General features: G+C 41.0%; 5 protein-coding genes and 1 long non-coding RNA gene across 23 annotated transcripts; 3 read left to right on the forward strand and 3 right to left on the reverse strand.

Annotated features, from left to right (window-relative positions):
* Positions 1-2,085: 2,085 nt before the first annotated feature.
* Positions 2,086-55,102, reverse strand: HPSE (heparanase). Of its 3 annotated transcripts, XM_055587505.1 has the most exons (12): positions 54,873-55,102; positions 30,467-30,612; positions 27,808-27,933; positions 18,521-18,694; positions 16,016-16,184; positions 15,527-15,574; positions 14,950-15,043; positions 14,407-14,513; positions 12,775-12,889; positions 9,444-9,562; positions 8,095-8,241; positions 2,086-2,708 (listed from the first exon to the last, which is right to left on the reverse strand). In XM_055587505.1, the coding sequence occupies exons 1-12, from the start codon at positions 55,100-55,102 to the stop codon at positions 2,549-2,551; spliced, it is 1,635 nt and encodes a 544-aa protein (XP_055443480.1). In that variant the 3' UTR covers positions 2,086-2,548. The 3 variants fall into 3 exon arrangements, with proteins under 3 accessions (XP_055443480.1, XP_055443481.1, XP_055443482.1); XM_055587506.1 differs by lacking the exon at positions 18,521-18,694; XM_055587507.1 differs by lacking the exons at positions 12,775-12,889; positions 14,407-14,513.
* A 68,261-nt stretch (positions 55,103-123,363) lies between these two features.
* Positions 123,364-172,829, reverse strand: HELQ (helicase, POLQ like). 6 transcript variants are annotated; one of them, XM_055588962.1, is made up of 18 exons: positions 172,557-172,828; positions 170,885-171,602; positions 166,951-167,129; positions 165,919-166,119; positions 165,417-165,489; positions 163,185-163,282; positions 161,926-162,024; positions 160,224-160,369; positions 154,350-154,589; positions 140,696-140,837; positions 140,237-140,341; positions 135,038-135,260; positions 133,811-133,968; positions 132,401-132,499; positions 129,145-129,318; positions 128,586-128,699; positions 126,982-127,116; positions 123,364-123,558 (listed from the first exon to the last, which is right to left on the reverse strand). In XM_055588962.1, the coding sequence occupies exons 1-18, from the start codon at positions 172,740-172,742 to the stop codon at positions 123,451-123,453; spliced, it is 3,198 nt and encodes a 1,065-aa protein (XP_055444937.1). In that variant the 5' UTR covers positions 172,743-172,828; the 3' UTR covers positions 123,364-123,450. The 6 variants fall into 6 exon arrangements, with proteins under 6 accessions (XP_055444937.1, XP_055444939.1, XP_055444938.1 ...); XM_055588964.1 differs by lacking the exon at positions 126,982-127,116 and having other exon boundaries at positions 172,557-172,829; XM_055588963.1 differs by lacking the exon at positions 161,926-162,024.
* Positions 172,830-173,053: 224 nt separating this feature from the next.
* MRPS18C (mitochondrial ribosomal protein S18C) lies at positions 173,054-178,104 on the forward strand. 2 transcript variants are annotated; one of them, XM_055588980.1, is made up of 6 exons: positions 173,054-173,266; positions 173,994-174,046; positions 176,236-176,319; positions 177,284-177,341; positions 177,844-177,903; positions 177,966-178,104. In XM_055588980.1, the coding sequence occupies exons 1-6, from the start codon at positions 173,167-173,169 to the stop codon at positions 178,034-178,036; spliced, it is 426 nt and encodes a 141-aa protein (XP_055444955.1). In that variant the 5' UTR covers positions 173,054-173,166; the 3' UTR covers positions 178,037-178,104. The 2 variants fall into 2 exon arrangements, with proteins under 2 accessions (XP_055444955.1, XP_055444954.1); XM_055588979.1 differs by having other exon boundaries at positions 173,080-173,266; positions 177,988-178,104.
* A 77-nt stretch (positions 178,105-178,181) lies between these two features.
* ABRAXAS1 (abraxas 1, BRCA1 A complex subunit) lies at positions 178,182-435,425 on the reverse strand. 7 transcript variants are annotated; one of them, XM_055588973.1, is made up of 12 exons: positions 435,422-435,425; positions 196,907-197,018; positions 193,531-193,621; positions 191,839-191,875; positions 189,084-189,150; positions 188,960-189,004; positions 187,005-187,198; positions 186,017-186,136; positions 184,957-185,041; positions 181,341-181,455; positions 180,560-180,967; positions 178,182-179,225 (listed from the first exon to the last, which is right to left on the reverse strand). In XM_055588973.1, exons 2-12 carry the CDS (start codon positions 196,991-196,993, stop codon positions 179,164-179,166), a joined length of 1,311 nt encoding a protein of 436 aa, XP_055444948.1. In that variant the 5' UTR covers positions 196,994-197,018; positions 435,422-435,425; the 3' UTR covers positions 178,182-179,163. The 7 variants fall into 7 exon arrangements, with proteins under 7 accessions (XP_055444948.1, XP_055444947.1, XP_055444953.1 ...); XM_055588972.1 differs by lacking the exon at positions 435,422-435,425 and having other exon boundaries at positions 196,907-197,039; XM_055588978.1 differs by lacking the exons at positions 196,907-197,018; positions 435,422-435,425 and adding an exon at positions 196,492-196,696.
* Positions 235,671-305,534, forward strand: GPAT3 (glycerol-3-phosphate acyltransferase 3). Of its 4 annotated transcripts, none has more exons than XM_055588969.1 (13): positions 235,671-235,758; positions 236,567-236,853; positions 246,520-246,586; positions 273,060-273,330; positions 277,981-278,055; positions 281,254-281,343; positions 284,187-284,280; positions 289,245-289,360; positions 292,606-292,661; positions 293,722-293,807; positions 294,850-294,978; positions 295,468-295,547; positions 304,272-305,534. In XM_055588969.1, exons 2-13 carry the CDS (start codon positions 236,713-236,715, stop codon positions 304,381-304,383), a joined length of 1,317 nt encoding a protein of 438 aa, XP_055444944.1. In that variant the 5' UTR covers positions 235,671-235,758; positions 236,567-236,712; the 3' UTR covers positions 304,384-305,534. The 4 variants fall into 4 exon arrangements, with proteins under 4 accessions (XP_055444944.1, XP_055444946.1, XP_055444945.1 ...); XM_055588971.1 differs by lacking the exon at positions 235,671-235,758 and adding an exon at positions 235,828-235,936; XM_055588970.1 differs by lacking the exon at positions 235,671-235,758 and adding an exon at positions 235,869-235,984.
* On the forward strand, positions 313,728-340,597 carry LOC129658066 (uncharacterized). The gene is made up of 3 exons (XR_008717252.1): positions 313,728-313,814; positions 337,818-337,952; positions 340,565-340,597. It is a non-coding gene; the product is annotated as an uncharacterized LOC129658066 (long non-coding RNA).
* Positions 435,426-576,716: the final 141,291 nt, after the last annotated feature.

Genomic DNA, 576,716 nt, shown 5'->3' on the forward strand with positions numbered 1-576,716 from the left:
TGTGGGATCTTTGGGGCTTCCCAGGTGGCACTAGTGGTAAAGAATCCGCCTGCCAATGCAGGAGACATGAAAGACTCGGGTTCAATCCCTGGGTGGGGAAGATCCCCTGGAGGACGGAATGGCAACCCATTCCAGTATTCTTGCCTGGGAAATCCATGGACAGAGGAGCCTGGTGGGCTATAGTCCATAGGGTCGCACAGAGGTGGACGTGAACGACTCTGAAGCAACTTAGCATGCAGGTGGGGTATTTAGTTGCAGCATGTGGGATCTAGTTCCCTGACCAGGGATCGAACCCGGGCCCTCTGCATTGGGAGCTTGGAGTCTTAGCCACTTGACCACCAGGGAAGAAACATAAAAGTTTGCTGCATAGAGAGGATGGTTAGAAGAGTCCAGATGGAGAGCAGAAGGAGCAGCACTAAAGGTAGGGAAGCAAAAGGTGAAAGAGGCTGTTTGTCCAGATCATTCAACCAGCGTATGGGTGGGAGAACAGACATGGGGTAAGCAACAAGAATTGAGGCCGAAGGAAACAGCAGGTGCTCTTGTGGAAGGACCTATCTGCTAAGGGAATGGAGAGCCATTTTAATTTTTAAGCACATTTTAAGCCAATTTAAGCCAATTAAAATTTTTAAGAATTTTAAGCAAAGTCAAAGAGACCAATTAGGAGATTATAACGATACCAGTGAAAAATTGGGCCTTGAATTTATTAAGCGGCAGAGGGGACAGGGAGAAGAAAAATAGACTGGATTGAACTTTGATCATGATCTGATCTCCATGATGAGGGAGGGAATTATGTTTGTGCCTGATGGTCTCTTTTCTTCAAGGTCAACTCTTGGTGTAGGGAAGGCTGAAAGGACAAAGGTCAGGGTGTAAACAAAGAAGTGAAGAAAACAAGGAATGTAGGCTTACGCTTTATTAAAAGAATAATCACTGTAATGTTAGGTTACAAAAATTACTTTATTTCAAATGTGAAAATATAAAAACCACTGACATATAAAATTTAAGGATATTAAAGCATCCAAACTTTAGGTACCAGCTTTAGCTCCTTATAAATGTACTTAAATGAGACAATATTCATAGCTGGCATAAATATAATTATATTTCTTAGAATTAAGACACAGGAGAAAATAATACATTCTGTTACTGATAAAAGCAGGGAGCTGTAGTGGTCAGTGTCATAGACTTCTCAACACCCTCTCCATTCCAAAAGATTATTAGGAGACAATTGGAGGAATCTCACTGATGTTGGCAGTTGGAGACAATGGCTATGCAGCCCCCTCCTGGCCAATATGATACAAGGAGACAAGAAAGGTTTGCTGAGAGAACCTCTGAGAAGTTCAAAAGTCTATGAAGAAGACAAAAAATGGCTCATCTTTCTCTGGCTACTGCCAGGTCTGAATGGGCCCATGGAATAGCTACAGACATCGTGCCTCCAGCTTGAGAATGAAGCTGGTGACAGAGCAGAGAGATACAAGCAACCTGTTTCTTTGGTGGCATTTTCAGCAGTGGAGCTCACCCAACTTGAACTTCTCATTATGTGGGATTATAAATGTCTGGTGGTTCAAGCCACTGGAATCAGGGTTTTCTGTTACTTGCAGCCAACTAAAACAAGAATTTAAGGTAAATTAAAGGTAAACATGGGGCTTCTCTGGTGGCTTAGACAGTAGAGAATCTGCCTGCAATGAGAGAGACCTGGGTTCGATCCCTGGGTCGGGAAGATCTTCTGGAGAAGGGAATGGCAACCACTCCAGTATTCTTGCCTGGAGAATTCCATGGACAGAGGAGCCTGGTGGGCTACAGTTTACAGGGTCTCAAAGAGTTGGACACAACTGCGTCACTAACAGAGATAAACATGAACAGATGCTTGTAATGTACGGAGTTAAATTTTCTCCTCCTGGTAAATCAATTTCGTTTGCAGTCATTTTTTATTTCATTTGAAGTGTATATAATCCCTTCCCTCTGAATTGTCATTAATCTTTTTTTTTAAATGCTATCATATCTAGCCATCTGTCTTCTCACATGGTATTACTGACAAAGACAAACAGAATAGAGAGAAGAGAAACAGCAACTGAACCCAGCTCTCTGTTAAGATGCAAAGAGATTGTCTCTCTTTCATAGACGATTTGGAGCTTGTGATAGTAAACTTTTTCTATAGCAGCCTGTAGAGATAGCATATGAGGGAAGAATCTGACAGTTTTCTAGCAACTGTTTTATTTTAAATAAAAACAACTAAATACTTTCTTGAAACTAATAATATATCCTTCACATACTTGCCTCCTGGCTGTATTATATTATGTACATTTTTAATAACCTTAAAATACTACATGCAAAAATATAACCATGGTGTTTGGCATTGGCTTATTATTAGCAGGGGTCCACTTAGAACAAAATTCTGTGCTAAATCTCATACTGAGAGTCTCCTAGGGACTCGAAATCGCCCACCCGTTGGGTCTGTAATACATCTGCTCGCCTTCCGATAGTTTGAATTTTGCTTTCCTCTTATCAATACACTCAAAAATTCATTCTCCAGGCTAGTACATGTCTTTCATTTTCAGATACAAGCAGCAACTTTGGCATTTCTTATCACAAAAAATCCGTATGAGAAAGGTGGCATGCCCAGTGAACTTCCTGGGTGGAGAGGTTTTTCTGTCAAAGCTGGCAGGGTTTGTTCATCCACCATCTTCAGAATTTGGTCATTGAGCTGGACAGATCTGCAAAGGGGAAAGATGCGTCCAGGTTAGCCAAGCTGTACTTCTTCCATCTACTCTATAAAAGTCCTGAGAACTTTTTAAGGCCCCAATTTTTTTTCTGTGGCAGTTTATATTATGTAACTTGTATTTGAACACTATGTCAGGTAGGTATTTGACCAAGAGGACCTTTAAGCTACACTGGTAGAGCTGAACAGTTGTGACAGAAACCATATGGTCTGCAAAGCCACCAAATATTTACTATCCGGCCCCTTACAGAAAATGAAGCACATACAGTCCATACTAGGCAAGATGACGGAGGTGTAAAAAGGATGAAGATGACATACTTCTGGATTTGTGGCATTTTTGGGGGAATGGTAAGTAATTGTAAACATTTAGATATGAAGCAAATATATAGGATGGAATATGAGTTGCATGAATTTAACATACAAAATGACCGTCGATTTCCCACTTGTAACTATGTCCGTAAACCCTCTTACTCTCCTTCTCCCAGGAGGTATGTATTCATTTTCTTAAGCTGTTAAGCTACTTTGGTAGAGTATATATTGCTGTGGTGAAGAAAAATGATTTTCTTTAGCTAAACCATGGATTTAAAAAAATAATTATGTTTTCTTTGCATCTCACTATTAAAATTTAAATTAAAAACTGAGTCAAAAATAGAAAAAATCAAGGACAAGTGTTATGTATATTTATTATTATTGAAATCAAATTAATATACTCTTGGGCTTTCCTGGTGGCTCAAATGATAAAGAATCTGCCTGCAATGTGGGAAATTGCAACCCAGGGATGCAATGTTCCATCCCTGGGTTGGGAAGATCCCCTGGAGGAGGGCATGGCAATCCACTCCAGTGTTCTTGCCTGGAGAATCCCCATGCACAGTGGGGCCTGGTGAGCTACAATCTATGAGGTCACAAAAAGTCAGACACGACTAAAGCAACTAAACATAGAAATATATTCTTAGGGCAACAAATCTTATATAAGTAAGAGCTTAGGAAGAAACGCTTTAGTCTACTTTTAGTTTTATTGATAGTTACTTCCATAATTCTAAATGATATTTTTATCTCTTTTATCTTTTTCATAAATGGTTTTTATGTTATGAAATTTTTATAAAGAACAAGTTTTATACTGTTGAAAATTTAGATTAATGCCAGAGTTTATGTCATACATGTAATACATATATTATATGTAGAACACTTATAACAGTGCCTTGTACATAGTAAGCATGTAAAAGTATTATCTATCATCATCCTTATTATGCAGATAAATAAATATAACAGAAGCAAACTATCTCATGACCATTTTTAAGATTTTGATGTATATTTCGTCATCTCTTTTTTATGTATGTATGAACGTACGTATTTTCATATGGACAAAAATGAGCATACAGTATATAGTCTCTTAAAACTTGATTCTTTTCCCCTTAACATATCCTAACATTTGCTTGCTCACACCATTAAACATTCACCCACTGCATCATTTTAATGACTGCACAAGATTCCATTGTACGAGCATATTAGTTTATTTACTGAATTGTCTAGTGTTAGACACTTGTTTCCAGTTTAGCATTGTTACAAAGTTTTCATTTTTAAAGAGCTCTCACACTCTATCCCTACTAAGTATCAGTCAGCAGAGAAATTAGTTTCCATTATTCCTTGCTTAAATGCCCAGTTGTGGGCTCTGTACCTAAAGATGTAATAAGATAACCATAACTGTGCTGAAGGCTAACAAGCCTGCACTGCACTTACACTCAGCTCACATGAACCCGAGCTTTGTCCCAGCACCTATATCACAGCACTTCCTGCAAGGGGTGGAGGAGGAAACGCCACAACCACCATCAGGAAACCGCAAACAAAAATAGGTCTCGACAACATCTCTAAACGGTGATAGTTAGAGCTCTTCCGCAAGAGATTGAGGACTGTGACGGGGTGCAAAAAAAGTTTCAGAAAGTCTTTGGGAGAGGTCACAGTGTTTAAAAGTAAGTCTAATCACTGTAAATTAATGCTGCTCTGGGTTAAGATGATGAAACATGGGCAAGATAATATCTAATCTACCTGTCTACACTGTTTAATCAGCTATGAATATAGCTAAAGGGTGTTAATTGTATACTGAGTGTAAGCTTAAAGCATGTGGAATATTTCCTCATTGGGCTGGCCAATAAGGGTAGGGTTTTATTTGAAGGTAGTATCTTATTTCCTATTTCTAAGTTAGTAATATGGTGACAAGAAATAGAAGATATGCTTGTCAAGTTTCAGACCAAATAGAGCTGGAAGGAATTAGAGAGCAACAGATTTGGTAGAATTGGAGAAGGTGGGCAAAATTCATCTGAGATAACTATAAAATACTGCTTTTTGTTAACGTATATTCAGTTCAAATATTTATTAAATGCTTATGATACAGGACCTTCTATGGGCACTATACAAGTTATTTAAGTGAAAACTAACTTTTTAAAGGTAATCATTATTTAACCCCCTGAGGTCGTTAGCATGAGCATATGTGCAAACTGTGCATTCATTAAACATAGCTGGGATACTTTTGCAACATTTTAAAGAGAGAAAAATATAAGTGATATATAGTCATCAAAAAGAACTTAGAGTAATACAACAATGTCCACAATTTCACCAGTTTTCCAAGTATAAAGCATGAAATATATGCTCAGAATGCAACAGGGTCTGGTAAAAAAGCATAGAGAAGAATCACTGAAAAAACTGGCATATTGAGCCTGGAGAGATCAGATCAGATCAGATCAGATCAGTCGCTCAGTCGTGTCCGACTCTTTGCGACCCCATGAATCGCAGCACGCCAGGCCTCCCTGTCCATCACCAACTCCTGGAGTCCACCCAAATTCATGTCCACTGAGTCAGTGATGCCACCCAGCCATCTCATCCTCTGTCGTCCCCTTCTCCTCCTGCCCCCAATCCCTCCCAGCATCAGAGTCTTTTCCAATGAGTCAACTCTTCACATGAGGTGGCCAAAGTACTGGAGTTTCAGCTTTAGCATCATTCCTTCCAAAGAAATCCCAGGGCTGATCTCCTTCAGAATGGACTGGTTGGCTCTCCTGTGGCAAGAGAAGGTGCCTTTGGGCCTTTAGTTCTATTCTCTGGAGCAGAGGATGGAATCTGCACTTCATGCCTGTGGACAAGTGGGTTTAGAGGATTTTTTTTTTTTTTCTCTTTCTGGTAGGGGAGAGTAGCATACACTCTGTGTTCATTTTTATTTCCAATTAGGTGTCAATGTTGTAAAAAAAATTGACAAGTATTAAAATATCTGGATTTCTAGCTTTCCTTTCAGATTAAGAGTAGCAAACTCAAATGCCCTCGGGGTCAAGGAAGTGACATGTACCAGCAGTAGGACAGGCCTATGACAGCAGGGTCACATAGGGACTAAGGGGAACAGAGAGCTGGATGAGTTGTCTAAAGTGAATAATCCCAGTTCAGCTCCATCGAATTGGGAAAATACCCCAGAGTTGCCAGAGCACCTATTTTCAAAGGAAAGCTAGAAATCCAGATATTTTAATACGTGTCAATTTTTACAACATTGACACCTAATTGGAAATAAAAATGAACACAGAGTGTATGCTACTCTCCCCTACCAGAAAGAGAAAAAAAAAATCCTCTAAACCCGCTTGTCCGCAGGCATGAAGTGCAGATTCCATCCTCTGCTCCAGAGAATAGAACTAAGAGCAGCAGATGAAAGACCCAAAGGCACCTTCTCTTTGCCACAGAGCAGTCACCAGCAGAGGCTGTGAGATCCAACAGAGAGGAAACAAACAGGGCTGGACGCCCCTAGATACCCATCTAAGGCTAGACGAAAATGATCTCGAAGACTTTGCTTTGTGCTGGCCACTCAGGATCTTAGTTCCCCAACCAGGGATCGATCCTGTGACACCTGCATTGGGAGCACAGAGTCTCAACCACTGGACCACCGGTGAAGTCCCTCTTAAGATACATCTAACTCGACAACTATTATTCAGCTACTTCAGAGAAGTTTTTCCCTCCTCGGCCTCAGACACAAATATGCTAAGAACTTTAAAAAGTGTCAAAATCCCCAAAGAGAGAAGTATCTGTTATTCAAATATACATTATGTATAACAGGGGGAAAAAAGTATGGGAGGAAACAGTAGGAAAATGAGTAAGCAAGCCATGGTATTTTATAAAACGTGCAGCCCATTAAAATGTCTACAAAGACTATAAATGGAAAGATACTTGGGAAAACTTGTGGGTTCTCCTTCAATTTCTCCTATTAGAAGTTGTATGATTACAGTTATATATAGTAAAATAAAGGACAGGAAAAAAAAATCATGGAATGGTACTCAGTTAATAATGTTTGTCTATGCGGATAGGACTTTGGAGAAAGCATGTGTATGGCACTTTTTCAGGTTCTGATGCTGTCACTGAAAACATCACTCGTAGAGCATTTGCAGAGATGGGAGATCCACTAGAAGAGGAACTGGCAACCCACTCCAGTACTCTTGCCAAGATAATCCCATGGACAGAAGATCTTGGTGGGCCAGAGCCCATGGAGTGGCAAAGAGTCAGACACAACTGAGCAACTGAGCACACACACATGGTGTGAGAACAGCCATGAAGAAAAGAGCTCCTTCCAACACACAGTGGACAGAAATCTTGGGTATTCTGGTTTTATAAAAGTATTTATTTATTTGGCTGTGCCTTATTTGCACATGCAGGATCTTCAGTCTTTGTTCTGCATGCAAACTCATAGTTGCAGCATATAGGATCTAGTTGCCTGACTGGGAATTAAACCCAGGCGCCCTGCGATGGGAGCATGGAGTGCTAACCATTGGACCACTGGGGAAGTCCCTTGGGTATTCTGTTGCCTATAAGCTTTTAAAGACATATTCAATCATGGGCTTTTAAAAGTAAAATGTTTAAGAACAAACTTTAAATAATTCACCTAAAAGGCACATTTCTGACCACTCTTTTTCTTCACTTTAACGAATAAAAAACTATTCTGATATTGTAAGAGAATCACATCCATGACACATGATAATTTATACCAACTTCTATGCCTTTATATAGCAATTACATACAGGTATTTTTGCTTTAGTGACTGTATTACCAAGGATTATTTTTTTGGAGCAAATAATCTCAATGGATTGAGTGGATCCTGATATACATCAGGTTGTTTTGAAATGAAAACATTTCTGTAAGATAGCTGCCATTTGTCTTCCCATCCTTCTACTTTGATTCACCAAATGAATTACACCTGTATTAGTGTGTATTCACATATAACTTCCTGAATATTAAGAATTGTTAGAACTTGGAATAGTTGATTTTTTTCTTTTGCTCCCTGTCAACACCCAGTATTCTGACAAATACCAATAAAATTCACTTCGGGTGAAAGTTTGAAATGAACCAAGAAAATTACTCACTTAGAAAGTAAGCCATCGGGTCCTGAAGGTTTTATGAGGTATTTATCCACTTGCTTGTTAAATAAGTGATGTGGTAACTCCAAGTGCTTGGTGACATTATGGAGGTTTAAGGCATAGAGAGTTAAATCTCCTTCTTTATACCTTGGGCTAAAAGCAAATACATGAACTCAATAAAAGTGTTTATTTAATTTAAGCAATTAAGTAGTTGGTTACAGTATAATCACGGATAATACTAAATGTATTTCGTATTTATTTATTTATTTATTTATTTATTTTTTTTGTATTTCGTATTTATAGTGATGCTGCACCCTCTTTGCATCTTCCAGTTATGATAATATCAGACTGCTGATGTGGTCCTGTTTTGAAAACATGATAAAAATATTGCTCTTTACACAACCGTTTTCTGGACTTCAAAACTTTACGATCTTTGCTGCTTTGCCAGACTGACTTGTGAGGAAGTCAGTCAGCTCATACATGTTCAAACTTAGGAAAGTTAAATGGTAAAAGGGAAATTTTGTGGGCTCATATGAATTCATATTACAAACCATATAAACCAAGACTTTTTCTAACCTTATGAAAAGACCAACACAAATAAGAAAGTTAAATCTACGGACATTTTACAGAGTTTATCCACCTAAATCATTTCCCACCATTTCTAATGGGGCCACTCACCAGAAACAGAATTCCCACTCAGTGAAATAGGAAACCGTGGATAGCCTTTGTAGCTAAAACTAATATTTTAGTATTATTCTATTAGGAAAGACAAACTGAAACTAAGAAGAGAAAAATCTCAAACTTTGGAATATTTTTTGCTACCTAAAGCCAGAGTACTGTACTATAAAAATCTCTATGGCCTCTCAATCCCAGAAACTGGGTTAAAACTTCTGAAAACATGAGAGCTGTTATCAGTCACCTTTTAATTTTTCTTCTTTATTAAATTAATCAGATATGATTCAAAATGATAAGTATAGTCACATAATTATTCACTCATATGAATTCATATTTATATTCATCCATAGTCATTCAGTTGATTAATCATGCATATGCAATCTGTTTTATGTGCTTACATTTGTACTATTCTTTATTTAAATTCAGAATATATTTTTATTATGTATTACGTTATATCATTGTACAAATCTTTGCTGGACTGTAAATGCCTACATTTAACCTTTTTTTTTTTTTTAAGCTAGACTCTGGCACCCTATTACTATGAGAATGAAAAGAAATAAAGAACAATGAGACACCTTAGATCCACTGTATAGATAGAAGACAGCAGGGTGTTAGAGTAGGAAGTTGTGTGTTTACTTATTAAAACTTGTTGATTGGTAAAGGGTGTGTTACACACTTACTGGTTGGTGTTTGTGCAATGAAGATATACTCGAAGTTTGCTTCTGTCTGGACCTTTCACACTTGCCATTAACACTTTGTTGCCCACCAGTTTCTTGAACAGAAGAGAGAGCCAATAATCCTAGTTGGAGTGATTGGAGAGGGGAGGGACAAAATAGATCTTTACTTACTTTTTAACAAAAACAGTGTCAAGCAAATAGCTATCCTACAAACAGTGTGATTGTTATCCTAGAGGTATTTAAAAAGGATTCATCTTTTGGTCTGTGTGGCCACCGTGAATCTGAGGGCAGCATCGTGTTTGCTGCTGTTCATCACCAGAGGACTATATTTCCATGATTCAGAGGGCTATGTCTGCTAGGAGATAGATCTCAAGAATATAACTGATTGCTCAGAGGCAGGTTAAATATTCTGTGTTGTCTGTCATCCAATAATTCAAAACTCAAAGCTGAAATAGGAAACCGTGGATAGCCTTTGTAGCTAAAATTAATATTTTAGTATTATTCTATCAGGAAAGACAAACTGAAACTAAGAAGAGAAAAATCTCAAAGCAAAAATTTTAGGTACACATACACTCACATACACATACAGAGCCAAGTTTGAAAGATAAAAACTTCTATCTGTTGAACAGATGAAAACAACTGCCTCTGAAACCTTAGTAAAATGCAGAAGGTGGAAAACATTATAGAACAAATTACCTGGTTTGTTTAATTAATCAATTCCAAGAGACAAAAAAAAAAGAGAGGGAGGGAGAAGTTAAAGATTAACAGGCTTAAGAGATCTAATAAATGCTTAAAAAACAGACATAATATATGCAATATATGGACCTTGTTTGGATTCTGATGTGAATAAACCAACTGTTAAAGACAGTTGAGACAGTAAGGAAAATGTGAAACACTGACTAAATATTTAATGATACTGAGAAGTTATTGTCAATATTTTAAAGTGTGATAATTATATTGTGTTATGTTTTTCCAAAGGAGAAACATACTGAAATACTTACAGATAAAATGATATACCTGAGGTTTGCTTAGAAGTAATCCAGTAAGTAGGAGGTGAGGGATAGGTAGGATTATGGATTAAATAAGATTAGGGCTTCATATATTTTTCCCTTTACTTTGAAATTTTTCATAATAAGAAAGTTATTTTTTAATTCACTACATATATATACATCAACCCTTCCTCCCAGGTTTCCCACATTGCAGGCAGATTCTTTACCAGCTGAGCCACAGGGAAGCCCTTGAACTGAGATAAAGCAGACTTAATAGGCAAACAGCTTTTGTTTCTCTGCTTAAGATTTTACACTGGAGACTTAAGATTTTACAGAGAAGAATCAATTAAATGCTTTCAAAAGAGACATAACTTTAGCACTGTTCTGTGAGGGGCGGTGGGTGGGTGGATAGAAAGCAAGCAGGTTCAGAGCCAGGACTTGTATAGGATTCTTTAGAATAACAACAAGACAGTGTTACCTCTAGCAAATCCTACAAGCATCCCTTAATTTGAACATCCCTGTGTGAAAAATGAAAAAGCAAATCCACCCTGAATATTCATTGGAAGGACTGATGCCGAAGCTGAAACTTCAGTACTTTGGCCACCTGATGCAAAGAGCCGACTCATTAGAAAAGATTGTGATGCTGGGAAAGATTGAGGGCAGGAGGAGAAAGGGACGACAGAGGATGAGATGGTTGGACGGCATCACAGACTCAATGGACACGAGTTTGAGCAAACTCCAGGAGATAGTGAGGGATAGGGAGGCCTGGCGTGCTGCAGTTCATGGGGTCACAAAGAACAGAAAATAACCTAGCGACTGAACAACAACATTTGAAAAATGGGGAGTCCAGCCTGGCATCTTGTGATGACCAAGAGGGGTGGGATGGGAGGAGAGAGGGAGGCTCAAAAGAGAGTGGAGATATATATATATATACACACACATATATAAAATTATGATTTATTTGCATTGTTGTACAGCAGAAACCAGCACATTATAAAGAAATTATCCTCTAATTAAAAATTAGTACATAGAAAAGTGAATCTAAGACACCTGTGTTGCCATCTTCCAGGACTGTTATGCAAATTGAATAAGAAAACAGACATGTACAATAGGTTTAAGGCTGATTCCCTAGGATCCTGCAGATGTCAATGGTACCATTTACTCTTTCAAGTTTTTCTAGCTGACTTGTAAACCTTGAGGAAGACATATATTTAACATATATACAAAGAATTCTGAAGTCAAAAGTCTGTGTTTGAAGCTTTAGATAACATTATAAATAGCTGGCATTATTTATAAAGAGTGACAGGGTAAGGTAGCTAATTTCTAGATATTGTACTTAGAGCACATTGTGAAGAAATTATTTACTTCTCTTCCTTGTTCAAGGTCCATTTAAGAAATGGCCAGTAGTAGATTTTGGATATTTGTTCAATGAAATGAGCATACTTGGTTTAACTCATTTTATAAATGACTTGGGGAAGAGATTCCATTTTGTAGAAAGACATTTTGCTAAAAATTTTATTATGAACAGTGTGCTCCATGAGCTTGGACCACTATAGATTAAAAGCAATTTTAGGGGGATATTTATAAACCCCAAAAGTCTAGCTTATATTTGGCATGTGCTTTTTGCAGACCTTCTTAGCTTTCCTACCATGTTCAAATAATTCCAGTAGGAATTATTCTTAGAAAACAGATATTCTCAAATGCTATTTTAGACAACAAAAATCAAGGTCATACTTCTCAGAGCTATATCTATGCTATTCATATATATATCTTCAAGGTGGTTTTTATATGAAAGGCTACAGTCCCTGATTTAGCACCAGACGTCGTTGGAGATAGGGTGCAAACGAGACTTTATTCATAAATATCTTGAAGATTATTAACAAAATAGCAAATCTTAGGGTGATATTTTTGAACAAATACATGGTACTAGCTTATCTAAAAGTTAAATAAATGATGATTTCATGACATAAAAAACATTTTGAAACTTTGGATACTAATGGCAATTTCAACTTTGGTTTACTTTGAAAAATAGTTGATTCAAGTTTGTTATCATGTAAAATTGAAGTCATTAAATTTCAAATTACCCCTCTTTTTAAAAAAAATCTCATGCCATGGCCCCAATGACTCACGTTAAAATCATTATTTCTGGGTCTCAATTTCTTGAGACACAAAAATGTTACAATGGGTTTCTTCTAAGATTTCTTCCAGTCCACCTTTCCATGGTTTGGCTACTTACTAAGAGCACTGAATTTAATGAGAGAATTGACTCCTCATAAAAGCTTAAAATGGGGGACCTCAGTAGACTTTAAACGATTCACAATAATAGGAAAATAATGGTCACTTACAGGCAAAGGTTCAAAGTTTCCATCCACTAGGTGGTAGTTCCCAGCTCCAAACAACACTTGCCTCATCACCACTTCTATGCCCATCCTGGCCGACAGGCCCAATTTATCCAGCCACCTGGAACAGAGTGAGGCCAAACTTTCTTCAGATTTGGAAAACAAAATAACTCAATTTTACCTCTACACTATTCTGATTTATTCCTCTGTGTGGGAAGAGTTGACAGAAAACCAGAAAAGTGGTATTAGTCATGAATGAGACATTCTGATGAAATAGAGACTATCCTTTTCTTCATGTGCTCTCACACTTCTGCATGATAACAAATTCTTGAAGACTATTAATATGCCATAGGAGTCCCTATCAGGGTAGGACAACATCTACAAAGCCATAGATGCCCACAACTAGAGACAATTAGACAACATGGACAATCATTCTCCATCCTGTTGGATCCATGCTCACCCTCCCACCCACCACCTCTCCACCTCCATCCCCATGTTGAGGATGAAGTAAAGGTTGCTGGTGGTCAGTGAAATGCAAAATAATAAGCTTCCATGGACACCTCTTTCCTCCATCTTTTTTTTTTTTTAATGTGGACCATTTTTAAAGTCGTTATTGAATTTGTTACAGTATTGCTTCTGTTTTATGTTTTTTTTTTTTTTTAAATTTAATTTAATTTTAATTGGAGGCTAATTACTTTACAATATTGTAGTGGTTTTTGCCATACATTGACATGAATGAGCCATGGGTGTACATGTGTTCCCCATCCTGAATCCCCCTCCCACATCCCTCCCCATCCCATCCCTCTGGGTCATCCCAGTGCACCAGCCCTGAGCACCCTGTCTCATGCATCGAACCTGGACTGGTGATTGGTTTTTGATCTAGAGACATGCGGTCCCCAACCAGTTGATCGAACCCACACCCCCTGCATTGGAAGGCAAAGTCCTAACCACAGGACCACCAGGGAACTCCCCTCCATCTTTATTTAGTGGCAAAACAAACACCTCCACTCTTTTTTCTATTCCTCATGCCCCTACATAAGGATAAAGATGGATAAAGATGTGTGCTTTATTCAGGGCTTCTAAGAATGAGGGTAGGAGAGGAAAGAGAATAAAGCTCAGTGAGGATACAGAACGTTAGGTTAAGAGTGTTAACCGAGTAATAGAATGTAAGGAAACAAGTTGGTTTTCAAGCAATCAGGTTTGTGGAGGTTGGACAAGGCGGTGATTTAGTAAATCTTTAAATTCATTGGCAGCCCCTCGGGTGTGACCTTCTACTTCCAGGCTCTAAACAGTCTTGAGAATCTATGAAAAGAGCTATAGGTACTCAGTATCCTTCTCAGGGTCAAGGCTCTTGATACACTCTTTTACCATGTACTTCTTTAGAGAAAGGAATGCTTCATATAGTTATGGGCCATAATTAAGGAACAAAACTTCTAAAGCAGTTCATTCATACAATGATTAATCTGGGGGCATGCGTTAAAGATGTCCAACTAAGTTAGTAAATCATTTTATTGCAAAATCTGGCATGAATTTTGGAGTTCAGCCATAGAAACCGTCCTTGATTTTTGGCTGATGAGTTATTTCCGCTGAATAGAACAGGAGAGTACTCTCTGGCCCCTGAGACAGGTGCAGACTCACATAAAGCCAGCGGCAAAGGTGTTGGACAGGAAGGGCGCTCCACCCCCAAATGCAGAACTGGTCTCTCCTAACCAAACCTTCTTGTGGGGTCTGATCTTCTCAACAATCTACGGAACAGAAAAGTCTCCTTTGTAATTGCAAGTGAGAGGACCAAATATGATGCTGAAGATTACTCCACATTCAAAACCTTGCGTTCCCAAGACCCATCATCCAATACAGTTACAAAATATGTTCACAGTCATTTAGGTTTTGGGCAATTAACGTTTATTGGAATACTAGGTGTGGAAGGAATGCAAATAACCCCATTCTTACAGACTATGAGAGTTTATTCTACCGAACGGCTGTGGGAAGTATTTTTAATTTCGAATCAATATACATGGGTAAGACCCAAGAGGAAGGAACTGAAGGTAAGTAAGACCTAGTGCCTGTTCTCTAAAACTGGAAAAACATGTAAACTTATACACCCACAGAATTTAGGACTAGCTAGACTACAAAGTACTTTGGTTTTACATTAAAAAGAGAGGAGAAAAAAAAGACTATTACCTGGAAAATTTTTTGCACAGATGAAATAAAAGTGTCCAGTATATCAGGGTTTAGGAAATCTTCTTTGGTAGCAATTCGCCCATTCACATAGTAGCTGAATTATTCAGAAAATATTCAGGAAGAAATACCAAACTTTACTTTCTGCTTTTAAGTTAACTAGCAACCTTTGTCCTCCTTTCTACTTCTTCCCACCCTTGTGCTATTAAAAAAAAAAAAAAAAAAAGACAGAGGTTCTACTAAGGAGAGAATAAGATGGGAGGAGACCAGTTACTCTGTCTTGAGAAAACATAGTCACAAGTGTAGGTATTGTGGGTTATCCTTTCATTGGCAAGTATATTCATTTTAGCCACTGATCTGTTCCATGACTTAAATGAAAGTGTGCTTTGATCTTGTAGAAACCACCATGTTACTTGAAATTAGTTAAAATCTTTGCTTTATTAATATTAAAATCCTAGTACAATGCTGCTTTAGACACTATAAAGTCAATTAGCACTTAATGAAAACATTGTTTTGAAAACTAGGTCATAAGTAAAGCTAGCTGTACTTTATTATTAATAACAGTAGGAGACATACTTACTGATGCCATGTAACTGAATCAATCACTTCTCCCCCAGCCTTTAGGAAACTAGAAAAAAAAATCTATTGTATTATCACTTAATCCTTATATGGATAATATATGCACACAAGTTATTTTCCCTAGAAATGGGCTGGTTACTACTTTAGGATAAAGCAACACAAACTTCCCAATTCTAATACAAATTTTTAATCACAGGTGCCATTTGCCCCAAAATCTTTGATATTTTGAGCCAGTCAGTGTTTGCTCTTTTGGTAAACCACCTAGTCAGGCAACAATTGGCTTACTTATTTATTGGCTGTACCATGTGGCACGTAGAACTTCCCTGGCCAGGGACCAAACCCTGGCCCCCCTGAAATGGAAGCACAGAATCTTAACCACTGGACCACCAGGGAAGTCCAAAGATTATTTAATAACAGGTGGTTTACTGAGGATCCTTCACCAAAGAAAAACATTTTTAAGAAAAGTGGTTCTGCATCCTCTAGCTCTTACCTCTTCAGCATCTTAACAGTGTTTCTTCTAGGCTGGCCAATATCAGGACCATAGAGTTTTGCATTTTTGAAAGCAGATTTTCCTAGAAGTTTATGAAACTCAATAAAATCTTCTCCTAACTGCCGTCCATTGATGAAAATACCAGCCTTCCTCTGGAAACTGTTAGGTTCTGAAAGAGCAATTCTCAAAATAAATGCTCACCTAGAATTTTTTTCTATTTAGAAGCCAACATAAAAGCAACAGAGCATTTTTCACATTACAAAAACTTAGAATCCAAAGTCGAAAAGGTAAAGTACCTAGTTATAAAGAAGATATTACAAGAAAACAAAAATTTAAGTTATACAACTGAAGTATGAGGGGGTAATAAAACAGTTGGAAATTAATGATGGGTATATTAAGCCAATGGATATTCAGGAAATAGTCTGTATCCAGTATTTAATAGCCTAATTTACTTTTAAAAAGATTGTGCTAGGAAAAGGCATTTAAAAACCCATTTCTACAATGTAATTAAAAGTCTTATTGAGCTTATATTGTTTATCTGTGAAATGCCAAACGCATGTGTCATCTTCACTAATTAGAATCTTTTGAAGCTCCATATTGCCTCTATAATGTCAAAAGTTATCTTAATAGCAGATAAAAATTAAGATAAATTCTTAAAAAAAAGTCTTATTGAGAATTATAAGGGCAAATTATATATGAAGTGAATCTGGAAGTAACAAAACTGAAGAGATGGGAGGAAGGCACGGGAAATGTCTAATCTGCTTCCCAAATTACTTTACTCTTCTCCTTTACCCTGAAAACTAGACCTTCTCTTTGCAAAATGGAGCCCAAGGAAGAGGGACACATGATGACATCGCTGTTTTATCTTGCCCTGAAGAGCAGAAGGACTTGGGGATGGGTAGGGTAGAAAAGTTGGGAGGCAGGGATGTACAGAGACAGGTAAGGATGGTTCGCATAGTTGCTGCAGGAAGCCTGGGTATGGTTGCCTCTATCCTTCCATTCTGCCTCAGTGCTTCACCTTATTAGTTATCCTTAGCCACCGAGCCCCAAAATCTGTGGCTAGACTTTATCATAACACATGCCACTATAGATATGTATCACTTCTTTGCTTGCTTTCTGATAGGTCTGGCTCCTTACCTCCAGAACAGAAGTCTCAAGAGAGCAATGACCTCGTTCTAGAGCCAGACTGCCTGGGTTCAAATCCTAACTCCTCTAAGCTTTCTCTAATTCATAATTGCCTAGCATTATAAGTAAAGAATCTGCCTACAATGTAGGAGACAGGAGACATGGGTTCAATCCCCGGGTTGAGAAGATCCCCTTGAGGTGGAAATGGCAACCCACTCCAGTATTCTTGTCTGGAGAATCCCATGGACAGAGGAGCCTGGTGGGCTACAGTCCATGGGGTCACAAAGAATTGGATATGATTGAGCAACTAAGCACAGATGTATGCACACAGCTATATATTTAGCTAATGTTTTTTGTGCCTCTTTGGTCATCTATGAAATGAAGGTCAAAACTGTATTCACCATCTCACTTTCCATTTTCTGTTCAGTTCCATTAGCTGATGTATAGACAAAGCACTGCAAATGCTTCAATGAATGTGGCTAATTAGCACTTTGAAAGTGAAAGCGTCAGTCACTCAGTTGTGTCTGACTCTGCAACCCCATGGATTGTACCCGCCAAGCTCCTCTGTCCATGGAATTCTCCAGGCAAGTATATTAGAGTGAGTTGCTATTTCCTTCTCCAGAGGATCTTCCCCACCCAGATATTGAACCCGGGCCTCCTGCATTGCAGGCAGAATTCTTTACCATCTTAGCCACCAGAGAAGACCCACTTTAATTAGAATTTATAAGTTCCTTGCAAAAAAAGAATGAAGAAGGAGACACTCAAGAGCTTGACCCAGAGGGGAGTCTGTCCTGGAACTTCTAGTGTGAACCTATGATGAATGTCAGGATGGGGTTGCCAAGATTAAATAACAAGCGGAGAACAGAGGAAGGGATGGAAAGGTAGAAGCAAACTACTTGAGTCCAACCTGCCAAGCGACCTGCCAAGTGACCCTAAAGATCTCAAAGGAATCAGTGAGCTGTGCGTGCATGCTAAGTTTCTTCAGTCGTGTCCAACTCTTTGTGACCCCATGGACTGTAGCCTGCCAGGCTGCTCTGTGCATAGGATTCTCCAGGCAAGAATACTGGAGTGGGTTGTCATTTCCTCCTCCAGGGGATATTCCCAACCCAGGGATTGAACCCTCATCTCTTACAATCTCTTGCTCCCTCAGGCAAGGGATCTGTGGAAGTGCTCAAATGTAAACTGGGATGAGCAATAACATCTGGGCTACGTAAGGAGTTTTCTGCCACAATTCCAAACTTACACCATTGAGCATTTATACAAATACTCCAAGACAAGAGTCATATTTACTATTATTAAAAAGGTCATAAATAGGGACAAATAATGCCAAAGGGGAATCTCCTAATTATTGAAATGTTTCTGGAGGTGGGAGGCACTTACCGTTGCCTAGTTCCCAAGAAATGTTATAATTCTTGGAAGAGCAGTAGTCCAGGAGTAACTGAGCATTGGAGCTGTCCCAGTGCATATCTGTGGTTCGTAGTAATGCATTTAGACCAAAGATCAAGTTCAGTCCTGAGCAATTGGCAAAAGTGTACAGCATATCCACTGAGTGTTCTAAAAGAAAAATGTTGCCATTTCATGGTTAGGTCGGCACCTGAATGTCAAAGTGATGAAGGCTTCCAGATTTGCTCCTCGTAATGAATTACTATTTCTGTAGTTAAATGGAAGGAATTCTAGTCCTAATGAGTGCTTTAATTATGAATAAGAGTCCAAAAAAATTGGACTAAAAAAAAAAGCCAATGTGACTTTGTTTGTTTTAGCTGCTGAATCAAGTCCATGGAAGGTACCAGAGGCTTTGGTCTGACACTTGGGTTTTGCTCAAGTGATCTCAGCTGAACTGGGGAAACTCTGTGCTCAGCACGCACAGGCCAGACTTTTCATTAGTCAATACAGATCCCACTCCTCATAACCTAAAAATCTCCACTCACAAACTCAGTCACAAAATAACTTGGTAATTTTGATTAGCTTTTTAAAACATTATTTGAAAAAATCATGTATATAATGTATTAATCCAAAATATTAACAAATGGAATTTTACATTTAAAAAACTGGTTTAGGGCTCTAGGGACGTGGTTTCCAAACTCAGTGCCAAGGTAGCCTTTCATTGTTGTTCAGTCGCTAAGTCATGTCTGACTCTTTGTGACCCCATGAAGTGCAGCGTGCCAGGCTCATCTGTCCTCCACTATCTCCTGGAGTTTGCACAGATTCATGTCCATTGAGTCGGTGATGCTCTCTAACCACCTCAGCCTCTTTTGTCCACTTTTCCTTTGGCCTTAAGGCACCCTGAGGAGTGAATTTACTGGGACAGTTTAGAAGATAAATATACAGGACATCTGACATCAGTTAAATTTGAACCTCAGATAAGTAATGAATAGTTTTTAGTGTATGTCAGAAAGCTGAGCACCGAAGAATTGATGCTTTTGAACTGTGGTGTTGGAGAAGACTCTTGAGAGTCCCTGGACTGCAAGGAGATCCAACCAGTGCATTCTGAAGGAGATCAGCCCTGGGATTTCTTTGGAGGGAATGATGCTGAAGCTGAAACTCCAGTACTTTGGCCACCTCATGCGAAGAGTTGACGCATTGGAAAAGACTCTGATGCTGGGAGGGATTGGGGGCAGGAGGAGAAGGGGACGACAGAGGATGAGATGGCTGGATGGCATCACTGACTCGATGGACGTGAGTCTGAGTGAACTCCGGGAGTTGGTGATGGACAGGGAGGCCTGGTGTGCTGCGGTTCATGGGGTCGCAAAGAGTCGGACACGACTGAGCGACTGAACTGAACTGAACTGAACTAACTGAAATACAATATTTGAGAAAAACCTGCAGTAAAGAAATGATTGTTTATTTGAAATTAAAATTTAACCAGGCAACTCGACTTACAAGGGTACTGCAGGATCTTTTAAATTTGCAAGGGAACACATCAACATCTGTTGGACATGATGAAAACTATTACTATTAGGTTGTTCGGACCTAACAGTTTAATTGAAAACTTCTAGGCATTTCTTTTGGGCTAGATGTGATGTGAAAAAAAAATTACGGAGTCACTAAGGGATTATTAAAGCTTTGGAACTTTTGAACTCAGTTTTTAAACCATTAGCTAGCCTCTAACCTCTTTCTGAGAATGGCAACCGTGTATTTATTTTATTTACTTATTTGTTTTTTGTTTTTTTTTTTTTTTGGCTGTGCTGGGTCTTTGTTGCTGCGCGGGCTGTTCTCTAGCTGAGGACAGTGGTGGCCACTCTCTAGCTGTGGTGAACTGGCTTCTCACTGTGGTACCTTCTCTTGTTGTGGAGCTCGGGCTGTAGAGAACTGACTCAGCAGTTGGTGCACGTGGACTTAGTTGCCCTGTGGCATGTGGAATCTTCCCAGACCAGGGATTGAATTCCGCGTCTCCCACCTTGGCAGGCAGATTCTTTATCATTAATCCACCAGGGAAGCCTGGCAACAATTTTTGAGTATCATCTTTAAATCGTTAGTACCTGCAAAAATCTGGTGATCTTAATGTATATTTATTATCTATTAAACAGAAATTCACTCCTTTAGTTCATTTTCCTTTTTTAAAATTTCTATCTTTTCTGGCCATGTCCTGTGGGTTCCCTGACTAGGGATTGAACCTATACCCCTATATTGGGAGCTTGGACTCTTAACCATTGGACTACCAGGGAAGTCCCTCCCCTAGTTTTAAAAAAATCTGTATCTGGCAAATTTACCCCCTTTCTCCTTAAAAGAGGTTTTGTCTTGGTTTTGTTTCTGAGTCTTCAGCCTGAACTACTTGGGTTTCCATAGCAGCAAAACCATAGATTTAATACTGCCCATAATAGCTGAGGAGCAGTAATGACACTAGCAAGCTATTTTTGGTGTTTCTGACATTTGCTCTGTCACCCACTTCCACAAAACTACTGCCTATCATCAAGGACTTACAGACATCGGGGGCTGAAAAGCTCTCTGAGTCTTGCAGCTTCTTCCTGGGCTCTTAGGGCTGCAGTGGAGGACAGCGTGGGCCTTTATGGCCTTTATGGAGTCCTCCCCAAGTGTGGCAACATCTATGAGCTTCTTAGATACTTATTCCTACAATGAGTTGGTCCCATCCTCATTTTTCTATGAGGAAACTGACACCCAAAGAAATAAAGAGCTTTGCCCAATATCACAGAGCTATTTGGTGATAGTGCCATATTACTAGAGCCTGTTATAAAGGCCCTCTGACTGGCATGGTCACAGCTGTATTCTACACATCTATAGCAAATCAAGTTGAGAACGTGTCCTCAATCAAGAATCAGATATCTGGGTTTGGGCCTTACCGTCCCACTTACAGACTGAATCATCAGCGATGACCCTTCATCCTGCATGAGCCTCAGGCACTGATCTACAGACCTGGAACTAGTACCATCATCCATCTACCTCACAGAACCAAGTTGAAATAGCACATGGGAAAACCCTTTGTAAACCACAGAAAACTCTTATAGATGTAAAGCACTGTTATCCCCTAGAACCACAACAAAGCTTATAGAATTTTCAAGAAACCTAGAATGTTTACATTTTCGAGTATTTATTCAGTTCATACCTTACTCTTCCTCTATCTCCTCATTTTTCCAAATACACTTTAAGTAGCTTCAAATTCTATAGCAGTAACATCTCCTAGGATAAAGGCTGTATCTTACAGAGTTCAAATCCACTCTTGACCAATAAAACGGCAGGACTTCTCTGCTGCTCCATTGGTTAAGAATCTGCCTGCCAATGCAGGAGAAACAGGTTCCATCCCTGGTCAGGCAAGATGCCACACTTTTGAGTACACTATTGAGTCTGTACTGTAGAGCCTGTGAGCCTGGACTACCGAGCCCCTACATCTCAAGTGCTGTAGCCCTTGTACCTAGAGACTGTGCTCCCCGACAAAAGAAACCTCTGCAATGAGAAGCCCTGGCACTGCAACTAGAGAAAGCCCTAGTCGAGTGACAAAGACACAGTGCAGCCAAAAATAATTAAATAAAAAACCCCACCAAGTGGCGGGGTAGGGGTGGGGGTAAGAGGGTTGTGGGGGATGGGGTGAATTAAGAGATTGAAATTGACATACAGACACTATTGATACTTTGTATAACATAGATAACTAATGAGAAAATATTGTATAGCTCAGGGAATTCGACGCAATGCTCTATGGTGACCTAGATGGGAAGGAAATCCAAAAAAGAAGGGATATATGTATACGCATAGCTGAGTCACTTTGCTGTACAGCAGAAACTAACACGTTGCAAAGCAACTACACTTCAATAAAAATTAATTTTAAAAATAAAATAAAACTCGCCCAACCTATTCCCTCCTCAAAATAAGAATAAGAAAACTCATAGTTAATTATCCAATTCCCAGTCATTATCCAGTCTCTTATTGTCTGAGAAGGTGGAAAACTCCCCGGGACCAAGATAATCTAACTGAACCATTAAACATAGGCACTGACTATTGTACCATTTCCATTTACGTAAGTGTGTCCAGCATCCAGTCTGGGAGTGGAACAATGAGGAAGGAAGGTGGAGAAGAAAGAGAGAAAAAAAACAGCTCATTAAATATGATTATTTTAATAAAGGAATCCTCCTTTCTGCAGTCACACCCAAAATCACACCTGTAACACTGCTTCCTTTTCCTGCCCGGACAGATTTACAATGTGAGTTTATATTCTCATGACAAATGTTGTTGTCATGTTCTCCTTAAGTGAAACACAGCATCTGATGTGTCCTGTAATTAGAAAACTTACCTAGAGCTTCTAGGACCCATGTTTCAAAGGGACAGGCCATCAACTAAGCAAAGAACAAAATAGACTTTTGCTACCTCTTCCATCATATGATACCACTCTCAGTTACTCAGAAATTACCAGCCTTGGCCATGGATGCAGAACCACGTGTCGCAACATCTATGAGCTTCTTAGATACTTATTCCTGCAATGAGTTGGTGCCCAGACCAAATGCAGTAAATTTTATATCTATATGTTTTTAAGACATGCAGAATAAAATAGAAATTTTTAACTCAGAAGTCAAAATATTTGCAAACACAATTAACTATCTGTAGTATTTGTCATACACTGTAGCATTGCCCACAGGCTGGCTGGGATTATACTGACCCAGCAACACAGTTAGTGAAAGAAGGGCTTTCCCCTGGTGTAGAAACTAGACAGGTCCAAGTTCCAGAGGCAGGGAAAAGATGTTGAAAACCTACCATCTTGGTTCTAAAAAGATCATGCGAGGCAGCAAACACTTTTAAGGAAAAATTTAAGGTAAATTGGAATATGTTTAAGATGATCAAGAAAAAATGTGTGACTCTATATGCCTAATACCATGGCATCTTCTCCTAGCAGGCCTATATCAGATGATTTATTACAAATGAGACCTTACTGCTGTGGGCCTCTTGGATTTCTGTCATTCTTTTAATGGGATATGAGAAGGCCCTGTTATGCCAAATTTTGTTCAACCATGGATCATATTATTGTATTTAATTTTTTTTAATATATTTTAATGTTTGGTCACACCATGCGGCAGGTGGGATCTTGCTTTTCCAACCAGGGATCAAACCAATACTCCCTCCATTGGAAGTACAGAATCTTCACTACTGGACTGTCAGGGAAGTCCCATAGATCATATCAGTAAAGGATTAGAGTATTTCCCACACAGCCCTCTGCTTGAAAATGCAAAAAATAATTTAGAGGACAACATTTTCTATTAGCATATAACCTATTTTCTGATTTCTTACATGTTACTTTCCTCCTGTACCTTATACATTAAAAATATTTTTAAAAATTCATTGGATACACTGGAATTCAGATAGTTTATAGTAAAATCTTATAAAGAAATAATTTAATGCCAAAAATATACTCTTAGAAATGTTGACTAGCCCAATTTAACTTCAGTTCGGTTCAGTTCAGTCGCTCAGTCACGTCCGACTCTTTGAGACCCCATGAACGGCAGCACGCCAGGCCTCCCTGTCCATCACCAACTCCTGAAGTCCACCCAAACCCATGTCCATCGAGTCAGTGATGCCATCCAACTATCTCATCCTCTGTCGTCCCCTTCTCCTCCTGCCTTCAATCTTTCCCAACATCAGGGTCTTTTCCAATGAGTCAGCTCTTCGCATGAGGTGGCCAAAGTATTGGAGTTTCAGCTTCAGCATCAGTTCTTCCAATGAACACCCAGGACTGATCTCCTTCAGAATGGACTGGTTGGATCTCCTTGCAGTCCAAGGGGCTCTGAAGAGTCTTCTCCAACACCACAGTTCAAAAGCATCAATTCTTCAGCGCTCAGCTTTCTTCACAGTCCAACTCTCACATCCATACATGACTACTGGAAAAACCATAGCCTTGACTAGATGGACCTTTGTTGGCAAAGTAATGTCTCTGCTTTTTAATATGCTGTCTAGGTTGGTCATAACTTTCCTTCTAAGGAGTAAACATATTTTAATTTCATGGCTGCAATCACCATTGCAGTGATTTTGGAGCCCAGAAAAATAAAGTCAGCCACTGTTTCCACTGTTTCCCCATCTATTTCCCATGAAGCGATGTGACCGGATACCATGATCTTAGTTTTCTCAATGTTGAGCTTTAAGCCAACTTTTTGACTCTCTTCTTTCACTTTCATCAAGAGGCTCTTTAGTTATTCTTCACTTTCTGCCAGAAGAGTGGTGTCATCTGCATATCTGAGGTTATTGATATTTCTCCCAGCAGTCTTGATTCCAGCTTGTGCTTCCTCCAGTCCAGCGTTTCTCATGATGTACACTGCATAGAAGTTAAATAAGCAGGGAGACAATATACAGCCTCAACGTACTCCTTTTCCTATTTGGAACCAGTCTGTTGTTCCATGTCCAGTTCTAACTGCTGCTTCCTGACCTGCATATAGGTTTCTCAAGAGGCAGGTTAGGTGGTCTGGTATTCCCATCTCTTTCAGAATTTTCCACAGTTTATTGTGATCCACACAGTCAAAGGCTTTGGCATAGTCAATAAAGCAGAAATAGATGTTTTTCTAGAACTCTCTTGCTTTCTTGATGATCCAGCGGATGTTGGCAATTTGATCTTTGGTTCCTCTGCCTTTTCTAAAACCAGCTTGAACTCCTGGAAGTTCATGGTTCACGTATTGCTGAAGCCTGGCTTGGAGAATTTTGAGCATTAGTTTACTAGCATGTGAGATGAGTACAATTGGGCCATAGTTTGAGCATTCTTTGGCATTGCCTTTCTTTGGGATTGGAATGAAAACTGACCTTTTCCAGTCCTGTGGCCACTGCTGAGTTTTCCAAATTTGGTGACATATTGAGTGCAGCACTTTCACAGCATCATCTTTCAGGATTTGAAACAGCTCAACTGGAATTCCATCACCTCTACTAGCTTTGTTCATAGTGATGCTTCCTAAGGCCCACTTCACTTCACATTCCAGGATGTCTGGCTCTAGGTGAGTGATCACACCATCATGATTATCTTGGTCGTGAAGATCTTTTTTGTACAGTTCTTCTGTATATTCTTGCCACCTCTTCTTAATATCTTCTGCATCTGTTAGGTCCCTACCATTTCTGTCCTTTTTTGAGCCCATCTTTGCATGAAATATTCCCTTGGTATGTCTAATTTTCTTGAAGAGATCTCTAGTCTTTCCCATTCTGTTGTTTTCCTCTATTTCTTTGCATTGATTGCTGAGAAAGGCTTTCTTATCTCTCCTTGCTATTCTTTGGAACTCTGCATTCAAATGGGTATATCTTTTCTTTTCTCCTTTGCTTTTTGCTTCTCTTCTTTTCACAGCTATTTGTAAGGCCTCCTCAGACAGCCATTTTGCTTTTTCGCATTTCTTTTTCTTGGGGATGGTCTTGATTCCTGTCTCCTATACAATGTCACGAACCTCATCCCTAGTTCATCAGGTTCTCTGTCTATCAGATCTAGTCCCTTAAATCTATTTCTCACTTCCACTATATAGTCATAAGGGATTTGATTTAGGTCATTCCTGAATGGTCTAGTGGTTTTCTCCACTTTCTTCAATTTAAGTCTGAATTTGGCAATAAGGTGTTCATGATCTGAGCCACAGTCAGCTCCCGGTCTTGTTTTTGCTGACTGTATAGAGTGTCTCTATCTTTGGCTGCAAAGAATATAATCAATCTGATTTTAGTGTCGACCATCTGGTGATGCCCATGTGTAGCATCTTCTCAAGATCATTTATTTTTCAGAAGTCAAAAGAAGATAGTTGTAGAGTATCTACACAGGACATTTTCTTAACTGAGATCTCGGGCAACATCATCCCTTAGTTGGGTATAAAGCATCAACTTTCAGATAAAAGTATATTTCACAGTTAGATAAGGATTGCTTGTTTGTTTTAGAGACCTGTGTAACAACATCAGGTGGCAGAGTGGTAAAGAATCTGCCTGCCAGTGTAGGAGATGCCAGAGACATGTGTTTGATTCCTGGGTTGGGAAGATGCCCTGGTTTAGGAATGACAACCTGCTCCAGTATTCTTACCTGGAGAATTCCACAGATGGAGGAGCCTGGCAGGCTACAGTCCATGCGGTTGCAAAGAGTCAGACACGACTGAGCACAGAGCACACCCACAGACACACGTGACAACATCATCCTGTTTAAACACTGGAAAACTGTTTCCACGAATGGAAATAAATTCCTGGCTAGCTGAGCTAGTCTTATGTTTTCAAAGCCATGCAGGAGGGAAAATGAGAAAGCTGCCCTGCCAGGGATACACAGTTCATCACAGGGGCTGCTTCTGAGAGGGGAAACAGAATGGACAAAGAGGTGTGAATGATTTCACATTTCACTCTTCCCACTTTTGTATTTTACTTTTTCTCAAGAGATGTATTCATGTCTTCCTTGACTTCCTAATTCTTCAGAGCATTTAAGGTCATTATTAGCTTGTGAATGAATGATTCTTTTTAAAAATTGTTATTGTTTTACAATGTTGTGTTAATTTCGGCTGTACGGCAAAGTGAATCAGCTGTATGTATCCATATACGCCCTCTTTCTTGAATTTCCTTCCCATTTAGGTCACTACAGAGCTGAGTAGAGTTCCCTGAGCTATACAGTAGGTTCTCATTAGTTATCTATTTCAAAAAACAATATGCGTATGTGCGTGCATGGTATATTGCTTTAGTTGTGACCAACTCTTTGCGACTCTATGGTCTACAGCCCACCAGGATCCTCTGTCCATGGGATTCTCCAGGCAAGAGCACTGGAGTGGGTTGCCCTGCTCTCCTCCAGGGGATCTTCCAGACCCAGGGATTGAACCTGAGTCTCTTATGTCTCCTGCATGGCAGACATGTTTTTTTACCACTAGCACCACCTGGGAAGCCTAGAAAAATGGTATAGATGATCTCATTTGCAAAGCAGAAATTGAGGTACAGATGTAGAGAACAAATGTATGGAGAGCAAGAGGGGAAAGCTGGGGGTGCGGTGGGATGAACTGAGAGATTGGGATTGATATATACACACTATCGATACTATGGATAAAATAGACTGAATGACTCCCTGGCTAGTAGGCAGTCAGGTAAAGAAAACAGAAACTTGGGGTTCAAGAATGTCCACTAACTCTTGCTAACATTTGAGGATTATACAGCTTTCCATGACTGCTATAGGGCCTCTTAAATTTTAGTCCAAGTCCAAGCCATCCAAACATTTCAGGGGCTGGGACACCAGCAGGGTGCCTTTCATTTCTTACTTGAGTAGGTACTGTTTGTGAACTTTTTCTGATACTGTTCTCTGAGCAGCACTTGCTCCTGGAAGGGCCATTCCAACCTCAGCTTCTCCTCCACATCAGAAGGGATGGATCCGGATTTGCAAATATCTGCAAATGAAATGAATAATTCAGAGAATCTACTTTTACAATGATAAGGTTGAAATCCCATATGCTTATTTACCTAGCTATATATGTGAACTAAAGCAGGATAGCTGAGTTTCTGGTTTTGGGGTCTAAGATCAGAGAAAGATGTATTCTGTTATATATGTCAAATTTGCTGCTTGACCAATCACCACCAAAAAAAAAAAAGCAAAAAACAAAAAAAAACAGCCAAAGGGCATGTTTCCTAAGAAACACCACACGTATACTGGACACAGATACACTGCACATAACTTCAAGTTATTTAGCAATTCAGGAGGCTCCTCTGAAACTTGAAATTACTAGAGAACCCCCCTGGAAGACAAAACATTGTTCAGTTCTCTTAAAGTTCACTTTCAAAATACATAGCAATTTGCTTTGCATGGACTATATCTTCTTTGTGGCAATCTCCTCTTGCCAAAATGATTGGACAGGGAATGCTGACTTATATTCCTTCATATCTGGTATCATCAAAGCTCCCGAGACCACAGCGCGTGTACTTGGACAAATCCACCCCATCTTGTCTGGCAGGACAGTACTTGTCACACTTCTTTATCACAAGGCAGCACGGCTGCCAGGCTCAGGCTGCCAGGACTGGCTGGCCCCCCGTGACTTCCTTTCTCAGAAGCTTCAGTCTGGCTTCCTGACAGCGGGTGCCTCATCCACCCTGTGTTCATAAAAAGGATGTTTCAGAAAGTGTTGGTCGCTTAGTCAGGTCTGACACTGTGACCCCATGGACTGTAGCCCACCAGGCTCCTTGGTCCAAGGAATTCTCCAGGCAAGAATACTGGAGTGGGTTGTTTAGTCACTAAGTCATGTCCAACTCTTAGAGACTCCATGGACTGCAGCATGCCAGGCTTCCCTATCCTTCCCCATCTCCGGGAGCTTGCTCAAACTCATGTCCATTGAGTCAGTGATGCCATCCAACCATTTTGCCCTCTGTTGTCCCCTTCTCCTCCTCCCTTTAATCTTTATACCTACCATAGTTTGGCCTCAGGCTGAACTACAGGGAAGGAACACAGCCCCAGCCATTGGCAGAAAATTGGATTCAAGATTTACTGAGCATGGCCCTGCCCATCAGATCAAGACCCAGTTTTCCCCACAGTCAGTCCTTCCCATCAAGAAGTTTCCATAAGCCTCTTATCCTCATCCATCAGAGGGCAGACAGAATGAAAACTACTGGAGTGAGTAGCCATTCCCTTCTCCAGGGGATCTTCTTGACCCAGGGATCAAACCTGGGTCTCCTGCACTGCAGGCAGATTCTTTACAGTCTGAGGCACCAGGGAAGCCCCTAATAAAGGATGTTTCAGAAGCACTGGGATAATCCCAGTGATCCTGTCTCCCCACCAGGATGAAGAAAACTGATGAACGAAAGACAGTCTCCTACGTAAACTTATGAGAACTTCAAAACGCATATGACTGACTGGGGAGAAAGGGCCAGGTCTAAACATACTCCAATGTGTTATTCCAGGAAAACCCTCCTGGCTTTTGTTCATTTTTTCTAATTACTATTCTATCAACTTTGGCCCAGTTACTGATGAACAATTCTAAACACTTCCTAACCACAAAAAAATGTAATATATAAAATAGCAAAATATTGTTCATTAATATATACATAATACATTGTTGTAATTCAGATGTACATGGTAGTTTCAATAATTGTTAACATACTAATTTAACTTCCATTTGATGTCTGCATAGCACTTATGAAAGACACAGGGCAAATCCTTGTGGTGCCTTAGCATATTTCTCAGATGAAGCCCACAGACTCCTAATATTTAGAATCACAAGGAGGAGCTTGCTCAACTTGTAATCTAAGGTTGGTGCCCAGGAATTCAAATATTCAAACTCCCCTGGGTGACTGTGTATAGTCAATAAAGTCTGAGAACCACTGCCCAACAAATCAAGCCTTAAAATCCATTCTTAGACACAGAGCATATCTCCACATCCCTTTATTATACCTTTCATCCACATTTTCTGGAATAAATGAGCTTTGATCAGTGCTGTCTCTTCAGCAGGGAATATTCTCTGTTTTGGTGCATTTCTCCCCACAGGTTCCTCTAGGCAGCTCTGCCCTTTAGCTACAATCTTTGTTCTGTTTACAGCACAATTAACTCTCCTAAGGGCTGCCCTGGTGGCTCAGATGGTAAAGAATTCCCCTGCAATGCTGCAGACCTGGGTTTGATCCCTGAGTCGGGAAGATCCCCTGGAGGGCTGCAGTCAATCGAGTCACAAAGAGCCCAACAAGACTGAGCGAGTAACACTAACTCTCTTAAAGCTGTGTCCAGCACCTTCCCTGTGCCCCCATGTCTCACATTCCTGAGCACATCAAGAGGAGGAAACCTGCCCACTGCTTCCTCCTTTTGTGTAGACATCCCCACAGTTCCACTGGGAGCCCTTCATCTCTTATCAATTGATGATGTGACAAACAGCTCTTCTCTGAGAATGCTCGTGACCGACTCAAGTGAATTCAAATACATGGGTAATCTTTAAAAAACTTCACCCTGGTTGCCTTGAGATAGCCAGTAACTTCTCTCTTCAAAGGCTGGTTCCTTCTTGGGGTCAAAAATGAGAAAGTCTCCCTTGTTGCCACCAAATCTTAGGTATGCAGGAGCCAAACCTCTGGCCAAGGTACGAAGCTTTGAAGAACTGTTATGAAGACAAGCAAGAAATTAAAATTATTTTTTTTTCCCCAAGACAATGACTTCTACACATTGACTCCCTTCTCCCTTGGTGGACCCATTTTCTAACATCTAGCTGCAAGGGCGCTGGAGAGAGAAGTCATTTCACTCTAACGGGGACATGGTCTCAACTGGAATCTTCCTAATTGCAAGGCTGCTCTTCTAGGCATCTGAAAGCAACTGGGAGTGCTGACTCAGCCAAGAGCTTATATTTCAACCTGACTAGCAGGATAGCTTTTAGTGCTTTCAGAGAATTCATAATCTTCTGTGACTGATGGAGGAAAAGACACAAGAGAGTGGAAACTACAGGAAAGATGACTCTGTGTTTCTTTGAAAAATATATTGTCTTCAAAAATTTCTGTTCCCAGAGAAGTTCATAAATAACTTACGAGTCCTTTTCCTCTCCCTCACCAACCTCTACCTCCACCCCAAGGAAAACTATCCTTTTCAATATAAGTCAAATGACTTAGAATGGTGTAAGATTCTAATTCCTATCCAGCAAGGACACTTCCTAGTCAAGCAATTCTAAATGCATATGTCATCAAGCCAAAAATGCTCCTGTTAGATGCTCAGAATAGTACAGAATGTTATAGAACCTAATTCAAATGATTTATAATCCATTCTCTCAGAAAGATGAAGATATCATGAATACTTAGTGAACAATCCTAAGAAAACAGAAGACGCAGGTAACAGGAACAAGCTGCCATGTATTTCTGAAGTCTCACATATGGGATCCTGGCCACCATGCTCTCTGGAAAGCTCTTAAAACACATGGGCCTGACGCTGTGTGTTCGCAAAATGGCCCAGTTAATTAGTTTATATGTGGGTTTGTTTCAAATTGGAAAATCATGCCAGAGAACTAATTGCCAATATTTCTTGACATCCTGTTCCCCCTTCCTACAGTTTAGCTTCATTTGGGTTCATAGCAAAGTGGAAACGACTTTCTTCTGAATCCTTACTTGGTCCGAGCTAACATTCCCATTTGTTTTCAAGAGGTTCTGAGGATTTCCTGGCAGATGCCACCATTCCCTGAGTTCTCTGGTGCTGCTGGGGATTTCAATCAATTCCTCATTGATAACATCCCTGAACGAATTTCACTCTGCGCTTCATCTCCTTGTGCCAGGACTCACCGTAGGTTCAGGGACCCTCGAAAATACTTCAACTTCTTTTAAGATGCTCAAGGTGTGGCTTGAGCCTAGAGACTGGGGGCAGGGAGGTGCTGGGAGAGGATAGACTGGCGAGGCAGGCAGGACCATATCATGGATGGCTGGTGAGCTGCCATGTCATGGAAGGAGTTCCGGTTTATAAGATGGCAGCCATGGGAGGATTTAAAGCAATGAAATGACTGCACCAGACTTTTGTTTTAGAAAAGAATCCCAGGCTGCTGTGTAAATTACTGAATAGAAGGACCAAGACTGTGGTCGTGTTAATATTGAAAGAAAGTGATGGACTGAGGTCAGGTAACAAAAGTAGGGATGAAGCGAGGTGAATAAATTCAAGACACAAGTGGAGATAGAAACACTAGTGTGCATGCATGCTCAGTCATGTCTGACCCTGTGACCCCACAGACTATAGTCCACCAGGCTTCTCTGTCCACGGAATTTTCCCAGCAACAATACTGGAGTGGGTTGCCATTTCCTCCTCTGGGGGATCTTCCCCACCCAGGAATTGAAACTACACCTCATGCATTGGCAGGCAGATTCTTTACCACTGAGCTACCTGGGAAACCCAGAAATACTAGCTTGAGTATTTAATGGAATGTTGGAGAAGAATCCAAGATTACTCCTGGGAAGCATCTTGGAAGATGGTAATATCATTTGATGAGATGAAAAATAAATAGGCAATAGACTGGAGACAGGGATGAAGGCAGGCATGGGGCTCAGTGTCGCAAGATACCAATCGTGCACCAATAACCATTTCCATCAGGCCCCTGGCCATGTGTGTCTGGAGCTCAGAAGACACATAAAGTGGAGGCGAGTCCTCAGTCTAAAAGTCAGTGAATGCTTAGTGTGAACCACTAGTGTGGTTACCTTTTGTGGTTGTTCACTCAGTCATGTCCAACTCTTTGCAACGTCATGGACTGCAGCATACCAGGCTTCTTTGTCCTTCACTATCTCTTGGAGTTTGTTCTAACTCAGGTCGGTCAAGTCAGTGATTCCATCCAACCATCCATCCTCTGTCGTCCCCTTCTCCTCCTGCCTTCAATCTTTCCCAGCATCAGGGTCTTTTCCAATCAGTCACCTCTTTGCATCAGGTAGCCAAAGTTTTGGAGCTTCAGCTTCAGCATCAGTCTTTCCAATGAATATTCAGGACTGATTTCCTTTAGGATTGACTTGTTGGATCTCCTTGCTGTTCAAGGGACTCTCAAGAGTCTTCTCCAGCACCAAAAGCATCAGTTCTCCGGTGCTCATCTTTGGTGCTTTGGCTAGTGTGGTTCCACTAATGTGAACCATTGGTGTGAATTAGTGAACCCCTAGCCCACGGGTAGAGTTGCAGCCCTAAACCTGATACAAGGAACTTCTGCAAAGTCATTCGGGCTGGCCCCGTCCCACTGCTTTTTGGCCAGGCACTGATACTGGTCCTTGATTTCGATTTTGGTTGTGTGTGGTGAAAGAGGAAGTTCTTTTAGATTTCTGGGGCTGATGTCTGTAAGCAATTGAGATGGGAGAGCAATTGGAATGGCGCTGTCTGGGAAATGAAGGGAACACGAGTGCCGGCAGGAGCTGTGGGGTCTCAAGGCAGGCATCTGTGTACCGCCTGCCTCTGAAGTCGGAGCACCACAGCCTGGCTCCCGGAAGTGGTGGCTGTACCCCCTCAGGTCACTCTCAACCACATTACTCTGCCTTTGTTTTCTTCTGAGCATCCAGCAGTCTCTGAAATTAGCTTTCTATTGCGTTTCCTTGGTTTACTATCTATCCCACCCCCATCTCAAGCTAAGCTCTGTGAAAGGAGGGACTCTGTCTGGATCATCAGAATCTCCTCAGCGCCCAGATGAAACCTAGACAAGTACCTGGTACACAGCTGGTGCTTAATAAAGGTTTGTATTCTTGCCTGGGGAATCCCATGGACTGAGGAGCCTGGTGGGCTACAGCCCATAGGGTTGCAATGAGTTGGACACGACTGAAGCGACTCAGCAAGCACGCCCAAGTGCATGAACAGTCGAGTCCAGCCTGACAACAGGGCATGAGGGGTCAGACATAGACCATTTCCTGAACAAAATTAAAACCCAGTGCTATGACTTCTGCCAAGTAAACAAAATCACATGTTTCAGAGTATTGTATCAAGGACCTTTTTGTCTGTCTCCTTTGCAATGGAATCTTTTCTTGTTTTGAGAAACAATATTGATGCTCTCTGACAAAAGCCAGATTTAAAACACCTGCGGGCTTGTCCTAAAAACAAAACTGAACAAAGGTACAGTATTTCTATCACACCCGGAAAAAAGAAAGGAGGAAAATAATTCACCACCACCACCACAATGACATGGAAATAACCAAAGAACACGCGAAAGCTGTGGCAGGTATTGCGTTTCTGGAACAGTTCGTTAGTGGAAAGAAACGTCTGCAGGTATTTTTATTTTACTGTATGTGTAAAAATAAGTTGCTTATCTCTGACACAAAAGCGGAGGTGCGGGGAGCCACCCTGCACTGGCTGGTACCAGCTTGTGAGAGCCAACTTTTATGTTTTGAGAACCAGTGTTTAACTGTTGGCAGTTTGAAATCAGCCATGGTGGGGGTGTTTAGACTACAGAAATCAGAAAAAAAACCCATAAATCAGTCTCCTCTCCCCTCAGAGAGCCAGTTGTGAAACATTGCTTAACACACCACTGCCTGAACAGTAATTCAAGTGATGAGATGAAACCACTCAGGAGATTATGTAAAGTGAAAAAAGAAGGTCTCGGGATTTCCCTGGTGTCCAGTGGCTAAGACTCTGTGCTCCAAATGCAGGGCGCCTGGGTTCAACCCTGAAGAGTTTGCATGCCACAGCTAAAGATACTGCATGCTGCAACTAAGACCCGGCACAGCCAAATAAATAAATAAATATAATAAAAAAGAAGGTGAGGGCCTAGGTCAGAAGCCTAGGGAACAGCACCACTGAGACAAGCTCGAGGAAGAGGTGGTGAAGAACCTTAGAGTGGTGGGGGAAACCGCCAGACATGGCAGTGACACCGATCTGAAGGGATGAGAAAGTGTTTCAGTTGTCACTCTTGCCAAATGCTTCTGGGAGACTGAATTGGTTTGCTAGGGCTGTAGTCGCAAAACACCACAAACTGGGTGGCTTAAACAATGGACCTGTGTCATCTTATAGCTCTGGAGGCAAGAAGTCTGAAATCAAGATGTTGGCAAGGCCATGCTCCCCCTGCAGGTGCTGGGGGAGGATCTACTGCAGGCCTTTCTTTCAGCTTCTGAAAGCTTCTCAGAGCAGTACAGCTCCAAGTACACATGGTGTTCTCTGTGTGTGTGTGTCCGTTTCCAAATCCCGCCTTTTTATAAGGTCATCAGTCATACTGAATGGGGCCCTACTCCATTCCAGTATGACCAGTTCTTAACTAATTATGTCTCTGTGTGTGCATGCTTAATTGCTTCAGTTGTGTCTGACTCTTTGTGACCCTACCAGGCTCCTCTGTCCATGGAATTCTCCAGGCAAGAATACTGGAATGGATAGCCATTTCCTACTCCAGGGGATCGTCCCAACCCAGGGATCCAACCCAGGTCTCCTGCATTGGCAGGTGGGTTCTTTAGCACTGCACCATCTGGGAAGCCCAATTGTGTCTGCAATGACATTATTTCCAAATAAGGTCACAGACTGAGGTACCAGGGATGAGGACTTCAACATAGGAACTGTAGGGGGGCCATCCAGACATTCAACCCATAATAGAGACAAGTAAGACAAGGATTGAAAGGTATTTATTGGATTTCTCAATAAATGAAGGTCAGTGATCATATATTGGGCTTCCCTGGTAGCTTAGGTGGTAGAATCTGCTTACAATGCAGGAGACCTGGATTTGATCCCTGGGTTGGGAAGATCCCCTGGAGAAGGGAATGGCTACCCACTTCAGTATTCTGGCCTGGAGAATTCCATGGACTGTATAAATTCCATGGATCTTATATTAAGTGAAACTTAAAGATGCATTCCAATATACATTAGGTGCAGACAAATACTGCTTGAATCCACCTAGAATAGTCAAAATCATAGAAAGTACATTGGTAGATGCCAGGGGCCAAGGGAGTGGGGTAGATGGGGAGTTAGTGTTTAATGGGGACAGAGTTTCAGTGTAGGAAGGTGGAAAATTCAGGAGATGGATGATGGGGAGAGTGGCACAACCACGTGAATATATTTAGTGCCACTGAACTGTGCAGTTAAACATGGTTAAAATTGTTATTGTTTAGTCGCTAAGCTGTGTCTGACTCTTTTTCGACCCCATGGACTGTAGCCCTGAAGGCTCTTCTGTCCATGGGATTTCCCAGGCAAGAATACTGGAGTGGGTTGCCATTTCCTTCTTCAGGGGATCTTCCCAATCCAGGGATCAAACCTGTGTCTCCTGCAGTGGCAAGCAGATTTTTTACTTCTGAGCCACCAGGGAAGCCCCATGGTTAAAATGTATGTGTTAGTCACTCAGTCGTGTCCAACTCTTTGCTACCCCACGGACTGTATGCCCACCAGGCTCCTCTGTCCATGGAATTCTCCAGGTAAGGATACTGGAGTGGTTTGCCATTTCCTCCTTCACATGGTTAAAATAGTATGTTTTATATGACTTTTACCACAATCAAAAAAAAAAAAAGCTTGAAAAAGTAAGGTCACTAATGATGTTGGAGAGATTGATTTTTTGGCATGATGATGGGGTCATCATGCGGGTGGAACACGGACAGCACTAGCAGTAAGAAAGGCTGAAAACTGGAGAAAGAGAGCAGTGACTGCAGAGGTGCTTGAGAGGGGAAAGACTCGATGTTTCTATGCTAAGAAGGATCCAATAATAAGGGAGAGGTAAAAGATACAGGAGAGAGAAGAGATGAGTGCTACAGCAAAGTGCTTGGGGAGGCAGGAGTGGACGGGAGCAACAGCAGAGCTGGAAGAACTGGCCTGAGAAGAGAGAAAGGAAGAAAGCTAGACACATCCATGCTATACCTGTAGGTTTGATGGTAGGAAGAAAAAGAAGCTCCTGTCTGAAAGTGAAAGTCGCTCAATCGTGTCCGATTCTTTGTGACCCCATGAACTATACAGTCTATGGAATTCTCCAGGCCAGAATACTGGAGTGGGTAGCCTTTCCCTTCCCCAAAGTATCTTCCCAACCGAGGAATCGAACCCAGGTCTCCCCAGTTGCAGGTGGAGTCTTTACCAGCTGAGCCACAAGGGAAGCCCAAGAATACTGGAGTGGGTAGCCTATCCCTTCTCCAGCGGAACTGGGGGTCTCCTGCATTGCAGGCGGGTTCCTTATCAACTGAGCTATGGGAAGCCCAAGTTCCTGTCTAGTGACTTCATTTCCTTTGGGAATGAGAAATGTGGTCATAGGCTAAGAGTGATGAGTTGGAGGTTGGATCAGAGATTTGAAGGAAGTGGAGAATGAGAGAGGCAGGGAAATAGAGCATGAAGGAGTAGCATTAAAGACCAATGAAGGAGTAGCATTAAAGACCAAGTTAGTCATGGTTCAGTGGTAAAGAATCCACCTGCCAATGCAAGAGACACCTGTTCGATTCCTAATTGGGAAAGATTTCACATGCCTCAGAACAACTAAGCCACAACTATTGAGCCTGTGCTCTAGAGCCTGGGAGCTACAACTACTGAAGCCCATGCACCCGAGAGCCCCTGTTCTCTGCCACAAGAGAAACCACCACAATGAAAAGCCTTCACACCACAACTAGAGAAAAATCTGTGCAGCAAGGAAGACCCAGCACAGCCATAAATAAATAAATTAAATTATTAAAAAAACCTCAGCCATTTACTTAAAATTGTTTTTAAAAAAGAGCAATTAAATCTGGAGGCCAGGAATTTCCAATGCAGCATCAATCCATGTGGCTGGGAGATTCACCTTTGCCCCTAAGAGTGTAATAGGCCAGCTACACAGGGTGTCCATTGAGACAGGAAGCAGAGGCAAATACCTAAAACTGGCTTATTAATACACATGACTATTTATGATTAGATAATATTTTCCATTTCCAGACTTTATGGCCACCTTATAGATTCCAAAGAGGGAAAATATAGCTAGACTAAGCTAGGTTTGGGTTTTAGCAAGAAGAAAAATGAGACAGGAGTTTGGGGGTGTTATCATAAGAATGACTCATGGAATAAACCAAGAGGCCTAAATCAGATATGGAAGGAATAGAAAAAGAAAGAGGCTGTTCAGTAGAGCTACTTAAAAAATAGTTGTACTGGGATCCACAGACACAAAAAAACCTAAGAGAGTGAGGAATATAGTCCAAGAATAGAAGTTTTAAGAGTTCAGATGTCAAAAGGTTCTTAGTGATGGAAAGAGTCAAGCCACGGACATGGCATCAGGTGGCTGAAATGAAGTGGTGTGTACTAGGAAACTGGCTCCCACCGCCCAGAAAACTACCCCCCCACTTTTTTTTTTTTTTTTTTTGCATTTAACAATTGCCATGATGTAAATATTCCCTTCAGGGCTAATTTCAAGATAATGGTACTGATGTCACTGAATGTGGAGTTGGGAAGAAATGAACACATTTCACAAGCCAATGGAAGCTGGTTCCAGTAAAACACCAAGTGAAAATTATTAGAAAATGTGGAGGTGAAGAAACTGAAAGACAGTATTCAAGTGGACTTGAAGTCACCTAGGAAGGTGGTGGGGTGTGGGAGTGCAGAGGAAACTGAGATCAGGGCTGATCATCAGTAAGGAGGAGTAAGTAAGAAGGGAGTGGATGCAGTGGCAAGGAGCAGACGAGGAGAGCCAGACATGGAGACAGTGAACCTCACACGGATCAGGACAGTCCTCTCCAGCGGGCAGCAATTGTCCAAACTGAATGCTTTAGACACTTTGCGTAGATTATTTCACTTCATCCCCAAACAACCCAAAGAGGTCGGTGTCTTTATTACCCTCATTTTACAGACAAGGAACCTGAACAAAACGAGGCTAGGTCGTCTGCCCAAGGTAACAAGCCACTGGGGATTTGAACCACAGCAACTGGAGTTCAAACCAGTGGGCAAGGATCTAGAAGCTGCCCTGGGTAATGGGAAGGGGCTGCAGTGTTGGACAAGGCACAGCTTCTACTCCAGAGGGCTTCTTCAGAGGAGAAGTGGCATCTATTTCTCCACTTGGGTCTTCAGAGAAGAGCTCAGTTTGAGCTAAGGCAAAGAAGAAGCAGGAATTTTCTCCAAGGAGGATGGATCAGGGTTACCATGCAAAGGGGTCCAGGCTGCACAGTGAATGGTTTGGGAGGGAAGGGAATAGTGAGCACTGTTCAACCAGAGGGGAGTCTCAGGGGTCAAAACATATGAGCCTATGGCTTGTGATTGCCCTCAGTTGTTTTGCTGGCTGTGGTTCTTTCTTTCAGCAACAGGCACACAGAGTGAAGTGTTAGTCGCTTAGTCGTGTCTGACTCTTGGCGACTCCATGGACTGGAACACACCAGGTTCCTCTGTCCATGGAATTCTCCAGGCAAGAATAATAGAGTGGGTTGCCATTCCCTTCTCAAGGGGATCTTCGCAACCCAGGGATGGAACCCAAGTCTCCTGCATTGCAGTGGATTCTTGACTGTCTGAGCCACGAGGGAAGCAAACATCAGTTATCCAAACATGCATTTGGCATTGCTGATAAGTGCTTTTCCCAAGATGAAAAGCAACTTTGTCAATGAAGACAAAGGAACCTAATTACTGAAAGTTACAAATAATAAGTATTTGTCAAATTGGCAAAAGGAGATGTATTTTGCTGAAATAAAATAAGCAAACCATTTTTCTTTTTTTGGTCATGTCATGAAGCATATGGGATCTAGTTCCCTGATCAGTGATGGAACCTGGGCCCCCTGCATTGGGAGCTTGGAGTCTTAACCACTGGAACCAAAGTTCAAATCCTTTTGAAAAGCAAACACAGCTGCATTTTTACTGCATAGTCACTGTGTAGCACCACTGTTTTTCTCTCTGTAGCACTCCTGATTTCTACCACTGGCTCAGCACTCTAATTTTTATCTTGAATTAGTGAACTGTGCTTAATATGTGTCTTGATTGAAATGTGGCTGCTGCCAAGATGGTAACCACATGTGGTAACCCTTGAAATGTGGCTAGTCTGGACTAAGACATGCTGTGAATATAAAATATACACCAGATTTCTTTGAAGACTTGGTTCGAAAATCAGTGTAAAATATCTCATTAATATTTTGTATTGATTGTATGTTGAATGATAATAATTTGGATACTTTTGTATTAAGCAAAATACAATATTAAAATAAGTTCTTCCTGTTTCTTTTTGTCTTTTTAAAGTATGGCTACTAGAAGAAATTCCAATACTTTGGCCACCTCATGTGAAGATTTGACTCATTGGAGAAGACCCTGATGCTGGGAGGGATTGGGGGCAGGAGGAGAAGGGGACGACAGAGGATGAGATGGCTGGATGGCATCACTGACTTGATGGACATGAGTTTGGGTGAACTCCAGGAGTTGGTGATGAATAGGGAGGCCTGGTGTGCTGCAATTCATGGGGTTGCAAAGAGTCAGACACGACTGAGCAACTGAACTGAACTCAACTGAACTAGAGAACTTTAAATTATATTACGAGGCTTGCATGTGAGGCCCACATTCTATTTCCATTGAGTTGTGCTGGTCTCTGTCCTCCCGTCTTTGAGAACCAGATCTTCGGGCTTAGGAAGTTTTTGCCTGGGTTGTTGATGAGTTTCCTCCGGGAAGAGGACACACTGCAAAGATGCTCCTTTCTGATTCTAGATTGTTCTTTCACTGTCATTGAAGTTCTATGTACTCCATGTTCTTTAATTGCAAATGTGGGAAACAAACAAACAAACAAACCCCAAAACACATCTGTTTGCCATTATGGAAAACTGGAACCAGAACCATCTGACTGAATTTGCTGAGGTCTCCTTTGAAGTACCATCGAGGTATGGACCTTAAGTTTCCTATTCTCAATTCCTTCCATCAATTATCTCAGTTTGTTTCCAGACAATCTTTTTCTCCCACCCCTCCTCTGCTGCCTTAAAAAAAAAATAAAGTGCTTTACTTTCTTTTTGTGTCCTCATGTCTGTGCAATTAGCATCTGGTTTCAAATTCTGCTCCTTCATCTCATAGCTGGCTGACCATGGGCAAGCTGTTGAATCTCCCTAAGATTCAACCTCTTCATTTTAAAAATGAGGATAATAATAGTCCTGACCTTAGAGTTTTGTAGCAAGGACTAAATGAACTAATACCCAGGAGATGCTTAGAACGGGGACTGGCCTGTGATGACGGCACAATGAGTGTCAGCTATTTTTATAATCCTTTCCTTCTTAGTATTTCAGCTTTTATCTGCTCAGCTCTTCACCCAAGCAGTTAACTTTTGAGGAAATGAAATACAAAAATGCCCACGTGACTCTCTGCTCCTGTGACAGATAAGCCCTGGGTTGTCTTCCGAGATGGAAGCTAAATATTTTGTTTTTTGAGATAACAAGTTCACTTTGGGCACTTTGCCAACCCTCCTGGGGAGATGGACCTGCCAGAAGCTCTGATTCAGAAGCTCTGTCCTGGGTGAGAAGGGGAAGGAGCTTATGTCTCCTGAGCTGGAGTCTTTAAGGTCTCAGATGAGAATTGCATGGATATTCCTGCAGATGCCTCTGGGAGTAGACATGGAAGATGAGTAGGAGCTCATATGGGAGCCAGCCCTGGAGCCCTTGGGAACAATGATACTCTGTGTTTTGTAAGCAAACAGTTTTATTAATTGCACTCTATACTGTTTTGGTTTTCATTATCCTCCAGCCTTTAACAAAAAGGTGGAAACCAGTGGGGAAAGAAAGAGTGCTATGAGAAATTAAGAGATACATTTAAGAAGAGGAGAGGGTATCCCATTCACTAAATCACAGGATGGAAATTGTGTTTGGGACTGGGACTGGGGCGAGGGCGTGGGAGGGGGGAGGGTATTGCTTGTGAGTTGGTTAGCTTGATTGCAGGGTGATCAGACCTGAACCCCAAAAGTCATACTTCAGGGGTTTTTTGGACTTATTTCCCCAGGAAGGGATCCTCAAATGCTCTTCTTTGGGAAGGGGAAGGGGTAGGATATATGCTGGCCACAGTAGCAGAAAAGGACTTAAGTTCTCACATTTCAGTAAATGGTTATTAGTCTTTCTGTTTGCAGTAAGGCACCTCCCATTCTCTCTTCCCCTATCACATCCTCCCATCCCCACTCCTCACATCCCTTCTAGGCCTGGGGTCCTCACATATGGAGCCCTGTAGCCCAGTGTTTCTCCAGAGTAATCTTTCTCTCAACCAGCACCAGGGGCTGCCCAGTATCAGCTCACTATGAGTAAGGGGAAGGGCTCAAAGTGGGAACTCCTTCCCACCAGGAAATTCTTGATAGAGGTTAATGACCATCGAAAGAAATCCACAGAGAACTGATGAATGGTTAGCAAATATTCACCAATTTCTAGGAAGCAATTAACAAAAAAGCAATTAAACAAAAAAGAAACAAAAGAAGCAATTAAATTTTGAGCACTGTCAAACACTATGCTAAGTACTTATTTATTATCTCATCAAATGCTCATCACAATCCTACAAGAAGGTTTTAGAAGTTCCACTCTAAAGTTGAAGTTGCCAAGCAACCTGTAAAAAAAACCAAGCCACCCATTTTTGACAGAGTTGGGAATCAAGGCTCCTCTCAGTGTCAATCGTGCGACCATTAGGCTATGTGCTTTTATTTGCACAGTGCTGCTGCTGCTGCTTAGTCACTCAGTCGTGTCTGACTCTGTGCGACCCCATGGACTGTAGCCTTCTAGGCTCCTCTGTCCATGGAATTACCCAGGCAAGAATACTGGAGTGGGTAGCTATTCCCTTCCCTAGGGATCTTGCTGACCTAGGGATCAACCAGGTCTCCTGCACTGCAGGCAGATTCTTTACCTCTGAGCCCTATTTGCATAGTAAATAACTAGAATTAGCAATGACAACAGAAGGCCAGCCTGTAGGTGTTTGGTAATAGCAGGACTCCCAGTTGTTTTGAGTTGGGTGAGAGGTGTGGCATTTTCTGGAGGCTCACATGACCCACATGAATGGCCTAGATGACCTGGGTCTGGCAGTGCCCTATCTCAGGATCAGCCTACACTCACCGGCAGGGGTCAGGGAACCTGCCTACACCAGGCTCAGTCTTCCTCAAAGGAGAAAAAAGTTCCAGCTGATAAAGCAATGCCACATTTTGCAGCCTCATCTTGGAGAGAGAGCTTTTTGTTAAGGCTCTGTAAGTCACTATAATAATCTCCCAGGTATCACTGATGTAACATTAAAAATTTTAAAATGACTGTATTACGGGAAATTTCTTTACCTAGGGCACGATTTTGCTGTGAACCTAAAACTACCCTTTAAAAGTTTTATTGGGACTTTCCTGATGATCCAGTGGCTGAGACAATGGAAGGGGTAGACTCACTCACAATGTAAGGGGCTGGTGTTCCATCCTTGATCTGGGAGCTGGACCCCCACACGCAGCAACTAAAAATCCTGTGTGCTTATGCAGCCAAATAAATAAACATTAAAAAAATAAAAGTTTTATTATAGGATAATAAGTAAGCTTTTTCTCCTTGATGACCTTTTCCACCTCCTCCTTCTTTCTTTAACCATCCTACTGAAGCAGGAAACAGAACAGGCTCCAACTTGAAAGCAGGACTCCATCTTGGGCCGGACTGCGGACTTTGAGCCATGTGCCCAGTATCTATGGAAGCGACATACCAACTGGAAAACCAGGCCCCCTGGATGGAAGAGTCCTGGGGCTCGTACCTAGACTCTACATTGCCTAAAAGAATACTCTAATTATCTGTGTAACTGAATAGAATCATAAATTCTATTATGCTTATTGGGGTATGACCACAGGCCTAATTGTCCCCTGTTAACTTCCTAGGCTTAAGGCATACGAATCACGGGTTAACTTTGATTGTATTTTTCTTTTCCTTTGTTCAGACTAGTTTCAGGGAATTTGGGGAGGTGGGTTTGGCACGTACACTTTAAGGTATATAAGGTTTTCAGAAAAACTGGTCAGGGTTCTTGGCTAAGAGGAGACTCCGTCTTGGGCCCGCCGGTGTAATAAACTGCACTCCACTATCTGCATTGTCCTTCTGAGTGAGTTTGTTTCCCAGAACGCGTGGCTACAACATTTGGTGCATGGGCTGGGAAACTCCTCACTTTGAGGAGACAAGTCCCATTTGGGACTACTCCTCCGCCTTGCGGCTCGAATCTTCTAGAGGCGGGGAAGGCGCCTCGCCCTTCTGGAAGGATTCTGCTTCTCAATGCCCGGACCTTTCATGTTAGCAGGTAGTGGACGGCAGCAGGGGAACCGAGTGCTCAGGTGAGGAGGAACCCACCTGGCAGGGTGGAAGAGGGAGCCTGATCACTCCCCTGGGAGGGATTGGAAGGGGCACGGACCCACAGGGGCCTGGAATAGGCAGGTGGCAGCGATTGCTTGGTACACAGGTTGACGAGCGTGTTAGGGCTTAGAAACGAAATTTGTGAAGGTCATTTAGGAGGTGATGTCCACGCCGTCTTGGGGAGAATTATTACCAAGCAATTGCCAGGGGATTTTTAGGAGAAGAAACTTGGTTTTGTGTGCTCGTATTCTGCCCTCCCCAAGGAGGTGTCCCATCTGCTATGAAATTCTTGACCCCCTCAGAATTGTCAGGCTAGAAGGAGGGGGATATATAAGGGAGTACGAATTGGCTTTTCTGGAGATGGCCTGAGACGTGGGATATTTAACCCATTTGTATTTTCATCCGCACCTGATCAAGCCCACCAAGACAGAATGAACTTTAAAAGTTAAGGGAGAAACAGTCCTGGATCACGTGGTGTTCTGGTTCGGCTGGGCTGACCTGCAGGTCAGATAAGCAAGAAGATAAGCAAGATGGGAGGAAGTGAATCTAAGGCAACTGTATTGGAGTGCATGATTAAAATTTTAAAGAAGGGTTTTGGAGGAGACTATGGGGTGAAGATGAAACCTAACCGCCTCCACATACTCTGTGAGGTCGAATGGCCCCCTGTGGGAGTAGGATGGCCACCAGAGAACACCATGAACTTAAAAATAGTGGAAGCAGTCTATACAGTAGGCACAGGAGAGCCAGGACACCTGGATCAATATCTCTATATTGACTCATGGCTAGGGTTAGCTCAAGATCTTCCTACTTGGACAAGGTTCTGTATCCAGAAGGGAAAGGGAAAAATATTAATGGCACAAAAATTCACTGATGATAAAAAAGGAAATTCTACAGGATTTGAACACGGATGACCTGACCCCTCCCCCATACTGGATAATGATGGGCCTGCCTCCCAGTGCTCCACTTGGACCGGAGGCTGCCTCACTCCCTAATCCAGGGCCAGCTGAAGTTCCTGCAGCAGCCACTGCTCTTCCACCAGCTCTCCCGGAGTTCATAGAGCCGCCGTTTCAGCAGGCTCCAATCCCAGCAATGGAGACCTCTGGTCAATGCCCCCAGAATTTCACCTCAGCTAGACCTCCTAGATTGTATCCACCTCTCCCGGTGAGTACTGATGGGAAGGGGGAAGAAAACACAGCAATTAGACAGAGGCTGCACTCTGCCAAGGAACAGGGGGAAAGAACCCCACTACAGATGCCCCTCAGAGAGCTAAAACAGCCTCCAGTTCAGGATGAAAGGGGCACTACCATCAGCCCCCTGTAGCCTAGTATTACCAGCCATTTTCCTCTGCGGATATATTAAACTGGCAGAGACACGCTCCACCATACTCGGGGGAGCCACAAGCCACGATTAGGCTAATGGAGACTGTATTTCAAACCCACCACCCTGCACAGGATGACATAATCCAACTACTAGTCTCCCTTCTCAGCACTGAGGAAAGACACAGGATCCCTTTTTTTTTTTAAGACACAGGATCTTAACTGAGGCCAAAATATGGTTAAGAGAAATGGCACCTGAGGGTACTGCATACCCGCAGCGGTGGGCAGAATTAGCCACTCCCGATGAGAGGCCCAATTGGGACTGTAACACAGAAAAAAGGAGGGGCCACTTGGAGAGATATCGGGTGACTTTTTACAAGGTCTCAAGAAGGGGGCCGGAAAAGCTATGAGTATCACAAAACCCTCCAAAGTGATTCAAGGGAAAGTGAATCACCCTCTGAGTTCTGCGAAAGACTGTGCGACCCTACAGACTTTATACGCCAACAGACCCAGCCAGAGGCTGCAAGGTCTCAGATGGTGATAAATGCAGCCTTTGTGTCTCTAGCCTACCCTGAAAATGTCAGACGGGGGGACACCAAGTGACTCATGAATTTGTATACATCCCTGAACGCCTGGTACCTTTGTTAGGAAGAGATTTGCTGTCTAAATTGGGGACACAAGTGACCTTTCCCCCCACGAAAGACCCACTGTTTGAGTGGGCACAACCACCTATTACTCTTCTCTCAGTAACCCCTCAAGATGAATGGAGGTTGCACAATCTCCCGGAAGGGAAACCTAATGGGCTAAACAGTCGAGAGAGAAAGTTAACTCAACAATTCCCTGAGGTCTGGGTGGAAGACAACCTACCCCAGGGTTGCAAAACAAGTCCCACTGGTAATAGAACTCAAACCCAGTACAATAATGTCAGCACCCACCTTGGGCATGCCAGACCTCACTAAGCCGTTTACTCTTTATGTGACTAAAAGGACAAGGTGGCTATAGGAGTGTTGTCCCAGACTATGGGGACATGGGACAGACCTGTGACTTATCTCTAATCCGCTGGAGAATGTTGCCACTGGGCGGCTGGGGTGCTTATGGGCAGTTGCTGCAGTTGCCTTACTGGTCCATGAGGCAACCAAGCTGACTTTGGGCCAAGATTTGTTCGTAAAAGTCCCGCATGAAGTCAACACTCTCCTACGAGGGGACCCCCATAAATGGCTGTCAACATCCCGGATTCCTCAATACCAGGGACTGTTATGTGAGAACCCCCATGTTACTACTGAGCCTTGTCAGGCCCTGAATCTGGCCACTCTCTTTCTTGTGGGAGAAGGTGGCCCCTCACATTATTGCAAGATAATATGCCAGCAGACCTGACTTGAGAGACCAGCCAATCCCGGACCCAGATTTGCTCCTGTACACCAAGGGCACCAGCCTGGTGAAACAAGGACAATGACGGTTGGGATATGCAGTAGTCATGGAAGAAACCATCGTTGAGGCTAGCTCCGCTCAATGGCCGAACTATATGCTCTAATCCAGGCCCTCCAGCTGTCAAAAGGTAAGAAGACAAACATTTACACAGACTCCAGGTATGCTTTTGCCACACTACAGGGCTCTGTATAAGGAGAGAGGCCATTGACAGCTAGTGAAAAAGATATTAAAAATAAGGAAGAAATTAAGACCCTATTAGATGCTGCCTGGGAACCAGAAAAGGTTGCAGTCATACACTGCTGAGGACGTCAAAAAGAGGATACCCCCAGGCTCAGGGAACAGACTGACCGATAAGACCGCTAAACAAGCAGCCAAGGGCTTGGGGGTGACAAGAGAAGCCGCTGTTAAAGCTCTCATACTGGCGGATCTACCTGAGGTAACGCTAGACTCTCCAAAATACACTGAGGCCCAAAACCAACTAGCCAAAGCAGAAGGGGCCATCAAGATTGAAAAGAGATGGTGGGAATTGCCAAGTGGCAAATTATTGGTACTGGAGAAGCTGGCACCCACTCTGGTAAGCCAAACACACCAAGCAACCCATCTAGGCCATGATAAACTGGAAGAGCTAATTGGAAAATATTTCTTGGCTCCCTGCCTCTCTTCCCTATGCAGGACAAAATCTCAGAACTACACCGCCTGCTCACAGGTTAATGTTGCCTCTCGGCACAGACAGAAACCTCCAGGGATTCAGGTAAAAGGCACACTGCCCTTTGAACACCTGGAGGTGGACTTCACTGAAATGAAACCTCACCAACACTACCACTACCTGCTGGTCATAATATGTACCTTCTTGGGATGGGTAGAAGCTTTTCCTACCCGGACTGAAAGAGCATTAAAGTAGCCCGGTGCCTGCTTGGGAGATAGTTCCCAGATTTGGATTTCCTACCAGCATTGGATCGGACAATGGCCCAGGTTTCGTAGCTGATTTAGTATAACAAGTAAGCAAAACTTTAAACATCAAGTGGAAATTACATACAACATATAGGCCCCAGAGTTCTGAGATGGTGGAAGGAACCAACCGGACACTCTCCAAGTGGATCTTAGAGACTGACTGTTCCTGGGTGGACTTGTTTCCAATGGCTCTGCTTAGAGTCAGGATGACCCCACAGTCCCATGGCTCTTCTCCGTATAAAATTGTGTATGGGAGGCCCCCTCCCATAATAAAACAAGTGTCAACAAATTTGCCTCAGGTAAGGGGAGATGAGATTTCACAGCAGATGGAACAACTGAGTAAGGTAATAAATCAGGTAACTAAGTTTGTGCAAGAAAGGGTGCCATTCCCCCTTGGGGAACAGATTCATGAATTTGTGCCTGGGGATCAGGTGTGGTCAAGGACTGGAAACACAACTCCTTGGCCCGACATTGGAAGGGTCCATATACTGTTCTAAGCAGCCCCACTGAAGTTAAGGTTGCAGGTGTCACTCCCTGGATCCTCCACATGAGGGTGAAGAGAGCATACCACGAGACCCGGAGGACGCTGAGTGCTACACAAAAGGATCCCACTGATCCCTGTGAAACCAAGATCATCTTAAAGAAGAAACAGAGATGAAGCTCTACGATCAACTGCTGGTACAAGGACTTGCTGGTATCATCTTGAGACTAACCATAGTTTCAGTACAAAGAGGGACCTGTGCTCTAACTAAAGTTGAATGTTGTCTATATATTCCTGGTTTATCTGGCTATATATGAGCCACCCTAGATGACAAGAAAGGTCAGGTTAAAGTTATGTCTGATGATAATCTTCCTTTTTGGACTTTGGTCCTATCTTGGGTGAAGGGTGACTGGTGGAAAACTATATTTACCATGGTTATACTTGCTTTGATAGTTCTGCTTTGTGGACCCTTTATTTTACAATGTATCATGAACTTTGTAACCCAAAGGTTGATGTCGTTCTCCTAAATTAGAGGTCGGAGAGTCAGGGTGCAATATAGCCCTATGAATGATGCTCATACTATGAGTTAAGAGCATCAAGAGTGGGGAATGAAGGAGGAAACAGACAGAACAGGCTCCATCTTGAAAGCGGGACTCCATCTAGGGCTGAACTGTGGACTTTGAGCTATATGCCCAGTATCTATGGAAATGACATACCAACTGGAAAACCAGGCCCCCTGGATGGAAGAGCCCCAGGGCTCATACCTAGACTCTCTGTTGCCTAAAAGAATACCCTAATTATCTGTGTAAGCAAATAGAATCATAAATTCTATTATGCTTATTGGGGTATGACCATAGGCCTATTGATAATTGTCCCCTGTTAACTACCTAGGCTTAAGGCATATGAATGACAGATTAACTTTGATTGTATCTTTCTTTTCCTTTGTTCAGACTGCTACTGCTGCTGCTGCTAACTCGCTTCAGTCCTGTCTGACTCTGTGCGACCCCATAGATGGCAGCCCACCAGGCTCCCCCGTCCCTGGGATTCTCCAGGCAAGAACACTGGAGTGGGTTGCCATTTCCTTCTCCAGACTAGTTTCAGGGAATTTGGGGAGGTGAGTTTGGCACGTATACTTAGGGTATATAAGGTTTTCAGAGAAACTGGTCAGGGTTCTTGGCTAAGAGGAAACTCCGCCTTGGGCCTGCCGGTGTAATAAACTGCACTCCACTATCTGCATTGTCCTTCTGAGTGAGTTTGTTTCCCAGAACTCGTGGCTACAACATTTGGTGCATGGGCTGGGAAACTCCTCACTTTGAGGAGACAAGTCCCGTTTGGGACTACTCCGTGGACTTGCAGCTCGAGTCTTCTAGAGGGGGGAAGGCGCCTCGCCCTTCTGGAAGGATTCTGCTTCTCAATGCCCGGACCTTTCATGTTAGCAGGTAGTGGGTGGCAGCAGGAGAAATGAGCGCTCAGGTGAGGAGGAACCCACCTGGCAGGGTGGAAGAGGGGGCCTGATCACCCCCCTGGGAAGGATTAGAAGGGGCACGGACCCAGAGGCCTGGAATAGGCAGGTGGCAGCGGTTGCTTGGTACACAGGTTGACAAGCGTGTTAGGGCTTAGAAAGAAAATTTGTGAAGGTCATTTAGGAGGTGATGTCCATGCCGTCTTGGGGAAAATTATTACCAAGCAATTGCCAGGGGATTTTTAGGAGAAGAAACTTGGTTTTTATGTGCTCGTACTCTGCTCTCCCCAAGGAGGTGTCCCATCTGCTATGAAATTCTTGACCCCCTTGGAATTGTCAGGCCAGACAATTCATATAAGTGAATACGAATTGGTTTTTCTGGAGATGGCCTGGGATATGGGATATTTAACCCATCTGTATTTTCATCCGCACCTGATCAAGCCCACCAAGACAGAATGGACTTTAAAAGTTAAGGGAGAAACAGTCTTGGATCATGTGGTGTTCTGGTTTGGCTGTGCTGACTGGCAGGTGAAGGCATGCCGATCCCCCTTCTCCCTCTGGGATCTGGCAGGTAAGGCTCTTTTCACCCCAATTAGCAAGGAGGCAGAATGGAAATTTAAGTGTCATTGAGTGGAAATATCAAAAGTACATAGGGTACTGAGTACTTCGTAGAACGAAAAGGAAAAATAGAAGAAGGTCCAAAAAGGTAAACAAGATGGGGGGAAGTGAATCTAAGGCAACTGTATTGGAGTGCATGATTAAAATTTTAAAGAAGGGTTTTGGAGGAGACTATGGGGTGAAGATGAAACCTAACTGCCTCCACATACTCTGTGAGGTCGACTGGTGACATAATCCAACTACTAGTCTCCCTTTTCAGCACTGAGGAAAGACACAGGATCCTAACTGAGGCCAAAAAGTAGTTTAGAGAAATGGCACCTGAGGGTACGGCAAACCCGCTTGGTGGGCAGAACTAGCTCCCCTCCCAACCCCCCCCCCCCCCATGAGAGGCCCAATTGGGATTGTAACACAGAAAAAGGGAGGGGCCACTTGGAGAGATATAGGGTGACTATTTTGCAAGGTCTCAAGAGGGGGGCCCAAAAAGCCATGAGTATCGCAAAACCCTCTGAAGTGATTCAAAGGGAAAACGAATCACCCTCTGAGTTCTGCGAAAGACTGTGCGACCCTATAGACTTTATACGCCAATAGACCCAGCCAGAGGCTGCTGGGTCTCAGATGGTGATAAATGCAGCCTTTGTGTCTCTAGCCTACCCTGAAAAATGTCAGTGGGGGACACCAAGTGACTCATGAATTTTTATACATCCCTGAATGCCCGGTACCTTTGTTAGGAAGAGACTTGCTGTCTAAATTGGGGGCACAAGTGACCTTTTCCCCCAGGAAAGACCCACTGTTTGAGTGGGCACAACCACCTATTACTCTTCTCTCAGTAACACCTCTGAATGGAGGTTGCACGATCTCCCGGAAGGGAAACGGGATGGGCTAAACAGTCGAGAGAGAAAATTAACTCAACAATTCCCTGAGGTCTGGGTGGAAGACAACCCACTCCAGGGTTGCAAAACAAGTCCCACTGGTAATAGAACTCAAACCCGGTACAATTATGCCAGCACCCGCCTTGGGCATGCCAGACCTCGCTAAGCTGTTTACTAAAAGGACAAGGTGGCTATAGGAGTGTTGTCCCAGACTATGGGGACATGGGACAGACCTGTGACTTATCTCTAATCCGCTGGAGAATGTTGCCACTGGGTGGCTGGGGTGCTTATGGACAGTTGCTACATTTTTCTTACTGGTCCGGGAGGCGATCAAGCTGACGTTAGGTCAAGATTTGTTCATAAAAGTCGCGCATGAGGTCAACACTCTCCTACGAGGCGACCCCCATAAATGGCTGTCAACATCCCGGATTCCTCAATACCAGGGACTGTTATGTGAGAACCCCCATGTTACTACTGAGCCTTGTCAGGCCCTGATCTGGCCACTTTCTTTCTTGTGGGAGAGGGTGGGCCCTCACATGATTGCAAGGAAATATGCCAGCAGACCTGACTTGAGAGATCAGCCAATCCCGCACCCAGATTGGGTCCTGTACACCAAGGGCACCAGCCTGGTGAGACAAGGACAATGACTGTCGGGATATGCAGTAGTCATGGAAGAAACCATCGTTGAGGCTAGCTCCGCTCAGTGGCCGAACTATATGCTCTAATCCAGGCCCTCCAGCTGTCAAAAGGTAAGAAGACAAACATTTACACAGACTCCAGGTATGCTTTTGCCACACTACAGGGCTCTGTATAAGGAGAGAGGCCATTGACAGCTAGTGAAAAAGATATTAAAAATAAGGAAGAAATTAAGACCCTATTAGATGCTGCCTGGGAACCAGAAAGGGTTGCAGTCATACACTGCTGAGGATGTCATAAAGAGGATACCCCCTGGGCTCAGGGAATAGACTGACAGATAAGACCGCTAAACAAGCAGCCAAGGGCTTGGGGGTGACAAGAGAAGCCGCTGTTAAAGCTCTCATATTGGCGGAGCTACCTGAGGTAACGCTAGACTCTCCAAAATACACTGAGGCCCAAAACCAACTAGCCAAAGCAGAAGGGGCCATCAAGATTGAAAAGAGATGGTGGGAATTGCCAAGTGGCAAATTATTGGTACTGGAGAAGCTGGCACCCACTCTGGTAAGCCAAACACACCAAGCAACCCATCTAGGCCATGATAAACTGGAAGAGCTAATTGGAAAATATTTCTTGGCTCCCTGCCTCTCTTCCCTATGCAGGACAAAATCTCAGAACTACACCGCCTGCTCACAGGTTAATGTTGCCTCTCGGCACAGACAGAAACCTCCAGGGATTCAGGTAAAAGGCACACTGCCCTTTGAACACCTGGAGGTGGACTTCACTGAAATGAAACCTCACCAACACTACCACTACCTGCTGGTCATAATATGTACCTTCTTGGGATGGGTAGAAGCTTTTCCTACCCGGACTGAAAGAGCATCAGAAGTAGCCTGGTGCCTGCTTAGGGAAATAGTTCCCAGATTTGGACTTCCTACCAGCATTGGTTCAGACAGTGACCTGGCTTTTGTAGCTGATTTAGTATAACAAGTAAGCAAAACTTTAAACATCAAGTGGAAATTACATACAACATATAGGCCCCAGAGTTCTGAGATGGTGGAAGGAACCAACTGGACACTTAAAGAGACACTCTCCAAGTGGATCTTAGAGACTGACTGTTCCTGGGTGGACTTGTTTTCCGACAGCTCTGCTCAGGCTCAGGATGACCCCACAGTCCCATGGCTCTTCTCCGTACAAAATTGTGTACGGGAGGCCCCCTCCCATAATGAAACAGGTGTCAACAAATTTGCCTCAGGTAAGGGGAGATGAGATTTCACAGCAGATGGAACAACTGAGTAAGGTAATAAATCAGGTAACTAAGTTTGTGCAAGAAAGGGTGCCATTCCCCCTTGGGGAACAGATTCATGAATTTGTGCCTGGGGATCATGTGAGGTCAAGGACTGGAAACACGACTCCTTGGCCCGACATTGGAAGGGTCCATATACTGTTCTAAGCAGCCCCACTGAAGTTAAGGTTGCAGGTGTCACTCCCTGGATCCTCCACATGAGGGTGAAGAGAGCATACCACGAGACCCGGAGGACGCTGAGTGCTACACAAAAGGATCCCACTGATCCCTGTGAAACCAAGATCATCTTAAAGAAGAAACAGAGATGAAGCTGTACGATCAACTGCTGGTACAAGGACTTGCTGGTATCATCTTGAGACTAACCATAGTTTCAGTACAAAGAGGGACCTGTGCTCTAACTAAAGTTGAATGTTGTCTATTCCTAGTTTATCTGGCTATATATCAGCCACCCTAGATGACATGAAAGGTCAGGTTAAAGTTATGTCTGATGATAATCTTCCTTTTTGGACTTCGGTCCTATCTTGGGTGAAGGGTGACTGGTGGAAAACTATATTTACCATGGTTATACTTGCTTTGATAGTTCTGCTTTGTGGACCCTTTATTTTACAATGTATCATGAACTTTGTAACCCAAAGGTTGATGTCGTTCTCCTAAATTAGAGGTCGGAGAGTCAGGGTGCAATATAGCCCTATGAATGATGCTCATACAATGAGTTAAGAGCATCAAGAGTGGGGAATGAAGGAGGAAACAGACAGAACAGGCTCCATCTTGAAAGCGGGACTCCATCTAGGGCTGGACTGTGGACTTTGAGCTATATGCCCAGTATCTATGGAAATGACATACCAACTGGAAAACCAGGCCCCCTGGATGGAAGAGCCCAGGGCTCTTACCTAGACTCTCTGTTGCCTAAAAGAATACCCTAATTATCTGTGTAAGCAAATAGAATCATAAATTCTATTATGCTTATTGGGGTATGATTATAGTCAATAGACCTATTGATAATTGTCCCCTGTTAACTACCTAGGCTTAAGGCATATGAATGACAGGTTAACTTTGATTTTATCTTTCTTTTCCTTTGTTCAGACTAGTTTTAGGGAATTTGGGGAGGTGGGTTTGGACATGTACACTTAGGGTATATTAGGTTTTCAGAAAAACTGGTCAGGGTCCTTGGCTAAGAGGAGACTCTGCCTTGGGCCCGCCGGTGTAATAAACTGCACTCCACTATCTGCATTGTCCCTCTGAGTGAGTTTCTTTTTCAGAACGCGTGGCTACAACACTACCAGCGTGTAAGAGACTGGAGCCTGGCACAGAGTTACTTGTCCTACACTGGGCAGCAAATTCAAGCGCTCAAAGCCCTCCAGGTGCGCTTGGTGGGTACCCTCCTGCTGGCAAGTTTCTGGGCGGTTGTAAAGTTTCTTTTCTCAATTTCTCCCCTAATATCTAGCCGTCAGTTGGCGCTCAGGCACCACTTGCTGAATGAATGAAGGCGGGAAAGGGCGGTTCGGGGGACCCAGCAGCAGGGGTGGGCTGGGGAGAGACAGAGAGAGAGAGAGAAAGGAGAGACAGATGGTGAGAAGGTCCCGGAGTAAAGAGAGGAGGAGTGGCCGGCTGGCCGGCCGTGGACGTCAGGAGATCAGGAGCGAGGAGGCCAGGGACCCGCAGGCCGGCACTTACCCCAGGAAGGTGAAGAAGCGCGGGTCCGTGGCCAGGTTGGCGTCGATGGTGAAGGACAGGAACGCGGGACTCACCAGGTGCAGCGGCCGCTCGGTGAAGAACTCGAGCTTTGCGGCGTGGTCGGCCGGCGCGGCTGCGGCTGGGGCGCCCGGGGAGCAGGGACCCAGCGGCCCCAGGAGCAGCAGCAGCAGCAGCGGCGGCTGCAGCCCCGGCTTCCTGCACGCGAGCATCCCCGGCTTCCTGCACGCGAGCATCCCCGGCTCACCTGGCCGCCCCTCCAGCCGGCCTCGAGCAGACAGCGCCGAGACCTTGTGCACTTCCTCACGCCGGGGGCGCGGCGTCCTTTCAGCGGTCCTCCCTGTCTCCCTCCTCCCCTCACCCCTCCCACCGCGCCCGCCTCCAGGCTCACTCCCGCTTCCCCGTACGCTTTCCCCCACGGTGGCTGTGTCACGTCCACTTACGAAATCACCCACACCCGTTCGAAGGGTGCGGACGTGGCCCGGAGCCAAGCGTCCGGGAGGCCCGGGGAGCTCTGGGGGAGGAGCGCTGGGCACGCCGGACCTGGCTCCTTGAAGCATGAAGTTAGTTAGCGAAAAGGCCAGCGGTTCCTCCTTCCAGGTCCTCCCCGTGGCGCCCACCGGGTCTTCTGACTTCAACTAAAGCCTCCAGTGAACATACATCGCTTCACTCTCGTCTGGCGTTTGGAACACTTGCCTGTCACTTCGTGTCCCACTCTTTGGGGCCCCATAGCCTGGGGCCCACCAGGAACCTCTGTCCTCTGTCCATGGGATTCTCCAGGCAAGAATAACTGGAGTGGGTTCCCATTCTCTTCTCCAGGGGATTTTCCCGACCCAGGGATCAAAGTGGGGTCTCCTGAATTGTAGGCGGATTCTTCACCAGCTGAGCCACTGAAAGTGAAAGTTGCTGAGTCTGTGTCCGACTCTTTGAGACCCCCATGGACTCTACAGTCCATGGAATTCTCCAGGCCAGAATACTGGAGTGGGTAGCCTTTCCCTTCTCCAGGGGATCTTCCCAACCCAGGGATGGAACCCAGGTCTCCCGACCATCTGAGCCACAAGGGAAGCGCAAGAATACTGGAGTGGGTAGCCTATCCCTCCTCCAGCGAATCTTCTCCAAGGCCTGAATCCAACGAGGGTCTTCTGCATTGTAGGCGGATTCTTAACCAACTGAGCTATGAGTGAAGCCCTTACAGCTTGCCAAAATCTGATGAACTGTGTGTTCTCTGGTCGGAGTGCTGTTTCCCAGTCATCTTACTTTTGCCTGATAAAATTCTGACCTCGGCATTAGCTAACCTACACCTGGAAATAGATCAAAACTCCAAACATTTCTTATCAATTTCTCATGAAAACAGTATTTAGCAGAGCATTGAAGTATTCCATGCTCCAACATCTGAAACTCAGGACGTAAAGCCATACAACATGTTCAACACCGAAATCAGATTGATTATATTCTTTGCAAACAAAGATGGAGAAGCTCTATACAGTCAGCAAAAACAAGACCTGGAGTTGACTGTGGCACAGGTCATGAACTCCTTATTGCCAAATTCAGACTTAAATTTAAGAAAGTAGGGAAACCACTAGACCATTCAGGTATGACCTAAATCAAATTCCTAAGGATTATACAGTGGAAGTAAGAAATAGTTTTAAGGGACTAGATCTGATAGACAGAATCTGATGAACTATGGATGGAGGTTCGTGACATTGTACAGGAGACAGGGAGCAAGACCATCCCCAAGAAAAAGAAATGCAAAAAAGCAAAATGGCTGTCTGAAGAGGCCTTACAAATAGCTGGGTAAAGAAGAGAAGTGAAAAGCAAAGAAGAAAAAAGGAAAAACATACCCATTTGAATGCAGAATTTCAAAGAATAGCAAGGAGAGATAGGACAGACTTCCTCAGTGATCAGTGCAAAGAAATAGAGGAAAACAATAGAATGGGAAAGACTAGAGATCTCCTCAAGAAAATTAGAGATACCAAGGGAACATTTCATGCAAACATGGGCTCAAAAAAGGACAAAAATGATATAGCCCTAACAGAAGCAGAAGATATTAGGAAGAGGTGGCAAGAATACACAGAAGAACTGTGCAAAAAAAGACCTTTATGACCCAGATAGTCACGATGGTGTGATCACTCACCTAGAACCAGACATCCTGGAATGTGAAGTCAAGTGGGCCTTAGGAAGCATCACTATGAACAAAGTTAGTGGAGGTGATGGAATTCCAGTTGAGCTATTTCAAATCCTAAAAGATGGTGCTGTGAAAGTGCTGCACTCAATATGTCACCAATTTGGAAAATTCAGCAGTGGCCACAGGACTAGAAAAGTGTTCTTTCCAATCCCAAAGAAAGGCAATGCCAAAGAATATTCAAACTACCGCACAATTGCACTCATCTCACAGCTAGCAAAGTAATGCTCAAAATTCTCCAAGCCAGGTTTCAACAATACATGAACTGTGAACTTTCAGATGTTCAAGATGGATTTAGAAAAGGCAGAGGAACCAGAGATCAAATTGCCAACATCTGCTGGATCATCAAGAAAGCAAGAGAGTTCCAGAATAACATCTATTTCTGCTTTATTGACTATGCCAAAGCCTTTGACTATGTGGATCACAATAAACTGGAAAATTCTGAAAGAGACGGAAATACCAGACCACCTGACCTGCCTCTTGAGAAATCTGTATGCAGGTCAGGAAGCAACAGTTAGAACTGGACATGAAACAACAGACTGGTTCCAAACACGAAAAGGAGTACGTTGAGGCTGTATATTGTTCCCCTGCTTATTTAACTTCTATGCAGAGTACATCATGAGAAATGCTGGTCTGGATGAAGCACAAGCTGGAATCAAGATTGCCAGGAGAAATATCAATAACCTCAGATATGCAGATGACACCACCATTATGGCAGAAAATGAAGAAGAACTAAAGAGCCTCTGGATGAAAGTGAAAGAGGAGAGTGGCAAAGTTGGCTGAAAGCTCAACATTCAGAAAACGAAGATCATGCCATCCAGTCCCATCACTTCATGGCATATAGATGGGGAAACAGTGGAAACAGTGTCAGACATTGTTTTTTGGGGCTCCAAAATCACTGCAGATGGTGACTTCAGCCATGAAATTAAAAGACGCTTACTCCTTGGAAGGAAAGTTATGACCAACCTAGACAGCATATTCAAAAGCAGAGACATTACTTTGCCAACAAAGGTCCATCTAGTCTAGGCTATGCTTTTTCCTGTGGTCATGTATGGATGTGAACGTTGGACCATGAAGAAGGCTGAGTGCCAAAGAATTGATGGTTTTGAACTGTGGTGTTGGAGAAGACTCTTGAGAGTCCCTTGGACTGCAAGGAGATCCAACCAGTGCATTCTGAAGGTGATCAGCCCTGGGATTTCTTTAGAAGGAATGATGCTACAGCTGAAACTCCAGTACTTTGGCCACCTCATGCGAAGAGTTGACTCATTGGAAAAGACTCTGATGCTGGGAGGGATTGGGGGCAGGAGGAGAAGGGGACGACAGAGGATGAGATGGCTGGATGGCACCACTGACTCGATGGACGTGAGTCTGAGTGAACTCCAGGAGTTGGTGATGGACAGGGAGGCCTGGCGTGCTGCGATTCATGGGTTCGCAAAGAGTCAGACACGACTGAACGACTGAACTGAACTACCTCACCACCAACCAATTTCCTTGAGATTTACATAAAACAAAGGACGGGTAAATACAATCACAATAACCCCATCATTCATGTGTTATATGTTCAAACAGTTAATAATCAATAAGAATTTATGACCTATCCAGAGGCAGGGGTGATTAGAGTATGTTTTCTCTTAGGCGATGACTAACCTGGATATGATCTTCAAGATTCCCCTGTCCAGAGGGGGTCTTATTCTTCTATTGTAGTTTCCATAGGCATTAAGCACAGAGTTCAGAGTCCATTGGAGAGGTGGCCAAGCATGATCAGCATGAACAGGTCTAAGATGGAGTCCAGCTCTGTCTGTTTCCTCCTTCATTCCCCCCCTTGATGCTCTTAACTCATATTATGAGCATCATTCATAGGGATATATTGCACCCTAGATCTCTGGCTGCCAATTTGGGAGAATGACATCAACCTTTGGGTTACAAAGTTCATAATACATTGTAAAATTCAGGATCCACAAAGCAGAACCATCAAGGCAACTAACTATAACAGTGGTAAATATAGTTTTCCACCAATCGCCCTTCACCCAAGATAGGACCGAAGCCAAGAAAGGAATGTTTTCATTTGACATTGCTTTTACATGGTTTTCATGTCATCTAAAGCAGTGAATACATTGCTAGTCAGCAATGTATACACAACATTCAATCTTAATTATAGCACAGGTCCTTGAGCAGCTGTGAGTATGTCCAAATCCATTCTATTATGAATTACCACTTTTCTCATTTGGATTTGCTCTTCATTTAAGGCTTGGACGGCTTTTGTTCTATTTAGGAGGGCCTGTTTTGTGAAATTAGTCAAGGTCTCTACTTTAATCATGATATTTGTTGTCTCTATAGAGGGTACGAATAAGGCAGCAATATACTCATATCATTGAAACATGGATCTTGTCCACCTAGCATGTAAATAAGGTAGATTTACCGGGGCTTGTTGTAAGGTAGATTTACCAGGGCTTGTTGTATGCCAGCAAATTTGGAAAACTCAGCAGTGGCCACAGGACTGGAAAAGGTCAGTTTTCATTCCAATCCCAAAGAAAGGCAATACCAAAGAATGCTCAAACTACCGCACAATTGAAATAATGCTCAAAATTCTCCAAGCCAGGCTTCAGCAATACATGAGCCGTGAACTTCCAGATGTTCAAGTTGGTTTTAGAAAAGGCAGAGGAGCCAGAGATCAAATTGCCAACATCTGCTGGATCATATAAAAAGCAAGAGAGTTCCAGAAAAACATCTATTTCTGCTTTATTGACTATGCCAAAGCCTTTGACTGTGTGGATCACAATAAACTGTGGAAAACTCTGAAAGAGACGGGAATACCAGACCATCTGACCTGCCTCTTGAGAAACCTGTATGCAAGTCAGGAAGCAACAGTTAGAACTGGACATGGAACAACAGACTGGTTCCAAACAGGAGAAGGAGTACCTCAAGGCTGTATATTGTCCCCCTGCTTATTTAACTTCTATGCAGAGTATATCATGAGAAACGCTGGTCTGGATGAAGCACAAGCTGGAATCAAGATTGCCAGGAGAAATATCAATAACCTCAGATATGCAGATGACACCACCCTTATGGCAGAAAGTGAAGAGGAACTAAAGAGTCTGTTGATAAAAGTGAAAGAGGAGAGTGGAAAAACTTGGCTTAAAGCTCAACATTCAGAAAACAAAGATCATGGCATCTGGTCCCATCACTTCATGGGAAGTAGATGGAGAAACAGTGGAAACAGTGGCTGACTTCATTTTTCTGGGCTCCAAAATCAGTGCAGATGGTGATTGCAGCCATGAAATTAAAAGACGCTTATTCCTTGGACGGAAAGTTATGACCAACCTAGTCAGCATATTGAAAAGCAGAGACATTACTTTGCCAACAAAGGTCCATCTAGTCAAGGCTATGGTTTTCCTGGTTGTCATGTATGGATGTGAGAGTTGGACTATAAAGAAAGCTAAGCGCCAAAGAATTGATGCTTTTGAATTGTGGTGTTGGAGAAGACTCTTGAGAGTCCCTTGGACTGCAAGGAGATCCAACCAGTCCATCCTAAAGGAATTCAGTCCTGAATATTCATTGGAAGGACTGATGTTGAAGCTGAAACTCCAATACTTTGGCCATCTGATGCGAAGAGCTGACTCATTAGAAAAGACCCTGATGCTGGGAAGGATTGAGGGCAGGAGGAGAAGGGGACAACAGAGGATGAGATGGCTGGATGGCATCACTGACTCGATGGATGTGAGTCTGTGTGAACTCCGGGAGTTGGTGATGGACAGGGAGGCCTGGCGTGCTGTGGTTCATGGGGTTGCAAAGAGTCGGACACGTCTGAGCGACTGAACTGAGCTGAACTGTTGTAGGTTAGGCTTTTGTTACACTGGCATTTATACCAAATGTAACAGCATGACTCAAGTCTATTGACTGTAGGTCTTACACCAAAAGAGCAAGGAGAGGTTATGATTGATAAGAGAGAGGAAAGTCTCTTTTTGTCATACCAGAAAAGAGCAGAGTGGTTTAAAATCTCCTTAGCAGAGCAGTGACACCCACCAGTGAAATCCATCCATCACTTACGGAGGCATAGCCCTACATATCCAGCAGTTGGAAGTGTTGTGGAAGTCTGCGTAGGAATGTGCCCATGAGATCAAAACATTGTCCTGAGTTGAAACGGAAGTTAAATTCAAAATCACGTTGATGAGGCCAAGCAGCAGGAGTTGATTGTGTGGCTTCATCCTGAAGGGGCTCATCTGGGATCTTCTATTCCTTCTTCTTAAGGATGGTCTTAGTCTCTCGAGGGTCAGCGGGGTCCCTCTGTGCAGTCCACTGAGCGTTTTTTGGGTCTTCGTGGTATGTTCTCTTCACCCTCATATGATGGATCCAAGGGACAATACCTGCAACTTTAACTGCAGTAGGGGTAGTTAGAATAACATAAGGGCCCTTTCACCAAGGGGCTAGCAAATCATGTTTCCAGTCTTTGACCCATACTTGGTCACCAAGGGTAAACTCATGAATCTGTTCCCCAAGGGGGAATGGCACCCTTTCTCGTACAAACTTAGTTACCCGATTTATTACCTTACCCTATTCCATCTGCTGTGAAATCCTATCCCCCCTTACCTAAGGCAAATTTGTTGACACCTGTTTTATTATGGGAGGGGGCCTGCCATACACAATTTCATACGGAGAAGAGCCATGGGACTGTGGGGTCATCCTGAGTCTGAGCAGAGCTGTCGGAAGCAAGTCCACCCAGGAGCAATCAGTCTCTATGATCCACTTGGAGAGTCTCTATAATGTCCGGTTGGTTCATTCCACCATCTCAGAATTCTGGGCCTATATGCAGTGTGCAGTTTCTATTTGATGTTTAAAGTTTTGCTTACTTGTTATAGTAACTGAACTGAACTGAAGTCGCTCAGTCGTGTCTGACACTTTGCGACCCCATGGACTGTAGCCTACCAGGCTTCTCCATCCATGGGATTCTCCAGGCAAGAATACTGGAGTGGGTTACCATTTTCTTCTCCAGGGGATCTTCCCAACCCAGGGACTGAACCCGGGTCTCCTGCATTGGAGGCAGACGCTTTAACCTCTGAGCCACCATAAAAAAAGCCAGGTCATTGTCTGAACCAATGCTGGTAGGAAGTCCAAATCTGGGAACTATTTCCCTAAGCAGGCACCGGGCTACTTCTGATGCTCTTTCAGTCCAGGTAAAAAAGCTTCTACCCATCCCGAGAACATACATACCATGACCAGCAGGTAATGGTAGTCGGTGAGGTTTCATTTCAGTGAAGTCCACTCCCAGGTGTTCAAAGGGCAGCTTGCCTTTCAGCTGAATACCTAGAGGTTTTTGTCTGAATACCTGAGAGGCAGCGTTAACCTGTGAGCAGGCAGCATGGCCTAGGTGGGTCGCTTGGTGTGTTTGGCTTACCAGATTGTGTTCCAGCTCCTCTGGTACCAATAATTTGTCACTTGGCAATTCCCACCATCCCTTTTCAGTTTTGATGGCCCCTTCCACTTTGGCTAACCTGACAGCCATTGTCCTTGTTTTATCAGGCTAGTGCCATCAGTATAGAGGACCCAACTAGGGTTTGGAACCTTGTGTCCTTTAAAACAAACCCCAGATACCTTACCTCCTCCTTGCAGACCTGTGCCTTCTTCTTCGACACCTGGTAACCTGCTTCCATCAGCAGCTGGAGCAGTGCTTTTGTCCCTTTCCAGCATTTTTCCTTGGTCTCTGCAGCCAGCAGCAGGTCACCCCCGTATTGTAGGAGCCAACATCCATACTCTTCTGGATGGAATGAGTTCAGGTCAGAAGCAAGGCTTCCCCAAAGATGGCTGGGGAGTTCTTAAACCCTTGTGGGGGAGTCCAGATGAATTGTTGTTTGGTGCTCCGGACTGGATCTTCCCATTCAAAGGCAAAGATGGGCTGTGACGCTGGGGCAAGGCGTACGCAGAAGGCATCCTTGAGATCTGGGTGAGTATAAACTTTAGGCCTCTGCAGGAGGAGGCTAAGTAAGGTATAGGGGTTTGGAACAGTGGAGTGTAAAGTCACAGTAGCCTGGTTGACTAGCCTGAGATCCTGTACAGGCCTATAGTCTTGTCCTGCTTCCTTTTTGACTGGCAGGATCAGCGTATTCCAAGCCGACTGGCACTCTACTAGAATGCCCGCTTGTTTCAATCTATTGATGTGGGGCAGTATGCTGGCCAGGCCTCTATCGGTAGCGGGTACTGGCGCTTTCTAACCGGGATGGTGCCTGCTTTGAGTTCTATTATCACTGGGGCTTGATGTTTAGCCAGCCTGGGGGGATGGGGGTTTGTCTTCTGCCCAGACCTCAGGGAATAATTGAGTTAGCTCTCTCTCACGCTCTTCTGGCCCACCCGGTTCTTCCTTTGGAGGCTCATGCAACTTCCACTCATCTTGGGGTGGTATTGAGAAAGACAGCAAATGAGTCATAGTGTCCATCTGGAAGGTGAGCCTCTCCTCAGGGGAGAAAGTCACTTGTGCTCCTAGTTTGGAGAACAAGTCTCTTCCCAACAGGGGTACTGGGCACTCAGGAATGTAGAGGAATACATGAATCACTTGGTGCCCCCCATCTGACATTTTCTGGGCTGGCAAAACGATTTAATCATCACTTCTCCTGATACCCCAGTTACAGCGGTAGTCTTTTTGGACAGTGGTGCCACAGGTTTTGTTACTACTAACAGTTCTGCTCTTGTATCCACCATGAAGTCAATGTTTTGGTCCCCCACTTTTAAGGTTACCATGGGCTCTCAGGGACCTGATATCTCTAAGCCCCAGCAGCCCTATTTAATTTCCAAGTCAGCAAGCCCCACAACTGCTGGAGCTTCCTCTTCCTTCCTTGCCTTAGGGCAGTCATTCTTCCAGTGGCCAAAAGCTTGGCACCAGGCACACTGGTTTGGCTGTAACGGGGCCCAGGGCCTCCGTTGGGACCGGTTGAAGGACTGTCCTGTCCCTGGGGCAGAGGAGGTTTTCCGGAGGGCCCGAGATGGGCTTTCCCAGAGCAGCAGCTAGCACTGCAAATCTCTTGTCTGTTCTCTTTCGTTCCCTCTGGCTCTCTGGCAGAGTGCAGTCTCTGCATAATTCCAACATCTCCCTCCCCCTCTTGTCAGTACTCACCGGGAGAGGTGGGGGTATAGCTTGGGCAGTTCAGCTGGAGCTGGATCCTGGAAGTGTTGGCCAGAGGCTTCTGTCACCGGGATCGGAGCCTGCCAAGGTGGCGGCTCTATGACCTTGGGGAGAGCTGGCGGAGAAGCAACAGCTGCTGCAGGACTTCACCTGGCCCTGGATTGGGCATTAAGGCGGCCTCCGGTCCTGGTGGAGCACTGGGAGGCAGGTGCGTCATTATCCAGTATGGGGGAGGGGTCAGGTCATCCTCGTCCAAATCCTGTAGAATTTCCTTTTTTATCATCAGTGAATTTTTGTGCCATTAATATTTTTCCCCTTCCCTTCTGGATACAGAACCTTGTCCAAGTAGGAGGGTCTTGAGCTAACCCTAGCCATGAGTCAATATAGAGATATTGATCCAGGTGTCCTGGCTCTCCTGTGCCTACTGTATAGACTGCTTCCACTATTTTTAAGTTCATGGTGTTCTCTGGTGGCCATCCTACTCCCACAGGGGGCCATTCGACCTCACAGAGTATGTGGAGGAGGTTAGGCTTCATCTTCACCCCATAGTCTCCTCCTAATCCCTTCTTTAAATTTTTAATCATGCACTCCAATACAGTTGCCTTAGATTCACTTCCTCCCATCTTGCTTACCTTCTCGGACCTTCTTCTACTTTTCCTTTTTGTTCTATGAAGTTCTCAGTACCCTATGTACTTCTGATATTTCCACTCAATGACACTTAAATTGCCATTCTGCCTCCTTCTTAATTGGGGTGAGAAGAGCCTTACCTGCCAGATCCCAGAGGGAGAAGGGGGATCGGCGTGTCCTCACCTGCAAGTCAGCACAGCCGAACCAGAACACCACGTGGTCCAAGACTGTTTCTCCCTTAAAGTCCGTTCTGCCTTGGTGGGCTTGATCAGGTGCGGATGAAAACACAAATGGGTTAAATATCCCATATCCCAAGCCATCTCCGGAAAAGCCAATTCATTCTCACTTATGTATCCTCCTCCTTCTAGCCTGACAATTCCGAGGGGGTCAAGAATTTCACAACAGACGGGACACCTCCTGGGGGAGGGCAGAATACGAGAATACAAGGACCAGTTTTCTATCCTAAAGATCCCCTGGCGATCGCTCATAATAATTTTCCCTGAGACGGCGTGGACACACCTCCTAAATGACCTTCACAAATTTCCTCCCTAAACCCGAGCACGCTCATCGAACTGTGTACCAAGCAATCGCTGCTGCCTGCCTATTCCAGGCCCCTGTGGGTCCGTGCCCCTTCTAGTCCCTCCCAGGGGGGTGATCAGGCCCCCTTTTCCACCCTGCCGGGTGGGTTCCTCCTCACCTGAACACTCAGTTCCCTTGCTGCCGTTCACTACCTGCCAAAGCAAAGAAAGCGGGCGTTGAAAGGCTGAATTCTTCCAGAGGGGTGAGGCGCCTTCCCCCCTCTAGGAGATTCAAGCCACAAAGCCGCGGGGTGGCCTCAAATGAGACCTGTCTTCTCAAAGTGAGGAGTTTCCTGGCCCATGCACCAAATGTTGTAGCCACGAACTCCGGGAAACAAACTCACTCAGAAGGACAATGCAGATAGTGGAGTGCAGTTTATTGTACCGGCGAGCAGAGTTTATTATACTCCTCTTAGCCAAGGACCCCGACTAGCATTTGTGAAAATCTTTTATACCCCATGTGTACGTGTCCGAACCCACCACCCCAATTTCCTTGAGATTTACATAAAACAAAGGACGGGTAAATACAATAACAATAACCCCATCATTCATGTGTTATGTGTTCAAACAGTTAATAATCAATAAGAATTTATGACCTGTCCGGAGGCAGGGAGGGGTGATTAGAGTATGTTTTCTCTTAGGCAATGACTAACCTGGATGTGATCTTCAAGATTCCCCTATCCAGAGGGCGTCTTATCCTTCTATTGTAGTTTCCATAGGCACTAAGCACAGAGTTCAGAGTCCATTGGAGAGGTGGCCGAGCATGATCAGCATGAACAGGCCTAAGATGGAGGCCAGCTCTGTCTGTTTCCTCCTTCACAACCAGTCCATCCTAAAGGAAATCGGTCCTGAATATTCACTGGAAGGACTGATGCTGAAGTTAAAATTCCATTATTTTGGTCACCTGATGCGAAGAGCTGATTCATTGGAAAAGACCCTGATGCTGGGAAAGATTGAAGGCGGGAGAAGGGGATGACAGAGGATGAGATGGTTGGATGGCTTCACCAACTCAATGGACATGAGTTTGAGTTAACTTTGGGAGTTGGTGATGGACAGGGAGGCCTGGTGTGCTGCAGTCCATGGGGGTCGCAAAGAGTCAGACTCGACTGAGTGACTGAACTAAACTGAACTGAAACTCTTACAAATAAGGGATAGCGACTGTCCCTTGAATGTGGATCCTTTGCCAAGTTTCCTCCTGATGCATTTATCTTTAGCTGTCAGCCAAATTTTTCTTCAGTTTCCCTTTGATCCCTACACTGATAATTCATTATTTAAGGAGGAAACAGAACAGGCTCTATCTTGAAAGCAGGACTCCATCTTAGACCGGACTGTGGATTTTGAGCTATATCCCAGTATCTATGGAAACGACATACCAACTTGAAAACCAGGCTCCCGGAACCCTCACCTAAAAGAATACCCTAATTATCTGTGTAACCGAATAGAATCATATATCCTATTATACTTATTGGGGTATGACCACAGTCCTATTGATAATTGTCCACTGTTAACTACCTAGGCTTAAGGCATATGAATCATGGGTTAACTTTGATTATATCTTTCTTTTTGTTTGTTCAGACTAGTTTCAGGGAATTTGGGGAAGTGGGTTTGGGCACATACACTTAGGGTATATAAGGTTTTCACAAAAACTGGTCGAGGTCCTTGGCTAAGAGGAGACTCTACCTTGGGCCCACTGGTGTAATAAACTGCACTCCACTATCTGCATTGTCCTTCTGAGTGAGTTTGTTTCCCGGAATGTGTGGCTACAACATTATAACAAGCACCACGTGCTTGCGTGGGTGCCTGCTCAGTTGTTGGACTTTTTATGACTCCATGGACTGGTCTTCTCAGGAGGCACAGTGGTAAAGATTCTGCCTGCAATGCAGGTGTCTTGGGTTTGATTCCTGGGTTCGAAAGATTCCTTGGAGGAGGAAATGGCAGCCCACTCCAGTATATATGCCTGGAAAATCCCATGGACAGAGGAGCCTGGCTGGCTACAGTCCATGGCGTTGCAAACAGCTGGAGGTGACTGGGCGCACCTGGGAAACCCAGCCGTGCACTTGGGATTGGCTGTGCCTGGTACCACGAGAGATGCTTTACCTGTCTTCTCACTTACTCCCACAACACTGATAAGTGGGTATTATCCTCATTTTACATGTGAGCACCCAAGCTCTGAGACATTGACATTTCCTAGTGTCAGAATCCACATGGGAAAGCAATTATAGAACCCAGAGGAAACAGCAGCCTGTCTCAGCTGAAATGTTAACTTCCTCAAAGACTCTTTGCCGGAATCTCCAGGCAGCTGAATTCCCCCATGACATACTCTCACAGCATCCTGAACTTGATAGAACTCAAACCACATCTGTTAGTATTGCTCCCGTCGGCCTCACCTGCTGGATTATAAACTCCAGAGATGGGGTTTATACTACTACTGCATTCATGGAAGCTCAAATCACCCTCACATCAATCAACGTTGAGTAAGCAAATGACATCAAAACCCTTAGAATTTTCTGCTTAGATTGTGCCTCCAATAAAGCAATAAGTACAAATGAATTATTCTGAAATTTGTATCTAATTTTCACAGATCTGTCTATTCTTAAGTAATTTAGAAGTTTTGTTTTTTTTTTTCATCCACACCATGGAGCTTGCAAGATCTTAGATCCCCAACCATAAATGAAACCCAGGCCCCAGTAGCAAAAGTTCTAAGTCCTATCCACTGGGCCTCCAAATTCTCATTAAAAATTAAATGTATAGTTAATTGAGGAAGGTTACAGTTTGGATATTTTACATATGTATGTATCCGTGACTTAGTAATTTTGCAATCTGAATCAGGTTTATATCCTTCAGCAATCCATAAGAAAAAAATTCCTGCATAAGCACCAAGTTCCCAGGAGATCATATGGCCACAGACATGGAGGTGGAAAAGCAGATGTCTGGGCTCTTTTTCTGCCTCTGTCATGACATTGCTTCTACAACCACCCCACCTCACCCATGCCCTTGATGTCATGGGGCAAAAGTCACACCAGTTTCTCTGGAATATTTGGGCAATTTGAAAAATTGATCATTGCAAATTTCCTAAAGAGTAAGTTCTCGTGACATCCTGAGATGTTGGTCATTGTGGTCCACATGTGAGTTACTAATATGGAAACTGGGAAAACATAAATGAGGAAGTGAAGAAAACTGACTTGTGTAAATGATGGTTGAGATCCGATGAGTTCCTGGATCCTGATCTCAGTTGGTTGGATCCACTATGCCAGATAAAAATATATTAATAATATAAGAGTATACAGGCACACGTGAGGGAAGCTGTATGGTGATATTAATAGATCTTGTCATTTCAGAGACACTTGATAATTAGACTTCTTTCCAGCTTACATACATCCTAGCTAGAGTGCTTTAATTGGGTTGGCCAAAAAGGTCATTCGGAGTTTTTTTGTGAACCCCTGTCTTATGGAAAACCCCAAATTAACTTTTTGGCCAACCCAACACAAGCATTGTAGCCCTGCAGTTTGGGAGGGTGTGAGAGTTTGGGCCAGTTTTTCAACTTCCCAGAGCCTCAACTTCCTCATTGGGAAACTGGGTGTAATAATGCATTGTTCACAGTGCTTGTTTTGAGACTCAGCTAACCTTATACATGTAACACAATCTAGCTCCATATGCAATATGAGGTACGTGTTCATGAGATGAGTACTTATTATTATGATTCATTTAATCTTCACAATAATCTTATAAAGTAGATTTGGACCCAGCTTTCTAAGTCCAAAGATTCCCCCTTATTTTCTCCCAGATTCAGTGACTCCCAAATTTTGTGATGATCATGATTTAGAGATAAAAACCTTCAAATAAACTAGGACCGGTACATGTGAATCTCAATAATTATGGAGGGGCATCATTTCTATGTGACCTTGGATTGACTTCAGTTGTGACACTGGGTTTTTAGGGACTCACAGAAGGTTTACCAGGGTCTACAACTGCAAACACTTGTAGGACAACAGCTGATTTCAGAGCATCATCAGAAAATAATATTTTCACTTTTCTGTCTAGAAAAATTAAGATTTTCCTAATGCAGAAATCCCTTAGTGAGAGGAATCTCTCAGGCATTTGTGGCTCCCTTCAGATTGTGGTGCATGTGTGCTAAGTCACTTCAGTCGTGTCTTTGCAACACTATGGACTGTAGCCCGCCAGGCTCCTCTGTCCATGGGATTCTCCAGGCAAGAATACTGGAGTGGGTTGCTGTGCCCTCCTCCAGGAAATCTTCCCAACCCAGGGATGGAACCCATTTCTCTTTATGTCTCCTGCATTGGCAGGCAGGTTCTTTACCACTAGCATGGTACACAGCTACTGTGTTGTTTTCAGTTATTGGGTTAAGACTGACCGAAATTAAAAAAAATTTTTTAGTGATCCCACTGTAGTATAAAGCAAAGAGAAACTAAAAGCAAGTATATGCCAGAGGTTGGAAAGAAGGAAGTTAACATGTACTGAGCATGTGTTATTCTTCAAGGAGCTCTTACATGTTTATTAATTCATCTAGTGATTCCAAGTTGTGCATGCATGCATGCTAAGTCTCATATTGTGTTCAGCTTTCTGCAATCCAATAGACTGTAGCCCACCAGGCTCCCCTGTCCATGGGATTCTCCAGGCAAGAATACTGAAGTGGGTTGCCATGCCCTCCTCCAAGGGATCCTCCCAACCTAAGGATCAAACCTGTGTCTCTTATGTCTCCTGCATTGGCAGGTGGGTTCTTTACCACTAGCCCCATCTGGGAAGCCCCTCAAAGATGTATTGGGTGCCTATAACATGTCCAGCACTGGGCTGGGCAGTAGGAAGCAGCAAGCAGGAGTCCCTGTGCTCTGCAACTCTCAGTCTCCCTGGGGAGGCAGATGGTATTAAAAATAAAAAGCGCACAGAAGTGAAACTGCAAGTGTGGCAGATGTTTCAAAGATGATCATGGTGCTTTATTTGCATATGTTGAAAGATTTGAATTTGGGTGGGTGGGGTTGTTCCAATGGAGGTAAAACTTAAGTTGAAAGCTGAATGACGAGTAAACAACATGGCAAAGTTGGGGAGTGGGAAGCATTCGAGGCCAAGGGGATGGCTTGTGCATGGGTGAGGGTGCTGGACTGAGAGAGTGCGGGGACTGGCATTGCAGGGTCTTGAAATATCCCTGTAGCAATGGGGCTAGAGGGGGCACTGGAAGGGCTTCAAGCTTTTGGCAGGCAGAGAAGGGATGTGATATGACAAGATTTATATTTTATATAATATTAAATTTTTTTTCTAAATTTTGGTCTTCACTGCTGCATGAGGGCTTTCTTAAATTGCAGCAAGTGGGAGTTCCACTCTACTTGCGGTGCTTGGGCTTCTCACTGCCATGGTTTCTCTTGTTGCACAGCATGGACTCTAGGCATGCAGACTGTAGTAATTGTAGCATTGTACTTGTGGGCTCAGCATGTGGGATCTTCCCAAACCAGGGATTGAACCAATGTTCCCTGCATTGGCAGGCAGATTCTTAACCACTGACCACCAGGAGAGTCCTAGATTTATATTTTAAAAAGCAAACTGTAGATATGCTGTTTCCACTCTTGGGTGGATGTCTGTTTATACAACATGGATGTGCATCTCTCTACAGCTCTAGACTAGGTTCCCAGTTTGTTTCTATGAGCTTTATGTCGATGTATACCTGTAAATGTGTATTTCACTCTATGTCTATAGGAAAGTAGGTACTTGGAGCCAGGAAGTAAGCCTAGGGGTGTCAGAGAATGCAGGAAGTATTCCTAGAATAAGGGCCTATAAGTCGCAGTGGTCACTCATGGTAACCAGGTAGGTTATTGTGGTATGAGCTGAGGATTTATTCAGAGGTCCCCAGAGGAAACAGACTGCTCAATTTTGGTCACTTGTCTCTGGGATGATGAAGGCCCTGGGCATGCATGCTCAGTCGCTTCACTGGTGTCCAACTCTTTGTGATCTCATGGACTGTAGCCCACCAGGCTCCTCTGTCCATGGAATTCTCCAGGCAAGAATACTGGAGTGGGTTGCCATGCCCTTCTCCAGGGCATCGTCCTGACCCAGGGATCGAACCTGGGTCTCCTGCACTGCAGGCAGATTCTTTACCATCTGAGCCACCAGGGAAGCCAGAAGAGCCTGGAAGACCCTGATAATTATTATACTCATGCCAAAAAAAGCACAATGAAGTGAATTAAGTGGGACATTATTCATTGTTATCTCTGGTTCTATAAACAGTATAAACAATGCAAATGTGGGCAAAGAGGAAATTTCCTGCAAATGCCCGGGAAATAGGGACGTAGTTGAGGAGATAGGGAGGAGGTGTCCTATCCCATGTTATATGTAGCATTCACTATCTATTGTGTTCTTGGTTTGGGTCCAGGCATCAGGTAACTGCCAATGCAAGAGACTTGGGTTTGATCCCTGGGTTGGGAAGATCACCTGGAGAAGGAAATGGCTACCCACTCCAGTATTCTTGCCTGGAGAATACCATAGCTTAGTGACTGAGCAATCAGCTAGCTTGGGGCTCTCTTAAGAAATAAGTGCTATGGAGTGGAGTGGAAATATTGCCTGCTTTGTTGACTCCAGATAAGGAGTTAAGGTGGCCTGTGTAGGAAACAGGACTTGTGGTGGAACTGATTTAGTGCTGGTGACTTGGGCCTTGTAACGGTAATTGTTTGCATCCAGATTGTGGCCAAAGTGCATGTTGGAGTGCTCAAGGAGCTGGATGGTCAGTGGCTTCCACAACTCTCATTGAAAAGTTATTTGGGCATGATTGTGCAATACATTGCATTAGACTTTGTCATCTATTCATAAAATGAATAGAAAATGGAAAACACTATGGCTGGGAAACTTGGGTCTTGTTAACTTACTTCATTTGCAACTAGGTGGGAAATCATTAGGTGTGGTGATAGAGGCAAACCTTGTTTTTTTTTTTTACATTAAAAAATTGAAGTAGAATCCACTTACAATGTGTTAATTACTGCTGTACAGCAAAGTGATTCAGTTATACATACACACATACACATATATTCTTTTCCATTATGGTTTATCATAGGAAATTGAATACAGCTCTCTGTGCTATACAGTAGGACCTTGTTTATCCATTCTACACATTGAAAGCTTACATCTGCTCCCCTCAACCTCCCACTCCATCCCTTCTTCAACCTGCTCCCCTTTGGCAACCACCAGTCTACTCTCTCTTTCCATGATTCTGTTTCTGTTTCATAGATTTATTTGTGCCATATTTTAGATTCCACATATAAGTGATATCATATGGTATTTGTTTTTCTGATTCACTTCACTTGGTATGATAATCTCTAGTTGCATCCATGTTGCTGTAAATGATATTATTTAGTTCTTTTTCATAAGTGAAGTGAAGTCGTTCAGTTGTGTCCAACTCTTTGCAACCCACTGGAGTGGGTTGCCATTTCTTTCTCCAGGAGATCTTCCCCACCCAGGGATCGAACCTGGGTATCCCGCATTGTAGACAGTCGCTTTACCATCTGAGCCACTGCTAAGAAGTATTCCATTGTGTATGTGTACCATATCTTCTTTGGGGCTTCCCAGGTGGTGCTAGTGATAAAGAATCCACCTGCCTTTGCAGAAGATGTAAGAGATGAGGGTTTGATTCCTGGGTTGGGAAGATCCCCTGGTGTAGGGAATAGCAGCCTGTTCCAGTATTCTTGCCTAGAAAATTCCATGGACAGAGGAGCTTTGTGGGCTACAGTCCATGGGGCTGCAAATCGTCAGACATGACTGAGCGACTACACACACACACACACACACACACACACACACACATTTCCTTTATCCACTCATCTGTCGATGGACATTTAGGTTATTTCCATGCTTTGGCTGTTATAAATAGCGCTACTCTGAACATAGGGGTGCAGGCATCTTTTTTAATTATAGTTTTCTCTGGGTTTTATGCCTATGAGTGAGATTGCTGGATCATATGGCAATTCTATTTTTAATTTTCTGAGGAAACTTCATACTGTTTTTCACAGTGGCTGCACCTAGAGACAAATGTTTATCCTCAATCCGAAGTTCTTCAGACATATGCAGGCCAAATGTGCATTCATACTAAAGAATCTATCCAAAAATGCTAGAAATAACCTTATTCCAATCCCAATTCAAACAAAGAAACTTTGTTTTAAAACATTTGTGAGGCAATTAGGGAAATATAGACTGGATATCTAATGATATTAGACAAGTTGTCAAATTTTTTTTTTAAGTAGGACAGTGGCATTGTGGCTATTTTTCAAAAATCTTTATCTTTTAAAGGTGTATGCTGAAATGTTTATGGTTACTGTGATATGATGTTTGCTATTTTCTTCAAAATAAAACTCAGCCAGAGGAGGGTTTGGGTGTGGATGAAACAACATTGACCCTGAGTGAACAGTTACTGAAGTTGGGTGATGGGGATGCGATTTTATTTTCTAAATATAGAAGTAACAGTATTTCCCAAACCACATGTCCTCTGTAACTTGACCTTTCCATCCTCCCATAGAAAGGTGAGGCTCTATGCTTCTTCCCTTGAATATTAGGCAGGCTTATAATGACTTTGATCAATATGGCATAAGATAGTTGACCCACTTTGCTGTATAGTGGAAACTAACACAATATTGTAAAGCAACTGTACGCCAATAAAAATTTAAAAAGAAAGAAATATAAAGGTGAATGGGAAAGTTTCACATTTCCTTTAGGTGTGAAACTGATTGAAGAGTATAGTGACTTCCCTATTCAGAGCAGATAAGAATTGTCAAATACAGTTAACCGTGTAAAATATTCTAATTTTCAATTAACTAAGAATAGAAATTGGAGAAGGGAATGGCAACCCACTCCAGGATTCTTGCCTGGAAAATTCCATGGACAAAAGAGTCTGGTGGGCTATAGTCTATGGGGTCGTAAAGAGTTGGACATGACTGAGTGACTAACACACAAGAATAGAAATAACCTATTTCCTTTCGTCCAAAATTATGGTGATTTTCATTTTTGGCCTTCCCTACTTTCATAAGGATTTAATGATTGTCAATAGTGTGATCAATTTATAAAAAATGTGGCATAAGAGAAATGATGGAAGGTGACTTCTGAGGCTAGGTCATGAAAACCATGCAGCTCCCACCTGATCCCCTTGGTTCTCTTGCTTGATCGGGATGCTCCCTCTGGGAACCCAGTTGCCACATTAGGAGAAACCTAAGTCAAAGGGAGACACTCCAGTTGACAACCTCAGTTAATTTCAGCCTTGCCGTCATCCCAGCACAGGGACAGACCTGTGAGTGAAGAAACCTCCAAACGATTCCAATGTGGGTGATTCAAATCACACCACTCATTTTGCTCTTTTCAGTTGAGGCCCCAGACACTGCGGAGCAGAAACAAGCCACGTCTGCCATGTGCTGTCCAAATTCCTGATCTTTAGATGCCAGGAACGTAGTAAAATGGTTCTTGATTTATATCACAAAGTTTGAGGTTATATAACAACAGAGGAATGAAATAGAGGGGCATTTGGCTCTTTATCTACTTTTGTATATATTTGAAACTGTCCGTAATAAAAAGTTTTCAAAAGGTGTGTGTGGGCATTAAAAAAAGAATGCTCAGAGGGACTTCTCTGGTGGTCCAGTGGCTAAGACTCTGAGCTCCTAACAGGGGACCCAGGGTTTGATCCCTGGCCAGGGAACTGGAATCCACATGCTATAACTAAGACTTGTAGCCAGATAAATAAATTTTTTAAAAAATAAAATGCTAGAAATACAACATCAGGTTGTCTAAAAGATATGATGCCATGAAGGATTTTACAATGGTTTTAGCTCCCTGGGGATAGAATACATCTTACAGTATGCTAACTTTTCAGATTCCTTGATCATGTGCACGCAGCCTATGAGAAAGTCAGAGAGTGTCTAGATGAGATTTCTTGTATAAATTTGGAGAGGAGAGAGTTTGGGGAGATAGTGGGCAGGGGAGACTCTAGTGTTCAGAGTAAAAGGGTCAAATTAGAGTAAATTGCAGCTTCTAGATAGATTTCTACATTTTATGTGCAGAGAAGCTGTCCAAACCCATATTTCTTCTTCATTAATATTTGGATTATGAAGTAAAATTCATATTTTATGGCAAGACAAGAAAAATTTAAACATGAAAAATGTTATCTACCCTTTAGTTTCCTCTCTCCCCACACTGTGTATTGTGTATCTGTGTTACTGCATTGAGCAAACCTCCCCTGTAGACGGAAATATCTGCTCAGCCATAAGGTGCAACATTCTTCCAGCATTAGTAAGACGACTCCTTAAAAGATAGCATTCCTTCTTGATCTTATAAGGGGTCATGATGACACTTAGCTCTGGATTGTGTAAACTGTCAATACTACATCATCCAGAGAAAAATAGATATCATATGATATCCCTTATATGTGTAATCTTAAAAAAAAAGCTACAGATGTACTTATCTACAAAATTGAAATAGAGTTACAGATGTAAAAAATAAACTTATGGCTACCAAGGGGTAAGGGAAGGAAGGATAAATTAGAAGATTGGAATTGACATAAACACACTACTGTATATAAAATAGACAACTAATAAGGGCCTCCTGTATAGCTCAGGGAACTCAACTCAATACTCTGTAAGGTCCATATTACGAAGAATCTAAAAAAGAGTGGGTATGTGTATTTGTATAACAGATTCACTTTGCTGTACACTTGAAACTAACACAACACTGCAAATCAATCATACTCCAATAAAAATTAAATAACTGAGACATAAACACACAAAGAAAGTAAATACTTGACAATTTAAAAAATATGTCACCTAATGTACAGCCCTCTGTCTCAGAAAAATGATACAGCTCTGCCTTGCCTTTTTTTCACTTGGCTTCACCACAAGCTGGAGAAGGAAATGGCACCCCACTCCAGTACTCTTGCCTGGAAAATTCCATGGACAGAGGAGCCTGGTAGGCTATGGCCCATGGGGTTACAAAGAGTCGGACACAACTGAACGACTTCACTCACCACAAGCGGCATGTGGGATCCTAGCTCCCCAACCAGGGTCAAACCTGTGTCCCCTGCCTTGACTTCTAAAAGGAGGAACAGTTCTTGGAGCTTTTTGAACTTCTCAAATTTAGTTCAAATAAAATTTTCCATTTCTTTCTTTCTTGATTAGTTTTTCAGTGACAGGATTATGGATAATCTTTTCTTTTCCTTAACAGGTGATTAAATTCCCAGGAGTGTTGCACAACAGGCTGATCAACTAAATTAAGGAATTCTGAAACCTACCTTTCCTTTCCCTGTGCTTTGTAAGGGAGAATGTGTTATCTTTTTCCAAAAATGGAAATAGCCTATTTCATTTCTATTTCTAAAGTAAATTCATGTTCTTTAAAAAATCAAATAATTAAAAAATTAGTATGTTTAGAATCAACTCAAATGCCTACTGGTGAATAAACATGTAAACAGATGTGGTATATACATACAATGAAATATTGTCTTAAACAGGGAGGAAATCCTGTCACAAGCTATAACATAGATGAATCTAAGGGATATGGCTCAGATGGTAAAGAATCTGCCTGCAATGCAAGAGACCTGGGTTCAGTCCTTGGGTTGGGAAGATCCCCTGGAGAAGGAAATGCACTCCAATATTCTTGCCTGGAGAATTCGATGGACAGAGGAGGCTGGTGGGCTGTAGCCCACCAGCAGTTGGACACAACTGAGCAACTAACACTTTCGCATTAAGGAATATAATTCCATGTAAAATAGGGCAGCCACACACACACACAAATAAATACTGTGTGTTCTACTTATATGAGGTTCCTAGATTAGTAAGATTCATAGAGAGAGAAAGTAAAATGGTAGCTGCTAGTGGCTAGTAGTTTGCAGGATGGGGAGTGGTTGTTTAATGAGTGTAGAGTCTCAAATTTGCAAGATATAAAAGATCTGGAGATATGGTTCACAACAATATGAACATACTTAGCACTGCTGGATTGTACACTTGAAGAGGCTGAGATGGTGAGTTGTAAGTTAGGTATTTATTACCACAATAAAGTGTTTTATATTAGTACATAAAGAAATGAAGCACAAGCTGGAATCAAGATTACCGGGAGAAATATCAGTAACCTCAGATATGCAGATGACAGCAGCCCTATGGCAGAAAGTGAAGAGGAACTAAAGAGCCTCGTGATGAAAGTGAAAGAGGAGAGTGAAAAAGTTGGCTTAAAGCTCAACATTCAGAAAACGAAGATCATGGCATCTGGTCCCATCACTTCATGGGAAATAGATGGGAAAACAGTGGAAACAGTGTCAGACTTTATTTTTCAGGGCTCCAAAATCACTGCAGATGGTGACTGCAGCCATGAAATTAAAAGATGCTTACTCCTTGGAAGAAAAGTTATGACCAACCTAGATAGCATATTCAAAAGCAGAGACATTACTTTGCCAACAAAGGTCCATCTAGTCAAGGCTATGGTTTTTCCAGTGGTCATGTATGGATGTGAGAGTTGGACTGTGAAGAAAGCTGAGCGCTGAATAATTGATGCTTTTGAACTGTGGTGTTGAAGAAGACTCTTGAGAGTCCCTTGGACTGCAAGGGGATCCAACCAGTCCATTCTGAAGGAGATCAGCCCTGGGATTTCTTTGGAAGGAATGATGCTGAAGCTGAAACTCCAGTACTTTGGCCACCTCATGTGAAGAGTTGACTCATTGGAAAAGACCCTGATGCTGGGAGGGATTGGAGGCAGGAGGAGAAGGGGACGACAGAGGATGAGATGGCTGGATGGCATCACTGACTCGATGGACGTGAGTCTCGGTGGACTCCAGGAGTTGGAGATGGACAGGGAGGCCTGGTGTGCTGCGATTCATGGGGTCGCAAAGAATCAGACATGACTGAGTGACTGAACTGAACTGAACTGAAAGAAATGAAAGAAAATAGGTGTCTTCATAAGCTTACAGCCTAGAAATAATTAGCATTAATCAACATATATCCTTCTGTACATTTTTCCTATGGTGACACACATACCCAGTTATTTTAATTAAATATGGGATCACAGGACTTCCCTGATGGTCCAGCAGTTAAGACTTTGTCTTCCAATGCAAAGGATGTGGGTTTGATCCCTGGTCAAGGAGCTATGATCCCAGGTCTTGTGGACAAAAATGCAAAGCATAAAACAGATGCAATACTATAACAAATGCATAAAGACTTTAAAAATGTTCCACATAAAAAATGCTTTAAGTAAATAAATATGGAATCACATCATATCCACTTTAACAATAAACAGGCTATCTTTTCATTCAACAGATAGGTTTCCATGTTCCATTTCCATGGTTGCAGAGCTTTCTGTCATACTAGATGTGTGACAGAATAAAACTTTGGCAGTGATTCTCAAAGTTTTTGACCTCAGGACCCCTTTACACAATTAAAATTTTTTGAGAAGTCAAAAAACATTTTTGTGCGTTATATCTGTGATATTTAATGTACTAGGTATTAAAACTGAGGAATTTAAAATGTTTATTCATTTTAAAATGATTATTATAAAGACATTTAAAATTAATATAAGTAACACAATTGTGAAAATAACTATATTTTCTTGAGTAAGACGCCTAATATGAGACCCGACTCATTGGAAAAGATCCTGATGCTGGGAAAGATTGAGGGCAGGAGGAGAAGGGGGCAGCAAAGGATGAGATTGGTTGGATGGCATCACTGACTCAATGGACATGAGTTTGAGCAAACTCTGGGACACAGTGAAGCCTGGTGAGCTGCAGTTCATGGGGTCGCAGTCAGACATGACTTAGCATCTGAACAATAACAAAGCAAGATAATTAGTGAGAAGGGTGGCATTGTTTTACATTTCTGCAAATCCTTTTCATGTCTGGCTTAATAGAAGACGGCTGGATTCTCTATCAACTGCTAAAGTCAGTCTATTATGTTATTACATGTGTAGCTTCTGGAAAACTGTACTGTTATCTCCTAAGAGAATGAAGAGAGCAAATAACATTTTAGCATTATTATGAAAAGAGTTTTGACCTCATAGACCTCCTGCCAGGATACTGGGATCCTTTATGGTCTATGGGCTGCATTTCAAGAACAGTTATTTTATCGATATTATTCTGGGTCTTTTAAAGAATACTTTTAAAATTTCAGCTTTATTGAAGTATACTGACAACATGTTAAGATTTTTAATGTGTACATAATGGTGATTTGAAATATGTATGCATTGTGAAAAGATTCCCCAATCTTGTTAATTAATATATCCATCATCTCACATATTTAGTGTGTGTGTGTGTGACAGAGAGAAGACATTAAAGTTCTACTCACTAAGCGAATTTTAAATATACAATACAGTGTCATCAACTACATTCATCATGTTTTACATTAGGTCCTCAGACCTTATTCACCTTATGGTTGAAATTTTGTTTTACCAACTTATGCTTTTTTTTTTCTTGTCTTCCCTTTATAACAAGTAGTCCACCAGACTCATTATCCCATGGGAAGGATGTAACAAGGCAAAAAAAGAAGAAAAAATTTAAAAAATAAAAAAAACCTTTCATTTCCAAAAGCCTAATCCTCTAAGGAGATTGTGTGAGGTGCATCAGAGGTAACATGTCACCAGAATGCAGTTGCCCAACCTCGTACACTTGGTGAAAAAAATCATTCCATTTTGTGTATTATATAAATATGATAAGAAAAATAAAATACAGACCATGTAGTTGCTAAATATTTGATTTGTACACAACTTCCAAATACTGTCTCTTCCATTTTCTTAACAAAAGACTTGAGCTTGATTCCATGAACAAAACTTTTTAATATCCCATGTTCTGCTTGAAATAGTTGACCATCATCTTGATTAAATTCTTTGTTCAAGCAAGAGTACTGGAGTGGGGTGCCACTGCCTTCTCCGATACAAGTATATAATAAACAGCAAAAAAATTTTAATAGTTATAATTCTATTATAAGAATCTTACAGCAATTCCTTTTTAATTTCATGACAAAAATAATGTTGAAATCTGCTGTGATAAAGTGAATATATTTTTATATATAATTTAACTTTTTCATAGTAAGTATTTCAAAATTACTGATGAAGTTGTAATTGGCAGAAAGGTCTTGACAATGACCAAGAGGCAGGTGGGCCAATAGGTGTTCCAGCTGACACCAGAGTTGATGATTACCTGGAAGCTCAGTTCGGTCCATTACCCGCCTGCTCCTTACAAACAGTACCCCTTGGGACCATGCAAGTGCCCCTCCTCAAACTCAGATACAATCCCGCAGGATAGGAAAATTTTCCTTTCTTAAAACTCTTTATTCTGTATTGGGGTATAGCCAATTAACAATGTTGTGATAACAACAATATCAATATTGTGATAACAATAACAATAACAACAATAACAATATTGTGATAACAATATAGCCAAATATCAATGTTGTGATAGTTTCAGGTGGAAATTTTTTACAATCTTTTTCTATTTTAAAATGTTTTTCTTTTCCGTTTTGCTTTATTATAAGATATTGAATGTAGTTCCCTGTGCTATACAACAGGACCTTGTTGTTTATTTATTTTATATAAGTAGCTTGTATCTGCTAACCCCAGACTTCCAATTCATCCCTCACCCCACCTCACCACCAACCCCTGGCAACCAGAAGCCCATTTGCTGTGTCTGTGAGTCTATTTCTGTTTCATAGATGTATTCATCTGTGTCATGTTTTAGATTCCATGTATAAGTAATGTTACAGGGTATTTAACATATAGGGTTTTTCCCTTTTTGACTTACTTTGCTTACTATGATAATCTCTAGTTGCATCAATGTTGTTGCATTATTTAATTCCTGAGTAATATTCATATATATATATATACACACACCATATCTTCTTTATCCATTCATATGTCAATGGACATTTAGGTTCTTCCATACCTTGGCTATTGTGAATAGTGCTGCTATGAACACAAGGGTTCATGCATCTTTTCAAATTAGAGTTTTGTCTGGATATATGTGCTGAAGTGGAATTGCTAGATCATATGGTGGCTCTATTTTTAGTTTCTTGAAGAATCTCCACACTGTTCTCCATAGAGGATGTACAAATCTACATTCCCACCAACAGTGTAAAAGGGTTCCCTTTTATTACACATGAAGAGGGAAAATTATTAATTGACTGAGATTGTGTCTACTCGTCCTATGGAATGGGCTCAAAGTAAAAATTGAGTTGTCATAGAAAAAGTACTTACAGTTTTATACTTAAGGCATACCTCAATTTGAGCTCTGAGAGTCATCTCTGCCACAGTGTTTGTTTACTGTGTTTCCAAAGGTTGTGTTATGATAAACAACACTTTGGGAAACTTCTTCCCACATACTTTTTTTTTCAGCTAACTTGTCATTATTTCCTTAGATTAATTTGCTGAAGCAGACTTGCTGGGTCTCAGGTTTGCAACACTTGTTATTTTCTGTCCTTTTTAAAAATTATTATTATTATTATACTTATCCTAGGAGCTGTGAAGTGATATTTTATTGTGATTTTGATTTGCATTTCTCTAACCAGAAATGCTGAACATACTTCATGTTCTTATTAGCCATTTGTACATTTTCTTTGAAGAAAAGGCCATTTAAATTCTTTGCCCATCATCTTACTTATTGATATTGCAGTGTAAGCTATAGACAGTATACCCTTAAAGACTTCAGTTCAGTTCAGTCGCTCAGTCGTGTTTGACTCTTTGCGACTCCATGAACTGCAGCACGCCAGGCCTCCCTGTCCATCACCAACTCCCGCAGTCCACCCAAACCCATGTCCATTGAGTCGGTGAAGCCATCCAACCATCTCATTCTCTGTCGTCCCCTTCTCCTCCTTCCCTCAATCTTTCCCAGCATCAGGGGTTTTTCAAACGAGTCAGGTCTTCGCATCAGGTGGCCAAAGTACTGGAGTTTCAGCTTCAACATCAGTCCTTCCAAAGAACACCCAGGACTGATCTCCTTTAGGATGGACTGGTTGGATCTCCTTGCAGTCCAAGGGACTCTCAAGAGTCTTCTCCAACACCACAGTTCAAAAGCATCAATTCTTCGGTGCTCAGCTTTCTTCACAGTCCAACTCTCACATCCATACATGACCACTGGAAAAACCATAGCCTTGACTAGATGGACCTTTGTTGGCAAAGTAATGTCTCTGCTTTTCAATATGCTATCTAGGTTGGTCATAACTTTTCTTCCAAGGAGTAAGCGTCTTTTAATTTCATGGCTGCAGTCACCATCTCAGTGATTTTGAAGCCCAGAAAAATGAAGTCAGCCACTGTTTCCACTGTTTCCCCATGAAGTGCCACGAAGTGATGGGACCAGATGGGACCAGATGCCATGATCTTCGTTTTCTGAATGTTGAGATTTAACCAACTTTTTCACTCTCCTCTTTCACTTTCATCACGAGGCTCTTTAGTTCCTCTTCACTTTTTGCCATAAGGGTGGTGTCATCAGCATATCTGAGGTTATTGATATTTCTCCTGGCAATCTTGATTGCAACTTGTGCTTCCTCCAGCCCAGCGTTTCTCATGATGTACTCTGCATATAAGTTAAATAAGCAGGGTGACAATATACAGCCTTGAAGTACTCCTTTTCCTATTTGGAACTGGTCTGTTGTTCCATGTCCAGTTCTAACTGTTGCTTCCTGACCTGCATATAGGTTTCTCAAGAGGCAGGTTAGGTGGTCTGGTATTCCCATCTCTTTCAGAGTTTTCCACAGTTTATTGTGATCCACACAGTCAAAGGCTTTGGCATAGTTGATAAAGCAGAAATAGATTTTTTTTTGGAACTCTGTTGCTTTTTCAATGATCCAGTGGATGTTGGCAATTTGATCTCTGGTTCCTCTGCCTTTTCTAAAACCAGCTTGAACATCTGAAAGTTCATGGTTCACGTATTGCTGAAGCCTGGCTTGGAGAATTTTAAACATTACTTTACTAGCATGTGAGATGAGTGCAATTGTGTGGTAGTTTCAACACTTCAACATGAAAATCATTATCTATATTTCAATATTTGTTTATGATTTCTTTGTTCTAGGAAAAATTTATGTACAGTGTGTTAAAAACAAGACAACAGGCCCCAGATGGAGTCACTTAGGCAAAGATTCATGTCACTAAACTGAGATAGAACAGTTTCAGCACTGAAATGGAATCTTCAACCAGTCAGTCAGGAATCACTTGCTCAGCACTAGTTAGGTAATTGCCCTGTTAGATCTCTGCCATTCTCTAAGGCAAGTGACCCTGCAATAACCAGTCTGCTATTTTGCCTGCTACAACTTCCTTGTTCCATTCCCTTCTACCTATAAAAGTCTTGCATTTTGTCCAGCTCCTCAGAACTCTTTTCTCACTGCTACATTGGATGTTGCCTGATTCATGAATCCCTGAATAAAGTCAATAAAATCTTTAAAATTTACTCAGTTGAATTTTGTTTTTAACAAGTGAAGTGCACAAATTCTACATGTAACATTGGATGATTTTTGACAATGTGTGAATCCAAATCTCTATCACTCTGGAAACTTTCTTTAAACCCCTCCCCAGTAAATCCCTTCCCCCATCCCTCAAAGTAATCACTGTTCTGACTTCATTCATCAAATATTACTTCAGCCTGCTCTAACTAAAAAACAAAAACAAAAAACCCTAGAATCATGCATTATGTACAGTTGCATAATACTCCTTTCAGTCAGCATGATGTCTTCAAAATTAATTCAGGCTGTTGTATGTATCAGAATTCATTCATTTTTTTCTAGGCAGTTTCCATCCTATGTAGAGAAGGAAATGGCAACCCGCTCCAGTACTCTTGCCTGGAGAATCCCATAGACAGAGGAGCCTGGTGGGCTACAGTCCATGGGGTTGCAAAGAGTCGGACACGACTGAGTGACTTCACTTTTATCCTATGAATACACCACTTGTTGTTTATCCATTTTTCTATCAATGGGCATTGCCAATTTTGGACTAGTATGAATAAAGCTACTTAGAAGATTCTCTTTTCTCTTTTTAAAAAAATCTTATTATTTTATTTATTTTTATCTTTTGACCATGCTACAAGGAATGTGGAATCTTAGCTCCCTGACCAAGGATTGAACCTGCGCCCCCTGCATTGGAAAAGCAATCTTAACCACTAGATCACCAGGGAAGTCCCCAGAACATTCTTATCTTAGTCTTTCTGTGGACATATATTTTCATTTCTCCAGGGTAAATATCCAGGAGTAGAATTATTTGGGTCATAGGACCTGCCAAAAATGTTTCCAAGTGACGGTACCACGTCACCCTCCTATAAACCATGTTTGGGGTCTTGGTTTTTCCATACCTTTGCCAACATTTAGCGTTGTCAGTTTAAAAAATTGTACCCATTATATGCCCATATAGGGCATTAAAAACCTATCTCATTGTGGTTTCAATGTTCATTTTGCTGATGACTGATAATATATTTTATATGCTCAATTGCCATTTGAAAAGCTCCTTTTATGAAATGACTGTCTAAAAGTTTGTTAATTGTATAGGGTTTTAACATACGTAAGGGTTGTATGTCCTTCAAGATAGTAAAAATTTAAAAAGAGCACAGAATTCTGACCCTTAAGTATCTTAAAAGCCAAGGAAATGCACTGGCATGAGGGATGCATCTAGGTGAGGTGTGAAAATTCTGTAGATTGATTTAAGAATGAGGGCCTGATAGAGTTCACACCCAGGGAAGTGGGCTAAGGGGCCAGGGTGGCCTGATGATTTTTGCAAGCTTTGGGCACTTTTGCTTTTGTGGGAAAAAATCTTATTGTATTTTTACTACTGCATTGGAATAAAGATGAATATAATCCAAACTTGATTTGGTATTATACATACATTGTTATCATATTAATATTTTCTTCTGATTTTAAAAGAAATTAAAATTAGAATATATTTGTGGGCACCAGTTCGATCCTGGGTCAAGGAGAGCCCCTGGAGTAGGAAATGGCGACCTGTTCCAGTATTCTTGTCTGGAAAAATTCAATGGCCAGAGGAGGCTGGTGGGCTACAGTTCATGAGATCGCAAAGAACTGGACATGACTGAGCACAGGCATGCACACACCAAGTCCTAGACACTGTGCCACTCGCTTAATGGGTGTCAGCCTTGCTGTTCACTACCCACTCCCTTAAATTATGGCACACAAACTATAGTAATTAGAGGTGGGAACTCAGCCTAGGCCGGGTTGTGAGAAAAGCTGGTCAGGCTGAAACTTCTGGCTGTTCTGCAATGTCTCAAGCACCTGAGAAGATACTTTCCTGGGTGTGGGATGACATCACATTTTCCTTGGTGGATAAGTGCCTCTCCACCTTAGAAGGCAACTAGTATAAGAGTGTTTAGGAAAATCATATGAATATCTTTGGGTTAAAGAAACTGTACATATTTGATTTTTAAGTCTTTAAGAGAATTTGGCCTGTTTTCATAATATTTTAGCTTTGTAACTCCCAGTTAAATGTATAACTGAGCAACTGATTTGGCTCCTGATTTTAAGTTGAGGTGTTATAAGTTTAATTTATGAGGTTTTAACATAGGAAAGTTTTGTTTGTTTCAATGGTACTCGAAAGGTAAATCAAATATGTTAAAAGTATAAACATAGTTGGAAATACTCAAGGGAATCTACTCACTTAAAAAATTTATCCTTAAGGAGAGTGTTAAAATTGTCCAGATATATAGAAAGAATTATGTGTTTTAAAAACTGTGGGACTTCCCTGATGGTCCAGTAGTTAAGAATCTGCCTGCCAAATGCAGGGGACATGGGTTTGATCCCTGGTCAGGGAACTAAGATCCCACATTCATAGGGCAAATAAGTCCACCGTCCACAACAAGAGAAGCCAGCACAGTGAGAAGCTCGCACAGCACAGCTAGAGAGTAGCCCCCACTTGCCACAACTAGAGAAAGCCCACATGCAGCAATGGAGACCCAGCACGGTCAAAAATAAATAAATAAAAACTTTTTAAAAGACTGTGACTTCTTAAAAGCTTAAGAAATAATCAGGTTTTAAATAACTGAGATACGAATTTCAAAAAAAAATTTTCTGTGCATAGACACTACCTATGAGGACATTAAAATAAAATTAAAAAAAGACATTGACAGTATCTATTGCTGCAGTGGAGGAATCTTGCTTTAGATGAGGGTTGAAGAGAACAGGTTGTAAAGAAGGGGAAGCCTGGAAAGCAGTGATATAGGAGCCTGCTCCTCTTACGAAACTTCAGATATGACATTTTGGGGCTTCGGCTCCGAACTCAGATATGTATCTACAATGGTATATGTGCTAGATACTGACACCCCAATGTCAAAGCCTCATGTCAATCAATTTGCTATGGTCACCAAGGGCTTCCCCAGTGGCTCAGCTGGTAAGGAACCTGCCTGCCAATGCAGGAGATGTAAGAGACGTGGGTTCAATCCCTGGGTCAGGAAGATCCCCTGGAGAAAGAAATGGCAACCCACTCCAGTATTCTTGCCTGGAAAATTCCATGGACAGAGGAGCCTAGTGGGTTACATTCCGTGGGGTCGCAAGGAGTCGGACGCAACAGAATGCAGGCACACATACCTTTCTATAAAACATTCTATTAATCTTTCCATCAGTACCTGACTTCTCAAATATGATTTCCACCTTGGCCCAGACACTCTGCTTTTGCATTATTTATCTGGCTATTTATTCCAATCAGATTCTTCTTTGTATTCCCTGGGTGCAAATTAGAGCTTTTAGAAGCAGTCTCAAATTTTTCAGTCACTAGGGTCCTTTTTACCCTGACTTCCCAGAATAATAATTCCTCCAGTGATGCTCTGGAGGCCTGAATAAATGGATGTCCCTTCCAAATGGCCTAATTTGCACCCCCAGGATGATTTAGCCACCCAGCAACACCCACGAATTCTGCTTTTATTTATCTCATTAGATACTTTTAATAGTTACTTTGATAACTATTCTCAGAGCCATACCATACTGCTTAGATAAGGGATATACTAAAGTGACAGAGCTAATGTGGTTTATTTTAAGTGGCCATACACAAACACACTTAAAATGCAAATGCACATTCACATGAAAAGAGCATCATTTTTTAAATGTGAAGCAGGATTCTCCTATATGCAGGCAGTATAACAGTTATATCAATTTCACATTAAAGCGACAAAGTCCTTGTTCCCTATGAAAATGAAAGTGAAAGTCACTCAGTCGTGTCCGACTCTTTGCGACCCCATGGAATTCTCCAGGCCAGAATACTAGAGTGGGTAGCCTTTCCCTTCTCCAGGGGATCTTCCCAACCCAGAGGTTGAATCCAGGTCTCCCGCATTGCAGGCACATTCTCTACCAGCTGAGCCACAAGGGAAACCCAAGAATACTGGAGTGGGTAGCCTATCCCTTCTACAGAGGATCTTCCCAACCCAGGAATCAAACCAGGGTCTCCTGCATTGCAGGCAGATTCTTTACCAACTGAGCTATCGGGGAATTGTTACCTGAGACATTGTCAAATACACAGGATGGTGTGTTTACCTACTCTCTGTGCCTCCAAGAACTGTCCCTCCCACCTGTCCACAGAGCTGATTCTACAGGAAACTTGTATTACGTGATGGCCACTGTTTCCTACTACAGTTGACTGACCAAGGTTGGGAATGCAAACCAAACTTAGTCATTTCTTTCTAGGAAGTTGAGACTTAGAGATGTGGGGGAGTGTCTGCTGGTCTGTAAATGGGAGGCCCTGTGAAGAGGGTTGTGAAGCTACTACGGTGGAGCAGCCATCTTGCACCTCACGTCTCTGCAGCCCAAGGAGCTTGAGTGCAGAGAGAGAGAGAAATGAAAAGAGAGAGAGAGAGGCAGGAGTGCTGGGCGAAGCAAAGGAAGATATGCTCTAGGCAGCATGGGAGACACACAGAGCAGCTCTCTGGTCGCTTTCTGGCTCCTGGTTCCGTCCCCTGTGAGCCCAAGGGCACACATCCTGTCCTCTGAGTCTGTGCAGTGACCCTGCATTTTAGAATAAAAATCCCCCTATTCACCCTACCTTCCTCTGCTTGGTTTTCTCTAACTTGTAACCCAAAGAACTTTGACTAAGAAATAAAGACTACTTACTAAATAGTAGCCACAGAATCTGAATATCTTTTTAAAAATTAACTTATTTAGTTAATGCAATTTTAAATGAGAGAGGTATCACGGTTTCAGTAGTTTCATTAGGTTCTACTGTGTTAGGACTTCCATTCTCAGTTCAGAGCAAATAAAATGCACAGTAAATTCAATCTAAAATACCAACCTAAAACATGCATGGAAATAAGCACACCATCATTTTCCTTGATTTCCTCAGAAACTTAGTTCTCAGTGGAGATGTGGGATTCTGTAATACGCCCTATTCAACAGCTCAGTTCAGATATATAACAAACACGTGATAATAGATATAGAATTAGATAATAGATATAGATATAGAATAGATAATAGATACAGATATAGAATAGATTGTGCCCGTACTGGGGCTACAAGATGAATACGATTGGTCTTTTGCCTCCAGAGGTATGTCCAACACACAGGGGATGTCAATAAAGGATAAGTTCCCTTCCCCCTTCTCTGCTGTCGGCTCTGTAGGGAGGCGGGGTGTGATCTCTAGAGTCAGTTGGCAGCTCTAGACAGGACATCCTCCTTGGAGTCCGATCGAGCAGAACAGTGCTGAGCAGGACCCTTGGGTTCCAGACTGGGCTTTGCAAGACAGCTCTGTGATGCCTTCTAAGCCAGTTTTCCTGTTCATTTTTAGAACTCTGAAAATGGGCAAAGGGACACTGAGAAAGGCACATTCAGGATTCAATTGTGGCAACAGATGCATACACAGAAAGGGCTATCGAAAATGGTAATTAAGCACTTACAAAATCACTGCAGGAGCTGGAAGAAAGGGCTCCAGGCTGGGCCTCTGCCATAAGTCTCAAAGGCATGTTGCAAAATTGGCCCACCATGGAATCAGAGGCTGAGTGAGCCTTGTTGACTTCAAAGAAATGCTTCCACAGCCCTGATCCACAACCAACTGCCTGGGACACCTAGGAAGTTAATGAGGGACCCCAAACCCCGGCTGTAGAAATCCCCAGGGCAGAGGAAGACAGCTATACAGCAGAAAGGTAGCCTGCCCGTCACTTCCACCTTCAAAATAACTACCATGACAAAGATGGTAATAAAGGTAATACTTACTGATACTGTTGCAGGAAGGGGGACCCCTTCCAGGGCCCAAAACTGGGCTCTTGTCTAACACTTGGAGATGAATTGTCCAAGGAGACACATGTGCTGACAAAGCAAGAGATTTTATTGGGAAAGGGTACCCGGGTGGAGAGCAGTAGGGTAAGGGAAACCAGGAAAACTGCTCTGCCACGTGGCTTGCAGTCTCGGGTTTTATGGTGATGGGATTAGTTTCTGGGTGATCTTTGGCCAATCATTCTAATTCAGAGTCTTTCCTGGTGGAGCACACATTGCTCAGCCAAGATGGATGCTAGCGAGAGGGATTCTGGGAAGTGGATGGACACGTGGTGTCTCCTTTAGACCTTTCCCGAACTCTTCCGGTTGGTGGTGGCTTATTAGTTCCGTATTCCTTATCAGGATCTCCTGTCATAAAACAACTCATGCAAATGGTTACTATGGTGCCTGGCCAGGGTGGGCGGTTTCAATCAGTGTGCTTCCCCTAACAATACTATGTGCCAGGCTAAGCAATTTATATAATTTAATTCACTAGTCCTCATTAGAACCCTATGAGGTAGATACTGTGATCTCTGTTTTACACACAAGGAGCCTAAGGTAAAGAATAGTAGCTGTAGAGGTGAACATGCATCTTATGGTGTCATCTCTTTCATATCTAGGACCGTAGCCACAAAGAAGTATAGGAAGCAAAGTGTGGCTCTGGGTTTTCCCACCTCCACAACTTTCTAGGTCCTCTAGAAGGTAATCAGGATGCGCTGTGTGACTGTCTGTGTGACTGTCCACCACATACATCCCCATGAGACAGCTACAGACCCAGGGCTGACAATGGCAAAGATGCTACAGCAACAGTTACTCAGCACAAACAGATTCAGTGTACCTAATCTGTTTGTCATTTGTTTCCCGTAAGTTTAGCTCACCACAAAACCCTATCAAAGCAACACAGACCAGAGAATGGCAAGGAGAGATAAGAAGCCTTCTTAAGTGAACAATGCAAAGAAATAGAGAAAAGCAATAGAAGAAGAAAGACTAAAGATGTCTTCAAGAAAATTGGAGATAGCAAGGGAATATTTCTTGCAAAGATGGTCACTAGAAAGGACAGAAATGGCAAGGACCTAACAGAAGCAGAAGAGGTAAGAAGAGGTGGCAAGAACGCACAGACAAACTATATAAAAAAGGTCATAATGACCTACATAACCACCATGATGTGGTCTTTCACTTAGAGCCAGACAACCTGGAGTATGAGGTCAAGTGGGCCTTAGGAAGTATCACGATGAACAAAGCTAGTGGAGTGATGGAATTCCAGCTAAGCTACTTCAAATCCTAATTCACAAAGATGATGTCGTGAAAGTGCTGCACTCAATATGCCAGCAAATTTGGAAAACTCAACACTGGCCACAGGACTGGAAAAAGTCAGTTTTCATTCCGATACCAAAGAAAGGCAACATCAAAGAATGTTCAAGCTACAACACAATTGTGCTCATTTCCCATGCTGGCAAGGTAATGCCCCAAATCCTTTAAGTTAGGCTTCAACAATATGTAAACCGACAACTTCCAAATGTACAAGCTAGATTTAGAAATGGCAGAGGAACCATAGATCAAATTGACAATATCCACTGGATCATCGAAAAAGCAAGGGAATTAAAAAAAAAATCTACTTCTGCTTCACTGACTATGCTAAGCCTTTGACTGTCTGGATCACAACAAACTGATGGATATTCTTCAAGAGATGGGCATACCAGACCACCTGACCTGTCCCCTGAGAAATCTGTAGGCTGGTCAAGAAGCAGCAGTTAGAATTGGATATGGAAGAACGGATGGGTTCCAAATTGGGAAAGAAGCACGTCAAGGCTGTATATTGTCACCCTGCTTATTTAACATATGCAGACTGCATCATGTGAAATGCCAGGCTGGATGAAACACAAGCTGGAATCAAGATTGCCAGGAGAAATATCAATAACATCAGATATGCAGATGATACCACTCTAATGGCAGAGAGTGGAGAGGAACTAAAGAGCCTCTTGATGAGGGTGAAAGAAGAGAGTGAAAAATTTGGCTTAAGTCTCAATATTGAAAAAACTAAGATCACGGCATCTGGTCCCATCACTTCATGGCAAATAGATGGGGGAAAAGTGGAAACAGCGACGTGTTTCTTTTCTTGGGCAGATGGTGACTGCAGCCATGAAATTAAAAGATGCTTGCTCCTTGGGAGAAAAGCTATGACAAACCTAAACAGCAGAGACATCTGTATAGTCAAAGCTATGGTTTTTCCAGTAGTCATGTATGAATGTGAGAGTTGGATCATAATGAAGGCCAAAGAATTGATGCTTTTCAACTGTGATTGGGAAAGACTCTTGAGAGTCCCTTGGACTGCAAAGAGATTAGACAAGTCAATCCTAAAGTAAATCAACCCTGAATATGTCCCAATTCTTTGGCCACCTGATGTGAAGAGCCTACTCATTGAAAAAGACTCTGATACTGGGAAAGATTGAGGGCAGGAGGAGAAGGGAGTGACAGAAGATGAGATGGTTGGGTGGCATCACCGACTCAATGGACATGGGTTTGAGCAAACTCTGGGAGATAGTGAAAGACAGGGAAGGAAGCCTGACGTGCTGCAGTCCACGGGGTCGCAGAGAGCTGGACATAATTTAGCTACTGAACAACAACAAGAAGTTTGTATCTGACACACATCTGTTTCAACAAGGCTTAAATTAGTTTGTTGCTAGTGTTTATTTCATTGATACCCAATTACAGCCTTAAGTTTGGTGTTTTGGAGTTACTCATTTTTTATTAAATCAGTGGTTACATCAGTGATTACAAGCTCACTGGGTGTCAACAATTTCCCTTTGGTTTTTACAGCCAGGCTCAAAAGTCATCTCTTTCATGAAAATTTCCATTCTGCCTTTGAGTAATTTTATTAATTGTAGTATTTTCTGTAAAAGATCTATACATGTCTGTATTAGTTTACTAGGACTATGATAAAAAAAGTACACCAGACTGGGTTGCTTAAACAATTTATTGTCTCACTATTCTGGAGGCTGGAAGCCCGAGACCAAGATGTTTACAATAGTGGTTTCTATCGAAGCCTCTCTCCTTGGCTTGTGGCCAACCGTCTTCTCCCTGTACCTTCAGATGGCCTCCCTCTGAGTGTCTGTGTCTTAATCTCCCCTCCTTATAAGGACACCATTAACATTGGATTAAGATCCATCCTAATTTCATTTTACCTTAATGACCTCATTAAAGACTCCTTCCAAATGCAGTCATATCCTGAGATGTTGGGGGTTATGGCTTCAACATATGAGTTTAGGGGGAAACAATTCAGTTGGTAACAAATCCCTTGCCAACTAAATTATTTTGTTCCCAGCATTTTTCATACCATGTAGATTTTTTTTTCTAAATCTAATTTTATTTTTACATATAACAGATAAAAATTTTATGTGGTCAAATATTCCCATATTTCAATTCTTCGATAAAAGCTTATTTCTTAACCAAGTGCTTGTTCTGTATTTTCCAAGTCTCCTGTAAATGTGTTATCATACTTTCATAATTTGAAAAGTTAAAAATTAAAAGAAAATTTTTAAAGCTTAATTTTGTTCTGTTTATTCATATAATTTTAAAGTATCTTGAAGTGGTTTTGATATTATTCAAGTGAGAACTTAAATAGCTTTTATTTCTCTAAAATTTAAACTAATTATCCCAACATCCTCTTCTAAATATGTCTTTCTTTACTCATTTGAGTAATAATAACAAAATAAATAGTAATAACAGATAAACAATAATAAAATAAAAAAGTAATAAAGAAAGTTGTATTTTTATGTAACTCTGCTGTTTTGTACCCAAGACCTATATAAGGTTCAGACCTTTACCAGAATGAATGACATCATATTTCTTTATATTTTCAGTTGACACATCCCTTTGTCTGGAGGCATCTTAGGATGGTAATTTGCAAATGGCATAACTTGCCTCCTTGCTCCGGTCTCCTCTGTGGTCCCCCAGGGTCCAGCCTCGATTTTGCATCACTTCTAGCTGTTGGGGTTGGGATCACTTGCTCCTGGCCTCTGAGACAGTCAGACGGATTTTTCTTTTCATCCTGTTGGGCAATGGATCCTTAAAACCTTCAGAGATCTGAGGGGGTATGGAGGTTTGAAATAGCCATTCTGTTGAGTGGAAGAGGAAGTTGATCAGAGAAATATAGTCTGATTTCTGGGCAGGGCTGAGCCCATTTGAGGTTGGTGATCATGAATTTAAGGCGGACACCGGCAGCTCCATCGTGTGAATCTCTTCAGTAGGGATTGGAGAGATTTGAATTCCTTTTGTGGGGATTGAAAACAAATGGCATGGAGAGGTTAAAATCAGAGAAGAGACAGAGACAGTGGACAAGAAAGAAAATACTTTATCCTCTCTGGGGAGGGAGGAAACGAAAGGGAGTGTGTGTGTGTGTGTGTGTGTGTGTGTGTGTGTGTGTGTGTGTGTGTGTTGGGCAGTGGGGGCGTGCAGGAGTCCCTGCCTGCCTGTCCCAGTGCCTTCCCTCTGATAGTGGAAGTGGAGATGAGAGGACACCGCTCTCCCATCCCCTGGCAACCAGGAGCCCTCCACTGGACACTGGGAGATTGAATCTGGAGCAAGCGGCTGTCCTTGGCACCTGCAGCGATGCTCTGTCGAGATGGCAGCAGTGTCTGGTGCCAGTGTCCCTTCCAACGGCCACGGCTCAAAAGATGACTGCATATACTTTCTTTTTTATCCCCTGGAGCTTCCTTGGTTGCAGCTAATTTTCCAAGTCTGGTTCTTAGGCTTCAAGCCAATACAGTAAACACCCACCATCCTTTTGTTATAATAGACGGTGCCAATTTCTGTGACCTGCAGCCGAAAAACCTGACTGTTGCTTGTGGATGGGCTATGGAACTAAACACAGGTTTTCATCTCAGCCCTAGGGGCTTCCTTGGTGGCTCAGATGGTAAAGAATCTGCCTGTAATGCAGGAGATGGGGGTTCAATCCCTGGGTTGTGACGATCCCCTGGAGAAGGGAATGGCTACTCCTCCAGCATTCTTTCCTGGAGAATTCCACGGACAGAGGAGCCTGGTGGGTTACAGCCCATGAGGTTGCAAAGAGTTGGACACAACTGAGTGACTAACACTTTCGTTTTTCATCTCAGCCCTGGTACTAGCTTTGCAGCCTTGAGCAAAACACTTAAGTATTCTAAGCCCCAATTTCTTTCATTTTATAAAGGAAGAATATCTATCTTGCAGAGTTGTTGTTAGATCAAATGAAACAATAAGTGCAAAATATCCTCAAAAACACCTGCATTTTGTTGAGATGTTGATGAAAAACAGTTACCTTTTCACAAAGTGTTTGCATGTGTATAATGTCTCATGACCATCATATAAGGCAGGGTAGAAATCCCTATTTCACAGAGTTGTAAACTGAGGTTCAGAGAGGCAAGGTGACACCCTCAAACTCACACAAACCTGGGATTTGATCCAGGCTTTCTGAATTACAGTCCAGCTTCTAAAAGCCATGGCTGCAGGCTTGCAGGTGAATAAGTTTCATTGGGTATTCATGGTAACATTTGGGGAAAGGTGATTTGGAGACAGGAGTGTGGAATTTAGGACGAGCAAGATGTGTTGTCATCTTAAGATGATAGTGGAGAGTGAGGTCTGTCTGGTGTAGACCTGCTCAGAGGGGAAAGATGTACAAACAGAAGGTGTGGAGTAGTGCGCAGAGAATGGGTGTCTGTATAAAGCCTGAGAATAAATAAGATCTTTGGATTGATTGACAGAATCAGGCATTTCAAAGATGTCATACAGAAAGAAGACTGAGAACAGGCCATTGGACATAGCTATAGAGACATCACCCCACTCCAGTTCTCTTGTCTGGAAAAGCCCATGGACATTGGAGCCTGGTAGGCTGCAGCCCATGGGGTCGCTAAGAGTCGGACACGACTGAATGACTTCACTTTGACTTTTCACTTTCATGCACTGGAGAAGGAAATGGCAACCCATTCCAGTGTTCTTGCCTGGAGAATCCCAGGGACGGGGGAGCCTGGTGGGCTGCCGTCTATGGGGTTGCACAGAGTTGGACACGACTGAAGCGATGCAGCAGCATAGAGACATCAGTAGTATTCAAAGACTCCACACTCTTTCCCAATCTAGGCTTATCTAGACCATCAAATCAACAAACATTTTAAAACTGAAGTATAGATGATTTACAATGTTTCTGGTGTACAGCAAAATGATTCAATTTTACATGTATATATATTAAATCTTTTACAAATTATTTAATTAATTTGTTTTTGGCTACACTGGATCTTCACTGCTGTGCACGGGCTTTCTCTAGTTGCAAAGAGTACAGGCTTCTCTCTTGTTGCAGCGAGTGGGCTTCTCACTATGTTTGCTTCTCTTATTTTGGATCATGAGCTCTAGAGCACAGGCTCAGCAGCTGTGGCACAGGGACTTAGTTGTCCTGCGACATGTGGAATCTTCCTGGACCAGGGATCAAACCCATGTCCCCTGCACTAGCAGATTTTTAACCACTGGACCGCCAGGGATGTCCTATATATCCTTTTTACATGGATAAGCATCTTAAAGCATTTGTTTCATTTACAAAAGTAGTCAGAATAGTCATAAATAAATAGAATAAGAAGAGTGACATCTTTCATAGATTATACTGTACTATGGTTTTCACTAAATATCATTAATCTTCTAAATGGTAATGTTCCCAGAAATGGAAGTACATAATAATTTCTAAAATCACCACCATTTGCTGATCTTTAGTACATTTCTCTATTGATCCCAGGAAAAATGAATAGTTTTTCTGATATATGTAATGCACAGTTAAAAAATTTTAAAAAGCCAGCAATATAGGTGATGTAAATCTATTTCCTTATGTCTAGGAATAGAAAGTATATGATATCAGTGAGCAGTTTGGATTTTTTTGTGTGTGTGCAAGTTTCAGGAGTATAAATGAGTGCTGAGCCTGACAGGTTCACTCAGCTCTAAAATTATAAGACAGGGAGGAATAGGACGGGGAGACCATTTTCTCTCCCACAAATTCATCAAAAGAACATTTAAACGCTGAGTAAATTCCACAAAACAACTTGTGGATGCTGGCAAAGGACATCAGGCACCCAGAAAAGCAGCCCATTGTCTCCAAAAGAAGGTAGGAAAAAATATAAAAGACAAAAAGAGAGACAAAAGAGGTAGGGACAGAGCTCTGTCCCGGGAAGGGAGTCTTAAAAGGAGAGGTTTCCAAACACCAGGAAACACTCTTATTGCTGAGTCTGTGGCGAGCCTTGGAGACACAGAGGGCAACATGACTGGGAGGAAAAATAAGTAAATAATTAAAACCCACAGATTTCATGCCCAATGGTAACTCCCCCAGCAGAGAAGCAGCGCAGACACCTGCACCCGCCACTAGCAAGTGGGGGCTGGGCAGGGAGGCGCGGGCTACATTGCTTAGAGTAAGGACTGGGCCTGAATGCCCCGAGGGCAATCTGAGGAAACTAACTTGGGCTAGCAAACTAGACTGTGGGATAGCTACTACGCGAAAAGCCCTAACCTAAGACACCGCCAGGCCCGCTCACAAAACAAAGGACTGAACAGAGCTGGCCGGCTACAGGCCATCCCCCTCCAGCGACAGGCAGCCAGAGCTGGAAGGGGGCAATCGCAGCCCCAGAGAGGCATTATCTACCAAACTGCAAGCAGGCTTCTTTGCTAACTAAGACTTCTTGGGGTTCTGGATGGTCAATATCCACCTGAGAAGGTGTGCCGGGTGTACACCCAGAAAACTGAGCAGCAGGGATGGGGGAGGTGATAAGTCTCAGTGACCGTGCTCGCCAAACACCTGATCACCTGAGCTGCTCGGGCCTGGGAAGGGCACAAAACGCAGGCCCAACCAAGTCTGCGCCTCTGAGGACTACCCAAGTGCCTGAACCTGAGTGGCTTAGACCTGGGAAGTGCATACAACCCAGGGCCAGCCTCAGACAGTTCCTGGCAGAGCAACCTAGAGCCTAAGCAGTGTAAACAGGGAAAGCACACACGCCATGAGCGGGGGCAGGCCCAGTGTGGCTGAGATACTGCGAGCACACGTCAGTGTTATTTGTCTGCAGTGTCCCTCCCTCCCCACAGTGCGACTCAACAGTGAGCCTAAAAAAGTGTCCACCACCACCCCCTTGTGTCAGGGCGGAAATTAGACACTGAAGAGACCAGCAAACAGAAGAAGCTAAAACAGAGGGAACCGCCTTGGAAGTGGCAGGTACAATAGATTAAAACCCTGTAGTTAGTACTGACTACATAGGAAGGGACCTATAGATCTTGAGAAATGTAAGCTGGACCAAGGAACTATCTGAAAATGAACTGACCCCACACTGCTCACAACAACACCAGAGAAAATCCTAGATATATTTTTACTATCATTCCTTATTTTTTTAATTAAAAAAATTTTAAGTCCTCTATCACTTCTTTAATTTTAATTTTTATAACTTATTACTTTGCAAAAAAAAAATAGAGACCCTATTTTTTAAAGCAAACTTTATATATATATATATATATATATATATATATATATATTATAATTTTCGTGACTTTTTTTCTTTTCTTTAATATTGTATTTTTGAAAATCCAACCTCTACTCTAGATTTTTAATCTTTGCTTTTTGGTATTTGTTATCAATTTTGTACCTTTAAGAACCCAATCTTCAGTACCCATTTTTACTTGGGAGCAAGATTACTGGCTTGACTGCTCTCTCTCCCTTTGGACTCTCCTTTTTCTCCACCAGGTCGCCTCTATCTCCTCCCTCCCCCTTCTCTTCTCTACCCAACTCTGTGAATCTGTTTGTGTGTTCCGGACTGTGGAGAACACTTAGGGAACTGATTACTGGCTGGATCTCTCTCCTTTTGATTCCCCTCCTTTATCCTCCTGGCCACATCTGTCTCTTTCCTCCCTCTTCTCTTCTCTGTATAACTCCATGAACATCTCTAAGCAGTCCAGACTGTGGAGCACACATAAGGAAGTGACTACTGGCTAGCTTGCTCTCTCCTCTTTTGATTCCACCTCATCTCATTTGCATCACATCTATCTCTCTCCTCCCTCTTCTCTTCTCCATGTAACTCTGTGAACCTCTCTGGGTGTCCCTCACTTTGGAGAAACTTTTCATCTTTAACCTAGATGCTTTATTAACGGCACTGTATAGATGGAGAAGTCTTGAGGCTACTGTACAAATAAGACTGAAAACTGGAAGGAGGACGTTTAAGTCCAAATCCTGAGAACACCAGAGAACTGACTCCAGGGAACATTAATCGACAGGAGCTCATCAAACACCTCCATCAGATCAGATCAGATCAGTTGCTCAGTTGTGTCTGACTCTTTGTGACCCCATGAAATGCCTCCATACCTACACTGAAACCAAGCACCACCCAAGGGCCAACAAATTCCAGAGCAAGACATACCACACAAATTCTCCAGCAACACAGGAACACAGCCCTGAGATTCAATATACAGGCTGCCCAAAGTCACTCCAAACCCACTGACATCTCTAACTTATTACTGGACACTTCATTGCACTCCAGAGAGAAAAAGTCCAGTTCCATCCATCAGAACACCGACACAAGCTTCCCTAACCAGGAAACCTTGACAAGCCACCCATACAACCCCACCCACAGTGAGGAAACTCCACAATAAAGAGAACTCCACAAACTGCCAGAATACAGAAAGGCAACCCCAAACACAGCAATATAAACAAGATGAAGAGACAGAGGAATACTCAGCAGATAAAGGAACAGGATAAATGCCCACCAAACCAAACAAAAGAGGAAGAGATAGGGAATCTACCTGATAAAGAATTCCAAATGATGATGGTGAAAATGATCCAAAATCTTGAAAACAAAATGGAGTCACAGATAAATAGCCTGGAGACAAGGAGAAGGAATAAAAAAGAGTCAATATATAATGAATAATGCAATAAATGAGATCAAAAACACTCTGGAGGGAACAAATAGAATAATGGAGGCAGAAGATAGGATTAGTGAAGCAGAAGATAGAGTGGTAGAAATAAATGAATCAGAGAGGGAAAAAATGAATTAAAAGAAATGAAGACAATCTCAGAGACCTCTGGGACAATGTTAAACACCCCAACATTCGAATCATAGGAGTCCCAGAAGAAGAAGACAAAAAGAAAGACCATGAGAAAAATATTTGAGGAGATAATAGTTGAAAACTTCCCTAAAATGGGAAAGGAAATAATCACCCAAGACCAAGAAACACAGATTCCCAAACAGGATAAACCCAAGGCAAAACACCCCAAGACACATATTAATCAAATTAACAAAGATCAAACACAAAGAACAAATATTAAAAGCAGCAAGGGAAAAACAACAAATAACACACAAGGGGATTCCCATAAAGATAACAGCTGATCTTTCAGTAGAAACTCTTCAGGCCAGGAGGTAATGGCAGGGCATACTTAAAGTGATGAAAGAAAATAACCTACAGCCCAAATTACTGTACCCAGCAAGGATCTCATTCAAATATGAAGGAGAAATCAAAAGCTTTACAGACAAGCAAAAGCTGAGAGAATTCAGCACCACCAAACCAGCTCTCCAACAAATGCTAAAGGATTTTCTCTAGACAGGAAACACAAAAAGAGTGTATAAACTCAAACCCAAAACAATACAGTAAATGGCAACGGGATCATGCTGCTAAGTCACTTCAGTCATGTCCGGCTCTGTGCGACCCCGTAGACGGAAGCCCACCAGGCTCCACCATCCCTGGGATTCTCCAGGCAAGAACATTGGAGTGGGTTGCCATTTCCTTCTCCAATGCATGAAAGTGAAAAGTGAAAGCGAAGTTGCTCAGTTGTGTCTGACTCAGCCACCCCATGGACTGCAGCCTACCAGGCTCCTCCATCTATGGGATTTTCCAGGCAAGAGTACTGGAGTGGGGTGCCATTGCCTTCTATTACCTTAAACGTAAATGGGTTGAATGCCCCAACCAAAAGACAAAGACTGGCTGAATGGATCCAAAAACAAGACCACTATATTTGTTGTCTACAAGAGATCCACCTCAAAACAGGGACACATACAGACTGAAAGTGAAGGGCTGGAAAAAGATATTCCACGCAAATAGAGACCAAAAGAAAGCAGGCATAGCAATACTCATAGTAGATAAAATAGACTTTAAAACAAAGGCTGTGAAAAGAGACAAAGAAGGACACTACATAATGATCAAAGGATTAATCCAAGAAGACGATATAACAATTATAAATATATATGCACCCAACATAGCACTGCAATATATAAGACAAATGCTAACAAGTATGAAAGGGGAAATTAACAATAACATAATAATACTGGGAGAATTTAATACCCCACTCACACCTATGGATAGATCAACTAAACAGAAAATTAACAAGGAAACACAAACTTTAAATGATACAATAGACCAGTTAGACCTAATTGATATCTATAGGACGTTTCACCCCAAAACAATGAATTTCACCTTTTTCTCAAGTGCACATGGAAACTTCTCCAGGATAGATCACATCCTGGGCCATAAATCTAGCCTTGGTAAATTTAAAAAAATTGAAATCATTCCAAGCATCTTTTCTGACCACAATGCAGTAAGATTAAATCTCAATTACAGGAGAAAAACCAACATATGGAGGATGAACAACATGCTGCTGAATAACCAACAAATCACAGAAGAAATCAGAAAAGAAATCAAAATATGCATAGAAATGAGTGAAAATGAAAACACAACCGCCCAAAACCTGTGGGACACTGTAAAAGCAGTCCTAAGGGGAAGGTTCATAGCAATACAGGCATACCTCAAGAAACAAGGAAAAAAGTCAAGTAAATAACCTCACTCTACACCTAAAGCAACTAGAAAAGGAAGAAATGAAGAACCCCAGGGTTAGTAGAAGGAAAGAAATCTTAAAAATTAGGGCAGAAATAAATGCAAAAGAAACAAAAGAGACCGTAGCAAAAATCAACAAAGCCAAAAGCTGGTTCTTTGAGAGGATAAATAAAATTGACAAACCTTTAGCCAGACTCATCAAGAAACAAAGGGAGAAAAATCAAATCAATAAAATTAGAAATGAAAATGGAGAGATCACAATAGACAACACAGAAATACAAAGGATCATAAGAGACTACTATCAGCAATTATATGCCAATAAAATGGACAACGTGGAAGAAATGGACAAATTCTTAGAAAAGTACAACTTTCCAAAACTCGACCAAAAAGAAATAGAAAATCTTAACAGACCCATCACAAGCACAGAAATTGAAACTGTAATCAAAAATCTTCCAGCAAACAAAAGCCCAGGTCCAGACAGCATCACAGCTGAATTCTACCAAAAATTTAGAGAAGAGCTAACACCTATCCTGCTCAAACTCTTCCAGAAAGTTGCAGAGGAAGGCAAACTTCCAAACTCATTCTATGAGGCCACATCACCCTAATACCAAAGCCTGACAAAGATGCCACAAAAAAAGAAAACCACAGGCCAATATCACTGATGAACATAGATGCAAAAATCCTTAACAAAATTCTAGCACTCAGAATCCAACAACACATTAAAAAGATCATACACCATGACCAAGTGGGCTTTATCCCAGGGATGCAAGGATTCTTCAATATCCGTAAATCAATCAATGTAATACACCACATTAACAAATTGAGAAATAAAAGCCATATGATTATCTCAATAGATGCAGAGAAAGCCTTTGACAAAATTCAACATCCATTTATGATAAAAACTCTCCAGAAAGCAGGAATAGAAGAACATACCTCAACATAATAAAAGCTATATATGACAAACCCACAGCAAACACTATGCTCAATGGTGAAAAACTGAAAGCATTTCCCCTAAAGTCAGGAATAAGACAAGGGTGCCCACTTTCACCACTACTATTCAACATAGTTTTGGAAGTTTTGGCCACAGCAATCAGAGCAGAAAAAGAAATAAAAGGAATCCAAATTGGAAAAGAAGAAGTAAAACTCTCACTGTTTGCAGATGACATGATCCTCTACATAGAAAACCCTAAAGACTCCAGCAGAAAATTACTAGAGCTAACCAATGAATATAGTAATGCTGCAGGATATAAAATCAACACACAGAATTCCCTTGCATTCCTATACACTAATAATGAGAAAATAGAAAGATAAATTAAGGAAACAGTTCCATTCACCATTGCAACGAAAAGAATAAAATACCTAGGAATATATCTACCTGTAGAAACTAAAGACCTATATATAGAAAACTATAAAACACTGGTGAAAGAAATCAAAGAGGACACTAATAGATGGAAAATGAGTATACTACCCAAAGCAATCTATAGATTCAATGCAATCCCTATCAAACTACCAACAGTATTTTTCACAGAGCTAGAACAAATAATTTCACAATTTGTATGGAAATACAAAAAACCTCGAATAGCCAAAGCAATCTTGAGAAAGAAGAATGGAACTGGAGGAATCAACCTGCCTGACTTCAGGCTCTACTACAAAGCCACAGTCATCAAGACAATATGGTACTGGCACAAAGACAGAAATATAGATGAATGGAACAAAATAGAAAAATATTAGAGATAAATCCACGCACCTATGGACACCTTATCTTTGACAAAGGAGGCAAGAATATACAATGGAGAAAAGGCAATCTCTGTAACAAGTGGTGCTGGGAAAACTGGTCAACCACTTGTAAAAGAATGAAACTAGAACACTTTCTAACACCATACACAAAAATAAACTCAAAATGGATTAAAGATCTAAACGTAAGACCAGAAACTATAAAACTCCTAGAGGAGAACACAGGCAAAACACTCTCTGACATAAATCACAGCAGGATCCTCTATGACCCACCTCCCAGGATATTGGAAATAAAAGCAAAAATAAACAAATGGGACCTAATTAAAATTAAAAGCTTCTGCACAACAAAGGAAACTCTAAGCAAGGTGAAAAGACAGCCTTCAGAATGGAAGAAAATAATAGTAAATGAAGCAACTGACAAAGAACTAATCTCAAAAATATACAAGCAACTCCTGCAGCTCAATTCCAGAAAAACAAATGACCCAATCAAAAAATGGGCCAAAGAGCTAAACACACATTTCTCCAAAGAAGACACACAGATGGCTAACAAACACATGAAAAGATGCTCAAAAAATGCAAATCTGCATCACTCATTATCAGAGAAATGCAAATCAAAACCACTATGAGGTACCATTTCACGCCAGTTAGAATGACTGCTATCCAAAAGTCTATAAGCAATAAATGCTGGAGAGGGTGTGGAGAAAAGGGAACCTTCTTACACTGTTGGTGAGAATGAAAACTAGTACAGCCACTATGGAGAACAGTGTGGAGATTCCTTAAAAAACTGGAAATAGAACTGCCATACGACCCAGCAATCCCACTGCTGGGCATACACACTGAGGAAACCAGAAGGGAAAGAGACACGGAGACACGTGTACCCCAATGTTCATCGCAGCACTGTTTATAATAGCCAGGACATGGAAGCAACCTAGATGTCCATCAGCAGATGAATGGATAAGAAAGCTGTGGTACGTAGACACAATGGAGTATTACTCAGCCATTAAAAAGAATACATTTGAATCAGTTCTAATGAGGTGGATGAAACTGGAGCCTATTATACAGAGTGAAGTAAGCCAGAAAGAAAAACACCAATACAGTATACTAATGCATATATATGGAATTTAGAAAGATGGTAATGATAACCCTGCATGCAAGACAGCAAAAGAGACACAGATGTATAGAACAGTCTTTTGGACTCTGTGGGAGAAGGAGAGGGTGGGATGATTTGGGAGAATGGCATTGAAACATGTGTAATATCATATATGAAACGAATAGCCAGTCCAGGTTTGATGCATGAGACAGGATGCTTGGGGCTGGTGCACTGGAATGACCCAGAGGGATGGTATGGGGAGGGAGTGGGAGGGGGGTTCAGGATGGGGAACACGTGTATACCTATGGTGGATTCATGTTGATGTATGGCAAAACCAATACAAAAAATTGTAAAGTAATTAGCCTCCAATTTAAATAAATAAGTTTATATTAAAAAATAAATAAAATTATAAGACAGGAACACAGACAAGAGAATATTAAAAAAAAATCTTACCTGGTTGGGGCTTTACATGGTCTTCTCTATATTTTCTGGGGATATCTATGACACTAGGTTCTCTTCATGACAATGAAAAAGGACATTATTTGGAGAATATAATATTATTCTCTTTTGTTATTTTTTGAAAATTTATTTTCAAATGTATTTTAATGTAAAATATAGTTTATCAGAATGTACTACTAACATATTTGCATCATCACAATTTATGATCTTTGACCTCTTTTTCAGGCTGAAAGAGATACTGACTACTTTTGAAGTCAGTTTTTGAAATTTTTGAAGCCACTTTTAAATTAACGTTTAAAATTAATTTTATTTATTTATTTTTGGTTGCTCTGGGTCTTGCTTGCTGAGCATGTTTTCTCTAGTCGCAGAGATCGGGGGCTTCTCTCTAGTTGCAGCATGTGGGCTTCTCATTGCAGTGGCTTCTCTTGTTGCTGCCCATGGGCTTCAATAGTTTTGGCTCTGGGGCTCTGGAGCGTGGGCTCCAATAGTTGCAGCACACTGGCTTAATTGCACTGAGGCATGTGGGATCTTCCCAGACCAGGACTTGAACCTGTTTCCCCTGCCATGGCAGGCTGATTCGTATCCACAGTACCACCAGGGAAGTCTATTTTTTAAAATTAATTTTATTGGCGTATAGTTGCCTTACAGTGTTGTGTTAGTTTCTGCTGTACAGCAAAGTGAATCAGCTGTACGTATACATATAGCCCCTGTTTTCTGGATTTCCTTCACATTTAGGTCACCACAGAGCACCGAGTAAGACCCTATGTTATATACAACAGGTTCTCATCAGTTATCTACTTTAGTAGTGTGTATATGTCGATCTCAGCCTTCCAATTCATCTCTTCCCCGCCTTTCTCCTTTCATGTCCCGGCTTTTGTTCCCTATGTCTGTGTCTCTATTTCTGTTTTGCAAACAAGATCATCTGTACCTTTTTTTCTAGATTCCACATGTATGTGTTAAGACATTGGCTACTTTGATAGGCTCAAAACAGGCTCCAGGAAAATCATCAACACCATAGCCTTTGAGGCCAAACCCAACAACCTAACTTCATCATTTTCCTCAGTGCAGTTCGAGCAGCCATCTCTGCTTGGCCAGGCACCTGGCAGAATTCGGCTCTTTGGCTTTGACCGTACTTGTCCCAGCACCTCGGAGGTGCTGGCTCTCAGGGCTGTGCTATCTGGGTTTCCCTGTACTGTGTATCATGCCACTTCTGGTCCACTGGGTGGCTCAGAGCTTCTTGCCAGCACTGCAGGACTGATCATGAGAGCAAGTAACACAGGCTCTTTTGTCAATCTAGGGCTAAATATTCAATTCAGTTCAGTTCAGTCTCTTAGTCATGTCCGACTTTCTGCGACCCCACGAATTGCAGCACGCCAAGCCTCCCTGTCCATCACCAACTCCTGGAGTTCACTCAAACTCACGTCCATCAAGTTGGTGATGCCATCCAGCCATCTCATTCTCTGTTGTCCCATTCTCCTCCTGCCTCTAATCCCTCCCAGCATCAGAGTTTTCTCCAATGAGTCACGCATGAGGTGGCCAAAGTATTGGAGTTTCAGCTTTAGCATCAGTCCTTCCAAAGAACACCCAGGACTGATCCCTTTTAGAATGGACTGGTTGGATCTCCTTGCAGTCCAAGGGACTCTCAAGAGTCTTCTCCAACACCACAGTTCAAAAGCATCAATTCTTTGGTGCTCAGCTTTCTTCACAGTCCAACTCTCACATCCATGCATGACTACTGGAAAAACCATAGCCTTGACTAGACAGACCTTTGTTGGGAAAGTAATGTGTCTGCTTTTCAATATGCTGTCTAGGTTGGTCATAACTTTCCTTCCATGGAGTAAGCGTCTTTTAATTTCATGGCTACCATCACCATCTGTAGTGATTTTGGAGCCCCAAAAAAATAAAGTCTGACACTGTTTCCACTGTTTCCCCATCTATTTCCCATGAAGTGATGAGACCAGATGCCATGGTCTTAGTTTTCTGAGTGTTGAGCTTTAAGCCAACTTTTTCACTCTCCTCTTTCACTTTCATCAAGAGGCTTTTTAGTTCCTCTTCACTTTTTGCCATAAGGGTGGTGTCATCTGCATATCTGAGGTTATTGATATTTCTCCCGGCAATCTTGATTCCAGCTTGTGCTTCTTCCAGTCCAGCGTTTCTCATGATGTTCTCTGCATATAAGTTAAATAAGCAGGGTGACAATATACAGCCTCGACGTACTCCTTTTCCTGTTTGGAACCAGTCTGTTGTTCCATGTCCAGTTCTAACTGTTGCTTCCTGACCTGCATACAGGTTTCTCAAGACCTAACAGAAGCAGAAGATATTAATAAGAGGTGGCAAGAATACACGGAAGAACTGTACAAAAAAGGTCTTCACGACCCAGATAACCACGATGGTGTGATCACTCACCTAGAGCCAGACATCCTGGAATGTGAAGTCAAGTGGGCCTTAGAAAGCATCACTACGAACAAAGCTAGTGGAGGGGATGGAATTCCAGTTGAGCTATTTCAAATCCTGAAAGATGATGCTGTGAAAGTGCTGCACTCAATATGCCAGCAAATTTGGAAAACTCAGCGATGGCCACAGGACCGGAAGAGGTCAGTTTTCATTCCAATCCCAAAGAAAGGCAATGCCAAAGAATGCTCAAACTACCGCACAATTGCATTCATCTCACACGCTAGTAAAGTAATGCCCAAAATTCTCCAAGCCAGGCTTCAGCAATACGTGAACCATGAACTTCCAGATGTTCAAGCTGGTTTTAGAAAAGGCAGAGGAACCAGAGATCAAATTGTCAACATCTGCTGGATCATGGAAAAAGGAAGAGAGTTCCAGAAAAACATCTACTCTTCTTTATTGTTTATGCCAAAGCCTTTGACTGTGTGGATCACAATAAACTGTGGAAAATTCTGAAAGAGTTGGGAATACCAGACCACCTGACCTGCCTGTTGGGCTAAGTATTATAAACACTCAAAAAGAATGGAGGAAAAGAAGAAAAGCCAAGGAAGGTTTGGTGTCTAAATGTGATCTCAGTGTGTGTGTCAGTTATCAACTTATTGCCCATCAGCTCAAAAATCTACTCTTTGTTATCTGCTCTGTGGTAATGGGTTAGACCCTCACGTCACTTCTCATTTGTGGAGAGCACGTTGTTGGGGTTTAAGAGAAGACACTGGAAGGACACGCAGGAGGAAAGGGCTGTGCCTGGGTCTGGTTCTTCCATTTTATTTCCCCCAGATACACATTCCCCAACCCAGGCTGAAGCAGTAGGACTGCAGCTGTTTCCCTGTGCTGGAGGCAGCTAGAGGGACCCAGGTCTGCTTTGCCTTCAGATGTACCACTGCCACCCTAGTTTCTGGGAGTGGGGACTGATAGCATCCCACGCTTGCTGCCTTTGCTGGAGAATTGCCCTCAGCTACACAGCTGCTGCCTAGGCCCACCCAGGAGGCTCTGTTACCTTCTCACTCACCCTTGAGTTGTCCAGTTGTCCAGTGACTGAGAAGAAGGGTACAAACAGCTTCAAAACAACTAATTCTGCTTAATATACAAACCTCTGACTTTAACCATTTAACTAGCCAGCTGCTTCTTTTATTGGCTTCTGTGTGTATAGCACTAAACTTTTTTCTCCTGTTAATCTTTTGTCAGTTTAATTCACAGGCCCCAGGGACTAAACATAAGCGGGTGGAAGAAAAAGTTTTTCCTTCCCTATAAAGGCTTTGGAAAAGAACTGCTATTTCATTTGTGGTTGTGTGGCTTGACTATGTGCAAATGCAAACTTCCCAGCTCATTATCTTAACAAGGATGGATGATTCTTCCAAACAAGATGTGATCATTATTGCTCTCATCAGCTTCTAGCCACTGCTGGACCATGTCTGATCCACAGATGTTCACAGTGACCCTTCTCTCCCTGACATAGGACTAATAGGCAGCACATTCATAACCTTGTTAAAAATGTAGACGTTTTCAAGGGAAGAAGAAATGAATATATGCCAAAGTGTCAGTATAAGTTATTTCTGGATGAGACCATTTTTTTACAACTCAAATTTTACTTTTTAATATTGATTTTTATTGGAGATTTTTTTTTTACAATGTTTTGTAGGATCAGACCATTTTAAATTTCCTTTTTTGGGCTTTTCTTTATTTTCTAAATTTTTAGCAGTAAATACTAGTATTATAGTATAAAAAAGCTATTTTCTCCACACTTAATAATATTTAAAAAACAAAAGTAAGTCATTAATCATATAAGGTAGACAATGCCCTCTAGATCATTCTTGTCTGCTGATATTTTGTTGTATTTGTTTTACCCTCTATCCTGATTTGACATTGCTTTTTAAGTATTTACTGCATACTCATCACTCCTTGCTCTTTGGACAGTTACATAAGTAGCAGCAGAAAAGTCATTTCCTCTGGGATTTTGCTATCTACGCAGTGGTTCAACTTTTGCCTCCCAAACCTGAAACCAGAGCTCATTTTACTATACTTTTTTGCAAAAAAAAAAAAATACCCCAGCTAATCACTATTTCTTTCTAGAGCTCAGTTATGGGAATTGTTTTTATTAAGCATAGCTCCCATTAATAAAGGAAAGGAGAAAATTTTAAATGAGTAGAATGATTTCTTGGAAAGAAATATGAAACAGGAAATCTTTCTTTTGAAACAAACGTGATTTGAAGGTCACATACAAGTTATTTGAAAACAGTACTAATATTTACTATAATTTGGTTAAGGACAGGTTATAAGAAAGTTGAAACAAACAGAACTTAAACTGAATCAAGATGAAAAGAAAATCACTGTAAATTGGTATGCAGTATCCTTATTAGAGGGCTTCCCTGGTGGTTCAGCAGTGAAGAATCCACCTGGCAATGCAGCAGACGTGGATTCAGTACCTGTATCAGGAAGATCCCCTGGAGGAGGAAATGGCAACCCACTCCAAAATTCTTGCCAGGAAAATTTCATGGATGGAGGAACCTGGCAGGCTACAGGCCACGGGGTTGCAAAATGTTGGACACAACTGAGTGACTGAGCACATCCTTATTAGAAAACCACGGACAAATGTTAGCATCCACATCTCTGAGTTTTAAAGGGTTTGAGCTTTAATCTCACTAATCAATTGGCATTGATGGGGGAAATATAATTAAAAACAAAATCTCTTCACAGCCCAGAAAAACCCTCTACAAAGAAGAGGAAGAAAACCATTGCACTATTGAATAAGTGTAAACCAGAATGCAATGTGCAGGTTAGGCCATCTACTAAGAGATGGCAGAGATAGAAAGCCACCTCATGCACTCAAAACAGAGAGGGTGCAACCGATGGCGTTAGGTCGGTTTTTCGATTTGCAGTTGGGGACAGCTGACGTTAGGCGCAGCTCCTCCTGGGAAAGTGGGGGAAGGGGTGAGGGCTTCCTTGATGCAAATTTCTTTCTTTTAAAAAATATTTATTTATTTATATTTATGTATTTATTTGACTGTGCTGGATCTTATTTGCAACATGAGGGACCTTCGATTTTTGTTGTAGCCTGCAGGATCTTTAGTTGCAGTATGAAGTTTCTTTTAGATGTGGCCTATGGGATCTAGTTCCCTGACCAGGATTTGAACCCAAGCCCCGTGCACTGGGAGCATGGAGTCTTAGCTACCAGACCACCAGGGAAGTCCATATGCAACTTTCTAAAGTATGGCTCCCAGGTCCTTGGGAAAGATCCCCAAGTTGTGAAGCCAGCAAGAGGCTTATTTAATCAATTAAAAAAATGTATATATATACAGAGCAAGAAATTCTGAAAGAAAAGGAAAAAGTAAGGGTTCTCTTTCCAGCAAAAATTAAACCTCTTATTTGTCCTTACACATACTGAGGGGTAATTTAACAACTCACTTGTGTCAAATAATGAGCAAAAAAATGAAAAATGTAATTCAGCAAATGTGAAGTTTAGTTCCCACCCCCCCTTTTTTTGTTGTTTGACAAAATGCGGAAACAAACATACCCTTTTCTGATTGCCCAGACCAGGGTTTTTAAAGGGTGGCACTATCAACATCTGGGGGGCCAGATAATTCTTTGTGGCGGGAAATGTCTTGTGGACTATAGGATGTTTAGCAGCATCCTTGGCCTCTAGCCACTAGATGGCAGCTGGGCATCCCCTCCTCACCCAACCCATGACAACAAAAAAATGTCTCCAGATGATGGCAACTGTCCTGGGGCGTGGGGACGGGAACCATCCTCCATTAAGAAGCACTGGCCTAGATGAATTATCAAGACACGCAACCCAAACAGGTAGTTGAGTCTAAGACTGGGCTGGGATGCTAGTAAGCCTTCTGCTTTCACTCCATGGGCCACACCTGTATGACGCATGTTACAGTAATATTTGCTCAAGCGTGGGAACTCAGATTCAGTCTTCTTAGTGGAAGACATCTCTCTACTAGCCCACCACCATCCAGCTTCCTTTTTAAAAAAAAAAATAAATAAATAAACACCTTGATTGTCTTTCTCAATCAGTCCAGAGGGGTGGGTTATGACCCAAATCATTGTAGCTTTAGGGGTGGTCTTGTGTCTAAGGACTGGTCAATTGTTCATCATTCTAGCTACCATGAAAAACATGAAAGAGGAATTCTTTTTCTTAGCTGTGAGGATAAGCCTGACTAAGAATGGAGGCAATTTTAGCGGAAGCAGAATTAAAGAAAACAGAGACAGTGTATTGAGGAGAAAATTTGATTCCTGGATCTAGCCATGCCTGAAGCCATCTTCTGAATTCTTTGTTCATGTAAGTCATCACAGCTGCGACTGGGAATTCAGCAAGCAAGTGGCACACAGCACTCAGACTCTTCACTCTTTCCTCTTTTCCCAAATAGATCAGGGAGGTGGAGAAGGAAGGGCTCGTGGTCTTAACATCTTCCTCTAATCTACCTCATCATTGTGTTTCTACCTCTACTCTGAAGTTCCTCTACTTATTTACTCCTGTTATGGTAAGCTGGAATCAAGATTGCCGGGAGAAATATCAATAACCTCAGATATGCAGATGACACCACCCTTATGGCAGAAAGTCAAGAGGAACTAAAGAGCCTCTTGATGAAAGTGAAAGAGGAGAGTGAAAAAGTTGGCTTAAAGCTCAACATTCAGAAAACGAAGATCATGGCATCTGGTCCCATCACTTCATGGCAAATAGATGGGGAAACAGTGGAAACAGTGTCAGACTTTATTTTTCGGGGCTCCAAAATCACTGCAGATGGTGACTGCAGCCATGAAATTAAAAGACGCTTACTCCTTGGAAGGAAAGTTATGACCAACCTAGACAGCATATTAAAAAGAAGAGACATTACTTTGCCAACAAAGGTCCATCTAGTCAAGGCTATGGTTTTTCCAGTGGTCATGTATGGATATGAGGGTTGGACTATAAAGAAAGCTAAGTGCTGAAGAATTGATGCATTTGAACTATGATGTTGGAGAAGACTCTTGAGAGTCCCTTGGACTGCAAGGAGATCCAACCAGTCCATCCTAAAGGAGATCAGTCCTGAATATTCATTGGAAGGACTGATGTTGAAGCTGAAACTCCAATACTTTGGCCACCTGATGCGAAGAACTGACTTATTTGAAAAGACCCTGATGCTGGCAAAGATTGAGGGCAGGAGGAGAAGGGGACGACAGAGGATTAGATGGTTGGATGGCATCACCAACTCAATAGACATGGGTTTGGGTGGACTCTGCGAGTTGGTGATGGACAGGGAGGCCTGGTGTGCTGCAGTTCGTGGGGTCACAAAGAGTCGGATACGACTGAGCGACTGAACTGAACTGAATAGTTATAGTTCATAAACATGCCTTCTCTCTGCTACTAAGTTCTATATTTCCGAAGGACCAGGACCTATCAGATTCACCTTTACATCCTCTGCAGTGCTCAGCTGGCCCTCAATAGAAAGTACAGGTTGCAAAGAGCAACTTTAGCAGGTACCAGATGCTGTGACTGACTTGTATCTGAACTCAAGGCCCTTCTGATTTCCACAGTAAGATTAGAGGAACATTTTCAGCAACATTCTGATGCTGAAAGCTGGGCCTATTTATTCCCCCTTCGTCCACTGGATTCCATCTTTCCTTTCTCTCTGTCTTCTTTACTCGTAGTTATGGACAGATACTGTGGCCAAACAGCTCATTGTCACTTTCTTTGCTAATCACTTCCTGTTTTTTTTTTTTTTGAATTTAAGATACCTCTACCGTGCCCCCAGCAGCCACATGCATGAAAACTATGATTTTATGTTGAAGCTGAAGCTCCAATATTTTGACCACCTGATTTGAATAGCTGACTCATGGGAAAAGACCCTGATGCTGGGAAAGATTGAAGGCAGAAGGAGAAGAGGGTGACAGAGGAGATAGTTGGCATCACTGATGCAATGGACATGAACTTGGGCAAGCTCTGGGAGATGGTGAGGGACAGGGAGGCCTGGCGTGCTGCAATCCATTGGGTAGAAGAGCCAGATATGACTTGGCGACTGAACAACAACAGCAAATAAGCAACAGCAAACTTCAGTGCTTAAATAGAACACCAGAAAAGCACGTGGAAGTCTCTTAACTCATGGTATGGATGTGACAAGTGGCCCCAGAAAAAAAAGAACAGAGCTCATTCTCTTCCAAGCAATTTGAAGTCCCTATGGAACAGTTTCCTGTACAATTCCAGCAGAGACCAGCCAGGGCACCAGTTTTCAGGAGTTGAATTCAAGCTTCTGATTCATCAGAGATCACCAAATTTCCTGCAGAGGAGTGGAAATGTGGGACGGGATGTTGTTAGGGAAGTTAAAATGGAGGAGGTCTTGTTCAGGCTTCAGAAGCAGGAAAGCAGGCTTCCAACCTGCCTGAACACTGGATGTTTCCATGCCCGCCTGCAAGCACAGCCAGTCAGGTGGTACTTTATACAAGAAAGGGAGCAAGTCTTGGGATTCTTGAGTCCTGGGGAGTCTGACCAACTCCTCAGGGTCTAATGAAATCCTGCGGCTGCTCACAAGATGAAACAAAGGTGCAAAAAGGTGAAAGGAAAACCAGAGCTGCATTTTTCATGCAAACTGATGATGAAATCAGTTTGCAGCCTGGGATTATAAGCGAGAGCCCCTGAAACTGCAATTTGAAGTCTCACCTGTTGGGTGGATGTGCTGCCCACGACCCTTTCCCAACTGGGACTCCAGATTGCTGTTAACCAGGGACTTACCAGTGCTGTTCAAGTCTGAATGTAGTTTGGCCCAATTTGGTGATCTACAGGTGGCGCTAGTGGTAAAGAATCTGCCAGCCAATGCAGAAGATGAAAGAGACAGTGGGTTCTCTCCCTGGGTGGTGAAGATTCCCCTGGAGAAGGGAATGGCAACCTGCTCCAGTATTCTTGCTGGAAAATCCCATGGACAGAGGAGCCTGGTGGGCTACAGTCCATGGGGTCACAAAGAGTCAGACAGGAGCACGCAGGCACATATGATGTTACTCTCTATTGTTTTCATTTTTTCTCTTTTAATGATTGTATATTGAAATTTAAGTCAAATAATCTTCTAGACAAATACTTTGGCCACCTGATGCAAAGAACTGACTCATTGGAAAAGACCCTGATGCTGGGAAAGATTGAAGGCGGGAGGAAAAGAGAATGATAGAAGACTCGATGGACAGGAGTTTGAGCAAGCTCTGGGAGTTGGTGATGGACAGGGAAGCCTGGCATGCTGCAGTCCATGGGGTTGAAAAGAGTTGGATGTGACTGAACGACCGAACTGAACTGACTCTCCTAGAAAAATTGGAACTGTTTATGTGTGTATTGAGTGGTTTCTTTTGGTAATGAATCCTTTGAACCTAAAACAAAAGTAAAGCTTTTGGCAAAACAGACACCTAGATCCTAGCCTGCCTGGCAGCCTCTACAGACATAAGACCCAGTCAGTTCATCACTATGTGAATGAAACCACTAGCCACTGTGAATCAGGAACATGCCAGTCATGCATTTGGAATAAATAATGGGAAAGACGTTTTCTCTCTGATGAACTGACAAGAAAGATGTTTCAGCAGCATCTGCTAGGATCTGCTCTTTTCGAGGGAAACAGCAAAAAGGTCACTTCCTAGTCAGTTTCCACTGGAAGTAAACACTGCCCACTGGTAAGAGAAAGGCAGACGCAGCCACGGCCGAGCTTGATCTGCACGTGGGACCATCTGGTGAAGCATCATACCACACTCATCTTTTTCTATGTACGGTTTCATGCCCTCCTTTTGTGCTTCTCTCAAGGACTATCAGCCTCTCCGGTGAGAACACATGTTCCTTCAGCCAACATCTTGGCAAAGGCAAGTCTTTTTGGCAGCATTAATGATAATATGTGCTGGCATAAATCTAGGAAGCCAGGGTGCCAGGGAAGGCGTGACCCAATTACTGACAGCTGTTAGAGCCTCGTTTCTCTGCATTTTAGTGTCCCCAGCAGAGTGGCACAGACACCACTGTCGTTAACATTTCATTTTGATTCAGTGCGTCTGCACAGGCTGGAACAGCTAACGTGCAGCCTGTTGCCTGTAAAAGTCCAAGCCCCCTAAAGGTCGCTCTGGACTGCACCTGCTCAGGCATGAGTGATGGGCAGAGGGGCCTTTTCACGGTTGTTCCAGTTTCTGAAGGCTTCCTCCTGCTGCAGGAGTCTTGAGAGGTGAACACAAGAGCTTTGTGAAGACCTGGAATAACTCCTGCGAAACCCTCTTCCTATTCTTCTGTGATCATGCTGAGAAAAAGAACTAAAATTAAACACCAAGGCCTAGGTTTCATAACATAGATGGAAGGAAACCAAAATTCAGCCTTAGTGATAGCACGCTGTTTTACATTTTATTTTATTTTTTTAATTTTATTTTATTTTTAAACTTTACATAATTGTACATTTTATTTTTTAATCTTTTGGCTGTGCAGCATGTGGGATTTCAATTCCCCAAGTGGGGATCAAACCCATGGCCCCTGCATTGGAAGCACAGAGTCTTAACCACTGGGCCACCAGGGAAGTCCCAGTGATAGCATGCTTTAAAGTGAGCCAAGTGGTGCATCTTGAACAAATTCTAGAAAGTGACAGATTCTTTTCTTGACCAAATTTTAGATGGACTCATCTGAGCCCTCTTTTTGTCCAGCCCTTAAATCTGGCCTAGAAAAACTGCAGACTCTCAGCACAATTGATTGCACCCCTCCCTCCCAAGCCCCCTCTAAGATTCGATAGACACTATCATAGCACCTCATAGCTCAAGGCTGCCACCTAGGATGACCCCAGTCTCCCTTTTTCTCAGTCAGCCTGAGAAAACCACCAGGAGGATTACTGTTTATTCCAACTTAGACCTGGTAATAGACAGATAGGCCCCTGCACACCTCATCCTTGTTTGAGCAGTTACTTTAGAAGGCTATGCGTGGCTTGCTCTATCTTGCACCACTACCTCCTGTCATAAAGATACTAGAAGCTTGCTTCTCCTCTGGATAAGCATCAGTGAATAAACAGAGGCTCTGCTGGAGTGCCCTCTCATTCCCCACTGCCCCCTCATTCTCCCATAAAAATGCCCATCACCTCTGCCCTTGTTGTTGTTCATGTGACCCCATGGACTGCAGCACTATCTCCTGGAGTTTGCTCAAACTCATGTCCATTGAGTCAGTGATGGCATCTAACCATCTTATCCTCTGTCATCCCCTTCTCCTCTCATCTTTAATCTTTCCCAGCATCAGGGTCTTTTCCAATGAGTTGGCTCTTTGCATCAGGTGGCCAAAGTATTGGCCCTTCAGCTTCAGCATCAGTCCTTCCAATGAATATTCAGGACTGATTTCTTTTAGGATTAACTGGTTTGATCTCCTTCTGTCCAAGGGACTGTTAAGAAGTCTTCAACACCACAGTTAAAAAGCATCAATTCTTTGGCACTAAGCCTTCTTTATGGTCCAACTCTCACATCCATACATGGCTACTGGAAAAACCATAGCTTTGACTATACTGACTTTTGTTGACAATGTGATATCTCTGCTTTTTAATATGCTGTCTAGGCTTGCCATAGCTTTTCTTCCAAGGAGCAAGTGTCTTAATTTCGTGGCTGTAGTCACCACCTGTAGTGATTTTGGAGCCCAAGAAAATAAAGTCTGTCATTGCTTCCACTTTTCCCCCTATTTGTTGTGAAGCAACCTAGATAGCATATTGAAAAGCAGACATTACTTTGCCAACAAAGGTCCATCTAGTCAAGGCTATGGTTTTTCCAGTGGTCATGTATGGATGTGAGAATTGGACTGTGAAGAAAGCTGAGCGCCCAAGAATTGATGCTTTTGAACTGTGGTGTTGGAGAAGACTCTTGAGAGTCCCTTGGACTGCAAGGCGATACAACCAGTCCATTCTGAAGGAGATCAGCCCTGGGATTTCTTTGGAAGGAATGATGCTAAATCTGAAACTCCAATACTTTGGCCACCTCATGTGAAGAGTTGACTCACTGGAAAAGACTCTGATGCTGGGAGAGATTGGGGGCAGGAGGAGAAGGGGATGACAGAGGATGAGATGGCTGGATGGCATCACTGACTCGGTGGACATGAGTCTGAGTGAACTCTGGGAGTTGGTGGTGGACAGGGAGGCCTGGAGTGCTGCAATTCATGGGGTCGCAAAGAGTCGGACATGACTGAGCGACTGAACTGAACTGACTGTGACTGGATGTCATTATCTTAGTTTTTTGAATGTTGAGTTTTAAGCCAGATTTTTCACTTTCCTCTTTCATCCTTATCAAGAGGCTCTTTATTTCTTATTCACTTTCTGCCATTAGAGTCATATCATCCACATATCTGAGGTTGTTGATATTTCTCCTGGGAATCTTGATTCCAGTTTGTGATTCGTCCAGCCTGGCATTTTGCAAATGTGATCTGCATATAAATGATATAATCAAGGTGACAATATACAGCCTTGATGTACTCCTTTTCCAATTTTGAACCAGTCCGCTGTTCCATGTCCAGTTCTAACTGCTGCTTCTTGACCTGCATATAGGTTTCTCAGGAGGCAGGTAAGGCAGTCTGGTATTCCCATTAAAGAATTTTCCACAGTTTGTTGTGATCCACACAAAGGCTTCAGCGTAGTCACTCTGCACTTAGTTCTGAATAAATTCTATTCTTACCACTTTACCTAGTGTCCAGCTTATCTTTGACAAAGCTCAGACATTTCTGCCCTAGGGAGCAAGGACCGACAGACAGATCACAGTGCCAACAAGGGGAGCAAGGACCGACAGACAGATCACAGTGCCAACAAGGGGAGCAAGGACCAACAGACAGATCACAGTGCCAACAAGGCCAAGGTTGTGAGCTTGACCCCCATATGGCTCATGTTCACACGTGCCCACCTGTCAGGTAAAGTTTCACCAGGGCTTTTCATTGATCACAAGGTGATCCAGGTGAGAACGTAGCGATGGCTCACACAAGTCACCTGCTGCTGCTTTGGTGGTTTCTAGTTACTGCATCTAGAGCGCAAATATACAGATGGTGTGGCTTGCAGCCTTCCCTTCGAACAGCTCAAGAAGACAACCCTCCTGTCGTCTTTCATGTCCCCTCTTCCCTATCTGCCCTGCTCCCTCTGTTCAGACATTCCCAGCCCTCTCTCAGTCTGTGGTTGACCTCTTTCACCAGTTCTCCCTTCAAAGACACTGCCTCCTGGTTCTGTGTCTCTAGTGCATGTTAAGCATCTGTTATGTAGTGCTTCATTATGTTCCCTTCACACCAGCGGTGGCTCACGGTTCGTGCACTTATTCTAAGTCACTTCACTTGTGGCCAACTCTTTGCTACCCTATGGACGGTAGCCCACTAGGGTTCTATGTCCACGGGATTCTCCAGGCAAAAATACTGGGATGGGCTGTTGCCATTTCCTACTCCGGGGATCTTCCTGACCCAGGGATTGAACCCCCGTCTCTTATATCTCCTGCACCGGCAAGTGGGTTCTTTACTACCAGCACCACCTGGGAAGCCATTTATGCTCTACTGCTCCTGAAAGAAACAAGAATCAGCTATTCCCCCTCTTGTTTTCCACCTGTAACTATCATCAGGCCAAGCACATCGATGCTGTTCAGTAAAATGCATGTACATGTTTTCGTTGAGCTTTTGAATAACTCTAACAAATTTCAGCAAAATGCTGAATTCCTTCATCATTTCTAGAACGGGCAGTAGACTCTCAAAGTACTTACAAATTTACACAGAATTAAACTCGTGTCACTGTACTTCATGTAGAGTGAGTAGAATGTTTCCAATTTTGTGTATGATCATACAGTAATATTATGTTTTATTATAAAAGATACTGATTTAGCACACAGCATTATAATAGCTGGTTCTTTATACTTAGATTACTGGTAGCCTACATTTCCCTAGCTTTATGCATATCTCTTTATTATAATAACACACTTTATGCCTCTTTGAAGACAGAAAACAAACTGAAGGGAAATATCATGGAATACATGGCTCATAAAACTCCTCAGAAATTAGGGATGCGAACTCCCAATCTCCGTGATAATCGGATCTTTTTTGCTGTTGCTTTTTTTTAGTCAAGTAGGTATAGAACTTCTACATTTTACTTAAGTTGTTGAAGGGATAAATAAAAAATCTTTTCACTGGAGAAGATGCAATTAATAAAAATGGGAGGTATTTACCATAGGTAACTTCTATAAAGAAGGAACTCTCTCTGTGCATACATCTCCTTTGGGGGAGGTTTGATCATCTAATACATTTGGTTCAGCTAGAGTAAAATCATTCATTTCCTCTCGAGTGGCAGTGTTAATTCTAAAAGCAAAATTTTCATACATTACATACATATGCTCTCCTGAAAGAGAATTATATCTTCAAGTACTCCAAGTGACCACATATCACTTGGGCGACCACTTACGGAAGAGAGATCAAAAGACTATTTTATAAATGAAGCATGCTAATTTATCACATCATATCTGCCATCACTTCATAGCATTTTAGGCAGGAGGAAGGCCTATATATGCTGTCTGCCATCTTGATCAAATCCTTTCCAAACACACATAGGTTAGCCTGTAATGCGAATTTGTGTGTGTGTGTGTGTGTGTGTGTGTGTTAGTCACTCAGTTGTGTCCAACTCTTTGCAATCCCAGACTGTAGCCCACCAGGCTCCTCCGTCCATGGGAATTCTCCAGGTAAGAATAATGGAGAGGGTTGCCATTCCCATGCGAATAAACACAAAGAAAGAACTACCAGTCTAATCTAGCTGTGACCTAGGCTCTGTTCCTTATCAATGGAGTGATCCTGGGCAAGCCACACTTTCTTTCTTCATTTGTAACACAGGGTAGAAACGATAATGTACCTCAGATTCCTCAGTAAGGAATCTCTATGCATACAAAACATTTAACATATTGTTGGCACAGGGTTAGCCCTCAATAAATGGCGGTTTATTGTCATCCTTATTGTCATTGACAGTAACAAAAGAAAATGCAAATTTATCAGTATGATTCTAAATTACTGGAAATTGTCAAAGAAAACTAAGTATAACAATGCTTACATGTCTTTGTACTACTTTTTATCATATTGGTATGGAATCCAAAAGCTGCGGCGATTCTTAGTTCTTCCTGAAAAAAACAGCACTTTGGATATTTGTTGAGAATAGCTGCATTGGAAATACTTGATTTTTTTTTTAAATTTTATTTTATTTTTAAACTTTACATAACTGTATTAAACTTGATCAAAAATTTGCTGTACCCAATAGAAAAAAAAAATTTTTTTTTCTTTCAGTGGTGGTTGTTTAAGCTCATAATGCAAATCCAAAAAAGCTAGGACATAAGAAAGGTCGTGGTGAAGTTAAGCACTCTAGAAATGGGCAATCTTGCTCACAGCTTGAAAAAAATCCAAAAAGGAAAACTGGACAGCAACACAGGAATTGCTAAAATTTTAATGTGTTGAAGCTCAATACAAGGGAACTACAGGTACACTTCTTGATGCTTCAGAGAAGTCAGATGACACCACCAAGAAGTCCACATTCAAATCTTCTCATTTTACCTAAAAGTTAAGTTGGTTTAAGAACACAGGTTGAAATTCAGCTGAATATTTTCCTAAAACGTGATGCAGCCGTCGTTGGAACGCCATTCTTGGAATGATCCATCTTCTCCACTGTGACTTAAGTGTTCCCTGTACTTCTTTGCCCACCACTCCTTCCCTCCAACTTTCGAAAAAACTAATACAAAGCAAAAACTCTAGCTCTTGGCCTCAGAGGCGGGCAAGGACCAATTAGACCAAAGAGAATCTCTTCAGGGATTTCTCCACCTGGGATGGCAGCAGAAAGCTCTTTCTGCTTTCATCTTGAAGCCACTGGGTCAGCTGGTCTAGAGTTGCCTGACAAAGAACAGGTGGCAAGCCCTGAAATGCTAGTCTCTGGTTCCAGTTGCTCGGAAACCAATGTTATTACTGTCATGGTTTAAGAATGTGGCCACTATATTTTCTTTTTTGTTTAAGCTAGATATACCTGGGTTTCTATCAATCAAAACGGAAAAACCATGCTTATTACACATTAAATTCTTAAATGTCTCTGAATCTATTTTTATTCTGTATTGTGTTCCCACTAATCTACTTTTCTTCTCTAGAGCTGAACTGTCAATTTCTTTATATTTTAAAATCTTTTAGGGCTGATCAGCCATCACTACCCTTGGTACACTTTCAGTGGCTCGCCTTACTGACACAGTGGTTGGGGGCAGGGCAGATGGTCCCAAATTGCAGGCACAGGTTTTCTAGTTTCTGAAAAGGTATCCCTCCAACCTGCTGCCTCTAATCTTAATAAATTAATGAAATAAATTATACATCAGCTTCATAAATTAATTAGCAAGAATCAGGGCTTACTTCTAGCCTTACTCACTTGGGCAAACTAATAGAGCTGGTGTGTCTAGATTTTAAAACACTGAAGGCTCGACTGTGGACCAGTGGACTGTGGACAACCTCATGGCTGAGTCCAAGCAGCCAGCAGGCGGCCAGCTTCTCTCTCACAACTTTTTTAGCTGCAACAAATGGAATACATACAGTGCAGCCCAGGACTCCACCAGGGCATTAGGATGCTGTCCTGTACCTCACACGAGGGCATGAGGTGTGGCGATGTGATGTCATGCTGGAGGCAAAATCAAGGTCAGGTGAAAGAGACACTCAGGAAGGACAAAACGGGAAAAATTCTACCAAGGCCAGACTGTATAATGGTTAAGTGCACAGACTTTGGCGTCCCAGGCAGCTCAGTGGTAAAGAACCTGCCTGCCAATGCAGGAGATGCAGGTTTGATCCCTGAATCAGGAAGATCCCCTGGAGGAGGAAATGGCAATCCACTCCAGTATTCTTGCCTGGGAAATCCCATGGACGGAGGAGCCTGGTGGGCTGCTGCTGCTAAGTCGCTTCAGTCGTGTCCGACTCTGTGCGACCCCATAGACGGCAGCCCACCAGGCTCCCCCGTCCCTGGGATTCTCCAGGCTACAGTCTGTGGGGTTGCAAAGAGTCGACGTGACTGAGCATGCATGCACGGACTTTAGATTGGGATCGTCCAGGTCCGAAGTCCCTGCTTTGCAACAAATACCACAGTACACGACCTTGGTCACATTACTCTCATTCTGTCAGCATCATTTTTCCAACAGCATCTGCTCACTTTGTATCTTTGTTACATTTTGGTAATCCTAACAATATTTCAAACTCTGTCATTATTCTTACATTTGTTAATGTCATCTTTGATGTTACTGTCGCAAAAAGATTACAACTCAGCAAAGGCTCAGATGATGGTTAGAGTTTTTCAACAATATTTTTTATTAAGGTATATATGTTGTTTTCTTTTAGGCATAATACTATTGCACACATAATAGATTTCGGTATAGTGTAAACATAACTTTATTGGGAAGCCAAAAAATTCATATGACTTGTTTTATTGCAACAATCACTTTTTTGTGGTGACCTGGAACTGAACTCATAACATCTCTGAGGTGTGCCCATATTACAATGAGCTAAATGTTGAGGCACAGAGAACTGAGACTGTGGATCTATCTGCAAAGTTGCCGATGGATGTCTCTCAGATATGTGAGGGAAGCTTTAACTAAACCAGTTTAGTACTTATAAATAATAATAGTTATTACTCTTTTCCCAGTTTAACCAGTCATCTACATTTGAGCTAAGAATCAGAAAAGGGAGGGGGAAGAAGTAATATTTAAGTTGTGTTTAAAGAGAATCTTGAAATTATCAATTTGAGTAAGAATTCATTTTTCACAGAGGTCCTTACTTTGTGCAGCAAATTGTGTAGGTGCTATGTGGCATACAAAGACCATAACACAGGTCTTGGCCCTCCAGGGGATTTCAGACATTAATAAAGCATTATGAAGACCTGGACATGAGTGAGGGGCTCACAATAATTAGAGGAGGGAAAGAACCCATGATGGGGTGGGGATAAGGCTGAACTTGGACAATTTCATACAGGAGACAGTATTTGAGCATTTTTAGTTGAAACAAAGTATATAATTCATTTTAAAGATAATTTTCCATGCACTTGGAATAGTTTAAGGCAGATAGGAAATAGTGGGTTTGTGAATCCCAGGGAAAATTCTGGGACTGCAAATAGTCGAGTTTGATGAAAGAAATGGGTAGGAGGATAATGAAAGGTCTGGTTGCAAAGGTAGGCTGGGGATATGCTGGGAAACTTGGGATTTCATTTTGTGGTGGATGCCAGACTTTTGATTAGAGAAATAATGCATAATTATTTATGTAAGTATGGATGAGAGGACTATTCAAATATCAGCCACAGTTCTTTATATACTTAAAATATATTTTTTTCATTTATAACTTATAGGAGAGCTTTAATAAAATGCATGTACAATAAATAATTCATACTTAAAAATGCTCCTCAGATAGCTTCATGCCTTTTCAGTAGAAGAGGCCACAAGACCAGGGAAATCAGAAGGCAATCTCAATAATTCTTCTACTTCTTCTTGCAAAGCCTCTGCTTTCTCATGCAACAGCATCTACAATAAAAAAAAATCAAGATGTGAAGCAAAAATATGCATTGTTAGGGAACTGCTAACATTTTACCACCATCTATTCAATACCTGAATCCTTATGTATCAGCATAATCTAGACATTAAAATTAATAATGAGATTGAAAAATGGTCACTTAAGAACAGCAATTATAGTAAATGAAACTGAGGCATTTAAAGCCATTTTAGCTGATCACTGCATTTGGTATACCAAAAATAATGGAGCTTTAATACTCTCAAAGGTTTGTTTTATTGAAGACTCAGCCACTTAAAATTAACTTTTAACCTATAAAATTTAAGACAGTTTTGAAAAAATTTAATTGGTTCTTAAAAATGTTACCCTATATATATAGATTTTATTAATCCTCACAGTTTAGTATGCTATCTTTTAAAAACCTATTGAGAGAGTTTGATATTTGGCAAAACTAATACAATTATGTAAAGTTTAAAAATAAAATAAAATTAAAAAAAAAAAAAACAAAAAAAAAAACCTATTGAGAGAGTTAAAGCTTGGGGCCCTTTAGGGATCAAACCAGTCAATCCTAAAGGAAATCAGTCCTGACTATTCATTGGAAGCACTGATGCTGAAGCTGAAGCTCCAATACTTTGGCCACCTGATGCAAAGAACTGACTCATTGGAAAAGACTCTGATGCTGGGAAAGACTGAAGGTGGGAGGAGAAAGGGATGACAGAGGATGAGATGGTTGGATGGCATCACCGACTTGATGGATATGAGTTTGAGCAAGCTCCGGGAGTTGGATGGCATCACCGACTTGATGGACATGAGTTTGAGCGAGCTCTGGGAGTTGGTGATGGACAGGGAGGCCTGGCGAGCTACAGTTCATGGGGTCAGAGAGTCGGACATGACTGAGCAACTGAACTGAACTGAACTGAACTGAAGGAGGAGGTGAATACACTGGCTCATGTTTTCCTTAAGCCTTGTGCGCCAATGTATCTTGCCATATACATTAGGCTTTCTATAGGTCCTGAACTAATGATCACGCAGCACAATGTCTTACTCATGGAAATGCTTTTCTTAGGCTCTATGTTAAATGATTATAATTGTTAAAAATCCTGCCTGGGAACCTGTTTCTCAAGACTTGTACCCCTGATTACACAGCAACAGTGTATCTAGCCCAGAGACCTTGCCCTGGACCTATTCTCCCTGGCTAATCTTGTGCCAAAGTTATCTCAGGATGTATGCCTTGGGAAAGGGTCTGGTGGAACTCTTACAACCTTGAGGTATTCTTTTTATCTGTCCTCAGCAGCCAGTTGAGAAGTATATAAGGCCCTGCTTAAACTAGTGAGGCAGGGACTCTTTCTACCCACTTCTGATGTCTATGTCAGAAGCTTTCTCTGTTCTGTCACCTTAAAATAAAATTTTGCACACAAAGCTCTGAGTGACTGAGAATCTTCTTTGGTCCCGGAGTTAAATCTTCTCCTTCAAAGACCACAAATCCAGCGGCACCATTTACCATAAGCTGTCACTATCAATGTTTCAAAGAAAACTTTTATTCAAGCTCCTAAAACTAATATGGTTAATTTCAAAAGGAGCATAATAAACAAAGAAACTATTTCTAACCTATTTCTAAACTGGTACATAGTAGATGTCAATGAATATTTGAATAATGATTTTTCTCCTTTCTTTAAAAACAACGGAAATCAAATGTTGGTATTTGTTGCAGCTGGGTTTGTGTATATTGGTGTGAAATACTTGCATTATTTCTCTTACAACATTTTATAACAAAAAGCTCAATAAAAATCATAGAAGAAAAAAACCACTTTCTCTACCAATTTGATATAAAGCATAACACTATGCACACTATTGTGCCTGAAGTTGTCTAATACTTTTAACATTTAAAGTCACTTATTAAATATTTTGGCCATCGATACTGCAGCTCCCTTTGTATACTTTTTTTTTTTTTGATGTGGACCACTTTAAAAGTCTTTATTAAATTTGTTACAATACTGCTTATGTTTTATGTTTTGGTATTTTGGCTGTGAGGCATGTGACATCTTAGCTCCCAGACCAGGGATTGAACCCATACCCCCTGCATTGGAAGGCCAAGTCTTAACTCCCAGACCACCATGGAAGTTCCCCTTTGTATCTTTAATAATATATAGTCTAACACTATAGTCTTGCTCTACTATGTACTGACTAGCTATGTTTCCTTGGGTAAATCACTTCATTTCTTTAAATCTCATTGATTTATTTATTCAAATATTTGTTAAACATCTACTATAGGCTGAATACCGTGCTAGGTGCTCCAGCAACGAAATAACTACAACTTCAACCCTATCAACCCAAAGAACTCCTTATCTAATAGGACAAGTTGTTGTGTCCTGAGAGGGCTGTCACGAAGATCAATCACAGTAATACAAACAATGGGAGAGCCTTTCAAAAAAATAAGCTGGAAACCTACTTTTCAGTCAGTTCGATTTATATATGACAATAGTATAACAATGAACTTAAAAAACACACACACACAACTATACAATTTCAGACCACAAGGATGGAAATACAGTTGAGATCAAGAAGGAAATAATCCCTTGCTATTGAGTTGTTAAATTGTGTCCAACTCTTGGACACGATGCCATGGACTGTAGCCTGCCAGGCTGCTCTGTCCATTGGATTTTCCAGGCAAGAATACTGGAGTGGGTTGCCTTTTCCTTCTCCAGGGGATGTTCCTGACCCAGGGATTGAACCCATGTCTCCTGCATTGGCAGGTGAATTCTTTACTGCTGAGCCACCTGGGCAGTCCAAATAACCCCTAACTGCTGCATAATGGATTTACCCACAGGGGGCAGGAGGGTAGTGACAAACTGGGTTGCAACTAGCAAAGTGTAACCAGGAGAGTGAATAACCTAAAGTAGACTGCTGACTACAGGTGAGAGAAACAGAAAAGAGAAATCTTTGGAGGCAACAAGAGCTGTTTTCAAGTATGTAAAAAACCACCAAACGAACAAAAAAAGAGCCTGGTTGCAGAGGGTAGTACTATGATACCATGGTAGGCATTTTAAGGCAGCCTCATTATACTGGGATGCTGTTTGTAACACTGAGTCCAAAAATAGAACTTAGTTCTCCAGGTTGTAAATTCCTTGTCAGTGGGGGTGTTTAAAGGTGAGAAGACCAGATGTTGGGGATGCTGAGGAAAGGACTTCTGTGACAAGAGTAGTAGGAGGCGGAATTCAATGAGTTCAGAGTTCCTTATATGTCAGTGAACTCTTAAAAGTGCCTTTATTTTTTGGGAGATCCTTTTTCTCTTTTTAACAAGCCTTGTATCATAACATGTGCACTATTTTTATCCACATATGTGAATATATTTTTTTGTGCCTATAGTTAATATGTCTAAAGTATAAGGAGATAACTGTAAAATATCATAAAGATTAAAAAATGCCTTGTTTGCTTACCTTGGCTGATGAAACAATTTGCTTGGCCTGGCGTCTTGATAAATGATCAATTGTCCTTATCAGCACTTCAGGATTTGCATTAGCTAAGTGCGTTAGACTTTTATAACCTGCATTGTATAACTGTCTTGCTCGACCCTGAAAAGTATTTATAAAAATCCTTAGGATCAGAATTGGGGATTAGGAAAAAATAATTAAGTGTTTTACTGAAGGGAAAAATTCACTTGCAAGAGATAGGAATAAACTAAGATAATAAAGTAAATATGAAAAGATAACACATCAGAATCTGAAGGAATTTTATAAGTGTTTTAAAAGAATTTTAAAATAATTTGGGTGGCTCCAATATGACTGCAAGAGAGCTAGCTTTCTGTGCAGGTGAAGTCAATTGATGTGTGCTGCAATCAGAAATCGGAAAAGGCAGTGGCAACTCACTCTAGTACTCTTGCCTGGAAAATCCCATGGGTGGAGAAGCCTGGTGGGCTGCAGTCCATGGGGTTGTGAAGAGTCGGACACAACTGAGTGACTTCACTTTCACTTTTCACTTTCATGCATTGGAGAAGGAAATGGAAACCCACTCCAGTGTTCTTGCCTGGAGAATCCCAGGGACGGGGGAGCCTGGTGTGTTGCCGTCTATAGGGTCGCACAGAGTCGGACACGACTGAAGCGACTTAGCAGCAGCAGCAGCAGCAATCAGAAATTAGAAACCTGGGGACTTCCCTGGTGATCTAGTGGTTAAGAATCCACCTTCCAATGCAGAAGATGTGGGTTCAATCCCTGGTTAAGGTTAGGATCCCACATGCTGTGGGGCAACTAAGCCCACGTGCCACAAATAGAAAGTCATGTGCCACAACGACAGGTCCCACGTGCCACAATGAAGATAGCCCATGCCCCAAATAAGATCCAACACAGTAAAAAATAAATTAATTAATTAAATATTAAAAAAACAGAAATAAAAAACTCCTTAGGGCACTTGGGGAAGGGGCATTAGTTCAGATCCCCAATCAAATGTTTTAGTTCAGTATCCCTAGAATGTTCTCACTATCTACACTCTACTCCCTGGAGTGTGTGTGTGAGTATGTGTATGTGTGTGCACGCTTTCCCAAGCAGAATTCCTCTGGTTTAAGAACTTAATAACAGAATAAACAGAAAACAAGGGTTGATCAAAAATAGAAAGCTGAGAAACCAGCCAAGGAAACCCTCATCTCATTCTCTTAGAAAATGTAAATGACTCTCACTGCCACCGAGTGGCCACCACCTTCCACAAGCACTGTCTAAACTCACAGCAGGTGAGTCTCTGCTGGAGAGGAGGAAGGTACGGCACACATGCATGCTTGGAGCAAAGAAGGGTGGCACGCACATTTGGGGAGAATCACCCTGTCTCTGCCGTTACATTTATCCACAAATGTGATTTTTCATCAGGACTGCTTCTGGATTGACAGGGATTTCGGGGAGGCCATGGCAGCAATTTATTAAAAACAAATAAAAAAGATTCCCATGATAAATGAGCATTACGGCTATTGTTGCCACTTACCCTATGACACAACAGTAAAACCTGATTTTTCTGCGAGCTGAAATCATCTCAGTTGGGGAGCTAAGAAGTCACTAACCTCTAAAACCCCAGTCACTTCCATGAGTGGGATTAGCTCTGCCTTTACACAGTAGGTCAGCTTCTTGGTGAGTTCTCCCAAAAGGGCCCTGTAAACCCAGAACTCCTCAAGCTCCTGCAAAACACAAAGAGATTCGCAGAATTGAAATGTTGTAAGTTATTTCAGAATCCAGTATGTGTGGTAGGGGGCTTAGAAAGGACTTGCCCTTTGGTAAACTCTGGAAGTTGGGAAAGCCAGAGGCGAACAATGACTCTGAGCAAAATTACTATGAGGAAACATGGCAGAGGTGGAGGGATTTGAACAAAATGCTTTTAGGATGAGGACAAAGCGTGTAAACTGAAAAATAAGTCAACAGGAAGAATTCTAGGGAGAGGGGCTTGGGAGAGAGGGAACACATGTATACCGATGGCCGATTCATATTGATGGCAAAAAACATCACAATATTGTAATTATCCTCCAATTAAAATAAGTAAATAAATATTTTTAAAGAGTTCTGTTCACTTTGACCAAAGCATCAACAAGACATGCAAAGCGTGTATCATCTAGTCAATGGAATTACCTCACAGAAATGTAACACACAGGAGGAGAATGCCGCAGCTGCGGAGAGAAGGCTTTGTATATATCCTCGAGGCATGTTAAACTTTTCAGACACACTCCAAATGTTGGTCTCTTTGAGCAAAGTATAAAGAATGAAAGACAGGTACAGTCTGTTGACAATGTTCTTGTCCACTTTCTAGAAAGACATAAATAAATTCATGTATTAGACCTGCTTAAAAGGTACATCACATTCAAACTGGACAAAAGGGAATGAGAATGACGCTGCACACAGCAGGGAGAGGACAGAGTGGTTCTACAGAAACAAATCGAAGTCATAACAAATGTACTTTAGGTTAGTTCAAAGTATTAGTTTTTCCAGGTCTATAAAAAAAGAGATAAGTCAAACTGTTTCCAATTTAAATTTCCTTCTGTAGGGAGTGTAGTGAGTTGAACTGTCCCTCCTCAAAAGATATACTCAATTCCTAACCCTTGGTGCCTCTGAACGTGACCTGATTTGGAAACAGAATCTCTGCAGATGTAATTAGCAAAGGGTCTTGAGATGAAGCCATCCTGGATATACAGGGGGCCCTTGAGCCCATTAGTCAATGACTGATATCCTTATAAGAGCGAGGACGTGAGTGACAGAGAAAGTGGTGTGAAGACGGAAGGAGGCAGACTGTGGTGAGATGGAGACTACAAGGATTGCTAACAACCACCAAAGGCCACGAGAGAGGCAAGATGGCTCTTCCTCAAGCCTCCAGAAGGAACAGCTCTGCCAGCATCTTGATTTCAGACTTCTGGCCTCCTGACCTGTAACAGAATAAAGCTCTGTTGTTTTAAGACACCTGGTTTGTGCTAATTTGTGACGGCAGCCTTAGGAAAAGAACACGGGAAGACAAGGAGATGGGGAAACCTTTACATTTAGAATTTATAGTGTTGAGTGTTAGTCGCTCGGTCGTGTCCAACTCTTTGCGACCCCATGGACTGTAGCCTACCAGGCTCTGTCCATGGAATTCTCCAGGCAAGAATGCTGGAGTGGGTTGCCATGCCCTTCTCCAGGGGATCTTCCTGCTGGTCTCCTGCATTGCAGGCAGATTCTTTCACTGCCTGAGCCACTGAGCCACCAGGGAAGCCCCAGGTAGTACTTAAAGGTTGGGTGTGTGTATATATATACACACACACACACGCACATATACATATATATATCATACATATGTATATATGACTGATTATAAATTAGACAAATGTGTTTATTTAGATAAGTATGTTAATAAGCTTGTTTATATTGTAAACAAAAAGTAAATATTAGCTTCTATGACTTAAACCTGGTCATGGTAAATAATTAATGTTTCCAGAAGTTAAAACACTGAAAGAGAAGTGCTTTCTGTAGTTGACAATTTCTATTCTGTATATCTGCTTTGGCCTGTGGTGCCTAGTGATTATTTTTTGTGTAAAGCATTTCATAGCTAATACCAAGTAACTCAGAAACTGAGTAATGCATGCTTGAAATCAGAAGAAAAAAAAGAATGAACTTTAAAGAGAAAAGGGAGGATATAATTTTAAAATATAAAATTATATCCTTTACTATAGTAAAAGAATGTTTAAGATGAGAACTTAGAATGTTTGAGAACTTAGATGAGTACATTGAAGGACATAAGAGTTTTAGATTCTGTATGTTTGATACTAGATCACCCTTTTAAAAGCTTTAAGCTGAAAAAGCATGATAGTTGAATAACAACTAGGAAAAGATCACTTTTTAATTTCCCAACTTTAGTGCACCTTCATTATTAACTATAAATTGAGTCAATGGAGATTTTTGCTTAGAATGTACTTTCTAAGCCAAGAAAAATGACATAATTGTATTACATGGCGAGATAAGTCACTTTATGCCAATTTCAAGATCTTTTACAAGAAATGTTTAAAGAAAAGGTCCTTTTCAATGTGGAGAAATCAAGTAGATTTTAAGCAAATAAGTTCTCTAGAAATTTGTTTAAAAAGATACTTCTAAAGTATTAAACTAGTAACTCGTTCATTTGTAATTAAGATAAATCCATGCTCATACAATTTTAAATAATTATAAATTGAACAAACATTTATTGACATGCTTTATAAAATGTAACAAAAATAAATTCTGATTCAAGTTTCAACAGATGCATTATTGTAACATGATTTTATAAGTGCTTATTACTTGGTAATGAGCTCCAGATTAATTTTTTTAATATATTTTAGAGTTTGAAACAAAAGGTTTGTTTTAAGAAATATTTTTATTCAACATTCTGAAGGTCTAAACAATAGTCACTTCTGAGGTAAAAGGTCCAATCTAAATATTGACAACAGGAATACTGAAGTACCATGCATTTATACTTTTATGATACCTCAATACAGGGGACAGCTTCACCATTCAATTCAAATGTAAGTAAAACATCTTCCATTTCTCAAAATGAAACAGTAATATCTATATAAATTTAAAAGATATACAGGGAAATGGTAGGTAAGATCATTAGGCTTCAATGAAGATTAGATTACCAAAGGAAATGAAAATTGAAAAAAACAGTGTAAGTATTATGAGGCAGAAAATTATGTTAATTAAGGAAATGAATGTGTGTTTGCCAGAGAATTATTTTTACTTCTTGTACAGTTAGTGGCGCATTCAGCACTTGATTCTTGTTTGTTGACTTAACTTTAAAAGACAAAAATATGAGATATCACACAAGAGTACTTGGCTTCTCTGCTTCAACCTTCTAAAATGCTTTATGTACTTCAAGTACATTGGTATTTCTTTGGGACAACGAAAAGCACCAACAGAAACAAAAATCCAAAAACTCGTCGAGTGGATGCCAAGTGGATGCTTAAGAAAAAGTTTCTAGAAAACTTTTCTCCCATGAACTGAACTTATTTCAGGATTCTTTTCTACAACACTGTGAAAATATTTTACAATTGTTATGATTTAAACCATAATAAGGAGCCTAAGAAATATAGATTAATAAGGTTTACCTTTTCCTATGCTAAGAGCCTTAGACGTGCACGACTATTTTAGGAATACAAAGGGACACAAAAAAGGGCCATCACAACCACCCAGAAATAACATTATCTTTAAATAGACCTAAATTTCTGTTTGCAAATGTTTTGAATAGTAAAGTGGTAATTATTTTATTAAAGGCAAAAAAGTGAATCAAAACGATCAAACCAACAAAGGAGATGAGATGACAGCATTAATTTCTGTTACCTGAACTTAGCTATTTAGGAAAGAAAAAAAAAAAAAAGACTATGGTACGTACCTTCCTAATAGCTTGACCTGATGCTTTTTTCCCAATAAAGTTCTCAGAGACTCCAACCAGAGCAATGACATTTTGTTCTGCTGGACTGAGTTGGTTAATCTACACAGAAAAAGAATATAGAGAAAAATTAAACTGTAACTTTAAAAAGTCTGCCATTAACCAAATCTAGTAGTCATATCACATTTTCATTATGATAAAATCTATGAAAAATAACACAAATTTTACTTACAAGTATTGCGAGTATTGTATTACAAGTAATACAAATAACACAAGTATTTACTTACAAGTATTTTACTTACAAGCTTGCAATACTTTTAATGTATTATTAAAATAAAACAAACTTTAGTAGAATGAACTTAAAGACATGGCCACAAATACTGTAACCATGCTCTATGATTTTCATGGACTGTGTTTATGTTTCATATGGGAGATGTCTGGGGAGGGAGAGGAGGGAAAGCTTTTGGAAGTAAATGCACTGTTTATATACATGTGTTTGTGTGCATGTGCTCAGTCATGACCAACCCATGGACTATAACCTGCCAGGCTCCTCTGTCCATGGGATTCTCCAAGCAAGGATACTGGAACAGGTTGCCATTTCCTGCTCCAGGGGATCTTTCCCACCCAGGGATCAAAACTGCGTCTCCTGCATTGGCAGGTAGATTCGTTACCACCATGCCACCTGGGAAGACCTGCATACTGCCACTGCCTGTTCAGAGTAAAATCATAGTAGACTGTACTCTACCACTTGGTTTTGTAATAGGTATAGCCAGTTCCACCTTGATACTGGTGATAAAGATGATTATTCCTTCTCAGGTATCAACATCACTGGGTTTGGTGTGACAGGACATGACACCGTGTGTGACTGATAGAGCTTTCATGTAATTAAACTCTCAACCATCAGCAATGATTTTCTTTACATTTCAGGCATTAGAAAATGTAGTGGTCCCCACATCGCAAGAGTAACCACCTTGAGGGGATGGGGACCAGACATGGTCCTTTCTTCTCTTCTGCACCTTACTTTATTTTTTTGACAATGAACATGTTTACATTTAAAAAGTATTAGTCGCTCAGTCATGTCTGACTCTTTACAGTTTCCATGGACTAACCCACCAGGCTTCTACATCCATGCAATTCTTGAGGCAAGAACACTGGACTGGGTTGCCATTCCCCTTCTCCAGGAGATCTTCCCGAGCCAGGGATCGAACCCAGGTCTCCTGCATTGCAGACAGATTCTTTATCGTCTGAGTCTTTTTTCTGGCTATGAAAATATACTTGAAATTGGTCTTTTCATCTTTCAAAAGGCCCGATTTCAAATATATTTTAGTAGCAAAAAAAATGAATAATCACATGATAAAAAATCATATTGTGATTAATTATTTTAGCCTGTATTGCAAAATCTTATCTTCTCACCTGCCTGAAGTATATCATCCAATCAGGGTCACACTGAGAAGCCATATCATAGGGAGTTGTTAAGTAGATTAGATGAAGAAGGCTTTCGAGCATAAGTCCCTCAAGACCTTTCTTCAAGTCTCTGTAAAGAATGTCACAATAAGCCAAATCTATAGTTCCTAAAAGAAAGACACAAAGAGTTCATTTTTCATAATCACCAAAGGAGGAAAGAGGTGATTTTAAAGCAAGTCTGGTTTACCTAAACATAGCAAAAGTCTTGAGGGACTTCCCTGGTGGTTCAGTGGCTAAGTCGCCACACTCCCAGTACAGGGGGCCCAGGTTCTACCCCTGGTCAGGGAACTAGATTCCACATGTCACAAATAAGAGTTTGAGTGCCACAACTAAAGATCCCTCACAGCAAAAAAAAAAAAAAAATTCTTTACAATTTCTTACTATGTAACTTAGCACAAAACTTAGGAGGTCATTTTGATATTATAGTATCCATCAACATTTAATAAGTACATACCTTCTGACCTAATTAATCTCTTCTTGGGAATCTAACCTAAAGAAACATCTCCACACATATCCAAAAATACAGGAACAGAGATGCCCTTGTTTATAACAGAGAAAAATCAGAAACAGTATAAATGTCCATCAATAGGGGAGTGGTTGAATACATTACGGTATCCATAGTATGGATGACTGTTGTACTAAAAGAAAATGAGGTAGATTTAAAGGGACTGATGTGTGAAGATGCTCATGATATTTTTTAAGTGACAAAAGCAAGCTGCCTCCAAATACTTATACTATTCAATATGTATGTGTGTGCATGTGTGTGTGCTATATATATAGTACACATGTATATATGCATACATACATGTAACACATACATATACATACACAAAATATTTAGAAGAATATATATCAAATTGTTATGAAATTTACAGAAAATGTCTAGAAAGTGCTACTGCTATTCTTGGTAGGATATCAAGATTTGTATGATTGCTGGGGGAGTCGAGCATAAAGAAGGGAGGATCATCTTTTCCTCCATGTATTTCTACAGTATTCTAAATTACTTGCAATTCAAGACATTTTTCAACTTTTAAAAATTGAAGTAGTTTAACAGTTTGTAAGATAAGATTATTATTATTAATATGAAATTGCAAATCTAATTTAGAGTTACAGAAAATTTCTATTTTTTCCGATGCATTTCCTCAGATTCACAGTCAGAGTCAGGTAAGCTCTTACCCTTAAAAGAAGCTCGTCCCAACTTTGTGATATGAAAATTATTTTGGAACTCTTCTTCGGACCCACACATAGTATCCTTTTGTAGAAGTCCTTTTTCTGTCAAGTATCTAAGTGATTCCATAGTTATTTCCCAGAGACTTTTTTCTTTCAACAAAACCTTCTGCTGAACACCAAAAAATGTACCACTCATAAAACGATATATGTCATCCAGGTTTGTTGCAATCTGAAACAATTCAGGATACCATTAGAGCAGCTTCTCTAATTCAAGGCATCATTTTGAAAGAATAATTCATCAACATGAGGACTCATTTCCAAACCTCAAAGCTATTCAAATAAAAAATCAATATAAAATCTACATAGTTGCATAAAGGTACTTTTATAATAATATTTTAAAATGACAAGAAAAAACAACTGAAGGGAGAATATAGTTATCATATTTATACTCTTAATGAAGACAGCTACACACTTCTGATTCAAAACCTCCTTAGGTTTTTGAGTAATTTTTCACAGTATCTCCAAAGCTGTGCCCTCTGCTCACTCCCCACTAGTTATCACTAATTCCCACTCGGCCTCCTTCAGAAATCCTCCCTCCGTCCCCTTCCAGCCACATGTGAAAATATTCTTTAGCTCTAAAAATTGTATTAAAAAAAACACATATGGAAAACACAACTGAAAGTCTGCACTAAAGCAGGATCTGGCACTACTCTCCCTGACATTTTACCCGAAAATAAACAGCAGTTTTCTACCTCTTTTTGTCTCTTGCATCCCCATCTCCTTCCCTTGTTATTTTGCTGCCTTTTTTTCTCCCCCCAACTCACTGTTTAAAACTCATAATAGCAATGGTGGTATTCAGACGTAGAGCTGACTCGGAGTGAGCAGAACTTACATAGCCAATCTCAGTGAAATCTGCATGTTATACTAAAATACAGTCAATCAATGAGCGTATTTCTGTTTCAATTCCGATGATATTTCAGTGGGAAAACTTAAGTAGAGCTGACTCGGAGTGTGCAGAACTTACATAGCCAATCTCAGTGAAATCTGCATGTTATACTAAAATACAGTCAATCAATGAGCATATTTCTGTTTCAATTCCGATGATATTTCAGTGGGAAAACTTAAGTAGAGCTGACTCGGAGTGTGCAGAACTTACATAGCCAATCTCAGTGAAATCTGCATGTTATACTAAAATACAGTCAATCAATGAGCATATTTCTGTTTCAATTCCGATGATATTTCAGTGGGAAAACTTAAGTAGAGCTGACTCGGAGTGTGCAGAACTTACATAGCCAATCTCAGTGAAATCTGCATGTTATACTAAAATACAGTCAATCAATGAGCGTACTTCTGTTTCAATTCCGATGATATTTCAGTGGGAAAACTTAAGTAGAGCTGACTCGGAGTGTGCAGAACTTACATAGCCAATCTCAGTGAAATCTGCATGTTATACTAAAATACAGTCAATCAATGAGCATACTTCTGTTTCAATTCCGATGATATTTCAGTAGGAAAACTTAAGTAGTAATTTCACAGTAAACCAATTTAAAGGGTAACAAAAAATATTATGGAGCAGGGACATTTCCTATTGCTTTTTCTCCTTTTAATAAAAGTCCATCCTTAACATAATATTCATTCAGGCTAAAACTGCACTTTTAAGATATTCAAGAACTGATACTCAGTTTATAGATTATCAACATACTTAGTTTCTATATTGTTTTTTAACTGAGTCCAGTTACTACTGGGGGTAAACAAACAAACAAACCCCTTTACTTGATCCCTCTAGCTACCATCACATTGTCTTTGTATCCCTCTGTAAATACTTTCAGACATAGTGATTTTAACCCACTGGGATAGCTTCTGTCTCTGGCTTCTCAAAGCTGGGTTCTCCACTGTTGCCCCAACGTGCAAGTTCAGCCATGACCAACTCCAAAGCCAGACCATAATTCAAGTATTTACTGAATGCCAACCACATGCCAGGCACTATGCAAGTCACTGGGATTTGGTGATACAGGAGAATAAACGTGGACCTGTCCCAGGGCTTCATTCCAGGGAGGGTAAAGTTATCAGCCAAAGAAAGTCACTAACAAGAATACAACTACAAACTGATGGGTGCTAGTAAAGGAAAGAAGGGTGTTTCTATAAATAGCATCCAAGACTGCACTGGGCGGTACAGGAAGGCTTCCCCAAGGAAGTGGCGGTGAAGTGAAAGTCTGACGGTGGAGTAGGAGTGGGTGAGGGTGAAACGAGATGGAGAGCTGAGATGAATGAGCCCCAGGCTTGCAGACCACCGCGGTAGGAAGGGCACAGAACATGAGATGCACACAGAAGGACAGGGTGTCTGGAGTGCAGAGTATAAGAGCATGTTGAGCGATGGTAAGGATGCAGAGAGGCGAGGCCAAATCCACATAGTGCTGCTGCTGTTGTTCAGTTGCTCAGTCATGTCTGACTCTGTGTGACCCCATGGACTGCAGCACGCCAGGCTTCGTGATAAGGGCTTCCCAGGTGGCTCGGCAGTAAAGAATCTGCCCGCCAATGCAGGAGATGAGGATCCGATCCCTGTGTCAGGAAGATCCCCTGGAAAAGGAAATGGCAACCCACTCCAGGATTCTTGCCTGGGGAATTCCCTGGATAGAGGAGCCTGGTGGGCTACAGTCCATGGGGTTGCAAACAAGTCGGACACGACTCAGCGACTAAACAAGACCATGATAAGGGATCTGGACTCAATCCTAACAGCAGTGGGAAACAACCACTAACAAATTTTAGGCAGAAAGGGATTTATATTTGGAGAAGATCAATCTATTGAAGAATAATATGGAGGAGCTGTGGGAAGGGAGGGCACAGCTGATGCCAGACCAGCTGGGCGACCATCATAGGGATCTAGGCAGGATCTCAGCACCTGGAAAAGAGCGTGCAAGCAGCCTATGTGACCTCTTTTTGCCTCGGATTCTTTTTTGTGTGAAAGCAGAACTATATTATTTCATTCAAAGGTACAAAAAGATCAGATAAAAACATATCAAGTGTCTAGCAGGGTGTCTGAAACATAGTCGTGAGAAATGATCATTGGAGGCTCCCTGCGTCCCAGGGCGCAACAAGTGTTATGTCTAATTCCTGGAGTTTCCATCTCTTCCACCAAAACCTAGTGTCCCCAAGGATGCCCACCTCCACCCTCCTGCCTCTTGACCTCACCCTGCCCTTCTCGCCTTTCACCCCCATCCCACTGGTTGTTTCTGTCTGGAGGACTTGACTTCTTCAATTCTAACTCCAAAGATTTTTCTGCCTCTCCACCCTGTCTGTAATTCCAGCCTCCTTCCAGAACTAGGGCCCTGTGGTGAAGCCCTACCTCAACGTGCAGGAAGAACCCTGATGGCCTGTTCTTCTCAGCACAGGGCCCAGGAGCCTCGTAAGGGCAGGTTTGGAACAACAGTTGCCTACCGGCTAATCTCCTGAGCTGACTCTGCCTGGTCTTCTTGCTGCTGTACTTCAATTGTTAACACAGAATTTAACTGAAACTGTTGAGCCCTATGGATCTGGCATCGCAGGCCCATAAAACCACACCCTTGTGGCCAAGTCAGTTCCCCCAGGATTCCTGTACCTGACTGCACTGGTCTCAAGTGAAGCCTCAATTCCATTGCCTTGCATGGAGTCCTAACTCATAACATACACGTATTTGTCAGATGTGTATTTTCTTCCCGCCTTTTCACTGCTTAAGTAGCATCTTTTGAAGAGAATTATAAAAATATGAGGTCTATTGAATTTAATTTTTTCTTTCATGATTTATGTTTTTTGTTTTCCTTATCTTTCCCTACCCTAAGGCACTTCTAAATAGATTTCCGTATTGATCTGTAATTTCTTAAAAAAAAAAAAAAAAAAAAAAGAACAAAACCTGTTGAGATTTTGATTGGGATTGCACAGAATTTATAGACCAATGTCAGAAGAAGTAACATCTGAACAAAAGTGAGTGCTCCAATTCATGAAGATGGTATCTCTCTCCATTTCTTTAGGTCTTGTTTAATTTCTCTCAGCAGTGTTTTATAGTTTTTGGTGAGTTTTAAGTGAGAGTAATTTACACAGGGTAACAAGAGACAGAGCTGTGACCGGGACACAGGTATGTGTGACATGAGAGCCCTTGCTTTAAATCACCACAACACTTTGACGATTTCTCCACTGATACGTGACTGTGCTACAAGTCTTCAGTCTAGTATTTAAGCACTCTCTCCCATCCTCTCCAACAATGGCACGCAGTCTGGCCCAACTTTTTCCACCCAACTTTATACTCTTAGGTTATCTTCAGCCTTCCTCTATAGCTACAATATCCAGTCTATTGACTGTTATTCCACATCATCTTAAGGTTTCTCATCTTTCAATTTAAGTACCTGGAATGGCTTATTCCTTCCCTCTGTTTATCTAAAACCTCTATCTCCTTCAATACTCAGGACTAATTCCTCTTCTTTTCTGTAGCCTTTGGCTCTTATAAAATGCCAGGGGATAAAATATTACACCATTCATCTGCAAGGCAACCAAAATGGTCTCATGATATCTTTTACTTATCAATTACCTTTTGAACTTTCACTTACACCAATTTGGGATAATAAAGGTAGGCTATATGATAGATTAAGAGTCCTGGTTTTTAGTTAGATAAAGCTGAATTCAAACCCTGGCTTTACCAGTTTGGGACTGAGGGACCGTGGGCACAAGAGAATAAGCCTAAAAAAGAGGTTTTACTTAAGAATAACCTGAAGAAAGAGAGTCAATTTCTAATCTTAGGGAAAAGAGTGTTTTCCCATTGTGCCCCACCCAACTTTTTTTTTTTTTTTTTAATTTTCTGCCTGATAAAGGCTATACTGACTTCACAAATGTTTATTATAGTCAGAGGACTTACAGGGGATCTTTTCTTACCAAGGCAGAGATGCTGGATTATCTGACATCAGGACCCATGCTTCTAAGGCTCCTTTATCCCCCACAGTATCCACCAAAGTCTCTTACTTGTAATGGATAACCCAGTAATTATTTGTTCCATACAATTCAAAGGATTAAAAATCCACATATAAATCCAGTTTCAGATTTATCATGTCACAGACTGCACATTTTCACATTATATGGAAGTAAACATTTTTTTCAACTTTCTTTACAGTTTTCAAAACTTTTCAACTGCCACTGTCTCAAATAATAGCAATAAGATATAAAAATATTAAAAAAAAATACCTTCAAACCAATCAAAGAAAGAAACAAAGTTTGGATTCCCTTGGTGAATTCCTCAACAAGATGGCTATAGCAGTTTTCCAATGGTTTGCTTATTAACTCCAATACCTACAAGAGTTAAAGCAATACTATGTTTCACATTATTATAACAAATAAATTGTGTTCCATATAAAATTTTATAATTTGCATAGATCTTGTGGAGGTTGGGAGACAGAAAAAACAGAGAGACAAAAAAATAAGAATTTAGCAGGTATCCACATGAACATGGAAGAAGATAGGGGAAATACTTTTCAGTGAAACACAGAACTATTCAAGCTACTCTTTCTAATGCTTAATCACAGAGAAGAAGGAAACATTATTCAAAGGAATATTAATAATTAATTTTTAAAAGATGATATCAAAGGGCGAAATTAAAGACTGAGAAAAGACAACAAAACAACCAACTAGCAACCAGATTATTACCTGTTGCTTGTCTCTTTCTTGCAATATAAGGATACTCTCCCCAACAGAATCTATTCCAGCACGGCCAGCTCTGCCAATCATCTGTTTATACTGATTCCTCTTTAAAAATTCCTTAGCGACGTAGGGTGCTCTTAGTATAACTCTATGGAATTGATAAAATTAATTACAAGTGGTATTAGATCTATACCATTAGCATCTATTTTTATTTTTTTTAATTTTATTTTATTTTTAAACTTTACATAATTGTATTAGTTTTGCCAAATATCAAAATGAATCCGCCACAGGTATACATGTGTTCCCCATCCTGAACCCTCTTCCCTCCTCCCTCCCCATTCCATCCCTCTGGGTCATCCCAGTGCACCAGCCCCAAGCATCCAGTATCGTGCATCGAACCTGGACTGGCAACTCGTTTCATACATGATATTTTACATGTTTCAATGCCATTCTCCCAAATCTTCCCACCCTCTCCCTCTCTCTCAGAGTCCATAAGACTGTTCTATACATCAGTGTCTCTTTTGCTGTCTCGAACACAGGGTTATTGTTACCATCTTTCTAAATTCCATATATATGCGTTAGTATACTGTATTGGTGTTTTTCTTTCTGGCTTACTTCACTCTGTATAATAGGCTCCAGTTTCATCCACCTCATTAGAACTGATTCAAATGTATTCTTTTTAATGGCTGAGTAATACTCTATTGTGTATATGTACCACAGCTTTCTTATCCATTCATCTGCTGATGGACATCTAGGTTGCTTCCATGTCCTGGCTATTATAAACAGTGCTGCGATGAACATTGGGGTACACACGTGCATCTATTTTTAAATGCTTCATTTCATTATTTTTATATGATATTCAATTTAGTGACATATTAACTCCAAATAATACATAACTACTACTTACCAGTAATCTATGTTATGATGTCCTAGGTTCTTTATGTACATTATCTGTAATCTTACAAAATTTGTGGTGATAATATTCTTATGTACTTTAATTTTCCTTTACAAAGTGGTTGACTGAAGCACAGATAAATAGCTTATAAAAACCAACAAGATTAGTAATTAACAGAACCATAATTTGAGCTTAAGTCTGCTTAGCTGCAAAGCTTATGATCAATCCACTATAGCAATAATCTCCAAAGGTTTTTGATTTGATACTCCATAAATGAAAAATCTGAGCACAGGCCACTAACATATGCATATTTATTTATGAATTTCTATTGTCAACTACATAAAATTGCAGATTTCAACTGTTTTTGACCTACAACATGGTGATTTCAATCCTCTTTATATATACAGACGTCTATTGCCAGCTTTCCTGTTCAAAGGTAAGAGAAAACCTGTGCTATTTACCTAAACTATTCAACCAACTCCTTTATTTATAAATCTCAATGGACAGACAAGATTATTGAATACATGAAGAAAACAAATGACACAGAAGAAAAACAATGAGAACATATAGAATATACATCTGACAGAGACAGATAATACAGGGAACAGAAAAGAACTTTAAAAAATTGAATTAGTATGCACAGAAAATTCTGGAGGGTACTGTATTTATAGAAGAACAGAGTACTATAAAGAAAGAACAATAGAGGGAGGAGCCAAGATGGCGGAGGAGTAGGACGGGGAGAACACTTTCTCCCCCACAAATTCATCAAAAGAGCATTTAAACATCGAGTAAATTCCACAAAACAACTTCCGAATGCCGGCAGAGGACATCAGGCACCCAGAAAAGCAGCCCAACTCTTCGAAAGGAGGTAGGGAAAAAATATAAAAGACAAAAAAAGAGACAAAAGAGGGAGGGACGGAGTTCCGTCCCGGGAAGGGAGTCTTAAAAAGAGAGAAGTTTCCAAACACCAGGAAACCCTCTCACTGCCGAATCTGTGCCGAGCTTTGGAAGCACAGAGGGCAACATAAAAGGGAGGGGAAAAAAAAAAAAATAAACAATTAAAAATCGCGGATTGTGAGCCCTACGGGAACTCCCCTAGCGGAGAAGCAGCGCAGATGCCTGCACACGGCATTAGCAAGCGGGGGCTGGGCAGGGAAGTGCGGCACGGGCTGTGTCCCTTAGAGTAAGAATCGGGCCGAATGTCCTGAGCGCTATCTGAGCGAAATAATTTGGGCTAGCAAACCAGACTGTGGGATATCTACCACGCGAAAAGCCAGCCCTAACCTAAGACACCGCCAGGCCCGCGCACAGAACAAAGGACTGAACAGAGATAGCCGGCTGCAGACCTCCCCCTCCGGTGACAGGCAACCAGAGCCGGAAGGGGGCAATCGCAGCCCCAGAGAGACACTATCTATAAAACTGTAAGCAGGCTTCTTTGCTAACTAAAACTTCTTGGGGGTCTGGACGGTCAACATCTGCCTGAGAAGGTGCGCCGGTTTTACACCCAGATAACCGAGTGGCGGGGAGGCGATAAGTCGCAGCATTGGCGCCCGCCAAGCACCTCATCGCCTGAGCTGCTCGACCTGGGAAGAACACAAAACGCAGGCCCAACCGAGTCTGCGCCTCTGAGGACTACCCGAGTGCCTGAACCTGAGCGGCTTGGACCTGGGAGCTCAGTCCAGGGCCGGCCTCTGATTGTTCCCGGCGGAACAACCTAGAGCCCAAGCAGTGTGGGCAGGGAGGTTACACGCGCCGTGAGCGGGGGCAGACCCAGTGTGGCCGAGGCACTTCGAGCGCACGCCAGTGTTATCTGTTTGCAGCATCCCTCCCTCCCTCCCCACAGCGCGGCTGAACAAGTGAGCCTAAATTAAAAAAAAAAAAAAAAAAAAATAGGGTCCTCCACCGTCCCCTTTGTGTCAGGGCGGGAACCAGACACTGAAGAGACCAGCAAACAGAAGAAGCTCTAACAGAGGGAAACGCCTTGGAAGCTACAGGCCATAGATTAAAACCCTGTGGTTACTACGGATTACATAGGAAGGGGCCTATAGATCTTGAGAAATATAAGTCGGACTAAGGAACTGCCAAAAATGAACTGAACCCACAATACTCACAACAAAACCAGAGAAAGACCTAGATATATTTTTACTATTTTTACGATCAATCTTTCTTTCTTTCTTTTTTTTTTTTTTTTAATTAAAAAAAATTTTTTTAAGTCCTCTATTGTCCTTTAATTTTCACTTTTATAACTATTACTTTGCAAAAAAAAAAAAAAAGACCCTATTTTTTTTTTTCTTCTTCAGCAAACTTCATATATATATTTTATAATTTTTTGACCGTGTTTTTTTTTTTTTTTTTTTCTTTTTTCTTTTTCTTCTTTTCTTTAACATTGCATTTTTGAAATTCCAAACTCTACTCTAGATTTTTAATTTTAGCCTTTTGATATATGTTATCAATTTTGTACCTATAGTTTTTTTCATAATTGCTGTGACTTTTTTTTTTCCTCTGTTTCTTTCTCTTCTTCTTTTATATAACATCGTATATCTGCAATTCCAAACTCTACTCAAGATTTTTAATTTATGCTTTTTGGTATTTGATATCAATTTTGTACCTGTATTTTCTTTATAATTTTTGCGACATTGTTTTTGTTGGTTTGTTTGTTTTCTCTCTTTATTTTTCTTCTTCTTCTTCTTTTTTTTTTTTTTTTTTTTTAACGTTGTATTTTTGAAATTCCAAACTCTACTCTGGATTTTTAATTTTTGCTGTCTGGTATTAGTTATCAATTTTGTACCTGTAGTTTCTTTATTACTTTCACGACCTTGTTTGTTTTTCTTTGTTCGTTTTTTCTCTCTTTCTTTTCCTTCTCCTTTTCATTAACATCGCATTTTTGAAATTCCAAACTCTACTCTAATTTCTAATTTTTGTTTTTATGTATTTGTTACCAATTTTGTACCTTTAAGAACCCAATCTTCAGGACCCATTTTTCACTAGTGTACGAGATTACTGGCTTGACTGCTCTCTCTCCCTTTGGACTCTCCATTTTCTCCACCAGGTCACCTGTATCTCCTCCCTAACCCCTCTCTACTCTACCCAACTCTGTGAATTTCTGTGTGTTCCAGACGGTGGAGAACACTTAAGGAACTGATTACTGGCTGGATCTGTCTCCCGCCTTTTCATTTCCCCCTTTTATCCTTCTGGCCACCTCTGTCTCCTGCCTCCTTCTTCTCTTCCCTGTATAACTCCGTGAACATCTCTGAGTGGTCCAGTTGTGGAGTGCACATAAGGAAGTGACTACTGGCTAGCCCACTCTCTCCACTATTGATTCCACCTCATCTCATTTGGGTCACCTCTAACTCCCTCCTCCCTCTTCTCTTCTCCATGTAACGCTGTGAACCTCTCTGAGTGACCCTCACAGTAGAGAAACTTTTCATCTTTAACGTAGATGTTTTATCAGTGGTGCTGTATAGAAGGAGAAGTTTTGAAACTACTGTAAAATTAAGACCGATAACTGGAAGTAGGAGGCTTAAGTCCAATCCCTGACTCCAGGGAACTCCTGACTCCAAGGAACATTAATTGACAGGAGCTCATCAAACGCCTCCATACCGACACTGAAACCAAGCACCACACAAGGGCCAACAAGTTCCAGGGAAAGACATAACAAGCAAATTCTCCAGCAACAAAGGAACACAGCCCTGAGCTTCAAGATACAGGCTGCCCAAAGTCACCCCAAAACCATAGACATCTCATAACTCATTACTGGACATTTCATTACACTCCAGAGAGAAGAAATACAGCTCCATCCACCAGAACATCGACACAAGCTTCCCTAACCAGGAAACCTTGACAAGCCACCTGTACAAACCCACACACAGCGAGGAAACGCCACAATAAAGAGAACTCCACAAACTGCCAGAATACAGAAAGGACACCCCAAACTCAGCAATTTAAACAAGATGAAGAGACAGAGGAATAGCCAGCAGATAAAGGAACAGGATAAATGCCCACCAAACCAAACCAAAGAGGAAGAGATAGGGAATCTACCTGATAAAGAATTCCGAATAATGATAGTGAAATTGATCCAAAATCTTGAAATTAAAATGGAATCACAGATAAATAGCCTGGAGGCAAGGATTGAGAAGATGCAAGAAAGGTTTAACAAGGACTTAGAAGAAATAAAAAAGAGTCAATATATAATGAATAATGCAATAAGTGAAATTAAAAACACTCTGGAGGCAACAAATAGTAGAATAACAGAGGCAGAAGATAGGATTAGTGAATTAGAAGATAGAATGGTAGAAATAAATGAATCAGAGAGGATAAAAGAAAAACGAATTAAAAGAAATGAGGACAATCTCAGAGACCTCCAGGACAATATTAAACGCTACAACATTCGAATCATAGGGGTCCCAGAAGAAGAAGACAAAAAGAAAGACCATGAGAAAATACTTGAGGAGATAATAGTTGAAAACTTCCCTAAAATGGGGAAGGAAATAATCACCCAAGTCCAAGAAACCCAGAGAGTCCCAAATAGGATAAACCCAAGGCGAAACACCCCAAGACACATAGTAATCAAATTAACAAAGATCAAACACAAAGAACAAATATTAAAAGCAGCAAGGGAAAAACAACAAATAACACACAAGGGAATTCCCATAAGGATAACAGCTGATCTTTCAATAGAAACTCTTCAAGCCAGGAGGGAATGGCAAGACATACTTAAAATGATGAAAGAAAATAATCTACAGCCCAGATTATTGTACCCAGCAAGGATCTCATTCAAGTATGAAGGAGAAATCAAAAGCTTTTCAGACAAGCAAAAGCTGAGAGAATTCTGCACCACCAAACCAGCTCTCCAACAAATACTAAAGGATATTCTCTAGACAGGAAACACAAAAATTGTGTATAAATTCGAACCCAAAACAATAAAGTAAATGGCAACGGGGTCATACTTATCAGTAATTACCTTAAACGTAAATGGGTTGAATGCCCCAACCAAAAGACAAAGACTGGCTGAATGGATACAAAAACAAGACCCCTGCATATGTTGTCTACAAGAGACCCACCTCAAAACAGGGGACACATACAGACTGAAAGTGAAGGGCTGGAAAAAGATTTTCCATGCGAATAGGGACCAAAAGAAAGCAGGAGTAGCAATACTCATATCAGATAAAATAGACTTTAAAACAAAGACTGTGAAAAGAGACAAAGATGGTCACTACATAATGATCAAAGGATCAATCCAAGAAGAAGATATAACAATTATAAATATATATGCACCCAACACGGGAGCACCGCAGTATGTAAGACAAATGCTAACAAGTATGAAAGAAGAAATTAACAATAACACAATAATAGTGGGAGACTTTAATACCCCACTCACACCTATGGATAGATCAACTAAACAGAAAATTAACAAGGAAACACAAACTTTAAATGATACAATAGACCAGTTAGACCTAATTGATATCTATAGGACATTTCATCCCAAAACAATGAATTTCACCTTCTTCTCAAGCGCACATGGAACCTTCTCCAGGATAGATCACATCCTGGGCCATAAAGCTAGCCTTGGTAAATTCAAAAAAATAGAAATCATTCCAAGCATCTTTTCTGACCACAATGCAGTAAGATTAGATCTCAATTACAGGAGAAAAACTATTAAAAAATCCAACATATGGAGGCTGAACAACACGCTGCTGAATAACCAACAAATCACAGAAGAAATCAAAAAAGAAATCAAAATTTGCATGGAAACGAATGAAAATGAAAACACAACAACCCAAAACCTGTGGGACACGGTAAAAGCAGTCCTAAGGGGAAAGTTCATAGCAATACAGGCACACCTCAAGAAACAAGAAAAAAGTCAAATAAATAACCTAACTCTACACCTAAAGCAACTAGAAAAGGAAGAAATGAAGAACCCCAGGGTTAGTAGAAGGAAAGAAATCTTAAAAATTAGAGCAGAAATAAATGCAAAAGAAACAAAAGAGACCATAGCAAAAATCAACAAAACCAAAAGCTGGTTCTTTGAAAGGATAAATAAAATTGACAAACCATTAGCCAGACTCATCAAGAAACAAAGGGAGAAAAATCAAATCAATAAAATTAGAAATGAAAATGGAGAGATCACAACAGACAACACAGAAATACAAAGGATCATAAGAGACTACTATCAACAATTATATGCCAATAAAATGGACAACGAGGAAGAAATGGACAAATTCTTAGAAAAGTACAACTTTCCAAAACTCGATCAGGAAGAAATAGAAAATCTTAACAGACCCATCACAAGCACGGAAATTGAAACTGTAATCAAAAATCTTCCAGCAAACAAAAGCCCAGGTCCAGACGGCTTCACAGCTGAATTCTACCAAAAATTTAGAGAAGAGCTAACACCTATCCTGCTCAAACTCTTCCAGAAAATTGCAGAGGATGGTAAACTTCCAAACTCATTCTATGAGGCCACCATCACCCTAATACCAAAACCTGACAAAGATCCCACAAAAAAAGAAAACTACAGGCCAATATCACTGATGAACATAGATGCAAAAATCCTTAACAAAATTCTAGCAATCAGAATCCAACAACACATTAAAAAGATCATACACCATGACCAAGTGGGCTTTATCCCAGGGATGCAAGGATTCTTCAATATCCGCAAATCAATCAATGTAATACACCACATTAACAAATTGAAAAATAAAAACCATATGATTATCTCAATAGATGCAGAGAAAGCCTTTGACAAAATTCAACATCCATTTATGATCAAAACTCTCCAGAAAGCAGGAATAGAAGGAACCTACCTCAACATAATCAAAGCTATATATGACAAACCCACAGCAAACATTATCCTCAATGGTGAAAAATTGAAAGCATTTCCTCTAAAGTCAGGAACAAGACAAGGGTGCCCACTTTCACCATTACTATTCAACATAGTTTTGGAAGTTTTGGCCACAGCAATCAGAGCAGAAAAAGAAATAAAAGGAATCCAAATTGGAAAAGAAGAAGTAAAGCTCTCACTGTTTGCAGATGACATGATCCTCTACATAGAAAACCCTAAAGACTCCACCAGAAAATTACTAGAACTAATCAATGACTATAGTAAAGTTGCAGGATATAAAATCAACACACAGAAATCCCTTGCATTCCTATACACTAATAATGAGAAAACAGAAAGAGAAATTAAGGAAACAATTCCATTCACCATTGCAACGGAAAGAATAAAATACTTAGGAATATATCTACCTAAAGAATCTAAAGACCTATATATAGAAAACTATAAAACACTGGTGAAAGAAATCAAAGAGGACACTAACAGATGGAGAAATATACCATGTTCATGGATTGGAAGAATCAATGTAGTGAAAATGAGTATACTACCCAAAGCAATCTATAGATTCAATGCAATCCCTATCAAGCTACCAACAGCATTCTTCACAGAGCTAGAACAAATAATTTCACAATTTGTATGGAAAAACAAAAAACCTCGAATAGCCAAAGCGATCTTGAGAAAGAAGAATGGAACTGGAGGAATCAACCTACCTGACTTCAGGCTCTACTACAAAGCCACAGTTATCAAGACAGTATGGTACTGGCACAAAGACAGAAATATAGATCAATGGAACAAAATAGAAAGCCCAGAGATAAATCCACGCACATATGGACACCTTATCTTCGACAAAGGAGGCAAGAATATACAATGGATTAAAGACAATCTCTTTAACAAGTGGTGCTGGGAACTCTGGTCAACCACTTGTAAAAGAATGAAACTAGAACACTTTCTAACACCATACACAAAAATAAACTCAAAATGGATTAAAGATCTAAACGTAAGACCAGAAACTATAAAACTCCTAGAGGAGAACATAGGCAAAACACTCTCTGACATACATCACAGCAGGATCCTCTATGACCCACCTCCCAGAATATTGGAAATAAAAGCAAAAATAAACAAATGGGACCTAATTAACCTTAAAAGCTTCTGCACATCAAAGGAAACTATGAGCAAGGTGAAAAGACAGCCTTCAGAATGGGAGAAGATAATAGCAAATGAAGCAACTGACAAACAACTAATCTCGAGAATATACAAGCAACTCCTACAGCTCAACTCCAGAAAAATAAATGACCCAATCAAAAAATGGGCCAAAGAACTAAATAGACATTTCTCCAAAGAAGACATAAAGATGGCTAACAAACACATGAAAAGATGCTCAACATCACTCATTATCAGAGAAATGCAAATCAAAACCACTATGAGGTACCATTTCACACCAGTCAGAATGGCTGCAATCCAAAAGTCTACAAGTAATAAATGCTGGAGAGGGTGTGGAGAAAAGGGAACCCTCTTACACTGTTGGTGGGAATGCAAACTAGTACAGCCACTATGGAGAACAGTGTGGAGATTCCTTAAAAAACTGGAAATAGACATGCCTTATGATCCAGCAATCCCACTGCTGGGCATACACACTGAGAAAACCAGAAGGGAAAGAGACACGAGTACCCCAATGTTCATCGCAGCACTGTTTATAATAGCCAGGACATGGAAGCAACCTAGATGTCCATCAGCAGATGAATGGATAAGAAAGCTGTGGTACATATACACAATGGAGTATTATTCAGCCATTAAAAAGAATACATTTGAATCAGTTCTAATGAGGTGGATGAAACTGGAGCCTATTATACAGAGTGAAGTAAGCCAGAAAGAAAAACACCAATACAGTATACTAACACATATATATGGAATTTAGAAAGATGGTAACAATAACCCTGTGTACGAGACAGCAAAAGAGACACTGATGTATAGAACAGTCTTATGGACTCTGTGGGAGAGGGAGAGGGTGGGAAGATTTGGGAGAATGGCATTGAAACATGTAAATATCATGTATGAAATGAGTTGCCAGTCCAGGTTCGATGCACGATACTGGATGCTTGGGGCTGGTGCACTGGGACGACCCAGAGGGATGGAATGGGGAGGGAGGAGGGAGGAGGGTTCAGGATGGGGAACACATGTATACCTGTGGCGGATTCATTTTGATATTTGGCAAATCTAATACAGTTATGTAAAGTTTAAAAATAAAATAAAATTAAAAAAAAAAAAAAAAAAAAAAAAAAAGAAAGAACAATAAAAGAAGAGAATTCTTAGAAATAAAAAATTAATTCATTTAAACAATTCAACTGAAGAACTGAATAATGAATGAATATAGTTAGTGGGATATAATTAAAAACTGATTTTGTAATATAGAAAGTAAAGCAGTTACATAACTCATATAGACTGAAAAACGTGTAAGACAAGTTATGAGAAATGAATGACCAATTTAATTGTCTAACTGAAGTTATAAAAGCAGAGAAACAGAGAAAATGGAAGGAAAGAAACAATATAAGAAATAACTGAAAATAATTACTCTAAGATGAAGAAAGGCATAAAACTTTAGACTGAACACGTACCCAATGGCTAAGCTCTATGAATCAGAAGTAGCTAGGGACTTTTTGGTGGTCCAGTGGTAAAGAATCTGCCTGCCAAGGCAGGAGACACAAGAGATGTGGCTTAACCCCTGAATCAGGAAGATCTCCTGGAGGAGGAAACGACAACCCACTCTGGTATCCTTGCCTGGGAAATCCCAAGGATAGAGGAGTCTGGTAGGCTACAGTCCACGTGGTTGTGAAGAATTGGATGCAACTGAGCAAACACATTACAAAATGTTGAGGTAAAGGAGTACGTCAAGGCTGTATATTGTCACCCTGCTTATTTAACTTATATGCAGAATTAATCATGAGAAATGCTGGGGTGGAAGAAGCACAAGCTGGAATCAAGATTGCCGGGAGAAATATCAATAACTTCAGATATGCTGATGACACCACCCTTATGGCAGAAAGTGAAGAAGAACTAAAGAGCCTCTTGATGAAAGTGAAAGAGGAGAGTGAAAAAGTTGGCTTAAAGCTCAACATTCAGAAAATGAAGATCATGGCATCTGGTCCTATCACTTCATGGCAAATAGATAGGGAAACAGTGGAAACAGTGGCTGACTTTATTTTGTTGGGCTCCAAAATCAGTGCAGATGGTGATTGAAGCCATGAAATTAAAAGACGCTTACTCCTTGGAAGGAAAATTATGACCAACCTAGACAGCATATTAAAAAGCAGAGACATTACTTTGCCAGCAAAGGTCCGTCTAGTCAAGGCTATGGTTTTTCCACTGGTCATGTATGAATGTGAGAGTTGGACTATAAAGAAAGCTAAGTGCCGAAGAATTGATGCTTTTGAACTGTGGTGTTGGAGAAGACTCTTGAGAGTCCCTTGAACTGCAAGGAGATCCAACCAGTCCATCCTAAAGGAGATCAGTCCTGGGCGTTCATTGGTAGGACTGATGCTAAAGCTGAAACTCCAATACTTTGGCCATCTGATGCGAAGAGCTGACTCATTTGAAAAGACCCTGATGCTGGGAAAGACTGAAGGCAGGAGGAAAGGGGGACGACAGAGGATGAGATGGTTGGATGGCATCACTGACTCAATGGACATGGGTTTGGGTGGATTCCAGGAGTTGGTGATGGACAGGGAGGCCTGGTGTGTTGCGGTTCATGGACACAACTGAGGAACTGAACTGAACTGAGGTTAAAGAGAAAAGCCTACAAGCTTCTGGAGAGGGAAAACAGCAAGCCTATGTAAAAACGAAAATGTCCACCACTAGTTCCTTAAAGACATAGAAGAATACTACAAAGGCTCCTAAGGGAAAACACAGAACCTAGAATTTTGTTTGCTGCGAGGTGTTCAAGTGTGAGGCTAAACTAAAGATAGCTTCAACTATGCAAAGGTTCAAAAATTTTTATTTCCAATGCATCATCTAAAAATTACCCAAAGATGGCAAAATAAAAAATGGATCACAGAAGGCAGATGTTTGATACAAGGGGCAGTGGTAGGCAAAACAAAACAAAAAACCCACACAAGTATGATTTATTGGTAAGTTTAAATAATTATTGATTATAAGATGAGGGAAGTTGTTTGGTAGAAACCAACACAACACTGTAACGCAATTGTCCTTCAATTAAAGATAAATAAATTTTTTTTAAATGAGAGAAATTAAAAATACAGATCTAACATTTTAGGTAACTGCAACAATACACAAGACAGAGTAGAAAAAATATACAAATGCTAAGACTCTTGTAATGTTGAGCAGAGGATACAGTTATCAATTCTAAAATCATAGAAAAACACATTTGATTACCACTTTTTAAGAGTAACCATTGCTAACAAGAGAAATAAAATATGTAACTTTCTTTTTTATTTCAACAATTGTTTGAAAAAATGGAATACTTCCTAAGTGACAGAGTTTGAAAACAAAAGAATAGAAAAAGATATAGTTGGCAAAAAAAAATACAGTTCTAGTGTTCAAAATAAAGTCATTCTGAGGAAAACAAGGACTTATTCTATTGATAAAAGGTGTAATTCAGCCATAGGATATTTGGAGTAAACTTTTATATACCTAAATAGTTGTAAAATACAAAGCAAAAAATTGTAAAAATGTAAAGAGGAGAAGTTGATAACTCCATAATTACAGTAGAAAACTAACATATGTCTCTGGAACTGATAGATCAAAGAATCACAGAGAAAACAGAGGAGCTGATAACATGACTAATAACTGTGATCTCATTGAGATACATAAAAGTGCACACCCAACATAAAATATATAGTTTAAAGCTCTTGGATGATTTATAAAAATTGACCATTTATTTGAAAAAAAAAAAAAAAAAAAAAGTTACAAATTTTAGCATCATCAATAACTAAGAGTGGAAATCAACTCCACAGAGAAGCCCACAGCTTTGGTAATAACTAAAAAGGTAAACAAGGATCTGCTGCTGCTGCTAAGTCACTTCAGTCGTGTCCGACTCTGTGTAACCCCATAGACAGCAACCCACCAGTGTCCCCCGTCCCTGGGATTCTCCAGGCAAGAACACTGGAGTGGGGTGCCATCTCCTTCTCCAATACATGAAAGTGAAAAGTGAAAGTGAAGTTGCTCAGTCGTGTCCGGCTCTTAGCGACCCCATGGACTGCAGCCTACCAGGCTCCTCCCCCCATGGGATTTTCCAGGCAAGAGTACTGGAGTGGGGTGCCATTGCCTTCTCCAAGGATCTACTCTGAAAAAAAAAAAAGATACTATTAATAGACTCAAAAGTCTTCACAGATGAGTTCTCTAAGGTGTCAAGGAAATCTCTATGTTAAATAAACTTTTTCAGATTAAAAAAGAAAATGGTCAAAAGCTTGCCAACTGTTTCTACATAACTAGAATAATAAACCCTAATATCAAAACCAGGTAAGGAGAGGACTAAAGAAAGAAGGAATAATACTAGCAAGAGATCTAGTAAGGGAATTCCCTGGTGGTCCAGTGGTTAAGAATCTGTCTTCCAATGCAGGGGACACAGGTTTGATCCCTGGCTGGAGAACTAAGATCCCACCTGCCGTGGGGCAATGAAACCTGCTCACAACTAGAGAGAAGCCCACGTGCTGCAACAAAGAGGCCATGAGGGGCAAGTAAGACTAGACACGGCCAAATATAAATTTAAAAAGAGAGAGATCGAGATCTACTAATGCCATTTTTCATTAAGATATTAAAGGAAATAAACCAAACAATCAACTCAGCAAATGCTGAAGAAAACATTTGATAAATCTACATTCATTACTGAGAAAGAATAAAACAATTAAAAAAAAACAAACCTGTTGGCAAGCTGGGAACTGAAAAGTTTGGAGCCTGAGTGACAATAACTTGTATCTTACCTTCTCGCTGGTAGGTTAACACCTGCTGCGAGGGTGGATGTGCAGGTGAACAGGCAGAGGACCCCTGTGGAGTAGGCCTCCTCCAAGAGCTTCCTTTCATCGCTGGTTAAGCCACTATGGTGATAAGCAACTCCAAATGGGATGGTGTGCTTTAACACGCGACACAAGTTGCCACCACTGACATTCTTCAAGTTCTTAATCACCTCCTGTTTTTCTTTCTCTTTGTGCTTCAGGTATTCCCTAGGGAAAAGATCTGTTGGAACCCTTGATCTTATAGGGAAGGAGCACCTACCATTTTAATTTTAGTAGCTACATGTAAACATTCTCCTTTTAAAATCGTGTTACTTTTATTGACCTAAATACATAAAACGTTCTTAGAATTGTAATTCTGATTTTGTTAACAGGCAGTTTCTCTCAGCCTATATGGGGATCACAAAGTCCTATGAAAAATCTGCTTAAAGCTAAGGGAAAAAACAGATATTCACATTAATACAACACTTTGCATATAATTTCAGAGGGTTTCTGTACTTCCTGAGGTTCAATCCTGTACTTCCTATGAATTCATGAATGCTGGGTTCAAACACCTGCTCTAGAAGTTACAATTTTTTTTTTCACAAGAAAATACATCTTCAGTGAAGATGAACTGCTTTGTCATGTATTTTCTTCTCTGAAGATAAAAATTATATATATTATTAAAGCATATGAATTATATGTAAAACACTGTCTAAATATTAGCACTTCAGAAGCCTCAGTAATACCCTACAATGCCTCCTTACCTAGAAGCACCTATTTTTCTCAATCCCTTTCTAGAAAAGAAAAAAAGGAAAGACTAAGTACAACTAACTACTAATTGACTGTAAAGCAACAACTTCTGAATACCAGTAGCAAACAAATATAGCCTGTGTGTGTGCTAAGTCGCTTCAGTCATGTCCAACTCTTTGCGACCCTATGGACCGTAGCCCGCCAGTCTCCTCTGTCCATGGGATTCTCTGGGCAAGAATACTTGGGTGTGTTGTCATGCCCTCCTCCAGGGGATCTTCCCTACCCAGGGATCACACCTGTGTTCTTTTACGTCTCCTGCTTTGGCAGCTGTGTTCTTTACCACTAGTGCCACCTGGGAAACCCAAAAACCATTGTCTAAGATATAACTATAATACACGCAGCCCTGTACTGTTGCTGCAAGCTTCATGGAAAGCACAGACAGCTCTGGCTGGTGCTAAATGCACAAGTTCAGTAATTTCATAAGAAGCTGAGAAATGGGAGGCAAGGAGACATGGAAACAAGGAGAATGGGGCAGAAAGTGGTCGAGAGTCAACAGTGCAAGAACCAAAAGTGACAGCTGGGTAGAGAGCTATAGACTTTATGTTACTATTTTCCAGTCAGAGTTTGAGGTCCTGAAAGGCACAAATTCTTCTCAAGGAATTAAGTCTTAAGGACAATTACCCTATACTTTAAGAGAAGGGAGACATTATTTGTAAATGACCAGATAAGACATGGATCTATGGAGAAGGGTTTTGTGGGGGGTAGTTGAGAAGTGAGCTGGGTCCTGAAGAACAGGTTAGAGGTGGCAGTTGATAGCTAAGCAAGCGGTGAACAGTACCGCCAGATTCATCATCTCCGAAGGAGAAGATTTAACTCCGGGACCAAAGACAGTCTCAGTCCCTCGCAGCTTTGTGCAGATTTTATTTAAAGTGAAAGTGACAGAAAAAGCTTCTGACAAAGACATCAGAAGAGGGCAGGAGAGTACCCGCCTCACTAATTTAAGTGGGGCCTTATACACTGCTCACCTAGCTTCTGAAAATAGATAAAAAATACTTCAAGGCTGTGAGAATTTTGCCCAGACCCTTTCCCGTAACATACACCCTGGGATGACATCAACACGAGATTAGCCAGAAGGAACAGGTTAACCCAGAGCTCAAGGCTGTGGAAGTTTTTACCCAGACCTTTTCCAACAGCATACATCCAAAGCTCAAAAAAAGGCATGTCCTTGAAGAAGAGATACTGATGCCTACAAGGACTATTTGTCTACGTCAAAAGAATGCGAAAAAGAAAGAATGCTGACCTCCTCCTTAAAGGGGCCTTAGGCTTGGACTCCTTATCAACCTGCCTAAGTTAACTCTTTCACAGTGAGGGGCTGGGGAAGTACATTATTGGCAAAAGGTAAAGCATGATCACAGGCATGGAAATGAGTGGTTCAAAACATAAACAAAGAAGACAAGTAGGGACGTCCCTGGTGGTTCTGTGGTTAAGAATCTGCCTGCCAATGCAGGGGACATGGGTTCAATCCCTGGTTAGGGAAGATTCCATACGCTGTGGAGCAACTAAGCCTGTACGCCACAACTACTGAGCTTTAGAGCCCATGATCTGCAACAAGAGAAACCACTGCAATGAGAAGACTGAGCACCACAACCAAGAGTAGCTCCTGCTTGCTGCAACTAGAGAAAGCCTGTGTGCAGCAACATAGGCCCAGCACAACCAGAAATAAATGAATAAAAGAAGACAAGAAGTTCAATCTGGATGATGTGTAGGGTGGATAAAGAGTAGAAGAAATAAAGGTGAAAAACTAAATTGGGTCCGATTTTAGCATGAATCTAGGCTAAGAAGCACTGTGGTATCACTATTAGGGAGATTTTTAGGGGAAGTAATACAATCAGAGCTTTGGCCATTGTCAGGAAATAGTGTTTAAAAGACATTCTTGACTTAGAAGTCCAAAGCACTAACAGCCATAAAAAATATAATTTTCCTTGAGGTTGAGACAATCACTTGGGGAAAACTCGGCTTTAGTCTTTGCACTTAAACACACATAATAAGCATATTCTAGGAGATTGCACTGTACCTGCTTCCTGTGAAAGTTATGATTAGGAGGCAAATAATTAAGGGCTGATACTCCATGACTTTCAAGAAATTATCTTTCGAAGATACTACGGAGATCAGAAACCATTTAGCCCTAGATTATATTCATCTATGTATAAATTACAGAAAAACAGAAAAAAGTATGCTCTAAATACGACAACATTTTAGTTAACAGCCACCAAGAGGGAAGCTAAACTATTTTATTGTTTGTTGTTCAGTTGCGCAGTTGTGTCTGACTTTGCGACCCCATGGACTACAGAACGCCAGGCTTCCTTCCCTGTTCTTCACCAACGCCCACAGCTTGTTCAAACTCACGTCCATTGAGTCAATGATGCCATCCAACCATCTCGTCCTCTGTTGTCCCCTTCTCCTCTTGTCTTCAATCTTTCCCAGCATCAGGGTCTTTTCCAATGGGTTGGCTCTTCGGATCAGGTGGCCAAAGTACTGGAGCTTCAGCTTCAGCATCAGTCCTTCCAATGAACATTCTGAGTTGATTTTCTTTAGGATTGACTGGTTTGATCTCCTTGCAGTCCAAGAGAATCTCAAGAGTCTTCTCCAGCACCACAGTTCAAAGGCATCAATTCTTCGGTGCTTAGCCTTCTTAATGGTCCAGCTCACATCCATACATGACTAATGGAAAAACCACAGCACTATATGGACCTTTGTAGGCAAAGTAATTTCTCTGCTTTTTAATATTCTGTCTAGATTTATCATTGCTTTTCTTCCAAGGAGTATCTTTTCATTTCAAGGCTGCAGTCACCATCCACAGTGATTCTGGAGCCCAAGAAAATAAAGTCGGTCACTGTTTCCATTCTTTCCCCATTTATTTTCCATGAAGTGATGGGACCAGATGGCATGATCTTCATTTTTTAAATGTTGAGTTTTAAGCCAGCTTTTTCACTCTCCTCTTTCACCTTCATCAAGAGGCTCTTTAATTCCTCTTCACTTTCTGCCATAAGGGTGGTATCATCTGCATATCTGAGGTTATTGATATTTCTCCCGGCAATCTTGATTCCAGCTTGTGCTTCATCTAGCCCAGCGTTTCTCATGATGTACTCTGCACAGATGTTAAATAAGCAGGGTGATAATATACAGCCTTAATGTACTTCTTTCCCAATTTCGAACTAGGCCGTTGTTCCATGTCCAGTTCTAACTGTTGCTTCTTGATGTGCATACAGATTTCTCAGGAAGCAGGTAAGGTGGTATTCCCATCTCCTTAAGAATTTCCCACAGTTTGTTGTGATCTACACAGTCAAAAGCTTTAGTGTAGTCAATGAAGCAGAAGTAGGTATTTTTCTGGAATTTTCTAAGGATTTTGAGCATTATTTTGCTAGCATGTGAAATGAGTGCAATGTGCACTAGTTTGAGCATTCTTTGGCAGTGCCCTTTTTTGGGACTGAAATGAAAACTGGCCTTTTCCAGTCCTGTGGCCTCTGCTGAGTATACTCGGGACATTTACCTTAAGAAAGCAGCAAGTAATATGGAAAATGTATTTTAGAGGAAATTTTCCTTCAGAAAGAGTTAAGTCCTATCTCTTTACAAAATATCAAGGGTTCACTACAATTCACTAACTAAAGGTTCCGGGGAACCAAATCAGTATGTCAATATTAAACATCAACATTTATGACCCAAATAAACTATTACCCCCGAAAAGCAAAATAAGTCAAGGGTATGACTTGACCAACAATTAATCTCATTTCACACAGTCAAAAGTCTGTCTCTAAATTTCCCCATCACTTAGTCAGGACTATATTACCTTACTCTAAGAAAACAAATGACTCACTGAGCATCCTTCAATGATAATTTAATTTCCTTAGGTTTTTATACTCTACATCATCATTTTAAAGTCAGACTCTGTTACTGAAATGGGAAACACTCCTTGACTTTATCCCAAACATCGGCATCTTTGTGCTAGCCAATGAGTTTAACTCTGTATTAGGCCAATTCACGACAGCGGGATTGTGGGGGCAAGTGGAGGAGGGCTGGGTGAGAACCCAGGGTACTGATCCCTGTGTAGCCACACAGCACCAGCTCAGGGGCCCATAAGAAATCTGAAAAATATGCTAAAACAACACGTGGGACAAAAAGGTACAGAAAAAACAAACTGCTCATACTTAAGGTCATTTTATACTTACCTCTATAACAGAGTCAACGCTAAGATACTATACAATTACAAAGCAGTACATTTCTTTATTATTTAGCAAATTCAATTCCAATGTCCACACAATCCAAGTGTGAAGCTTACTAAGAAAACAAAGGCAACAGTATTTAATTACAGAGAAAGTTAAGCTAAAGATACGATTAATCCCTACACTGATAAGTCCTCTGATCACATAGCCCTTCATCCCTACAGTGATTATTGATTAGTCCTCTGATCACATGGGGCTTCCCTGGTAGCTCAGATGGGAAAGAATCTGCCTGCAATGCAGGAGACCTGGGTTTGATCCCTGGGTTGGGAAGATCCCCTGGAGAAGGGAATGGCAACCCACTCCAGTATTCTTGCTTGAATTCCATGGACAGACCATGGGGTCGCAAAGAGTCAGACACGACTGAGCGACTGTAACACTGATCACACAGTGATCATCAGATCATCCCTATAGTGATTACTGATTAGTCCTCTGATGACATAGGCCAGGGGTTGACCTCGGCTGTATGTTGGACTTGCTTAGAAGCTTTACAGAATAGTAGTACCTAGGTCCCACTCCCAAATATTCTGATTTGTCTTGGAGGTAGCTTGGGCGCTGAGATTTTAAAAAGGCCTCAAGGTGACTCACTGTGGAGCCAAGCTGCTGTATCAGTCAGCATTCTCCTACATGTAGCCTTAGACTTTTTCTCTGGCCATTTCACATCTGTGAATTTCACAGTTCAGCTCTTTTCCCTCAAGGCCAGGACCTTTAGAATCTAGTATAATAACTTAGCATAATGTCTGCAAAAAGTAATCAGTGCTTGTTAAATAAACAGAATACAGGCATGTAGATCATGATAAAAATGAAACAGAATATTTTTAAAAGATTAACATACTTGCTTAAACTTTTGCATATCATTTCTGCTACGTTTTCACAGTTCTTCTTAGTGGGACAAAAAACTAAGCAGGAATAACTGGGAATAACTTCTGTCACCAGTGCTACCAAGTGATCAGGATCCATCTTTTTCAGAGTATCGGAATACTGCACAACAAGATTTAGGAACAAGGTAGTTAGCAACCATGAAAGCCTTTCACTTTACCAGTGTGCTCTGGAAGGTAAGTAAATCAACCATAACTTTGAACTTCTCATTTAATAAATATGACCATTTTAAAAAAAAGATGCAACTTATATTACAGAGCAAAATGTTAAGTCCCACATTTGTTATTAGGGTTTTGTTAGGTGTATTTAATTTTAAATAAAGGAAGTGAAAATAATCAATTGTATTAATAACTCTATGGCCTGCCCATCTTCACCAAAGCAGAAAAAGTCCACAGAGAGAAACACAAATTGATCCTAATAATAGTCAAAGAACTGCATAAATAAGTTAAACCTCTTGCTATTACTAACAGTTTTCAAAAACATGTTCAATCATACCATAGGACAGGTTTTCAGAAATACAAAATATATTTATCAAACAGACATAAAGAACTCAAAGAACAAAGAAAAATGTAAAGTTATTTAAAATCTCCTCACTTTATTCAACTTTACTGAAAACTAATTAAGATACAGATTTAGAATAACATATATTATTATAATTATACCTTTATACCTAATATACCTAATTATTATAATTATAATACACCTTTATGTTATTGTTTAGTTGCTCAGTCATGTCTGACTCTTTTGCAACCCCATGGGCTGTAGCCCGCCAGGGTCCTGTGTCCATGGGATTTCCCAGGCAAGAATACTGGAGTGGGTTGCCATTTCTTTCTCCAGGGGGTCTTCCTGACCCAGGGATCGAACCCCTGTCTCCTGCATTGGCAGGTGTATTCTTTACCACTGAGCCACCAGGGAAGCCCAATATACCTTCATGGAATAATAAAACTGATGTAAAATTTCTTTCTCCCCTTTTAAATGTCCTCCATGAAAACCACAGAACATTAGCACAGTAGATATCCATATTTTCATACGCCAATATCTGAGCTATAGAGCCCACAAATATTTCTTCTTGTATTACTGTTGCTACTGAATGAATAAACATTTATGGGAAAGGTCTCCAAGCTTTCTTGGTCCATGGAGCCCCAAGGTCAAAAGAAATACCAAACAGTTTGATTATTAGGTAGTCAGGTCCAAACAACAAGTATGCATTTCTTCACAGATAAGTAGACATCTGAATAACAACAAATGTCAGTTGAAAAAGAAAAATTTTCATTTCATTCTTAAATAACTATCATAACCCACTAAATGAGAAGTATGCACACCTGGGCCCTGCAGTCTTTCAAACCATGAAACCCTCATTTCCTGTTCCATATTGATTTTCACATGGTATTTGCTTACAGTAAGTGCAAAAAAAAAAAAAAGTCACTAACTTCACAAAGATATACTATCCTAGGAAGGAATGTAGTGTGATCTAATATTGACATTGGAAACTGTCTTGAACCAGTCATTTGTATGGTGTCCAACAGATGTCCAGCATCAGCTTTTTTTCTCTTAAATACCTGAACTTTCCCATGGTACCCATGTGACTCCTTTGTGGTGTGCCAGGGCAGCTGGGCACAAAGTCTAAGAACCTCACCATCAGGGATTATCAAGGTTACCTTGTAATTAAGGAGGCGTGAAAAAGTCATGCCATTCTCAGCTCTGCTGTCAACTTCATATATTGTGTCATTTATTTTCAGATATTCTTTTAATTCAACCTTGAATTAAAAGGACATTTGAAATTAATACCATATACAAATTCCTTTTTCTAGAGTTTCAAATTTTGTAAAATATGTTATAAAACAGTACAAAAAGTTTAGCTTTCCTAAGGTATGCAGAATGCTTCAACTTAAATTTATTTCTTTCCCATTTAAGTTTCTTTTTCCTTTTAAATCAAAATAGGGATTACTGTCCTTGAGGAAATACTTTTGAATTAAATAACCACATATCTAAAAGGAAAATCAGACACTTGTATTTGTCACAAGAGGAAGTAAAGGTGAGCCAAGTGTTCACACTCTTATCTTTTATTAAGGACTTATTTGTGTTACTCCTCCAGATTTAAAACTTTATTAGTCACCAGTTTTAATGTGAATACCACCAAATTATTTTCAACTTAAGTATCTGTAGACAAAAGAAGTTTGTAAATAGAGCTTATTGAATTTTTTAAAAAATAGCATTGAGAAGCTCAGTGTACTATCCGCTGTACCACACAGCCACCCACAGAACACCATCTAACTTGACAACTAAGGTCAGGAACTATCTCGTGAAAATTCTCACATTTGGTGCAAATGTAAAAACACCAAATTTAAAGATAAAATTTTGTGATTCTAAACAATTATTTTCTGAAAACCTATTTAGACACAGAGACTACGGAGTACATGTACATTATAAGCTGCTTTCAAATAACTATGAATAACATGTACTTATTTTCTTCAAGCCTTTTGGGAATACTGTTATTGGGGAATTTAAATTTATATCCATGTGAGGTCTTAAATTTATTTTAAAAAAGCATTATAACTATCAAAACTTTTAATTTTTAAGATAAACTTTTTTATGTGTTAATAACTCAAAACGTGAATCACTAAATTCTTACCAGATGAAAAAATTTACCTTACAGAATATAAAGTGGAAAAGCAGAACGGGTCTGAAAATTTTCATTCGGTAAATATTCACAGAAGGTCCGTGAGCTGGGCACCCATCTTGGCCAAGCTCCCTGACCCTACAGTGTATGCTCCCTCCATACAGACTTGTTAGCATTTAGACACAGTGAGTGGCATTATGCGCCTTCATCATTCTCAGAATTTTTATATAGCACGTTTGCTACAAATATGATATGTAGCAAAAATAACACATAACAAATCAAACCTTAGGTACATACTGGTCTAAACTGGCTGGTGTAATATTCTGCTTGCAGGAACTTCTGTAGGTCTTCAACATTGTTTAACGTTGCACTCATACCAATAATTTGAGTCGTTTCTAAAAAAAAAAAAAAGTATTGAGAAAAATGTGTTATTTAGTATTTCATAACAGTAATTTTAGTAACCTTTTTATGTTTGTAATTTTTACAGAGTGATGCGGGAAAGAGGGGGCAGGTAAGACAAACAGTTGACCGTGAACAAAATGAGGGTTAGGGACACCACCCCTCTGTACAGTTGAAAATCCATGTAAAACCTGTACTCGGCCTTCCTTATCTTCAGTTCTGCATCTCCAGATTCAATCAACCACAGGTCCTGTGGTACTGTAGCACTTATTACTGAAAAAACCCACTTACAAGTGAACCCATGCAATTCAAACCTGTGTTGTTCAACAATCAACTCTATAAAACCAGACGATTAATCTGGCAGATGATATTACTTAGAAGAGAGGTATAAGCTGGTCACACAAATTGGGAGCCATAAGAACACAGGAAGACTTTGAAGTCATGAGTATGGATGAGAATTAGCAGAAACTATATGAAGAAGGAAACAAGGGATGAATCTATGGTAACACCAATGTATACAATGAACACACTTAGCAAGCAGTGTCACAAAGGAGAACAAAAGGAGAAACTGAAGAGAGCCCTTTTGTTCAAATATCTATTAAGTGCAAGGCATTGGTGACAGAAAGACACATAAATATGTATCAGTATACTTATATAAATAAGTATATAGCAGCAGTATACATAAGTATACATGTAAGTACACAGCAGCAGTGTACGTAAGTATACAGCAGCGTATACGTTAAGTATACAAATAAGTACACAGCATCAGTGCATGTAAGTATACAGCAGCAGTGTACATAAGTATACACATAAGTACAGAGTAGTAGTGTACATAAGTACACAGCAGCAGTGTACATAAGTGTATAGCAAACACATGTCCATTACGTGCAGGTACTATGCGAGATGCTTTACAAAGACTGACTCACGCTGTCTCCACAGCAAGTCAGTGAGAAAGGTTCTATTACTATCCTCCATTTTTGATGCACAAGGAAAAAGAGGCAGTTACTATACTATATACTGTACCTGCCCAAGGTCACATACAAAGTTAAAAGTGAGCTAGGATTTGAATCCAGCTGCAGAGTCTGTCCTTAGCCATTACGCTGTTCTACCTCTCAGTGTTAACACATGATTGATCTTACAGAAAGACAATAGGGAAATGAAGACAGAATGGTGTTTCAGCACCCAAAGGAAAAAAGAATGATGAATACTCAAATATTGAAAAGAAATTAAGACAAGAACTATCAGTGTACACTGGATGTGATAAGTAGACGATCATTCTCCTTTCTTCCTCTGCTTTATATTTTGTCACTATCTGACACACTGTTTTCTTGTTTATCTGCTTATTATCTGTTCACTTTCATTAAAATATAGGTTTGATAAAGGCAGGGACTTTGTTTTATTCGCTGTTACATCCCTAGCACTTAAAATAGGGCCTGACATGCAGTGGGTACTCAGTAAACATTTTTTAATCAATGATTATAAAGTGCTACAATCTGCCTAAATACCACTATTGTCAGAATTTTAAAAATAATTATTAAAATCTGACCTTTATGATTAATAATTTTCTATAAACTATTATAATACATAATAAGCTATTGCAATAGTATATAAAAATAGAGAAGACATTTAGAATAAATATTTCATATACATTTAGAGACTATCTGATGTTGCAAAATAGCTCCTTAAAGTGACTATTTACAGACAATGTTTTACATGATATTGATGCTGGCAACAGCAGCAAACCTTTACTGTGCTATGTCTGAGCATGGCTGAATGTGTTGGTCACATGTGTTACCTCATGTAATTCTTACAATCCCATCATGTTTGTACCATTATTGTGCCCATTTTACAGATGAGGAAAGAGCGGTTAAGTCACATGCCTAAGTACACAGAGCTAGTAAGTGGAGGATACTGATGGGGACATCTTAAAATGCTAACTTCATTTATCTTCATGATTCTACTCATGCATCCAACAAAAATGTATAAACTTATTTTAGAAATAAAAAACTAAGACAGAAAGCTTAAGCATCTTGCTTTAGGTTACATAATCTAGCTAGTGATAGGATTAAGTCTTTTATAGGTCTCTTGATTATAAATCAACTAGTGAGCACATCTGGAAAAAAAACTTACTGCTGGTGTAGAGGATTTTTGCCAGAGTCATTTCCAGTATAGCCCCACGGGTTCCTTCACCAATCATGTGCAACTTTGAGATTAAAAAAAAAAGGATAAAAGTAAATCTGCATATAATACCTATATAAAACAAGCATATATTTGATGAAATGAAGAAGCAATATATGCTTTATAACTCAAGCATTTTAGTTATGTACCAACTAGAGTACATATTCATTATTTCACTGATATTTTAAGTTATTGAAGTTATCCCTAGGACAATGTCCTGGGATCAGGAATTCATCAGTACTACCATAAAACTGAACATATGGACATATATCCACTCTTCAAGAAACAACTGACAAAAAACTGAATTTAAGATTACCAAGCATGAAATGCCTTCATCTACATACTGTCTATATACTAAAATAAATTACTCATCCTCATAAGGTATCAAACAGATACACATAATAAGTGTTAGTATAATAAAAATGTTAATAAATCAACAAACATAGTAACCAACCTCATCTACAACAACCAGACCCAGACTGCTAATTCTTCCAGTTTCAATCAAGGAGTTCACCAGACTATGTCCTTTTTCAATAGTGGCAATATATAATGATTTCTTTTCCCTTCTTTTAATTGGAGGAAATTTTCCTTTGCTTCCAGCGTATTCCTCAACAAAGAAACCCAGTTCTATACCAAAACTTGACAAACCTGAAATCTAGAACATTACAATAAACAAAAAAAGTCAGATAAATAAGAACTCTAATTATTAAATGTTCACAGGGATTTAAAAAAATCTAAAATAGTGTTTCGGAGAAGGCAATGGCAAACCACTCCAGTACTCTTGCCTAGACAATCCCATGGATGGAGGAGCCTGGTGGGCTGCAGTCCATGGGGTCGCTAAAAGTCGGACACAACTGAGCAACTTCACTTTCACTTTCACACAATGGAGAAGGCAATGGCAACCCACTCCAGTGTTCTTGCCTGGAGAATCCCAGGGACGGCAGAGCCTGGTGGGCTGCCGTCTATGGGGTCGCACAGAGTCGGACATGACTGAAGCGACTTAGCAGCAGCAGCAAAATAGTGTTTAATATAAATCAATGGGAATAAGGTTACAGTTAAACATATACATCTAAGAAATGTCATAATGTACTGACCCTTGCAAATGCCATTTTTAAACTATGTAATAAATGCAAAAAATAAATTTTAACTGTCTTTTCTGATATTAAAAAACATCAGAATAACTCATTTGATAGAATAATTGGTTAGTTTGTGCTTGAAAAAGCATGCTAAGTATCAGTAGAACATTTGAAATGGAGTTTAATTCACAAGTTTAGGGGAAAAAAAAACTTTCTTAAACAGGTAATTAGTATTATAAGAGATTTTTAGTAACTACACCACACTGCTTCTGCATATCCTAAAAATAATTCTGCATCAATAAGGCTACCTCTTCTCAGTCAATAAAGTTCTTACATTTATTCTAGTTTTCATATCTGAACATCAAAATAACATTAACAAATACCATTTTCTTTAAAAAAAAAAATCACACCTTTTCTTGAACAATTGCCACATATGGAAGGATCATTAAAACATCTCTTCGCCGGCATAGTAGTTCTTGTAGCATTAAAATCTCAGCCACGAGGGTTTTTCCACCACTTGTTGGCAAGGAATATATTAAATTTTTTCTTTCTTGCACAGATTTCAATGTTAAGCAAGTATGTTGCCATTCTGTGGAATTGAAAAAAAGAAAAAGCCTTATTTTTCCCTTCTACAAAGTTTTCTAAGAAGAAAAAAGTCAAATCCTACCCTGTGTAGCATCTTCTCATAGTAATAAATGTAACTATATATAAATATAAAAAATCTACAATGCATGGTGTGTATACTAGTTCAGGCCTGGTTGGTGGGGTAGGCAACTAGTTTACCCAATTGCCAGCTGCAGACTGAGGTCTAAGATGCCACCAGGCATGTAGGCCTGCTGGACAAGAGGTATTGCCTGGGACATCAGAGGGGCTAAGGGGCATTTCAAGAATCTGTGTGAATTCTAAGGTCTTTCTCTTATATTCGGTAAGGACACCGTGTAAGCTTCCCTTCCTCATTCACCCAACAGAGAAACAGAGCCAAGAGGGAAAAAAAAAAAAAAAGATAATTTACACAAACCTAGAAAGACTATTCAATCAGCTTTCACAGGGTGCTGGTTTGAATGGTCTGAATACTATTTTAAACCGATGAGAGGGACTTCCCTGGTGGCCCAGTGGTTAAGACTCTATACTCCTACTGCAAGGGGACTGAGTTTGACCCCTGATGAGGGGATAAGATCTGGTGCAGCCCAAAAAAAAAAAAAAAAAAAATCCTTAAACTGATGAGATTGCTTAAACCATTAAAGACTAGGGTTATTAACTACAACATCTAGGGTTTCCCTGGTGGCTCAGTGGTAAAGAATCCACCTGTCAATGTAGAAGACACAAAGAGACATGGGTTTGATCCCTGAGTTGGGAAGATCCCGTGGAGAAGGAAATGGCAACTCACTCCAGTACTCTTGCCTGGGAAATTCCACGGACAGAGGAGCCTGGCGAGCTACAGTCCACAGAGTTGCAAGAGTCAGACATGACTGTGACTAAACAACAAAATCTAGTTTCCACAAGTTATCAAGGTGGAATTCATGAAAAGGATCATATTAGATCCAAAACAAAATGTGAAAACTAGTATAAATACTTTGTAGGAAAAGTGGACAATGTGCATCATCAAAAGTCTTCAAAATGTGCATTATATTTACCTCTAGAAAAATGGGCAAAAGATATGATGACATTTCACAGTATAGAGAAATGCAGATGGTTTATAAATACACGGAAAGATGCTCTACTGTTACCTATCAAGCTTGGCAAAAGAAATAAACCAACAAAAAGCATTAAATAACTACCTAAACAAAAAGCCCCCCACATGTAAAATACAGAGTTGACTAGAGCAGGAAGAAACAGGCACTTTTGTGTGTGGTTGATGAAAGTATAAACTGCTAGTCTTTTGGGGAAGCAATCTGTCAGCAACAAACATAAAACTGCACGCTGCCTTTGACCTAGCAGTATTGCTTACAGAACTCTACACTGACTGAAATAAAAAGCAGGCGCATGTGTAAAGGTCGTGTGTAAGATGTTCACCATCGCATTGTTTATATAACAAAGAGCCAATAACAGGGTAAAGACTGATCACACAATCATATGAACTAATTATTCGCAGCCTGAAATATATGCAAATGATTATGTATTTTTTACTTTAGAAGTATTTCAGGATTTTACAGTACAGGGAAATGATAGCCATTATTCTGTAATAACTTTAAATGGAGTATATAACCTATAACAATACTGAATCACTATGTTGTACACCTGAAAACTAATATGTTGAGGAGGCTGCAAAGTTCATTTGGGTTTTTCCACAAGCTGCTATAATGTTGTAAATCAACTATGCTTTGATAAAAAAATTTTCAAAAATATTTAAATACATTGAATATTTAATACCTAAATATTAGAAAATACTTTAGGCTAGTATCACCCATTAGTTATCAAACTGCAGATGTTTATGTGAAACTACATGTCCACATTTTATCCAACTCAAGAGTTTTAAAGTATAAAATGACCAAAATAATAAATATTTAGAAATAACATTTATCTTCACATACTAAAAAAAAATTACATTAATTTAGTTCCCAATATTTTTATAAAACACTAAGAATGTAATTCTATGCCTAAAAGGCAAAAACAACAGTACTGTATAAGGCTGAAGTTCTCTAGCTCAGGAGCTCTCAAACTTTCTGCACATCAGGATCAGGAGGGCTTATCCGAGCAGAATGCCAGATCCCAGCCCAAGGTGCTGACTCAGGAGGGCTGGGGTGGGACCTGGGAATGTGTATTTCAACAGATTTCCAGGTGATGCTGATGCTGCAGTTAGGAACTGAACTTTGAGAAGCATTGTTTTAGCTCAAGGAAAAGTAACACACATATTCATGCTTTAAATTGGTCGTATCGTCATCAGATTTACCAATATTGAGATTTTAAAAATTATTTACTAAAGTTCTTACTTTAAAGCAGTCATAACTAAAGTCCAACTTGGCAAGTTCTAAACACAACTGGCAAAAAAATTATCATCCCTTTTTAACAGATCAGGAACTAAGGCTCAGAGTACAAAACCTGTGGTTAAGTGACAGCGCCAGAACTCATCATCAGGTGGACAATCCCCAAGATCCCACGTCTTGCGACAACTAAGCCCATGTGCACAACTACTGAGCCTGTGCTCTGGAGCCCATGGGCCCCAGAGCCTGTGCTCTGCAACGAGAGAAACCACTGCAACGAGAAGCCTGCACACTGCAACTAGGGAGTAGCCCCAGCTCACTGCAACTAGAGACAGCCGTGCTCAGCAATGAAGACCCAGTGCAGCCAAAAATAAATAAATTAAAAGAAATCTTAAAAAAAGAAAAAGATGAGTTAGGTAAGAGTCTTGTCCTGAGGGCAGAAGATGCAGATGAAACACAGAACAAGGTGCTGGGAAGAAAAATAGAGGGCATAAAAGTAACATCTACTTCAAGGACAATACACACCTTTAGCTCTTGAACTGCAAACCTCACAATTTAGTTTGTTAGACTCTTGCAAAGCCTTGTATTAGACTTTGTTTCCTGTAGTCCTACTTCTCCAACCTCAATGTCTTCCCCCTGAGATAAGAACCTATGTTTTCAGGTGGTTCATGATACTTAGGAGTTTCAGAAGTAATTATGAAGTGATTTGTTGATAGCATGCTCTTTCGGGATGGCAGCAAGTAACTCTTCTTTGTCTAAAGTGACACATATTTGAAAATATGCAAGGAGCCAGGGTTTTTGAAAAAATGTTACAAATCAGCTATTATTACTACTATTTATCTGCATTTAAACCCTAATTTAAGCTGTCTTTAAAGATGTTTATTTTTAATTCATGATATCAATACTGACTCACTCAAGACATATGAGTAGTCAAAGGAATTTCAGCAACTACGTTTTGGTAGCAAAGTAACAGTCAGCCAAGGAAGCTAAGAAGACTGAGGAGCAGCCAGTCTAATTAGAAAAAAAAGCCAGGAGTGGAATGTCAAGAAATGGGTGTTTCAGGAAGGGTCTGGTCAGTCGTGTTAGGTAAGCAACTGAGAAGTCAGGAAAGAACTAAAGTCTCACTGGGTTTACACTCCAGTCATTATATAATAAGGGACAACACAGAACCCAGAGGTGGAATGGGCTGGGAATTATCTGAGGTGAGGAAAAGGAGACAGCAAGGATAACAGGTTGGAGGAGTGTGGCCACAAAGGGAAGAAAAGAAGTTCAACAGCAGCAGGATGTGGATGGAAAGCTGAGAGGACTGAGTTTTTGATTTAAGGTGAGAAATAGGACCATGGATGCATCTTTTTTCTACTGATTTGCACCAACATTATGGTAATGAGGGTAAATGTTTTTTCATTCCAGCAAAAAACATTACCATATAATTTTTCAATTCCCTTGAACTGAACATAAAGATCTCTCACTTTGCTGGGTAATGAATAAAAAGGACCAAGGTCATCTGATGATGACTCAATTGTTTTCTTAGCAACATTAATTTCTTCAGATAGGAGAGTCTCTTTGAGCTGTTTAGTCCTAGAAAATATTGGTGTTTGGGCTTTGGCATTTCCAGTCATGGTACTTTTTAGATGATCTTTCAGACTTTTTCTCCTATTTGCATCTGAACTAGTTCTGATTTTAGAGGAGGATTCAACAGTCTGCTGGGGCTGCTCTCTGCTATTAACGGGAAATTCCTCATTCACAGTCTTAGGAAAGGATGAGTTCCAATCCTTTTCTTCAGTAGATGGACCACCCAAATCACTGGAAGAGTTATGCAAATTTTCAAAGAATAAAACCTGAGAAGAAGGTACATCATACAAAATATCAGCTTCAGGTTCAATAGAGACATCTTCATGCCTGCTCTGGTTCTTTGTGTGGTCACCTATATTTAATTCTGTACAGTCACCTACAACAGTAACATTGAGTGTGTTATGTTTATCGCTTTCTGAACAAAGATCTTCAGTGGCATGGTCTGTAGCATGGTTCCTATGTTCAGGAAGTTGCAAATACTTTTGTTCCAGGTCATCAACTTGAGCTAACAAAGAGTTCTCAGCAAAGCTATCATAGTCACCAAACATGTCCTCTTCACTGTCAATAATCTGGAAAGAAAACAAAAAGATTTATCGTGGAGTCCAGCTTCATTAAGAATAAGTTTCAGCTGAAAGCTCTCTTAGGTATATAATTGTATGGTCACATACGGATCACAAACCTAAATGTAAATAATCCTATAAAATAGATACTATTGTCCCATTTTACAGATGGAGATACTGAGGCCCAGAGACGTTAAGTGACTGACATCAACTGTACTCCTAGGGATGCTAGGATCCTAATTCTTAAGGGACCGTTAAATCCTTTAAAATGGTAGCAAGACCGACGGCCATCTATTGGGAAGGATATTATCTCACTAGGAGTTTCTGATAACCACAGTACTGTTTCCCGTCCCATCTGCAGACACTGGCCTGCAATAAAATCATGCTTGTGTCACTGGGCACTCCAAGAAGATTGTTCTTAGAATAGAATTGAAATGGAAAGTCTGACTTGGGACAGTCTATAAACAGAAGAGATATAATTTGGGGGTTAATTTGGGGGTAGCAACATAGTAAAGGGATTAAGAACACAAGATTTCTTTAACTTCTCGGTCTAATTTCTGTTGTAAAATCTGGATAAAGCAAATAGCTTAACAAAGCCCATAACAGGTCTGGGTACTTTTAGTACAAGGAGAAGCAAAAACTTGGAAGTATAGAAAGTATAGGGCTTCGTGTCATGCCCCCCATAGACCTTTTACGTCTCAAGGTCTATGTTTCACAATTATATATATCTACGGGGGCTGACAGTGAGGCTTAACAGCGATAACAAAGATGAAGTAAGCCCAAGAAGGCTAGTAGATGACCTGTCAATTGCTTGCACCTGAGACAGGAACGGCCAAACTCGGGAGTTTCAAGGTCCCCGCCTTTCAGTGAGCATGCGCAATGGGGACCTGGGTATACATCATCACTCCAAAGGTGGGAAATAGAACGAGGAACTCGGGAATCTGAGAGGTGATGGGGCTGTACCTCGACCGGCTGCACGTCCACGGTTTTCCGCCGCCGGCTCCCGGCCACCATCTCCTCGTCCTCCTTCTCTTCATCGCTATGTTTAAGCTCGGTCGCGGGGGAGGCGGCAAAAACGCTCTCTAGACTAGGACGGTTTCTTTTGCGGACGGATACCCGCCTGCGGATGCGGGAACCACCTTCGTCCATGGCAGGGCCTGAGAGCCCAGCCCCAACTTCTTTCCCCGTGACCCAGCCGCCAACCCCCTAGTGGAGGGGTAAGTGCAGCAACAAGGGGAGGGTAGCAACAGGTGGAAGCTGCGCTGCCCTCTCCATCCACTTTGGGGAAGGACCGCTTTGAGACCGGAAACGGAGGCACAACCTGGGAGCCCGCCCTCTCCTCATCCAATCGTTAAGTGTGCTGGGCTGGAGGCTGGGCAAGAGGTGGGGGGCGGGGGGTGAGGGGAAAGGGAAGGTACTGCGCAGGCGTATTGAAAACCCCACCCGCTCTTTGAGTCCCGGCAAACCGCGGAACCTTTGAACCGAGTCCGCAGGCCTCTAGGGGAAGTACACCGGAAGGGACTTGTCAGGACGTTTTTTGGAAACAGAAAAGGAAGGGGAGGAGCAAGGAACCATGGCTGCTGTGGTAGGTCTTTGCGGTGGGCTAGGGAAGAGACAGTTTACGCGTTTCCCAACGGCTTTTGTCTGCCTCACAAATTCCGGGACTCGTGCAGGTAAAGTCTCCATATCCTATGCTCTTTTGTAGCATTGCAGCAATTGGTTTAGGTCTAGTTAGGTCGTTGGAGTCGTCGCTGTTAGCTAAAGGACGCTGGTGTTTAGGCGATTGTTTCGCCAAAAGAAGTGGGCATCAGTAATGGCCCGTATTTAAATGACTAGTATTTTAAAGCTGAAGAGAGCACGAGATGTCGTCCAGTACAGTGTTTTAACGTACGAGGAGCGATTCTCAATAAGAGGCAAGGACTTGCCCAAGATCTTCAGGTAGACTTAGTAAGGAAGGAGCATTTTCAGAGTCACCTAGCAGCAAATCGCAGATATCCGAGGGCCCCAGATCAGGGCGAAATTGTGACACTTCTGCACTTTTATCTGCTTTGTGCTTTTTTTGTAGAGTCTGTTTTCACTCTCCCTTTGGCATGACAATGCCTTTCAGTTTGCATTAAAATCTGTCTTTACCCACGGAGAGAAGGGAAAATAAATTTCAAGAACAGGTGAGAGGTTGTATGGCTAGGGGTATATATGCCGTTTTCCCAACGCCCCAGAAAACATTTTTATTCTAAGTCTACCACTGTCTCAAACCTAAGGCCCTTTATTTTACTTTGTTAGTAATAATGATATAAACCTTTTACATTGTGTCCCTTAGTTCATCTTGCCTCAACAGAAACACAATCTTTCCTTAGCTGCTGAGCTAACAAAAAGTTTGTTGCTGTTTCTGTTTAATTGCAGTGCTGTGGAGAAGTTGTTCACAATATAAACAGGTAACCAGCAGTGAGGACCTGGTAAGAATTTTTTTTCTTTCTTTTAATAAGGCATTTGCAACTAAGACCAAATTATGTCTTAGCTGTTTGAATAGAGTTCAGCTGAAGGACAAAGACAATTAAGATGATAATTAATCTGAGTTTGAAAATTGTAATTTATTGATGAGTAGTCACTTAAGTGAGCTTTGAAGTAAGAGAATTCCTAGATTCTTAGCAAGAAGCATGACTTGTGTAACACCATATTTTTCTTTCTAGATACGTGCTTCGGGAATTTAAAAAGGTAGTTTTGATGCATGCTGTAATTGCAGGAAGCCCAACAATGGGGTTGTACAAAGTTTACCCATACCTTGACTCCCTGTCGTCATTTCAAATTCAATTCTATTTTTATCTTAGTCATTAAAGGTTTACATCAGGATGTTAAATAGTTTCTTCTAAACTGTAGATGTATGTTTTTTTACGGATTTTAAGTACTAGTATTGGATTTAGGCCGTATAGCTTTTCTTGCTACATACAAAGACAATTTGATACTAGTTAGACCACATAACGGAGAAGGCAATGGCACCCCACTCCAGTACTTTTGCCTGGAAAATCCCATGGACGGAGGAGCCTGGTAGGCTGCAGTCCATGGGGTTGCTACAGTCAGACACAACTGAGCAACTTCACTTTCACTTTTCACTTTCATGCATTGGAGAAGGAAATGGCAACCCACTCCAGTGTTCTTGCCTGGAGAATCCCAGGGACGGGGAAGCCTGGTGGGCTGCCATCTATGGGGTCGCACAGAGTCGGACACGACTGCAGTGACTTAGCAGCAGCAGCAGACCACATAAAGGAGAAGGAAATGGCAACCCACTCCAGTATTCTTGCCTGGAGAATCCCAGGGGTGGGGAAGCCTGGTGGGCTGCCGTCTGTGGGGTCACAGAGTCGGACACGACTGAAGCGACTTAGCAGCAGCAGACCACATTAAACACATAGAGAAGGGATAGTCATTATACGTGAGTTGAATGTAAGTTGAATTAGGAACATTTGAGGAATTGGAAGAAACGAAAGAACTCCTCTAGTCCCTTTGAGCATCCATCTTGGTCATCTAATTCACACCATAGTTAAGAGAGAAAATGAAATTACTAGAGCTTCTCTTTAGGTCCTTAAATCCCAGTGAGACTCATGAAAGCTAAGGGTTCCTCAGAAAAAGGCACAAAGCCCCATTTATTTGAAGTTTTGCATACAACTACAGGGGTTCAAGACTTCAAAGCCATTTCTAGATTCAGAATCTGTATACTGGAGACACCTAAAGTGATTTTAGGACTGAGGCTTTGTGATGGAAGCTTTAGAAGCAGTAGTGAACAAAGACCAAAAAGGCTGACACAAACTTATAAAACAGTCTGGGACTGCTTTAAATTGTTATAAAACAATTTTATACTACTATAGAATTGTAGTTAAAAAAAAAAAAAACCTGTGTAGTATTACAGTAGGCTGTGGACATACTGGGGCCTCCCAGGTGGTGACAGAGGTAAAGAACCCACCTGCCAGTGCAGGAGACATAAAGAGACGTGGGTTCCATCCCTGGGTCAGGAAGATCCACTGAAGGAGGAAATGGCAACCCACTCCAGTATTCTTGCGTGGAGAATCCCATGGGCAGAGGAGCCTGGCAGACTACAGTCCATGGGTCACAAAGAGTTGGACATGATTGCAGTAACTTAGCACACACATGGAGGCATTGTCTTTTTGTAACACAAAAATATCAGTAAAACATCTAGAGAAATATAGGGATGGATTTGGAGATTATACTAGTTTAAGAATTGCATATGTTATCTGTTGTGCTGTTTTTCTTAAGTATAAGAATTTTTAGTCACCTAACAATCTGGGCAAAGCATTTTTAATCACTTATTGAAGATTTTTTTTCCTCCGATAAACCCTTTTCCCCCCAAAGATTGTATTTTTCACAGAATTGTCCTCCATCAATTAACCCCTCCTTCGCCAAACTAAAACAAGATACTTGTACAAAATATATATGAGTACTCTCAAACTTTAAAATGGTCTTTTTCAGAAATAACTTTTTCTTTTGTAAGCCAAACTGTTATTTATTCATTTTAACAGTAAGAAAGGTACAACTAATCCCTTGGAGAGATTTAAATGTGGTACCCTAAGATTTTTTTGATTCAAAGTTAACACAAAAAACATTTTCAGATTTTTGTTTTTTTCCTTTATGCTAGCCTATTCCAATGGAAAATCCTTACAAGGAGCCTCTGAAAAAATGTATCTTGTGTGAAAAACGTGTAGATTATAAGAATGTACAGGTGAGATCTGGTTTTACTTCACTGTGATACTTGATTTGGGATTTTTGCTCTTTTATTAATACAGTAGAGAAGCAAGTCAGTTTTGATAATAGGCCTTGTGTAGGGGTGACTGTTTGAGCAGCTTCGTCATTTCACATCTGGTTATACTTGCATGGATAAGGCATCTGTTTTATTCAGATAGGAACCTCTGGGCTGTCCTTCATTGACTCTTAATCATCTCAGTGTGTTTTGTTTTTTCTTCGCCCCAAACCTCTGAACAGTAGCTCCCTGTGGCAGTGATTCTCAGTCGGTGGGGTTGAGTAGTTAGGGAAAAGCTCCTGTGTTGAAGTTGATATCTTACCTCACCACCAGTATCACTATTTTGAATTCATTTTATCTGTTGTCCAGCGCTCAGCAGATTAAAAGTGGCAAATTTGGGGGAGGAGATGGTGTCGGAGTTAAGTGTACTGACAGTAGTATACAGTGATAGCTTCTTTGGAGGGAGAAAGCCCAAGAACTGTAAAATGCAAGTGTCAGGGTTAATAAGACAGAAGTAGCAGCAAATGGCCTGGTACACCTGTACGTCTTGAAGACCTCACTGTAGTCGGACATTATGGGATAGTCTAGCACGACAGATGGAATGCTCTGTACCTTGTTGTAAGCAGCAGTGGTTTAGAAAAGTTTTCTGTGGGAAAGTGAAGAAAACAGCTTTAGCACTGAAAGAACATGCTCATTAATTTGTTGTATAGACTTGTTTTTGACACACTGGGGAAGAATGTTAATTTTCACAATTACTTTGGTTATTTTAAATAGAATGAACATAGTTCAGTGTTTTTATTCATATTTTTGAAGTTTGTCTAAAATTTATTAATCAGCCTTTTATAGCTTGAAGGTGATATGTTTTGTGTTTTGAAATTTATACAAGGTTGAATAACAAGTGTATTAACATAAAATTTTTTTCCTTTCCAAATATAACTCAAACCAGCTTTTATCCCAATTTATTTCGCCCTTTACTGGATGCATTTATGGAAGGCACATAACAGGTATTTTGTTTTCTATTAACAGCAACTTAAATGTAGATAAGCCTACTCCTGTTATTTAAAAAAAAACTGGCAGATTTTCAAATATTGCCACAAATTACTATTAGACCAAAAACTATGGGTACTTTGAGAAAGTCTCTTCTGAGGCCAAAAGGGTAATTATTTTGCATATCTTCTTATACTCAGTTAACTAGAGGGTGACAACATGTAGAGAACTCGGGCTTTGCTGTTTGGGAAGATGTTGTAGTCATCCTCAGGCTCTCATTTAAACCAGGGGCCTACTGCCTACAGGCCAAATCAGATCTGCCACTTGCTAAATGGCTAAGTTTCCACAATGTCTGAGCTACAAGAGCAGAATTGATGATGACAGAGACTGTGTGGCCCACAAAGCCCAAGATACTTACTCTCAGGCTCTATACAGTTTTCCAGTCCTTCTGTGACATAATTGTCATGCATTTTGAATATTGGTATTTTTTTATGAATAAGAAAGTATTTTCTTTCATAGGTCTTTGTGGGAAGAAACAAAAAGAAATCACAAAAGCAATTAAGAGAGCTCAGATATTGGGTAAGAGCATCTGAAAAGTTGAATTATGCTAAACAAGATTTTGCTCATTGTCTTTTGTGAAGAACTTTCATTTTCTCTTCACAGGGTTTATGCCAGTTACATACAAGGATCCTGCCTATCTCAAAGACCCTAAAGTTTGTAACATCAAATATAGGGAGTAAATTATATAAAGTTATCATCAATAAATGTATTTTGCAATAAGTGGTTGTGTGGTGCTAATACTGGCTCAAACTGTAAGATTTAATAACCACTGAGTAGAAAAACTAACAGGCTAAATCTTGTCAAACTATAAAGTATTAAATTTTTAATTCTTATAGTAATTTGGAACCATGAGGAAAGCGTTTCAGGAGGGAAGCTTCCTCTTCATATCAGAATGTTCACTAGGTAAAACAGATTATTTAAAATGTTAATACTTGTCACATTTACATACACATACATTTTAAAATGTTAACACTTGTTACATTTAATGTACACATACATTTTAAAAATTGTTACTGTGGGGTCTTCACTTAAACCTGGCCCCCCAAACAGTTCATACAACACATTACAGACAATGCGATGTCACACACGGCAGGGCTGACTTGTACTGGACTTGACTTTATGCCCAGATTCCGTGTTGTAAACAGGATTGTAGAGTATGGGTGCAGGACAGTGGAATGCTTATGTAATGTACAAATCCCACAGGACAGGGTGTAGATTTGAAATTGTTAAGATTTCCTAACAAGCAGATAAGCCTGAGTAGGACCAGGCGTCTTCTCTCTGCAGAGATGTCACTTGGGGATGGACAGTGGTGCAGTCCATCACAGGACCCAACACTCAGCTCTGGACTAGTCTATCATAAACTAGAAATGTCCTCTAAATAAGCCGATCCATAGGCATCTGTGCTATGTCTCTTATTCCAGTAATACAAACAGATCCCCAAATGACAGAGAATAATGAGAAAAAAACGTCTTACAAGCATTCTTTTTCTCCTTTTCATTCCCTGAAGGATGGGACATCAAGCTTAATTTAAAATTAGGGTTCAAACAGAACCCTATTTCCTCTCCTGTCCTGCGCTTCTTATGTAACCAGTAAAGCAAACCCAGCAGCAACTCATGATTTGCACACTTCATCCCAGGTACTATGTGGGCCCCATAAGCACCCCACAGCAACTAATGTATGTTAACACATAAATAAAAGATGACAGCACATTCATAGCTAATATAGAAAAACCATCACTTAGGAAGTCACTGATGGAAGAGCAATGGTCAACGTGTGGGTTCAGCATTTCAGCCAGAGAGTAAAACATGAAGGCTTCATGTGATGTGTCTTCATGGGAAATTCTGTTACAGAAAAGACATACAAAAACCAAACTGTAAGAGTGCTCTTAACCAACCTCCACTAACCAACTCACTGAATAGGGGCTTTGCTGCTGCTGCTAAGTCACTTCAGTCGTGTCTGACTCTATGCGACCCCATAGACGGCAACCCACCAGGCTCCGCCGTCCCTGGGATTCTCCAGGCAAGAACACTGGAGTGGGCTGCCATTTCCTTCTCCAATGCATGAAAGTGAAAAGTGAAAGTGAAGTCGCTCAGTCTTGCCCGACTCTTAGCGACCCCATGGACTGCAGTCTACCAGGCTCCTCCACCCATGGGATTTTCCAGGCAAGAGTACTGGAGTGGGGTGCAATTGCCTTCTCGAACAGGGGCTTTACATCCTCTTTAAAAACCACAAGGAAGCCTAGAACTCTCTTTTATTTGTTGAGTTCTGTATTACCAAGGATTTTTTTGTTCCCGGACCTGTGTCAGTTCTGTTTTTGTACTGATGAATATAAGCATTAAAAGAAGTTATAATTACAATGAAAACCAACTAAAATGCTTTGAGACCTGATTAAAGACAACTAGCTTTAAAAAAGTCAAATTAGATGTGGTTAAGACAAATCAGATTGGGAATGGGAAATGAAAAACCCTAGTAGCGTTTTGTACTTACGCTGTTTTGCAAATTTCTTTAAAGAATCTAAAACTGGGACTTACATAAGTAATGGGTGTGATTTACATAGGAACTCCAATAGTGTTAGTTGCTCAGTTGTGGTCAACTCTTTATGACCCCATGGACTGTAGAATGCCAGGCTTCTCGGTGCATGTAATTCTCCAGGCAAGAATACTAGAATGGGTACTCTTCCCTTCTCCAGGGGATCTTCCCAACCCAGGGACTGAACCCAGGTCTCTTGTACTGCAGGCACATTCTTTACCATTTGAGCCACCAGGGAAGCCCAGGAATTCCAATACATCCATTAAAATGTTCCTGGCCCTATAAAAGTTTGACAAATGAATATATACTTCTGCTTTATGTTAAAATGAAATCTCTGTGATAGACATCATCCATATTTATTTATATGTATCATTTGAGTCCCACCTAATGGGCTTTTTCACCTAACTGAACAAGTGCTGATCCAAACACACTGCGTTACCAGGCTTGTTCTATACTCAAATTCTGGACTGATTCAATTTAAAGTATTTTATAAAATAAATGCACTAGAACTTCCCTATGTGTTACTGCAAAGAGCTGAACATAGTAAAAAAAAAAAAAAAAAAAAAGTTTGGCTTTGCCCTTCAGCTAATCAAAAATCTCCTTTGGGCCCCAAAGAATCAGAAGGTAGGAGACTGTGGATATTCACCAGAACCCTTCATTCTCTCAAGCTCTTCATCTGTTTCGGGGCTGCTCACTGTGGATGCTTGTTCTTGGTTACTACTATTGGTATCTGTTTTAGAGGGTCTGTTCTGTATCCCTCCCAGCCGTGACTTCTTGAACTGCCACCCATCATCTGTGTCTGAGGCTTTCCGCTTGGTCACCGGCAGGGCACTACGAGCTGGACTAGCTTCAGGAAAGTCTGTGTATTCCACCATTAGGGTTAGATTGTCGACCCCACTGAGAGGGTGGGTGGTAGTACAGCTACTTCCAGAAATGCGCCTATTTTTCAAGGAGATAACACTTGAATGAAGAAGTTCACAATTCGGAAAAAAGGTCCGTAAAGCTTGACAAAGCAAAATGTTCTCCTGAGGGTCTTTTTGGACATTCTTCTCTCCTAAACAAGGAAACAAACAGTTCAGCATACGGGATCTGTACTACAAAGCTCTTGTATTTATTTGTAAGTAAAGTCAAAATGACTTTAAAGAATTCTACCAGATTACCTAAATTAAGAAAAATGATAATCCCAAATTTGTATGTCACACTATCCTAATAGGAAATTAAAGTTATATTTCTTAATATCAAGATAGCATAGCTACAGCAGTACCATGTTCTTTGTTGGGTGGGATTTAAGAGTATTAATAGAAGTTATTTTTAATCCTCAGGTGGCAAGTTCATCATCTAGTGCAGTCACCTCATCCATAATTCCAATCAGTGAGAATTTTCCTTTGAAGCAAAGAAATTAGTGATAACGTGAACTTTTTACTTACGTGTTGCTTGCATCTGTGCTTGTTTTCTTTTTTTAATTTCTCCTTTTAATCTGTTTACATCATTTAGTAGTTTTTCTACAGCTCTCTCACTATGTTCTACTTTTTCGCATATACTCTGCGGAATAAAATAAGGGCACAGCGAAAGTTCCAAATTGTTACTACAGTCTAGGTTCACAAACAATACAAAATCCTTCATGGTATATAACACCGATTATTTCTCTTTAACATTTTATTTTGCAGTTTTCTGAAGGAATAAGTATTCTGAAGGAATAAGATAAAACTTATACAGTTTTATCATTCAAGTTACTTCCTAGATAATACACAGACAAAAGATATTTAACTTGCTTTGAAACAAATTATTTTGAGATGCAGAGTTACTGCAAACGTAACATTAAGAAACTAACAATAAGTATGAAAAAAAAAGTAAATTGTTTGACAATTACAAAATAAAACTGATGATTTTAATTCCTGTAAAACTATTTTTGAAATGCAGAATGGTCTTAATGTGTCATCAGTTTTTAAGTACTAACACCCTTTGACTCAGTGATTTCATTTTGGGAATATATCTTAAATAAACAAATTTATATATGATGATGGTTCTCAGTATCAGATCAAAAACAACTAATTTCCAATTATAGTATAGTAAGCAAGAGAGTTCCAGAAAAACATCTATTTCTGCTTTATTGACTATGCCAAAGCCTTTGACTGTGTGGATCACAATAAACTGGAAAATTCTGAAAGAGATGGGAATACCAGACCACCTGACCTGCCTCTTGAGAAACCTATATGCAGGTCAGGAAGCAACAGTTAGAACTGGACATGGAACAACAGACTGGTTCCAAATAGGAAAAGGAGTACGTCAAGGCTGTATATTATCACCCTGCTTATTTAACTTATATGCAGAGTACATCATGAGAAATGCTGGGCTGGAAGAAGCACAAGCTGGAATGAAGATTGCAAGGAGAAATATCAATAACCTCAGATATGCAGATGACACCACCCTTATGGCAGAAAGTGAAGAGGAACGAAAAAGCCTCTTGATGAAGGTGAAAAAGGAGAGAGAAAAAGTTGGCTTAAAATTCAACATTCAGAAAACGAAGATCATGGCATCTGGTCCCATCACTTCATGGGAAATAGATGTGGAAACAGTGTCAGACTTTATTTTTTGGGGCTCCAAAATCACTGCAGATGGTGACTGCAGCCATGAAATTAAAAGACGCTTACTCCTTGGAAGAAAAGTTATGACCAACTTAGCATATTGAAAAGCAGAGACATTACTTTGCCAACAAAGGTCCGTCTAGTCAAGGCTATGGGTTTTTCCTGTGGTCATGTACGGATGTGAGAGTTGGACTGTGAAGAAAGCTGAGCGCTGAAGAATTGATGCTTTTGAACCGTGGTGCTGGAGAAAACGCTTAAGAGTCCCTTGGACTGCAAGGAGATCTAACCAGTCCATTGTGAAGGAGATGAGCCCTGGGATTTCTTTGGAAGGAATGATGCTAAAGCTGAAACTCTAGTACTCTGGCCACCTCATGCAAAGAGTTGACTCATTGGAAAAGACTCTGATACTGGGAGGGATTGGGGGCAGGAAGAGAAGGGGACGACAGAAGATGAGATGGCTGGATGGCATCACTGACTCGATGGACGTGAGTCTGAGTGACCTCTGGGAGATGGTGATGGACAGGGAGGCCTGGCGTGCTGTGCTTCATGGGGTCGCAAAGAGTTGGACACGACTGAGCGACTGAACTGAACTGAAGCCTATTTTAGTGCATACTTTAGGACGCTTCTACCCAGCCTATTTCTCATGAACTTACACACCCTGCCCTAAAAGTTCACTAGTAACCTTTCACCAACCTGACCCAAGCAGAAATACTACAACAGCCAACTGGCAAGTCCTAATCTCTCAAACAGAAGAGATCTAAATGCAGAAGCTATAGGTTAGCTGCTTTCTGGTTAGCCAGTGGGTGAGTAAACAAGATCCGTCGAGACTATGAAGGAAACCAGCGTGCAGACACAGGAAGTCCAGATGGCATTCGAGCTCCTGGTTCTAGTTGCTTCCTAGGCTCAGTTGACCTGTCGTCTCTTCCTCTCACAGACCTCTCCATTCCCTAAATTAGCCCAAGTTGGTACTTTTAATGTAAGAGTTCTAATATATCACTCTAAGAAATATATTAAAAGGAACTAAAATATGAGAAATTAATGATACATCAAATAAAAATCATGAAACAAATTTCTACGTCCCCATCCCTGTGCACAGTATGCAAGCGTGTGTGTGTTAGGGGAGAACAAGAATGTGACCAAGTGCAAACAGTGCAGTTACAGTGCTAAGACTCTTGACGCTTCTCTAAAGTTCCTATAATGTAGTTCATATTAAAAAAAAAAGTACAATATTACTAGTGTGTAACATGTATTAACCCCATTTCTCTTGGTGCGCTATACTGATGAGTATGGTGGCCACAGAGCGTGCTACTCAGATCCCCATCTGCAGGAAGCAGAGCTGACCGATGGCTCCTGCTGCTATCCTTTTAGTTCTGCTGCTGTGCGCGCTTAGGTCATGCTCCCCCTGGGCCTCTTAGCCAATGACTGAGCACAGTGAAGATATGAGAGTCTATTCCTATAGGACACCTTTGCTCAGACTGCATCATCTGGCTGAAGTTTTTCTGGCCATGTAGTCCACAGCTCTTCCTACCCTCTCATCCTCCTTTCCGTGTCTCCTCTCTCAGGTGTCAGACTTAACATGGCAAGTCTCCCTGCCACTCTTGGGCTCTCCCCTTTATTCTTCAAAGGTCTAACAAACCACCTGCATGTCTCAATGCCCATGTTGATGTCTACTTCTCAAGGGACCTCAGTGGACACAGTGAGACAACTCAGTACTGTGGCAGACTGTTTTGTTCTCAAATATTTGCTTCCCTTTTTATCCTGTAAAAGGGTCATACATCCCTGCCTACTACCATGGCATCCTCTGGCCAGTAAAATGTGCGTGGAGGTAGGTGATATGCTAGCTCTGAGCAGAAGTTCTAAGAGCTGCTGTGAATTTCCACCAGTTTTACTGCTCTTTTCCCTTTGTCATGAGATGAACATGTCCCACATAAGGGCTGGACCCCAGAATGAAGATGACATTTAGAACAGAAGCAGAGATGCAGCCAAGACACAGTATTTCTGTCGATCACTGAGATGGAGGTCTTCATTAATGAAGCTAAACTAATAAAAAGACTTATGTCTAGGCAACCATGAAGCTGTCCCTGAGTATATATTCAGTGATCAATGTGATATGAACTCTGTAAGAGATTTTTAACATTTTTTAATTGGAGGATAATTAATTGCTTTACAATGTTGTGTTGGTTTCTGCCGTACAACAACGTGAATCAGCTGTAAGTACATGCATGTCCCTTCCCTCTTGAATCTCCCTCCCACCTCTCCACCCCCATCCTGCCCCTCTAGGTTCTCCCAGAGCACTGGGTTGAGCTCCCTGTTGGACAGCAACTTCCCACTAGCCATCTGTTTTACATATGGTAATGTGTGTGTTTGAGTGCTACTTTGTCAATTCGTCCCACCCCTCTCCTTCCCCCACTGTGTCCACAAGTCTGTTCTATAAGAGATCTTTAAATGTTTAACTTACCTTTAATTCATCTTGTAAAGAAGTATACATTTCATTTATCTTCTGCACCTCCTTTAAAGATCCATCTTCTTTAAAAAATTCAGAGCTATAAAACAATTACCATTTCTTCCAGGCAAATGTACATAACTGATTTTAATAATACAATAAAAAAACTTCTTTGTAGTTGAGGAACATTTAGAAGATTGTTTTTATTGGCTTTGCAGGGACCACAATTTTGTTAACTTATTGTATACAACAAAACCAACCAGAAAACCTAGTTCATCTATCTTCACCTCAGCAAAATTTTTGGCCTTCTAAATACTATTTCCAGGACTCAAAGGAGAGGTTAAGTGAAAGTAGATAAAGACTGAAGGAGAGGGGTAGAGGACGGATCTGTCTTGGCAATGCCATCAGTCAGTTATCTTACGAAGTTCAAGGCATCATGGATTGAAAAAAGCAACATTATATATATATAAAAGAAAAACAATTCTAAGGCATGTTTTATAAAACTCCCAACTGAGATAAATATAAAACTTTGTGTCTTAAAATCAATGAAACACGGTATTCAATTTCAATAAGGCACTGTTAAGCACTGTGGGAACACAAAGATAAATAAAATCGAGTTCATTAGTCTCATAAAATTCACATTTAGTAAGTACCCTACAGATCTGACCAGTGTTGTGATTTCTGACATTCATTATTCCCTTACTGCTCACAAAACTTACAGCTCCACAGTGTGAGTCTTGACTAAAGCCTCACTTTTTTTTCTTCATTTAATATACAATCTAATTTTTTTGCCTTTATAATCTGAACTGCTGCCTTAGAAAATTATTATTTTGAGGCTAGCTCCTTATTCTAAGAGTAAATATGTCATAATATATAGGCTGTACACTACCACCCCCTTTCGTATTTGACAAATGACAGATGCTGGAAGGAAACAGAAGTCGTTTACTTAAGTAAACTTGAGTAATGTGGCCATTGGTCAGTTTTCCTTTTATTTTTATTCCTTGTGTAATAAAAAACTAACTTCAAAAAATGAATAGGAGTTAAGTTTAGTGGGAAAAAGGTTGAAGAATCTCACCTGTGTGTTTTTACTGCTCGACTGAAACCAGCAGACGTACAGGAACCAGATGTAGTTTTATAACCCAGCTGTTCGGACATGCCCAGGTTGGCCACCACTAAAGGTATCCTATGAAAAAGTCTGAAGAAATAAACATTTTAAAAATACAGTTAAAGTGAAAAGCTAGCATCTAGTTATTAGTATAGACTACCTTTTCCTATAAGATTAAAAAACAAACAAAAACCCCATTCCTTACTATTTACGCAAGAAAAAATTATTGATTTGAGGCAAATAGCTTTTAAAAATTGTGAGATATGCATAGTGTAAGATTATTGTGTGAAAAAATACTTTAATGGCTATTTTAACTGATCACCACATGTGAAAGTAAGGTATTACCACTGTGATACATCCTATCTTTCATGAACGAGAGAATTACTCTTCATTGGTACTCTCTGAACTTCATTTTCATACTCTATGAAAATGCTGTCTATATTTCCTGTGGAGAGTCCTATTAACTCATTTTGGTGGATCAACAAGAAACACTTTGTTTCCTGGCAGAGGTTAAGAGAAAAACTGCTCAGGTACACAGGCTTCAGTTCTACATTATATTCCTTAGCAACTGATACCTAAGGCATGCATATTTTTTCCACCTTATGGCAAATAACAGCAAATTCTCAGTGTCAGGAATGCAAGCATCATTCCACTGTTGTTTAGTTGCTAAGTCGTGTCCAACTCTTATGACCCCAGGGACTGTAGCCCACCAGGCTCCTCTGTCCATGGGATTCTCCAGACAAGAATACTGGTGTGGGTTGCCATACTGGACTTCTAATTTCCTTATCTGAACTTCATTTTCCCATCTATAAAGAACCAATGTTAAAACAGACCAAAAAGAATTACTGTGACAATCTAATGCCAATCTACGAAAACAGTAAGCCATAAAAAGTACAATGAAAATACTGGGCACATTTTTTTCTTATCTGAAAATAGCCAGTAACTGGTCAACATTTACCCTTTCTGAGGTTTATATAAGGCATGCTCCAGTCGATGAGTAGAGCAGCTTTCTGTTATTATACTTGGTGTTAGTAACAGAAAAACAAGTTCCCGGCTTGAGAGATGCTGCTGTAAGTTTCTGTGAAGCAGTCTCTCTCTAAATGTCATGATCTGGTCTGAATGACGTCGCAATTTGTACCAACCAACCACATCCTGAAAGAAATAATATATCAGGTGTATATCTTCGTAGTTACAATTATTATCTGTTTTACTGTCATAATTAAGTAATGAAACTGACAATCTTAAAAATGGCTTAATATTCAGCAAGATTTGGGGCCTAAATAATCAAAACATACACTTAAGAATATGCTTTAACCTTATATATAGTGTGCAAACTGACTTGCAGTTAAATTACTTCCCATTCAGTTAACAGTGCTATAATTTTATTCAATATGGATTAAAGGAAAAATTCTTAACTTCCTCTAGTTCTCTTATGGCATTTTCTATCTTAAATCTTAATCTTTAGTCAAAATTTAAATGAAGAAAATGTCAATGAAAACCAATTAACTTCCTGTCTGGATCCTTCATTTGCTAAGGAAGTAAACTGAAGCCAATGGCTTTTAACTGAAATTTATACAATAGGCATGTTATCAGACTTTGTTGCAAGATTAGGATCATATGAAAGGGTTTTGTAAATTATAACATGCTAAACAAATGTGTTGTTAGTATCACTAAACCTTTTTCTTCAAACTGGAGAAAATCACATTTACTGGAAACTTAGTACTAAGAGAAAAACAACCACTTTGGAAATCTCTGGCAGTTTCAACAACTAATTTTAATGTTTGCATGTTTAAATTGAAGAAATTAAAATTACTTTTTTTTTTAAAACTAAAACATTTTTACAATTACATTTTTTAAAATTTATTTTTAATTGAAGGATAATTGCTTTACAATATTGTGCTGTTTTCTGCCACACATCAACATCAATCAGCCACAGTTACACATATATCCCCTCTCTCTTGAACCTCCCTCCCACCTCCCACCCCATCCCACCCCTCTAGGTTGTTACAGAGCCCGGGTATGAGTTTGCTGAGTCATACAGCAAATTCCCATTGGCTATCTATTTTTAATAGGTAGTGTATGTTTCCATGTGACTGTCTCCATTCATTCTACCCTCTCTTTCCTCCCCTCACCTCCGTGTCCATAAGTCTGTTCTCTATGTCTGCGTCTCCACTGCAGCCCTGCAAATAGGTTCATCCGTACCATCTTTCTAGATTCCATATATATGCATTAATATATGATATTTGTTTTTCTCTTTCTGACTTAGTTCATTCTGTATCATAGGCTCTAAGTTCATCCACCTCATTAGAACTGACTCAAATGCATTCCTTTTTATGGCTGAACACTACTACATTGTATATATGTACCACAGCTGCTTTATCCATTCATCTGTTGATGGACATCTAGGGTTCCTCCATGTCCTACCTAGTTACAAGTTCATTTTTAAATACCCAAATAAAATTGGAGGAAAAGCTCAAGCACTTTCAACAAGGGATGGTTTTTGAAAGAAACTTCTTTTACTAAATCTACTTTTATTTTCGACTAAGAGATCAAGAAGTTTTAAGGGGAAATAAGTACCAAGAAAAAATGCTGTCTTCGGACAAAAATGTTTTTTGATCATTCAACTTTTAACTGAACACCAAGGAGGCTGGGGAGGATCCAGATTAGGTGTTGTGTGGGAAACCATCCCTGCAGTAGGAGAAACTAACTGTAGCCATGGAAAAGGAAGGCAGTGGAGTAAGTCCCTAGTGATAAGTGGTGTGGGAAGGGGCAAGGTGGGGATGGAGAAAAGGGAGACACTATGTAAGCCAGAACAGCCAGGAGAAGGAGAAAACAAGATGAAGATTCTTAGTGACTAGCTTTGCTTTCAGAGAAAACCCTCTGAATTTCTGGAAAGAACAAGTCTTTCCTTACCTGCTTTATAGAAGACTTTGTGAAGACAAATGCTGCATGAAAGTTCTGTCAAAATATTACACATTTTCAGGAGCTTAAAATAATACATATAATACAAAAAGAGAAAGGGTAAATCAGGGAATACCTTCTTGACATTTGATAATATTTTCTTCAGTGCCTGCTCATTTACTTCACCAGAAGAATTATAAAAGCTGTAAAAGACAAAATTAAAGGCATTTGAAATAAACTAAAAATATAATAATTTTATTGGCGCTTTTAATTTTAGTTACTCCTAGCCCAATAACCCAACATTCATAGACTTACTTACCTGTTAGATGAAGTTCTAAAATATATAGGAGAAAAAGTTCTCAAATGAACAGACTTAAAAGTGGTAGAAATATGTGGTCCATAAGCAATTAAAAAGGAAAAGGAATGGAGAAACTTCAAGGGATAAGTATGGGTACCACATTTTTTTTAACCTAAAACAAAACAAACTATCCATTAAATAGTTATTTGTAAGTTCACATAGATAGTTCACAATTTACATACTAAAACTTTTTTTAACAATAATGACACATACAAAAGAATGTGTAATGAAGCAAAACAAAAAGAAAACAATTTATTCATTGCTAATTCCAAAAGCTATACTTAAATTAAGAGAAGTGCTTTAGGAAGTTGGTTGATTTTTGGCGGGGTCGGGGAGGGGATAGGTATTAGTTTAGTGATCCCTGTTCTGTAGCTGGAATGTTAAATATAGACAGGAAATGCAGGGAGAAGTGAAAAGTATTTCTACAAGATTCTAAAGCATTGACTTCCAGCTTTCTTTCCCCTCCAGGGCTGGAAAATATTTTCCTCCTTTTTAACTTCCATTCCAAGATCAACAATATTCTTTTTGATGATGAGATATCTGTTATGCCAAATTCCTGACAAATACTATTCACTGTAATAGGCTTTTACTGGTAACTCTAATCTGCACACTGAAAAAATTCAGCTACATAAAAGTGAAAAAATATATCCTAATAAGCAATATTCTTTTTCTTTTTAACTTACAAAATAGACAAAGTGTTCTACCTCTAAAGGGGAACAGTTCAACTCACTGAACAGACTCTTCCATCTCACTTATTCATTCCAACATGAAAAATCTAAATGCAAGAGTTTATTACTGTGTTTTCTCTAGGCTGATCCACTTCTGAGCTTCTCAAACTGGGGAACAAGGCAACATACCAGAGTGTAAAAGAAACAGCAGGACAACAGAGTACATCTTCTGTGCAAGCACTAATTTATGTGAAGCTTTTTGGAAACGGGGCATTTTTTTAATAGAAATACATTGTGCAGTAGAATTCAAGTTAAACTGCTTAATTTTTTTTTTAAGTGACTTTCAGTTTCAGGCTTCAATGGGCTGTTTTCCAGATTTCTGAGGTAAGAGAATCAGTATATTTCAGTAGAAAACATTAAGAAACAATGTATCAGAGCAGTGTTGAGAAACTTTTGCTGTAAAAGGGCCAGAAAAGTAAATATCTTAGGCTTTGTGGAACAGTCTCTGTTACATATTTGTCCATCATTTTAACTCTTAAAAAATGTTATTTATGGAGGGCCACATAAAAACAGGTCATGGGGCCACAGTTTGCCACCCTGCGTATTAGAATACAAAACTGAGTACTAAGGCTTATCCAGCTCGGATTCCATGAAGTATGGTATTGAAAGACTGGTTTTAACACGTGCACCTATATCATTTAAAACGAGAGAGAAACAGTACAGCATGCTGTAGGATTAGGACTTAAGAAATCTGGATTCTTCTAGTTTTGCCCTACTGCTAACCTGTTATTCCGTCCCTGCCCCACAATTCTGTAAACCTAAAAGGCTGAGGCATGGCTGCCTTATCACTGGACCAGACGGCGTCCTCAGCTCTAAGACTCTATTAAGAGCTGGTCTAATTATGCAAAGTGGTTGCCAGGAGATACTGAATCACTTATTTTTTTTTTTCATTCTCCCTCCTTAATCCATTCCTGCCCCAGAGTTCCTCAAGAAAGTACTCTTTATGAATCTCCACCAAGAATCCCTCATTCAAAAGGTATTTTCTCATACCCATTGTATATTAGGCAGCACAGAGGAGCTGTGCCCCTTTCTAGTACAGCAGTTTAAGACCACACTAAGCCTCCAGGGGTGTTTCTCACCTTAATACTCTGCTCCACCGCAACTCTCCCACAACCTCGGAAATGGTGCATACAGTGTGACTCTAAGACATTCATGTACCGTTTACATAAACCATAAAGCTATTTCACCAAAACCACACCATATTGTTTTATGGTTATAGTTGCTTACTTTATGGAAGTTCATTGATTTGTGTACTTTTCTATGTATTATAAACCTCAATGAAAAGTTTTTAACAATATCGCAGCCTATCAGGGCTAAGAGTACTACTACTATCTGTAGGTTAAGAGTGTAGGTTTCTACCCTTGAAAAACAACAGGAAGCAGGTTAGATAAAGAACCTAACCAATTAATAGACAAAAGGTAACATTAAAAAAACAGAAGTGAGGCAACAAATGATAAACCGGAATAAAAAGATAGGAAAAAAGGGCTGCTGCTGATGCATGAGAGCGTGTCACTGAGTTTACAGTATGTGATGAGGTGATGGGTGGGAGAAGGAAAAGCAATCCTCAAGGTAAACTGGTGCCTGGGAGAGGCAGTGAGGACCAGCTGAAGAAAGCAGATAAACACAGAGAAAGAGCTATTAGACAGGGCCGAAATGAAGAGGTGAAGTTTCAGGTATTTTAAAAGTCTTTATTTTCATCTGTATCACCATGTATAACTTGTAACTAAGATACTTTGTTAGTTATAAAGATTCACTTGCAGATAATAATTTTCACAATGGATTTCTGACTTGCTATTACTACTCACCTAAAAAGCTGATAGCATGAAATGTATTTCTGAATGTCTGGGGAAAAAAAAAAAGAATGTTTAGTTATGGTGACATTAATGATCACTTGAATAACGTATATCAGGCATTCCATGCCAGGATTTACGTTACTGTTATCTTATTTAATCCTGACAACAAACCCACGTGATAGATGTAATTATTCCTTCCATTTTAAAGATGAGACAACAGGCAGAGAGATTAAGTAGTTTACCCAAGCCACTGATGGAGCCAGAATTTCAACCCAGAGCCTCACTCGTGACTACAATGCTCTGTTCTTTCTAACTGGGTTTAACAATGGCTACACAAAAGGCAAAGTCACAGTCGCTATATTCACTGAGTTCTGAAACAGTTATGCTCCAATTTTACCCAACTGATAAAAGTAGCTGTTAAAGGAATTATCTGTTTCTCCAACTGATTGTTTCATAAAGGATCTGTCAGTGTTAATTGTAGACTAGAGAAAAAATGTTCAACATCTCTTAAGAGGTGAATTTTATTCTCCTGTCTGTAGAAATACTACATCTAAAAACATCTAAATTCTGGTAGTTGCAGATGCTGTGCAAACATTAAATTCTATCATATGAGACATCATTACAGATCACATAGGCAGCAATTCATGTAAGAAGTATCAAGATGAATATGGTGTTTCCTCTATCATTCCAAACTTTCAGATCCCTCAAGATTCAGTAGGGAACAGTGAAAAGAGCGAAAAGACTCACATATGATCCCAGAGAAAGTCATCAAGACAATACAAGCTCTTCTAGGCACCCCATCTTTCTGTGTTTGTGGGACAGCATTTACAGGATCACTGTAACACTCATCACCCATCTCTCAGACAGTTCCTGTGACGTGTCTTCTCCTCGGGGAGATCCTAACCAAACTACCTGAAATTTCCTTAGTCACTTAAATCAAAGACATCAGTTTGATTATGGAGAATTTGTGAGTCTTCATCTATATGAGAAAACCCAACACCAAACTTCTGTAGAAGAATCTTTCAAGTAAATATCTGCAGGTTGTACTTTTTTCACTTATCAAACTGGCAAAGACTGAAAGATCTGATAATACCTAATGGTGATAAGGCCCAACCTTTGGGCTTCCCTGGTGGCTCAGACAGTACAGAATCTGCCTGTAGTGCAGGGGACCTCGGTTCGATCCCTGGGTTGGGAAGATCCCCTCGAGAATGGAATGGCAACCCACTCCAGTATTCTTGCCTGGGAAATCCCATGGACAGAGGAGTCTGGTGGGCTACAGTCCAGGAGGTCACAAAGAGGGCTGAGTGACTAACACTCCAGTTATTTAATCACTAAGTTTTTTTAGTTCTCATCTTCCAAATTTTCTGCACCATTTTACATTTTACTCCAACCCGTTTTACCTTTTTTCTCTTGGTCTTGCTTATTCGTTCCTTCTTTTGCTGGACCATCTTCCTGCCACTTACATATACGCAGGAACTATGTTTCATCCTTGTCTCCCAACAGTAATCTTAATCTGCTTCCTACGTCTCACACTGTTTCTTGCTTTAGGGTATAGCCATAACTTTAAGAAATGAGTGCGATATATTGTTCTAAAATTTGCCTTTAAAAATTCTTATCTATTCCTTAACAACTTAAAAGTAACTTATGCTGATCCCTTTCAGCATTAACTATCAAAATAGGAAGACACAGAAATAAGTGACTCACCAATTGTATAAATAACTTCAACATCATCCATCTGGGAATCAGTTATGCTGTTCTTGGCTTCACCTTTCACTTCCCCAAGGAGAAAACCTTCCTAGGAGGATAAGAATAAGCAGTATATGGAAAACACCAATAGGATTACCATTCAGTCACTTAATTAACCGGTATTTCCCAAGACTTTTACAACATGTGCAAGTGTGTGCTACCAACTGGGGCATACTCAAAAGACCAGGTGCACTCTGGTTTACATGGGACACATGACCAGTTTTAAAAACATGGGTAGAAGAGACTGTAAATACCACTGTGACTTTAGCACTCTTGGAAGCACAAAAGGCTTAAAGCCAGAAATGAGAGCACAATGTTTGAGGAAGGAGGAGCAGCACAGTTAGCATTAAAAAGAAGACTCCCATTTGTAAGTGAAAGTCGCTCAGCTGTGTCTGACCAGCTGCATCTGACACTTTGTGATCCCATGGACTGAGCCCACCAGGCTCCTCTGTCTGAATTCTTCAGGACAGGATACTGAAGTGGGTAGCTGTTTCCTTCTCCAGGAGATCTTCCCAACCTAGGGATCGAACCCAGATCTCCCACATTGCAGGTGGATTCTTTACTGGCTGATCCACCAGGGAAGCTCCATTTGTAAGGAATGCTTACAAAGAGTCTGCCTGCCAATCCCAGAGACATGGGTTCAATCCCTGGGTTGGGAAGATTCCCTGGAGAAGGAAAATGGCAACCGGCTCCAGTATGCTTGCCTGGGAAATCCCATGGACAGAGGAGCCAGGCAGGCTACAGTCCATGGGGTCGCAAGAGTTGGATACAACTTAGCGACTAACCCACCACCCATCTGTAAGGAAATCATCATAGGTAGAAGGAACAGTGCCAATAATCGACCATCCCAAATGACTAGGGGCATCAATGGCACGGGCTTCTGAGAGTCAGTGGTGGCTTCTATGCTATGAAATGACACAGGATAGGCTTTTTAGATTAAGAACTGTGCTCATAATTAATGATTTGTAAATCAATATTAGAGTCTGCTTTATAAAAGAGGAGCCTGGTTCTTTTTAAGATGTAGGCATTTTGCCAAAACAGCAGTGACTTCTGTGAATTTCAGAGAATTCAATTATTTCTCTTGATACATTTAGAGACAAAATGTGCTTGATAATGAATTTTTAATCTTTATAGTTAAGACTACTTTTAAAAATTCATTAAAAGAAGAATGCAAAGCAATGTTTCCACAATGTGAGTCTTCATTAGAGTCAAAGGGGAACAATCCAGAACTCTACCCTCTAGTGTTCTAGGCAAAGCCCTGGAAAAGAGACAGCAGAAGACAATACAACTACCCAGAAAACCACCTTTTAAAGGCTTTAGGAAAAAAATCTGAGAAGCAAAGCCCTAACAGTATGGTACTTTGCAAGTGCTAATCCTTTAAGCTACACAGGATTAGACCCATTCTGTTTATATTTACACTAACATATTTGAAGATAATTTCCACAACCACACGTATTTTAAATCATCATATATTTGCTCTATGCTAGGTGTTAAGCTACAATGTAATTTAAATTTGCATACACGAAAGCTATCAATTCCAACCTTGTTAGTTAGTTCAGTCGCTCAGTCGTGTCTGACTCTTTGCAACCCCATGAATCACAGCACCCCAGGCCTCCCTATCCATCACCAACTCCTAGAGTTCACTCAAGCTCACATCCATCAAGTCGGTGATGCCATCCAGCCATCTCATCCTCTGTCGTCCCCTTCCCTCCTGCCCCCAATCCCTCCCAGCATCAGGGTCTTTCCCAATGAGTCAACTCTTCGCATGAGGTGGCCAAAGTACTGGAGTTTCAGCTTCAGCATCAGTCCTTCCAACGAACACCCAGGACTGATCTCCTTTAGGATGGACTGGTTGGATCTCCTTGCAGTCCAAGGGACTCTCAAGAGTCTTCTCCAACACCACAGTTCAAAAGCATCAATTCTTTGGCGCTCAGCTTTCTTCACAGTCCAACTCTCACATCCATACATGACCACTGGAAAAACCATAGCCTTGACTAGATGGACCTTTGTTGGCAAAGTAATATCTCTGCTTTTCAATATGCGATCTAGGTTGGTCATAACTTTCCTTCCAAGGAGTAAGCGTCTTTTAATTTCATGGCAATCACCATGTGCAGTGATTTTGGAGCCCCAAAAAATAGTCTGAAACTGTTTCCACTGTTTCCCCATCTATCTGCCATGAAGTGATTATTAGGATTGCGCCAAAAACCTATTTTGGAAAAGACAAGCCTTTATTACAAAATGAAAGGCACAAAATTTAGCGGAAATCACAACACTCGCAACAGCATGATATTCTCTAAACCCTATTAGCAAGTTACTAAACACTTCCCTGGTGGCTCAGACGGCCAAGAATCTGCCTGCAACGCAGGAGGCCTATGTTCGATTCCTGGGTCAGGAAGATCCCCTAAAGAAGGGAATGGCAACCCACTGCAGTATTCTTGCCTGGAGAATACCAAGGACAGAGGAGCCTGGCAGGCTATACAGCCCATAGGGTCGTAAAGAGTCGGACACCACGAACGACTCTTAGTGAACGACTAACACAGAGCACTTAGTCTCTATGACACTACTTCTCGGGCTCAAAGTTTTACAGTGGTTTTTAGTTTCATAAATATAAAAGTTTTAAAAATAGGCTCTAGTAAAAAAAAAAACAAAAAAACAAAAAAACTACTTCACTACTTAACTTTATCTAGAGGTTTTGAACCTAGGCAAAGTGTGAAATCAGCATTTAAATATTTAATATTGGAGGTTATACTTAAATGTTTATAAGCGAAAGCTGAGGCTATAGCTTAATAAATTTGACACCAATGCAAACAAGTCAGATACCCGATATACATCTTCTCCGCGTACTAAGACTGACGCCAAAATAGCCACCGGTGGATCATCCATCTTTCCTTTACAAGCCATCCATTTGAGCAAACGTACCCAGCTGCGGCTCCGCAAGGGAAACACCGAGTTGTCTGCGAAAACTACGGTCGGCAGCGAGGACCGAGTTAACCCGTAACGTTCCGAGCCGCGGGGGGAACGCTGTGTGAACTTTCTATTCCTTCACGACCGAGTTCGACCAGAAAAGGGGGACTGCCGAGAGACACGCGGGCAAGGCACGGAAACGCACTGGTTGCGAGAGGGGAGCTGACCCTGGTGAAGGCATCTGGCATCTCTAGGACCTCCCAGGAGCGAGAGAAGGCAGCTCCGACGGCAGAGAGCCTGGGCGTCGGCGGCGGGGAGCCCACGGGCGGGACCCGAGCAGCGGCGGCCCGGAGGTCGCCCAAGCGCGGGGGGTTCGGGGGGGGGTGCCCTTCCGAGGCGACGCCGGATCCCGCCTCCGCCCTCGGCTCACCGTGTCCGAGTCGGTGTTGAGGTGCTGGAAGGCGAGCGCGCCGAGCACAAATCCTGAGAGCACCGCCGACGTGCTTTCGCCCTCCATGCTTCCGTCGCCGTCGCGCGGCCCCAGGGGGCGGGGAGTGGGCGGGGCCGAGTGAGGAGGCGGAGTCGCTCGAGGAGGCGGGCCTGCGCCTGCGCATTGGCCACGGCGCTCTCCGCGGTGCCGCGGGCCGGCGGGCGACGCTCCGGCGCCCTCTGGTGGGGAGGCCGCGGTCAAGAGGTTGTAACTAGTGCTCAGGTCCGTCTTTCCGGGTGTTGGGCAACCACTCTGCTCAGAGCCAGGAATAGCGCCTCAGTAGCTTGCTAACTGCTACTCAGGGGCCCTGGCATACAGCGAAAGTATGGAAGATGAAAACAACTGACAGAATAGAAGCATTGCCTAGTGGCATAATATCACAATGGAAATGCCACGTTTGGAGTTTTCACAGAGTCAGATGCTGCGCTTTACCATTTGAAACTTCTAGAATACTAACGACAATGTCAGAGAATGTCTCTTCTAGAACTCTCTAGCGATGTTCCATCTCGTGGAGTGAGGGAGAGGGATGGATTTCTTTGAATGTTTGCTTTTAGAAAATTGAGGACTCAATTCAAAGAATATACAGACTGTTTAACCTTGTTCTGACAAGTTCAGTTCAGTTCAGTTCAGTTCATTCGCTCAGTCCTGCCGACTCTGCCACCTCATGAATCGCAGCACGCCAGGCCTCCCTGTCCATCACCATCTGCCGGAGTTCACTCAAACTCACGTCCATTGAGTCGGTGATGCCATCCAGCCATCTCATCTAATGTCGTCCCCTTTTCCTCCTGCCCCCAATCCCTCTCAGCATGAGAGTCTTTTCCAATGAGTCAACTCTTTGCATGAGGTGGCCAAAGTACTGCAGTTTCAGCTTTAGCATCATTCCTTCCAAAGAACACCCAGGGCTGATCTCCTTTAGAATGGACTGGTTGGATCTCCTTGCAGTCCAAGGGACTCTCAGGAGTCTTCTCCAACACCACAGTTCAAAAGCATCAATTCTTTGGCGCTCAGCTTTCTTCACAGTTCAACTCTCACATCCATACGTGACCACTGGAAAAACCATAGCCTTGATTAGACGGACCTTTGTTGGCAAAGTAATGTCTCTGCTTTTCAATATGCTATCTAGGTTGGTCGTAACTTTCCTTCCAAGGAATAAGCGTCTTTTAATTTCATAGCTGCAATCACCACCTGCAGTGATTTTGGAGTTCAGAAAAATAAAGTCAGCCACGCTTTCCCCATCTATTTGCCATGAAGTGATGGGACTGGATGCTATTATCTTAGTTTTCTGAATGTTGAACTTTAAGCCAAATTTTTCAGTCTCCTCTTTCACTTTCTTTTTTTTTTAATTTTATTTTTTAACTTTACAATATCATCAAGAGGCTTTTTAGTTCCTCTTCACTTTCTGCCATAAGGATGGTGTCATCTGCATATCTGAGGTTATTGATATTTCTCCTGGCAATCTTGATTCCAGCTTGTGCTTCTTCCACCGCAGCGTTGATCATGATGTACTCTGCATATAAGTTAAATAAGCAGGGTGACAATATACAGCCTTGACGGACTCCTTTTCCTATTTGGAACCAGTCTGTTGTTCCATGTCCAGTTCTAACTGTTGCTTCCTGACCTGCATACAGGTTTCTCAAGAGGCAGGTCAGGTGGTCTGGTATTCCCATCTCTTTCAGAATTTTCCACAGTTTATTGTGATCCACACAGTCAAAGGTTTTGGCATAGTCAATAAAGCAGAAATAGATGTTTTTCTGGAACTCTCTTGCTTCTTTGATGATCCAGCAGATGTTGGCAATTTGATCTCTGGTTCCTCTGCCTTTTCTAAAACCAGCTTGAACATCTGGAAATTCATGGTTCACGTATTGCTGAAGCCTGGCTTGGAGAATTTTGAGCATTACTTTACTAGCATGTGAGATGAGTGCAATTGTGCGGTAGTTTGAGCATTCTTTGGCATTGCCTTTCTTTGGGATTACTGATAGTTATAAACATGCTGATGACCATTTGATAAGGGTGCTGCAGAAACCAGTAATCAAGAAATCAAGCACCACAGTCAGAGAGTTGGAGAACTCAGGTTTATTACGCTGGCAGGCCGAGAGGAGTTAACACTCCAAACTCTGAGCCCTGAACAAAGGGATTACAGAGTTTTTACACACAAACTATAGTGGGCATCACTAGCTGCTAATAGGCTGGTTTAAACTAAGGGGTTTACACACATGGGAACAGTGGTCAAGATGGGGAGGGGGATGCCTGACCTTTCCACAGAAGGCATGATTAAGCAGGTTTGCAGGGGCTGGACAATTGGGAAGAGCAGACAAGGATGAGTGAGATAAGCTCCAGTTCCTAGTATTGCAGGTCCCCACTTTCTGAGACTACGTGACCTACATGATCCAGACTTTGCAAGGGGTAAGCTGAGTTACAGAGGCAGAATGAGCAGGAGGTTATTTAAAATTTTAACTTGCCATCTTCAAGGGGAGTAGGAAGATTATGAATTAACAATTTTCCACACATGATATGTAAAGCTATGGTTTTTAAATGAAAGCTAGCTATATATCCGACTACTGAATTAAATTAATATTGCTTGTTTCTGGGTTTTGTTGTGTAGTAGCCATATTTGACTAACATAATGAAGACATCTATAGGATTAAAAGTTATGTTTTTTCTCTAAAATTAAGTTTCTTGCTGTCATTTCAGCGAAGTCACTGTTAATACAAAAAGATTTTCACTTAAGTCGTGTTTTATAGGTAGTAATGATCTAAAGGATTAAAAACTTTTTTAAAAGTTTGTCCAAGAGAATGAAAGTAAACCGTCACATACAAGAGCGAGTGATTTTTGACCTGGTTGCCAAGACAATTCACTGGGGAAGGACAGGCTTTTCAATAAATGCAAAAAAATGTAGGTAAACCCTTACTTTTTGCCATATACAATAATTAGCTCAAAATGAATGAAATACCTCAATGAAAGACCTAAAACTAGCATTCTTAGAAGAAAACATGGGGGGAACCTTCATGACAGTGGATTTGGCCATGATTTTTTGTAAATAACACCAAAGGAAAAAAAAGATGAATTTTATTTACTCATCAAATTAAAAACTTTTGTCCATCAAACGACACTATCAGGAGCGTGTAAAGGCAACCCACAGAATAGGAGAAGTATTTGTGAATCATGTATCTGATAAGGGATTACTATCCAGAATATATATAAAGAGCTATAATTCAATGACAGCAGAAAAAAAATTAGCAAAGGACTTGAGTAGACTTTTCTGTAAAGAAGATGCACAGGTTTCCCAGGTGGTGCTGCTGCTGCTGCTAAGTCGCTTCAGTCGTGTCCGACTCTGTGCGACCCCATTGATGGCAGCCCACCAGGCTCCCCCGTCCCTGGGATTCTCCAGGCAAGAACACTGGAGTGGGTTGCCATTTCCTTCTCCAATGCATGAAAGTGAAAAGTGAAAGTGAAGTCACTCAGTCGAGTCCGACCGTCAGCGACCCCATGGACTGCAGCCTTCCAGGCTCCTTCGTCCGTGGGATTTTCCAGGCAAGAGTACTGGAGTGGGATGCCATTGCCTTCTCTGGAGTGGTGGGCTAGATAGCTTTAAGGATGGGAGCTAGTTTCCAGAAAGAGGAAGCCTTGATTAGAGGATTGAAGCTTTTAGCCCCACTCCCGACTTCTTCTCTGGAGAAGGGAATGGCAACCCACTCCAGTAGTCTTGCTTGGAGAATTCCAAGAACAGAGGAGCCTGGTGGGCTACAATCCATGGGGTCGCAGAGAGTTGGACATGACTGAGTGACTAACACTGACTTCTTAAGTGAGAGGGGCTGGAAGTTGAGTTTAAATCACTACTAGGTGACGATTTAATCAACTGTGCCTAAGTAATGAAGCTACCGTTAAAACTAAAGAATGGGGTTCCAGATTAAAGACTTGAATGTCAGGCCTAAAACAATTTAACTCGTAGGAGAAAACATAAGCGGTGCACTCTTCGACATCAGTCTCAGCAATACCTTTCTAGATACTTTTCCTCAGGCAAGGGAAACAAAAGCCAAATTAAACAATGGGCTCCCTCATCCCCAGACTGTTTTACCCACTCCTGTGTATTAGATTTTGGGTCTCCAGCCTAAGGAAGGATACCGTTTTGTCAAATTTTCATGTTGATTTGTCTGCCTGGCTATTGATTGCCGCAGGCCATGCTAGGTCAGGTTTCCCATTCAATTCTTTGCTTTCCAGCTTTTAAGAAGTTCGTCCAAACTGGGCTAAATTGAGCAGACTTGTTGGGGGCATTTTAATGTTTTGGGACCATCAGGGGGTCCATCTGGTCCACCCAAGCTCGGACAGTGTTCCTTTTCTCAGCTCTATCAATGTACATTTTATTCATCCCACTTCTTAATAACCACCTGAAGATTTCCACCTTATGGGGTCCCTTGGCTCTTCCCTCTGCCTTCCCCCATTTTCTTCTTCACTAATTAAAAGTCTCTGAGATGCCTTGGTATAGGAGCCTCATGCACTGCAGCATCAACATCTTGGTGAAGCCCTAACATGGGCTGCAGTTAGATTGAGAGAATACCGTATAGAAATGGAAGAGTTGATGCCTTCTCATTTATATCTTATTGCTTTAAAAATGCTTATATATTAAAGGTATCGACCTTGTCTGTCAAATATTGAAAGTATTTTTTTCCCAGATTGCTTCTAACTTTTACATGCCTTTAAGGTAAACTATTTTAATACGGAAGCTCTAAAGCTTCTATTCATATCCTTAATCTTTCTGTCTAAGGTATCATGTTTAGGAAGACCTCCCTGTGTCATGATTAACAACCATAAGTGTTGAATAAGAGGCAATTACTGATTAAGACTAATGCCATTTGCTGAATGGAACCCTAGCAGAGATCATTTACCAAGTCTAAGCACTGAATCCATACAAACAATATAATTGCTTTAAAAAGATTTTAAATGGTCATTTGCTTCTTTCTGCACTAACTGTGAAAGCTGGAGCAAGAGAAAATACAAGATGAGACTGAAACATTTATTTAGTGCCAGAAAATAAAGATGGATTCAAAGAATGAGATAAACATGTTGATCTGACATAGAAGTCAGGTGGAAAGGGCTGATACTGACCACATCTGAGGTGAAATATCAAAATAAATAACAAGAGTAATAAATTATGTCCCATTGAAAAAAATAAGAATCTTTCAGTCCATACTGATACAAATGAGTTGATGAACAAATAAATGGGCTAAGAGAAAGCTCTTCCTTACAGTTGCAAATCAACTGAAAAATGGAAAAGAAATCAGAAAATTAGAAAATCCCTTTTAGCAACTATTATCATCATCATCATAATTGATATAAGGCAGCAGATACTAAAACTAGTGGGTTAAGTTTGACTAACCGCTATTTATGTAGTGACTGAGTAGGAAATGGAAACCCACTCCAAAATTCTTGTCTGGGAAATCCCACGGAGAGAGGAGCCTGGTGGGCTACAGACCACACGGTTGCAAAAGAGTTGGACACGACTTGGTGACTAAACAACAACAGCAATGAGTATTTCCACCAAAGATATTTATGAATGACAGGAGGAAAAATACCTTTACAAACACCATCTTAATCAAATAGTTGAAGTTAATGTCACCAGTTAAGAGGCCAATCAGCATCAGATGCCTCCTGGTACAAAGCTCTGATAAGACATCTGTTCGGCCATATTCTTGCTAAAAGTGAATTTTTCCATGAGACATCAAACTTAAACAGAAGAGCATTTTATAAAAAATGGACCTGTATTCTTTATAAATGTCAATGGCATGAAATACAAAGACTGAGAAAACATTCTAGGTTAAAGAAAAACAAAGAAACAGGCAACCAAATGCTGCAAGGAATAACCTGAAATGACAGGGACAACTTGGCTCAAACAATGTTGAAGTATTGATGAAAAGAATTTTACCTGATTTTATTCTGCCTTCTTTATAATTATCATGGGCTTCCCTGGTGGCTCATATGGTAAAGAATCCATCTGTAATGCAGGAGACCTGGGTTCAATCTGTGGATTAGGAAGATCTCCTGGAGGAGAGCATGGGAACCCACTCCAGTATTCTGGCCTAGACAGAGAAGCCTGGTAGGCTCCAGTCCATGGAGTTGCAAAGAGTTGAGTACAACTGAAGCGGCTAAGCACAGCACATAAATAGCATATGATAACTCAGGAAACCTTAAGTAATAGAGCAACTCTGAAACTGCCACTTCAAGAACTATTTTTAGAATTTACAAATAGATTTCCTCATTACCTAGATTGCTTAGCACTGAACACACTTGAATAATAGTTTGTAGACGTTCTGGTCAAATTGAAACTTTCCCTGTCTTGAAATTTTGTTTAAAAAAAAAAAAAAGCATGGATTTTATTTTTCTCAGTCTGAGGATTTCTTTAATATACTCTATACATTTTCAAAAAATTCATTTTACAGGTGAAGTACTTAAAGAACTACACAAGATATATTCATGACATTTCATGGATCAGAAATATCATCCATATCATTCTGAGTCCCCAAACTTAGAAGATAAGATGATGTATTATAATACCAGAATAGGCTAAAATTTCTATAAAAAGCAGTCTCCCTTCAGCTCAAGTTTTAGCTCCCTATAACTCAGATAGTAAAGAATCCACCTGCAATGAGGGAGACCCGGATTCAATATCTGGGTCTAGAAGATACTTGGAGAAGGGAATGGCTACCTAATCCAGTATTCTTGCCTGGAGAATTCCATGGACAGAGGAGCCGAGTGGGCTACAGTTCTTGAGGTTGCAAAGAGTTGGAGAAGATGGAGTGAATAACACACACACACACACACACACACACACTGATATTATAATTTTTACATCTGAAATCCCCATCAAGTCTTTGAAATTCTTTTAGGAAGGCTCATAAAGCTTGGCATGATTCCTATTCTGATGGATTCCTCCTAGATGCTTTCCAATCTTGTCAAGTATTTTCAAAGCATCATTTTGTTAGAAAGTTAAAATAGGAAAAAGGAGTCCAAAATCGCGGTGGCTAAAAGACAAAGAAGGGAAAAGCCGGTGAATATAGAACAAAGGAAGGTCTGAGGACCATAGTGAGGACCTCAGGTAAAACAAACAGCCCTCCTGGCTAGCCCAGTTTACATAGGGCAGTCTCAGGGGGAGGAGAAAAAACACGTAAACAGAGGAGCCTAAATTGAGCTGGGGGCGTCTCTTCACATATTTTGGGTCAACCCGCCCTCATGCCTCATGCCTCGAAGATGTATTTTCTTTTGCTTGCCAAAAAAAAACTGAGCTGTAACATGGAGATGTAACACTGGTCTGTTCATTGCTTCACATTTTTGCTGCGGCAAGACAGAACCGAGGAAATTACACACTCCCCCTACAATTTCAACAATGTATGTCCAATAGGTACACAAACATATGTTCAGCAGGTACACAATATGTTTCCAAAAAGAACATTACCATTACCTTACCCTTCCTTGGTGTACCACCAGGAGATATAAGAAAAGATACCAGCAGAAGTCAGCCTTAGAACATACTAGGAAAGAACATAGATCCTAATGATGTTTCCTAGCACCAACACACACTCTTGCTTCCCAGTTGTATTTGTTGGCTAGGGCTACCATAACAAAATACCACAAGACTGGGTGGCTTAAATGACAGAAATTATTTCCAGTTCTGGAGGTTGGAAGTGCAAAGTCAAGGTGTCAGCAGGATTTTTCTTTTCTGAGGTCTCTCTCCTTAGTTTGTAAATGGGTGCCTTCTTGCTCTGTTTTCTCATGGTCCTTCTTTTGTGCATGAGCATCCCTGGTCTCTGTGTATCCAAACTTTCTCTTCTTGTAAGGACATCAGTCATTTAGATTAGGGCCCACCCATCCTAATGAACACATTTAACTTAATACAGTCACAGTCTTGAAGTACTGGTTTTTAGGGTGTCAACATAAGCATTGTGGGGACGTTAATTTACTCCACACCACCAGCCTGATGCATTTAGGACTCCAGATATCTAGTTCACTGGAGATCTGATTCTAAGGCTCCTTAAATAGTCTCTGTGAGAAGATGACTTCCAGAAGTAGAAAGCTTTCTCCTGTAAAAAAATTAGTAAACAGAAGCCTCAGTTAAATATAGTCCAGAGACCAGGAGGGGGAGCTCTCACACCCTGTGGCAATAAGCAAGCCCAACAAGAGGAAGAAAGACCTTTCTTTCCTGGGAAGGACTCAGCGTATGAAAAGCCCTGGGTGCCTTGTTTATGATTGCCCTCCAAACGGCCTTTTCCTCTGATAAAAATGTTCTCCTTCTCTTGCTGTGTTGGGGCTTCCATGTGGCTTGCCATGGCTGCAGATTCTGAATTGCAATTCTCTACTGATCTCAAATAAATACATCTTCACTGGAGAAATATCTGGCAGTCTGCTTGTTCCATGCCAAATATTTTATGTATCAAGAAGATGACATTGGCTATTGTCAAAGATAAACAAAGCTGGATATTCATTAAAGGAGTAAAAACAGACTTTACGTAGTAATTATTATCATAGGAGAAGATCCCCTAGAGAAGGAAGTGGTAACCCACTCTAGTATTCTTGCCAGTGAAATCCCATGGACAGAGGAACCTGGTGGGCTACAGTCCATGGGATCAGAAGACTCAGACATGGCTTATTAACTAAACCACCACCACCACCACCACCATAGAAGATAAGACCTTAGCTCCACTCCAATTTGTGCAGCGGAAGAATGAAGAAGTATAAAGGGCTGAGAGGGGGCTGAAGCAAAGGCAGGAAAGTGAAAAATTACTGGAAAAGGGTAAGAAGATTGGTCAATATAAATATGATTTTACCTGGACTGCTAACTGGCATTTTCTTGAAATGAGGCCTCTACCCTTCCAAAGGAGGCTTTGCTGGCAGTTCAGCTGGTAAAGAATCCACCTGCAATGCTGGAGACCCCGGTTTGATTCCTGGGTTGGGAAGATCCCCTGGAGGAGGGCATGGTAACCCACTCTAGTATTTTTGCCTGGAGAATCCCTATGGACAGAGGAGCCTGGTGGACTACAGTCCATGGAGTCACAAATAGTCAGGCACAACTGAGCGACTGAGCACATAGCACCCTTCCAAAGAGACTGGGAGACAGATCAGTTCAGTTCAGTCAGTCGTGTCCAACTCTGCAACCTCATGAACTGCAGCATGCCAGGTCTCCCTGTCCATCACCAACTCCTGGAGTCTACCCAAACCCATGTCCACTGAATCGGTGATGTCATCCAACCATCTCATCCTCTGTTGTCCCCTTCTCCTCCTGCCCTCAATCTTTCTCAGCATCAGGGTCTTTTCAAATGAGTCAGCTCTTCCCATCAGGTGGCCAAAGTATTGGAGTTTCAGCTTCAAAATCAGTCCTGCCAATGAACACCCAGGACTGATCTCCTTTAGAATGGACTGGTTGGATCTCCTTGCAGTCTAAGAGACTCTCAAAAGTCTTCTCCAACACCACAGTTTAAAAGCATCAATTCTTTGGCACTCAGCTTTCTTTATAGTCCAACTCTCACATGACCCTATCTTTCCTGATGATTACATTTTAAAGGAACCGTTTTCAGGTCCTTGAGAAAGATACTCAGATTGTAGGAAACACAAATACGTCTAAAAGGGATAGAGGAAGGATTTATAATTGTAAGCTCTTTTAAGTAAATGCTCTAAGAAAGGGAGGTCGCTCCTCAGCTTTTCAACACCGAAATTCAAGGGCAGCTGGGGGGCATCCCAGGGACATGGCCTTAATCAGGTAGAAGCTATGAAGTTTGTTCAAGTGTCCTAGTGCATGAGTTTGGATGGAGCCTTTTGTGCCAAGAGTTTTTGCAGTTCTCAGTATAATTATCTTTCTCTCATGACCTTTGGATCAAGACCCATGATCTGACAATGGACTTTAACATCCTTAAATATCATTCTTAAACAATCAAAGTGACTGCAAATCTTTCCAACAAATGGACTTTCCAACCACTGGACTTTGAAACTATTGCATTAACTGACCATAGAACTCTCTAGAATATTATCAGCTCCCCACTTCTGCACGCCTCAAGTGTACTCCAGGCCTCCATTAATTAGCTCCTATTACTGTTATCTCCAGAGCCTTAAAGAAACCCAAGAGACATCAAGAATAGAAAGAGACAAGGGACTAATAATGAAAGCTATTATCTAATTATTTTCTCACAAAGTCATATAGAGACCATTATGTGATTTATTTAACACCATTCAGGGCATTTATCCTCCACAATCAGACCAAAAAATCAGACAGCAACTTATACCTTAAACTGGACATTTTTGTCTCCTCCATGAGAATTCCTGGGACATTTCTTCCTGTGATGACCTCATCAAAATGCAACTTATAATTTAGACATAATTTTGGAGAACAAGACTTCCTATTTCAGCTGCCAAGGTTTCTTTTAGCTCCAGGAAGCTACCTTGTCCAAGGACCTGCCCTTTCTAGGGTGGCTGACATTTAACTGATTGTGCAGGGTTATAAGGGCCATTTTGGCTCAATGAGGGATAACTCTTGTGGGTTATATATGCTCCAGAGCTCCCTGTGGCTTTGGTTGGGCTGAGGCTTTGCCAAGTCTGCATGACTGTTGGATTTCACCTTCTGCCTAATCCTTTTCCCCTGCACCACTCTCCAGCCTCCCAGGTGTTGGTGTTACTGAGCCAAACTTGGGTTTACTCCCCCATGGCTTTTAGGGAAGGATTTTTAAAGGCAACAATAGGGGTGAGGGTCAAAAGTATCTGATCAGCTTGTGGACATTCTTCTGATTAACTGGTGGTAAAGTAACAGGGTGATGTTTTGGGAAACTTAATCATTAGTTTTCTGCTTTCAACCAGTCTGGGATCTACATGGGTCAGCTTGTAGTCACCATCTGCCACCAGGTGGGGGGAATCTCAGTTTCTGCAGAACAACTCCAAGGTATGCCTCAGATTATTATCTACATCCCTTCCAGAGGAACTAGGGGTCCTGTGACTCTGTTGTGACTGAACTGTTGTGTCCTGACTGTTTTTCCTTTGTTTCTCTATTCCCTTGATTCTCTAATTATTAACTGCTTGAGTCTGCTCTTTGGAACTTGGGGAAGGCCTAGGAAGCTAAGAGTTTTCTACAAACAAGAAGTGGGGGACATGGAGGAGCTTTTGTACCCAGAAGGCCCTGCAGGGTCCTGCTTGGTTTCACTGATCCTTGATAAATGCCCTATAGACCAAACTTCATCTCAGTGGTGGCTGTCAAAGAACCCACCATATATCAGTGGTCAGTTGGACTTTCCAAAAATACTCAAGCAAATCCATTTTATCAGGATGATAAACTACCAGGAGAGGTCTGAAACACTGGTTTGTGCAAAGATTTTTGACCTGACTACAAGTTCTTGAACAAAAATCTGCAATACATAGTTTAACCCTGACTGTGACTCAAACTGGCTAGTCCTAGGCTGACTAGAGAATTGGTTATAAAAGTAGGTTCAAAGAAATTCTTATGATAGTCATGATTACCATTACACTTTTTGCCTTTCTCTGTTGTCTGATGTACAGATACTTAATGTTCCTATAAAGTCATTATCCCAGCTCAGTTCAGTTTAGTTCATTCGGTCAGTCGTGTCTGACTCTTTGCGACCCCATGAACCGCAGCACGCCAGGCCCCTCTGTTCATCACCAACTCCCAGAGTTCACCCAAACCCATGTTCATCGAGTTGGTGATGCCATCCAACCATCTCATCCTCTGTCTTACCCTTCTCCTCCTGCCCTCAATCTTTCCCAGCATCAGGGTCTTTTCAAATGAGTCAGCTCTTTGCATCAGATGGCCAAAGTATTGGAGTTTCAGCTTCAAAATCTGTCCTGCCAATGAACACTCAGGACTGATCTCCTTTAGGATGGACTGGTTGGATATCCTTGCAGTCCAAGGGACTCTCAAGAGTCTTCTCCAACATCACAGTTCAAAAGCGTCAATTCTTCAGCACTCAGCTTTCTTTATGGTCCAACTCTCACATCCACACATGACCACTGGAAAGACCATAGCCTTGACTAGACGGACCTTTTTTGGCAAAGTAATGTCTCTGCTTTTTAATATGCTGTCTAGGTTGGTCATAACTTTTCTTCCAAGGAATAAGCGTCTTTTAATTTCATGGCTGCGGGCACCATCTGCAGTGATTTTGGAGCTCAAAAAAATAAAGTCTGACACTGTTTCCACTGTTTCCCCATCTATTTCCCATGAAGTGATGAGACCAGATGCCATGATCTTAGTTTTCTGAATGATGAGCTTTAAGCCAACTTTTTCATTCTCCTCTTTTACTTTCATCAAGAGGCTCTTTAGTTCTTCTTCGCTTTCTGCCATAAGGGTGGTGTCATCTGCATATCTGAGGTTATTGATATTTCTCCCCGCAATCTTGATTCCAGCTTGTGCTTCCTCCAGCCCAGCATTTCTCATGATGTACTCTGCATATAAATTAAATAAGCAGGGTGACAATATACAGCCTTGATGTACTCCTTTTCCTATTTGGAACCAGTCTGTTGTTCCATGTCCAGTTCTAACTGTTGCTTCCTGACCTGCATACAGATTTCTCAAAAGTCAGGTCAGGTGGTCTGGTATTCCCATCTCTTTCAGAATTTTCCACAGTTTATTGTGATCCACACAGTCAAAGGCTTTGGCAGAGTCAATAAAACAGAAATAGATGTTTTTCTGGAACTTTCTTGCTTTTTCCATGATCCAGCGGATGTTGGCAATTTGATCTCTGGTTCCTCTGCCTTTTCTAAAACCAGCTTGAACATCTGGAAGTTCACAGTTCACATATTGCTGAAGCCTGGCTTGGAGAATTTTGAGCATTACTTTACTAGCGTGTGAGATGAGTGCAATTGTGTGGTAGTTTGAGCATTCTTTGGCATTGCCTTTCTTTGGGATTGGAGTGAAAACGGACCTTTTCCAGTCCTGTGGCCACTGCTGAGTTTTCCAAATTTGCTGGCATATTGAGTGCAGCACTTTCACAGCATCATCTTCCAGGATTGTGTCAAAAAGCAGCCCTTATGGACAATTTGTTTCCTTTAGAAGCTGACATTGACCAAAAGGGTGAAATGGAGAATTTCTGATGAGAAAAGGGTACAATTCTGGTTTACCCAAAATAGAGTGCCAACAGAAAAACAGCAGGTGTTTCACACTACAGAGAAAGCTCTCATGGCTTTTCAGAGCAATGATTCTCCAAATGCTAGAGCAGAAACATCTTGGACGCTGTTATATATGCAAATTCTCCAGCCCCACCTCAAACCTAAGACATCAGAATTTCAGATGGTGGAGCACAGCACTCAGGGCCTTAACAACATCTCCAAGTGCTTGCAGTAACATTTACAAACTGTTCTTCAAAAGAATCTGCAAGTAACTGAAATTGTTTCCCCCCTCAGGACTCAGTCAACATGTCCCAGGGTAGACTCCTGAATGGGCCCTCAGTGATGCTTTCCACTCAGATGACTTAAATAAAAGAAACTTTGTTGTTGTTTTGCTGTTTAGTTGCTAAGTTATGTCTGACTCTTTGTGATCCCATGTGATCCCATGTCCACCAGGCTTCTCTGTCCATGGGATTTCCCAGGCAAGAATACTGGAGTGGGTTGCCATTTCCTTCTCCAGAGGATCCTCCCAACCTATGGATTGAACCTGCATCTCCTGCATTGGCAGGTGGATTCTTTACCACGGAGCCCCTAGGGAAACTCTAATAAAAGAAAATAGAGCCCATTATTTCTAGACTATCTTTTTTCTTCCCATCTTGTCTCCCCCTTTATATATTCGCTTTTTACCTTTGTTTAATTTTAACCAAGAATGAACTCCTAATATGCCAATTAAGTGAAAGTCTCTGAATTAGTCCCAAGAATTATTTATTGATTTCTCTGAAGTTACCATTTTGAGCCTGAAAGAGCTAAACTGGGATTGCCAGACTAATAATATAACCTGGACCAGCTTGCAACCTTCCAATGGTGAGTTTAATGTATTTGATACTAGGAGCAACCACGTCATTTTTTTAATTTTTAAAATTTATTTGTTTATTTATTTTGCTGTTCTGGGTCTTGGTTGTAGCATGCAGGATCTTCAGTTGCAGCATGCAGGATTTAGTTCACTAACCAGGGGTATGAAATGTGGGCCCCCTGCATTGGGAACACAGAGTCTTACTGGACTACCAGGGAAGTCCCTTCCTTGACTATAACCATAGTCTATGGTTAAACTTTTATCATTTTGTATTGCTTGACTGCTTTCCTTTCTGCATTTTTTCATTTTTCTGATTAAATTTGCTCTTAGGAATTCAGGGAAGGCGTAGGAGGCTGAAGCTTTTCTGCAAACAAGAGGCAGGTGATGAGGAAGGAGGAGGAGTCTGTCCCCTGGAAGACCCCTGCCGGGCCCTGCTCGGTTTCCACTGGGCATTTAGGAGGGAGAGTAAGAGAGTACCGAGGGGTAGTCACCAGGGGGCTCAAGTGGAGTCAGCAAAGTGAAAAATTACAAAGGGTTGATCAGCATAAATATGATTAGGCAAGTCATGCCTGCTAGCTTGCTAGTATCCGAAGTTGGGTTCTACCTTTCCGCAGAGACCAGGAGACAGTCCCTTCCTTTCTGATAATTACATTTCAAAGAAGTGGCTTTCAGGTCCTAGAAGAAGATACTCCTGAGTTGTGGGAAATACAAATATGTCTCAAAGGGACAGAGGAAGGCTTTACAACTGTAAACCATTTTTAGTAAACGCTCTAAGAAAGGTAGGTCAGGAGTCTATCATCAAGCATTGTTGGGACGGGGACTGAGTTGCCTCAGGGAGCGATCTTAGGGAGCTTTGTTGTTGTTGAGTCACTCAGTCATGTACGACTCTTTGCAACACCATGAACTGCAGCACGCCAGGCTTCCCTATCTGTCACCATCTCCTGGAGCTTGCTCAAACTCATGTCCATTAAGTCGGGGATGCCATCCAACCATCTCATGGTCTGTTGTCCCCTTCTCCTGCCTTCAATTAGGTTGCTAAAAGCTGTATAAAAGTTTGGTGGAGTTTCCTCCTGCAGGAGTTTGAATGGAGTGCTCCAGGCCAAGAGTTTTTGCAGTTCTCAAAGGTTTTAGTCAACCAAGTCCTTTTTTCCTAGAGATGCAGTGTTGTCAATTGGAATTTCATTCCTGGGAACCTATTTCACACTGCAAATATATCAGAACTAATGAAGACATGAAGTAGAAGTAAACAAATGGAAAGGTTTGCTTTTATAAACATGAATTAACAAAATACACTATTTAGTTTATAATCACAGAAAATGTTTTGAAGCACTTACCTGTGAGGCATACTGTTGAGAAGCTCCCACATCAGTGGTTCTCAAATCACTTAAGAATCACCTAAGATTTAGATTTATTTCATTTAGATTTTGCTTATTATTTTAAGTAATGAATACATCATTTGATAGAAATTTAACCATGTACATAAGTAGTGCTGATCTTTTTACTATTCCTGTCCCCCGAGACTCCCTGCATCCCTTGAGCATCTTTTAGAGATTGGTTCCTAGGCCTCAGGACAGAGCTAATGAATTGAAACCATCAGAGATGAGGCCCAGGCAGGGGCAGTTTTGAAGAGGTCATTCTGATTGTCCTCAAGTTTGTAAACCACTGCTTTACAGAAGATTATATGTGATTTATTTTTATTTTTTAAAGGGTACTCTTTAAAAAACATGTATTTATTCACCTGGCTGTGCTGGGTCTTAGTTGTGGCATGCGGGATCTAGTTCCCTGACCAGGAATTGAACTCAGGGCCCCCCGCATTTGGAGTGTGATGTCTTAGCCACTGATCCACTGGGGAAGTCTCAGATAAGTGCTTTTATTATCCACATTTTAGAGTTGAGGAAACTGAAGTTACCTCAGAGGGTGGAACCCTACTTCAGTATGCCTGGTGTTCTTGACAAAAGAATGCCACGGGAACAGACATACACACACGGGTAGAATGCCATGTGACCCTCAAGGAGGAATGGGATGATACAAACACAAGCCAGAGAAGCAGATTGCAGGCAAAGCGCCAGAAGCTAGGAAAGAGGCACAGACAGGCTTTCCCTCCTGACTCTCAGAAGGAACCAGCCCTGCCCTGCTGAGTCTGGACTTCTAGCCTCCAGAACTGTGAGACAGAGAGTTTCTGTTATTTAAGCCAACTGGTTTGAGGTCATTTGTTAAGGCAGTCCTAGCACATTAATACACTTCCTAAAGCAGAAGATTACTCTGCTGTTAAAAAGCCTCCCTGTGTAAGCCACCTCATCTCCTACTGCCCTAAAGCACAATCTTTCCTCCAATCTCTGCCAAGATCATGCTGTTTCTCTATAAAATTTTATTTTCTTATATCCCTGCTTTAGTCTGTTCAGGCTGTTATGGCAAAAATACAATCAACTAGGTAGTTTATGGACAATAAACATTTATTTCTCACAGTTCTAGAGGCTGGGAAGTCCAAGACCACAGTGCCAAAAGATCTGGTGTCTGATGAGTTCTTCTCACTGTAACCTCACATGGCACAAGAGATGAGCTGGCTTTGTGGGGTCCCTCTTGTAAGGGCTCTAATCTCAGTCTTGAGGGCTCTGCTCTCCTGACTCAATCAACTCCCAAAGGCCCCACCTCTTAATGCCATCACCTGGGGATTAGGACTAAAAATATGAACTGGCTGGGGCACACAAGCATTGAGTCCATAGCAATCCCTTTCACATTTTCTCTACTGTCTACAATTTGTATTCCACCTATTGGAGCTCTGTGTTCTTCTTGACTCTTTCCATTGTAGAAAGTTATTTTTCTTTTCTTTTCTTTTTTTTTTTTTTTTTGGCATGCAGAATCTTAGTTCCCTGACCAGGGATCGAATCTGTGCCTCCTGGCATGGGCGTGTGGAGTCTTAACCACTGGACCAGCAGGGAAGTCAGAAAGCTATTTTTGCTCTTCTAGAACTTTTTAATCAATATCAATCACTTTGCTAAAATCTGAGCATCCTACAAATAGGGATTATGTATCTCTCTGCCTAACCCCACTTTATTTTCAATCTCTAGAATAGGTCTAGATGAAAGTTAACACTAAATAAATATATGTGGGAATAAATACTTTGGTACTTAATTATTGACTGTTGGGCTAGTTAGGTGTTTCTTATTGTTTTTTTTTTCTTTCTTCTGTAAGAGTTTAAGTTCTTGGAGGGCAAGAATCTTGCCTTACATTTATACTTTCTTTGTATTCATGAATTCACTCTTATTGAGTGTGTGTGTGTGTGTGTGTCTGTGCACATGCACTCACTCAGTTGTGTCTGACTCTCGGCAGCCCCATGGATGGTAGCCCACCAGGCTCCTCTGTCCATGGGATTCTCCAGGCAAGAATACTGGAGTGGGTTGCCATTGCCTTCTTCAGGGGTTCTTCCCAACCCAGAGACTGAACCCCCATCTCCTGCATCTTCTGCATTGGCAAGCAGATTCTTTACCGCTGGCGCCCCCTGGGAAGCCCTCAGTCTTACTGATACCTGCTTTAAGTCAGGTACCATGCTAACTTCCAGTATTCTTGCCTGAAAAATCCCATGGACAGAAGAGCCTGGCAAGCTACAGTCCAAAGGGCTGCAAAGAGTTGGTAATAACTAAGCACACACATGCTAACATGCTAACACACATGCTAACTACTGAAGGTCATTGAATAATAGAACACAGTGTCTGCTCTAATGGAATTTATAATCTAGTTGGAGACAGAAACATCAAAGACATAATCTTTCAGTTCAGTTCATTCACTCAGTCATGTCCAACTCTTTGCCACCCCATGAATCGCAGCATGCCAGGTCTCCCTGTCCATCACCAACTCCCGGAGTTCACTCAAACTCACGTCCATCAAGTCGGTGATGCCATCCAGCCATCTCATCCTCTGTCGTCCCCTTCTCCTGCTGCCCCCAATCCCTCCCAGCATCAGAGTCTTTTCCAATGAGTCAACTCTTCGCATCAGGTGGCCAAAGTACTGAAGTTTCAGCTTTAGCATCATTCCTTCCCAAGAAATCCCAGGGCTGATCTCCTTCAGAATGGACTGGTTGCATCTTCTTGCAGTCCAAGGGACTCTCAAGAGCCTTCTGCAATACCACAGTTGAAAAGCATTAATTCTTCGGCGCTCTGCTTTCTTCACAGTCCAACTCTCACATCCATACATGACCACAGGAAAAACCATAGCCTTGACTAGATGGACCTTTGTTGGCAAAGCAACGTCTCTGCTTTTGAATATGCTATCTAGGTTGGTCATAACTTTCCTTCCAAGGAGTAAGCGTCTTTTAATTTCATGGCTGCAGTCACCATCTGCAGTGATTTTGGAGCCCAAAAAGATAAAGTCTGACACTGTTTCTACTGTTTCCCCATCTATTTCCCATGAAGTGATGGGACCAGATGCCATGATCTTCGTTTTCTGAATGTTGAACTTTAAGCCAACTTTTTCACTCTCCTCTTTCACATTCATCAACAGGCTTTTTAGTTCCTCTTGACTTTCTGCCATAAGGGTGGTGTCATCTGCATATCTGAGGTTATTGATATTTCTCCCGGAAATCTTGATTCCAGCTTGTGCTTCTTCCAGTCCAGCGTTTCTCATGATGTACTCTGCATAGAAGTTAAATAAGCAGGGTGACAGTATACAGTCTTGACGTACTCCTTTTCCTATTTGGAATCAGTCTGTTGTTCCATGTCCAGTTCTAACTGTTGCTTCCTGATCTGCATATAGGTTTCTCAAGAGGCAGGTCAGGTGGTCTGGTATTCCCATCTCTTTCAGAATTTTCCACAGTTTCTTGTGATCCACACAGTCAAAGGCTTTGGCAGAGTCAATAAAACAGAAATAGATGCTCTTCTGGAACTCTCTTGCTTTTTCCATGATCCAGCTGATGTTGGCAATTTGATCTCTGGTTCCTCTGCCTTTTCTAAAACCAGCTTGAACATCTGGAAGTTCACAGTTCACATATTGCTGAAGCCTGGCTTGGAGAATTTTGAGCATTACTTTACTAGCGTGTGAGATGAGTACAATTGTGCGGTAGTTTGAGCATTCTTTGGCATTGCCTTTCTTTGGGATTGGAATGAAAATGGACCTTTTCCAGTCCTGTGGCCACTGCTGAGTTTTCCAAATTTGCTGGCATATTGAGTGCAGCACTTTCACAGCATCATCTTTCAGGATTTGAAATAGCTCAACTGGAATTCCATCCCCTCCACTAGCTTTGTTCATAGTGATGCTTTCTAAGGCCCACTTGACTTCACATTCCAGGATGTCTGGCTCTAGGTGAGTGATCACACCATCGTGATTATCTGGGTCGTGAAGATCTTTTTTGTACAGTTCTTCTGTATATTCTTGCCACCTCTTCTTAATATCTTCTGCTTCTGTTAGGTCCATACCATTTCTGTCTTTTATCGAGCCCATCTTTGCATGAAATATTCCCTTGGTATCTCTAACTTTCTTGAAGTGATCTCCTATGTGATGACATAATTACAATTTGGATCAACACTTTGTAGGAAAAATTTAGAAAGCTAGAAGCAAGGATAACTAAGGTATCTACTCCCCCTAGTATTGGGATTAGGAAAAATCTTCTCAAGGATCTAGAAGGGAGGAAAGCGGTCAGGGAAAGAACCAGTGCCCAGACAAATATCAGAGGTAGAAGTCCTGACCAAAACTTAGGGAAAAGATTATGTGAACTGAGAGAGAAAACAAATATGTATTTCAGAAACTTATTTTGACTCATCTGAGATGAGTCTCTTTATTCTGGAAAATCACCTGAATGAACCCTTTGATTACACAAATTTTAAACAAGTAGTTACCCTTTGTTGAAAGAAGAAAACTGAAAGAAAAACAAGCATGTAGATTTTTATTTTGTATTGGGTTAGAGCCGATTAACAAACAATATTGTGATGGTTTCAGATGAACAGTGAAGGGACTCACCCATACGTAGTATACATGTATCCCTTCTCCCCCAAACTCTCCTCGCAAGGGATACAGATGTTTTAAACATAAGTCTTAATCAGTACTTGAACTCTAAGTAGATGTAGATAACTGAATCTGCATACTGAGGCTCTTTTGCTTCGGTGGTGAGAAATGTTTCTTGATTTTATTTATACCTAGAGTTCATGGTTACAGCAAAAGGGGCTTACCTTGGAGAGATGGGTGTGGGCTTATTAAAGAATTGCTTGCAGGAGATCCAGAGCTTTTGCCCCAGGGTAGAGGAGTCAGAGTTTTCACTTTATACTGGAAGAGACAGTAATGAGGAACAGGACTGAACTTGGCACAACCCAATCTATACGGGAATGTTGATATTATACACATGACTCTAAGACTGCTGCTGCTGCTAAGTCACTTCAGTCATGTCCGACTCTGTGCGACCCCATAGACGGCAGCCCACCAGGCTCCCCCGTCCCTGGGATTCTCCAGGCAAGAATACTGGAGTGGGTTGCCATTTCCTTCTCCAATGCATGAAAGTGAAAAGTGAAAGTGAAGTCGCTCAGTCATGTCCGACTCCTAGCAACCCCATGGACTGCAGCCCACCAGGCCCCTCTGTCCATGGGATTTTCCAGGCAAGAGTACTGGAGTGGGGTGCCATTGCCTTCTCTGGACTCTAAGACTACATAACCCCAAATATGCTGATGCTTGCTTTCAAAATGACTGCTCCAATAGCAAAGTGGAAAATGGATTGGGAGGGGCCATAGCTCTTTCTGTGTTATTCCGTATTTATGGACCTCCTTAGTTAATTTCTTCACATGCACTGGATCATTTTACTCTTCTTTAAATTTCCAAAATTCATCATAATATCTGGCATATACATAGTAATACCTCCATATTTGTTACTGAATGAATGGACTTTTTCATTAGGAGATTATTTTAAAAGTCACTGTGTAGAATATGGAGTAAGACATCCTCAGATTATCAGAACTCAGAAATAAGAACATCCTTTGAGAATGAAAATAATGTACATGTATATATTTCTTTGCTAGCCTTTTTTTTTTCCCCTTGAGTACTTATTCCCATTTTTTTCCCCCCACAATGCTTTGAGAGGATGAATGAAACTATGCAGAGTCATTGGTAGGAAAAAAAAATAACATACATCAGGAAGAAAAAAAAACAAAACAAAACTGGTCAATGTGTTACCAAAGAGATGTGAGGAATGTCCATGAAGGTGACTAGAATAAATTTCCTAGAAGAGCGACTAGAAAATGACTAACATGAAAGGAACCTGTGACCTCGCTGACTATTAAGAAACCTGTTTAAATAAAGAAGGCAGGGAGTCCACGTGGGACCAGAAAAAGGAAAGAAACCAGAGAGGCTGACTTGGGTGTCATTGTGTAGCTTGACCAGAGGAGGGAATGGATGGTGGTCTCTCATCTTTCAGCCTCGCAGCAGTGATTCTACTCCGGGTTTCTCTTGGCCCTGGATGAAAAAACTTTCTACACTCTACGGCTCTCATTTCTTTTGCTTGTGAATTTGGCCTTCTATCTCTTTGACACAGTGAAGGAAGAGGCACTAGATTTTGAAGAGGTTCTGTCTTCTAGAAAAATACATACAAGACCATACATGGCCTTTGGCATTCTGAGTCATAGCTCAGTCTCCTGTGAATTTGATTGTTATGAACAGGCCACAAAAACTTAACCAAATCAAGCTTTTGATTTTAAAGCCAAGGGTCATTTTAGCTATCTCAAAAAGAGATGATCAACGTTACGGTGGTGGTGGGTCCCACATTTTGATATTCTGTCTCATCCTCTCTAACCCCATTGGAGTCCTAAGGAGGAACCTTACTCCTCAGGGTAGTCATTCCTAAACACGCTTGCAAAATCTCTGCTGTGGAATCATTGGTGTGGCTTTGACTTTAGGAGGGCTGGGGAGACTGGTATTTTCTCCAGTCATGGTATTTTCATGGAAAAACATGGTATTTTCCAAATAGGAGTCATGGAGAAAATGCCCTCTGGATACACTTTTGTAAAGGCAGGTCAATAGGAAAATCTAGGAGGCTGAAGCTTCAGTCAACAGTAAGCAAGCTGTTTGTTAGTAAAAGAGTTTTGGGGTCCAGTTGCTTTCTGCGCAAAAGCCAATAAACAGGCCAGGTTGGTGGGAAGTTTTCTTTATTTCAGATGGTGGCAACTGGAGGGGGAGGGTGGCAGACATCTGTCTGAAGGAAGGCTGACTCCCCTACACTGCTGACAAGCAGGGGGTGAGAGCTTTTATAGACAGAGTGGGAGCAGTGGTATTGGGGGGCAGGCGTTTGCTACATGCAGAAATAGCATAGTCATCTCTAACAGTCGTCTTCAAATTGGCCTGACCAGTGTCATCTTGATTGTGTTAGGTACAGTTAATCTTCAGTTCCAGGGTCCATTTGTTCCTGCTTCTTTGAGGTCAGTTCTCAGAATTGTGGCAACTCATGTCCTGAGTACAGTCTGGTCATCATGTAGTTAACTTCTCCACCTGATTTTTAGTACCTGTAAGACAGCTCATAGGATATGGCTCAGAATATTCTCTATAACCCTTGAGAAAGAACCAAAGGTCCTTGACTCTGCTTAATGACAGCATTATTATTGTTTAGTCTCCTTTGACTGTTTACATTTGTTTCAGCATTTCTAATTTCTCTGATTAAACTTACTCTTTGACTAAAGCTTTCCACTGACAAAAGACAGGCAGAAGACATGGTGGGGGGTAAGGACCACAGAGTCCTGCTCCAGTTCATGATGTTCTCTTTAATTCATTCAACACACATATGTAGGTGAACCATCTGCTTTTTAAGGTCTTTAGAGACAGATTCATAGGCTGGGTTTTCCCTGGTTCCAAAGAATACTTCCTCTGCCTTTAAGTTCATCAGATTCAGAATCATATCACCATCTTCTTGGGTTGCTCAAACCAGAGAATTCTCAGGTGGCTAGCATGTTTGTTTATGCTAACTTAAGAAATATTAAGTAAAAGAGTGGATGACCACTACTTACTCACAGAGGATGTATGGACCCCCGAGAATACGTCTATGTCCCCTGTGGGTTTCAGGGACTCCAATTTGAGAAGCACTGGGGAGATGGTGGTCTCCATCTGACTGTTGACTGACATATGGACAAGGTTGGGTTACCAGTTTTCTTTGTGTTTATGTTGAGGTTCTGCTCAATGTGTTGTTAGACTTCTAACAAGGAAAAAAGAATATATATGATGGACTTAAATGTAAGTAAAACAAAAGAGTTTTTGTTTGTTAAAATAACAATGAGAATTGCAGAAATAATTGAAGCTAAAAATCAACCAGAAGGTGCTTGGCACTGCTATCTCTTTCAAGTTTTGCTCAACTAAACTTTGGCTTGATCAGGGGGATGGGTGTTTTTCTGCAGGACTATAGTGAGGAGATACCAGTAGGGGACAAATAAAGAGAAATGGGTGAAGCATTATATAATGATCAGACTGTGTTATAACAGCCATCATGGTACTTGAAGAGATTTTATTTTTAAGAGGTCAGAGTGCATTGAAATTATTAATTAGTCAGCAGGTCCTTTTCTTTTTAATTATTGTTGGCTGGCAGTTGCCGTCTGCTCAAAATGCAGAAGTGAACTTTAGCACTATATATTGCAGGGTGGTGGCAGCAATTCATTAATTAAAGGAAACTTTCCTGATTTGAGAAGCCTTTAACTTATGAACTTGCAGAATGAAGACTTCAAGACTAATTCTGGATAAAATTGATTATTGTCTTTAACTACTAATCTACTTATTTTTATTCTGTCTTAGTGAAGGGAAAGTATGATCCTGAATAATACTTAAAATACTAGTTTCCATTTAAAACCACTTCCTCAAATGTATAATTCAGAGCTGCACTTGTTTTTTCAAATTTTTACTTTAGATCTGTTAACAAATTTTCCCTGAAATGTGAATACTTTAATGACAGAGACAGAAAATCAGTCTCTCTGACAGGTTTTCCCACCAAGTATAAATTTTAGAGTGGGACTGATTGTACTATTACAGAATTATAAACCATGCCTGAAATCACTGAGCCACCAAGACCTAGGTACATGCATACCTGTGTAAGCGTGTAGATACGGTGCAATACCTGCAGGCATGAGGTCTTGACCCACTGTCTCTAGAATGCAAAATGGTGCTATTGCCAGGAAAATTGAAATATAAAGCCAATTTAAAAAATCTGTTAAAAATTTAGTGGTCATTAAAATAATGTAATGATTCTTACAAATTTGGAGAGATATTTTGGGAAGATTGATAGAATATGGATGCTACTGGGGATAAAAGTGATTACAACTGCCTGAGGAATAAGACCTTCCCCTTAATAAGTGAGCTGTTTCTTAATGGAAACCTTTGCCAACATTCTTGTAACTTCCACTTGTATTTTTCTTTGTTTTCACCTCTCTCCCCTTCCCCAGCATTGCCAAACTCTATGTTGAGGTCTTCTGTCTTAATACTTTTCTGGAGACACAGGGCACTTGGTCATTAAACTTTTTCTCTAATCTTTCTAACAAAAAGTAAAATGAGAAAGAATGGAAGAAAGAAGGGAAAAGAAAAAGAAATAATGAAACCTAAAAAAATAATGAATAATGAAATCTAAAACTTTGGTAGTAAGGGGTAGCATTCCTAGTGGAAGAAATTCTGACTAACCAAAACGAGCTGAAATATATCTATATTCAAATTTGAATATCTACTGAAAGAAGCTGGGCAGGTAACCAAAATGACGAAGTAGACTGGGGTTAAGAAAAGTTTTGATAAGTACTTAAGTACAAAGTACATGCCATTTTCCCCTTATGTCTATACTACTATAAAAAATACACCAATGCCGTGGTGATGAAGAAAGACCATGAGGGGGTGAACACAGAGTACACAGGAGACGGTATGGCCTGTAGGAATGGGTGCTCAGTGCTGCCGATTCTAAGAGAACCCAGAATTCTAATCTTAGTGTGAATATTTTAATATGTGGGCAATCAATTCAAATTTTCTAAAAAGTATGTATGGATCATTGTGAAGGCCCTCTAGTTTCTGACTGCTGATTTACATATACCCCATGAATAAATGGATTGGGAAGAGAGCCTGGACTTCCTGATCATAGATTTTTCCCCTCTCAATGTACATAACCCTTGAAGCTGCATTCTTGCCCTTTGAGGGCATTCTGTTCAATTTTGCAAGTGTATATTGAGTGTATCACTATATCATAACAGTATGCCTTGGGATGAAAAATTTTCACCACTAGTTTATACTACAGCTTTGGAGATTTGATATAGTAAGTTTGATATCACCACCTATGATAGTGATTCCCAATCAGACTCTAGATTAGAATCCAAGGAGTCACATCCTGATCCAAGAATTAGGTTCTAAACCTATCCATAAAGAAAAAGTTCTGTGTGTCCAAATTATTCTTGAAAAATTGCCTGGGAATGCTCCATCATGAGGACAGACTCCATCACCACGTCAGTTTTCCCTTTGATATTGGAATAGATTCATTGCTTCCTGGACTGAGCACAGAGGAAATAAATGATGTGACTTTCAGGGCTAAGCTTTTGAAACTATGCCCTCAACCATTAAACACCAGAATCACATTCAGTGGAGGAAATCTCACACTTTGAGGGTCCTCCCAGGAACTGATACCTCCAGAAGGAAAAGCAGATTTATATTCTCCATCTCAACATGCTACCAACCATTCAATTCTGTCTCTTTTTATTATTTAATTTGATTTGCTTATTAAAAAGAACTTTTTTGGTTGTGCTGTGCAGCTTGCGAGATCTTAGTTTCCTGACCAGGGATTGAACCCTGGGCCCCAGCAGTGAAAGCACTGAGTCCTAACCACTGGATCACCAGGGAATTCCCTCTTTTCATTATTTTCATCATCTAATTTACTTCAGGGCTTCCCTGGTGGCTTAGATGGTAAAAGAAACTGTCTGCAGGAAGATCCCCTGGAGAATGGAATGGATACCCATTCCAGTATTCTTCCTGAAGAATCCCATGGACAAAGGATCCTGGCCAGCTACAGTCCATGGGGTCGCAAAGAATCAGATGTGACTGAGTGATTAACACGTTCACTTTCATAATTTATTTCAAATAAATGAAATGAAGCGTGAGGTATTAGGCAGCTCCACGTAAGTGATGTGTCTCCATGTGCTACCATGGTTTTGTTGGAGAAACACTTTTGTGTTGGTAAGTAGTTCAAAAATGTTAGCCCAGGGACTCCTGGAGGTCCCTGAAGCCCTTTCAGGGGTATGAGGTCACAACTGTTTTTATAGTGATACTTGGAGGTTATTTTCCTTTGGTGGTGGGCGATGGTGCTCCCCTGGTGGCTCAGTGGTAAAGAATCCGCCTGCAATGCAGGAAACGTGAGCTCCCTGGGTTGGGAAGATACCCTGGAGAATGAAATGGCAACTTACTCCAGTAGTTTTGTCTGGGAAATCCCATGGACAGAGCGGTCTGGTGGGCTATAGCCCATGGGGTCGCAAAAGAATCGGACAAAACTTAGTGACTAAACAACAATATTTTCCTTTTTCACCCTGATTTTCTCACCCATGTGGTTGACAGTCTTTTCATGTCTACGCCTGGCCAGGCTCCTCAGTGACTCAGCCAAATGCAAATCTAGGTGCTGCTGTGTCACTACTTTGTATAAGGGATTAAAGTCCATAGTCGACATGGGGAGATTATCCCAGGTAACCTGGGTGGGCCTGAGTCAATCAGTCCAAAAGGTAAACGCAGAGCTGATGCTTCGCTAAAGGAGAAATTCCACCTGTGACTGCAGCTTCCTGCGCCTGAGATTTTCAGCCTGCCCTTCCTGACAGTTTGTCCGATGCGTTTCACACTTGCTTAGCCAGCTCCCATAACCATGCAAGTAATTTGCAGGAAATCTCTTCATATATAATCTCCTATTCTATTTCTCTGATTTAATTTTGGTAGCAAAAGTGGTTAAGAAGAACAGAATATTAAGGATGAGTTTTCTGGAGTTGGTTTTCTAATCTGTAAGTGTGTGCTAAATCACTTGAGTCATGTCTGACTCTTTGCAATTCTATGGACTGTAGCTTGCCAGGCTCCTCTGTCCATGGGATTCTCCAGGCAGGAATACTGGAGTGGGTTACCATGCCCTCCTCCAGGGGATTTTCCCAACCCAGGGATTGAACCTGCATTTTCCGTAGCTCCTGCAACGCAGGCGGATTCTCTACCATTGAGCTACCGGGGAAGCCCTTTTCTAATCTAACTAGACTTACAGGCACTAATGCTTCTCTTTTCCATGCTAGAAAGGGCTACTTGGTAAGGGTTAGTCTACTTGGTAATATGTAAAGAGATATCCAAAATATGGCCATTGGATACTTCTAGTCAACAGAAGGCCAAGGTTCTAGGTGACCACGTTCAGTCAAACTGAGGAATACAATAAGTCCCCTACATCTGAACAAGTTCCATTCTGAAAGTACATTTGTAAGTCCAACAAAGTTAGCCTAGGTACTGAGCTAACACAATTAGCTATATAGTACTGTATGCTTTCATAGGTTTATAATACTTTTCACACAGACAATACATAAAAAACAGACAAACAAAAAATAAAGAGAACATTTAAAATCCTGTAGTAAAGTAGCTTGAAAAGTACAATGATACAATGATTGGCATACAGAGACAGCTTCTCATCTTTGAAAGCTCAAAAGTTTGCATGTAGGGGACTTACTGTATAATGAGATTGGCTGCTGCTGCTAAGTCGCTTCAGTCGTGTCCGACTCTGTGCGACCCCATAGATGGCAACCCACCAGACTGCCCCATCCCTGGGATTCTCCAGGCAAGAATACTGGAGTGGGTTGTCATTTCCTTCTCCAATGCATGAAAGTGAAAAGTGAAAGTGAAGTCGCTCAGTTATGTCCGACTCTTCGAGACCCCAGGGACTGCAGCCTACCAGGCTCCTTTGTCTATGGGATTTTCCAGGCAAGAGTACTGGAGTGGGGTGCCATTGCCTTCTCCGATGAGATTGGCTAATTGCTCCTAATTGCCCTTCTTTGGTAGGGAAAAGAAAAAGGTTAGTTGAGGACTTCAAATTCATTATGAAGGTTGAGTTCTACATAATGGTCTGAAAGCTTCTATATCTGCCCGGGAGGACAATCTTATCTCCTGAAGCTATGAGCCAACATTTCTGAAAACCGAACCTAGGGTCTCATGCTTCAGACGCTGAACTAATGACACAAAAGTGAGGGCGTTGCTTGGGAAGAGAGATCATCATGAAAATTTGCATGGGGATGTCTATGGGCAGATCTCAAAGCTAGGGACATTGAAGCCCAAAATTCTGCTGAGTCATTTTTGCCAGTAGAGGCAGCTTTCTACCTCTGTCTGGAAAACCTGTAATGAATGCCCTCCCCTGAAGTACCTGCCCTGCAAGACACTGCTGATCCTTCTCAGGACCTGCCTCTATCACTCTTTGCTTCTAGACCTGTAACTAAACTCAAGTCCTGGCAGGCCAGAGGAGAGGTACAAAGTGTGAGGTATCTCCATGAGAAGGTGCGCTATACTCCAAAAGAACTGTGTGATTTTTCTAATTTTTACAGGCAGAAATCTGGGAGATATGCGTGGGAATGGATATTAAAGGTATGAGAGCATGGTGGAAGGAATAGAAAGTTGGGTCAAGTGGAATTTATTGAGATAATCCATTAAGCAGAAATTCTAGAATTGGTTTTGGCTCAAGGGTTTAGAAAGGATGCTAATAGTTTGATTTGTTATCTGAAACATGCATCCACATGCATCCATCAGTGGTCTCCACTGAATAAGTTTTGTGCTATAACTTTGTTGATATGCTATAGAAGAAAGTGTCTAGAGGCTTAGGGAGATGGAATGCTAGCATGCGTTTATCATGTAAGACCTGCTCATTTATCCTCGGTTCAGTTCAGTCACTCAGTCACGTCCGACTCTTTGCCACCCCATGATCGCAGCACGCCAGGCCTCCCTGTCCATCACCAACTCCCGGAGTTGACTCAGATTCAAGTCCATCACATCAGTGATGCCATCCAGCCATCTCATCCTCTGTCATCCCCTTCTCCTCCTGCGTCCAATCCCTCCCAGCATCAGAGTCTTTTCCAATGAGTCAACTCTTCACATCAGGTGGCCAAAGTACTGGAGTTTCAGCTTCAGCATCATTCCCTCCAAAGAAATCCCAGGGCTGATCTCCTTCAGAATGGACTGGTTGGATCTCCTTGCAGTCCAAGGGACTCTCAAGAGTCTTCTGCAACACCACAGTTCAAAAGCATCAATTCTCCGGCACTCAGCTTTCTTCACAGTCCAACTCTCACATCCATACATGACCACTGGAAAAACCATAGCCTTGACTAGATGGACCTTTGTTGGCAAAGTAGTGTCTCTGCTTTTGAATATGCTATCTAGGTTGGTCATAACTTTCCTTCCAAGGAGTAAGCGTCTTTTAATTTCATGGCTGCAGTCACCATCTGCAGTGATTTTGGAGCCCCCAAAAATAAAGTCTGACACTGTTTCCACTGTTTCCCCATCTATTTCCCATGAAGTGATGGGACCAGATGGCTTGATCTTCGTTTTCTGAATGTTGAGATTTAAGCCAACTTTTTCACTCTCCTCTTTCACTTCCATCAACAGGCTCTTTTGTTCCTCTTCACTTTCTGCCATAAGGGTGGTGTCATCTGCATATCTGAGGTTATTGATATTTCTCCTGGCAATCTTAATTCCAGCTTGTGCTTCTTCCAGTCCAGCGTTTCTCATGATGTACTCTGCATAGAAGTTAAATAAGCAGGGTGACAATATACAGCCTTGACATACTCCTTTTCCTATTTGGAACCAGTCTGTTGTTCCATGTCCACTTCTAACTGTTGCTTCCTGACCTGAATACAGGTTTCTCAAGAGGCAGATAAGGTGGTCTGGTATTCCCATCTCTTTCAGAATTTTCCACAGTTTCTTGTGATCCACACAGTCAAAGGCTTTGTCATAGTCAATAAAGCAGAAATAGATGTTTTTCTGGAACTCTCTTGCTTTTTCCATGATCCAGCAGATGTTGGCAATTTGATCTCTTGTTCCTCTGCCTTTTCTAAAACAGCTTGAACATCTGGAAGTTCATGGTTCACGTATTGCTGAAGCCTGGCTTGGAGAATTTTGAGCATTACTTTACTAGCGTGTGAGATGAGTGCAATTGTGTGGTAGTTTGAGCATTCTTTGGCATTGCCTTTCTCTGGGATTGGAATGAAAACGGACCTTTTCCAGTCCTGTGGCCACTGCTGAGTTTTCCAAATTTGCTGGCATATTGAGTGTAGCACTTTCACAGCATCATCTTTCAGAGTTTGAAATAGCTCAACTGGAATTCCATCCCCTCCACTAGCTTTGTTCATAGTGATGCTTTCTAAGGCCCATTCACCCTGGGAGGGTTCAAAGGTGTGCCTTTTACCTCAACTCTGAGAAATAAATTTGTGGGAGGAGCCCCAGCATCTTTGAAGAGTTCTGTGGTTGCTCTCCTCTGTAGGTCAGAATTTACAGAGGGAACAGCTACCATTCAACTGCAATCCCTATAGGCACTGGGGATAATGGGACTCCAGAAAGGCAGGTGCCAAGTGGCTACATTTAATCACCAAAGACAAAGGGAGTATAATGATTGTAATGGACAGAAGAGTCAAAGTAGGAATCAGCATGGTCTGACTCAAAGAAATCTGTTGTGTTGAATAACTGATTAAATGAAATAGATGGACAGTCAACTAAACTCTCAGTTGTATAAGTGGGAAAGTTCTAGGTTAGTAAACAGAAGTCTAACTCGAATCACAGAACAGTCACAATCTCTCAATCAATTCCCAAACTTTAGCTAATTTACAGAATTTGAACCACTTGAAAGAAGGGAAGGCTGGGTCCCCTTGAAGACTGGCAAAGTTTTATACTGTTGATCTGTCTTCCAATCTTCTGCAAAGGGATCTATAGCCATTTATCAGGGTGACTGTGCATTGAAGAAAGGAAAATAATCAGACTTTTCAGGGACTACTGGACACTATTTCTAAAAAGACACTAGCTCCTAGAGACTTAAAATGTCACTCTTGAGTATCAGTGGAGTCCTTTAAGATCTAGCCTAAGATATTTGAGATGTTTGCACATGTGCAAATTATGTGGCCATTGGGGGATAACAATAGTATGGCATGTGGTAAAATTATGTGCCAGTGGAAGGGGTGGAATAATGGGAGGGAGTCACAGAGAAACGATATGGTTCCTGGAATTAAGCAGTTGACAGTGTCATGATGAAGCAAACACACACGTCAAGGTGGGTTATGATGAAGGCCCAAGAAAAGTGTGAAATTAGAGAAAAGAGAGCTCTCACACAGAGGCTGAGGCAAGAAATGCAAGACTTGCCTGATAAATAAAATGCTTCAGCAATCTCCTTGACCCCCAGATTTCTCCTTTGCCAGTGTGGATTCCTTCCTCTTAAATCAATATTTGCCATTTGGCTCCAACTATGATATCTTATTTGCCAGAGGCATCTATTCATGAGTGTATTGACATTTGTTCAAAGCTTTTTAGCCTAAATTACTCTATTCACAATTGCCCACAATTGCTGTCAAAGCAGGGGTATGAAGAAGGTGCAGATAATACAATAAATCCTCAAATAAGAAGGTGTTTTTCAGAATCGGTTCTTCCTGCATTGGCTCCTGGAGACTTACCTGGACTCACTCGGCCTTTTCCTGTTCTGTTTATTTATTTAGTATTATTTGAGAACCCCATGAACAGTATGAAAAGGCAAAATGATAGGATATTGAAAGAGGAACTCCCCAGGTCGGTAGTGCCCAATATGCTGCTGGAGATCAGTGGAGAAATAACTGCAGAAAGAATGAAGGGATGGAGCCAAAGCAAAAACAATACCCAGCTGTGGATGTGACTGGTGATAGAAGCAAGGTCCGATGCTGTAAAGAGCAATATTGCATAGGAACCTGGAATGTTAGGTCCATGAATCAAGGCAAATTGGAAGTAGTCAAACAGGAGATGACAAGAGTGAACATCGACATTCTAGAAATCAGCGAACTAAAATGGAGTGGATGGGTGAATTTAACTCAGATGACCATTATATCTACTACTGCGGGCAGGAATCCCTCAGAAGAAATGGAGTAGCCATCATGGTCAACAAAAGAGTCTGAAATGCAGTACTTGGATGCAATCTCAAAAATGACAGAATGATCTCTGTTCATTTCGAAGGCAAACCATTCAATATCACAGTAATCCAAGTCTATGCCCCAACCAGTAACGCTGAAGAAGCTGAAGTTGAACGGTTCTATGAAGACCTACAAGACCTTTTAGAACTAACACCCCAAAAAGATGTCCTTTTCATTATAGGGGACTGGAATGCAAAAGTAGGAAGTCAAGAAACACCTGGGGTACCAGGCAAATTTGGCCTTGGAATAGGGAATGAAGCAGGACAAAGGCTAATAGAGTTTGGCCAAGAGAACGCACTGGTCATAGCAAACACCCTCTTCCAACAACACAAGAGAAGACTCTATGCATGGACATTACCAGACGGTCAACACCAAAATCAGATTGATTATATTCTTTGCAGCCAAAGATGGAGAAGCTCTATACAGTCAGCAAAAACAAGACTGGGAGCTGACTGTGGCTCAGATCATGACTCCTTATTGCCAAAATCAGACTTAAATTGAAGAAAGTAGGGAAAACCACTAGACCATTCAGGTATGACCTAAATCAAATTCCTTATGATTATACAGTGGAAATGAGAAATAGATTTAAGGGACTAGATCTGATAGACAGAGTGCCTGATGAACTACGGACGGAGGTTCGTGACATTGTACAGGAGACAGGGATCAAGACCATTCCCATGGAAAAGAAATGCAAAAAAAGCAAAATGGCTGTCTGGGGAGGCCTTAAAAATAGCTGTGAAAAGAAGAGAAGCGAAAAGCAAAGGAGAAAAAGAAAGATATAAGCATCCGAATGCAGAGTTCCAACGAGTAGCAAGAAGAGATAAGAAAGCCCTCCTCAGCAATCAATGCAAAGAAATAGAGGAAAACAACAGAGTGGGAAAGACTAGAGATCTCATCAAGAAAATTAGAGATATCAAGGGAACATGTCACGCAAAGATGGGCTCGACAAAGGACAGAAATGGTATGGACCTAACAGAAGCAGAAGATATTAAGAAGAGGTGCCAAAAATACACAGAAAAAGTGTAAAAAAAGATCTTCATGACCCAGGTAATCACGATCGTGTGATCACTCACCTAGAGCCAGACATCCCTGAATGTGAAGTCAAGTGGGCCTTAGAAAGCATCACTATGAACAAAGCTAGTGGAGGTGATGGAATTCCAGTTGAGCTATTTCAAATCCTGAAAGATGATGCTGTGAAAGTGCTGCACTCAATATGCCAGCAAATTTGGAAATCTCAGCTGTGGCCACAGGACTGGAAAAGGTCCATTTTCATTCCAATCCCAAAGAAAGGCAATGCCAAAGAATGCTCAAACAACCACACAATTGCACTCATCTCACACGCTAGTAAAATAATGCTCAAAATTCTCCAAGCCAGGCTTAGCAATACGTGAACCGTGAACTTCCAGATGTTCAAGCTGGTTTTAGAAAAGGCAGAGAAACCAGAGATCAAATTGCCAACATGTGCTGGATCATGGAAAAAGCAAGAGAGTTCCAGAAAAACATCTATTTCTGCTTTATTGACTCTGCCAAAGCCTTTGACGGTGTAGATCACAATAAACTGTGGAAAATTGTGAAAGAGATGGGAATACCAGACCACCTGACCTGCCTCTTGAGAAACCTATATGCAGGTCAGGAAGCAACAGTTAGAAGTGGACATGGAACAACAGACTGGTTCCAAATAGGAAAAGGAGTATGTCAAGGCTGTATATCGTCACCCTGCTTATTTAACTTCTATGGAGAGTACATCATGAGAAACGCTGGACTGGAAGAAGCACAAGCTGGAATCAAGATTGCCAGGAGAAATATCAATAACCTCAGATATGCAGATGACACCACCCTTATGGCAGAAAGTGAAGAGGAACTCAAAAGCCTCTTGATGAAAGTGAAAGTGGAGAGTGAAAAAGTTGGCTTAAAGCTCAATATTCAGAAAATGAAGATCATGGCATCTGGTCCCATCACTTTATGGCAAAAGATGGGGAAACAGTGGAAACAGTGTCAGACTTTATTTTTGGGGGCTCCAAAATCACTGCAGATGGTGACTGCAGCCATGAAATTAAAAGACGCTTACTCCTTGGAAGGAAAGTTATGACCAACCTACATAGCATATTCAAAAACAGAGACATTACTTTGCCAACAAAGGTCCATCTAGTCAAGGCTATGGTTTTTCCAGTGGTCATGTATAGATGTGAAAGTTGGACTGTGAAGAAAGCTGAGTGCTGAAGAATTGATGCTTTTGAACTGTGGTGTTGCAGAAGACTCTTGAGAGTCCCTTGGACTACAAGGAGTCCATTCTACAACCAGTCCATTCTAAAGGAGATCAGTCCTGGGTGTTCTTTGGAAGGATAGATGTTGAAGCTGAAATTCTAACACTTTGGCCACCTGATGTGAAGAGTTGACTCATTGGAAAAGACTCTGATGCTGAGAGGGATTGGGGGCAGGAGGAGAAGGGGACGACAGAGGATGAGATGTTTGGATGGCATCACTGACTTGATGGATGTGAGTCTGAGTGAACTCTGGGAGTTGGTGATGGACAGAGAAGCCTGACTTGCTGCGATTCATGGGGTTGCAAAGAGTCCGACACGACTGAGGGACTGAACTGAATAAGTAATTAACAATGTCATGTTCGTTTCAGGTACAGAGCAAAGTGGTTCAGTTATACATGTATTTGTGTATATATATTCTTTTTCAGATTCTTTTCCATTATAGGTTATTACAAGATATTGAATATCATTTGCTGTGGTATACAGTAGGTTTTTTATCTGTTTTATGTATAGTAGTGTGTGTCTGTTAATCCCAAACTCCTAATTCATCCCTCCTCCCACCTTTCCCCTTTGATAACTGTGTGTTTGTTTTTCCCCATGACCTTTTGCCATCAGTTAAATATAAAAATCTCTCCTCTTTGTCCACACTCTTGGGCTTGCTGTTCAAAGTGTGTCTGTACACCAACAATATCAGCATCACCTGGGAGCTCCTAGAAATGCAGAATCTCAGGCACCCATCCCACCCTAGGAAGAATCTTCACTCTCAGGAGCCCCAGGGATTCCTACCCACTTTAAAGTTTGAGGAGCTCTGGACTATATGCTAACCATTTTCTTCATTCTCCTATACAACTTCCTTTGGCCTCAGGTGTTGACAAGGGGTCATGCATGGACTTGACAATTCCATCAAAAAGTTTAATATTTTAGGACTGGAAGGGATCTTAGAAATTACATAATAATAAGGGAACCATGGGATTTATCACTCAAACCAGGACATTTTTTTGAGAGTGAAAGGAAGTGCTATTAAAAATGTATGGCAGAAGAACAGGTGAAAACAGGATTGTCCTAAACAACCTCATTATTGAGTATTTACTATCAGCTAAAGTTTAATGCTAACACTGAAACTCCAGTACTTTGGCCACCTCATGCGAAGAGTTGACTCATTTGAAAAGACTCTGATGCTGGGAGGGATTGGGGGCAGGAGGAGAAGGGAACAACAGAGGATGAAATGGCTGGATGGCATCACTGACTCGATGGATGTGAGTCTGAGTGAACTCCGGGAGTAGGTGATGGACAGGGAGGCCTGGTGTGCTGTGATTCATGGGGTTGTAAAGAGTCGGACACGACTGAGGGACTGAACTGAACTGAAAGTTTAAATGGATTATCTCAAATCCCAATAACAACCTGCCCAGGTAGGTGTTATCAACCCTGGTTTTACAGATATGGTAGGAGTAGTGGGTTGAACTGTAGCCTCCCAGAAGATATGCCCAAATTCTAACCTGTGAACATGAACTCATTTGGAAAAAAAGTTCTTTGCAGATGAAATATAATCAAGTAAAGAATCTCAAGATGAAATTGTTCTGGGGACTTTCCTGGTGGTCCAGTGGCTGACTCTGAGCTCTCAATGCAGGATGCCTAGGTTCAATAACTGATCAGGGAACTAGATCTCACATGCTGCAACTAAAGATCCCACGTGGTGCAACTGAAGATAGAAAATCCAGAGTGCTGCAACTAAGACCCATAGTAGTCAAATAAATAAATAAATAATAAAATATTTTTTAAAAAGAAATCATCCTGCATTAGAGTCAGACTTAAATCTGGGGTGATGGGTGTCTTTATAAGAGAAGAAAAGGCCATTTGAAGACTGAGGCAGCAGGAATGCTGCCACAAGCCAAGTAACACTAAGTAACCCACGAAGCTGGAAGATGTAAGAACGATTTGCCCCTGGAGCCTTTGGAGGGAGCTCGGCTCTGCAGACACATTGATTTCAGACTTCTGGCCTTTAGAACTGAGAGAATAAATTTATGTTTAGTCACTAGGGGGCTTCCTTGGTGGCTCAGTCAGTAAAGAATCTGCCTGCAATGCAGGAGACCTAGGTTCAATCCCTAGGTTGTTAAGATCCCTTGAAAAAGGAAATGGCAACCCACTCCAGTATTCTTGCCTGGAGAACCCCATGGACGAAGGAACTAGGTGGGCTACAGTCCATGCAGTGGCAAGAGTTGGACATGACTTAGCGACTAAACCACCACCAAAGTCACTATGTTTGTGATAATTTGTGATGGCAGCCCTAAGACAGTGAAGGGAGTCTTAAGCGTAGCACGGGAGGGAGTATCCTTCCTAGGTTTAAATGATAGAGCCTTAGGGTGGGCAAGGAAAGGAGTGAAGTGAGAAGGCGGAAGAAAGCATGGAGACCCCTTGCTATTTCTTGTCTCCCCTCTCCCTCCCCCATCACTGCAAAAGGGAGTCTATCTTGGTTCCTGTGTTTCAGGCAAGAAAAAGATGATCTTTTATATCTCTCATTGATTATATCATTTATATCTCTCATGAAGCCCCCTTCAATGTCTACACAGACCTTTGTTGTTACTAAGTGATTTCAAACTCATCATCACATTTGACCCTAAAAAGAATCCATTTTACTGATGAGAAAACTGAAGCACATTAGACTAAATGAATTGTTCAAATTTATGTGCTGGACTCAAAACCCTTTAAATTCTACTTTATTGCTGAAGCAGGAGCTAGATGAACCCCAGGCTGAACAGTTTCTCTTCTATGGATAGAAACTCTGTAATAGCAGAAATTCTATAAAAACAGAACGATGGAGGAAGCTGGGCCTTGTCCAGATAAAACATGAAGACCACATATTCCTTATTCTCCAACTCAAAGAGACCTCCCAGATCACACATGCGCAGAAAGGCTCCTTGGTGGTCAAAAAGGGAGGGGGCGTCACCTCATAGTAAGTGATAATCAACTACCCACGAACCTTTTCACTAGATTCCAGTTTTGCTAAGAAGTGAGCCTGCACACATGGGAGGGTCCTGAGATATACCAAATATAGACTCAGGACCAGGCAAATCAAAATGATTGGCCAGAGGAAACCGGGAAGAAATGCCCCATAAAAGTAATTAAAACTGCCAGGAGGGTGCAACTGAGTGACTCTCTGAGCCCGCTCGTGTGTTCATCCACATTACTCTTTTCCTCCTAACAAACACTTTACTTGTTTCATCACTTGCCTGCTTTGTGGGAATTATTTTCTGCAAAGCTGAGAAGCCAGGGTGTTGTCACTGAGGACGGCCTCCATCTCTGGCAGGGAACCTAAGCCCCTTTTCAAGCTGCTGCAGGCAGAGGTCACTCGAGATCATAGCCATTTTACCATTCTGTTGTGAGACAATACTTCTTCCGTGAAAAAACAAACAAAAGCCCCCAAAAACAAAAGAAGCAAACCCAGTTCATGAAATTTGGTCATGAGCAACAGATATCATTGCAGATTGTGGGCGCTCAGCTTTTGGGTCTCAATGGGTAGAAAAAGTCCATCCTTAAACAGAGCTGCCTGCACTGGAACTTGTTGGGTAAACTTAGGTATAATCGCTCAGGGTTCCTTAGTCATCTTCCTTTGAGGAAATAAAAGAAGCGTTTAAGAGTTTTGCTTGAATGTATAGTGTTGAGTCAAAATAATCTTTGAGGATTTGGATTATGTGTTTTAAATATGTGTTTGTTTCCAGCAAGGACTTTGTAAGGATTTTAACAATTGTTTTTCTTGTTTTCATAAAATGGCAGACCAAACAGAGGTTTAATGTTGAGAAGCCAAGCGCGTGAAACTTCTTTATTCATAACTTGAATTTTAGGACCGAGTTACATTTCTTTGCCCCTTCTTAGTGGGGGCGGGGGTGGGGGGTGGGGGGGTGGTTGTGATACCCACCGGGAGAGAGGTGCAAAGGCCGAATATTTACATTCTTCGCCGGGGTATTCTTCTTCCTTCCACTCCTAGTTTCCGCTACACCTTAGGCCCCGGCAGCCTCCTTGGCAGTATTTTCGATCAGCCCTCTGAATTCAGTTTTTCTTGCCCTCCCTGCTTTTCCAGCTTGAAATAACACCCGAAAGAGACTGCTGTGAGATTTTTGGTCTCATTCAGTGACGACCTGGAAATCCCAGGGAGCCTGATTTTCTCATCTACCACACAGTCTCAACATCCCTTCTGCGGCTTATTCTTAAAAACAGATCAGGTTTCTAAAAGGCGTGAACCGCAATGAAGTCAATACCCCTCCAAGGTTGTTCGAAGGAGGGCCAGCCAGACGGCGGTGCGGGGACTGAATTCCCCGGCAGCGCGCGTCCGCGGGGTGAAGCCAGCGCGGGCCTGGCGTTCTTCTGTGGTTTTCGTGCCTTAAGTGGGGGGGAGGGGGGGGTGAAAGGAGAGGGGAGCTGTGGTCGGAATTTTGCCCCAGGAAGGGAGCTACCCTGGGCGGAAGGATTTCTGTGCGGCGGCAGAGCCAGGTGAGAGGTCGAAAAAAGCTTTCCCCTCCGGGGATGAGCTAGGTGTCTCCCTAGCGGCTCAGCAGAGGAGGGAGGGCATGGGGGGCGGGGGGAGGAGGAGGTGTGGGAGACCGGGAAGCCGACGGACCGAGGCGTTTCTCTCCATTGCGGCCCCCTGCTTTCAAAGCCCGGCCGAGAGGTCGTTTTATACCCAAATAGGACCTTCTCTAGCGTCCCGGACCTATCGGTAGTCCATTCTGGGCATGAGAAAAGGCTAACGTTTTGCAGATGAAAATTCTGCCCCCAAAGGGACCTCCGCTGAGAGTGCTGGGAGGCGGGGCGGCGAAGGCGGGAGGCCGCCCGGGGAGGCTGCGGCGCTTTCCGCGTGGATCCCGTCTGGAGGCTCCCCGTTGGGTGGCGGAGGAGGTGGGGCCAGGGCAAGGCGCAGAAATAGGGACTCCCGGCGTCCGCGCGCAGCCCGCCGGCGGTGCAGTCCTCGGCCGGGCGCCAGGTCCGCGGCGGTGCGGTGCCGTGCGCCTCGGGATCCTAGCCCGGGAGGGCCTCCGTGAGTCACCGCTTGAGTTGTCGCAATCGCCACCCAGCGGAAATCGGACCCGGGGTGGAGCCGGTTCTCCGCCGCGCTCGCGTGTCTTCGCGTTTGCTCCAGGTCTGCGCTGCAGGCGACGGCTTCGGTGGGGGGCCTGGGCCTCCGGCGCAGAGGGAGTTAATCGGCCGCGGCGAGGAGGAGCCCGAAGAGGAAGGAAGGAAATTGCTGTCCTTCTGAAAGTTTTTTTTTTTTTTTCCTTCCTCTCTTCTTTTTCCCCCGCAGAGGTGAGTGCCGGGAGGCGGCGGCGTTGACTCCTGGGAGCCGGGCTCCGCGCTGCTGCTCCCGGAGTTGCCTTCGGACTACCTGGAGACAGGGACGGCCATCGCACTCGGACCTCCTCCGTGGACCCCGTCGGGGTGCCCCGAGCCATGGATGGCGCGGAGCTGGCCGGGCAGATCCTTTACACCTGGCTGACTCTGGTGCTCGGCCTCATACTCCTGCCTTCGGCCTTTGGGGTGTCTTTGGGCATCTCTGAGATCTACATGAAGATCCTGGTGAAAACTTTAGAGGTGAGTCCGTGGAGGGATGCTGCGCCCCCTCCTCGGAGGGCTTTGGAGGGGGGAAACCCGGGGCGATGGGGAACAAGGTTAGAGCTGAGAGCCGAGGAGACGCCAGGAGACCAGGAGGAAAGTCAGTTGTCTGGAAGGAGGTGCGTTTTAGTTTATCCTCGGCCGTATCCCGGCTTCTCCCGCAGAGTTGGAGGGATCCTGAGACCATTGGACCACCTTGTTGCTGTGGTTGGAGGTAGAAAGACCCCCACTCCCTGCTATTATGATGATGCTTTTTACTCATCTCAATAACAATGCGACCGCCTTTTCTATCACCGGTATTTCTTTATGTTCTTTAAGCGAGGCAGCCGCCACCTCATTCTCCTTAGTTTTTATAACCTCAGGTTTCAGAGGTCCTTCTGTGGACTAAGATTTCCCGTCCAGAAAGGCATCAAGTTTATGCCCAAGATAAGAATGGATGGTAGAAAGAAATCTGATTATATTTTAGGAGTCATGGAAATTTAATCTAACCAATGGCACTTGACACGTCATTGAAAATCTATGTTTTCTTTGACTTCAGCTCTCCCTACCCTCCTGTTTCCAGATTTTGCAAAGAAAGGTGTTAGATGGGAGAGGCCCTGATGGAACAACTGTAACTTGCCCGTCATACAGGGTTTTATTAAGTCACCGAGGGTTCCCTGTGGACTCTCATCAGATGTAGGGAGAGCAAAAGTTATCCCCCCTTTACAGGTAAGGACACTGAAACTCTGAGAAGTTCAGTGGTTTGCCTGAATCAAACAGTGGAGACAGGGGTCTAACTGAAGTGAGGACCTGTAGCCTAAAGGTTAATAGTGCAGACTCTGGTTACAGATTTGCTTTGACTTGGTACCAAAATCCCAGCTCTGCTTCTCAACAGCGGACTCACCTACTTCTTATGCTTCATGTTCCTTATCTATAAAATAGTAACAATAAGAACTACTTCCATAGGGTTGTCAAGTGAGTTGAGTGAGTTAAAATATGTCAAGCACTTCAGATTGGTATCTGGACATGTTAGGTGCTGTGTAATGTTTGCTGCTATTAAAAGAATAATATTATTGGGACTTGCCTGGTGGTCCAGTGGTTAAGATTACATGCTTCCACTGCAGAAGACACGGGTTCTATCCCTGAGGATCTTACATGCCTTGTTTCTCTAGCTGCTACAGAAGCTTCTAATGTGCCTACGTGCCTGCTCAGTGGTGTCCAACTCTTTGTGACCCCGTGGACAGTAGCCTGCCAGGCTCCTCTGTCCGTGTGGTTTCCCAGGCAAGAATACTGAGTGGGTTGCCATTTCCTCCTCCAGGGGATCTTCCCGACCTAGGGATCAAACCCCAGTCTTCTGTGTCTCCTGCATTGGCAGGTGGATTCTTTACAGTACCTTCTTACATGGGTTCTCATTCTTCTGCCCTTATTCTCTGTCTGCCCAGGGCTTGGCTTTATTTGCTCTTCTCCCTCAGCCAGGAGAGTGGCTTTCAGATACACATCTCTAATCTTTTATCTCCTACCTGGAGATTACCTGTTGATCACCAACCAGCTGCTGCTGCTGCTAAGTCGCTTCAGTTGTGTCGATCTCTCTGCGATCCCATAGACGGCAGCCCACCAGGCTCCTCAGTCCATGGGATTGTCCAGGCAAGAGTACTAGAGTGGGGTGCCATTGCCTTCTCCCCACCCACCAGCTAATCTCCTGCAAATCTTTGCTACCTACTCATGTTTTATCTCACATTTTTGTTGTACCTTATGGTTGATTTTCTGTCTAGTCTTTATGTTATATTTGACTGTTCATCAGCCCTCATGTTTTAAAAGTTCTGTTGTTTCTACTTGGGAGATATTTCAGTCTCGAACCTTCCTTCTTGATGTCACACTTTGGACATGGTCACAAATGAATGGTCACAAATAAATTTTTAGAGATGTGAATTTCACATGGTCACAAATAAATTTTTAGAGATGTGAATTTCCTAGCTGCCTCTTGCCTTAGATCATCTCCCTGTAGCAGATGATTATTTTCAGCTGGTGTTCACTCTTAGAACTCTGAAATGACTGAACTGTTCTCCCACATAGTAATATCTTTTGGAATTGATACTGCAAGTGAGAATAGAGTAAATTGCACACTCTATTTTCCAGGTGCCGATTCTTGAATGCTTGTGTAAGTCAGCTACAGCTAAAGAGACGTCAAGGAGACTGGCCTGCTAGTCCCTGTAGCATGTGTGAGTGCTTGCATGCTCAGTATTATCTGACTCTTTGTGACCTCATAGACTGTAGCCTGCCAGACTCCTCTGTCCATGGGATTTTTCAAGCAAGAATACTGGAGTGGGTTGCTGTTTTCTCCTCCAGGGGATCTTCCCGACCCAGGGATTGAACACGATTCTTGGATTCTTTATACCACTGAGTCACCGGGGAAGCCCTCTAGTTGCTGTTAGCTTGGCAAATAACTTCTACACTTTGAAAAGATATCTCCAGTCCAGGATCTGACTTTCAGTGTGGCAGGGCCTCAAGTTTTAATTTTTGTCCATCTAGATTTGAAGAGATTTTTAGAGATGTACTCCTTGTTAGTAAAACTCTCAGGAATGCCAGTTTTCTTTTTCTGCATTTGCGCTGGGTCTTTCTTGCAGCTGCTGGATCTTCGTTAGAGTAGGTGGGCTCTTCTTCCGTTGCAGCATAGGTTTCTCTTATTGTGGAGTATGGGCCCTAGTGTGCGCCAGTTCAGTAGTTGCGGTGCACAGGCTTAGAATTAATTTAATTTTAAATTAATTGAGAATTAGTTAAGTTCTCAATTAATTTAGAGTTAATTAAATTCTTAATTCCCCAACTGACCAGGGATCAAACCTGAAGCCCCTGCATTGGATGGTGAATTTTAACCACCAGACCACCAGGGGAGTCCCACCAGATTTCTAATTTTAGTGGAAGATAAACCAACTAGCTTGGAAACCAGGTAGATGGCAGCATAAGGAACCATCCTCTTTGCTAAGACCAAAGTTTATTAGGTCAGACAGATGCTTGGCATATATGTAGTTAGAATGGGGATTCATTTTGTGAGCCGCCTCTGATTTGGTGGTAGCTGCCCAGATTTCCTGTGTTTGGGAACAGCTGGGCGCCTCAGGGAAGAGCTATGATCCAGTGGCGAGGTCTGCTTTGGGCACAGGAGAGGGAGATGGTAACCCGGGGCTTTGTACCCTCCAACCAGAACAGCAATGTTGGAAGTTGACAGTGTTGCTCAGTTGTGTCTAGCTCTTTGTGATCCCATGGACTGTAGCCTGCTAAGTTCCTCTATCCGTGGAATTCCCCAGGCAAGAACACTGGAGTGGGTAGCCATTCCCTTCTCCAGGGGATCTTCCTGACCTAGGTTTTGAACCCCGGTCTCCTACATTACAGGTAGATCCTTTACTGTCTGAGCCATCAGTGAAGCCCAGGACTGTATTTGGTGTTTGAAAGACATTTGTTAGGCAGAGTTTGGTATAGTGGATTGTTTTTCTGCCAACTATGGGAATAATTCCCTTAAAGAATGTGCTGGTTGTTTAATATTAAAACATTTTTATATTTGGACAAATACCCTACTCTTTGTTAAAGTCCATTCAAGGTCCAGATCTTTTGTTACTCATTATTCCTAAGTATATTCTCAACTGACTCGGTGGTTTCTTTCTTTTACTTTCCAGTTCCAAGAATATATGGCTTCCCAGGTGGCCCTGTGGTAAAGAATCTGTCTGCCAATGCAGGAGACTTGAGAAGCTTGGGTTCATTTCCTCTGTTAGGAAGGTCCCCTGGAGTAGAAAATGGCAACCCACTCCAGTATTCTTGCCTGGAAAATTCCATGGAGAGAGGAGCCTGGCTGGCTGTATATGTAGTTCTTGGGGTCCCAAAGAGTTGAACATAGCAACTGAGTGCACACACAGCCCCAAGAATATTGTTTGGACTCTTAAAAAAGTATATTTATTTAATTTAATTAATTTTTAAAAATATTTATTTGGCTTTGAGGGGTCTTAGCTGTGGCATGTGAGATCTTTGGGTTTTGTTGCAGCATGTGGGATCTTTTATTAATAGTTGCGGCAGGTGAAGTCTTAGTTGCTGCATGTGGGTTGTAGTTCCCCAACTAGGGATTGAACCTGGGCCCCCTGCATTGGGAGCTCGGGGTCTTAGCCACTGGACCACCAGGGAAATCCCTCTTTGGACTCTTTAATTAGAATTGGATATTTCTCAGGTTTCCTTGGTTACAGTTTACATACCATTTTAAAAGGTTGTTTAGTTTTATACATTGTGTGTTTACTCTGATAAGTTTTTTTGACAATGGGTAGCTTTTTTGTGACCATAAACTCAAAAAAATTCTGGAAGTTGCAGTATGAGGGGGTAATCTTCCGAATAGCTGACTATGAAAACGACTAGTTGTCAAATAACTCAGCCAGCTGAGGACTCTTCTTAGCTCTCCAGTTCAGGTAATAATTATTTATTAAGTACCTGCTGAATGCTGCCTTCTGCATTGCTGAATATCTTTATGTGTATTCATAAGTCCTTGATATGGCAAGCTACTTGAAAAACAGGGCTTGAATTCTTACCATAGAGTAAGTGAGTGATCCTCTAAACCAGTGATTTTCTTCACTTCTGTTTCTTTTTTGGTAGTTATTTATTTATTTATATATTTGGCTGTGCCAGGGCTTAGTTGTGGCATGCAAACTCCCAGGCCCCCTCTATTGGGAGCACAGAGTCAGCCGTTGGACCACCAGAGAAGTCCCTCTAAACCAGTGATTTTCTAGGGGTATCTAGTAATTTTTAGGAAGTAGATGTGTCAATATTATGACTTTATATTGGAGAAAGTTGTTTTATGAGTGCAAACTATGAAAAGTAAAACTTCTGACTGAGGGAATGCATAGTCCATCTGCTTGGTAGGGTGTATTAATATATATTTAAATCTCTGGAAGAGAATATGAGTTTTTTATGTTTATCAAACAGGAGCATGGATTAAAGGTTGAATTATGCTATTCTCAACCAGGAAGGGTTAATGATGCTTGTTATTCATTGGTCTAAGGACTGTTATTTGTTGGCCTGAAGTTCACAATTAGAGGGAAATAAAGAATGGAAAGAGAATATAGGATTAATGGAGAAAAAGATACAGGGGAGTGATACATAAATTGCTGAATCTAACCAGATATTGCAAGCAATAGATAGATAAAAATAAATGTTAATGGACTTAATTTTCCCCTCAACTTTTGGAGAATAATTTGGACACATGAACAGCTGCCTCCAAATTTCTGGCGTTGTAACCTTGGGCAGGTCATTCAACATCTCCACCTTAGTTTCTTCCTGTGTATTTAAGAATGTAGCTCACAGAGTTATTGTGCAGATTGAATGAGGAGAAGTGAATGAAAGCCCTTAATATACACTAGGTGCTCAAATCTTAGTGGAGTTTGGGTTGGAACCCTCTTTGGTTGTATGTGTGTGTGTGTGTGTTTGCTCCTATGTAGCCAAGAATTAATCTACCTTCAGATCTGATGGGTCAGCACACACATATTCAGAGCAGACTACTCCTGACTTGTATTTTAGTTACTATTCTTTCCCTTACCGTCTCCTCCATTCACCGGTTATTTTTCTGTCTTTTAAAAAAGGCAGGTCAATAATTTTCAGATGGTTAACACTTCTGTTGTTATAACACTCAGGTATCACCCCTGGTGTTAGAAATACAGTAAATCTTTTAGAGGGCCATGACTGTTTATGACAGAATGTGCTTAGTTGCTCAGTTGTGTCTGACTCTTTGTGACCCCACGGACTGTGGCTCGCCAGGCTCCTCGGTCCATAGGATTTTCCAAGCAAGAATAGTGGAGTGGGTTGCCATGCCCTTCTCCAGGGGATCTTTCCTACCCAGGGATCCAATCGCGGCTCCTGTGTCTCTTGCATTGCAGGCGGATTCTTTACCTGCTGAGCCATTAAGTCATAATAAAAGATAACTACCAAAGCAATGTGCTTCTTAGTTAACTTCATTCCACAACACCTCTCTGGGATAGGGTGTGTTATTCCCACTGATAGACTGAGGAGAGAAGGTTCAGAGAGGTGAGTTGACTGGACAGTGGCATACAGCTGTCAGTGGTGGAATCAGCATTTATCTTGAATCTAGAGCCTAAGTTCTTATTCTGCCAAGAGACCCTTTTATTTTGCTACAGTTGATGGCCAGCCATTGAGTAGGGCTAACCTTTTGTAAGTGAAGCCGCTCAGTCGGGTCTGACTCTTTGCGATCCCATGGACTGTAGCCTACCAAGTTTCTCCATCCATGGGATTTTCCAGGCAAGAGTACTGGAGTTGGTTGCTATTTGCTTCTCCAGGGGATCTTCCCAACCCAGGGATGGAACCCAGGTCTCTTGAATTGCAGGCAGACACTTTACCCTCTGAGCTACAATTTTGTACATTTTTCCTTTTTCCTTTCCCTCTCCCTCTCCTTAGTTAATTCTTATGTGTCTTTTTAGCATGGAAACCGGAAGTTGAATTGTCTAGCTGACAGTGTCACGTTTTTGCAAACTTTTGGCCCAAATTTGAAAAATTAGGCTTACCCATTTCTTTACTGTGAATTGTGGACAGCTACTTATTTTCTTTCAAGAGGATTTTGAAATTAAGTGAAATGACAACCTGATGGAAAGTTGTCAGGACTTCCCTGGTGGTCCAGTGGCTAAGACTGCTCCCAATGCAGGGGGCTAGGTTTGACCCCTGGTCAGAGGACTAGATTCCATGTGCCACAACTAAGACCAGACACCGCTAAATAAATAAATAATCATTAAAAGCAAAAGCAAAAAACGTGCTGTCTTGAACACAGTAACTGTGTTTTGGAGGACAGACTTTGGAGCTAGCATTTCAGGAGAGGGTCTTTGTTCTAAACCTCGGGTGATGACAGACATGGAGTTCTTTGGAGCACATCATGCTATTGCAGCAAAGTACACATATTAGTTTGTTGCCATAGCAGAATCCCATAAACTCGGTAGCTTAAACCGTGGAAATTTATTCCCTCACAGTTCTGGAAGCTAGAAGCCCAAGATCAAGGTGTCAGCAGATTTGATTTCTTCTGAGGCCTCTCTCCTTGGCTTGTAGATGGTGCCGTCTTGTAGGCAGTGACCTGGATGGTCTGTCTTGTGTATACGTGTCCCTAGTTCTTCCTGTTCGTATGAGGATACCAGTCATACTGGATTAGGACTTCACCCTAAGGGCTTCTTTTTAACTTAGTCACCTCTTTAAAGACTCAGTTTTCAAATACAGCCATGTTTTGAGGTACTGGGGGTTAGGGCTTTAACACATGAATTTGTACAGCTCAGCTCATAACAGCCATGCGATACCGATATTTTCCATCCTGTCAGCATGAACTGATTGTCCTAGTCTAAAGGTAATTCCCACTTATATAATACTCAAAAGCACATGCCCACATTAAAAAAAAAAAAAAGAGCTCCAAGATAAGGATGAATGTTTATTTACAAAATTTTATCTTAATCATATCTTTAGTCTACTTTACAACCAATGATAGGTACCAAGACTGTAAAGTGAAAAACTCTTCCCCAGTGGCTCAGTGGTAAAGAATCTGCCTGTAGTGCAGGAGACGTTGGAGACGTGGGTTCGATCTCCGGGTTGGGAAGAACCCTGGAGGAGGGCATGGCAACCTACTCTAGGATTCTTGCCTGGGAAGTCCCATGGACAGAGAAGCTTGACGGGCTACAGTCTATGAGGTCACAAAGCATTGGACATTGTGTGTGGTCACAAAGCACACACACACACACGGAAATAAACCTTCACCTCTACTGAGACAAGATGGGAGGCATAAAAGTCCAGAATTTGAGAATTCCTGCCTGGGATCAGCAAGGGGGAGAAAAGAACGCAACCAAGTTAAGACTCTGAGCCTGTTATCATTTGTGACTTGCCACTTGAAGCCGGGAAGATTAGGCATCTATTTATAGGCTGTTTTCTAGGCACAAATGGCATGTTCCTGCTTTGCTGTTTGGGGTGTGGTGCAGGGGTCCTGATCCAGTCAGGTTATGCCCTACTTCTTGACCCTCATGTACATGTTTTGGGTTATTTATTCTCTAGCACTTATTTTCTTATTTATTTAAAAAAAAACCCTTTTATCTTGCTGCTTAATCCCTTCAAGCCCTGCAATAACTGAAGTGTGTTTTTTCATTTGTTTGTATTTTGGAAGGGGATTGTGCTGGGTCTTTGTTGAGGTGCACAGGGTTCTCTTGTTGCCGGTGGGCTCAGCAGTTGCAGTGCTCGAGCTCTCTAGTTGTGGCACGCAGGCATAGTTACCCTGCAGCATGTGGGATCTTAGTTCCCCAACCAGGGGTTGAACTCAAGTCTCCTGCACTGGAAGGTGAACTCTTAACCACTGGACGACCAGGAAAGTCCCAGTAACTGAGTCCCGATAACTTTTGCCTTGACATGCCTAATAAATCCTGTCTTTTTGCCCCTTCAAAGGTGCTGAACTCTTAATTGTAATTATTACAGTGACCTTTACTTCTTTTGCTCTTTTTCCTGCCTCCCCGAGTCAGTTTAGGCACTGTTAGCTTCTAGAATTGTAATCATCTGGATGATATTTTAATTGATCCTTTCTCAACTGAAGGTGGTAGCCATTGGCTTTTCTGGAGTGCTGTCGTAAGAGTTCATTTGCTGCTCTTGAACTGTGATGTTAATGGTAGATGATTGGGGAAATATATAAAAAAAGTATAAAGAAGAAAAGAGCAAATCACACCTTGCTATATTTCTGGGAGTTAATTTTTTCTGTTCTCAAATTCTCTCAAAACTGGTTCCTCTTAATCATAATATTTTCTTTATCTTAGTAGGTAAGTGACCTCATGGGCAGATTTTTTTTTTAACTTTTGTTTCTTTGTTGTTTTTAAAAATTTTTATTGGTGTATAGTTGCTTTACAAGGTGTTAGTTTCAAATGTATAGCATGGTGAATCAGTTATACATATATATATATATCTTTTTTTTCCACTTTTTTTAGATTCTTTTCCCAAAATAGGCCATTTACAGAGTATTGAGTAGAGTTCCCTGTGCTATACAGTAGGTCCTTGTTAGTTATTTATTTTATGTATATGTCAACACCAATCTCCTTAGTGATTTCATGGATTCCTTTCCAGCTTTCCAAGTCTCACAATAGTCCTTCTGCAAGCTTCTGTCTGATATAGGCAGTTAGGCATCTTTGAGAATGTCTCATCCTTGAATGCCTAATTTGTTATGAAAATAATATTCTTTGTGTCCTGTGTTTATGTCTTTACATGTATTAATCTCATTTAATCCTCAAGGCAACCTTATGGGATAGGAACTATTATCCTCATTTAACAGATGAGGAAATTGAGGCTGAGAGGAATTAGTTTTATACCCAGAGTTGATGCTCTTGTCCTTCATACTTTCTGACCTTTTCAAGGAGTAATTTTTTGGATACCAGGTGTGTGTGAGAGTTTTAATAAGGTAAACATGATCTTTTCCTCATTTTTATTTGGGAATTATTGGTAACTAATATAAGAGTATACCTGGGACTTGGAATGCTATTATATCAGAGATTCAGTGGGGTATCTCTTCAATTCGGATAGCATGAGGGCTTAATGATTAATTTCATGTTATTTAAGCATGGTTTAAATATGTTGCATCCTGTCTGTGGCACATTTTACATTCATAACTTCTTGTTTTTTGAACAGTGGGCCACATTACGAATTCAAACAGGAGTTGCAAAGCAATCAGACCTTAAAAACTCAGCTTCTGTCGGTAAGTCTCCCTTTTCATTATGATGGTTAAAATATCCAAATTGGGTAGATATGTGTCTACCCAACTTGAACTTGAAATATACCCCAAATAGTGCATTTTATGGGCCTTGGATTGTTCATAATTCTGTCCTTTATGCAAAACAGCAGCTTTCTGAGTTCTGGATGACTTTTCACTGTAGTCATACCATGCTGGTTCATCTATGTGTTCTTACAGGGTATTTCTAGAGGTATACATTTAAAAGTGGGTGCCCATGGTATTTAAATGGTCTTAAGAAAAAAAGAAGGGGGCTAAATGGACCACCTGGGGTTAAGTTAAACCTATGTTGAGATTTCATTAGCACCTTATTCTAACTTTGGTTCTTAAAGTATGTTCCTTAAAATATTATTTCCTGCTAAAAACCAATTAGTAATTAATGAAAAAAAAAACAAAAAACAACCTCCCTTGTGATATAAGCTTGGGAGTCACCACATGCTACTAATAATGTCTAGTAATAAAGGCTCAGAAAATTTGGTAGTAAAGACCCTCCCTTAGTTTTTGTTAGAAGTGAATTACCAAATCAACCGAGCTGACTAGTCCCTGCTTCTGTTTGTGTGTTTTTCCTTTGTCCCCAAAACCCCTTTCATGTGAGTTAAGAACTTTAAGAATTTTTTAAGACACAGGGTTCATAGGGGAATAGAATTCTGTGGAAGCGATGGCAATGAAATTAGGAAGAAATAAACCCTTGATTTAATTAAAAGAATTAGGCTGTATGTGTTTTCCAAAAATAATGTATAGAAACAATATTGTGCCCATCTGATTTAGGGTTCAACATGGTCAAAATGTCAAACACTTCACTAGATGGGATGGAATTGGTCTTCAATTCCATGGAATTTGTCTTCTGAAGGCTTGTCTAAGGAATTGTAGATGGAATTACACTAGATGGAATTTGTCTTCTGAAGGCTTGTCTAAGGAATTGTAGAAATTATAGTACATTTTGGAAATAAAGAATTTGAAGGAACATATCTGTGCATTTTTGTATAATTAGATTGCTGTGTTCTAATGATTGAAGCAACTAGTGAGCTTTGCGTTGTCTATGTAAACACCAAAGGATTAGCACTGATAACATTTTTACCAAGATTGGGTATTTCCAGCTATACTTGATCCTCTTTTTATTGCCGGATACCCTCTCTGATAGTGACTAAACGGCACTAAACTTTTTTTTCTGGGTTCTCTTTATATGTGTGTCCTGTGATTTAAGGAGAGAAGAAACTTTATTGCTGATTTTTTGTTGCACTCGATGAGACTTTGGGCTGTTGTTGACCTTGGATGAAATTCTCTGGGACCTATAGATTGGGGTGGCGGCGGCCTGTATCTTGGGCCATGAATTTAAAAGAGCACAAAGTGTTTCAATTTGGTAGTTAAGAGGATTAAAGTCACTAGGTAAGGGTGCAGCATTGTTTTAGTTTTGTAAAAATTGTTTGTTTTTGGCTGTGTCGGGCCTTAGTTGCAGCACTTAGGCCTCTCTAGTTGAGGCACAGGGGCTTAGTTGCCCCAAGGCATGTGAGGTCTTAGTTCCTGGGCTAGGTGTCCAACCTGAGTGCCCTGCGTTGGAAGGCAGATTTTCAACCCCTGGGCCACCAGGGAACTCTCTGTTTTAGTTTTTTCAGCCTAATGGGAATGAATATTTCCACTTGGATTTATTTATTTTTGTCACGCTCTTTTCTTTTCTGTCTTTGGTCTTTGCCTTTTCCTGGGTACCTCCAGGAGACAGTGGAAGTGAGCAGGAGGGGAAAATACACATCACAGTGGTTGGGAGTCATCTGTTGATTCTTTTGATGTCATCAAACACTTTTGATGTCTACAAAATTTGTCCTGTTTCCTTCAGAGTGGCTGTTCTTCCTTTTCAGCCTGTGCATTTGGGAATTGACTATTGCAGAGACCAAGCATCTGTTGCCAGTGAGGCTGACAATGGATCCATAGGTGATTAAGACACGGTTCCTGTGGGGAGACGGGCATCCGACAGCCCATTGCAATAAATGCTAAAGTAGCTGCATAAGCAGAGGATGATATGAGGTCTCATGTAGGCTCTGCCATGTGCTGCTTTCATCTCTGGTAATCCCACAACTGTGCTTGGTATGCCCCTCTCCTCCTGACTTATGTCTTGTTTGGGTCACCCGGTGGCAGGGTGTGTCCCCTGTGGATACATTCTGATGCCTGGAGTCAGCCGGGAGGTAGTGTTGCAGTCCTAGACAGAGGCAGAGGGTGATGAAACCTTGAGCACGTAGGTGTCTGGCTGGTGCAATCTCCTGCCTTCGGAACATCCTGCCTCTGTCCCGCGGCCAACTAGAGCACAAGTCAGGGTTGAGCCGGGCAGAGTTTAGGCAAAGGTCACTGGCAGGCCACGGGCCGGGGGTGTGGGTATGATTTTGAGATGTCCGAATGATGTAGTGCTGATGAAAGGTTTGGGGAACCGAGAGGAAGAGATGAGCTAAACAGGGATGAGAGTTATGTTTATTTTCTGCATCCAAAAATTCTCTCTGCCGCTCTTACTTGGTGAAACACATTTTTGGAAACACTTTTCAAATCTCCCTCTCCAGTTAAACCCCTCTTGTACTGTATTGGGTTGGCCAAAAAAGTTCTTTCGGGTTTTCTGCACCGGCTTATGGAAAAACACAAATGAACTTTTTGGCCACCCCAATATTTTTTCTGTGCCTTTATTGAATAAGCTGATTGAAAGCTGAACTATGAGAAGTGTTATCTTTGTGCTTAAATACTTCATTGCCGTCCTTGACTGTACTCTACCATGACTTTTATTAAAATGCTGTCTTAACTCATTGAGCTTTAAATATAATCATGAAGAGGCTCTTTAAGAAGCTCTGTCATTGTACATTCCTCTTCTAAGTTAGGGTTAGTGTTAAAACAGTGGTGAATATAACTTTTCTCCTCCCTTCAAGTAACTGTGTTATAAAGGAAGCATTCATCTTAAGTGGAGAGTATAGAGTTGCCCTCTAACCTAGTTTTTCTTCCCTGAGAGCTGATGTGCTAGAAGGTAAAATAAGAGTCTTGGTTTCTTTGCATCAGCTGTGCTCTAGCCAGAGGACAAATGCATCTCCTTGGAACCCTGGAATGTGGTTTTTAACAACTTTTATTTTACTTTGTTATAAATAGTGGAAGGGACCTTTGGACTATAAGAAGCCACTTGCCTCTTTCTTTGGGTATCTGATTTCCAGGATTTAGGCTGCCAGACTTGAAGGAGTCAGTAACTGTGATTGTCATTAAAATGAATGTCATTAATTATATCATTTTCACGACTCAAGGTAAATTCCGCTGTAATCGCCTTATGGTGCTAGGACACCGTGATGATTACCAACTGAATGTTGACAGGCAGGAATTAAGGACCTGCAGTTGCCCTTACCTGGGGAGTGAGTCACAAACAATGCACGTAGAGGCTGCGGCTCACACCTGCTGGCGTTCCCTGGTACGTGTTGCTGGCCTTGTTCCGTGGTGCATGTTGCTGGCCTGACTCAGCATTATTGTCAGTGGGGAAACACACTTGCCTCCTCTGGCCCTCCACCTTGCTCTGTTCCAGCAAGGATTTGGGGCCACATGCTGCTGCTGCTGCATCGCTTCAGTTGTGTCCGACTCTGTGCGACCCCATGGACTGCAGCCTACCAGGCTCCTCCATCCATGGGATTTTCCAGGCAAGAGTATTGGAGTGGGGTGCCATTGCCTTCTCCGTGGGGCCACGTGGCTTACCGTTAATTAAGCCCCTGGGCTAAATTTTTCTTCTCTCCTACATCTCTTGCCCCTCAGCACCCTGACTCCACCTCTCCCTTCTCCCAAACATACACAAAGGACAAAATGCTGTGGCGAAGCTTCTGATGTACCCGTTCAAGGAGAATTCAGCCCCACTAATGTCTCCCACTAATTTCATTCACATTTGGAATTCTTTTGTGAGAATTGACTAACCATGTTGATACCAGTACAACATTATTATTAGTAGTAGTAGTTGTTGTTGCTGTTTGATTGCTCAGTTGTGTCCAACTCTATGTGACCCCGTGGACTGTAACCCACCAGACTCCTCTATCCATAGGATTTCCCAGGCAAGAATACTGGAGTGGGTTGCCATTTTCTTCTCCAGGGGATCTTCCTGACCCAGGGTTTGAACCCGGGTCTCCTGCCTGGCAGGTGGATTCTTTACCACTGAGCCACCTGGGAAGCCCTGTAATTCCATTTATATAAATCGACCAGGAGAGATGAATCCATAGACACAGAATACAGTTAGGGGCTGGGGTAGAGGGGTAAGGAGTGACTGTTTCACGGGTTCAAGTCTCCCTTGGTGGGAATGAAAATGTTCTGGAACCAGATAGAGGGGCAGCTGTACACTGTGAATGAGCTAAATACCACTGAATTAGATACTTGAAAATAGTGAATTTGGTGTTAGATGAATTTCACCTCAATTTTTGTTTTCTTCTTGCCATACCACAAGGCATGTGGGATTCTTTACCGCTGAGCTATAATGACAACTTAGTTTAGCGACACTTTGGAGGACAGTTTGGCAGTTTGTAGCAAAGTTGAAGACCTACTTATTACCCGTTAACTCCTCAATTCCTGTGGTATCAAACCTATCCAAACTCAGCACGTATGTGTTAGGAGACATGTTATGAGTGCAAGGAAACATGGAAATGTGGAGATGACCCAGTTACTCCTGAGGAGGGAAGATTATGTAAGCTGCTTTATTTATACTGTACAGCAATCAAAATGAACTAATTGGATTTACATGAAGAAAACAAAATAGACAAATCTCAACGTTGAGAGAAAATAAATATACAGTATAATAATATTCATTTGAAATTGAGTACCTTAAACAGATATAAGGTTTAAGTACCTTAAACTATATATTTATGTAGATGTATGTCAATTAGTTAAATGAACAGGGTGACAATATACAGCCTTGACGTACTCCTTTTCCTATTTGGAACCAGTCTGTTGTTCCATGTCCACTTCTAACTGTTGCTTCCTGACCTGCATACAAATTTCACAAGAGGCAGATCAGGTGGTCTGGTATTCCCATCTCTTTCAGAATTTTCCACAGTTTATTGTGATCCACACAGTCAAAGGCTTTGGCATAGTCAAGAAAGCAGAAATAGATGTTTTTCTGGAGCTCTCTTGCTTTTTCCATGATCCAGCGGATGTTGGCAATTTGATCTCTGGTTCCTCTGCCTTTTCTAAAACCAGCTTGAACATCAGGAAGTTCACGGTTCACATATTGCTGAGGCCTGGCTTGGAGAATTTTGAGCATTACTTTACTAGCATGTGAGATGAGTGCAATTGTGAAACACAAGCTGGAGTCAAGATTTCCGGGAGAAATATCAATAACCTCAGATATGCAGATGACACCACCCTTATGGCACAAAGTGAAGAGGAACTAAAAAGCCTCTTGATGAAAGTGAAAGTGGAGAGTGAAAAAGTTGGCTTAAAGCTCAACATTCAGAAAATGAAGATCATGGCATCTGGTCCCACCACTTCATGGGAAATAGATGGGGAAACAGTGGAAACAGTGTCAGACTTTATTTTTCTGGGCTCCAAAATCACTACAGATGGTGACCGCAGCCATGAAATTAAAAGACGCTTACTCCTTGGAAGGAAAGTTATGACCAACCTAGATAGCATATTCAAAAGCAGAGACATTACTTTGCCAACAAAGGTTCGTCTGGTCAGGGCTATGGTTTTTCCTGTGGTTAAGTATGGATGTGAGAGTTGGACTGTGAAGAAGGCTGAGCGCAGAAGAATTGATGCTTTTGAACTGTGGTGTTGGAGAAGACTCTTGAGAGTCCCTTGGACTGCAAGGAGATCCAACCAGTCCATTCTGAAGGAGATCAGCTCTGGGATTTCTTTGGAACGAATGATGCTAAAGCTGAAACTCCAGTACTTTGGCCACCTCATGCGAAGTGTTGACTCATTGGAAAAGACTCTGATGCTGGGAGGGATTGGGGGCAGGAGGAGAAGGGGACGACAGAGGATGAGATGGCTGGATGGAATCACTGACTCGATGGACGTGAGTCTGGGTGAACTCCGGGAGTTTGTGATGGACAGGGAGGCCTGGCGTGCTGCGATTCATGGTGTCGCAAAGAGTCGGATACGACTGAGCCACTGATCTGATCTCATCTGATGTGATGTCAATTAGTATGAAGGAGCCTGGTGGGCTATATACAGTCCATGGGGTCGCAAAGAGTTGGACACAACTGATGAGAGATTGGTCTTATGTCGATTAGTAATAAAATACTTACATAAGTGATACGTCAGCTAGAAGGAAGGTCAGGTGGAGAGGTGGGCTTTAACTGTACCTATGATTTTTTCTTTAAAAAATAACTGAAGCGGATAGGCCAGTGGGTTTCTTTTTTTTGTTGAACTCGTGTGTTTTGGTTAAACTTGTATTTTAAACATAAATGTTAAGAAAACCAATCAAATAAGTTATTAATATCAATAATCATTCAGCTAGAGTCTGTAGTCTGATGAATGGAACTAGTTTTATGTGAATAGAAAACAGACACTTATCTCAGGGGTGTGACTGATGGATTCAGGCTCCAAAATTCATCTCTAGTCAGTATGCCCAGTGCCGGGAATTTAAACTTAAACCTGTGGAAGTGAGTTAGAGCTGAGTTTCATAACCTTAGTACTACTGACATTTTGTTGTTCAGTTGCTTCGTTGTGTCCGACTCTTTGTGACCCCATGGACTACTGCCCACCAGGCTCCTCTGTCCATGGGATTCTCCAGGCAAGAGTACTGGAGTGGGGTGCCATTTCCTCTTCCAGGGGATCTTCCCGACCCAGGAATCGAACCATGGTCTCCTGCATTGTGGGCAGATGCTTTACCAACTGAGCCATCAGGGAAGCCCCAAATGAAGGCTCTGCCCTCTCTGAAGCTGAATCATTCTTTGTTACAGGGAGCGGGTCCTGCATAGGGTTCCGGGTCTCTACTCATTAGGTGACAGTAACACATTGTTAATGTGACAACCCAGATATTGCCCACTGTCCCCTGGGGGCAAAATCCTCCCCTTTCTCCCCCACCCCGCCTTCCACCTCTCTTAGGGAATAATACGTTAATCTATTGGTACCCACTCTCATTGGAATAATTTATTTATTTTTCTAACCAGTAGCCCCTCAAAGGAGCAGAACTTGATTTCTCCAGTTTATGGCAACTGGTATGGGGGGAGATGGTATGCGAGGTAAGGCATGAAAACCACAGGGTTAGCGGGGTCACTGGATGGTGGGAGAGGAGGCGGCAGGTTCTTCAAGGAAAGGGAGAGGCGAGTGGAGGGAATCTTCCTTCAAAGTTTACCTCGTCATCCGATGAAAATAGACTTCCTCTTTTAGAGGAATCTTTACTCTCTTACCTCTGAACGCAGATGACTGTGCATGTTATTCTGGCCAACAGTGAGTAAGCGGGATGGAGTGGTTTTGGCAGGAAAGAGAAGACAGGACGTCAGAGCAGACTAATGGTCTTAACTGTGCGGTGAGGGATGGGTGGGAAAAGAGCAATTTGATCCATACATCACAGAGAGGAAGGCTCCTAGCCTAAGAAACCAGTTTTTCCAGTATGTTTTAGCCCATAAAACATACTCTATTATTTTTCAAGATTGTTTTTCTTTTCATGTAGCTGTAACAAAGTGGATGACTTGCCCTGTGCCCTGTCCCTATTTTCTGTGAAATTAGGTTTTTTTTAAAATTTATTTTTTAAAAATTATTTATTTTTTAAATGAAGGATACTTGCTTTACAGAATTTTCTTGTTTTCTGTCAAACATCAATAAGAATCAGCCATTAAAAAAAAAAAAAGTACCTAATCTAAGCAGATTTTTAATCTAATGGCAACCCACTCCAGTTTCCTTGCCTGGGAAATTCCATGGACAGAGGAGCCTGGCGGGCTGCAGTCCATGGAATCACAGAGTTGGACTGTGTTTTCCGGGTGGCTCAGTGGTAAAGAATCTGCCAATGCAGGAGACACAGGTTTGACACAAGGGATCTTCCCTGGGTTGGAATGATCCCCTGGTGAAGGAAGTGGCAACCCATTCCAGTGTTCTTGCCTGGGAAATCCCATGGACAGAAGTACCTGGCAGGCTGTAGTCCACAGGGTCAGAAAATAGTCAGAAACAACTTAGTGACTAAACAACCACAAATCCTCAGCTGTTGGAAGTCTCGTTGGTGATTTCGCTCTCTTTATCCCAATTCCCTCAGTTGTTTAGAAGAGGGGATCTGCATTTCAGAATTATGAGATTTGAAAAAGCTGGGTGTAAACGAAGACTCAAGGACTCTTTGAGAGGGAAAAGAATGTAGGATCAGATGATAAAGACAGTCAACTCAAGAGCACGTCTCCTGTTTATTTAGAGTTCTCTTTACTGCTGGGAGGGGTGGACATCTCACTGGGGACTCATCAAATTTAAAATGCAGCTTGTTATTTTAGAAGCATTCCTAAAACCAGCCTCCCCACCCGCCACACCCCTTCTGGCCACCCTACACCACAGAGAAAACCCTGATCAAAACGCCAAAGCTTTTCCATTCTGTTTCTGCCTTATAGGTGAGAACCTATCAATAATAATGATAATTTTTGTTAAACACTGACTCCATTGTGCAAACTTTATTTACATTGCTTATGTCAAGATAATGTCTTGTTAGGGCTTCCCATGTGGCTCAGTGGTAAAAAGAACCCACTTTGCAAGGCAGAAGACGTGGAATCGATCCCTGGGTCGGGAAGATCCCCTGGAGAAGGAAATGGCAACCCACTCTAGTATTCTTGCTTGGATAATCCCATGGACAGAAGAGCCTGGCGGGCTACAGTCCATGAGGTCTCAAAAGAGTCAGACACGACTTAGCAACTAAACAACAACATTGTCTTAATCCTCATTTTATGGATGAGAAAATTGTAGATGAAGAAGTTCAAGTAACTTGCTTCAGATCAAGTCACTAGTCAAAGGCAGCCTGGAAAGGAATCTCAATTTGTCTTTCCTACTCAAAACCCCTTGCCACCACTCCCTACCTAATCCATGCCCTCCTTACCAGCCTGTCTGGTCAATGACTTCTGATTCTCCCTTTGAAGGTTGAGGTGACTCTTGCACAAATGGAAACTCCTCTGCTGGGTGTTGGCTTTGTCACATCCTAGGAAACTCATAACATTTCAATCTCAAGACATCAACAGAGATTTTAAAGAAATGACTCTTTTCAGACTATTCAACATTATGATCAAAGCTACTGTACATAAATGCCAAACCCTAATACTGACATTTTAATTGAATTAATGGTTCATTTGATGATGAAGTTTTATGGACACTTTAGTGTTGTGGAATTTGTTGTTTAATCTGATTAGTTATGTCCAAAGCAATGAATAATGTGTGTCAGTCAAAATATAAGTCGACAGTGTATTGAATGAGATGTTAAAATGTTAGTTGTTAAAATGAAACTATGCCTGTTATTCCAAATGCCTGTTGGTTTCTCTGCAGTGTCAGTTGACAACTGATTACAGTGTCCATACTTCTACTCCATTGATGCCTTGAAATGGGTATAAATACATAATTCATTCCATGATTATATATCTGGGGCTAAAATCCTCCCATTTTATAATCAGTATTGGCTATTTTGTACGTTTCTGAACTACTGAGGGATATAATGATGGGAATCATGGTAGGTTTTCTCATCCATGTTTCTCAAGAGCTGCAAGTACATTTCCAGTACTTCTGGCTTACTGCTTTTAGTCTTGATAACCGAGACACTAATAGAAAATTACTCACAATGAAAAGGGCAAATTACTCTATCATAGATATATGAACCATGTAGAAATCAGGAAAATAGAACATTTATTTCAGCAGAACTTTTGCTTCTATCTTAATCCCAAATAACAGGGTCAATAAATGCATTCTGTTGGGTTGGCAGAAAGTTCATTTGGGTTTTTCCATACACTGTTACAGAAAAACCCAAATGAACTTTTTGGCCAGTCCAGGACCACGTTCATCTTCCTGTGACCCTGGAGACATCACTAAGTGATGATGTCTTTGTCACCACTCAGCCGTCTTTATGGTCCAACTCTCACATCTGTATATGACTACTTGAAAAACTGTAGCTTTGACTATATGGACCTTTGTCGGCAAAATGATGCCTCTGCTCTTTAATACACTGTCTAGGTTTGTCATAGCTTTTCTTCCAAGGAGCAAGCATCTTCTAATTTCGTGGCTATGGTTACCATCTGCAGTAATTTTGGAGCCCCAGAAAAGAAAATCTGTCACTGTGTCCACTTTTTTCCCATCTGGGTAGTAGCTATTTTTTTCTTCTCCTGGATGACCCAGTGGCACTGGATTGCATTCTGAACACTGCTGTACTCTTCTTGTACTGTTCTGTATTTGGGTCCTGTATCTCCTCAAATAGAACTAACTTACGTGGATGGACCTGCAAACACGTGTTCCTGTTTGAAAGTTCGCAAGTTGAAAGTTATGTAGGGGACTTACTGTACTTTGGAGACAGTGCAAATACATAGCAAATGACACCTTTCTTCAGGTTCTAAGAGAAAAGATTGTTATGGATGGTGGTTTCAGATATCCCTTTGTAACCAGTGGTCTCTTGGTTTAAGCAAAATGGAAATTGATAATGAATTCCAGAGACCATCCCTTGAAAGGAAGAAAGAAAGGAGATTATGTTGGCTGTGTGTGATTTATAGCGTGCACCCGCTTGGTAGACTATGTAAAGTACTCCAAGTCTTTGTAGAGGCTTGGTGTTGTTGATTTTTTCCCCTAAGTGTGGTAAACTTTTTGTTTATTAAGTTGGTATCTGTTAGTGTTTCATGCAAACTTGAATCCCCTTCCTTCCTCTTCCTGCTTCTGCCACAGTATTTGCACAGATATACTTGAATAAATGAATGTCCCCATTTTCAGTGACTCACATGTTCACACAGTGAGTTTTTTTGCCAGTCAGTGGCAACCCACATGACCCTCTGCAACAGTTACTGAGTGTGTGACACCAGCAGGCATTGTGAAATCCCAGTACGGCAGTTCTCAGCTTAGCCTCTGATGCCCCTCTCAACGAGCCTGTGCCCAAGATCGCTAATTAGTAGGGAAGCTTGCGTCTCAGAGTACCTGTGCAAGAGAAAAACAGGCATTTTTTAATCAACAAAAAGAGCCGACATCCTTTTCTTTTTTTTTTTAAAGGCAGGACATTGCTTTGCCATTTCACCCTCATCTTTTTTTTTTTTTTTAAATTATTATTTATTTGTGGTTGTGCTGGGTCTTTGTTGCTGTGCGTCAGCTTGCTTTAGTTGTGATGATGACAGGGGGCTACTCTCTAGTTGCGGTACGTGGGCTTCTGATTGCGGTGGCTTCTTCCTTTGTGGAGCACGGGCTCTAGGCACATCAGCTTCAGTAGCTGCGACTCATGGGCTCTAGAATGCAGGCTTGTTAGTTATGGCGCATGGGCTTAGTTGCAGCATGTGGGATCTTCCCGGATCAGGGATCAAACTTGTGTCCCCTGCATTGGCAGGAGGATTCTTAACCACTGAACCGCCAGGGAAGTCCCCATCCTCATCTTCACAGGGCAAGCCATCCGTTGTGTCTTTTAGTATAAGCCTGATTTAGTTGTAGTAAAAGCCTGATTTAAATACTGAAGTTGAACTTGTAATACTTTGGACACCTGATGCGAAAAATTGACTCATTGGAAAAGACTCTGATGCTGGGAAAGATTGAAGGCAGGAAGAGAAGGGGATGACAGAGGATGAGATGGTTGGATGGCGTTACTGACTCGATGGACATGAGTTTGAGCAAGCTCCGGGAGTTGGTGAAGGACAGGGAGGCCTGGCAGTGCTTCAGTCTATGGGGTCAAAAAGAGTCAGACATGACTGAATGACTGAACAGAACTACTGAACTGATTTAGATTTAGAAACTTACAAGTGATATTTTGTAAGTTTGATGAAATATAGTCTTTCCCCTCCTTGTCTTTGCAGATTATCAGTTAAAACAACGCCTGCATCATATAATGAGTGGGGTTGGTGGTTTATGGGCTCAAGGAAAATGAAAAGGGGAAAATGGAGTTCCGCTGATGTGAAGAATTTTGAGTTCTTTTGGGAAAAAAGAGTATCAGGTGGAAGAAATTGTAAGCAAAGACAGAAGTGTAGGAGAGTCTAAGAGGTATTAGGGGCCTAAGAACTAGGGGCCTAGCCTGGCTGGAGCTAGGATGAGGGAAGATAAGTTGGAGGTGGAAAGAATCGAGATTGGGTTTCAGTTCTGAAAGATCTTGAATGCCAGGCCAGGGGATTATTTAATTAAATTCAGAACAAATCTGGTAGCTTTGTGGAAGTGGGGCTAGACAGGAAGAGGGTGGGGGAAGTGGAGAAAGGATGGTGGTAGATGGAAAGCCATTCTGGAAGGTAAAGGGGCTTTGAACCAGAGCCATGAGGCTGGTGCGGAGGTAGATGGTCTGGGCAGCCATATATTATAAAATGTGAGCCATGGGGTAGAAGTCAGGACTAGAGTTGCGCGTTTGGGAGTTATTTGCAGAGGGTGGAAGTTGAAATGGTGGACCGAGTGAACTCACTTAGTGAAAGACATTTTATTGAGGCTAGAGAAAAAAGAAAAAATGGAAAAGGAGCAGGAAGAGATAAATGAACCAAATAAGGATTCACCAGGGAAGAGAATAGGAGCAGAGAGAGTCGAAATTCAGAGGAGAGGGGGTTCTGACTTTATATTTTCTCTCTGTATTTCTCTGCCCACTGATACTTTTCCCCCCTTAATTTTAATTAATTAATTTATTTGACTGACTGCAAGGAGTCTTAGTTGCAGCACGCGCATCTTTGATCTCTGTTGCAGCCTGCAAGACGTTTAGTTGAGGCATGTGGGATCTGGTTCCCTGACCAGGGATCCAACCAGGGCCCCCTGCATTGGGAGGGCGAGGTCTTAGCCACTAGACCACTAGGGAAGTCCTGAAACCCTTTAGTCTTAATTTGCATTTCTTTTATAGAGAGTGTGATTTGGTACTTGTTTTATGTTTTTAAGGGCTATTTGTATTTGTTTTTCTGGGAACTGTCTACTCCCATCTTTGGTCATTTTTCTTTTTTTTGGCCACTTTTCTATTTCTCTTGATTTCTGTTTCACCTTGACATCTAGGCTCTTCTCATGCATTCAAGTGGTTAGCTTTTGTCTCTGTGGAGATAAAAGTGCTGCTTTCAGTTTGCAGTTTGTGTTTTGTCCTTTGCTTATCATGTGTCTTACATTACGAATATTTTTCATCTTTATGTAGTCAAACTTATCAGTATTTTCTTTTTATAGCGTCTGAATTTTGAGTTTTGTAGTAGAAAGATTTTTTCCCCCCTCTGCCAAGTCCTAAGGGAATTTACCTAATGTTTTCTTTGATTACTTTTATGGCTTTAAAAAAACTTAAATCTTTGATTCATTTATTCTGGTCTGTTTGTCCAGATGACTATCCAGATGTTGCCAACTCCCTATTAAAAAGCCCATCTCTACCCAACTGATTTTCGATGCGTCCTTCATAGTTTCCTGTGTTCTAGTACATTTTTGGATCTATTTCTGAACTTTCTGTTCTGTAACATTTACTTGTCTTCTCTTGCACGGGTATGTTGCTTTAATTATTGACATTTTTAACAGATTGTTTTAATATCTGGTAGGGATTGCTGTTTGGTCACTTTTCCTTACAGAAAACTGTCTTGATAATTCTTGCTTTTGACCCATATGATCTTGAGATTTAGCTTGTCTGTGATCAAGAGGAAATCCAGCATCTGTTTTTATTGGCACTGTGTGAAATTTATAAATTTCCTGAGGGTGGTTTGAAATGATCAGTGTGGAGTCTTCCTCTCCAAGGATATTACATCTTTCCATTGGTTTAGGTGTTTGTTTTTTTTTTTAATCGTCCAGAGGTGTTTGAAAGTTTTCCTTAGTGTACATTTCCTCTTAAGTTTATAATTCTAGCTGATATTATAAATGGAGCATCTTCTTCCATCATATCTTCTAACTGGTTGTTGTTTGTATATTGGAAAGCTTTTGATTTTAGTAAGGCAGAAGAATATACTCAAGTAAGAATTCTCCTACTGTATGTAGATTTTCATATTTCCTTGTTTCTTTCCCCCAGGTATGCAGTAATTTTATTGTCAAATAGTGATAGTTTTGCCACCTATTATTCAACGTTAGTCTGTATTTTATTTCTTTTCCAGTTTATTTTCTTTCTTTCTTTTTTTTTTTGATTGCATCACACAGCATGTTGGGTCTTAGTTCCCTGACTGGGGATCAGACCTGTGCCCCCGCAGTGGCAGTGTGGAGTCTTAACCACTGGACTGCCAGCAAAGTCGCTCTTTTCCAGTTTATACTTCCTTTCTTTCCCTGGTCTAATGGTGCTGGCTGCTGCTTCAGTACAGTGTTGACTAGCAGTGCTGTTAGTTGTCATGCCTACTGGAGACAGGCCTCCAGTGTCTTCCCAGTAAGCATCAGGTTGGGCTTGATCTAGTTTTCCATCTTATGGTAAATACTTCTTGATGCTTGTTTTGTAAGTCAAGAACAAATGTTGAAGTTTTAATGTTTTTTCAGCATGTTTGGTGATGAATATACATTCCCTCCCGTTAGGGATATTTTGGTAAATTACATTAATAGCATAATATCTGAGTCATCTTTGAGTTTATGGACTAAACATTGCTTGACCATGATGTGCTAGAAACTGTCTGCCAAAATTGAAGTTAGGACTTCTTGCAATTGATCCTTATACTTGAGGTTAATGTATTACATACCAACTTACTTTTTCCCCCTCCTTCCCTTCTTTCCCTTGTCCCCTTTCTTCTCAGATTTAAAGGTTTGGTAGAATTCCTTGTAAAAACAGTTTGGGTCTGGGACTGATAAAGTTTCTTTACTCCCACATTATTTCATTTGTGCAAATGGTTCTCTTTAGAGCATTCATCTCTTGGTGTCAGTATTAGTAATTTTTTTTTTTTTTAGTTAGAAAGCCAACACTTTTGCTCAGCTTATTGAATTTTCCAGGACTTTGTGCAAAGTTGTTTCTTATTCCTTTTATACTTTCTGTTTATATTTCTTTTTTTCCTCTTTTTTGGCTGTGTTGGGTGTTCCTTGCTGCGTGTAGGCTTCCTCTATTTGCATCACATGGGGGCTTCTTTAGTTGTGGTGCAAGGCTTCTTGTTTCCATGTACAGGCTTCTCTAGTTTCTAATTTCATCTTTGTAAATTCTTATTTCATACTTATGTGACTTTCTCCCCTGTCCTTATTTTTCTTGCTTGGATTAACTGATGGGATATATAGGTGTTTAAAGTAAACTTTACCCTTTTTATGTAAAAAAGAAAAAAAAAGTTGAATGTAACTCTTAAATGTGCCAACTGGGGAAACGTTACTACAGGAGCATAATTTCATAACTCTAATGCTTTTTAAAAAAACTAGGCCATCGTGATAGAGTAGCACTTAGGAAACCAGAAGAAGTGCTAAGTCAGCACTTATTTTTAGCACATATCATGTATATGATAGTGGTAGCTTCATGATAAGTTCTGATTTTGTCCACCCCTTTTTTTTTTGGCCGTGCAGCTTGAAGTATCTATGTGGAATCTTAGATCCCCCACCAGGGATTGAACCCAGGTGCTTGGCTGTGAAAGTGCCAAGTCCTAATCACTGGACCACCAGGAAATTCCTTGCCCCCTTTTCTTTTTATGGTTTTATTTTATGGTACACATGAATCTAGTTCTAAAGCAGGGACACTTGTGAAACTTCTGTGTAGTGATTTTGTTTTCAGTTAGCATTGTTTTCACATTTTTGCTTTTTATCTTTACCAATCTCTCCATTTCCAACAAGACAGAAACTTCAGACCTTAAAACAACATCCAAATGACTGAGCAAACGGCAACTCCTCCTCTTAAAAGTACATCTGTTAATTTGACCATCAGATAGATAAAATATCAATAATAGGTCAGAAAACTAAGATCACGGCATCTGGTCCCATCACTTCATGGGAAATAGATGGGGAAACAGGGGAAACAGTGGCAGATTTTATTTTTCTGGGCTCCAAAATCACTGCAGATGGTGACTGCAGCCACGAAATTAAAAGACGCTTACTCCTTGGAAGGAAAGTTATGACCAACCTAGATAGAATATTCAAAAGCAGAGACGTTACTTTGCCAACAAAGGTCCGTCTAGTCAAGGCTATGGTTTTTCCAGTAGTCATGTATGGATGTGAGAGTTGGACTGTGAAGAAAGCTGAGTGCCGAAGAATGGATGCTTTTGAACTGTGGTGTTGGAGAAGACTCTTGAGAGTCCCTTGGACTGCAAGGAGATCCAACCAGTCCATTCTAAAGGAGATCAGTCCTGGGTGTTCTTTGGAAGGACTGATGTTGAAGCTGAAACTCCAGTACTTTGGCCACCTCATGCAAAGAGTTGACTCATTGGAAAAGACTCTGATGCTGGGAGGGATTGGGGGCAGGAGGAGAAGGGGACGACAGAGGATGAGATGGCTGGATGGCATCACCAACTCAATGGACGTGAGTTTGAGTGAACTCCGGGAGCTGGTGATGGACAGGGAGGCCTGGTGTGCTGCAATTCATGGGGTCACAAAGAGTCGGACACAACTGAGCAACTGAACTGAACTGAAGAGAAAGATGTTAATGTGTATGAAATCTCAGTGTTCTAATACTTATTGGTAATAATGTGGTTCTCTCAATCCTAAGTATTTCTTCTTCTAAACCATTTTAAGGGGCTTCCCTGGTGGGAAAAACTCCGCAGCAGCAAAAACTCTGTCTGTAATGCAGGAGATGTGGGTTCGATCCCTGGGTCGGGAAGATCCCCTGGAGGAGGACATGGCAACCTACTCCAGTTTTCTTGCCAGGAAAATCCCATAGACAGAGGAACCTGGCAGGCTACAGTCTATGGGGTCACAGAGTCGGACCTGACTGAAGTGATTGAGCACGCACAACTGTTTTAGGTTGTAGAGTAAGTGTGTTAACATAGATCTGTGCTTGTAGCAACAAAATAATAATGTGATTCAGATGTGGGGGCCAATCCAGGTTTTGTGGGGGCCTGATGCTTAAGACAGTTTGGAGACTCTCTTTAAGAAAAATAATACTCAAAAGTAAATGTGGGAGCTTCGAAGGGTCTATGCAGGTGAGGAAACTGAGGCTTACCCTTGTTAATGGCACGGGTATTCTGTCTTTGGCTCAGAGACCTTGAATTCATTGTACAGTCATGGCTGAGGATATAGCAGGTTATTTATTGGGACCAAAAGAGATAGAGGCTATTTTCTACAAAACTTGGCTGGGTGACAGTACAGGTTACTATACCTCGTTAATATAACAGATGTAGACAATTTTAGAATATGCCTTAGCAACAGCAATAAGCATCAGAGATGATTATCCTTTCTAAACCTTGACTGATCTGCAAGATACATGGGGCAGCTGCCTCTGCCTCAGAGAGGACTTGAAGAGGAAAGATACAGGGAGGACATCTGTGTGCTGAGTCATAAACTGGACAGAACAGCCTCCTCAGAGAACTTGAGTCTGGCCGAACTACAAACCAAGGGAGTATTAAATAGACCACTGCCCAGGGGCTGTTCTTTGTTGGACTTGTAGTGGGAAGACCTAAATAGATGTGCTCTAATCTGTAAAGATTCCTGCCCCTGTTAAAAAAAGCAACAACAAAACATTAACTTGAATTCAGGCTTCCTGGGAAAGATGATTGAGCCTAGTTCAGTTAGTGACAAGTGTGTGTCCAGATTAATGGCAGATGGTGCTAACTTATAGATTTTCCCGTATCAAAGTTCATTTCTTTCTTCAGAGGTAGAAGAGATATTAGGAAGAACTGCTACTCGAGTAGGGCTTCTGTTTAGCAAGGAAAAACTAGCTGATGTGGAGTTGATGGGGGACGATCTTAATTATGTCTTTGAGGTTTGTGAACGATCAAGTGTTGGACAGAGTAACATGGAATTTGGAAACTTAGGATATGAGGGAACATTTGGTTTCCGAGTCACAAGCTTGGTTTTTAAATCCTGGTTCTGTTCCTCTTTCTCCCCATGGCCTTGGGCAAGTTAATCACTCTGAGTCTTAATTTCCTCATCTGCAAAATGGGGATAATAGACAGTACCTCCCAGGATTCCGTCAGTGCATGTGTCAAGGGTTTAGCACACAGTCTGGCATCAGGAAGCATTCAATAAATGTCAGCTGTCTTTTAGTTCAGGAAAGAAGACAAAAATATCCATGGGAAGTGTAGGTGTGATTGTCTAGAGCCTCTAATTGAGAGGCTAAAAGCTGAAAGCTGTGGAGACTTTTTGTTTTTGGCCACACCATGTACCATACAGCATGTGGGATCTTAATTCCTTGACCAGGGATTGAACCCATGTCCCCTGAGTTGGGAGCATGGAGTCTTAACTGCTGGACCACCAGAGAAGTCCCTGTGAAGACTCTTAAAAAAAAAAACAAAAAAACCCTGAGGCATAATTAGGATACATTAAACTGTACAAATACCAGCTGTTCAACAAGATGAATTTTTACATGTTTGTAGACCAATGTGACTACCCCCCAGATTCAACTAAAAGTAGTATTCATCATCTCAAGGTTCTTGCAGGCCCCACTCTAGGAGACATCACTCATCCCTCAGTCCCTGCTGTAACCTCTCTTGATTTCTGTCATCATCATTTAGTTTTTCCCATTTATTGAAATTCACATAAATGGAATCATACTGTTCGGACTGTTTTGTATCCGTTTTTTCACCCAGCATAATGTTTGTGCAATTTCTCCATGGCATGAATCAGTGGGTTGTTTTTTTTTTTAAATTGCTGTGGACTATTTCTTTATATGGGGTTTCCCACGTGGCCCTCATTTTTAAAGAACCCATCTGTCATTGCAAATGCAGGAGACTTAAGAGACGCTGGCTCCATCCCTGGGTCAGGAAGATCCCCTGGAGGAGGAGGGCACAGCAGCCCACTCCAGTATTCTTGCCTGAAGAATCCCATGGACACAGGAGCCTGGCGGGCTACAGTCCATGGGTTCACAAAGAGTCAGACATGACTGAAGCGACTTGGCACGCGCACCTTTCTTTGCATACAAATACATACTAATTTGCTTACCTATTATTGTATTGATTGAGATTTGGGTATTTTACAGTTTTTAGCTATTAGGAATAAAGCTGCTGTGACCATTGTTGTGAACCTATTTACTTGGTTTTTTGTACACACCTTATAGCAAGATTGCCGGGTCATAGGGTAAGCAAGTGTGTTTTAACTGTTGAAAACTGCTAAGTGGTATTCCAAGATGGTTGTGCACTCTCAGAGCTGGGCCTGAGTTCCATAATCTCTTGAGTGCTTGGTATTTTGGGCTTTTTAAATTATAGCCATTGTGGTGGGTAAGTAGTAATACATATCTCGTTTTGTTTTTTTTAAAAACAGCATTTTATTAAAAACATCATTTTATTAAAAACATCATTATAAGTACTTTTCTCTCACTATGTAAAATGATGTGTTTGCTCACTTGTGTCTGACTCTGTGACCCCGTGGACTGTAGCCTGCCAGGATCCTCTGTCCATGGGATTCTCTAAGCAAGAATATTTGAGTGGGTTGCCTCCGGGTGATCTTTTCTACCCAGAGATCGAACATGCATTGTCAGGCAGATTCTTTACCACTGAGCCACCTGGGAAGCCCATGTAAAATGATCCATATGCTTAATTGAAAAATTAGACATGGAAAATGTATAAATAAGAAAATTTAAAAAAATCCCCCACATGAAATCCTGTTACTCAGAAAAGACCTAATATTTTGATGGCTTTCCTTATAATTTTTTGTCTATTCCTATGTATTTTTTAAAAGGTAGTTATTTTATTTTATTTTTTTTGGCCTCATCACATGGCACGTTGGGTCCTAGTTCCCTGACCAGGGATCAAACCTGTGCCCCCTGCATTGGACCGCCAAGGAAGTCCAGAAAATTAGTTTATTAGATTTAGGATTGGACCCTTGTGTCTGTATTTTTCTGGAGGAGGGTATGGCAGCCCACTCCAGTATTCTTGCCTGGAGAATCCCATGGACAGAGGAGCCTGTAGGCTACAGTCCATAGGTCACAAAGAGTTGGACACGACCGAAGTGACTGAGCATGTACTCACATCTGTATTTTTATAGATACCAAAGATAGTCTAATGTGCAGCCAAGGTTGCGAACTACTGAGTTAGTTCTATTTTTTTTTTCCTCTCCTTTCTGTATATTTTAGTTCCTGGCCTGGCACTCTCTCTGTAATAACTGAATAAGCAAATGAACGAGTGCTTTTGATTTAGATGAGGAAATTGAGTCCCAGCTAAATTGACTTTTCAAATGAGTTTTTAGACACATTAAAAAATATATATATCTAGTATTCATTTTTTAAAAGTAAAGAGAATAGTACAATTAATCCCATTATAGCCATCACCCAAATTCAACAAGGATTTGTTTCATCTATCCTTTTTTTTCAGTTTTTCCTTTGTGGAAGTTTTTTTTTTTTTTTCCATTAAAAGTTTAATTAGAAATGCAATATGCAAGCAATGTAGAAAATCAGCGAATACAGATAAACAATCAAAAACACTGTATTCTCACCTTAGTGAATGTCCTTCTATAGAAGTATTTTATTTTATCTTTTTTTACGAAAGTATTTTAAAACTAATCTAGATACTATGTCATTTTACCTCTAAGTACCTTAGTATGCATGCACCTCAAAAACTTCACTTTTAAAAACTATAATCCAGGTACCATTATTATACTTAACTAAGTTGATAACAGTAAACTGGATTTTAAAAGGTACTTAAGAAAGAAAGCAGTTGTCATCAGGAGCACAAAGAATTTGCTATGATAAAGCACAGTCAAATCGTCTAAATTATGTGCTGGAAATTGTATTTTGACTAACAGCCCAGTGAATTTTTTGCACGTGGTATGTCTCATGCTTAGCCTTGTCATATTACAGATAAATTATTTTGAAAAAAGGTGACAAAAAGTGGACTAGAAAGCTGTGCAGTTGCGTGACTGCATAGTTGGTGCACTGGTTAATGTGTTAATATCTGTGATGATTAATGAACTGGAGACGCACGAGGACAGACTCAGTGGTCTCTTCAGGAAACCTTGGCCTTGCCCTGCTAGCATTGCATCAGGACCTTGAACTACGCCTAAATGACTAAGCATGGGTCTTATCTCTCCAGAGCTTGGCACTGAATATTTCTGCTCTTTAATCCCAGCATCTCTGATTCACCCCACTCTCCAAAACCCAACGGCATATAGTTAGTTTTTACAGCTACTTTACCTTGGTCTCTTTAATCAAGCAGATTGCATTTATGGATCAGAAAGGATATTGGGGCAGAGGAGGGAAGAATGTAGGACCGGCTTCCTTGCTGAGACCAGAGCCCTTCAGAGCAGCTCCTCATAGCAGAAAAACAACCTTGTTACCAGGATTTGGTACTGAGACAGATAGACTCCTTCCTGCCCAATAGCTTAATAATTGGGTAGGGGGCTATAGAGTAAAGGGCTTCCCCAGTGGCTCAGTGGTAAAAGAATCTGCCTGCAATTCAGGAGGTGTGGGTTTGCTACCTGGGTCAGGAAGATCCCCTGGAGAATGGAATGGCAACCCACTCCAGTATTATTGCTAGGAAAATCCTGTGGATAGAGGAGCCTGGTGGGCTTGGCTCGCAAAGAGTCAGACATGACTGAACGACTGAATACATACACACAAATACAGAGTAAACTTTTTTTTAAAGGGAAGTAGTATTTACTTAGCCCTGTAATAGATAAATCATGAAAATAGAGGATTAACAGATACTGTCTCCTTCGATTCCTTTTTTCCCATAGTTGTGGAAACACTCAACATAAGATCTACCTTATTAACAAAATTTAAAGTGTACGTTACAGTATTGTTAACCATAGGCCATACTGTGCAGCAGGTCTCAAGTATGATTTTTCTTAAAAAATTGAAGCATAATATACACAGACAAGGGTGCAAAATTATAACTGTACAACTTGATGTATTTCCCAAAATAAATGTATCCATGAACCTCTTATCTAGATCAAGAAATGGAACATTACCCGTGCCCCAGAAAGTCCTCCTGTTGCCTCCTCTAAGTCTCTACAGGATGAGGAATTTATTTTTGTTAATTCCAAACTAGATTTAATTTTTAAATTTCTTGTGGAAATAGTGCTAAAGGAAATTTCTATTTCATGGTTCAGTTCAGTTAAATCTCTCAGTTGTGTCCGACTCTTTGTGACCCCATGGACTGCAGCATGTCAGGCTTCCCTGTCCATCATCAACTCCCAGAGCTTGCTCAAACTCATGTCCATTGAGTCTGTGATGCCATCCAACCATCTCATCCTCTGTTGTCCCCTTCTCCTCCTGACTTCAGTCTTTCCCAGCATCAGAGTCTTTTTCAATAAGTCAGTCTTCGCATCAGGTGGCCAAAGTACTGGAGGCCAAAGTACTCCAAGTACCAATTTCATGGTACTGGTACTGCATGATCTGTGATCAAGTATATTTTGAGTTAAGTAGACTTGGCTTGTATAGGATTCCAGCTCAAACAGACTAATTCACACAAAGTTTCCATGAGAGAGTGTTTTAAACTCTGAGTTTCTGACGTTTGGAATATAGCCCATTGGTAGGTTAAGGATCAGTTTCTGTACATAAGCCGGTTATATCCACTTCTGATGTGTAGTAGACCCTGATTTTCTGTAGTAATCGCTGACCCAGAAAACATACTTTACAGCTGCAAGATGGAAAAACGAGCATGACTTATAAATGGGCAGTTATTCCAAGGGTTGACTCAGCTAATTTAGAGTTAATTATATTTGAGATGGTTTTAACTTAAGCCTCCATTTTTTTTAATGGGCCTGTCATAGCTGGTATTATTTATGTACCAATGACTTGCTCGAGGCAGGGGGCACAGGAAGCTTGTGCAATTCATCTCTTGCATTAGATGGAGATAGTTGTTGTAATTTTATCTTCATCCCAAACATGAACCTTGTCGGGTTGGCTGAAGCATTTGGTGTAAGGACAAAGTTCAAATGTTTGTGGCTTTCCTTTTTTGAAGTTAACTTGTAAAACAAAAGGAAATAGCTCCTAGAATCAGGGTTTTATCAATTTAAGAATTGGGGTCACTCTGAAGGATCAGGATTAATTTATTAACAATAGTGAGGTTTCCTTAATGACAATAAAAACCCAATATTGAAACATCTGTGCTAGTTTGATACATATTTATATAGCCCTGCAATGGCACCCCACTCCAGTACTCTTGCCTGGAAATCCCATGGATGGAGGAGCCTGGTAGGCTACAGTCCATGCGGCTGCTAAGAGTCGGGCACAACTGAGCAACTTCACTTTCACTTTTTTCTTTTTTTCCCCACTTTCACTTTTCACTTTCATGCATTGGAGAAGGAAATGGCAACCCACTTCTGTGTTCTTGCCTGGAGAATCCCAGGGACAGAGGAGCCTGGTGGGCTTCCGTCTATGGGGTCGCACAGAGTCGGACACAACTGACGCGACTTAGCAGCAGCAGCAGCAGCAGCCAACCCCTGAAACTACTACTCTGATTTGATGTTTATTATTTTTATGCATATTTTCATAATTCCCCTATACATGTGAAATGAAGTGAAAGTAGCTCAGTTGTGTCTGACTGTTTGTGACCCCATGGACTATATAGTCCATGGAATTCTCCAGGCCAGAATACTGGAGTGGGTAGCCATTCCCTTCTCCAGGGGATCTTCCCAACCCAGGGATCGAACCCAGGTCTCCTGCATTGCAGGTGGATTCTTTACCAGCTGAGCCACCAGGGAAGCCCCCCCTCCCATACATGTATGTATCCTTAAATAATATAGTATCTGTTGTTTTGCATTAAGCAAACTCTAAAAATATCACCTTTCATGTATTACTGTGAATTATCTGTTTCTTATGTTTAAAAATGATCTAAGTCAGTAAATGTTTAGTTAATGAAAAAAATTATTTGTTTACTTATTTAGTTTTGGCTGTGCTGGCTCTTCGTTGCTGCGCAGTCTTTTCTCTGGTTGCAGGAGTGGGGGCTACACTCCAGATGCAGTGTGTGGGCTTCTCATTTCGGTGGCTTCTCTTGTGGAGCACAGCCTCTAGGGCATGCAGGCTTTAGTAGTTTGCACGTGGGCTCAGGAGTTGCAGCTCCTGGGCTCTAGAGCACAGGCTGAATAGTTGTGCAACAAAGACTTAGTTGCTCCTTGTCAGTGAGATCTTCCTGGCCCAGGTATCAAACCTGTGTCTCCTGCATTGGCAGGTGAATTCTTTACCACTAGCCCTACCCGGGAAGTCCTCTGAAAAAGCTTATTTTTAGAAGGGCTGGTGGCTCAGATGATAAAGAATCTGCCTGCAATGCAGAGACCTGGGTTCGATCCCTGGATCTGGAAGATCCCCTGGAGAAGGAAAAGGCAACTTGTTCCAGTATTCTTGCCTGGAGAATCCCCGTGGACAGAGGAGCCTGGTGGGCTACAGTCCATGGGGTCACAAAGAGTCAGAAATGACTGAGCGACTAAGCACACACACACTCCTGTCTCCAGTGTGTTTCATTCAGCGATTTCCCAAGTAACTGGTCACCTCTCCCCTCTAGACTTAAAAAAATCTGTACATTGGTAAATAATGAAACTCTTGTACTGCTAAATGTTGGCCATATTGGATAGAGTAACCCGTTCTGAGTGGTACTGCAGTACCTGCAGAACATGAGGGTAATTCAGTAGAACGCTGGCTTATTCTCTAATACTGATTAAACCCTTTGCAGAGATGAAGAAAGATTAAACTAGTTGGACTGCACTAAGAAGATAATCTAATGATCATTCAAGGACTTACTTTAGTGCTCTCATTCTTAAGGTGGTTAGGTATTAGCTTTGCTTTGGGCAAAATTGAAAGAAAACCCACCCCAAATCCCAAAAGTAAAATCAGAAAACTTTAATCTTTGTAAGGATACTAAACACTTTCCCAACCGCTCTCCATCCCCATTTTATAAAGGAGGACACCAAGTTAGGTGACTTATCAGTTACACCTGGACATAGAGCTACCTGGTGGTTGTCCTAATAGAATTGGACTTTGGACTTCACGTCCTCTTTATTTTCTACTCCATTATGCTGCAGTTCTTTCAGAAAAAAGAAAATGGGTATATTATAGCTGCTTCTTTGGATATACATCCAAGTTCTCCAGCAGGTAGATAACGAAGCTCCCTCCACTGTCCTCATTGATTTCCTAGGAAATGGAAAAGGGAGGAAATCAAAGGCGAACTTCTTTGAGGGAATTTAACATCTTAATTCTTGACTTTTCTAATTAAAGTTGGATGTAAATTTGTTTGTGATACGCCCCATAGGGACAGATGGATAGCCATGTCACAGTGTATGCAGCTGCTTTTTATTCTTTGAAGATCTTCTCATTTATTATTTTTATTATGTGGTTAGAACTGGGTGGTATTAGTCATTTTTTGATTTATCAAACTTACACTACTTTGAAAAATCTTTGAATTATTTTCTTTATGGAAAGTACAATTAACAGTATAAAGAGGGAAACCTAACAGCCCAGAGTAACCTCTTAATTTTTTCTTCTTGACATTTTTACTGTATATATATTTCATAGAGTTGAGTAAACCAGAGTTTTAGATCCTGACTTTTTTCACTTAACATTATAGGTTTTTTGTTTTTTGTTTTTAAAGGATGCACTATATTGCGTTGTCTGGATCGATTATAATGGAAAATGCTACAGTAAACACTCTTGCCTGCATTTCTGATTATTTTCTTGTCACAGTTTCCTAGAATTGGAATTATAATCATCAGCAAAACTATTTTTAGTCTCTTTATGCCAAACAGATTTTGACAAGATTGCTCCTTAACTGACTACCTTAAACCAAGTGTTCAGAGTTAAGCGGCACAAGTCATAGGACAGACTGACATCATGATTCACTGAAAATAATCCAGTTCCATCCTCATACAAATTGAGTATGAGAATACCTGTGTCATTTCTGTCTGAATTTTATCATTAAACAAACATGCTGCTGATTTGATCATGTGAATAGGCCACTGTGTCTGATTCACATTTCTTTGATGACTAAAAAAGGCATTGAATATTTATTAACTATTTATGTTGTTTCTTTGAATTCAGTCCATGAACTTTGCTTACTTTCTGGCTTTATAGTTTTTCACTGGGGGAAATATAAACCTTTGTTTCTACGTGATCTAGGTCTATACTCGGGGGAGAATTTGTTTCTGTGAGTTCTTTTGCTGATGATACATAGGGATGAATGCAAGCAAGAGGGATACTGAGGACGAGATTCCTCTGTAATGAACTGAAATCATCGGATAGAAGCCATTTCACGCCGACTCAGTGATTTTACCTCGTTTCTCACTGCAGTTGCTCGTCCTTTATTTCTGAAATCTGCTTCATGTTACCCAGTAGATGTATTTGTCTTCTGCATAAAGTAGCCTTTTTGATCACTTGTTCTTCTGTCCGATGGTGTTTTCTCATGTCCTGATGCTTTCTTTTAAGGTATTATCCAAAGAGATGAGTCACCCATGGAAAAAGGGCTGTCTGGTCTGCGAGGAAGGGACTTTGAGCTGTCTGACGTGTTTTATTTCTCCAAGAAGGGGTTGGAAGCCATTGTGGAAGACGAAGTGACCCAGAGGTTCTCCTCAGAGGAGCTAGTGTCATGGAACCTCCTCACAAGGACCAATGTGAATTTCCAGTACGTCAGTCCGCGGCTCACCACGGTGTGGGTGCTGGGCGTCATCGTGCGCTACTGTGTTCTCCTGCCTCTGAGGTGCGTCTCCCCGCTGGCAACTACAGCTAGTCCAGCTTTCGTTTTATGTACTTAGGATTTTTTTTTTTGAGGTGTACCATTTTAAAGTCTTTATGGAATTTGTTACAATATTGCTTCTACTTTATGGGTTGTTTTTTTTTTTTTGACCATGGGGCATGTGGGATATTAGCTTCCTGACCAGGGATGGAACCTGCACACCCTGCATTGGAAAGCGAAGTCTTAACTGCCGGACCATCAGGGAAGTCCCCCAGCTTTTTTTTTTTAAATTATGTATGTAGTGATCACACGAGAGTATATTAATGGCAGTAATCCCACCCCTTCCCGTTTATTAGTAGAAAACACCATTGAATGTGACCTCCACAAAGACATATTATCTCTTCTCTCATATCTTCCCCAGATGAAAGTATATATTCAGAATCCAGTATATATCCATCTGGATCCATGTCACTTTTTTAGTCATAGATAATTTGAGGATGGATTTTCATTGTTGTTGAGTCGCAAAGTTGTGTCCCACTTTTGCGACCCCATGGACTATAGCCTGCCAGGCTCCTCTGTTCCTGGGATTTCCCAGGCAAGATTACTGGAGTGGGTTGCCATTTCCTCCTCCAGGGCATCTTCCCGACCCAGGGATCGAACCCATGTCTCCACTGAGCCACCCGGGAAGCCCCGAGGATGGATAGAAAAGGGAAGTTAGAAAAAAGAAGGGAAAATAGGTACATTTTCGTGTCCACCAGAGTATCATCCAAACTGTGACTGCCTCTCTTCCCTGGTCTGCAGCGGTTCATAACTGCACAGGAGAGGAAAAAATTCCTGAGAGTGGTTGCCACATGGGAGAGAGAATTTGTTCCACTTCGATCTCTCTTTTTTTATATTAAAAGTTCACCAGTTGGGTCCACTTTGGTTCTAAGTTAGTGTGCCTCCTTATGAGGAGTTAGCCTCAAAGCCCAGTTTACTGGAGCCACAGCGTGGAGCATAAGTAGAAAAAGTGATGAAGCAGGACAAGCTGGGCAGCGGGAGGAAGTGGCTGAGATCTCTTTAGTGTGATGGTAACAGGTAGAAATGCGGCTGCCAGGCATGACATGTTGCTGATGATCTTGCTTCATTCCCCTAGATGTAGCCTTGGTGTGCTCCCAATAGGGCTTTCCAGGCAGTTGCTACCAGCCAACTAAAATTGGCACGTGAGTTGAAATGTCTTTACCACCCCTAGGGTGGCCTATCCTTGCCTCACTCGGATTTATTACAAGGAAAGAGGTTGCTTAAGTGTAGGCAAAGGCACATTTCTACCAAGCTGTTTCTCTTTTCTTGTCCTCATGTTGCCAGTGTCTAGATGGTGGGGGTAGGAGGGAGGGGAAGGGAGAAAGAAAAATTAGATGGTGGGGGTATCTTTGGGGAATCATTTCAGCCGTGATAACAGAGTGAAACTCGAACATACTTGCTTGAACATTAAGTCAGTGTTCCCAAAGTGGGGTTTGGTGTGGAAAAAGGAAATGGTTCTGCTTTGAGCTTCCCTGGTAGCTCAGTGGTGAAGAATCCACCTGCCAGTGCAGGAGACATAGGTTCGATCCCTGAGCCACGAGGATCCCACATGCTTTGGAGGAACTAAGCCCTTGAGCCACAGCTACTGAGCCTGTGCTCTAGAGCTGGGGACCTGCATCTGCTTAGCCCATATACGCCAACGACTAAAGCCTATGTGCACCCAGGAGCCCATGTTCTGCAACGAGAAGCTACTGCAGTGAGGAGCCTGCGTATCACAACTAGAGTAAACCCGCGCATCAAAGAAGACCCAGCACAACCAAAAAAAAAAAAAGTTCAACTTTTATGTATTGGAAGTTTCTAGTCTGTTTATAATTAGCACCTTCCATTGATATTATTTTATTCTTATAAGGAAATGAAATTTCAGTAAAGTTGAGTAATATATAGATGAGCTCTTATATCTTCACTTGGTCCATTAGTCAGGCACTGTATCCAAGCAACCTGAAGAAAGACTGAGGATTTTACAGTCCAGGGCACTTGAGATTCTCTCCCATGTTGGTTAGCTTCCACTTGCTGGAGGAGCCCACCAAATAGTGATATGATTCTGCTATCTAGTTTAAATTTATACTCGTAAAATAGGTACATGACATACAAGATTCTTGCAAATAAACCACAGATTTAGGATAATCCAGTAATGTAAGCACCCAATAAAAGAAGAAAATGGCAGAATTGAAGCTCCTCCTCTTAGTACGTACTCTTCATGTGAAAGAATTCCTTTGCAAGTACTTTTTAGAAGAAGCAGTTTGAAGGACTTGTGGACACAGTGGGGGAAGGAGAGAGTGGGACAAATTGAGAGAGCAATGTTGACATAGTTTATAGAATAGCTAGCTAGTGGGAAGCTGCTCTGTAGCACAGGGAGCTCAGTTTGATGCTCTGTGATGGCCTAGAGGGGTGGGATGGGCGTCGGGGACTGGGAGAGAGGCTCAAGAGGGGATATATGTGTACTTAGAGCTGATTCACATTGTTGTACAGCAGAAACCAGCACAACATTGTAAAGCAATTATACTCCAATTAAAAAAAAGTAGTTTCTACAAAGTGAGCATTTAAAACACAGATTGTGCTAAAATTGATTGCGTTGATGGTGGTATAACTCTGTGAATGTGCCGAAAACCATTGAATTGCCACTCTAAGTAGGTGAATTGTTTGACATGTGAATTGTATCTCACTAAAGTTCTTCAGCAAAACAGATTGTGCCAGAAAACTCTGTCATCTGTGAGAACTTTCACGTTGGCTCACTGACACTGGAAGACAGAATTTTCCATTAATTAACGAATTAAAATGTTCAGTAGTTTTGAACCCAGCTGTTAAGCATGTTAAAATATATGACCTCTTCTGATTTAATGTGTTAGGAGCAATTGATTCATTATGCAAGATGGCAGTATTTTAAAACGTGTGTAATTGATAGATGAGATTAAGCAGTCCTTTAGTTATTGCATTAGTGGCTGACATGAAAATATGGTGTCCAAAGAAAATGAAACAGACCTTCAAACTGCTGTCTCAAAAGGTGTTAAACCAAGACTTTAACAAGGTTTAAAACCTTAACAAAGAATTTATAAGGAAGTCCTATTTACCTCGAAAGATTTAACATCTCAGCCTTTTCTTTTCGAGTGATTCTATTTACATTTCTAAAAATAACTGTTTTCTTTTTGAAGTGATTGGCCCAGATATTACAAGCACTTTTTAAAAATTAGAAAGTGTCTGTTGAGATGAGAGGTCCTGTCTATCACCTTGTTTACTAACTTCTGAGCTATTTAGAACCTCACGAAGGTACAGCAGTTAAATTTGCATGGAAAATATAATGTGCTGTTCTTATTATGAAGGAAACTTTACTTGCCATTTGCTATACCTTTTAAATTTCTTTGAGGAAAATTTGAATTTTTCCCTTCTGTCCCCATGATTAAAAAATACCCTGATGCTGGGAAAGATTGAAGGCAGCAGGAGAATGGGACAATAGAGGATGAGATGGTTGGATGGTATCACTGACTCAATAGGCATGAGTTTGAGTAAACTCTGGGAGTTGGTGATGGACAGGGAGGCCTGGCGTGCTGCAGTCCATGGGGTCGCAAAGAGTTGGAAATGACTGAGTGACTGAACTGAACTGAACTTAGAAAATACAGGAAAACAAGTTATTTTTAGAGCTTTGCAAGATATTTTCTTTTATAGCCTCACCAGGCCACACCAGAATAACTACTTTCAACCTAAAATGACTTCTTTATACATTATGTGAAAGGAAAAAAAAGTGAAAGTGTTAGTCACTCAGTCCTGTCCAACTCTTTGCCCCCCCTGAACTGTAGCCCACCAGGCTCCTATGAACCGGGATTGTCCAGACAATAATACTGGAGTGGGTTGCCATCCCCTTCTCCAGGGGATCTTCCTGACTCAGGGATCGAACTTGGGCCTCCTGCATTGCAGGCAGATTCTTTACCATCTGAGCCACCAGGGAAGATTTATACACTGTTATGAGTGACATATGGATACCATGTGTAAACTGGATACTAGTGGGAGGAACAGGGAACTCAGCTCAGTGCTTTGTGATGACCTAGAGGGGTGGGAGGAAGGCTCAAGAGGAAGGGGATAAAGGTATACTTATAGCTGATTCACTTTGTTATAGAGCAGAAACTAACACAACATTGTAAAACAATTATACTCTAATAAAAAACTTTTAAATTAAAATATGAATATATTTTTTTAAATTAAAAAAAAAAAAACAACTTCGGAAAAGCAGAAGAGCAAGATTTTATTCTCTCCACTAGCCCGATTAACCCTTTGATAATTGCATAGACTAAATGTGGCAGTTTTGTGAACAAATTTCCAGGTCTGGTCTATACATCTGTAGGCTGGTTATGTGCTTGCTGTTTTTTTTTGAAAATGGTATCAAACCCTACACAGTATTTTGAAAGTTAATGCTGTTTTTTTTCCTCTCAAAATGTACCAAGAACTGTTCTTCTGTGTCAGAATCTATAGATTTGCATGATTCTTTGAATGACTGCATCATATTCTGTGGCATGAATGCTCCACAACTTACTTGTGGTTTTGTTATTCTTGAATTTTATGTTCCTTCTCTTTTCCCCCTGCTGTTCAACTAGCTTTTGCATTACCTTTTCTTTTCTCTTTCAGACTTACCTTGGCTGTCATTGGGATCAGTTTGTTTGTTATAGGAACCACCCTGGTTGGACAGCTGCCCAGAAACAGGTGAAATGTTTTTTTGTTTTTTTTTCCTCCTAGCCATTTAATAGGATTGTCCCTTTTCTTTCTTTTTACATTAAAAAAAATTTTTCTGGCCATGCTGCCTGGCATGGGGGATCTTAGTTCCCTGAACAGGGATTGAACCTGTGCCCCTGCCTTGAAAGTGTGGTGTCTTAACCACTGGACCACCAGGGAAGTCCTGGATTGTCCCTTTTCTTAGCTGTGTCCACAAAGAGAATATTTGTGTGATTCCTGTGTACTGCCTCAAATTTATGGCCTTCAGTTCAGTTCAGTTCAGTCGCTCAGTTGTGTCCGACTCTTTGCAACCCCATGAACTGCAGCATGCCAGGCCTCCCTGTCCATTGCCAACTCCTGGAGTTCACTCAAACTCACGTCCATCGAGTCAGTGATGCCATCCAGCCATCTCATCCTCTGTCGTCCCCTTCTCCTCCTGCCCCCCAATCCCTCCCAGCATCAGAGTCTTTTCTAATGAGTCAACTCTTCGCATGAGGTGGCCAAAGTACCAGAGTTTCAGCTTTAGCATCATTCCTTCCAAAGAACACCCAGAACTGATCTCCTTTAGGATGGATTGGTTGGATCTCCTTGCAGTCCAAGGGACTCTCAAGAGTCTTCTCCAACACCACAGTTCAAAAACATCACTTCTTTGGCACTCAGCTTTCTTCACAGTCCAACTCTCACATCCATATGTGACCACTGGAAAAACCATAGCCTTGACTAGATGGACCTTTGTTGGCAATGTCTCTGCTTTTGAATATGCTATCTAGGTTGGTCATAACTTTCCTTCCAAGGAGTAAGTGTCTTTAAATTTCATGGCTGCAATCACCATCTGCAGTGATTTTGGAGCCCAAAAAAATAAAGTCTGGCACTGTTTCCCCAACTATTTGCCATGAAGTGATGGGACCAGATGGCTTGATCTTTGTTTTCTGAATGTTGAGCTTTAAGCCAACTTTTTCACTCTCCACTTTCACTTTCATCAAGAGGCTTTTTAGTTCCTTTTCACTTTCTGCCATAAGGGTGGTATCATCTGCATATCTGAAGTTATTGCTGTTTCTCCCAGCAATCTTGATTCCAGCTTGTGCTTCTTCCAGTCCAGCGTTTCTCATGATGTACTCTGCATAGAAGTAAATAAGCAGGGTGACAATATACAGCCTTGATGTACTCCTTTTCCTATTTGGAACCAGTCTGTTGTTCCATGTCCAGTTCTAACTGTTGCTTTCTGACCTGCATATAGGTTTCTCAAGAGGCAGGTCAGGTGGTCTGGTATTCCCATCTCTTTCAGAATTTCCCACAGTTTATTGTGATCCACACAGTCAAAGGCTTTGGCAGAGTCAATAAAGCAGAAATAGATGTTTTTATGGAACTCTCTTGCTTTTTCCATGATCCAGTGGATGTTGGCAATTTGATCTCTGGTTCCTCTGCCTTTTCTAAAACCAGCTTGAACATCAGGAAGTTCACAGTTCACGTATTGCTGAAGCCTGGCTTGGAGAATTTTGAGCATTACTTTACTAGTGTGTGAGATAAGTGCAATTGTGCAGTAGTTTGAGCATTCTTTGGCATTGCCTTTCTTTGGGATTGGAATGAAAACTGACCTTTTCCAGTCCTGTGGCCACTGCTGAGTTTTCCAAATTTGCTGGCATATTGAGTGCAGCACTTTCACAGCATCATCTTTCAGGATTTGAAAGAGCTCAATTGGAATTCCATCACATTCACTAGCTTTGTTCGTAGTAATGGTTTCTGAGGCCCACTTGACTTCACATTCCAGTATATCTGGCTGTAGGTCAGTGATCACACCATCGTGATTATCTGGGTCATGAAGATCTTTTTTGTACAGTTCTTCTGTGTATTCTTGCCACCTCTTCTTAATATCTTCTGCTTCTGTTAGGTCCATACCATTTCTGTCCTTTATCGAGCCCATCTTTGCATGAAATGTTCCCTTGGTATCTCTAATTTTCCTGAAGAGATCCCTAGTCTTTCCCATTCTGTTGTTTTCCTCTATTTCTTTGCATTGATCGCTGAGGAGGGCTTTCTTATCTCTTCTTGCTATTCTTTGAAACTCTGCATTCAGATGCTTATATCTTTCCTTTTCTCCTTTGCTTTTCACTTCTCTTCTTTTCACAGCTATTTGTAAGGCCTCCCCAGACAGCCATTTTGCTTTTTTACATTTCTTTTCCATGGGGATGGTCTTGATCCCTGTCTCCTGTACAATGTCACGAACCTCCGTCCGTAGTTCATCAGGCCCTCTGTCTATCAGATCTAGTCCCTTAAGTCTATTTCTCACTTCCACTGTATAATCATAAGGGATTTGATTTAGGTCATACATGAATGGTCTAGTGGTTTTCCCTACTTTCTTCAATTTCAGTCTGAATTTGGCAATAAGGGGTTCATGATCTAAGCCACAGTCAGCTCCTGGTCTTGTTTTTGCTGACTGTATAGAACTTCTCCATCTTTGGCTGCAAAGAATATAATCAGTCTGATTTTGGTGTTGACCATCTAGTGATGTCCATGTGTAGAGTCTTCTCTTGTGTTTTTGGAAGAGGGTGTTTGCTATGACCAGTGCATTTTCTTGGCAAAAGTCTATTAGTCTTTGCCCTGCTTCATTCCCTATTCCAAGGCCAAATTTGCCTGTTACTCCAGGTGTTTATTGACTTCCTACTTTTGCATTCCAGTCCCGTATAATGAAAAGGACATCTTTTTTGTATGTTAGTTCTAAAAGGTCTTGTAGGTCTTCATAGAACCGTTCAACTTCAGCTTCTTCGGTGTTACTGGTATGGCCTTAGCACATGTATTAAAATGCTGCTCACTTCATCTTAAGAGTCTCTATGTGATTTTCCATCATGCTTGCATTCAAATTGACAGAAGTTGCTCTTACAAAAGAGAAAGTGAAGAGGAGGAGGGAGAAAATAGACTGAGGGACTCAAGGAACACGAGAGACTCTTGTAGGATCGTCAGACTTGTGAGGCCAAGATCATAGTTGCCTCAGCTTATCTTGGTCAAGGATTTGTCACGATGGGAACCATCCTCCATTAGAGTTTTGTCCTAACTGCCTCAGTGGGACCTTGAGAATTGAACTGTGCTCGTATTTCAGAACATAGTATGCTTCTGTGGAAGGAACACCCTGGAGCTTTGTGTTGTTTCATAGGAGAGCCCGGAGCTGCACAATAAAACGTTTTCTGTCTCTTTCAGTCTCAAAAACTTCCTGAGTGAAGTGGTCCACCTGACTTGCTGCCGCATCTGTGTTCGTGCCCTCTCTGGAACCATTCACTATCATAACAGGTGAGTGTGTACCGCTTTCGTGCCTGCTTCCTCAGGTCAGTCTCGCATGTGATTGTCAGGAGTGGGTGGGGGAAAACAAGGGAAGGAAGAGTACTTCCGGAGTGTTCATCTCTACCGTGTAGAGCGTCACAGACATAACAATGCACCTGAACACTTCCGAAAGCAGTCCAGGGACTTCCCTGGTGGTCCAGTGGTTAAGAATCCACCTTCTAATGCATGGACGGGGCTTCAGTCCCTGGTGAACTAGGATCTCGCATCCCGCAGGGCAACTAAGCCCGCACATCACAACTAGAGAAGCCCAAGTGCTGTAACAAAGACCCAGCACAGCGCCTTCCCTTCCCCTCAAAAAAGCAATCCATTTGCAGAAAGTGAAAGTGAAGTCACTCAGTCTGACTCTTTGCGACCCCATGGACTGTAGCCTACCAGGCTCCTCCCTCCATGGGATTCTCCAGGCAATACTAGAGTGGGTTGCCATTTCCTTCTCCAGGGGATCTTCTGGACCCAGGGATCGAACCCGGGTCTCCTGCTTTGCAGGCAGACGCTTTAACCTCTAAGTCACCAGGGAAGCCCCATGGCACATGATGATAAACATGTAATGACACCTAATAATTGGGCGTTTATGGTGTGCAGGCCTGGCCTGTGATTCTTTCTCCTAGGTCATCTCTAAGAGAAGCGCTATTATACCGTTTTACAGGCGAAGAAGTGGAAGCTCCAGGATTGGTTGTTTAGGGTCATATGCCTAATAAATGTCAGAGTTAGGTTTAGAATGGGGTTAATTAAAAATTTTTTTTAAATGTTGAAGGTGATAAGGCTGTAGAATGGTGGAAAGAAGGCTAGACTTGGAATTCTGATGCTGGTTTCTAGTCTCAGCCCTGCCAGCTTCTAAAATCCCAACACTGAGCTGAAAACAGAACCTAGCTTTCTGCTTCCCTCACCCCTTCATCAGGGAGGAGAAAGGTGGTAAATGAAGTCATTAGCCACATGAAGTTTGTTTTGATTGTTTTTGAATTGCTTTTCTGTAAATTCAGTTTTTTTATACTTAATATCATTAGCTTAAAAATTCTAGGACAAACATCTCTTTTCTACTGACTAGATCTTTTTTTTAAATTAAAAAAGAATTTATCTTGTAAAAGTTACTTTCTACTTACAGTTATTACAAAATGTTGGCTATATTCCCCTTGTTGTACATTACATCCTTGAGCTTATCTTACACCTAAAAATTTGTACCCTCCACTCCCTCACCCCCGTATTGGCCCTCCCCCGCGCCCCGCGCCCCCCCCCCCCGCCCCCCCCCCCCCCCCCCCGCCTTTCACTTATAACCATTGGTTTGTTCTCTTTATCTGTGTGACTGGATCTTTCTCTCTAATTTGTAGAAGGAAAACATTTCATCATTTGGCTTTGCCATGTGTTACCAACTTAAAAGCCCTCTTAAATTTCTAAAATTACATGACTTTTGTGATTGGGCTGTAAGTTTTGGGGTGAGAATGAGAAGAAAATGATTTGGTAAAAGTGTGACAAAGGAAACACCTTCTTCAGAAATGAAATGAAAGTGAAGTGTTAGTCACTCAGTCATGTCTTACTCTGCAATCCCATGGACTGTGGCCAACCAGGCTCCTCTGTCCATGGAAATCTGCAGGCAAGAATATTGGAGTGAATTGCCATGCCCTCCTCCAGGGGATCTTCCTGACCCAGGGATCAAACCCTCGTCTCCTGCATTGCAGGCATATTCTTTACTGTCTGAGCCATCAGGGAAGCCCCTTCTTTGGAAAAAGTGCTTTAATTACATAGAGAGTTGTTCACAACTTGTTGTAGAATTGCTTCTAATTTTAAGGAAAACATGCTGAAGTTATGCATTTTGTTCCCTTTCTTCTCTGTTTAGGCTCAAAGAAAACTACTTTGCTTCAATAGTGTCAAATTCTGCTTAAACTTTGGAACAGAGGTTAGCAAACTAAACTATGAGCCTGTAGGCCGAATGTGGGCCGTCCTCTGGATTTTGTAAATAAAGTTTTATTGGAACACAGCCATGCTCATTCATTTATGTATTATCTATACCTGCCATTGTGCCAAAACAGCAGAGTCCAGGAGTTTTGACTGGGATTGGCTGGCTTGCAAACCCTAAAGTATTTACTGTCTGGGCTTCCATAGGAAAAGTTTGCCAACTTCTGCTTTAGGGGGATAAAGCAAAGGAAACTACAGTACATTTACTCTGGATCACTCTGAAGCAACTGAAAGTGATATTTATGAAGATTGAAATAATATAAAAATACTTAGGATAAAATAAGGAAAGCTTACATATCACAAAGTTTATTAAAGTGATGGAATCTTTGTATTGATAATTCAGTCTAATATTTAAATTTTTTTTTCATTCTAAAAGGACAATATGATCATTACAGAAAAGCAATATAAATATATGTAAAGGAAAAATTGTGGGCCCCCCTCCTCGTATACTCTTACCCCCCTCCCATCATACTGCCTAGAGACAACCCTTTTAAGATGAACCCATATATTTGAAAGTTTCTTTTTTTTTTTTAGTGTACTTTAAAAAACAAAATAGCATGAATTTCTCCAGGTGTATTGTGAGTTAGTTGCTCAGTTGTGTCTGACTCTGCGACTCCACAGACGGTAGCCCACCAGGCTCCTCTGTCCATGGAATTCTCCAGGCAAGAACACTGGAGTGGGTAGCCATTTACTTCTCCGGGGGATCTTCCTGACCCAGGGATCACACCCGCGTCTCTTGCATTGCAGGTGGATTCTTTATCATCTGAGCTACCGTGGAAGTTGCTGTTTTGCAAAATAGTGGCCGTTTTTCAATGTTTAGTATTAACCGCTGTATGTAATTGCAGGCAGTACAGGCCCCAGAAAGGAGGCATTTGTGTTGCCAACCATACGTCCCCAATCGATGTTTTGATCTTGACAACGGATGGGTGCTATACTATGGTAAGAACAGCTCACTGGTATTTCAAGTACTTGCATGTTCCGTGGATTAGTCAGACTTTTATTTTATTTTGGCACAAATTAGAAAGTTAGTTTTATATTAGAAAGTGACTGGGTTATACTATATAAGTAAGTCTATAAATTATTAATGCCTAGTCACTTCAGTCAAGTCTGACTCTTTGTGACCCCATAGACTGTAGCCTGCCAGGCCTCTCTGTCCATGGGGATTCTCCAGGCAAGAATACTGGAGTGGGTTGCCATGCCTTCTTTCAGGGGATCTTCCCAACCCAGGGATCGAACCCAGATCTCCTGAATAGTAGGCTGATTCTTTACCGTCTGAGCCACCAGGGAAACCCATAAATTACTAATATATTTACATACATTAATAATGTATTTGCATTATTTATATTATTAATATATAATTACACGAGGAATATATAGTGCAAGAAAAAGAAAGAAAATAGTCATTATATTTAAGGTAGTAAGAGATTAATGTACTGAAATATAGACACGCTTAAGCATGACTAGTCTTTATAAAGTTGACTCCATCTTGCTTCTAGAATCCCTGCAGTGTTTAATGACACTTTAAGACGTTAAAGTCATCCTCTTTAGAGCTGTACAAATCCCTCACCAGCCAATTAGTTCTTTCTCCCTTAAGGGAGTCATATGCAATTAAAAAAGAAAAAAAAAACCTGGCTCTTTAGTGAAGATCAAGCAAGAAAGGCTAATATTTATACCACATTTCCTTTGTCAGTTCTTTCTGACAGCCCCCAAAGAAAAGACAAAGCTTACTAAAATCAAATACCTCTAAAGACCTTTTTGTGGCATTTCTTGCATTTTTTTCAAATCTAAGGTGTTTCAAGTCAGTGGGTGTTTTCTGTCACCCTGAAGAAACTTGTCAAGATTTCCTTCCTCTCTTTCCTGTGCGTGTCAGGTTAAATTTGGAGAATCTCTGAAGGCGTTCTTTCCTGCATGGTGGTAACTATGCCCCAAGCTGGTGTGTGAAATAGAAAGATGGCACAGGGATCCTGAGGTGTGCTTGGTCACTATGCTGTGTCTGACTCTGCGACCTCATGAACTGTAGCCCGCCAGACTCCTCTGTCCATAGAATTCTCCAGGCAAGAATACTGGAGTGGGTTGCCATGCCCTCCTCCAAGGGATCTTCCCAACTCAGGGATTGAACCCAGGTCTCCTGAATTGCAGGCGGATTCTTTACCACCTGAGCCATCAGGGAAGCCCGGGATCCTGAGGAGGGGAGTTTCTTTTCATATCTCATGTTGGTGACTTGGGCTTCACACAGAGAACAGATGGATTTTTTAAATTTCACTCGTCAGCTCCAGTAACTGATAGTAGGGGTTTGGTGTGTTTTTCTATGAAAGCATTTGAAGGGAATCTTTATTTTATTTATTTATTTAGAGATATAGTTGATGTACAATATTATATAAGTTTCAGGCTTACACTATAGTGATTCACAGTTTTTTAAAGGTTATACTCCATTTATAGTTGTAAAGTATTGGCTATATTCCCTGTGTTGTGCAATATGTCCTTGTAGCTTATTTATTTTCTAGATGGTAGTTTTGTACCTCTTAGTCTCCTGCTCCTATGATGGATAGTCATGGTCTGGTGTGCTTTCCTGGGAAGGCAACTGAAGTGTCTGTAGGCCACTGTGGAGTCCTGGTAGTTTGATTGCCTGTGGGTTATACATTCATTGAAGGGGGTGTGAAGGCCTTTGTAAAAACTATTTTTTTATTGGCAGATATTGTCTAAAATATAAGTTCAGATATATAACTCTTGGACAACTACATTTTAACAAGTTATACATTTCTCTAAGTTGTGGAGCTCTTCCTGAATCTAAGGAAGCTTTAACCACCTCTCTGAAAAGACTTATGGGAATTGGTAGTTCTTGACATTTATTAGGTTAGCAATCAGTTAATATTTATGTATCCTTTTTTTTTTTTTCAGAAAAACAATAGCATGCATTTGCTTTATACCAAGAAATATTTTTATGTAGTTCCAATATGTTTATGGATTCCAAAAAGCCCATCCAGAGACCCTCATGTTAACAGTCCTTGATAGACCCCATCCAACTCTGGGTGTATATAATAATTCCTTGCATTTAAGTGGACAAGCACTTTCACATCCATTGTAATCTTTTGTGACCTTTTGCATCCATTGTGACCTCTCGGTAATCCAAAGAGGTTAGGGCTGAGATGTTTAGCGGAGAAAGCAGCTGTTTTCCTACAATACTATCTTTGTAAATTTCTTAACCAACTTGCCTAATCATGATTTTGTGTTTCTGAAACAGTACTCATTCTGTGTCTTAGTCAACAAAGATTGAGTATAACTCATTTGTGACTGTAGGCCTCAGAATTTTCTTAGCATTTTTCCGTGCTTCTTGATCATATATAATTGTCATTACAACTTCAATATACAATGGTATAATTTACAGTTTTAGCCAAGGATTGGAAATAGAACTACAAACTTTGATGGTTTGATGATAGAAACTAAAAGCCTGTTGGATTTATTTTTTACTTTTAATTTTTTAATTGTAGTTGAATACAATGTTATGTTAGTTTCAGGTGTACAATATGATGATTCATCACTTATATACATTATGAATTGATCACCACTATACGTTTAGTATTTGTCTGCTCACCATACAAAGTTAATGCAGCATTAATTGACTATATTCCCTGTGCGGTACATTACATCCCATGGCTTACTTGTTTTGTAACTGGAAGTTGGTACTCGTAATCTCCTTCACCTATTTTGTCCTCCTCCGCATTCCTATCCTCTCTAAGCCAAATGGATTTTTCAAATTTGGGTATTTTCCAATAGCTCACATTATAAATAATGTTGCAGTTTAAACATTGTGCATATGTATTTCCATTTTGTTTGGGGTGTATCTTCAGCGTAAATTCCTAGAAGTGAATTATCGAGTTTAAGGATAAATGTTTGTGTAAAGTGAAGTGAAAGTGTTAGTCACTCAGTTGTGTCTGATTCTTTACGATTCCATGGGTTGTAGCCCACAGGGTTCTCTGTCCATGGAATTCTCCAGGCAACAATACTGGAGTGGGTTCAGTTCAGTTCAGTTCACTTCAGTCGCTCAGTCGTGTCCGACTCTTTGCGACCCCATAAACCGCAGCACGCCAGGCCTCCCTGTCCATCACCAACTCCCGGAATCCACCCAAATCCATGTCCATTGAGTCGGTGATGCCATCCAGCCATCTCATCCTCTGTTGTCCCCTTCTCCTCCTGCCCTCAATCTTTCCCAGCATCAGGGTCTTTTCAAATGAGTCAGCTCTTCACATCAGGGGGCCAAAGTATTGGAGTTTCAACTTCAACATCAGTCCTTCCAACGAACACCCAGGACTGATCTCCTTTAGGATGGACTGGTTGGATCTCCTTTCTGTCCAAGGAACTCTCAAAAGTCTTCTCCAACACCACAGTTCAAAAGCATCAATTCTTCGGCACTCAGCTTTCTTCACAGTCCAACTCTCACATCCATATGTGACCACTGGAAAAACCATAGCCTAGACAGACCTTTGTTGACAAAGTAATGTCTCTGCTTTTGAATATGCTATCTAGGTTTGTCATAACTTTCCTTCCAAGGAGTAAGCGTATTTTAATTTCATGGCTGCAGTCACCATGAAGTGATTTTGGAGCCCAGAAAAATAAAGTCAGCCACTGTTTCCACTGTTTCCCCAACTATTTGCCATGAAGTGATGGGACCAGATGCCATGATCTTTGTTTTCTGAATGTTGAGCTTTAAGCCAACTTTTTCACTCTCCTCTTTTGCTTTCATCAGGAGGCTTTTTAGTTCCTCTTCACTTTCTGCCATAAGGGTGGTGTCATCTGCATATCTGAGGTTATTGTTATTTCTCTCAGCTGTCTTGATTCCAGCTTGTGCTTCCTCCAGCCCAGCGTTTCTCACGATGTACTCTGCATATAAGTTAAATAAGCAGGGTGACAGTATACAGCCTTGACGTACTCCTTTTCCTATTTGGAACCAGTCTGTTGTTCCATGTCCAGTTCTAACTGTTGCTTCCTGACCTGCATATAGGTTTCTCAAGAGGCAGGTCAGGTGGTCTGGTATTCCCATCTCTTTCAGAATTTTCCAGTTTATTGTGATCCACACAGTCAAAGGCTTTGGCATAGTCAATAAAGCAGAAATAGATGTTTGTTACCATTCCCTTTTCCAGGGGATCTTCCAGACCCAGGGATTGAACCCCAGTGTCCTGCATTGGAGGCAGATTCTTTACTATCTGAGCTCCAGGGAAGCTAATGTATATGTAATTTTAATAGATATTGCCAGATTTCCTTCTATGAGGGTTATAAGCTCCCCATCCTAAGGACTGTATAAGAGTGCCTCTTTCCCACAGCCTTGGTTTTTTGTCATGCTTTTGAATCTTTGCCAGTCTGTTGGGTCTGAAATCGTATTTCAATGTAGTTTTAATCTGTATTTCACTTACTTTGACTTTATTGGAAAATGTCTACTTTTAAAAGCCAGCGTAAAGGCAGTACCACAACATAACTTAAAATTCAAAAGTGCTACTCAACAACATTTTGTGCTTATATTTGGCCAGTCATTGTCCTTTGAGCGTGGGCTTCCCAGGTAGTAAAGCACTGCCTGCCAAAGCAGGAGGCAGCAGGAGACGCGGGTTCAATTCCTAGGTCGGGAAGATTCCCTGGCGGAAGAAATGGCAACCCACTCCAGTATTCTTGCCTGGAGAATCCCATAGACAGAGGATCCTGGCAGGCTACAGTCCATGGGGTTGCAACAGAGTGGGATACTACTGAGCAACTGAGCCCGCATGTATGACCTTTGAAGAGACTAAGAACTTCAATCAGTAGAAGACCAGTCTTTTCTCTGAGTGGGGAATAGGAACTTACTGGTTAAAGAAAAGAAGGCTTTTTTTGGACAGCTTTGCCTTTACATTTTTTCCATTTTCTCATGGTCCTTGTAGGTGGGCCAGGTTCATGGTGGATTGATGGGAATTATTCAGAGATCCATGGTCAAGGCTTGTCCACATATCTGGTTTGAACGTTCAGAAATGAAGGACCGACACCTGGTTATTAGGAGGTAAGCAGTGACATTACTTGGTATCCATTGGGTTGGCATAAAATCTTGGCCTTCCCATCAAAGAGGGCAGAGCCAGCGGTACTAAAGGTTAACACTAAAACTAAGGGTTAAAACTAAAATATATGGACCTCTGTTTGTGGTTCGCCATTTCCAGTGAGTCACCTGTCTTAACTGGATTTAAAAAATTTTGAATTCTGTAGTCATGGTGGTATAGATGATGTGGTTAGAAGACCCATACATTTACATTGCCCTGACTTAGGTATTCCAGTCACTGAATTTCTAAAACTGAAAATTACTACCTTGAATGTAAGTAATTGGTAATGGTTGGCTGAATAAATAGATGGTTGATTGAGTATTTGCTGGATGTTATCACTTACACGCATCTAGAGATTGACAGGAAAAAGGCAAAATGGTTGTCTGAAGAGGCCTTACAAATAGCTGAGAAAAGAAGAGAAGTGACAGGCCAAGGAGAAAAGGAAAGATATGTGCATCTGAATGCAGAGTTCCAAAGAATAGCAAGAAGAGATAAGAAAGCCTTCCTTAGTGATCAATGCAAAGAAATAGAGGAAAACAATAGACTGGAAAGACTAGATTTCTTTAAGAAAATTAGAGATACCGAGGGAACATATCATGAAAAGATGGGCTTGATAAAGGACAGAAATGGTATGGACCTAACAGAAGCAGAAGATATTAAGAAGAGGTGGCAAGAATACACAGAAGAACTATACAAAAAAGCTCTTAATGATCCAGATAACCACGAACGGTGTCATCACTCACCTAGTGCAAGACATCCTGGAATGCGAAGTCAAGTGGGCCTTAGGAAGCATCACTAAGAACAAAGCTAGTGGAGGTGATGGAGTTCCAGCTGAGCTATTTCAAATCCTAAAAGATTGTGCTGTGAAGGTGCTGCACTCAATATGCCAGCAAATTTGGAAAACTCAGCAGTGGCCACAGGACTGGAAAAGGTCAGTTTTCATTTCAATCCCAAAGAAGGGCAACACTAAAGAATGTTCAAACTGCAGCACAATTGTGCTCATCTCACACACTAGCAATGTAATGCTCAAAATTCTCCAAGCCAGGCTTCAACAGTATGTGAACTGTGAACTTCCAGATGTTCAAGCTGGATTTAGAAAAGGCAGAGAAACCAGAGATCAAATTGCCAACAACCACTGGATCACTGAAAAAGCAAGAGAGTTCCAGAAAAACATCTACTCCTGCTTTATTTATTGACTATGCCAAAGCCTTTGACTTTGTGGATCACAACAAACTGTGGAAAATTTTTCAGGAGATGGGAATACCAGACCGCCTGACCTGCCTCCTAAGAAATCTGTATGCAGGTCAAGAAGCAATGGTTAGAATGGGATGTGGAACAACAGACTGGTTCCAAATCGGAAAAGAAGTATGTCAAGGCTGTATATTGTCACCCTGCTTATTTAACTTATATGCAGAATATATCATGCAGAATGCCTGCCTGGATGAAGCACAAGCTGGAATCAAGATTGCCGGGAGAAATATCAATAACCTCAGATATGCAGATGGCACCACACTTATGGCAGAAAGTGAAGAAGAAATAAAGAGCCTCTTGATGAAAGTGAAAGAGGAGAGTGAAAAAGTTGACTTCAAACTCAACTTTCAAGAAACTAAGATCATGACATCTGGTCCCATCACTTCATGGCAAGTAGATGAGGAAACAATGGAAACAGTGAGAAACTTTATTTTCTCGGGCTCCAAAATCACTGTAGATTGTGACTGCAGCCATGAAATTAAAAGACACTTGCTTCTTGGAAGAAAAGCTATGACCAACCTAGAAAGTGAAAAAAGAAAGTGAAAGTCGCTCACTTTCATTGTGAAAAGTGTCCAACTCTTTGTGACCCCATGGAATTCTCCAGGGCAGAATACTGGAATGGGTAGCCTTTCCCTTCTTTAGGGTATCTTCCCAGCCCAGGGATCTAACCCAGGTCCCCCACATTGCAGGTGGATTCTTTAGCAGCTGAGCCACAACCAACCTAGGCATCATATTAAAAAGCAGAGTCATTATTTACCAACAAAGGTCCATCTAGTCAAAGCTATGGTTTTTCCAGTAGTCAAGTATGGATGTGAGAGTTGGACCATAAAGCTCAGCCCCGAAGAATTGATGCTTTTGAACTGTGGTGTTGGAGAAGACTCTTGAGAGTCCCTTGGACTGCAAGGAGATCAAACCAGTCAATCCTACAGGAAATCAGACCTGACTATTCATTGGAAGGACTGATGCTGAAGCTGAAACTCTGAGTACTTTGGACATTTGATGTGAAGAGTTGTCTCATTGGAAAAGACCCTGATGCTGGGAAAGATGGAAGGCAGGAGGAGAAGGAGATGACAGAGGATGAGATGGTTGGATGGCATCACCGACTGGATGGATATGAGTTTGAGCAAGCTCCGGGAGTTGGAGATGGACAGACAGTCCTGGCATGCTGCAGTAGTCCTTGAGATTGCAAAAAGTTGGACACGACTGAGCAACTGAATTGAACTGAAAGGCAGACAGAGCTAGCACTCTTTATGGAACAGGAGAGGGAACTTCTGGGTCTTGGAGTGGAGTTAAGCTACCAGAAACCTTTGTTTGAAGCAGCTTTTTGCCTGAGACCTTTAACTGGAGGCACTCGAGTCATTGCTTCTGTAAATATGATGGTGGGCTATGCTTTTAAGAGTGAAATAGTACATACCTATTGAAATGTCTTTAAGGTTAGAGAACTATTCCCCATCTTGTGATTACTGAGCAGTGGTGTGCACGCTGGCAGTTGTAATCTATCTCAACTTTGTTAGCTCTTAATACTTGTATAGAAAGGGACCAACTTGTGTTTATTTCCTTTCTCTTCTCCTTATTGCTTTGCAATTATATTTGTGTTAGTAGAGAGTAAAGAATACCAAAGAGAGATTGGGATTGATGTATGTACACTACCATGTGTAAAATAGATAGTTAATGGGAAGCTGCTGTGTAGCACAGGGAGCTCAGCTCAGTGCTGTGTGATGATCTAGAGGGGTGGGATGGGGGTAGGGTGGGAGGGAGGCTCAAGAGGGAGGGTATATATGTATACTTATAGCTCATTCACGTTGTGGTACAGCAGAAATTAACACAATATTGTAAAGCAACTATATACCAATTTTAAAAAATTTGCATGATTTAATTGAACCTAAAAGAAAAGATACCAAAGGGGATTCCCACCTCTTTTTTTGAAGGTATAATTTAGATCGTTTATTTTTCTTCACAGACTAAAAGAACATATTGCTCATAAGAATGAATTACCCATATTAATCTTTCCTGAAGGTGAGAAGTGGGATTGCTTACCAAGCTATGGTTGATAACAACAGGTACCCACAGTATATGGGGAGCTGGATTGTTCTGGAGCTGGCATTCTTAGTCCAGATTTCTGCTGTCATTTAGGAATGGCATGGCCTCTCTGAGCCAGTAATTCCCTACTTTCTTATGAGGTTTGATGGAAATCATGGTACCTTTTTGATCTCAGAAGTTGTTTCTGGGTAATTAAGTTTGATGGGCTTCCCTGGTGGCTCAGATGGTGAAGAATGTGCCTGCAGTGCAGGAGACTTGGGTTCGATCCCTGGGTTTTGAAGATCCTCTGAGAAGGAAATGGCAACCCACTCCAGTATTCTTGGCTGGAGAATTCCATGGACAGAGGAGCCTGGCGGACTACAGTCCATGGGGCCCCAAAGAGTTGGACATGACTGAGTGACTAACAATTTTACTTTTAATGAACTTAGATAGGTATTCTCCATAACTTTATAAAGGTCCTTATTTTAAAATATATTGAAGTCGCCATCTGTTGTGAAGAAACTGTATCTTTAGAGTAGTCAACAATAAAGTAAAATTTGTTGTTAAACCTGCTTGCTGCTGCTGCTGCTGCTAAGTCGTTTCAGTTGTGTCTGACTCTGTGCAACCCCACAGACGGCAGCCCACCAGGCTCCCCTGTCCCTGGGATTCTCCAGGCAAGAACACTGGAGTGGGTTGCCATTTCTTTTTCCAATGCATGAAAGTGAAAAGTGAAAGTGAAGTCGCTCAGTCGTGTCCGACTCTTAGCGACCCCATGGACTGCAGCCTCCCAGGTTCCTCCGTCCGTGGGATTTTCCAGCCAAGAGTATTGGAGTGGGCTGCCATTTCCATCTCCAGCTAAACCTGCTTAGAACTGTTGAATTACTACTACTTAAACAGGAGTTAATTTGTAAAATGATAGTATTTAAAATATCTGTAATTTTAAAAAAAGTCTGTAATTTTGATGTGACCTGAATATTTTAAATTATTTTATAACAAAATATTTCCTTTTTAAATTGACTGCTTTAAAAAATTTCACTCCCTACTGATGTCCTTATAGGAACTTGTATCAACAATACTTCAGTCATGATGTTTAAAAAAGGAAGCTTTGAAATTGGAGGAACCATCCATCCAGTTGCCATTAAGGTAAGACAGATTACCCATTCTCACACCCCTCCCTGCCAAAGACAGTGACTTGGTCACTTTATTTTGATATAATTTCAAACTTAAGATTTGCAAAAATATGGAATACTTGTGTGCTCTTTGCTTCCCTGGTTGCTCAGACGGTAAAGAATCTGCCTGCAATGCAGGAGACACGAGTTTGATGCCTAAGTCGGGAGGATCCCCTGGGGAGGGAAGTGGCAACCCCCTCCAGTATTCTTGCCTGGAGAATTCCATGGACAGTGGAGGCTCATGGGCTACACAGTTCATGGGGTCATAAAGAATTGGGCACGACCGAGCATGTGCTCTTTATTCATATCCACCTGTTGTTTACATTTGTCCCATTTGCTTGATCCCTTTTTCCGGCTACTGATAAGGATATAGGTAAGTAGCGGTTGGGGGACACTATGTGCCAGGCCAGTGTCTGCCTACTGAGGACACTGTGATGAGCAATCAGATACTATTCCTACTTTCACCCACCTTCCAGGGAAGTGGGCAGACAGATATTTAAGAACCATGTCAATAACCCTCCAGTCTAAGAGCTCTGAGGCTCTAGTCAGGGGAGTTGCCCAGCCTGGTTTATTCTTTATTTTGGTTCTTTTCTTTTGTGAAAAGTTTCACTGGAATATAGTTGATTTACAGGCTGTGTTAGTTTCAGGTATTCCGCAAAGTGAATCCACTCAGTTATACATATATCCAGTCTTTTAAATTCTTTTCCCATAGAGGCTGTTATGGAGTATTGAGTAGACTTCCCTGTGCTATATAGTAGTGTGTTTATGTCAATCTCCGTCTCCCAATTTATCCGTCCCCTCCTTTACCCCCTGATGACCATAGGTTGTTTTCTACATCTTGTTTGCTCTTTGGATCCTTTACTTTACTTTGGATCAAGTGAAGTAGCTTTTTTTTTTTTTTTTTTTTTGGCAGGGGGCAGGTCTGATAGATGTTTGGCCTGTCATGTACTGGCAGGTAGAAGAGAAGCTGCCATTTAATTCCTAACTAGCATGCATTTTCTTTTCTCTTTTCACAGTATAATCCTCAGTTTGGTGATGCGTTTTGGAACAGTAGTAAATACAACATTGTGAGCTACCTGCTTCGAGTGATGACCAGCTGGGCCATCGTCTGTGACGTGTGGTACATGCCCCCCATGACCAGAGAGGTATTGCACAGATAACAGGTGCTTTATCTAATCAGATGAGGGTGAGAAAACCTTTACCTGCACATGTGGGTGTCTCCCTTCCTCACATCAGTTGAAGTTGGACTTTCTGCTTTCTCAGCAAAAGAGTCATTTAAAAAAAATGTATCTAGTGCTCTGCAAAGTCATGCTGGTTTTAGATCAGGAGAATTCTTTTCCATAATACTTTCTACCATTGTTGTTGGTTTATTGAACCTAGAGATACTGTAGAATGTTGTATCTTGAATAAGTCTAGTAAAGAGCATAATATATATATGTGATAAAGATATTAAACAAAAACAGCACTGCATTTTCTTGATGGACAAATGATATTTGCTATAATTCAGAATAGAGCATATTTGAGTTAAAAATGTGAATATTATACTTTAAAACAAATCTAAGTGATTGTGAGACATTTGAAAGCATTGTTTGAGAACTCTATCTTCAGGATGTACTGGTAATTTTTTATTCCAGGAAGGAGAAGACGCAGTCCAGTTTGCTAACAGGGTTAAGTCTGCTATTGCTGTACAAGGAGGATTGACTGAACTTCCTTGGTAAGAAATTTTTCAGAAGTATTATTACTTAAAAAAAAGATGTCATTTATTATGCTTGTTAGCTGGAGGTTTAGCTGACATTGACAGTGGTTTATACAGCATAACGATGGCTTAAATAAGATAGAATTTTATCTCCCATACTTCATCATAGGCAGCCTAGACTGGTATAACAGCTCATTTTGTATTGATCTACCATCCTCAGTATGGTCCAAGACGACTGCCCAGTGAGTACAATAACATGACTAGCAGGGAAGAACTAAAACAAGAAGGATGCATTCATGTGTTTAAGAGCAAAAGCTGGAAGTTGGACATACCACTTCCACTTCTGTCTGTTGACTCGAACTCAAGTCACGTGATAACACCTTGCTGCAGAGGAGGCTCAGAAATGTAGTCTTTGTTCTTTGGCCACATTAGTGGCTCAGTCATGTCCAACTCTTTGCAACCCCATAAACTGGGGCTTGCCAGGCTCCTCTGTCCATGTAATTCTCCAGGCAAGAGTACTGGAATGGGTTGCCATTTCTTTCTCCAGGGGATCTTCCCTACCCAGGGATCAAACCCGGGTCTCCTGCATTGCAGGCAGACTCTGTCCTGTCAGAGCCACCAGGGGACCTCCTGCTTGGCCATATGTCTAACTAAAATTTAGGGATCTTTCACTGAAGAAGAAAGTGGGATTGGATTTGAGGGAAATGTATCTTTGAAGGCAGGGGGCAACTTACAAACTTGTTCTTATTTATCTCCAGCTGTAATTATATTAAAGAAAACTTAAAAACTTGACAGGAAATAAGTGAAATATTTTAAGTATGGATATCTATGGCTTTAGTTTTATGTTTTTTTTAAGAAAGAATATAGGTGAGAGTATTAATCTGATCAGGCTGCCAGAACAAGCTCCCATAGACTGGGTGGCTTAAACAACAGAAATTTATTTTGTCTCATTGCTGAAGGCTGGAAGCTCTCTGGTGTGTCTTCTTACACGGGCACTGTTCCTGTCTTGAGGGCCCATCCCTGATGACCTCATCTATGCCTAACTGGCTCCTCAAAGCTCCATCTCCAAATACTGTATTATTGAAGGTTAGGGCTTCAGTACCTGAATTTTGGGGGGCACATGCAAACATTTAGCCTGTGTCAGTGAGGGTTGAATATCCCTAGGTTATAATGGGAGATTAAATTTGTATATACACACAGACATTGTTTTAGCATATTTAGCACAAAAACAGTCCATTCGTTAAGTCCTGTGCATTTAATAAAGTCCCTGCTATCTATCTATTTGGTGTTTTGAAAACACTTGACGTGAGAAGTTCACGAGAGGCAATTTTGGGAGTGTCGTGGAGCAGGATGTGGCTAGCTAAGTCAGGCTGTCAGCTAGGCAGCCAAAACCTTCTGACCCGGCAGAGGGACCCAGGACTGCTTAGGGATTAAGCCTATGGAAGAAGGGCTGCCTGGATTCTTATATACCCTTTAATGCAAGGGTGGGGAATATATCTAAAATAATTTCATCAATTCACGTATCTTGAACATAACTAATTTCACCCACGAAAGTCTGTTTCTGGCATCTGTCATGCTAATTAACAAGCCACTAACTTCTGTAGTGAAAGTGAGTGAGTGAAGTCGCTCAGTCGTGTCCGACTCTTTGCGACCCCATAGACTGTAGCCTACCAGGCTCCTACGTCCATGGGATTTTCCAGGCAAGAGTACTGGAGTGGGTTGCCATTTCCTTCTCCAGAGGATCTTCCCGACTCAGGGATTGAAGCCTGGTCTCCCATATTGTAGGCAGACACTTGACCATCTGAGCCACCAGGGAAGCCCATTTTTAAATTCACTATGCTAATTAACAAAGCTTGGAAAGTTGATGGGAGATCAAGATAGTGGAAGCCTTATAGTGGCACCTCTGGAGGGTGGCCTTCTGATGAAATGCCTGGCTGACCACTCTGGGGCTATGAGTTCTTGATTCAGGGCAACTCCTTGAACTATGGTTAAGATAGGTTAGGACTAACATTCTTATTACACTCTCTAAACTGGAATATGTGAAACTAAATTGCAGACATCCTATTGAAACCAGGTGACTCAGAGTGGGACTTCAGTCCATGTGGCCGGGACTTGAACTCCGCCTAAACCTAGATTGGGGCTTGAGCCCACTGTCTTTAAATTAGAATCACTCACCTGATGTCTGGGGTTACTGAGGCTCAGGTACTTTGTGTCTCAGTGCAGAAGAAATTCAGTAAGAGGCAAAGTGATAGGCAACAAGTAATTTGTTACTATAGGACAGTTGAGGAAATGCAAACAGGCGGGTTGCCTGTCCCACAATTTAAGTGGTCCACAATTTTATAATCAAAGGAAAATGAGGGAGAGGAAAAGACTGTCTTCTCTGAGTAGAGGTCAGGCTTACATCATTAGCTCCTCCTTTGTATTGGGCGGGAGAGTGTCTGACCCAGAAGGTCAAACTGGGACTATCATAGCTTATTCAAATCAGTAGAGGAGTGGTAATGTTTTTCTTTCACCTGATGACCTGGGGAATGTCTCATGCTTTTTATTTATGGCTTTATAGCAAAACAAGCCTGCTTCATTCCATGATAATCCCATAGTTTTCTTGAGCAATCATTAACTTACAGTGGTCTCCCAAAATCTCCTAAGTTTCTCTGTCTGTCTGTAGTCCCATACCGAGACCTTTACAACTACCTGTTGTTGTTTAGTCCCTCAGTCGTGTCTGACTCTTTGTGATCCCACGAACTGCAGCACTCCAGGCTTCCCTGTCCCTCACTATCTCCCAGAATTTGCTCGAACTCATGTCCATTGAGTCGGTGATGCCAACCAACAATCTCATTCTCTGTCGCCCCCTTCTTCTCCTGCCCTGTCTTTCCCAGCATGAGGGTTTTTTCCAATGAGTCAGCTCTTTGCAGCAGGTGATCAAAGTATTGGGGCATATTCAGGGTTGGTTTCCTTTAGGATTGACTGGTTTGATCTCCTTGCAGTCCAAGGGACTCTCATGAATCTTACTAGCACCACAATTTGAAAGCATCAGTTCTTTGGTGCTCAGCCTTCTTTATGGTTCAACTCTCATATCTGTACATGATGACACCACCCTTATGGCAGAAAGTGAAGAGGAACTAAAAAGCCTCTTGATGAAAGTGAAAGTGGAGAGTGAAAAAGTTGGCTTAAAGCTCAACATTCAGAAAACGAAGAGTATGGCATCCGGTCCCATCACTTCATGGGAAATAGATGGGGAAACAGTGGAAACAGTGTCAGACTTTATTTTTGGGGGCTCCAAAATCACTGCAGATGGTGACTGCAGCCATGAAATTAAAAGACACTTACTCCTTGGAGGGAAAGTTATGACCAACCTAGATAGCATATTCAAAAGCAGAGACATTACTTTGCCAACAAAGGTCCGTCTAGTCAAGGCTATGGTTTTTCCTGTGGTCATGTATGGATGTGAGAGTTGGATTGTGAAGAAAGCTGAGCGCCAAAGAATTGATGCTTTTGAACTGTGGTGTTGGAGAAGACTCTTGAGAGTCCCTTGGACTGCAAGGAGATCCAACCAGTCCATTCTGAAGGAGATCAGCCCTGGGATTTCTTTGGAGGGAATGATGCTGAAGCTGAAACTCCAGTACTTTGGCCACCTCATGTGAAGAGTTGACTCATTGGAAAAGACTCTGATGCCGGGAGGGACTGGGGGCAGGAGGAGAAGGGGACGACAGAGGATGAGATGGCTGGATGGCATCACTGACTTGATGGACGTGAGTCTGAGTGAACTCTGGGAGTTTGTGATGGACAGGGAGGCCTGGCCTGCTGCGATTCATGGGGTCGCAAAGAGTCGGACACGACTGAGCGACTGAACTGAACTGAACTGAACTGAACTGGAAAAACCATAGCTTTGACTAGACGGACCTTTCTTGAGCAATCAGTCTCCCAAAGTTTCCTTGGATTCTGTATCTATCTATAGTCCCCTACTGGGACCTTTACAACTACCTGTATAAGTCTCCTATTTTATCCTTATCACTGCCATCAGGAAATGAACAGGCTTACCAATGCTCTAGTTTACAGATGTCTTAGTGACCCATGTTCATATGTATAACTGGCTTCCTTTTCCTCATCCATTGTTTTCTATTCTTTATCCCCCTTCCTTTTACTTGACATCCTAACCCTGCTCCTGTCCTGAGGCCATTATGAAAAGCTTAGAGCTTTGGATCTGTAGCCTCAGATACCAAGAAAAGGAAGAAAGCCTTGAGAAACAAAAAGAGCCTAAGGGAGTTAGCTCCAGGACAGACTGTCCTCAGACAGATTGGCTTGAATAGCATGGCAGAAATGATCCTCATAGTTTTTAAATTGCCTTTTATCAGGCTACATGCAGTTTTATTAAAAAAAAAAAAAGTTACTTTTAATTACCTAGACTCATCTTTTAAAAGAAAATAAGTTCACTGCCTTTCCGGTTATATTTGTCATTCATCTGTTGGGTATGAATTAACATGTCTAGATTTCCGCCCCCCTCCCCAGATTAAATGAGAACTTAATAGAAACATCTTTTTAAAAATTATTAGGTGACTATTTTTTAAATGTATTGATTTATTTTTGGCTCTGCTGGCTTGTTGCCGCAGGTGGGCTTTCTTTAGTTGTGGTGAGTAGGGGCTGTCTCTAGTAGCGGGGCATGAGTTTCTCATTGCAGTGGCTTCTCTTGTTGCAGATGTCAATTAAAAAAGATGCACCATGTGAGAGTTGCAAGTTAAGTTTTATTTAGGGTGAAATGAGGACTGTAGCCCAGGAGACAGCACCTCAGATTGCTCTGAGAGACTACTCCAAAGAGGTAGTGGGGGAAGGTCAGTATATAAGATTTTGGTGAATCAAGCACTTTACAAAAGGTTTCTTGCTCGTCATGAAGAGCTGATGTCATCGTGAAGGAACTTTTAGATTTTCTAGATATGAAGAGATGCAAAGATTGGGATCATGAAATCAGTTCCTGAAAATACCTAACTATCTAAAGGCCTGTTCTGTCAGATTCCGTGGAGCACAGAGTGCCTCACTCTCTACCCTAAACTCCCTCAGGGGTTGTTGAGAGTCAACAGCTGCAGCAGCACAGAGTTCAGTCTCCTCAGAGGCAGATGGCAAATGCTCTTGTTGTTGATCGGTTCAGTTCAGTTCAGTCGCTCAGTTGTGTCTGACTCTTTGCAACCCCATGAATCGCAGCACACCAGGCCTCCCTGTCCATCACCAACTTCCAGAGTTCACTCAAACCCATGTCCATTGAGTCGGTGATGCCATCCAGCCATCTCATCCTCTGTCGTCCCCTTCTCCTCCTCCCCCCAATCCCTCCCAGCATCAGAGTCTTTTCCAATGAGTCAACTCTTCACATGAGGTGGCCAAAGTACTGGAGTTTCAGCTTTAGCATCAGTCCTTCCAAAGAACACCCAGGACTGATCTCCTTTAGAATGGACTGGCTGGATCTCCTTGCAGTTCAAGGGACTCTCAAGAGTCTTCTCCAACACCACAGTTCAAAAGCATCAATTCTTCGGCGCTCAGCTTTCTTCACAATCCAACTCTCACATCCATACATGACCAAAGGAAAAACCATAGCCTTGACTAGATGGACCTTTGTTGGCAAAGTAATATCTCTGCTTTTGAATATGCTATCTAAGTTGGTCATAACTTTCCTTCCAAAGACTAAGTGTCTTTTAATTTCATGGCTGCAGTCACCATCTGCAGTGATTTTGGAGCCCCCAAAAATAAAGTCTGACACTGTTTCCACTGTTTCCCCATCTATTTCCCGTGAAGTGATGGGACCAGATGCCATGATCTTCGTTTTCTGAATGTTGAGCTTTAAGCCAACTTTTTCACTCTCCTCTTTCACTTTCATCAAGAGGCTTTTTAGTTCCTCTTCACTTTCTGCTATAAGGGTGGTGTCATCTGCATATCTGAGGTTATTGATATTTCTCCCGGCAGTCTTGATTGCAGCTTGTGCTTCCTCCAGCCACTGGCAAATGCTCTTGGCAAGTACTAGTCTGTGGTTGACACAGAGCGTGGGTTCTAGGCGCACAGATTTCAGTAGTTGCAGGACATGGGCTCAGGAGGTTGGTGCACGGCTTAGTTGCCCCTCGGCATGTGGGATCCTCCCAGACCAGGGGTCTAACCTGTGTCCCCTGCATTGACAGGTGGATTCTTAACCACAGGATCACCAGGGAAGTCCTCAATTGTATCATCTTACACTGGCTTTTATATTCAGCTGCTGCCCTCCTTAAGTACTAAGATCTCCTGCCATTGCAAAGGGGAATTGAGTAAAGCTTTGAAGTCTCGAGGGGGTGACGAGTCACAGTTGGAGTGCTTAGAGCAGTGGCTCAGATGGTAAAGCGTCTGCCTGCAGTGCAGGAGACCCAGGTTCCATCCCTGGGTCGGGAAGATCCCCTGGAGAGGGAAATGGCAACCCACTCCATTACTCCTGCCTGGAAAATTCCATGGATGGAGGAACCTGGTAGGCTACAGTCCATGGGCTCGCAAAGAGTTTGACCCAACTGAGTGACTTCACTTTCACTTTCTTTAGAAGGGAGATGCTCAGGATTTTCAAGGACAGATTTCGCTAATTGATTTGTTGCCCTTTTTGGCCTGGAGCTCAGAAAAGGAGGGATGGCCTTTCTTCTGGCTCTCTGTTTGTTAGTTCTTACCAACCATCCTGGATGACATCACCGACTCGATGGACATGAGTTTGAGTAAGCTCTGGGAATTGGTGATGGACAGAGAAGCTGGGTGTGCTGCATTCCATGGGGTCACAAAGAGTCAGACATGACTAAGTGACTGAACTGAACTGGTAACTCAGCTGGTAAAAAATCCGCCTACAATGCAGGAGACCCTGGTTCGATTCCTGTGTCAGGAAGATCCCCTGGAGATGGGATAGGCTACCCATTCCAGTATTCTTGGACTTTCCTGGTGGCTCAGACAGTAAAGAATCCACCTGCAATGCCGGAGACCTGGGTTTGATCCCTGGGTTGTAAAGATCCCCTGGAGGCGGGCATGGCAACCCACACCAGTATTCTTGCCTGGAGAATCCCCACAGACAGAGAAGCCTGGTGGGCTACAGTCCATGGGGTCGCAAAGAATTGGACTTGACTGAGCGACTAAGCACCGCACACATTGCTTTTATGTGAATTCTGAATAGTAAGAACTAAGAAAGGGAGGGAGAGCCAGAGGAAAGGCCATTCCTCCTTTTCTGAGGTCCAGGCCAAAACAGGCAACAAGTCAATTAGCAACATCTCTCCTTGAGCAGCCAAAACAGGCAACAAGTCAGTTAACCAACATCTGTTCTTGAGCAGATGCTGAGCGGTACCAGGGAAGCCCCTAAATGCTATGTATAGTGAGAAGCATCTCCTGTGGATAAAAGAGGCTCTTGTGGACAATTCTGGAGGTCTCATGACAACTTCTAACCTTATTTCATGGAAATTTCCTACAGCTGACCCCCTGGAAGATTTGTGGGCCAAAGTCCATTTTTAAAGTTGAGGACTTCGTGGTGGACCATGTCTTAGTTTTGACTCTAGATGCCTGAACGTTACAGCGGACTCAGGCTGCCTTCTGTTTGTAGGTCAAGTTCCGTCTTCACAGCATTGAGTTCACTGGCTGACCTGTGAAACACCCATCATCATTAGAGAGCATTTGGTAAACATTCATGCTTAGCTGGGTTAAAATTAAACAGGCAGAGAATAAAGTAAGCACCTTCTTGGTCCATGGTCTCCTGGGAATTAAAATCTAAAGTGTGAGATTAGGAGAGAGTAGATCCAGATAATCCAGTCTTCTTCCAGGTCTTCCAACTTGTTTCTTTGTATTGTCAAAAGGAAGAAAGACATACACAGTCCTTTTAACTTTGGCAGGTCTGATTTTTACCACCCTGAAGCGAGTTCAAAGATTCGTAGGCTCTGAATTAAGGAATGCTGCTTACATAGGCACTGTGATTGGTTGAATGCCATTTATGTTTTTGTTGCTTGTTTTATTTTAGTCTCTTTTGGAATATGGAAGATTATCAATACTTACAATAGAGCACTTTGAATCAAAACATGACTTGTTAGACACAGGATTAGATTTGAATCATGAGCACATTTCTTTTTGAGGAATTTACCCCACCCCCACCCCCACACACAGCACCTTCATCATTTCTTATATGTGTATTTATAGTGAGACCAGGGAAACCCAGTAACTCAGACGGTAAAGCATCTGCCTGGAATGCAGGAGACCTGGGTTTGATACCTGGGTCGGGAAGATCCCCTGGAGAAGGAAATGGCAACCCACTCCAGTGTTCTTGCCTGGAGAATCCCATGGACGGAGGAGCCTGGTGGGCTACAGTCCGTGGGGTTGCAATGAGTCGGACATGAGTGAGCGACTAACATACACATAGGCCTATTTAGATGAAAAAGTCTAGTACTTGGCTTTCCTTGGGGAAAAAGATAAACAGTCCAAGTTTTAATATAGCATCCAAATATGGAAGATAGCAGCCCTAACTTCTAAAAAAGAAACTGAGCAGTGAAATTGTGCTTAATTCTTACCAAACATCAAAGAGATTGTTCCTTCCTTTAAGTAGCACAGGTCTGGTTAAGCAGTAAAGCAGAGGCTGAAATCTGGGTCTTTCTGCTTCCAAATCCATTGTACTTTGCCTCCTCTCTGAGCATCTGCTCAATGCCATGGCACTGTGCAGCATGTATAAGTAGGTAGCCCTTTGAAATCATTGCTAGGAGTATTTATGTGTCTTTCTGTTCTCAGGGATGGAGGCCTGAAGAGAGCCAAGGTGAAGGACACCTTTAAGGAAGAGCAGCAGAAGAATTACAGCAAAATGATTGTGGGCAATGGATCTCTCAAGTCGGAATTGGACTGAATGCCATCCAGGCTTTGCAGAGCTAGTCCTTAGAGATGGAATGGGGTGGAGTTTTTTTTTTTTTTTTTGGCGAGGGGAGGAAAGGAGTGTGTTGTTTTGTTTTACTTTTTTTTTTTTTAATTGTTAACCTTTTCTGCAGGATGGTTGTCTCTACCTCCTCGTGCCAGAGGTGGAACCCATGGTGCCCTTCTTGGCTTTTGTTGTTATAGCATTAGCCGCATCAACTGTAAAGTAGTGTACTGAGTTTGAACTGATTCTGCCTTTTGTGAAATGACTGTGGCCTTGTGGATTGAATGAAGTATTTGTACTGGAAAAAGTTCTTCTATAAAACACTTTGGGAACTCATTGAGAGGGCAGTTCTCAAGAACATACCCCAAACTTTGTTCATGATTCGTTTTCACACGCCCTTCCCTTCCTACTTTCCTTAATTGCTTAAACAAGGATTGCATATTAGATTTGAATGGCTGTCATGGTTTTGTTCTACTACAAGGTTGAAAAGAAAAATGGAAGATAGTCTTTAAGAGAAAGGACAGCTTTGTGGCCCCTTGGTCTGAAAGTTGAAAGGAAATTAAATATTTTTTACTCGTGTGTTAGAAGAGACATCCTATTTGGTGAGCTTTACCAAAGAAAAGTGAATCCCCGTTACAGTGAGTGCGTATTTATATGTAGGTGACTTTCAAATAGACCTATGTTAGCCAGCAACTGGCGATAAAGCTTTTAGTTTTCCATGTTCCTATAGTAAAGATCTCTACCTGATGCCTCTCCCATCTGCTGATTTGTTTGATCCATGTCACCAAACACATTTCAAAGAGGAAGAGCCTCTGACAACCACCACCAGTCGCATTGAGTGTCTTCAGCAGAGGTGGGGGTGTTGTGAGTGAAGTGGGTGGCGCTGTTCCTCGCCCATTACCCCTTTGTCCTTTAGTTCAGAACTTTCCCATTTTCTTAAACAGGAAAATAAATGGTAAAATTACCTTTTGGAATCTGAGCCTTAAATCTTTTAAAAGGGAAAATCAGTGTTTCCCGACTGTGCCGCATAAGCAACGTTGATAGCAATCTAGTGCCATCAGAGTGTTATTTCTCTTCTGGGAACCATGTATAAAATGTGACACTGTCTTACGGTGAATATAAATAAATTCTATATTTCTAAACGTGTGTTGCGTTATTTTCTCCATACCTCAACTCTCTTGCCGCCTTTTGATTTTTGAGTAAAGTTAAATTTTTTCACATTATAATCAAGGATTGTTTTTTCATTTCAGTGATATAGTTCGATTTTATTAGACTGCAACGGCTGGAAAATAAGAAACATGGACCGTTGGTTTTGGTGTGTTTTTTTCCTCTTTTTTTGTTTTTAAGCTAAGTTTGTCTGGACTCTGACTCTTGGACCTTGTCTTGTGCAAAGACATAGACTTGGGTTGTTTTGCAAATGAACGCGGGCCCTTCTGTCTTAACTGAGATAGGCCTGCCCCAGCACTATCAGTGTGTATTCTCCTCAAGCTACATGGATTTGATCCCAAAGGAAAATTTGTGAACAGGTGACCATCACGGTCAGCTAGCCTTCTCTTCTTGCTTCCCCCCATCTTTTTCCTTTGTTCTTGCTTTAACCTTTGGCCCCACACCCCCAAAAAACTCTCCTGGGGGGTAAGCTTAGACCTCAAATCAGTGAATTTGTATGTTGTGGTGACTCTTTTTTTCTCAGAAGATTTCCTTTTCTTTTTGCTTGTCATATTCAATACAGCTTGAATTAATAAACTCATTTTATTAATTAGGTCAATTCTCAGGAAAGTTGGGAGAACAATTAACAATTGTTTTGTTTGGATACTGATAATATGTATCTTTCCAAGGGTACCATGAAAGCAATAATGCTATCACATATTCACTAGAAAATCTAATGCTGTTATTTTAACAGAATATAATTGCTTTACAATGTTGTCTTAGTTTCTGCTGTACAAGGTGAATCAACTATATGTATACATATATCCCCTCCCTTGAGCCTCTCTCCTCTGCAAAACCCGCCCCCACCCCTTACCATTCCACCCCTATAGGTCATCACAGAGCACCAGAACCTTTGTCTTGTAAGTTTTTTATTTACACAACTAGTTTTTAAGTTGCTTTAGGAATTACAGTATTACTGAAAACATGTTTTTAGAAAGCAAATACTGCTCAGATTTAGCTTATGTTCCCTACTGCTAAGTCACGTCAGTCGTGTCCAACTCTGTGCGACCCCATAGACGGCAGCCCACTAGGCTCCTCTGTCCCTGGGATTCTCCAGGCAAGAATACTGGAGTGGGTTGCCATTTCCTTCTCCAGTGCTTGAAAGTGAAAAGTGAGAGTGAAATCGTTCAGTTGTGCCCGACTCTTAGCGACCCCATGGACTGCAGCCTACCAGGCTCCTCCGAACACCTTTGTTTTTTTTTTTTTTTTGACTTGCCTTTCTTTATATTTTATGCCCACTTTAGAAATATTGTGCCCAGAGTTTAGTATTCCTGGGACTTCTGTAACTATTGGTGTATGAAGGGTAAGCAGGATTTGATAGGAAAAAATCCCATTAGATAAGCCCTTTCATCTAACACAGATTCATTCATTGAGTCTTGTGATGGGCCATCACCTAAAAAAAAGTGATGGCCTTTTTTTATTCCTACCCTTTGTCTTGGTGACCTTTATAGACACTGGGTTTCAGGAACACCAAGGGTTTCTGAAACATCCTGGCACATACTGGGATTCGATGAGCAGCCATGTCTGAATGAGCAAATAATCCTCAGAGCATAGGGGAAACAGTCCTGGTTCACAGCCTGGAGCAAAGACCAGTGGTGAGGAAAGTTTTCTAGTAGAGGCAGACTTGCCAAGGTCTAGTCGACTTGGTGATTTGCACGTGCTGCATTTTGGGCACTCTATTAATATCTGGAAATACACAATAAGGGCTGTTGGTTTATCATGACTACAGATAATGTACTGGGGTCATGAGGGCCACCTCTGGACCAGAGTTGCTCTCAATAGCTGTTTCTGAAATATGGTACTTTTTAAAATGTGGTACTGCAGATCTAACTTGTTTCTTGCTGGGTCTAGTGGCTTATGATAGGAGACCACAGGGAGGATGAGGTGTGAAAACAAGGGACCCTATTAGGGAACTTGACAAAAGCTGTATGCTTGTTTTTTTTTGAATACTGGGTTCCAATGGATTGATGCTACTGGTATTTGATGTTATTTTTTGGAGTAATGGTTAAGATGAGATAAAGAGTCATAAAGACATTTTCTAATTGTGGCTGTAGCACTAATCAGCTTTTCAGCCTTTGACCAATTACTGCTCTGATTCTCATTTGTCTTCTTTTTATTTATTGTGAAATTCTAGAGCACACACAAATGTATGTGTGTGCATTTATGTGCAGGTATCCTTTAAGGGCAGTGATAAAAACAGATACTTTGTTATTGGCATATTTGTTACCAAGCCAATAAGTACAACATGACTGTATCCTGGAAGATATGAAAAATTCACCAACTGTTATTCCATTTATAGTCAATGGACAGTAGGGTTCTTTTTAATGTATTGAGAAATGCTTGTGTATCTCTTGGTAGACATGCTGCGGACTTTCTCTGGTTGTATGTATAGTAGGAATTGTTCTAGGGTAGGGTATAAATATTTCAACTTTAGTGTTGAAACAGCCATACATTTTCAAAAAGGTTGTACCAATTTTACACAAATTATACTATCAGCACTACATGAAAGCAACATTTACGTTTAGTGTAGTAGCATATTTAAATTTTATTTTTAATCTTATTTTGTGCTTTCTGGTTGTTTGTTGTTTTGTCACTAAATCATGTCCAACTCTTCTGCAACCCCATGGATTGTAGCCTGCCAGGCTCCTCTGTCCATGGGATTTTCCAGGCAAGAATACCAGAGTGGGTTACCATTTCCTTCTCCAGGGGATCTTCCCAGACTAGGGATTGACTTCGAATCTTCTGCATCGGCAGGCAAGTTTTTTTACAACTGAGCCAACCAGGGAAGCCCTGTTTTCTTTCTTACATTTTTAAAAATAGCTCTCTCCTTCTTGCCCTTTTTTGGATTTATTTCTTTTTCCATTTTCTCTGCTCAAGTTGGGGTTTAATGGTCTTGTTTGTTTTCGTCTGTGGTTACGTTATAAATTTCAACTTGCCAAAGTCTAAAATTGATCACTATCCTTACACTCATGAATTAAACAGGGACTTAGAATTTCAGTCATTCATTCCTTCTATGAATTTATATGATATGCATTTAAATTACTTATATAATCACAAAATATCATAATCATTGTTGCCATCGTAATCTTTTTTGTAATTTTACATAGTGTTTACCCATCTGTTGACTACTTTGTTATTCCTTACCTCTTTTATCTCAGCCCTTCCATGTGGGATCACTTTTCTGAATGAGAGTCTCTTGGTGGCAAATTCGGTTTTTGTTTTTCTGAATGTTTATTTGTATACATTCTTGAAAGTTTTTGCTAGATGTAGAAGTTTATGTTCATATCGGGTTATTTTTCTCTAATGACGTTAAGGATCATCCCATAGTTGCTACTGAGAAGTCAGCTATGAGGCACGATTATTACTTCTTTGAAGGTAGTGTTTCTTTGAGCATATGTAAGGTGACTTGTTTGTGTTCTTTTACCACTTTCCTGTGATGTACTCAGTGTGAGTCTCTTGTTATCTATCTTGCTTGTGACTTGACTTCTCATCTGTGGTTTAGTACTTTTCATCAATTCTCAGATATTCCTTTCCATAATGTTTTTGTCCCACTTGCCCTCTCCTGTCTTTTTAGAAGTCTGATTAAGCAAGTGCTAGACTTTCTCACTGTATCCTATATGTCTCTTAATCTCTCTTTTTTATACTTTCCATTTCTTTGCCTCTAGCTAGACTTCTTTCTGGACAATCTTATGATTGTACCATTTCACTAATTCTTTACTTCTGCCTAATTTGCTGTTCTGGCCCTTCATTGAGTCTTTAATTTCAGTTTTTATATTTTTCATTTTTATGAGTTATATTTCTTTTTATTTTTCATTTTAATTTTTATGAGGCTGCAAGGTATTTTATTACTTGAAGGTTTTAAAATATAGTTCTCTAAAGGGCGTATTGCTTAAAATCAGTGTTTAATATTTTTTTATTAAAATATAGTTTTATATTCATTTCAGTTTTACAGCATAGTGATTCAATATTTTTACAGATTATACTGCATTAAAAATTGTTACAGGATGTGCTTATCCTTGTTGCTTATCTGTTTTATACATAGTAGTTTGGGTCTGTTCATTTCATACCCTCAATTTGTCCTTCCCCCTTTCCTCTCCACATTGGTAATCACTAATTTGTTTTCTGTACCTGTTAGTGTATTTCTGTTTTGCATATACATTTATTCTTTTTTTTTTTGTCTAAATTGCAGTGTAATTGATTTATAATGTGTTAGTTTCAGGTGTATAGCTAAGTGATTCAGTTATTCACATATCTATATCTGCATCTATATGTCTGTTTCAGATTCTTTTCTAAGTTATTATAAGATTGAATATAGTTCCTTGTGTATTTGGTTCTTTTTCAAGAGTGCTTACTCTTCAGTAAGTTTTGGAGCATCTTACACATATAGATTTTATATGTTTTTCCACCTATTCCAAAGTCTTACATCTTTCTTGAGTCCGAGTCTTTTTTTTCCCCCCTGTGGCTTCTCATTAAGGGAGTCATTTCTTGTGTGTTAGAGAGTTTTCATGATGATGTCATCTTTGGAATTTTTATCTTCAAGCTTCAGGCCTTCAGATCAAGGATAAGCAAACTATAGCCCATAGGCTGGACCTTGTGCAATATTTTTTAAAGATTTGTAAGATTTTATTGGGAGACAGCCACGCCTGTTTGTTCACTCACTGTCTGTTTGCTTCTGTGCTACAACTGCAGAGCTGAGCAGTTGCAACAGTGACCGGATCACCCACAATGCCTACAATATTTACTCGCTGGCCCTTCAGCTGGAATGGTTTGCCTACCTCTGTTCTAGGGTACAGTCAACCTGGCACCACTGTATACTGACTAGCTTGAGATTTACTGAACCATGTATATAGTGAGAATGTGGCTTGTCAACCCAAATGAGGTCATCTGGTGGTTTTGAATTCTCTGCCTAATGTTTTTGAGATTTGTCCATATTGTTATGTTTATGAGTAATTCTTTTCTTTTAATTGCCAGGTGGTTTTAAATCCTTAGGGGGAAGTTATTTTTCCCTTTCACTTAGCACTAAGGTTTGACACAGGCAATTGATTGGGCTGGCATCTGGGAGTGAAGGATGGGTGATTTCTTCTTTATCCTTATTTAAAAGATGTGGTCCTTTGAGATCCCACCCTTCAAGGAAAGAGTTTCTACTAGACTTCTCACCATGGGCTGGCCTTCAACTTTTTATCTGGTCCCTTAGGTCCTTGCTGTTGTGGTTGTTCAGTCGCTCAGTTGTCTGACTCTGTGATCCCATGGACTGTAGCACGCCAGACTTCTCTGTCTACTATCTCCCAAAGTTTGCTCAAACTAATGTCCATTGAGTCAGTGATGCCATCCAACCATCTCATCCTCTGCCGCCCCCTTCTCTTGCCCTCAGTCTTTCCCAGCAACAGGTCTTTTCCAATGAGCCAACTCTTCACATCAGGTGGCCAAAGTATTAGAACTACAGTTCAGCATCAATCCTTCCAATGAATATTGAGGATCGATTTCCTTTAGAATTGATTGGTTTGATCTCCTTGCTGTCCAAGGGACTCTCAAGAGTCTTCTCCAACACCATAGTTTGAAAGCATTGATTCTTCTGCACTCAGCCTTCTTTATGGTCCCTGAGGCTCTGGAAACCACTGCTCAAGCTTGCTTGGCTTAGCCAACACCCTCAAGGTGAAGGCCAATAGCTGGCCTCTCCAGTCCGCTTATCTGCCGAGGTTATGTATCTTCCTTTAGTCTTTGGCGTGAGTACCTTCTTGCTAGTTAATGGGCTGTGCTATGCTTAATCTCTCAGTCATATATGACTCTTTTCAACCCCACAGACTGTAGCCCACCAGGCTTCTCTGTCCATGGGGATTCTCCAGGCAAGAATACTGGAGTGGGTTGCCATTGCTAGTTAATGGAAGCAGTCAAAACAGTTTTCTTTTATCATATAAAAAGAGGATGGGTACATGTTGGTAGAAATAAGAGTTCTAGAAAGCAATAGCTTTCTAAAAAGTTTCTCTGAGTCATTATTTTAATATAAAGAGCAGAGCGCTTCCTTTAGGATTAGAACTTAATTTACAAATTAAATACTGTGCTGAAGGTTTTTTGTAAGATGAAGTGATAAACAGGAAGATACAGACCAACACAGGGAAAGCTCTGAGATTCTTAACAGTCACATTGCATATGATAACCTAATGGCATGACGGCAGCTGAAAGCAGGTGCAGTGGTATTTTCTGAATTTTTGGCTGAATGACAAGCTCTCTGACTGCCTATGGTCTGAGTCAACATGGACGGAAGTCCCATCAAAGCCTTTGATTGCTCTTCACGGGGGTCAAAAATCTCCTTGATGGGTGCCCCCTGCTGTTGTAGGAAGCATACAGCAGTTCTGGCTACTCAATGGTCTCTTGGAAAATATGCCCCAAAACAGCTTTTAAAATAGAATATTTATGCCCTGTCTTGGTGAACTGAAAAACCGTGAATCCCTTTGAGCTTTAAGCTATGATTAGGGTGTAGGATGCCTGGAAGACAGGGACCAAAAAGTCAGTCTCCTTGCCAGGTGAAATATGATACTACTTTTAAAAATAAGTGAATTTAATTTTTTTGGAAATGCTTTCAAAATTATATCCCTTCACTTAAGATACATTCTTGCCAGTTATACAAACCAATTGGGAATGATAGCTTTCTTGGGAAAGATAGCTTTCTTGGGAAAGCCTTCAGATGGCTGTTTCTCTAGCTTTATAAAGTAAAACACATACATGGTGCCTGCTATGTGCACCTGGTCCAAGGACACAGCAATGACAAGTAATGACAAAGTTACTGGGCTTACAGAAATCCACAGTAGCAGCTGAAAAGCAAAAAATCAAGGTGCATGTTTGGACAAAACCATCACAAGGGATTCAATGTGATCTTTAACTTTTTTTTTTTTGTATAAACCTAAGATAGTAAATGCCTACGCATTCTTTAGTGTAACTTTAGGAAGAGTTTACAGAAAATTATACTCTTCTTATAGCTAGAGTATAGCGTCAACTCAATGGAGCTCTGTAACTGGGAGAAGAGAGTGAGCCTGATCTATGGAATGCATGCCTGACAGTCAACATTGCCAAATGGACTGAACATTTGACCTTGGTTAAGACCTGCTTATTATAGCAACCATCTCATACTGGTAACCCTGACGTCTTGTTTAATTGCTCAGTCATGTCTGACTCTTTTGCAACCCCATAGACTGTGGCCCTCCAGGTTCCTCTGTTCATGGGATTTCCCAGGCAAGAATACTGAAGTGTGTTGCCATTTCCTTCTCAAGGGGATCTTCCTGACCCAGGGACCAAACCCATGTTTCCTGCATTCTATGTCTCCCGAGTTACAGGCAGATTCTTTACCACCGGGCCTGATTGTTGCTAAATTGGGCACAAGTGAGAGTTCCAGACTTCTAACTGGGAAGAATTTTCCGTGCTGGTTGTTCTCAAGGCAGGTTCTGAGGTTGTCCTTGAAGAGCCAGAATTTTTTTAGGATGGGACAGAGGAAGGATTCTGAAACCCTGTCTTACCCAGGAGGTTCTACAGTAATTTGGTTAATGAGTGGAGTGATGAATGAGACGCTGTGGCTTTAACCAATAAATCCCTTGGTTTAATACCTCTCTTTGGGAAACGCTTTTTTTTTTTTTTTTAAAACAACTAATTTATTTATTTATTTTTGGCTGCACTGGGTCTTTGTTGCTGCCTGTGGGCTTTCTTTCTCCAGTTGTGGTGAGTGGAGGCTACTCGAGCTGCGGTGTGAGGGTTTCTCATTGTAGTGGCTTCTCTTGCTGTGGAGCACAGGCTCAGTAGTTGTGGCGTGGGCTTAGTTGCCCTGTGGCATGTGGGATCTTCCCAGAACAAGGATGGAACCCATATCTCCTGCATTGGCAGGTGGATTTGTAATCACTGGACCACCAGGGAAGGCCTGGAAAATGCTCTTATTAAACAGTGGTTTTGTTTAGGTATTTAGCACATAATTTAGGTAATACAGATGATGATTCTGACTCTGCTAGTATGGAGGCCCTGTGCTGCCCAAGATAGGAATCCGCACCACAGGAGTTTCAAATCTGGAAGTGAAAACAGGCATCACTTACCACAAGAGGAAGTGGCAAGACCGTTTTTTTTTTTTTTTTTTTTTTTTTGGCCCAGGCACACAGTGTTGTGGAGCCTGAAGAAGTGGTTAACGCAGGGGATGAGAGGGCGTGTGGAAGGGAGGACATTTGAGCCATCTCTGGAGGGTAAGTGCTCTCTGATGAAATCAGGGAAAATGCAGATGAATGGATTCCTCCGTTCCTTATGTGCACCTAGGTACACCACGCCCTCCCTCCCGCCCCCTGCCTGCCTAAACAAAAACAAAAGCCTCAGTAGGAGAGGGTTGTTTATAACCACGGAACTGTTTGTCTGTGAAGTGTTTCCTGTTCTTATTTTTAGAGCCATTTACTCTTTCTCTCCTGTTATTAATGCTACCTGAGCCCAAACCATCTTCATCTCTCACCTGGGCTACAGTAAGAATCTTTCATCGGATTAACCTGCTTCTGCTCTTCTCTCAAAAATAGTCTATTTGGTGACTGCGGATCACCAAATAGCATCCTAGTGAATGATTATGATCCTTTAGAATCATAATGGAATCATGTCACTTGCCCGTGAAATGAGCCCTGTGGCTCCTTCCTCCATGGACAGCTCCGCCCCTGTGCAGGTTCTGATACCTGCAGGTTCTGATACCCTGTGCAGCCTTCCGACCCCCGGTGTGGGGGCCGCCTTATGCTGCACCACCTGTGGCCTAAAGACCGGATGGTTCAGGAAAGGGAGAAGCAGAGAAAGGGGAGGTGGGAGAGCCATTCCTATTTTTTGTATTTTGAGGAGGGGACAGCGGGGACATTGGTTAGTGGTTGCAGAGTGTATCTTTTTTCCAACCTTTACTTTCAATCTTATGTGTTTCTTTAAATTACACATAGAGAAGTGTACATATTTAAAGATCCCTGGTGGCTCAGATGGTAAAGAATCTGCCTGCAATGCAGGAGACCCGGGTTCAAGCCTTGGTTCAGGAAGATCCCCTGGAAAAGGAAATGCAACCCACTCTAGTATTCTTGCCCAGAGAATCCCATGGATCGAGGAGCCTGGTAGACTACAGCCCATGGGGTTGCAAAGAGATGGACATGACTAAGCAAGGAGTGCTTTAACTTTCACTCTAAGTAACAGGGTCATTTTCCTGCATAAATTTTTTTTTTTTTTTGATGTGGATCACTTTTAAAGTCTTTATTGAATTTGTTGCGATATTACTTCTGTTTTATGGTTTGCTTTTTTGGCCCCATGGCATGTGGGAATAGGCTATGCTACCAGGGATCGATGCCTCATCCCCTGCATTGGAAGTCTTAACCACTGGACTGCCAGGGAAGTCCTCTCCTGGATGAATTCTGATTTTGCTTTAACAGACAAGGAATGTCAAAATGTTTTAGGGCTATGTTTTCCTTTGAAAACTGAAATCTGATGGATTTTATTGTTCAGTTGCTGGGTCATGGCCGACTCTTTGAGACCTCATGGACTGCAGCACGCCAGGCCTCCTGTCCCTCACCATCTCCTGGAGGTCTGGTAGTACTATGAAACAAACTGAGATCTGCTATTACTGTGCCGCAGAGGGTAAATGTTATCTTTACTTTTGCTCATATTCTTTCCTGTTGTTGCCATGCTACAGTACTGAGCAAGCAACTTCTCCCACCATAGAGGTTGGTACATCCCCTCCAGGCTAGCCAGTTAGAGAACTTCCTTTGTTCCCAGTGTGAACAGATGGCCCAAGAGTGTCAAGCAGAGTCTTTTGAAAGAGCAAAAGGCATATAGGGGAGATAAGTTCTTATTTTTTTCTGAGGTTGCACATGTAGATCTCAAGATCCTGGGGTCATCTTTGCTGCACATGGAAAGCAGCTTGTTGAGAATGAAGCCAACATAGAGGAAAAAGTAGACAGAAAAAGCGGGATTCATCTTGATGGTACAGTTTGATACCCTTCATTCACTCATGCCTGAAGCCAGAAAACCCCATGAATTTTGAGATACAATAATCAATAAACTATTTTCCCCCTACTTAAACTAGATGGGTTTATATTTAGAGTGAGTTTAAATTTTTGGCTATAGTATGTTGAAAATTAAACAGTCCTAAAACAAATAGCTTTATAAATATATATGTATAGTTTATATACATATATGTGCACATACACAAAAACTTTCCAGCTAGGAATTTTTTTAACTTTTAAAAATATTTATTTATTTATTTGGCCATGCCGGGTCTTTGTTGTGGCAGGCAGGGTCTTCAGTTGTGGCATGTGAACGCTTAGTCGAGGCATGTGGGATCTAGTTCCCTGACCAGGGATCGAACTTGAGCCCCTTCCATTGGAAGCCTCAAGTCTTAGCCACTCAACTGCCAGGGAAGTCCCAGGAATTCTCTTTTTTCCCTCAACTGAAATCTTCTTTGGAACTCCAAAACATAATACTTTCACTGGATCAGGGATGGGCTTCCAAATGCCCAGAGCCTCATTCACTCAGTCTTCCTTTGCCTCCATCCATTCTCTCTGGGGCAACGCTGTGAAATCCTGGGGCTCTGCGAGACAAAAATGAAAGCCCATTTTTGGGCAATGAATGTGCAATGTGCATTTTTTAGGAATTTCCCCTTTAGTTAAGTAGGGCCTAATTTTAGTGGTTTAAATATAAAACAAATACAATAAACCTGTTATTGACTATTTATAGAATTTAAATATCTCCCTCAGGGTACTTTTTGGACAGCATCAATTATCATGCTAATTAAATATTAATGCAATTAAACCTGAGTCCAGCTGAGATAGGTAACTGTGCCATGAGCTCCTGGCACCTTCCTGCCTGCTGCAGAGCACCTGTCTGAGGTACAGAAGCCAGTGTGGGTGTTGCCCCTAGACGAGGGAGACCTCAGAGTCACGGATTCTTTCAGCAGCTGCAGAGCACAGAATCTTAATTCAAGGTCAGGGCAGACAGCCAGCCAGTCTGAGCCTGTCCTGAGCAGTACAAAGTTATCACACACTCACAGGAGCTAGAGGGAGATTTTTCAGAAGTCTCCCTCTCCCTTTAGCAGTGAGCTGGAGAAAAAGAGCACTTGAGACCCCAGTACCTCTTGTGATGAATCTATACCCGACTCCAGCCATCTCCCGAGGGAAGTCCCCAGATTCAGCAGAACACACACACATTTTCTAATGCTGCAGAATGATGGGTTTTGATATAGGGCACACCACTCTGCCTGCAATGTGGGAGACCAGGGTTCGATCCCTGGATCAGGAAGATCCTCTGGAGAAGGGACTGGCAACCTACTCCAGTATTCTTGCTTGGAGAACCCCATGGACAGAGGATCGTGGCAGGTTGTAGTCCATGGGGTTGCAAAGAGTCAGACATGACTGAGTGACTAACACACTTCATTTTCACACCACTCTGACATCTAAACATAAAAGGGATAATTGAACAGATTCTCAAAGGGGTTTAATAATAAAATACTGGGAATTAGAGGTTCCACTGTAGTTACACTTTAAGGGGGGCCATGAGAAGGCTGGTGTCAGTGCTTTTCTTCTGTAAACAAACCCCCTATTATTAGGAGAGAATGCTTTTGTTGTTGTTTAGTTGTGTCTGACTCTTTGCGACTCCTTGGACTGTAGCCCGCCAGGCTCCTCTGTCCCTGGAATTTCCCAGGCAAGAACATTAGAGTGTGTTACCATTTCCTTCTCCAGGGGAGCTTCCCTACCCAGGGATAGAACCTAGGTCTCTTGCATCTCCTGCATTGACAGGCAGGTTCTTTACCACTAGCGCCACCTGGGAAGTCCAGGAGAGAATGCTGCATTGAACAACTCTCAGAATCTCAGAATGAGTAAACCATGGCAACCTTCTATAAAGCAACATAAGAAGTAACCAATTTTCTCTTCTTATGACTGTATGACAGTCTCTAGGTCCATCCATGTCTCTGCAAATGGCACAGTTTCATTCCTTTTTATGGCTGAGTAATATTCCATTGTATATTTGTACTACATCTTTATCCATTCCTTGGATGGACATTTAAGTTGCTTTTATGTCCTGGCTATTGTAAATAGTGCTGCAATGAACATTGGGATACATGTATCTTTTCAAATTATGGTTTTCTCCAGATATATGTGCTCAAGAGTGGGCTTGTTAGGTCATATGGTAGCTCCATTTTTGCTTTTTTAGGAACTTCTGTACTGTTCTCCATAGTGGCTGCGAGATAATATCTCATTATAGTTTTGATTTGCATTTCTTTAGTAATTATTGATGTTGAGTACCTTTTCATGTGCCTCTTGGCCATCTGTATGTCTTCTTCGGAGAAATGTCTATTTAGGTCTTCCATTCATTTTTTTGGATTGTGTTGTTTGCTTTTTTTTTTTTATATTGAGCTGCATGAGCTGTATCATATATTAATGCATATATGTGGAATCTAGAAAAATGGTACAGATGAAACTATTTGCTAAGCAGAAATAAAGACACAGGCATAGAGAACAACTGTATGGACACCCAGGAGGGGAAGAGGAGTGGGTTGAACTGGAGCCTGGATTGACATATATGCACTATTATGTATAAATGGATACAAGAACCTACTGTATGGCACAGGAAACTCTACTCAGTACTCTATGGTGACCTAAATAGGAAGGGAATCCAAAAAAGAGGGGCCAAAAACACACGCGTGGCTGATTCACTTTGCTGTACAGCAGACACTAACACAACATTGTAAAAAAATATACCCCAATAAAAGTTTTTAAAACAGAAGTAACCCATTTTCTCATTGTAATCTGGGAATCCCAGTCTGTATTAAAGAAAAACATTTTGGCTTTTCCTTTGACCTTGTTTTCTTTTGCTCTTTTCTTTTCTTCTATTTATAGTGTGACTCCTTCAACACTCAGTCTGGCTTTGGTCGCCTGTGTTCAGTTCATTTAGCTTTGCTATTTTTAGCACATTGTTGAGGTAGTTTTGGATCAAAATCATGTGCTTTGGCAGCACAAGTCATTCAGCTAACAAAGGGGTAGTAATCACTGGAGCAAAGCCAAGTCAGAATTTTTTTTTTTTTTAAGAGTAGTATTTTCCAAGTGGTTATGTGAATTCTAGTGAGATTTGCTTTGGAACAAGAAGTATTTATTTCCCAGGACTGATCTCATTTCCTTCTAAAGTGGTCTCATCAAATAATTGCTTGCATCCTTAGAAGAAAATCCAGTTTCACAGACACAAGCCAAAGTCTGTGACCAAAAGTTCAACTTCATGTTCTACTTAGAAAGTAAATAATGTCAATTAGCACCTTTAAAAAAAAAATGGGAAATTGCTACATGATCAAAAGGTTTTACATTTCTTCCTTCGCTCGACTCCTAATAAATTCCAATTCAGGAGATTTTATTCTGCTGTTGTTATATTTACAGATGAAGTTGAGAGAGTGGATCTTCTTCTGGTGGCAGTTCAAAATACTTTGTGGATTAACCACCTGTCCTATATCTATAGCCCAACGTTCTGAACAAAAGCTTAGAGACAGTGATTCATTCATTCACTCAGTGATCACTGAAATAGAACCTTTTCTGACAACCTTTTGATTGGGCAGAAACAAGCGTTAATTTTTTGCGTTGATTGTTGTCTCACCCTTTTGTCTGTGGGTGTGGCCATGGGGCAGGAGTTAGGTCTGCCTACAGATCTTCCTCCAGTCTTGGGCTACATGTCCCAGCCCCTCATTGTGGTGGTTGTGGGGGCAGGGCGTGGCCAACATTGGTGCGTCCAGCTTTTGAGCATGGCTTGTGAGACCGGCTCCTAGTGCTCCTTGTGGAGGGGCTGGAGGTGGTCCCTGCCATGTTGGCAGATTTGTTAGTGGCCAGTGGAAGTTACTGGGCTTCCCAGGTGGCTCAGTGGTAAAGAATCCACCTGCAAAGCAGGAGATGTGGGTTTGATCCCTGGGTCGGGAAGGTTATCTGGAGAAGGAGATGGCAGCCCACTCCAGTATTCTTGCCTGGAGAATCCCCATGGACAGAGGAGACTGGTGGGCTACAGTTCATGGGGTCACAGAGTCAGACAAGAGTTAGTGACTACACAGCAGCAGCAGCAGTGGGAGTGGTTGGCATTTGAAGACTCCTGAGGTCAAATAGGGTTGAAGGAGACTGTGTTTCTCTGTTTATCCCCTGGTGTTGGATTTCCCATTAAAGCTGCTAGATTCATGCAATTTCCTGGAAGAGAAAGGAACTTGACCTGTAGCTGCTTCAATAGGTGGATCTGTCTGAGCCACACAGCCAAGCATGTGGTTACCTGCCTGGTGTGCTTCTCTTACTTTTTAAAAAAATGTTTCATTGACATTTTTATTGTCATTTAATTTTTTTTTTTTTTTGCCGTGCTGCGAGGCTTGCACGTGAGGCTTGCGTGGTGTGTGGAGTCTTAGTTTCCTGACTTGGGATCAAACCTGCACCCCTGCAGTGGAAGTGTAACGTCCTAATCACTGGCTGGCCAGGGCAGTCTCCTCTCTGACTCTTCTGAGTTGTGAAAGTAGGTGTCATTGCTACTGTGTGTTCTGTATACCAGGGACCCTGACCCTAGGATGTAAGAATTATTATCCTCATTTTTCAGGTGATCAGGAGTGAAGCCCACAGAGGCTAGGAGGCTACCTAAGGCCCCACAGTTTTTGAGATGGAGTCACAGCTAGTAAACATTTAAGATATTTCTTTGTAAATATTTTACTGCTATATTTTTCAAAATGGCTGCCACTCCTTATCACTTGTTTTCCTTAATTCTAATTCTTTGCCTCAGCATTCCAATTGCTTTTCTGATTCATTGATACTGTATGTCTTCTGGTTCTTCTCTCTCACCTTTGTCTCCCCATCAACCTGTCTGGCAATGTCTGAACACTTTACCCTCCCCTGCCTTATACACGCAATTGGAAACTTCCTTTGGGCTCACTCCTTTCTTCTTTTCTGTCATCACCATTCAGGCAGCGTTCAGACCTGTTCACTCCATTGCTAGATTGTAACAGTCTTGGAACCAAAACTCTCCAAATCCAAAGCCACCATTAGATTCAGCTTCCTAAAATACCCTTTCGTCCTGTCCTGGTTCCTTACTAGGTGCCGAACAAAGGTGAATTCCTTAGCCTGGAATTCTAGGCTCCCCACAGTATGGCTCCAAACTAATAAAATTGTTATTTGTTTATTTAGATTTATTTATGTACTTATTTTTTTGAGGACGCCCTAGGTGGCTCAGGTAAAGAATCTGCCTGCCAGTGCAGGAGACGTAAGAGACGTGGGTGCGATCCTGGGACGGGAAGACCCCTTGGAGGAGGAATTGGCTACCCATTTATTTTTGGCTGTGCTGGGTCTTTGTTGCTGTATAGGGGCTTTTTTTCTAGTTGTGGCAAGGCGGGGCTACTCTCTAGTTGCAGTACGCAGGCTTCTCTTTACTGTGGCTTCTCTTGTTGTTATTTAATTTTTAATTTTTATTTTTAGAGCATGGGTTCTAGGACACATGGGCTCAGTAGTTGGGGTGCACAGGCTTAGCTGCCCGCAGCATGTGGCATCTTCCCTGCCCAGTGATGGAACCTGTGTCCCCTGCATCGGCAGGCAGATTTTTAATCACTGGACTACCAGGGAAGGTCCAGCATCAATTTTTAAAAATCTATAAAATGGGCAAAAAGTTGTTACTGAAATAATATATTTAAACACTTATTAAATTATAAAATATTCTGCTAATGTGAGGTGTTAATAGTATCTTCACAGAAAACTCTAAGATGTAAATAGGGAAGGAATTATTCTTCGTTTTAGAGGGGAGTAAATGAAAACAGATTGGTAACAGGGTTTGTGGTCACTGTGAATTAGTGTTGAGGGCAGGACTCAAATTTCTGATTTACTGTCTAACACTCTTCCATGATGTCACATCCAGTGTTCAGAGGAGTGGAAGGTGTACAAACCAGGAGAAGTGGTAGGAAGATGTATTTTTTTAAAACATGAGCAGATGAATGCAGTGATTTCAGAGCTGTCCCTGTGGAGTTGAACCTAAGGCATCTCTCTGCAGAGGCTGTATATCTGGTTGTCAGTACATTGAAAAGGAACATAGCTACATTTTAGGTATGTTTTAGTTAAATTAAAAGATGGACGTGTATTTATTTTAAGGTGATGATTGAGATACCTTCCCCATGTGTAATGGAATTTTCTTTTCTGGCAATGCTGAAGACAGTTCATTTAGCTGCATATGTCGTCGGTGAAATTTCCCACATGCTTACACGAAACATTTGTCTTCTCCAGATGGCCTGTGTAAAGCCCAGTTGTTCTTCCAAATAAATTTATAGTTATGATAACTGTGGTATCTCTCTAGACTAGATGAGAGTTTTTCTCTTGGAAAAGGAAATGGTCTCTTTCCATTCAAACAGGGAAAGTGCACCCAATTGTATTAAGGCTGAAACTTGATGGGGTCTGAATTAGAGAGGTTAGTAGGTTAGGGGTCCTGCTTTTATTCCCTCTCCATCCTTCAAATCTGTGTGGTCTTAAGCTCCCTCCATAAAAGAACCCCAAACATAAAAAGATCTCCAGAAAAGGGTCCACAGATTTTTTTGGTTAGTAATACCTTTCTTTCTTTGTTAAAAATTCAAACATTTATTATTCAACAGTTAATATGTAAGAAAGAATGTCTGCACCACATAAGTAATTAAGAAACCTACTAATAAGTTGAACATGGAACCACCAATCTGCTTCTGAGCCAGGACATTGTTAATGCTATTCAATTGATCTGTGGTTCATTTCCTTCCTCCTTCTTCCCTTCCCACTATGAACCACATTGTGCTTTCCGAAATTTTCATGAGCTGACTATAAAGAGTTTTGAAAACTTTTTAGGAGAATATGCAATATGACTTCAGATGTATATTTATCCAATACAGTAATTCTTCACTTCGTGCTGAGGGCTTTCAATCTATGGTCTTCTTTGAAATTCACAACAGTTCTATGAACTAACTTGGATGGAAATTTTATACTTTTGCAGGTAGAGAAAAGAGGCTCACCCAGGACTCATAACTGATGAGTAGGTATCAGAGTTGAGGTTAGAACTAGAGCCTTCAGACCCCAAGTCCTGTGATCTTTGCTCATAACGACATTGCCCATGAATAAGTAGCTGCTACCGAGTAGATTTCCAAGGAGAAATCCATTTTCCTGACCTGATAGAAATTAACACTGCAGGTCACAGTAGTAGACCACAGGAGCTTGTATTGTTAGCAGATTCAGAGACTCAGGGCCATATAGGGTACCTTATTTTTCCTTGTTTTCTCAGTCCTCGGCATGGTATCTGAAACACAGTAGGCCCAGGTTAGAAGCCTGGGTTCTGGCGTCCAACATCATGGCATTGCAAACTGGCTCTTCATTCAGTAGCTATGTGACATTGGGCAGATAAATTAACCTCTGTAAGCCCCAGCTACTCCCTTGTAAAATGAGTTTAATCATACCAATTCTCAGGAGTGCTGAGAGGAGTAAATGAGACAATGACTATGTAGTGACAGCAGAGGGATTGCCAGGGAGCAAGCACTGAATAGATTGTAGCTAAAAATAAAAAAAAGAGTGTCTGTTTCCATGTCCTTGGGCGAATCATTTGATTCCATCTGTTCCCCGCTTTCCAAAGCTTCAGAGCCTTATGTGTGCAGGGAGAGGGTTAGACAAAGATGAATTCTCAGGTCTTTCGAGCTCTGACTTTCAGTGAAGCTAAATACAGTTCCCAAGATTTCTGCTGTGTTAGTTTATTATTTGACTTTCGAAAACCTATCCAAATGCCTTCGTTGTTTGTACTTCCAAGTCCTCACGTGGCACACAGACTAGTGTGACAAGATAGAACTGCAAAATAATAACCAATGCTTTTCTTTTCTGCAATTTTCTTGTTGCTCCATAGACTACTGCTAGCATTCACTGCTTTGGCCCTAGAAAGTGTAAAAATTGAGTTTTATGTGATTAAAAAAAATGCATAGCAGCATTCATTATTATATTGAAAGTCAGCCTTCCTTTTGGAAGAGTCAAACTTTTGAAAGAAAAAAGGAGGACTTAAGCATTGAGTTACCTTTCTAACTGTGGTCTGGAAAGCATGCGCAATGGTGTGGGAGTAGCGTCCCATCAGACAGGCATTAAAGTCTAAGTCTAATGTTAGAATCCAAGTTTCAGACAGAACGTGACCGAGACTTTGATGCTGTTGAGTGTCTGAGATGAGCCTTCTGCACTGAGCCATGTAGTGGAGGTGGAGGATGAGAAAGGAGAGACATTTTTAATTCATCTGGGAGATGTCAGAGCGGAGAGGACCTGCCTCTTATTTCCCAGGTGAGCTTTAAGGCAGCAAGCCTCGGAAGTCCTTCTGTCCCAGTCCCCATACTAAGATGGCGCAGCTGAAGAAGAGCGGAATGGTGTGGCGTGTATAGGCACAATCTCCTCCCATGGCTCACCCACAGGCGCGAGTGAAGTTGCACAGAGCAAGTTACCAGAATGGGTGAGGAATTGATTGGAGAAGCCTTGGAGTGTGGTTGAGGAGGACCCATGATGACTTGCGTGGGGGTGGTGGCCAGAGGAAAGGAGGGAGGCACCAGACACTTCTGCGTGCAGAGGGAACTGAGGTCTGTGAAGCGAGGAAGGATAGGATGAATCGTGTAAGCAACAAAACCAGCCTGAGAGGAGACCACTGGAGAATGGTCTGCGGATTGTATTCCTGTGGATGGTAGGCCAATAGACTACCCTGCTTAGTCTGGGAGACAGGTGGACACAGTTACCAGGCATGCCGGCTGCTGTGTGTTTTACTAGATTAGCTCCAAAGTGTCATTTTTGTTTTTTTCTTTTTTGCCCCACCACATAGCATGTGGGATCTTAGGTCCCGGACCAGGTACCAAACCTGCAGTGGAAGGGTGAAGTCTTAACCATTGGATCTCCAGGGAGGTCCCCCAAGGTGCTATGGAAACCTAGCCACATGTTTCAGAGCTCCCTGGGAACAGACCCCCATATCACTTGCTACTTAATATTAAACTCTAATATTAAAATATTCAATTATTTTTAGTCTGTAACTTTTCCTCTTGGGATTTGAGTTATCTGGTTGTTTGTTCTGCTGTTTAAAAAAAAACAAAAACCAAACCACCATCTCCTCTCCCTAACCCACCACTGGTCATCAGGCTTCTGAAACTGAAGAAGGAGGAGTGAAGAAAGAGGGAGTTAAAGCCCTGAAATGGGGAAATAGTTCAGAAATAATACTTTCTTAGCAATAAAAATAATCTTATTTTTCTGTGCATGTATGCAGCTTTGCATACATCCCCTAGATTGATCCATGTAAATTAGGCATTACAGATGAGGAAGAAGAGACTCAGATTTCTAGATTGAAGCTCTTTCTGCTGCCATTATGATCAGAAACACAGTGCCTAGAGGTGTGTGCGTGCGTGTACTGTGCCTGTGTTGGAGGTGGGGGAGAAGGTGTGGGGACTGAAGGCAGATTTTTCTAGAGGAAAATGTCAAAACAGCCCAATCACTCAACAAAGGCATGATGAATGAAGGGATAGAGTGATTTGCTTCAACAAGTCATGAGGATCTGGCTTTAGATATACGGATAATGGCCCTTTTAATTCCCATTTTCCTTATGACATCATCACGTACCGTTCGTCAAAATGTTCTGGGAGGAAAACGCCAGAGCTCAGAGATCAGGCCAATTGTGGGGAGACTCTTTTGAAAGAATATTATGCTTTACTCTGCTCAAGGGTACATGGCACACCGTAGGACCCAGAAGAATCCACACTAGGTTTACAGGCTCTAAGGGACACATGGACTCTTCTGTGTCTTTTCCTTTTTTTTTTTTTTTTTTTGAGTAGCTGAAGCATCCCCCTTGACTGGGTTCTTAGTGGGCCTGTCAATCAAGATGCCCCTCTTTGGGCCAAGGGTTGATCACATGATCCACTCTAGGCCAATCAGATTCCCCCTCTGAAATTGGAGTCTGGACTGAAATGTTCAGGTGGACTGAAGTGCTTCACTTTGAGGGAGACAACTTGAAGAGAATCTGGTCGTTATTTCCTGCTACCGAGATCTTCAAAGCTGCTCTGTTTCCTCCTTGGGGCCTGATACTTCTCTGTTTCTTTTGACTTGATAAGTAACCACATGCCCTTCTAATTTACTGCTTTTAGTTTAAGTCACCCAGAGTTAATTTTGGTTGCTTCAATATAAATATCTCTAACAGGACTTTCCTGGTGGTCCAGTGGTTAAGGCTCTGTACTTCCAATGTTGGGGGCAGAAGTTAGTTCCTGCCTGTGTCGTAGAGCAAGAAAAAAAGAGGAGGGGAAAAACTCAGGCTTCCTTCATTGCACAGCATTAATAAAAAAAACTCTAGGAAGTACAGCAGTAGTACAGTGTTGCTCAGTATTTTCTTTGTTGTGGGCAGTCTTCATATTCTATGCAAATACTTTGTACGTTTGCTAACTTGTGGAGAAAAAGCCCTTTTCAGGCAGAAGACAAGCTGGAGCCAGGTTAAACAGTTAATAAAAGTGTGGGAAATCTGAGCTCACCAGGAAACAGTGGGTTCAAGAAGAGAAAAGGTAGTTATAAAGATGTCTATTGGTCAAGAACCCTGTGTAGGCACTGTTTACAATATCCAGGACATGGAAGGAACCTAGATGTCCATTGGCAGATCAATGGATAAGACAGCTGTGGTTCATATACACAATGGAATGTTACTCAGCTATTAAAAAATACATTTGAATTAGTACTACTGAGGTGGATGAAACTGGAGCCTATTATACAGAGTGAAGTAAGTCAGAAAGAAAAACACCAATACAGTATATTAATGCATATATATGGAATTTAGAAAGATGGTAACAATGACCCTGTATGTGAGACAGCAAAAGAGACACAGATGTAAAGAACAGACTTTTGGACTCTGTAGGAGAAGGCGAGGGTGGGATGATTTGAGAGAATAGCACTGAAACATGTATATTATCATATGTGAAATAGATTGCCAGTCCAGGTTTGATGCATGAGACAGGGTGCTCAGGGCTGGTGCACTGGGATGACCCTGAGGGATGGGATGGGGAAGGAGGTGGGAGGGGGGTTCAGGATGGGGAACAGATGTACACCCGTGGCGGATTCATGTCAATGTATGGCAAAAACCACTACAATATTGTAAAGTAATTAGCCTCCAATTAAAATTAATTAATTAATTAAAGAAAAAGAACCCTGTGTAGGGTTGGAGACCAGGTCAAGTTTGATCCATCTATGGCCAAGAGAGTTTAGGGAGAACTCTTGTTGGGACAAGAATAGATCAGAACTTCTTAGTCAGCCTCTTCCTTGGGCAGCGTGTGTGCTGGAAACAGGTTGGACGCCAGTGACTGGCATAGATCCTAGGCTCCCTGAGTTAGACTGTTCTCCCAGCCTGAACTGGACTGGACCCTGGAACTGTCCTGTGAACCTGCCATTATCAGGACATAGATCTTGTCCTGATAAATAATTGCACCTGCTTTATAGTCACTCTCTGCCTTCAGGAAATTGTCTCAGATTTGTGACACTCATTTGTTTACTCATTCAGTAAATATTTATTGAATGCCAGTCCCTGATATTGATGCTAAGTACCTAGTGGTACAGAATAGATACAGTTCCTTTCTCAAGGGGATAGTAACTGTAGAGACGGGGAGAATGATATTAAGCATATAATTAGATAGAAATTTATAATTACAAATTGTACCACGTGCTAAGCAGGAATATTGCAAGTTGTGATCACGATATAACATGTGATTGTGTTTTACTATCAAAGGAAGGGCTATGGAGAGAGACTTTTCCTGTAAAGAGGGTTCACCAACTTTCATTCTGATGGTAAGATCTTTGCATTTTATCCAAGAGGCTTTGTGCGATACATTCTGTAAGATACAGTATATTTTTGTGTTGGCTTTATGTGTAGCAGATTGTAACTGAAAACTGATGGCAAGCTTTAAGAAGACCTCTTGGGCCAATGGTGTGTGTGTGTTCAGTGGCTCAGTTGTGTCCGACTCTTTGTGACCCCATGGACTGTAGTCCTGCCAGGCTCTTCTGTCCATGGGATTTCTGAGGCAAGAATACTGGGGTGGGTTGCCATTTTCTTCTCCAAGGGATCCTCCCAATCCAGGGATCAAACCCGAGTCTCTTGGGTCTCCTGCACTGCAGATGGATTCTTTACCACTGTGCCACCTGGAAAACCCCTTGGGCCATTTGGTGGGCATTAAATCTGATTTAGAGATGGGGACATAAACTTGTGACTCTAAGTTTCAACAGGGAAAGTGATTTAAAACTCATTAAAGTTGTGTTTGGCTGTGAAGAAAGAACAGATAATGAGGCTAATTTCATGGGCGCATCATAGGAGTTTGGAGATCTCAGCTGTCATATGACATGTTGATATGACTAAATAAAAAAATTATTTATTTTTAATTGAAGGATAATTGCTTTACAATACTGTGTTGGTCTCTGCCATACATTAATATGAATCAGCCATAGGTATATATATATCCCCTCCCTCGTGAACCTTCCTCCCACTTCCACCCCATCCCACCCCTCTAGGTTGTCACGGAGCTTTGGTTTAAGCTCCCTGAGTCATACAGTAAATTCCCACTGGCTGTCTATTTTACACATGGTAATGTATATGTCTTCATGCTACCCTCTCCATTTGTCCCACCATCTCCTTCTCCTTCCCCACTGCGTCCACAAGTCTGCTCTCTGTGTCTGCATCTCTGCTGCTGCCCTGCAAATAGGTGATATAACTAAATTTCCCAAAGGCATTGTAGGTGCATCTGTTATCCTGAAAGAAATGACCAAACCTCACCTTTTTACATTTGTTCAACATGTTAGTGATTTGACCATCACCTGAAGACCGTCGTTAAGGGCAGGATACTCTGTGAGGTACACTGTAACTACCAGAATGTATATGGAATCATCTAGAATGAAGCAATTTTGCTATCAATAAGAATCTATGTGGTGCATATGCATGAAAGTGAAAAGTGAAAGTGAAGTCACCCAGTTGTGTCCGACTCTTAGCGACGCCATGGACTGCAGCCTACCAGGCTCCTCTGTCCATGGGATTTTCCAGGCGAGAGTACTGGAGTAGGTTGCCATTGCCTTCTCCGAAATCAGATCTTAGACTTTGGCAATCATCCTGAGTGGCTGAGAAGTCTTTGGAAGAATGCTTTAGGTGCCATCTTGTGGTCGGAATTATGAATGTATTGAATTCAACTCATCTTCAACTTTCCAGAAAGACTGTTTAAAAAGTTTATGAGGTTCCCATCAGCTATTTATTTGGTGCTCTATGATGACTTAGATCGGAGAAGGCGATGGCACCCCACTCCAGTACTGTTGCCTGGAAAATCCCAGGGATGGTGGGGCCTGGTGGCTGCCGTCTGTGGGGTTGCACAGAGTCAGACACGACTGAAGAGACTTAGCAGCAGCAGCAGCAAATGACTTAGATGGGTGGGGTGGGGGTAGGTGAGAGGGAGGTCCAAGAGAGAGGGTTTACATGTATGCATATAGCTGACTCACTTCATTGTACAGCAGAAACTAACACAACATTGTAAAGCAATTATATTAAAAAAAAAAAGAAAAAAGATAAAAGTTTATGAGGACTTCTGGGCTGTTCAGACTTAAAGCCTCACCCCATAGAACTAGTGTCTTAAAAGGAGTTTACATTATTTGGCTATGACAAAGCCTTGGTCTATTAATCGGTTCTTTTTCTGTGTCAGTTGATAGACACCTGTTTCAAACTGTCTTAAAGAAGAAAGGTGTTATCTTGCAGAACTGGGGAAGCAGCTGCAGGAGCCAAGGCCTGGGGGCTAATTCCAGGTCCTACTGTCACCAGGACCTGCCCTTCCGTTTCTCATTTCTGTTTGGTTTTATGCCCTCTTGCTTCCGGGAAGAGTGCTGCTAGAAGTCCAGATTTCAAATCATTTCTGCGTTGTGACTCAGGTTCAGATAGAAGAATCTTGAAGGAAGGACTTTGGCCCGATTTGGGTCCCATGCCAAGCCTGGTACCAATCATGCCATAAGGGGAAGGGGGCACCCTGAACAGCCAGCTAGAGACTGTGATCACGCCCTATGGTTGGGGGTGGAGGAGAAGGCACCTTAGCAACATGAATATGTTACCATAGTGACGGAACCTGGGGGAATGCTTATAGGCAAATGAGCAAACAAAAGGCACAACCCGACCCACTACAACTGCACTACTTGGACCCCAGCACACATCCAAACCCTTCCTCAGATCTGAAACAGCCCAATAACTATCCTGAGTACATGCAACAACACAAACTTACCCTCTCTTTAAGCAGAAGCAACTCAAAGATGCACTGAGTTGACAAATTCAACACCAACAAGTTCAGGATTTCTAGACAATGTACTTTCCTCTTAGGTCCAGATAGAGTGTCCAATCTTGGCCCAACAATCTGTTTCCGTTAAGGGAAAAAAAAAAAAACCTCAACCACAAAGTCAGTTCACTTGAGTTGATCTATTTTGGGTTCCCTTAACTTACCTTTGAAAATTTCCTAAAGAAAAAAAATCCACCGAGAAACATGTCAGTAAGTCAGACACTTTAGAGACATTCAATCATGTATTCAAATAAACAGTTATTTGAAACTCTCATGTTTGTCAGTTATTTTAGCTCCTGGGAATATGTCCCTGGTTTCTCTGAACTTAAAAATCTGGAAAATAATTACAATACTAAGCAGTAAGGGACTGTAGAATGAATCACATATATGTTTAACTTGTAGCATTTTTCAGAATTCTGTATATTTCACAAGTGGTCTTTATGGAAAATTAAAACCGCTGAAATAAGAGAACCTCATTGATACAGAGAATAAGGACAAACATCAATAGAACCTCACAGAGTTAGCCATATTACTGGGAATAATTTCAAGTGAAAGATACTTGGCAATGGTTTGCCTAAAAAGACTGAAGCATTTTCTTCTTCTTTTGAATTTTTCTTGTCTTTTGTTCCAAACAGAGTTTGTGCACTTGAGGGCTGATTAATCATGAAACAATGTTGAATCAATTTACATTATTCATTAATTAGTTTCAGAGCTCATTATCTTGTTGGTGTTTCTAATATAAAGCAAATTGAATGATTTATTTTAAGACCTACATTTAGCTTAATGATAGAGAAGAAGGATAGAGTAGTGCTTAAGAGCATCGGTTTTGGCACTGTATTGATTAAGATTTGAATCCTAGCTCCACTCTTATTAATTGCCTGACTTTCAGCACATTTTTTAACCAAAGTCTCCATTTTCTGATCTGAGTGATGGGAGCAATAGCAGTACTCACCTCGTAAGATTATTGTGAGGGTTTGATAAACGTATAACAGAATTAGTAACTAGTGCTTCCCTGGCTCAGAAAGTTAAGGATCTGCCTGTAATGCAGGAGACCTGGGTTCGATCCCTGGGTTGGGAAGATCCCCTGGAGGAGGTCATGGCAACCCACTCCAGTATTCTTGCCTGGAGAATCCCCATGGACAGAGGAGCCTGGCGAGCTACAGTCCATTGGGTCGCAAAGAGTTGGATGTGACTGAGCGGCTAAGCACAGCACAGCACACACATCCTTTACTGATTGAGGGTTGCTTTGGGGGTGTTAACTCCCTGACACCTTTGGCTGACCATTTTGTACCCAGTGGAAATCTTTAGTTGGGGAGATGCAGGTATAGTCCTTGGTATAGAAAAGCATCAGTATGGCTGGAACTCTGTTGAGGCTATGAGTGACTGAGTGTGGGTTAGGGGGATATGGGTGGGGTACCAGAAATGTGTGCTAGAAACTTTTCCGTGAATCCCTCTTAACTACATGAGGTGCCCTCACTCTGTGGTTCCACAGACTCTTTTTTTCTTTAAACTTTTAATTTTATATTGGAGTATAGCCAATTAACGATGATGTGATAGTTTCAGGTGAACAACAAAGGGACTCGGCCATCCATACACATGTATCCATTCTCCCCCAAACTCCACTCCCATCCAGGCTGCTGAATCACACTGAGCAGAGTTCCACGTGCCATACAGTAGGTCCTTACTGGTTATCCATCTTAAATATAGCAGTGTGTACAAGTCAATCCCAAATTCCCTAACTATCCCTTCCTCCCATTCTTCTCCCCTGGAGGCCGTAAATTCCTTCTCAAAGTCTCCACAGATTCTTGTTTCCTCCTGTATAAAACCTACCGCATTGTACACATTGTCTATTCTTTCTCCTGGGCTATCATCTCTACGTGGGCAGGGACAAGATCCACATTGTTCACTGTGGCGTCTCCAAGCCTAGGTGATCAGTAAATATTTGTTGACTGCATGTTCTGATCAGGAATAAATAAATGTTCATGGCAAAAACACTATATGAATATTAATAAAGCAAGTTTTTGTACTTTGTATTTCTACACATAGGATAGTACTGCTGAACTCTTTCAACACAAAGACATGAATGCTTGGTTTGAATCCATCTGATCTGGGGTCAGACTTGAAGGAAACTTGTCTTTCACAATTTTATGGTCCATGGAAAAAGTAGAGATCAGATATTTCCCTCTCTTAAACAAATATGGTAAGCAAGGAGTAGCTTCCATGAAGGTAAGATGGAATAAAAATGTTATTAAGCTTGAAGTCTTTTAAAAATTTATTTATTTTTAATTGGAGGATAATTGCTTTACAATGTTGAATTAGTTTCTGCTGTACAATGAAGTGAATCAGCTATATGTATACATATATCCCTCCCTCTTGGGCCTCCCTCCCACTCCCCATCGCACACATCTAGGTCATCACAGCCCTGAGCTGAGGTCGTGCTATACAGCAGCTTCCCGCTAGCTGTCTATTTTATGATAGTGTGTATTGGTTCTGTTTGTGAAGTGACTTGTCAAAGTTTCCCAAAGGGAGTGTGCATGCAGGTTCAGTTTCTCAGTCATGTCTGATTCTTCGCAACCCCACAGGCTATAGCCCGCCAGGCTCCTCTGTCCATGGGCTTTTTCCAGCAGGAATACTGGAGTGGGTTGTCGTTTCTTCCTCCCGGGGATTGATTAAACCCGAGTCTCCACTGTCTCCTGCATCAGCAGGTGGATTCTTTACCACTGAGTCACCTGGGAATCTCATTCCCAAAGCAAGAGAGTTCAGCAATTTTGGACAAATTTCAAGACTGAGAATACAGTGGCGAAATGTGACAATTCTGCCAGTAGGTGGCGTGTTTCACGAAGCAATCGAGGTGGTTTTATTTTGCGTTTGGACTGTTTGAGTTCACATTAATCTCAAAATGAATTGGATTAGTTTCTGAAGGATTGAAAAGATTTTAGCATCAGGCAAGCAATAACGGGAGAAAAATCAGTCACCCTCTTCCACAAGCAAAAAAGTCAGAGGGAGATACAATCTTTGCAGTTCATACAACTGCAGCCAGTAGTATGGTGAAGAAGAAATACATGAAAATGACGGTGTGTACAAATCTATCCCAAACTCCCTAACTATTCTGTCCCCATTTCCTTCCCCTGGACATGTACACACTGCTCTATTTAAAATGAGTAACCAGTAAGGACCTTGTATAGCACAGGGAATTCTGCTCAATGTTATGTGGCAGCCTGGATGAGAGAGGCATGTAAGGGAGAATAGATACATGTACATGTATGGCAGAATCCCTTCTCTGTTCACCAGAAACTATCACAACATTGTTAATCGGCTATACCCAGTACAAAATGAAAAGTTAAAAAAAATAATGGTAATTATAAGTTGGTTATATCCTCTTTTGTGGCCTGAATAATTCCAATTTTGAAAACTGTTTTGGACAGGCACATATGCCAGGAAAAATTCAGATTTAATGGATAGTTCTGTTATAGGGTTAAGAGTTGCTTAAATGTATAGTTTTAAGATGAACTGGGAAGTATTAGACTTAGCTTTGTGAATTACCACATGGAAGTAGAAGTGTTAGTCACTCTATTGTGTCCGAATCTTTGAGACACTATGGACTGTAGCTCGCCAGGCTCCTCTGTCCATGGAATTCTCCAGATAAAAATACTGGAGTTGGTTGCCATTTCCTTCCCCAGGGGCTCTTCTCAACCTAGGAATGGAACTCAGGTCTCCTGCAGTGCAGGCAGATTCTTAACCATCTGAGCCACCAGGGACTTGACTTTGTGCATTACCACCTAAATACATATAAATTACCACATAAATACCACATTTATGCTTGCAAATTATTACATTTAAAAATGAGTCATACAGTAATTTTTAATACTCTGATATGTATAACTTGACAAACTGCTGAGCTATCTTAATATTTCAAATGAATTTAATAAACATGTATTGGGGGTCTACTATGTACCAGGCAGTCTGCCAAGCACTGGAAGTACACAAATTAGTAAAACGGAGGCCTTCCTTCCATGTCAGCCTTCAGCCCAGCTGTTTGCAGACCTGTGGAGACCCTGCTTCTCCTCCATCACAGTTAAAGGTCTCAGTCCAAGGGCTGTGGTGCAAGGAGAGGACTCAATGCTCCCTAAATCCATGCTCCCTTCTGTAGCAAGGTCCCTGCTTCTCTCACACAGAAACCTTGCCTAGTCAGGGGCTGCAGAGGAGTTAGAATTGTTCACCCTCTGATTATGCTCCAGTAGTCATGTATGGATGTGAGAGCTGGACCACAAAGAAGGCTGAGAGCGGAAGAATTGATGCTTTCGAACTGTGGTGTTGGAAAGGACTCTTGAGAGTTCCTTGGACAGCAAGGAGATCAAACCAGTCAATCTTAAAGGAAATCAACTTTGAATATTCATTGGAAGGACTGATGCTGAAGCTCCAATACTTTGGCTACCTGATGCAAAGAGCCGACTCATTAGAAAAGACCCTATTGCTGGGAAAGATTGAAGGCAGGAGGAGAAGGGGAGGATGAGATGGTTAGATGGCATTACCGACTCAATGAACATGAGTTTGAGCAAGCTCCTGGAGGTGGTGAAGGTCCAGGAAACTTGGCATGCTGCAGTCCATGGGGTTGCAAAGAGTCGGACACTACTGAGTGACTGAACAACAACATGTCTCTTCTACTACCACACTTTTTGTGTTCATTTTTTAAAAATGTTTTTACCATTTTAAAAATGGGTTTGAAAGTGGTTTTATTTTTTATTTTATCTGTTTTGGCTGTGGCACGCAGCATGTGGGATCTTACTTCCCTGACTAAGGATGAAATCTGCAACATCTACATTGCGACAGCAGAGTCTTAACAACTGGACCACCAGGGAATTCCCTCTCACCCTTCAAACAGGGAAGAAGTATGGTCATTTTGGATGTATATTAAAATCCAGTGATAGGTTAAAAATGCTCATGCGTCACACCTGAATTTTATAATTATATCCTTTTCCAGGATGCTTGTAGAAGGGTCAAAGACATGGCAAAATGGTCAAAGTCATATTCTAGGAGAAGGCTTGAAAATGACACCTCTTGTGCCATGGCTCTAATAAGATTGTTCCCAGGTTTATCCGCTCCTCATCATCCAGAAAGACTGAGAAAGGTAAAAGTTGTGCTAGGCAGTAGCAGAAAGATGCCCAGTTACTTTTTATGAATCAGAGCTTTTAGAAGAAATGAGCAGCAACCATTTTGAAATGGGTCATAGAACAAAGACATCTTTGAAAACACACAGTCCTGGTTCAGATCCCAACTTAACCACATGTCAGCTCTGTGATTTGGGGTAATTTATTTAACTGCTGTGAGCCTTGGTTGTCTCACTTAAAAAAATAGGAATTATAATTCCCAGCTCATAAGGTTGTTGGAATGCTTGAAATAGGATAACACATGGGAAAGCAACCATCATTCCTGGCATATGAGGCAGTCAAGAAAATTTTAGGATTACTTTTCCCCTCTTTGGGAGGGGGTATGTGTGGTCAGTTGGGCTTCCCTGGTGGCTCAGTGGTAAAGAATCCGCCTGCAATGTAGGAGATGCAGGAGACGGGTTCGATCCCTGGGTTGTGCAGATCCTCTGGAGGAGGGCATGGTAATCCACTCCAGTATTCTTGCCTGGAGAGCTCATGAACAGAGGAGCCTGGCAGGCTATGGTCCAGTGGGTTGCAAAGAGTTGGCCATGACTGAAGCGACTGAGCATGCATGCATGTGTGGGTGGTCAGTCACACAGTCATCAGACAATGTGTAAGGATGTTTGGTATCAAAATGATGTCATCACCATTGACTCATCATCTCTTGGTTTGCTAGCAATGCTCCTCATTTTGGTGGCAATGTCAATGGACAATTTCTTTGTCTATTGTAAAGTCAATGGGCAAAGGATTTCAAGGGCTGATTCTGAAAGTGTGTGTGTGTGGATGCTCAGTTGCTTAGTCGTGTCTGACACTTTGCAACCCTATGGACTGTAGTCTGCCAGGCTCCTCTGTCCATGGGATTTCCAGGCAAGAATACTGGATTACATTGCCATTCCCTTCTCTAGGGGATCTTGCCAACCCAGGGATTGGACCCTTGTCTCCTGCATTGACAGGTGGATTCTTCACCCCTGAGCCACCTGGGAAGCCCCAAGTCTGAAAGCATCCATAGGCAAATCCAGAGTGGAAAGAGACCATTTATATTTTTCACACATGTTCTTGTAACTGGTAAGTTGGAAAGCTGGCATTCTCAAAGAAACTGATGAGATGACAGGTGAGGTTGGGGCATCCCAGAGCCTTCTCATTTGCTGTGTGATCCTCAGCCTGCTGGCTTAAATGAAGTGAGGAACAGTTTCTCTTCAACTGCCATGGACAATATGGGAGCCCGACTGCTTTTGTTGCTGATGAAAATATTATGGCCTCAGTTCCCTGTAATCAATTTACTGCTTTATGGACCTAAAGTCCTCCAGAGAATTTAATAAATTCACATAATGTTTCTAAGTGCTGCATTGTGCATTTGGAGCGCTGATTTAGCTGACAAATGTGAAAAATTCGTGTAGCTAGACAAATCCCCAGTGATTAGACATGTGTAGAAGCTAAAGAGAGCACGTTGCTCTGGAGAAGGTCAGCATTAACATACGGCAGAGATCCTTCTCTCGTGATCAGCTTCATGTCCCCCCAGTCCTGACAGTTAATACCATCGGACCGAATATTTGCAGGGGGGGTTTCCACTTCCAGTGGGGCTGCACTTTTGGTTCCCTAACCACTTGCAGCTTCTGATCTGGGCAGAGCAAAGAATAACAAAAAGGCAACGTTGGAGTGTGTGACAAGCATGGTACCCACTGGATTTAAATAATGAAATGGTCACTGAATTATGGACATTTGACCCCAAAGATGTCAGAGTTCTCTAAGGGAGATTTTTATGGGCTAATATCATAGGTCACTTGTTTAAAACTGCTTTCACTTAAGTTGTATTGAATCTTTCTGCACATCTTTTTCTTTCATTCTAATTTCTTTCCTTAAATTTACCAAAATAATACATATTAAAGAATTTTTATTGTTCAAGATAATCTCTCTTTATTGATGTACATATGAGCATTCTGCCTAGTTATAATCAATCCATCGATTGCTTTGTCTTAAAAAATACCATTTTATATTCCATTTTTTCTCATTAATGTTATTTCATACAAGCAATAATGTTATTTTATATCCATCTAGATGGGCCACAAAGCTGTGGTTTCAAATAGCTTTTTAGTATTGAATTTCTGGAACTTATCTCTTAAAGTGGACAACTGCTGTGTGCTTCAAAGACCACTATTGTTCACAATTACTGCAGATTTTATTGCTTGACTTTTAACTTGAATTTTGATTTTCAGCTTGAGCCATATTTAGGATTTAGCTTCCCTGGTGGCTCTGTCAGTAAAGAATGCCTGCAATAAGGTAGACCTGGGTTCAATCCCTGGGTCAGGAATATCCCCTGGAGAAGGAAATGGCAACCCACTTCAGTATTCTTGCTTGGGAAATCCCATGGACAGAGGAGCCTGGTGGGCTACAGTCTATGAGGCTGAAAAGAACTGGACATGACTGTACAATTGAGTGTATTCACACACACAATTTGCCATTTTAACCATGCTTAAGTAACAATTCCATGGCACTAAATACATCCATGATGTTGGACAGTCATCACCACCATCAATTTCCAGAGCTTTTTTCATCTTGTAAAACTGAAATTCTATACTCATTAAATAGCATTTTTCATTCGTCCATCCCCTCAGCCCCTGGTAATCACCATTCAACATTTTGTCTCTATGAATTTTACTACTCTACCTCACATAAGTGGAATCTTATGATATTTGTCTTTTTGAGACTGGTTTATTTCACCTTGGCTTAATGTCTTCAAGGTATGTCATAATTTTCTTCCTTTTTAGGGCTGAATAATATTCCAGAGGTGATGGAATTCCAGTTGAGCTATTCCAAATCCTGAAAGATGATGCTGTGAAAGTGCTGCACCCAATATGCCAGCAAATTTGGAAAACTCAGCAGTGGCCACAGGACTGGAAAAGGTCCATTTTCATTCCAATCCCAAAGAAAGGCAATGCCAAAGAATGCTCAAACTACCGCACAATTGTACTCATCTCACATGCTAGTAAAGTAATGCTCAAAATTCTCCAAGCCAGGCTTCAGCAATACGTGAACCGTGAACTTCCTGATGTTCAAGCTGGTTTTAGAAAAGGCAGAGGAACCAGAGATCAAATTGCCAACATCTGCTGGATCATGAAAAGCAAGAGAGTTCCAGAAAAACATCTATTTCTGTTTTGTTGACTATGCCAAAGCCTTTGACTGTGTGGATCACAATAAACTGTGGGAAATTCTGAAAGAGATGGGAATACCAGACCACATGACCTGCCTCTTGAGAAATTTGTATGCAGGTCAGGAAGCAACAGTTAGAACTGGACATGGAACCACAGACTGGTTTCAAATAGGAAAAGGAGTACGTCAAGGCTGTATATTGTCACCCTGCTTATTTAACTTCTATGCAGAGTACATCATGAGAAACGCTGGACTGGAAGAAACACAAGCTGGAATCAAGATTGCCGGGAGAAATATCAATAACCTCAGATATGCAGATGACACCACCCTTATGGCAGAAAGTGAAGAGGAACTCAAAAGCCTCTTGATGAAAGTGAAAGAGGAGAGTGAAAAAGTTGGCTTAAAGCTCAACATTCAGAAAACGAAGATCATGGCATCTGGTCCCATCACTTCATGGCAAATAGATGGGGAAACAGTGGAAACAGTGTCAGACTTCATTTTTTGGGGCTCCAAAATCACTGCAGATGGTAACTGCAGCCATGAAATTAAAAGACACTTACTCCTTGGAAGGAAAGTTATGACCCACCTAGATAGCATATTCAAAAGCAGAGACATTACTTTGCCAACAAAGGTCCGTCTAGTCAAGGCTATGGTTTTTCCTGTGGTCATGTATGGATGTGAGAGTTGGACTGTGAAGAAGGCTGAGCGCCGAAGAATTGATGCTTTTGAACTGTGGTGTTGGAGAAGACTCTTGAGAGTACCTTGGACTGCAAGGAGATCCAACCAGTCCATTCTGAAGGAGATCAGCCCTGGGATTTCTTTGGAAGGAATGATGCTGAAGCTGAAACTCCAGTACTTTGGCCACCTGATGGGAAGAGTTGACTCATTGGAAAAGACTCTGATGCTGGGAGGGATTGAGGGCAGGAGGAGAAGGGGACGACAGAGGATGAGATGGCTGGATGGCATCACTGACTCGATGGACGTGAGTCTGAGTGAACTCCGGGAGTTGGTGTTGAAAAGGGAGGCCTGGCGTGCTGCGATTCATGGGGTCGCAAAGAGTCAGACACGACTGAGTGACTGATCTGATCTGATCTGATGCATATACCACATTTTGCTTATCCTTTCATCCAGTGATGGACACTTGGATTATTTCTGTAGCTATATTTTTAGTATTTATTAGTTGGGAAAATCCAGAATAGAGTCATAGACCATTTGCAGCGACACTGTAGCTCCTTGGGGATGCCTAGGATGGAAAATCACTGCATAAGAGGCTTTCATTTTTAAAAACCTTTTGGTAAACTCTGACCTGAATGGCAGCATGATGCAATGCTCTTATAAACAAGATGTTTAACTGTGAGACTCCCTGTCACCCAGATATTAGCAGTAGATGGTAAGAAATGGAAAGTTTGGGGGTTAGTGAAGGTCCCTTTCAAGAGGACAGGACTTGTTAATGAACATGCTTTCTAGGAGTTCCACTTTATATGGAGAATGGCACCGTGTGCCATATCTAACTGTAGTGTGTTCCTGTCGCCCATCTTGAAATGGTAATGCTTATACCAGGCAGACAAGATTCTCCATTATTACTCAAATGGTAAACCCTTGTGACGTTGTGATTTTATTTTTGCACTATTTTGTTGCTGTCATTCCTGATAAGCATGTCTCTATACTTGCCAGGTTAAATTTGTCGCCAGTTGTAAGACATAAAACGCATACCTCTATATGTACACATTTTTTTCATTTTCTAAAACGAACATCATAAAAAAGACAGAAGCATGACCTCAAAAGGCAGGATACAGACTCAAAATATTGTACAGCAGCTTCATCTTTTTATTAGATTTTCTGTGTTTTCTCCCCCCTAGTTGCTGGATAAAATCCATACAAATGAAATACTGGCTCACTCAGTAAATAATAATGAAAAGGTAAATTCATTTTACAGAGAAGCCAGTACATGTAAGACATCATCTTGAATGACTGTGATTTTCTTGAACTGATCACCAGGCTATTATAGTCTCTCAAAAATAATATCTGGCTTTTAGGCTCTCCAATTGTGCCTGCGACCTCTCCTTAACCCTTTGGCTCTTAAGAAAAATTGATTTTTTTTAACCATGTGCACTGAATGCTGCTAAAATTACATAGGTGCCATTTGGTTCACATCACTTTGGCGTTGGAAGAGACGACAGTACACGCCAAAGGTCTTCCTTCTGCCATCATTTCCCCCTCAACTACAACACCCAAATATTGCCTCTTCAATAGTTATGACATGAAGATATTCATATATGATATGAATAACTAATTCAAACTATTTTTTTTAAAAAGAAATAGAAAAGAAATACCTCTAGGACTCAAATTTTGTTTTCTTTTACAGTTTGTTCTGGACTTCCTTGGTGACTCAGAAGGTAAGGAATCTGCCTGCAATGCTGGAGACACAGGTTTGATCCCTAGGTGGGGAAGATTACCTGGAGAAGGGAATGGCAATCCACTCCAGTATTCTTGCCTGGAGAATTCCATGGACAGAGGAGCCTGCCAGGCTATAGTTCATGGGGTTGCAAAGAGTCGGACATTGCAGTTTTGTTTTCAAGTTTATCTTGTAGCTAATTATGTGTTGAAACCTATTTCAGATTCCATCTTAAGTTTTTTGAAAAAGTCTAAATGTGTGTGTGTGACAATTTTGTTCTTTCTTCACTATTCTCTCAGACTGGTGGGAAGAACTACATTTAAATAGATGTTTATGTGTCAGAGAGGATGACTGAGTGACCAGCTATCTTGGTTTGCTTAAAATGGAGGGAGTTCCCAGGACATGAGCCTTTCAAGGCCAAACTTGGGAAAGTCTGGCCAACCCAGGTGAGCTGGCCGCTTTGGAGAATGGGTTTATTCTGGATTTGCTTCTGGGTGAGAGAAAGGTCAAATTCAACTCAACAACAGTTTTTATGAGCAATTTCTATGTAAAGGGCTTCCAAAGGCAGAAGTTTAGCGAAACAAATGGGCTCTCAATGAACTTTCTACCTGGAGGAGCTGGGGAGTCACATGTCCAGAAAGCAGAGGTCACGCCTGTACAAGCCAAGTGCCGGAGGAGCCGGTACACAGGCCATGGGCATCCAAAGAGGGAATGGCCCCTCCGAGTGGTCTGTGCTCAGATAGTCCTCTTCTAATCAGAAATAAAACCGCCAGGTCACCACAGAATGGGCTTCCTGGATGGCTCAGCGGGTGAAGAATCCACCTGCAATTCAGGAGACACAGGAGACGTGGGTTTGATCCCTGGGTCAGGAAGATCCCCTGGAGGAAGGAAATGGCACCCCACTCCAGTATTCTTGCTTGAAAAATCTCATGGACAGAGGAGCCTGGTGGGCTATAGTCCAATGGGTCACAGAGAATTGGATATGACTAAGCACAAGCACACACCACAGAAGGCCGAGCCGAACTTGCCATGCTGTACAGTGGGCTCACACCAGCTAGCTGTTTGACACTTGGGAGTGCACACGTGTCAGTCCCAATCTCCCAGTTCACCCCACCCCTTCCCTGAACTCTTGCCCACATGTCCATTCTCTATGCCTGTGTCTCTATTTCTTCGCTGCAAATAGGTTCCCCTGTACCATTTGTCTAGATGTCACATATATGCATTAATATAGGATATATTTGTTTTTCTCTTGGGGGTGAGGGGGAAAGCCAAGAGGGAAGTTATATATGTATGCATATAGCTGACTTACTTTGTTGTACAACACTGTAAAGCACCTACATCCCAATTTTAAAAAAAGGGGTATGTTTAAAAAAATTAAAAACAAAAGAAATAAAATACCTATAGCTCAGAAATGCCATGTAAATAACTATTTACTGAGCATCTGAGAAAGTAAAAAAGCGAGTAAAGTCCTTGAGTCAGAAAGAATTTGTCCTCAATTCAACATGAGGCTTTGTCATTATTAAAAGCTTTATTCAGCTTTATTGAGAACTTCAAAGATGGAAATAAATTGGAAGCTTTTATGTCTTCGTCTCTAATATCAGGTGAGTAGCAGCCTGAGAAAACACTCCTGTAACCTTGAGAAGTGTGTCCAGGTTGAAATAGACTTGAATTTGAGGGAAGGGAACTGTGAGCTTGGCCAGATAGGCCTCCTACATGCAGAGAAGCCAGGCTGGTGGGGTGAGGGTCTTTAGAAAGGAGGCCTCGGAAATTCAGCAGAGTAGACTGTGGGTGGAAGTTGAGGATGGGCAGGCCCTGGTGCAGTTATGAGGTTCCTGTTCAGTCCCTAAGTCGTGTATGACTCTTTGCAACCCCAAGGACTGCAGTGGCTAGGCTTCCCAGTTCTTCATTATCTCCTGGAATTTGCTGAAACTCATGTCCATTGAGTCAGTGATGCTATCCAACCTCTGCCACCCCCTTCTTCTTTGCCTCCAATCTTTCCCAGCATCATGATCTTTTCCAATGACTTGACTCTTCGCATCAGGTGGCCAAACTATTGGAACTTCAGCATCAGTTCTTCCGATGAATATTCAGGGCTGATTGCCTTTAGGATTGACTAGTTTGAAATCCTTAGTGTCCAAAGGACTCTCGAGAGTTCTCCAGCACCATAGTTTGAAAGCATCCATTTTTTGGTGCTCAGCCTTCTTTACGGTCCAGCTCTCACATCTGTACATGACTACTGAGAAAAACCACAGCTTTTTTATAGTAGATAGTGAAGCTATGGACCTTTGTCAGCAAAGTGATGTCTCTGCTTTTTAATACACTGTTTAGATTTGTCATAGCTTTCTTTCCAAGGAATAAACTTCTTTTAATTTCATGGCATAGTTACAGTTGCCACCAAAACGAGAAGAAAGCAGGCTGAGTGTGGGATGTCTGTCCTGATTTTTGAAGGTGTGAAAAGTGGTGGATGGCCAATGAGGAGAGGCTAAGGGTGCAGTCAGACAGTCCTTTATTGGAATCCCTTTCCCAGGGCTTTCTAGCTGTGTAACCTGGGGCAATTGACTTAATCCCTGCAAACCTCCATCTTCTTGTTTGTGAACAGATACATAATTCCTTCATGATAGTTATTAGGATTAAATAAGATAATGTAAGAAATTTAGTTCAGTTCCTCTACATAATTCTAAACAAATAGTAGCTATGAACACTTTCATTTCTAATAGTAGGGCAGCCATCTCATTGATGTTGTCAAACTGTGGTGCTGGAGAAGACTCTTGAGAGTCCCTTAGATAGCAAGGAGACCAAACCACTAGGGAATCAATCCTAAAGGGAAATCAACCCTGACTATTCATTGGAAGGACTGATGCTGAAGATGAACCTCCAGTCCTTTGGCCACCTGATGCAAAGAGCTGACTCATTTGAAAAGACCCTGATGCTGGGAAAGACTGAAGGCAGGAGGAGAAGGGGATGACAGAGGATGAGATAGTTGAATGGCATCACTGACTGAATGGACACGAGCTAGAGCAAACTCTGGAAGATAGTGAAGGACAGGAAAGCCAAGCTTGCTGCAGTCCATGGGGTTGCAAAGAGTTGGACACAACTGAGCAACTGAACAACAACAAAGTCATCTCATTCACTTGCCATGATTAAATAATAACATTTGGTACTTCTTTCTCATCATTTTATACCATCTTTCTTCTTCCTGAACTTTTAATTGATATGACTCAGATTGAAAGCATAAAGTATCCATTTGATAAATTTCTTAGGATTGAAGTTTGACCTGTGTGACAAACCAGCTGATCCAAGTTTTCATCAGAACCAGTAAGTTTCTTCCCAGGACTCCTCTGGGATATAATTTATTCTGTCCTCCAAGGGCTGTCTGCTCTCCTCGGCTAAGAACCAGGATGGAAAGTAGAAGGGAGACCTCATGGATAGCTGTCAGTGAAGTACATGCAAGGCTTCCCAGGTGGTGCTAGTGGTAAAGAACCTGCCTGCCAATGCAGGAGACATAAGAGACCAGGGTTCGATCTCTGGTTTGGGAAGATCCCCTGGAGGAGGGTGTGGTAACTGATTCCACTATTCTTACCTGGGAAATCCCATGGACAGTGGAGCCTGGTGGGCTACAGTCCATAGGGTAGTGAAGAGTCAGACAGGACTGAAGAGACTTAGCACATGCAGCAATACATGTGATGGACAGTGGGAGCAGCCTTGCCCACACAAACCCACTCTCCTCTCCCTACAGCAGTTCCATTGACTTTCTGAACCAGGGAAAGTCATCCTGGGGTCGAGGATTAATCCTTCTCAAGTGTTCTGGCAGGGATGAGAGCCAGAAGCAGGTACAATGAAGGCCAGGTTTGTATTCAAGGAGAAGAGAGACACTTTGAAGTACCTGCCTTGGGCAGCAAAGCAAATTTATAGCCTATCCTCCTTACTGGGCAGCCGGAAACTGTACCCAGTCCAGATAGTAAATTTGCTGAATTCACCTTCACATGGTTGGATTCTGCTGCTAAGACTTTTTTTTTTTTTTTTTTTTTGGTTTTAAAGGAAACTAGGAATTCAGTCTTTAAAAAATTACAGCTACATTGACATATACACACTACCATGTATAAAACAGATAGCTAGTGGGAAGCATCACTGACTCACTGGATGGGAGTTTGAGCAAAATCCAAGACAGTGAAGGGCAGGGAAGCCTGGCGTGCTGCAGTCCCTGGGGTCTCAAAGAGTCAGACGTGACTTAGCGACTGAGCAACAAGTAGGGAGCTGCTGTATAACAGAGGGAGCGCAGCTCGGTGCTCTGTGATGAACTAGAAGGATGGGATGGTGGGGTGAGAAGGAGGCTAAGGATGAGGAGATATATGCATACATGTAGCTGCTTCACATTGTTATGCAGCAGAAACTAACACAACATTGTAATGCAATTATATTCCAGTTTAAAAAAAATTACAGCTACAGACTGGGCTGAATGAGGTTATTCTCTGCTTAGACAGTGAATATTTATGGTCACCTAATACCAGAAAACAACATTTAACAGTTGGTGGCGAAACTTGTGGACTGGGCAAGCAATGTGAGCATCAGCTGTGTTGGTGGCTGGGATTCAGCAGTGTCTACAGAAGTAGATCTGTTTAAAGTGCTGGGGAGCCTTGTGGGAGAGGACTGACCCTGAATGAGGCAGGAATCAGGCTTCATGAGCCCAGTCCTGGACCAAGTCTGGGGTAAGGTTTTGGGAGGACCATTATTTGAATGGGCCTCCCTAGTGGCTCAGTGGTAAAGAATTCGTCAGCAGTGCAAGAGCCATGGGTTCGTTCGATTCCTGGGTCGGGAAGATCCTCTGGAGAAGGAAAAGGCGACCCACTCCAATATTCTTGCCTGGAGAATCCCATGGACAGAGGAGCCTGGCAGGTTACAGTCCATGGGGTTGCAAGAGTCAGACATGACTTAGCGACTAAACCACCACCAGCACCATTATTTGAATTTATTCTACCTCATAGATGAGTAATGAAAAAAAAAAGGCTCTAAGGCAGAAACAGACAGAGTCATGATGCTACAACATCTGTTTGTAAGCAGACTAGAGGTGCTTCAATGATAGAACTTTCATAAGACAAACAGACTCCTGAGACATAAGACCCCATTAGGTCATACTGCTGATGGAGAAGCTCAGAGGCTGGAGAAGTGCCCACTATGTTGAGCTGAGGTGGGAATCTGTGAAGAGAGCAGTTTTGCCATGTAGCAAACATGGAGTTTGCATCTACAGAATGGATGTTGTGGGTTGGATTCCTGGAAAGGTGACTCTAAACCAGAGGTTATTGTGTGAGTTTATTAGGGGTGCTCCTGGGATTAGGACTTGCTGGGGAGGGATTGGGTGGAAGGAGGGGTTGGATGGCAGTGTGGCTACCCCCATGGCTAGCTCTGCAACTACAATAGCCCTTTGGAGTTGACCCCATTTGGGGCTTGGAGGCTGGATTTTCATGTCCCTATATCAACCAGTCATCAAATGCAGGTTGACCCTGGGAAGTGGGTAAGACTGTGGCTGAGGTTGTTGCATTCAGCCAACTTGAGGGTAATTCCCAAGGCCTGAGGGTTGGTGGAGGGCAGCAAGCCCAGGAGGAAGGGGGATAAATCCTTCAGTCCTAAAGCTGAGATTTAGGTGGGATAGCACAGTCTGTTTCAAAGAGATTTACTTTTTGAGAGACCAGTGAAATGTACTGAATGAAGTGCTTCTGGTTTGGGGACATAGAAGTCAGTGTGACTATCAAACAAACTGAGTGCTAAGTCGCTCAGTCATTTTCGACTCTTTGTGACCCCATGCTCTGTATAGCCCACTAGGCTCCTCTGTCCATGGCATTCTCCAGGCAAGAATACTGGAGTGGGTTGCCATGCCCTCCTCCAGGGGATCTTCCCGACCCAGGGATTGAATCTACATCTTTTACGTCTCCTGCACTGGCAGGTAAGTTATTTACCCCTAGTGCCATCTGGGAAGCCCAACCAAACTGTAGTAATCCTCAGATCTGGGAATCGGGGACTGACTGCATCTTTAAACTAAGCTTTAAATCAGGTCAGATGAAAATGAATGAGCTCCAATCTGTTCCTATGGCCTTCTCATTCTGAGAAGAGCACAGCCTAAGATTTCTCATTCAGTTCAGTTCAGTTCCATCACTCAGTCCTGTCTGACTCTTTGCGACCCCATGGACTTTAGCACCCCAGGCTTCCCTGTTCATCACCAACTCCCGGAGCTTGCTCAAACTCATGTCCATTGAGTTGGTGATGCTGTCCAACCATCTCATCCTCTGTCGTCCCCTTCTCCTCCTGCCCTCAGTCTTTCCCAGCATCAGGGTCTTTTCAGATGAGTCAGTTCTTTGCATCAGATGGCCAAAGTATTTGAGTTTCAGCTTCAGCATCAGTCCTTCCAGTGAATATTCAGGACTGATTTCCTTCAGGATTGACTGAAGATTTCTCATACTCCAGTCAATAATAAGTACTCTGTGTACTTCTAATGTTGGCTGGTGCTATAAAAATAATAGCAGTAAAGATAAAAACAATCACAATTAACACAAATTGAGTGTTACTATGTGCCAGCACTCTTCTAAATGCTCTATTTATTATTTTCTATTTAACCCTTACAATAACCCCACAAGGTAGGCAGTTTTATTATTCTCACTTTCAGGATGAGGAAGATTGAGGCTCAGAGTTTAAATAACTTGTCCAAGGCTATGTAGCTGATAAATACAGTGCTGGGTTGCAAAATCAGTCAGGAAAAGCAAAAGTGGAAAGATCAAGAGAGGGAGAGGGTGGGAAGATTTGGGAGAATGTCATTGAAACATGTAAAAAATCATGTATGAAACGAGTTGCCAGCCCAGGTTCGATGCACGATACTGGATGCTTGGGGCTGGTGCACTGGGACGACCCAGAGGGATGGAATGGGGAGGGAGGAGGGAGGAGGGTTCAGGATGGGGAACACATGTATACCTGTGGTGGATTCATTTTGATATTTGGCAAAACTAATACAATTATGTAAAGTTTAAAAATAAAATAAAATTAAATTTAAAAAAATGAAAAAAAAAAAAAAAAAAAAGAAAGCGAGGTGGTCCTCAGAAGAGATGATCCCTGATGCTTTGAGAAATGGTCACATGAAGTTTCCTGACCAATGTTAGTGGCATGACAGGCCTACTCTTTCAACAAGTGAGAGTGCTGTGTCTGAGCTATCCTGGATTAGCCCATGGAAAGCATGGCCCCCTGAATAGCATGGCCCATTCGAGGTGTTCAAAAGAGATTTATTCAGTGATGGATGGAGTGAATGTACTGGAAGGATTATTATTATTTTTTCTTGGCTGGAGACTCCCATTGGACAGAGGTTGCAAAGCATCAGACAGGACTGAAGCAACTTAGCATGCACATGTGCTCAAAACAGAGTTAAAACCCTGGACAATTTTCTTACTCTCTCTGAGCCTCAGTTTTTCATCCATAGAAAGGAAATGATGTCTTTGGGGAGATGTGAGGTTTGGAAATAATCACTGATGTAGCATAGAGTTTTGCACTGCATACACATTCAACAAGTGGGAGCAATTGTTGCTGTCGTTATTATTCATTTTGCTCCACATGCCAGAAGGTGATGCTTGATTTAAGAACTATGAAGAAGAATGAAATGCCTCATTCTTTCAGCTTTGGAAGGCTTGACTACATCATCTCTAGCATTCTGTTTTAAGACAAAGTCCGGAATCCTAGATTTTCGTGTTTCTCAGGTGCGGAGTTTTTAGACAAATAATTTGTACTGAAGTAAAAATGGAGCTTCTTGGTTCCATCCGGCCCCACCTGGCCCCCTTCCGACATTTTCAAGGCACGTCTTGCTTTTATTACCCTTGCATTAACAGATCTACTTCAAGGAGCTTACTGTGACCCAGGAAATGGAGGCTGATGAAAATTGGAGGAGGAGAGAGGGCAAGAAGACATAAAAGGGATTTTATGTTCTTTTTTAGGAGTCATTAAAGTAGTGTAAAAAAAAATCCTTAAAATGCCACACAAAGTAGTGTTTAGATAAGACTCAGAGGACATTTTCTATAGACAGATGGAAAAAGCCAGTCTCTGTGCTTTTGGCTGAGTTAATTCCTGGGTAAGGGATCTATCAGTCAGGGCTTGATTGGATATAGGAGAAAACTCTTCAGTTATTTTAAGCAGAAGGAAATTTCACACAGGGAATAAACGTGCTTATGAAATCACTAGAGGGATTGGAGGAGGAGGTCCTGGGAGGCCCTCCAGGTGCTAGTACCTAAAGCACAGCCCACACCAGCTTGGCGGAGGGCCACGACTTCAGCACAGTGGGGACATTGGAGAACCAGCAGGTTCCTCAGGCTGCTATTGGTCCTGAAGTCACGTTACCTTAGTTGTGAGTCTGGGGTCAGGGTGCTACCACCTCCCCTGTCGGTTCACAAACACACCACCTCAACCAAAACCTAGGGGTCAGGAAGCTGGTCCCGTCATTGTTGGCTCTGGAGCTGTGATCGTCTGATAAATCTGTACTGGCAAAGTTGAAACAGGAGGCAAGGGGGCAGAGCACAACCTTTAAAAGAATGACATAACCCAAAGACATGACATACACTGATTAGAACCAAAGTAGTCCAAGATGGTGGACAAGTTGACTTCCACTGGACCTTGAGCCTCAGAATATATTCATTGTAACACGTCAGCCTCAGTATATGCTCACTGTAACACATCAGCAAGCTAAGTGACACACCCACAGGCGCCATGACAATTCCAAGACCCACCATAAAGGTAAAAAAGTGGAGCAGTGGCCTGATTCCTGGAAATCTCCACCCCTTACCCAAATTAGTTGGAATAATCCTCCTACTAATTAGCCTATGAAATTACCCAGCCCATAAAAATTAACCATGCCATATTGTGACACCACTCTCTCCTTCTGAGATGGCCCACTTTCTGTGGAGTGTGTTTCTCTCTAAATAAATCCACTTCTTACCTACCTTCCTGTCTACTTTGTCTCTCACTGAATTCTTTCTGTGATAAGACCAAGAACCTGAGCTTCATTAAGTGCTGAAACCAGAGTGTGATCTTGGAAGACCATGGGTTTGGGCTGGGTTCGAGTCCTGGCACCACATGCATTCAAGTTCCAATCTGAGGCACATGGTTTCAAAATGAATATCTCCCTCCCTACTTGACTCAGGATGAAATCCAGTTCTTGCCCAAATTCATCTTCAAATGAGTCATGGAAATGGAATTTTTATCTTTCCAGCTTCCGCAGTGCAGGAAAGCATGGTAGACAGAGGTTGGGATGAATGAACAGCAAATCCATCCACTGTTCCCACCACATAGTGGTTTACAGGGTGGAAAATTGGGAAGGCTTCGATTTTTTCTTCTTGCGTAAGCTGGATTTTGCATGTGTATGCAAAGAATAGCACATGAGTGTTTGGAAGTGTAAACCGTCCACTGTTACCTTATCTTGATCCCATGACTGATTTCAGTGAACTCTAACACTAAATCTGAATTACTTGGAGGCCAGCACTTTGTTAACACCAGACACATTTAGAGAGAGACAGTTTAAATATCATTGGAAGAACTTCCCTGGTGGTCCAGTGGCTAAGGCTCCACGCTTTCAGTGCAGGGGGTCTGGGTTCGATCCCTGGTCAGGACACTAAGGTCACATGTGCCACAAAGAAGATATTGCACGCTGCAATGGATTGCAGCCAAATAAATAAGTAAATGTTAAAAAAAATTGGAAAAAGCAGTCCCTGTCCTTTAAAACTATTTTCAAAAAACCCATTAAAATCTCATTAGATAAATAGCAACTCCAATTCTTATTTACAAACATATTTAATAGTAATGAGCTTAATGGAGCTGTTTATTTTGTAATACACTTGGAAAACTATTGCTTCTCCAGTGACTGTGACCAAATAAGTGCCTAAATTATTTCTCTTCAGACCCTTTGGCCATGGCTAGATGCTTGGGTCAGAATCAAGTTTCCTTTTAACAAAAGCACATAGAGCAGTAGTATTTGGAGCCTAATTGATGAACACACCGGCTTGTAATCTCCATTTGTAAAATTTATTTATAGCTTGTAATCTCTATGAGATCAGGGACCACACCTTTCAACCCCCTTATCATCTGCTTCCCACCACTGTTGATGCTGTTTCCCAGGATCATGGACATAGCAAGTGTGCAACCAGTTTTTTTTGACCATTTCTTAACTGAATGATGGAATACAGGAATAAATAACTGCTTAAAAAGACCACATATTTGCTCAAATCACAGTGAAATATCGTGCTGTGCTGAGTTGCTCAGTCATGTTCAACTCTTTGCGACCCCATGAGCTGTAGCTCTCCAGGTTCCTCTGTCCATGGGATTCTCCAGGCAAGAATACTGGAGTGGGTTGCCATGCCCTTCTCTAGGGGATCTTCCCAACCCAGGGATCGAACCCTGGTCTCCCACATTACAGGTGGATTCTTTACCATCTGAGCCACCAGGGAAGCCCAAGAATACTGGAATGGGTAGCCTATCCCTTCTCCAGGGGATCTTCCCAACCCAGAAATTGAACCGGGGGTCTCCTGCATTGCAGGCAGATTCTTTACCAGCTGAGCTACATTGGGAAACAGAATAGAGATTTTCTGCTTTGGTAAAGAACTTTTGATTTTACAGTTCAACAGTTCAGCTTTTATTTATTTATTTTAAACAAGAATACTTAGGAAAATGGTCCATGTATATCACAGATCATTTTTTTTCTCCCTCTGGTTTTTATTCTGCAATAGACACAACGATAAATGAAATTTCCAATGTGATTATGCTTTGAGCATTTCATTCCCTGGAAGATATAGCTGTGGACAAAGAGAGGGAACGTATTATCTTATGGATATGTTCTCTAGGGTAGCATCCATACCCTAGTCTTCTTTATAGTACTTTGCATGCTTTCTTAGATTTTATAAGTCACCCCAGAATGACTATGTTCTCAACATTTTTATCCTCCCTATACCCTGATCAATACCATCCCTTTTTTCCTTTGCAAACACCAGTGGGCAAAGCAAAATTTTGCTCTGTAGATAAACTGTAAATTGGTTTCCCTAGTGAACTTACAGCAGATGACGCAGAATAGAGTTCCACAACAGACATGGTCAAGATGCATTATCAATATAAAGTCAAATACTTTTCTTTTGATGAGTCTTCTGGTAGGGGAAAAGACGTGAGTTATAGGCAATCTGCTTTCATCATGGTGTTTAATTTGTGTGTCTGAAGGAGTGTGATAAATTACTAGGTAAAAAGTTCAGAGGTTATTTCATCATTAACCAATCCCAAATTATTTTTGAGTACTTGGTGTATGGATGCCAGGTACTGTTCCAGATGCTAGAAATACAGCATAGAAATGAAAATTCTTGCTTTCACAGAACTTACATTCCATTTCAGTTCAGTTTGGTGCAGTCACTCAGTCATGTCTGACTCTTTGCTACCCTATGGACTGCAGGACGCCAGGCTTCCCTGTCCATTACCAACTCCCATAGTTTACTCAAACTCATGTCCATTGAGTCGGTGATGCCATTCAACCATCTCATCTTCTGTTATCCCCTTCTTCTTCAATCTTTCCCAGCATCAGGGTCTTTTCCAATGAGTCAGTTCTTCACATCAGGTGGCCAAAGGATTGGAGTTTCAGCTTCAGCATCAATCCTTCCAATGAATATTCAGGACTGATTTTTTTTTTTTAGGATTGACTGGTTGGATTTCCTTGCAGTCCAAGGGACTCTCAAGAGTCTTCTCCAACACCACAGTTCAAAAGCATCAATTCTTTGGCACTCAGCTTTCTTTATAGTCCAACTCTCACATCCATACATGACTACTGGAAAAACCATAGCTTTGACTAGATAGATCTTTGTTGGCAAAGTAATGTCTCTGCTTTTTAATATGCTGTCTATGTTGGTCATAATTTTTCTTCCAAGGAGAAAGCATCTTTTTATTTCATGGCTGCAATCACCATCTGTAGTGATTTTGGAGCTCAAGAAAAGAAAGTCTGTCACTGTTTCCATTGTTTCTGCATCTATTTGCCGTGAAGTGATGGGACCGGATGCCATGATTTTAGTTTTCTGAATGTTGAGCTTTAAACCAACTTTTTCACTCTCCTCTTTCACTTTCATCAAGAGGCTCTTTGGTTCTTCTTTACTTTCTGCCATAAGGGTGGTGTCATCTGCGTATCTGAGGTTATTGATATTTCTCCCAGCAATCTTGATTCCAGCTTGTGCTTCTTCCAGCCCAGCATTTCACATGATGTACTCTGCATATGAGTTAAATAAGCAGGGTGGCAATATACAGCCGTGACATACTCCTTTTCTTATTTGGAACCAGTCTGTTGTTCAGTGTCCAGTTCTAACTGTTGCTTCCTGACCTGCATACAGGTTTCTCAAGAGGCAGGTCAGGTGTGCTGATATTCCCATCTCTTTCAGAATTTTCCACAGTTGATTGTGATCCACACAGTCAAAGGCTTTGGCATAGTCAATAAAGCAGAAATAGATGTTTTTCTGGAACTCTCTTGCTCTTTTGATGATCCAGCAGATGTTGGTAATTTGATCTCTGGTTCCTCTGCCTTTTCTAAAACCAGCTTGAACATCTGGAAGTTCATGGTTCACATATTGCTGAAGCCAGGCTTGGAGAATTTTGAGCATTACTTTATCAGTGTGTGAGATGAGTGTAATTGTGTGGTAGTTTGAGCACAATTTTTGAGCTTTGGGGCTCTGGAGCCAAGAGCAGCCAAGAGGAAATACCCCACATCCAAGGTCATTAGCTGCAGCCATGAGGAGATACCCCATGTCCAAGGTAAGTGAAACCCCAGTAAGATGGTAGGTGCTGAGAAAGGGCATCAGAGGGCAGACAGACTGAAGCCACAATCACAGAAAACTAACCAGTCTAATCACATGGGCCGAATTTTTGTCTAACTCAATGAAACTAAGCCATGCCATGTAGGGCCACCCAATATGGATGGATCATGGTGGAGGGTTCTGATGAAATGTTTTCCACTGGAGAAGGGAATGGCAAACCACTTTATTATTCTTGCCTTGAAAACCCCATGAACAGTATGAAAAGGCAAAAAGATAGGATACTAAAAGAGGAACTTCCCAGGTCGGTAGGTGCCCAATATGCTACTGGAGATCAGTGGAGAAATAACTCCAGAAAGAATGAAGAGATGGAGTCAAAGCAAAAACAACACCCAGCTGTGGATGTGACTGGTGATAGAAGCAAGGTCGTCTAATGCTGTAAAGAGCAATATTGCATAGGAACCTGGAATGTTAGGTCCATGAATCAAGGCAAATGGGAAGTGGTCAAACAGGAGATGACAAGAGTGAATGTGGACATTTTAGGAATCAGCAAACTAAAATGGACTGGAATGGGTGAATTTAACTCAGATGACCATTATATCTACTACTGTGGGCAAGAATCCCTCAGAAGAAATGGAGTAGCCATCATGGTCAACAAAAGAGTCTGAAATTCAGTACTTGGATGCAATCTCAAAAATGACAGAATGATCTCTGTTCGTTTCCAAGGCAAACCTTTCAATGCCACAGTAATCCAAGTCTATGCCCCAACCAGTAATGCTGAAGAAGCTGAAGCTGAACGGTTCTATGAAGACCTACAAGACCTTTTGGAACTAACACCCAAAAAAGATGTCCTTTTCATTTTAGGGGACTGGAATGCAAAAGTAGGAAGTCAAGAAACACCTGGAGTAACAGGCAAATTCAGCTTTGGAGTACAGAATGAAGCAGGGCAAAGACTAATAGAGTTTTGCCAAGAAAATGCACTGGTCATAGCAAACACCCTCTTCCAACAACACAAGAGAAGACTCTACGCATGGACATTGCTAGATGGCCAACACCGAAATCAGATTGATTATATTCTTTGCAGCGAAAGATGGAGAAGCTCTATACAGTCAGCAAAAACAAGACTAGGAGCTGACTGTGGCTCAGATCATGAACTCCTTATTGCCAAATTCAGACTTAAATTTAAGAAAGTAGGGAAAACCACTAGACAATTCAGGTATGACCTAAATCACATCCTGTATGATTATACAGTGGAAGTCCCCATAGAATATTATTAAATAGAATTTGGGATTGTATTGTTATTGAATTGGTCGAATGGACTCCCACTTGGACCCTAGCCTGGCCAAAGCCCTCTGCCTTGGTGGGGAAGGTTCTTTTTTGTTTGGATTTGCACAGCCAATAACATAATCAATATTGAGACTGAAGAAGCACAAGCTTTATTCAATGGCCAGAGAATGGAAAAATGGGAACTTAGTTCGCAAATCAACTTCTCAACCCTACTGGTAGGAAGCTTGAGGTAAAAGGGAGGGATTGGGTAAAGAGAGGGGGAATATTCATGAGCTATCTGAGAACAGGGGTGTAGTTTGCTCAGAACTGAGGCAATACTCCTTTTCAGTCCTTGTATAGGCTCTCCCGGTTGTCATAGGTGGCACTGACAGCAGTCTTGGTGCTGGTGGGTGTGTCAGTTGGCACGCTAATTTATTACAATGAGCAGGGTAATGAGGTTTGGGACTTCCCCAGAGGCTCAGATGGTAAAAAATCTGCTTACAATGCAGGATCCCTGGGTTCGATCCCTGGGTCAGGAAGGTTCCCCTGGAGAAGGAAATGGCAACCCACTGCAGTATTCTTGCCTGGAGAATCCCATGGACAGAGGAGTCTGGCTGGCTATAGTCCGTACAGTCCATGGGGTCGTGAAGCGACGGACACGACTGAGCAACTAACACTTTCACTTTTCATATAATGAGACTCAGGGTCTACTGAAGATTGTGTCATCTGGGGATGATCTTGGATTTGACTGGTTCTAACCAGTCCCAGTGGGCTGTTGCTTGTCTCTTCTAGTGGTTTCCTGTAGGACAAAGATAACGCTTCTCTGCAGCTTAGGTTCTCTTAAGGAAGGAGAAGTGTTAGAGCTGGAGGCTAACAGCCATGGCAACAATATTAAGAAGAGCAACAATGTAGTTTTCATTCCTACTGTTGTTGGCTTAAAAAAACTGCTCAATGTAAGAGTCGAGAGTTAAGTTTTATTTGGGGCAAAATGAGGACTGCAGCTCTGGAGATGGCACCTCAGATAGCTTTGAGAAACTGCTCCAAAGGTCAGTATATATATCATTTTGGTGCAAGGGGCATGCATGCAATCAAGCACTTATTTTTCCAGAAGGTTTCTACTAGTCTCGTGAAGCTTTTGCTATCAGGAAGAACAGTAGTCACCATGAAGGAATTTAGTGCTTTTCTAGATATGGGGAGATACAAGAATTGAACTCATAAAATCAACTCCTAAAAATACCTATCTGTAGACCTGTCTTCCCAGTTTTTCCCCAAGCACAGAGTGCCTCACTTCTGCTCTCCACCCTGAACTCCTTTCAGAGGGTGTTGAAAATCAGCAGATGCAGCAGTACATAATTTAATCCTTATAGAGGTAGAAGGCAATCAGTTCAGTTCAGTTGCTCAGTCGTGTCCGACTCTTTGTGACCCCATGAATCACAGCACTCCAGGCCTCCCTGTCCATCACCAACTCCTGGAGTTTATTCAAGCTCATGTCCATCGAGTTGGTGATGCCATCCAGCCATCTCATCCTCTGTCGTCCCCTTCTCCTCCTGCCCCTAATCCCTCCCAGCGTCAGAGTCTTTTCCAATGAGTCAACTCTTCACATGAGGTGGCCAAAGTACTGGAGTTTCAGCTTTAGCATCATTCCTTCCAATGAACATCCAGGACTGATCTCCTTTAGAATGGACTGGTTGGATCTCCTTGCAGTCCAAGGGACTCTCAAGAGTCTTCTCCAACACCACAGTTCAAACGCATCAATTCTTCAGCGCTCAGCCTTCTTCACAGTCCAACTTTCGGATCCATACATGACCACTGGAAAAACCATAGCCTTGACTAGACGAACCTTTGTTGGCAAAGTAAAGTCTCTGCTTTTGAATATGCTATCTAGGTTGGTCATAACTTTCCTTCCAAGGAGTAAGCATCTTTTAATTTCATGGCTGCAATCACCATCTGCAGTGATTTCGGAGCCCCCCCAAAATAAAGTCTGACACTGTTTCCATTGTTTCCTCATCTATTTCCCATGAAGTGATGGGACCGGATGCCATGATCTTAGTTTTCTGAATGTTGATAATGGCAAGCGCCAATTTGTAGTTGACACTGTGCTGTGGACGTTATTGGAGGAAATGTGCTCAAAAGGCAAGGACAGAAATTTAAGAGCAGGAAAAAAAAGAGTTTCAAGGACAAATTTTGGATTTAGTAAATGGAGATAATGTGGAATATCTTTCTTGGAGATATTTTAGAAAAGTACCTAAGAAAATATTTAAAATAAAGTGACCACGTCTATTTCAGTGTTGACAAAAATCCCAGCAACAACATATTTTCTTAGGAAGCTTTCTGTTCACCTGGGCTCCTTCCCTTTCATCTCTTTTTTCAACTAATTACTTAAACAAGAGATTAGATTTTGTAAAGTTACATTATCAGAACTTTGTCAGGGGTGAGATGGAGAATAGGTTCACACATCTCTCTACCCCCAAATTGTATGTAATTATTTTATATTGTTAGGTTGCTGCTGCTGAGTCACTTCAGTCGTGTCTGACTCTGTGTGACCCCATAGACGGCAGCCCACCAGGCTCCCCTGTCCCCGGGATTCTCCAGGCAAGAACACTGGAGTGGGTTGCCATTTCCTTCTCCAATGCATGAAAGTGAAAAGTGAAAGTGAAGTCGCTCAGTCGTGTCCGACCCTCAGCGACCCCATGGACTGCAGCCTTCCAGGCTCCTCCATCCATGGGATTTTCTAGGCAAGAGTACTGGAGTGGGGTGCCATTGCCTTCTCCGATATTGTTAGGTTAATCATGTTCTATTATGGCTTGCAATTATAATTATCTTTTATTTTTTGTCTGGCTATTGATTGTGAAAACTGATAAACATCTTTTACTATTGTGACTATGTAACTTACTACCATTGTATCATGATTGGTTAACAGAAAAATAATAGAATTCTGTATTACCAAACTACCATTTAATAAAAAAATCTGTAGTCACTTTTAAAAATCCAGATGCATATCAGAATTATCTTGGAATTATTTGAAAAATACAAATGTCCAGGTATTGCTTTTTTTTCTTCAGAGCTCCAGATACGTTTCTAATGAGCAGCCATGTTTAAAAACAACTGGACTATATGATGAGCTTTTACTTTTATGTAGTTTGTTTCACATTTTCTATTTCATATTCAGTGCTCCCAGTTTATGTTTTCCAATCACTCCATCTCTTTTTTTTTGTATGTTCTTTCTCAAGCCTTTATCAAGCATAGCAGAAAAACTTTTGTATACATATATAAATAATATATATACAAGAAAGCTTATGAATTTTTGCCTAACTAAAAAATTTATGACATTTTGATTCCACTTGTTTGACTTAGTATGAATAGAATGTTAGATTTCTAATTAAAAAATAGATATACAATAAACAACAAAGGTTTACTGTTTAACACAGGGACCTATAGGCAATATCTGGTAATATCCTGTGATGAAAAATAATCTCAAAAATAATGTGCATATATACAGCTGAATCACCTTCTTGTACACCTGAAACATTGTTACTTCAATAAAATATACATATTAAGAAAAAAATAGGATAGTTGGGAAGATTAAAAAAAATCTAATTGATTTATCAAAGAATGCCATAAGCTTCTGAAATAGAAAAAACTTTAGAGAAAGCTGAATCTTCAAGGACAAATACCAGTAGAAAGGTTCATAGAAGTAAGGTCAGAATTACTAAAGCAGGAAATGAAATGCAGCCTCTAAAGTTGAAATAGAACATTCTATTTTTCTTTTCTTTTTCACTATCAGGAGCAAGAAAAGACTAAAGCAGAGTGATGTTCTTTAATTACATAGGAAAGCAAGAGACTCAGTGATGACATCAAAGGCCACAGGCTATTCAATGTCTTTTTACAAGACATTTCTGCACAATCGAGTAGAATGGGGCTCTGGAAATATGTAATGCAGACTTCAGGAGAATGAAAAGTATAAAAGAAGACTTGGAGGAAGATAATTTAAATAAGAGAGATCTGTATCTAAATATGCAGACTCTGGTGATTTATATCCAAGGATACTAAGACAATTGGTTGAAGTATTGTGGACCATAAATTGAAAATGAGTCAGCAATTTGTAATGCTATTATTTGAAAAAGGGAACATGATCGAGAGATGTATGACATGAAAAGGGCAAGGATCCTCTTGGCATTGATCAACCATTATTTAGAATATAATTATCAATCTCGGTCACTGCATATTAAAAGAGATGAACAGGTTCAAGGAAAGAAGCAAAAATATGGCAAATGGAATAAAATACTGGTGAGAAAAACCAATAGTGGAGGTAAATTCTCCACTCTGACGTTATTTTGGTTAAGAATACCAAGTTCCAGATCACACTAATTTGGAACATCCAGCTTTTGCATCTTAAATGATTGACATTTCAATAGCCATATCTCAGGTTACAGGAGATGGGTGGTCTTGTTTAAATAAGAAGGATTATCATGAAAACCATTCTGGCTAACTGCTTTATTTTCCACAGGGGAGAATGAGAGTTTTGGTATATATTGGTATTATGAGAGTCAGACCAAAAAAGAACTAAACTAACAGTGATTATGTGATTATGTACCAGAATGGAGGGCTCCTTTTCCTCACAAATCCTTAGCATAATAATCCATGGTCCTGGGTCTTCCCTGATGGTCCAGTGGTAAGAGTCTGCCTGCCAATGCATAGGACATGGGTTGGATACCTTATCCTGGAAGATCCCACAGGCAGTGAATCAACTAAGCTTGGGCGTCACAACTACTGAGCCTGCGCTTTAGAGCCCATGCTCCACAACAAGGGAGCCACCACAATAAGAAGCCCTCGCACTGCAACTAGACAGGAGCCCCCCACTCTCTGCAACTAGAGAAAAGGCCCCCGAAGTGACAAAGACCCAGCACAGCCAAAAATAAATAATAAATAAAAATTTGAAAAAATCCGTGGCTCTTAAGTACATGCAGTTGTCCCTTTGGGTAACTAACTGAGGGGGATTTGTTCCAGGACTCTCCTTGGCTGTCAAAATCTGTGGATGCTCAAGTTCCTTATGTAAAATGGTATAGTATTTACACATAACCTGTGCACATCCTTCTGTATACTGTAAGTCATCTCTAGATCAATTGCAATTTCTAGTACAATGTAAGTGCCATGTAAATAGTTGCTGATGTGTGGCAAATACAGGTTTTGTTTTTTTTGGAATTTTCTGGATTTTTTTTCCCCAGAATATTTTGAGATCCAGGGTTGGCTAAATCTGTGAATGTGGAACCTGCAGAGGGCTGAATGTACTCCTTTCTTGTCTTGTCAGAGAACCCTCTATTCCTTGATTCAGTGGATCTGATAAAAGTCATTGATAAACAGGTGCCCATTTTAGTGGGAATTCTGCTATGATGCTGCAATTGCTAAACTGGCAAGTTTGCTTCCTATTCCTCCCAATTACTCTTTGTTTCCCTTTTCCATGGACACATCCTAGAACATTTCTCTCTCAGATTCCCCGGGATGTTTAAGTTGCCCTTCCTGCCAGTTCAATGCCCTCCTCCTTGCTCATGTCGATATTGTCCTGTGCACTGGGGTCTCTGGGATGGACCTTTACTTCTTGGGCCCCTTCTTCCTCACATACTTGTCAACATTTCCCTTTCCTTTGTCCCATCATCTAGGATCCTTTACTTGGCTTTCCAAGGGGTTAAAGGTGGTTCCTCAGTGTCTCTTAATGAGTGGTGTTGGGACTGATAGTAAAGGAAGAGCATTTTAGATGGCATATGAAAGTGGTAGAATATAGCACTGAATCACGTAGAGTGAACATTATTCCCTTTTCAATCTCTTCTCAAATCTTTCTGATTAAGGGAAGGAGAAAGTTTCATTTTGGTGGTTTCAACAAAGTTTTGTTTTTTAACAAACTGCTCATCTCCCCTTTTGACAAAATGAGTCTATGGTCTTCAGGCTGACAGCCTTGGGAGGTAGAATTATTTGTTAGACATTTTTTTTTTGTATTGAGTATAATATATGCACTAGAAAGTACAGTAAGTAAAAAATGTATACCTTGATTAATTGTATTACGTAGGATTTAAAATTATTTAAATAATTCTCATTGTCTATACAGTTCCATTTTACTTATGTTAGTGATACTGGTTTTTAACAAAGTTTTTAAAAAAAAGAAATTTAGTAAGCAGATACTGATTTCAAGAAAAAGTATTACACTACTTCGCAGATTCTAAAGACTCAGATTTCCCCTTAATATTTTAATCTCTCTGAAGCCATCATACATCACACGATTGGTTTCATCTTGTGACACCATGGACTAAGTCGGCACTCAGAGCGGTGGAAGCCTTAGGTGACATCTGTGGTCGAGTCGAGAAAGATCAACATTGGAGCATTTTAGATTCAGTGATACATGGTAAATAAATATGACTTGGAAAGAATGGAGAATTGGTGAAGAAATACCTGGAATTTAGCAAACAGTAGCTTAGTGACCTGCTCTTTCCATCTGGCGCCTTTGTGTTTTATTTAACAGGAACCCTCTACAGGTGCAAAGCCTTAGCCCCAAGAGTGATAGCAGAGGCAGAAATGTCAGCCTGTGGCTGGGTTGTGGTGGGTATCAGGGAAATCCTGGGGAGACAGGTGGCCTTCTTTTTTCCATCACTCAGTGCTCTGTGCTTATCAACTCTGTGTCTGTCCCCGAGGCTTGTCTGGTGTCCTTTGTGACATATATGTTAACCTTGCTCAGAAACTCTGGGGCACTGCATAATCAGCTTGCAAGCTTATCAATTATAGGGAAATTCTCTTTCATATGCAGAATATAGGTCAAGACCTCTGAACGTTGGGGTTACCTGCTTAGACTTGCTCCCTGTAGTCTGATGATATGCCATGATGTCTTCTGCATAGGAGCCTTTGAATACTCACCTGTTACAAGAACGAATGGGTGCTTACCCTTGGTCCAGGTGTAGCTGTCCTGTATGGCCTGGACAGCTAGGGGCCAGCAGCAGCCTACAGTTGGCTTCCCCTGTCTCCTCTGGAGGTGATGGCTGGGAATTTGTATGGCACACTATTTGCATACTCTAACAAGATGGGCTATAATTGGCCTTCATCGATTTTGTTTTCATTGAGCTAAAATAGAGTCAGAGCTTCTTAGGCTAGAAGAACTGATTGATTTGTGGTAGAATTCAGGACTATTCAGTTGAAGAAATAATTAATTATGTTCTTATTTAGTAATCATCAGGGCTCAGCCAGTTGCTTCGCAGGAGAATGTGCTCAGCAGAATTGGACTTTGCTAAGACAGGAATGCTTTAGTATAGGTACCAGCTAGGCAAATGGATCGGAGAAGGCAATGGCACCCCATGCCAGTACTCTTGCCTGGAAAATTCCATGGACGGAGGAGCCTAGTAGGCTGCAGTCCACGGGGTCGCTGAAAGTCGGTCATAACTGAGCGACTTCACTTTCATTTTTCATTTTCATGCTTTGGAGAAGGAAATGGCAACCCACTCCAGTGTTCTTGCCTAGAGAATCCCAGGGACAGAGGAGCCTAGTGGGCTGCCGTCTATGGGGTCGCACAGAGTCGGACACGACTGAAGCGACTTAGCAGCAGCAGCAGCAGCAGCAGGCAAATGGATACTAGAAATAATACATATTTCTAAAGAAATCTCTGTGCAGATCGGAGACAATACTGTGTACACATGTATATTGAGAATGAGACATGCGTAATATTTTCCCGTTTTTCGTCTTACTCCTCATGTGAGCATATACCTGTCCATGTATCTTGAATCTATCCCCTTGTCTTCAATGTTCTGTAAGTTCTTTGTGAGTTAATTAAATCTGGATGAATGATGTCTTCCACTTTTGCCTTCCAAATCTTGAGACCTGGCAGTTGGTTCAGATTGGTCACAACCCTAAGGAAACAAATGAGGGAATTTCAGTCTGATTTGGTTATCCTAGAGCTTGGGACACTGAAGTGAGCACAGGTGTTTAACAGGCCATTGTGTGTAGAGAGAATAGCTTGGAATTTTGAACTATGACTAACAGCATTGTAAATGTTTAGTTCCATGTCAATCTCTCCTTTTCAAAATTTCTTTTGAAATTATTATATACAATTTTTGGATATCATCAGTCCTTATTAGAATGAGTTCTAGCCTCTAAATTGAGACCTTACATCCTTTGAAGATTAAAGTATAGATTTAAATAGCCACATCCTTTCACTCAACATTTACTCAAGGCTCAGTGAATAAGGTATTATGGTGAGTATCGTAAGTGATACAAACATGCATAAAACACTACAGCTTCTCTGAAGCATCTTACAAGTTAGTATGGAAATATTTGTCAGAAATTCTTTTGTAAGTTAGCTATTTGGAACTATATAGAGAATATTATGCTTGCTTCATAGCCTAGACCACAAAAATCTATGGGAAGAGTAGGACTAAATCATGAAATTGCCAAAGTTTTATCATTTTTTGCCCTACAAAAAAGGCCACTTCTTGTGGTTCAACCTAAAATACACGTAAAGCAATGTACCTTCAGTTCAATTCAGTTTAGTTCAGTCGCTCAGTTGTGTCCGACTCTTTGCGACCCCATGAACTGCCGCACGCCAGGCCTCCCTGTCCACTACCAACTCCTGGAGTCCACCCAAACCCATGTCCATTGTGTCGGTGGTACCATCCAACAATCTCACCTTCTATCATCCCCTTCTCCTCCTGCCCTCAATCTTTCCCAGCATCAGGGTCTTTTCCAATGAGTCAGCTCTTCACATCAGGTGGCCAAAGTATTGGAGTTTCAGCTTCAACATCAGTCCTTCCAATGAACACCCAGGACTGATCTCCTTTAGAATGGACTGGTTGGATCTCCTTTCAGTCCAAGGGACTCTCAAGAGTCTTCTCCAACACCACAGTTCAAAAGTATCAATTCTTCTGCGCTCAGCTTTATTTATAGTCCAAATCACACATCCATACATGACTACTGGAAAAACCATAGCCTTGATTAGACAGACCTGTGTTGGCAAAGTAATGTCTCGGCTTTTTAATATGCTGTCTAGGTTGGTCATAACTTTCCTTCCAAGGAGCAAGCATCTTTTAATTTCATGGCTACAATCACTATCTGCAGTGATTTTGGAGCCCAGAAAAATGAAGTCAGCCACTGTTTCCCCATGTATTTCCCATGAAGTGATGGGACCAGATACCATGATCTTAGTTTTCTGAATGTTGAGCTTTAAGCCAACTTTTTAACTCTCTTCTTTCACTCTCATCAAGAGGCTCTTTAGTTCTTTTTCACTTTCTGCCATCAGGGTGGTGTCATCTGCATATCTGAGGTTATTGATATTTCTCCCAGCAATCTTGATTCCAGCTTGTGTTTCCTCCAGCCCAGCATTTCTCATGATGTTCTCTGCATATAAGTTAAATAAGCAGGGTGACAATATACAACCTTGATGTACTCCTTTTCCTATTTGGAACCAGTCTGTTGTTCCATGTTCAGTTCTAACTGTTGCTTCCTGACCCGCATACAGGTTTCTCAAGAGTCAGGTCAGGTGGTCTGGTATTCCCATCTCTTTCAGAATTTTCCACAACGTACCTTACTAAAGCATAAAACCAAGAGTGACTCATGATCATGAATTATATTGATTATGTGAGGACAGTGTGTCCTGAAGCTTATGTCCTGCAATATTAGGCCTAGAAATGAAACAAAGGACCCCTATGTGGATGTTTCCATTTGCAGGGATAATCAAAACAGGAGTTTGCCTTGGGCAAGAATCTTAACAAAAACGGTGAAATAGTGGGAATTAGAAGGGTAACAGGGAAGAAGTGAGGACGGTTGTTCTTTGAGGGATGCTGGAGTCGCCTGCAGGTCTAACTGGTGATGAAGCTCCAACGGCTGGGTTGTCACTGCTGTTATCTCTTGTACCAGAACTGTGTTGAGCCTGCTGTGAGTCACGCCAGAAAAATGATGTCCATGCCCTTCCTCTTAAAGGAAGGACACAAAACTAGTGTGCTCTTCAAAGTCAGTGACAGGGCCTCTGTTAATGCAGCCATGGAAAAACCAAATCCAATAACACCAGTGATGATGCTGCTTCCATTAACACAAATATGGATATAATGTGGTTGTCATCCTCTGTGCTGTGCTTAGGCACTCAGTCATGTCTGACTCTTTGCAACTCCGTGGACTATAGCCCACCAGGTTCCTCTGTCCATGAGGATTCTCCAAGCAAGAACACTGGAGTGGGTTGCCATGCCCTCCTCCAGGGGATCTTCCCGACCCAGGGATTGAACTGAGGTCTCTTGTGTTGCAGGTGGATTCTTTACCATTTGAGCCCCCAGGGAAGCCCTGTCATCCTCTACCCACCTCTGTTTGAGAATGGGATGGGCTAGAGTCCTCATTCTCCCTTGGGGCAGGTGAGGATGAAGGATGGGTAAGGCCAGCAGGGAAATTCAGGCAATTGCATCTTGAGAAGGTGGAAGTAAGGGACAATCCTCGTGTCTTTGGTATTCTTCCTAACCTAATTTCCCGGATGCAGTTGACAAAAATGAATACTCACTGATTACCTAATTTCTGGAATTGCTGCCACTGTCATGGAATTATCATTGATATTGAAGCTTGGAATTATCATTGGTTGTCTTGGAATTATCACTGATATTGAAGGAAAAACCATTGTCATTGTTGACACTAAGCCTGAGGGGTGGTGCTGACAAATTTTAGCTACGTAACCAGAACCTCAGAACTTCCCAGCTGTCTGGGCTTGTTCCAGTCACTACATTCATCTCACAATAACAGTGGCTTGCATGATTGGAAAATTTGGACACACTCTTCACATTATGAGGAATTTTGCTGGACCTCCATGATGTCCTGATCTGAAGAAGAAAGCAGTAGCTTAGACTCCACCTACTTCCACCATCCAGATATTCCACAAGTTCACTGGATGGATTAAACAAAAAGTACATCTAAAATTCCAGTTTGTCAACTGTGGCTTTTAGCTTTTCAGATCTTGAAATAAAGGAATGTGTGTACACTAGGAGGGAGGTGGAATGAATGTTGAGTGCCTCTCCATTGTATCTACTACAGAGCTCTTGCATTTTCTAAGGATTTTTAATCCCAGCAGCTGGAAGAAATAGACAGAGGTACAAAACCCATCTACTGTCATGACCCTCATCAGTTTGTTCACTGTTCATTTCCAGTAGAAGGCAACAAACATAGGTGCTAACAATGAATTTTCAGGCATATAAAAAAGCTGAATGTTTATTTATACCCCAGAGGAAAATTCAGAGTCAGCAAGTGTCCTAAGCACTCTGTCCCTCCAAACAGGACAAGATGGTGACTCTGGGGAGTGGTGTGGGGACGGGACAGGGACTGGGCATGCAGCCTGTGAAGGGGAGATGCCTTGGGGTTCAGCTTTTCCCTTTCTCTCTCTTCCTCTTTGTGGCATCAGTCTGAGATGATGTTGAGTAGGATTCCGGCTGGGAAGAGTCTGAACTTGTTTCCTATTTGATAGGTAGCACTGGAAAGTTTTGCATATTTTTCATGAAGATAAAAATTATAAACAGGATAACTGTAGATGGTGAGGATGACGCTTCACTCAAATGTTCTCAGCTGGGCTGGTTCTCTTTGCTTCTTCCCCCATAACTTGTCTATTTGTTGCACAGCCTTGCATCACCCTTGAGGCTCAGACGGTAAAGCATCTGCCTATAATGCAGGAGACTCGAGTTCAATCCCTGGGTCAGGAAGATCTCCTGGAGAAGGAAATGGCAACCCACTCCAGTACTGTTGCCTGGAAAATCCCATGGAAGGAGGAGACTGGTAGGCTACAGTCCATAGGGTCACAAAGAGTTGGACACGACTGAGCGACTTCACTTTCACTTTCTTGAATCACTTGGCAGACAAAATTCTTAGTCCCCTTCAGTTTTTGATGGTGGTAAGTGATTATTTTTGGAGAAGGAAAATAAAAGGGCTCCTTTATGTTCTCACAGTGATTTCTTAGTGACTTCTCTTGTCAACGTCCCACTAGCTTCTTTGGGTTATGGTAAAGAAAAACACAGAACAAAATCACAAGCCAGGTGGCTGCTCCTGAGTCCTTTCTTTAATTTGGAATCACACTGTCTTGGAAACTTAACTGATTCTTAGTTCAAAGTAATTCTATAGGCCTTTCAGATGAAATATAACTTGCTCACAGTATTGATAAATTTTAAAAAACAGGGAGAATGCAGAGGGTAGAGAAGTATAGGCTTTCTTCTGTGATGAAAGTCACAACTTTGAAGCTTCTCTGATCTTTCTCTTCATTACCACACCTTTCTTCCACTGAGCCCTGTACACTTTTCTCTTGGGCACCTGTAATATTATTGATCTCATTGTCTTATTTGTCTCCCCTCTGCTATCCTGAAAGCATGTTAAGATTGAGTGCACATGTGCTCAGTCGCATCTGACTCTGAAGCCCCATGGACTGTAGCCCGCCAGGCTCCTCTGTCCATGGGGTTTCCCAGGCAAGAATACTGGAATGGGTTGCCATTTCTTACTCCAGGGGATCTTCCCAACCCAGGGATCCATCCCACGTCTCTTGCATCTCCTGCATTGGCAGGTGGATTCTTTACCACTAGTGACACCTGGGAAGCCCATGTTAAGATCTAGAGCCTTGTCTTATTCATCTTTCTTATTTTTATCTTATTAAATTTTTTTTCAACCAGAGGATTTTGTTAAACTTTTAATATTGATAATACATGTCGTTAAGTTATATTAGAATCTCTCTTTGAGCATGTGATGTTTGCTTTCCTTTCTTTCTTTCTGGCCGTGCTGGGTCTTTATCGCTGCTTGAGGGCTTTCTCTAGTTGCGGCAAGTGGGGCCACTCTCTGGTTGTGGTGCTCAGACCTCTCACTGTGGTGGCTCCTCTTGCTGTGGAGCACAGGCTCTAGGGCATGCGGGCTCATAGTTGTTGCACGTGGCCCAGCTCCTCGGTGGCATGTGGGATGTTCCCAGGCTAGGGATTGAATCCATGTCCTCTGCCATGGCAGGCAGGTTCTTAACCAGTGGGCCACCAGGGACGTCCTTATTCATCTTTCTTAAGTAGGTAAGGAGTACATTTACATACAGTAGGAGCTTAAGAAGTGAACTTTTGAATAACTGGATAAATAATAGTTTTATTTAAGGAGATATTAAAAAGAATGTGTTTACTGTTTTTATATAAACATTCATCACAATATATCAGCAAAGTAGAAAAATACAAAATAAAAGCAGTAATAATCATGAATTCCATCATCCAGAAATAATCAGGGTTAGAACTGATGATGTCCACATTTCCAGATGTCAGGAAAAGGATTATCATTGACATATGATAACAATGTCTAGATTAGGTAGGAATAAGTAAAATTGTAGCCTTACTTCAGACTCAAGAATACTTAGAATATTTAGGCATTAATATTACATAAAACTCTCATAATTTCTGTGACATGACCTCTTGCTGAGAAAATCAGTGCATGAACCAAAAATAGACAATATGCTTTCCGTGGATAGTAGAATTGCTCATATTTATAATAATTTTGCAATGACAGCCATATGTTTGAGCTCATCTGAATGTTAAGTATCCTAATTTCGAAGGATTTAAAAGCTAACAAAATCAGCCTACCCTTAAAAAAAAGAAAAAACTATTCATTTTCTATATAAGGAGGAATACCAGTGGAGAGTTATAAAGGATGATAATTTTGTCTGTATAAATCATTAATTTATGCATTTATCTCAACTTATAATGAATATCTCCTATGTTCCAGACATTGTTGTAGGGGATATACTTGCAAATAAATTTTGTAGTCTTTAAAATATTTCTTCTTTCATTATAAGATCCATAAGAAGCTTACATTATTTTACTTTGAAGTATTTTATTGAGAAGGAAGATTATAAAACTAATGATGCTAACTAACTACGTTTCAACCCTGAATTGATAAGATATTTTGCATTAACAGAAACAAGATCAGGTAACTTAATTTTACCCTAAAAGTTTGATTTCCACTCCTATGTTTTGAATATGTCCTAGACTACATAGCTCTATGTACCATAATGTTGGCTGAGTCTGGCTTAAGATTTCATTAGAGGTTTTCATTACATTCTAATTCAGTGATTTCCCTATCCACTTGGTAAATATTCCTTGGAACTTTAGAACTTCTTCCACCCACACCCTAAGATGAGATAGAGCATAGTGCCAGGGCAAAGTCTGAATCAGGAATTCCTGAATCAGGATTCCTGAATCAGGAATCAGCCAAGAATCAGACCTGGATCCACAAGAGCAGATGCACCTAACATTTCTCAGTATCTGTCATGTGCCAGATAGGAAGTTCAGCACTTCTGCATAGACTACCTTTTAAATTCTTACAGTAACTCTGCAAAGTGGGTATTATCATCCCCATTTTTCTGAGAGGGTTAGTGGTAGGTAAGACTGTGGTTTCTGGATTTGTAACCTAATACTAGCATTTATTAGGACTTCTCTGTAGCTCAAACAGTAAAGAATCTGCCTGTAGTGCAGGAGACCATGGTTCAATTCTTGGGTCAGGAAGATCCTCTGGAGAAGAGAATGGCAATGCACTCCAATATTCTTGTCTGGAGAACTCCATGGACAGAGAAGCCTGATGGGCTACAATTCATGGGGTTGCAAAGAGTCGGACCCAACTAAGCAACTAACACACACTACTGTTTTTTAGTGTGTGACTGTGAGGAAGTTTCTGACCTCTCTTTCTTTGGTTCCTTAATTAGACAATAGTATGGTCTTCTAGGGTTTGGGGCAAGATTAGATAAATTAAGTATGTGAACTGCAAAGAGTGGTGTCTGACCATAGTAGGCATGGAATAAATATAAGCTATTTTTGTCCATGCTCAGCTACTTTCAGGTAGTATCTGCTATCTTTGTGACTTTGGGCAAATTAGTAGCATGTCTGGATCTACAGCATCATATTTTTAAAAAGTCTCATAGTGTTGTTGGAAGGTTGAAAAGAGATTAATCAGCATGAAATTTGACAGTGATGCATCATGTAAGTATACAAGTTCATATTACATTGTTCATTATATAGTATATCCTTGTTGAAAGTGAAAGTGTTTGTCACTCAGTTGTGTCCACCTCTTTGTGATCTCGTGGACTGTAGCTTGCCAAGCTCCTCTGTCCATGGAATTATCCAGGCAAGAATATTGAAGTGGGTAGTCATAGTTATTCCCTTCTTCAGGGGATCTTCCCGACTCAGAGATCGAACCCGAGTCTTCCACATTACAGGCCGATTTTTTACCGTCTGAGTCACCAGGGAAGCCCAATATCCTTTTATTAATCCTGTTTTTGCTTTTTATTGAAAACCTTATTAAAATATCCTAGCAAAGGAGATAAGTCTCAAGGACTCACTCAATTGTTTCTATTTTAAATTTTTCGAGTTTCTTTTTGCTAAGGTCTCAAAAATCACAATTCCATTATTATCTGTTGAACTTTGGTATATGTTATAAATTTTGATCAGGGGGTAGGAAGCTTTACAAGTAGATAAGATATGCAATAACTATTTTCTAATAAGAAACTCAAGTTCAATATTTTCTTGGGATGTACTGTAATCAAAACCCACTTCTGACAGTGAGCATAGTTTTCAATCACTTCTACTTCCTTTATAACAGTATTCTAAGGGATATAGGGCATGGGTTGCTGTCCCCATTCTACAGACAAGAAAATGGGCTCCAGAAGATAAATGAACTGCATAAGGTTTCATCTAAGAAATTACCAGACTTGTTCTCTTACCTCATGATCTATACATGATATTATATGTATCACTGTTTAAGATAAGAATAAATTTCTGAGCATGATGGATTGCACTGACATCTCTGTTGTAGATGATTTTCTGAGAGCATTTTTGTCTTTTCTACCTAGAAGAGGGTACTGAAAATTTTGATGTGGAAAAACACTTCAGTTAAAATTGAAAAACTTGTTTCTGGAATTTCCCCTAGTATTCCAACAACCAATTCTTCTGCAAGAAGTTATATATATATGACTATATCTCCTGAGATTATTATATGGCCTTACCTGGTGGCTCAGACAGTAAAGAATCTGCCTGCAATGCAGGAGACTCGGATTTCATCACTGGATAGGGAAGATCTCCTGGAGAAGGAATAGGCTACCCACTCCAGTATTCTTGGGCTTTCCTGTTGACGCAGATGGTAAAGAATCTGCCTGCAATGAGGGACACCTGGGTTTGATCCCTGGATTGGGAAGATCCCCTGGAGGACAGCATGGCAACCCACTCCAGTACTCTTGCCTGGAGAATCCTCATGGACAGAGGAGCCTGGTGGGTTACAGTCCATGAGGTCACAAAGAGTCAGACATGATGGGACGACTAAGCACACACGTGCAAACACACACAGGAGAATGTCGGAGTCGCAGCCCTCAGTCAGATCAGGGTTGTTGGCTTTGGGTGAACATGAGGTGACTTCCTGGGGTTCCTGTCCTCTTACTGGTATGGTGGTGCCAGGAGGGGAAATCAGGCTTCTGCTACAGGGAGTCTCCCTACTTTGTAATATAACTAATCAATCACCAAGATCTACCTTTATTTTAGGTTTCTACTGGTAATAAAGAGAGACTACCTTAAGCCCTTTAAGTCTAAGTTGGGTCAGAGGTTAAGGGTATAGTACCCAATAAATCAGAGAAGGCAATGGCACCCCACTCCAGTACTCTTGCCTGGAAAATCCCATGGACGGAGGAGCCTGGTGGGCTGCAGTCCATGGGGTCGCTAGGAGTTGGACACGACTGAGCGACTTCACTTTCACTTTTCACTTTCATGCTTTGGAGGAGGAAATGGCAACCCACTCCAGAATTCTTGCCTGGAGAATCCCAGGGATGGGGGAGCCTGGTGGGCTGCCATCTATGGAGTCGCACAGAGTCAGACACAACTGAAGCAACTTAGCAGCACCCAATAAATCACTGCAGATGGTGACTGCGGCCATGAAATTAGAAGATGCTTGCTGCTTGGAAGAAAAGTTATGACCAACCTAGACAGCATATTAAAAAGCAGACATTACTTTGCCAACAAAGGTCCATCTTATCAAAGATATGGTTTTTCCAGTAGTCATGTATGGATGTGAGCATTGGACTATAAAGAAAGCTGAGCGCTGAAGAATTGATGCTTTTGAACTGTGGTGTTGGAGAAGACTCTTGAGAGTCCCTTGGACTGCAAGGAGGTCCAACCAGTCCATCCTAAAGGAAAGAAGTCCTGAATATTCATTGGAAGAATTGATGCTGAAGCTGAAACTCCAATCCTTTAGCCACCTGATGAGAAGAACTGCCTCATTAGAAAAGACCCTGATGCTGGGAAAGATTAAAAGTGGGACGAGAAGGGGACAACAGAGGATGAGATGGTTGGATGGCATCACCAACTCAATGGACATGAGTTTGAGTAAACTCCAAGAGCTGGCAATGGACAGGGAGGTCTGGCCTGCTGCAGTCCATGGGGTCACAAAAAGTTGGGCATGACTGAGTGACTGAACTGAACTGAACTGAACCCAATAAGATTATGCTTACTTCAGATAGTGAGCACAAGTTTGGGGGTCCACGGGCCACCTGCACTTCTGATCAACTGGCTATAAATTAAGGGATTCTTAAGATCCCTTCAATTTTGAGAATTCACTAGAAAGACTCTGGCTCAGATGGTAAAGAATCTGCCTGCAATGGAGACCTGGGTTCAATCCCTGGGTTGGGAAGATCCCTTGGAGAAGGAAATGGCAATCCACTCCGGTATTCTTGCCTGGGAAATCCCTCTGGGACAGAGGAACCTGGGAGGCTATAGTCCTTAGGGTCACAGAATTGGACATGAGTAAGTGACTAACACTTTCACTTTCAGAAGGACTCAAAGAACTCAGGGAAGTGCTGTACTTAAAATTATAGTTTTATTGTAAAGAGTACACAGGATACATAGGGTGATGTCTGAGAGGTTTCCAAACACAACTTCCATGTCCTTGACACACAGAATCATGTCTCTGAGCATACCTATGTGTTCACCCACCAGGAAGCTCACACAAATATCAGTATCCAGAATTGTCATTGGGGTTTCATTGATTAAAGTATTGGCCATGTGGTTGAACTTAATCTCTAACCACCCTTTCCTTTGTGGAGCTTGGGCTGATACCACCTAGCTCAAAACCCCAACCTTTTGCCCTATGGTTGATTTTTCTGGTATGACCAGCCCCTCTTCTGAGTCACACTCTTAGTATAAATCCAGACATGGTCCAAGGACTTATGATGAGTAATAAAGACACTCCTACCACTCAAGGAAATGCAAGCGTTTTGAAGCTGTCCTCAGGAATCTGGGACAAAGACAAATTCTTCATTACAACAATAGTTCGTATAGGTCAAGAACCAATAAATGCTTATTAAATGAACACATGGAAGAATGGATAAAGAAATGAATGAATTTGACGGACTTTCTGAGGGATTGGATCCAGACCTCTAAGGTCTTTTCTCGGGTAATGAACTTGGGAGCCTCTGAAACTGCTCCATCCTTAAAGTGTTCGGAATCTACCAGTCCAAATCCACGTGTCTATAGTGGTGGCGCTAGTGGTGAGGATCCCACCTGCCAATGCAGGAGGCATAAGAGACGTGAGTTTCATCCCTGGGTTGGGAAGATCCCCTGGAAGAGGGCATGGCAACCCACTCCAGTAATCTTGCCTGGGAGAGTCCATGGACAGAGGAGCCTTGTGGGCTACAGCCAATGGGGTCACAAAGAGTCTAACACGACTGAGCAACTAACACTTTCATTCTCATTTTCCCATATCCTAGCACCGTTCTAGGTGCTGAGGATACAGTGGTGAACAAAGTAGACAAAAATCCCTGCCTTTGGGGAGCTTTCATTCTACCTGGGAGAGACAGACAATGAGCACACAACAATATGATCATCAAGTGGTGATAAGTGCTTTGGAAACAAATGAATTGAATGCCCAGAACCTGCAGATTGGGCAGGTGAGGGCCGGACAAGCGTCCAACTAGGGGGCAAAGCTGGTAATTTGTTGTTGCTGCTGCATGCCCTCTGGGTGAGAAAAAAATCTGTCCCTGAATGCTTAGTGAGTTGGCTTGGCCTTTTGATTCTGCAGTGATTAAATGCCAGGCTATTGGGAATTAGTTTTATTCTAATTCAAGGTTAAATGTAGACAAGACCTCCTTCTTCTCCATGTATCAAAATTCCACTATGGATCTTTTAAGGGTGTCAGCCCCTCTTTGAAGCCTCCTCTGGCCTCCTATCACCATCTAACCTCTCCTTTCTTTTCTATCGTGGCGTTTAATTTGTAGCTCTCTTGTATCACATCTCATTCTGTTGTATACGGAACTGCACACTTATTGGTTCTGTTTTTTCAAAAAGATTTGTAATTCTTTGGAGGCAAAGAGGTTCTTTTTCACTCTCTTCTTCACTGTATTCATCATCTTCTCTCTCCATCTCAAGGAGCTTTAGAATGCTTGGTACATAATAGCTGTTCAGTTAGTTATTGATTGAAAGAAAGCATGCTTATAAGATTTGCAAATGTATGCTTATCTAATTTCTGTCAACATATAGATGAATGGAGCTTCTGCTAATTTCCTTAGACCACTCTTTGTGACTGTTTCTTAGGGAAGTATTCCCAAGTTAAGACTCTGAAAGGGAATAATAGTAGGCAGGGCTTTCATGATAGCTCAGCAGGTAAAGAATCCACTTGCAATGCAGAAGACCCTGGAGATGTGGGTTCAGTCCCTGGTCAGGAAGGAGGGAAAATGGCAATCCACTCCAATATTCTTGCCTGAAAAATCCCATGAACCAAGGAGCCTGGCAGGCTACAGTCCATGGGGTTGCAAAGAGTTGGACATGACTGACTCACAAAACAGTAGGCAATGGGAAAAAAACAACATCAATAAAAAAGAAATACTTATTGTTTCTTTCTCCTTATAAGAGAATACATCCCCAGTGGAACAAATTGAAAAATATAAGTGAGCATAAACAAAAAGATAAAGTTCACTTTCATTCATTCAACAGATATCTGTTGAGCTCTCATGACTAGGTACATGCAAAGCACTGGGAATATAACAGTAAACAGCACAGGCCACATCCCGCTTTTAGAATTTCATAGAAAAGAGACATTTAAATACATGGCTATGATTTGCACAGTTAATCAGTGAACTATCATTTCTATAATTCTTATACATGAAGATAGTTAATGCTAACAGTTTAGTGTTATTTATTTATTCAAACTATTTTTAAAAATAACATATTCATAAAAATGAAAAAAAATTAGATAATACTATAATTCTATTTTTTAATCTGGCTGTTCAACATGATACATTTTGTGACTATTTCTTTAGGTCTTTTAACATTTCTCTACACTAACATTTTAAATAGTTGCTAATATTTTGTTTTAACAATGCTCCAAACTTTCAAATTGTGAGACACGTTATTTCAGTTCAGTCGCTCAGTTGTGTCCAACTCTTTGCAACCCCATGGACTACAGTACACCAGGCTTCCCTGTCATTCACTATCTCCCAGAGCTTGCTCAGACTCACATCCATTGAGTCAGTGATGCCATTCAACCATCTCATCCTCTGCTGCCATCCTTCTCCTCCTGCCTTTAGTCCATCCCAGTGTCAGGGTCTTTTCCAAGGAGTGAGTTCTGCGCATCAGGTGGCCAAAGTTTCGGAGCTTCAGCTTTGGCATCAGTCCTTCCAATGAATATTAAGAACTGATTTCCTTTAGGATGGACTGGTTGGATCTCCTTGCAGTCCAAGGGACTCTCAAGAGTCTTCTCCAGCACCACAGTTCAAAAGCATCAATTCTTTGGTGCTCAGCTTTCTTTGTAGTCCAACTCTCACACCCATACGTGACTACTGGAAAAACCATAGCTTTGACTAGACAGATCATTGTTGGCAAAGTAATGTCTCTCCTTTTGAATATGCTGTCTAGTTTGGTCATAACTTTTCTTCCAAGGAGCAAGCATCTTCTAATTTCATGGCTGCAGTCACCAACTGCAGTGATTTTGGAGCCCAAGAAAAGAAATTCTGTCACTGTTTCCATTGTTTCCCCATCTATTTGCCATGAAGTGATGGGACCAGATGCCATGATCTTTGTTTATTTACTTGGAAACAGTTACTGGGATTGGAATTTTTCTGTCAAGGAGCATGCAAACATTTGTAGCTTCTACTGAGTATGACTTTATTGGCTTCTCACTCCTGTCGACGGCCAGTGTGCACTTTTACTAGTAGAGTATGAGAGGACCGGGATCATCATTTTTTTTTTTTTTTTGCATTTAAAAAGAAATTAACCTTGTCTGGGTGTTTTTGTTTGTGAGTGTGTGGTCATTTCTTGTGCATTGATCTCTAATGAGATGGGCTCCAAAGGATAATGAATGAAATTTGTAATCAGTGTTTGGGCAGAGAAGCACTCGCCAAGGTGAATGTCAGGACTGTTGGATGATTGCAGCCCTTAAACCATAAGGTGAGAGAATGACTAATAGGCCTTATTCTTCATACTTACATTAATTGATTCTTCAGTTTGGCCATCATCTTGCCACCACCTGGAGAGAGGGCATTTAAGAAATAGCCTGGACTGGGGAGAAGAATGATGGGTAGGGATAGTTAGGGAGGTTACTACTACTAAGGATTCACTCAATCATATCCAACTCTTTGTGACCCCGTGGACTATAGCCCACCAGGCTCCTCCGTCCATGGGATTCTCCAGGCAAGAGTACTGGAGTGGGTTGCCATTGCCTTCTCCAGGGGATCTTCCTGACCCAGGGATCAAACCCAGGTCTCCCGCATTGCAGGAAGATGCTTTAACCTCTGAGCCACCAGGGAAGTGAGTAGGGAGGTTAGGACTGACATGTAAATGATGCTATATTTAAAATGGATAATCAACCAAGTCCTACTGTATAGCACAGGGAACTCTGTTCAGTGTTATGAGGCAGCCTGGATGGGAGAGGAGTCTGGGGGAGAATGGACACACGCATATGTACAGCTGAGACATTTTGGTGTCTACATACAACTATCACAGCATTGCTCATCGGCTACACTTCAATATAAAATAAAAAGTTTTTAAAAAGAGAGAGAAATAGCCTGGTTAGGAACACAAGGAGAGAGACAGCGCAGAGGATGCCGGTGTGGCTAAGGAGATTGTAAAGGAGAAGCAGGCCGCGTACCCATGAGGAGGAGTGCAGAGAGCAGTGAGCCAGGGCAGAAGGCCTTTTCCCCAGTAGGAAATCAAAACTGGAGGCTGGAGGCAACACGCCCATGTGAAACAAAGTGTCCTGTCTTCTGTAAGAGGATCTAGTGGGGTTGTATCTCCTCTCTAACAGCATCATTGTGGCACTTGGTTTAAAAAGTGCTATGAGATTACTCCTTTATAGCAATATTATAGTCTAGACTCTAAAGAGATTCTATTTTTCTTTCTAAAATGTGCCAGATTTTTTCATATAAAGGAGAAAGCAACTGGTATCAAACAGGGACCAGGCTTGTAGGTTTTCTCTGAGATGTAAAGGAATGCAGATCGGGTGTGAAACAATGTTGGAGTGCCCATCAGTGGGCATGTCTTACAGTCACATTCTACTGCCACCTATTTCTATTACCTTGGCCAAGTCCCTTCACATCTCACAGCTTGTCTCCTCACTTTTAAAGCAAGGGGTTTGAGCAAAATGGCTTTGAGGTTTCTTCTGGTTTTAACTGTTCTTTGACACTTTGTCATCTAAACCAAAGCTGATGTAGGCTGGGATGGAGGCTTAATTTATTTCCCCTGCTTAAATATGGGGAATGATGTGCAATTTCAACAATGTATGGACTGTCATCTCTCTTTTGAGATTCTCTGTGGAGTTATACTAGAAAGAGAGGGTTTGGGAATTTGTAGCATAATTTGGTATCTACAAATTTAGTATCCACAATTTCTTCTTTATATTTCGGCCTGGCCTTTGTAGTTAGCATCCTGACCTGAATTCATGTTAATAATAATAGTAATAGTAATAATAATGGAAGAATCTTTTCCATCTCTCCTTACTTTTTTTTTCTTCACTCTGCAATTGTTTTTCTTAACTTCTATCTCACCTCATAAAACAATGAACATTTTCCAATTTATCGAAACAGTTGTTCTGTAGAAGACCAGCATGCTCCGATGACTCTCAGTATCATTATATCTTCATCAACCCCACAAAGAAGACTGTGCTGGTGTGTGTTTGTGTGTGTGCGTGAGCATCCACGCAGAGTTGAGAAGCATGAGGTAGGCAAAGGAATGATTAGGTGGTTGGGCTTCAAAGAGAACATTTGTAGATTCTATCTGGAACACATTTTATTAAAATTGCAACAAACTTTATAAAATCAGATGTATGGTTCATTAAGGGAACATTACCTTACAATTATGATTAATTAGATTAAACTTATGAAAGTGTGTTATTTGTTCAAACCAAAGGGTGGGGGAAGATGATGGATGATGAAAGAGTGTGATAAATGAAGAAAGCAGCTGAACTAAATTGAATGTGTATTCATCCGTTTTCACTTCATAACTAATGATAAATTGAGCATGTCACATTTAACAATACATGTCTGGGCTTAAGCACACGGTTTCAGCTCCTGTTCGCTAATGCTTTGTGATAGGTGGTTGAGACCAAAGAATGGAAATTTTAGCTCTTGGACTTTTGTTTGCTTACATCTTTCTTTGGAAAGCACAATGGATACTTACTAATGGAATTAAAATAATTAGTGGAATTTATTTTTTATATAATAAAAATTGTATTTCCTCAGGTCATGTAATCATAGTCTTTAAAATTAAGAGATTAATCTTCTAAAATCCATGTTTCCCCCATTTGCAGACTTAGGTAGCAGAGGTAGAAAACACTCAGAATTGTAGAAATTTCTTTCCCCCTTTCTCTCCCTCCAATGTAGCTGTGTTTACCTTGGCAAGGGATTGGAAGAAACACCCTGAGAAGCTCATTAGACAGTCTGGGAAATTCAAAAGTAAGGAGTAAACATTAAGTAGTTTACATCAGTTTCCTGAAATCTCAAGTTTTCCAATATTTAAAAATCACATTGTAGTCTCTCAAGGACCATCTGAGATTTACGAAGCTGGTGCTAGGGTCAGGGAGAAAGAGTGTGGAAAATATTTCTAGTCAGACTGAAAGTTGACAAGTTTGCCACATAGAGTCGGGAATGGTTTATAAAAAGAATCCACTTTTGCCAGAAGAGTTTAGGAGGGTTATGCTTTAGGGTCTGACACACAAGCAGTATTTTTCTGGTTTTTAATTCTCACTGAAATTGGGTTAAGACAATATGAAATGAGTGATGATTTGATTTCTGAAAGCTTAAAAAAATTTTTTTCTCAAATGATTTTGGTAAGATTCATTTTGGGTTGTGGTGAAGGTTTCTAGCCAGTTTTGATTTTTATCTATACCTCATCAATAAGCTCCATCTCAAAATCGATTTAAGCATTCCTTGTTTAATATTTTCAGGAATGATGGGACTTTTAGGGGATTGAGTCTTCTTTAGGCACTTTTCAGAGTATTTCATACTTGGAAATACATATAGATAAGACTTCTAGACAGGAATTACTCCACTCCTTGTAGCAGGGGAGGTGTTTTGAAAGACAGAAGGTGAGACACACTGTGGCTATTTAGGAGTTTTGAAGCAAATGGATGGTGGTGGTGTCAGAAGTAGTTATTCACTGTCAGTTACATGGCTAGAAACAAGATCTAGGGCTGTGGTTCTTAACTGGGGGTGGCGGTGGTGGCCAGCTTGCCTGCAGGGGACGTTTGGTAATGTCTGGAGGAACTTTTGGTTGGGAAAGGGCACTGCTAGCATCTAGTGGGTAAAAGACCAGGGATGCTGCTAAACAATCCTAAAATGCACATCACAGCCCTTCACAGAATTCAAAGAATTCTTTGAATTATTAAGTTCAAAATGTCATTAGAGATGAGGTTGAAAAACTCTGGTCTAGGATGAGTTATGAATAGCAAATTAGTGAACAAGTGAAGATGAAATTTAAAGTGAATTACAAGGCTGACATTATAAAAATCAGTCTAAATTATATTCTTAAAGAGACACAACAAACACGTCTACCAATATTATGCCAAATGAACCCTAAACTCAACAACCTGAGTATTACACTAGTAACTTTAAGTAGAATATAGTGTAAATTGGGTTAGTCTTGGAGCCCAACCAAAGCAATGTAATTCTGAAGTACCAAAATAATTGTGCTCAGTTAAAATCATTTTCATAACATATTCCCTCAGGAGTTGATTCATTAAATTACAGTGAGGTTTTTAGGAGGTGTTATGATCACTACTTTTCCACAGAGGGGAATTGGAGGGGTAGGCTTTGATCTTATGGCTGAATTAGAAACAGAACTGGAACCATAATTCAGCTTCTCTGAGTGTGTGGCTTGATTCTCCCAGTTAAACCACCTCTCTTTTCCAGGCTGGGAGGCCGTCCCCTCTCCTGTGAGGACATGGTCTCTATTAATGCAAATTGTCTAGGAAAAGAATGTCTTGAAGGTGAAGGAAGGTGGTAGAGCCTTGAGTCATATTAAACTATTCAAAAGAGGAGCTTAGAGGAAGAAACTGTCACACTTGTCTGAGTTCTGACATGAAAATACATTTCGGGGCTAAGACAATTCATCTGTCAGGCTTCCTGTTGGAAGACTATTTACTCAGCTGTGAGAAGACAGCTTCAGTGAACATCCAAGATAATGAAAGTTTGATAATACTCAATTTTCTGGAAATAACCCTGAATCGAGTAGGTTCTTAGTGTCAGGATGCAAGATGATAAAGAAACTTGAGAAAACTTCCTGAGAATGAGGAAGCAACAAAATCCATGTCAATAGGGTTTTGTGGCTGGGAGGTGAGGGTCCTGTCTTTGTCAGGAGGGAGCCAGAACATGTTTACTTCACATCTTTTTGTGTTTCAACTCGTTAAAAAAAAGCTGTGGTAAGTGTGGTGGTAGAGAAGACTCTTGAGAATCTCTTGGGCGGTAAGGAGATCAAACCAGTCAATCCTAAAGGAAATCAACCCTGAATATTCATCGGAAGGATGGATGCTGAAGCTGAAGCTCCAGTACTTTGGCCACCTGATTCGAAGAGCCGACTCATTGGAAAAGACCCTGGTGCTGGGAAAGATTGAGGGCAGGAGGAGAAGGGGGCAGCAGAGGACGAGATGGTTGGATGGCGTCACTGGCTCAATGGACATGAGTTTGAGCAAAACTCCAGAAGATAGTGAATGTCAGGAAGCCTGCTGTACTGCAATCCATGGGGTAGCAAAGAGTTGGACAGGACTTAGTGACTGAACAATAACAAAAGATATTTAACATGAAGCTTACCACTTAAAGTGTACTATTTAGTAGCATTAAGTGCATTCACAACCTGTGTAACCATCACTACATCTATCTTCCAAAGTTTTTCATCACCTGAAACAGAGACTTTGTAACCATTAAGCAGCAACTCCGAATCTCTTCTCCTTTCAGCCCCTGGTAGCCTCTATTCTACTCTCTGTTGCTATAAATCTGCCCATTCTAGATACGTTCTATGAGTGGACTCATAGAATATTTGTCCTCCTGTGTTTGGCTACAGTCCACTTTTGCATTCTCAGTGCCCAGTTAATGCCAGACTCAAAAAAGTACTGAGTAACTGAAAGTCTTGAAGGACAAGAGTAGCAAACAACTTTGGGATTTCACACATTATTGTTATTTTGCTTGTAATGATAATGGCATGGCCTTCCATTTGAATAGCTGGATTCTTCAAAGAACTTTGACATTTTATCTCATTTGATGCTTGATTATTTGGGGGAAAATTGCTGCCCTTTTAAGATTGAAAGTGAAAGTGTTAGTCGCTTAGTTGTGTCCTACACTTTGCAACCCTCTAGACTGTAGCCTGGCAGACTCCTCTATCCATGGAATTTTCCAGGCAAGAATACTGAATGGGTTGCCATGCCCTTTTTCCAGGGGATCTTCCCAACCCAGGTATCAAACTCAGGTCTCTTGCATTGAAGTCAGATTCTTTACCATCTGAGCCACCAGGGAAACTCAAAAGATTAGACTTGAGTAAAATGTGTATCTTCCATCACATTAATATTTTGGTTTTTCTAGCTTCATTGTATTAGGAGTATTTTAATTTGCTGCTCTTGAGAATAACTCCATGGAATAGGCTGCTCTGGGGACTTAAATGAAACACTTGCTTCATAATCATTTATGGATAAGGTTCATGCCCACCTCTTCTGGGAAAGAAATTGACACTCTCAGATATGAAGTACATCCTTTCAAGTCCCATGGGAAATTAGCAGCAGAGCCAGAATTAGAATTCACAGCCTTCAGGTCCCCAAGGCTCCATGCACTGAGCTGCCCACCAAACACAGATTTCCTCTTCCCATGCATCTATTCCCAGTGATCTTTTATGCCGCCTACAAAGCTTGAAGCAAAAGTAACCATTCTTCCATGAATTCTCCCACAGGCGCGAACAGTGCAAATTGTTTTCTTTTGGGGTCAAAGCTTTGCCACCTGCCCTTTCAGACTCAGTGGAAGGCTGAAATACATCATTTGAGGGGTTATACACTATATCTCACCCGTTACTGACCAGTCCTGGCTTCTCCCTGGGAGACTGGTGCCCTCTTCTGCCTGACCTCGTCTTCAAGGTCCTGGTTCTCTCGTTAAGCATCAGGTGACTTCAGGAGATAGGACGGGGCGTTTTGCTCCACGTATCTGTGCAGTTGAAAGGAAAGGTTGAACAATTAAATCAATGCCCTCTTCATTGCCAACTTTATTTGCCCCTGTTTCTATGATCCCATTTTTTTTTTCTTTTTGTGCAGCCTGTGGTTTGACACAGCCTCAGTGCATTTCCCCTCTGATATTGTCTCATAAAACTCTCTGTCAGTAATATAATTGCCAGACCAGCTTCCCAGGTTATGTGCTTTTTGTCCCCGCTGAAGCACACCGGTAGAGAAAGCATTTAAGCTTGACACTATGACTTTCCTGAGCTAAGTTCCGTCCTTTTATCACAGAAAGGCTTTCAAGTATGCACTACAGTGCACTTACTTTTTTCTTAATATATAACTTCCACCCCACCTTCCTCGTCTGCTTGCCAAAGGAGGAAAACAGACTTGCCTGCTTGGAATAATCAAATGAGACTGTGGTAGGAAAAATAGGTCAGGGAATAGTAAGTAGCTAATTTACTGGGGACAAGACATTCATTTCAACTCAGAGTGTTTTTTTGGTTATTTTTTTTTAATTGACAGGCTTGGAAAAAACAAGTTTTAACAGCCACAGTGGTATATTTCAGTGACAAGATTTAGGCTTTAGATTTGGAGAAGGAAATGGCAACCCACTCCAGTGTTCTTGCCTGGAGAATCCCAGGGACGGGGGAACCTGATGGGCTGCCGTCTATGAGGTTGCACAGAGTTGGACACGACTGAAGCAACTTAGCAGCAGCAGCAGGGACACTGATTTGGAGTTGAAGCAGAGAAGCAGGAGAAAGGATGGAGGTGTTTAGTGAAGCAATGTTAGCTAGGGCAGGACAATGCTTCTTCTAATATATAGGTGCAAATCTTTTGTATATACGCTTAGAGTTCAGATGATAGTTTAGGGATATCATGTTTATTGTTTGGTCCCTCTTGTCTTACATTGGGTCCTATGATGCAGTTCTGTTCTATCTCCTGGGACTCACACAAAAGCATCCTGCATTGACTACACTCCCCACAGTGTTAGTTACTCAGTCATGTCCGATTACATGTGACCCCAAGGACTGTAGCCCACCAGGCTCCTCTGTCCATGGAATTCTTCAGGCAAGAGTCCTGGAGTGAAATATCCCTTCCAACCTCCTGACAATTCTAATTTAGGATTGTGTCTTTAGTCCAGCCTCTTTTAATCTTCTCTATTAGTATTTTCTTATTTTTGGAGCAGAGAAAGTTTTATTGCCGGGCTAGCAAGGAGACCAGAGAAGGCAATGGCAACCCACTCCAGTACTCTTGCCTGGAAAATCCCATGGATGGAGGAGCCTGGTAGGCTGTAGTCCATGGGGTCACCAAGAGTCGGACACGACTGAGTGACTTCACTTTCACTTTTCACTTTCATGCATTGGAGAAGGAAATGACAACCCACTCCAGTGTTCTTGCCTGGAGAATCCCAGGGATGGCAGAGCCTGGTGGGCTGCTGTCTATGGGGTCGCACAGAGTCGGACACAACTGAAACGACTTAATAGCAGCAGCAGCAGCAGCAGCAGCAGCAAGGAGACGGGTGGCTCATGCCCTAAAAAGCCCCAAGCTCCTTGAAAGGTTTTTGGCAAAGCATTTTTATTTTTTTAAACCTTTTATTTTGTATTGGGGTATAGCTGATTAACAATGTTGTGATATTTTCAAATGGACAGACAGCAATGGGACTCAGCCATTCATGTGCATGTATCCATTCTCTCCCAAACTCCCCTCCCATCCAGGCTGCCACATAATGTTGAGCAGAGTTCCCTATGCTCTATACAGTAGGTCCTTGTTGCTTATCCATTTTCTGCTACTACTTTAACTAGGCTCTCACTGGGTCTCTTTGAACATCAGTGGTTTCCAAATAAGGTTCATCTTCAGAATTAGCCGGAGAGCAACACACACACACACATGCACACATTACACCACAAACATATATATAGATCCTCCAAATCCACCCTTGTTGATTTTGACTCATTTGGGTGAAGCTTAAGAATCCATATTTAAAAATATTCCTCCAGGACTGCCTAATGGTTATATTTGGAAATGTCTTTCTTAGACCATTTCAATCATTTGTCATTAATTAGACATCTAGCCAATAATGTGTCCTTAGCCCCGTCTATCATCCTCCAGGGTTATCATCCTAAAATTGATTGTGTTGCTGAAATTTGACTTCTGTACATCAGTGCTGGATTAAATCTCAGAGACAGAGTTTTTGGTGAAGTAGAAAAGAATAGCTTTATTGCTTTGCATGCAAAGTGGGCCAATGCCCTCAAGGCTGTGTGTCCTGCCCTGGAGGTGTGTAGTGAGGAGTCATATAGTGTGCAAGGAGTAGGGCATGATCAACTCATGGACATTCTTCTGATTGGTTGGTGGTGAGGTACTTGGGAGTCAGCATCACCAACCTTCTGGTTCCAACCAGGCTGAGGACTACATGCTGTGCGCAGCATACACTTAACTTCTTCCACCTGGTGGGGATTTCAGTATCTGCAGAACAGCTCAAAGGATGTGGCTCAGAACATTATCTAGAGTCCTTGAGGAAGAACTAAATGTCCTTGACTTTGTTCAGTAATGGAAGTATTACTATTTTGTTTTTCTTGACTATTTTCCTTTCTGTTTTCATTTTCTCACTTCTCTGGTTAAATTTATTTTTTGTTTAAAGTTTTTCTACAGCAAAAGGCAGGCAGAGGACACAGGTGGGTCTATTCTGGGAAGGTCTGATAGGGTCCTGCTTGGTTTTTAATCAAATCACAGTACTCCACACAGCTATCTTAAAGTAAATTTCCCTTCTCTCTTACTCCAAGGATAGAATTCAGACTTGTTGAATTAGCAGGTTGGGACCTCTCCAAAGCCATTCCTGCTCATTTTCCCAGCTTCCTTTCCTGTTACTCTTACTATGAACTTCTCCACACTGAACTTCTCACTGGCCCTGGGACTTCTGTACATGTGAATTCAAATCCCTCACAAATTTCTTTGATTGGAGTATTCTGCCTGCTCCTTCTTCACCTTGAGGCCAGACTTTCCCCAAAGGGCACCTCCTGCATGAAGCCTTCCTTGACTGAGCCAGACACTGTTAATTGCTCTGTGATTCTGAAGCACCTTGTTCATGCCACTAAAACAGCATTCAACAAATAACCTTTATTAGATTGCAGGCTACTGGAGATCAAGGACTATTTTGACATCCTGTTGCATACAATCCTAATCCTAGCGAAGTGTCTGGAAATTAATACTCGAGAATTATGCATGAAATGAGTGAATGAACTAGCTAGCACCTCTTTTACAGTGTGACAGTTAAGAGCCTGCATGCTGGCCCCAGGTTAACTGGGTTTGGTTTTTGACTCTGCTGCTTATTAGCTGGGTGACTTTAGCCAAATAACTCTCTGTGCCTCAATTTCCTAATTTAGCACAGTATTAGCTATTATTATTATAGCTGCCATTATTATTATTTTTCAATGTTAGAGAGGGATTAACAGGATATTCTCAGAGGGAATTGGTGGCAATAATAGGCTACAAGATCTCCCTTGTGACCTTGGGCACGTCACATGACTGCTATATAAAATGGAAATTTAAAACCCTGTTTGCACTTCAGATATGTAGCACAAATCAGAAATAACAACCATTACCACTTATTGAGCACTTCTCATGTGCCAGGAGCTTTCTAAGCACTTATACCTATTACTTAGTTTAATTCTCCTAACACCTGCATGAGTCAGATATCCTTATATCTCCTGTTTACTGACCAGGAATTTGAGTCACTTGCCCGTGGTCACAAAGCTAGGATGCCACAGGGCCAAAACTTGGACCTGGGCCTGTGTAGCTCCAAAACTGTGCACAGAACTATTGTGCATAACCACACCTCAAACAAGATAACAGTGCACATGAGAGTGTAAGATAACAGTGCACATGAGAGTGTACAGTTACACAGAATGAAATAATTGATCATACTACTTTTGTTTGTGTTTGGCTTGAATGTCACACATGGAGGCAGGGAGAGCTTTCATTTGGACGTGCTTTGGGAGAGGAAGGAGAAGACAGCAGTACTGCAGGAAGCCCTGGAGGGTGGGAGTCCAGAGTGGGGCAGTGGATGTAGTGGGGAGATGGAAATAGGTATGAAAGAGCCAAGTCTTGTGTACCACATTTGAGGGAGTGGTTAGCGCAGACCTTCACTTAGAAACTAGCTAGGAAATAGAAGCCTTCATTCAAGATGCCTTATCTTCAGGGCATAAGGCAAAGGAGCATCTCTGGCTCTGTCTTCCTATTGATCTGTCCTGGATAGTCAGAAATAAAGAGGCAACAGCTGGCCTCAATGACTTACAATGTGGGCATCTCAATAACGAGATGTTGCCTCTCCAGATTTGGGAAAGTGGTCCTTTGTGTGGATCTGGGAATTAACTTCACAACCCAGATAATCACGATGATGTGATCACTGACCTAGAGCCAGACATCCTTGAATGTGAAGTCAAGTGGGCCTTAGAAAGCATCACTACGAACAAAGCTAGTGGAGGTGATGGAATTCCAGTTGAGCTATTCCAAATCCTGAAAGATGATGCTGTGAAAGTGCTGCACTCAATATGCCAACAAATTTGGAAAACTCAGCAGTGGCCACAGGACTGGAAAAGGTCAGTTTTCATTCCAATCCCAAAGAAAGGCAATGCCAAAGAGTGCTCAAACTACCGCATAATTGCACTCATCTCACACGCTAGTAAAGTAATGCTCAAAATTCTCCAAGCCAGGCTTCAGCAATACATGAACCGTGAACTTCCTCATGTTGAAGCTGGTTTTAGAAAAGGCAGAGGAACCAGAGATCAAATTGCCAACATCGGAGGAGGAGCCAAGATGGCGGAGGAGTAGGACGGGGAGAACACTTTCTCCCCCACAAATTCATCAAAAGAGCATTTAAACATCGAGTAAATTCCACAAAACAACTTCCGAATGCCGGCAGAGGACATCAGGCACCCAGAAAAGCAGCCCAACTCTTCGAAAGGAGGTAGGAAATAATATAAAAGACAAAAAAAGAGACAAAAGAGGGAGGGACGGAGTTCCGTCCCGGGAAGGGAGTCTTAAAAAGAGAGAAGTTTCCAAACACCAGGAAACCCTCTCACTGCCGAATCTGTGCCAAGCTTTGGAAGCACAGAGGGCAACATAAAAGGGAGGGGAAAAAAAAAATAAACAATTAAAAATCGCGGATTGTGAGCCCTACGGGAACTCCCCCAGCGGAGAAGCAGCGCAGACGCCTGCACACGGCATTAGCAAGCGGGGGCTGGGCAGGGAAGTGCGGCACGGGCTGTGTCCCTTAGAGTAAGAATCGGGCCGAATGTCCTGAGCGCTATCTGAGCGAAATAATTTGGGCTAGCAAACCAGACTGTGGGATATCTACCACGCGAAAAGCCAGCCCTAACCTAAGACACCGCCAGGCCCGCGCACAGAACAAAGGACTGAACAGAGATAGCCGGCTGCAGACCTCCCCCTCCGGTGACAGGCAACCAGAGCCGGAAGGGGGCAATCGCAGCCCCAGAGAGACACTATCTATAAAACTGTAAGCAGGCTTCTTTGCTAACTAAAACTTCTTGGGGGTCTGGACGGTCAACATCTGCCTGAGAAGGTGCGCCGGTTTTACACCCAGATAACCGAGTGGCGGGGAGGCGATAAGTCGCAGCATTGGCGCCCGCCAAGCACCTCATCGCCTGAGCTGCTCGACCTGGGAAGAACACAAAACGCAGGCCCAACCGAGTCTGCGCCTCTGAGGACTACCCGAGTGCCTGAACCTGAGCGGCTTGGACCTGGGAGCTCAGTCCAGGGCCGGCCTCTGATTGTTCCCGGCAGAACAACCTAGAGCCCAAGCAGTGTGGGCAGGGAGGTTACACGCGCCGTGAGCGGGGGCAGACCCAGTGTGGCCGAGGCACTTCGAGCGCACGCCAGTGTTATCTGTTTGCAGCATCCCTCCCTCCCTCCCCACAGCGCGGCTGAACAAGTGAGCCTAAATTAAAAAAAAAAAAAAAAAAAAAAAATAGGGTCCTCCACCGTCCCCTTTGTGTCAGGGCGGGAACCAGACACTGAAGAGACCAGCAAACAGAAGAAGCTCTAACAGAGGGAAACGCCTTGGAAGCTACAGGCCATAGATTAAAACCCTGTGGTTACTACGGATTACATAGGAAGGGGCCTATAGATCTTGAGAAATATAAGTCGGACTAAGGAACTGCCAAAAATGAACTGAACCCACAATACTCACAACAAAACCAGAGAAAGACCTAGATATATTTTTACTATTTTTACGATCAATCTTTCTTTCTTTCTTTTTTTTTTTTAATTAAAAAAAAAATTTTTTTAAGTCCTCTATTGTCCTTTAATTTTCACTTTTATAACTATTACTTTGCAAAAAAAAAAAAAAAGACCCTATTTTTTTTTTTTTTTTCTTCTTCAGCAAACTTCATATATATATTTTATAATTTTTTGACCGTGGTTTTTTTTTTTTTTTTTTTTTTTTTTCTTTTTTCTTTTTCTTCTTTTCTTTAACATTGCATTTTTGAAATTCCAAACTCTACTCTAGATTTTTAATTTTAGCCTTTTGATATATGTTATCAATTTTGTACCTATAGTTTTTTTCATAATTGCTGTGACTTTTTTTTTTTCCTCTGTTTCTTTCTCTTCTTCTTTTATATAACATCGTATATCTGCAATTCCAAACTCTACTCAAGATTTTTAATTTATGCTTTTTGGTATTTGATATCAATTTTGTACCTGTATTTTCTTTATAATTTTTGCGACATTGTTTTTGTTGGTTTGTTTGTTTTCTCTCTTTATTTTTCTTCTTCTTCTTTTTTTTTTTTTTTTTTTTTTTTAACGTTGTATTTTTGAAATTCCAAACTCTACTCTGGATTTTTAATTTTTGCTGTTTGGTATTAGTTATCAATTTTGTACCTGTAGTCTCTTTATTACTTTCACGACCTTGTTTGTTTTTCTTTGTTCGTTTTTTCTCTCTTTCTTTTCCTTCTCCTTTTCATTAACATCGCATTTTTGAAATTCCAAACTCTACTCTAATTTCTAATTTTTGTTTTTATGTATTTGTTACCAATTCTGTACCTTTAAGAACCCAATCTTCAGGACCCATTTTTCACTAGTGTACGAGATTACTGGCTTGACTGCTCTCTCTCCCTTTGGACTCTCCATTTTCTCCACCAGGTCACCTGTATCTCCTCCCTAACCCCTCTCTACTCTACCCAACTCTGTGAATTTCTGTGTGTTCCAGACGGTGGAGAACACTTAAGGAACTGATTACTGGCTGGATCTGTCTCCCGCCTTTTCATTTCCCCCTTTTATCCTTCTGGCCACCTCTGTCTCCTGCCTCCTTCTTCTCTTCCCTGTATAACTCCGTGAACATCTCTGAGTGGTCCAGTTGTGGAGCGCACATAAGGAAGTGACTACTGGCTAGCCCACTCTCTCCACTATTGATTCCACCTCATCTCATTTGGGTCACCTCTAACTCCCTCCTCCCTCTTCTCTTCTCCATGTAACGCTGTGAACCTCTCTGAGTGACCCTCACAGTAGAGAAACTTTTCATCTTTAACGTAGATGTTTTATCAGTGGTGCTGTATAGAAGGAGAAGTTTTGAAACTACTGTAAAATTAAGACCGATAACTGGAAGTAGGAGGCTTAAGTCCAATCCCTGACTCCAGGGAACTCCTGACTCCAAGGAACATTAATTGACAGGAGCTCATCAAACGCCTCCATACCGACACTGAAACCAAGCACCACACAAGGGCCAACAAGTTCCAGGGAAAGACATAACAAGCAAATTCTCCAGCAACAAAGGAACACAGCCCTGAGCTTCAAGATACAGGCTGCCCAAAGTCACCCCAAAACCATAGACATCTCATAACTCATTACTGGACATCTCATTACACTCCAGAGAGAAGAAATACAGCTCCATCCACCAGAACATCGACACAAGCTTCCCTAACCAGGAAACCTTGACAAGCCACCTGTACAAACCCACACACAGCGAGGAAACGCCACAATAAAGAGAACTCCACAAACTGCCAGAATACAGAAAGGACACCCCAAACTCAGCAATTTAAACAAGATGAAGAGACAGAGGAATAGCCAGCAGGTAAAGGAACAGGATAAATGCCCACCAAACCAAACCAAAGAGGAAGAGATAGGGAATCTACCTGATAAAGAATTCCGAATAATGATAGTGAAATTGATCCAAAATCTTGAAATTAAAATGGAATCACAGATAAATAGCTTGGAGGCAAGGATTGAGAAGATGCAAGAAAGGTTTAACAAGGACTTAGAAGAAATAAAAAAGAGTCAATATATAATGAATAATGCAATAAGTGAAATTAAAAACACTCTGGAGGCAACAAATAGTAGAATAACAGAGGCAGAAGATAGGATTAGTGAATTAGAAGATAGAATGGTAGAAATAAATGAATCAGAGAGGATAAAAGAAAAACGAATTAAAAGAAATGAGGACAATCTCAGAGACCTCCAGGACAATATTAAACGCTACAACATTCGAATCATAGGGGTCCCAGAAGAAGAAGACAAAAAGAAAGACCATGAGAAAATACTTGAGGAGATAATAGTTGAAAACTTCCCTAAAATGGGGAAGGAAATAATCACCCAAGTCCAAGAAACCCAGAGAGTCCCAAATAGGATAAACCCAAGGCGAAACACCCCAAGACACATAGTAATCAAATTAACAAAGATCAAACACAAAGAACAAATATTAAAAGCAGCAAGGGAAAAACAACAAATAACACACAAGGGAATACCCATAAGGATAACAGCTGATCTTTCAATAGAAACTCTTCAAGCCAGGAGGGAATGGCAAGACATACTTAAAATGATGAAAGAAAATAATCTACAGCCCAGATTATTGTACCCAGCAAGGATCTCATTCAAGTATGAAGGAGAAATCAAAAGCTTTTCAGACAAGCAAAAGCTGAGAGAATTCTGCACCACCAAACCAGCTCTCCAACAAATACTAAAGGATATTCTCTAGACAGGAAACACAAAAATTGTGTATAAATTCGAACCCAAAACAATAAAGTAAATGGCAACGGGGTCATACTTATCAGTAATTACCTTAAACGTAAATGGGTTGAATGCCCCAACCAAAAGACAAAGACTGGCTGAATGGATACAAAAACAAGACCCCTGCATATGTTGTCTACAAGAGACCCACCTCAAAACAGGGGACACATACAGACTGAAAGTGAAGGGCTGGAAAAAGATTTTCCATGCGAATAGGGACCAAAAGAAAGCAGGAGTAGCAATACTCATATCAGATAAAATAGACTTTAAAACAAAGACTGTGAAAAGAGACAAAGATGGTCACTACATAATGATCAAAGGATCAATCCAAGAAGAAGATATAACAATTATAAATATATATGCACCCAACACGGGAGCACCGCAGTATGTAAGACAAATGCTAACAAGTATGAAAGAAGAAATTAACAATAACACAATAATAGTGGGAGACTTTAATACCCCACTCACACCTATGGATAGATCAACTAAACAGAAAATTAACAAGGAAACACAAACTTTAAACGATACAATAGACCAGTTAGACCTAATTGATATCTATAGGACATTTCATCCCAAAACAATGAATTTCACCTTCTTCTCAAGCGCACATGGAACCTTCTCCAGGATAGATCACATCCTGGGCCATAAAGCTAGCCTTGGTAAATTCAAAAAAATAGAAATCATTCCAAGCATCTTTTCTGACCACAATGCAGTAAGATTAGATCTCAATTACAGGAGAAAAACTATTAAAAAATCCAACATATGGAGGCTGAACAACACGCTGCTGAATAACCAACAAATCACAGAAGAAATCAAAAAAGAAATCAAAATTTGCATAGAAACGAATGAAAATGAAAACACAACAACCCAAAACCTGTGGGACACGGTAAAAGCAGTCCTAAGGGGAAAGTTCATAGCAATACAGGCACACCTCAAGAAACAAGAAAAAAGTCAAATAAATAACCTAACTCTACACCTAAAGCAACTAGAAAAGGAAGAAATGAAGAACCCCAGGGTTAGTAGAAGGAAAGAAATCTTAAAAATTAGAGCAGAAATAAATGCAAAAGAAACAAAAGAGACCATAGCAAAAATCAACAAAACCAAAAGCTGGTTCTTTGAAAGGATAAATAAAATTGACAAACCATTAGCCAGACTCATCAAGAAACAAAGGGAGAAAAATCAAATCAATAAAATTAGAAATGAAAATGGAGAGATCACAACAGACAACACAGAAATACAAAGGATCATAAGAGACTACTATCAACAATTATATGCCAATAAAATGGACAACGTGGAAGAAATGGACAAATTCTTAGAAAAGTACAACTTTCCAAAACTCGATCAGGAAGAAATAGAAAATCTTAACAGACCCATCACAAGCACGGAAATTGAAACTGTAATCAAAAATCTTACAGCAAACAAAAGCCCAGGTCCAGACGGCTTCACAGCTGAATTCTACCAAAAATTTAGAGAAGAGCTAACACCTATCCTGCTCAAACTCTTCCAGAAAATTGCAGAGGATGGTAAACTTCCAAACTCATTCTATGAGGCCACCATCACCCTAATACCAAAACCTGACAAAGATCCCACAAAAAAAGAAAACTACAGGCCAATATCACTGATGAACATAGATGCAAAAATCCTTAACAAAATTCTAGCAATCAGAATCCAACAACACATTAAAAAGATCATACACCATGACCAAGTGGGCTTTATCCCAGGGATGCAAGGATTCTTCAATATCCGCAAATCAATCAATGTAATACACCACATTAACAAATTGAAAAATAAAAACCATATGATTATCTCAATAGATGCAGAGAAAGCCTTTGACAAAATTCAACATCCATTTATGATCAAAACTCTCCAGAAAGCAGGAATAGAAGGAACATACCTCAACATAATCAAAGCTATATATGACAAACCCACAGCAAACATTATCCTCAATGGTGAAAAATTGAAAGCATTTCCTCTAAAGTCAGGAACAAGACAAGGGTGCCCACTTTCACCATTACTATTCAACATAGTTTTGGAAGTTTTGGCCACAGCAATCAGAGCAGAAAAAGAAATAAAAGGAATCCAAATTGGAAAAGAAGAAGTAAAGCTCTCACTGTTTGCAGATGACATGATCCTCTACATAGAAAACCCTAAAGACTCCACCAGAAAATTACTAGAACTAATCAATGACTATAGTAAAGTTGCAGGATATAAAATCAACACACAGAAATCCCTTGCATTCCTATACACTAATAATGAGAAAACAGAAAGAGAAATTAAGGAAACAATTCCATTCACCATTGCAACGGAAAGAATAAAATACTTAGGAATATATCTACCTAAAGAATCTAAAGACCTATATATAGAAAACTATAAAACACTGGTGAAAGAAATCAAAGAGGACACTAACAGATGGAGAAATATACCATGTTCATGGATTGGAAGAATCAATGTAGTGAAAATGAGTATACTACCCAAAGCAATCTATAGATTCAATGCAATCCCTATCAAGCTACCAACAGCATTCTTCACAGAGCTAGAACAAATAATTTCACAATTTGTATGGAAAAACAAAAAACCTCGAATAGCCAAAGCGATCTTGAGAAAGAAGAATGGAACTGGAGGAATCCACCTACCTGACTTCAGGCTCTACTACAAAGCCACAGTTATCAAGACAGTATGGTACTGGCACAAAGACAGAAATATAGATCAATGGAACAAAATAGAAAGCCCAGAGATAAATCCACGCACATATGGACACCTTATCTTCGACAAAGGAGGCAAGAATATACAATGGATTAAAGACAATCTCTTTAACAAGTGGTGCTGGGAACTCTGGTCAACCACTTGTAAAAGAATGAAACTAGAACACTTTCTAACACCATACACAAAAATAAACTCAAAATGGATTAAAGATCTCAACGTAAGACCAGAAACTATAAAACTCCTAGAGGAGAACATAGGCAAAACACTCTCTGACATACATCACAGCAGGATCCTCTATGACCCACCTCCCAGAATATTGGAAATAAAAGCAAAAATAAACAAATGGGACCTAATTAACCTTAAAAGCTTCTGCACATCAAAGGAAACTATTAGCAAGGTGAAAAGACAGCCTTCAGAATGGGAGAAGATAATAGCAAATGAAGCAACTGACAAACAACTAATCTCGAGAATATACAAGCAACTCCTACAGCTCAACTCCAGAAAAATAAATGACCCAATCAAAAAATGGGCCAAAGAACTAAATAGACATTTCTCCAAAGAAGACATAAAGATGGCTAACAAACACATGAAAAGATGCTCAACATCACTCATTATCAGAGAAATGCAAATCAAAACCACTATGAGGTACCATTTCACACCAGTCAGAATGGCTGCGATCCAAAAGTCTACAAGTAATAAATGCTGGAGAGGGTGTGGAGAAAAGGGAACCCTCTTACACTGTTGGTGGGAATGCAAACTAGTGCAGCCACTATGGAGAACAGTGTGGAGATTCCTTAAAAAACTGGAAATAGACATGCCTTATGATCCAGCAATCCCACTGCTGGGCATACACACTGAGAAAACCAGAAGGGAAAGAGACACGAGTACCCCAATGTTCATCGCAGCACTGTTTATAATAGCCAGGACATGGAAGCAACCTAGATGTCCATCAGCAGATGAATGGATAAGAAAGCTGTGGTACATATACACAATGGAGTATTATTCAGCCATTAAAAAGAATACATTTGAATCAGTTCTAATGAGGTGGATGAAACTGGAGCCTATTATACAGAGTGAAGTAAGCCAGAAAGAAAAACACCAATACAGTATACTAACGCATATATATGGAATTTAGAAAGATGGTAACAATAACCCTGTGTACGAGACAGCAAAAGAGACACTGATGTATAGAACAGTCTTATGGACTCTGTGGGAGAGGGAGAGGGTGGGAAGATTTGGGAGAATGGCATTGAAACATGTGTAACATCATGTATGAAATGAGTTGCCAGTCCAGGTTCGATGCACGATACTGGATGCTTGGGGCTGGTGCACTGGGACGACCCAGAGGGATGGAATGGGGAGGGAGGAGGGAGGAGGGTTCAGGATGGGGAACACATGTATACCTGTGGCGGATTCATTTTGATATTTGGCAAATCTAATACAGTTATGTAAAGTTTAAAAATAAAATAAAATTAAAAAAAAAAAAAAAAAAAAAAAAAAAAAAAAAAAAAAATTGCCAACATCCACTGGATCATGGAAAAAGCAAGAGAGTTCCAGAAAAACATCTATTTCTGCTTTATTGACTATGCCAAAGCCTTTGACTGTGTGGATCATAATAAACTGTGGAAAATTCTGAAAGAGATGGGAATACCAGACCACCTGACCTGCCTCTTGAGAAATTTGTATGCAGGTCAGGAAGCAACAGTTAGAACTGGACATGGAACCACAGACTGGTTTCAAATAGGAAAAGGAGTACGTCAAGGCTGTATATTGTCACCCTGTTTATTTAACTTATATGCAGAGTACATCATGAGAAACGCTGGGCTGGGAGAAACGCTGGGCTGGAAGAATCACAGGCTGGAATCAAGATTGCCAAGAGAAATATCAATAACCTCAGATATGCAGATGACACCACCCTTATGGCAGAAAGTCAAGAGGAACTCAAAAGCCTCTTGATGAAGGTGAAAGTGGAGAGTGAAAAAGTTGGCTTAAAGCTCAACATTCAGAAAATGAAGATCATGGCATCTGGTCCCATCACTTCATGGGAAATAGGTGGGGAAACAGTGGAAACAGTGTCAGACTTTATTTTTCTGGGCTCCAAAATCACTGCAGATGGTGACTGCAGCCATGAAATTAAAAGACTCTTACTCCTTGGAAGGAAAGTTATGACCAACCTAGATAGCATATTCAAAAGCAGAGACATTACTTTGCCAAAAAAGGTCCGTCTAGTCAAGGCTATGGTTTTTCCTGTGGTCATGTGTGGATGTGAGAGTTGGACTGTGAAGAAGGCTGAGCGCTGAAGAATGGATGCTTTTGAATTGTGGTGTTGGAGAAGACTCTTGAGAGTCCCTTGGACTGCAAGGAGATCCAACCAGTCCCTTCTGAAGGAGATCAGCCCTGGGATTTCTTTGGAAGGAATGATACTAAAGCTGAAACTCCAGTACTTTGGCCACCTCATGTGAAGAGTTGACTCATTGGAAAAGACTCTGATGCTGGGAGGGATTGGGGGCAAGAGGAGAACGGGACGACAGAAGATGAGATGGCTGGATGGCATCACTGACTCGATGGATATAAGTCTCAGTGAACTCCGGGAGTTGGTGATAGACAGGGAGGCCTGGTGTGCTGCGATTCATGGGGTTGCAAAGAGTCGGACAGGACTGAGGGACTGATCTGATCTGATCTGTTCAATTTCTAGACAGATGCTGACAAAGAGGATCTGGGGAGACAAATGGCATCTACTCTTTAATTTCTAGGGACTGTGTTTGGAGTCACTTGTAGCCAGCCCTCAGGTTGGGTCTCAAAGTGAAAGTAATTCAGTCGTGTCTGATTCTTTGCGACCCCATGGACTATATAGTCTGTGGAATTCTCCAGGCCGGAATACTGGAGTGGGTAGCTGTTCCCTTCTCCAGAGGATCTTCCCAGTCCAGGGATTGAATCCAGGTCTCCTGCATTGTGGGCAGATTCTTTACCAGCTGAGCCAGCAGGGAAGCTGGGTCTGCAAGACACCAAAACCAACATTGATTCACAGTGCCTCCCTAGGGCTGGGGAACTAGCTGATTGACTAAACTGGAACCTGTCACAGTGTGGCTTTGGTGCTGTGTGGTAGAACAGAAAAATGAAAGTGAGATGATCTCTCAGTGTCTAAAGGAGAAAAGAAAAAGTATGGTGTAATAGGGAGCATCTGGAGGTCAGGAGGTCAGACTCATAGGTTGTGTGGCCCTGGCCAGAGGGAGCCTCTCCCAGGATCTCTTAGCAAGAAACAACATTTTATTGTTATGTTTAATGATATTTAGGTCAGATAATTTATTAGTGGTATTTTTTTTTCTTTAAAGGAAGCGTCAGGATGTATTGAGGGTTCCCCCAGCCCTCCCCCGCCGAATTTCTCATTATCTATGCATTGGTTCAGAGGCCTTGAGAGTTTTTTTTTTTTTTTTTTAATTCTAATTTTTTTCAGAGCAATTTACAGCAAATTTACAGCAAAATTAAGAGGAGGGTACAGAGATTTTCCGTATACTCACTCCGCCACTGCCGCACATGTGCAGCCTCTCCCATTACCGACATCCCTGACCAGAGTGGTACTTTTGTTACAATTGGGGAACCTACGTTGACATGTCATTATCACTCTGAGTCCATAGTTCACATGAGGGTTCATTCTGGCTGTTGTACAGTCCCTGAGTCTGGACAAATGAATCCATCATTATGGTCTCCTACTGAGGGGTTTCACTGGCTTAAAAATCACCCAAGCTCCACCTGCTCATTCCTTTCCCTCAGCTCCTTTCAACCACTGATCTTTTTACTGTCTCTATAGTTTTGCCTTTTCCAGAATGTCATATAATTGAAATCATACAGTATGTAGCCTTTTCAGACTGGCTTCCTGAAAGTGTTTTTAAAGAACACCCTATTACAGATGCGAACAGCATCCGCACTCCCCTCGCTCTCCATGGGGACACAGAAAAGGAGACTGTTTCATTTCAGTTATTCATGGTCTCCGACCCCCATGGTGACATTCTCTGCTGCTGGGAAGTCCTTGTGTGCCCCTCCCCAGGCTGCTCTCACCCACCCTCCCCTCCCCATGTAAAAGCTCCCACCTCTCTCTTCTGACCTTTGCTTTGGGAAACCTGGTTTATTGGTTTTCCCGTTTCTCTTCTGAGTTTTTAATCCGTCTGCCTTTATCAGTTCCTATGTGTGTTTCAAAATGTTCTGAGTTTTTTTTTTTTTTTTAAATGGAGTCTCTTTAAGTAAAAAGTACTTGCTTTGCAGTTAGTTTCTGCCCTCACTTTCAGCATAGTTCTCACCACTGTCACAACTCGTCCCTTGATCCCACAAACCAAGGTCAAGTGCTTCTCTGTGAATCGTCCCACTCACAGAAGGAATCTCACAATAGTGTCATTTTGTGTTGTCTGCCTTGCTCAGTAGGCTGGGAGCTCCATGAGCACAGGGATTTTCTCTTTTTAGTTACTCTTTGGTGTACTTCCAACCCCCAGAAGAAATCATGACACATAGAACTTTTAAATGATTTGTGAATGCATTAACAAATGGATTAAGCAAGGAGGAAGTGATATGACTTCTCTAATAATGCTTGCATGTTTTGCCCTGTGGTACTTTCCTATCCTGCTCCCACCTCCACCTCCAAAAGGAATTCTATTTGCATGTTCGATCTGATTGCTTTGACTGGGGAAATATAATGGTGAGTGCTTTAATTAAGCAACATTAGGTGGGAGAGGATGGTACTGTTAACATTTTTTTTTTTTTTTTGAAAGGGCAACATCCATTGTAGGTTGCAAACATCTTTTTATAAAAATCAATCGATTTTGATGAAAATTCAAAGAGATGAGATTTAGATCAAGTAACTGTCCAGAAGTCTGGTGCCTTATCTAAAACTTTTTGAAACAGAAATCAGACCAATTTCACAGGTGATTTTGCTAGATTTTTTTTCTGGTGTTTTCTACTTCTGGTTCAGTGCGGATCTTGACAGTGATTACTTGGAGACATTTTATGCTTCTCAGTAACACTATATAGAGAAATACTATATAGCAAGTGAGGGATTTTTAGTGTGAAAATCATGTAAGAGATTTTAATAATGGCATCAAGCTTCTGGTAGCCCATTATATTGTGCTTGGCCTCCGATTAAGGATATTGATGAGAGAGAAAGTAAATTCTCATTATGGCAATGTTAACAAGGACATATGTAATGGAGTTAACTTGCATCAAAAATTTGCAGTGTGCCGGGCACTGCTCAAAGCTTTCAACATATATTTACTCATTTTATCACACTATATTTTGAGATAGGTACTAATATTATATCAATTTTACAATAATGAACTGAGGAGGAAGTGAGGTGGGATGACTTCTCACATAGGAGGTAAGCGGTATAGTAAAGGTCCAGAGTCTTGCTTATGAACACTGCATCACTACATTTTGTCTACTTTCAGTATGAAATGGGGCTGAAGACAGATTACAGATTTAATATGTAAAATGCCTCCATCCCACAGGAAGATTATTTAAAGTTTGATCTTGGAGTTTAAGAAACTATAAGGAAAATAGTAAATTTAAGTGATAAAAGGGTTTCCCTGGTGACTCAGGTGGTAAAGAATCAGCCTGCACTACAGGAGACCTGGGTTTGATCCCTGGGTCAGGAAGATCCGCTGTAGGAGGGCATGCAACCTACTTCAGTATTCTTGCCTGCAGAATTCCATGGGCAGATGAGCCTGGTGGGCTCCAGTCCATGGGGTTGCAAGAAGTCAGACACGACAGCACCAGTGATAAAAGACATTTAAGGTATGTCACGTTAAATTTCTGTTTTTCCAGACTGGATACCTTTTGATTATCTGAGGTATTACTGTATTCTAGATGACTGAGCATCATCTTTGGACAGTTTATTTTTTGAAAACTTTATTTTGAGATAATTGTAGATCCACAGGAAGTTGCACAGAAATGTACAAGGAGGTTCTGTGCCCTTAACACCAAGCATCTCCCAATGTTCATGGCTTACATAAGACATTAATCATACGATGTCAAAACTAGGAAACTGACATTGTATGAGTCCATTGTCACCAGTTACACCCATGCTCATTGTGTGTATGTGTGTGTAACTATGCACCATTGTAATTAGCTACTTTACTAACACTGTGTCTCATCTGCTGTCCCTTTATAGACAGCCCCCCATCCCTAATCCCACACAGCCCCTAATCTGCTCTTTGTTTTAAAATTATGTTATTTCACAGATGTCATAAGAATAGAATTATATACTATGTAACGTTTAGTTTCCCTTTCAGCATAAGTTCCTGGAGATGCTTCTACGTTGTTGCATCTATCTGTAGTCTGTTCCTTTTTTCCTGTGGAGCAGTATATTCCACAGTATGTATGGAGAACAGTGTGGAGATTCCTTAAAAAACTGGAAATAGAACTGCCTTATGATCCAGCAATCCCACTGCTGGGCATACACACTGAGGAAACCAGAAGGGAAAGAGACACGTGTACCCCCCAATGTTCATCGCAGCACTGTTTATAATAGCCAGGACATGGAAGCAACCTAGATGTCCATCAACAGATGAATGGATAAGAAAGTAGTGGAACATATACACAATGGAGTATTACTCAGCTGTTAAAAAGAATACATTTGAATCAGTTCTAATGAGGTGGATGAAACTGGAGCCTATTATACAGAGTGAAGTAAACCAGAAAGAAAAACACCAATACAGTATACTAATGCATATATATGGAATTTAGAAAGATAGTAACAATAACCCTGTATACAAGACAGCAAAAGAGACACTGATGTATATAGAACAGTCTTTTGGACTCTGTGGGAGAGGGAGAGGATGGGATGATTTGGGAGAATGGCATTGAAACATGTATAATATCATATATGAAACGAGTCGCCAGTCCAGGTTCGATGCACGATACTGGATGCTTGGGGCTGGTGCACTGGAACGACACAGAGGGATGGTATGGGGAGGGGGGAGGGAGGAGGGTTCAGGATGGGGAACACATGTATGCCTGTGGCAGATTCATTTCAATATTTGGCAAAACCAATACGATATTGTAAAGTTTAAAAATAAAATAAAATTAAAAAAAAAGTAAAATAAACTATTATAAAAAGTAAAAAAAAAAAAAAAGGGCATTTGTATGTTTCCAGTTTTTGGCCATTATGAATAAGACCACCACGAACATTTGTGTACAGGATTTTGTATAAGTTTTCTTTTCTTTGGAATACATGCCAAAGAAAGCAGTTGCTGATTTATACAGTAATTACATGGTTACTGTTTTTGAGAAATTGTCAACCTGCCTTCCAGAGTAGCTGTACCATTTTATATTCTCATCAGTAATGTATGAGTGACCCAATTTCTTGGCATCCTTGCTATCAATTGGTGTTATTGCTATTTTTAATTTTAGGCATTCTGATAAATGTGTAGTGATGTGTTATTGCGGTTTTAATTTGCATTTCCTCGATTGCAAACTATATTAAACATCTTTTCATATGCTTATTTGCCACCTTATATTCTCTTCAATGAAATGTAGTTTTTGTGTCTTTTGCCATCTTTAATTGAATTGTTTGAATATTTTACTGTTCAATTTTGTTGGTTCTTTATTTTTGTTTCTAGGCCTTTGCTAGATATGTGGCTTGCAAACATTTTCTCCCAGTCTGTAGCTTGGCTTTTCATTCTACCACACAAGTTTTAACCAAGCAGAAATTTTACATTTTCAAGAGGTCAAATTCACCGTTTTTTCCCTTTTAAGGGGTGATTTTGGTATCAAGTCTAAGCACTCTTTGCTTAGTCCTAGGTACTGGAGATTTTCTATGATTTTCTTTTCTAAAAATTTTAGTTTATGTTTCACATTTTAGTCTTTGTCTTACTTGAGTTAATTGCTGTAGAACGTATGAAATATAGGTCATATTTCTTTACTTTATTTTTTTGCCTATGGATGTTCTCCCTGGAGAAGGGAATGGCACCCCACTCCAGTACTCTTGCCTGGAGAATCCCATGGGCGGGGGAGCTTGGTGGGCTACAGTCCACGGGGTCGCAAAGAGTTGGACATGACTGAGCGACTTCACTTATGGATGTTCAACTGATCTAGCACCATTTGTTGAAAAGATTATTTCTCCTCCATTCAATTGATTTTGCTCATTTGTCAAAAAACCCCCCCAAAACTCAGTATATCTGTGTGGATCTGTTTCTGGGTTCATGTTCTGTTCCATCGCTCCATTGTCTACCCCTCTACCATTGTTATGTGGTCTTGATTATTGTAGTTACACAGTACATTTTAATATTGAGAAAAATGATTCCTCCCACTTTATTATTTTTAAAAATTATTTTGGCTGTTTTTTCTCTCGCCATATAAATTTTAGCAGAAGCTTGTTGATGTCTACAAAAGTCCTTGCTGAGATTTTTGTAGGAATTTCATTATATCTACAGATTCATTGTAAAGATTGACATCTTCAGTATATTGTGTCTTCAAATCCAGGAACACAGTTATTCTTCCATGTATTTTAGATCTTTGATTTCTTTCATAAGCAGTTTATGATTTTCATCATATAGATACTACTTTTCTTTAGAAAATTTGTAAATGGTTTTGAGTTTTAGGTTTAAGTTTACACTTTGTTGTCAGTATACAGGGATGAAGTTGATTTCTGTGTTGATAATACATCCCTTGACCTCAATGAAATCATTTATTAGTTCTAAGAGTTATTCTTGTAGATTCTTTCAGATTTTCTACATAGACAATTATGTGCTAAATTTTGTTAAATATTTTTTCTCCGTCAATAGATATACTCATGTAATTTTTCCTCTTTAGCCTGTTGATGTGGTAGATTTCCCTGATTTATTTTTGGATATTGAATCAGCCTACATGCCTGGAATAAATCCTGCTTGTTCATTGTGTATAATTTGTTGACATATTGTTGGATTTAATTTACGATTTCCTCTCCACATCCTCAGGCTCTGCATCTGCAGATACAACCAGCCACGGGTCAAACTAAAAAAATTCCAGAAAGTTCCAAAAAGCGAACTTTGATTTTGCTGCTTTATGGCAACTGTTTTCATAGCATTTACATTGTATTAGGTATTATGCGGAGAAGGCAATGGCACCCCACTCCAGTACTCTTGCCTGGAAAATCCCATGGATGGAGGAGCCTGGAAGGCTGCAGTCCATGGGGGCGCTGAGGGTCGGACACTACTGAGCGACTTCACTTTCACTTTTCACTTTCATGCATTGGAGAAGGAAATGGCAACCCACTCCAGTGTTCTTGCCTGGAGAATCCCAGGGATGGGGGAGCCTGGTGGGCTGCCGTCTATGGGGTCGCACAGAGTCGGACACAACTGAAGCGACTTAGCAGCAGCAGCAGGTATTACGAGTAAAGAGTTAAAGTACACTGGAGGGTGTGTGTGGATTGTAAGCAAATACTGTATCATTTTATGTAAGGATCTTGAACATCCCAGGAGTTTGGTATCTGCATGGTGTTCCAGAATCAATCCCCTATAAATGCTGAGGGACACCTGCTGCTGTTGTTCCGTCGCTAAGTCATGTCCAACTCTTTGCGACCCCATGGACTGCAACACACCACGCTCCTCTGTCCTGCACTATGTCCCGGAGTTTGCTCATAAAACACAGTGATAGTTGTTCGTTGTAATCGTCCTGGGATATAACACAATCCTGAAGTCTGTCAGTGTTTCGTGAAAAGGAATTTAATCTCGTTCAACATAGTTTCAGTGACAGTGAGTATTCTCTTGGTCTGATTCTTACAGTACAAACAATATATAATGCAGGTCCTATGGCAGTGGTTTCCAAATTGCGCTCCGTAAGGGAAGGTGGAAGTGGGAGAGAGCAGGCAGCAATTAAGAGTCCCAACCTTTTTCTTTTTTTTAAATCCTAGAATCGGCCTTATAATAATTTAAAAAAAATCAAGTGTCTACTTTGAATTAAGACCTATGTGGAGAGGGAAAAAAAAAAAAAACAAAAAAGTGCCCTAAGATGCTGCTCAGGGATGAAGATTTTTTAATGAGGAGAGAAAACATAGAAATGAAACAGGGAGTATCACAGCCAGTCCTGCCCCCAGCAAGAAGATACTATTAATAGTACCTTTAAAGCCATTACAGTTACTATGGACAACTTTATTCTCACAAATTTGACATTTGGAAAGATATGCGCCAAGCTAATTTCTAGGTTTTATACTCTTCGTGGTCTGGACCTTGTATCATAAAATTATGCTTCATTCCACCTAAATTTTCTAGTTAAAGAAAATTGTTCAAAATTTATAAACAAGGCAAAGAGTGGTCAAGGCAAAGAGTATCCTTTTAATGTCTTAGTGAACTATTTTTTACAGATCTTCTCAGTAATTTATTTAACTATCTAGGGCAGAGGTTGGCAAACTTTTCCTTAAAGGATCAGATAGTAAATATTTTAAACTTGCCATCCATGTAATCTCTGTTATAGCTACTCAACTCTGCTGTCATGGCCTGACAGCAGCCATAGATGTTTAAATGAATGGACGTGGCTGTGTTCCAAAAGAGCTTTATACCTTGTTTTATTGTGCCTCACTTTATTATGCTTTGCAGATACTGCATTTTTACAGATTGAAGGTTTGTGGCAACCCTGTGTTGCGCAAGTCTATCAGCACCATTTTTCCAACAGCCTTTGCTCACTATTCTCACAATATTTCAAATTCTCATAATATTTCAACCTTTTCCATTATTATTATATTTGCTCTGGCAATCTGTCATCAGTGATGTTAGTATTGCCAAAAGATTACTTGCTGAAGGGTCAAATGATGGCTTTTTTTTTTTTTAGCAATAAAGTATTTTTAGATTAATATATGCACATTGCTTTTCAGACATAATGCTATCATATACTTAACAGTATAGTGTTAACATAAGTTTTGTATATAGTGGGAAACCAAAAAAATATTCACTTTATTGCAATGTTCTGGAACCAAACCATCAACATCTCAGAGGTTTGCCCTGAGATGTTTATAAAACCAGGTGGCCAGCCTGCAGGCCTCAGTTATGTCAATCTTCCAAAAGGAGGATCTCCTTTTTCACTCATTATTTGCTATGATTCAAAGCCCAGAGTAAATTAAGGTTAGCCTCTGAATTTTTTACCTAATAGAAAGCTGAATGATTTACATCCTAAATTTATGCTTTTATTGTCCTGCACTATACAAACTCATCTTGTGTATAATCTAAAAATGCTATTCTAACATTTTCTTTCACATGGTTTCACATGGGATTTTTCAGGCAAGAATAATAGAGTAGGTTGCTATTTCCTACTCCAGGGGGTCTTCACGACCCAGGGATCAAACCCCAGGTCTCCTGCATTGCAGGCGGATTCTTTACCTTCTGAGCCACCAGGGAAGCCCTTCACATGACTGTAGACATAGACACCCAGCTCCCCCGGTGCTCCTGGAACAGGCTCTCCACCCTGCTGGTGCCCTCATCAATGAGTCATTGACTTGTGTTTATGAGAATTAAAAAAACTTTCTGAAAATAATGCTTTCACATCCCATATACAAGGTTCACCCTGTTATGATGGTTTTTCTCTTCTCCCATAAGGTGACATTCAACAGAGATCTAATAATTTTTATAAGCATTTGCTAAATATTTGAGATGTTTTTCAAGATGGGACGTTACTGCAGGGTATGTGGATTCTTATCTGTTTTTTTTTCTCTGTCTCTCCCTTTTCCTTCCACTTCTCTTTCTCATTTCCTCCTTTTTGGAACACTGACCATTTCTTTACTCTCTTAAATTCTGTCTTTTGAATGAAGGCCTTTAAACCAAAATGATCTTTCCTCTTAATAGAGCTGTGAAGTTAATTTTTTTTTTATCTTGCTGCATTAAGAAATTTTTTTTTTGAAGTAAACTCTTGGTTGATTTATGTTTTTCATTTATCTCTTTCACAGTAGAAGTGTTTCAATGAACAGATATTTGGGAGGAGAACACAGCATTATCTGCTAATGTAATTATTCTAGCAGTAGTTGAAATAGGTTTTTTTCAAAAATTATTGGAAAAAACTTTTTTTTTTGGGAAAAAAAACTTTTTTTTCCCCCAAAAGTTATTGTTCTCTTTTCTAAAATTTTCTTCACTATTTTGTTGCTGTGTCTATACCAGTTATACAATGACTCATTCAATCTCTTTTTCTTGTCGGTGGTCTTGCCTGTAAGGTATACATTTATAATATTAATTTAGTGAAAAGAAGAAATAGTTACCATTTCTCAAATTCAACTCAGTGTGCACACACGTGAGTATTTGGAAGCAAACAGACTCTGCTTTAGTGAGTATGTGTCTTCAGGTGCCGTGTGCATGTGTGTTGTGTGCTCAGTCAGTGTGTCTGTCCCTTGCGACCCCATGGGCTGTAATCCACCAGGGAATTTTCCAGGCCAGAATACTGCAGTGGGTTGTCATGGCCTCTTCCAAGGTGTCCCTTGCTCTCCTACATTGGTAGATGGATTCTTTATCACTGTGCCAAATACCAGGTCTTTTTTTTTTTTTCATACTTTTAATGACAGTTCTTGAAAAAAAAAAATTATTCCAGGAATAAGTAATTTCTAGAGTGGCATTTTTATGCTTTAAAAATTTGAAAGTCCCTTAGTTGTGCCTGCTTGCATGAATACCAACTGTCTAGTGAAAACTTGAATGTAATATTCTATATTAAGGAAAAGACTTTAATAAGGATAGAGTCTTAGTTGATAGATTTATTTAGTTCAACAGTAGTTTCTTGGGCACCTACAGTACTAAACATAGCATCAGGGATGGAAGTCAAAGCTGAATCAAGGACATCATGTTGGTAGCTAGAAATTTATGAAAGGTATCCAGATACTGATCTGTTTCATGAGGATATTCTATTTGGATTATTTCTAATATGATGATACCTTTGTTATCTTCAATTAAATCTGTGTTTCTCTGAGATTCTTTCCAGTGCTTTTGGTGATAGTGGGGATATAAAAAACAAAACAAATAAAAAAACAAAAGCAAAAATACATTGATCCAGATGTTAACTCTAGTCATCTTGTTTATGAAATTTAAATAAAATACAGACTTCCCAATACTCTGTAAGAAGCTCAGCAGTTGGCCATGATTTCAGCAAGTTCCTTTAAGTTTATAGGTTTCACTCCATTGATTGTTTCCTTTGCTGTGAGTCAGTTTTCTAGTTTTATACAATCTCATTTGTCTATTTTTGCTTTTGTTGCTAGTGCTTTTGGGGTGAGATCCAAAATATTGCTCAAGCCAAACTCAAGAAACATTTTTCCTACACTGTCTTCCAGTAGTTTGACTGTTTCAGGTCTTATGTTCAAGTCTTTAATCCATTTTGAGTTGATTTTTATATATGATGTGAGATAAGAATACAATTTCATTCTTCTGCATCTGGGTATCTAGTTTTTCCACCATGTATTGAACACCTATTCCTCCTTTTGTGTTTTTGGTACCCTTGTTTGAAGATCAAAAATGTATCTCTGGGTGTGGATTTATTTCCGAACTCTCCTTTCTGTTCTATCAGTTTGTGCTGTGGTTTGAATGTTGGTGTCCCCCGCTAAATCCATATGTTGAAATCCTAACACACGAAGATGATGATATTAGGTGATAACATCTTTGGGAGGTGCGAAAGTCATCTCAGTGGAGCCCTCATCGTGGGGTTAGTGTTTTATAAAAGAGGCTCCATGGGGATTTCTAGCCCCCTTTACCACGTGAGGACACAATCAGAAGGTACTGGCTCTGAACAGGGAAGAGCGACTTCACCATAAAAGCATTTGAATTTCTCTTAAAATGTTTTGAATTATTTCTGGGGCTCATGAAATGCCTTTATGCCGGGGTCCAGCCCCAGCTGAGCCAGGGTATTCGAAGGAGAGACGGCATAGGCTAGGGTCAGGAAACAACTGCTTAATTAAACTTTAATTAAGGATATAAAGAGTAATAGAATAAGGATAGCTCAGTGAGGAAATTCAGTGGAGAAAAGAGGCTGAAATAAGGATAGCTCAGTGAGGAAATTCAGTGGAGAAAAGAGGCTGAGTAGCTTGGTTTACACGGGAGACCAATAAAACTTCAAGACAAGAAGTTTGCACCACTTATGTAGGCCGCAGGCGTCCTTCCGTTCTCCCGAAGGAGAGGAGACACTGAGGCCTCCCCGGTCGGATCTTAGAAGCCCAGGCGTAATTAGCAAGCATGGTGGGTTCCGCGCTCCAGATGGAGACTCAGCCAGAATTTGAAAGAGAGAGCGACATGGGGAGACCAAGTTTTGGTGAACAAGGCCCGCACTTTATTTTCCAAAGTAGTTTTTATACCTTAAGTTATGCATAGAGGATAATGGGGGAAGGGGTGGAGTCATGCAAGGACAGCAGTTCCTGGTTCTAATCTAAGCCAGGCTTTCAAACTTATCATATGCAAAAGTTCAGGTGATTGACATCATCTTCTGGCCCGGAGGCCTGTTAACATTTTAAGAAACTTATTTTTCTCTAAAGGTGATTATTCCAAAGTCAGGCACCAGCCTCCCAAAAAGCATTGGACAAAGCTGCATTTTACATTTCTATACACCCATTATATCAATCAATACACTGCCAAGGACACAGTAGGTAAGGAGTATGGAGACTTAGCAGCAAACATTGGACCAACAAGTGAAAAACCCTTCACCAATACAATTTCTAATCAATCTTTTAACTACTCAAAGGAATCTGTGTTTAGGCAGTTTAGAACATCTCCTGCCTCTCACAGTTGGGAGGCTCTGAACAATCACATGTGGCCGGAAAAACCTATTCAGGCAGGCTAGAGGATTTCCAAAGGAGTTTTTAGGTTGAAACACTGTCACACCCAGGAATTATTAACTGGAGCTGTAAGCTAACTCTTTTTTCAGAGAGAGGTAGTGGGGGACAGCCCCCCGTAAAGTCAGAGGTGTAGGTGAAAGCACAAAGCAGAAAGTAGGCAGACTCTGGTTTGGGGGGTAGATGCTCGAGAATTTCCAGGGGGACTCCTGAGGCTCGATCCCGCCTTTTCGTATGCCGAGCCTCCTTCCTTATGACCTTTGTCATGGGCGGAGTTCCTCACGCTGGCTCCCGGCAGTGATAGAATTCCAGTTGAGCTATTCCAGATCCTGAAAGATGATGCTGTGGAAAGTGCTGCACTCAATATGCAATATGCACTCAATATGCAATATGCTGGCTCCTGGCACCTTTATTTCTTTTAAGAAAAACAGAGAACTATTTCAATATACAATATTAACATATAAATATTGTATGAATATTGTTGCACTTTAAAAGGAAATTTAGCCTCTGTGGTGGAAGAAAGAGACTGAGAGATGAATAGGGGTTCCTGGTCTGGGGGCATGAAAGATAATTCCTCACAGTTAAGAGGAGAGGAACCGACACAGCCATAAACTATAACTTGTAAAAGGCAAAAGTTCCTCGGGCCTACTGTGGTGCTAGCTGCCTTTTAACCTTCAAAAATAATCACTATCTTAATTTTTTTTTTATTAGAATATAGTTGCTTTAGGGCTTCCCTGGTGGCTCAGCAGTAAAGAATCCACAGGACATGCAGTTTCGATCCCTGGGTCAGGAAGATTCCCCTGGAGAAGGAAATGGCGACCCACTCCTGGAAAATCCCATGGACGGTGAAGCCTGGAGGACCACAGTCCATGGGGTTGCACGAGTCTGACGTGACTTAGCAACTGAATCATCACCGCTGCAGTTGCCTTACAATGTTGTGTTAGTTCCTGCCGTACAACGAAGTGAATCAGCTACATGTGTACATATATCACCTCCCCCTTGGATCTCCCTTCCATAGCCCCCTCCCCATCCCATTCCACTCGTCAAGGCCATCACAGAGCACTGGGCTGGGCTCCCTGAACTCCCTGTGCTATGCAGCCGCTTCCCACTAGCTATTTTACATGGAGTAGTGCACATATGTCAATCTTATCTCCCAATTCACCCCACCTTCCCCTTCACCCACTGCGTCCATATGTCCAGTCTAATACATCTATGCCTCTATTCCTGCCCTGAAAATAAGTTCATCTCTACCATTTTTGTAGATTCCACATATATGCATTAATATGTGATACTTGTTTTTCTTTTTCTGATTTAGTTTGCTCTGTATGACAGATTCTAGGTCCATCCACGTTTCCATAAATGGCACAATTTTGTTCCTTTCAGCTGAGTAATATGCCTATTGTATATAGGTAACGCATCTTCCTTATCCATTCATCTGTCAATGGACATGTTAATTTTAATTGCTTATTACATTCCTTTACAATTTGATCACTCCAGTGTGCATCCCTAAATACTAGTTTTACCTTGTTTTTAAACATTTTGTGATTTAAATTTATTTTCTTCTATAGGTCATTATTTCATCCCCTTCTTTGCCTTAAGATCTGTCGAAGAACCTGAGTCCTATGACCTATAGTTTTCCACAGTTTGGCTCTTGCTGATTGCATCTTGCTGATTGTTTTCTTTTGTCCTCTATATTTTCTGCAAATGGTCAGTGAATCTAGAGGCTCTATCATACTCAAGTTCAATCCTGTTAGCAATGTTCTGTATGTGGTATTGTGTTCCTTCATCAGGAGGCACATCCTATCAGGTCTTCCTTTTGGTAATTTTAGAAGCCAACTGGTGCTCAATTCTGCCAATTCTTATGTTAATATTTCTCTAGTTAATTTAGTTTTCTGCAGCTCATTATCCATAGATTTTTCAGGAAGGACTCGGGGACATACTGTTCTCTGAGTTCCTGATGTTGACATTTTGTTTATGCCTTTTTATACTTGGAAAGCAATTTTTCTGGATATAAAATTTCTATTTTATGTGTCTTTTTCCTCAAGTATTATGGTGGTTAATTTCAGTGTTGATTTAGCTGGGCCACTGTGCCCATATATTGCCAAACATTGTTCTGGATGATTTACATTCAGTGGACTTTGGTAAAGCAGATTGTTCTCCATAATGTGGGTGTGTGCATGCTCAGTCCCATCTGACTCTGCAACCCCTTGGACTGTAGCCCATCAGGCTCCTCTGTCCATGGAATTTTCCAGACAAGAATACTGGAGTGGGTTGCCATTTCCACTGCAGAGGAATCTTCCTACCCAAGGGATCAAACTCGTGTCTCCTGTGTCTCCTGCCTTGCCCGTGAATTCTTTACCACTGAGCCACCTAATGTGGGTAGACCTCACCCGTTCAGTTGAAGGCTTGAACAGAACAAAAGACTGACCTCCTCCAAGCAAGAGGAAATTCTCCACCTTAAATTATAGTATTGTCTCTTTTCTTTTCTCCAGACTAGTAGCTCTTGGACTTGACTGTAAATTGACTGTCTCAGTTTTCCAAACCTGCAAGTCCAGAGTTTTGACTTGTTTGCCTCCATTATTGCAAGAGTCCTTTCCTTAAAACACACTTTCTCTCCAAATCCTATTGGTTTTGTTTCTCTGGAGAACAGTAATACAAATGTCTTAAATATATTTCTCCAGTTTATTTTAGAATAAAGTTTGATGTTGAAATGTGTGACGAATCTAACTTTTTCCCTTATGAGTAATTTTATCCTTATGAATAAGCTCATTTTCTCAGGTACCCAAAGGAATTTCTTTTCTTTGAAGTCTAGAACTCAGGTCTTGTGCGTGTTCTGTTAGATTTAGACATAAGTATTTAATTTTGGGGAGCAGTTATAAATGGTAATGCTTTTAAATTTTATTTTCCAATTGTAAATTGCTAACATATGGAAATATGATTGATTTTTATTTGCTGAGCTTGTATGCTATACCATGTTAAACTCTTTCATTTTAGGAGGTTTTTGTTTGTTTTTTTGTTTTTGGTATTCTTTCGAATTTTCTACACAGTCATAGTGTTTGTAAAGTGAAAGTGAAGTCGTTCAGTCGTGTCGGACTCTTTGAGATCCCGTGGACTGTAGCCCGCCAGGCTCCTCCGTCCATGGGATTCTCCAGGCAAGAATACTGGAGTGGGTTGCCATTTCCTTCTCCAGGGGATCTTCCCGACCCAGGGATCGAACCCAGGTCTCCCACATTGCAGGCAGACACTAGTGTTTGTAAATAGAGGTTTAATTCTTCTCCTTTTTAATCTGTATGGCTTTTATTTCTTATTGTTTCATCTTTGTACTAGGTAGAACTTCCAATATGATGTTCAGTAGGAGTGGTGAGATTGAACAACACTGCCTCAATCCTAATCTCGTGGCAAAGCATTCAGTCTCTTATGATTAATTATGATGTTAGCTGTAAGTTTTTATTTTGGTAGATGCTCCTTTTCAGATTGAGGGTATTCTTTTTTATATCCTAGTTGGATGCAGTTTTTTTTCATAAATGGAGGCTGGGTTTTGTCAGATGTTTTTCTGCATCTGTTGATATGATCATATGGTTTTCTTTTCCTTAAACTGTTACTATGGTGGATTACATTGATTGATTTTCAAATATTGAACCATTTCTTTTATTTCTGTGATAAACTTCAAATGGTTTTCATGTATGATTCTTTTTATGTATCCTAGGTCTTTAGTTTACTTTTTTTTAAATTTTTATGTCTATGTTCATGAGATACCCGTTTCTACAGTTTTCTTTTTGTATTCTCTTTCTTTGGTTTTAGTATCGAAGGTTTTCTTTTTCTCCCCTAAAGGTTTTAATTTATTTTTATTAGAAAATGTAAGATAGCAATCTCATCAGTTACTTATTTAAATATCTATGATAGATTCTCATTGTCTAGGAGATTAAGCCCATAGTACCCAGATAATATTCCACCTTATATAAAAATTTAAAATGTATTTGCTTTAATTTGTAAATTTTCATATTTTTATCTCTTGCTGTACCCTTTTTCCTGCTCCCATCGGTCTTATTACTGATATCCTGCTTGAAGTTCTCCAAGAGTGCCAGGCTGTGATGGCTTTTTGATTTTAGTTTTTTCACTAGCCACTTTTCTATCACCAGGAATATCTTATTCTAAGTCCATATGTCTAGTATCTTCCTCTTTTTCTGTTCATATCACCTTTAAATAATGAATTTCCTGAAACCCCAAGTGTTGCTGATTGCTCCCACCCTCGTGCCTCTAATCCTCTCTACATCGGTGCCTATTGTAGCCCTAATTTTCCTCCTCTACTGGTTGGTGAGTACTTTGAGGACAGAGATTTGTCTTTAATTTCCAAATATGTAACAAAGCCTGGTGCATAAGTGGTGTCCACTATTTATTTGCTGATTAGATAAGTGATAACTATAGCTCTCAGGGTCTTCTGAGCTCATCAAGAGAATGCATTATGCTTTTGTATTCCTTGCTTACTAAGGTGCTTTGCAAATAATATATTTTTTGATGTGGTGAAGGATTTTAATTTTGATGATTCATATATTACATTATGGCCTTTATCTTGAACATTTTCAATATATAATTTTTCAATATACAATTATGGTATAAGTTTAGAAAAGTTAATTTATGATAATGTTAGAACTCTGGTTTGTAGACTAAGATCTATTAGAATTGGATGGATCAGAGTTTTGGGTTTCAATATAATAATGGTTTCCAATATAATAATACTAAAATCATGGAATCCAGTTCTATCTCTTCATGGAAAATAGGTGGGGAAAATGTGGAAACAGAGTCAGATTTCATTTTCTTGGGCTCCAAAATCACTGTGGACAATGACTGCAGCCATGAAATTAAAGATGCTTGCTTCTTGGAAGAAGAGCTATGTCAAACCTAGACAGTGTTTTAAAAGGCAGAGACATCACTTTGCCAACAAAGGTCCGTCTAGTCAAAGCAATGGTTTTTCCAGTAGTCGTGTATGGATGTGAGAGTTGGATCATAAAGAGGATTGAGCTCTGAAGAATTGACGCTTTCAAACTGTGGTGTTGAAGAAGACTCTTGAGAGTCCCTTGGACAGCACAGACATTAAACCAGTCCATCCTGAATATTTATTGGAAGGACTAATGCTGAAGCTGAAGTTCCAATACTTTGGCCACCTGATGAGAAGAGCTGACTCATTTGAAAAGACTGGGAAAAACTGAGGGCAAGAGGGGAAGAGGGCAACAGAGGAAGAGATGGTTAAACGGTATCACTGACTCAATGGACATGAGTTTGAGAAAACTTAGGGAGACAGTGATGGACAGAGAAGCCTTGCATGCTGCAGTCCATGGGGTTGCAAATAGTCAGACATGAATTAGCAACTGAACAACAACAAATGTAATAATGGGCATCAGAGAATTATTTTTGCTATTGTAAAAAATTTAACATAAATTATATATTAACCTCAGTGAGGTTGTCCAGATTAACTGATATCTTAGATTCTTTGCTTTTGACCATAATTTCGTTAAATGGTTAATCTGACACTCAGGATGATAGCTATGGGAATTCTTAATCACTGACTAATAAATATTAAATAATATTTAATAATTAAAACTTTGAACATAGAATCTTTCAAAACATGGTACATGTGGGAGGGCTATATAAGTGTTTATTATCAGGGAAAGGAAATATTTTTATGAATAAATTTTATTACATTTTATATTTCTAAGATTATATATTCTTTGTCTTGAAAGTTTAGTATTGGGAAATGTCTTGAGGTGTTCTGCTGAGTTGGTTTCCAGTGAATTATCTGAGATTACATGGTTAAATTTCCCAGGAGGAAACCAACTTCACCAATTAAGTTTTTTGGAAATATGCAAACTTTTTCTGTAACTTCACAGTGAGTTGATGTTTTATTTTGTGAATTACTTTGACTTTCTGAAGAACTTAATGCATGGTTCATCCTTCAGCAGCTCAAACTACAAGGATGAGTCAATGACTTTCCTCTCAAGAAATTTCTGCCTTGTTTCTGAGTAAGATAAAAAAGATGGATATTCTGGTTGTTTCTCAGAAGCTCATTTAAATTAGTACTCTAGTTTTGTTTTAGGGCTGATAGGGAAAAAGTTGGATGTGCCGCTTTATGTAAATCTAAATTAGCAAATAATTTGAATAACAATCATTTCCAGTAGTCATGTATGGATGTCAGTTGGATCATAAAGAAGGTTGAGCACCAAAGAATTTATGCTTTTGAATTGTGGTGCTAGAGAAGACTCTTTAGAGTTACTTAGACTGCAAGAAGATTAAACCAGTCAATCCTAAAGGAAATCAACCCTGAATATTCATTGGAAGGACGGATGCTGAAGCTGAAGCTCCAATACTTTGGCTACATGATGCGAAGGGCCAACTCATTGGAAAAAGACTCTGATGCTGGGAAAGACTGAAGGCAGAAGGAAAAGGGGGTGGCAGAGAATAAGACAGTTAGATAGCATCATTATCTATGCTATGACATAGCATGTCAATAGACATGAATTTGAGCAAACTCCAGGAGATAGTAGAGGACAGAGGAACTTGGCATGCTGCAGTCCATGGGGTAGGAAAGAGTCAGACATGACTTAGCCACTGATCAACAGCATCAAGATTAGGCAAACTATTTTTGGATATTTGAAAATACAGTCTTTCAAAAAAATAATGATTTATATGCAAAAACTCATGACCCATGACTAAGCAATCTCTGCCATATTCTGTCATTCTCTATTCTAGCACATTATTTTACTTCCAGGTACTTGGGCTTTCCTGGTGGCTCAGTGGTAAAGAACCTGCCTGCCAATGCAGGAAAAGCGGGTTCAATCCCTGCATTAGGAAGATCCCCTGCAGAAGGAAATGGCAATCCACTCCAGTGTTCTTGCCTGGGAAATTCCAGAGGAGCACAGTGGGCTACAGTCCATGGAGTCACAAAGAGCGAGACATGACTTAGGCAGTAAACAAAAATGACAACAACAACTTAACCCTTAAATATATGTTGAATGAACAAGTCTTAGTAATATAACCTTATGGAAAAAGATAAGCCGTCTAAATCTCAGTAGCTTTATCTGTGATTAATGGTCCTCTACCCTGACCCACTACACAGGCTTTGTGAGATGTTTGAATTTTCTGTAACAGTTGATGAGATTATTAATGTTGGTTAACTGCCTGCCCGATCACCCACCCTGCCTCCGGCCCTGCCAAGGGCAGAAGAATTGCCCAGGAATGTATTTTCCCATTTTACTTTTCAGGTTCCTTTTATCTACCTGCATTGTAGTACTGCTTTGTTCATTTTTCCATGTATCCACTCACTAGACCCATATTTACTGTCCTGGAAATGTCCCAGAGGATTTATTTTGAATTAAAGTTATGATTTCATGTGTGAAAAGTATTCAATTGGGAGCAAGTTTAGTAAGGTTTATTCAAAATGTAGAATGACATTGTGGCTTTGGATCATAACTAATTGTAGCATTCACTGAACACGGGAGGTGGTGTGTATGCTTTTTAGAAGCTAGTTATGCACAAAAGGAAAAATACCCAAGAATCAAATCAAACTTTTAATAATGCTCAATTGGAGTTCTGGTCATGTTTGAGCCATTCAGAGTCTAATCAGTAAAAGCCCCTTGAGTCAATAATTGCCTTCTCCTCGAATCACTGCAGGTATCTATTATGCTGTACATTATCCACATAGAAATGAGCATATGGTTATTGAACACATAACAAAACAGACTTTGTTGGAGAATGTTTCCTCTAGGATGCCTTAAACCATTCTTGAGCAGAATATTATGTTGGCTGCCAGTATCCCTTCTGTTCCTGGGATCATAGGAGGAATCACTGCTAATCCTTTGTATAAAGGACAGTGAATAAGCACACTGTAGGAGAAGGAAATGGCAATCCACTCCAGTATTCTTGCCTGGAGAATCCCATGGACGGAGGAGCCTGGTGGGCTACAGTCCACCAGGTCACAAAGAGTCCGACACACCTGAGCGACTTCACTTTCTTTCTTCTTTCACTTAAGAAGTTGAAAAGTTAGGAATTTATTTATTTATTTAGAGAGAACCATTGTTATCCTCCATGAAGAAAACAGCAATAGTTGAAGTTTCTAAAAAGTTAGGAAAATACTTTTTCTCTCACGTATAACATTTCAATGGACTCAAAAGTTGGGGAGAGGTTTTCTTCAGAGTTGATCAGACCCTGATGTGCAGTTTATTGCTGTCTTTTTAAAAATAACAGCAACAAAAATACATTTGATATGTTTAGACAAAGAAGGGAGGAAAAGTTTTTAAAAAAGACGAGTAGGGCAAAATCTATGTTAACTTGAACCTGGCTCATTTCTGCTCTGAATTAACTGACTTTTCTCAGTAATACTCAACTTAAAAAGAAACAGGTAAATCAAAAGCATATATAAACAGTCACTTTATTTGAATCAATTAATTTAAATAATTGTAACATATATTTTTTTGATCTTATAATATTTTAACAACTGTGTTCAAAATTGTAAGCATTTTCAGATTAGCCAGAATACTAATTGTCTAAACATTCTGTAAAGTTCAGGTGTAAATAAAATAATTTTATTTTATGTCTATCATATATACATACATTCATGATTACACATACACAATCATGTATATATATAAAATGATAGTAGAATATGAGTTTCAACCAAGTCTCTAAACTGAAAGATGTCAGATACTAAAGTAATTGGTGAAAAAACAAATAAACCAATTAAATGGATAGTATTAAAGAATTTTATTAAAAAAAAAAAAGGGTGACTGGTGAAACCAGACATCCTGTATGAGTTACAAGAATAAGGCTGAAAGTCAGATGAACAATTCTAAACCTTGAGGATATACAAAATTTAGGGACAAGAAAATTGAAAGTGGATTTATGAAGAGGATATTTGGGGAGACTTGTTGATGTGCTAAGTTCCCTTCCTTTCCTCTAGGATGAAGATTGTGGGGTACCAGCCCTCACCTTGAGCTTGGTGAGAGAGGTTTCAATAGGGCCACTGAAAAGTATGGTATGTGCGGCCTGCAAGTGGGAATTGGTGGACTGGTGTCTGACTTCTATCAGAGAAGTAGAAAGGGTGGGAAGTGCAAGAGATGCGGGTTCGATCCTTGGGTTGGGAAGATCCCCTGGAGACATGACAACCCACTCCAGTATTCTCACCTGGAGAATCCCATGGACAGAGGAGCCTGGCGGGCTACAGTCCATGGGGTTGCAAAGAGTCGGACACGACTAAAGCCACTGAGCACAAGCGTGAGCAAGAGAACAACAGATGAGAGAGCCACAACAGTACAGAGTGGAAGGGGGACAAGTTTTAGATTCCTGAAGGCCTGGGGAGCCTAAATTCAGCTTATAACAATTAATTAAGAGATGGCCATCTCCCTGCTCCTGAAGCAGTAACTGATGAAGGAGCAGAAGATGCAGTTTAGAAGAATGAATAGGCACATTGGCCGGTGAAAGAGGGGAAAAAATCAATCATGCTCTCTTCCCCCAATACAGAGTCTTATCTGAGGCTAGTCTGAGCAGCATCCACATATCTGCAGGAGAGAAACTGAATTTCAAGCCAAAAATGAAGTTTTGATTATTACCTTGCTTAGACACATTCAATACGTATCAGAGCTTTTTTTGTTAGGAGCTTAAAGTGACCATAGCTGTGACTGTTATCTAAGAGACACTTGAGTTTTTGCTCAGGGGCAGGGAAAGACATACTGGTTGCATTTATTTGTAAACGTGTAGAAAAATGTCTGGAAGGACAAACATCCAACAGTTCAGAGACATTTCCTTTTGGAATTAGAATTGGAGATATGGGGAATGGAAGCACTTGGATGTTTTACTCTGGGTATTTCTTCTCCAAAATGGTAGAATTTGGAAAGAAAAATGGTAGAGTTTGAATTAATTTGACCTTTTTAAATTTGCATTTTCAAAATTGAACACCTTTTCAGTTCTTATGCACGTATACTTATTTAAACAAACACTGTCTATGCACGTAGTGAGTGTGTGTGATTTTCATTCCTTGGTTTGTGTAGTAACTATTGAAAGCCTTATTTGTTTTTTAAAAAAAGTAACTGGCATGAGTAGCACTGAAATCCCACAACAGGCACTTGTACTGGTGAACCTGAGCAGCATTCCTACCGCTTTATGTGCTGGCATCTCTAGTTTGTACCAGAAGGACACACGGTGCCTGGTTTTGCTATGAAATTCATGGAGCTCTCTGCTTGAAATAATATAAAAGACCTTTATTATTCAACCTGGGCATTCATCTATGCAACCACATCTCCTTAGGGAAATGCTGGAAAATGGGATTTTCGTGGCCTTCTCTCCTGTTTGACTTTTCTTCCCCCCCCACCACCCTGCTTCCTCTCCTCCTCGTCCAGGTATCTATTAGTTATCTCTTTCAATAACGCTGCTCTGGCTGCATTGAAAGTGCTTTTTAATGTAGGAGATGTACTTCAGGCATAACACCAGGTCACTTTCTGAGTAACATTTTATGGGATTGATTAAACTTTAGCACCGTAACTGTTGACTTTACAGGCCAGAAAAGAGACTCAGCGTGTTCTGCTCTGGACAATCTGTGCCTCACAATTTTGAAAAATCAAATAGAGATAAGGGTCTAATGTGTTTGAAAAAAGAAGCTGTCATCTTTTTTTTGTCTTCTATATCTCAAGGACCTCAACATTTAACATGAAAGAATATCTTTCACACTAATGAAGTTACCTTACAGAAAATATCTGTATATAAAAGAAGATGGACTTTTAAATTGTAGGGTAAAGATGAAGATTTAAACTGACTGCCTCACTGCTTCATCTCTAAGTACTGAATTCCCCCTCTTTTGCTGCAGGTTCATGAAGGTATGTTTGCTCTTGGTAGAGTTTCTTAGGTTGTGAGATGATGCACAGCTAATGATTTTTTTTAAATTAGATAAACATCTTTTGGGCTAGGTGGCTCAGATGGTAAAGAATCTTCCTGCAGTGCTGGAGACCTGGGTTTGATCTTTGGGTTGGGAAGGTCCACTGCAGGAGGGCGTGGCAACCCACTCCAGGATACTTACCCGGAGAATCCCCATGGACAGAGGAGCCTGGTGGGCTACAGTCCATGGGGTTGCAAAGAGTCGGACACGACTGAGTGACTAAGCACAGCACACAGCAGTGGGATCATGAACCAAAAGCAAATTTTTTTTTCATCTGTTTTGGAACTTGGAAATCCAAATCATTGACTTTATCTGCACATGAAGGTCTATCACCAGGTGGCTCAGTGACGTGGTCCACAGTCAGCAGAAACATACTGTAGAAAGGAAATAAAAATCTCATTAATCCAAATAGTTGACTTTGAACAGTGTCACCTTAGCGAAGTGGAAGCTGTGTCTCCCAGAATTTACTTCCCCTGTGGTTCTGAATTAGGGTTGACCAGAAGAAGGAGCTGGGTGAACACTGGCAGACAGAAGCCCGGCAGCAGCCACTACATATGGCAGGTCGGCTAGCAGTGCTGATGTGCTGGAAGGTCCTGTGGGGATGACTGATCTGCTGGCTCCTGTCCCTGATGGGGGCAGCAGCTGGACCCCCAGTCCCACCAGCTCTAGCTGTACCAGCAACTTCTGCTTCTCTGAATTGTAGGCCAGGTCCCCGTGAAGCTCAAAGGCAGACAGAAGGTCAGTCACCTTCATTACTGGGTTAGATGATGTGAGAGGCAGGTGTGTGTGTGTTAATCACTCAGTCGTGTCTGACTTTTTGTGGCTCCATGGACCGTAGCCCGCCAGGCTCCTCTGTCCATGGAATTCTCCAGGCAAGAGTACTGGAGTGGGTTGCCATGTCCTTCTCCAGTGAGAGGCAGGTGCAGGTTGAAATTTGTCCCTGCTTTCCTCCAGTTTGCATCCAGCTTTTCTCAACTGCTTGTCCTACTGACCTTCAGCAACTTCAGATTCCCCACCGGATACAGAGCGTATACCCTTCCAGGAGCCTTTTTGTCTTACAGATGCATGTTGTCAATCTTGAATTATTTATCTGAAAAAATTGCCACCTCAATTAACTTCATTTTTCAGCTTTTGTTTAATAAAACATTCACTTTCCCCTCTAGAATTTAAGAGGATATGGCATGAAAACCTTGGTAATTTTTTTCTGATATATACTATCTGATTCAACTTTGCAATAAATGTAGAGCAATCTGTAGTTGGGATATTAAATGATTTGCAAATTGCAATGTGCTGTACTTTCCAGGTACATGAGTAAGTAAAATAAATCAACCTCTGTCTTATCAGCATTGGGGGAATTTTTCATGTGTGATCATTGTATTTTTAAAGTCAGTAATATACACACTGTCTTTTAAAATAAAGATGATATTACTAACGTTTCTTCAGTAGGGCTCATGTCTGAGCTGTGATAGAGTTTTGTTTAAAGCACAGTTTCCAGTATAGAAGGAAACATTTACTAAAATCATAGCTATTATTATAGTTATATTATTAAAAAACTCTAAAACTGTTTCAATTGGCTTAAAAGGCTCCCTTAGTATTATTGTTTGTCTTTGGGAGTATGATCTGCTGAGACATAGTCAGAGTAATGGGATTGCTATTGAGCAGATGAATTTTGGAGCAAGTGCTGGCTTCGTTGGACTTCCCAGGTAGTTCATGTGGTAAAGAACCTGCCTGCGCAAGCAGGAGATGCAAGAGGCACTGGTTCAATTTGGGAAGATCCCCTGGAGTAGGAAACGGCAACCCACTCCAGTATTCTTGCTTGGAGAATCCCACGGACAGAGGGGCCTGGCTGGCTCCAGTCCATGGGGTTGCAAAGAGTCAGACGTGACTGAGCAGCATCAGCAGCTGGCTTCATTAATTGAAGCAGTGTAGGTTTGTTTGTGCACATGCATACTCACTCCCCCACAAACACCCATATACCACATGTAGATTTAGTCATTGTACACTTTGCTTTGTGTTCATCTCCTAAATGCAAGTTTAAGTTCCAACCCTGGCAAATTGTTTTTAAATATGTACTAATGATGGAAAACTATACAGTAGAATCAAGGCAAAGTGTGAAGGTAGGTGTTCTCCCAACAGCAAACCACTAATATATTTTGCCTGTTTGTATAGCAAGCACAATCTTTCTGTATGTTTGTGTATACATTCAAATGCATGTGTATTTATTTACATACATACTGGGCTTATATACATACTGGTGGCTCAGCTGGTAAACAATCTCCCTGCAGTGCAGGAGAACTGGGATCTATCCCTGGGTTGGGAAGATTCCCTAGAGAAGGGAACGGCTATCCACTCCAGTATTCTGGCCTGGAGAATTCCATGGACTGTATATAGAGTCCATGGGGTCGCAAAGAGTCGGACAAGACTGAGCAACATTCACTTTCACTTTTGCAGTTGTATAATGTGTATTCAGTTCAGTTCAGTCACTCAGTCATGTCCCACTCTGCGACCCCATGAACCACAGCACGCCAGGCCTCCCTGTCCATCACCAACTCCTGGAGTCCACCCAAATCCATGTCCATCAAGTCAGTGATGTCATCCAGCCATCTCATCCTCTGTCATCCCCTTCTCCTCATGCTCTCAATCTTTCCCAGCACCAGGGGCTTTTCCAGTGAGTCAGCTCTTCTCATCAGGTGGCCAAAGTATTGGAGTTTCAGCTTCAACATCAGTCCTTCCAATTAACACCTAGGACTGATCTCCTTTAGGATGGACTGGTTGGATCTCCTTGCAGTCCAAGGCACTCTCAAGAGTCTTCTCCAACACCCCAGTTCAAAAGCATCAAATTCTTCTGTGCTCAGCTTTCTTTGTACTCCAACTCTCACATCCATACATGACCACTGGAATAATAATAATAATAATAAGTATAAATACACATATAAAATAGTTCATCTGCAATCAACAGGGCAATATCAACAAAATATCTTATAGCTTTATCCTGTCCTATGATCTTTCTGTGAAGCTTACTTTCCCTTGATTTCCATAGGGAGTGATAAACCATCTTTTTCTGTCCTTGTCTCTGATTCTATAAACTCAAGAACTCAGTGAAGACATCCTCTATTCCTCCCTTCCCTTCCTGTACATTCTAGTTCCCCTTTCCCTGGTCTCCATATTCTTATCAAGCTATTATGAGTTTAGGTAAATGAAACATTATTTGTCTCTTACCATATGGCTTGAGACCCCTGGTATAAATTCATATATAAAAAATACTTATAAATATATGCATGTTTTCTGAAGCAAACCCTCTTCCTCCACTGGACTTGCAAATTTCCCCAATACTGTTATGATAATACTAGGTGATTTATTTTACATAAGGATGCATCTGAAGGGTGCAGCACATTGTGATTTGCAAACCATTTAACTTGCTAAGATCAGATTGTTCTGCTTTATCTGCAAAGCTCACCCACAAGGAATTTAATATAAAGGCTTTTATTCTTGTTGTTTCACGTATTGTACTCTCCTGAGATCTGATGGATGAGTTTGAAATGGGTGTGTGGGGGAGGAAAGAAGGAAATTAGCCACTCTGCATCTTCTATGGAAAAGCAACTCCTAACCCTTCATTTCCCACAAGACCATAGAGAGTATTCAAGGACTCCTAGGAGAATGACAGCATGGTCTCACAGGGAGACATTATTACTCAGATGTAAGGTGAATGGGCATGGGCCCAGGGAACGATGAAGCAGAATGCTGACTCTCTAGCTCGTATTATTACCGTGAAACTCAATAAGTGACTGGGTGCCAGCACCCTTGCTCAAAGTAAAGAAGACACCCAGTTTGTTCCCCTAGCCTCTTCTCTTCTCTGCAAACACTCATAGCATGGTGATATTGTGCCAGGGAGTTATGAGACCCAGACTAGTATCCTTGCCTTGTCACCAGCTTACATGGGCAAATTGCTTTAATGTTTTGGATTACTCATTTGTAAGATGAGTAGGGGAATCGACATGATTTCTGAGGTCTTCCCAACTCTCAAATTTTAAGGTTGTCTTTATATCAGCTCTCTTTATTTTTTAAGCTTTCTTCCTTCCTAAACCATGCTTTTCTTTCTCTCATATCCTATTATGATAACTTAAATATTTTTTTATGTTTTAAAATTTTTATTGGAGTATAGTTGATTTACAATGTTGTGTTATTTTCTGGCATACAGCAAGATGAATCAGCCACACATATGCATATACCTATGATAGCTTTTTATTTTTAAAAAATATGTACTTACTTCTGGTAGGTGGATCATTTTCATTCCATTTATACATTTAAATATTTATTGAGCTCCCACAATATGCCAAGTCCTAGCATGTAAATACTGAACAAGACAATACAGGAGGCATCCCTTCAAAGAAGAGGGGATGCAGACAAAAAATTAAAATATTTATTCATGTTGTGTGATGTTCAAGGAATGGGGAAATACAGGATGTCATGGGATCATGCTGGAGAAGACTGAGGGCAGGAGGAGAAGGGGGTGGCAGAGGGTGAGATGGTTGGTGACAAAGAATGAGATAGCATCACCGACTCAATGGACATGAGTCTAAGCAAACTCCAGGAGGTAGTAAAGGACAGGGAAGCCTGGTGTGCTGCAGTCCATGGGGTTGCAAATAGTCAGACATGACTTAGCGACTGAACAACATCAACAATGGGATCAAATCGATAAAGGGATGAACATTTGCCTCCTGGAGATTAAGAAATAAAACCCTGGAGATGTGGCATTGAAGTAGAGCCTTGAAAGGCAATTAGGTGATAAACAAGCAGATGGAGAGGTTTAGGAGGTCAACAGGCAAGGCCTGGTGGTTGATAGAATATTGGGGGTGGTAAGGATGAAATAAGAGTAAAGATAGTGTTTAAGTTAATGACTAGTTCATGGCTAGTAGATGAATTTGGGAAAACATAGGAGGAGAGGGAAAGACAGTGAGCAGGTTGACTGTGTTTAGCAGAGGCTGATTCAATTGGAAAGCCATTGGTAATAATGATATTTTGTATTTGGGTAGTGCTTTTCAGAACAAAGCACTTCCACATACATTGTCTTGTAAGTCTCATAACGACTGGAAGGTAGATGTTATTATTCCTAATTATCAGATGTTAAGAAAAATTTTCAAAATTTGGATACAGGCAAAAAGATGATCACATGTCCTTTTCATGTCACAGTGTCCGACAGGGTTCTCTAAGTCTCCTGGGGTAGGGTGGTGACCTTGCCATCCTGCTGGCTCCCTCATTAATGAGATAAATAAATTTTTGACTATATTCATTATATATTTGAATGAGAGTTATGCTTTTAGCTTTTTGAAAATAATACTTTGAGGGGAAGCAAAATAATATTTTGAAAGATTAACTGATTTGCTCAAAATCATGGTGTTTTAGAAGCAGGAATTTGAACTTGGATCTTATGGCTCTAAATCTGGTATATTTTGTGATACATATGATGCCAAAGGGGAATTCTGAACAGTTCCTAGTTGCTGCTTTGTTTTAAATAAGAAGTGCACTTTCAGAGAAGCAGCAAGCAGACAAGCCCATTTCAATTCATTAATTTTTTAAGTTCACCAGCAATTCTGAGTTCTGAGATTGCATCCTTCCATTACTTTTTATTTTCCTTTATTTATTTTTCTTTTTTTCTTCCATTACTTTCTCAAGTGTCATAGATATCATGATACTTTATATAAAAATGCAAAAACAAATTATCAGCCTCAATTTTCCTGGAAACACAGAGGTACTTTGGGTATTTGGAAAGAATCTTGAATATTTTGGTAGATCTAGTATCCTTACTCTCCCTGCAAAAAAGATTTTAGAGGTTATCAGTCAAACTTTCATCTCATTTTGGAATTGCCCTATGGTGGTGAACTTAACTGGGCCATGCTGTTCATTGTTGTTTAGTTACTAAGTTGTGTCCGACTCTTTGCGACCCCGTGGACTGCAGCACACCAGTCTCCTCTATCCTTCACTGTCTCCAGAGTTTGCTCAAGCTCATGTTCATTGAGTTGGTGACGTTATTCAACCATCTCATCGTTGGTCAACCCCTTCTCCTCCTGCCCTCAAACTGGGCCATGAGGTGCCCTGATACTTGGTCACATGTTATTCCTGGTGTTTTGTGAAGATTTTAGGGGATAAGATTAACATTTAAATCAGTGGACTGAGTAAAGCAGATTGTCCTGACTCTTCCAACTGGGACATCAGCTCTTCTTGTCTTTGGACGAGAACTGAAACATTGGCTCTTCCTGGGCTAGAACCACACTATCAACTCTCCTGGGTCTCCAGCTTGCCAACTCATCTGGCAGATTTTGGGACTTGCCAGCCTTCATGATTACATGACTCAAGTCTTTAAAATAAATCTCTTTGTTCCTCTCTCTCTCTATCCACATATTGGTTCTATAGTTCTGTTTCTTTGGCGAACTCTGAATATACCTTCCTTCAAAATTTCCAAACATGGTAATTTGAGCCTCACATATTTGGAATGATCTGTTAGTTGTTTCTTCCTGATATTGAACTGTAATCTCTTTGCCTATAATTTTCACTCACTGCTTCTAGGTTTACTCTCTGTAATGACCTTTTATTTTGAATATGGCTCTCACATGCAACATTTTCCCTCTGATTTCAAGAGCAGTGTAGGTTCATTGTAAAGCATTTGAAAATAAGCCCACCAGGCTCCTCTGTCCATGGGGTTCTCCAGGCAAGAATACTGGAGTGGGTTGCCATTTCCTTCTCCAGGGGATCTTCCCAACCCAGGGATTGAACTTAGGTCTCCCTCATTGCAGGCAGACGCTTTAACCTCTGAGCCACCAGGGAAGCCCCTTTCATAGGTTCATTGTAAAGCATTTGAAAATTAAAGTACAAAGAAGAATAAAAATATTGACTCATAATTCTACCACTCAGAGGCAACAATCATTGTCATGATGGTATGTATTTCTTTTCAGTCTTTTGTGTAGGATTTAAAGTATAGTTGAGATTCTAATGTGTATACAGATGCATATTCTTTTTTCATAATTCTGGAAGTTGAAAATCTAAGGTAAAGGTACTTGCAGAGGACTCTCTTCTTGACTTTTTATGGCTGTCCTCAATTTTGAAGCAATTGACAACTCTAAGCAGCACTGTTTATTTAAAAAGTTGTCTTTTGTTCCTGATTGATGAAGCAGTCCTCATTACATGCAATAGCTTTATTATTTTCAACTGATCTAACAACTCTCAAGTCATACCATGCTGATTTATTTATTATAGCTTTACAATTTGTTTTAATATTTGATGGGACTACAATTGCTTCATGATGCTTATTTTTAAAATGAGATTTTCCTACTCTTTTATTCTTTCTCATTTATTTAAACGTTCAAAATTCAAAAACATCTGATTGAGATTTTAATTAGAATTTCAGTAACATTCTGAAACATCATATCTCTTTAATCATTCAAATCTTGAAAAAAAAACTCCGTACATTTTTACTAGATTTTTCATATGGATCCTGCCAGTTATTTTTGGTGTTCCCTCAGTTCAGTTCAGTCACTCACTCAGTCGTGTCCAACTTTTGCAACCCCATGGACTGCAGCATTCCAGGCTTCCCTGTCCATCACCAACTCCCAGAGCTTTCCTCAAACTCATGTCCATCGAGTCGATGATTTCATTCAACCATCTCATCCTCTGCTGTCCCCTTCTCCTCCTGCCTTTAATCTTTCCCAGCATCAGGGTCTTTTCCAATGAGTCAGTTCTTCACATCAAGTGGCTAAAGTATTGGAGCTTCAGCTTCAGCATCAGTCCTTCCAATGAATATTAAGGACTGATTTCCTTTAGAATTTATTGGTTGGATCTCCTTGCAGTCCAAGGGACTCTCAAGAGTCTTCTCCAACACCACAGTTCAAAAGCATCAATTCTTCAGTGCTCAGCTTTCTTTACAATCCAACTCTCACATCCATACATGACTACTGGAAAAACTATAGCTTTGACTAGACAGACCTTTGTTGGCAAAGTAATGTCTCAGCTTTTTAATATGTTGGTTGGTCATAACTTTTCTCCCAAGGAGCAAGTGTCTTTTAATTTCATGGCTGCAGTCACCATCTGCAGTGATTTTGGAGTGACCCTCCAAAAAGTATCTAGGTTTTCCCTAGATACTTTATCTTTTTTTTTTTTTCACAAATGTGCATGAGATTTTAAAATACTTACATTTTCAAAGTGATGTTTTTAGACATAAAGAAAGCACGCAGTTTCTGTATCTTCTATTACTGCTTCTAGTCTTCTATTACCACTTTGATTAGCTTTTAAAATTAATTCCAATAGTTTGACTCTCTTGGGATTTCTGGATAGCAATCTTCTATCTCTCCTTGTACTTTCTTCTTTATTAGTGATGCATTATTAAACTGACTGGAACTTTGTTAAATATGAAATGATAGTTATGTTATTCCTGCATTTAATGGAACTTCTTTTATTAGTCACTGATTAGCTTAAGGTTGGTTTGTGGCCTGCAAACATTGGAATGTAGACGTTACATTTATATCTAATACATTTTATCTTACTACTTTGACCTGTGAGCCAGATTTCAACTTATATAAAAGTGATGAGGCAGGCAGCCTCATACAGTGTTAGCCCATCTTCTCTCTCTGGGCCACCTGCAGCTCCAGAGATAGGTCTTCTTTCAAAAAGATAATACTGCACACAGATTCTTGTCCCTGCCCTCTGCATGCCAGCTTCCTACTGTTACTTAATTAACACCATTCAACAGCTATGGATCCTGCATATTCTAGTTCATTCATCCCATATTTCTCTATCTTGAATACAAAGATCTGAGACAATTTATTAAATCCTCTGATGCAATCAAGATAGAATAAACCTCTGGCACCCACCTGCTTATCCATCTAGTAATCCCAGAGGAAATGAGGCTAGTCCAGCTTATTCAGTTTATTTTCACTTTCTAATGCTCACACGCCAATTATCCTGAAGTTCAGTATAAAATGTTTTTTGAATCCATTAAAAAAATATATATATAGATATTTTTTCCTATCTGGATCCTGGGAATCTTTCCTATTCCCAAAATACCTCAAGTGTTGACTGTGTGGGGGGGATCCTTACAGTGGTCTTTTCAATTCTCTGGAATGTACTTCTTTTGGGTCTTGAAACTTGAATTTATTTAAAATTGCTGGCTGTGTCCTTACTGTCCTCCACCTTTCTTGGGCTTTCATTCCTCTTAAACCACACTGGCACTTTCCTTGCCAGAGTGAAGGTCACGCTCCAATAGAAAATACTGAAACAAAATAGCCGTTGAACAGATCTGACTCCACAGGGTGAGTTGGCCTTGATGCTTTCATTTGTTCTTGTGACAATAAATTCAGCTTAAACAGGCACATTTTGTCTACAGAATTTTTCACAATCCTCAATCAGTCCTGGATTTTAGCTTTTAAAACAATATTCCTTCAGCTTTGTAGAATTAGAAAAATTTCTTCTGGATTATATGTCCTCTTTTTATTTTCATTTTTTATTTTTAAACCTAAGTTTATTAGGGTACACTCGTTACTCCTTATTCACTTTTATTTTTCATCAGGATAATTTTTTAATGCATTATCAGCTTTTGGTAGAAAGTCCTGTGTCCTTCCAGAACTATTTTCCTCCTAGAGTTTCTGTTTACATACATTCAGGAAGGGCTAAATAGACATGTGCTGTGGAAAATATGTGAAAAGAATTGAGTATAAATATTCAGATATCTATCTAGCTATCTATATAGAGTTGTTTATATACATTTATATATTACATTTAATGTATTTTTGTTATATGTGTATATATAGATGATTAGATATAAATTCATATATTTATATCTATGTGGTACATACATATATAAATTTATATGTTTTTACATGTATAAAACTTTTAAAATTATATTAAACAGCTCTCTATCTGTCTTGGTATCTATTTATCTATAGATAGATACCTTAAACTTAACTGAGTATAAGTTTATTGAGGAGACATAAAAGTTCTTTCACCAGAAGGCACAAGATTTTTCCAAATTTCCAAAACTATTTTTACATTGGAAAAGAAAAGATAAAAAGATTCACTTCAAAATACTGGAGACCCTGCTGTACTGAATGCATCCTGGGATCTGTGTTCCCCTGAACTCTCCCCGTTGGCATGGAGTCACTTCCGTGTTGAGGCCCTTGTGCTGTGACAGACCAGCACATCTCATCCTGGGGTTTGAGACTCACTGACACAGCAACTTGGACTTTCCCTTTGACCTTTGTAAAATTCAAGTTTTGGCTTGTGCTGAAATCTGTGTTTCATTGACTGTGGAATTAGGAGAATCTCCAATGAGTAAAAGAATGATTAGCTCTCACTTCTGGATGAAAACATGCCAAGGACAGACACTGATTTTCGGATCCTTTACAGAGCACTGTATGTTAGTCACTTAGGCGTGCCTGACTGAGATTCACTGGACTGCAGCCCACCAGGCTCCTCTGTCCACGGGATTTTTCAGGCAAGGATGCCGGAGTGGGTTGCCATTCCCTTCTCCAGGGCTACAGAGCACCGTACCTCATCAAACCTCGCTCGGCAGCACCGCTATTGATAGGTCAGTGCTACGGCCCTGGGGCCAGCATCTTGCCTTCCAGCTCATTACCCCTCAGCTTTGGTTTTGGGGGCCCCTCAGCTTTGGTTATTGGACTGACTTTTGTAGATCAATTTGTTTATGACCTTGAAGAGTAGTGTTTTTAGATGACACAGTCTCCAGATGATCTTTGCATGCCAAGTCGCTTCAGTGGTGTCTGACTCTTTGTGCCCCCATGGACTGTAGCCCACCAGGCTCCTCTGTCCATGGGATTCTCAAGGCCAGAACACTGGAGTGGGTTGCCATGCCCTCCTCCAGGGTATCTTCCTGACCCAGGGATTGAACCTTCATCTCTTATGTCTCCTGCATCGGCAAGCATGTTCTTTACCATTAGTGCCTAGTGGTTTAAGTGACGGGTGTTCAAATACCCTCTATTTCTCTGAACTGTGTTGAACTGACATCTCTCCTCCACTCTCCTCATCTGAGTATTTTCTATGGGACCATAGCACTTTATTTATGCTTTTATTATATTACTTACCACCTGTATTTTAGTTAGTTGTTTATGGGCTTTCCCTCTGGACTATAAGCTGCTTAAAGGCAGGTGCTCCCTCTTACGAGTATGTGGACTCTTGCCATATTGCACAGGACTTGGAATGTAGTGCTCAACTAAATGCTGACTGCATGGACTCATTATTTTAAAAATTTAAGACATAGGTATTATAAGGTGGCTCAGTGGACTGAGCTACCTTATAAGTGGGTGTGAGTGTGGGGATAACATATTATTTATATTTTATTTTTTACTTTCAAATTAGAGTATTTTGAAGACTTGTCCTGTGTATGAAGGCCTATGTAGATCAGATGACCCCAAAGATTCCCTCTTTCTAGTCCTCTGTGTTTTTATGTTCAAATATCATAACCCAATCCTGAAATGGGTCATTTCTTGAAAACAGGGTTCCAAAGTACCAGGAAAAGCAGAGACATTACTTTGCCAACAAAAGTCTGTCTAGTCAAGGCTATGGTTTTTCCAGTGGTCATGTATGGATGCGAGAGTTGGACTGTGAAGAAAGCTGAGCACTGAAGAATTGATGCTTTTGAACTGTGGTGTTGGAGAAGACTCTTGAGAGTCGCTTGGACTGCAAGGAGATCCAACCAGTCCATTTTAAGGGGGAATCAGTCCTGGGTGTTCTTTGGAAGGAATGATGCTAAAGCTGAAACTCCAGTACTTTGGCTACCTAATGCGAAGAGTTGACTCATTGGAAAAGACTCTGATGCTGGGAGGGATTGGGGGCAGGAGGAGAAGGGGACGACAGAGGATGAGATGGCTGGATGGCATCACCGACTCGATGGATATGAGTTTGAGTGAACTCCGGGAGTTGGTGATGGACAGGGAGGCCTGGCGTGCTGCGATTCATGGGGTTGCAAGGAGTCAGACACAACTGAGCAACTGAACTGAACTGAACTGAACTGAAAGTACCAGGAAGCTGTTTCACTTTTGAGAGGAAGCCCTGAGCTTGGAATGATGCTGAGGAAGAGTCAAAGCAAATACCCACTTTTTTTTTCCTCTAGGTAAATTTGATTTCTTCAGACAAATGTTTAAAATGAAATGCCCACTGAATTGCAACAGGCAACTGTTGCTTTGGTATCCATTTTACTTCCCTTCAATCCAAAGAGTTACCTTGTTTCTGTGAAATAACTTTCCCTCTTTAATTGTTCAGTTTGACTCAAGGAGTTTTGATACAGCATTCAGGGGTTATGAATAAATAAGAACCAGCTGTCTGATAATTGGGTTGTTCAGTCGCTCAGTCGTGTCCAACTCTTTGCAACCCCATGGACTGCAGCAGGCCAGGCTTCCCTGTCCTTCACTCTCCCCTGGAGTTTGCTCAAACTCATGTCCTTTGAGTCGGTGATGCCATCCAATCATCTCATCCTCTCTTGTCCCCTTCTTCTCCTGCCCTCAATCTTTCCAAGCATCAGGGTTTTTTCCCAATGAATCACCTCTTCACATCAGGTGGCCAAAGTATTGCAGCTTTAGCTTCAGTTCTTCTAATGAATATTTAGGGTTGATTTCCTTTACTGGTTTGATCTCCTTGTTGTCCAAGGGACTCTTAAGAGTCTTCTCCAGCATCACAGTTGGAATTGGTAATTGGGACATCACTGCTATCTAGTAGCACATTTAATACTCAACCTAGCTATGCTGCATCACCATTTCCTTCCATCTTCCTTGTGTTATTACTTCCCCTCCCCTGTCCCCTCCAAAAAAGGCAGTAATGTCATTGCAAGCTTCAGAAGTTAGCATTAAAAAGAATACTTTTTAATTTCTTTGGATGAGATGGGGCTCCGGGCTCTGGGACAATGCTGATGGATGATGTTTTAATGCAGCTGAAATGTTATTTTTACTGAACCAGGGAAAACTATAAATTTTGCTTCATTGCCACTGATGGCTCTATGCATGAAACTATGGTGGCGCCCTCGGCCGTGAATAATCACCTCCGCACGGCAGATGTTACTTTGCGGGGAAAGCAATTCTTATGCCGAAGAATTGTGGAAAGATTAATTGTCTACAGCTGTTTCATGGCCCACAGCAATCTTGATACATTTATGATAAGTTTAAGAGCTCACTAGAGGCAGCTCCTATTCCCTGTTGTGAGAAGGGGGGCGGGGGACGAAGCCAGTGGCTTTATTTTGACACCTGGATTCATAGAATCTGTCAGCTCCATTACAGCCTTCATAGAAATCCGGCTGCTGGCAGTTCTGAAATGATTGTGAGTGAGGTAAGATGCAGGAATTATCCATACGTAGATAAAGAAAAGGAGACTGAGAAGAATTATTCAAATTTGTGCAAATGAATTGCTTCCATTTTTCCTCCCTCTGCCAAGTGGAAATTGAACGTGACCCGCTCTGACCTTTCTCTATTAAGTGGTGCAAATGGCAGTAAATGCAGAGTTCTGAGTGCCCTAATGAGACAGAGCCCCGGCAATGCCTCATTAATAAGGGGAGTTTGACCTTGCTGGTCAGCCCTTCATTCGATATTGAAAAGAAATAAGAAAAAAGAAGAGATGACCCACTGTAAATTTTGAACAATACATTTGATTTAGTTTGCATATACTCCCAGCCAGATGCTTCTCAACCTTTCTCCCTCCCCAGATTTCCCTTCAGCCACAGGCTAGAAGGAGGGGTACTTACCTTTCAGGCGCCAGTGGAATGTGAAGACAGAGATGTGGGGAGTCGGCAAAGCCCGTGCAAGGCTGCGCCTCTGGGGAAAGGACATTCATCTCCTCCCTGTCCCTTGTAAACTGAGGCCATGAGTTTTTTCTTTCCTCTCTTCCTTTCCCTTTTTCCTTCCTGCCTCCCTCCCTCCCTTCTCCCCTGCCTTTCTCTTTCCTTTAAAATAAAGGGAAATGTCAATTTTGTGCATGTGCGTACTTAAAAGAGGATTTGGCTTTCCGATTCTTATTGTGCAGACCCAGGCTGAGATAATCTATCTTGTGTAGGAAAAGCTAGGGCAAGAGGTGGGGTCATGCTGCTTGTTTTTGCAGGATTATTTAACCTTACTAAGCATGGAGGGTGGTTGCTAGATGTGGAACTGGGACTCAGGGCTCCTGGGTCCTTTTCTTAAATGCCTCACTAGTTACAAATTTAACTTTAGGCTTCCTTTGCACGTGTGCATGCTAAGTCACTTCAGTGGTGTCTGGCTCGTTGCGACCCTTTGGACCATAGCCTGACAGGCTCCTCTGTCCATGGGATTCTCCAGGCAAAAATACTGGGGTGGGTTGCCATTCCCTTCTCCATTAGGCTTCCTTCAAACCAATGCTAATAACACCTGTAATTGTATTCAGGAAATTTCCTAAATATCAGGAGGCCCTATGAACAAGTTCTTAAATTTATTTAAGTAACAACTCCTTATACACAGAGATGTACTTAAAGAGGTCATTTCAAGATGCATAGACATATCACCTTATGAAATCTTAATGTTTAAAGGGATTCTAGAAGTTATCCCCTCCAAACTTCTAGCAAGAATAGGATCTGTCTACAGTATCCCTGATATTTTTTTAATTAATATTCATTGGAGTTGAATAGTTGACTCAGATAGTAAAGAATCTGCCTGCAATGCAGGAGACTCCTGAGTTTGATCCTTGGGTCAGGAAAATCTCCTGGAGAAGGGGATGGTTATCTTCTCCAGTATTCTTGCCTGGGAAATCTCATAGACAGAGGAACTTGGAGGGTCACAGTCCATGGGGGTCACAGAGACTAATACACACACAGTTGCTTTTATAATATACCCGATATTGAAGGTAGGCTAATTGCCTCATAATCAGACTGTTTCATCACTGGTAGCTGACCTGTATGAATTTCTTTCATATATAATATTAATGAAAAATAATGTCATCATGTACTGACCATATCACAAAGTCCAGTGTGAATGGAGCATCTGAAACCACCAAAATGAGAAAATTAACCCATGGGAGAATGGTTTTTCCAGATTGTGCTTTTGGATTTTGCTTTTGGCTTGCCTAGAGGGATGTCCTAAGGATCTGCAGCCTGATGGTCTCTGTTGAAATTACAGTACTTGGGAATATTCTTGAAGATTTCCCCTATGCAATGTTCTTTTCATGAAGATCCACTGGGAAATATCTTTTTTATTTTAAACATGAAGAGCTGGGCTTGTTCTTGTGAGTTGGTTTGATTTTATCTTAATGGATATGTCACTTAAACCTGATAGTGTTTCCCTCATTTCTTTAGCTATCAGGATGCTCAGAACCAAATTTATAGTCCACTTATTGCAAATATGCTGGAGAAGGAAATGGCAACCCATTCCAGAGTTCTTACCTGGAGAATCTCATGGATGGAGGGGCCTGGTGGACTGCAGTCCATGGGTTCGCAAAGAGTCAGACACGACTGAGTGACTAACACACATATTGCAAATATGCAGAATCTTATGGCATACATTAAAAGGTATTTTTCAAATCTGGTACCAGAATATGACTCTGGTACCAAATTTAAAAAAGAGTATATAGTGCAATTCATGTCTCTCTCTCTTGTCCCTTTCTACCAGTCAACAAGTTGTCTTTTTAGAAGGAACCACTGTTACCAGTTTCCGAATATTCTCTGCTTTTATGACATAAACTGAGAAGACACAGATTATGTGATGGTGGTTTAGCTGCTAAGTCATGTCCAACTTTTGCAACCCCATGTACTGTAGCCCACCAGGCTCCTCTGTCCATGGGATTTCCTAGGCAAGAACACTGGAGTGGATTGCTGTTTCCTTCTCTATGGGATCTTCCTGACCTAGAGACTGAGTCTCCTGCATTGCAGGCAGTCTGCTGCATTGCAGGTGGATTCTTTACTGACTGAGCCACCAGGGAAGCACTGATAAAGGTTATGCTCTGTGCTACCCGTGACAAAGAACCATTGAATGGCTTGAAGAGGGAAATCAAACAGATCAGATTATGTGTTGGTAGGACTTGTGCTACTGCTGAAATTGTGTGGGACGCCAGTACTCTTGCCTGGAAAATCCCACGGATGGAGGAACCTGGTGGGCTGCAGTCCATGGGGTCGCTAAGAGTCGGACACGACTGAGCGACTTCACTTTCACTTTTCACTTTCACGCATTGGAGAAGGAAATGGCAACCCACTCCAGTGTTCTTGCCTGGAGAATCCCAGGGACGGGGGAGCCTGGTGGGCTCCCGTCTACGGGGTCGCATAGAGTTGGACACGACTGAAGTGACTTAGCAGCAGCAGCAGCAGGGGTAAAGAGGGGCAACTGGGAGACTGCTTTTGCAGTTCAGGCAGGTGGTTATAAAAGAGGATGGAGGGAAGGTGGATTTAAAATCAGCAGGATTTAATAATTCAATAGATGCTGAAGATTAGACAAGGAGCATTCAAAGATGATTAACTGATTTCTAGCTTCAGAGACTATGTGAACTCTGTAACCACCCTTGGGGGTAGGAAGGGAGAAGATGAGTTACATTTTTTTTTTTTAAGTGTTGAGTTGCTGAGTAATATTACATTGTGTATATGTACGGCAACTTCGTTATCCATTCAGAAAGGCCTTTGAGTCAGTTCTAATGAGGTGGATGAACCTAGAACCTATTATAGAGAGTGAAGTAAGTCAGAAAGAGAAAGATAAATATCGTATTCTAATGCATATATATGGAATCTAGAAAAATGGTACTGAAGAATTTACTTACAGGGCAGCAATGGAGAAACAGACATAGAGAATAGACTTATGGACATGGGGAGAGGGGAAGAGAGGGTGAGACGTATGGAAAAAGTAACATGGAAACCTATATTACCATATGTAAAATAGATGGCCAACGGGAATTTGCTGTATGGCTCAGGAAACTCAAACAGGGGCTCTGTATCAATGGGAGGTGGGAGGGAAGTTCAAAAGGGAGGGGATACATGTATACCTATGGCTGATTTATGTTGAGGTTTGACAGAAAACAACAAAATTCTGTAAAGTGATTATTGTTCAATAAAAAATAAATAAATTTTAAAAAAGTGTTGAGTTGTAGTAGTTTGAGGAGCAGAATACCCAATAGGAAGCAGAGGCAAAAGGAGGATGCTGAGAGATGATATCTGGATAAAAGGACCTAAGAAATCATAAGCCTAGAGATCACAGGAGAAGACTCACAGAAGACTAAAGTACAGGGGATCACCTAGGGAGAATGAGTGGAGTGTTGAAATGTGACAGGTTTAGAACTATTTAAATGTTTTGCCTTTAGTTGTTTTTTTCCAGCCTACCTCCATTGCCTGATGCCATCTCTGACTCTTATAGTGCTTAGTGAATAATGCACTATTTAATCACCATCTGAATGAGTTTGCAGACCCCTTCTCCACTTTCATTTTGAAATTATCACTGTGGTGTCAAAAATATCATGGTTGGTTACAGTAATCTACATGAAGTATAATCTTGGCAGAGTATAATGAGGCTGAACTGGATAGCCTTTAAAAACTAATGTAAGTAATAGTTGTTTTTTGTTTTCATTTTTTAGTTGCTGTAATTCTAAGGGCACATATTAAGTGTGTGAAAAGTTAAAGGACTCCAGAAGTATTAATAGTTTTACATATATCACTGCCTAGCCTTTCCCTCTAAGGATGTATTTTAAAAATGCATTTAAAAACATAAATGAATTTATAGTTAAAAATGAGATATGTTCAATTTTAGTGGATAATGCCAGGCTTAAAAGTTTGTTTTTATTTATAATTTTTATTTATTTAAACTAAAAAAAAGTTTGTCCATTTCTCCTACCTCTTACCCCCTGCCTTTTGCAACCACCAATCTGTTCTCTATTTTGTTTTGCCTTTCAGATTTCACATATAAAAGAGATCATACAGTATTTGTCTTTCTTTGTTAACTTATTGCAGATAGCATAATGCCTTTGAAACCCAACCATGTTGTTGCAAATTTCATTCTTTATGACTAATATTTCATTGTGTGTGTGTGCGTGTGTATATATATCTTACCTGGGTAGTGGCTACAGGAGTGTATGAACTTTTGATAATTACTTAAGCTACATACTTTTGATTAAGCATTTTTTACATATGAAATAATATATCCATAAAAACTTTAAAATGGGGAAATGTAGGGGAGGGATAAATTGGAGACTGAGATCGACATATACACACTACTGTATATAAAGTCCACAACTAATAAGGACCTACTGTATAGCACAGGGAGCTCTACTCAGTACTCTGTGATGACCTATATGGGAAAAGAACTTAAAACAGAGTGGATATATGTATACATATAACTGACTCACTTTGCTGTACAGTAGAAACTAACACAGTAGCATAAACCAACTATGCTCCAATAAAAATTAATTTAAAAAAAGTTAAAAATGGCATTGGGCCATTTAGTTTGATTTTCCAAAACTAGACTCTAATCTATTTCTAAAGAATAATACAAGTTAGAAGAATATGCAAATTTCCTGCTTAAAAACAGGAATGACATTGAGGATGAGAGTTCGGAGTGGCGGGAAGTGAATAAAATCTCACATTTTCTAAGAGAAGTGGCCCCTCATCCTATAACAAGTCCTCATGAAACAGTATTCTGAATGTCCATCTCAGAGTTAACATAGGGCCAGGATACAGGCAGGATGTAGTAGATGGAAAGACCTTGCTAGGGACCAAATGCAGACTGGCAGCCTCTGGTCCAGTTGTGTATAAAATCCCTGAAGATATGCACAGAAACACCAGAAGCTTTGAAAAGATAAAGTATTCAACAATTTCAAGATGCAAAGATTCTATGTTTTTTATTTTTGTTGTTGCTATTGCTTCTGTTGATGTTTTTTTTCCTCATGGGATGAATCAGGAAATAATTTCTCAGATAGGTTTTACATAATTAAAGAAATCTCTCTGCCTAAAAGAAACCAACCAAATCAGAGACTGGAGTCTGGAGCAAATCCCTTGACTTCTGATTCACCGTAAGGATTATACTGGCATATGATTCTAACGATACAAACCTTTTTTTGTGGTTGATTGGGTGGCCTCTGCAGTCAAACTGCCTGCAGGCTTCACATCTGGATTCAGCCTTTTACAAATTGTGACTGAGCTCATTATTTAATCTCTCTGCAGAGTGAGGATGAAAATAGTATGCATCTCATAGGGTTCTTCTGAGAACTGAATGAGACTGTGCAAGCCAGATGCTTATCACAGTGGATGCCATGCAGTGATACCATGGTTAGTCTTAGCTATTATTGTTAATGATATTGATCACAGTGCAATCCTCTGATTACATTAAGGACAGGATCTCAGGTTGAGACTAGCATGAATGTAACATTTATTGGCTTACTTTTATTTCAGGGTCCCAGGTTTCTCTAGGCTCTAGAAACACTCTTCCCTCCTCCTATCTTTCAGACTTGGGGGACATAATGAAGTCCATTGTTACTGATGTCTGGAGGTGTCATGGTGTTTTGTGGGTTTCTTTAGCTTTCTTCACAACTTCAAAAGCTCTTTTAGGTCAAGTCTTCCAAACAGGTCATCTGTTTTGTGCCAAGACCCTCACGGATACTTCTAGGTTGACTTCAAAACCAGCAGGGGACTGGCACAGTTTCATTTTATTTTTAATTAAATTAGATTAAAATAAATATTTAATTTTACAGGGCAGCCATAAAATATTCTAGTGTGCAAACATGAAACCTTTATAGGTTAAAAGGTACCATCAAGTTGATCCCAATTTTATGTTCTTTGGTAATATCACAGACATCACCAAGAAGAAATGTTTTCCCCCTCAGAGTAAATTAGTGAATATTGCCTAAGAAGTTCATCCAGTCAGAGACAATGATTTAGCTAAAGTTCAAACAAGCTAACCAGACATCATTTGAACTTTGGCTAAATCATTTTCTGTAATTAGATGATATTCTAAGGCAATATTCCACAATTTACTCTGAGACATTAGGATTCCTGCTTAGACCTGGACTGGACCAGGGTCAGTCATTTAGCCTTTAATTGCCTGCCTGTGCTGATTTTTAGAAACCTAGTGGCTTTACTTTAACTATCTGTTTGGGAGCTGCTAGTCAACATCTTGTCACACTCAGACCACTTTCTAGAAAGGTCTCCCAGGATGAAGAAGTGAAGAGATATTTCATCTGCTTTCCTGGTGGAGATTCTTTTAGTTTTGTATTTTGAGCAGGTATTCAAGTCTGCATCTTGCATCCAGTCTTGTGACATTCCTTCTCATCACTCTGCGTGCTTCCCCCAGAGAGGCGAAGGCTAGGGCTACGCTGCACTTGGTAACACTGTGAGCCCCTCTGAGGTGGGAGGCATGATGATAAGAGCTACAGACTCAGTTCCCGGCGTCCTTCTGTGCCAACTCAGCCACGGTTACGCTTTCTGGCTGCTCTCCCACCTGCCTAATCCTGCATGAATATAAAAATTATTTGTAAATGCACATGAAGCATTTATTACAATTCTGTACTCTGGACCATAAAACAAATCTCAATAAATTTAAGAGGCTTCAAGTCATATGAAGTACCCTCTCTAATCATAGTAGAAATGAATTAGAAATCAGTAACAGAAAGACATCTGGAAATTTTCTAAATATTTGGAAACTAAAAAACATATTTCTAAATGATCCATGGGTCAAAGGATAAATAAAAAGGAAATTAGAAAGTGTTTTGAATTGAATGAAAATAAAATCACAATGTATCAAAGTTTTTGAGATGCTGCTAAAGCAGTACTTGCTGCTAAGCTGCTAAGTTACTTCAGTTGTGTCCGACTCTGTGCGACTCCATAGACGGCAGCCCACCAGGCTCCCCCATCCCTGGGATTCTCCAGGCAAGAAAGAGAAGTCTATCTTAGGAAAGGAAAAAAGTTCCAAATCAATAATCTCAGTTTATACTTGAAGAAGTATAAACCAGAAGTGGATCCTTAATTTAAGTGTTCAAAGTAAATGGGAGAAAGTACAAAGACTGTACTAGACACACTGTTTCAGAGAAACAAAGCCAAAGCTGATGGTGTATTTCTGCATCAGCATCCAAGACCTGAGCATCGGTGGAATTGATGGTGTCAGTCCCAGTTTGAGTCTGAAAGCCTGAGTTCCAGGAATGCTGGTGCCCAAGGGCACAAGAAAATGGAAGTTTCAGCTCAATTGGAGAGCGGACTTATCCTTCTTCTGCTTTTGCGCTTGCTTCAGGCCCTCAGTAGATTGGCCCATTCATATTGGTGAAAGTGGTCTTCTCTACTTTATCAACCAATTCAAATGTGAATCTTGTCCAGAAATTCCATATAATCAGAAGTTACACTATTATAAATAGTTATATAATAATAGCACCAGTGAAATTGACACATAAAATTAACCATCACAAAGACCAAGTAGAAATCAATGAAACAGAAAAAATGATAGAGACAATCAAAGGAACAAGGGATTCTTTTTGAAAAGATAAGTAACATTGATAGATAAACCCCTAGCTAGGATGATTAGAGAAACAATGAGAGAAGCACAAAGGCCAAGATCAGGAATGAGAGAGATGATGTTACTATAAATACTGCAGATATTAAAAAGAAAACAACATAGTATTATAAATAACTTTTCTCAACAGGTCAACAACTTAGATGATATGAACAACTTCCTTGAAAGTCTTCGGTTGCCAGAGTTCACTCAAGTTGAAACAGAATAACTGAATAACTCTGAATTTGTTAAAGAAATTGTATTTGTAGTAAAAAAGAAAAACAGAAAACTGCCAGAGAAAACCCCAGTTGCAGATGGATTTACTGGTGAATCCTTCTGAACATTAGGGGAAAATATGTATGCCAATTATACAACATTGAAGAGGAGGAAATATTTTCATTATATGAGTACAGAATTACTTTGATATTAAGACCAAAGACATTAAAAGCAATAGAAAACTATAGATCAATTTCCTCATTAAAACAGATATAAAAATTCTTAACAAAATTCTAGCAAGTTGAATGTGATGATACATAAAAATGATAACACATCGTGATCAAGTGGAGTTTATCCTGGGAATGCAAGGTAGAAATGACAAATGAAAATTAATTAATGGAATTCACCATGTTAATAGATTAAAAAAGGGAAAATCATGTGATACAGAAAAAACATTAGGTGAAATCCAAATTCCATTCCTAATAAAAAAATCACAGCAAATACCAATAAGAAGGAGGCTTCCTCAGTCTGATAAAGGGCATTCATGAAAAAACTACACTTGGAATCACACATAATGGTTAAAGACTAAATGCTTTGACCCTATGATCAAGAACAAGACAAGGATGTCCACTTTTTCCACTTCTATTTATATTATACTAAGGGTTCTAGCCTTTGCTGTCAGGCAAGAAAAAGAAATACAAAGCAACCAGACTGGAAAAGAAGTAGTAAAAATGTCTTTATTCACAAATAACACAGCCATTTATGTAGAAAATCTTATGAAACTACTGAAAACTCCTATAACTAATGAGTTTAACATGGCTTTGGGATACAAGATCATGCTAGCAAAGAACACTTGGAAATTGAAGATAAAGAACAATGTCACTTAAAACAGCATAAACTATAAGACATATATAGTGATAAATCTGACAAAAGATGTGCAAAATTCCTACACTAAAACTATATATCATTGCCAAGAAGTTTTGAAAAATCTATAAATAAACAGAATCTATTTATGAATCAGAAGAATGTTACTGTTCCCAAATTGATGTATATATTCAACACAACTCCATTTAGAATCCCAGTAGGCAAACTGTAGAAACATGACAAGTAAATTCTAAAATCCATATGGAAATGTAAAGAACCCAGACAGACTACCCAAAATAGTATTGAAAAAGAATAAAATCAGAGGACTTTCCCCACCTCACTTGAAGTCTTCTTACAAAGCTACATTAATCAAGGAAGTATGGTATTGGTGTGAAGATAGACATATAAATCAATGGAACAAAACAGAGAGTTCAGAAATCAACTCACCCATACATGGTGAATTGATTTTTCTAAACCGAAAAGACAATTTAGTGGAAAAGAGATAGTCTTTTTCAACAAATGTTGCTGAAACAATTGGTTACCCATATGCAAAATAATAGACTTGGATATATATACCTTGCATCACAGACCAAAATTAATTTAAAGTGGATTCTATACATAAATATAAAACATAAAACTATTAAACCTACAGGAAAAAATAGGTGAAAATTATTGTGACTGACAGGCAAATTTCCTTAAAAATAACACAAAGACATGATCCATGAAAGAAAAAAATTAAATTAGACTTCATCAAAATTACAAACTTCTCATCATAATACACTGATACTAGAATGAAAGGACATCACAGATTGGGAGAAAATATTTGCAAGTTGAATATTTGATAAATGTTGTTATTGTTCAGTCACTAAGTCATGTCCAATTCTTTGTGACCTCACGGACTGCAGCACTTCGGGCTCCTCTGTCCTCCACTCTCTTCCAGAGTTTGCTCAGATTCATATCCATTGAGTCAGTGATGCTATCTAATCATCTCATCTCTGCCACTTCCTTCTCCTTTTGTCTTCAGTCTTTCCCAGCATCAAGGTCTGGAATGAGTTGGTTCTTCACATCAAGTAGCCGAAGTATTGGAGCTTCAGCTTCAGCATCAGTCCTTCCAATGAATATTCAGGGTTGGTTTCCTCTAGGACTGACTGGTATAATCTTGCAGTCCAAGTGACCCTCAAGAGTCTTCTCTAGCACCACCAACTTGAAAGCATCAATTCTTTGGTGCTCAGCCTCCTTTATGGCCCAACTCTCATATCTTACATGAACTACTGGAAAAACCATAGCTTTGACTATACAGATCTTTGTCAGCAAAGTGATATCTCTGCTTTTTAATACTCTGTCTAGGTTCGTCATAGCTTTCTTTCCAAGAAGCAAGCATCTTTTAATTTTATGGCTTCAGTCACCATCTGCAGTGATTTTGGAGCCCAAGAAAATAAAATATATCACTGCTTTCACTTTTCCCCCTTCCATTTGCCATGAAGTGATGGGATTGGCTGCCATGATCTTAAATTTTTTGAATGCTGAGTTTCAGATCAGCTTTTTTACTTTCCTCTTTCATGCCCATCAAGAGACTTTTTAGTTCCTCCTCAATTTCTGCCATTAGAGTGGTATCATCTGCATGTCTGAGGTCACTGATATCTCTCCTGGCAATCTAGATTCCAGCTTGTGATTCATCTAGCCTGGCATTTCACATGATATACTCTGCATAGATGTTAAATAAGCAGGGTGACAACATGTAGCCTTGTTGTACTCCTTTCCCATTTTGAACCAGTCTGTTGTTCCATGTCCAGTTCTAACTGTTGCTTCTTGACCTGCATACAGGTTTCTCATGAGATAGGTAAGGTGGTCTGGTACTCCTATCTCTTTAAGAATTTTGCACAGTTTGTTGTGATCCACACAGTCAAAGGCTTTAGTGCAGTCAATGAAGCAGAAGTAGATTTTTTCTGGAATTCCCTTGCTTTCTCCATGATCAACAAATGTTGGCAATCGATCTCTAGGGTTTTACATGTGGAAGTTCTTCATACTGCTGCATACTGCTGAAGAACTAGCAGCAGTATGAAGAACATACTGCTGAAGCCTAGCTTGAAGGATTTTGAGCATAACCTTGCTAGCGTATGAAATGAGCACAATATCTAGAATACACAAGGAACTCTAAAAATAGTTCAGTTCAGTTCAGTTCAGTCACTCAGTCGTGTCTGACTCTTTGCGACCCCATGAATTGCAGAATGCCAGGCCTCCCTGTCCATCACCAACTCCTGGAGTTCATTCAAACTTATGTCCATCGAGTCAGTGATGCCATCCAGCCATCTCATTCTCTGTTGTCCCCTTCTCCTCCTGCCCCCAATCCCTCCCAGCATCAGAGTCTTTTCCAATGAGTCAACTTTTTGCATGAGATAGCCAAAGTATTGGAGTTTCAGCTTCAGCATCAGTCCTTCCAAAGAACACCCAGGACTGATTCCCCCTTAAAATGGACTGGTTGGATCTCCTTGCAGTCCAAGGGACTCTTCAAGAGTCTTCTCCAACACCACAGTTCAAAAGCATCAATTCTTTGGTGCTTAGCCTTCTTCACAGTCCAACTCTCACATCCATACATGACCACTGGAAAAACCATAGCCTTGACTAGACGGACCTTTGTTGGCAAAGTAATGTCTCTGCTTTTGAATATGTTATCTAGGTTAATAGTACTCAATAAAATGAATGGGGAAAAGATCTGAATAGAAATCTGAGTTTTGAACAAATATTCCTTGAGTTTTTCATCAAGGAATATATATATGGATGGCAAATAAACATATTAGAAGATGCTTAACATCATTAGTGGTTAGGAAAATGTACATTAAAACTCCAATGAGATACTACTACACACATATTAAAATGTCTAAAATTAAAGCCTGACCACATCAAATGTTGGTGAGAATGTGGAGCAACTCTTCTACTCTACTGGTAGAAATGTAAAATGGTACAATCATTTTAAAAGGGAGTTGGCATTTCCTTAAAAAGTTAAATATGCAATTATCATATAAAAAGTTAAATATGCAATTACCATATAACCATATGCAAATACCATAGGTTATATGGTATTTATCCAAGAGAAATGGAAGCAATGTCCATGGAAAGACTTGTACATAAGGTGATGTCAGCTGTATTTGTAGTGAGTGGTTCCAGACTGGAACAACCCAAATGTCCATCAACCTGTGAATGGAAAAATAAATTGGGGAAAAACTTAGCAACAAAAAGGAATACATATGCAACAATGAATGGAACTCAAAGGTCTTACGCTGAGTGAAAGAGGCCAGTAAAAAATTGTGTACATTGTATGGTAACATCAATATAAAGTTCTAGAAAATGCAAACTTCTCTATAGTGACAGAGACCAGATCAGTGAACTGCCCGTGGAAGGGAGAGTTGGGAAGGGGAAGGGGTGGGAAAAGAGATTACAAAGGGCATGAGGAAACTCTTGAGAGTGATGGATGTGTTTATTATTTTATTTTGGTTATGGTTCTATGAGTGTATACTTATTCAACTTAACAAAGTGTACATTTTAAATATGTGCAGTTTGTTGTATGTCAATGATGTCTTAATAAAACGGTTAAAAATTTTCACCATGTGCTTAAGGACTCAGACTCTGCAGGTTGCTAGGCCTGTATGGATATCTCTATTCTATGGTCCACATGCTTTTCATTAAGTTATTGAATCTCTTTCATCTCTAGTTCCTTCATGTGCAACATAACCTCTAAGTGTTGATGTAAGAAAAAAATGACATAATTAAAACAACAAAAAACAACCAAGAAAATACACCAAAAATTACCACGTCTATTAATTAATACTATTATTGGTATCATATGAATTCTTACTACTGACAGTTTGCTATTAATATAGAGGGAATGAAAAGGACAGAAACAGTTGTTTGGGTTATTTTGAAGTCTATCATAAATTTGTAATGATGGCAATAAACCTATCTTAAAATCTTTGGACTTGGTTCAAGTATTACAAAAATTCCTGTGTGTTTTTTATGAGATGATCCACATGTAATATCAATAGCCAAAGTTTCTATGTTTCTCTTATATGTAATGTAATATAATGACATGCTGCCTTATTTCCATTTCAGTCCATTCTATACACTGCAGTTGAAATTCTCAAAGAAAAAAAAAATTCTTCTCCCTTGCTTAGTTACCATTGGCTTGCCATTTCTTAAAGAATTAAATTCAATCTCCTCAGACTGGCATTGAAAGTACTCCAAGACTTGACTACTTTTTGCTTTCCTTAGAAAGTTTAGCGTAGAGGTTAAGAATATGAAGCTCTTGGGATAGGATCCAGAGAGGGCAATCGCACCCCACTCCAGTACTCTTGCCTGGAAAATCCCATGGGCAGAGGAGCCTGGTAAGCTGCAGTCCATGGGGTTGCTAAGAGTCGGACACGACTGAGCGACTTCACTTTCACTTTTCACTTTCATGCATTGGAGAAGGAAATGGCAACCCACTCCAGTATTCTTGCCTGGAGAATCCCGGGGACCAGGGAGCCTGGTGGGCTGCCGTCTATGGGATTGCGCAGAGTTGGACACGACTGAAACGATTTAGCAGCAGCAGCAGCAGCAGCAGGGATAGAATCACCTGGGTCTACTCTCTGTATGCCTCATTTTCATTCCTTGAAAATAGGAATGATAATAATATCTACTCTCCAGGGCTATAAAGTGAAAGTGAAGTCACTCAGTCGTGTCCGACTCTTTGCGACCCCATGGACTGTAGCCTATCAGGCTCCTTCGTCCATGGGATTTTCCAGGCAAGAATGCTGGAGTGGATTGCCATTTCCTTCTCCCGGGGATCTTTCCGACCCCCGGAATAGAACCCAGGTCTCCCGCATTGCGGGCAGACGCTTTACCGTCTGAGCCACCAGGGAAGCTATGGTGAGGGTTAAATAAACTTGCACAAGTCAAGCTCTTAGAATAATGACTGGTTTATAATAAGAGTTCAAGAAGTTTCGGGTATTTTTTGCCCTTATTCTATCTGCCTCCTCTTCTATGCCTCCCCATGTATTATTTTCTCCCATCACATTATTTGTTATTCCTTATGGGCTGAATTATGTCTCCCTTCCTGAAATTCTTATGTTGAAGATCACAGTAACTAAGAACGTGGCTATATTTTGGAGATAAATTAAGGTGTGATTTAAAGAGGTGATTAAGTTAAAATGAAGTCTTCATCCAATCTGACTGGTGTATTTATTTAAAACATTTTATTTTATATCAGCGTATAGCTGATTAACAGTGTTGTGTTAGCTTCAGGTAGACAGGTGGACAAAATAGTTTCAGGTAGACAAAGAGAGGCAGCCATACATATCCGTGTGTCCACTTTCCCACAAACTCCCCTCCCATTTGAAAGTGAAAAGTGAAAGTCGCTTTGCGACCCCATGGACTTTATAGTCCATGGAATTCTCCAGGCCAGAATACTGGAGAGCGTAGCCTTTCCCTTCTCCAGGCGATCTTCCCAACCCAGGGATCGAATCCACGTCTCCCGCATTGCAGGTGGATTCTTTACCAGCTGAGCCACAAGGGAAGCCCCAGAATACCGGAGTGGGTAGCCTATCCCTTCTCCAGCAGATCTTCATATTCAGGCTGCCACATAACATTGAGCAGAGTTCCTTGCGCCGTAATACAGTAGGAACTTGTTGGTTATCCGTTTTAAATATAGCAGTGTGCATATGTTGATCCCAAAGTCTCTAACTATCCTTTTCCCCTTATCCTTGCCTCCGGGCAACCATAAATTTATTCTCTATTGACTGGTGTCTTTATAAGAAGAAGAAATCTGAATACATGAAGGGACATCAGGGATGCACATGCAAAGAAGAAAGACCACCTGAGGATACAGTGAGAAAGTGGCCATCAGCAAGCCAAGGAGAGAGGGCTTAGAGGAAACTAAACTTGCCAACATTTTGACTGCCTCCAGAACCGTGAGAAATAAATTTCTGTTTCTTAAGTCACCCTATTTGTGGTATTTTACTATGATGTCCCTTTGTAAACAACTGCATTCTTCCCAAATATACTCTGTATTTTTCTGTTTCCACATCTTTACTTTCTCTTTCCACATGAAGCTATCTTCCTCAAATACTCTTCCCCTAAAAGCTGCCTTTTTGTCAAGCTTCATCTAAATACTGTAATGCCTCCTTTAAAATGTTTTTCGGGCTGTCAGTTAGAATTCATTTCCCTCATCTATACTTTCATAAGCATGCTGTTTTAGTCCTCTATTAAAGAATATTCACTTTTGATTGTCTTTACCATAAATTCAGCCAATGCTTTGGCCACTGATGCAAAGTGGTATTGGTATTGGTATTGGCCAAAATACCAATACTTTGGCCACCTGATGAAGAACTGACTCATTGGAAAAGACCCTGATGCTGGGAAAGATTGAAGGCAGGAGGAGAAGGGGATGACAGAGGACGAGATGTTGGATGGCATCACTGACTTGATGGACATGAATTTGAGCAAGCTCTGGGAGTTGGTGATGGATAGGGAAGCCTGGTGTGCTGCATTCCATTGGTCGCAAAGAGTTGGACATGATTGAGTGACTAAATTGAACTAAGTGGCTATCTAGCCAATAGAATCCCAGCATCCTCTGTAGCTAGTTGTAGCCACATGACTAAGTTCTGACCAATGGAAAATGAGTAGAAGTGATGGGTACAATTTTCACATTATGGCCTAAAAAGAAAGAAGGAAAACCTGCCCAAAGGAGTGTTTCTGCTCTTGCTGGCTGGACTGTAAACTTAATGTCATCTGGAGCAATCATCTTGGACTAGGAGATGTTGATGATGGTAGTATGAAAGATAAAAGAAGCTGGGTCCCTGATGACTGTGGAATTATATCAGGCCTGGATCTTTACAATCCTTTTAACAGAAGTACATACAGACAGCACAAGTAAACAGATACATACACACACGTCTATGAACACACACACACACAATCATAGCTAATATACTATCCAAACCAGAACCACCAACTTTTTTATGTGGGGATGTCTTAGATTAGAAATATGTCAACATATTTCAACTTGTATTTTTTCCTGTATTTATAATCAACATTGTCTTTTGGCAACCTCAATAAAATGTCTCATTAGTTAAATGTGGAATGATGAATAGGGACAGTTAACAAGGCATAAATCAATCAGATTTTCTGATGAGGTCATAAGCTACAGTAACAGTCTTTTGTAGCAGTAAATTCTCAAGTGCTTGATGTAACTTGAAATTTGTAAATGTTTCCAAGCTAAGTATAATTTTTAGGTTGGATGTAAAGAGAGTAATTGGAGTCAGAGGCTAAGTGGAAATAATATAATAAAAGCAACAGCTCTACACTTATTCCTTTCTGAGAACATGTTCTCAATATCTGTCATCATAAATTTACCCCAAATTGTACATTATATAATTTTTTTCATAAAACATATCCAACCAATCATTTGTTGCCAACTCCTGAGAAAAATCTTTAAAATGAGAGGATTGATTGTTTACAGATTAATCTTTTATTCTCAGGGAGACAGGAGAAGGGATGGATGGGAAGAGGTGAACTGTTGGAGATGGGATGAGACTAATGAACTCTGCAGACAAGTAAAAGCAAATGGTCTCAAATATTCAGCAGTTTCCAAATATTTATTTAATGCCTTTTATATTTCATGTATTATTCCAGGTGCTGAGGGTTCAAAGCTGAATAATATTTCTATCCCAAAGATGCTTTTCATATAGTTGGAGAAGCAAACAAGTAAACTGACTATAAAACAAAATAAAGTCATTGGTTTTCATTGAATTAATTTTCATTAATTTCTAGAGGCAATTCTTTCAGAATACTGCATATTCCTGGACACAGGATTTGGTTCAGAGAGATATAATTAAGTACAACCATTCAGAGACTTTCTTGAGATTTAATATATAGAAGCTGGGAAAAAGGATCTCTTTTCATTTGGATTATTAGTTTTTATCACTTGGAACCACAAGATTCCTAATACAGCCTTTGTATGAATTTCCTGGAAGGCTTTAGATATTTGACAACTGTTGAAAATGAATAAGTGGATGATTTTTTGTGTCAATAATAACCTTTATGATGTTCGCTATCATATTTGCCTTTGTTTTCACCCTTCCACACTCCCTACCTTCTTCCACACATACCCACTATGTTCTAAGCAAGATTCAGTATTTCTTTGCAATTCCTCAAGATGGAAATGGACTCTATAGGCACTGGTGAGCAAATAAGCAAGGAGGAGAAAGTACATTATGTAACACGTAGCTTTGACCTGCAGAACCCTCTTAGTCATCTCCTTCTAAGGCTCTGCTTGGCCCTCAGATGCTGGCCTTCCTTTGATCACTTCACCTTTCCCCAGTTCTCTACCTCTCCCAATTCTGGTTCCTGAGTCCTGGATCTTTTTTACTCAGAATAATTTAGCTCTGCCCCAGCTCATCCAAACCCACATTTCTTCACTTATTACTCCATTCAACAGACAAAAGACACCCCAGATACTAAAATTTACCTTCCTTAGAATATAGCAGAGGTAATGTAAATTACAAAAATTTTGAGTCACTTATAAAAGCTCACCCAAAATTATACCTGAATATAGAGATGATTTAAATTAGGGATGTTAATCTTTTGGATCAGTGTGAGCTAGAGCAGAGTGTTTAGGAATAGAAAGATAAAATCTAATTTGGGAATTTATCTTTCCTGGATATAATCAGGTTGGTATTTTTACAAAGACTTAGTGTGAATATGTATGTTTACCAGAAGATTTGACCTGATGGATGCTTGACTGATTTGCTTCAGAGGTGGGTGGGTGGGTGGCAGGCAAAGAAGTCACCATATCATGTATTCACCCTCCTGGATAGAGTTCCAAGAGAGAAAATGTGCTTGGAACTATCTATTTCACTGTCTCCATGCTTTTCCCTTTTCTTCTGTTTCTACCCCCTGACTTTCCCCCCAGTTTTAACTTTTTTTTCAGGATCTACGGTTCAGAAGGGAGTTCTTTACAGAAAGCTCGAAATGCTGAGATGCACTGGGTCTTTGGCTGGGTATACTGATCATTTCTTTTTAAAGTCAGAATTTCCTGTTCACCTGAAATGATGGCTTGGCATGTTCATGGGTATATTTCAAATCCGGAAACAAAGGAAGGATGTAAATGTTTATAAATTTAGAATTGTTCAGCAACAGTTCGCTGTTCAGTTTTCCTGGAACTGGACAACACATCATTCTGATTCTTTCTCATAACCAAAGGCAGTTTTCCCCATTTTTATTTTGTATTGCTAGTGGTTTAAGTATATCTTTGTAAGGCCTTTAAAGCTATCTGGCAGTTAGGCAGAGAATAAATAACCTTTATTGTTATTATCATTGTTTGTAGCATTCACTCTGTTTTGCTGCCATTAATAAACCATTCAAGCAATGTTGTTGCAATGTATAATATTAGCAGAAGGCTCCCTGGGGAGACATATAAGAGGGTGTTTAATATTCTGCTTGTTGCTCAGTCCAACTCTCCACAGGCAGAGATGTTAGAGCATGTTCAAAGTTCAACTGAAAAAAAAAAGATCTATGATATTAAAAAACAACACTAAACATTCTACTGTAATTCAGAGAATTGCTTTAGCTGTAGCATTTTTGCTAAATTAGAATATCATAAATTAACCAAGTTAATATGCTCTTAGAATTCTTATTTGTAATTAAAAAACATACAAGATAATTCCCACAGATCTATGTAAAAGAAGTGATTTTTCAGCAGCTTGGTCAAACTAGTATAGGTAAACTTAGAAGCAGAGAGAGTTTTCCACTCAAATACTCAATTATGAACTATTTTTGAGCAGAGATAGCCTGTACTTTGTTTCTTTTCTCATAATACCTCATCGATGTCTTCATAGAGCTCAGATTCAGTGTTGAAATTTAAATTCAGAAGGAGAATATGGTAAAGTCCAGAACCATTGACATGTTAAGATGTAAGGTAGTGCATACAAATGAATTTTATGCACCGCGGCTGTTGTGAAACGTGACTCTGAAGATTTTCAGAAAAATATTGGATTCTCAAGGATCTGCTTAGATCTGATAACTAAGTACAACAGCATGTTGCTGTTGACTGTTAGGTCCACAGAGCTTTAAAACAATTTTATCTTCACTGCATTGGCTCATTGTAGCTCTCAGCTCCACGCTGAAATCCCTTTGAGAGTTTGCTTAGGGATTTAGATGTTGTTTTGCTGTGTAATAAATGATCCCAAAATTTAGTGGCTTAAAACAGCAACAATTATTTAACTCAGGATTCTGTTGTACTGTAATTTGAGTTGGGCTCAGATTAAATATAATTCTGCTGATTTTAACTGCGCTCACTCACATCTGTGTGGTCAGCTGCTGTCAGGTATGCTATTTTGTTTCTGGGGTTGGCTGACTGTTGGAGGGTGAGCAGCAGCGATGTTGGAGCCACAGGTCCTTCGTCATCTAGCAGGCTAGCCTGGGCTCATCTGCATGGCAGCTCAGAGTTCTAAGGACAGACAGAAAGAGGACAAGCCCCACTGCACAAGTGCTCATCAAGTTTCTGCTTGAGTCATGCTTGCTAATGTACCTCTGGTCATTGCATGTCACCTTGTTGAGCACACAGTCTGAATGGGAGACACTCAAGGTGCCATGCCAGGGGAAGCATGAATACAGGACACTAATTTACGGCAGTTTTGCAATCTATCACAATAATAGACACTCTTGGATAGCCAGGAATAGCTGTAGATGTTTGTCACTGGCTATGATAATCTTTGAGATATCATGTTATCTTATCTAGAAAGGGAGCATAATGCTTTGAAAAATCCTTGGCCTTGAATTCTAAAGAATTGGTTTCTTGTTCTGGCCCTAATTTGTTTCTTGTTCTGCTGCTAATTCACTGAGTGACATGGAACAACTTACTGATCTCCTCGTCATTAATCCTTTAAATCTTAAGTTGAGGTCCTGTTTTTTTGGACTAAATTTTTTCCCCCCAGGCCATATATTTGGCTTTTACCGGCTCTCAATTCTTTATCTGACTTTAGATGAACCCAGTGTTTCACAAACTACATTCCCTGGAGCCTTCCTTATCTCTGAGATGCTAATATGGTAAGGGCACACTGATGAGATCTTTTAGAAATTTACCGGCACTCTCACCTCTCAGAGAGCTGAGGTATTTGAAGGTTTCAGATGAATGCCTTTTCTTGTATGATACTGAAGGACATAGAAGAAAATAAAAAAATCAGAACCACAGAGATCATTGAGTCCAAAACCTTATTCTTTCCCCCTCCCCCTGAAACTTCACTTAAAAAAAAAAAATCATTCATTACATCATGAAATGTGCTCTTGAGCATGTGACTACAAAGTAATTCACATGTGTATGTGTGCGTGCTCAGTCATTTTGGATTCTACAATCCCATGGACTATAGTCGGCCAGGCTCCATAGAATTTTCCAAGCAAGAATAATTGAGCGGACTGGCATTTCCTTCTCCAGGGGATCTTCTCAGGGATCGACAAACCTGTGTTTCTTTCATCTTCTGCATTGGCAGGAAGGTTCTTTACCAGCTGAGCCACAAAGGAAGTCCTGCACTGTATTCTGTAAAGCCTTGGTGGCTCAATGGTAAATAACCCAAAAGACACAGGTTTGATCCCTCAGTGATGAAGATCCCTTGGAGAAGGAAATGGCAACCCACTCCAGTATTGTTGCCTGAAAAACCCCATGGACAGAGGAGCCTGGTGGGCTACAGTCTATGGAGTGGCCAGGAGTCAGACAGGACTGAGCACACACAACACACTGTATTTTATTTAACCACTTCCGTGTTGATGCTCCTTTAAGCTATTGTCACTCTTTCTTTGCGATAAACATCTTTATACATAGATGATATGCATCACGACAAACTTTGGTAAACATTTTTATAAGGTAAATTCCCAGAATTAAGCCCCCTCAGTTTGGTTCAGTTCAGTCGCTCAGTCATGTCCGACTCTATGCGACCCCATGAATCGAAGCACACCAGGCCTCCCTGTCCATCACCAACTCCCAGAGTTCACTCAAACTCATGTCCATCGAGTCGGTGATGCAATCCAGCCACCTCATCCTCTGTCGTCCCCTTCTCCTCTTGCCCCCAATCCCTCCCAGCATCAGAGTCTTTTTCAGTGAGTCAACTCTTTGCATGAGGTGGTCAAAGTACTGGAGTTTCAGCTTTAGCATCAGTTCTTCCAAAGAACACTCAGGACTGATCTCCTTCAGAATGGACTGGTCGGATCTCCTTGCAGTCCATGGGACTCTCAAGAGTCTTCTCCAACACCACAGTTCAAAAGCATCAATTCTTCAGCGCTCAGCTTTCTTCACAGTCCAACGCTCACGTCCATACATGCCTACTGGAAAAACCATAGCCTTGACTAGACGGACCTTTGTTGGCAAAGTAACGTCTCTGCTTTTGAATATGCTATCTAGGTTGGTCATAACTTTCCTTCCAAGGAGTAAGTGTCTTTTAATTTCATGGCTGCAATCACCATCTGCAGTGATTTTGGAGCCCAGAAAAATAAAGTCTGACACTGTTTCCACTGTTTTCCCATCTATTTGCCATGAAGTGATGGGACCGGATGCCATGATCTTAGTTTTCTGAATGTTAAGCTTTAAGCCAACTTTTTCACTCTCCTCTTTCACTTTCATCAAGAGACTCTTTAGTTCCTCTTGACTTTCTGCCATAAGGGTGGTGTCATCTGCATATCTGAGGTTATTGATATTTCTCCCAGCAATCTTGATTCCAGCTTATGCTTCTTCCAGCCCAGCATTTCTCATGATGTACTCTGCATATAAGTTAAATAAGCAGGGTGACAATATACAGCCTTGATGTACTCCTTTTCCTATTTGGAACCAGTCTGTTGTTCAGTGTCCAGTTCTAACTGTTGCTTCCTGACCTGCATACAAATTTATCAAGAGGCAGGTCAGGTGGTCTGGTATTCCCATCTCTTTCAGAATTTTCCACAGTTTATTGTGATTCACACAGTCAAAGGCTTTGGCATAGTTAATAAAGCAGAAGTAGATGTTTTTCTGGAACTCTCTTGCTTTTTCTATGATCCAGTGGATGTTGGCAATTTGATCTCTGGTTCCTCTGCCTTTTCTAAAACCAGCATGAACATCTGGAAGTTCATGGTTCACGTATTGCTAAAGCCTGGCTTGGAGAATTTTGAGCATTACTTTACTAGCGTGTGAGATGAGTGCAATTGTGCGGTAGTTTGAGCATTCTTTGGCATTGCCTTTCTTTGGGTTTGGAATGAAAACTGACCTTTTCCAGTCACTGTGGCCACTGCTGAGTTTTCCAAATTTGTTGGCATATTGAGTGCAGCACTTTCACAGCATCATCTTTCAGGATTTGAAATAGCTCAACTGGAATTCCATCACCTCCACTAGCTTTGTTTGTAGTGATGTTTTCTAAGGCCCACTTGACTTCACATTCCAAGATGTCTGGCTCTAGGTCAGTGATCACACCATCATGATTATCTCGGTCATGAAGATCTTTTTTTTTTTTTTACAGTTTTTCTGTGTATTCTTGCCACCTCTTCTTAGTATCTTCTGCTTCTGTTAGGTCCATACCATTTCTGTTCTTTATTGAGCCCATCTTTGCATGAAATGTTCCCTTGGTATCTCTAATTTTCTTGAAGAGATCTCTAGTCTTTCCCATTCTGTTGTTTTCCTCTATTTCTTTGCATTGATCGCTGAGGAAGGCTTTCTTATCTCTCCTTGCTATTCTTTGGAACTATGCATTCAGATACTTATATCTTTCCTTGTCTCCTTTGCTTTTCACTTCTCTTCACAGCTATTTGTAAGGCCTCCCCAGACAGCCATTTTGCTTTTTTGCATTTCTTTTCCTTGGGGATGGGCTTGATCCCTGTCTCCTGTACAATGTCACGAACCTCTGTTCATAGTTCATCAGGCACTCTATCTATCAGATCTAGTCCTTTAAATCTATTTCTCACTTCCACTGTATAATCTGGGTGAGTTTAAAATTTGGATAAATGTGGAGAGCTGAACAAACATTTAAAAACAAATTGATGGCACCTACATTTGTTGACTGAAGTGACTTAGCATGCATGCATGTGTGCATTGGAGAAGGAAATGGCAACCCACTCCAGTGTTCTTGCCTGGAGAATCCCAGGAACAGAGGAGCCTGGTGGGCTGCCCTCTCTGGGGTCTCACAGAGTCAGACATGACTGACACGACTTAGCAGCAGCAGCAGCAGGTTTGTCAAACACAGGATTAAAGCCCTCAGTTCGAAGGTCCTGGAAGAGCGGGGTTGGTTTGCATCAGCATTCAAGTGGGTTGGTGGATGGTAGGAACACATAGCAGGTCACAAGGGCCGGGGCGTTCGGGTCATGTGGATGATGTCGCCCCACCCTGCCCCGTCAGGCAGAGCCCTTGCGTGGCTGGATCCCTAGCCTCGTGCTGTAGACTCATGATGCGAAGGAGGTGGGGGTGCTGCGTTCAGGTCTTGAGAGATGAAATAGGGGCCTAGAGGAAGGTAAATTCTGTTCTCAGTGCCTGTATATTAATGGGGAAAGTGAGGCCCAGAGAGACCTGGGAGCAAGCAACATTATAAGACTAGATCACTCTGACTGCCAACCAACTTTTTTTCTATTCCAGAGTGTTTTATGTACAAGAAACGTGTGTATTTTTGAGTGTGATTAGCAACTTTTGGAGAAGGCAATGGCACCCCACTCCAGTACTCTTGCCTGGAAAATCCCATGGACGGAGGAGCCTGAAAGGCTGCAGTCCATGGGGTCGCTAAGAGTCGGACTTGACTGAGTGACTTCACTTTCACGCACTGGAGAAGGCAATGGCAACCCACTCCAGTGTTCTTGCCTGGAGAATCCCAGGGACGGAGGAGCCTGGTGGGCTGCGGTCTATGGGGTCGCAAAGAGTCAGACACGACTGAAGCGACTTAGCAGCAGCAGCAGCAGCAACCATAACATTCAGTTGTTCAGTGACCAAGTCATGTCCGACTCTTCGCGACCCGGTGGACTGCAGCACGGCTGCTTCCCTGAAAAAAATTCAGTTAATTTTGAGTTAATTAACTCAAAAATTTTACTTTACACTGAAGGTTTTTGGTATTCTATATATCTATACTGTCTTGAGAGAGGTTTACCAGCGCATCTCAGGGAGTTAGCCTTGAGCGCGTTGGAAGCTAATCTTTTTATTTTTTTTATTTTTAAACTTCACAATATTGTATTGGTTCTGCCATATATCAAAATGAATCCGCCACAGGCATACATGTGTTCCCCATCCTGAACCTTCCTCCCTCCTCCCTCCCCATACCATCCCTCTGGGTCGTCCCAGTGCACCAGCTCCAAGCATCCAGTATCATGCATTGAACCTGGACTGGCAACTCATTTCATATATGATATTATACATATTTCAATGCCAATTCTCCCAAATCATCCCACCCTCTCCCTCTCCCACAGAGTCCAAAAGACTGTTCTATACATCAGTGTCTCTTTTGCTGTCTCGTATACAGGGTTATTGTTACCATCTTTCTAAATTCCATATATATGTGTTAGTATACTGTATTGGTGTTTTTCTTTCTGGCTTACTTCACTCTGTATAATAGGCTCCAGTTTCATCCACCTCATTAGAACTGATTCAAATGTATTCTTTTTAATGGCTGAGTAGCTAATTTTATGGGATACACCCAAGAATCTGAGGTAACCTGGCTAGAGGCCACCCTAAAAACGAAATATTTTGTCATGATAAGTAGAAAAAAATTGCTTGCTGTGCTTTGTGACACTCACGCCTCGCTCGTTCTGCCAGTTGCTGTTTCTGACCTCTGCTGGGTCGGTCTCAGGATTGGGAAGGTGTGGGAGGGAGGGGACAAGGGTGAGGAGCACCTGTGGCTGGTCCTCTCGTCATCCGGAACTGGGAGCTCTACACAGCAGACGCACAATTACTGGCTCTTGTTTTCATTGGAGGCTTTTGGGGTGTTCATCAAGATCCTGCACAGGGGACCTCTGAGTATAGTTTCCTACCCCTTTATTCAAGGTCACATTGCTGGTGGGGGTGGTTCTGTCTGGTGAGAAGTTCAGCCTTCTCCTTGCAAGGACATTTTTCTTTCCCCTTAGCCGCAGTCTAATCTAGCCACAGTCTTTCAACTTCGGATGTATTCTCAAGAGTCAAGCAGCAGTGTCTGTGTCCGCTAAATTCCTGGGGTCATCTATAAGTTTTGGTTGCATCTCACTGGGGAGAAAGTGCCACCACTGTTCGCCCTCCTGAGGTGGGGAGGAGACGCACTGCAGCTTAGGGGCAATGTTCTCCAGCGCTGACGTCCTCTCTCCGCAACACCCTTCACACACATGTGAATTCTTTGTTTTCTCTCACAGTAGCTTGAAAGTGGGAACCATGAGCTGCACTAAGTTTTCCTGGTTTCCCAGTTTCTCAGCATAGCCAGCACACATGGTTTAGCCCCTCAGTTTAGGATGTGAGGCACGTAGAGCGCTCCTATTATTTTCAGCCCTTGGTTCTTGCTGCAAAAAGTGCGTAAGAAGCAATGCTTCAGTTTCTTCATCTGAAAAATGATGAAGTTGGCCTTCTTGATCTTTGGACGTTGCTATATACTGAATTGTGTTTCCTCTCTGCCCTGTGCCCTGCCTCCAAATTCACCTGTTGAAGCCCTAACCCTTGATGTGACTGTATTTGGAGATAGGGATTTTATAAAGTAATGAAGATTAAATGAGGTGGTAAGGATGGGACCCTGATCCTATGGGATTGGAGGCCTTAAAGGGAGGGGAAGAAAGAGAGAAAGAGAGAGAGAGAGACAGACAGACACCTGTCTCTCTTGCTCTGTGTACAACCACTGAAAGATGACCATATGAGAACACAGCAAGAAGGTGGCTGTTTGAGTCAGGAAAAGAGCTCTCATCAGAAAACCATGCTGAACCATGATCTTGGGCTTTCTAACCTCTAAAACTGTGAGAAAATAAATTTCTGTTGTTTATCCATACAATCTGTGACATTTTGTTATGGTAGCCCAAGCAGACTAATGAAGATGTCTTTACCTCTGAAACTCTGGGGGGAAAAAAAAAAACAAACCTCTCAGTCTTCTCATGGCCAATGAAAATTCCCTTATCTCTAGGAAAGAGTTCACTTCACTCCTCCAATGGCATTTCGACTCAAGGAAACCTCTCCTTAAATGTTGGGGCTGTTGGTCTGCCTTTAACCCATTATCTCCAAGAAAATCTAGCCATGGCACATACACTGTTAATGTTATCCCTACAACAAACAAGCTTCATCCCCCCCACGCCCCCAACTTCTCATTTTCTCAGATTTCTAAAACTTGGCTCTCTCATGTACTGATTTCCTCATCCATGACATCAATAGTATAGCAATTTCCTGTAAACTATGGTTTGATCATACTGAAATATATTAACTGCGGTGAGCGATGAAATTGCTAGCACTGTTTTTGTGTGAGCCGCACTTTGGGAACAGTGACAACAGTGAGAGATTGCATTCATGGCTTGAAATTTGTGATCTCCTCTGAACCCAGAAAAATGGCATTTATTTGGAAGGAGGAAGTGGAGGACCAAGAACAGTTATTTTAAATCCTTGTAGCTGCACATTGAGGCTATCTGTCTGTTAGAATCAACGTTGGCATCCACAGCAACAATTTGGGAATGAGGAAGACAGAAAGCTAAATTTTAGGGGTTCAAAAGATGTCTTTCTCATCTCTCAACTCCTGGAGCATCTTTTGTTGATACCAACCTTTGGCTCTTAGATTTTAAATTCTTGGGATATAAGGAATGTGCTTTTATCATCTGTGAATCTCTGCAAGCTCCTAACTGAATCCTTAGCAGGAAACAATCCAGATAAAATTCTGAGCGCAGTGCCTATCTTAAAATACGCACTCAATAAGTGTTAGCTGACATTATTATGAATCCAAAAAAGGTACTCATTAGTTGCTGATGGATTGACTTCTCTTTTGCATCTATTCTCTGCTACAACCATTCTGTGAAAAGTTATGTGAACCTGTAAAACCTTATTTTATTTTATATTATGGTTAGGGATTGAATAGCTGTGGGTTAAGTATAATTGTTCTTTGACATATATCTTCAATTAATATGCAGTGATTTTGAGCATGTTTTGTATGTATATGTTTATGTACACCAAAATTTAATCACACAGAAGGACAAGTAGAGGTTGCTTTGTTTGAAATTACTCTCTTAAATGATTCCAAGTAATGCTTGAGTCCTGTTTAAAAAAACTGCCAAGTCTTCTTGCATCAAAGTCCCAATTTGCATATCACTTTACATATTGAGTCCCAAAGGCTTCCATTCAAAGGATGGAAAATAAAATTAAACGAATCAATTAGTGTATCTTACTGCAATTGTATTCAAACCCAATATTAAGGGCATTACATACAAATTACATAACAGATTTAGAAAGCAATTCAATTTAATCACATCTTAGATTAGGAGGAACAGGAACTCAGTCAAGAGCTTGAGTGAAATGCCAGTCTGCTGTAGTGCTCAGAAAATCGGGAGGGGAGTTCTTGTGTGTCCTTGTTGGAGTAGCTCTGGGTCTTGCCAGACCCAGCTCATTACTGCAACTTTGACCCTAAACTGGGGTTTCAAGGAGGGGCTTTTATCTTTCTGAAGAGGTGATTCTAATTAGTCTGTTGCTTTTTTGACCATTTGATTTCTGGTAATGTTAGAATTTTAAACTTGATGCTGAGCAGCCACTAATTTTATTCAATATCCTTGTGCTGGGGAAATATATGGAATGCTTAACTGCTCTGTGCATACACCCCTGCCCATCCAGCTGTTAAAAGGGTTCCTTCCACCTTATTCTCTGAAGCTCTTTCACTCAGCACAGTGTGGGCATCTAGACCTACACTGTCCAATAGAGGACCCCCTAGTCACATGACTAGTGTAGCTAAATAACTGAATGCAAAATTTTATTTCATTTAAATTGGTATAAATTAAAAACCCCTGATACCCAATTCAGTTATAACAAGGCTTTTGATTATGTTTGGGCCAACTTAGATATGTGAATGTACTTTTCAGCTATACATTTTATGAAATTTAAAAACCAGTCAAGTGTTTAGCATCTGTTTTGTGAAGTGATGTAGGTGTAAAACACATCAAATTTCTTAGTATAAAAAAAGATTAAAAATATCTCATTGATCATTTTCATGTTGATTACATGTTAAAATGATAAAACTTCAGATACATTTCATTAAACAAATTATATTATTAAAATTAACTTGACCTGTTTCTTTCTACTTTTTAAATGTGGCCATTAGAAAATTTAAAATTAGTGCCTTGTTTTGTGTTTCTGTGGACAGTGCTCGGCTAGACAGAATGAAACCAGAGAATAAAGGTGCTAAATGTTTGCTATTTGTTTTTTTATTTTTAAACTTGTTTTATATTGGATTACAGTGGTTAACAATGTTGTGTTAGTTGTAGGTGTATAACAAAGTGATTCCATTATACAAATACATGTATGCATATATATTTTCAAATTCTTTTCCCAATTAAGTTGGTATGGAATATTGAGCAGAGTTTCCTGTGCTATACAATAGGTCCGTGTTGGTTATCTATTTTAAATATAGCAGTGTGTACATGTCCATCCCAAACTCCCAGCTTTTCAAATTCAGATGCCACAGTTCACTAATTAGGTAAGCTATTTAGAAAAATATATGCTTGCTTTCTTCCTGTTTTCTTCAGAATAAGGATTTCTTAGCTGGAAAGGATAGGAGGGAGGTGCCAGATGAAAAGGAGCAGATGGGAACCTAATGACTCACCAGTGTCCCTCTGGGAGTCACAGTCACTGCCTGTCCTGAGAGCCCATGTGACCTGTCCTCTTGGCTGGTCAGTGCAGACTGGGTACCACTCATAGCCAGCGCTGCAGCAGGCCGGCCTTGTGCAGCCCTCACCCAGCCCAGTCTGTGGGGTCACTCCACCTTCCACCTGCATTCCCCTCATCAGTCAATTTAGGGTGCATGGCCCACATATTAGCAAGAGAACAACAGCCACATGCTAAATTTTTCCTAAAAATGGAAGTATCTAGGTCTTTGCCTGTGGTCACAAGTGTGCCCTGATGTTGAGGTCCATGGCCAAGCCTGAACCTCCCTGGTCACACTTTTGTTGTTTTTTGGAAAAGAAGCTTCAGGTTAGAGGTTCACATGAGTGGTCAAGGGGTCTGTTTCCCTTAGGAGTGAGCTGATTTGCAGGCTGCCAGTTTTCCAGGTTTCTAGGGACATCTGGTCTCCTGGCCGAAGGGGTAGACAGCTAGGTTGGTGGGTGCGGGCAGCACTTGGTCACCATATTCCCTTAGTGTTTTCATGGGGGGCAACTTGAGTTGTTCCAGGAATGGGTTTGCTATACAAGAGATCAGTGCACTTAACTTTAACTTATCCCTTGGGACTAACTGCATTTGGAGCAGGACAATCTACTTAGTTCAGCTTTCTTGAGTTTCCTTACATAGCTTGGCTAAGGTCTCTTTCAAGGTCGGATTGGTTTTCCCAACTTTCCTCAATGATTGGGGTCTTCAGGCTGAGTGCAAGGTCCATTTTATGCCCAGGGCACTCATCATTTCCTTTGTTGCTTTTTGAGACACAAATGCTGGATCATTATCACTTTATGGGAATCCTTGGAGCCCAAACCTGGGGATTATTTCTTTGAGTAATGATTTAGCCATTTCAGCTGCCATTTCAGTTCTAGTGGGAAATACTTCTGTTCACCTAGAAAGTGTTCTCAGCACAACAGTGAAATTGATCTGCCAGTCTCCTCCAGCGTATGTTCCTCTTGTCTGAATTGGCCTTATCTTGAGGCCTCTGAAAGGGTGGTCTGGTGTTGGAGTTGTTCATTGTATTGACGGGCATGTCTCAATTATCCAACTAATTATTCTTTTCATGTCAGGAGTTACCGTGACCTCAACTAACCAATTAAATAGAGCTTCCCTTCCAGAGTGAGTTCCTCGACGAGCCTCCCTGAAGGCTTGACAAGCTGCAGTTTGGGGAAGGAAGTATCGCCCTTGTTACTGTTGCAGGGCCAGCCTTTAGGCAGTTGTGTCTGTCTTGTTGTTTCCCTTTATTGCCTCTGCATCCCCCTTTTAGTGGCTGCAACGATAGATCACTGCCATCTTTTTTTTGGAACCTGTACTGCTTCTAAGTTATTCTCTACAGTAATCATACCTCTTTCCTTCCAAATAGAACAGGGGCAGTGCCCAATAAGGTCTCCCAATGGAAAGGGTACTGTTTCCTCTTGGCCATGTATGTCTGGGTTTTAGATGGACTATCAGGGGACTGGCTTCTACAGCTCGTCCTACCCATCCCTAGGCTCAGACCTCAGGATTTACTCCAGGAAGGTTGACTTGCTCTGTCCTGGGAGATTTATCCTCAGTCATCAACATTATCATCTTTGCTCTTTGTCTAAGGGGAGGCCAATCTCTAGTTTGTCTCCTGATAGAGAAGGCAATGGCACCCCATTCCAGTACTCTTACCTGGCAAATCCCATGGAGAGGAGCCTGGTAGGCTGCAGCCCATGGGGTCACTAGGAGTTGGACACGACTGAGCGACTTCACTTTCACTTTTCACTTTCATGCATTGGAGAAAGAAATGGCAACCTGCTCCAGTGTTCTTGCCTGGAGAATCCCAGGGATGTGGGAGCCTGGTGGGCTGCCATCTCTGGGCTTGCAGAGTCAGACATGACTGAAACAACTTAGCAGCAGCAGCAGGTGGATAGTAGCCCCTAATTTATGTAAGATGTATCTTCCCAGCAGGGCTGCAGGGCATTCCAGGACACACAGGAAGGAACAGGTGAGTGTGTGTGTGTCCATTTTGCATTTTAATGGCTCTGCAAATGCTCATTCTTAGGCCTTCCCTGATATGCCCATAATTTTGCAATTCTTCTAACTGAGTGCTTGGTCTGGTCTTCAGAATTGATTAAGTAACACAGATGCTATATTGACCCACCTGAGTTGGTCCCCAACAAGGGTGCTTCTGCCTGATGTTGTTTGAGCCAGTAGAACAAGACTAAGTTTGGTTCAGAAGCAAAGTGGAAGTGAAAGTGAAGTCGCTCAGTCATGTCCGACTCTTTGCAACCCCATGGACTTTAGCCCACCAGGCTCCTCCTTCCATGGGATTCTCCAGGCAAGAGTACTGGAGTGGGTTGCCATTTTCTTCTCCAGGGGATCTTCCCGACCCAGGGATTGAACCCAGGTCTCCCACATTGTGGGCAGGCGCTTTACCATCTGAGCCACCAGGAGAGCTTTATTCTTTGAGCAAAGAATGTAGAGACCGGAGGTCTTGTTATAGAGTACACACTCACCGTGAAAGGCTCCCAGTGGGGCTGCTTTATAGAGTACTTGGGGATGAGGGGTATTTCTCATGGGCTGAGCACAGCTCTGCTGTTCACAGCGTTCCAGATCACAGTGCCAGGTGCAGCATCCCTGCACACAGCACACACTGTCATCTTGGATGATAGTGTTGTGGGCAGCACTTACGCACACAACTTGTTAAGTTGAAGTGTTGGGTACAGACATTTTGCACTCAGAACTCTGGTCTGAAATGCAAGGCCTCTGCACATAGTACCCTATGAACAAGTGAAACTAGAAAAAGTACAAAAGAAAAAAGGATAGGTTTATTTCATTATTCATATTCTCTTTTTATTTTCTGGTCATTATTAATGGGCTTTGTTGGTGACACTTGAAGCTAATTGGGATTTCATAACTGTCTTTTTTTTCTTCCATTTTTAAATGAGTTATAATTGACACACAACCTGTATAAATTTAAGGTGTTCAGTGCAATGACTTACATTCATCATGAAATGATTATCATAATATCCATCATCTTATCTAGATACAAACTAAAAAGAAAAAACCATATTTTCCCTTGTGATGACAACTCTTTGTATTTACTCTCTTTAACAACTTCCATATGTAACATATAGCAGTGTTAATTGCATTAATCATGTTGTGTATTACATTACACTCCTAGTACTTGTTTATCTTATAACTGGAAGTTTGTACCTTTTGACCACCTTCATTCAATCCCCCTCTTTCCCTGCTGCCCACCTCTGGTAACTACAACTCTGTAACCATCTTGATGGATAAAGTGTGGTAGAACTGAAGTTTTGTGACTTCTAAGCTAGGTTCTCGAAGATGGGATGGCTTCTACCCGGAACTTCCACATTTGCTTGCTCTCTCTCTCTGTTCATCTTTGGAACTTAGCTACTGTGCTGTGAAGTGCAGGCTATCTCATGTTGAAGACCATACTGAGATGCCCATGTGGAGAAGAACTTCATTACTCCCAGAATAAACTGTCTTCATATTTTCAGACCAAGGCCTCTGACATAATGGAGGAAAGATGCTTGTATTATCAGAATTCTGATGACTTTGACAGTCTAGAATAATGGGCTAAAATAAACAGGATGAAATCACCAGAGATCAGTGTAAAGTGTACACTTTATTAAAATACAATTACATATGTATAGGCTAGTTAATACATGTTAATTTGAAGAAGGAGGGGATTTAAATTGCTCTCAAGCTTACCAGTCAACAGTAGTGTGAGGTGGCTGCTTAAAAATGCTTATGTAATCTAAGGCCTGTTAATAATTCAGAGAATTTTTAGATCAAGGGAGATAATAGTCCCACTGTACTGGAGCTTTTGTCTGGGTATTAGTAGCTAATACTAGAGTTTGCAGTGTGCCCAACATTTTCCTAAGGGCTTTATGCAGTATATCTCATGCAATTTTCACCCTATTGGTATAGTACAATTATTATTCCCATTTTATGAAAGGAGAGAATTGAACAAAAGTGCATTCAGTAATATCCCCACATTGCACATCTATTCAGGGCTGGGATTTGACCTGATTTCAGAAATCACTGTAAATTGCCAAGTTCTGGGCACCTCATTATCTCATTATAAAGAGACATGGGAAGTTACTCTATTTCCAGAGGGGGTGGCCATGATGGATAAAAGGTGGCTAAAAATCTCAGTGGAAAGTGACTGAAGGAACTGGGACCTTTGAATTGGAGGGAAGATAACACTGAGGGATTGTATCTGTTTTGAACATGTATGAAAGGCAGTTTAAACTTGAAATATGGAAGACTCATTTTACAAAATAACTAATAAGACTGGAATGCTGGGAGGTAGTAGTAATGGATGATGAAAAGCTGGGTATTAGTCTTAGGAGTCAGGCTACTACAAAGTAGATTCTGACAACTGGGGGATTATAGTTTCATTCCCAACTCTGAAATTTGAAGATTCTGAATTTCTCCTTCATTGTCAATATTCCATAGACTTGAACTATTTTTTCCTGTATGGTCCAGAAACTTTTGTGACAGAACAGTTCTTACTGTAGATCTTAGGCTTTTGCTTTGAGCTTTAATTAAATCATCATAGAAAAGAGTGTATCCCTCTGAGTTTTAAAATATAGCTGAAGAGCATGCTCTAGGGCTTTTCCTGTGTTGATGTTATTCATAGACCTTGGAGGAAGGAATGGCAAACCACTCCAGTATTCTTGCCTGGGAAATCCTGTGGACAGAGGAGCCTGGCAAGCTACAGTCCCTGGGGGTGCAAAAGAGTCAGATGCAACTTAGTGACTGAACAACAACCACCCATTCTTAGACCTTAGCCCAGTGTTTGGAACATAGCAGACGTTTAATTGATGTTGGAAAAACTTTGATATTTCCACTGAATTTATTCTCCTGTAGGACTTGAAAAAACTTAATTTAATTTAATTCCATAAAATCTATGAGAAATTTATAAATAAATATAAATTTATAAACATATCAATTTTGTATCAACAATAAGCTTAATACATTAAATATCAACATATATAAATACATAACAATATGATATATAATTCTTAATATATTTTGTTATATGTAATTCTATATTGTATGTAATATATAAAATATAAATATATACATAAATATATAATAAATTGCTGTGCTGTGTTTAGTCACTCAGTCATGTCTGACTCTTTGCAACCCCATGGACTAGTGGGAATTCTCCAGGCAAAAATACTGGAGTGGGTTGCCATGCCCTCCTCCAGGGGATCTTCCCAGCCCAGGAATCAAACCCAGGTCTCCCCCATTGCACGCAGATTCTTTACCGTCTGAGCCACTAGGGAAGCCCAGGAATCCTGGAGTGGGTAGCCTATCCCTTCTCCAGGGGAACTTCCCGATTGAGGAATCGAACTGGGGTCTCCTGCACTGTAGGTGGGTTCTTTACCAGCTGAGCTACCAAAGAATACTGGTCCATATGGATGCTGGTCCACACACACAGACACACACACTACACATCACTGCAGGTAGGCCCAGACCACTTGGAAAGAGTCTCAGTCGACAGCAAAGCTATTATTACATTTCTGTATCTATTTTTAGAATTAAGTTATTCATTTTCCTAATAATATATATGTTTTTTAGGAGAAGGAAATGGCAATCCACTCCAGTATTCTTGCCTGAGAAATCCGGTGGACAGAGGAGCCTGGCAGGCTACAGTCCATTGGGTTGCAAAAAGAGTTGGACACAACTTAGTGACAAAACAACACATACAATTTTAAACAGATTCATTTTGATATTTGGCAAAACTAATACAATTTTGTAAAGTTAAAAAAAAAAAAAGAAACATAATGGTGTATTTGTTTATCCCTGATTTTTTTTTTTTTTTGCCTCTGGAGTAACAAATAAGAGACAGTGTTGCAACCCTTCCTCTTACAATAAACAAACAAAACCCTATAAATCCATTTGTGATGCTTTTTGCCTTTGAAGCATGGTGATCAGTATTTCAAAGCCATCTGTCTGTCAGTAACATCAAATTTCACATACTTTGGTTGTATGAACCCAGAGTCCCATTAGAGCTGGACTTGACGGATTTGTCCAAAAATTCCATCTTGAGCTTTTGTACAACAGTGAAAGGATTCCTTAACTTCCTCCTTGGGAGGGTATTAACAATTGTGAAAAACCTTATTATTAATAGAAATGTAAGACTTTTGGATTAAATGTAGCAAGAGAGGACATCAAAGTCTTCTGTTAGAAATCAAAATGATTGTTGAAGGCTAGAAAATTAACTGGGGAGTAAGGAACTGTGGAGGTAACTGTGCCATATATTTTCTTTAGTGATATCTTGGTGGCTATTTTTTAGCTTCAAAACTCAGAAAAGTAAAGTGCTGTATATCCAGATAACTATTTAATATTTGTCTGGTTATCTAAAAGAGCAGCAAACAAACAAGTACATTGAGTTAGGGAGACATGTTAACAATGAAATTTTGACTTACAAATAGTTTTTCCATGTGGGGCTTCCCAGGTGGCTCAGTGATAAAGAATCCACCTGCCAATGCAAGAGATGTGGGTTTAATCTCAGTGGTTGGGAATATCCCCTGGAGAAGGAAATGGCAGCCCATGCCAGTATTCTTACCTGGGAATTCCCATGGAGCCTGGCTGGCTACAGTCCATGGGGTCACAAAAGAATTGGACACCACTGAGAGACAGAACATGTGCACGCATGCACGTGTTCCAAATTAAACCTGAAATAAGGGTCCCTTGAGTGGCAGTATGGCCTCCACTGTAGGAGAATAATGGAAACCTGAATAGCTTAGCAAATCCATGGGATATCATCTGTCTTCCAAGCACCCAGGTAAAAATGATCTAAGTGAGATTGCCACATAGCTCTCTCTCTCCAAAAGCTTATCCTGTCTTCAGGGAAAGAGGAAAGGTTAGAAGAGAAAGAAATTTGGCTGGAGGTGTTGGGAGAGATAAAAGATGCATGAAAGTAGCTCATCAAAGTCCCCTTTTAGCAACTACCTGTTGATACTGAAGAGAAGATGAATCACCGGTTTAGGCCCATGACAGCTTTTCTGAAATGAGAAAAAAGGCCCAGTAAATGCATGCAGCTCGTTCCCATCATCCCTTTAATAACCTGTAATATTGTAGCAGGATATTTTTGTCACACCGAATCTGATTGATGGTCTTGGCTATAAGACATTACAAGTGTAGAGTAAATTGACCGAACACCTAAACATACAAATTATGAAAAGGAGGGGGAGAGCCATTGGCCTCCTGGGGAAAGCAGGCAGGCTTTAGTTAAGATGATCCTATTTCCAAGTGCAATTTATAGTCTATTGACTTGTGGCAGTGTCTTTTTAGATGTGGGGAAATTGTCATACATTGCAAATGAGAAGCTGTTTTGACACTAGCATCTCGGCGAGTGCCAGGGAGAAATGATATCAGCCGCCTGGTCTGTTAAGGTTAAATGAAGTTGCATTGTTGCCCACAGACAGGCCTTCATTTCCTTTTCTTTCCTGGCTGTCCCTGTGTACAATTACTCTGATTACGAGGGGTAACAATGTGCTCCTGACACCCGTTGTATCGACAGTGTGCAGAATTTTCCACTCAAGTGGCGCCCGTCATTACTTAGCCTCTCAGATATTGTGACAGGGCAGATCCATGCCTGCCAGTCAAGTATATCAATGACAAAGAGGGCTTAGACCCTGGCCACACACCTCTAAATTAAAGCAGTCAAAGTCATCTCCCCTGGAGTACTATGAACCTCTTCTCAGATGCGACTCTGATAGCCTTTCACCTAGTTCTGTCTTAGCTTTGCTTAAGCTTTCCCCCCAAAGCTTCTCTTCCTTTCTTTAGGATTGTTCTCAGATATTCTCTTAGATTATTTAATAAGATATTTCATTTGTTCATCCAAAACCATTTATTGTCTACTATGTTACTGCTTGAGGTGTGGAGGATAGACCAGCAAAAAGGATAAGATCCCCTCTCACGTGGAGTTGAACGACTTTAGATTGGGGCAGGGTCTGGAAAGACCTCTTAGAGGAGGGGACATTTGAATAAATGTTTGCGTTGGGTGCCTATAAGATAGGATTCACAGAGCTGTGCATTGGGAAGGCTCCAAGATAGAATGTGGTCATTGTCCTCAAGGTGCTTCTTGTTCAGTGGTAAAAGGAAAAGGTCCATATAAATCAATTCTTTTTTTTTTAAGTTTAATTTAAAAAAAATTTCACTTGTAAATTCTATCTTTTATTTGTCTTTTAATTGGAGGCAAATTGTTTACAATGTTGTGTTAGTTTCTCCCATAAAACATTAATGTGCCGAGTCGTCACCACAGAGGTTCAAGCAAAATGCTGTTGGAATTCTCCCTTCTCTACTTATCACTAGACTTAGTCCCTTGGGGCTGCTATAACCAAGTACAGTCAACTGGGTGGCTTATGATCAATACACATTTCTCACTTTGGAGGCTTTGTAGGCTCCATTTCTGGAAGCTCACATTTCTGACTTTGGAGGCTAAGAAGTCCACCACCAAGGTGCTGGCATATACAGTGTCTGGGGAGGGCCTGCTTCCTGGTTCAAAGAGAGATGCCTTCTCCTGAGACTTCATGTGGCAGAAGGGGTGAGAAAGCTCTCTGGGGTGTCTTCTATAAGGGCTCTAGTCCCATTCATGAGGGCACTACTCTTGTGACCTAATCACCTCCCAAAGGCCCCGCTTCCAAATACCATCACCCTGGAGCTTAGAATTTCAACATATGAATTCTGAGTGGACACAAACATTCAGTGAAGGAGAGCATGGCAATCCACTCTAGAATTCTTGTCTGGAGAATCTCATGGATAGAGAAACCTGATGGGCTACACAGTCCATAGGCTCACAAAGAGTCAGACACAACTGAAGTGACTGAGCATACACGCATGCACACACATTCGGTCTATAGTGTTACCCAAATCCCTAATGCTTCCTTTATCCACTTCTTGGGAAAGACTTCTGTGGAAAACTCGACTGAACTGACACTTTACGCTGTTTATGGCAGTAGGCATAACAGTCATAGTAAATGTGTTAGGAGTTGTTCTTATCCCCAGCACTTTGAATATAAAAAATATCACAGAATCTTTGTCATCCTGAAGACTGACACCTCTGGCTGATTTGTTTCCCTGCTTCCCTGCTGGTATATAAGCAAAAAGAGGCCCTGAAATGGCCATGTGTCACTTGGCAATGTGGAGCCCCTGGGTAGTTCACATTTTGTTTAGTGGAATGTCCAAGGAGAGGGCCAAGGTCATTCTGGGAGGGTGGGATATATGGGCGTACCTGGGACTGTGTCATCAGGCACAAGTTGGGAAAGGATACATTCCACAGTATCCTTGGTGACGATGAAGACCAAGGTTATATAGACTCATATAATATTCTCTTTCAGTTTGTAACACCATCTTAGAAAATCTAGAATATGAGTCATCACAAGAATAAAAGTTGTGCCTTAAATTCCCAAGATTATTATTATTATTATTTTTAAGGAATAGCTTTAAATGTCTTCTTTATTAGAGAAAAAAAGATGAAAAATTAAGAAACTAGTTACCCAAGATTGTTTTTAAAATACTTAGGAAAGGAGAGATCTCTGGAAGTTCTGATTTCTTTGTATTTCAGTATACTTTGCATAGGGCATCCTAGTGGGCGCTGGTGGTAAAGAATCCACCTGCCATTGCAGGAGACTCAAGAGATGTGCGTTTGATCCCTGGGTTGGGAAGATCCCTCTGGAGGAGGACTTGACAACCCACTCCAGTTTTCTTGACTGGAGAATCCCATGGACAGAAGAGCCTGGCAGTCTGCAGTCCATGGGGTCCCAAAGAGTTGGACACGACTGAAGCAACTTAGCACTCACGCGGGCACATACCATTTGTAATGGCTGCCGATCCCAGAGTCTCTTTCTGTTCAAGTGTGTTTGTTCACACACACCCTACACTCCCTTGCATTCTTACATTTTTCAGAAAGCATCATCTACTTTGTGATTATCTCAACAGAGCTTTCTATCTCATACTTTACAAGAATTCTGAGTTTTCTCCTAGTTACTCGTATTTCAAAATACTGGACCTTGAAGAAAACATAAGTAATGTAATTATTTTATGGATTTGTATGCACACATGCATTCATGTGCATTTGTATCTATTAATATAAAAGCATTCTGCTTTAAGAAAACACAGATGCAGGTTCACAAGATAAGATAATTGCGAGGATGATTGAATTGCAAAAACATTTTGCTTTCTAAAAGATTCAAGTCAGAGTTCCTTTTAAATAGCTTTTAAAATTAAATGCAATTTTAATTTGTACTTAAAAATTATGTGTTATATAAAATGTAATGTGTATAATTATGTTTTATATAATTGTACCTTATTTAATATAAATATATACTAATATACAATACAGTATTAATATACAGTGCTGATTTTCCTGTTTATGATCAGGTCTGTTGAAAAATGAGGTACCCTTTTTTATATACTTTGGAAAACAGTGCCAGAGCGATAGCCGACATACTGGCATTTGAAACCAGCTGTACGTGTACAGCTTATAAGTATTTATTAGAAGATAGTTCTGTTTGAAAAAAAAATGTTGAAAATTAGACTTAGAAGTGGCAACTCTCATTTATTTAGCTGGGCTACACAGCAAATGGAACCTTAGGGAATGGAACATGTTTTAGATTCAGTTGCAGGAAACATTTTTTTTGGAGATGTGTCAAATTATGTGAGGAAGTTTCTAGCTTAATCTTTCAAAAGAGAGCATGCCTCCTCCCCACCCCAATCACATCACCTCCTACCTTAATTTACTAAAGATAACTTACTCTCTATCAACCACCTATATGTCTTGTGAGTCATATTGATCTCAGACATGTGATGCAGTCCTTGGCTAAGATAAAATTGGTTTAATGGTATCCTCCCCCCCGCCCTGTATTTCTAACAATACTTAAGCATGCAGAGGACACCACAGGCTCCCTTCCCCATCAGGAAAGCATGTCGAGGCAGCTTACAATAAAGGACAGGTCTTCTCACAGCCTCATCAATACCTTGATAGCTCTGTGCTAATGGAATCTAGTGACTTTCGGTTCTCATTGATAAGAGACCCTGATGCAGACACTGATGAGTGGGGCATCCTGTTTGCACACCCTTCTCCTTACAGCTTGCTCCTTGGAACATATTTTCAGGAGGGGGTCAAAACTAGAACCTTGCTGGCTGTGATGCTTTCCCTGACATTGGAGAGAAAACATTATTTTGTTTGGTGACCACATGCAGTTTTTTCCTTCTCATTCTTCTGTAAAATTAGAGTTGTTGTTGTACAGTTGCGAAGATGTGTCTGACTCTTGTGACTCCATAGACTTAAGTCTGCCATGCTCCTCTGTCACTGGGATTTCCCAGGCAAGCATACTGGCGTGGGTTGCCATTTCCTTCTCCAGGGGATCTTTCCCGACCCAGGGATTGCATCTGAGTCTCCTGCTTGGCGGGTGGATTCTTTACCACTGAGCCACCTGGGAAGCCCACAAAATTAGAGGGGATTCCCCAAACTGAGACACAGTTTGTGTTCTTAAGTGGAAAATGTTGACATCTGCTCCAGGTCCATTTCTTTAAAGACTTAAACAGCCTAGATTTTCTTATAATGCATACATGCTAAGTCGCTTCAGTCATGTCTGACTCTTTTTGACCCTATGGACTGTAGCCTGCCAAGTTCCTCTGTCCATGGGATTTTCCAATTTTCTAGGCAACAGTACTGAGGTGGGTTGCCATGACGTCCTCCAGGGAATCTTCCCAACCCAGGGATCGAACCTATATCTCTTATGTCTCCTGCATTGGCAGGTGGGTTCTTTACCGCTAGCTCCATCTGGGAAGCCCAATAAAAGCTAACTCTGGCCAGCAGTTACTGTGTGTGAAGTGCATTGCTAGGCAGGGTCCATACATTACCCCACTCTTTCCAACAACCAGGTGGGATCAGTGGGAACTGACATCATTCACATTGTATAGATGTGGGCTGAGGCTCGGGGAGCTGAAATACCTGGCTCGAGGTCATCTGCCTACTCAGTGGTGGATAGGGATTCAGATCCCAGTCTGACTGTACGGCTTCTGCTGTCACCTTTCTGCGTGGGCTGGTTTTCAGGGCTGTACTGTCTCAGGCAGGTATTTTAATCCCAATTAACACTTACTATTCTGGAAATAGTAAGGATTCCTTGACTGATTCTCCACAGCGGGCTACTGTGTTGATGTCAAGAACTCTAATCAGAAAGGACAGCATTTAGCCTCGTCCCAAGCTTGTGCCAACCACCCTCGCCACCAACCCCCTGCCAATGGCTCAATGATGCAACTGAGAGACCTGGCAAGATTTGATCTCATGATTCCACTTTGGAATATTCCTAATACAGGGGTTTTGAATAGTAACTCTCATTTCTAAAATGTCTCTGCCTTTCATAAAGGTACAGATATTTACCCCTCAGGGTCTGAGAATCAAGGCATTTCTCATTTACAGCTATGCTATTCCTCATTTCTGACAGTACTTAATAGATTTGACTTCTTTTGGTTGCTTTGGCCTTGTTTCTCTCACTGGCCAGAAATAATGGTTCACTTTCGCAGCATGTGATGAGGCACTGAGGAGATAGTGTTTGGAAAACTGAATGTGGATCTATTATCTATTAATAAGAGAGTTCAGTGAAGGTCACTGGAAGGACATCTGAAAATGAGAAATTGTGAAAGACCTTTCCAAACTATTACTGGGACTTTGGAATGTAAACTTTGGCTGCTTGATTTTATGTTACAATTTGCTTTTGCTGTTTCCCTGGGGCTCCTGTTAATTCCTTTGCTAATTAACAGGTTAGGTTCCCAAAGGATGTTCAGAAATTCTGGGTCGGTGCTCTCTGTTGTTAGTGGTTATTGCTTACTTGTTGTTCTTCCCTGTCATGTAGTTTTGTTCCTGTTTACAAAAGTTCATGGGGCTTCCCTTGTGGCTCAGGCAGTTAAGAATCTGCCTGCAATGCGAGAGACTCAAGTTCGATTCCTGGGTTGGGAAGATCTCTGGAGAAGAGCATGGTAATCCACTCCAGTATTCTTGCCTGGAGAATCCCATGGACAGAGGAGCCTGGAGGGCTACAGTCTGTAGAGTCCAAAGAGTCAGACACGACTGAAGCAGCTTAGCACAGCACAGCCAAAAGTTGATAAGTGAAGGAGCTTCTGTAGCAACGAGTTTGAGTTGAGAGATATCAATATAGAAGACATGAGTCCGACACAACTTTGGGACTGAACAACAAGAATTTCATGAAGAAGATGCCTCCCACCTTGTTATTTTATTAAAAGAAAAATCTTGGTCCTTTGCTATTGATAGGCTTTCTTTAGGAGCTTCTGTACAGCAGATGCTTGGTCAATGATTAACAAAGATCCTTGAACAGAAAAAAAAAAGATTGAGATGATAGCAAATGGATACCCTTTGGGGATAAAAACTTTGCTTATAGGAAGTGTGAAAAAAGTTCTGGAAGGGGACTTTGAGAGAAACATTCAGGGGAAAGGCTCTGTGAGTTAGCTGCCCTTGGGAAACAAGGAGCCGCTGTCAAGTCTCAGTTCCACCACTGGGTGTCACTCCAGGCAGCCCCTTAGCAGCCGTCTAGTCAAGGTTAAAATTCTGTGCAGGGAAACGGCCAAGCGAACCAAAGGAAAATAGTGAAAGGAATGAGGCAAGTATCTGTCTCAACACTATATTAGGATTTTGAGCGAGAGGACAGAAAAGCATGATGCTAAAGCATGACGTCAGGTGGTATTCTGTTGTGGAATTGTTATCCTTCCCAGCTGGGGACTTTTTTTTAACTTTCATTTCTTTTTTTTTTTTTAAATGGAGAATAATTGCTTTACAATGTTGTATTGGTCTCTGTCTTACAACAATGTGAATCAGACATAAATATACATATGTCCCCACCCTCCTGAACCTCTCACCTCCTCCCCACTCTATCCCACCTCTCTAGGTTGTCTCAGAGCACTGGGTTGAACTCTCTGCGCCATACAGAAAATTCCCCTTAGCGACCTGTTTTATATATGGTGATGTGTATGTTTCCATGCTATTCCCTCAGTTCGTCCCACCCTCTCCTTCCCTCACTGTGTCCACAAATCTGTTCCTTATATCTGTGTCTCTGTTCCTGCCCTGCAGATAGGTTCATCAGTACCGTTTTTCTAGATTCTATAATATGTGTTAATATATGATATTTTTTTTTCTCTTTGACTGACTTCACTCTGTGTAACAGGTTCTAGGTTCATCCACCTTACTGGAACTGACTCAAATTCATTCCTTTTTATGGCTGAGTAATATTCCACTGTGTATATATACCACAGCTTCTTTATCTATCCAACTGTCAATGGACATCAAGGTTGCTTCCATGTTTTAGCTATTGTAAATAGTCCAGCTGGGGTCTTTTTAAATCCAGGGGATGTATCATCCCAATCAGCTGAGGTGAGAGAAGAGTTAGACCAAAACCCAACTAGATTTCTAACAGTGTATTAATATCTTTAAGGATTTTGATTCATGTGGGTTCATTGTCTTCCATAAAGCTCATATCATTTTACACTAAAAGGGAAGCATTTTCCCTCATTTGTTTCCTGCCAGGTCAGTGGTGTATATTCTCAGTAAACTTCAAAAGAGCTGAGTACTTGCTTCAGGACTGGGGGCAGGAAAAAAAAAAAAACATGCCAGATTGGATTCCTTGTTGACTGAGTAGGTTAAGGAAGTGAGAAAAACACTGAGGGCAGAGCATTGGGAGGGTCACTTTCTTCTTTCAAAGTGAGGAAAAGAAATGAGGTAGCCTTAAATTTTGCTCTAGGTTTCATATGGGATGGATGTGAGTCCCCAGGTGTCTTTACTAGCAGAAGTCTTCAGTCCTTTATTATTTTTTTTTAACCTCAATTCCTTTGAAATCCATGTGAAAAATCTCTTCCTTTTTGCCTCTCTTTACCTTTGTCACTCCACTCCTGACAGGAAGACCAGTGGAAATTTGAAACACTAGATAGGGAGTGAGGCTCTGAAAATAGGAATCTGGACCACCCCCCGCCCGCCATTGCCCAGCAGACAGGAGGAAATAAGGAATCCACAGCTTGGCTATGATAGGGGCCATGTAGAATTCACAGTTGGCACTTGTCTCACTTAGAAATGCTTTTGGCTGCATGTAACAGAGAGTTGGACTGTGAAGAAGGCTGAGCGCCGAAGAATTGATGCTTTTGAACTGTGGTGTTGGAGAAGACTCCTGAGCGTCCCATGGACTGCAAGGAGATCCAACCAGTCCATTCTAAAGGAGATCAGCCCTGGGTGTTCTTTGGAAGGAGTGATGCTAAAGCTGAAACTCCAGTACTTTGGCTACCTTATGCAAAGAGTTGACTCATTGGAAAAGACTCTGATGCTGGGAGGGATTGGGGGCAGGAGGAAAAGGGGACGACACAGGATGAGATGGCATCACTGACTCGATGGACAAGAGTCTGAGTGAACTCCGGGAGTTGGTGATGGACAGGGAAGCCTGGTGTGCTGTGATTCATGGGGTCACAAAGAGTCGGGCACAACTGAGCGACTGAACTGAACTGAACTGAACAGGAAAATGGAATAACACTGACTATTTTAATATAGTTCTCCATTAATACACAAAAGAAAGACTGGAGGTATTTGGTTTGGCTGCTCTCCAGTGTTATTGCAGATTCTTACTCTTTCCATTGTTCTGCTCTGCCATTCTTGGAGGTTATTTTTAGCCTTTTTGTCTCCTGACCACAAGAAGATTAACATAGCCAGCATCATGTCTGAATCCAAAACAGGAAGGTGGAAGTGGCAATGAAGAAGCTTTCTTCTTGTCTCTTTCTTGGTTATGAGGCAGAAGAGTTCTCTGAAGATCAAATAGACTTGTGCTTACTTATAATTGGCTTGAACCATGTCACATGGTGACCTCCAGCTGGAAGAAAGGCTGAGAGCAAGTATTTAGTTTTTTCACCCTCTACCATAGAGAGAGAGAAGAAAGAGAGAAAGGACTGGTGAATAACTGTGAGGTCAGCCAACCATAAGTGTCTGTCACAAAGTTCTGAACACATTTTATAATAGAAACTTTGTTTTGTTCGGTGGGAGGTTTTTTTTCTTTTTAATAGTATTATAGAAAATAAAATGAGTTAATACATTTAACCCAACTCCTGTGTCCTGTGATAAATACATTCTAAATTTTACACTGTTGACATGAAAATGCACTATTGGAAAAAACTTGCTTGTAAGTTAAGGACTATCTGTAGTGTATTAATTTTTATTTAAAGACAAAAATTCTTCCCTAAAGGCCTTTTAAAATGTTCATTGAAGTTTTATGTTGTCAAAATATTTAAAATATGTATGTTGATGAATTTTCTGAGTGAATAGGAGTATATGGAATAATGGTATACAAGAAATCTTATTTAGTCTCCTTATAGAGGAGCATTTAAAAAAGTCCAAATGGGACCTTGATTCTTCTACGCTGAAGTACCTGGTGCTCAAATAAGACTCTTGGCAGAAGATGAAGGAAAAACCATGGTTTGAATTGCTTGATGGTTTTGGGTTTACTAACTCAGACCTATTCTCTGAAGGACAGTATTTCCTCCTGGGTAATTTGGGTGACTTACCATGAGTCAGTTAGCAGTGAGATTTGGGCTTGAGAGAAGTTCAGGTGTTAGGCTCTCCAGTGTGAAAATTGAATGAACATTTACTAGTGTGTGTCTCAATTCTCATTGGTGTTTTAAATTTGTGTTTTATATTGATTTTATTTTTGGCCATGCTGGGTCCTCACTGTGGCGTGGAGGTTTCTCTCATTGCAGCCTGTGGGCTTGTCCAGTTGTGGCGAGTGGGCTTAGTTGCCCCCATGGCATGTGGGATCCTAGTTACCTGACCAGAAATTGAACCCGGGTCCCCCGTATTGGAGGGCAGATTCTTGACTACTGGACAAGGAGAGAAGTCTCTGCATAGTGTTTGTTTTAAAAAACTAAAAGTAGAAACTTTGGCTAAATAATCATCTTTTTTAATCTGTTAAAAAAAAATATATATATATATATATATACTGTGCTGTGCTTAGTCACTCAGTCATGTCCGACTCTTTGTGACCCCATGGACTGCAGCCCACCAGGCTCCTCTGTCCATGGGGATTCTCTAGGCAAGAATACTGGTGTGGGTTGTCATGCTCTTCTCCAGGGGATCTTCCCAACCCAGGGATCGAACCCAGGTCTCCCGCATTGCAAGCAGATTCTTTACTATCTGAGCCACTAGGAAAGCCCAAGAATACTGGAGTGGTAGCCTATCCCTTCTCCAGGAGATCTTCCCAGCCTAGGAATTGAACCAGGGCCTCCTGCATTGCAGGTGGATTCTTTCTCAGCTGAGGTACCAGGGAAGCCCATATGTGTATATAATCATACACATATGTGTGTGACAATTTTCTAAGTTGAGCAAAATTAAATTGAATATAAGAATCTTAGTAAAGTCTTGGGCCATTAAATCTTTAATGTTCCCTCATACCATTTCCCTGGTGACTCAGATGGTAAAAAATCTGCCTGCAATGCAGGACACCTGGGTTTGATCCCTGGGTTGGGAAGATCCCCTGGAGAAGGAAATGGCTCTCATTCCAGTATTCTTGCCTAAAGAATAAAAGTTGTAAAGTAAAGTTGCTCAGTCATGTCTGATTCTTTGCGACCCCATGGACTGTAGCCTACCAGGCTCCTCTGTCCATGGGATTTTCCAGGCAACAGTACTGGAGTGGATTGCCATTTCCTTCTCCATAGAGAATAGGCAAGAGCTATTGCCTAGAGAATAGGCAGTATCCTCCTTCCTGGAGAATAGGACAAGACCCATCATTGTCCTCCTGTGGACAGAGGAGCCTGGCAGGCTACAGTCCATGGGGTCACAAAGAGACACATCTGAGTGGCCAACACTTTCAATTTCACTTTCCCTCATAGTTCTCTTAGGAAGCTGGTACACAGACCTTGTGCTGATGTACATATTCTGGCTTCTGGAAGACTTCATTCATTCAGTGAAAAATTGTTGATTCCCTGCTTTGTGTTGGGTACTGTGCTGGGCTACATGAGGTATAAATCAGACCCAGTTCATGTTCTCAACTGTGTTCATAATCTACAGGGAAACAAATAAACTAGAACTGAGAGTCAGTGGAATAAGTGTTAGGCTAGGTGAGCACTGGGTACCATGTGAGCCCACAGGAGGCTCCAGGGATGTTATAAAGACAGTTTCCTGGAGGCATTTATGTCTAAGACCAATCCTGAAAAAGAAAGGGTGCTTTTCAGATAAACGCTGGAGATGGCAGGGCTAGAAATGGTGGCCAAGCTTTGTTCTGGGAAGAGGAAACAGCACCTGGGAAGGCCTGGAGACAGTAGGACCTCGGAGCTTAGAATAACATTTAAACTTACAACTTTCTGTTGTAGACTTTTGAAATGAAACCTTTCTTCTTTCTTCCTGGCCCCACTAACCTTCTTTGAAATGACATTATCAACATTTCTTCACCCTCTTTAGATCTGGACGAGTTCTGGGTGCTTTTGATTTCTTTTTGTTTCACACAAGATCTGTTCAGTTGTTTTCATCACACAATGTTCCCAGAATATTCTTCTCCTTCTGGCTAGTTTTAATAAAGAAAGCTCATGAGATATGCATGTGCCCAGGTTCATAGGACTAATCATTCCAGTTATGTTAAAACCCCCTAGAGAAACTGTGGTTCTGGGTCCTTCAGATCAGATCAGATCAGATCAGTTGCTCAGTCATGTCCAACTCTTTGTGACCCCATGAATCGCAGCACGCCAGGCCTCGCTGTCCATCACCAACTCCCAGAGTTCACTCAGACTCACGTCCATCGAGTCAGTGATGCCATCCAGCCATCTCATCCTCTGTCGTCCCCTTCTCCTCCTGCCCCCAATCCCTCCCAGCATCAGAGGCTTTTCCAATGAGTCAACTCTTCGCATGAGGTAGCCAAAGTACTGGAGTTTCAGCTTTAGCATCATTCCTTCCAAAGAAATCCCAGGGCTGATCTCCTTCAGAATGGACTGGTTGGATCTCCTTGCAGTCCAAGGGACTCTCAAGAGTCTTCTCCAACACCACAGTTCAAAAGCATCAATTCTTCGGTGCTCAGCCTTCTTCACAGTCCAACTCTCACATCCATACATGAGCACAGGAAAAACCATAGCCTTGACTAGACGGACCTTTTTTGGCAAAGTAATGTCTCTGCTTTTGAATATGCTATCTAGGTTGGTCATAACTTTCCTTCCAAGGAGTAAGTGTCTTTTAATTTCATGGCTGCACTCACCATCTGCAGTGATTTTGGAGCCCAGAAAAATAAAGTCTGACACTATTTCCCCACCTATTTCCCATGAAGTGATGGGACTGGATGCCATGATCTTAGTTTTCTGAATGTTGAGCTTTAAGCCAACTTTTTCACTCTCCTCTTTCACTTTCATCAAGAGGTTTTTTAGTTCCTCTTCACTTTCTGCCATAAGGGTGGTGTCATCTGCATATCTGAGGTTATTGATATTTCTCCCGGCAATCTTGATTCCAGCTTGTGTTTCTCCCAGCCCAGCGTTTCTCATGATGTACTCTGCATATAAGTTAAATAAGCAGGGTGACAATATACAGCCTTGATGTACTCCTTTTCCTATTTGGAATCAGTCTGTTGTTCCATGTCCAGTTCTAACTGTTGCTTCCTGACCTGCATACAAATTTCTCAAGAGGCAGGTCAGGTGGTCTGGTATTCCCATCTCTTTCAGAATTTCCCACAGTTTATTGTGATCCACACAGTCAAAGGCTTTGGCATAGTCAATAAAGCAGAAATAGATGTTTTTCTGGAACTCTCTTGCTTTTTCCATGATCCAGCGGATGTTGGCAATTTGATCTCTGGTTCCTCTGCCTTTTCTAAAACCAGCTTGAACATCAGGAAGTTCACGGTTCACATATTGCTGAAGCCTGGCTTGGAGAATTTTGAGCATTACTTTACTAGCATGTGAGATGAATGCAATTGTGCGGTAGTTTGAGCACTCTTTGGCATTGCCGTTCTTTGGGATTGGAATGAAAACTGACCTTTTCCAGTCTTGTGGCCACTGCTGAGTTTTCCAAATTTGCTGGCATATTGAGTGCAGCACTTTCACAGCATCATCTTTCAGGATTTGGAATAGCTCAACTGGAATTCCATCACCTCCACTAGCTTTGTTCGTAGTGATGCTTTCTAAGGCCCACTTGACTTCACATTCCAGGACGTCTGGCTCTAGGTCAGTGATCACACCATCGTGATTATCTGGGTCGTGAAGATCTTTTTTGTACAGTTCTTCTGTGTATTCTTACTATCTCTTCTTAATATCTTCTGCTTCTGTTAGGTCCATACCATTTCTGTCCTTTATCGAGCCCATCTTTGCATGAAATGTTCCTTTGGTATCTCTGATCATCTCAATTCCTCTCTCCCAGTCAATGCTTATTTAATTTAATTTTTAGAAAGGAAATTAGTTAGCTAGTATGCCATGTTCTAGGAATTTTTTAAACCTTCATTCACAACTTGTGATTTCTAAAGGGCCAAACTTTCTTTTCATCTGAGGTCTGAACATCTTACACATCAACTAAACAAAACCAGAGCACCTTAAAAACATAATATGTAACAGCTGACTTATCTATATCCTCGGTGGAATGCAGCCTTTTCCCTTTATTATTTTCCAGTTTGAAACCTTTTGATATTTTGAAAGTGAGGCAGATCTCAGAACATAATTATATATATCCTGGTTAGTTACTTTAGCAGTTTTATGAAGTCAAAGCATTAGAAGTAAAAGGAATGCAAGACAGGAATAGACTGGTAACTCTGCCGTAATAAATAGTCTATTGATGCTTCTAGGATGAATAAAGCATTTGAAGATATTCTTTCCTTATATACAGGAGTCTTATTGAAATTTTATAAAATCAGTTTCAGAATATAACTTCCAAAAAGTCAAAAGCAGAACACCTCACACTCAATGATTTATGTTCTTAGAAGTCATTAAAAATATTGGGTGCTTTTGGCACTATTTACAATAGCTAGAACATGGAAGCCACGTAGATGTCCATTGACAGATGAGTGGATAAAGAAGTTGTGGTACATATACGCAGTGGAATATTACTCAGCCATAAAAAGAAATGCATTTGAGTCAGTTCTAATGAGGTGAATGAACCTAGAACCTATTATACAGAGTGAAGTGAGTCAGAAAGAGAAAGATAGATACTGTATTCTAATACATGTATACAGAATCTAGAAAAATGGTGCTAAAGAATTTATTTACAAGGCAACAGTGGAGAAACAGACATAGAGAATAGACTTATGGGCATGGAGAGAGGGCAGGAGAGGGTGAGATGTATGGAAAGAGTAACATGGAAACTTACATCACCATATGTAAAATAGATGGCCAGCAGGAATTTGCTGTATGACTCAGGAAACTCAAACAGGGGTTGTATCAACCTAGAGGGGGTGGGATAGGGAGGGAGATGGGAGGGAGGTTCAAAAGGGAGGGGATATATGTCTACCTATGGCTGATTTATATTGAGGTTTGACAGAAAACAGCAAAATTCTGTAAAGCAATTATCCTTCAATAAAAAATAAATTAATTAAAAAAATATTGAGAGCTTTTGAAAGTAATATAAAGACCCCAAATAATGGTTGAACAAAAGTCATGTGTTCAGTCACTCAGTTGTGTCCGACTCTCTGTGACCCCATGGACTGTAGCCCACCGAGCTCCTCTGTCCATGGAATTTTCCAGGCAAGAATATTGGAGTGAGTTGCCATTTCCTCCTCCAGGGGATCTTCCTGACCCAGGGATGGAACTCATGTCTCCTGTGTGTCAGCACTGGCAGGCGGATTCTTTACCAGCGCCACCTGGGAAGCCCCTGAACGAAAGTCATAGAATAGCCAAATTCACATGGATGTGACTAGCTCTTGCAAGAAAATATTAAATGAGACTAAGTCTAAGAGGTGGAACTGAGCACTATGTAATGGTGCTGGATGGACTATGAGGGAGGGCAGGGTTCTACAGAAGAATCAAAAAAAGCAAGTCAGGCCATTCTGTGCCTCCAAGGAGAGGAGAAGGTGGCATGTTGTCATTTTAGGAGAGAGAAGAGGAGACATTATTCGTGGCTAAATACTTTAAAATGCTTATTTGATGTGCAAGAACTGATGCAATCAAATAAAAGCAATCAGATTTTGAATAAACGATGCTCAGATTATCTGACAATTTTATGAAAGAGTGATAGGAAATTCAGTTGCTTGGAGAATGGCCAAAGTGCATCTTATTTTAAATAAACCAATATCAGCTTAATAAGAGTTGACTGGAAATGTTTGTCACATGACAAATGGAAATGATTTTCCTTTTTGAAGTGTTTTGATGAGCATCAGAGAAGAAATAGAACAGAATGTTGAATTTTCATACTCCTGAGCCTGGATGAGTGATGCCACAGCAATGGCTAGCTCTGGGTAAGTGCTTTCAATTAGATTTCAGTTTGTCATGCCTACCAGCCACTCTTTCTTGGGTCTTGTAATTTCATATCCCTGATATTGCTGGGAAGTAATGCTGTCTGGGTCACGTACTGGCATACAGGATTCCATCATTTTAAGAAACCGTTGAATGCATGATTACTGATAACCATAGCAAAACAGTACATTCACGCCCACAAGATGTTATATATACACCAGTACTTCTCATCCGCTTTGAGCATTAGAATCACCTGGGGGAGTTTTAAAAAATTATAAAGTCTGAGTTCCATGTTAGACTAGTTAGAATCTCTGGGGATGGGGCTCTGTCTCAGCATTCTCAAAAATATTATAAGCCATATACTACCAAATGTGATGCTTGATACGGAAAGTTTTAGTCACTCAGTCATGTCTGACTCTTTGCGACCCCATGGACTGTAGCCTGCCAGGCTCCTCTGTCCTTAGAATTCTCCAGGAAAGAATATAGGAATGGGTAGCCTTTCCCTTCTCCAGGGGATCTTCCCAATCCAGGGATCGAACCCTGATCTCCCTCATTGCAGGCAGATTTTCTTTACCGTCTGAGCCACTAGGAAGCCCATACATAGCCCATACTATGAATGCATATATATCAGTTACCAAAGGCTTTTAAGACATGTTTGTGGGCAGACGGTCCAAGTAAATAGTGCACACTCATGTGCAGCACCCATCCCAGAATTTGGAAAAAAATAACACGGGTGGTATTTTGCATTCCACACTTCATGCTTCATCACCCTGTTGCTGGCAGAGAGGCCCGTGGAAACTTGCGGCTGTTAACATATTATTCCAGCTTGAGTAAAATGTTGAGGGAAGGAGGTCTCCTCTCTCTCTGAAAGAGGGGCAGTTGAGAGAGTGGTTTCAGGAAAGCATCAGGGTAGCTTCTATTTTTCTCCAGGTGTTTGATCTGACTGACGGCCCCTGTCTGAACTTCCTAGTCATTTGCCATTTCATTAGCTGCCAGGTTTTCAATTTCTGCCTCTTGGAAGTTACACCGCTTTGAACAAGTCCCCGCAGTAATTGAATTTGCCACAGAAATAGAACACTGGAAAATTTCATTTTCTTCTTCCCTGCATGAAGGCAAGCAAGCAGGCAGGGCAGAGACACACAGTCCTGCTGGGCGGCTCCTTGCTGCTGCGCCTTCACTGGCTCCGGTTCCCCGCCCCTCCCCCATGCATTCACTAAGGCTCGCTCCCATTCTGCTCCCAAAGCAGGTATACAGTCACACAAAAAAGGCCTGCTTTCAAATCATCTCAGAGTGCATCAGCCTGTCACTTTGTAATTTTCTCCTAAATGCCTTCCACAAATAATGGTTTTCAAAATGAGCATTAACAGGCTTGATTACATGAAATTGTCCTTTTAATTTACACCAGGATTCTATTGATCACACAAGTGCAGATTAAAGTGTTCAATGAAGCCCGTGATGAGGTATTAACCAGCTAAGGGTCCTCCAGGGGCCGCCAGGGAGGCCAGGAATATGCTAGAAGTGTACAGTTATTTCCCCATAATGAAGTGGCACTATGCGAAGGCATGAATCGCTGGCAGGAAGAATAGATCGGAGATGATGAGCTCTTCAAAGTCATTTCTCCCTCACTCATTCAGCCTCATGCCCAGATCCTCTTGCGATTCTTCTGCATTACTTGTCATGAAATGCCAGGATTTACTTAGCCAGCTGATGCAATTTTTATGACCTTATTGCTTTTTCACCATGGTAATAGTTTTGAATCAATTTATCAATCCAGCGGTGCCATCAGACATATTGCCCTGAAGATCAAGTCCGGGTCATTCCATCAATTCACTGCGGTTTACGAAGATAGAGAAAAAAGCCAGGCCGTGCGGGCTATCAACTTCAAATGGCTTAGTAAACATGCCTTGGCTGCTTTAACTGCTTCACTTCTGACTCTGGACCCTCATGTTCACAGACAAGACCACCCAGATCAACCCAACAGATCTTGATCTCGGTAGACACAGCCCCAAGAAAAGAGCCAGAAGTGTGTCTGGAATGTTCCCAAGGAGACTGGTCAGTGCAGAACTTGGATGTGTGGCTTGGTCTTGCACACAAAGTTGATTGTGGTCCGCTACCTGAGTGACAAAGCTTTTGTCTGACTGCCCAGAGGACTTGACGGTGGTCAGGGAGAAGAAAGAGGAGTGTGAGGTGTGCTCCCTTTGTAATAGGTTTTGCAGAGGGCTTGGGATTCCTAATCCAATCCATCTTCTCTCTGCAGGAGATGCTGGTCAGTGATAATCGTTTCAAAAGATGAAAAAGCTGTAAGTCATTTTTCACAGGATGAGATGTCACTGAGGGCAGGGCACATAGAAAGAATAGCGTACTTATTGGAAGAGATGATCTCTTAGGAAGAGAATGAACATTCTTTGCCCAGGGGAGAGAATGCAGGGGTGTGAGGAGTGTCATTCCAGCCATGGAGTTAGCTTGCTGTTTGCATGGATAAAGCACTAGATGTCTCTTGGGAATTCAGTTTAGTTATTACATCAGCCTTATTTAGAGAATCCTCCTAGTTTATTTGTATATTCCTTGTATTTACACATCATATCAAAACTTGAAATCTTACAGCCCAGATTCTGTGTATGAGTTGTTTGCAAAAAAAAAAAAAATGATAATGAATTTAAATATTACTAAAACATGTATTGTTTGTGAGGCCTTAATAGAGATTAAATGCACACTATCGGCTTTGTGCTTTGCCTGAAAGCTGCTATATTCAGCATTTAAAATGAGATTTGTCAGATCCCAAGCTTATGTCAATTCCATAAAAGTTTAATGATCTACTTCCAGGTCTAGCAGCATTTAGGATTTATTTACAGTCTTTATTATAAAATTTGTCCAAAATATACACATTCCCCAAAGACTTCTGAGCTCTGAGGTAGGAATATAAATGCACAAAAGTGAAATATAGCAGATGGTAAAATCTGTTTGCTAGGCAGTTTTTTCCTCTTTAATCTTTGTTCTCTCATTTTATTTTTCTTTCTCTCTGGTAAATACTGAAGGAAGGCAAGAGAGGGCCTTCTGATCCTAGGGAAGCATTTAGGGGAGTCTGTGGAGAAGACTGGAATATCATATGAGAAGTTCATTGATGTGGGGTCCACCTTTCCCCTGGATAGTTAGAAAACTTGGAGTTGGAAATCATGACAAGAAGCCAAGATCCATGAAATCATGGATTGCTGGTGAGAAGAAACTTAGAGATCATCTACAGCAGTTCTTTTATTTTACAGTTGAGGAAGCAGCACCATTCTACCAGAGCTGGTTATTTGTATATGGTCTTCTAATTATAAAACTCAAATGACTCAGAATCCTTTACTATTCAGGTTCTGTGCTGAAGACACATTAACATGTTTCCTTAACATTCCTTGACTTTTTCAGGTTCAGTAATGGTTATATCCACTTCCAGCATCCTCCAAGCATAGCGATGTTTCATAACTCATCACCTAAATGGGAGGTTCCAGACTTTGAAGGATCTCCACGTAACCTGGGGTGCTTATAGGAAATACACACTCCAAGATTTCATCTCCAGAGAGTCTTCTTCTGTGTGCCCTAGTGGAGTTCAGTACTCTGTGTGTTAACAAGTCCCCCAGCTAATTCCATTGCAGGAGTTCCAGGGTTCACATGGGTTTAAATGCTGACTTGGCCACATAATTAGTCATATGGTCTAGGACAAATGACTAGATGTCTTTAAACCTCAATTACAGGGTTGCTGTGGGAATTTGTTTGTGATATTATATGAAAAACACTCAGAAGGGAACACCTTCACTGCTCTTTGCAGGTAATTTAGTTCCGTGGACACATGGCTGTGTGACTTTTAACAGTTGCAACAGCTACACTTAAGTTAAATATAAAATTATTGTACAAAAGCTCTAAGATAAATCAGTAGGATTTTCAATAGCCATTTAAGTATCCCTTTGTGAAGTAAGCAATTCATAGATTATTGTCAAATAATCACTTTCTCTCTTTTAATAATCATCTATTTAAAAAAAATATAAAAACTTTCATAATAAATGACACACTTGTTGACTTGTTAGGTGCCAAATAGGGGCAAAAATGGGAAAACCCAATGCATTGATGGGGAGAAGGCAATGGCACCCCACTCCAGTACTCTTGCCTGGAAAATCCCATGGACGGAGGAGCCTGGTAGGCTGCAGTCCATGGGGTCGCTAGGAGTCAGACATGACTGAGCGACTTCCCTTTCAATTTTCACTTTCATGCATTGGAGAAGGAAATGGCAGCCCACTCCAGTGTTCTTGCCTGGAGAATCCCAGGGACGGGGGAGCCTGGTGGGCTGCCCTCTCTGGGGTCGCACAGAGTCGGACACGACTGATGCGACTTAGCAGCAGCAGCAGCAGCAGCAGCAATGCGTTGATGAGCTTCCCTGGTGGCTCAGCAGTAAAGAATCTGCCTGCAACGCAGGAGATGGGGGTTCAATCCCAGGGTTAGAAAGTTCCCTTGGAGAAGGAAATGGCAAGCCACTCCAGTATTTCTTGCCTGAAAAATTCCATGGACAGAGAAGCGTGGTGGCTACTACAGTCCATGGGGTCATGAAGAGGTGAATGTGGCGGCGCGACAAAGCAACAACCATGCACTGATTCAGTCACATTTAATCTCTCTACTTTGAACCCTAGTTATATTTTTACACTAAAACACACCTGATCACCCTGTGCCCTCTGCCTCATCTTCTACCCTTCCTGAACAATAGGCCATTGACCCTTCTCCTTCCTCCCTCTCTTCCCTCCTGTGGCCCCTTAGGGTGAGAAGGTAGTTAGAGAAGACCAAGAAAAGACTCTCTAATGTGATATGAGGATTCTCTACTGACCTCTGGGGCTTCCCAGCTGGTGCTAGTGGTAAGTAATCCACCTGCCAGTGCAGGAGACATTAAGAGACATGGGCTTGATCCCTGGGCAAGGAAATGGCACCCCATTCCAGTATTCTTGCTGGGAAAATTCTATGGACAGAAGAGCCTGGTGGGGTACAGTCCACACATACTGACCTCTTAATACCAACGGCACCAAGGAAGCAGGCAATCCACTTCTCAGATTCAGCTCTAAAGAGGACATTTTGATGAGGTTTGTGAAGAACATGCTTGCTACATACGTCACCCTTTCACCTCTTGCTCCATGGCCATAATGACCCACACCCCATAGTCAACAGTGTTATTAAGAGAAGCAGGTGAGGGAAACTTGCAGATTTAACCACAGCCTCCCTTTTGGAGAGTGATTTTAGGTTGACTCTGGTATTCATAGCATCTCCTGGTTTGTTCCTGACATTCTGGAAGAATATCCAGATAGATCCAAGCACTTTATGCAATATATACAAAGGGATGAAGACTGTTGAGATGGAAAGTCACACTCCTGAGAGACAAGGAGAAACATAAGATCTAAGTAGGTTTAAAGAATCTGACTTTTATTGACCTCTGTGTTCAGGTTAAAGGTCCAGTGGAACTTCCCTCAATTTCTTTTGAGTATTGTTCTTTAAAAATTTTTTATTGGAGTATATATCCCCTCTTTCTTGAGCAGCCTTCCCACCCTACCACCCCACCCCACCCTTCTAGAGGGTAGGGTGGGAAGGAGGTACCCCTTCTAGGGTAGAGTACTGAGCTGAGCTCCCTGAGCTCTGCCGCAGCTTCCCACTGGCTGCCTGTTTGACATATGGTAGTGTACATATGTCAGCGCTACTCTCTCGATTTGTCCCGCCTCTCCTTACCCGGCCATGTCCAGTCCATTCTCGGTGTCTCTATTCCTGCCCTGGAAATAGCTTCATCAGTACCATTTTTCTAGATCCCATATATGTGGGTTAATATATGATATTTGATTTTCTTTTGGTTCTTCTTTTAAACCTCCCAAACATCATGGGCTATGCTCCAGATAATTAGGGCCCAACACTAGATTTCTAGTAGAAATGCTCAGAGACAGGTTGGGATGTGTGTGCCAATAGAAACATCTGTCACAGGCTTTAGACAACATAGTCTATATTGAGCCCTGTGACAATATGGCATTCATAGAAAGAAAATAGGACATCAAGGAAAGTACATATTGATAGCTAAAAATAATAACAGCTGACATTTATTGAGCACTTACTATGTGCCAGGCCTCATGATAAACTTTTGGTACATATGGTTTCTATGGGCTAATTTTATGGATGGGAAAACTGAAGCCTGAAGAGTTTAATTAACATGTTAAAAGTCACACAGGAAGTGAGTTGGTGGAGGCAGGATTTGAAGTCATTTCTGTCTGAGTTCAATGTCCATAATCTTAATCCTTCTGCTGAAAAACCTCTAGAAGGAAATTGAAAGACAGACCTACAGAAGCCTGTGTTGACAGGCCATTTTAAGGGCAGGGAGCTGAAATTGTTTGTTGTTACACACTTTCAACCAGTCATGAGACCTTGGCTTACCTAGAAGGATTGCATCTGCAAGATGTAAAAACTTTTTTCCTTGGATTAGTGTGCCTTTTCACTATGGTGAGCTCAAAAGTAATAGCTTTTCCAGTCACGACACTAGGAATTTGGCTGGAGGATATGAATGGCCCTTCCTATACTACAAGCCCAACAGCTGTTCACATTTACACAGTAGGTGAAAATTTATATTTAAAAAAGTAGTGGCTCATAAAGAAAGAATATGGAACAATGACAACTGCAAAAAAGAGGATAATTATATTCATGAAAAATGAACTGGCAAGTGATACATTATTTTTTTAAGCAAAACGTGTTGCAGCATTAAAAAATGGTATCTTTAATTAATTCTGTCTAACATTAAAAGAATAAGGTCACTCATACCAAAAATTGTTGAATGAAGCAAAAATGTAAGAAAGATATACTCTCTGATGTTACTCATAATGAAGAAGGGTTATCTGCTGGTCAGTACACCACCATTATTTCTTAGTTAGAGGTATTACGATGGAAAAGAGGCAATGGTTATAGGAACCTAATGTGATTATCACATAAAATATACTGTACTGGACAGAAATTATTCCATCATAAGCCAGAATTGTTTCTGTGGAGCAAAAATGATTACTTCAATAAGACATCTTTAGAGCTAGAGCTAAAGGACCACCTAAGAGAATGCCTAGCCTGTTTATTTCACCTCTGAGCAGGCTAACATGTTTATTGCTTTGGAATTTCATATATAATCTGGGTCTAACACATACCCATTTGACATATGAGAAAATCAGGATGCCCAAGGACAAAGTAATAAATAAATCTAAACCCAGGTCTTCAATTATTCTCTGCCACCAACTCTTGTGCCCTCTCTATAGTATGTTCTTTCCAAGAAGAGTTGGGGATCCTTTTTGATGAATTGCATGTATAAGAACATTGCCTAGGTTGTAGATGGAGATAGTTTGAGGTGGGCAAGAATAACCTCATTTCATGCTCTGTTTGGAATTGACTAAGAAAAGATAAGGGGCTTCCCAGGTAGCTCAGTTGGTAAAGAACTTGCCTGCAATGCAGGAGATGCAGGAGGCTTGGGTTCAGTCCCTGGGTTGGGAAGATCCCCTAAAGGAGGGCATGGCAACCCACTCCAGTATTCTTGCCTGGAGAATCCCCATGGACAGAGGAGGCTAGCAGGCTTCAGTCTATAGGGTCACAAAGAGTCGGACACAGCTGAAGCAACTGAGCACGCACGCAAGAAAGGATGATGACATGTGAATGCCCAAAGATGGCTGAAATGTTAATGATCCAGATGAACAGTGACGTGAGATAAGACAGGAGAGACTGCTGCATAGCCTTTCTGTTCCCTGGGCTTCATGGCTCTGGAAGGAAGTATAGCCCCCCTGGTATTCTGAGAACAAGCATGCCCTCTGGACAGGTTCATCATCAGCATTATTTTCAACTACATAAATGCACTGCCTCTTTTCCCCCCTTAGTATCTTTGCAGGTGTCTTTCATGCTCTAGTAATAATCTGATAGATTATATTACAGGTCGTTACCCTAGGCAGTTGCCCTACTAGTCCATTCCTTAATCCAGTGTTAGATTTAATAAAGGATATTCTTATTCTGTTGTTGTTCCCTAAATGAAAATGATCAGTCAATAACTATATATTTATGTTTATTGTGGGCATAGTACTTCTGGGGGAATTCAAAAAATATCCTTATTCTCAAGGAGTGTGTAACTCAGGAAAGGTACAACTTTTATATATATATATATATATACACACACACACACATAAAAATCCATATGACATATATATAAAACTATCAGATGGTATTATTTATTATTGTTTTTGACAAAATTGCTTTGCTTTTTTTTTTGATTAACTATTTTAAGGTTTATTTTATTTATTTATTTTTTTGGCCAAGTGTTCTGAAGCATGAAGGATCTTAGTTCCCTGACCAGGGATTGAACCTGTGCCTTCTGCATTGGAAACTGAGTCTTAACCACTGGACCAAAAGGGAAGTCCCTCACATGATATTTAAGTAGTGAACTGGGTATTGCTGAGGTTAGTGTTGTTGGAATCTAGGGAAGGAGACAGTATCTAAATGAGGCTTGAAAATGTGGCTAGAATCTTGTGAAGCAAAATGGGCTGAGTAGGGACAGCAACACCATGGTATTGGAGAAGACTCTTGAGAATCCCTTGGACTGCAAGGATATCAAACCAGTCAATCCTAAAGGAAATCAGTCCTGAATATTCATTGGAAGGACTGATGATGAAACTGAAGCTCCAATACTTTGGCCACCTGATTCGAAGAGCTGACTCATTGGAAAAGACCTTGATGCTGGGAAAGATTGAAGGCAGGAGGAGAAGGGGATGGCAGAGAATGAGCTGGTTGGATGGCATCATCAACTTGATGGACATGAGTTTGAGCAAGCTCCAGGAGTTGGGTAATGGACAGGGAAGCCTGGCATGCTGCAATCCATGGGGTCACAAAGAGCTGGACATGACTTAGTGACTTGAGCACCGAAGAACTGATGCTTTTGAACTGTGGTGTTGGAGAAGACTCTTGAGAGTCCCTTGGACTGCAAGGAGATCCAACCAGTCCATTCTGAAGGAGATCAGCCCTGGGATTTCTTTGGAAGGAATGATGCTAAAGCTGAAACTCCAGTACTTTGGCCACCTGATGGGAAGAGTTGACTCATTGGAAAAGACTCTGATGCTGGGAGGGACTGGGGGCAGGAGGAGAAGGGGACGACAGAGGATGAGATGGCTGGATGGCATCACTGACTCGATGGATGTGAGACTGCGTGAACTCCGGGAGTTGGTGATAGACAGGGAGGCCTGGCGTGCTTCGATTCATGGGGTCGCAAAGAGTAGGACACGACTGAGCGACTGATCTGATCTGATCTGATCTAGTGACTGAACTGAACTGACTGAGTGACAGAAACATTCCATAGAGAGGTAATATGAGAAAAATTTTACAAATTAGAATGAATAATGTACATGAATGCAAACAGTGACTCATTGGAAAAGGCTCTGGTGCTGGGAAAGACTGAAGGCAGAAAGATAAGATCACAGAGGATGAAATGATTGGATGGCATCATCAATTCAATGGACATGAACTTAAACAAACTTTGGGATATGATAAGGGACAGGGAGGCCTGGCATGCTGCAGTCCACGGGGGGTTGCAAAGAGTTGGACATGACTTGGCGACTGAATAGCAACAAGAAATGTACATGAAAGAGACAGTGAAATGCTGGCTGGTAAGATGAATATTAAGGGAGCGTGGGAAAGAAGAACTGACCAGGTCATAATCAAACTTGAAGCCCAAGGTGGGATATTTGTTGGACTTAATAGGCAGAGATTCATCATAGATAATTGGATAACAAGTGGAAGAACATTCGGAGGATGAATTTGGCATGATGTTTTTGATGGTCAGGGGCTTGGAGAGTAGAGGTGGGTAGGAGTGACTTGGGTCAGGACCTGGTTTGTGGAGGGCTGTGCCATCTTGGGGATGGGGGAAACCAGCGAGAAGCTTGTTACAAAACCCAGGCATAAGATTTAGTGAAGTTAGTGATAGGAAGAGAGAGGATGGGATAAAAGCAAATCTAATAGATTGTCAAAGGCAAATAGGAAAACATGCAGAGAAGAAATTCAGGGAGAGAGAAAAATGGAAGATACTAGAGGGAGAAAAAATAGTAGAAATTGAAGTGCCAGAGCTTATGGGGGATTAAGTCCTCATTGGTGTTAGGGTTAGGGTTAGTTATTTAATGTCAAGTTAGTTAGTTAGTTAATGTCAAGTTTTGGAAAGCATGTAGTGTTGACTAATTCAAGATCCAGTGCAAATGTCTTCTCTAAAAAGCCTGTTTAAACTTTTTACATTAGTTAAGTTTTCAACAAAATGATTGATTAAAAAAACCCTCCTTGTTCTGAGCTCTCATCACTCTTCTAATACGAGTCTATTATAAAATAAAAAATCAAGAGCCAGGTTTTATTCTTTGATGATATCTAGTGCTTATCATCAAACTGGAAAAGGTCAGTTTTCATTCCAATCCCAAAGAAAGGCAATGTTAAAGAATGTTCAGACTACTGCACAATTGTACTTGTGTTGCACGCCAGCAAAGTAATGCTCAAAATTCTCCAAGTCAGGCTTCAGGAGTACGTGAACAAAGAACTTCCAGATGTTCAAGCTGGATTTAGAAAAGGCAGAGGAACCAGAGATCAACTCGCCAACATCCATTGGATCATTGAAAAAGCAAGGGAGTAAAAAAATCTACCTCTGCTTCATTGACTATGCTAAAGCCTTTGACTGTGTGGATCTCAACAAACTGTAATATTCTTAAAGAGATGTGATGCCAGACAACCGTACCTGTCTCCTGAGAAATCTCAGATAAGCCTGGTGTGCTGCAGTTCATGGGGTTGCAAAAAGTCGGACATGACTTAGTGGCTGAACAACAACAACAGTTATGTACACTCCACACACATCCCTCCCCTTAAATGTAATATTCTTCATTCTTGCAGCCCTTCTCCATGTTTACTGGTTTTGAGATTCCAATCACCTGGGTTGCTCCTCTCTAGATAGATTCTGGGTTAATGATGGCTTCTTTCCTTTTTAAAGTAACGTTAGTTTTTTATTTTTTATTTATTTTTTTAAATTTTATTTTATTTTTAAACTTTACATAACTGTATTAGTTTTGCCAAATATCAAAATGAATCCGCCACAGGTATACATGTGTTCCCCATCCTGAACCCTCCTCCCTCCTCCCTCCCCATTCCATCCCTCTGGGTCGTCCCAGTGCACCAGCCCCAAGCATCCAGTATCGTGCATCGAACCTGGACTGGCAACTCATTTCATACATGATATTTTACATGTTTCAATGCCATTCTCCCACATCTTCCCACCCTCTCCCTCTCTCACAGAGTCCATTAGACTGTTCTATACATCAGTGTCTCTTTTGCTGTTAGTTTTTTAAAACTAGTTTGTTTGTTAGTTTTTTTAAAAAAATATTTATTTGTCTGTGTTGGGCCTTAGTTGTGGCACACAATACACAACTTCGTTGTATCATGTGGGATCTTACGTTGTGGCACACGTACTTTCTAATTGTGCTGCATGGGCTTAATAGTTTCAGAGAAGGCTTAGTTGCTCTCTGGCATGTGGGATTTTAGTTCCCTAATCAGGGATCAAACCCATGTCCCCTGCATTGCAAGGCAGATTCTTAACCACTGGACCCCAGGAAAGTCCCAATGATGACTTCTTTTAATGATGACAATGTTAAATACATTACTTCTGGTCTAATTTTGGCTATAGTCAGCAGAACTAGAAACGTCTTTTCATGAACACAATCTTTTTTTTTCTTTAAACAGCTTTCATTTTCTTCTCAGCATTTTCAGACAATTTCCATTTATGTGATTATAGAAAACAGAATAATTGCTGTGGAATCTTTTTTGTTCTTATTAATAGCTGCTAATATCTAGTAGAGCTAGTTAATAGTTAATATTTATTAACTATATAGTTAGTTAGCTCTCTGTTAACTATGCTATGCTATGCTAAGTCGGTTCAGTCGTGTCAGATTCTGTGCGACCCCATAGATGGCGGCCCACCAGGCTCCATCGTCCCTGGGATTCTCCAGGCAAGAATACTGGAGTGGGTTGCCATTTCCTTCTCCAGTGCATGAAAAGAGAAAAGTGAAAGTGAAGTCGCTCAGTCATGTCCGACTCTTAGCGACCCCATGGACTGCAGCCTACCAGGCTCCTCTGTCCATGGGATTTTCCAGGCAAGAGTACTGGAGTGGGGTGCCATTGCCTTCTCCACTATTAACTATACTAGTTAATATCTAGTAGAACTAGTGTGCCACAGAACAGGTTCTGGAAGATGCTAATATACAAACTTCCTTCAATTAAAATGAAAATGAAATTTGTCTAGAGTTATTTGCTATTCTTAAGCCCATGTTGACTTTTAGCAATTTCTCATTCACTGTTCATGTGTTCACAAACTAGTGTTTCAAATAAGCAGAATAAGATGTTAAAAAATTTTGTCTGGAGTTGACATCAAGCTCATAGATTTATAACAGAGTTTCCGCTCTGGCTTTGCATCAGAATTACCTGTTAAGATTTTAAAGACATTTATATGACTGCAATTCAGCTTGGCATTCATGCTTCCATAGGTGGATGGGAACTGAGCTACATAGGTAGGGTTGCTAACTCCTGGGGGCATCCACTTTTCTTTCCTTGTAGTTGAGATATCACACTTTCTCTGTCATCCAGCACTATTCCTGTTTCCTACACAACCCCTCAAAGACCCCTAACAATGGCTGGCAGAGACTCAAACACATTTAGAACAAGGCTCTCTGTTCTCATTTGTCTTGGTCTTCAATTCTCTCATTCCAATATTTGCTCTGTCCTTTCTAATCAATCCTTCTCCTTGACATAGACGATAAAAGCAAAATAAATATTGAGTAGCTCTGCTTGCTCATTGTCATCTGTCAGTATTATTACTTTGATTCCCAAGAATCATATCTATGCCTTCCAAACTAAAACAGCCCCTTTGCTTTCTATGGCATATTTTGCAAGTTTTAGTACATTCTTGGGATTTAGACTTCTTAAATTATTATTCACTCTTCTCAAATATTCCCATGTCTCTATTCTCCCTTCATTTTATATATGTACACAGATGCAACAATTTTTGAATGAAATTTGATGTTGCTATCATAAAGAAGCATTAAAATATTTTATGTTCCTTATTAACACTACCAGAAAGCATTTATTAAGAATTCCTTGTATGTTCATTTGTGAATCATTGTAGCATTATGTTCTATATCCTCTACAGGAAGAACAGGGTAAAGAAAAACTGGAAAGAGAGAGAATGGGTCACAGAAATAGTGGCCAATGTACAGGTTAGGGAGAAAATGGCTTTGAAATTCTTATTATTGGCCACCAAATAAATAAATAAATAGTATAACTGCTTATATGATGTTTTACTTTTAATCTATGAAGTGCATCCCCACCATTGCCTTCAATCAAGGTATTACAAACATGTATTACAAGAACTTTTGAGTTCTGACCTCTGATTCCTTTATATTTTGTTCATTTCCTGTTTCATTCTCTCTCCATTCATTTTCCTTCAGTAACTCTCACCAGGTGCTTGAATGATTCTTTCTTGTCCTTCAAGTGTTAATCAGACCTCATTTTTAATTTGAAGCCCAACCTGACACTAAAGCTGGGTGACTTTCCCTCATGTTCCTATGGAAGTACATACTTCCTTATTCTTATCATTAGTGGTCTGTTTATCTCCTGGGACACTGGAGCTTGTGTTTCATTCATGTTGTGTCTCCAGCACCCAGGACAGCGCCTGATACTGTATTCAAGAAATACATGTTGAATGAAAGAAAGTAGAAAAGAGGACACTTCTCTCTGTATCTTGATCTTCCTGATAAAATATGGCTTTGGGCATACCAGAAGCTTGGAACTAGGAACTCTGAAAGAAAAAGCTCTCTTTAAGCATCCTCACGGAGAAGGCAATGGCACCCCACTCCAGTACTCTTGCCTGGAAAATCCCATGGATGGAGGAGCCTGGTAGGCTGCAGTCCATGGGGTCGCTAAGAGTTGGACACGACTGAGTGACTTCACTTTCTCTTTTCATTTTCATGCATTGGAGAAGGAAATGGCAACCCACTCCAGTGTTCTTGCCTGGAGAATCCCAGGGACGGGGAAGCCTGGTGGGCTGCCGTCTATGGGGGTCACACAGAGTCGGACACGACTGAAGTGACTTAGCATAGCATAAGCATCCTCAGCGAAAAATGTGAACGGAGGTTCTCAGGTCTTTAGCTGCAGGTAATATGAGACACAGGAAGTATATTGTGTGATTTTTCAGGTCCCAGTTGGGGCTGGCAGTGCAAAAACTTACAGAAAATAATTTTTCTATTTGTAAACTGAAGGAATGTGATACAGAAATAAATGAGGAAGAATAAATATGGAGCTAAACAATGCAGTATTTACAGTCAATTTTGGGAAGATAACTGCACTGTAAAAAGCATGATGATACATAAGGGATAAAACCATTAATTTTTCTCCTCACAAGATAACTCAAGTCCAGGGCTATTGTATACCTTAAATGAAATCTGCTCACCCAAGCTTTCTGATTTTTTTGTTTAGTTTATGTGAATATTCCTTTTGCTTTATTCATGAACTCATGTGGTGTAGTTACCCTTCCTAAGCGAACCATGGCTTGATTTTATCACCAGAAATAAACTGAATTCAGATATAGTTGGGAATAAAAATGCACAGTACTTTCCAAACTGTGATGACTTAGTATAGTGCTTACAGGAAAACATGAAGTCTTGAGACTTATATTTTATAAAATATGAATTTACATTCCATTTAGGCTACCAAAAATTTGAAGATTTGAGTATTTTTGAGATTTGTTTTAAACCTGATCCATCTTAAGTTCTAATGATAAGTATGAAGTAACCTCTTTCATTTATAAATAAGCTGTACTATACAAGAACTTCCACTGCTGTCTATAAGTTAGGCTTTATGAGCTCAGGGTCTCTAGGATGAGGGTCCTGTCCCACCCACTTCTGTGGCTTCAGCTCACAGCCCAGAGACTGGAACACAGAAAGAGCTCAGTATATGTCTATAGACTCAGTGAATGAAGTCTTTAATTGTGCAGTGTTTGTGCATCACAGTGGATTCTTGCTGGGATTATCATGGTACCTGTAGTGTTCTGCTTAACTTCTACCCCAGAAATAAACACAGGTTATATTTCTAATAAGTATTTATGTTGAAGGCTCTTCAGTCTCTGGTCTCTGTGGAGGGTACTGTGCCTATCCTATGACCACTGGTTTCAGCCTACTTAGAGAGATCTGTACCCCTCAGGGATAAAGAAAGCAGATGCTATAAGGCTCTCTGGGGATATCTCAAAAGCTAAATGATGCTTTCAAGAGCTGCCTGTATTTTCTCTCCTCTGCCCTTCTCCAAGCTTGTCTTCCTAGCTTAGTTCCTCCTCAGGCCTTCAGCATAGGTTTTGACTTCTCTGTAGAAGCAAAAGGCATGTGTTCATCTCTTGCCTTTTTTTTTTTTTTGACTTAGGATACTCTCTTGCATTTGTCCTCAAGGCAATGGCACCCCACTCCAGTACTCCTGCCTGGAAAATCCCATGGACGGAGGAGCCTGGTAGGCTGCAGTCCATGGGGTCGCAAAGAGTCAGATATAACTGAGCGACTTCACTTTCACTTTCTACTTTCATGCATTGGAGAAGGAAATGGCAACCCACTCCAGTGTTCTTGCCTGGAGAATCCCAGGGACGGGGGAGCCTGGTGGGCTGCCGTCTATGGGGTCACACAGAGTCGGACACGGCTGAAGTGACTTAGCAGCAGCTACATTTCTGCTGTAGCATCTTGCTGCCTCTATTGTCCTCTTTCTCCTTTGCTTCTTCTTCTTTGGGCTCCATATTTTTCTTTCTGTTCATCTCCATCCACTGCTCCATCCACCAGCTCCTTCAATGCTCTGTTCTTGTTGTTGTTCAGTCACTAAGTCATGTCTAACTCTTTGCCACCCCATGGCCTGCAGCATGCTAGGCTTCCCTGCCTTTCACTATCTCCTGGAATTTGCTCAAGCTCATGTCCATTGAGTCAGTGATGCCATCCAACCATCTTATCCTCTGTCGCTCTGTTCTTACTGTCTCCAACTCCCTTTAAAGTCAGCTTCTAGTTCCCAGTGTCTTCTAATGAAGCATATTGAATTCGTGTTGTAGCCCTTTTAATACACTTTTGCTGGTTTTATAATATAAAATACATTTACTTTAAAAAACCAGTGTTCATCTATTTCATCTACCTGTAAAAAACACTTCATAAATTTCCACTTAAATTTGATTCCCTGTGGTGGTGGAGGCAGTTCTAGTCTTAAGTTTTAACTCCTCCTAATGCATCCTTATTATTTTGGAAAGGGGACGTCTTATTACTTTTTCTTTGAGAAAGGTCACATTAAGAGGAGTTTCTTGGAAGTGGATAATCCAGTTTTTTAAAAATAGTTATACAGGTTATAGAACTGGTTATAAAACCAGTTATACAGATTATATCTGAGATACCAGTGCAATTTTCTGAGATTTAATTAATATTCTAAATCAGTGTCTGGAATGCTTTATGTGTGGGTTAAGGGAAGAGACCATTGAAATCTTGGTTGGTGCAAGGATTTATGGGTGTGTAAGACACAGGGAGTTTATTACTGCCGCTATATCTGAGGTGGATGCTTTCGGAAGCAGAATTTCTGGCCAAAAGCTACATCACACACTCTGGCAAATATGCTTCCTTATTTTTGTCTCTTGGTCCTTCAGTCCAAATGAATCCAAATTAATTGCATTTTTATTGATTTTATTCGTTTGGCTTGGCAGGGTCATCAGAAGGGAATCATTTTTATTTTTATCTTCCTTTTGAGATGTGTCTCAAAGCCACTTATAAAATAAAAGGCACCAGAGAAGTGGAGGTCAAGATCTCATTCTGAAGTCCTGGGTGGTAAACAGGGATTTAGAGAGAAGCTGCGTCCAGGGGACAGGTGTGCTCACGATGCTGCACCCGCTTATAATAGCCACGCATGGGCGGAGGGCTGGCTTAGCTCCTCACTTATTTTCCCCTCCTAGAATATGTGTGAATAGATTTCCTATCTCAAACTGCTTGGGCTTATCCAAACCTTCCTGGGCTTGCTTTGTTTTCGTTCCCTTATCCTTATTGAAACCTGGTGGGAAAAAGTGAATGAAAAATGATAGTGAAGATTTAGAAACTTGATACATGGTAAGAGTCAATGAATATGAAACAAAGAATTATTATTAAAAGTAGATAAAATAAGAGAAAAAGATTGGAGAGCACCTCTAGAACTCCAAGAAAGGGAGTGGGATGAAGGTTAGGCTAGCGAATGAATGACTGGAGAGGAAAGATTTGGAAGTGATTTAAGTGGGAAAGCACAGAGGCCAGAGAAGAGTCATCTTGCTGCTTTCTTGGGGAAGTGAGGAAAACAGAAGGGTGCCTGCTTAGACTAAGGAGAACGTGCTTGTAGGAGAGGGAGAGAGAGAGGGAGGGAGAGAGGGGGAGAGAGAGGCAGAATGGTGGTAGAATGTCAATATATACACAGAAAAAATGCATGGGAAATAACAGTCTTTTTTTTTTTTTCTACTTCATTTTTGTTTTCAGTGGACCAAGTAAGAATTGACACTTCTGGTAAAGGTAGAAGAAAGTAGAGAACAGCGCGAGAGCCAGGAGAGACACTAAAAATAGTCTCATCTAACTCTTTGACCATCTAGCCAGCATCTCAGTTGAGTCCACCTTAACTTGTCATCCTCAGTGCATGTCCTGAGATGAAGATCTGTGCAAATACTCAGAAGTGCGCCCAGGGTAAACTAAGATGGGGACTGGGGAGTGGGAGCGCCAAGGGACGGAGGTTGAGCAAGACTGTGGGAGCAAAGTTCCAGAGGGAGATCCAGTCTCTTAAGGAACTTGAAGCCAGAATGGTTATATCTCAGAATGTTCTGATGACGAGCAAGGGAGCTTTGATGTTTATATGCCTAAACCTCTGGTTCTCAGCCTGAGATGATTCACTCCCCAGGCAACATCTGACAATGCTTGGAGACATTTGATTGCCACACTGGGGATAAGGTGAGCACCATGACGTTTAGTGTCAGCTGCAGATTCATAGTCTCCGAAGGAAAGAATTCACTCTGGGCCCAAAAGACAACAGTCACTCAGGTCTTTGTAGAAGAGTGATTGCAGCCATGAAATTAAAAGATGCTTACTCCTTGGAAGGAAAGTTATGACCAACCTAGATAGCATATTGAAAAGCAGAGACATTATTTTGCCAACAAAGTTTCGTCTAGTCAAGGCTATGGTTTTTCCTGTGGTCATGTATGGATGTGAGAGTTGGACTGTGAAGAAAGCTGAGCACCAAAGAATTGATGCTTTTGAACTGTGGTGTTGAAGAAGACTCTTGAGAGTCCCTTGGACTGCAAGGAGATCCATCCAGTCTATTCTAAAGGAGATCAGTCTTGGGTGTTCTTTGGAAGGACTGATGTTAAAGCTGAAACTCCAATGCTTTGGCCACCTCATGCGAAGAGTTGACTCATTGGAAAAGACTCTGATGCTGGGAGGGATTAGGGGCAGGAGGAGAAGTGGACGCCAGAGGATGAGATGGCTGGATGGCATCACTGACTCGATGGACGTGAGTTTGAGTGAACTCCAGGAGTTGGTGATGGACAGGGAGGCCTGGCATGCTGCAATTCATGGGGTTGCAGAGTCAGACATGACTGAGCGACTGAACTGAACTGAACAGCTTTATTTACAGTTAAGAAGTAACAGAGACAGCTTCTGGCATGGACACCAAAAGGGGATAGAAGAAACCCACCTATGGTCTCCAAGACATCTTATTATATATCTCTTGACCTGTTACTGAAAATAGGCTTTGTATAGGCTTGGACAGTTAACATTAGGTCAGTTTGTTTTCCTTTCATCTTGTAATGAAGGTTGGTTTCCTGACAACATTAAAGAAACTAGTTCTTATGGCTCTGGATGTTATCAATTAACCAGTTTCTTAGCTCTTACTTCTGTTGTAGGTAAAGCAGCCCTAAATTCCAAACAGCCATAAATTCCAAATGGTCATAAATTCCCAGGACATGGATGACTTCATAACTGAGCCCATGGACTCCTTACCAACCTGCGTAAGGAATGCTATCAGGTGGTACTGGTACCCAGTGGGTAGAAGTCAGGGATGCTAAGCATCCTACAATACATAGGATAGACCCCTCCAACCCCACCATAAATTAATATCTGATTGCAAGTGTCAATCATGCTGGGGTTGAGAAACTCTGATCTATGCCTGTAAGTCGTTGGTTCAGGGCTACCACCAAGATGGACACTTAAGGCCCCACAAAGACTTCCTGGTAGTCTGAGGGCACCAGGTGCTGTCTATCAGTAGTGAAAACCCACCAAGAGTCTGTGAGCATGAAGATGGCAAAGAAATCAAAGGGAGCATGGGTGGAGCACAGACAGCATATGTTACAGAAGCCTGGCTAATAATATCTCTGTCTCTTCCAATCTCACAACCTTTTTTATCTCAACAGTCATCTGGGTTAATACATTGGGACTGCAAACACTGTCTTTCTTGATCTTTGTCATTCTGTAACCAGGAATCAAAACGTACAGAACCGTATCATTGGGTTGGATACAGAGCTTGAGCTACCTGCCTCAGTGCCAAGGCAAAATGCTTTTTGACATTCTCTTTCTGACTTAAATAATGAGCCGCATTTTCACTCATCTTTTGCTCCAAGGCCAGGCTAATATCTCCTGAAAGTATTCTAAATTGATACTCAGTAGCTTTCTAAGGTCATTTAAATCCCTAATGAAAAGTCACTCAAGGCTATAGTGCAAAATAAATACATTGTTATTGATCATGCAATAAGGTATTAGGCTAATTTAATAAGGCTTCTCCCTGAGATGTACTTAATTCACCAGTAGAGTCATTTCTCAGCCATCAGAGATCCTGCTGTTTTTTCATGGCCTAGAAATAGTCATCTCTGATTTGTCCTGCTCCATGTTGCCACCTGGATATTCCAGGAGGCCTCATTCCTGTTAAACTTCTTTTCCCTATCGGCAAAGTACAGTGACAGAGTAAGGATTCATTACTCTTGAAATGACCCTTTCCACAATATCCTCTTTTTATCTCCTTAATCAGCAAAGTGGTGCTCTGAGGACTGGCAGGTTCACTGCCTAGAGGCACATTTATTACCAAGACACAAGCTGAATAATTGTGTATTTACCAACTTCAATTGGACCTCACAACTTGGCTGTCTCTTTCGACAAGGTGAGAAATAAGACCAAGGTGCTCCTCTCCCTGTAGCTCATCAATAACTATTTTCTCTCAACCAGAACTATTTGCATCATCACCCTGGCCTGCATGGTCTGTTTTCGCACACAGATTTTACCTTCAAAAGAAAAAGGTTTTGTTGCCTTGGTCAAAGCTGTAAATCAACAAAAAGTAGAACAAAGGAAGGTAATATTCCTTCCCCCACAGAAAAGTGCATGTTTATGTGCAAGGGAAGAGGGGATGTATTTATTTATTTCTGTAGAGATGAACTGACTAATGACATGCCTCAGGTCAATATTGGGCTTCCCTGGTGACTCAGTTGTAAAGAATCTGCCTGCAGTGCAGGAGATGCAGGAGAAGTCGGTTCTATCCCTGCGTCCAGAAGATCCCCTGGATGGGGAAATGGCAACCAACTCTAGTATTGTTGCCAGAGAAATCCCATGGACGGAGGAGCCTGGTGGGCTATAGTCCGTAGGGTCACAAAGAGTTGGACACAAATGAGAACACACACACGCACACAAACACACAAGCAACTTAAGCAAGCTCAATATATCATTAGTCTCATATGAAACATATATTTAAAATTATAGTAAAAATATGATATTAAAAAAAAACAGTTGTGCTCTTGGACCTAGCAATTCCTAAGGAAATAATAGAAGTGTGCAGAGATATATGTATAGGTGGATTTATTGCAGCATTGCTTTCAATTGAAAAGAAAAAAAATAACTGGAATGCCCATTAATAGATGATTGTTGTGAATTTATACAGTGAAAATTAAATGTACCTATAAAGGATAAGGTAGGTGAGTCCATGGCTGTTGACATGGAAAGGTGTCCATTATGTATTGTCAAGTGAAAAGAGAGAATTAAAAACAAATTTTTTTGTAACTTTAAGCTTTTTATTTTGTATTGGAGTATAGCCGATTAACAATGTTGTGGTAGTTTCAGGTGAACAGTGAAGGGACTCAGCCATACATATATACATGTACCCATTCACCCCCAAATCCCTCTCCCATCCAGGCTGCCACGTAACACTGAGAAGAGTTCCATGTGCTACACAACAGGTCTTTGTTGGTTATCCATTTTAAATATGGCAGTGTGTACTTGCCCTTCCCAAAGTTCCTAACTAGAAAAGAGAATTTTAAAGATCACCTGTGTAGACAGTTCCCAGGTTTGATCATCACATTGCATGATGGGTCACACTGTTTTGCTTTAGATAATCTGCACTTCGCTGTCATTTAGTGATTCATCCAGGTGCTCTGATGACACAAAACCAGACTGGAGTCTCACAGTAAACCCTCCTACTTCAAGAGCACTAGACTACCAGAGTAGAAGCTCCTTTTGTGAACTCAGAAAGTGAAAGGACAGCATGCGAACCCTACAAACACTATCACCTACCCACTCAACACTTCACCTGTGGTTTTAGGAAAACCTCTGCAATGCAGGAGACCTGGGTTTGATCCCTATGTTGGAAAGATCCACTGGTGAAGGACATGGCAACCTACTCCAGTATTCTTGCCTGGAGAATTCCATGGAGAGAGAGCCCATACTGATGGGCTACAGTCCATGGGGTTGCAAAGAGTCAGACACGACTGAGCAACTAACACTTTCCTTTTCACTTTGCACTTTTACTCTTTTATTTCACCTCATCGAGTCAGAGTCGTCAGGAGCACATAAGTAACCTCTATTTTAGAAAGACTAGGGGAGAGCGTCCCAGTAGGAGGAGTTGAACCAGGAGAACTCTGTCATCACCCCAATCAATTTTCCCCGTTGTCACCAGCAACCCCAGACTGGCAGAGACAAATTTTTTCTCTGAATTCATTCAGCATCAAAGTTCTAAATGATGCATAGGATTCTGGGGCCAGCCCTCCAGGCTTAAATGCTATAATCAGAGGCAGGGCAGACATCTTTCACCTCAAGAGTGTGAGAGAACCACAGGCTATGGGGTCTTGCATTTTTTTGTTTGGAAGGCTGCACAAACATACCTTTGAAAAGGCTTTCACAGTCCCCCACTGTGAATAGAACTTCTGTAACTCTGAAGCTTCTGCAGCAAACCATACTGAATACATTTTTTCTCCACCTTTCTCTTCAAAGTTTGCCAGGAAAACTTAATAAAAGTCTATAAATGGTCTTATGAACGGAATTGAAAAAAGGAGCTTAAAGATAGTTTCCCCAGTGGCTTAGCAGTAAAGCATCCTCCTGCAATGTAGGAGACGTGGGTTCGATCCCTGGGTCAGGAAGATCCCCTGGAGAACGGAGTGGCAACCTACTCCAGTATTCTTGCCTGAGAAATCCCACGGACAGAGGAACGAACACACACACACACACACACACACACACACACAAGCATGGGGTAGTCCTCAGTGTTCAAGAATATACCACCCTAGTGTTTGTCTTCTACTTTAACAAATGCTGGTATTTCTTAATTTCATCCTATCTTTTGAAAAATACAATTACTGGAATTTGGTGAAAACAGAGTAGGACAGTTAATTAGACAAAATTAGGCATACCATTCTGCAGTATTTTTGGCAAATTTGGTGCTAGCCAATTTGTGTACTCTTCAAAATTCCTATGTTGAAACTCTCTCACCCTGTGATGTTATTTGGAGATGGGGTCTTTGGGAAGTAATTAGGTTCAGATGAGGTCATGAGGGTGGGAACTTACCATTGGATTAGTGCCTTTATAAGATGTGGGCACCAGAGAGACCTTGCTTATTCTCTCTCTCTCTACCTGCATGCACTGAGAAAAGGGCATGTGAGGATATAGTGAAACCCTACTGGCACCCTGATTCTGAGTTTCTAGTCTCCAGAGCTGTGAGAAATAAGTTCCTGCTCTCTAAGGCCCCCAGATTGTGATACTTGTTGTAGAAGCCTGAGCAGACAAAGACAGGACTCTGATCACTTAGTCATATTTCTGCCTATTGAGTGAACTTTCAGTCAATACTTTATTATGCTAAGAAGATTTTACTTTCGGTTCCAACAGACCAATTTGAAAACCAGCCTTGTATTGGCAGTGCCAGTATAAATATAGAGCTGCGGCCCAGTGTGAGAGCTTTAGATAGTCATTATGGCAATTATTCCTAACCTTGGCTCCCATTGCATGTATACTCCCCACTCAGAAAATTCCCTCATCCTGTACTGTACATTACCTTAAATGTCTTAATGCATTTTAGTTTTCTAGCTCAGTTAGTCCATCAATGTATTTTGAAACATGTGACCACAGTAGTTTGCCTTTATCTAGAAAACAAGGACTTATAATCATCTCTAATAATAACTTAGCAACACTGAAAAGTTGTTCTAAGAAGAAACTTGATAGCCCTAAATAATTTTATTATTAAGAAATGAAAAGCAAAAAAACTTTGTACTCATGGGATAAAGTGAAAGTGAAAGTATTAGTTACTCAGGCATGTCTGACTCTTTATGACCAGGCTCCTCTGTCCATGGAATTCTCCAGGCAAGAATACTGGAGTGGGTAGCCATTCTCTAATCTAGACCCAGGGATTGAACCTGGGTCTCCTGCAGTGCAGGCAGATTCTTTACCATCTGAGCAACCAGGGAAACTCATGGGGTAAGGAAAAGGACAAAAGGAAATGACAAGACAAAAGATGGAACAGAAAACAGAACAAATGAACAACAACAACAAAAAAGAAAATTCAAATACCTGGTTCTTTGAAAAGACCAATGAAATTGATAAACTTTTTTGAGTGATTCAGGATAAAAAAATGCAAACAGGTATGTGCAATGCCACAAATAAGAGATGTGACATGAACACAAATACAGTTGGATTTTCAAGTGTTATAAGAGACTACTACATCCAACTTCATGGTGGTAAATTTGAAAATCTAGACATTTCCTAGCAAATATTGATCACAGAAATTGATTCAACAGGAAGTGGAACACTTGAATTGTCTGATAAATCTAAGGAATACTGGTGCCTGAGAAAAGAACTATAGAAGAGCTACCAGGACAAGAGGAGTTCCAGCTGAGTTATATCTCACCTTAAAGAATAGATGGTAGCTAAAGAATAGATGGTGTAATTGAACTTATTCCAAGTGATAGAAAAGATTAAGCCTAATAAAATATATAAATCCAGAATAACTTTTTAAAATATAAAAATCTGAGAGATTATGAAAGATGACCATAAATTAATCTCTTATAAAAATCTAAAGGATAGACTTCTAAACAAAATGTGGATGAATTTTTGCATGCTTAATTTCTGATGGGGGCTTCCCAGGTGGCTCAGCGGTAAAGAATCTGCCAGCCAATGCAGGAGATGGGGATTCGATTCCTGGGTCAGGAAGATCCCCTGGAGGAGGAAATGGCAACCCTCTGCAGTATTCTTGGCTGGGAAATCTGATGGACAGAGGAGGCTGGTGGGCTGTAGTTCGTGGGGTTGCAAGGAGTTGGACATAACTGAGCATGCATGCACGTGCTTAATTTCTAGACTGTAAGAGTAATTCAATATTAGAAAAAAGCTGATATGTAATACATTAATAAATTAAGAGAAAATCTTATAAATAGACACTGATAGGCATTTAATAAAATTATTAAACTAGCATTTAATAAAAACATTAAATAAAATAAGAATAGTAGGAAACTACCTAAATAAACCAAAGGCTATTTGCTTTTAAAAATCAACCATTATTCTAAACATTTAGACCAACATTTTCCTTATTATGCTAAGATTAACTTAAAATTAGCAACTAGGTAGATGTGCTGGGAGTCATTCTCACATAGTACAATCCTGAAGGGTCTTCAGAATTTGTAGAAGATTCTTATTCTTATTCAGAATAAGAAAAGAATATTAAAATACTTGCAATAAAGATTAAAAATAGTTATAATTATTTTTGTTAGTATAAAAGTGAACCCAGAAAACCTAAGAAACTCTAATAAAATGATCTTATTTGTAGTAATATAATTTATAAGTTGACTGAGTATAAGATAAATTTATAGAAATCAATAGCTTTTCTCTATTCTAAAAATTAAAACCTAAAAGAGAAAAAAATTAATTTACAATGCTAACTAAAACAGTAAAATATTAGAGAATGCATTTAACAAATAAGGCCAAGATCTGTATTAATTAGACCATCTAGAAATAATGGAAGGGCATAGAAAAAAATCTGAACAAATTGAAAGTTTCATCATGTACTTGGCTGGAAAAATTTAATGTCATATATACTGATTCTCACAAAATTGAACTATACATTTAATGCAACTCCAGTAAACATAATAACAGCTTTTCTGTGAGCTATGAGAATTAGATATAAAATTATTTAAAATTTTAAATGGAAGAATAAATCTATGAGAACAGACAAGCAAAATTAAAAAATAAAAAGTAATAAAAGAATAGTGAGGGAGAGAAGTGTTAATAGACATTATGACATACTAAAAGAATCACTCTTATGATTTTTCATAGGAATAGACAAAAATTCCTGTGGGAAAAAATTAAGAATACAGAGCTATGACTCTCTATAAAAATTGTATATATGTTTAATATCTGAAAGAAATGGGATAGTTAACAAATGATGCTAGCTCAACTAGAATAAAATTGGAATAAAATTAAATTGAATTATTCTTATGTCATATATAAAAAATAAATTTCTGATGGATTAAAGACATAAATGTAAAACATAAAGTAATAAAACCCTTCAAAAAATGTAGTGAAATACAGATTTTGCTTTCATAGTGTTTCTTCAGTCAACAACTTAACCCTGATGGCCCTTCGTTATATCACTTTTCTCACCCCAAAACATAAAACATAACTAACATAGGTGATACTTCAACATTATGGTATCAGGCAGAACACCGTTTACTTGACACAGTAATTTTCAGTCAAAGACATCACGTGTGACAGATCTGAATCGTGTGTCTTGTTTGGAGGGACCCAAAATATTTTGCCTTGCATACACCCATCAAAGAGGAAGGACGAAGAGGTAGTATTTTCTACATATTTTCAATCTGTTATGTATATATATTAATATTATTTCCACATTTAGAAATATTCTAGTTTCCCTTTTATGTTTATCTAAAGGTGCTTTTCTGGGCAATATGAATATAAGACAATTACGAACCTCCCAAAAGTTTTAAATATTGGTGAATACAATGGGAAAGAAAGGAAAAAACAGTCTAAAACATACATACATTTTATGTGTGAACTATACTTTCAAATTGTTTATTATTTTAATAATTGAATTTTTTTTTTTTTTGGTTGTGTAGCTTGTGGGAACTCAGTTCCCTGACTAGGGATTGGACTGGGGCCATGGCAATGAAAGCTCAGAATCCTAACCACTAGGCTACCATGGAACTCACTTATTTACTATTTACATATACTTGTTTTCACTCTTTAATGAATATATTATTCTGTCTGTGAATAAATAGAACAATATTGAATATTTCCCAAGTTGCAATAAAATATCAAATTTCAAATCCTAAAAGATGATGCTGTTAAAGTGTCGCACTCAATATACCAGCAAATTTGGAAAACTCAGCAGTGGCCACAGGACTGGAAAAGGTCAGTTTTCATTCTGATCCTGAAGAAAGGCAATGCTAAAGAATGCTCAAACTACTGCACAATTGCACTCATCTCTCACACTAGCAATGTAATGCCCCAAATTCTCCAAGCTAGGCTTCAACAGTACATGAACTGAGAACTTCCGGATGTTCAAGCTGGATTTAGAAAAGGCAGAGGAACCAGAGATCAATTTGTCAACATCCATTGGATCATAGAAAAAGCAAGAGAGTTCCATAAAGATATCTACTTTTGCTTCATTGACTACACCAAAGCCTTTGACTGTGTGGATCACAACAAACTGTGGAAAATTCTGAAAGAGATGGGAATTCCAGACCACCTGACTTGCCTCCTGAGAAATCTGTATGCAGGTCTAGAAGCAACAGTTAGAACTGGACATGGAACAACAGACTGGTTCCAAATCGGGAAAGGAGTATGTCAAGGCGGTGTATTGTCACCCTGCTTATTTAACTTATATGCAGAGTACATCATGCGAAATGCCAGGCTGGAGGAAGCACAAGCTGGAATCAAGATTGCTGGGAGAAATATAAATAACCTCAGATGTGCATTTGATACCACCCTTATGGCAGAAAGTGAAGAAGAGCTAAAGAAACTCTTGATTAAAATGAAAGAGGAGAGTGAAAAAGCTGACTTAAAATTCATCATTCAAAAAGTGAAGATCATGGCATCTGGTCTCATTACGTCATGGCAAATAGATGGGGAAACAGTGACAACTTTATTTTCTTGGGCTCCAAAATCAGTGCAGATGGTGACTACAGCCATGAAATTAAAAGACACTTGCTCCTTGGAAAGAAAGCTATGAAAAACCTTAAAAAACACAGACATTACTTTGCCAACAAAGGTTCATCTAGTCAAAGCTACCGTTTTTCCAGTAGTCATGCATGGATGTGAGAGTTGGACCATAAAGAAAGCAGAGTGCTGAAGAACTGATGCTTTTGAACTGTGGTGTTGTAGAGACTCTTGAGAGTTCCTTGGACTGCAGGAGATCAAACCAGTCCATTCTATAAGAAATCAATCCTGAATATTCATCTGAAGGACTGATGTTGAAGCTGAAGTCCTAATACTTTGGCCACCTGATGCGAAGAGCTGACTCATTGGAAAAGACCCTGATGCTGGGAAAGATTGAGGGCAGGAGGAGAAGGGGATGACAGAGGATGGGATAGCTGGATGGCATCGCTGACTCAATGGACATGAGTTTGAGCAAGCTCCGGGAGATGGTAAAGGACTGGTGTGCTGCAGTCCATGGGGTCGAAAAATGTTGGACACAACTGAGTGACTGAACTCAACAGCAGGGAAAGGATATATGCTCCAGGTTTACATTAACTCATCGCTTTTTCAACAATAAGTTAAAAACAAAGCAAATCACTATCAATAGGGAAATTGTTGAATTTTCACAGTCATAGCATGAAGATTATCCAGCCTATGTGGAATTTAAAGCTGTATCAGTTGACCTGAAGAAATTGCCATACAGTATTGTGGAATGAAAAATCATGATGCAAAAGAATGTGCATGATGCAGTCTCATTGTTTTGGTAGAGCCTTATATGTATGTAACACTAATATTTGGCAATATGTACACCTGCGGGCTTCCCAAGTGGTGCTAGTGGTAAAGAACCCGCTTGCCAGTGCAGGAGCCATAAGAGACACTGATTTGATCCCTGGGTCAGGAAGATCTCCTGGAAGAGGGCATGGCAACCCACTCTGGTGTTCTTGCCTGGAGAATCTCATGGACAGAGGAGCCTGGTGGGTTACAGTCTGTAGGGTTGCAAGGAGTCAGACATGACTGAAGTGGCTTAGCATGCATGCACACACATATACATACATGTATATGCACATATACACACATTTACATGTGTTTATATTTGATTAAATGTACACAGAGAAAAATACAGATGACACACTCTAAGTTGTTCACATAAGTTAATTGAGAATAAGGCTGAAAGTGAAAGTCGCTCAGTCGTGTCCAACTCTTTGTGACCCCATGGACTTTACAGTCCATGGAATTCTCCAGGCCAGAACTGGAGTGGGTAGCCTTTCCCTTCTCCAGGGGATCTTCCCAACCCAGAGATCAAACCCAGGTCTCCCACATTGCAGGCAGATTCTTTACCAGCTGAGCCACAAGAGAAGCCCAGGAATACTGGAGTGGGTAGCCTATCCCTTCTCCAGCGGATATTCCTGACCCAGGAATCAAACTGGGGTCTCCTGCATTGCAGGCCGATCTTTACCAACTGAGCTATGAGAGAAGCCCCTGAGAATAAGGCTAAATGTTTTAAAAAAGCACCTGTGATGTAGAGCAAAAATGCCTCCATCGGTAGTTAATGGACAAAGCTAACTTAACCAGTTTAAACAGCGAGTATATATGTATTATGTCATTTAGGGTAGACCAATTTGATTAATTCCAGGGATAAATTATATTTTCGAGGGAAAAGGTACCTTTCATACTCTGTCATCCCAGGATGTCGGCTTTGTTCTTGACTATCTCTTGCTGAGGCCACAAGATGATAGTCAAAACTCCAAGCACCTCAGGCAGTCAAAACCATGTCCACGGTTTATGTTTATTTTTTGAGATGAGAAACTCATCCCCAAAGCTTGCCCCAACACCAGTGGCCAACAAGGACTATGGAATGTCCAGGACTGGTTTTACTGAACAGATTTACCCTGAGGCTTTCATTGGCATTTCTGAAGAGTGGACCCCTGAATAAAACCAGGTTAGGGTTTGTGAGGAAGCAGAGAGAAATGGCTATTAGGCAACCAACAGTGCCTGCTACATATGATCTAGTATGATCCCCAGTGATGTAGAAATATATGCGCTTGTATGTTGTGTGAGGACATTCATGCAACTAAATTTCGAAAGGAGAGCAAATTTCCTCATTGAGAAAAATGGTAGCATCTGTTAAGTGTATAATTTTAGAAATGCAGTACAAGGGTTTCTATTTAGAGCTTTCAAATTTTAACCCAAATGGAGAAAATTTGCTAGAAAACATGTAACTCCACCACTATGAGAAAGAATACAATGTTTTTGTGTTACTTAACTGTGTAAGAGGTTAACCTTTTGCTCCACCCCAAAACAAGCAAGCCATTAATCTTCAAACAGTACAGATGGTTTCCCTTCTCCCTCTTTTAAAATCTATTTAAGGAAAGTCTTGGTAGGATTATGCTTTGTGAACCTATTGTGTTGACTTTAAAGATAAGAGCTCTTAAAGATTTTTAAACCATCAAATGGTATCCATCAGAACAAATAAATGAGAGATTGCTTTATTCTTTTCAGGCAGGATACATTCTGCGACCTATCTTTTCGGTGACCTACAAGGTTTTAGGAGAAGAGCTTCCAGAATTTTATTGGCAAAGCCACTATTAGAAGGACTTCCCCCTCTCTTCCAAGTTCTTTGGGGGTCAACCTTCAAGCAAGCATTAAGCGAATGGCTAATGGAATTAAGGGTATAATAATAGAAGGATATAGTGAGACAATTGTATTAACAAGAAATAAATCATGTTGAATGTAAGGTAAGTGTTTTTTAATTGATTGATGGGAAGAATGCGCCACAGGTTTTGTCGGGGACTAACAGCCATTTACCTCCCCATCTGCAGTAAAAAACCAAAATGTAGAAAAAAAAGATAAGAAAATTATGCAGTGGGAAGATAAATTATTCAGAGAAGATGGCCATTTTGTGCTGACATCACTAATGTGAAAAGGCATTAAATCTTTGACACTAGCTTTGTTCCTGAGGAGCTGTGGGCCTAAAACAGCATTTTGTATTAGAGAAAAAACTGAAATGCTGCTCCTAAAGCTCTCCTCTGCAGCTTGGCTTCCAAGGTGACTGGTGGTTGTTACTGTTTAGTCGCTAAGGCATGTCCAGCTCTTTGCGACCCCATGGACTATAGTGTCCCAGGCTTTTCTCTGTCCATGGGATTCTCTGGGCAAGAATGCTGCAATGGGTTGCCATTTCCTTCTCCAAAGGTGACTGGATACCCAGGGAAATGGCGGGTCCTATGCTTTCCAAGTTGAATACCAATCTCACACTCTGAAAGCTAGCACCTCTATCTATGTTATTATAACAGACCATGAATATTTTACATCCAGTTGGCGAAGCTTATGTGCCCTGATTTTGAGGATGTTAAGAGATACATGGAAGACATTAAAAAATTATTTATTTATTTTAATTAGAGGATAATTACTTCCTGATATTATGAACATTTTGCCATACATCAATATGAATTGACCATAGGCATACATTTGTCCCCTCCATCTTATACCCGTTCCTCCCTCCCACCCCATGCCTCCAAAGCCTGTGCTCTGTGACAACCTGGAAGACATTTTAAGTACTACCAGATATAGAAAAACTTGATGTTGAATTTCATAACTAAATATGTTTTATTATATGCTCACTGTTACCAAGTCCTCTCTCTGCGTTTAGCTCCTCTTATATCCTACCATAATCCTCTTTCTCTTCAGTTATTCTTACTACTTAGTTACTAGGACAGCCCATTTCAGACCATCAACACTCTAGAGACTTCTTGTGAGATGTGGGTGTCAAGAGTGGGCTGATTCAACCTATGTGTGGACAAGGGGCTGTGCTTCTTGTAAGGATTGCTTTAAGAGTTACTTCGACTCTTTCCTCCTATTCCCATTACAAAAATTTTTTTTTTTCACCTCGTTACTTTGTAAACTAGATTTATCAACTTTAATCCTAGAAATTTAATCTCCAAATGTTAAAAAAAACATGTAACATGTATCAACAAAGACATAAATATCTCCAAACCTTAGAAGTTCTAGTTTTTCAGGAAGATTTAAATTTTTTTTTTTTTCCTTTTCTTTAATTGTCAGTAGGGCTGACAATTACTAGACAGCTCCTATGAGTCAGGCACCAAGTTAAGTATTTTATAGACATTATTTAAAATATATTCCCCACAACACTTCTTTGCAGTAAATATCATCATTTCACAGACAGGGAAACAAAGGTTTAGAGGGGTTAAGCTCAATTGCTAATTAGAGGTAAGGGATGAGATTAGAACCCAGGAATGTGTGAGATTACAGAGCCTGCATTCTCTCTTCACCCCAGACTGCGGCAGTGGGGTTTTGAAGCTCTGTGAACTCTTGCAGTTGAATAGAACGTGTGACTAACAACCTCTGAAATTCTTCCAAGAGTAATTGTCGTAGATTGAGTTCTCTGGAAGCAGATGTTAAGAAGTTTGAGATGCAAAATATTTATTAGGGTGAAAAAAATAAAGGAGAGGAAGCAGAATGGGGCAAAGGAAGTAGTCAAACCGCAATCCTAATCCAACAGTACTTTGGCCAACCTTGTGAGGAATTTAGGAGTAGATATTGCATCTGAGCATCCTGCAGTGGGTTGAAGTGAGCGGTCCTTTGTCCCATGGCCTTGCACACTCAGGGTGCCCCAGGAAGGGGGTGACATCCTGCAAGGGGGCTTAAAACCTCCAGGAAGGAACTGAACAAGAGTCAGCAAGTCTTTCCTTGTTGGACAGCATGTCTGTGTCTATCACACAACTAACTTCAGAGTCTCTATAATGGACCAGTAAATGGTTTCTTGAGAGTCCTTTGGACTGCAAGGAGATCAAACCAGTCCATCCTAAAGGAAATCAGTCCTGAATATTCATTAGAAGGACTGATGCTGAAGCTGAAACTCCAACACTTTGGCCACCTGATGCGAAGAACGGACTAATTGGAAAAGACCCTGATGCTGGGAAAGATTGAAGGCAGGAGGAGAAGGGGACAACAGAGGGTGAGATGGTTGGATGGCATCACTGACTCGATGGACATGAGTCTGAGCAAGCTCTGGGAGTTGGTGAAGGACAGGGAAGCCTGGCTTGCTGCAGTTCATGGGGTCTCAAAGAGTCAGACACGACTGAGTGACTGAACTGAACTGAACTGAAATAGTTTCCTTTGTCACTGTTCAGATTGTATTATCCAATGGAATAGAAGGAATGTGACAGTGAATTTGAATAAAGAACTCAGGCTTGAATTCTTTACATATAGCCTTACTCATTTTCTCCTAAAAGAGTTGGACAGTTTTATTCTGATTTTGTGCCCAAAGACCCATTACTATTCCAACTATTCTCCTGATGTCTATTTCTTTCCATTGCAAAGACCAAGTTGACCAAATTTATCTTTGTTTGGCATTACTTGTATCTTCCACATTTTTTGAATACTCAATCCTCTTCTTGGCTAACTCAGTTCTCCGTATCTTTCATATATACTGATCTCAACACTAGTCCATAGCTTTGTTCTATTGACTTTCATTCCTATTACATATTTTAGGCAATAAGAACATTAATTTAAAAATATTCAGTCTTTTCCTTAAATACTTTTTATGTTATAGTGGCTTATGTATAAATTAGGCATATCCATGTAGTTCTCTAGATACATTTAATTGTAAGTTTGTCTTCAGCCAGTACTATGCCCAGGTGATATGACATAGTCTCTATAGATCATCCTATTGATAGTCTTTGCGAAATAAGGCAAGAATCATATTTCTCTTCTTCAGGATTCACCACTTGCTCCATCTGAACTACTATTTATTATTACCTTCTAGAAATTTTATTACTGTAGCACATCATCCTATTTATCTTCAGTGACTTTTTGGTCAGTGTTCCCCTTGTCTAAAGTACCCATCAAGGGTACATAAAGTTTGTTATTTCCCGGACAATGTTCTTCCAATGCTAATAATCTCATTGGCAATCTTGATAATTCAAAATTCTGTCTTAAGACTATGCATCTTCTCCAATGTGTCTTCTTGAAATACACTTGTGGTGGGAAGAAGGGCAGCTTTCCCTCTCCTTCTGGCTTCATTCTAGCTAAATTCTGAATTATATGAAAGTAATCATCCCAATTCATTCCCATGGTAACAAATCACCTTTAAGACTAATGTAGCACTATATGATTCTGGTAGGATTCAGGTAGACAAAGAAAGGAATTAAAATGTATATAGTAATGGGAAAAAAACTGATTCCAAAGGTAGAATTTACTCTTTGGTAGTGGGAAAAGTTTTACTTCTGTTTGACTTTAGACCATGGTTTCTTAGCCTTATATTATTGACATTTTAGGCCCAGTAATTTTTTGGAGGGAAGGGAGGCCAAGCTGGAATCAAGATTGCTGGTAGAAATATCAATAACCTGAGATATACAGATGACACCACCTTTATGGCAGAAAGTCAAGAGGAACTAAAAAGCCTGTTGATGAAAGTGAAAGAGGAGACTGAAAAAGTTGGCTTAAAGCTCAACATTCAGAAAACGAAGATCATGGCATCCGGTCCCATCACTTCATGGGAAATAGATGGGGAAACAGTGGAAACAGTGTCAGACTTTATTTTTGGAGGCTCCAAAATCACTGCAGATGGTGACTACAGCCATGAAATTAAAAGATGCTTACTCCTTGGAAGGAAAGTTATGACCCACCTAGACAGTATATTCAAAAGCAGAGACATTACTTTGCCAACAAAGGTCCTTCTAGTCAAGGCTATGGTTTTTCCTGTGGTCATGTATGGATGTGAGAGTTGGACTGTGAAGAAGGCTGAGCACTGAAGAATTGATGCTTTTGAACTGTGGTGTTGGAGAAGACTCTTGAGAGTCCCTTGGACTGCAAGGAGATCCAACCAGTCCATTCTGAGGGAGATCAGCCCTGGGTGTTCTTTGGAAGGAATGATGCTAAAGCTGAAACTCCAATACTTTGGCCACCTCATGCGAAGAGTTGACTCATTGGAAAAGACTCTGATGCTGGGAGGGATTGGGGGAAGGAGGAGAAGGGGACGACAGAGGATGAGATGGCTGGATGGCATCACTGACTCGATGGATGTGAGTCTGAGTGAACTCTGGAAGTTGGTGATGGACAGGGAGGCCTGGCGTGCTGCGATTCATGGGGTTGCAAAGAGTCGGACACGACTGAGCGACTGAACTGAACTGAACTCAGGCTCTCCTCTGCATTTGTGGGCTGTATAGCGGCATCTCTGGCTTCTGCCTGTTAAATGCCAGCAGCACCACACCCCTCAGCTATGACAACCAAAAATGTGTCAAGAATTTTCAAATGTTGCCTGGGGAGCATGGCTGCCACAGACTGAAAACCACTGGTGTAGATTGTACTTCTAAAGAGCCTCTTGAGGAGGGTGAAAGAGGAGAGTGAAAAAGCCAGCCTAAAATTCAACATTCAAAAAACTAAGATCATGGCATCCAGTCCCATCACTTAATGGCACATAGATGGGGGAAAAGTGGAAACAGTGACAGACTTTATTTTCCTGGGCTCCAAAATCACTTCAGATGGTGACTGCAGCCATGAAATTAAAAGACATTTGCTCCTTGGAAGAAAAGCTGTGACCAACCTAGACAGCATATTAAAAAGCAGAGACATCACTTTGCTGAAAAGGTCTGTACAGTCAAAGCTATGATTTTTCCAGTAGTCATGTATGGACATGAGAGCTGGACCATAAAGAAGGCTGAGTGCCGAAGAATTGTTTGAACTGTGGCGCTGGAGAAGACTCTAGATAGTCTCTTGGACAGCAAGGAGATCAAACCAGTCAATCCTAAAAGAAATCATCCCTGAATATTCATTGGAAGGACTGATGCTGAAGGTGAAGCTCAAATACTGTGGCCACCTGATGTGAAGAGCCAACTCATTGGAAAAGACCCTGATGCTAGGAGAGACTGAGGGCAAGAGGAGAAGGGGATGGCAGAGGATGAAGTGGTTGGGTGGCATCACCAACTCAATGGACGTGAGTTTAAGGAAACTCAGAGAGATATTGATGGTCAGGGAAACCTGTTGTGCTGCAGTTCATGGTGTGGCAAAGAGTCTGACATGACTTAGTGACTGAATAGCAACAAAACAAAAAGGGAAAGTTGTACAGTGACTTGTGAAAGGAAGAACTTGGGGAGGAGTAGGGAAGTTCAAGTCTGACGTATGGGGCATTGTCAATAGAGAGTTTCCTTTCTCTCATCAAGGTCTAAGTCTTAAGGTACCATTCCACTGGAAATTAAAAAGAAAATCCAAGTATACTAGACCTTTAAGCTTTTCCTTCCCACACTGTAATTTTCTGAAATTTCCTTGACATTTTAATAAAGGTATTTGCATTTTCCTGAACAAGTAGCACAAGGTCTTGGAGACAGCCCAATTCAAATATGAGAAGGGACTCATGGTTTTTTATTGGGGGAGGGGCACACAGTCCTAGACCAGTCAGCTATGGTGAAAGTGAAAGTAGTTTAGGAGTGTCCAGCTCTTTGCAGCACCACGGACTACACAGTCCATGGAATTCTCCAGGCCAGAATACTGGAGTGGGTAGCCTTTCTCTTCTCCAGGGGATCTTCCCAACCCAGGAATCAAACCCAGGTCTCCTGCATTGCAGGCAGATTCTTTACCAGCTGAACCATAAGGGAAGCCCAAGACTACTAGATTGGGTAGTCTATCCCTTCTCCAGCAGATGTTCCTGACTGAGGAATTGAACCCGGGTACCCACCCCTGTACTCTTGCCTAGAAAATCCCATGGATGGAGGAGCCTGGTGTTCAGGGGTCGCAAAGAGTCGGACACGACTGAGCGACATCACTTTCATGTTCTCCTGCATTGCGGGCAGATTCTTTACCAACTGAGCTATTAGGGAAGCCAGTCAGTGATGGTAAAGGGCAGTTACTGTTTGTATCATGTCAGTTTCTATGGGAGCCATGTGACTGAGAAGGAGAAGCAGTTTTTGGAATAAATATAATAGTAAATTAAATTTATTGGGTTTCTTCTATATGCGAAGTACCATATTAATTGTGTACTTGTGTCATTTCACTAAACTTTCTTATGAGGAAGGTACTATTTTTAACTCCTTAAATTTATAAAGAGAAAACAAAGGCTCAGAGATACTAGATACTTTGTCTTGTTATTTAGGAAAGACATGCCAGAATTGAGATTTGAAGCCAGGCAACTTGACAACTTGGACTCTTGGGAGTCCTTGGACAGCAAGGCTATCAAACCACTAGGGAATAAATCCTAAAGGGAAATCAACCCTGAACACTCATTGCAAGGACTGATGCTGAAGCTCCAATACTTTGGCCACATGATGTGAAGAACTGACTCACTGGAAAAGACCCTGATGCTAAGAAAGATTGAAGGCAAAAGGAGAAGAGGGTGACAGAGGATAACGTGGTTAGATAATATCACTGATTCAATGGACATGAACTTGCGTAAACTCTGGGAGATAGTGAGGGACAGGGAGGTCTGGTGTGCTGCAGTCCATAGGATCCCGAAGAGTCAGACATTACTGAGCAACTGAATAGCAAGAACAGCAACTTGGCATTACAGCCCTGACCTGTCCCTACTCAACTAGACTCCTTTCCTGAAGGCAACGAGGTGGTGCTCAAATATCGTGTAAGTGTCCATTATACTTACAAACCCCTCATCCTGGGTTTTGTTAAGAAAAGAAGTCCAACATTGTTTCAAATACACTAATAAATTCCAAAGAGATCAAATCATTGAACACTTGCCCTCCTTAATTACAATGAACATCACATACATGTATTAGACAGGATATCTTTTGTTAAAAAATGAAATGCTAATACAGGTATTTGGTTTTGTGTATGTATCTGAGGTTGTTGATATTTCTCCCAGCAATCTTGATTCCAGCTTGTGATTTACCCAGCCTGGCATTTTGCGTGAGGTACTCTCCATGTAAGCTAAATAAACAGGACGACAGTACTTGTACTCCTTCCCCAGTTTTGAACCAGTCCATTGTTCCTTGTCCAGTTCTAAATGTTGCTTCTGTTGCTTCCAGTTCTAAACCTGCATACAGGCTTCTCAGGAGGCAGGTAAGGTGGTGTAGTATTCCCATCTCTTTAAGAATTTTCCACAGTTTGCTGTGATCCACACAATCAAAGGCTTCAATGCAGTCCATGAAGCAGAAGTAGGTGTTTTTCTGGAATTCCCTTGCTTTCTCCATGACCCAAAAGCTGTTGGCAGTTTGACCTCTGGTTCCTTTACCTTTTCTAAATCCAGCTTGAACATATGGAAGTTCTCAGTTCATTTAATGCTGAAGCCTAGCTTGGAGGATTTTGAGCAATACCATGCTAGTGTGTTGCTGCTGCTGCTGCTAAGTCGCTTCAGTCGTGTCCGACTCTGTGTGAGCCCATAGACGGCAGCACACCAGGCTCCGCCATTCCTGGGATTCTCCAGGCAAGAACACTGGAGTGGGTTGTCATTATATGAGTGCAACTGTATGGTAGTTTGAACATTTTTTGGCATTGCCCTTCTTTGGTATTGAAATGAAAACTGACCTTTTCCAGTCCTGTGACCACTGCTGAGTTTTCCAAATTTGTTGGCATATGGAGTTCAGCACTGTAACAGCATTATCTTTTAGGATTTGAAATAGCTCTGCTGGAATTCCATAAACTCCACTAACTTTGTTCATAGTAATGCTTACTAAGGCCCACTTGACTTCACATTCCAGGATGTCTGGCACTAGGTAATTGATCACACTATTGTGGTCATCTGGATCATTCAGACCTTCTTTGTATAGTTCTTCTGGGTATTCTTGCCACCTTTTCTTAATTGCTTCTGCTTCTGTTAGCTCCTTACCATATCTGTCCTTTATTTTGCCCATTATTGCATGAAATCTTGTTCCTTAGACATTAAAAAAATCTCATAAAGTCACATAGCTTACCTTTCAAGAACAGAATATAATCCAAGTCAATTGACTTCCAACCATGGTCCTATACCAATTGATACCGTGTTTCTGATACTGTCATTATCTCCCATCATATAAAGTATCTTGAGACATTATGCTTACTTGTATATTACCTTTTGTATATATTTCTAGATTTAGAGCTAACACAAAGGCTGCTGGTCTAATCTACAGTCATTTCTCTCCACTTCCTGTCTCCATATTCCATCACCAATCATCTGCCTTCAAAATTTGATCTTGGATTATAGTCCACAAATCCTTGTTTTCTAGTGTCCCAATGAGAGGTTAAGTCAACTCCTGGGAGTTGAGATGATAATGAGGATTGAATTTAAGCAGTGGAAATTGGAAGGATTGGAGCCTAGGCAAAAACGGAAATGTTGTCAAACAGCTAAAGTGGGAAAAAGCATTATGGAGGAACTAAGAGAAGAAGATGATGAGGAACAGAGATTCTCATGAACAGAGATGTGGGCCCAGTTGTCACAGTTGCTGATTTTGAGGAGTCAAGGGACAAAGACTTTAAGGTACAAAAGCAGTTTGGAAATGGATGATCATAGCTATAAAGCTAGCTAAGGAAGCAGGTAAAGTCACGAAGGGACTGAGAGACTGGGAGAAATGATATGGTGTGTGGCAATATAAAAAATGGTAAACCAGGATCTCAAGGTCACAAGTAGGAGATGTTGGAAGTAGAACCAAATTACCCCCTAATCTCACCTCTGCTTATATACTGGGATGCCCTTTTTGCAAGAGGAGGAGGTCTAGTTGAAAGTTAACCATCTGGACAGTTTAGACCCACTTCTCAATATTCAGTGTTGCTCTTGACTTTTTCCTAAGAGGTTCAGTGAGAAAAATTGTCCTTAATTGGTTAAATATTTGATTTAATTTCCAGGCCCATCATCCATTTCCCTCTTGTACACTGAAACAATATACAATGGAATGATTTGGAATTTTGAAGTTGAATTTCCGAGTTTAAGTTCTGCTTCCTTTATGAGCAATGCTGCTACTGCTGCTAAGTCACTTCAGTCGTGTCTGACTCTGTGTGACCCCATAGACAGCAGCCACCAGGCTCCCCCTGGGATTCTCCAGGCAAGAACACTGGAGTGGGTATGAGCAATGCTACCCTTAGCAATTTACACGAAGACTTTGAATCTCAGTTTCTTCATCTGTAAAAAGATATAGCACTAGCTTCCTCATGGAAAATTTCTAAAGATAAAAATAGCATTTGTGAAAAACATTTTGTATATTGTGAAGAGTTAATATTGCTTTCCTTTAACATGTCAATTTCTGTTTAAGATGGGATTGGCTGACGTGGCAGGGTTGTCTTTCTTATTCCCCTGTATATCCTCAGTGTCAAATATACTGACTGAACCATAGTAAGTAAAAAACATTTGTGAAATGAATGAACAATTTGATTAAAAATGAAATTTGCAATAAAACTATCTGATACATAATCGAATGTGGCATTAAGACAGGCCATCTTGGATCCAACCCAAGGAACTTTAGTAACTTTTAAAATACAAAGTGAATTTTTATTTTTGGATATACTGAGCTTCTAGGTGAGAATCTGTAGGAGAATGTTAAAGTATAACTTGTGAGTACTATCAAAGAGTTTAAAATCCTTACATGTAAGGCCCTGAAAATTGTTTACTTAAGTCTTAGGTAATTTCTAGCTTATTTTCCTTCTAGGGGATCATTCATTATTATGGGTCAATCTGGTGACATCTCTATATATCTGGCTATTATAGTAAATTGACCATACCAGTTCTTAATTTTTCTGGCCACTTCAAAGAGTCATTTCCTGTGAATTAATTTAGCTTTGCTATTAACTAAGGATTTCAGGCTGGCAGTGCAATTTTGCCCATTAAAGACAATAACCCTGGCAAGCTCTGAGGTACTATTCTTAGTTCTCCTTTGAGACAACTTTCCTTACATCTTTTGACATATTACTAATTTACAGAACCATTTATTGTCTAAAGATATTGATTTGTTGGGCTTCTTAAGATTTCTATGGTCAATGCTAACCACAAAGATTTTGCTTTCAGCAAAAGAAAGAATTGGTGCAAAGAGTTAAAATATAGATGGTGGCAATCTATACTGAAGTGATGCTTTTTTTTAAAATAGAAGTACAAACTGTATGTGATCTTACAGGAATGTTTTAATATTTAATATACAAGATCTATAATTTTTCACTGGTAATTGAAGCTAAATCTAAAGCATTAAAAAATTAACCACAGCAAACCGAATTTTCCAAATGAAATATGATGTCTACTGTTGAGTAGAACTTTCTGTTGATTAATGCTGTGATGGGAGTAGGAGTGGGGCAAAGTTCCCTCAGTTTTAATATATTTTCAAATGAGGTTTTGCATTGCTTAAAATCTATAATAGTTTTTTGAGCTATGGGTTCATGGAATAAAGAAATTGGATTTAAATAGTGAGCTAATAAATCTACTACCTGATTCTATTATAGCTAAACAATTTATACATTATATTTTCCTTTAATACTATGTAGAGAATGTCATGTAGTGATTAGAATCATAAAATTCAGAGCTAGCCCACTTGGATTCAGGTCATACTAACTATATACAATGGAGATAATAATAACAATAGTGTCTTTGCCATAGCATGTTGTGATGAGTAAATTAATGAATTCAAAGCAAAACAATATCTGACACAAAATAAGAGCATAAAATTTGTTACCTATTGTTATTTTGTTCATATGGCATCTGAATTCAACATCTGCAGGGCTGGTTTTCTTTGACCATTTTAACTTTCTTCACTGTACTATGGATTGGAATGGCCACGTGTCATTTACTCAATTTCCTTGTTAGGTTGACTGTGAACATATTTTCTGTCACTGAATTCATAATATTTATAGAACCATATTTACATGCAGCTATTATCTTAAACTCACTTGTCAAGTCTTATTTGCAGCTAGTTTGTTTCTTATATGTAAATACTACAGAAACTTATATTGCATGGGGCTAGGGTCATAACTGGGCTTCCCTGGTGGCTCAGATGGTAAAGAATTCACCTGCAATGTGGGACACCCAGGTTCTGCCCCTGGGTCAGGAACACCCCCTAGAGAAGGGAATGGCAACCCACTCCAGTATTCTTGCCTGTAAAATCCCATGGACAAAAGAGCCTGCCAGGTTACAGTCCATGGGGTCACAAAGAGTTGGACATGACTGAGCGACCGAGCACAACACAAAAGATGTTTAATCATGGCTAAGTTATTCCAACAAAGAAATATTACTTGCAGTGAATATTTACTGAACTCAGTGGTTGAGAGAGTTTAAACTCTTAACACAATGCCTGGCACATAATAGCCACTCTATTCATTTTTGGTAGTAATATGGCATGCTTTGGGCTAAGTATTTTGTATGTATTTTCTCATATAATATGACATCATGATGAAGTAAACTGTTTTTGCCTTTTACAAATGTAGAGACCTTGGCCGCAAGAAATTAAATACCTTGCCCAAGATCCCATATGAGTAAGTGGAGGAACACAGATTTTAACGCAGGCCTGACTCTGAAACCCGACCTCTTTTTCATATGCAATATTCCTTCTCAAGCTCTGCAACAGTTTGGGGAAGAGCTGTAGTCTTTTTGGTAGTTGTAGACAAAATGGCAATGCATGTGTAGAGAGAAAATTCACGCAAAACAATGACATAGGTGCTTTGTTATGGCTGGCAAGTTTCTTACCTTTTCTTAGCTTCAGTCTTCTCACTAGTAAAATAGATATAATGTGTACTACACAGGTTTATTGTGAGGATTAAATGAGGGAAGATATATACAAACATACAACATATGTTTGTATGTTTGTCCCTTCTCTTTCTTGTGCTGGGCACTGGGCATTTATTCCATGCCCGATGAACAAAATGTCTGTTGGATTCTATCTTCCAATTGGCAAGTCACTGTTAAATCATTTTAGTAATATGATGAGAGAGAGAGAGATTATGTTACAGTGATGGGACATTCAAGTAAGAGACTCACTCAGTAAGGGCTACATTAATCACAGTCCTAAAACGACTGTACCCCATTTCCCGATCATTCAACCAGGTGACGTTCCATTTGGGGTCCATTTGGATAACTGACAAATCTCTAGAGGTTCCATAGCTTTGCTTACAGAGCCTTGCCGTCAGAAGTATAAGAAGATGACATTGTATCCATTTTTAAAAATGCATCTGTAAAACTTTTTAAGAATTGATGTTGTTTAGTTGGTAAGTTTTGTTGACTCTTTGCAACCCTTCAGACTGTAGCCCACCAGGCTTCTTTGTCCATGGGAGTCCTAGGCCAGAATACTTGAGTGGGTTACCAGTTCCTTCTCCAGGGAATCTTCCCAACTCAGGGATTGAACCTGTGTCTCCTGCATTGGCAGGCAGATTCTTTACCACTGAGTCACCAGGGAAGTCCTTTTTTAAAAAATATGTTTTACACTAAAGCTTTCTATTTTTCTAAGAGCTAAGAAGTTTAGAACTAAAAAAAACCAAAACCAAAAACCCACCAAAAATATGTTGTAAACTTTTTCCTTATGTAGTTGAATAATAGCTATTGTTTCTGAGTACTCACTGTATGTCAGTTACATTTCTTAGTTCTTTTCATAAATCAAATCATTTAAAGTCACAACCCTAGTATAGGTATTTTGCAGATGAGGAAAGAAGTCCAGAAATCATAAACGTGTGTGCTCAGTTGCTCAGTCATGTCCGACTCTTGTGACCCCATGTACTGTAGCCCGCCCAGCTCCTCTGTCTATGGAATTTTCCAGGCAAGAATATGGAGTGGATTTCCATTGCCTACTCCAAGGGGTCTTCCTGACCCAGGGATCGAACCTGTGTCTCCTACATTGGCAGGTGGGTTCTCTACCACTTGCGGCCGCCTGGGAAACCCCAGAGTGACTTGCAAAAGAATATGCAGGTAGCAAGGGGCAGAGCTGGAATTTTACTCCAGAGACGCTTGTCTCTACAGGTTATGACTTGCTTCTTTGTTGCACAGCTTCTGAAAAAGTCAGATGCTGACCTCCATCCCAAACTCAGCATTCAGGGAACTTAGCCCAGTTGTGTGGATCTCTCCAGTGACATCTGCGTGAGGAAGAAAAGCAGACCTCCCTTCAGGTCTGGGTCAGCTGTGTATCTGCTGGCATCACAGGGGCTTGGACGATGAGTTCATTCTTCAAGTAAGCTGAAGTTGCTTTCTTCTATAGCAAGGTTCACACCTCAGCTTGTCTTGTTAAACCACATGCACCCCTTTTTTCTTCTTGGGGTTTGGGGGTGATTAACTACTTGACTTCTGTAAAGACAAACTGATTCCCACTGACAGAGTGGTTGGATGCCTAGGAGAAAAAAACCCTCTGTGATGCTGTGTTAAATTGACCATTCCCTTCCCTTTTTTATTCCTGTGAACTGAGAGTGCTGTAGTGGTAGAGCAGCAGGGATGACAGACGGTGGAGACATTGCTGGCCGCCTCAGTAATGGCCCTGCTACTTCGCTCAGCCACCAGCTCTTTCTGCTGCTCTCCCAGGGAAGCAGCATGCGCCAAGGTCTCAGCCTGGGGGAGAGCTGCAGAATGAGGCTTCATGCTGGGGGTGAAGATTAAGCTCTGAGTGGCATTCCTGTGGAGGCTGTAAATGGTGCCAATTTGGGATGTATTGTCCTAGAGGTTGGCTAAATTCTACCTGCTCTTTTAGTGAACACTAGTGATTACCTCTGAGTGTGCCTAGATGCAGCTTCCCATGTGTGAGATACATGGGGCTCCATCCAAGAGCTCGTTGCTATCAGTTTGTTTCTCATGGGCTGTTCATTGTGCCTCCCTGAGCTCTTCATCTTCCCAAGCCACTTAGGCCACTTGTGCTTATGGTCTAAGATTCATGCTGGAATGCTTTGAAAATGCAAGGGAAAACAGTGGTTTAACCCAGTGGGTAGGGAAAATCACTTAGACATCTTTGGACTTAAAAGCTACTATAAAAACTTATGTCATTATTATTCCCAAGGCTTAAAATAACCTCATTACTACCATGCTGGGTAAAAGGTGTTTAAGTTCACAGCATGGCTTGGCTGACACTAGTCAGAGTCAGATCAGCTCCTGGTGCCTTACCTGCAGCCCTGCTGCTTGGTAATTGTCGGGTGGAGATTTCCTCAAGCTGTAAATAGAAAGCTAGTTATTTAAATTTTCTGAGAAAGAGAGAACTCTGGGATTATCCATTGTTCAAAATCTCCCCTGGAAAGTAAAAACAAATGGAATCCAAATTAAGTTTTATATTGTCATCTCTGGTATTTTTGCAATTAGTGTGAAAATGTTGTAAATGGATCCCCTTGGATGTTTTTGGCTCTAGGCATGTTATGTAGGCAATAGTTGATTATTTTCTCATTAAACACTGTGTTAGCTTTTTGTTTCACTGACTCCCAGAAGGCAGAGGAGCATTAGAAATGGAGTAGAGACTCTGGAGAGATGAATATGAGGACATGGAACTCTTGCCCTCTTCATTTATTCTATTTACAGCAGTAGATTCCTCAGACCCTTCCGATGGGAATGAAGCTGGAGATACATTTAGGAGATAAATAGTGTTTTTATGACGAAAGGTCAAAGAATAAAGAGAAGACAAAAGTCAGGAATTAATTTTTTTTTACTCTATGAATCATTGTTTTAGAGAGATTAAGCCTGTAAAACTTGCAATAGGAGAATTAAATCAGTTCAGTTCAGTCGCTCAGTCATGTCCGACTCTTTGTGACCCCATGGACTGTATCACACCAGGCTTCCCTGTCCATCACCAACTCCTGGAGCTTGTTCAAGCTCATGTCCATCGAGTCGGTGATGGTATCCAGCCATCTCACCCTCTGTCGTCCCCTTCGCCTCCTGCCTTCAATGAAAGAGAATTAAATAGAAATGACATTTATCCATTTATACAAAGAGCATTTATTGAATGTTCCAATGTGTGAATGCAGGCACTAGAGTGTATGAAAAGACTTGATCTTCGACCTCAAGGAATATGCAGCTCTAAATAGATGCGCATCAAATGAATGGCAAACAAGTAGCATCTTTCCTTCCTTCCTTCCATTTATTCATTCCTTCCTTCCTCTCTCCCTTTCTCCCTCTCTTTCTCTCTGTACATAGTTGTTTTTTTTTTTTTTTATCCAGATAGGACGTTGTAAACTAAATACAGTTGTCCCTTGGTATTCTCTGCAGGGAGAGGTTGGTTCCAGGACCCTTGCATTTACCAAAATCTGCAGATGCTCATCCTTTATTTTTAATATTTAAAAATTTTTTAATATTTTAAAAACAATTTAAAATTGTTTTTAATTGGAAAATAATTGCTTTATAATGTTGCGTTGGTTTCTGCTTTACACGGAAGTGAATCAGCTACATATGTACATATATCCCCTCCCGCTTGGATCTCCCTTCTACTCCCCACCCTACCCCATTCCACTCATCTAGGTCATCACAGAACACCAAACTGAGTTCCCTGTGCTACACAGCAGCTTCTCACTAGCGATCTGTTTTACACATAATGGTGTATATATGTCAGTCCTACTCCCTTAGTTCGTCCCACCCTCTGTTTCCTGCCCTGTGTCTACAAGTCTGTTCTCTAGGCTGCATCTCTATTCCTGCCCTGCAAATAGGTTCATCAGTACTATTTTTCTAGATTCCTTATATATGCAATAATACATGATATTTGTTTTTCTCTTTCTGACTTACTTCACTCTGTGTAACAGGTTCTAGAGTCATCCAACTCACTACAGCTGACTCAAACTTGTTCTTTTTTTATGGCCGAGCTGTGATTCATGGGGTCTCAAAGAGTTGGACATGACTGAGTGACTGAACTGAACTGAACTGACCAACCTAGATAGCATATTCAAAAGCAGAGACATTACTTTGCCAACAAAGGTCCTTCTAGTCAAGGCTATGGTTTTTCCAGTGGTCATGTATGGATGTGAGAGTTGGACTGTGAAGAAAGCTGAGTGCTGAAGAATTGATACTTTTGAACTGTGGTGTTGGAGAAGACTCTTGAGAGTCCCTTGGACTGCAAGGAGATCCAATCAGTCCATTCTAAAGGAGATCAGTCCTCGGTGTTCATTAAAAGGACTGATGCTGAAGCTGAAACCCCAATACTTTGGCCATCTCATGTGAAGAGTTGACTCATTGGAAAAGACCCTGATGCTGGGAGGGATTTGGGGCAGGAACAGAAGGGGATGACAGAGGATGAGATGGCTGGATGGCATCACCGACTCGGTGGACATAAGTTTGAGTGAACTCCGGGAGATGGTGATGGACAGGGAGGCCTGACGTGCTGTGGTTCATGGGGTCACAAAGAGTTGGACACGATTGAGTGACTGAACTGAATTGAACTGAATCATCCATTGTATGTATGTATCACAACTTCTTTATGCATTCATCTGTCGGTGGAGACATAGGGTGTCAAGTTCCTTATTTAAAATGGCATAGTATCTGCATATGCCTGTGCAATTCTTCATGTATACTATAAATCATCTCTGGTTTACTTATAATACCTACTATAGTGTAAGTGTTATGCAAGGTAAGGCACATGGCAAATCCAAGTTTTCTTCCTGAAACATTCTGGAAAATTTTTTCCAAACATTTTCAGTCCATGGTTGATTGAATCCATGGATACAAAACCTATAGTAATAGAGGGCCAACTGTAAATTGTAAATAGGTCTTAGAAACCTTAGCTTCTCCCCTATAAGCTTCCAGCCTCTCCACCCTTCCCGACCTCCTTGCCCCTTGTGACCTAAACCATATAGATTGTGACTTAAAAGTCCTGTAAATGCTCTTTTCAAAGTGCTCTGAGACACTGTCTCAGGAACCCCTTTAGTACTTCACTTGGAGAACCCAGTCAATTCTTGTCTTGTCTGGAAAGGTGGACCTTTCCATCTAGGGATAGTTTTTTGTGTCTTAAAAACCTTACTTGCCTCTCCTGTCTTGTTTTATTTTCCTTATATTTCTGAAAATTCATGACTTTATTGTTATTTTTTCTCCTGCTTTCACTTTCATTACACAGTTATTTCGATCATTAAGAGTTCATTTGGCAGATGGGAACAGATGATTTAACAGTAGCTTAAGGACATAGGGTTTGTTTATTTCACACAATAAGTTCAAAGGTAGTTTGCTCAGGGATGATATGATACCTCAGTGATGTTCTCAGGCAAACTTTTTCTGTAGTTTGCACTGCCATTCCTTCTGTGTATGCCTTTATCTTCTTTCTTATGGCCTCCTGGTTAAAAGGTAGCTGCTGCACCTCCTGGCCATATGTCTGAATTCTAGTCAGGAAGTTGAGGAGGAGAGAAGCAAAGGACTATGCCAGCCAAATGTAATCTAATCTTTTTTTTTCTTTAGATCAAGAGATGCCAAAGCTCTCTCAGAAATCCCACCTAATAAAAGCTTGGGTCAGAGCTATATCACATGGTCAATAAGGAGGCTGGGGCATTTGGGGAAGGTGGTAGGTGTTGGGTTGCTAACCAGCAAAAGTAATGGCCACACTGTGCCCTTAAATTTGTTTTAAAGTATACCTTTTAATTAATTAATTATTTTTTGGCTGCTCTGGGCCTCCATTGCTATGCAAAGGCTTTCTCTAGTTGAGGTCAGGTACTCTCTACTTGGGATGCATAGGTTTCTTATTGTGGTGGAAGACCCCTGGGGGCATCATCTGTCTGCCTTGGGTTTCTCTGGTGGCTCAGAAGGTAAAGAATCTGCCTGCAGCGTAGGAGACCCAGGTTCGATCCCTGGGTGGGGAAGATCCCCTGGAGAAGGAAATGGCAACCCACTTCAGTATTCTTGCCTGGAGAATTCCATGGACAGAGGAGCATGGCAGGCTACAGTCCATGGGCTTGCAAAGAGTTGGACATGACTGAGCAACTTACACATGGCTTCTGGGGTGCATGGATTCAGGAGTTGCGGTGCATGGGCCTAGTTGCCCTGTGGCATGTGGAGTTCTCCTCGACCAGGGATAAAACCTGTCTACCCTACACTGGCAGGTGGATTTTAAACCACTAGACCACCAGGGAAGTCCCCTTAAATTCTTAAACACATGGTATATTCAGAATTTCAAGGATAGTCTATAGGGAAAACCTGAGAAAGGATTAGAGAAGGCACCTCTGAGGTGAATAAATATTAGACCTAAGCTAATATTGGTACATTATAGTGTTCTCTCATCTAACCAAAAAAGTGATTTCCAAAAAGTATTAGCACTTTTTAAGGAAAAAGTTATCAGGACTTTTGTTAATAGCAGGTTTCTTGAAACTAAAAGAACATAAACAAACATTCAAGTTTCATCAGATTCATATAGGACCAATTAAAAATAAAAGATACATGTGAGGCTGGTGAACTTAAATATATTCAAACACTGATGTCTGTTAGACTTGATTTCTCTAAGGTGAGGGGGATTTGGGTTATTGTAATTATCTAGCATGCAATTTTCATATTGTTATCATAATAGTATCTCATAACCAAAATATATACATTTGCTGATGAAATGAGCTGTTATTTTTTTCTTCAAAATGAGATAAGAATCAATGATTTGCCTTTCATTGCTAGATTACAATGAAATCAACAAAAACATATACATTTTCTATTTTTTTTTGAATTATACCAGATGCCTCAGTTATAAAATTATTTTCACAAGACTTTATTTGCCCTATTAAATTCACAAATGAAAGACTTTTATAGCCTGTATAGTATCCTTCCCTTCTCCTGCATCTGAGTTTGTCTTTCTTTGCACCAAGAAAGATGGTGCTTTACAACTCAAAGAGATTAAATTTAAGGGTGACATCTTCTTGGGCACTCCAATCCATCACATCAGAGAACCCAATTACCTTAGTGATCATTGACTAACTACTGCTAAGAAAATCTCCAAAATGTTGTCCTTTCAAACCAAGGCCAAAGTACAAATAAAGCTTTCAACTAACCAAAGCGCCCTACAGTTTCAGCCTCTATTTGCAAAGAGATCCTTTAAAAGTCTGCTGCTGTGTTTTACTGTTGCTTTTTCAACAGAAGAACCAATCCCAGGGTGTGATCCTTGTCCACTGTGAAGAGGTGATAGTTGTCTGTAATCACTGCTGGGTATCACCATGCTTATACGTACTGTTTCACCCTGGCCTCACAGAGAGGGAATTCAGGAAGTCAGTCAGGGGGAGATAACAGAGTCTTCTCTACGTTTAGAATAAAATAAGGCGAGTCTTCTTTATATGTAGTCTTCTCTAGACTTCTCTATGTTTACCTCTAAGCAGAGATGGTAGAGGGAGATATTCCTCATGGGACTTGTACCTATAGCCATGCCAATTCGGACCTAATGGTTTAAAAGTACCAAGTCAGTATGAGTGAAACTTTTCAAATCTAAGCTTTGGCAAGTCCCCCCCGCCCCCACCCGCCGCCTGCAAAAGAGCAAATAAATCACTTTGTGAGGGAGTGAGAGAGAGAGAAGAAAAGAGAAATTTAAGAGCTGAGCATTGGGGACACAGAGACATTTTGAGGTTGAGATGGGAAGGGATATTCATCCATGCTGTATTTCTTATACTTGAAATTAAGCAATGATGCACTGTTTGTAAACATGTAAGATTTTGCTATTAATAAGTTGGTAAAGTAGGTCCCTATTACAAAAGTGGCGTAGAAAAATGCAATGATGCACCAAACGAAGCCAAACCAAAAGAGCAAGTGAAAGGTGGAAATAAGCTTAGAACTTAGGACCATGGTCTGCTAAGAGTACCACAGAATCCATTTTCTTATTTGTGATCATGTATTTTTTTATGACAAGCATGTCACTGAATCATCAAAACTCCTATCATCTCCTTACTTTAGGTCTCTTGAAGAACACTGATGTTCATAAAGTCATTTAGCAAAGACTTATAAAATCTCTGCTTATTCTGGGCACTGTGCAAGGTATGGACAAAGATGGATCAGACATGTCTCTTTAGATGTGACATTTAGGAGCTCACATATGGAAGACAACTTCAAGGACAGGTATTTAGAGTAACAATTAAAATACAGAGTGATCTGGACCCCAGGAAGCAGATGTGGACCAGAAAGGTGAGGCAGTGTAGAAGAATGGTGAGCAGCATGAATTCTAATGTCAGACTTCCCAGGTTCAAGTCCTGGACACAGCTTAATAGCACCGTGACCCTAGGCAAGTTACTTAGTCTCTGTGTGTCTTAATTTCCTTACTTGAAAAATAGGTGTGGTAAGAGTGCTTAGCTTTTTTTGTGGGGGGAGCATAAGCATTGTAACAAGTTTAATGTGCTTATAACATTGACCACTGTGCAGTAAATGCTGTGTGAGTTTTGACTACTATTATCATTGCTACATGGAAGTCCCCAAAAAGGGAGATCACCTTTCCTCTGAGGGTGAAAATTTCACTGAACAGATGCCATGATATGGGTCATAAAGAATGAAAAGAGATTATCAGAGAGTGAGAGGGATGCTCCAGGAAGACAGAGAAGCACATGCAAAAGGGCAGTGATTGAGTGTGACTGATGCTGCTGCATCTGGGCTGTGGGAGGGAGAGAAGTTGAAATTAAAGTTAGTGTGTAGGATCCTCCCTGGGGATCAGATGGTAAAGAGCTTGCCTGTAATGCAGGAGACCTGGGTTCAATCCATGGGTCAGGAAGATTCCCTGGAGAAGGGAATGGTTACCCACTCCAGTATTCTGGCCTGGAGAATTCCATGGACAAAGCCTGTGCCCCAGTCCATGGGATCGCAAAGAGTTGGACATGACTGAGCGACTAACACATAGGCCTCCTATGCCACGCAAAGGAGCTTGGACCTTAAAAATCCTGTACATGAAGAAGAAGCTACGAACCCTTCTAAATAAGAAGCATGGAATCTGATTCGTGATGGTTCAACATGGAAACACCATAAAAAATAGATTAGAAAGGTGTGAGTCTGAAAGAAACTTTCAGCTAGCATTTATTCACTGATTCCTAAGTTCTGGGCTTTAAAAATAAAAATATGCACGATACTGGATGCTTGGGGCTGGTGCACTGGGAGGACCCAGAGGGATGGTATGGGGAGGGAGGAGGGAGGAGGGTTCAGGACGGGGAACACATGTATACCTGTGGCGGATTCATTTCGATATTTGGCAAAACCAATACAATATTGTAAAGTTTAAAAATAAAATAAAATTAAAAAAAAAAGAAAAGGAAAGTTTTAAAAGTGAAGATGGGAAAAAAAATATGTATAGGAAATTTTCTCTCCTTTTCAAAAAAAATTGTATTTTTAATTGGAAGATAATTGCTTTACGATTGTTTTGTTGGTTTCTGCTATTCAACAAAGTGAACCAGCTAAATGTATCCATGTACCTGCTCCCTCTTGAGCTTCCCTTTCCCCTATCTCACTCCCGTCTAGGTCATCACAGTGCCCTGACCCGAGCTCCCTGGGCAGCTTCCTAGCAGTTGTCTGTTTTACACTTGGTAGTGTACTATCTGGAGAAGGCAATGGCACCCCACTCCAGTACTCTTGCCTGGAAAATCCCATGGACGGAGGAGCCTGGTAGGCTGCAGTCCATGGGGTTGCTAGAAGTCTCGGACATGACTGAGCGACTTCACTTTCAGTTTTCACTTTCCACTTTCATGCATTGGAGAAGGAAATGGCAACCCACTCCAGTGTTCTTGCCTGGAGAATCCCAGGGACGGGGGAGCCTGGTGGGCTGCCGTCTATGGGGTCACACAGAGTCGGACACGACTGAAGTGACTTAGCAGCGGCAGCGGCAGCGGCACAGTGTCAATGCTACTCTCCCAGATCGTCCCACCCTCTCCTTTCCCTGCTGGGTCCACAAGTCCATTCTCTCTGTCTGTGTCTCTATTCCTGTCCTGCAAATACGTTCATCAGTACCATTTCTCTAGATCCCATGTATAAAGATCTGGAACCTATATGAGAGGTAGGGATAATACAGTTAAATGTAGTTTAGTTGATGTGTTCTTCTTGAGTATGACTGACGCAGTATAACACTTTGTTGTTGTTCAATTGTTGTGTCTGACTCTTTGCGACCCTGTGGACTGCAGCATGCCAGGCTTCCCTGTCCTTCACTATCTACTGGAGTTTGCTCAAACTCATGTCCATTGAATTGGTGACACTATCGAACCATCTCCTCCTCTAAGAGCACTAGGGAAGTAAAATTAGTTCTGGTAGGTGTAGGGACCAGGGCACATCCCCGGGGAGGAGGCACACCGATGCACAATCACATGTGTGTTCATGGACTAGAACACATCGAGAGTGGTCTGAGATAGCACATGATGGGAGAACGTGTGGAAAGGAAGAGTGAAAGTTTGAATGCCTCATGAAGTAAGATTGGCCTTTATTCAGTAGCGAGCAGGAAACTATCAAAGATTTCTTAAATATGGGAAAGGCATTATAGTTGTGTGGAAAATCTTGGGCTTCACAGACTGACAGACTTGAGTTCAAATCCCAGTGTAGTAATTTGTGAATTGTGTGACCTTGGCAAGTTCCCCAAGCCTTTCTAAGCCCCCATTTCCTCATGGGGCTGTTAATAGGACTTATTTTGTCTTGTCGAGTTTAGTGAGGATTAAATGAGTAAATAAATAAATGGAAAGTACTTGGAATAGTGCCTGGGGAGTACTTACCACTAAATAAATAATTGTCATTCTTTTAGTTATGTCTGTGCTTTTGAAAGGCAGTTCTGGCAGGGGCATGGTAGCAGGGAGATTAGAAGCAGGAAGACTGGTTAGGAGGCTGTAAAAGTCCAGGCAGATAGAGTGGGCAGCCGTAGGCAGAGACATTGTCTAAACAGGCAGGATAGAACATATTTGAGGTACATTTCAGGGCCAGCGGGAACAGGGTAGGGCTGATTAGAAGGTGGTGGGAGCAGGGGTGGGGAAGAAAAGCAGAGAGTGAGGTCTTTGCTAAAGATGACTCAGCTTTTTTTCATCCAGGTGCTTAGAAGAATGGTGAGGCCATTACCTGAAATACAAAACAAGAGAAAGTGTAGATCTAGAAAAAAATTAATTAGAGTCATATGAGTTATATGCAGACAGCCAGATGGAAGTTTGGGGTGGGGGACAGATGAAAGCACAGGTCTAGAGAAGAGAAATCTAGGTTGGAGAAAGATACTTTAAAAAATTATTTATTTATTTATTTATTTATGGCTGCACTGGATCTTCTTCACTGAAAGTTGCTCAGTTGTGTCTGACTATTTGCAACCCCATGGACTATACAGTCCATGGAATTCTCCAGGCCAGAATACTGGAATGGGTAGCCTTTCCATTCGCCAGGGGATCTTTCCAACCCAGGGATCAAACCCAGATCTCCTGCATTGCAGGTAGATTCTTTACCAGCTGAGCCACAAAGGAAGCCCTTAAAAAATAATTTTATTTATTTATTTTTGGCTGCGCTGGATCTTCGTTGCTGCTCTAGCCTTTCTCTACTTGTGGCAAGCAGGGGCTACTCTATGGCTGCGATGCATGGGCTTCTCATTGTGGTGGCTTCTCTTGTGAATCACAGGCACTAGAGCGTGTGGGCTTCAGCAGTTTCAGGATGTGGGCTCAGTGGTTGTGGCTCCTGCGGGTGGGCTTAGTCACTCTGTGGCATGTGGGATCTTCCCAGATCAGGGATCAAACCTGTGTCTCTTGCATTGGCAGGCGGATTCTTTACCACCAAACCACCAGGAAAGCCCTGGAGAAAGATATTTTGAAATGATTTATATATAGATCAGGGGCAGCAAACTCTTTCTGAAAAGTGCCAGATGGTGAATAATTTAGGCTTTGGGGGCAAAATAGTACCTGCTGCAACTGTTCGACTGCCTTCTTAGTACCAGAGCGGCCGAGGAGGAAACCTGAATGAATGGGGCCAGCTGTGTTCTAATAAAACTTTACATCATAGACTGCTGGCTAGATTGGCCTGTGGGCTGTGGTTGGCCAGCCTCTGTTATAGGTGGGAAGGACCTGAGGGTGAATGAGCTTGTGTAAGGAGAGGGAGAGAGCTGACCCTGGAGCACAGGGAAGCACCATGTACACCAAGACTCTGGGTGGATGGGCGGAGGGGGTCAATGAAGTCATCGCTGAGGATGGGCTGTCCTAGCTAGAGGTCTCTCAGCATCTTCCTGGAAGCACAAGGATTTGTTGAAGACACTGAAACTATACAGTCATGCTCTATTTAATCTTAAGGGAAGGCCTGTTTGAAGGTGGTAAAGAAAGGGAGAGTGATGAGCATTTAACAAGGGTGCCCACTTTACGAGGTTTAACCTCACATGTCCTGAACAAACTTTCATTATCCCTCCCCTTTTGGTCTTCCGTTTCCTATTCCCATCCCCTCCCTCTCCTTCCAAGGTTGTTCCTTTTCCTCTCTCACTCCCCACCCTGATGTGCCCACCACAATACCAGGTGGGTTCCATGATAATCATCGAGCCGGCTATTATGAGCAGTATAAACAAATGACAAATCTCTGGGCTCAGGAAAGGTAACAAGAGGCTGATCAGCAGGTCTAGTTATCTTTTCTTCATGTTTATTGCAGTCTGCTGCAGTTATTTCTAAGGGTCTGACATTGATCGACAGCTTCTATTAAGGCCTATCCAGGGCAGCTGGATTGAACAGATACATTAAATAAAGCAGTTATTGCTTTTCATTGCCTTTCCGTAAAATATCACTGCTAAATAGCTTCTGCCATCAGATGCAGTTAGGTACATGGTTTTAATTTGAGGGACTGCTTTATAACACTGCACAATTGACACTGGCCTTTGTTTCCCCTACAATAATGATTGTGTACATCCTGGAGAATTGATGGGCTGTCCTTTGAGGTGGTGTTGGAAGGAGGCGGGGGCTCGCGCTCCAGCTTTGTTGTTCTCCATCTCTCTCTCTTTATACATGCCAGGTTTGTCACTTGTTTGCAGCACGGGCAAGAACAATGTCAAGCGAGGGTCCTTATCTCAGGATGTTGTAATGTAGGGACTGTAAGGCTTCGCCTGGAGACGAGATAAGAGCAACCTTACAAGCCTGGAGGAAGCCAGGATGGGAGGGGTGTGGGCGCGTGATTGAGACAACAATGAGAGCTGTCGGGCGCCTGTTACAGCTCTTTCTGGTGCCACAGAAATATATGCATGTGGCACAGTGCATAACAAGCATGAAAATAAAAGTCTGGAATGTTCATCTAATAATGATGTATTTGGAGCAGGATTATGCTGCCCAATGATATTCTTGTTTTATCTCTGGGCTAAACGCTGGGGCAGCTGTGTGCTTTGGCACAGTCTTCTGTCCCTCCTTTTGTGTCCTGCATATTAATCCTTTATTGAAGTAATTAAATGTGTGCTTAATGGCAATGAGCTGGCAGAATGAACGTACAATTGAATTAGCAGTTATGATTGGGAGCACGCTACAAAATGAACTAAATGCAATTACTGTAGGCATTTCTTTCTCCAAGTCAAATCTGGCTACATGACATGACTTAATTAGAGGTGGTTAGATACACTTACGGCCTGGTCCCCTAGTGGGCTGTCTAAATTTCAGTTAGAGCTTCCATCCACCCCTGTAGTTGCCCCTGGCCCCACACTTATTCGGATTCTGCTTGGCAAAGACTCCTTCCTGATCCAGCTCTCCTGCCGTGAAAGGTCTGACTTTCCATAGCCAAAACAGGAGCTGATGGAGACGGCTTCAGAAGGTTCTAACTCAGAAAAGTCTCTGGTGATCACTGGTTCAGCTGCTTGTTCAGGTGAATGAGAGCCAAAACCACAGCCAGACCCAGCAAGCTTTGTGAACAGAGAGAGGCCAAGGACCCCTGCATCCACAGCAGAACTTTCCTTGGAGAATGAACTACACTTTAAACCCTTAGTTCTCAGGCACTGAAGTGACTCCTGGGTAGAGGGCCAGCTTCGAGTTCAGCAGAGGAGACCTGGAGAGACTGTGGAGTTCTTGAGGGCATACCTAGGCAAGCACTGAATGCCTGCAACACATTGCTCCATGAAGAACTCCAGATAAAAAGAAATGCTAATGTATTATGCCATCTTTACTTAGAGCTTTTGCCAGTTCAGTTCAGTTCAGTTGCTCAGTTGTGTCCGACTCTTGGCGACCCCGTGGACTGCAGCATGCCAGGCTTCCCTGTCCATCACCAACTCCCAGAGCTTGCTCAAACTCATGTCCATCGAGTTGGTGATGCCATCCAACCATCTCATCCTCTGTTGCCCCCTTCTCCTGCCTTCAATCTTTCCTAGCATCAGGGTATTTCCAGTGAGTCAGTTCTTTGCATCAGGTGGCCAAAGTGTTGGAGTTTCAGCTTCAGCATCAGTCCATCCAATGAATATTCAGGACTGATTTCCTTTAGGGTGGACTGGTTGGATTTCCTTGCAGTCCAAGGGACTCTCAAGAGTCTTCTCCAACACCACAGTTCAAAAACATCAGTTCTTTGGTGCTCAGCTTTCTTTACAGTCCAATTCTCACATCCATACATGACTATTGGAAAAACCATAGCTTTAACTATATGGACATTTGTTGGCAAAGTAATGTCTCTGCTTTTTAATATGCTTTCTAGGTTGGTCATAGCTTTTCTTCCAAGGAGTAAGTGTCTTTTAATTGCATGGCTACAATCACCATCTGCAGTGATTTTGGAACCCCTCCAAATAAAGTCTCTTACTGTTTCCATTGTTTCCTCATCCATTTGCCGTGAAGTGATGGGACTAGATGCTATGATCTTAGTTTCCTGAATGTTGAGTTTTAAGCCAATTTTTTCATTCTCCTCTTTCACTTTCATCAAGAGGCTCTTTAGTTCTTCTTTGCTTTTTCCCATAAGGGTGGTGTCAGCTGCAAATCTGTGGTTATTGATATTTCTCCCTGCAATCTTGATTCCAGCTTGTGCTTCATCCAACCCGGCATTTCACATGATGTACTCTGCATATAAGTTAAATAAGCAGGTGACAATATACAGCCTTGACATACTCCTTTCCCAATTTGGAACCACTCTGTTGTTCTATGTCTAGTTCTAACCATGCTTCTTGACCTGCATACAGATTTCTCAGCAGGCGGGTCAGGTAGTCTGGTATTCCCATCTGTTGAAGAATTTTCCACAGTTTGTTGTAATCTACACAATCAAAGCCTTTGGCTTAGTAAAGCAGAAGTAGATGCTTTTCTGGAACTCTCCTGCTTTTTCAATGATCCAACAGATGTTGGCAATTTGATCTCTGGTTCCTCTGCCTTTTCTAAATTCAGCTTGAACATCTAGAATTTCATGTTTCACATACTGTTGAAACCTGGCTTGGAGAATTTTGAGCATTACTTTTCTAGCATATGAGATGAGTGCAATTGTGTGGTAGTTTAAACATTCTTTGACATTGCCTTTATTTGGGATTGGAATGAAAACTGGCCTTTTTCAGTCCTGTGGCCACTGCTGAGTTTTCCAAATTTGCTGGCATGTTGAGTTCAGCACTTTCACTGCATGATCTTTTAGGATTTGAAATAGCTCAACTGGAATTCCATCACCTTCACTATCTTTGTTCTTAGTGATGCTTCCTAAGGCCCACTTGACTTCACATTCTAGGATATCTGGCTCAAGGTGAGTGATCACACCATCATGGTTATCTGGGTCATGAGATCTTTTTTGTACACTTCTTCTGTGTATGGCTCCTAAATATTAGTTACATAAATGGTTCTTAGTCATAGCTGCCCAAGAGCTAGTGGTAAGGAACCCAGCTGCCAGTGCAGGAGATGTAAGAGACTTGGGGTTGATCCCTGGGTCAGGAAGATCTACTGGAGTAGTAAATGGCAACCCATCCCAGCATTCTTGCCTGGAGAATCCCACGGACAGAGGAGCCTGGTGGGCTGCAGTCCATAGGGTTGCAAAGAGTTGGACATGACTGAAGCAGCTTAGCATGCACGCACCTCTCTTTTTACAGTGCTCCTTGGTGCTCTGTGATATTTTTTGCAGGGAGTGGGTGGGAGGGAACTTGATTCACAGAGACATGAGTAATGGTGAATGTCAACAGATAGACAGTAGCTGCCTAACCTGATATACAAAGCTAATGGTTCCTCTCATCCCTCTGTTGAACCTGGGACTACTTTGGAGACATGGTGCTAGATTTATAATTCTATCAATTCTTGACCTCCCAGATCTGTCCAACATGCAAGGGCTCTCATTAGTCGTGCCCCCCATGTTTTGCTTAGAGTTATTTACCAAGAGGCCAATCAATATTCTGTGAGCAGACAGTTGGGATTGGAAACTCTCATCAATCCATTTCCTTTCCTTTTCTCAAAATGGCGGATGGAAACAGGAGGGACAACTCTCTACAAAATGGAAGGCAGAACCCATTGCCATATTTGAACATCTAAAATATATGTTTTGTTTAATTTGATCAGAGCATAATGAGGCTGGGTCCCTGGTCAGTGGGAGCTCCTTGGGTCTATTTTACAGCCTTCATTCTCTTTCCCAGGGCCATAAATGAAACCCTTTCAGCCCTAATGACCACAATGACTTTCCTCGATCATGTTATTGCTACTTTGGCACATTTATTGCTTTCACATGCACTAATGGATGAGTTTGGATATGTTAACAATTTATATATCATTTGATCCTAAAAAAGAAACCCCACAGAACTAACTTAGCCCTCACGATTGAGTAGCTTTTAAGGAGTATAAATGAATTTAATGCTTTAGAAAGAGCTTCTGTAAATTATGAACATGACACCTATTACATTAAGCTGCATTAAGCATTAATACATCTTCATTACTGGCAGGTTGCCAAAACCTCCAAGGTTGAAAAAGCGGCCTGAAAATGTTCAATGTGACAGTCACCTAGGCTAAGATTGATGGTTCTTTTTTGGGTTATGTGAGGGATGTCTATTGACCAGGTGCCTCTTCCACTTCCAGACAAAGAGATGTAAGTGGTGTCAACCAGAGTTCCTCAAAGGCTGAATTTAATGGCCAGGCAAGAACTTCTGTACCTTGTGCTGTTATCATTATTGGGAGAGGTTCTTGAGTAGGGAGATGCCAGGTGTTCCAACCTTTTAAGCTAAAAGATTGAGTAGGGGGCACAATATTCTTTTCTGTGAGAGTTACATGTAATGCTTATTATCATCTCACAGTATGGAATTGTTAACAATACTTATCGATAATAATCGGGGCTCCCCTCATGGCTCAGTGGCAAGTCATCCACCTGTAATGCAGTAACCGTGGAGACTTGGGTTTGATCCCTGGGTCGGGAAGATCCCCTGGAGAAGGAAATGGTAACCTACTCCAGTATTCTTGCCTGGGAAATCCCATGGACAGAGGAGTCTTGTGGGCTACAGTCCGTGGTGTTGCAGAGAGTCAGACACAACCGAGCGACTAAACAACAAGCAGCAATTGATAATAATTGCTACCTTTTCTTAAATGTTTAATGTGTGCCACCACCGCTAAACGCTTTGTGTACTTTCTGTCCCTGAAGCCTCCTAATGACCCTGAGAGTTAGATATTATTATTTATTCCCCACGGGTACAGCATTAGTTTTCTAGGGTGGCTATAATAAAATATCACAAACTGGTGACTTAACAGAAATTTATTTTCTCACGGTTCTGGAGGCTGCAAGTCTGAAATGGTGGTGTTGGTAGGGTCACGCTGTCTCTGAAGGCTCTAGGGGAAAGTCTGTCCCATTCCTTTCTCTTAGCCTCTGGTATTGCCTGCACTTCTTGCCTTGTCGATGCCCCCCACAGACGTCTGCCTCCGTCTTCACGTAGCTCTCCCTGCGTGTGTCTGTCTTCTCCTCTTCTTGTGAGCACATCCGTCACATTGGATTAAGGGCTCACCCTATTCCAGAATGACTTCACCTGAACTAATTACATCTGTAAAGATCCAGTTTCCAAATAAGGTCATATTCTGAGGTTGAGAGAGAGTGAGAGAGAGAGAGGAGATGTGTCCTGGGCGGGAAACCAGCTAAGCAGTTGTGATACTTGTAGCGTGTTCTGTGTGGCGAGGGCGTGACTTACATTGGGAACTGCTAGAGTCTTACTAAATGAGGACACCCATGTGTCTTAGGCTCCCAGCCCCAGGTGATTTTAGTTAGGCCATAGGTCAAAGCCTTCAGCAACTGTGGATCTTGTGCTTTGAAAAGTCCAGGAGAGCACCAGTTAGTTCGTCTGACCCCAAATGTGTAGTCCATGAGTAAAGGAATGATTTCTTTTGATGAGGGCAAAAATCTCCAGCAGTAGTTGGCCGAGCAGAGGTCAGGATATTTGACAAACATTTATTCAACATTTGTCCCACTGATGATAAGAGAATGGGTTCCCTGACTGACAGGAAGAGACAGAGGAAAACGAAAGGTTTACAGGTTCACTGACAGAAGAACATGGGGAGCCTAGTGGGGACACAGAGAGGGAGGTGACTGGAGGGTCCGACCAGACTGCCTGGACTGCCCTGGTTCAAATCTTAGTTCTAACAGTTTCTGGATGCCAGTTTAAGCTAAGTTTTATATGACATTTCTAAGTCTCAATTTCTTAGTGCCTAAGTGGGATAATAGTATCGACTTCATAGTGTTATTCAAATATTAAGTGAGAAATCACTTGTGAATTAGTAATGACTATTTTTGGTCATGAGCACCAAGCCCATTCCAGTTAGTTAAAGCGTAAAAGGGAATCTGTCAGCTGATTTGACTTGCATGTCCACAAGTTCATTTGGCTGCAGCCACAGAACGTCCAGGTGTTTAATAACAATGCTGCCAAGATACTGTCTTCATCTTCTGGTTCTGACTTCTTCATAGACCTCACTATTTTTCCCAGTGCAGTGGCAAAAATAGGCTTAATAGCAGTTCTAGACTTTTACCCTAACAGTGGGGAGTGAATACTGCTCTATTATTTGTTTCTGAAAAAGTCCTGGATAGGAATCTTGTTGACTAGCCTTGGAAATGTTCATCCTTGACCAGGAGTTGAGACAGGAGGTGAGAACAGCCCCAGGGAGCAGTGGTTGATGCTGGGAAGGTGGGAAGCACATGTATACTGTGTCGACAAGGAGAACACGTGACTCTTATAGCCTCTGGGCATTCTATCTATTTTTATTGTCTATTATTATTTGTAACTGTTATTTAAACTAGCCCTGTGTGTGTATGTGTGTGTTCTGTTGTGTCCGACTCTTTGCAACCCTATGGACTGTAGCCTGCCAAGCTCAGTCCTCTCCATGGGTATTTCCAGGCAAGAATACTAGAGTGGGTTGCCACTTCCTCCTCCAGGGGATCTTCCTGACTTAGGGATCGAACTCATATCTGCTGCAGCTTCTGCAATGGCAGGCAGATTCTTTACCACTGAGCACCTGGGAATCCCTAATTCTTTTCCTAAGTAAACCTGGACTTCCAAATATGGAGACAGTTATCAATAGAATGTGATGAATAGCTGAATTTGAGATAGAGAATTAGAAGCACTTGAAGTGTTTATTTTGTAAGAAAGAAGTCCAAAGAGACACTAATTTCATTCATATCTCAGCTATTAGTTCCATAAATTAGAGAGAAGAAAAAAGAATTATTGAGTTATGCTTCAGTGTACTCTTGCTTTGTTCTTCTTAAACAATTTTATTTTCCCATTATAGGAGGAAAACTATCTGAGTTCTGTAGTACTATGTGTCAAGCATTGTTCTGTTGTATTTCCTCCTAGTTACATATATATATATATATATATATGTTTAATAGTATGTTTTTCTATGTGTATAAATGTTGTTTCTATGTATCTATGTGGTAAATAATAAAAGACATTAAAGTATATATAGATTTGAATTTCTACTTGTTTCAATTAACTTTGTAATATGTTATACTATCATATTATCAAATATTCTTAAACAGCATGATTGTTTAATGTTTAGATTAAACAAAAATATTTGGTTTTTAGTATAGAACAAAAATACTAAACAAAGATGTTTAGTATAAAATAAAAATCTTAGAAATATGTCATGATAATTAGTTGTTTATTTATTTCTTAGGCTTTTAGTTCACTCCCACTGCTTTTGCAATTATACAGTGAAGAATTTCCACTTATAAAAATCAATTATCTATATATCTCTTTGATTTTTTGTTTCTGAATTCAGATATTGGCTTTTCAAGGAGGCCTTCTCTCCCCTATCACACGTCGAACCTTCCTGCCAGCTATATTCTCTTCCTGCCATCTATATTGTAGCACGTTACCCTTTAAAATTTTCCTCATAGCATTCATTACCACCTGAAATTATCTCATTCGTTTATTATTTGTAATATGTTTTATGTGTCTTCCTTGCTTTCATGGGAAAAGGAACTCTATCTCTGTAGTGATCATTATGCCTGGGGCAGTGCCTATAATGTTGTAGAGGTTAGTGATTACATGCACAGGTTCTGAAGCCATTCTATTGGGTTCAAATCCTGACTTGAGGAGGTTGTTTAGCCTCCACTTTATTGTATCTAAGATAAATAACATTTTATTGCCTCACAGCTTCTCTGTGAAGCAAAATACTCTGCTTTATAGGGTAGCTGTGAGGATTAAATGAATTATTAGTACAAGTAGAGCATTTAGAACATGAAGCTAATACATGATAAAAATAGAAACATATATAGGAATTCATAATATGTGCTGGACACTGGTCTAAGCATTTTACACATGTTAACCCATTTAATCCTCATAAGCAAATTATGACAGCTATTGTTATTATCCTCATTTTTAGATGAGGAAACAGAGGCAGGGAGAGGTTAATTGACTTGCCCAATTAGATATGACTTGCTGCTAAGTCGCTTCAGTCGTGTCCAACTCTGTGTGACCCCATAGACGGCAGCCCACCAGGCTTCCCCATCTCTGGGATTCTCCAGGCAAGAACGCTGGAGTGGGTTGCCATTTCCTTCTCCAATGCATGAAAGTGAAAAGTGAAAGTGAAGTCGCTCAGTCGTGTCCGACCCTCAGTGACCCCATGGACTGCAGCCTACCAGGCTCCTCCGCCCATGGGATTTTCCAGGCAAGAGTACTGGAGTGGGGTGCCATTGCCTTCACGTAATCTGGCTCCAGAGTCAATGTTCTTAACTACTACCATTTTATGCCCAAAACACTTAATAAATGTTACTTGCTATTATTAGAGTTGTACTCAATATACATTAGAAAAATGAATGAAATAACATACCTGATTAATTTCTTTAGGACTTATTTCTAGAAATAGAAACACTTGGTTCAAAAGAAATTATTGAGCAGATGGTAATTAAGATTTTCCGAGTTTTATTGAGATATAATTGACATACTGTATTAATCCAAGGTGTACAATGTAATGATTTGAAATATGTATATATTACAAAATGATTACAGTAAGTTAACATCCATTAGCTTATGTGGTTAAACTTTTTTTTTGTGATGAGAGCTTTCAAGATTGACTCTTGTACTGCTGTCAAACGTACAACACAGCACTGTTAACTGTGTCCACTATGCTGTACATTACATTCTTGTAATCTGTTTATAACTGGAAGTTTTTACCTCTTGACCACCTTCATCCTTCTCATCCACCCCCACCCCCTCAACTCCCCATCTTTGGCAACCATCAATCTGTTCTCCGTATATATGAATTTGAGGTTTTAGATTCGATGTATGAGTGAGATACAGTGGTTATTTTTCTCTGACTTATTTCACTTAGTGTAACGCCCTCAAGTTTCACCCATGCTGCTGCAAATGGGTTTGCAACAACAACAAAAAAGAGTTGCCTTTTCTTTTTTTTCTGGATAATATTTTATTGTACATAAATTCAACATTTTCTTTATCTATCCAGTGTATGGACACTTAGGTTGCTTTCATGTCCTAGCTATGCTAAATAATGCTATAGTGAACATAAGAGAGCAGATAGCTTTTTGAGGTAGCGCCTGTTTCCTTTGGATATATATGAGGAAATGAAGTTGCTGGATCATATGGCAATTCTGTTTTAAAGCTTCTAAGGAAACTCCATACTGTTTTTCATAATAGTGGCACCAGTTTACCTTCCCACCAACAGTGCTCCAGTGTTCCTTTCTCCACATCCTTGCCAACACTTGCTATTTCTTGTCTTTTTTGATAATAGCCATTCTAACAAGTATGCAGTGATATCTCACTGTGGTTTTGATTTGCATTTCCCTAATGATTAGTGATGCAGAGCACATTTTCATGTACCAGTTGGCCATCTGTATGTCTTCTTTGGGAAAATGTCTATTCAGTTTCTTTGCCCATTTTTTAAATTAGTTTTCTTTTTGCTGTTGAGTTGTATGAGTTCTACATATATAACCCCTTTATTGGATATATGCTTTGCAATTTTTTTCTCCATTTTACAGGTTTCCTTTTCATTTTGCTGATTGTTTCCTTTGTTGTGCTGAGGGTTTTAGTTTGGTTAATTCCATTTGCTTATTTTTACTTTTGTTGCCTCGGTAATAAATATTTTTAAGTTATTACTGTGTGTCTGCAAAAAGGTATTGGAGGACAGGGACATATTAAGATATCCCAAAGGCAAGTATACATCATACACCACTGGATGCTCAGTAAATGTTTAACAAATGTGTGAATAGACAGGTAATTTCTCAAAGGTTTATATCAGTATATACTGTCACACAAAATATTAAAGTATGCTAATTTCATCAGGCCCTTTTTGAAAACAAGCACTGTAATTTTATCTTTTTCAATTCGATAGGCAAAAATATTGTTTTTATTTTTCCTTTGCATCTTTATTCTTCAAGTTGCTTAATTCAACAAATATTTATTGTAGGTTTACTGTTTGTTGGAAAATGTTTTAGATATTGCAAATATCTTAACAAGATTCCAGAATAAGACTCACATACTTCCGCATAGATTTGTTATGATGATTAAATAAAACAATACTAGAAAATATTTTACAAAAAATGTACCACAGCTAAGACTTGGGGCAAAATTGTGTGTTCATGTGACTACTCTCAGCAGCGTAATGGTGCGGGGGAGATGGAAGTTGGAGTTTAGGGCTTACAAGATACCATGGCTCTGGTGAATACCCCAGACTTTCATTTGAGCTCCCTCAATAGATATGTATTAAGAGTAAAGGCTACATCTTGAGAGTAAGGGCAAACCAGAAATAAAACAGCTCTCACAGAGATAAATACCTAGTCTTGATTGAGACAAGGTAGTCTGCCTTTACTCTGCATTTTACAAGAAATTAGACCCTTATTGGTCATAGATAATATCATCTAGAACCTATTTTTATATACAATGTTCAGTGAGCAATCACAAATCACCAAGAGTGTCAAGAAACAAAATCAAATAATTGAAAATCGAGAAAAGAAATAAAGAATAAAAGCAGACCCATAGATGACCCAGAAGTTGAAGTTATTAGACATAGACTTTTATTCTTTGCTTCCTTATTTTATTTATTAACTTAATTAACTACTTTCATTAAAGTTGTTATACAATGCTATGTAAATTATAGGTTCCACCTCACAGGATGTAATGAGAACACAGAATCACTTCTTTTGAAATTTTTTTTTGGTGATTGTTTCTCTAATGGCTGCTTTTATAACTGTGGGTGGTGCATGCCTGCTCAGTTGTGTCTGATTCTTTGTGACCCTATGGACTGTAACCTGCCAGGCTCTTTTGTTCATAGGATTTTCCAGGCAAGAATATTAGGGTGGATTGCCATTTCTTCCTCCAAGGGATCTTCCTGACCCAGGGATAGAACCTTCATCTTCTGCATTGGCAAGATTCTTTACCACTGAGTCACCTGAAAAGTCTCTGCTTTTATAGCTAGTTTATTTTTAATTCTCCGTTTTTGATAGTATCTACTGACTCCTTATAAGATCAATTACAAAATTAGTACATTTCCATTTTTACTACATCCTTTTATTCCTCTCTTCTAATACCTAGTGTTGATCAGTTATATTATTTTACTAGTTTTTTACTTTATATTTTCACATGTGCTTTTACCATGATTAGTTGATTTGTCAGCTTTAAATTTTATCTTTTTATCTCTGGCTTAAAAAAATTGTTTCCTCATTCATCTTTTGATGGGCTGAAGTTCCTTCTCTAGTAGTTTCTTCAGAAAAGACTCATGGGAATTGTATTCGTTGAGTTCTTGCATGTTAAAATATTTACCTATTTTCTTTCACTTGAACCCAAGTAAAACAATAAAATATTTGAATCACATGATCTTTTCTCAAGGAATTAAAGACATTATTCTACTATCTCTTAGCATATCATGTTGCTGTTGTTAATGTTTTTTCCTGGTATTTTTCTCCTTCTAGATGACTTGATCTATTGCCTGGATGCTTAAGAATCTTTTCAATTTGTATTGAACTTTGACATCCAGTAATTTTACCTAGACATTTGTCATGTTAATCATTGTAGCAGATACTGTAGATTGCTTCATAAAAGTCTATCCCAGCTCTCTTTAAGCATTCCATCTATGAGAGATTGCATATTCTAGAATTCTCTGAAGCTCAGGTTCTGCATATGATTTAGCTGTCACCAGGGACCCATCTGATGGGCTTCCCAGGTAGTGTAGTGGTAAAGAATTGGCCTGTTGATGCAGGAGATGCAGGTTCAAACCCTGGGTTGGGAAGATCCCCTGGAGGAGGAAATGGCAACCCATTCTAGTATTTCTTGACTGGAAAACTCCATGGAGAGAGGAGTCTGGTGGGCTACAGTTCATGGGGTCGCAAGGAATCGGACACGACTGAGCATGCACATACACACAGGGACCCATCTGAGATTTGAAAAGGGCAGTGTTTCTTTTGCTGTTAGCATTTTTGCTGGGAAACCTAGTGGTTCAGGCATTTGCTTATTCTTTAGCAGCAGTACCAGACACGTCAGTGGAATAACCGTTTGGTTCCATGGATCATGGCTGACTGTGTGTTATAATACAGCCTACAGTTATGGCAGTGTCTTCCTGTAATGGATGAAATGACCTGTGTCCACCTCCAAATTTGTACCATCACTTCAAAGTGATGGTATTAGGAGATGAGGCTTTTGGGAACTAAGTCACAAAGGTGAGGCCCTGAAGAATGACCTTAATGTCCTTACAGAAGAGACTGTGGGGGGCTCCCTTGATCCTTCTGCCACTGGGGCACACAGGGAGAAGCCAACTGTCTGTGATCCATGAAGCAAGCCACCACCAGACACAGAAACTACCAGTATCTTGATTTTGAACTTTCCAGCCTCCAGAACAGTAAGAAATAAATATTTGTTGTTTAGTCACTCAGTGTATGATGTTTTTGTTATGGCAGACTGAATAGACTAAGACACTTGTTGATTTCTGGATCAGGGCAAAGGTGGTATGTGGACTAGTGTCTGCACACTAGGTGGCTTCTTCTCGAATTCTCAATTTCTTGATCATGGTAGAAGTTGCAGCCTCCTTGATAGGCTGGTTCTGGAAGTTTTCCCTGAAAGGTCAGACTACAGAGTAGTCTTCTGTGGCCCTTTCAATTTTTATACAAGGAGATAATCCTCATGTATTAAATTATTCTTAAAAGAGCCAGAGTGTTTATCTGCAATTGAAGCTGCTTGATGTAATTATTCTGTATCATATTTCCCTGGGATTTGATGCAGTCTTTCAGTCTGTCCAAGAATCAGGTCTTATTCATGGGAATTAAATTAAATTTCTTGAATTAAATTGACATATATATATATATATACATATATATATATATATACATCCTCTGTATTTTTCTTTTTTGAAGGTTTCAGTTCTTCAGAGATACCAGTTATCAGTACAATGAATTATTTTTGTCTCTTTTAAACATAACCTCTCTCTCTAATGTTTTAACCATTTGTTCACTTTTATTTCATATTGTTTATTTTTATCCAATCTTCCATGTCCTTTTTTTTTTTTTAATTTTAGCAATTTCTACTGTTCTCTGGACTGCTTTAAGTGTGGTCTGTATTTTTGTGATTATTTCTTTCTGTTTACTTTTTTCTGAGGTCTGCTAACTCATGTTTATATTCTTTTGGCTTTCTGTATCTTCCTTGAACTACTAGATTTCTGTTTTGAACTTTTGTTTTGATACAGATAATTATGTTATTGAACTTTTAAAACTTTGAGCAATGTATTTGGTTATGTCATATCTAAGCTAATATTTTTTGAGTGTCATTATTTTTAAAATGTCTTCTTTTTCTTATTCTATTTTTATATAGATTCTGTACTGATTCTGGACTGACAGACTTTATTTTTGGGGCTCTAAAATCACTGCAGATGGTGACTGCAGCCATGAAATTAAAAGACAGTTGCTCCTTGGAAGAAAAGTTATGACCAACCTAGACAGGATATTAAAAAGCAGAGACATTACTTTGCCAACAAAGGTCCATCTAGTCAAAGCTATGGTTTTTCCAGTAGTCATGTATGGATGTGAGAATTGGACCATAAAGAAAGCTGAGCACCGAAGAATTGATGGTTTTGAACTGTGGTGTCGGAGGAGACTCTTGAGAGTCCCTTGGACTGCAAGGAGATCCAACCAGTCCATCCTAAAGGAAATCAGTCCTGAATATTCATTGGACAGACTGATGTTGAAGCTGAAACACCAATACTTTGGCCACGTGATGTGAAGAACTGACTGATTGGAAATGACCCTGATGCTGGGGAAGATTGAAGGCAGGAGGAGAAGGGGACAACAGAGGATGAGATGGTTGGATGGCATCACCAACTCAATGAACATGAGTCTGAGTAAACTCTGGGAGTTGGTGATGGACAGGGAGGCCTGGCATACTGCAGTCCACGCATGGAGTTGCAAAGAGTTAGACATGACTGAATGACTGAACTGAACTGATTAAAAAAGAAATTATCTATTTTTAAAAGTGTTGAAAAACTAAAATAGTGTTGAAAAGACTATTCTTAGGAGTTCCAAGTGGGAGACAGGGTACGACACATGGATGGTATATATGACTTCTTCCAGGTTTTTTTGCTCCACAGCTAGTGGAGTTCAGCAGCTGTAGGTCTGCTTACAACACGGTCTCTCTTCCATCTCCCTCAATGACACACTGCTTTCAACAAATCTCTGTGCCCATATGACTTCCTGTTTAGTCTCTTTTTTTCTTGCTTCTCCTTGTTATCAAAGGACATTTCCACCACCAGCTTTCACTCCTTGTTTCCATTGATCCAAACATGGGAACATTAGTTTTTCCTCCTTAGGTGAGCTAAGGGTTATAAATACACTTGGGTATAAAATAGAAAAGGCATCCAGTTGAGGAGCAGTAATAATCTGGGAAAGCCAGGGAGGACTTTCAAGTAGAGATGAAGTCTATTTGTTTACTGAGATTTAAACTGGAGTGTAACTAACAGAGTGCTGGGGGAAGGACCATTTGATTAGAAACTTGAATGTCTCTCTGGAAGAGCATGGCCATGGAGTAGCCATGGAACTTAGCAGGTCCAAAATGGAGCCAGTGACTTACTTTGTACGAATGAGGAAGGCTCATGAATTCGAGGGTCAGTAGGCTGGGTTTGACTGCAACCTCTGCCACTTTCTAGATGCATGTAACCCTGAGAAGTTAGTCTTTCTGTGCTTCAATTTTGTCTCTGAAAAGTAAAAAATTAACTATTTGTAGATGCTGAGTGTGGTTTATATGAGCTAGTCAATTTAAAGAGCTTAGATTAGTACCTTGCATGTAATAATAATTATATATTATTATGAAATGATGATGGGAAATGAAGTAGAAAAGGTAGTTAGGGGCTAGAGACAAGAAGGGTTTGGATTTTGTTCTACAGGTGATGGTGAACCTTTAAAGGAATTTAAGCAGGGAAAAGATATGATCAAATTTGTTGTTTAAAGAACTCTAGCACCTGTGCGTAGCATGGACCAGAGGTCATGAGATAATGGTCTAGTACCATTTGTTCATTCACTCACTCACTCAGCAATGAGCTGATTGAGTGTCAGCCCTGCACTGGGCACTGCTGCTGCACATTCAGATGAAAGATGGGGTCCTGCGTGGAATAGAAAGAGATGAGGATGCAGAGGAGGAGGGGCATTTGAGAGATATTTAAATGAAGGTGTGCCGAAACCTGATGCCTGATTGCATGGGGAGAAGAAGATGTTTAGACTGATTTCTGTTTATTGCCTGGGCTTTTGTGTAGAGGAGATGTCTATCTAGGTATCTAGAAATATCTGGGATAGGATAAGATAGGAGCCTGTCACTCGAGGGAAGGAATATAGAGCCTGAACATGGAGATGATAAAGCCATGGAAGGTGCTGCCCAGAGGGTAGAGTGTGGTAGACATGTTCTTTAAGCTTTTTTGGAGAAAGGGCAGACAGGAAAGGGAATTGAGGAAGAAGTATCCCTAGAGGAGGATTAAGGAGGTAGTGATAGCTAAGAAGAGATGCTCCAATGTATGAGGAAGCCAATAAAGGTAAGGACAAACAGAAATGCTACCAGATGGCGCTAGTGGTAAAGAACCTGCCTGCCAATGCAAGAAATGTGAAAGACACGTGTTGCATCCCTGGGCTGAGAAAATCCCCTGAAGGATGAAGTGGTAACCCACTCTGGTATTCTTGCCTGGAGAATCCCATGGACAGAAGAGCCTGGCAGGCTACAGTACATAGGGTCGCAAAGTGTCAGATGCAACTGAAGTGACTTAGCACACACAGCACACAAGATGTTGAATGTTGTAAGAAAGCTAGAGAACTGTAATTTCAGTGGAAACGTGGAAGTGGAAGCAGCGTGAATTAGGGAGTGAGTAGGAGGTGAAGAAGAGGGAAGTGTGAAAGGAGCCTAGTGTTCTGGGCAGTGGCTCTTAATCAGGCATGCTTATGGTGCCCAGGAAGGATATTGATTCTGCAGTAAGTGATGCTTCCCACCCTTCACTTCATCTTATCCCTGTGGTTCACCTGGCCAGAGAGTCCATCACCATTTCTGGTCTGATGGGAAGAAGACCACAACTGATAGCCTTATTTCTCTCAGAATGTGGGGCAAGGTCATTAGAATGAGGAGAGGAAGTGCAAGTGTTCAGAATAGCCCTTCAGGGGAATGTGAGTGGGAGCTGACTCAGGACAGGTTGAAAAATAGTGTTGAGAATTCATCTGAGATCAGAAAACATAAATCAGCAGCGGCATTAATGTGTTGGGTTGTGTGGTTCTTTCCAGCTGTGCTTGGCAGGCTTGGTGTAGGCAAGAGAAGATGGATTGCTGGAGGAACCTGGGGGTGGAGGTTGGCAGGGGGTGCATGGCAGAAGGCAAAGGGTTGAGGAAACTGAAGGTGCTGACAAGAGAGGTTGACATGATGCACCATGGTGTCCTAGTTCAGCAGGAAAGGAAACGAAGTCAGATAGGGGGCTAAGGGACTAGTGGAGAATGGAGGGACCAAGGAAGAGGAGGTCTATTGGGGTCAGAATGCTGGTGAGAAATTGGAATAAGGTATGAGAGAGCTGGACCTCTGTCTCTTCATCCCCATTTCCACATGACTGTAATTAGTTAGTGATGCTGTCATGGTTCTCCCTAGTGTATATTTTAATGACTAAAAACATTATTACAAATGGGCACTAAATGTGCCATTAAAATAGTCCTGCTCTACATTCAAATACACTCAACAAAACGTACCAGACTCAATTGACTATTGGAAAGAGAAAGAAAAGGAAATATAGGGAGCTAGCCAAAAAAAACCCCTAAGTCACTTTTTGTAAATTGCTTTAAACCATTAAATAAATTAAGTTGCTGTCAGGTATATGCATACATTTCATGGAGTTCCAATTTAGCAATTACTGTTTCTGCAGCAAAATCAATAAAATTTGCATCCACAGTCATACAGAGAAAACATGTCCAGGGGACTTCCAGATTGGGTCTTGATTAAGAAAATATTCTTAGATAAAATCAACTAATTAAAATGTACCAGGTTAAACACTGAACTGTGGTTGGTGAAATTTTTTCTTTTTGACATTTTGATTTTTTGAATTGATTGTAATACGTGGTTCAAACATCAAAATGAAATAAAAGGCATAAACGATGTCTCAATCCCACCTTATCCCTATCCACCCAATTCCTCTTGCTCCTGACTTTTATTCCTCTAGTGGTTCCTTGAGCTTCCCTTATGGCTCAGCTGGTAAAGAATCCTCCTGCAATGTGGGAAACCTGAGTTCGACCCCTGGGTTGGGAAGATCCCCTGGAGAAGGAAAAGGCTACCCACTTCAATATTCTAGCCTGGAGAATTCCATGGAGTGCAAAGTCCATGGGGTCACAAAGAGTTGTTCCTTATGCCAGTCCACGCAGATAAAATATGAATGTTCTTACTCCCTAGCCTTTCTAACTCAGAGGTTTGTGCATCATTTTAAGCACCTTGATTTTCTTTCCCACTTAACAATGTATCCAGAGATATCTCCCTATCAGTTAAAAGTATTATGATTATTTTGCAGCTGTATAGTGTACCGAGGGCTTTCCAGGTGACTTAGTGGTAAAGAATCTGCCTGCAAATGAAGGAGACACAGGTTTGATCCCTGGGAAGATCCTCTAAAGCAGGAAAGGGCAGCCCACTCCAGTATTCTTGCCTGGAGAATCCCATGGACAGAGGAACCTGGCGGGCTACAGTCCATGGGGTGGCAGAGCTGGAGAGAACTTAGCAACTGAACAACAATGTATGATGCCAGATGAGGGATATACCTATTGCTTCTTTCTTTCTTTTTCACATAGAGATCATCAGAATTTTCTCACATGTACCCATTAAGAGGTTTTTGAAAAATTTCTCATGTATTTATATTTTAAGTATAAATGGAATATATATTTTAAGTGTAAATAGAATAGTTGAAAGAGTGTATTTCCACTATGTTGTAAATATAGCACTTTTAAGTAAAATATTGTAAATATGGAGCTTTCAAATAAATTTGTTGTATCACCTTTAAAATGCTTCAAGTGTAATCTAACTACCGATTTGATATCCACCATCACTTATTAAACAGTATACAAATAAACTCTTTTAATAGGCTGAATGTTTACATCATTTATTTTTCTTCAGAATTCATATTTCTATTCTACTTCCCCCTGGAGAATTTTATCTTTATATAATACATTTTATGCTTAAAAGTCTTTTAGACTATTGTGTCATAATGTTCTGCTACAAAATAAGTATAGTTATTGACATTTTAATTAAATTTTTTCCTCTAGCCATCGAATTATAAATGCTGAAACATTATTGGCTAAATTATTATTATGATTATTAATGGCACACAATTGGTTAAAATATATATTGCACATTTTGATGACTAATTTAAAAACAAAATTTATTGAAAATGAATTTTTCCTTATATAAAATGACTAGGGCTAAACTTTTAAAATTAGTTCAACTTAATTCTAGTTGAATTGAATTGTGGATGTCTCAGCATTGCCAGAATGAGACAAGGTTCAGCCTAATTTCTATTCTTTTTTCTACTTTTTAATAAATGAAAACACCAACATACTTGTTCAGTAAATGAGAAGATAGGAAGCAAGGAGGTTTTGTTATAGCTACATTTCTCAATTGTCTGAAATTCTGATGTATACCTAAACCAATAGTCAAAAAGTATTTTTAATGATCCATTAGCTGATGATTCAATTAGGGCCTCCTTCAATGTCGTGGAAAGAAGAGAATAGGAAACAGTAACAAGCACAAATATTTTCCAAGTGTCTCTTTGTCTGGCCCTCTTGGGCTCTTTATGCCCTGGGGTTAAGTACCTTGGGTAAGCCTGAAACAGAGAAAAGCATACCTTTCTGGCAAGAAGGGAGAAATGAAGGAGAAAATGAGAAACAAAAGCCTGTTCTTTTTCAATAAGTTTCTCTTGGGAAGAATTAGTTTTCGGAAACTGTACATATAAAAGCTGAGGATTTGGAAACTAATTTTTATAACCTCCCTTGCCCACCCATCCCTTGGAAAGCTCTTTTATGTTTCTGGAGGTGTATACACACCAGTTTAAAGACCCCTGGTATAGCTGTTCATTTGTAGCACAAGTTCAAAACCAGGTTGCCAGGTAGGTGGAAGGCCGGATCAAGGAACAGCACCAAATGAGAGTTGCTTGCTGAGAAACCAGGCAGGATGAGAGTGAGGAGGACACGTGCCAGCCAGGGAGAAGGGCCTGAAGGAATTTCACTTTGACAATGCTGTAGACTCTTAATGTGGCCTAGTGTGGGCATTCCAAAGTGAACCAGGTCTATCTAAAATAACTGGAACAAAGCATAAAATCACCAGAAAGTGCATTTTATATTACATTATAATTATTTCAGTTCAGTTCAGTCACTCAGTCATGTCTGACTCTTTGCGACCCCAAGGACCGCAGCATGCCAACCTTCCCTGTCCATCACCAGCTCCCAGAGCCTGCTCAAACTCATGTCCATTGAGTCCATGATGCCATCCAACCATCTCATCCTCTGTTGTTCGCTTCTCCTCCTGCCTTCAGTCTTTCCCAGCATCAAGGTCTTTTCCAATGAGTCAGTTCTTTGCATCAGGTGGCCAAAGTATTGGAGTTTCAGCTTCAGCATCAGTCCTTCCAGTGAACATTCGGGACTGATTTCCTTTAGGATTGACTGTTGGGATCTCCTTGCAGTCCAAGGGACTCTCAAGAGTCTTCTCCAACACCACAGTTCAAAAGCATCAATTCTTCAGCACTCAGCTTTCTTTATGGTCCAATAGTCCAATGGCACCCCACTCTAGTACTGTTGCCTGGAAAATCCCATGGACAGAGGAGCCTGGTAGGCTGCAGTCCATGGGGTCCGAAGGAGTCAGACACGGCTGAGTGACTTCACTTTCACTTTTCACTTTCATGCATTGGAGAAGGAAATGGCAACCCACTCCAGTGTTCTTTTCTGGAGAATCCCAAGGATGGGGGAGCCTGGTGGGCTTCCGTCTATGGGGTCGCACAGAGTCGGACACAACTGAAGTGACTTAGCAGCAGCAGCAGCAGCAGTCCAACTCTCACATCCATATATGACTACTGGAAAAACCATGGTTTTGACTAAAATCATTTATTTGCCTACCTTCTACATCTGTCTGGGTCTGAGATGGCCGTGACTAAGCAGTATTATCAGAATTAAGGACACAAGCCCTGGAGGCCCAGTGCTTTGCCGGGAACCCTGATTGCAACTAGCGTTTGAACTCAGGAAAGTTATTCAATTAAGTATCAGTTTTCTGGATCTATGAATAATTATACCTTAGCCCATGTGCTTTTGTGAGAATTAAAACAATCTAAGTAAAACTGAGCACAGTGCCAGGTCATTCAATATTTATTCAGCCAACAATGCTAATTCAGCTAAATGCAAACGAATAGGAGAAGATAGCTATGCAAACATATAAGGGCTATAAAGTGTTATACAGCAGATCTATGAGGGTGATATTATTCATCCCATTTTACGGATGCAGAAGTGGAAGTTACAGGAATTTCAGCGAATGTGTTTCAGATTACCAACCTGAAAGTGAGAGCATGAACTTGACTCAGAATGTTGGACCCCTTGTAGCCACCTCAGGTTTGAAGCGGCAGCACACTGCTGGGGCCCATGAACCAAAGTATTTCCGTGTCATTTCAGTGGAGAGAACAGTTTTGGATGCTCACTGCTCACATGCTTGCGTGCTCAGTTGTGTCCGACCCTTTGCAAACCCCATGAACTGTAGCCCACATGCTCCTCTGTCCGCAGGATTACCCTGGCAAGAATACTAGAGTGGGTTGCCATGCCCTTCTCCAGGGGATCTTCTCGACCAGGGATTAAACCCATATCTCCTGTGGCTCCTTCATTGGCAGGCAAATTCTTTACTTCTTGAGCCATCTGGGAAACCCTGGATGCTCAGTTAGCACCTAATGCCTGCAGCTAAGCCTTTGAGTCCTTGGTCTATATGAATGTCTCGCCATCTCTGTAGGCCAGGGAGAGCATCCTCCTATGCATGAAGGGCATTCCAAGGTCAACAAAGTGCTTCAAGCTCCATAAAGAAAGCAGCTATATAAACGGGGGCAGAGAGGGGTTTCTTGTTAAGATAATAAAGCTCAAAAGGTCACTTTTAAAAAGGGAGGTCACCCGGAGGGTTACCAGGAAAAGCCACATGCCCCAGACATTGTTTAACTTCCAGTTTTCATAAAATATACACATAGTATAGGAATATATCTTGAATTATTTTACTTTTAGAAAATGATGACTCTAACGTTGTTTAAATAAATCAAGTCAATTCCTATTATTAGAAGCAAAGTGTCATGCCTTTTACAGGTGCTAAATCTGGTAGGAATGGATTAACCAGAAAACTCATTTAAACGTCTCGCCACCCTTGGCCAAACTGCATAAACTCTTTGCAGTAGAATGTGGTTCCAACTGTCTACTGTTGTGCATTTATAGTGGAGGGCACCTCAGTGTATTTCCTTGTTTTCAATAAATTGTGGTATTAAATTCACAGCCTTCCTTCATCAGAAAGGGAAAATGATTTGACCCTCACATTCCTCAGAGCTGAACTCAAACTTTGGAGACACACTTCAAAGCTCTGTAAATAATATGAGTAACACTTTGGACCTTTCTGAGGTGGGAGGGAAATTCCCTTTCTGAAGAACACCCAAGTCTTTAAAAAGAAATGGTCAGGTTTAAATATCTCACTGTTTTTCTTGTTTGAGGCTCCATGCTGAGGATTTTATTTTCCTTTGCAAAGCTTATGCTGCTCAAGCCCTTTTCTCAGAGGTCAGCTGGCGTGGGTGCACAGGGCCTGCTCCAAGGTTGGCTGGAGCAAGTTTATTTGTAGTGTGGCTGGGGGCAGGTTGAAGATTCCATTATGATGCGGGAGGCTCCCTGAGTTTGGAATATCAATGGCACTTCAAAGGCCTAGAGCTGCAAATCTGCAGTTAGACTTCTTCTCAGGCCCCAGAATAGAATAAAATAACCCACCAAGAGATGTATGTCAAGATAGAGAATGAGGATAATTTTCCTCCAGGGCTCTAGTTAAAAAGTGGGCACCCCAGGTCTTCATAGATGTCCTGGCCTCTTTCTGGGCACAGGAGACTGTAATGGATTTTGCAGAAGCCCCTCAAGGCTCCCAGACTGATACCTTAAATATAGTACTAGACCCCTTCACAGTCTGGCAAACCCCCTCAATTCCATTAACACTAACCCCTACTGAAAAAGAGTAGCCTGAGAAAAAGGGTAACTCAAAACTGATTAACTTTATTTATTTTCAAAGGGCCAAACTCTATTAATCTCAAGGTTTTCTGAAGTCTTCTTTTTCTCTAAAATCTCATCCCCTTGTCTTTTCCCACCTCTGTCTGTCTTGCAGCAAAAATAGGGGAGAAACCAAGTTAGGGCTTATTCTTTTCAAGTCTCCAATATGAGTCCCAGTTTGGCAAACAGAACAAAACATACAGAATTGTGAGCTCTCACATAGTTTGGCTACATGATTATGTTTAAGTAGCTCTAGGATGATCAGTTTAACTCAGAGTACTGAAGACTTTACTTAAGACTTTACAGCTCTAGGAATTACCACTTTGTGCCAGTGCCTCTCTTTCCAGCTGTGTTTAAGAGAAAAACAAAAACATGCACAGCGGGGAGGCCTTAGACTTCAGGAGTACAGGTGTTATTTCTGCCTGGCCGGGGGTCACAGTCACGGTTGCTTCCTCAGCCCTGGTGTTTTTATGATGCCTTGAACATAGTTTTGGCTGCCACCCTCCTCCCCTTTAAGAAGGGGCTACACCTTCAAAGACAAGACAGGAGAGTAGAAGTGCCTTGGGCTGGGACTATCTACAACTTGACCACCCTGGTTCCTGCTTTTCTCCTTGTGTTGGGCTTTCTGTTGGCCAGAGTTGAGTGATCGCACTCAACTCTGTACTGGAAGAGTATAGAGTTGTACTGGAAGCCTGTACAACTTGTACTGGAAGCCTCTTTTACACGGGACGGCTTCTTTTTTTTGGAGAAGGAAATGGCAACCCACTCCAGTATTCTTGCCTGGAGAATCCCAGGGACAGAGGAGCCTAGTGGGCTGCTGTCTATGGGGTCGCACAGAGTTGGACATGGCTGAAGTGACTTAGCAGCAGCAGCTTGTTTTTTTCATTCATTTATGGTATTTGTCTGCCTCCTCCAGGTTGATTTGCAGCCCCTGGCCCAGAATCTCACCTCTGACCTTCACTCTGCTGGTTTTATCTAGAATGCTGATTCTCTGTCTTTACTTAGATGACTCTGAATAAGAGCCTGATGGTCTTAGTTTTTGGAAATCCTCTTGGAAAGTTTTCTTGACTCTTCCAGGCTATCCTGCGTTTTCCCATCATAAATGGTACTGAGGTGCCTAATTATTTGTGAGTTCCCTCATGGGATTGTAAGCTTTATGAGGGTAGAGATTATATCCATTTTGTTTGTTTTTATGTTCTGAGTACCCAGCACAGCACCTGGAATCTAGTAGATGCTCAACAAAATTTTTTGAATTAATTAACCAAGTTACTGATTAGTATGAGTCTGGAGCTTCATTCTGGATTTCAAGAGAACATTTAAAAATTTCTCCTAATATTTATTTTCAAAATTTCCAACATATTGAAATGTTGAAAGAATAGCAAAACAAACAGCCTTGTAGCCTCCAGTTAGATTTTACAATTTAAAATATTTTTATTTAATCTCTTTCTATATAGAAATGAATGATTTTTGCTGGAAAATAAGTTACAGGTATCATGACATTTTATTGCTAAAGACTTCTGCACATATCTTTTTTAAAAAATAAAATTAACAACTTTATTGAGGTATAATTGATGTATAAAAAACTGAATATTTAATGTACAGTTTGATGAGTTTGGATATATGCATTTAACTGTGAAACTAGTATTCAATCAAAGTAATAGACGTATCCATCAACTCCAAAAGGTTTCTCGTGTCTCCCTTTTTTATGTATGTATGAAAGTGCTGCACTCAATATGCCAGCAAATTTGGAAAACTCAGCAATGGCCACAGGACTGGAAAAGGTCAGTTTTCATTCCAATCCCAAAGTAAGGCAATGCCAAAGAATGCTCAAACTACCACACAATTGCACTCATCTCACACTCTAGTAAAGTAATGCTCAAAATTCTCCAAGCCAGGCTTCAGTAGTACGTGAACTGTGAACTTCCAGATGTTCAAGCTGGTTTTAGAAACGGCAGAGGAACCAGAGACCAAATTGCCAATATCCTCTGGATCATTGAAAAAGCAAGAGAGTTCCAGAAAAACATCTACTTCTGCTTTATTGACTATGCCAAAGCTTTTGACTGTGTGGATCACAATAAACTGTGGAAAATTCTGAAAGAGATGGGAATACCAGACCACCTGACCTGCCTCTTGAGAAATCTGTATGCATGTCAGGAAGCAACAGTTAGAACTGGACATGGAACAACAGACTGGTTCCAAATAGGAAAAGGAGTATGTCAAGGCTGTATATTGTCACCCTGCTTATTTAACTTATATGCAGGGTACGTCATGAGAAACGCGTGGCTGGAAGAAGCACAAGCTGGAATCAAAATTGCCGGGAGAAATATCAATAACCTCAGATATGCAGATGATACCACCCTTATGGCAGAAAGTGAAGAGGAACTAAAAAGCCTCTTGATGAAAGTGAAAGAGGAGACTGAAAAAGCTGGCTTAAAGCTCAACATTCAGAAAATGAAGATCATGGCATCTGGTCCCATCACTTCATGGGAAATAGATGGGGAAACAGTGGAAACAGTGTCAGACTTTAATTTTCTGGGCTCCAAAATCACTGCAGATGGCTATTGCAGCCATAAAATTAAAAGACGCTTACTTCTTGGAAGGAAAGTTATGTCAAACCTAGATAGCATATTCAAAAGCAGAGACATTTCTTTACCAACAAAGGTCCGTCTAGTCAAGGCTATGGTTTTTCCAGTGGTCATGTATGGATGAGAGAGTTGGATTGTGAAGAAAGCTGAGCACAAAAGAATTGATGCTTTTGAACTATGGTGTTGGAGAAGACTCTTGAGAGTCCCTTGGACTGTAAGGAGATTCAACTAGTCCATTCTAAAGGACATCAGCCCTGGGATTTCTTTGGAAGGAATGATGCTAAAGCTGAAACTCCAGTACTTTGGCCACCTCATGCGAAGAGTTGACTCATTGGAAAAGACTCTGATACTGGGAGGGATTGGGAGCAGGAGGAGAAGGGGACAGCAGAGGATAAGATGGCTGGATGGCATCACCAACTTGATGGACATGAGCTTGAGTAAACTCCAGAAGTTTCTCATGGACAGGGAGGCCTCGTGTGCTGCAATTCACGGGGTCACAAAGAGTCGGACGGAGAGACTAAACTGAACTGATGTGGTAGGAACATAATGTGAGAACTACTCTCAGTAAAAATTTTAGGTGCACAATACAGTATTTTTAACTTAGGCACGATTTTATACCTGGAGAGATTTTGCAGATCTTTAAAACTTATTCACCTGTTTAATAGAAATTTTAAATCCATTGAACAACAATGCCCCATTTCTTCCTCCCCCAGGCCATGGCAACCACCATTCTACTTTCTGCTTATGAGTTTGACCACTTTAGATACCGTGTGTGTGTGTGTGTGTGTGTTTGTGTGTGTGTATGTGTGTGTTAGTTGCTCAGTCACGTCTGACTCTTTGCGATCCCATGGACTGTAGCCTACCAGGCTCCTCTGTCCATGGGATTCTCCAAGCCAAGAACACTGGAGTGGATTGCCATTTCCTGCTCCAGGGGATCTTCCTGATACCTTATATAAGTGAAATCATGCAGTATTTGTCTTTCTGTAGTTAGATTATTTCAATTAGCATAATGTCCTCCAGGTTCAACCATGTTGTTGCATTTGACAGTTTTATTCTTTAAGGCTGAATAATAATCCATTGCATAAATATATCTCATCTTCTTTCCGTATTTGTCTATAGACATTTGGGTTGTTTCCATGTCTTGGCTACTGTGAGTAATGCTGCAATGAATCTGCAAGTGCAGATACCACTCCAAGATGCTAATTTCACTTCTTTTGGATATATACCCAGAAATGAGATTGCTGGATAATAAAGTAGTTTTATTTTTAATTTTTTGAGGAGCCACCATACTCTTCTTGTGTTCCAAACTTGTATCAATTGTACATTCCTATTAACAGTGCACAAGATTTCCAATTTCTCCATATCCTCCCTGATATACTTATATGTTTTTCCTTTTTAACTAATAGCCATCTTAACAAGTGTGAAGTAATATTTCATTGTAGTTTTGATTTGCATTTCTCTGATGATTCGTGAAATTGAGTACCTTTCATATACCTGGTAGCCATCTGTGTATCTTGTTTGAAGAGATGTCTATTCAAGCCCTATGGCCACTTTTAAATCTGGATATTTGTTTTTTTCTATTGACATGTTGGAGTTCCCTATATATTTTTGTTATTAACCCATTACCAGATATGTGTTTTGCCATTATTATCTCCCATACTGTAGGTTCTCTTTTTATTCTGTTGATTATTTCCTTCACTGTGCAGGAGATTTTTAGTTTGGTGCAGTCCCGCTTGTGTATTTTTGCCTGTTTGTGCAGGCATCTTTGAAAAAAGAACAAAAGGTTTTATTCTTCCTGGAATATCATATCATTATTATACCTAAGAAAATTCATAATTCCACAATATCATTTAATATCCAGTTCATATTGAATTTTCACCAGATGTCCCCCCAAATTGAGAAATTCACAAAACATAAAATTAACCATTTAAAAGTGTGCATTCAATGGCATTTGCTGCTGCTGTTGCTGCTAAGTCACTTCAGTCGTGTCTGACCCTGTGCAACACCATAGAGGGCGGCCCACCAGGCTCCCCCATCCCTGGGATCCTCCAGGCAAGAGAGTGGGTTGCCATTTCCTTCTCCAATGCATAAAAGTGAAAAGTGAAAGTGAAGTCTCTCAGTCGTGTCCAACTCTTAGCGACCCCATGGACTGCAGCCCACCAGGCTCCTCCGTCCATGGGATTTTCCGGCAAGAGTACTGAAGTGGGTTGCCATTGCCTTCTTCACAATGGCATTTACTAATTAACAATATTAATATTATACAACCATCACTTCTGTTGAGTTCTAAAACATTTTTATTCTCCCCAATTGAAAATGCACTTCTTTAGGCAGTCACTCTTCATTCTGCCCTGTCCTGAGTCCCTAGCAACTACTAATTTCCCTTCTGTCTCTATTGATTTACTTATTCAGTATATTTTATATAAACAGAATTATCTAGTATGTGACACATCCTTCTAAATTATCTTATAGCTACTTTTAAAAGAAATGTTAAATAGAAATAGAAATAAAAACTATGGGTGTACTATTCCTTCCTCCAATGATCATTTAAAAAAAAATTTCATTTTGATCTCAAGCCTGGACACCCCCTTATCTCCTACCCAGTTACAATAAAGAAAAGCATCCATGTGGGCTGAGACCTGTGATGTCTGCAACTCAGAAAAAGGGGCCTGTAGTTTTGGGGCTCTTAGGAATAGTAGGAAAGGCTGCCAGGCTGAACCTAGGCTATGCACCAGTCTCCATAGGTACTGTAAGGATGCTGGTCAGTGGGAGGGATTCATGGAGACACTCACTGGCTGTGATGATAGGCACAGTCTATTGTCAGGCTAGCTCAGATTGATGTGGGTGGTAGTGATATATGTGTTTAAAAGGAGATATTTTTCTTCTGGTCTAATTCTGTATGACCAGCAGGAATCATAATTCTCCATGACCAGTCTGAATCAGTTATCTTCTTTGCTTCACTTGCCGAAGATATATTCTGCACTATTCTCTGCTCTATGAAGGAAAGCACATTTGAGAGATAGAGTAATAGCCGCGTCCCCTCTGCACCCGCCTTCCTCATCCAGCTTCTTGTGCTTTCCCAGGGTGACTTCCTGTGCTCGGGCAGTAATTTCAACCAACTCCTTTGGCTGAGCACCAGCTCAGGACTCACCAGTCGTTTGTTACTAGACACGACAGCTTGAAGGAGCAGCAAAAGGTCCATAGGGTTTGGAGGGACTGCTTGGCTTAGCGTGTAAAATTCCATTGAGCAAATTTCTGTGACTTTTAATGACTGTATGTGGTTTCTAGGTCCAGTGTATGTAGCAAAAAAGGCAAACGCCTGCCATCATGTGCTCACCTCCTTGTTCCTCTGCCCTCGATAGATGTCATTGCTGCCGCTGCTGCTGCTAAGTCGCTTCAGTTGTGTCTCACTCTGTGCGACCCCATGGACTGCAGCCTACCAGGCTTCTCTGTCCATGGGATTCTCCAGGCAAGAACACTGGAGTGGGTTGCCATTTCCTTCTCCAATGCATGAAAGTAGAAAGTGAAAGTGAAGTCGCTCAGTCGTGTCTGACTTTTCACGACCCCATGGACTGCAGCCTACCAGCCTCCTCCATATATGGGATTTTCCAGGCAACAGTACTGGAGTGGGGTGCCATTGCCTTCTCCCTAGATGTCATTAGTTGGTTGCAAAAATTTTTCCCCTTGAGCTTAAACACTGCCTGGGGATATTTCTCAACAAAGGGTCCCAGAGAACCATTTAACTGGTCTTGGCAATCAAAAGGAAACCTCCTTTTCTTCCCATTCCTGTGATGCAGTCTTCCCAGTTCTCAGTCTGTCAGAATAAATATGTACTTTAAGCATTACAAATTAAAGCATATCTCCACAGGAGGCCAAGAGTGTTTATGTTTATTGGTTGAACTCCCGTCTCCAGTAAGTCTTTAAAATGCTAATCCTACAGCTTGCTGTAGCAAAATTTATAGTAAAAATAATTATGTGAGGAAGTAGTGCGATACATAATTAATATTCAAAAGTAGACTTCCGTAAATCTACATGCCAAGATGCTTCACCTCCCTAGAGATCTGATGCTGAAAGTGATGTGGCATATTTTTTCTAAAGTGAAATTTATTATGGGATCTTGTTTTTGGCGGTCTCACTAAATAAAAGTGTAGCATTGCATACCCTGATAAACATGGAAATCAGTGAAGGGATGGGAGAGGGAAAATCTAAGTGCAAAGTGAAAGAGAAGTTTGGGTGGATCTTTTCGACTAGTACCAATTGAGGCCACTTTATTCTGCTTCTTGGTCCTTGTGCCCCAGCCACTAAAGTTTATAGTAGCCTGTTTCCTGATAACTGATATTTTCATGGGAGCAGGAGCAAGAGTCTGTGACCTGAAGTGAAATAAAAATGAAGTTTCAAGTCTTCCCAGGAGTGCTTTTAGTGTTGCTAAGTTGTGCCTCGGTTTTAGCTGCCATGTATTTGATGAGTAATTCATGAAAAAGAAATACAAATTTTCATTTGATTGATCCATAAGGTCAAAACGGATTCTTTGAGGAAAAAAAAATTCCTTTTTTGCCCTTCTTTATTTTCATCTATTGACTTGTGTCATTTTACTGTGTTTTATTATCTTTATGAACCACCTTAAATCTATTTTTGGACAAACGAGGGTTTATGTGTTAGTTGCTCAGTCATATGTGACTCTTTGTGACCCCCGGACTGTATCCCGCCAGGCTGCTCTGTCCATGGAATTCTCCAAGCAATAATACTGGAGTGGGTTGCCATTCCCTTCTCCAGGGGATCTTCTCTACCCGGGGATGGAACCTAGGTCTCCTGCATTGTGGGCAAATTCTTTACAGTCTGAGCCACTATTTTTGGACAAACTAAGGTACAAATAAATAGTAGTAATAACAACCACAATAAGCTTCTATTCATTGAGTGCTCACTTTATTTCAAACTCTGTTCTAAGGACTTAACAATACTATTTTATTTTAATCTGTCCACAATTCTGTAAGGAAGGTATTTTTTTTTATCCCTGTTTTATATAATATGTGTGTGTGTTAGTCGCTCAATTGTGTCCAACTCTTTGTGACCCTCATGTACTGTAGCCCACCAGGCTCCTCCGTCCATGGGATTTTCCAGGCAAGAATACTGGAGTGGGTTGCCGTTTCCTTCTCCAGGGAATCTTCCCAGCCCAGGGACTGAACCCTGGTCTCCCACATTGCAGGCAGACTCTTCACTGTCTGAGCCACCAGGGAAGCTCATTTTATATAATAGGTAAACTGAATCTCAGAGAAGCTAATGCCTGCTTGGGATTTGAACCTAGATCTCCTGACTTGGAAGCCTGGATCCTTAACCACTGCCTTGGACTTGCCTATATGCAAATAGCTATGGTCCTTTGTTATTTTGTTTGAAGTGCTGCCTGAATCCACATAAGTGGTTTGCTTATTTCTCTTAATCTTCCACTGGGAGAGGAATCCCTTTGGTCTTACCAGGATTACTGTTTTAAGATGTACTGTGAGCTCAGACATTCTACTTTATCACTTCTGGATACTATTATGTTGAAATAAGTTTAGGAGAGTAATTGATCTGACATTACTATTTGCTAAAAAGTATTAACATATAAGTTAGTTTATTATTAATATAAAAAACACCAAACGTTAATAAGAACCAATGAGGAACAAAATCACTATAGTGTATATGAGTAACAAAATAACTCTTTATGGTGTATTTACATTTTCCCATCATCCATTAGCCTCTTTGTTTTATGTGGCCAGCAGATGTTAGAACTTATAGCACCTGCTAAGACAAGTTGATTCTTTATGACTGAAGCCTGGTCCCATCTCCATGGAATTTTATGTCCCCCCAACAGCTGCCTTGCTGGGGCCCAGTGGAATCTGCGCTCTTAGTTCATTAGTGCAGCCAGAGTCTGTGGTGGGTCTTGGATTCTTCATTCAAGAGAATCTGCTGGGCCTGCTTTGATAGCGCAGCCAAGCAACTGCTGGCTGCAATGTAAAAAATGCCAGAGGCTTCTTTTCTGTGTAGAAAAATCATCTGAAAGCCCAGTAGCAGGAGAAAAGCCCACATTTTCTTGCTATAAAACCTTAAAAACAAGTTTAGGAAAGAGGGCTTAGACAACAAATGTCCCCTGTTTCTGCCTGCCCTTGCCTAGATGAATGCACCTGCATTTGGAAAAAAAAAAAACTCCCTCTTTACTTTTTCACTCATGGAAGAAACTTTTGACAGAGGTTTACAATACCTTGTGAACAATATGCCTACCTATTTAATTTTCCTCTATTAGAAGTCATGTTGGAGAGGCCACTAAGACTGTCTCTTTATGAAAATGCAATGAAAACCTGAGGCAATATCTGAATTGCAAGTGACTTTTCCCTACTTTGGTTATCTGGGATGCTTGCTTTAATTTTCCACTCTAGTTTGCATTTTTATATACCCATTCCCAACTAAAGATTAATAATTTCACCTCCATCGCTATTTGCCTTTTCTGCATAAAGAAGGCTTTAAGTGACATGAAGGAATTTTAGATTATATGTATGCATAGGATGACAGTGAATAAAGACAATTCCAAGAAACATTAAAATTTTATGAGAAAATATTAATGTACAAATGTTATGAAATCATAAGGTGTGCATTTAAAATGATGGGAAATTTTGATACATTTCAATCACATTGCTCATATATGATCAAGTATTCTGCAAGATACTAACTTAATTCCTGTCTTTCTAGCATATGTACCCCGTGTTATTTGTTCTAGGAGAGTATATAAAGAGAGGCAAGGAAGAGTTAGATAAGAATTTGTAAAAAGGAAATGAAGTTGCTGACTCCATCCTCTTCCTCCATCACCTGTTAATTTTACTTTCTTGGGCAATAAGGGGAGAAACATACTTGAGCTCTGGGGAAATCCTATTCCAATTTAGTAGCCTTGCAGGCAGAGTACTCCAGTTCTGACAACAATGTCAGGAGAATCTTAAATAGAGATCTTTTTTTTTTAATGAATTTTTTCTTGTGATCTCCTGGCATATCCAATTGAACTATTATTACAAACTTGCCCACCATCCGCATGGCATCCTTTGACCACGCTAAGATAAAGAGACACTTCCACTTGAACAAAAGCTGCCAGTTACCTGCTCTTTGTTTGAGATTGGTTTGCTCTTTTAAAGAGTGATGGCTTCTTTTTTTGTGTGTCTTAGTCTTTTAGCTCTAAGGACTAGCCACATTTATTTTACATATAAGAAAAATATAAAATGGCAGAGAGGAGTCACCTCATAAAATAGCATAAAACCTTTTTAGAAGAATTAGGGGGAAAGCAGAGTGAAATATGCTTATGCTGTTCAGTGGTACAGAGGTTTCTTTTGAGGCTGGCTTGCTGCCCTGCCACCCACATATCTCTCAAGGACAATTCTAGTGACAGACCCTGCCAGGGATGGAAAGAAGTGGTCGAAGCAGTAATGTGTAATATCAAGTGATGCTGAAGAACCTTTTCTCTGAACTTGTGTTTATAGGAAAGAAAACCCATGGCAACTGTCAGTTTCTCCCTAAAACAGCGTTTAAAGCATTTTGCAAAATAATCACTCAAATTCCTATTTGTAGTGAGATACATAAATTATTAGCATATAGATTTTTATATTTTTTTCAGAGGGTAGGGAGGAGGTACTAGGCAGTGGTTAATTATATATTACTACGGTTTATCCAACTAATAAAACAGAACTAATTGTCTTGTTGAAACTTGTTTACATTGAAGATTTTTGGGTCCAAAATTAAGGGTATCAGGGCCCTGTCCTTGGAATGTTCTTGAATAATTTCTGGTTCCTAGCCCTTGCTTTGTTGCTAATAAATAAGTATGAACAGGTGCTTAAATTTTCATTATAAAGCAACCACTCATGCTTTATTATGGGGCTTTCCTGCTGGCTCAGACAGTAAAGAATCTGTCTGCAATGCAGAAGACCTAAGTTTGGTCCCTGGGTTGGGAAGATCCCCTGGAGAAGGAAATGGCAACCCACTCCAGTACCCTTGCTTGAGAAATCCCATGGACAGAGGAGCCTGGTGGGCTACAGTCCATGCTGTTGCAGAGAGTTGGACATGACTGAGTGATACACACATGCTTTATTTATCAGAGAAGCCATAGCAATAGTAATAAAAATAAACAAAAACAAACACGGAAACAAAATAATAATTCTGTGCCTCTATGAAAGGTTGGAAAGCAGATAAATTAACCTGTGTGCACTTGCTCAGTCACGTCTGACTCTTTGTGACCCCCCTGGACTGTAGCCCTCCAGGCTTCTCTGTCTATTGGATTTTCCAGGCAAGTGTACCAGAGTGGTACAGAGTGGGTTGCCATTTCCTTCTCCAGGGGATCTTTCCAGGGACTGAACCCAGGAATTGAACCTGAGTCTCCTGCAGCTCCTACATTGGCAGGCAGTTCTTTAACACTGAGCCACCTGGGAAGTCAAATTAGCCTTGGACAATTTAAAAAATGTAAAAGTCAAATGGCCAATAAATTAAAGAAAGATAAAGTTCCAGTGATTAAATAAAAGCAAATAAGCCATCTATCATTTTCTTCACTTATCTGTTAGGAAAAGACTTTAAAAAAATAATAAGGACTGTTTTTGATTAGAGTGTGCCATAGCTTAATCTTTTTGCAAATTTTGGGGGGAGGCATTTAAAGGCATTTTACCACTTAAACCAGCAGTTTCGCTTTTAATAGTGTATTCCATGGAAATAGAAATGTGCATAGAGAAATATGTCTCTTGAGCATGGTGTTTATAATAATAAAATATTAATAATGAAAATAATTGGTCCTACAATAGGTGACAAGTTAAATAGTTGCTTGCATATTCATATTCTGAAATACTATGTAGTTTTTAAGAATGATATAGTAAAACAATATTCAATGCCATGGAAAAGTTCAGAATATATTACTATATGGAAGCAGAAACAGGTTACAAACAGCTTTTAAAGCATGATTCTACTTTTGTAGGAAAAATGCATAAGAAAACTATCAGAATGTTAATAGTGGCTATTAATAGGGGTACATGGATTATGCATAATTTTTTCCTTATTTGTGCTTTTATGCATTTTTAAGTATTCTGTGATAAACACATTACTTACTATATGATCTGAATAAAAATAAATAAGTGCTATGAAAAATGGCCTGGAATTCTGGTTACCTGGTGACAAATCACTTAAACTTTCTGGATCTGAGATTATAAAATGATCCTGTTGCATAGATGAGACTGTGAGAATAGATGAGCTAACTATGGTTAGCTCTGTGAGTCTGTGACATCAGATTTTTGAGTAGTAACAACATATTCTGTTAAACTCTTTATCATTTTGGCTAACCGGTATCGAGAAAGAAGGTAAAAGGCATTATTCATCTTTAAGCATTTGGCATATTTCCAAATACCGAGTCAATTTCGTGTAATTACTTTTTCATAATTACAATTTCAGAAGTGTTTCAACTTCAGTTTCAACTATTTAATCAGCTACCTATGTTCCCAGTCTGTAAACTTGGGGCTTAAAGGATAGCAAACAAAAACATTTAGGCACATTAGATTTCTGGTATTTAAAGAAAACCTGTGGAGAACACTTATTTGAAGTAAATGCTTCCCTGGTAATAGAAGTAATTGCCACCAATGTCTGTTATGTTAGTTGACTTTATACTCTCAGTTACCCTGACTGACAACAGGACTGGGTTAGAGAAGAGGAGAGGGGAGAAAAATTTTAAAAATGGTGCTGTTCTGAGTAGAGCATTCCTATACACTGAATTATAGACTTTAAAAGGTGGAATAAGGCCAAGAAATGTGAAGTGTCTTGAGATTTTTGTCCTACATACAAGCTAATGTTAGTCTGCCATAGTTTCATGCACGTTGGGAAAAGCTACAAGGTGAATGGATCAGAGACAAAAGACCTTATTCCTCACAGCAAGTGAATGGGATGGACTTCAGGTTCTTGTTCATTCCGCTTGGCCCCCAAGTCCCAAGGGACCATCTGAAGGGGGTCCAGATACATGCTGCTCACACAGTGTGTTTGTGCTGCAGCATAAGAACCCCAAGTATAGCAAATTCAAGCCTATTACAATAGGCTACAACCAAATTTCCCAGTCTCTGCTGTGGAGTGGGCTTCCCTGCTGGCTCAGTGGTAAAGAATCCACCTCTCAATGCAGGAGCTGCACGTTCTATCCCTAGGTTGGGACGATCCCCTGGAGAAGGAAACGGCAGCCCACTCCAGTATTCTTGCCTGGGAGGTCCCATGGACAGAAGAGCCTGGTAGACTACAGTCTATGGGGTCACAAAAGAGTCAGATACAACCTAGTGACTATAGCGACATTAACAACAATCTCTATTATACTGGACAGTTAGTACATCTGTCCTTTGCTCGAGATGGAGACAGCATCTTTATCTTTTAAGGCTATTCACTATACAAACATCTATGAAAACATAATTCAGAATGAAAGTGGGTTAGGGTCTCTGCTCATAAGGTTTAAGCGTGAGAAATCCATAGAACATCATCTCCCAACAAATAACACCATAAGTACGGCACTGTTTGTAGTAAAAGGCATCGGCTGCCCTGGAAAAGAGAAAACACCAGCCAGTCATGGGCCAAAAAGAAAGGCTGGCCAGTCAGGGGCTAACCAGACATATACAGTTGAGTCTTAACATTTGTGCAGCCTAATAACCTCCCAGAAGACCATGACCCCAGTGAGCAGCAGCATTTTCGTGGCAGCTAATAGAGAAAGGCAGGTGAGGTCATGGGCACTGAGGCTCAGATCTCAGCGTAATCACCTCCCTGGTCTATTTTAAAACCAAACAATGCTACTATCTTCTGGTAGAAAAGTCTGCCTCATAACTACATCTATTTATTTCTCATAAAAAAAAGAAGATTTTCTATTTTTTAAATCCTAGACTGTTGTACATAATAGGTTAAAAAACTAGGAGTTATAGTGTGTTATTTATACCAGCTGTTATGATAAAAAATACTTTCTTCCTAAGGCCTCTTTAATGTTTGAGGATGGAGCAGATATGGGCACAATAGATCAAAGGTTAACCCAGGGAGACACTGGGGTCTCTCCACCACCTTTGAAATGTTTGTGATTTTTCATTCATATACTTATTTTTTATACTCTATTTCAAAAATAAGTATTCAAATAGGATGACAGGAAGTGGCAAAATGTCCATTAAAATAAGAAAAAGAGAACACACAGTTCTCTAAGCATTTAAGTTATAGAAATTGCTACCACTGGTTGACCAGAATTCTGTACTACAATGGTCATTACAGCACTATTTATGAGAGAAAAAAAATGGTAAAGAAACTGAATATTCCCTAATAAAAGATAAGTTAGCTAGGGGTTTCTCAGCATTGAGTGATTCCTGTGCTTCAGCAGTTTCTCCCCTCTGGATGCCAGCAACATCACTCCCAGTTGTGACAAGAAACTCCTCTAGATTCCTTTAAAAACTGGAAATAGAACTGCCATATTACCCAGCAATCCCACTGCAGGGCATACACATCGAGGAAACCAGAATTGAAAGAGACACATGTACCCCAATGTTCATTGCAGCACAGTTTATAATAGCCAGGACATGGAAGCAACCTAGATGTCCATCAGCAGACGACTGGATAAGAAAGCTGTGGTACATATACACAATGGAGTATTCAGTTCGGCTCAGTTCAGTCGCTCAGTCGTGTCCGACTCTTTGCAACCCCATGAATCGCAGCACGCCAGGCCTCCCTGTCCATCACCAACTCCCGGAGTTCACTCAGACTCACGTCCATCGAGTCAGGGATGCCATCCAGCCATCTCATCCTCTGTCGTGCCCTTCTCCTCCTGCCCCCAATCCCTCCCAACATCAGAGTCTTTTCCAATGAGTCAACTCTTCACATGAGGTGGCCAAAGTACTGGAGTTTCAGCTTTAGCATCAGTCCTTCCAAAGAAATCCCAGGGCTGATCTCCTTCAGAATGGACTGGTTGGATCTCCTTGCAGTCCAAGGGACTCTCAAGAGTCTTCTCCAACACCACAGTTCAAAAGCATCAATTCTTCGGTGCTCAACTTTCTTCACAGTCCAACTCTCACATCCATAAATGACCACCGGAAAAACCATAGCCTTGACTAGATGGACCTTTGTTGGCAAAGTAATGTCTCTGCTTTTCACAATGGAGTATTACTCAGCTCTAAAAAAGAACACATTTGAATTAGTTCTAATGAGGTGGATGAAACTGGAGCCTATTATACAGAGTGAAGTAAGTCAGAAAGAGAATCATCTATATAGTATATTAATGCATGTGGAATTTAGAAAGATGATAATGATGATCCTATTTGCAAGGAAGCAAAAGAGACACAAATGTAAA

This window comes from Bubalus kerabau, chromosome 7 (genome assembly GCF_029407905.1).
Source record: "Bubalus kerabau isolate K-KA32 ecotype Philippines breed swamp buffalo chromosome 7, PCC_UOA_SB_1v2, whole genome shotgun sequence".
Lineage (NCBI taxonomy): Eukaryota > Metazoa > Chordata > Mammalia > Artiodactyla > Bovidae > Bubalus > Bubalus kerabau.

Excerpts from the sequence above, each read along its gene's own strand:
- HELQ (XM_055588962.1), bottom strand. The coding sequence starts at position 172,742 with ATGGACGAAGGTGGTTCCCGCATCCGCAGGCGGGTATCCGTCCGCAAA. Across the intron at positions 167,130-170,884 it reads GGGAATTGAAAAATTATATG|AATGGCAACATACTTGCTTA; the intron begins GTAATGTTTTTT and ends TCAATTCCACAG. Across the intron at positions 162,025-163,184 it reads ACACCAGCCAGTTTAGACCA|GTTGAATTAAAAGAATATCT; the intron begins GTATGTACCTAA and ends TTTTAATTCAAG.
- GPAT3 (XM_055588969.1), top strand. The coding sequence starts at position 236,713 with ATGGATGGCGCGGAGCTGGCCGGGCAGATCCTTTACACCTGGCTGACT. Across the intron at positions 289,361-292,605 it reads CGACACCTGGTTATTAGGAG|ACTAAAAGAACATATTGCTC; the intron begins GTAAGCAGTGAC and ends TTTTCTTCACAG. Across the intron at positions 294,979-295,467 it reads TGCCCCCCATGACCAGAGAG|GAAGGAGAAGACGCAGTCCA; the intron begins GTATTGCACAGA and ends TTTTTATTCCAG.
- MRPS18C (XM_055588979.1), top strand. The coding sequence starts at position 173,167 with ATGGCTGCTGTGGTAGGTCTTTGCGGTGGGCTAGGGAAGAGACAGTTT. Across the intron at positions 173,267-173,993 it reads AAATTCCGGGACTCGTGCAG|TGCTGTGGAGAAGTTGTTCA; the intron begins GTAAAGTCTCCA and ends GTTTAATTGCAG. Across the intron at positions 174,047-176,235 it reads TAACCAGCAGTGAGGACCTG|CCTATTCCAATGGAAAATCC; the intron begins GTAAGAATTTTT and ends CCTTTATGCTAG.
- HPSE (XM_055587505.1), bottom strand. The coding sequence starts at position 55,102 with ATGCTCGCGTGCAGGAAGCCGGGGCTGCAGCCGCCGCTGCTGCTGCTG. Across the intron at positions 12,890-14,406 it reads ACCTTTGCCGCTGGCTTTAT|GTGGCTGGATAAATTGGGCC; the intron begins GTGAGTCTGCAC and ends ACTCTGTTCCAG. Across the intron at positions 2,709-8,094 it reads CCCGATGGCTTACTTTCTAA|ATCTGTCCAGCTCAATGACC; the intron begins GTGAGTAATTTT and ends TCCCCTTTGCAG.
- ABRAXAS1 (XM_055588973.1), bottom strand. The coding sequence starts at position 196,993 with ATGGAGGGCGAAAGCACGTCGGCGGTGCTCTCAGGATTTGTGCTCGGC. Across the intron at positions 189,005-189,083 it reads TATTATCAAATGTCAAGAAG|AACTTTCATGCAGCATTTGT; the intron begins GTATTCCCTGAT and ends ATATTTTGACAG. Across the intron at positions 187,199-188,959 it reads CAAAGTCTTCTATAAAGCAG|GATGTGGTTGGTTGGTACAA; the intron begins GTAAGGAAAGAC and ends TATTTCTTTCAG.